The following is a 576,716-nucleotide window of genomic DNA, read 5'->3' as shown; positions in this document are numbered from 1 at the left end:
GTTGCAGTTTTCTGTCTAGCAATTATATTGCAGTTTTCTGTCTTTCTGCCTTGCTTTTAATGCTGATACTGACAGCTAACTTAATGGAGGAGCTTTTTGGTAATCTGTTCTGCAGACAGCAATAAAACAAAGGGGATCTGGCATGCCTGATCATAAAAATGTAAAATATTCAATATTTTTGGGCATGAATATAATTTACCTGTCATATACAGACATATATATGTTGCAGTTTTCTGTCTAGCAATTATATTGCAGTTTTCTGTCTTTCTGCCTTGCTTTTAATGCTGATACTGACAGCTAACTTAATGGAGGAGCTTTTTGGTAATCTGTTCTGCAGACAGCAATAAAACAAAGGGGATCTGGCATGCCACTTTCTGGGGATTGAGTGCCTTCAGTTACACATTAAAAACAATCCAGGGATCACGAGAGGATATGTTCACAGGTCTAGTAGTGGTGAATTGCTGACCACTCAGATTGTAAGCTCTACGGGGCAGGGACCTCCTTTCTACTGTGTCTCTTACCACATGGCACTTACAATAAATACATATATGTATATATATATATATTTATTTATTTATTATATCACTCGTCCTCCCTGTGTGTAATTTTGTATTCTGTAAGACTGTACAGCGCTGCGTACCCTTGTGGCGCTTTATAAATAAAGTTATACATACATACATACATACACTCAAAATAGGCAGAAGGTATTGCTAAGTTAGTGATTGGCTCAGGAGTTTCTGTTAGGGGAAGATGAACAAAACCATAATTTATAAGATATAGCAAAATTAGCATGTTGCCTCTTGAGAAAGAATATTTTTTTAATGTGAAAATGTCAGAGAGTCAAAGCTTTTTGTTCATAAAAAGGATTGGGACCCCCACCTTCTGTATACCCTCCCAGTCTCTCCCTTCAGAACAGGGTTTTATTTCCCAAGTGCAGGACTAGAGAGGCTGGTGATTGCACAAGTGAATAATAATACGGTCAGTAAATTATCTGGCATCATTGTTTAGCAGATTTAAAGTTGATGGGTTGACTTGAAGGATAGTGTTTAAAATACAAGATGATAAAAGAAAGAATTTTGAGCAGAAGGAATGCTGCTAAATGGCCTATGCCTCATAAATAAGTCAATGGACTGCATGCAGAGTTTATTGATTGTGCAATTTTTATCACATGCCGGGGCTCCCTGTGATATACAATTATGTCTTGATTGCTTTAGAAAATATATTATTAATGTGCATCTATAATATTTCCTTCTAAACTTGCAAGATTTACAGTTTACTGTTTCTCAAAGAATACATTTCTCAATACACTGACTTAATAAATGAACCTAGCTGTAAGCAGGGGCATCTAATTATCTACAATTATATTTAATCATGTACTATTCAATCATATATTCTCTGAAGTAAATGAATATTGCCACCTGTACTTTCATGATGTATTTCAATATTAAATTTTTGCATGCAGTCCATTGACTTATTTATGAGGCATAGGCCATTTATAAATACAAGGTTTACTAGGCTTAAAACAAACCTGAATTGGATCCGAAGCCTTCAAGTCATGTGACTTCAAAACTCTTGATAACTGAATGTGACAATATTTTGTTTACAACTCAACATTTTTTAATCCTCTCTGAATATACAAATTATGGTTTAGCTGAAATGGGGGGCTCACCTTTAAGTTAACTTTTAGTATGTTATAGAATGTCCAATTCTTAGCAATTTTTAAATTGATCTTCATTAAATATTTTTTTTTATAATTTTTGAATTATTTGCCTTCTTCTTCTCTTTCCAACTCTCAAATGGGGGTCACTCACCCCAGAGCCAAAAAAGTTGGCTACAATTTTATTGTTATTGTTACTTTTTATTACTTATTTTTCTATTCAGGTCCCTCATTATTCACATTTCAGTCTCTCATTCAAACCACTCCCTGGTTGCTAAGGAAATTGATCCCTAGTAATCAGATAGCTGCTGGACTCCAAACTGGAGAACTGCTGAACAAAAAGTAAAATAATGAAAAAACTACTAATAAAAAAAAAATTGCAAATTGTCTCAGAATATTACTCTCTACAGCAGTGATCTCCAACCAGTGGCTTAGGAGAAACCTGTTGCTCACCTACCCCTTGGATGTTGCTCTCAGTGCCCCCAAACCAGTTAGTAACGTTTGAATTCCTGACTTGGTGGCACATTTTGATTGAATAAAAACAAGATTTACTACCAAATAAAGCCCCTGTAAGCTGATAGTGTGCATAGAGGCTACCTAATAGTCAATCTTAGCCCTAATTTAGCACCTCCGTGAACTTTTATGATGCCTTTCTTGCTCCCCAAGCCTTTTTACATTTGACTGTGGCTCACAAGTAAGAGAGGTTAGGGACCCCTGCTCTACATCATACAAAATGTTAACTCAAAGGTGAACAACCTCTTTAATCCAAAATGAAGAAAGTAACCCCAATTCTAAAACAATTACTTACAATTAGTTTTTATTTTTATTGCTTGGTTAAGTGACTGTGAAAACCAAACAATTTTTTTTATTGAACAAACCATTCATTAAGGTTAGGTTGAGATTGTCCAAAGGAGCATTTTACATTTCTCATGTTACATATATAGCACTACCTAAAAAATAGAAATGAGAGATCTTAACCCAACTTCAAGAGTTACAGATAGAGACATGCAAATTACTCTTTTATGTCCCTGTGGCCAACTAAGCATCCAGATCTCCTTGTTTAATAGCAAAGAAGCAGTCTAACAATTCAGAGACATTAAAGGAGAACTACACCCCCAGCTATAAAAGCCCCCTTTACTGGCCTGCCTCAATCCCCCTCCGCTCTCCCTCATCGCATCCTCTGTAACTTAAAAAACTGCCCCTGTAGCAAACCCCAACCTAAAAATGCAGAGCAGCGCAGCTGAGTACCTGGGCGCCATTTTCTGTTCAATTGTAGAAGCTTCGGGTCTTACCGCCGACACGGACCCTGCTTGAGCATGCGCAGTTAGGGCAATAAGGAAATCAGCTTCAGCTGTGCATGCTCAAGCAGGGTACAGAGTACAGGGAGAAGTGTGGGGGGTCATGGCAGGCCAGTTAAGGGGGCTTTTATAGCTGGGGGGGAATGTAGTTCTCCATTAATCCAACTTTCAGACAGCATTTATCGAATTTATAAGTGCAAGATATTGGAACATGGCTTCTGAGAGGGCAGAGCAACCAAGCAAACCAGCCATTAAGGTAAGGGTATGATGAGCCAAAGGGAACTGAAATGCAAAGAGAAAGTATCCACATGAACATAGCACTGTCTAAAAAATGAGAAATAAGAAGCCTTGACCTATGGGCAGAGGTACTATATGATTGTACTTGTAACTAGTTATACATCAATAATAGCTCCCACAACACAGTTTGCCTTAACTGGTCAATAATATACTTGATGTCTTTGTTTGAATCCTGGAGAATTTCAAAATCCTCTAATAACCTTTAGGGCTCTGGCACATGGGGAGATTAGTCGCCCGCGACAAAACTCCCTGTTCGCGGGCAACTAATCTCCCCGGATTGCCATCCCACCGGCGAAAATGTAAATCGCCGGTGGGGAGACTAATCTTCCCGTGTGCCAGAGCCCTTACAGTTTCTACTGCCAACAAGATGGCCTAATCTGTACAGGACTGTTAATCTGAAAAGGCACAGGTTACATAGCAGTTAACAGATAAGATCTGTAGAATATAATGAGGCTTTATCTGTTATCTGCTAAGTAACCTGTGCTTTTTCTTCTTTGAATGGCTGCCCCCATAGCTTGTTTGTTAGGGCTCTGGCACACGGGGAAATTAGTCGCCTCGCGAGTCTTTTTCAGCGATTTCCCGAAATCGCGCCGCCGCGTGTGCCATCCCACCGGCCACTTACATTGTCGCCGGTGGGATGGCAGGTGAAGGCAACTCGGGGAGATTAGTCGCCTGCGAACAGGGAGTTTTGTCGCGGGCGACTAATCTCCCCATGTGCCAGAGCCCTTATAGTTTGTACTATAAACTATAGTAGTCTTTCTGAGGCAAAGGCACCAGTTGTACCAGTGCAGGGCAACAGTGCATTATAATGTAATTACATTCATTTGCTTTCATTTTTTGGTGTTACTGTTAAATATAAATAGCTTCACATTAAGTTGATTTATATGTAAAGGTTTACTAAAACTTGTTGACATAGCCTTATTTAAACGCATATTTGTATTTACTAGAATTATAGAAAGAACTGTCATACACTAAAACATGCCCTCATATGGTCAAAGATATCATAATTTCTTCTGTTTTTCAGAATATATAGCTTGTGTTAATTAAGCATCTGGAAAGAGTCTATAAGTAGTGCTAAAAAAAGGCTACCTAGTAAAGGTTAATTTTTAAGATTTACTGCAAACAATGTGTAATGAAAAAAAGAACCAGTCACACTCATTGTAAGTACTGTATGTTTAAGAAAATGGTTAATGCTTGGAAACAATGCATGAGCCTAGCATGCAAAAGTTAAATTCAGACAGGTTAATCAGATCCTAATAAAATTTTTATAGTGTGTGTGTATATTTGTGTGTATATGTAATAAGGACCATAGATTGCAAGCTCCACTGGGGCAGGGACAGATGGGACTGATGTATAATCTCTGTAAAGCATTGCAGGCATTATATAAATAAAAGATTATAATAATATGCTTGCATGTCTTGCATGTAACGATACCATGACAATGGTATGTGCAATAACTTAACCATATCTATAGATTGTGTATATATATTGTATATATACAGAAATTTCTTTCTGTATTACCTGTTTCTTGCCCTTGCCAGTTGGAAAGAAGCTGTCTTAATGAAACCTGTATTTGTACTGTACTTTTGGCTGATAAACCTGGCAGTTTCTCTCGCAGCACAGGATTTCCCAGTGTAGCTGGCAGAAGAGCAACAAGTATCACGCTATACCCTGTCATTAAAACTGATGATAAAAGCATGTACTGTACTTGTCTAAAATCTCATACCCATAAACCAACTCCAGATCAAGTTGTTGCTATAGGTCTTAGATGCTCTTTTCTCTTGCCCATTGTTTATAGGAGTTATTCAATTATGTCCTCAAACTTCTGGACTGCAAAGAAGTAAGCATAAAGTTAGTTAATATTTCTCAAGGTGTAGATGGAGGAGCACCTGTGGCTCAAGAGCAATATTTTATATATATAACACAGTTCTAAAGTAGTGGTTACCTATACAGGATTCACTAAAAAAATTGCCTTATGTGTTGCTCACTTAAACACAAATTTGAACTGAAAAAAATGTAAAGGAATGTGCCTTCCTGGTGAAACAAATATGGACCAGTTATATGGGGTTGAATTGCTTAAAAAATCTCTAATTGATAACATGGGATACTTTAGCATTTACCCATGTAAAGTTTTTCCCTAAACTGGCAAACTTCTGGCGACTTTAAAAAATCAAGCATCACATATGCTTTTCCACCAGCAATTTACTTTATTGCTGGTGGGAAAGCATTTTGGGGAGATTTGTTTCCCGTGGTAGCCCAGATTTATCTACAGGCAACAAACCTCCCCATGTGTCATTAGGGCAACACATGGTGCTATTTATAGCCTGCGTATTGTTGTGGCTACATAATGCCATAAAATCCCCTGCCATAGACAATACTGGGAATTGTATGTGATATAACATTGAAATCATATGATCATTCAAAAATGCATATGAAGGCATTTTTGAATGATAACGCAATTTTAGTGTTTTAACAGAGACAATTTCCAGTATTGTCTATGGCAGGGGATTTTCTGGCATTTTGTAGCCATAACAAAACGTGGGCTACAAATAGCACCACGTCATTGCACATAGCTTAATCTCATTCTGTGTTGATTCAATGCTCTTGCTTTTGGGACCCCTTCACCACCATAAGCCACTTTTTTAAAAACTATTTAAAACCCCTCTCCACTGGTAAGAAAACATCAGAATCAGATAAGGCAATTTCCATCAGGCTATTGGGTGGCTTACCCTGTTCAGGAGCTGAAGATTGTGCCTGATTTCCCTACTGTGTCTGCAAAATAGTAAAAAGGATTCGTTTTTTTTCTGTATTTCCTGCCTGTACCAGTCAAACAGAAGCTGATTGCTATGCACTGATTAGCATTCTAAAGGCTGTGGCTTATAAACATGACAGTCTCTCCTGCAGCACAGGATTTGCCTTCAGGCAAGGGTCAGCCTCCACCATGTAGCAGGGAGAGGAGCCATAGATGTCTCACTATGCACAGTCTGTGTGACAAGATGCTAAAAGCAAGAAGAGAAAAATCAAGGAAAACGTGGAAATGTGGAAAGAGGGGGGTGGGGGTGGTGTGAGGGAATCCATGCCATGTTTTAGTATGTGTTTATCTGCCAGTTTGCTAAGCCTTCCCTTAAATCCTCACAGTCCAACCAGAGCACAAAACGCAAGAGCTGTCAGTAGCCCCCCATCAGCAGCCTACGGTACATTCATGGCCAGGGACCCTGTGACCTTTGACAGGTTTTGAAAGGCAAATGAAATGACAACAATTCGCTAAGCAGCTGGATTCCTACTGATTCCTACTGAACGAGAGGATGACACATTTCGCAGATCCAGGTAAGAGAGGCTTATCCTCTTAATATGGTTCATTGACTCCTTTTTCCTCTTGCACTGGGCATTAGGGTTCAGAAGCAATGTTAATGCAAAAGCAGCCGTCTGGGGATCACTACCTGGTACAGATAAATACAGATTTCAGCAGGCAGTGGTGCTTGTGGGTTGACTGCAGGATGAAAGCAAAAACATCAGGCACTGTAAATATGCTGAATGCTAGATCAGACAGTAAGAGCCTCTGTCACACTCCTCTAGAGGAAATTCCATGTACCGTGTTTACGGGGTTAACAACATTGCAAATGGCAAGAAGGCTTGGAATACCCACTCTCTATAGTCAGTGATTGCAGATCTTGTGTATAAGTAGGTACACTGTTTGCCAACATTACAACAGAGCACAATTACCAAAAGAAAACCATTTCCATGATTAATTCATCGTCATCCCTGTATCTGTTAGAAAATCACTCCTTGTGTTTCTCCCCTACTGAGCCAGCAGCTTAATATTTAGCCCAGAATGTATTTTGTGATCATTGCCCTAATGACGGATGAGTGGAATCTGCATAGCCGGTTCAGTGATTTGCTTATCTCAAAGACATCTGGCCTTTCAGTCCTGTAATTGTCAAGGGATGCTGGGACTTGTATTTTTACAAAAGCTGTAGGGTACAGAATGGATTTCCCTGATGAGCCAGTTCCTGCTGAAGTTGCATTTGAATGGTGCCATTTTTTACGTCGCAGTATTCACACGTATGTACATCAGTGCCCTTGAAGTCTGCATTAACTGTGTAATGTTATTGGAAGCTGTAATGTATATGCGCTGACAGAATCCTATGGATCTGTTTACTTCACGTGCTGCTTTTAAATGTCTAGGATTAAACCTCACATTAGCCAGATATTAATAATTACATACTCCAGTTTCTGTAACTATAACTGAGGTATAGGCCTATGTGGGAAAGCCCTGGTTTGCAGTCTGGGTTGTTAATACTCTTAAAGGGGAACTATTATAAAATGAAATGAAATGTAATTTTAGCTTTATTGATTATTATGATTTTAACTGATTATATTTAGAAAGTATTTATTAAAGGAGAATTATGTATGTATGTATGTATGTACATACATACTATTACTCTATTTGTAAGCATAGGGCCCCTATGCAGCCCCCTCTTTCTCAACTGCACCAACCAGACACCCCCCCAGTTGTGCTCACCACTAAATTATTGGGTGGGAGTGCAATAAAGCTGTGACCACAAAATTCATACAGACAGACACACACAGACACACACAGAAGGGCCTCTGCACTCACCCACTATAAACTTATATAGGACATTAAGACATTCTGCGAGTTAAGTTACCAAGGTATGTCCTCCCCTTTCAGCAAAACAGGGATTATTTGTCCATATATTGCAGTATACTTCAAGCTGGCCAGCTATGTGGTCATCCCCGGCCCGTATTGGCAGATACATTAGATAGCTTCAAAAAGGGTTTGGATGGCTTTTTAGAAGTAAGGAAATGCAGGGTTCTTGAAAATAGCTCTGCTTACATTTGGAGTTGGAGTCAAAAATGAATTTTTACCCATATAAGGCAAATTGGAGAGTCTTCAGAAGTGTTTATTTGCCTTCCTCTGGATCAACTAGCAGTTAGGCAGGTTTTATATAGACATCAAAGGTTGAACTTGATAGATGTGTGTCTTTTTTTCAATCTAACTTACTATGTTATTTGCAACTTTCTTTCAAGGTTAAAACTCCCAAATGGGCTAGGAATAATGGGAGCTACAAAGTGGAGCTGGCCACTGCTCTTGTATAAGCTAAAACAAAAAAAAGAAAGTTGTACTCACCACTAAATTTTAAACCATCAGGCTGGGGTGCAATGATGATGCTGTTACCACAAAGTACATATAGAAAGAAACAAGAGGGTCTTTGTACTCACTCATTATCAATATATATATGACATTAAGACATTCCTGTGCATTAAGTTGCTAAAAAGCCCTCCCCTATAAGTAAATGTCCTTGCTCCCCTTTACCTAACTAGAAGAAAGCAGAGCTTGCTGGTTGGCATGGCCATCTGCAGGAAATTTTCCAAAGGGGGGTGGGGCAAAGCCATCAATGAAAAGCAAGCATTTTTTCTAGACTAATCCCTAGGAAAGCAGCAGCACTTGTCATTGGTGGAACAGGCATCAGAGAAACAAGTTCTACAGGTTTCAATCTATTTTTTGTGCAGGAAAAAAAAAGAGCAGGGAGGCACCGAATCCGCTGTTTTGGAATTCAGCCAGACCCCAAATCCTTTGTCAAAGATTCAGCCAAATACCAAATCAAATCCTAAGTTGCATATGCCAGTTAGGATAAAGAAGGGTTAAAGAGAAAAATTTTCAACTTACATATTTATGTGACAAAAGAATTGCTTGATTTTAAGGATTCGGTTTGGCCAGAATCCGATTTTGCTGAAAAAGGCCACGTCTTGGCTGAATCTCGAACCAAATCCTGGATTCGGTGCATCCCTAAAAAAAGTTTCCATCACATCCCAAGTGCAATGCATTGGAAACTGTCATAAAACAGGGACAAAACACACTTTATTAACAGGGTGCAAACAGGGAATTTATTGCACTCCAGGGTAGAAAGGTTTTGGAGGGGGGCTGGACAGAAGTTGTAATCCACAAGGAGAAAGGCGCACACCCATCAAGCAATCAATTGGTACAGCGAACAGTCTTCTAACTTATGTCCCGAGTTAACTGTACAGAGTTTACAGATCATCAGTGCAGAGCTCCTTTTAAACATAGCCACAGGTTAAAAGCTCAGAGTTCTCTTCGTAAAATCCACAGATCAGCAGAGTTCCCCTTCAAACCATCCGCAGATTAACAGTACCTGAGAATATCCTTGCAGGCTTCCGGCAGTATGTAGCCCTCATTGGGGATAGAGCATCCAATAAGCTATTGGTGACAGTCTTCATACTACAGCTAGGGTACACTGAAAGGTGCTGAAGAGACGTGTTCTGCCACTGCCAGGGTATACCCTAAAAGTCTCTGGAAAAAATACTCCTAGTCAGGAGCTGCACATGTCGCGTACTCAGCCTCTGCTGCAACAACAGCCCCCGCTTCCCAGACCATCAGACTTTGTTTCAGTAGAGGGAGGGATTCCTGTCAAGCCCCCTGGGGTAAACTGGGTTGCCTACTATGTAGCTCCAGTGGGGGTTGGGGATGCTGCAGCAGTCATTCTTATGAAAATATTCCTTTCGCCACAGCTAACCTTTGCGTAACCTTTTGGTGGACAGTTTAAAGATAATTGTAAGTATTTATTTAAGTACCTAAAATTCCCAGATCCAGAGAAAGCAGAATTAATCAAATTACATTTCCTGCACCTCAGTTGTACTCAATAAAGTACCCAGCATAGTTAGAGGGCCCCCAAATCAGCAAATACTCTGTGCCTCAAAAAAAGGTTCCCATCCCTCAAAACTCTTTTTAGCAAAAGACAAAGCTTCTTAACATAACACATAATTGGGGGGGTAAATTTCCCTCTTTCAAATCTTAACACCTGATATACCTAATGGAAACAATCACTTGTATGGCTATCCCAACTGAAAAGAATATAAAGTTCAAAAAGTGCACCCCAGACTCAGACTGCCATACTCTGTCTGCTCTACCCTGCTTGTGTGTGCCATACTCTGCCTGTGTATGCCATACTCTGCCTCCCCTACCCTGCCTGCGTGTGTCATATTCTGCCTGCCCAATGCTGCCTGTGTACCATACTCTCCCTGCCCTATGCTGCCTGCATGTGCCATACTTTGCCTGCCATACACTGCCTGCCCTACTCTGCCTGCGTGTGCCATACTCTGCCTGGCCTACTCTGCCTGTGTGTGCCATACTCTGCCTGCCATATGCTTCCTGTGTTTGCTAAACTCTACATGCATGCCCTGCCTGTGTGTGCGCCATGCGCTGCCTGACCCATGCTACATGTGTGTGCCATACTCTGCCTGCCTTTGAGGTGAACCTGGTGGCAGTTTGTTCTAAGAGTTTGTTAGCTCTTGGAAATAGTTGTTAGGGGGTCAATAAGGTGTTTAATAATGGGCTGAGGGTTACTGTGCTATCCACAGGGGAGGAGGAGGCATATGGATTTAAGGGTGTGACTTAATATGACATAATAAACTTCTTTCACATATTCTTGAAGTGAGCACCAAATATTTGTTTTTTTGGTGTGCCAATAAATGTAGGTATGGTATTATTTTATATGGTTTTTTTACAACATGGGTGTGGTTTAAAAAAAGGGAGTGGTCAAAACTGGCTTCCATTATCAGCCCTCCACCACGTAGGCTAGAATATTTCTGACCCTTAGTACCACAGAAGTTGGACAGCACTGGTCTTCATAGGGTTTGGAACTGTGATGGGGGGGGGGGGGGGTTGAGGTGGGCTGTGACTCTCTAAGAATCTAACAGAATTTTTAGGCGGGCAAGTGGGCTGATCTTCTGCAGCACTTGGTATGAAAAAGTGTATATAAAAAGCTGGCTAGCCACTAGTAGGTTCAGCAGCCACAGGTAGCCATGCCACCACAACAATGCACACTTATACACATACAAACAGTCACTGACAGTCTCTCTCACATACACAGACTTACACAAACACAAGCAGATTCAGATCCTTCTTCCGAACACTGAAGCAGAGCCATATTCCCCTTCAACAAAAATCATGTGACCAGGTTGAGTCAGGTCAGGATAAAAAGATACAATATAACATGCTTCTTCCAAAGAGACCTGCACTGTTATTATGAGAAAGGCAGAGTCCCAGCGCACTGCGATCTTAACACCATTATGAGGACGTAAGGCACTTGCTTTTGAATTATTTGTACATACAAATACTGTAGATATGAGTGTTGAATTGGATGTAATATGCCCAGTGAAATGCGATTCCTGATCAATTATTTAATAAATTGTTTCTGTAAGACCCTTGTTATAAGCAGTCCATGCTGATCAGCATGCAGCAGTCATTAGTTACCCTGTAAGTTTGCCAGTAAGTTTTTCAGTCACAATCCTCTGAAGTACTGCTTATAAAAAAGCATGAAATGTGACTTGTATATGCCTGTGCATGCTAAAACAGATTATATATCGTTTTTGTTTGATATAGTATTGAAAAATTATGAAGCACCAAATGTAACAATCCATTTCTAGTTAAGATTGAAAAAGAAAATGTATTTGGTCTTCCAGACACCTTTAGTATGCAGCTAAAAACACCTTTGCTAAAGATGAACATAATAAATAGGATTTTTTAGGAAGTTTAAAGTTGGGTTATTTTCACTGCTTTCCCCTACCCAGGGCAGTTTGTTCAGAGATGCCAATCTACCTTTGAACAAACCCCTCCCTTCTCTAAGCAGCAGCCATTGAGCAGCTCATTATCAGGGGTTTCTCAGTGGATAGGTAATAAGTTTTATCAGCTCCTCTAAAGTTCCGCAGGATCAGGAAGTGGCAGGAAGTTTGTAATTAAAACAATAGGCAAAAGCATGTTCAGCCCTATCGATTGAGCTTATTATGGGGTATACTGTCTCTTTATGTACGGCAGCACAATGCAGCCATCAGCTGTCAGGAATGCTGTTGTGAGACTACAGTGACAATGCTAGTTATGCTAAGGATGATGGGAGTTGCAATTCAACAGCAGTTTTCATCCTACAGTAGAAAATGATAATTATAAGAAGGTACAAGACTGGTTCTATACCAATGTTTAGGTTGCAAATACGTTAGGTCCCCTCAGAACTAATAGAGCTAATAGAGCCCACACTTCTATTGGGGGAAACAGTAGTTTAAAAAACAAAACAAAAAAAAAAACAGTCCCCGCCGGCATTAGGCTCCCCACATGGGGAGGGAGCTCCCTGTATGGGCAGCCTTGTTATTTAGCATGCATGCACATAATGAGCAAGACTCCCCACTCGCTCTTTATGCGCATGTGTATAGGAGCGGTAGAAGCATTTTAGGGTGATAGGCACCCATTACAATTTAAGTTTACACTGGGCAATGAGTGGAGAGCTTCTGCTAGTTATCCATTATTTATATTGTACAACCATATAATGCTGCACTTTACAGAGAGAATGTTTAACTTTGCACATCAGTCCCAGCCCTAGTAATGCTTACAGTGTAACTTCTATCACAGATACATTAGGCTAACTTTAATCAGGGGACAGTTAAGTTAAAGGACAATAAAGCCTTGAATTACTGGGGGCTGCTAGTTTATTAGCCACCCCCAGACAGCATAATTATATATGCCATTTTCTTACATCTGCTAGAGATAACTAGTGCACTACTATTGTAAGTCATACAGCACATGTGCCTAGCCCAAGCCCCATCACTGAGGGTTGGAAATAGTTGGGCTCATCCCCCTACCTGGGCCAGTTTGTTTTTAAAAAAAGCGGGCACAGGACAGGACTGGGGAATAAGATTAATGTTTATTCTTATTGAGGCAGCCAAAAATTTGGCACCCCCAATAATATATGTTGTAGGACAACATAGTAAGAATGGGGTATACACACAGAAAAATCTCCAGCACGGTGAGGCACACTGCTAACCACTGTGTTATTACATAATGGATTGATTCATTTTAAGTAGTTTTGCCAAAGGCACGTGATGTAATAACACACTCTGTATTCCAACAAGAGAAAAAGAGAATGGGGTAACTTATATACCTGTAATTATTTTTATATATTTACTTTTGTTAATTTATGTGCTTTACACCAGCAAATAAGGTATAAATATTAATGATGATTAGTAGATTTTGCATTCTGCCACCAGGTGGCACACGTAATGAGAAACAACAGAACTAAAAATTTCTGGCAAATGGCTTCTGCAAAGGCTTCAGACATTAGGCTTTGAAGTTATGACACACAAGTAGTGCTGTGTTTTAGAGCAATAAATGAATGAGGTCCCGCTATAAAATAAAGGGAAGGATTTATATAAAACTCCTAAAGGGCAATGCCATAATGGTGCTGTTTGCATTCATTTGTGCTTGTGGGTGGGTGACAGAACACCTGGAAATGGCTTCACCCTGAATAACACTGTAACCATTGTATCCTTGCTGGTGCACTTACGTTATTGCCTGAAAATGTAGCAGAGAGTTGTTTCCCCCTGAATTTTCACTCAGGCATAAAAAAAACATGGGCCTATTTAATATGCTGTGTAAAATGAAATTTCCTGAAAAAAAACAGTGTAAAAAGCTGTGTAAAATAAATGGAGATAAAAGTCGATTTACTTTTTACTTCTAGACATTTTCGAGATTTAAAAATGGGTTTTTGCCAGCACTTGATTTTTCCCATATTATGTCTCAAAACATTCAAGTTTTTTATGATTTATTAATGTTAATGAATAGTAGAGCAATAGAATAGTCAGTGACAGCCTGTCCTTGACACATTTTCAAGGGGAAATTAATAACCTTGTTGTTTTATTTCACCCAGTTTCATGGGGAAATGAATCCCATCATTGTTTTTTATTTCCCACATTTTCAAGGGGAAGTTAATCCCATCATTAGTGATGGATGAGATAATTCGGAAGGCATTGATTCGCGGCAACAAAATTCACAGCGAAAAAATTCACCACACGACAAAAAATTATCATCAACATAAAAAAAATGTTGTGCATGTTAAAAAAATGACACGCAGCAAAAAATTGTCGCTGCCCCATAAGTAATAAATGGCACCTAGTTTGCCACAGTTCAATAACCCTTAGTAACTTATAAGATATTTGCTTTTAAACGGGGGATCACTAAATGTTCTCTGTTGATTGGTTGTCCTAGATGACCAGTAGCACACTTTGACCATTTTATTTACATTTCCCAATAGTGCTCTGCTGCTTTGTGGGGATTTCTTAAGTGATGGACATTTATAGTAGAAATCCATCTATATATTTGTGTTTAAATGTATGGACTTCCTTGCACCCTGCACATGGCATTAGCTACTTCATACTGCCCGTCAACTTTTTCTGTGCCAAAATCCAAAAAATTTCTGATTAGGGATACTGGGGGTTTGTGATAACCCCTCTTCCATTCCTATAGACCTTTGGCAAGTCAACTAATCAGCTTGTCTCCTAGGGCCCAAACTAAAGGTTGCCATACATGGGCAGATTTCAGCTGCCGATTCGGGTCCTTCAGACTGATTTGACAGCTTATCTGCCATGTATGGGCACCACCAACTGGTCTACCTGACCGACATCTGACCTTAGGTGGGCATATCCGGAGAAGATCCGCTTGTTAAGCGACCTTGCCAATTAAGCGGATCGCAATGTGTATGGCCATCTTTAGACTGTGAGGGGTGTGTGAATGTCCATATATATTATGCCATAAGGAACAATGACTTTATTTAATGTTGACTGAAAATTTAAAACATACACATACCATAAAGTGACCACAAGTGTAGGAAATTGACTGTGCAGGTTTCTGCTTCCTTGCTCTGCATGCAAGATGAATTTTACATGACCTGTTAGCAGGAAGTAGTTAGCTTGTATTATATGAATAATGATTTGGCATAATCTCATTTTCCCCATAATCTTTTGTAACGCATACCAATGACTTCCTTTGTGTGGGTAATCATAACGAATCACTACACATTTTAGACTATTATAGCTTTACCGCCAACCATCTACATATTCACTCATAGTGATTTATAAATTACAGTCTTGGGAAATGTATTAACATTTTTTTTTTAAAACAATCAAACATAATCACCATTTCTAGAATTTGATTTGTAGGCTGAATCTTGATGTACTGCCTGTGCCATTTCTACTTCTCTTGTAATAGGATCTTTGTGAAAACAAACACTTAGAGACTCTATGAACTGCAATCCTCTTGAGTGATTTTTTGGAGATTTCATTTACATTATGGATTAAATATGACAGCACATTTCATCACTTATAGAAGGCAAATCCTGCACAAACGTACAGGGAAGTTATCTGGAAACAATGTTCTTCTCCAGTAAATTTCCTTTCAGAATATTTATCAAATGTTGTAGGTTCTGTTTAAAAGGGACCAACAGAACAGCCACATACAGTAGCTACTGACCAACAATAATAGCAAAGATTCTAATGATTGTACTGCTGGCGGCACTTTGTCGGTATGTAAAGTATGAACTCTTTTTCTGTTTTTTTTTTTTTTATTTTCACAGTTCCTACTGCAGCTGACAGTTCATCATTTCAACTGTAAATGCTGCCACTGGCTACAGGCAGGTCTACCACTGTAATCAGGCCTGGACTGGGATTCTCAATAAGCCCTGACATTTCAGGACACAGAGGCCCAAACAGGCCTCTTAACTTCCCACTAAATAGTGACTGTCTGTGGCATCTTACAGCAGCCCCTCTGGCATTTGCCATAATCCACAGATCGCCAGTCCAAGCCTGTAATCATTTTACTGCTCTGCACTGGTTGTTTCAGCAGAGTGGCAATAAGTACTTACAACCCAGTAAGCAAGCCAAATACTTTATATTACATAGAATAGCTATGCATATTCACATGCATTAAAATGACTCCGTAATGTGCCAACAAGGATTTAAATTTTTACTGATCCAATCTTTTTTTTCTAAAATGCTCAGAAACCTGCATTTTGCTTCCACTTGGCTGGGCTGTGTGGGATCTTCTTCAGTCAATCTGAAAATCATTTGCTCCTGCCTGAGCTATTAGAGCTACTGATACATAACCAAAAAGGATTCTGTGAATCACATTCTAATAGTAAATTTAACTCACCAGTATATTGGGGTGGGTGCAAGTGCACTGCCATGAGCCAAAGCCGAGGGATTGGTTAAACTGTGTGCAGAAATGTTGCAGTCACTCCAAGAGATCATTTCAGACCAGGCTTGTAAAAGCAATGAATTATAGTAGATAATACAGAGCTCAGCCATATGCATTTTGTGCTGTACCTAGGACGTACTTATAGACCCTGCAAGAGATCACCCCAAATCAGGCTTGTAAACACAATGAAGACTTATTATAAATAATACAGCATAAGCTCAGCCTTACATATTTTATGCTGTACCTTGCAATTGTATATGTCTGTCAGGATACGGGGGAGGGGGGGGACATCACTGCTAGGGTCCTAGAAAAAATGTAAGAATTTGTATTATACATTATTTATTTTTTAGTGCGGAAAACTAACATTGTTTCTGGGATTTGGAACAATCCATAACATCAAACATTTTATGCCAACTCTGGCCCTTTGTCAAGCTAAGGTACCAGGGTTCCCAGAAGTAAAAGTGGATTTCTGGTAGTGGCCCTGCCATTTGAAAGGCTCACATTGGCAAGGTCTTGTGTATATTTTACAGCAATCCTAAAATCCTACTACCTAAAAAATAGTCACGTGAGTAGGTTACGACTGGTGCTGAGGATCCAGCCTCTAAGTATTATTGAAGATATGTTTGAGTAACACTATAATTGGACAATTCTGAGGATTTTTGGTTATAGGTAAACTAAAATCATAGACAAAGAAAACTAATTTTGAGGGTTGGAATAGGCAACAAGAGGGAGAGGAATTTCTTTAGAGATCTCTTTATCAGTATCATGGTTTGGCTAATTGGTTCAGTACAATCTGACCATGTCCATGTCTGGCTGCATTACATGCAATATCATTGATTGTTGACCAATGGGGCTGAGTGAGAGGATGACCCAAGTGTAGTCTGTAAGTGGATAACTTTATTTGTATCATGCAGGGTGCATATATTTCTTTCTACTTTGCAATGTTATTTTTTGTGTTTGCCTTCCTTAACAGGCTCATCGGTGACATGTAAAATAAGGAGGTAAGCAGAGATTTTGCAGCAAACCCAGAGAATAAAGACAGCAAAATGTACTAATTAAGTAGTATTCCCCTAGTCCTTATTGCTTTGAACCATTGCAGACAATAAAAAAATGTGCTGGGATATCTATAAAGTGTTCATTTAGTTAAATAGTTCAAGAGATAAAAAAGAGGTTTTGAAAGCAAGCCTCGTCAGCACAATTACATAAAGGTCCCATCGCACACACCATTGTACATTGTTCCCTGGTCAGTCAAAGTGCAGACATTTCTGAATTGTTAATGCGGATGTCCAACCCCTAGTCCTGCAGCCATGTTTAAAAAGTAACTTCTAGCATCCCATAAAGGAGAAGGAAAACTACTGACACTGTTTACTCCCAATATATTAGCCACAATAGTGCAAGCTAGAACACTATATTTAATCTGTAGGATGCTTTACCAAGCTCTCTCTGTTTGTTTCAGATAGCAGCTATCATATTAGCTTGGTGTGACATTACTTCCCTGCCTGCATCTCTCCTGCTGCCTTGTCTCTCATTGCTGGCTTGTAGCTCTGGGCTTAAGGTGGCCATACACTATACAATAACCATCTTTCCTGCGACCATTGGTTGCAGAAAGGGTTGTTCGTCCACTGCACAAGCTGAATCGTCAGATATGCAGGTAGAAACAATAGAATTCTACCCTTATTTGATTAACAAGCCAAACGTGACCTACTGCCAATGTTTGAGGGCCTTCAAAGTTACCAAATCAAAATTTTCCATCCTGGCCGATTGTTGAGACAACTGATATCCAAGGCTATTGCTGATACCACCTACCTTGTCAACCCACCATACATGGACCAAATATTGTACAAAACCTCATTTTATACGATAGTATCAGTGTGTGAATGGCCAGCTTTAGATGACAGCAGGAAGGGAGAGGGGAGGGGGAGACAGGAGCAAGATGTGCAGTCTCTTGCCTGGAGCTGGATGGTTTGTGCTGAGATAGTAAATTTAATACAGAACCCCATGTGTGAACAACAGAAGCAAAGGAATGGTATGTTTCTTTTTACGGAGGACTCAGAGCAGCAATACTGTGAGTGTAACTGGGTGTATTTACATAGACCTTTCTGATACATCTTACATTGTTTTAACCTTTTCTTCTTCTTTAAAAGCCTTTGGCTGAAAGTTGGGCATCCTTTTTTCTTATATATGTATATATATTTATAAATGGTGCTTAGTAATGTCATTGGTTACGCTCTGATGCTTAGTGATGTCACTTGTGCTCTTGCCTACTGTATTAAATGCTCAAGGAACTCACAGACAGCTTCTAATTTCCTTATATGTTAAGGTTACCAGATTTTCAAAGTGAAATTCAGGGACAGGAAGGGGGTGCATATGCCACACTCACTTCTGGGCATGCCCCCATTGATGTACACCCCTTTAACATCACAGCCACATATGTGAATCTTAATATATTTCCCTAGAAAAGCTCCAAAATAATTTTATACATATTCTTTCCTTCAGTAACGGAAATGCTAGTGCAGGAAGTTTGTAGGATGTGGGAGAGGGAAGGGGGTCAGCTGACAGAAGATCACTCCTTCCTTCCCTGGAATAGCAACTATTGGCTGGGGTTGGCTCTACTGCCAAGGGGACAGCTGGGGACAACTGCTGCAGTCAGTGTTCCATGGAGACAGGAATGCTGAAACTGGGACTGATGGTAACTTTATTATATGTGGTACATAAATCCTTGTATAATGCACAACAGCCAAAAATAACCTTAAAATATGTCTACATAAATAGTGCTTAGTGGTATCGCTTGGCTTATGGAAACTTGTATATCTTTAAACAATGAACTAGCACTTTCTGTTATAGGTTTAGAAACAACCTACTTTCTAAAATGATACACAAGGAAATGATGCAGTACTAGTATGGTCCTCTGGTTTTAAAGATCCTCATGTGGCCGGATTTTGGCCCCTATGTAGATATACTGTGCAGTTATTAGGTAAGCACAGGTGTATGTACTGTATATACAGACTGGCAGTTGCTTCCAATTTGCAATATGATCCAGTGAGAGTAGTGTGTGAGGAGCTTGGGGTGTAATGGTTTGGAGAGCCAGGGGGAGGGCCACTGCTGCATTGTGTGCGATCACAGGCAGGCAAGACAAAGGCACTTTTCCCACACTGACTCCAGCAGGAGGCCTTCATACAGCCCCGCTAGGACCCGGTGTTTCCTGCAGGATGGCTGTACAGCCCTGCCCAGTGTAATCCCACAAGCCAGGGGAGAGGGAGGGAACTCGCAGGCCCATAATAAGGTCACGAACCCCTCGGATTCCTCCTCCCGGCAGTGGAATGCTCCTTGCACACTGACCCATGAGCCTGCTCGGGAGCTACCGGAAAAAGACCAATAACGATGGCTATGAATCTTTACAGCTGGTGGACAGCAACGGGGATACGAGTAACAAGGAGCGGCCGGGGAGCAGGCAAGGAGTGAGCGGGGCGGCGGCGGCAGTGACAGCCCAATCCGGAGCAGCGGCAGCAGCCAGAAGCCCGGCCAGGCAGGCAGACTGCGGCAGCAGCAGCACCATGGACAGCTCAGGTACTGACTCCGCTTCTCCTTCCCTGCTCCCTGCCTGGGACTCTGCCCGGCCATTATCCCTTATCCTACTCACTACTCAGCCTCAGCACCGTGCCTAAGCCAAAGGGCCTGGCTACTTGCACAGCCCGTATTTATACAACATACCCGCAGTCTCTCTGCTCATACCCTATTCTCATGCCATTTATCTCTTAATGATCTGTATTGGGTTTGGCCCCTATTCCCCAGGAGTTCATACAATAATAATAATAGTAATAGTTGGAGATAAAGGTGCCCTGGGCCATCACTTTAATGGCTTTTTGTTTAAAATATTTAGACATTATGCTTAGTCTTACACTTATAACAGTGTCAACATGTTAAAGCATTACTGGGATTCTGCCATGTAGGCCTGGTGAAGTTAAGGTGCCTAATGAAGGCCTCATTAAATGTGTTTTCTCCTCCCATTGGGCACCTTTTAAGCAAGTACATTACTCAAACATGTCTAAATAATAATCTAAATAATACACTTTGAGCAATATATTCATTTCAAGTTGTATAACTAGACTAGAGAATACCATGCTTTAAAAGGATCATCCAAACTATGTTTTTTATTTGTGCCTGAAAACAATCTGTTACCTGTAGTAAAGCTGAGTCATTTTGGGGGGAAAAAAAACTTTTCTTAACTTTTGAAAAAGTTAAAGGCCCCTTTGTACTAAGAATATGTAACCAAACTGTAGTCTCAAGCCTTCACAAAGCAGCAGTTTAGATGCTGAATCAGTTCTCTATGAGTTCCTCAACCAAATGTTTCCTCTGACTGCAAACAACTTGCTGGGAGTCCCAGGCAGATTGCACCTGCTCTGCATGAGTCAGCACTTTGCAGCATGCTTGGTTGTTTGAAGCAGGAAAATAAATGTTGGATCCAGGAAGGAAAGAAAAATACATTTATACCAGAAATTACAGTTTTTAAAGTTTGGGATGGTTTCATGGCTTTTTAAGAATCCTGCAAACATTTTTAGAGCTTTGTGTCAAATTGTTCTCCTTGCTATATAATGTTAAATACTGCAGTACAAAGTAACTATGTTACAGGTATGGGGACCTGGGGTATCTCAATACTTTAAGTCTACTTAATCATTAAACATTAAATAAACCTAATGGGATGTTTTTACTTCAAATAATGAATAATTGTATCTTTGTTGGGATCAAATACAAAGTACTGTCTTATTATTACAGAGCAAAAGGAAATGTGGATTATTTGCTTATAATGGAGTCTATGGGAGATGACCTTCCCATAATTTGGAGCTTTCAGGATAACAGGTTTCCAAATAAAAGATCCTATACATGTACTATAAATTTTAGGTATTTTTAAAAAAATGACACTTTTGAGCTTACAAAGGGAAGTGTAATGAAATGGTTAATTTTCATTGCTTCCTTCAAATCAGCAGTTCTGTCCTGATTTATTGCCTGGATGCTAGCTACAGTATATTTATAACAAAGTATTCAGGGCAATACTGATCCAAGATCCTATCATAAAAGCCATTGCTCAATCACTGCAAGATTTTGAGGCCATAGTATCATAAAACACAGAAACTGAAGTAATGAGAAAAACCTTATCAGGAGAGATGAATTTATATTTGTCACTCTCTGATGTTGGGTTATAGTTCTATCATTATACAGTCTTGCTCCATATCTTCAGTCGCACTGTATCTGACGCGAGACACACTTTAAGGATGTTAAGGGAAGCAATACAGGTATGGGCTTCATTATTCAGAAACCCGTTATCAAGAAAGCTCTGAATTACGGGAGGCTTGATAAATGTCCTGGTAAGGCCCAACCGTTGCCTTTCTCTTGTCTACGTTTTTGAGCCAATAAAACCAAGTTGTACCAAAAATATACAGATTAACAGTGTGCTGTGGTTACTTGGACCTGAATTACGGGAGGGGCGTCTCCCATAGACTCCATTTTAATCAAATAATTCAAATTTTTTTAAATTAATATATTTTCTCTCTATAATAATAGAACAGTACCTTGTATTTGATCCAAACTAAGATATAATTAATCCTATTTGGAGGCAAAACAATCCTATTTGGTGCAATTTATGTTTAAATCTTTTTTTCAATAGACTTAAGGTATGGAGTTTCAAATTATGGAAAGATCCCTTATTTGTAAATCCCTAGGTCCCGAACATTCTGGATAACAGGACCCATAGCAGAAAAAATGTTACAAGTTGCAGAAATGTAACCAAAGAGCTGATGTATAAATTCAACAGTCCAAAAGTTCAACCTCTGTATATGCAGAAGGTTATAGTAACACCTTTGGTTGTTACAGGGAAATGCCAATATCACATTCAAGGCAATGACACACAGGAGGCTTTGTGGCCCACAGGAAATTGTTTATGCAGGTAGCAGACCCCACTAGCCACAAGCTCTCTGTTTGCCAATCTAAAAGTTATTCTGCTTTGTGCAGACTACCACCCTGCAGTGTTACCTGCCTCCTCATATCTACTTGGTAGTGACCTTTGCCTTAGGGAAGCAACTATTGCAAGGACAGAGTCTGCTGCAGGCATGTCTGGGATTGGCCATGATGCTAGACAAATAGGAACTGAGGTCATTGTAGGGCTCCTTTCTAAATGGGCAAATTTGAATGTGGGCAGTAACCCATAGCAACCTGTGATGAGCTATGTTCCAGCCAGCTGCAGGTACAACAATGAAAGCTAACTTCTGATTGGTTGCCATGGGTTACTGGCCAGGTACAAATTTGCCTAGTGTTTATAAATGACCCACAGTGTGTTTTAAAATGTTGACTGAGAATGCATACTGCTGGAGGTGGAAGAACATACATTTTTCTACTTCTGGAGGCAGTACTTAAGGTACATGCCTGAGAGACAAACATACTGTAGATGTGGGACATATATACTGATGGAGAGATATATCTGGGGAGAGATGTACAGCAGGATGGACAGAGTAGGTAGTGTACTCGCAAATAAGCAAGCCGACAGAATGCATTACTATACTTTACATCATTATGTTTTAAACAGATGTTGTTTCATTTATAGTCCCTGTTTATAAAGGGAAAAAATCAGATAGCCTGCAAACCTATTAAGAAAGCCGTTTAGGTATTTCTTTCTACTCTGTGGTGTTCATGCCAATTGTGGTTACATTTAAAGCAGTTGGAAAAGTTATTTAAAATCTGGCTGGTGAATTACACTCTCTTTTACTGATAGACTAAAGGTCCCCATACACGGGCCGACTATAGCTGCCGATATCGGCAGCTAATCGGCCCGTGTATGGGGAGAGCAGAGCGGCCTGGCCGACCGATATCTGGCCTGAATTTGGCCAGATATTGATCGGCCAGGTTAGAAAATCCGGTCGGATCGGGGACCGCATCGGCTCATTGATGCGGTCCCCGAGCCGACTGCCCCATTGCTGCCCACATAATCCGATCGTTTGGCCCCAGGGCCAAATGATCGGATTATTTTTTTTTTTACCTAAATCCTCCCTGATATCGCCCACCCGTAGGTGGGGATATTGGGTGAAGATCCGCTCGCTTGGCGACATCGCCAAGCGAGCTGATCTGCTCGTGTATGGCCACCTTTAGGTTTAATACCAAAATGGCCTGACATGTACACTGTATGCAAAGGATTTCCATTTAGCCAAGTGAATGGAAGGATAAGTGCTGGCGCAATTATAGGACCTATTATCCAGAAAGCTGTAAAATGCAGCAATTCATTTTCCTGTAGTGGGGCTGATTCACTAAAGGTCGATAAGTGTTATCGCACTTTTTTTGTGCTAAAATTGATGCGAAAAAAATTGCACGATTCACATGCGTTAAATTTTGCGCTACTGCGTGCATTATTTTTACCACATTGCGTTAATTTTACTGCATTGCGTTAATTAGTGCACAGAAATAATACAAACACATGATTCACAAACACTTAAACGCATTAATATCGCATTTGTCTGTGCGAAAATTAACACCTACTTGAGGCAGGCGGTAATTATAGAAAAGTACAGTTCATGAGCTTTTGGCAACACAATAAGGACTTTGCAGTGTGACTTATTCAAGTATGTGTTGCCCCTAGATTGATGCAGCCTCCAGTTTGCAGGGAAATGGTCATTTTCTTAAAAGTAGTTTTACGAAAGTAATGCCATATATGGCTAATATGGTGTTTTTTCGCACGCGGCGACTATTTGTGCGCAATGCATTGATTAGCGTGTGTTCCGTCAAATACCGCACAAAAATAGTCTTCGCAACTAAATTAATGCAAGTATACTTTTAGTGAATCATGCGTTAAAACGTGAAAAATTAGACGCGATAAAATTTTTAACGCATGCTATAAATAGCGCTCGAAATATCGATCTTTAGTGAATCAACCCTAGTGTGTTTTAAACCAACCTCTTCATTTGTTTCTCTTTATACAGAGGACATTACTATGTTAGGTAACCAGGTCAATTTTATAAAAATATTTGAATGTTTTATTAGACTTAATGCTTTGTGCTTCATATCACGGAAGGACCAATTATCAAGAAAGTTTTCTGTATAAGAGATAAAGAAAACCTTAGTTACAAAGTATTCTATATAATAGATAATCTACCTGTAGCCTGTTAAACACAGGACCTATTTACAAAATAGGGTACATATTTCTCACTTACTACAGGGCCAATTTCAAGGTAGAGCAGAGCAGGCATTTCACCTGACCCCCCCCCAGCATTTAAGGAGTCCCTTGGGATGATAAAGTACAAAGGACACATCCAATTATATAATTGTTGTCAGATAAATTATTTGAATGTTTTAGTAGGCTGGTTACATTGTGCTTCATATTACAGAAGAACCTGTTATCAGGAAAACCTGAATATTTTGGATAACAGATAATCTACCTGTACCCTGTTAAACATAGGGCCTGTTACAACAAAAGGTACATATTTCTTTCGGGAAAGATTTTTAAATTCTGATGCTAATTGCACTGATTTCAGAGCTGTGAATCAGCAGAAAACAAAATGGGGAGCTACTGGGGTATCTTTGGGGGCACAGATCTTCCCTGCTAAAGGGCTGTGGTTGGCTTGGGCTGGTACAGAAGCACAAACATAATGTACAACTGCCCTACTTCTTTAGTTTGGCTTTAGTTCTCCTTTAAGTCACTTGTGACATAGACTTTTTTACTTTTGTTTTGTGATTGGGCAAACTAGGGGTATCATTGGAAGGGATGTACACTTAAGGTGGCCATACACGCACCGATATTATCGTACGAAACCTCGTTTCGTACGATAATCGGTGCGTGTATGGCATGTCAGCGAGCCGACCGATATCGCAGGAAGCTGCTGAAATCGGTCGGCTCGCCGATCGGCCAAGTTAGAAAATTTTGATCGGGCGCCATAGAAGGCGCCTGACCAAAATTCTCCCTTCAGAGCTGAATCGGCAGAAGGAGGTAGAAATCCTATTGTTTCTACCTCCTTACCTGCCGATTCAGCCCTGAATGGTGTGTGGCGGATCTGACGATGTTTCGTGCGACCGACGGTCGTACGAAACATCGTGAGATCGCCACGTGTATGGCCAGCTTTATGCAGATCACTTTATATTAGGCTTGCTGCCACAGCTTCATAGAAGAGAGTATAAAAATGTAACTGAGCAGCACAAAACCTTTTAATTAATGTATTCAGTACAAATTCAGTGTCATTATTTTTGTTGTAATATGCCCCTTCCCCAGGTCGGTGCTATTCCTTCTGTTGTCCAGAGCCTGTATCAGTTAATGTGTTGTCTCGTGCAACAGTGTAACTGCAGGTTAACCTTAACAGATGGGCTTCTTTGTGTTGTTGGTCATTTGCATTTTCTAGAAGAAAGGGAGATTTGTATTCTCAAGTTTCTAAACATTGATTGATACCTTAGGCTTAGGTTGTACAGCTTGCCAGCTATGCACAGGACAGCCTATGGAAATTTGTGCTGCACAAAACAACGTTTGCTATATGAAATGTCAATATAGATTTACACTTCAACCCGTAGTAGTTGCTGATGCTTCTCCTGCTCTTTATTCAAATGTGTTTTTGCTGACCGCTGATTAAAGGCAGATCTGTGCAGAGATGCAATATGGTGCTAACGGAATAGGACTTACTGTATTAGAATTTCAAATAATGCATTGTAACCATCATTAGAGTTAGGAAAATACTGTAGGCAGACAGGCTGTCAGAATGCACCATGTGAAGTTCTGAGCAGCAAGTCAGAATTTGCTCCAGAAGGGCAGGGAAGGATATCTAAGTTATAGCCTTCAACTAACAACTGATAATGAACCCTTTGGCTGCTTGTAAAATGAGTAGCTGGGGGGCACTAACAAATTCAACTGGGTTGACGCCAGAAGCATTACCACAACTAATCAGGTAATAGTTTTTTTCAGTCAGCTGCAGGTAGAACAATGTAAGCAAACATTTGATTGGTAGCTATTGGTTACTGTCCAGGTGTTAATTTGCTCACTGTTATATAAATACTGGTATAAATAAGCCCTGTAACAAAATAAATCTCATAGCTGATCTTCTCCTATGTAAGCGATTGTGTGCCTTTTGCTTATAGTGCAATGTCTGTTGCATCTGTGATCTGTGTGTAAGTTTGTGCTGAAAAGCGTTTATTTGGTTCTTCTTATACTAACTTCACCCATGTTGGCTGTTAAAGGCGAGGATTGTTGCCAGATGTGTAATAGCTGCCCTCAGTGGGACAACCCATAGGCATAAATAATCTGGAATGCAGATTAGAAGTAGATTAGTATGTTATAGTAACTCTGATAACCATGGCATGCCTAGGAAAATTAGCACCAATTACAGGATCTGTTATGGGGTGTTTCATATAAGAGGTATTTCTATAATTTGGATCTCCATACCCTAGAGGTATATTTTTCATGCTATGTAAAAAGTGGAGTGAAGCATTACCAGTGATATTGCCCAGGGCAACCAATTGGCAATTAGATTTCAAAAGTTAGAAAACCAAAGCAAAGCATCTGATTGGCCGCTATGAGCAACATCACTGGTAATGTTTTACGCCACTTTTTACACAGCATGATAAATATACCCCCTAAGTCTACTAAAAATAATTTAAACATTAATTAAACCCAATAGGATTGTTTTACCTCCAATAAGGATTGATTGTATCTTAGTTACCATCAAGAGATGGAGACCCTGACCCCCCAAGAATTAATTAGGGAATATGGTCTGCAAGCTATTTTTCAAATGTAATTGTTTTTATCTGGTTTTAAATTTTGTGTTTTAACAGGTATTATGGACTGGGTAATACAGGATAGACTGTAAAGAAGTAACAGTTTTTTGTATACAAATGTGGCAATGTAACAAGTTTTGTATCTAATGAGATGTTGTAAAGTGCCTATGAATAATGACCAGTAGATGGCGTGATAATGTTATGTATAAAAGGCTTTTTTCAGTGGTTGGTAAGCTTGAGAAAAGGCCAGGTTTGGGCCTGAAACGTCGCTTTATCCAAAAGCCATGTGTATTAAATAAAGGCTTTTTTAATGGAGACAAGAAGGTGCTGTTTGCTATTTTTCTACATGGTGTTTTGGATGGATGGTGGCCATTGAACAGACGTGCACCTGCCCCTGATTAAGAGAGAGACACAGGAGCTGAAGATTTAACACATTTCTCTTAGTTACCATTAAGTACAATGTACTGTTTTATTTTTACAGAGAAAAAGGAAATAACTTTTAAAAATTTGAATTATTTGATTTAAAATTGAGTCTATGGTGAGAGAAGGCCTTCCCATAATGTGAAGCTTTCTGGATAATCAATCCCATAGGGCTTCCTTTACTTGAATAGATTCAGTGTATGTGCTTTATAGTTATATAAGACACTTCACTGATACAGTGTTCCTCTAAAATGTTACAATACTAAGTTCATACATGTTTGTTTTAAGAGAGTACTGGCATTAAAATTATGGGTTTCCAGATAAAAGATCCTATACTTGTACTTGTTGTAGTGTGACAGTTAAATTAGTAATCATGTTAGGCTGTATTTTATGTAATAATTAAAGATACAGTATGCCAGTTAATTTACTATAGTTACCTAGTTACGTTGGGTTGAAAAAAGTCCATCAAGTTCATCAAGATTAATCCTTCCAAGCAAACCAAAAGGCACACCGCTATGTGCACAAAAGATTCTGTCTATGGATATTTGCATTTTCACGTGAGAACTGCAATACCGAAAGAGACATTCCCCGTCGATATACACACACCAATGCAGTATATAACTGGGGTGCCTCAAGTCTTGGAGATTACCTTAGCAGAGTGCAAAAGTTTGGCAGACCCACTAATATATACAGTAATGCAATTATCTGTCATAAGATATTACAGGAGCAGCTAACCGTTTTTATCTGAAGTGATGTAATTATGCTATATCGGTATACCTAAAGCACACTGTGTTATACATACAGTAATGCAACTGTGAATTGGTTGTGTTATTGACTTTATATACGTTTTGGAATTAACAGTTTGTGTTAAAATGTTATACAACAAATAATACTACAGAATAGGGAATATGTTCTAGGCAGACCATGGAAGTAGTTTAGATCCAGAGCATACTACAGAGACACAGAAGTAGATCTATGTGTTGGCAAATTAAAAGCAAAATATGTAAAACTGCAGGGTGGTTGGTGGCCTTTGAACAGTTCTGAACTTAGCAGCATATAAACAATATTTAAATCTGCTGAGAAATCTCCACACAACAGGGCTTTGAACCACATAGCCGAGCCTGTTCATTGGGTATGTACCATGCAGCATTGCTGTTGATCTCATTCCTATATTTTCTTATTGTAAGAATGTCTTCCTTGTCCCCATTTACTGTATCTTTCTGCCTATGTACTAGATATTTTGTCACCCTATACATTTCTGTACATTATGAACTTTTAAGAACGAACCTGAAACTCCATAGCAATATTTTCTTTGTGAATTGGTATGCACCAAGTCCAGGACTTGGTTTGGGATTTGGCCAAGATTCAGCCTTTTTCAGCAGGATTTGGATTCGGCTGAATCCATGCCTCTGGCTGAATCAAACCCTTAAATTCATGTGACTTTTTGTCACATAAACATGAAAGTAGAAAATCTTTCACTGCACGCCCGTCCTAGATTTTGCAAATTAGGGTTCAGTTCAGTATTCTGCCTAATCTTTCACAAAGGATTTGGGGTTCATCCTAAAATAGTGGCTTGGGTGCATCAATTTGTTATATTGCTTGTTGATGCATAATGCCTTATTTCATAAGCAATTTGCCATTTGTTTTTGTGCTTTTCTGTCATCTTTAAGGGCAGCGTTTTTCAACCACTGTTCCGCGGCACACTAGTGTGCCGCGAGATGTTGCCTGGTGTGCCGTAGGCAGGGCCGCAATTTTTACTTTCAAAGGGGGCCCGGCGATGCTACAGTTTTTCTTAGTAGCTCGGGCCCCCTTTAATAAAATACGGGCCCTGTCATTGGTTGCGCCCCGTGTGTACGGGTGACGTCAGTACGCATGGGGCGCAACGTTATAAAAGGGCCTGTGTGCGGTCGCGTGTAGGCAGAAGTGCAGAGGCGGCGCGCGTGAGGGGAAGATGCTGCTGAAGCCGCCGAAGAGCAGAAGTAAAATGCTGCTGGGCACCAATGTATTAGGGGGGGCCACGGGGCACACTGACTTATGGGGGCGCTGCTGCTGGGCACCAATGTACTAGGGGGGCTGGCTCTTGGCACCAATGTACTGGGGGGCACTGCTGCTGGGCACCAATGTACTAGGGGGGCACTGCTGCTGGGCACCAATGTACTAGGGGAGCACTGCTCTTGGCACCAGTGTACTAGGGGAGCACTGCTCTTGGCACCAATGTACTAGGGGAGCACTGCTCTTGGCACCAGTGTACTAGGGGGGCACTGCTCTTGGCACCAATGTACTAGGGGAGCACTGCTCTTGGCACCAGTGTACTAGGGAGGCACTGCTCTTGGCACCAGTGTACTAGGGGGGCACTGCTCTTGGCACCAATGTACTAGGGGGGCACTGCTGCTGGGCACCAATGTACTAGGGGGGCACTGCTCTTGGCACCAATGTACTAGGGGGGCACTGCTGCTGGGCACAGAGTTAAATTTTTTAACATTTTCTAATGGTGGTGTGCCTCGTGATTTTTTTCATGAAACAAGTGTGCCTTTGCCCAAAAAAGGTTGAAAAACACTGTTTTAGGGTTTCATTTTCTGTTGTAGATGATGGCTTTTTTGTGAAAGCACAGGGTGCGAATGTAATAGGTACTGACAGAGGTAAAATCTGATTTATTTAAAGAAGTGGGATAGCGCAGGCCATACCCATGATTGGTAATTTTTCCACAAAATTTAAAGAGATAGATGAGAGCATTATAGATTAAACACAATGTTAACCATCTGAAATGTAACCAGCATATTGTAATGCATTAGTTGTAAATGAACAAACAGAAATGAAGGGGAGCTGTGGAACCTTCAGACTTGGGGCATCTGACAGGAGCTAACATAAAATGCCCCGACAGTCAGGCAATTTGATCAAGATTACCCATTCTGTCAGACCAGGGCTTGGAACCTATGGTTAATTGAAGTGTGTCACCTTGCAGCCAGCCTAACAAGAGACATGCAGTACATGCATAGATTTGGTGGACAGGTGAGCTGATTTTGACATGCAGTTATGACCATGTTGGGGAGTGGCCCCATCAGATTGCAGTCTGTGTTTCCAGATCCACAGGTCTCATTTATATCTTTTAGTTTGCTATAAAGCGAGATCACTTGATTTCCCAGAAAATGGATATCCTAACAGGGGCACCAGCCCGGGGTAAAAGGTCGGCGATTTAAGTCACTTGGGGGTGCCTAACATTTTTGCACCCCCAAGTGACTTAGGCTTTCCTTCTCCTTTTAAGCCTCTTTTTTCTAGTGACCAATTTTTCATCAGTAAAGCTTATTCCCTAAAAAATATATTACTATACACAGTATTATACATTGTTATTAGGCAAAAGGTAAATAAGTTGTATTCTGATAACCACTTATCTGGCAGGAATCATAAATTCTTTGGAACAGGCTAGATTTGGCAGGGAATGGTTTAAGGCAATTTGTGCATTCATAATAAGTGCCTTATTAAGCTATAGGCTAATGATTAATAGCTGTGACTAAACAGATTTATTTGGCCATTACATTGCGGTGGATTAAGTCAATTCATGAATATTATGGTGGAAGATATTCCTTTATGGTATGGTTATATACTTAAAGGACAAGGAAAAGCTAAGTCACTTGGGGGTGCCAAAATTTTAGGCACCCCCAAGTGACATTAATCGCTTACCTTGTACCCCGGGCTGGTGCCCCTGTTAGGAGAAAACAGCACCAGCCCGGGGTACCTGGAGCGAGCGCTTCCTACTTCCTGCTTCATTTTGCCGGGACCCCACGACAGGCGCATGTGAAAAGCCGACTTCTCTGTTAAAGTTCGACTTTTCACTCTACTGCGCATGCGCGCGCGAGCAAAGACGGAAAGAGGAAGCGCTGCAGCTACCCCGGGCTGGTGCTGTTCTCTCCTAACAGGGGCACCAGCCCGGGGTACAAGGTAAGCGATTTAAGTCACTTGGGGGTGGCTAACATTTTGGCACCCCAAGTGACTTTGCTTTTCCTTCTCCTTTAAGCCTATTTTTTTTCTAGTTGTTCTATGACAAAGATCAAAAATATTATTATACTGGTATGGGATCCCTTATCCGGAAACCTGTTATCCAGAAAGTTCCGAATTATGGAAAGGCCATCTCCCATAGACTCCATTATAAGTAAATAATTCTAATTTTAAAAAATGATTTCCTTTTTCACTATAATATTAAAACAGAACCTTGTACTTGATCCCAACTAAGTAATAATTAATCCTTATTGGAGGTAAAACAAGCCTATTGGGTTTATTCAATACTTAAATGATTTTTAGCAGACTTAAGTTATGGCAATCCAAATTGCAGAAAGATCCCTTATCCAGAAAACCCCAGGTCCCGAGCATTCTGGATAACAGATTCCATACCTGTATATTTTTTTTATATATATTTTTGTTAATTAGTTACAAACACAAACAAACACAAATCAATGAGACTTACATGGAATGTCACTGTTGACTAGAAATTATGGATATGGACTGAAGTAGGTCGGGGATCATATTAATATTGAATGTGGTTCTGTATTTCTGTGCACCTCATATGTAGGAGACTGGGGGCATATTGCTACGAAAAGAAGAATTTTATATGTTGATGGGAATCAACATATAAATGGGAATGTAATAGAACATAATATTATAATATATTTGTATTCTAGGTGCATCGTCTCCAGATCTGGAATCCAACTATGGAGGTGGGCTCTTGGATATTGTTAAAGGCGGAGCAGGTCGTCTTTTCAGCAACTTGAAAGATAACCTTAAGGACACACTGAAGGATACTTCTTCTAAAGTGATGCAATCAGTTGCAAGGTAACAGTCTTTTATTTAAATAAATTTATATTTATTATGATATAAGGGTTGATTCACTAAAGTGCGATAAAACGAGCGCTATTTATAGCATGCGGTAAAAATTTTATTGCATCTTATTTTTCGCGACTTAACGCACGATTCACTAAAAGGATACTTGCGTATTACTACTCGCGTAGTTATAAAACAGTACCATGTAGTTGATCCGAAATAAGATATAAATAATCCTTATTGGATGCAAAACAATCCTATTGGGTTTAATTAAAGTTTTATTGCCTTTTCAGTAGACTTAAGGTATGGAGATCCAAATTATGGAAAGGCCCCTTATCTGGAATACCCTTGGTCCCAAGCATTCTGGATAATGGGTCCTATACCTGTATTCAGGTTGTTGATTTGTTGGTTAAGCACACTAGATTCCTAGTATTTTCCATATCACAGCTCCAATAATATTTAACAGGAATCATAGCAAATACTTGAGTTCACCTATTCTGTGATTTTTTGCTGAGCTTTGACTCTTAATTTGTTTCTGCAGCTACACAAAAGGAGAGCTGGACATTTCCTATATTACCTCAAGGATTATTGGTAAGCATTTATTTAGGAGTGTAGTATATATATATATAGCATCTTCATATGTTATGTGGGTGGGCAAAGTAACAGAAACACAAAATATATATATTAATATGAATGGTCGTCTAAGCAGTAGAGACTTTTCAGAATAGCATTAGCCCTCTTTGGAATGCTGCCATACAAAGTGTGTGTAGTGCAAATGCACGAAGTAGGTTATTAGAAGAAGAGATTCCAATTAATTGAACACTCCAGTTCACTTATAAAGTGATTATTGGATGGTAACTGGTGACATGATACAGTCATTTCACCTGACTTTGTTTATCACTATGTATGGGGTCATTATTCTTTTTTAATATAGAAACATCATGATGGAACACTATTTGAAACTATGGTAAATATGGACCTAGAACAAGGCCTTATATTCCTTTGCTGGGATAACTGGGTATTGTGGGGGTGACAAGCCTGACCCATTTAATTTGGTAGAGAGTATAGATTCATATGTGGCCAAAGGCAGTGTGTAGAGATAAGATGCAATGAGTGTAAAGAGAGGGAATTGGACAGATACATGTAACTCAGCAGGAATGTATCTGGCTACAGATGTGTGGTATGCACATATAAAATACTTGAGATAAAATTGTCAGGTTACTGAATTTGTTTTGTGATGTTTGACCTGAAAAAGAAACATACTTATTTTACTTTTTTTATTTCAATAATATACTTTTATCTACATTATTGGTTTCAGTGATGTCGTTCCCAGCAGAAGGAGTGGAACTGGGTTTCAGAAACCACATTGAAGATGTGCGTTCATTCTTAGATTCAAGGCATCTGGAGCATTACACAGTGTTCAATTTGTCTCAAAAATCTTACCGTAGTGCCAAGTTTCACAACAGGGTATGTTTTTTGGCATTCTATGTGAAAAGCAAAAACTGCTAAAAATCACTGCATTCCTCAAATGTCAGACAGTGCCCCATTATGTACACATTTGTTTAAAAAAAATGATATTGCTGACAGTTTATCCTGTTACTTTCTGTACTCTAGTACACAAACTGCTGGCTATAGAACAGTTATCAGGCAATCAGAAAACTCCACAGGGGTCATACATTTTAAAAGAAAAGGCCCTGCGTGTTTATGTCTTGCAAACCTAGCAAAAGTCTGAAATTGAATTATTTTGACCACCAGCTAAATGTTAATTTTTGAATAATAGTTCTATGGAACATTTTGTCATATTCTTGCCATGCCTGTTAAGAGATGTTCTATTGCACCCATCTTCCTGAATTTAAAAACACTTAATATGGGTATTAGTGAGAAAGCCAGCAAAATTGTGGGCCTAATTTAAGAACACACATGTTAAAGTTCACTAGTGCAGCTTCCATTTGGCACATGTTAGTAAATGAGACTTTCTGTACTTGAGACATATAATTATAGGTATGTTTATGTATCCCACTTAGGTCTCTGAATGCAGCTGGCCTGTAAGACAAGCTCCAAGTCTGCATAATTTATTTGCAGTTTGTAAGAACATGCACAACTGGTTACAGCAGAACCCCAAAAATGTCTGTGTAATACACTGCATGGTAAGTCAAGTCTTATTTTATTTACTTTGTAAAGAATCTTGCACATGTGCAACTGTAAAATTATGCATCAGCTATTATTGTACTTGACCCTATGGCAGTTGCAAATTGACTTGTTTGTGATTGTGGGTAGTACTGCACACTTAAAATAACTGTACCAAAGGTGAGTTTATTTTCCCAGTGAAAAAAGGAGGGGAGCACTCCCAACACTAATTTGTAATTACATTGGTGGTGGGACTCCCACTCATATGGCCAAATGAATAAGTGCAGAAAACTGGGGCCCAGCACACACCAAAAATGCAATGCTGTGTTAGTGTTTTATTGTGACCTTCCAGAGAACACAGCATTGCATTATTTGTGAGTGCTGGGCCTCTTTTTTCTACAGTTGTGTTTTTTTTCTATGAAATCATATTTTCATATTGAATTTTATATGTTCTAAAATATATTCAATACTGTCTAACTCAAAGACTGACTTAGAATTACAGTAAGTTCTATACTGCTCAATGTTAGATTGTAAGCTCTACGGAGCAGGGACCTCCTTCCTATTGTGTCTCATACCACATGGCACTTATATATATATATATATTTATTGTATTTATTTATTATATCACTTGTCCTCCCTGTGTGTAATTGTGTATATTGTAAGACTGTACAGCGCTGCGTACCCTTGTAGCGCTTTATAAATAAAGTTATACATACATACATACAAATATAGCTGGCACTCAGTGGATGCCTTGCTTCTCACTACATGGTAGCTGCTCCTGATGCGTAAAAATATGCAAAATATGTTTCTGTTTTTCTGATTAAAAGTGTACCTTTATATCTGTTATGTTCTCAAGCTCCAGCAATTCTAATTCTAGTTTCAGATCAGATGGTTCAGAAGGTGTCGACCCAAGTTGTCCTTGGTAAAAAAAAAATCCACCCACCCTTTTTTTGTGCTGCTGTGGAAAATATAGTACTTAAAGGAACAGTAACGCCAAAAATGAAAGTGTATTAAAGTATTTAAAATATAATGTACTGTTACCCTGCACAGGTAAAGTTGTGTATTTGCTAAAGTAACAGTACTATAGCTTATATAAATAAGCTGCTGTGTAGCCATGGGGGCAGCCATTCAACCTGGAAAAAAGGCACAGTTACATAGCAGATAACAGATTAGCTCTGTAGAATATAATGGGGCTTTATCTGTTATCTGCTATGTGCCTGTGCCTTTTCTCCTTTGAATGGCTGCCCCCATGACTACTCAGCAGCTTTGTTTATATAAACTATAGTAGTCTTTCTGAGGCAAACACACCAGCTGTACCAGCACAGAGCAACAGTACATAATATCGTAATTATTTTTATACACTTTCATTTTTTGGTGTTACTGTTCCTTTAAGTAAATATTTGGTGCAACAGCCCTGTAAGGACAATGTTGTCATGCAGATGGGTGAACTGTATTGTTCTGTCAGCCAAAACATGTAATAAGATAAAAGTGATCTACAGCTTCACTCGCTTCTGCATCTGCTGCTGCCCTATCCATACAAAAAGACTGGGCGGAGATAGCTGAAATTTTCAATTTAGACAAACTGATATGATAGAATCACAGGATGATATGTTGAACCCCCCAGGGTTCTATTCCAGATAGTTCAATATGACCCCCTTAAAAAGATACTGACACCTAAAATGAAACTGTTTTTTGAAATATAACATTGTCTTTGTATAAGCTTTATAATTTTGCCATAAAATGATTTGCCTAAAGCTTTTACATTACCTATCTCATAGAGGTATAGGATCTGTTATCTGGAAAGCTTAAAGTATGAATATTCAAATTATGGAAAGACCCCTTATCTGAAAACCTCCAGGTCCCAGGCATTCTGGATAACAGGCCCTATTCCTGTACCTCACTGATGCCATATTCGTGCAGCAGGAGGCCATTAGCATTAGAAGCTATAACTGACAGGTTGAGATGGGACAGTCAGTTTGGCAAAACTGTCAGGTTTAGGAACTTCAAGTAACAATTACTTACAAAAGCAAACCTATTAGCAAAAAACAATCAAAATGACCTATAGGTAACTTTTATGGGCTTAATTAAAATGTCAATTAATTGTCAATTAGAGTTTGTTTTACTTGAAATCCTTAAACCTGACTGATTTGCCAACCTGACTGTCCCACCTCAGCCTGTCAGTTATAGCTTCTAATGCTAAATAGAATAAACTTGCATATGGATTGCTTAAATAAAAAACTTGAATACCTTGAATTTTTAGAGTTTACAAACTTGAAAAACTCGATAAACTCGAGTTTGAAAATATGGCTTGACTTTGCCTTGGACAACTTCCATTGACTTCTATAGAAACGCGCAAGCTTTTAGATTTGCACTTAATAAATACCAGACAAGATATTCTTGCTGTACCCCAAACAGGTCCATAAAATACTATACCATAGCAGTACAAAAACACAAGTCATTTAGTGATACATTTGGTATATAGGGGTCAATGCACAACAGTTAGTTGTTTACTTAGCAGGTTGTGGTGTTTTTTTAGATCTACTGTATCTGACATCTACAGTATAAAAGGTCTGCTAATCTATGAAAAATATTATTTCAAATGCAGATTTGTTGGCCATAAAATGTAGATCTTCATTCAGAGATGCTTGTTTTGCTTAACCACCATCTGGGCCATAAGCAGATTGTTTCCATTTTGCTAAATAAAGCCCATCATATGTTTTTTTTTCATTCCTATACAGGATGGTCGTGCAGCCTCAGCAGTCTTGGTCAGTGCTATGTTTTGTTTCTGCCATCTCTTTTCGAACCCCATCTCTGCAATTCAGTTACTTAATGCTAAACGCCCAGGAATAGGACTATGGCCGTCACATAGGAGGTTTGGATCTTTTATTTGTCACTGTTGTGTATTCACTGTAATGCTCTAAACAAGTACAGTATCGGCTATTACATAGCTGGTGTATAGCTCTACAGCTACTACTGAAATGTAGTATATCGAAAGCTCCTTAACTACACTCTGGGCTAAGCGCGGCTATTTAAGGCTGTAAGATCCCAATATGCATGTTGTACACATGTCATCGTCAGAATATATTTTTGATAAAGTAAATATCGTGCCATGTTACACTTTAGTGAACAAACTGCCTGATGTATTTTACTATACAGTATACACCAATAAGTAACTAGCTTTAATCCATCCAGTACAGTTCAAATTGTGCAACGATAGATATGAAAATGTTACAGCAAAACCCAGATACATTTGAAAATGCTGCGGTACCTGTGAAATAAACTTACCCTTGTACTTTTGCAGGTATATTGGCTATATATGTGACCTGGTATCTGACAAGCCTCCGCAGCTCCACCGCAAACCTATTATTATTAAATCTGCCACCATCAGCCCGGTACCATGTTTCAACAAGCAAAGAAATGGCTGCCGGCCATTCTGTGAAATTCTTATTGGAGAAACTAAAATTTTCAGCACAATGCAGGACTATGAAAGGATGAAGTAAGTCTTTTGTTGCTGGCTTTCCCTTATGAGTTTTTGAATTATTTACTTTCATCTTCTGCCTCTTTTCAGCTTTTAAATGGGGTCACTGACCTTGGCAGCCAAAAACTATTGCTCTGTGAAGCTACAATTGTATTGTTATTTTCTATTATTAAAGTCCTATTTAGGAACTCTTCTATTAATATAGCAACCAGTTATCTGAAAAGTTGTTAATCAAAAAGCTAAATGACTGAAAACCACAAAAAGAAAAAAAAAGTCCAACTACAAATTTTCTTAGATTAACAATGTCTACATTATACTAAAAGTTAATTTAAAGGTGAACTACCCTTTTAACTTGGAGAGTTCAAACTTGCAAGGGTCAATAGGCTTTTGTGTCATATAAAATGGTTCTAGGTAAGAAATAACAATATTAGAGATGCACCGAATCCTGGATCCGGTTCGGGATTCAGTCGAATCCCGAGGTTTTTTTAAGGATTTGGTTTTGGCCGGATCTGTGGTCCTGGCCGAACTAAATCCAAATTAGCAGAAATTAGCGTATGCTAATTAGAATTCTGAAAGGGTTAAATGGGCATTAAAAACAATTTTCGCCGCGCGATCCTAATCGTGCTAATTAGGATTCGGATTTGGCTGAATCCTGCTAGGTGGGTTTGGGGGTTTCAAAAACTACTGCATATAGGTAGACCAGACACAGCAGGGACACAGAAACACTGGAATTAATCAATTTTTCAATACTTGAGGTGTTTCCTGGGGACACATGTTCAAAAACAGTATTGTCAATATTTATTAACGAGGAGTAACTGTTATCATCAAGTTTCTAGTGTATTTATTAAATGGGATCGCACCCAAAGACTCTTTTTTGTATAATGGAAAAAATGTAGTGAAGCAACTGACCAATATAATCAGGGCCGGATTTCTCTCCGGTGCGCCCCAAGGCCGCCCCTGTGGGAGTCCCCCATGTGCATGCGCGAACGCGCACCCCGGTGCGCATGCGCGAACGCGCCCCCACTGCGCATGCGCAAAGCGCCAGCTCCCCATTGCTCATGCGCGAACGCTCTTTTTAACTCCCATACGGAGCAGTGGGGAGAGGTCCCGATTGCTCCGTATGGTAGCAAAATTAAAAAATGTTCTTGCGGCGGGGCGGCATGCCGCCCCTAAACTTCTGCCGCCCTAGGCCCGGGCCTTTGTGGCCTCTCCACAAATCCGGGCCTGAATATAATAATTCAATATGTTTAGTGGTTGCAAAGTTATTTGTAAATATAATATCAACTTGAAGCAGGGTTTGCTGTTTCTGACTCTTGAAACAAGGTAGCAGTAGTCCCAGTCACCTGGCTTGTACTATGTTTTTTCAGAAGTCCGCACCAGTAGAGTTGAATATAAACAGCCACACAGATTAACTATTAACTATTTAAACTATTGAAAATGTGCAATCGATTTATAATACAAAATTACTTGGAATTATATCATTATTCTTAAACTGTTTTTGGGTAAACAGTACCTTGAGGAAATGAAATAACTGGCAAAGGCACAACTAATACTGTACAGGTATGGGATCTTTCTGTAATTTGGATCTCCATACATTTAGGGGTCTATTCATTAAAGTACGAGTTCAAATCCCAAAATGGGAAAAAATTCGGATTAAATATGATAATTTCTGATGATCGCAAATATCACAAAAATGCTTACGAAATTAGTCACGAAGTTTTCTTATCCATACGATCATAAACCGCGGGAAAACCTTTCTGACTTTGATCCTTCTGTGCATGATTTTGGAAGCCTCCCATAGGGCTCAATGGCACTCTGCAGCTCCAACCTGGCCCAAGGAAAGTCTCCCATAGGGCTCAATGGCACTCTGCAGCTCCAACCTGGCCCAAGGAAAGTCTCCCATAGGGCTCAATGGCACTCTGCAGCTCCAACCTGGCCCAAGGAAAGTCTCCCATAGGGCTCAATGGCACTCTGCAGCTCCAACCTGGCCCAAGGAAAGTCTCCCATAGGGCTCAATGGCACTCTGCAGCTCCAACCTGGCCCAAGGAAAGTCTCCCATAGGACTCAATGGCACTCTGCAGCTCCAACCTGGCCCAAGGAAAGCCTCCCATAGGGCTCAATGGCACTCTGCAGCCCCAACCTGGCCCAAGGAAAGCCTCCCATAGGGCTCAATGGCACTCTGCAGCTCCAACCTGGCCCAAGGAAAGTCTCCCATAGGGCTCAATGGCACTCTGCAGCTCCAACCTGGCCCAAGGAAAGTCTCCCATAGGACTCAATGGCACTCTGCAGCTCCAACCTGGCCCAAGGAAAGTCTCCCATAGGACTCAATGGCACTCTGCAGCTCCAACCCGGCCCAAGGAAAGTCTCCCATAGGGCTCAATGGCACTCTGCAGCTCCAACCTGGCCCAAGGAAAGTCTCCCATAGGACTCAATGGCACTCTGCAGCTCCAACCCGGCCCAAGGAAAGTCTCCCATAGGGCTCAATGGCACTCTGCAGCTCCAACCCGGCCCAAGGAAAGTCTCCCATAGGGCTCAATGGCACTCTGCAGCTCCAACCTGGCCCAAGGAAAGTCTCCCATAGGGCTCAATGGCACTCTGCAACTCCAACCTGGCCCAAGGAAAGTCTCCCATAGGGCTCAATGGCACTCTGCAGCTCCAACCTGGCCCAAGGAAAGTCTCCCATAGGACTCAATGGCACTCTGCAGCTCCAACCTGGCCCAAGGAAAGTCTCCCATAGGGCTCAATGGCACTCTGCAGCTCCAACCTGGCCCAAGGAAAGCCTCCCATAGGGCTCAATGGCACTCTGCAGCTCCAACCTGGCCCAAGGAAAGTCTCCCATAGGGCTCAATGGCACTCTGCAGCTCCAACCTGGCCCAAGGAAAGTCTCCCATAGGGCTCAATGGCACTCTGCAGCTCCAACCTGGCCCAAGGAAAGTCACGATACCGAAGCTTGAATGAATCCGAAACTTTCGTACTCGGCGCGACAATGCAATCGTATTGTCGCACAAATTTTGTCGCAAAGTACGAAAAAGTTGCGAAAAATAAAAAAAAACTATATGAAAAAGTTGCAGAAAATACGCATTTCATACCTGTCGTACTTTAATGAATAGACCCCTTAGTCTACTAAGATTATTTAAACATTAAATAAACCCAATAGGAGTTTTTTGCTTCCAATAAGGATTAATTGTATCTTAGTTGTGATCAAGTACAACCTCCTGTTTTATTATTACAGAGAAAAAGGAAATCATTTAAAAAAATTATAATTATTTGCTTATAATGGAGTTTATGGGAGATGGCCTTTGGAACTTTCTGGATGATGGGTTTCCGGATAACTCTACAATAATAGTCCCAAATATGAAGACTTCATGGGTGCTTTTAATCTACCCATGGTTTTGCGATGTACAGTATATGTTTAAACATATTAAGCATATAATATTTAGCAATCATACAGAACTTCCAAAATGATTCAGATTCTATATAGATAAATTTGATTTTAGGTCTGCAGCCCAAACAGAGTAAATTGGGTAAGTAATAAATAATTGGCCCAGTACATAAAAAATTGACAGATCTCCTATAAAGTTATTGCTTTAATGACATTTCTCGTTCTAAACTGTAGATACCTCATAAGTACTATACTATGTATAATAGAATTAAAGGGTGGTATTAGAATTTATTCAAATGGACTTTTGTTTTCAAAGGGAATATCGTGTTCAGGAAGGCAAGGTTGCGTTCCCATTGGGGGTGACAGTTTATGGCGATATAGTTGTCTCTGTGTTTCACATGAGGTCTACAATTGGGGGAAGGCTTCAAGCAAAGGTAAGTGTTTGATTATATAACCAAGGTGCCAAATCGTAATTATATAGAGAAAAAATGTACCCGTGTTGTAAAATAAAAGGTCAGTGTTGTGATTTTGATGGCATAGTTTTTGAGCTTTATTACACTGAATATTTTGCTAATAATTCAGATTATTTTTTTAGTTATAATAACTGTGAGTTGATGGCCATCTCAGTTTTAGAAATAGCCAGCACAGCACAATGCAAGTCCTGCCAGGCAGCTGTTGCATCAGCTACTCAGTCTTTATCTCCCTGTCGTTCAAGTATGGGATCTCTTACCAGAAATACAATATTCAGAAAGCTCCAAATTACAGGAAGGCCATCACTCATAAAGTCATTTTAAAGTAAATAATGAGTAATTTTTAGTAATTTCCCTTTTGTATGTTATAATAAATCAGTACCTTGTACGTGATGGTATGTGAGCTGCATGCATCCATATGGAAGGCAAAACAATCCTACTGGGTTTATTGAATGTTAAAATGTAGTTCTAGCAGACTTCAGATATGGTGATCCAAATGATGAGAAAACCACTTATCTATAAAATCCCAAGCCCCAAGAATTCCACATAATACCTTACCCATACCTGTGTGTGACTGGGCTCCTCTTATTCTCCTTCTGGAAGCTATTTCAAGCCTGCCACTAGGTGGCAGAAGGATGCATATTCAGCAATGCAGGCAATTATTTTTCATCTCCTGGATGCAGAAACCTACTATAGGCTTCAGATAATCAGCTTTTTGTAAGGGGATTTCTAATGTGGCAGGCCCTATGACCTCTTATTAAATATAATCTATTTTGTGCTAAATATGCAACTGTGGGCAGGGGTTTTTCCACCTGGGCACCTTCAGGTGGCCTTTCCTATGCCACCCCCCAACACTCGAGCACATTTACACATACATAAACTTCTAGTTTTTTTATATTTTAGAATTCGACTAAACTCATTTTCCTGAATGTCTATTACTTACTAAGAAAAGTTGCAAAGTCATTTTGAGGAAAGTCGCAAAAAAATAGACTTTTTAAAAAAAAAAATAGACTTTAAAAAAAAAAAAAAAAAAAAAATTACAAAACAAGTTGAGTTTTCTGGTGTAAAACACAGCAAAATCTCTAAAGTTTGGAGACAAAAGAAATAACTTAAAGGAAAACCTTTGCCATTGATTCTGCATGAACTCGGCAAGTTTAATCTGACAAATAGTCGAATTTGGAAGGGGTGCCAAGCAGGCTGGTTGGTTTGACTACCACTGGTTTTCCCTGGACATCAGGACCAGTCAAACCCCCCCCATATGTTGTAGCCCCTGTAGTGAATGGGATGCAACATTGGCAGTTTTGGTAATGTCACTACAATACAGGACCAGTTTCTCCTCAGGCAAGGGGTTCTGATAGGTGTAATACCCCATATCATCCTGAGGAAGAACTAAGGTTCATGTATATTCAGGGAAGTTAAGAGTTTGCTGTGCCTATGGCTATTTAATATCGTGCGAATTCATTTCAAGAGTTGTTTCTTTTTATACTATTACATCTTTTATTCTTTAAGCACAAAAACATGAACACTGAAATCGGTTTAGGCACCTGAATGCTTTAGGCCATGGGCCAGCATAACCAGCTGATGTGAATAGAACCATGTCTGTTTAATTGCTCTTCTGGGGCAGACTGGTGGTTGGCCCAAAAATGCCTGCATTTAGGTGGAAGCTGTACTTTTCAATGCAAATTAATAGACAGGTTTGGAATGGGGTGTGCAAGGCCCACCGGAGCCACCCACCCACTCAACCACTGCCAGCCCACCCCTCCCCCCGTGTGCACAACTTTTACTTAATTTTGCTGCAATAGGGGAAAGATGGGGGTGGCAGGCTGGATTAGGTCTGGGTCGACCCTGGGCCCACCTGATTTTTCCTGGTGTCCTGCTGGCCCTGTCAGACTCTATAAAGAGAGCTGTGAAAAAGAACAGATTTGCTTCTCTCATCCTGAAAAAAAAACTGTAGGCTGAGCAGAGCCAATGCTCCGTGTGCCTTTGGCCCTATGAGCGGTGTCAGGGAGAGCAGTTATCTTGTTAGCTGTCCATTGTTTTGTGGCAACACTAAAAACAGACAAGGTTCTGTTCGCATCAGCTACAGTAGTTACTGACACCAAATTACAGGGCAGCAGTAAAGAAAGACTGCAGCTTAATAAACCACAACTCAGGAGGGTGAAGGAATCCTGGGAAATGACTAGAACAGCTTGTGTGATGCCTCCATTTTAGAGTTAAATAGGGAAAAATTGATCTGGTCTTTCAAAAAACAGACAAGACAGGATTATGTGTGAGGGGCAATATTAATGATATACTTAAAAGACAGCATGTTTCCTCTTGACAATAGCTCCTGTTCCTGCAGAGTTCTATGAGAATAAAAAGCACAGGGCCATAGACTGTGTTTTTGTATCAGTTAAAGTTATACCTAAAGCCTCTGTGTTTTATAGCACATATACATTATTTCTTATGATTCAGAAGCTTCTCACTGCACCAACTAGTGATTATATCTAAAATCATCATATATAAGAAATAACGTATTTCTGCTTTAAAATTTAAGAAAATTAAATTCGCAGAAGAGGCCCAAGATAAATATCAGGTGACCCCTTATATTTTACAACAGGGGGTGCATTACTTTGCTAATTTACACTGTAAATTAATAAAATAATGCATTGGGAACCCCAACCTTCTTTACTTGTGAGCCACACTCAGATGTAAAAAGTGTTGAAAAAGTTATTTGGGGATGCCAAGTAAGGGCTGTGATTGGCTCTGCTTGGAGTAAAACTGTGTCTCTGTGTTTCCAAGACTTGCCTTCAAGCCAGAAATTTAAAAATGGGCACCTGCTTTGAGGCCACTGGGAACAACATCATAGGGGGCGGTGAGCAACATGTTACTCATGAGCTACTGGTTGGGGATCACTGATTTGCAGTGTTTTATTACCCAATAAAAGAACATATTCTAATCAACTTTCCAATTTACAATTAATATAAATGTTAAATTGCATTAAAGTTATTTGTATATGTATTTACTTTTTAAAAAAGTATATTTTGAAAGCAATATGACCATTGATATTCTGTGCACTGTTGGTTCTGATTCTCCAAACCATGTAGCAGAAGCCAACTGACCTATGAAGAAACATACAAAATATTATGGGAAATGGAGTTTTGACTAGAGAAGAATTCTTCTACCTTGTTTCAACAGTCAGAATAGCAGCAGTAGAGAAACTGACAAAGAAATACTGCTTTCTATTGCAATTACATTTACAAATAGCTATAAAGCAAACATGCTTTAAATATTATTGAACATAAATACAAATACATGCATATTCAGTCATTTCATTGTATCCATTTTAAAGCCTGTATAGTGTTAATTAGATATATAATAAAGATATAGAATAATAGCGATATTAAACATTTCTTGTATAATATGACTACAGTTAAAGTCTAAAACCCCATCAGGGTACTCACTGTAATGTTTGTTTATCTTGAAGATTGAAACACAGATGCACCTTTCATAATTATACTTATAATATAGTACAATTGGATGCTGTATTGGAGATAAATACTAAAGGTATTGCTTGTTACTAAGGTTAAGCTTTATTTATATATAACATGACATGACAAAGCTTGAAATACTGCACCCTCCATTTGTATTTAACTGGCGGACAAGTATATTCCTTGTTGTTCATTACATTTACATAATCATGTCACTTGCTGCTGTCTTTCTTGTCATTATAGATGACGAATACGCAAATATTACAGATCCAATTTCACACTGGATTTATTCCACTTGGAACAACAGTATTAAAGTTTTCTAAGTAAGTGTATTGATTAAAACAATGTGACCTGTCTAGATTTACAAAATTGTAAGACACGCATGTGGTGTTCTTTTTTGCTCAGAATATTTATAATGTTGTACATAGAAGTATTAGTGGAGAAAATGATGTACTTTAGCTTTGTGTAAGACATAAACTGTTTTTGTGCTTTCACACTAAGAACATATTTTCTGGTACTAATGTGCCTTTGTTGTCTTTCCTCCTTTGTACTTTACTACTAGTGACTAGTGATTTCCACCCTTCACAGGTTTATGTGTTTACAGGCAGAAAATTATACGTTTGAGCTAGCCTTTATGCATCTGTAATATATCCCTGTACTTATTAAGTCCAGGTGAAAGCTTAGCATAAGCATCAAGATAAGGAAACTCAAGTGGGTGGGACTTCCCTGAAAACAGTCACTGTTGGAGAGAAATTCCGCTGTTTATAATGAAAATGTCAGTTTAACTATTGCTATTCTATATAAATAGATTCTATTAATAAAACAGTTGGTAGCAACTTTACTTCATAGTTGTAATAATACATTATCATGTAGAACTGAAGAAACCAGAACCTTCATTTTTTAATGTTTTTAATTCTCAGGCCAGAATTGGATGCTTGCGACTCCCCAGAAAAATATCCTCAGCTGTTTCATGTGCTGCTGGATATAGATATTGAAGGCACAGACAGGCAGGTGGACCTAACACCTCCTTGGGAAAACTTCTCATCAAAAGATGTTAATCCGAGCATCCTGTTCTCTTCTCAACAGGAACAGCAAGATGCACATGCAATCGGTGGTATGAGTTGGAATACTTTTATGCCAGGGGATAAAGCTTTGTTAGCTTAGAGAGAGCCATGAAATTGCATTAATATTTTTCTTCCTCTGATTTACAGCCAGAGCTCCAGCTGAACCACATCAGGATAACATAAGAAACGCTGGCCAGGGAGCATTTTTTTCGTCTTTAAGTTGGCAAGGTATCAGTCAGAAACATCTCATTGTTACTGTCTATATATTTATTATACAATAACCAAACAACATATATCAGCTCCTTGTATAACAGTAACTAGTGTTTTAGTCCCTGGTTGACCCTTGTTCAATAAAAGCTAGAACTGTGCTGTTAAAATGCTGGTCTCCAAAGTGGTAATGTTATACATCTACTAGTGTAAAAGGTATTAAGTAAAACCCTTTTTAACCCATCACTTTTGTTTAGTGCTGTTAGTCTAAGCAATAATAGGCATATGTATTCAGCACTTTCCAAGAATTTATGACAAACAGGGGTCTTATAATATTTTACCAGACAAGAGTTACAGAATACAAATAGTCCTTTACTAGGACCTTTACTAGCGCAAGGCTTACTCTTAAATGGGCATTTACACTGGTGGTAGCACTCCACATTAGAAATGATTTAAGCAAGATTGTGTGTGCAAACCCCACACACAAAAATTTAGTCAGTGAACAGGCTCTTTGAAATCTTTCAATACCTACCACACTGGTTGTCCAGAGGTTAATAGTAAGGCTGCAACATCTCCTTAATGATTTAGATTTTCTTCTCCTCCTGTAACCCACTTGGCCCCTCCCTCAGGACCTAACCTGTAATAGTTTGAATACCTTGCCACATCTGCAGTGTTCTATTGAAACCTTTGTATGTGTACCCTCCAGCTCACACACTCACTGCCATTAGAGTATAACCAAAATGGTACAGGGATGCTAAACCTAGGAATCTTGATTGTATAATCCTTGTTTTGATACATTGTCATAAAAAATAAATTATTATTTACAAAGACCTTTAAGAATAAAAGCACTTTTCTAAATGCATTTATTTTCATTTCATAGATCAAAAGTCTGACAAGGCAAGTTCTCATCCAGTCTCAGAGGATCGAGCCGCCTTGGTACATGAAGAAAGCGAACCATCTGATGATGAACTTTTGTCCCTCTCCAGCCAGCACAGTAACACCAGTGGCGAAAAACAACATGGCACTCCAAAGCACAAAAAACTGGAGCCACTGGCCCCTCCCATGCCACCCCAGGATGCTGATCTTTTGGGGCTGGATGTAAATTTAGAGAAAAGTGCCCCTGCTTCCCAGCCAAAAGCACCTCCTACAAATTCTGATTTATTAAATGATCTTTTTGGTGCTGTGACTCCAGGAGCTAAGCCTTCTTCTGAGGCTCTGTTTCACTCAGGAGGAATCAGCTCTGCAAACTCAACTCCAAGACGATCTACAGCGTCTCCATCCCAGTCTCCAAAAATAGGAGAAGGTAACCCTCATTTTTCCACACCCTAATATTTTATTAAACATATATTGTGTGATTTAAAGTAGTTTACGTACTAAGGCACCTTGTTACAGAAATGTGATCTTCTTCATATTGCCTGTCTAACATTAATTTTATGTTTACAGCTGCTGCCTTTGATCCTTTCGGATCTAGTCCTAAGCAGCCAGCTCAGGACTTACTTGGTTCTTTTCTCAATACTTCAAATGCCACAGGCAGTGATCCTTTTGTCCACACTACAAGAAGTCCATCACCAACACCAACAGTTCATATTGATCCATTCAACATGGGTAAGAAGCTTTATGATGTGCAGTGCATCTTTAAGGAATAAGAAGCTAAGAAAATACACACATTATACACAGTGAATATTCTTAAGGAACATTATTATTGGTTGATTTGTGCAGTAATTCAGTCAGCTCATTACTAGTAAATTAATTTACACTGCCTGTCTGTATGTAGTAGTTTTATATACTAATGTATTCTAGGGCAGGGTTACTTAACTACCATTAATTATAAAAAAAAAGACATATTGTAGGACTGTGTACATTCTCAACACACATTTGTTGTCTTAAAATATATGCTAAAAACCTTAGTGTGTCTCATCATTGTTTTAGCTCCTCCTTCAGTGTCTATCCAGCCTGAAGCATCTTCGCCTTGGGATTGGAATACTACATCACAAGGTAAAATGTTCTAAAATTCCCCTTCACTGGCATATAAGGCAGTTTCTAGAGGCCATTTTTTTGTCTTTTTTTAAACAAAAAAAAAACAAGGTTTTGTGATTAAAGTCTAGGTCTACTACTTTATAACAACCAATTAGCTTTTATTGTAATGGTTAGAATAATGAAAGCAGGTGTCTGATTTTGGGTGTATTAAGACCCACAAAATATAAGGTAAAACAGAATGTGTTGTTTAGTGTTGACATCAAACTAAAGTTTTATTTTATTCGCAGGTGGTTTGAATGTAGGAAGTCGATCAGCAGCTACAAGCCCCACTGCATCTCCACACGGTACCCCTCTTCATCAACCCAAACCACAAAGCCTTGATCCATTTGCTGACATTGGGGCACTGGGTGCAAATCTAGCTGGTAGAGTATTTGAATTCAAATAACAATATATTGGTGTGCTATAATGCTATTATGTTACTGAAATGCAACATGCATATGCAGCCTGTTGGAATTTGTAGTTTATAACCACTAGATTGCCAAGTCTTCTATCTTATACCCTATCACTTATATTTCACTTACATGTCTTTTCTCTCACTCTGCCTGTAGGTGGGTCATCCTTTGCCAGTAAGCCAACGACACCAACTGGTTGTGGTGGAGGCTTTCCACCATCACCGCAGCACACTGGAGGGGGGTCCTGGCAGTCCGGTACTGGATATTCTTGGCAACAGACACAGTCTAAATCACAACAAAATATCCCACACTCTTCACCACAAAGCAAACCCAACTATAACATTAGTTTCTCAGGCACAGGCAGTGGCCAGAATGACAGAGGAAAAAATGCATGTAATGTTGGTAAGTTTCGTAGTCAAATTTAAAGGGAATTTAATTTATCAAGATTAAAATAACTGCTCCTTGATGATAAATATAGATAGAATGTTGTGTTTCTATACGTACTATACATGTATTACATCAGTACTATCCAACTGGGGGCACCTGGCCCGGCCTGGTTGTGAGTCCTTCAAATAAATTTTTTAGGCCCTCAGCCTGCCCAAGAGTGACATAATACTTTAATAATACCCATAGTCAGGTTGGGTGAACTATTAACCTGCCGCATAAAAAAAGTTCATAATGAAATCATGCATTGCTGTTTACCTTGCGGTAAGGAAGACATTATTTACATGAGTGGTTAAAATATAGAGTGTCACAGAGGAGCACTGAGAAAGCAAAAGTGCTCTTTAGGGCTTGACACCTATACATTGTGAGTTACAGTAGCTAGTACTTGTTGATTGTTTCCTACGCTGCATTTAACTTTGTTAAGGACTTAATGCTATTGTAAGTGTGGAGTACTTATTGACAAGGCTTACAGGGATCCTGTCACTCAAACATATAATAAAAGTCCCTTTCAAGTTAAACATGAAAACCATTTTTTTTAATTAATACCTGTTATAAAGGTATTTAAAAATCCCAACTGTAAAATATTTCCTGCCTCACCTCTATTCCTCAGCATCACAGGCAGGCCAGGCCATTGGTTTCACTTTCCATTCTGCACTTTCTAGATGTCATTGCTCCACATTCTTCCTTATTGTCTATAATTGTATATATAATGGACAACATGTCACTTCTGGCACATACACAAGATTTAGGATTGATATAAAATTGGCATTATCCAAGATTTATATGATGTATATTGGGTAAGTAAAGTTTATTTTGGCTGACTAGCATGTTAGAAAAGAATTTGGAATTGTTTTTGGGTGACAGGTCCCCTTTAATAATAATTGGAGAAGTCCCCTCAGAGTAGCTACACACAAGCTGGCCCAATGCCTGTCTGTGGAGGTGTGGATGAACACGTGTTGAGAAAAGTGGATCATCTGCCACGTGTGACTGTGCCCTTACAGTGGCCGGGTTGTTGGCACATACAGTGGTAGATCATCCTCTACAAATATCAGTCTTCACATGCAGGCAATGTCATCAAGGACAAGCTATCCAAACCTTTGCAGAGAGTGATAGTCTGGTTGGAGTTTAGATCATTAAATTCTCTAGCTGGTGTTTCATTTATCTTGTCCTGTATTTTAAGTGAGTTGTTTGTGTCATTTAAATTACTTGTACCTATAATATTTACTGTTTACGTTTTGTATGAAAATAAACTGATTTTTTTTGCAAAAAGAAAAACCCAGGCTTTTGTAGTAAGGTTGAAAAAAGGAGTAGGCATGTCATTTTTCTCTCCATTCTGCATAACCTGGTACTTTGTTTTTTTAAAGACACAAAACAGAAGTTCTGCGCTGACAATTTTGAAGACTTGCTGTCTAGTCAAGGTTTTAATGCGCATAAAGAAAGAAAAGGGCCAAGGACTATAGCAGAAATGAGGAAAGAGGAAATGTCAAAGGAAATGGACCCAGAGAAATTAAAGGTGAGATGAATTTAAATTAAAGGGTGTCTTTTGAGTTAACTGTGTATGAGAAGTCCTACAAAGACACCTGTATTCCTCTGTGACACCTAAGTAGTTTCAAAAGCAAGGCAGGGTGTAGGAGTCAGCTCTGAACTGAAAAGCTGGCTCAGCCCTCACAAGTGCATTATATCAGCAGTAATCCCTCTTTTCTTTTTCCTCTGTAAGGTTACTGCAATTTATTATGGGGCTAATGGCAAGATGAAATGTGTGTAAGCTAACTTGTACACCAGCATGGCTTGCAAACATTTTCTCTGAAAAACCACATTTAGGTATATGGCCCTTGTAGCATTTTGACTGCTACTTGGCAGCTATAAAAACCTTGCTGTTTTTATGAACATGTATGCCATAACCCCTTTTTTGCTATAACCCTTAAGCAACATGTATCTTTAATGTACAATGCAGTAGTAGTACAAACATGGAGGACAAACATTGTAATACATAAATATTGCAATAAATAAATAAATACAGTTACAATGAGGTAATGCCACATGCTAGGATACAGAGGAGGGAGGTAGAGCATGCAATCTAAGACCTGTGTTATGGCAGCTTTTCCAGGGATGGCATTTAAGAATAATGTGTGGGAATCTCTGATCCAGTCCAACAAAAAATGAGGCCAGTGCAATTGTAAAATGTTTTTTTTCAGTTTATTAGTACATATTGCATTCAATTTTCTTCCAGCTATTGGACTGGATTGAAGGCAAAGAAAGAAATATCAGAGCTTTGCTCTCTACGATGCACACAGTGCTATGGGCAGGAGAAACTAAATGGAAACCTGTTAGTATGGCTGACCTGGTAACTCCAGAACAAGTTAAAAAGGTGTATCGTAAAGCTGTGCTAGTGGTCCATCCAGATAAAGTAAGTGAAATGTTTATGTTAAGATCATATCCTGTATATGAGAAAAGGGGGAAAAGTAAAAAGCATCATTACAAATAATTTTACAAATGGGGTAACATGAATAAAAATGGAAGCATATGAATATATTTCTCCTGTTTATTGCCCATATAAAACAAAAAATAGCAGGTGCAAAATAAGGGAAAAATATCTGCTCCGCTTTTGTTTGTATTTTCCTATTTTTCCCCTTTTTCCCCTTTATACACCACAGTGTTGGTATAACATTAAAAACAGGTAATTTGTACTTGTCAGAATATTTTGCAGATTGTCTGGTGCCAGTTTAAAATTATTAATTGATATGTCTGCTGTCCTGCCTTATTATGAATCTGGAAGTTAAAAAAAGATATTTTAACACACTTATTTATTTTACAGGCAACTGGGCAGCCATATGAGCAATATGCAAAAATGATTTTCATGGAGCTAAATGATGCCTGGTCAGAATTTGAAAATCAAGGCCAGAAACCACTTTATTAGTCTTCTACATACTCTTGGTCTTCTGCAGATCCATTTTCAAAGCACCAACACCCTTATGTTATGTTTGGGTTCAGTCAGAGGAAAAGTGACTTCATATTTCTTTCAAATCCACAAGTGCAAATTCCTAATCTGCTCAACACAAAAAAATATCCATTCTGCTTTCTATTCCTCACCTCTATTTTTGTGTTATTTACTTTTTTTTTTTTTGTAAAGACTTTAAACAAAGGTTTTATCAGAAGTAACTGAATGAAACCCCTGAATATTCCAAGTGTAATGTCTATACATGAGAAAGGGACTAGTGCATCTATGAGCTCTGTGGGCTGCTAGTAAGCTGCAATATTGTTGGTTGTAGCTAATACCCAAATTGTCAGTAAAATATTTATGAGTAGGACCTTTTGGCATTTACAGAAATGTGAATATGCCAAGTATGGTGAAATACTGCATGACACAATTTAACCAGCCTTCATTATTGCATTCAGATCAATTACAGTAAACTTTAACTTTTTTTTAAAAACAAAACTTTATATTTCATGGAGCTGCTTCTAATTTGGGATTAAATAGGATTCAAGGGCATTTACAAAGGTGTTTTGTTTGTGAGGGCTTGTCTTAGTTGGCTGGTTTATAAATACACATCTCATTAGGAGATAACTGAATATCTACATGGATGCTATTGTGTGAAATTTGGTTTTTACCCCCAAAGGATTTTTATTTTTGCACAATGTTTGGCAACCACAAAAGTTTTCCATACATTAAATATGGAGACGTATTCCAAAAAAACAACACTGTTCGCTGACTTGGCAATGAGGAAATCAGAAGGGGGATAATGGAAGATATTCTATGAGTAAAACCCTGTCATGTAAGTTGTAAGGTTTACATAAGCACGTAAGACATTTTCTTCTCATTAAGGCTGCTAACGTCAGCAAGCACTTTCAGGCATAGTGAATTCTTTCCATACATATCTTAGAAGATATTTTATGGTGCCTGATTCAGGGTAATTAAACAGCTTGCCCAAAGATATAGGTTTCTGTCACTAAACCCAAGATTCTCATGTCTTGACGTACCTACTGAACAATGACAAAACACTGGCAAGAAAAGCCAGGCATTGTGTATAATGACATATCACTTTTTTGTGAGACAGGTTTCGTTATCATGCTATTTTAGTTGGTTTGTGTTTCCAATTCTAAGCTGCTATATTGTTTTTATATTTTTTTTCATGTGCATGACACAAAGTTTTTTATTTTTATTCTTGACCAAGAGGTATGGAAACTGTATATTTGTGTTTATTTATTTATTTACACCACAAAATGTGGGGCTAAACATTATTTCAGCAGAAAAAATGCTTATTGCATACCAGGTTATTTTTGTCATATTGAATTGGCTGTAAGGGTAAAGAAAAAACTTAGCCCCTCTCGGGGAGAACCAAAGAAGTCTAACTTGGGATGCACCAAATCCACTATTTTAGGATCTGGCCGAACCCTGAATCCTTTGAGAAAGATTCGGCCGAATACTGCATATGCAAATTATGGTAAGGAAGTGGTAACAAGAACTGCATGCACAAAGTGTGCGGCAATAACTTTTCAACTTCCATGTTTATCTGACAAAAAGTCATATGATTTTAAAGGAATATTGTCATGGGAAAACATGTTTTTTTCAAAACACATCAGTTAATAGAGCTTCTCCAGCAGAATCCTGTGTTGAAATCCATTTTTTAAAAACACAGAATTTTTTTAATTTTTAAATTTCACATGGGACTAGCCATATTCTTCATTTCCTAGGCCATGTGATAAGCTTTGATAAGCTGATAAACAGTAGCCGATCAGTAGAACAATGAGAAGGTAGCAAGATAGCAGCTCAGAATAGCACTCAATGGTAACAAATCCAAGTCCAGTTTGGGACTCCTCCAGTTACATGGGAGTAGGAGAAACAATAGGTTGCCTGAAAGCAGTTCTAATGTGTAGCGCTGGCTCCTTGTAAAAGCTCAGACTTAGGCACAATGCACTGAGATGGCTGCCTACACACCAATATTACAGCTAAAAAATATACATTTGTTGGTTCAAGAATAAAATTTTAAGTGGTAGAGTGAATTATTTGCTATGTAAACAGTGTAATTTAGAAATAAAAAATATACCATAAAAATCATGACAGTATCCCTTTATGGATTCAGATTTGGTTTGGCCAGAAGCATGGATTCGGCTGAATTCGAATCTTGCTGAGAAGAATCTTGGCTGAATCCCGAACTGAATCCTGTATTCGGTGCATCCCTAAAGGGTAGATTTATCAAAATGTGAGTTTAGAGCTTAATACAAAAAAACTCACCTACGTTCTATTCATTCCTATGGGACTTTTAGAAGTGTATTTATCAATGGGTGAAAGTTAGATACCATATTAATAAATATGCTTCTAAAAATCTCATAAGAATAAATAGAACATGGGTGAGTTTTTTTGTATTAAGCTCTAAACTCACATTTTGATACATCTGCCCCTAAATCTAACCTTGCTCTTTGCCCACAGATTTCCCATTCATTTGGAAGTTAAATATGCTTCCTATAGGCAGCACATCTTAAATCCAAGTGATCCAGAAATAGCTGTGCAATCAGAATGGCCCTGATTGCATGACAATCATGGATCCTCATTAACACAAGACACAATTCCTGATGTTTTGTCTCAGCCATTTTACTATGGAAAAATCTGCAATGACAGCCTAGGTGCCACTGTGTATAAACAAATGGTTTGTTATTGTTTCCAGGATGATAACAGCTGTATTTGCCTGCCTAGACTAAGGGGCTGATTTACTAATCCACGAATCCGAATGAGAAAAATTTGCATTGGAAACGAACATTTTGCGACTTTTTCGTGTTTTTTGCGATTTTGCCGTTACGATTTGCTCGTATATTGTCGCAACTTTTTCGTATTGAGCGCTTGTAAACGGCGGGCAAAACTTTCAGACTTGGCATGATTTTGGAAGCCTCCCATAGGACTCAATGGCACTCTGCAGCTCCAACCTGGCCCAAGAAAAGTCACAATACTGAAGCTTGAATGAATCCGAAACTTTCGTACTTGGCGCGATGGCTACGAAAAAGTCGCAACAATTCGCGCAAGTCGTAACGCTACGAAAAAGCCATAATGGCTACGAAAAAGTTGCAACAATTTACGAAAAAATCGCAAAATACCGATCATTACGAAAAAACGCATTCGGACGCTTTTCGGACGTTCGTGGATTAGTAAATGTGCCCCTAAGGATGTCCACCAAGCAATCCTCAGTGAATTGTGCTGGGAATTACACATTAAAACATATGTAGAGCCATGGGTTGCCTCTACCTGGCCTAAACCAAAAATGATACTTTAACAAATGATGAGAATGAATTTCTGCTGCACTTCCCAATATCAACTGCTACTAGCCACCTTTGGTACCTTTATAACAATGGTTTCAGATTCAACAAGTTATTTGTTTGTGAACTGTATATTCTATACAGAAAAAAACCCAAATCCATAATGTTTGTTTGCAGTTTGCACATGCATCTTTATTGTTAAATGTTTGTTTTAGTAAAACTGTATGGACATTTAGCAAAGTGTTGATAAATGAAAAAAATATCAAACTGGGAAATAATGCAATTTATTGTTTTTTTAATGCTTTATAGAGTACCTAAACCATCCCTTCTCTGCATGTTGGCATTTCAGCAGTACAGGTATGGGACCTGTTATCCAGAATGCTCGGGGCCTTGGGTTTTCTGGATAAGGGATCTTTCCGTAATTTAGGTCTCCATAGCTTAAGTCTGTTAAAAATCATTTAAACATTGAATAAACCCCACAGGATTGTTTTGCCTCCAATAAGGATTCATTATATTTTAGTTGGGATCAAGTGCAAGGTACTGTTTTATTATTACAGAGAAAAAGGGAATAACATTTAAAAATTAGAATTATTTTCTTATAATGGAGTCTATGGGAGATGGCCTTTCCGTAATTTGTAACTTTCTGGATAACGGGTTTCCGGATAAGGGATCCCATACCCGTACATGGGTGAAAGCTTATTGCTTGTCATAACAAATGAATACTTCACATGCACCAATAGCTATAGTACAGTCAGTGGTCATAAACAGATGGCGCTTTCACCAATAACCGTCTATGGAGAATATCTGGCCCCCGGCAAGAAATTCAGTGCTTCCACTTTAAAGTCTAAATAAAAATGCACATACAAACCTTTATTTTAATATAAATTGAGAAGTAATCAAACAACTTTGCAGTTGGCAACTGTATGGAGACAGTTGTCCTTATGGCATCCTGTAGCACGCATCTCCAACCCATGGCACTTCACTTGTTGCCAAACTACAACTATAGAGCTGCAGTTTGGACATTCCTGCTCTAGAGTTACATACAGAATATTTCCATAGTTTCCACGTTTATTTACATAACTATAATTCTAATCGGGATACTTTTTTTTAATAATTACATGCAATATTTTTTTTATGTGTCAGTCTTTTATTTGATTTTGCTTTTGTTTAAATGTCCCACAAAAGTTGTACTACCTGCACAGATATTCTGTTAACCTTTTATATGCAACTCCCCTGAGAAGAAAAGAGCAATTAACAGAAGAGGTGATGAGAGTGTATGCATTAATGAAACTGAGCTTTTGAACAAACATTTGCTTGTCATATTTAAATTTTTTCTTGGAATGTGAATAATGTTTCTGTGATTTGTTAATTGTTTATCTTTTATGTTTGTAGATATTATTGTGATCTACATCTTAAATAATAATAATAAAAATAAACAAATTCATGTTTTTTCTTTATTCTCTTCGTTCCATTGGCGCATTACTGTTATGCTGGACAGCCTAAGAATTGATTGGGATCTAACTGTAGATCTTGAGCTAGTTCCTCACACCACCCTAGCATTGTCACCAACTACACCATTATATCACCCTTAACAAAATTGAGATTTCAAATGACTTAATAAACAAGTGGTGTTGTTTAAATACTGCACTAGTACTGCTCATTTCAAGAACTAGCAGCAAGTGCAAGATGCTGTACATAATATATTCAGGGTGCCAGCAAATAAGAGTAATCCCCAAATCTCACCTAAACTTCTAAGAGTATCCAGGGCAGCATGGCCTTCTAGCTGAGCCCACATGACCACTGGCCTGACACACCTGCAGGGCAACCCCAGAGTTTGGGAACAACTTAGGAAAGAATAGTTTATTACTCATGGGTAATGTTTGTTGTCCTTGGGCATAAAATGTTTTCTTTATGGTCATATTTTACATGGTTGTGCACAAATATGAATGGTTATGTGTTCTGCAAATATATTTTTGTGTTTCAGGGACTGTCCTCTCATCTGGGAGGAGGTCACCTACTACTTGTTTAAAACATTGGTCAGTCTACATCACCCTGTCATTCTATTAAAGCAATTAGATCGAGGCATCAGAATGGGCATTGAGCTGAACATTATATTAGCTAAATATTAGTCAAAGCAGCCAGGCTTCATTCTGCCATAATTTTACCCCAAAATCACAGTATCGGAACTATTAAACTGCAGTCAGTGACATAATTACTGGGGGTGCAGTGGTGCAATCACCCCTTGGGGCCCATGATAAAGCAATATTGCTGGCAGAATACTGTTTTGAGATACTGAGCTTGGTTATGCAATCTGTGGCAATTCAAGGTAGTGGGATCATGGCATTCTGGGGTGTAGACCTTTGCACAATGTTGCAGACAACCAAATCAGAGGCCGAATCATTTTTTTTCCACACTTATAAGACTATAGGATCACTTAAAAATGGCAGCTTCTGCTTTTTCTTGTTCAATTAGCTTCATTTCCTTTAATCAGATTTTTCCCAACCCATGGAAAATTATGACCAGTGAGCCACTAAGGCATATGTGTCAAACTGGCGGCCCGCGGGCCACATCCGGCCCGGCATGTAATGGCATAGGTACAAACTGGGGCCAAATTGGGTAATATACAGTGTTGGCTGCTGCTGCCACAGGGACAGATGGGGGGCAATATGATGGCTGCTAGCACAGGTACACGGGGGAATATGGCTGCTGGCACAGGTACACAGGGGAATATGGCTGCTGGCACAGGTACATTGGGGAATATGGCTGCTGGCACAGGTACACGGGGCAATAATATAGCTGCTGGCACAGGTACATGGGGCAATAATATAGCTGCTGGCACAGGTACACGGGGCAATATGGCTGCTGGCACAGTTACATGGGGCAATAATATGGCTGCTGGCACAGGTACATGGGGCAATAATATGGCTGCTGGCTCAGGTACATGGGGCAATAATATGGCTGCTGGCACATGTACATGGGGAAATAATATGGCTGCTGGCTCAGGTACATGGGGCAATAATATGGCTGCTGGCACAGGTACATGGGGCAATAATACGGCTGCTGGCACAGGTACATGGGGCAATAATATGGCTGTTGGCACAGGTACACGGGGCAATAATATGGCTGCTGGCATAGGTACATGGGGCAATAATATGGCTGCTGGCACAGGTACACGGGGCAATATGGCTGCTGGCACAGGTACAGGGGGCAATAATATGGCTCCTGGCACAGGTACACGGGGCAATAATATGGCTGCTGGCACAGGTACATGGGGCAATAATATGGCTCCTGGCACAGGTACACGGGGCAATATGGCTGCTGGCACAGGTACATGGGGCAATAATATGGCTCCTGGCACAGGTACACGGGGCAATAATATGGCTGCTGGCACAGGTACACTGAGAAATAATATGGCTGCTGGCACAGGTACACGGGGCAATAATATGGCTGCTGGCACAGGTACATGGGGCAATAATATGGCTGCTGGCACAGGTACATGGGGCAATAATATGGCTGCTGGCACAGGTACACTGAGAAATAATATGGCTGCTGGCACAGGTACACGGGGCAATAATATGGCTGCTGGCACAGGTACATGGGGCAATAATATGGCTGCTGGCACAGGTACATGGGGCAATAATATGGCTGCTGGCACAGGTACATGGGGCAATAATATGGCTGCTGGCACAGGTACATGGGAAAATAATATAGCTACTGGCACAGGTACATGGGGCAATAATATGACTGCTGGCACAGGTACATGGGGCAATAATATGGCTGCTGGCACAGGTACATGGGGCAATAATATGGCTGCTGGCACAGGTACATGGGACAATTATATGGCTGCTGGCACAGGTACATGAGGCAATTATATGGCTGCTGGTACAGGTACATGTGGCAATTAGATGGCTGCTGGCACAGGTACATGGGGCAATAATATGGCTGCTGGCACAGGTACATGGGGCAATAATATAGCTGTTGGCACAGGTGCATGGGACAATAATATGGCTGCTGGCACAGGTACATGGGGCAATAATATAGCTGTTGGCACAGGTGCATGGGACAATAATATGGCTGCTGGCACAGGTACATGGGGCAATAATATGGCTGCTGGCACAGGTACATGGGGCAATAATATGGCTGCTGGCACAGGTAAATGGGGCAATAATATGGCTGCTGTCACAGATACATGGGGAAATAACATAGCTGCTGGCACAGGTACATAAACAAAATTGTTACAAAAAAAAAAGATGCCAGGTGTCCAGCTCTGATAAAATGATATAAGAGCAAAGAAAACTGAATTTTAGTGTGTTCAATAAATGTCTATCCTGTTCGGCCCGCGACCTAAAGTGTGTTTTGAATTTTGCCCCCTCAGCAATTGAGTTTGACACCCCTGCACTAAGGGGTCTCCCCTTAGGATTTGCCATTGGTGTTAGATGCCCTGATAGAAGCACCCTTTTCAGGCCTTTGGAGGGTGCTCCTCTTAGAATTCTTTGTTTGAGAACTACATTTTCTTATAGCTGTTACATCTGCCCTTTAAGGCTTCAAAGATTTCTTTTTCCCATGACATGGTAGTTCTTAGATCTCCCAATTCTTTCAAACCAAAAGTCATTTCCAAATCTCAAGAGTTAATTTTACCAACCTTCTTCCCTGATCCTAAAAACAAACAGGACAAAAACCTCCTACCCTGGATGTAGTGATCTGGAGTTAATGTTCACAGAAGTCAATGTACCATTATAAGTGCATAGTGTGTGATTATCTATATATTCTTTACTGTACATGCTAATTGAGGCGAATGACACGTGGGGCATTTTTTTCACACTGTAATTTAGAGAGAAATGCCTGTTTACTACTGGCTAAAATTCAAGCAGTTCAATTAGCCCATGAGGCTCCTGACAGTTCAGGCAGCTGAATCCCTCAGTAGAGGTGTCAGGGAGCTGTTATCTTGTTACCTGCCCAATGCTCTGTTGAGCTAGGGGTGATATCACTTCAACTTGTGTAGCAGCAACTTCAACAGTGTAGCAGTTAAGAGCCACTGGAGTTCATCCAGTTGGAGGACAAGTCACATGGCTATGGGCACCTGGGAATGTAAAATAGCAGTCAGGTGGGTTAGGTTTGAAATTGTGTGACCATTGTGTGTTGAGTTGGGTGCAGGTCAGACTGGGGAAGTACACTTTTACTCTGCTCCTGAAGTTTCCCTGTCTTGGTACCTAAGGTGAATGCAGAAGTAGCATATATAGTGGAAAGATGCGGGTACAGGTTCGGTGTAGATCCTACAATGGCAACATATTGCAGGTTAGGGTCAGGTGTGGGTTATGGTATTGCAGTTTAAAGGAGAATGCAAGCCAAAATTTAAAAAGCATACTGCCCAATAGTCCTCCTATTGTTTAGTAAAAACGCCACACTTTTGGCTCACCTAATCAAATATTTACTCAGTCACACTTACTTCACATTTTCTAGAACAGGCAGCCATCTCTAAAAAGGTATTCTCCCTTCCTTTCCCTCCTTGCTTCATACTGCACATGTGTTTCATTCCCTCCCCCCCCTCCCCTATGCCAGATCCGCTTCTGATTGGCTGGTGGGCATGTGTAGCTCAGAACAGGAGACAGGATCAAGTTACACACATGCTCAGAGAATAGGAAGTCTGCCGCTGGCACCTACAGGAAGGACAGAGAGATTTCAGTGATGCCAGCACCATATCTCAGAGAAGCAAGCAGGGATCTGGGAATTTAGATATGCAGTAAGTACTTAAAAAGAATGCCTTTAGACTTACTTTTAATTTATATTAACCTTTCCTTGTCCTTTAAGGTAGGGTGCGGGTTGAGTTTATCCTGACCCACACAACACTACTTCCCGACCCTAGAGTACTGTCTACAGTCAGATTAGATGGACACTATTGGGATGGGGATGTCCTTTTAAAACTTGCCATTTCCTGTATCTTCCTCATTGTATGGGCATTAACCCCTTTAATGCCCCCTGCTATATTTCATTCCAGGCAATGACATGATGCGAGTTTTCATTTTCTCAGAAGAATATATGGCGCGCATGGACGTGGCTTGCGGGGTTTTCCCAGTGACATGATCATCACTGCACATGATAATGTATATTATCAATAGTGAGAAAACAGTTAAATCCAACATTTACCAGCTAGGCACCTCATTATAGCGCCACAATTAGAACAGTACCATAACCCAGACTAACAGGAAACAAGTAATGTCTATTAAAAAAATCATGTATTTAATACGTGTACATATTAAAAAGGTTTTTTTCTGAGAAGTTCAGAGAAGAGCCAGTTCTAAACCATGAGGGAACTTTAGTATTAATTAATATAGAGGGGGGAGTACCTTGGTCTCAGTGATTCCATTACATGTGAGGAAGACAAGCTACTTGGCATACAAGGCTATCAGCACACACAGGGGGGTATAATGGATGAAATCATGCATTTTCGCACGGAAGTCTAATTCCCCTCCCCAGGATTGAGTTCTCCTGAGCTCTGGGGACATATTATTGCCTAGCAACTGTACATTTCCTTACGTGCTCCGGAATACCAAACCATAAGCAGGAAAATGCGTACCCTGCTGCGTTAGGCATTGTAGCCGCTGTCAGCCTCCGTCCCTACACAGCTATAGCACTTATCCCACTGATATCCCATTGCTAAAGACTTGAGCCTAGAACCCATGCTCCTAGTCTCTGCGGCCCCCCTGCAAGTCCGCCCATCACCTCACTGAACAGGTTGCAGGTGCACTGGAAACAGTTAAGATACAGTGCGACAACAACCACACCCTTCAGCGACAGCCATCTAAACAAGCTAACGTCACACAGGAACCGAACGTCACTCTTTCAGATCTGCCCAAATTCTGCTAGTTCTCATAGCAACAGAGTAAATAAAGCAGCTGACTGGAGTGGACCGCGTTATCCAATCACGGGCACGTTGGGGCTAAAGTGACAGGCCAAGTGAGCAATGAGAAGGAAGCGAAATAGTCCGGCCACGGCAACAGCAGCCTCATGACCACTAAGGATCGGCCTTATAAGCCTGCCTTCCAGCGCAACACTTAGGACTTCCTGCTTCCCCTCACTGCCTGTGTGTCAGGAAACAGGAACAATAAACAAAATACACTACACCAAAGAGCTCGGCTCCTGCCCTAACATGGCGGGGATTAAAGGTACTGCTTTATTTCTTACTCACACACATCTCCCGGAGCTTTTCCAAGGCCGGGCTGTATGTCTCACTAATATCCTATTGGTTTGCTTATACTAACATAACAAGAAGCAGTACGTTGTAGTTGAGGTTGTGTCAGAAGCCCTAAGTGTACCTTTACAAAAGACTAGTTCGGCCATAGTTCGCAGCACTTAGCCGGGTATTTTGATCTAGAACTTTAGAACGTTTGTAGATTACTGTTCTAACCTCATTTTGCCATTATTTGTCCTACCGCCCAGCAGCTGGCAAGGCAGACCATGGTCGTTGTGGCGTTAGATTAACACGTGTTATGTAGGGGTTTATTCCAATATATTTGCCCCCTGCGAAACTATTTTTAAACATTTGGATTATTCAGGGAGTTGTCGTGATACCTACGGTGTCAAAATACTTCAGCAGATATACATTGTCTTATTGTTTCAATTATCGTAAAAGAGCAGGAAGTCAAAAATGGCAATTGTGTTGGGGTCACTTAAAATGTGACAATGATCTACTTTACCCTTATTATCATAGTCAACATGTAATTATATTTTACTTACTAGTTGCACTACTTGTACAATGAACTCCTCCTTATCTGTAATTATGAGAACCAGACAGCTGTGAGGGGATTGGCTAAAGGGTTGTTGGGGGAGTGTTTGGAGGGAGAAGGAGTTGTGATAGGTCATGGTGGGGAATTCTAGGCTCAGGCATGTGCTCCATAGAAGTATTGCAATCTAGAGTGTGATGCAGTTAGAATCAGAGGAGATAAGGTTGGGGGCACAGCATAGGGGACATATATAAGTATATCTGTCAGGGGGTTTACTGTTAAGGGTGAAGACACACGGAGCTACTAGTAGCAGCTACTTTTTTTTAAGGCTACTAAACTCCAGAAGATACCCTGCCGTAGACAATACTGAGAATTGCTTCTGCTAAAACACACATAGAGACAATTATTAGTAAATGATCTGCATTGTCTATCTTAGTAGCCACAACCAGTAGCTGCTACTAGTAGCTCCGTGTGTCTTCACCCCAAAGGGGACTTGGAAATAATTCCAAATTATTATACAGTCTGGGTGTTAGGTTTATTTTCTAAAAGTATTTATCTAAAAGTGTTTGGTTTTAATCCAAGTAGCATTATAGAGCCATTGCATGGTTTAACATAGGGGGGTAGCAGATAATGGATGAGTCTAGCAGAAGCAGGTAGAACAGACTGAACTGGAGAAAGACAGTATGGTGGAATACCAGTGTGCTGTAAGTTGTAGTATTGTAGGTGCAAAAATTAAAGGATAGTGAATAGGTGTTTTGGCTTTTCGAAGACAAATTTAGATGTGGGGTGTAAAAGAGAGGTGATCATCAAAAATGTCTCAAACAACGAGCCTGTGTGGATGAATGAAAGGTGAAATCTGAGAGACAGGAGAAGATAGTAATGGAAATGAAATAATAATAATAATAATAATTTTCTCCTTTACACATACCAGTGACTTCAACACCCTCCCTATGTGTAAAATATAATATCATTATAGGGTCACTGACTCCTGCCTCCACTTCTTGGCATTGTGTAATAGAAAGGAGCCTGAGTGGAGCTAGTACTGTGCATGCTCTGCCCCTTCCTTCTTCATTTGCATAGCATGAATCTAACCCCAGCCAATACCTCAAGTTGGGTGCCATGGGTCCCTCCAGACTAGCACCCTCTCTCCTTTGTGTGCAAATTAGGCCACCCGCAACCACACATGCTATGCTAATGAGTGAAGAGGTGGCGCTGCTCACTCTGCACTAAGCCTTTGAAAGGTACCGTATATACTCGAGTATAAGCCGATCCGAATATAAGCCGAGGTACCTAATTTTACCTAAGAAAACTGGAAAAACTTATTGACTCGAGTATAAGCCTAGGGTGGGAAATGCAGCAGCTACTGCTAGGTTTCATTAAAATAAATACCAATAAACTGACATTAAATGAGGCATCAGTGGGGTATATGTTTTTAAATATTTATTTCAAATAAAAACTGTAAACTAGCTCTGTAAGTGGAGGGTCAACAAAAACAATTGTTTTATCAACAATGATACCTTAAGAGTACTCAGCAACCAAGCTAAAACACAAAGAGTTAAAAGCCTTCAAAACTATATATAGTTTATAGAACTATATAGAATATAAAGTGAAATGTCTAGTGCAGAATGGGACAGGTGAGGATGGTAGATGAAGATAAATTTGGGAGCGGGCCAGGGCACTGGAGGGTCTGGTTGCGGGTGGCCTAATTTGCACACAAAGGAGAGAGGGTGCTAGTCTGGAGGGACCCATGGCACCCAACTTGAGTATAAGCCAAGGGTGACTTTTTGAGCACATTTTGGGTGCTGAAAAACTAGGCTTATACTCGAGTATATACAGTAACTGCGAAATAAGTGACAAACCTGCTGGTAAAGGCTGACTTCTTTATAAAGCATAAAGTAAACTAAACAAGTCCCTGCTTTGAGAATACTTATTTTGGCAATAGGGCTTTGTTGAAAACTTGTTAACAAAATAGTGCACATCGCATTTAAGATCCATCATGCCCTAATCTGCTCTAGTCCTTTTTATCCTTAACTTCACCTCTACTGGGCAATTAAACCATCTTTATATCCCAGTGAAGTTATTGATTCTATGCAATAGCAACACATGTGTGCACTCACTCACTCACTGTTACTAACATACTTACATTTAATACAGGGGATCCTTAGTGCCATGGGTCTTGTTTCATATATATAAATAGGATACCACTGTCACAAGAAGGCACATTTGTAATGGCAGGTGCAAAGGCTGTTTGACTGTGTTTATTCAAGTCTGCAAACCCATAATATTTCAGGGTGGTGCCTTCCCTTAGGCGTGGTAGTGAGATGTCACCAAGTCATTATTAGGTCTAAATACCCTAACACCCTACCCCACTTCTGAAAACAAGATATTAATGCTGCAGTGAATCTGGGGTTAGATTAGCAAATAGCCAGGTGAATACAAGATGTTTCATATAGTTTTGTGTCATTTCCTCAATTGTATCATTAAATGTTTAATATCTACCTTAAAGAAGTTAATCTTATTTTGTGTAATATTGTATACAATCTCTTTCCAGCACTTGTTGCATTATCCTTTAGTGGAGCTATTGGATTAACCTTCCTTATGTTGGGATGTGCCTTGGAGAGCTACAAGTAAGTACCTCAGTAAAAGTCATTTTATACAATTACAGCAGTTCACTTAAATTATGGGTTTGCAAAACCTACATTTTTGTGTTTACAGTAGAACCCCCATTTTACTCTGTAGGGATAATTGAAAAAAACAATGTAAAAACTGTAAAAAATTAAAACCAGGGAAATGTGTTAAAGCACCTTTTTCTTTAAGTACTTAAAGGACATAAGCACAGGGATCAGTTTCATTTTGAAATACAATATTTAGTGTGTTACTAACAAGGGTTAAGCAGTGCAGCATTAATGTTACACTATGGGACAGCATTTGCAAGACCTCCCTGCCAGTCACATGCAAAACCTAAAGCAAAAAGTAATGTGCATGACTGTATGAGCTGCAGCCTTACTGGAGGAAACGTGGCAAAGTATGCATCTCAATAGTTATTTAAACCTCTTTATTTCACTAATAATAACATTCACTGAGGACAACAGTCATTTTCGGAACATTAAAACAAATGTTTGTTGTAAAAATCAGGGAAAAGGTAACAGCTGAAATGCAATATAAATTGGTGGGACCACAAAAATTGGTGTAACTTGTGAAAAGTTAAAGGAGACATATCCTATAAAAATTATGAATGTACCAGTGAATTATTCTCCTCTAGATATAGAAGGATTGTGCTTAAAAAAGTTGTATTTCAGACTGATTTATTGAGAAATTCCACCAAAACTCCACTAGCCCCGCCCATCAGTTCCACTTCCTGCTGGTTGAATTCTCTGGATGAGCTGGGGAGCCGGCGGCTCTCCATACACTTCACTGTAGGATAGGAACCAATCAGCAGCTAGGCTGACCTGATAGGGAACTGAAGCCTGTCTGTGCTTGTGTGATTGCAGGGCTGTGATTGGCTCTCCCCCTACTGTGCTTCTGGCAGGGACCGTTAGGACACGGCCACTCTTCATTTCAAACTCTGACAGATCTATAGGGAGCTCCAATAAAGGGGCCATTTTTACAGAGAGGATTAATTTTCAGCACAAAGTGAATCCAGCACCGTATATTACTCATAATTGCCTACAAAATTAGGGTTTTCCCCTTTATCCTATATGTCCCCTTTAAAATTAGGGTACGTAACGTATTCACTGTATTAAAAGAGAAGGAAAGGTAAAAACTAAGTAAGCTTTATCAGAAAGGTCTATGTAAATACAGCCATAAGCACTCACAGAAACACTGCACTGAGTCCTCTGGCAAACAAAACAGGATTTCTAGTCCCTTTGTTTTCCTGTGGCAGAGACCCTCGCAGCTCTCTCCTCTCTCCCCTCCCTCAAGAATGCTAAGAACTCCCCCCTCTTAGGAATGTGTGATCTGAGCTAATTATCAGGAAGCTTCCTCATAGTCTTACTAACTGCACATGCACAGCAGTCTTGGGGGCTGATTTACTAATCCACAAATCCGAATGAGAAAAATTCGGATTGGAAAACGAACATTTTGCGACTTTTTTGTATTTTTTTGCGTTTTTTTCGTTGCCGCTATGACTTTTTCATAACTGTTACGACCTGCGTGAATTGTCGCGACTTTTTCATAGCCATTATGACGTTCGTGAATTGTTGCGACTTTTTCATAGCCATTATGACGTTCGTGAATTGTTGCGACTTTTTCATAGCTATCATGACTTTCGTGAATTTTCGCGACTTTTTCGTATTGAGCGCTCGAAAAATTCGCGACAATTCGCAAAATACCGATCATTACGAAAAAGAACGGATTCGGACGCTTTTCGGACATTTGTGGATTAGTAAATGTGCCCCTTGGTCTTGGTGCAGGAGCAAGGCATTATGGGAACTTTCTTTACAGAGCTCAACAGTTTTTTTTCCTATGAGGCTTCTGATCATCTGAACGGAAGAAATATGACACTTTTGAGAGAACTGAAGGTATGCCTGCAGCTTGAGATTAACTCTTTATTAGCCTTTCCTTCTCCTTTAAGATTTTTTAGTGTGATTGCAGTCTGACTAGTTATTCAAGACCACTTATGCATTGCTTTGGGGCCACCTAGGTAGACTGCATGGTTCAATTGTCAGGGTGTAGCAGTTGGAAGCTAAAAGCTAATGTGCATGAGGCCTAATAGTGATGTTGAATGTCACCGCCATTAGAATCGTCAAGCTTAGAAAAGCATTGATTTTAATGTTCAAAAGATCTACCCTGTGGGATGTTACTGTAACTTTCATAAGCTTTTTTTTATGTGCAGCAGATATCAACATGCTTTAATTACAGGGCCAGTTAAATATATTGTGAGCATACTGCTGGTGTGGCTCCCATGATGTGCAGAGAATTAATACTTGTCCTTGTGCACGTATGTCTTTCATGCCTTGCCAGCAATGTTTACATGATGCGTATAAAAAAAAAAATTAAAGCCTAAAATGAATGACTAAAAATGCTGTATTTTAAATATTGACCTTACTGCACAAGCTCAAAGTTCCAGCAGCCCTGTCACAGCTTGCCATTTCTTTAATGCCAGTGACACTGCACATGCTCAGTGCATTTTGGGCTAATGTTAAGAAGCTAAGGTTAGGGGTTGTCGAGATCAAAACATTAACGGTAAGTGAGTATACAGCTATCTGTCATAGATACTAGTAGACAAAAACAACAGCAGGCAGGCACTTCTGGAACTCCTTTTCAGTATCAAAAAATGTTGTCAAGAAGCAGCTCGAAGTATAGATAAAAAAGTATAAAATTTTATTTAATCCATAAAAAAACAGCAATAGCCTTACGCGTTTCGTACCTAGAGGGGTACTTAATCATAGGCTATGATTAAGTACCCCTCTAGGTACGAAACGCGTAAGCTATTGCTGTTTTTTTATGGATTAAATAAAATGTGATACTTTTTTATCTATACTTCGAGCTGCTTCTTGACAACATTTTTTGATACTGAAAAGGAGTTCCAGAAGTGCCTGCCTGTTGTTGTTTTTGTATATTATGTATGACTCCCCAAGCTGAAGGTCTGGGGCATGAGCACCTGGACCCATCTGTACAGGGGGTAAGATTTCATTTATTACAGCAAGATGTTAGTCTGTGTTATCTTTGAAAGAGTTTATTCATGGATACTAGTAGAGCTAATTACTAAATGATTATGATGCAAACTTCTCTGGTTTTTATGCCGTTACATAAAGCTGAATTAATTATTGATAACCTTTCTGTTACCTCTTTACTGCTAAAGAGCTCAAAAGGAAGCTGAATCATTTAGGAATACTGCCATAAGTGTGGACATGCTAAGATGGATGCAGATATTGCTTATTGATGCCATTGCTTCCAGACACATTGCTTGCACTTTGACATAGTTGCGACAAGCAACTATAATAAATAAATCAGTGAACAATGAGTAACCTCCTATCCAAATATCTTTTCCTTTTCATACCATGTCATGTAATGATGCTGTTTACTTGCATAGACACTGTGTAAAAAAGACTAAATGGGCAGAATCGCAATTGATAGTTACAATAAGGGAACATCTGTTTGGCATAACTAACCAAAAACACTATTGAATGTAGACTTATATAATTCCACAATAGAATTCTTTAAGCCTCTCAAGTCACATTAAGAAGAAATCAAGAACTTCAAACTTGAAGTTTAGTATCCTGGGGGTTGTAGTTTACATTTAGGATGATGGGATATTGATTTAATTGTAAATTATATTATTGCCTATTAAAAGTTGCAAGGTATATCATCCTTACAAAGAGAGAGATTTCATCTAAATACCATAAACATGCATTTCTTTTTTTGCCAACAGGGTGTATTGGCCTTTGTTTGTTTTGATATTTTATGCCATCAGTCCAATTCCTTATTTTATTGCCATACGAATCAGTGACGATACCGATGCTGCCAGCAGTGCTTGCAGGGAATTGGCATTTTTCTTCACTACTGGAATCGTTGTCTCTGCCTTTGGCTTGCCTATAGTTCTAGCCAGAGTTGGTGTGGTGAGTGTTCCTATAAGGCATAATTGAAACATGTTTGTTGTGACTGTGTTATAATCTAATACTGTGAAACTGTAGGTGCTGCTCTACTGTAGCTAATTAAGACAATGAATTTTGTGTATTTATTTAAAATATGAGCAGTCCTCTAGATGGTGCTCTAACCACAACAGGATACATATCCATTTAAGTAGGACAGCTCTCCTAAAAATGTAGCAACTTCATGCTTTCTAGATCTTACATTAACTCCCTGTCTACCACCAGTTTCATACAGGGGAAATATATACTGATATGTTTTTGATTGAAGGGTTACAAAGCTTCCTTTTATTTTCAGCTACATCTTACATATTTACATCTTGTAGCATCACCTGTATTTTAAGGTGTCAAAATGTGTCAATCAGGTCTTGTATTATATTACTACCTGTACTTATATTATATAATATTAAATAGCTCTTATTTGTATTTTTCCTTACAGATTCTGTGGGGTGCGTGTGGACTGGTGCTTGCAGGGAATGCTGTTATTTTCCTTACAATACTGGGCTTCTTCATTGTGTTTGGAAGATCAGATGACTTTAGCTGGGAGCAGTGGTAAAGACTGACACTCTTCATTGCCGTATGCACTGGCCACATGCCTCCTGCTCTTATATATGTAAATACATTGTGTATATGTAATCATGACATAAATTCAGATTATAGTCTTTATTAGTTTATAGTTTGTATTCCTGAATATAAAAAGGTTTGTACACGCTCTCTCTGTCCCTCTGTGTATGTGAGGGAGGTACATTGCACTTTTAGCAGTATTCAGAAACATGACAAGTCTGAAAAATGGGGGGCATTTTCCCCTGGCTTATTGGAAAGAGTGGTGATTTCATTTACCTAGTATTAGAGAGATACCTGCACCTCATTGTTTAATAAGCCAGTCAGTGAACAGGTCCCTATTTTTCAAACATTGCTATCTGTTTGAATGCTGATAGAATGCAGCACAGCTTGGATAAACATAGGACATCCTTGCATTCAGATTGTAGTTTTCTGGGAGCCAGTTTATATATATATAACTTGCCGAAACAATTTTCAGTGCAATAGTCATTTTAATGTAACTTTTTCTCCCTTTTGTAAATTATATTTTTCTATAGTAATTAAAAAAAATGCTTTATAACACAAAAGTCAAAATGTGTCTTGCAGTTGATCATTTTTGTGTTAAGTCTGGGGGGAAGTGAAGTGATGTCATTATTAAACATGAACACTAAATATCCTTTTAGTATCCTTTCGTAAGTTAATGCTGAATACATATGAAACAGGGCCATCTATCGCTTTTAGTTAACATTTGGTGCTGGGAGGAACTTAAAACCCCCAAAACATTTAAATGTAATATTGCTTTTTAAACTGTTTTGTAATGTACATTTTTTCTTTCATGATAAATATGTCACGTCTCACAAGGAGGGATATTGTGGAGAGGGAGGGCAGTTGAGAGCCTAAAGGCTGGGTAATCCGAGTGTATACATAAACAGCAGAACTGAGGTCAGAAGCCATGATAAAGTGAATGTGGAATATAATAACAAGATGTGATAACACAATAGCTTACGGTGCACTGAAGGAACAAAACAAATATATACCGTATATATGGCAGGCAGAGACAGAGTCAAGTAAATTGGCCAGTAGTCAGGACAGGCAGTAGTTAGGCAAAGTCTAGTAATTGGGCAAGTAGTTGGGACAGGCAGCTGGCAAGTGAAGTCAGGAACAGGCCAAAGGTCCAACCTGGAGATCCACAAGAACAGGTCAAGGACAGGCACTAGAGCTCAGAAACTAGGCAAACAGACACAGAACAAGCCAGGGACTCAGGAAAAGGAATCGGATAGGGTAACAAGGAATCACTAAAACAAGCTTAAACAGAGTAATGACTAAGCACTGAGCAAAGGTCAGGGGCAGGCTTATAAAGGGACTTAATAGAATAATTAGCGGCACATGGGGCTAATGAGGTGGGTAGAGGAAAGGGAGCAAATGGCAGGAATACAAAAAGTACAGAGAAAACCAAACAGGACCAGTACTAACAGCCCCTAGTGGCTCAGTTGGGTAATGTACCAGCAGTCCGAAGAACAGTAGAGGGACAGATCCTGATAATATACAGTTTTATACTGCAATATCATGAATTTGCAATAGAAGTTTCCCCTTCTGTTCTGGTCAGCAGTTTGGCACTCTAAAGGTTAAGTTACTGATGTAGGAAGCATGCCTGTTTCTTCAGTGCTTATTTCTTTTGTTCATTGTCAGAGTTGAAAGGAGCCATATAACTGAGTAAAGGAGATGCTTTTGGCATCAGCAACTTAACCTTCACATGGCCAACAGGCCTGACAGAACAGCAGAGGGTGCTTCTGTTACACATTTTTAATATTATTTATGAATTAGGTAGTTACTGTTAATATAATGAAAATATTTTGCAAATTATAAAGCTGCCCAGAATTAGTTTGGGGTTTTTTAGTTCTCCTTATTAGCACAACTAAACAGTTATTATTGGCCAGTTGTTTATTAAATAAGGAAGCGATTGGCATTTAGGTTTAGATTGTGATTTAGCACAACGCAACATATTCATTTTGTTCTCTTCTGTGCTCCCTTACTTGCTTTTATCCCTTTTGAGATTTCTGTGGGAGCGTATTTGTGGAGTGTAAATCTATTAAATGCCTGCGACCTATGGACTTATTAATCAATTTTCGAGTTTGTAAATTCAAGTTTATTTTAATATATCAAATTTTTCGAGTTTAAGAGTTCGGCTTGACTTTGTCTATGAGAACTCCCATTAACTTCTATAGAAGCTTGCATGCTTTTAGATGGCGATTTTTACATTCAGGTTTTTTGCACTTAATAAATACCAGACATTGAAGTTTTTGAACCATAGCTCAAATATGAGTTTTTAAGTGCAAAAAAACTTGAATCAAGAAAAAAAAAATGAACTCGACCATTGATAAATCAACCCCTTAGAGTTCACAGAAGTTCCATGAATCCCCCTATAGTCACTTCAATAGATTTATATTAATATAATTATATCAAAAGTATTTATAAAACACTAATGTATTCAGAAGTGCTGTCAATAGAGGAGTGTATGTATTAAACATACAAATAGTAGCTTATGCAGAAGGGCCCTGCTCATTACAGCTAACAATCTAAAAGAAGAAGGGACTGTCAGAGGTCTAATGCAGGCAGTAAGCATCACTTGGATAGTCCTTTGCTTCTGGATTTAACCCTTTCACTGTCAACAACGTACGGTGTACGTCGTTGCAGTAAAAGGCTTTATCTGCCAACAACATGCGCCGTACGTTGTTTGGCAGATAAAGGTAAGAGAGTTTTTAGCGATGACAGCCCCCTGGGCAACGAGCCAGGGGGGCTGTCATGTTGGCCCTGCGACGCGATAAACCTGTAATTTTCTGGGATAAACCTTCTGTTAGTGGATTATTTGGCCTTGAAATCTAAAGTATGCAGCTTTCTGAATTTGCTTTGGAATTTGGTAGTGTACTGCTGGGAGTTTTTGACCTATACAAGTGAGAAATCTTCATAAAACTATATATATTTGGTATTGGAACGTTTAGAAGACATGGGACTTTCCAAATCAGTTGTATTTTTGTGCATAAAATAATTTTTGTTTCTGGTATGTGTATTTATATTATGGAAGATGTGATTTTTTAAAAAAAATTTTTTAGGCATTTAGAAGCCTATATCTTGTTACAAAATTCTACCATATTTTTAAAGCTTAGGTTGTCCTGAAAAAAACAATATATTGTTTTCCTGGGTAAACTTAAAGTCCCCCCGAGGAAAGACCACTAAAGTGAAACAGTGCAAAATGTTCAAAAACTGTCTGGCAGTAGAAGTTCCGCTTTGACCAAAACAGCTGGCAGTGAAAGGGTTAAATATTGAGCTAACAGAGCTTCTGTGAATAAATGACAAGTGTATTGCGTTTGTTTCATTTATTCAGTGATTCTTTACAGGTACTACTGGCTCTACTTGCAGTTTTACCTTTGCCTAAGCCTCCATTGCCTGCACCATGGCCACAAGTTTCCCACAGGGCTTCAGCTGTCTAAAGTATAGATATTCCAGTAAAAAATTCTGCTAAAAAAGTTTAAGGTACAGTGTCCCTCTAAACAGCAGAAATGCCAATGACATCATTTATAGCTATAAAGTTAGATATATATTGTTTATTCAACAGAATAGTATCCACAAGGGGACTAAAATGTAAGAAAATGGATACTACTATGTTAACTGGATAATCAACACATTTTTTGTATTTTAAAGATAATTCTATTTGATCATGCACCTCACACAGAATGGGCTGGCTATTTGTGCTATAATAAACATTTATCAGCTATTTTTTCACTTTAACTTGGTGTGCTGGTGTGCACACTAACACACATATAATTTCAAAGTAGGTGTACATTTTGCATCTGTGCAGGTATTTCAACTGCTGCTAGTAAACATCAGCAACAGTCAAAACACTTATGTACCATAGTACCACAGACCTTACAACCGGTCAGCAATTCTTATCCTGAGATTAAACCACTGAAGCAATCCTGTTGCCATGACTAAAAATGCTTTCTGTGTTAGTTACATTTAGAAAAAATCCATTGGCAATATGCTGTCCTATAACAGAGGAGCGGTGAATCAGGCTACTAGGTGTGGGTGTGAAAGACACAGCCATATTTGGGGCATTTTGTATATAACATCGCTTTAAACATAGTTCGCTTATTATATTTAATAAGCCAATGGGACTATTAAAAACAAAGGCAATATATAATTGTACTTCTGATTTTTCCAACAATGCTTCCTGTTTCTTAACAGTGCTCAAGTTTGCGTGTAGCTTTTGCAGAAATACACTTAAACACATTGGGAAATACTTAAAAATAGGCGCTAAGCAACAGGTATCTCTGCAACAGAGATACACCTAAAGCTGGCCATACACGCACCGATACTATCGTACGAAACCTCGTTTCGTACGATATTTGGTGCGTGTATGGCATGTCGGCGAGTCGACTGATATCGCAGGAAGCTGCTGATATCGGACGACTCGCCGATCGGCCAGGTTAGAAAATTTTGATCGGGCGCCATAGAAGGCGCCTGACCAAAATCTGCCGTCAGGGCTGAATCGGCAGAAGGAGGTAGAAATCCTATTGTTTCTACCTCCTTATCTGCTGTTTCAGCCCTGACTGTGTGTGGCGGATCTGACAATGTTTCGTGCGACCGATGGTCGCACAAAACATCGTCAGATCGCCACGTGTATGGCCAGCTTTAGTCTGATACCAAATCCTGTTTATCAGGCTCCTGTCTAATTAATACAGTCTGAGCATAAAACCACAGAGTATATCTAGCCATGCCAGCGTGTTAGTTATATAACATATTTCTAATTGTTCCTTAATCATTATTTTCTGTACAAATTTGGTTTAACACATCAATAGCAGTTAACATCCTTCTACAGTATTTTGTATTGTATATGAAAGCATTAACTCATAATTCTATGCTGTATCTATTTAAATTTATCAAAACAGATATTTACATTTTATTTAACGTAGCTAAGACACAGTCATGCAAAGCAGTGCTGAGGAACCTGAGGTCTTCTAGCATATTGTGAGTTGTAATTTGACATCATCTAAAGGGCCACTGGTTGTCTTCTAAAGAACTTTTATAGGTGAAAAAAAAACATATAAAGCAGTAGGGTGGGATTTCTTCTGTCAGATTATGTGTTTGCTCAGGGATTCTCAGCTTGCAGGTCTCTGCTGTTTTTTCATAGCATCGTTTGTCCAGACTACCATCTTAGATTGCCTTTAGCCCAACCATGACAAAAATTGGTGGGGGGAGCTTCCTCTCTGCTGTCTGTTTCGCATGAATACTTAAAAGCACAATACACGGTAGACTCATTTGCAGTGAGATGGTATCCATGCAGGACGTCATTGTGCTGGCTTGTGTTCTCAGCAGATGTTCTTATTGAAAGGGAGAAGTAAAATGTGTTTTCTGTATTTTTGTCTTTGCTCTTCACAGGCCAAGTTCTACTGCCTTCTTTATTCTGAACCAAAGAAAGTGTACCTGTAGTGCTAGAGAAGCTATTTGAATGCTGGGTTGATATTACAAATTTATTTACAGGTAGTTTGTTTTATTTGGTCCCTAGCATTGCTTCAATAACATGAAAAGCTTTAATGTAAAATGGGCATTTTTGCCCCAGAAACTATAAACTTTTGGATGGCTTTCTGGAGTTTGTTTTGAACAGCTGAATGGTTGCGGCTTGATGGTTATGACCTTAACCTACTTAAGGCTCACAGCACACTTCTAGTAAATCTCCTAGAGTGCTGCGGGCAACTAATCTCCTGCAAATGCTTTGCCACTGGCTAACATTGAAATTGCTAGTGGGAAAACATACGCGGCATGTTAGCTTTGCAAGGAAACTTGTGCTTCACTGCCACTTATTTCAATATTAGCCAGTGGGAAGGAAACAATAGACGTCCCATGGGCCATCACCCTAAAACACACATAGACTTATCAAGGCACGTTTATCCTAACATCCATCATCTAATCTTATGATTCAGAAGCCAGTAACACCAGCAAATGATAATGTGCCCCCCCAAGTGACTTGAATCGCTTATCTTTTACCCCAGGCTGGTGCCCCTGTTAGGGCCGTGGTAGACGGTGAGATTAGTCGCCTGCGACAGATCTCCCTTGTTGCGGGCAACTAATCTCCCCGATATGCCATCCTACCGGCTTGAATGTAAATTGCCGGTGGGATGGCATATGCGCCATTTTTCCTCTCAAGGTAAAGTGTGACTGAAGTGTGACAGGTCACGTGGCTGTGGCACCCTGGGAAATGAAGAATATGGCTTGCCCCATGTGAAATGTCAAAATTAAATATAAAAAAAATCTGTTTTTGAAAAATGGATTGCAGGATTCTGTTGGAGAAGCTCTATTAACTGATGCGTTTTGATAAAAACATGTTTTCCCATGACAGTATTCCTTTAAGGTTTAAGTGTGATTAAATAATCTAAAGTCATAGTAGTTTTAACACATAATAGTTTTAACACAAAGGAAAAAGATTCTAGCAAGGATGTTCTTTTGATCCAAATCATCTCCACTAATAATAAAAGTATCTGCAGTGTTACTCAAAATGCATTAAAAAAATGCTGAATCCACCTTCTGTGGGGCTGCGGTATAAAATATACTAAACAAATTTGACTGTTGCTCCACCTTATTCACATTCATCCAGTATTATGTTTAAACCTTAATTGTTGGTAGCCATAGAGGTTATACTGTTAATCATGGTTTAATGTTATAAAAAGTTATAAAATAGTTCTCTATGATTTCTAACAGGAATCTACACTTGTTTATGTGCCTTATATTTTTATAGTGAGCTCCAAATTCTTGCTTAGCAATGACAGGTTCCGCTTACTCTTTCACTTTCATCTTGTTCATACTGCGCAAATTGTCATATTTTCAAATCTCTTGGTTTTTTTATATACATTTATTGGACCTTTGTACTTTTAAATACGGTAAATAAACAATAAATATTGACATGTTTCAGTCCTTGTGTATGTTCTGTTATAAGAAGTGAGCTAAACTGATAAGTGACTCATATATACTATGCTTTTTCTGTGTTTTTTTTTATGCGTTTTGTATCAGGCCAGTATTCATCCTGTATAGTACTGTATCAAAAGCTTTAGAAAAATATAAGTAGATAATTGTCATGCACAGTATCCCACAACCCAGAACAAATGCCAAGATTCCAGTCTGAGCTCACTCTTTTGTCCATATCGGGCACCTTTCACTTCAGGAGGAGCCCTCCACTACACATGTGCCGCCAAGACTTAATGTGGAAGAACTGAGGCAGGAGTTCTGGGCAAGCAAGGGAACCAGAGCATGTCACAGGAGATGCTGCATCAAGTTTGCATCAAAATAAAAAAAGCACGCGCCACAAAGTCATAGAACGCACGTGCCGGAAGATCCAGAAGAGAGAAGCGGCCATTCCTGCTGGTAAGGAAGGCGGTTATCCCTGTCCCCTCACCGTGTCAATAACATCCACTTCCACCCCAATGTCTGGGATTCTGCATACTGCCTCAAACATTACATTTGTAAGATCTACTGCACATAAAACCATGCAGGCACATGGTTAGTATTGAGATTTGGAATGTATTCAAGTGTCATATCTTATTAGCCCCTCCAAAAGCTTTCCTACTACTCATGACAAACTATTGGGCCTATGGATTTATAGAGTGGGCTATCTTTTAGAGTAATGGAAATGCATTAGCAATATGCCTATCTCTTGGTACCATGCCAGTTCTTAAAAAAACAATGAGGAAAGTGGTTTAGCAATCGCAGAGCTGAGCTCTTTTAGTAACCTGGGATAAATACCATACTGTCCTGAACCTTTGTTTACTTTCACATGTTCTAGTCACTTTTGAACTTCCTTCAGTCAACCAGCCATTAGAGATTACATTTTTTTGAATATGGTCTATTAAAAAGGAAGCCTGCAATTGTTGGTTTATCAGTTGTATAAACAAATGAAAAATAGCAGTTTATAAACTCTGCTTTTTCCCTGTTCTCATCAACCAATTTACCTCTCTCTGATACTAAGGGTCCCACCCCATGTTGCAGTAATGATCAATGGCTTTGAAAGAAAGCAATGATGTCATTGAGAGGTTGCTTATTCATCAATAGTTAGGGTTTAGCATTAGAAGTATCAATCCCCTATGCTGCTTATAGCCAGTAGAGAAATACACTATATGGCCAAAAGTATCTTGACACATGCCTGTGAAATATTTAATTCTCAGACCAAGGGTATAAATAGGGAATTGGTCTTCTCTTTGCTGCTAAAACAGTTTTAACCTAGGAGGCCATTGACATCAACGAGGTTGAGCAGTGATGTTGAACCTAGACCTCACTGTGCACATTCGACATTATTGTGCTGAAATGGAAAAGAGCCTTCTCCAAACTGTTGGCACAATTTCGGAAGCACTGAATTACCAAGAATGTCATACTCTGTAGCCTTAAAAAAACAGGCCCTGATCATTATTCTTTTTTCACCAAACTGTGGCATTATTCATTCGGGCATGTAGTGCTTTCCTTCCTTCTCACTAATCCAGAATTCCTGATGGTGAAATGCCATTTATAAGTCCAGATGATGCATTCCATTGCTTTTAGAGTTTAGTGTTTACGTGTGGTTGCCCATAAAATCCCCACTGTATCTGTGAATATAGGTCTAGCACTGACATTGCTTCCAGAGACAATTTAGAAAACAGGAGTGATGTTCCAGCTGAAGACAAGTCCTTTAAGGAGCAGTGTCGCGATATGTTTAACTAAAAATATAAATGGATATTTTTTGAGATATAGCATAAATGATAAAACTGTGACACAACCTTGTCATTACTTTACTGAACATGTCTGCTGGAAAGGACAGCTAAACTGTTCTTTAAACATTGCCATTCATACACATTCAGTATTTTGTATTCCTGTTCACTTTATATGAGCTTGTCAACAATTTTAGAAATTATGGGTCAGAATTCTTATTGTATTATATATTTTAATGAGCGCTAAAGATCAATATTTTAAAAATCCCAGCAAAGAGAGTGGTTAGGAAACCTGCAGGATTTTCAGCTGATCTGAGATAAATGTGTCCCAAGTAATCTATATTTTGAAATGTAAAGTTATAAATCAATCAATGGATCACTACACAAATATTTTACAGGTATTTTTATTATATGCTGCACTAGTTTTCTAATGCAGGAATTCTCATCTTTTCAGTTTGAAACCAAACATATAGGGCAGTGCTGCACACCTGGCGGCCCGTGGTTCCCATTAAGGTCTGGCTGCTGTGACTGCTTGCCTTGTGTAAGTTTTAAAATGTATCAGTACTGAGATTAACTGGCCCCTGCATTGTTCACACCTCAGATTAAGTCTCTAAGATCCTGCATTTTCACACCTGTAAGCCCCTACATTGTCTGCACATATAAGACCCTGTATTGTTCACATGTGTAAGGTCCTGCATTGTTCACTACTGTAAGTGCCTGAATTTTTATATATCAGATGGACAGTAGGAGCAGTGCCAGCATTGTGTCATCGTATGTGGCACAATACAAACTGTTTGTCTTGAAATGGTCATGATCAGTTACTTACGATGTCATGATAGGTTTCTCTGTCTCCTTCTCTACACTGCCTGCCCGTCTGCCTGCCTGTATGTGCCATACTGTATGTGTCCTATGTTTCCTGTGTGCCCTCCTCTGCCTGTCCTATGCTGCCTGTGTGCCATACTTTGCCTGCCCTATGCTGCCTGTGTGTGCCATACTTTGCCTGCCCTATGATGCCTGTGTGCCATACTTTGCCTGCCCTATGATGCCTGTGTGCCATACTTTGCCTGCCCTATGATGCATGTGTGTCATACTTTGCCTGCCCTATGCTGCCTGTGTGTGCCATACTTTGCCTGCCCTTTGATGCCTGTGTGTGCCATACTTTGCCTGCCCTACCCTTCCTGTGTGTCATACTTTGCCTGCCCTATGCTGCCTGTGTGTGCCATACTTTGCCTGCCCTATGATGCCTGTGTGCCATACTTTGCCTGCCCTATGATGCCTGTGTGCCATACTTTGCCTGCCCTATGATGCATGTGTGTCATACTTTGCCTGCCCTATGATGCCTGTGTGCCATACTTTGCCTGCCCTATGATGCCTGTGTGCCATACTTTTCCTGCCCTATGATGCATGTGTGTTATACTTTGCCTGCCCTATGTTGCCTGTGTGTCATACTTTGCCTGCCCTATGATGCCTGTGTATCATACTTTGCCTGCCCTATGTTGCCTGTGTGCCATACTTTGCCTGCCCTATGATGCCTGTGTGTCATACTTTGCCTGCCCTATGCTGCCTGTGTGTATCATACTTTTGCCTGCCCTATTAATATAGGACCATACAAATGTTGTTGCTGAGTACTAACAAACTGTGACAACAATTTCCATAAATCTCATTTCATCCCCACACCATCCCTTTTTCATTCAACAGTTTTTCCCTCATTGCTCAAAAATCCTTCCTAACATGCTACTTAACCAAGAAATTCAGATATTTCAACACATTTAAAGATAATTTACATTTGCTCACCACAATCAAAAAGGAGTGGTGCCAAGAAACTATTAAATAACCCTTTAAAATTATTTGATGGCCTTCCTATAATAGCATTACTGAATGAGGCAGAATGAAACAGCAAAATTTACTTCGATAAAATTGCATTACTTTGAGTAGTTGAATTACAAGAGATAATCAGACTAAATGCCAGACACCCCAGAAGGCATTTTAAAATTTGAATTACTAAGGTGAATGCAATTTAATGGGACACGTTCAGTATGTCAGTACAAACAAATCACTGCATCTAAACCTGGCCACACAAACAGGAAACATTTTTGAAATATCAAACTGTAAACAACTTGGAATGGTTTCATTAGCTATCCTAATTTTGTATGTTTTGGGCCCCTATATATGTTCAAATGGCAGCAGTCCTTCCACTTTTGGCTGCTTTATGCTATGTGACAGCGGAACACTGCATAGTTTTAATTAAGTTGGGTTAAAAAAAGACCAAGGTCCATCAAGTTCCACCCTTCCAAATAAACCCTGGAACCCAGTTATCCAAAAAGCTCTGAATTAGGGAGGCCATCTGCCAGAGAGTCCATTTTAATTAAACATTTTAATTTTTTAACAATGATTTCATTTTACTCTGTAATAAGACAGTATTTGATCCCCAGTCAGATATAATTAAGCCTTATAGGAGCCAAAACAGGCCTATTGGGTAATTTATGATTTCTCAAGCCTTTTGACTCAAGTCATCATAAAAGAAACCCCAAAAACCTTGAGCCCTGATTGGGCTTTATAAAAAGAAAAAGTTCAACACCTTAAAACTGCCAAACTTTTTATTATTTAAGAAACCCTGTGTGAGTTCTTTAACTTAAGCAGGGTTTTCTTTATGATTGCTCTGCTTTATGATTGTTCTGCCCCTTAATGTTTAAATGATTTTTTTCAGTAAACAAAGTATTGTGCTCCAAATAATGAAAACACCCGTTATCAGGAAAACTCCCTTATCCGAAATATCCAAAAAATTGTTTAAGGTGAAGACTGCTTGCTCCTAAGATCCCCATTTAGGAGGCTCGGCTTAAGGAGACTTTTTTTTACTAGTGGTTACTGCAGAATTTGTTCTAAAGGCTTTGTTTGTTTGGATACATGATAATTACACAGCAATTTAGCTTCCAGATTTTTTTTTACACAATAACATTTTTACTTTATTTATTTGTTGTCTTGCATTTAACACTAGAAGAATAATCTTAGTGACTATATAGGAAGGTATACACGGCAGCTATGCACAAAAGGCATTTAGGAAATATAGAAGAATATAAATGGCAGAATAGGGAAGACTTTGAAAAATATAAGGTCGTGCCGTTTGAGAAAAGTAAAAGCATGCACTTAATGGTTAAGATTATGGTAAATGAGACAAATTCTGTTTAATAGCAGTATTAGTATTAGCTTTTTAAAGTCAATTAGTATAATGGGTAGAATTATGTTTTCTCCACTCAGATTATGTTTTATCTCTATAAAGTAAGAAGCATCCCATGCGAGTAGGACACTGTGTAGCTAGCCATCAGGGACCATGAGGCAAAATGGCCTCAGTTGGACAGTTGAAATTACAGAAATCTTTTTTAACATAGCCAGACACAGAGATATTTGCTTGGTTGACCCCTGTGGTGGGTTAAAATGGTTTGAGCCTTTACACAGTCAAAAGAGTCTGAGGGGTATATTTATCATGCTGTGTAAAAAGTGACATGAGTTATTACTGGTGATGTTGCCCAGGGTAACCAATCAGCACTAAGATTGCAACAATTAGAAAGCCAAAGCAAAGCATCTGATTGGCCGCTATGAGCAACATCAGTAATGTTTTACTCCACTTTTTACACAGCATGATAAATATACCCCCAAGTCAGCAGCTGAAGTCTGCTTTTGTATGAGCACCTTTAAGGAAAATGAAAGACTGATAATATATTAAAAAAAAGATTTTATATACAAAAAAATAAATAGATAGAAGATGGTGTAAAGGGGGCTGGGAACAGAGTTGAAGCAAAAAGGAATTAAGATTTTAAGGACTATCTGTAGACACTCCTAGGCAATATAAGCATGCAACTACTACTTCCTTACAGTTGCTGCTTTATAGTGACTTTGCAGTACATAAACTACTAATATCATAGTAAACATCACATTCCCTTCCCTTCTCAACCCGGTGGTGATGGTTCAGACATTTGAACTAATGAATCTATATAGCAGGCAATGTCATCTCTCCTCTTGTTCGACTTGTGTTTTGTTTTTTTTATATTTCTTAATAATGATTTTATATTTTTTAATAATTGAATAAATATTTAATTACTTATTAATTCTTCTCACTCTCACATCCTGGAGTTCTTACATGCTGCACCCATCCTCTGGAACTCTCTGCCATGACCCATCAGACACTCCCAGAGCCTCCAGGCTTTCAAACCACCCAACTAACCCTCTACTAGTTTCCCATCTTTTACTGGCACTTAACATTACTTTACAACTACACTGGTTACTCTCACTGAATGCATCACTTTCTCACCCTCCTAGATTGTAAGCTCTTGTGAGCAGGTCCCCTCCCCCTATTATATCCTAACTATCCAGTTATAACTGTGCATCTATTATGGTAAAATGTTTGTCTTAATAATTAAAGAATGGCAGCAGTTTAAATTTAAACCAATAAAAGTCAATAGGTAAATTGTGATTGGAGGTTGGTGGGTGCGCCCACTTTTTTTAACCTTGAGTCGAAGTCACCCAGTGACAAACAGTGGGCACCCTGGCATAAATAGTGTGAGAATGACAGCATTTTAAATTTAAACCAAAAAAAATTCAATGGATGAAATCTGATTGGTTGTTAGTGGCCCAACCCACTTTTCCTATTTTTTAACTGCAGTCCCCCAGTGACCAACTTTGCAAAGTTTGGGGACTCAGGCATGAAAATTTTACACTTCACCATTGAAAGGAAATAGGTGAAATGTGATTGGCTGTTGGTGGCTCCACCCATTTTTTCTAACTTTGAAAGGCAAATACCCAGTGACTAACTTTGGAATGTTTAACAACCCTGGAATTAATACTTAAATAATGGCGTCAGTTTAAATATAAACCAATGAAATTTAATGGGTGGAAATGGATTGGTTTTTTCTAACCCTGAATATGTAGTCAGCCAGTGAGTGACTGTGCAAAGTTTGGGAACCCTGACATAAATAGTGTGAGAAAGGCAGCATTTTAAATTTAAACAAAAATAATTCACTAATTGAAGTCTGATTGGCTGTTGGTGGCTCCACCCACTCTTTAAAACCTAGAAATGCAGTCCCCTAGTGACCCTGGTGTTAATACTGTGAGAATGCCAGCAGGCTGAATTTCCCCATTGAACATCAATAGTTAAAATCTGATTGGCTGTTGGTGGCTCCACCCACTTTTTCTAACTCTAAACTGCAGTTACTTGGTGACTAGCTCTGCAAAGTTTGGGGACCTTAGTATTAATATTTAAACAATGGCAGCAGTTTAAATTTAAATGTATGAAGTCTATAGGTGTTGTTGGCCCCACCCACTTTTCTAACCTTGACTACATAGTCACCCAGTGACAAACTTTCAAACCAATAAAATGCAATAGGTGAAATCTGATTGGCTGTTGTTGTCTCTGCCCACTTTTTCCAAATGAAAACTGCAGTCTCCTAGCGACCAACTAAAAGTTTAGTGACCCTGGGGTTAGTACTGTGAGAATGGCAGCAGGTTGAATTTCCCATTGAAAGTCAATAGGTAAAATCTGATTGGCTGTTCACAGCTCCGCCCACTTTTGTGCATCCAACAATCATCATATTTTCATTCAGGCTGACCCCATGACTATGTGATTCAAGTTTGGGGGTGCAGCCTCAAAGCTTGGCAGCAGTTTCAATTTCCCCATTAAAGTCATTGGATGAAATTTGATTGGCTGTTGTTGGCTCCTCCTACATGGGGGTTATCCACAAAAAGACAGAAAAGCACAAGCAACCTTCTCCCCTATAGGCCGAAGAAGTGTGTAGAGTTTGGGTGTTGTACCCCCTGTTGTGCCCACTTTCTCTAACCTTGGAGCACAGTTATACAGTAAAAACCACTGTGCAAAGTTTGGGGACCCTGGTTTTAATAGTGTCTGAATGGCAGCAACTTAAATTTCCCCACTGAAAGTCAATGACATCTGATTGGCGGTTGGTGGCTCCACCCCCTTTTTCTAACCTGGAACTGCAGTTACCCAGTGACTAACTCTGCGAAGTTTAGGGGCCCTAGGATTAATAGTTACAGAACGGCAGCAATTAAAATTTAAACCAATAAAAGTCAATAGGTGAATTGTGATTGGTGGTTCCACCCACTTTTTCTAACCTTGAGTCGAAGTCACCCAGTGACAAACAGTGGGTACCCTGGCATAAATAGTTTGAGAATGACAGCATTTTAAATGTAAACCAATAAAATTCAATGGATGAAATCTGATTGGCTGTTAGTGGCCCAACCTACTTTTCCTATTTTTGAACTGCAGTCCCCCAGTGACCAACTTTGCAAATTTTGGGGACTCAGACATTCATTGTCAGGCTGACAGCATTGTACACTTCACCATTGAAAGTAAATAGGTGAAATGTTATTGGCTGTTGGTGGCTCTGCCCACTTTTTTCTAACTTTGAATGGCAAATACTCAGTGACTAACTCTGGAAACTTTAACAACCCTGGAATTAATATTTAAATAATGGCAACAGTTTAAAAATAAACCAATGAAATCTAATGGGTGGAAATGGATTGGCTGTTGGTGGCTCCTCCCACTTGTTTGGGAACCCTGATATAAATAGCAAAGCAACATTTTAAATATAAACCAAAAAAATTCAATAGGTGAAGTCTGATTGGCTGTTGGTGGTTCCACCCACTTTTTAAAACCTAAAAATGCAGTTCCCTAGTGACCCTGGTGTTAATACTGTGAGAATGGCAGCAGGTTGAATTTCCCATTGAAAATCAATAGTAAAATCTGATTGGCTGTTGGTGGCTCCACCCACTTTTTCTAACTCTGAACTGCAGTTACCAGGTGACTAGCTCTGCAAAGTTTGGAGACCTTAGTATTCATATTTAAAGAATGGCCACAGTTTAAATTTAAACATATGAAGTCTATAGGTGAAATCTAATTGGTTGTTTTTGGCCCCACCCACTTTTCTAAACTTGGAACATAGTCACCTAGTGACAAACTGTGCAAAGTTTGGGGACCCTGACATTAAACATGTGAGAATGGCAGCAGTTAAAATTTTCCCACTGAAAACAATGAAAGAAATGTGATTGGCTTTTGGCGGCCCCGCCCACTTTTTCTAACCTTGAGTACAGTGACTGACTGTGCAAAGTTTGCGAACTCTGGCATCAAACCAATAAAATTCAATAGGGGAAATCTGATTGGCTGTTGGTGGCCCCGCCCACTTTTTCAAAACTAAAATTGCAGTCCCCTAGTAACCAACTGTGAAAAGTTTGGGGACCCTGGTGTTAATTCTGTGAGAATGGCAGCAGGTTGGATTTCCCCATTGAAAGTCAATAGGTAAACTCTGATTGGCTGTTGGTGGCTCCACCCACTTTTTCTTACCTTGAACCACAGTTACCTGGTGCCTAACCCTGCAAAGTTTGGGGACCCCTGTGTTATTACTGTGAGACTGGCAGCAGGTTGGATTTCTGCCAAGTCAATCGGTAAAATCTGATTGGCTGTTCACAGCTCCGCCCACTTTTGGGCATCCAACAATCATCATATTTTCATTCAGGCTGAACCCATGACTGTGTGATTCAAGTTTGGGGAGTGTAGCCTCAAAGCTGTAAGTTTGGCAGCAGTTTCAATTTCCCCATAAAAGTCAATGCGTACAATATGATTGGCTGCTGTTGGCCCCTCCCACTTTGCAGGTTTTAAAAAACAAAACAAAACCTGAATGCATAGTCACCCAGTGACTGACTGTGCAAAGTTTGGAAAATCTGGCATCCAACCAATAAAAATCAATAGGTGAAATTTGATTGGCTGTTGGTGGCTCCGCCCACTTTTCAAAACTTAAACTGCAGTCCCCTAGTGACCAAGTGTAAAAAGTTTGGGTACCCTGGTGTTATTACTGTCAGACTGGCAGCAGGTTGAATTTCCGCCAAATCAATAGGTAAAATCTGATTGGCTGTTCACAGCTCCGCCCACTTTTGGGCATCCAATAATCATCCTATTTTCATTCAGGCTGAACCCATGACTGTGTGATTCAGGTTTGGGGAGTGTAGCCTCAAAGCTGTAAGATTGGCAGCAGTTTCAATTTCCCCATTAAAGTCAATGATTAAAATTTGATTGGCTGTTGCTGGCCCCTCCCACTTTGGGTTCATCCAACAAATGTTGCTGCTTCATTCGTGGTGACCCCATTATTATGTTATTCAAGTTTGGGGGATGCAGCTTCAAAGCTGTAAGTGTGGCAGCAGTTTGAAAATCTTCCCTGTCAAAGTCAATGGGAAAATTGGGGGGTTCGGAGCGGCGCCACAAAAAGACGGGGGGCGGGATCACTTAGAAAAGCACAAGCAACCTGCTCCGCTATAGGGCGAAGATGTGCGGGGAGTTTGGGTGTTGTACCCCTAAAACTGTAGGAGGAGTAGCGTTTAGAAAATGGGGGGCGCTAAGAATAAGAAGAAGAAGCGGAAGAATAAGCTGAAGTCGAAGAACAGTATGTTGGGGTTTTCAACCCAACATAATAATAATATCAATATCAATCTATGCCATGTTATCTATCAATGATGCTACTCGAAAGGCTGTCTAAATACATCTAATTAAGGAAAAATATTGTTTTTTGACCTTTGATTTAAGCAGCCAGATTTGATACCTGCCCAGCTAAAGTTCAAACTCTTCATTAAAGAACAACTAGATGATTACTGTTAATCTATTTACTGAGCATGTGCAAGCAGTGTGAAGACAGGCTATAAAGCAGTGATCCCCAACCAGGGGCTCGTGAGCAACATGTTCCTCGCCAACCCTTTGTATGTTGCTCCCAGTGGCCTCAAAGCAGGGGCTTATTTTTTAATTTCTGGTTAGGAGGCAAGTTTTGATTGCATAAAACCAGGTGTAATTGCCAAACAGAACCTTCTGTAGGCTTCCAGTCAACATAGGGGCTATCAAATAGGGACTCTCATTGGCACCTCCAGGAACTTTTTTGATGCTTGTGTTGCTCCCCAAAACTTTTTCCATTTGAATGTGGCTCACAGGTATTAAAGGTTGGGGGATCCCTGGTATAAAGGATCACAGCTACATCTGGGCTGGTACGGTTTTCTCCACCAGCTTGGGTTATAAGCTAAGCGATTACAATCGGGGGGGGGGGGGATGCCTAACCTTTTGGCATCCCCAGTGATTTACCTTTCCTTCTCCTTTAACATAGTTTAGAATTTTTTTGTATCAAAATGCAGTTTTAGGTTGCTGCAGGTTGCTTTACTACAGGGTCAGACTGAGGCACTGGGGAGAAACCTGGTGAGCTCCAGGCCCCGTGAGCCCACCAACCGAGACCCGATCCCCATAGGTGCTTCTCTGCTGATCTACCTCCCCTGATCGCACCTAAGATAAGTATAATGCACTGGGGGACGGGAGATGTGTGGGCAGCAGGGGCCCCTGGGGTGGTGTTGGAGCCACAACGGGGGCCCTACTGGGGTGGCCTTCTTTACTATAATTCCTAATCTTTATTTTCATTTCAAATCTCAGCTATTTAAAGAACATCTTCATATTTTATCATACTACATCTTCTAATGCATGTTCCCAGTAATCCCAAATGTGTAATAAATCACAACAATAAACATAATAATATAATTGCCATCATCTCTGCTCCGTGATTATAAAGTTTTATATTTAACTAAGATACCAGGAGAACCATGTGAAACAAACTGTGTTCTTTTCTCATGTTTGTCATTTTTCAGAAGAGAAGGTACACATTTTAAAATGCAAAGAGTATGTTGGTACAGGCAGGTAATCTGATATTCTGTTTCAGCACATTTTAACATGTATGATGAACAAGATGAATAAAAACAAAGCTTACCAAACAGCTTAAAAGACATTGAAAAAACAGCATTACTAATACTGATGGCTTATGTCTCTTAATGGCCTAATTAGTGTCTGAGCTTTTACAAATTGTACATATGTAATTCATGTCAGACACAATACAGAAAAAATGCAACAATTAAAAAGTTTATAATGTAGTAATTTCAAAGGCCTTTTGATCTTACCCTATTAAACGCCTGCACAACATGTTCAATTTCACATTAGCACAACTCCATTTTTAGGTCAATATATAAGAGTAATTGACAAACACATTAAAGTATTGTTTTCACCTATAAGTAGAGACGCACCAAATCCACTATTTATAAGTTTGGCCAGGGACATGGATTCGGACAAATCTGAATGCTGCTAAAAAAGGCTGAATCTTGGCTGAATCCTACATTTGCCGCATCCCTACCTATAAGTAATAATTAGTGTGAGATTGTAAAAGAGACACAGGGGTTATTTAATAAAAGGCACTGGGTTTTCCCAGCAGCAGCAACCAAAGAGCAGGTAGAATTTACTGGTCACCTGGTGCTTTCCAGAGTTTTCAAATTTTTCTTTAATTTGGATCACTGTACCTTAAGTCTACTGAAAACATTTAAACTTTAAACTAAGCCAATACAATCATTCTGCTGAATGGATCTATCTATCTATCTATCTATCTATCTATCTATCTATTTATCCATCAATAAAATATCATAAACACTGGACTCTTAGGTATTGTGGGAAAAAAAATATTAATCTCCCAGGCAAACAATAGTTTTAGTCAAGTGTAATACAGATGTTGACTGGATGCACAGTACTATCTACTTAGGAGCAAGGCACAGGTGGTAGACGTGATGTAGTATGTCAATATGTAGTTAGAATTCAGGCTGAAATTCAGATGCAGTATCTTTGGTGAATCTTGTAGTTAGGGAAGCTGGCTCACTAAAGGTATGAGGTCACTGACCCTCAGTAATCAAACTGGAAGTTTTCCAGCAGTGGCCTTGATAATTTGAGGTTACATAGGATTGATAAAAGACCAGAGTCCATCAAGTTCAACCCTTCCAAGTAAACCCAGCACATGCAACCTATACTTTCCAATATATACACTCACATACATAAACTATATATACAACTACTAATACTAACTGTAGATATTAGTATCACAATAGCCTTGGATACTATGCTTGTTCAAGAACTTATCCAGGCCCCTCTTAAAGGCATTAACAGAATCTGCCATTACCACATCTCTAGGAAGGGCATTCCCCAACCTCACTGCCCTCACCGTGAAAAACCACCTACGCTGCTTCAAATGGAACCTCCATTCCTCTAATCTAATTTACTTGTACAGAGTAATCATGTCCCCTCGCAAGCACCTCTTTTCCAGAGAAAACAACCCCAACCTCGACAGTCTAACCTCATAGCTTAAATCTTCCATCCCCTTTACCAGTTTAGTTGCACGTCTCTGCACTCTCTCCAGCTCATTAATATCCTTCTTAAGGACTGGAGCCCAAAACTGCACTGCATACTCAAGGTGAGGCCTTACCAGGGACCTATAAAGGGGCAAAATTATGTTCTCATCCCTTGAGTCAATGCCCTTTTTATACAAAACAGCACTTTATTTGCTTTAGTAGCCACAGAATGACACTGCCTGGAATTAGACAACTTGTTATCTACAAAAACCCCTAGATCCTTCTCCATTAAGGATACCCCCAACACACTACCATTCAGTAGATAGTTGCCATTTATAACTGATCTCATCTAACAAGTATTATGTCTGTCCAAGTTGACATTCCTTATGTTATATAAAAAGTGAGATAACTTGTTCTTTCTGGGACTTTGTGTTTCTTGAATGTGAAAGAGCAAAAACAATCTACCCAACTCGGGAGGATGGTTTGAAAAGATACTCCCTCATATGAGTCACAGTATCCTTTTCCAACCTTTACCAAGTGCAGTTCACTTGGTTCACACATTATAATTGGAACAATATGGGTCTTTCTTGCCTGTGGTAGGTGAAAGAAGAGGTACCTGCCAATTTTACGAACTCTCTTGATTTCCAAAAATGATGGTAAGCTCAATTTTTAATTTTATTTCTGTAGGAACTTTTACAGAGGTAAAGTAAACTACCCCACCCCAAAAAAAACCCCACATTCTTTTGCACGATATTACATTGTTTCCTGCAAAAACAAACCCTTTTTATGCTGTCCAGACAGCGACAAAAAAAATATGGTACTTTCCTCATTCCCTATTACCCATACTGCTCTGTTCCTGCTAACATCTATTAAAGCAAGCCCATGCTTAAAATATGTACTGAAAATGAGTAATCTTGTAAATCTTGTAAATCAAGTGACTATTTCCTTCTTATAGCAAACCTGGTCTTTATGAGAGAATAATTAAATAATTTCCTGTTAATTGCTGATCAGGGAATTCCCCAGATAAGAAGCTTATTTTGAGGTTTTCTCAGAATATTTTCACATTGCACTGACACAGATGTGCGCAATAAAAAGAAAACTAAGCCTTTTCTTCCTCATTATAATAGCCACATTCATTTGTTACTAAGGGCTGTGAAACATTAACTCCCTGTCTGAAATATCCTATATTCTAATCTAGATTACAATCTGACTCTGATTTGTCCATTCATGTCTTCTGTGGAGCAGCCTTTTTTAACATTTTCATTAATAATGTGTATTCATCATAATTCAAACAACGTACCACTACCATAAATTATTATTATGACTTATAAAGACATTTGCTTTTTCAATGCAGGTGCATCTGGACTTATAATTTATATGGAACAGGTATGGAGAAGGAGTCTTCCTTATAGATTATATTCAGTTTGTACCATAATCTTATAACACTCATGCAAGCAAGCTGAAAGTAATTCTGGCCTCTTTAAAATGGCCCAGGATTCCCAGATTTGGTAAGGACATCTTTACAATTTGACCATATTGCCTGACCATCTGGACATATATGGGTAGGTAGCTGGGGGCCTTTCAGACCAATAATTCTGTGATCAATGTGGATTTAGAATTATGAGACCTATTGAAAAATTTCAAATAACTGACAAAAGCAAAGTGAACAATTATTCTGGCGGTCAGAACTGAACACTGTATGAGTAAGGTGTATGGCCACATTTTCTCTGGAGTGATGATTCAAGAAGTCTTCTGCAAGCATACAAGCCAAAGGATACCAAACAATATGTACTATGTTTTCATGCTACTTTTTCACTTATACAGAGGGCAGATTACTAACCTGTTGTGGAGTTTGGAAACTAAAACTCTGTTGTTTTGAAATGTATGAGCTGAAATGCTATTGACTGACTACATTGATTTAATATTTTTTTGTTTGCTATCTTTCTAAATAATAGAAGTTCTCCCTTCTAGTCAAGATTTCATTTCTTCCATGATCTGAGTTTTTTTCAAAAAGAGCTTCTCCAGCAGAATCCTGCATTGAAATTCGTTTGTCAAAAACACAAACTGATTTTTTTATATTTAATTTTGAAATTTCACATGGGGCTAGCCGTATTCTTCATTTCCCCAGGGTGCCAAAACCATGTGACCTGTGCCCTAATAAACTTCATTCACACTTTACTCCTGAGCTGCAAGTTGGAGTGATATCACCCCCCCTTCCCCCCCAGCAGCCGATCAGCAGAACAATGGGAAGGTAGCAAAATTGCAGCTCAGAATAGCAGATATCAGAATAGCACTCAATAGTAAGAAATCCAAGTCCGGATTGGGACGCCTTCAGTAACATGGGAGTAGGAGAAACAATAGGTTACCTGAAAGCAGTTCTGATGTGTAGCGTTGGCTCTTTCTGAAAGCTCAGACTCAGGTACAATGCACTAAGATGGCTGCCTACACACCAATATTACAACAAAAAAAAAATATTTTTTTGGTTCATGAATAACGTCTTAAATGGTAGAGTGAATTACTTGCTATGTAAACAGTTTAATTTAGAAATAAAAAGTATACCATAAAAATCATAAAAATTCCTTAAATAGACTTTTAGAGGTGGAGAATCATAGAAGCATGCATGGCATTGTAGAAAGTGGCTTGCTGACTGCAGCATTCTTTCAATGTATGGTTTTAAAGTTTGTAGAATTAAAGCTTCTTTCATTATGCATTATATTGTAGTGGAATTCAGTTGTAACACATGCACTCTTCTCTCTAATGTCAGTAGCCACTTGATAACCTTTTGCACGTGATAAGCTGTGATGTACGGAAAAATAATATACATTATTTTTCAATGCTTCATTTTTATGCACAGAAACATAGAATATTCATGGTTGGATTGAAAGGACACTAGGAAACCTTTGACTGGGTCTATTTAACAAATCACTGTTTTTTCTCTCAAAGCATCTTCTCCATTATCCTTTTTTTCTAATTTCTTTCTTTTCTTTCTAATTTACTCTTCTTCACTCATTTTGTTCCCTCATTCTATGGAAGAGAACAAAACCAAAGGGAAGTATGTCTGACAGAGGGGATTGATATGCACAGTGGTTCCTGAGCTTGAACAGTGTCAGTATATCAGTGAATCTGATCTACTTTATCTAGCAGTTAGGCAAAAATGATGCAACCTTTGTCCACCCCAAACAGTTATCTTTTCTGTTTGCCCAAATGGATTAACTATATTACAATAATTGATTATATTTTTTTTTTTTAAAGTCATAAATGTACTAAAACCCCATTTCAAACAAGAATGAAACATAACATATTTTCCAGTTAGGGACATTTTATAAAAGGAACGTCGCATCTCCTCCTTCTACAATTTGTATAGCACAGCTCTCATTGACTTCTATATGACCTCCATAGCTTTTAGATAGCAAAGTTTTGTATGTATGGTTTTCGTGGTTTAAACTTAATAAATCACAAAAAAATGTTGTCATCAGTGACCCCACAGACCCACCTCCCAACCAATCGGGATCAAAATGTTGGATGTCCCGGATGACGCTTGATTCCTTCTCTGCAGTCACTCCCAAATAAACCTGCAGGTAGCAGAGGAAAGCAAGCATTGTGCACTTCACAACATAGGGGCAAATGGCTGAATTTTTTGCACATGTGCAGCAAGGCTTTTGAGTCAAAAGAAGCTATGGCACTTATACAAAGATGTTAGCAGCATTAAGAGAGCAGCCAGACAATTTTTAGAGAGGGAATTACTTCTGAAGAAAAGCACATTACTACAAAAAACAGCAACTTGATAGACCATTATCAGAACTATTATAGGAGTAACCCATTTAATGTTACCTTTCATTCTTCTTTAACTTCATTCTGAATGCTTTCTTCCCGCACATCTATTGCAAACAGGACCTTACTGGAATTAGACTGTATAAAGGCACAGTTACATAGTTACATAGTTACATAGTTACATAGGGTTGAAAAAAGACCTGTGTCCATCAAGTTCAACCCATCCAAGTAAACCCAGCACACCTAACCCACACCTACCAATCTATACTCACATACATAAACTATAAATACAACCACTAGTACTAACTGTAGATATTAGTATCACAATAGCCTTGGATATTCTGATTGATCAAGAACTCATCCAGGCCCCTCTTAAAGGCATTAACAGAATCTGCCATTACCACATCACTAGGAAGGGCATTCCATAACCTCACTGCCCTCACCGTGAAAAACCACCTACGCTGCTTCAAATGGAAGCTCCGTTCCTCTAATCTAAAGGGGTGACCTCTGGTGCGTTGATTGTTTTTATGGGAAAAAAGAACATCCCCCAACTGCCTATAATCCCCTCTAATGTACTTGTACAGAGTAATCATGTCCCCTCGCAAGCGCCTCTTTTCCAGAGAAAACAACCCCAACCTCGACAGTCTAACCTCATAGTTTAAATCTTCCATCCCCTTAACCAGTTTAGTTGCACGTCTCTGCACTCTCTCCAGCTCATTAATATCCTTCTTAAGGACTGGAGCCCAAAACTGCACTGCATACTCAAGGTGAGGCCTTACCAGGGACCTATAAAGGGGCAAAATTATGTTCTCATCCCTTGAGTCAATGCCCTTTTTTATACAAGACAGCACTTTATTTGCTTTAGTAGCCACAGAATGACACTGCCTGGAATTAGACAACTTGTTATCAACAAAAACCCCTAGATCCTTCTCCATTAAGGAAACCCCCAACACACTACCATTCAGTAGATAGTTTGCGTTTATATTATTTCTACCAAAGTGCATAACTTTGCACTTATCAACATTGAACCTCATTTTCCAGTTTGCTGCCCAGTTATCTAATTTTGTCAAATCGCTCTGCAAAGCGGCAGCATCCTGCATGGAACTTATAGTTTTGCACAATTTTGTGTCATCAGCAAAAATAGAAACAATACTGTCTATGCCCACCTCCAGGTCATTAATAAACAAGTTAAACAGCAAAGGCCCAAGGACTGACCCCTGCGGTACTCCACTAACCACACTGGTCCAATTAGAAAATGTTCCATTTACAACCACTCTTTGTACTCTATCCTTCAGCCAGTTCTCTATCCAATTACAAATATTATGTTCTAGGCCAATATTCCTTAATTTGATCATTAACCTTCTGTGAGGTACTGTATCAAACGCTTTAGCAAAGTCCAAGTAGATGACATCAACTGCCATTCCAGCATCAAGGTTCCTACTCACCTCCTCATAAAAGGCAACTAAATTAGTCTGGCAAGATCTGTTACGCATAAAACCATGCTGGCACAAACTAATAGTATTGTGAACTGCAATGTATTCAAGTACCCTATCCCTTATTACCCCTTCCAAAAGTTTTCCTACTACTGATGTCAGACTAACAGGCCTATAGTTTTCAGGCTGAGAACGGGATCCCTTTTTAAATAACGGCACCACATTAGCAATCCGCCAGTCTCTTGGCACCATGCCAGACCTCAATGAATCCTGAAAAATTAAGTGAAGAGGTTTGGCAATCACAGCGCTCAGCTCATTTAATACCCTGGGATGAATCCCATCCGGCCCTGGACCTTTGTTTACCTTTACATGTTCAAGTCTCTTTTGAATTTCCTCCCGAGTGACCCATGCGTCAGTAGCTAAATTACTAGAACTGGGCATATTACAAGGGAAGCCTTCATTATCTGGCTCCTCAGATGTATAGACAGATGAAAAATAAGAGTTCAAAATTTCAGCTTTTTCCCCGTTTTCATCAACCAACGTACCCCCCCGTGATAATAAAGTTCCCACCCCTTCTTGCTTCATTTTTTTACTATTCACATAATTAAAAAATAATTTTGGATTCTTTTTACTCCTAGCAGCAATATCCCTTTCCATCTCTATTTTAGCTTGCCTGATAGCTTTTTTGCATGCTTTATTTGCTTCCTTGTACCTGATGAAAGTTTCTGCTGTCCCAGCTAACTTGAATGCCCTAAAAGCACGTTTTTTCTTACCAACCTCGACAATAACACTTTTATTCAGCCATAAAGGTTTTGCTTTGCGATGCCTCTCCTTGCTTACTAGGGGGATATACTGTTGCGTATACCTACAAAGCAATGTTTTAAAGATGTTCCATTTTCCTTCTGTGTCTAACCCCATGAAAAGCCTTTCCCAGTTGACACATTGCAGAGATGCCCTTATACTGGCAAAGTCTGCACGTCTAAAATTGAGTGTTTTAGTTACTCCCTTATAGCGCTGTCTCTGCAGCATTATCTCAAAGGAGACCATGTTGTGATCACTGTTCCCCAAATGCTCACCCACACAAATGTTAGAGATAAGTTCATTATTATTAGAAATCACCAGGTCCAAAATAGCGTCATTCCTAGTGGGTTCTTGAACTGCCTGAAATAAAAAGTTGTCATTTAGCATATTTACAAACCTACTAGCTTTTTCTGACTTAGCCACCCCATTACTCCAGTCAATGTCCGGATAATTAAAGTCCCCCATAACAACAACTTGACCCAGTTTTGAAGCCTCCTCCATTTGCAACAATAGCTGGGCCTCATCCCCCTCATCTATACGGGGTGGTTTATAACATACACCAATGATCATTTTCTTTGTGACCTTCAGCCCTACTGAAATTTCTACCCAAAGAGATTCGACGTTTTCATTGGTAATGTCTTTATTACATGGCTTTAAGTCTGACTTTACGTAAAGACAAACCCCTCCACCCTTTTTAATCTCTCTGTCCCTCCTAAAAAGTGTATACCCATTTAAATTCACAGCCCAGTCGCATTTATCATCCCACCAGGTCTCAGTGATACCTATTAAATCATAATTTTCAATACATGCAATAGCTTGCAGCTCCCCTAATTTACCCGACAAGCTACGCGCATTAGCCAGCATGCAGCGGAGATTATTACTTCTCCCTCTGATGTTTACATTAGCTAAGGGAGAATTAGAGCTAAGGCAATTATGAGACTGCTTTCCTTGTAACGGAAGCTCCTTATCTGATAAACTATATGCCCCCCTCACTCCTCCCCCACAATCCTTTGCTAGTCCCCCTACCCCGTCTACACTAATTTTCCCATGGAATTCTAGCTCACCCACCCCCCCCTTGTCTAGTTTAAACACTCCTCCAACCTCTTAACCATTCTCTCCCCTAGCACAGCAGACCCCCTTCCATTGAGGTGCAATCCGTCAGGGCTGTATAGATTGTACCCCAAGGAAAAGTCAGCCCAGTGCTCTAGGAACCCAAACCCTTCCTTCCTACACCAAGACTTTAGCCACGCATTTAGCTCCCTAAGCTCCCGCTGTCTCCCTAAACTTGCACGCGGCACCGGCAAAATTTCCGAAAAAATGACATTGGAGGACCTTTGCCTAATCTTAGAGCCTAGATCCCTGAACTCACTCTTTAAAGTCCCCCACCTACCGTTCATTTTGTCGTTAGTACCGATATGTACCAAGACAGCCGGGTCTTGCCCAGCCCCTCCCAATAATGTGTCAACCCGATCAACCACATGCCGAACCCTGGCACCAGGAAGACAGCAAACTGTCCGGTTGAAGCGATCCGCTTGACAGATTACCCTGTCCACTTTCCTAATGATCGAATCCCCTATAACCACCATCTGTTTAGGCCTAGCTCTGCTCTCCTCCCCACCACTACTAGTGAAACTGGTCTCCCGGCTGTTAGAGAGATCAGCCTCACCTAGAACCGCCAATCCAGAGTTCACACTCCCATCTTCTTCACACAATCTGGCAAATCTGTTGGGATGCGCAAACCCTGGAGCAGCCTCCCTTTTCCTTTTCCCCACACTAGATTTTCTAACTGTCACCCAGCTTACTGCCCTATCATCCTTTTGCTGCTCCCCTCCCCCCCTACTATCTGACCCCACTAGTTCTTGTTCAGTTAACAAGAGACCCCTCTCAAGATTGTTGATTGAACGCAGTGTTGCGACGTGTTCCTCTAGGACTCTAACGCGAGCCTCTAAAGTGGCAATTCGCTCACATCCACAACAGAGGTATGCACTTTGGAACTGTTGTTCCACAACTGCATACATGTGGCAGGCTGTGCACTGTGTCAGACCTTCAATGTTGCTACCACTCATTCTCCCAGTTACAAGAACAGTTAAACAAAAATAGGTGTAAGGACTTGTAGTAAATACCTTGTTTTACCTTGTTTTTAACTCCCTTAGTGTTTAACTCCCTGAGTTTATAACTCCACTTACAGAGTCCCACTTAAAGAGCAAACACTTACAGAGCACCTACCACCAGAGCAAGCTCCACTGGACTGCCTGTGGTTCTATTTATGCAGTCTGTAAAGGTGAACTAATCAAACCCCACCCTCCTCAAGCTGAGGGTAATTACAAGGGAATGTAACCTGCTGTAAGCCTATGGATCCCACAAACTTTGTAAATTAGCTCCAAAAACAACAATTACTTATGAAAAAAATAAATAAAACCCAACAGTAAAAAAACACAATGGTTTTGATAAAGTTAGTAAAGAATACTTATCCCTTTTTAGTTGAAATGAAAGCAAGTTGATTCAACCAGCCACCAGCCTGTTAGTAAGCCAATGAGTGAATGAGTTTGTCTTATTGTTGAATATCATTGAAGGATCCCCTAAATTAATATGCTTATAACTAAAGGCTTAAATTCTATTAAGTCACTCAACAAATTACTGTAACCAGAATCACAACGAAATATGCCTTACTACCTTGCACTCTGTAGTGCTCATTTACATCTGCAAGTGCAGCTGCTTTCCCACACTTTTCCCGGCAGTGAGTAAAACCCATTTCATTAAAGCTACTTGCATCAAAATGCACTCCTTGCACTTCCATATAGTCTTTTCTCACTTCCATTTCAAATCAAGTGCTGCTGCACCCATTTACACAGGGGACCCCTGGAGGTACTGCTACTTCCTGATGAGGTGATGCCTCCAGGGTCCTTTTGTGCCCATTTGCAATAGGTGCAGCACACTTGCAGCTAACGAATAGGCGCATATGTCATTTGCACACCGAACACTGGAAATTATGCCAGACAGACTTCTGTGCAATTTGTGTCTGATAAGCAGTTGCATTGATTTTGGCAGAACAGAATATTTGTGGCAAGTGACCTTGTGACCACAATGACAATGGAATCCAAGAAAAAAAAAACACAGCATTGTGGGAAAAAACATGGTGATTGCACGTGAAATTGCAATTTGCTAACTGCACTTGCATACATAAGTCCCTCATGTCTTAGGATGTGCTCCCAGAGCGAAAACAAAAATTGGTCTTTGTTTTTGATGTTAATTCACTCATACAGTTCCCTTCTACGTTGTCTAGGGCCTAGTCTGTCACTCCAGCTACTTATACACTCTTCCATCTCCTCCCTTGAGAACTAAACCAGTGCATAGTTTATTTCATACCCAATATACTCTGGGGGACCAACAGAAGAGGGAACCTTCTCTGTCTAATCCCTATCACTCCCAGAGAATGCAAGGATTGTAGCCCAACAAGATCTACAATTCCCTTATTTCCTGTCTGCTAAATTAATTTATTTCTTTTATTTTGAATTAATATTTCCACGTCATTATTATATATAAGAGAATCAATTTGCCATATAAGCATGTTTTTTTTAAATAGAAAAATTATATGTCTTCGGAACCATACTTGAATGCACTTATGCACTGCACTAGCTTGGGAAACAAATGTAGTTTTTTTCTACTGCACCCTTAATTACAACAGATTAAAAGGTATTGTCAACAATTTCGTTCAGAGAGATAAATAAAAAAACCTGAAGTGTTCTACAAATTGATGTCAATTATCTTATTAATAAACGTCCTGCTCCTGTAAGGTGAATGCATTGTTAAAATGCTATTTGTGCGCCGTTGTGTCTTAGCCCATTTCCAAGGCCAGACTTTTGTTTCAAATTTCTAATTAAACAGAAATTTCTGCTTGTTAATGAACTCTCATGCCTGGAAAACAACAATAACTTTAATATCAAAATGTGATAAACTTGAAAAGTCACATAAAGGAAAGGAAGTAATGTTGAAATGTCAGAAACTAGTGGGCGTTGGAAAACTAAAGGGCCATAAATGTTAAAAACATGTAAGTTATGAATATAACTCTGTTATGTATTTTGGGTCCATATTTACTAAAGTGATTTTTTAAATTAACAATGTGTATAAATTTTGAAAATTATGCCATAAAGGTTATTACTGTGAAGTATATAAAATAAGGTACAATTAGATATTTACAATAGTACAAAAATTGATCTGGAGAGAATGAACTGCTAGTAGTAAAGTAATGTCAACTAAAAGCTACAATAATTTCTAGCTAATAACATAAAATTGCATAGATTGAATATGTTATAAATGTCTGTTTATTATTTGTGTATTTATCTTAACAAACATTGATTTCTCCCTGGGTGTTTATGACTAGGCTAATGCCCTAGGGTAAAGGAAAATCAAGATAGTGTATAACATTCCAAAAGCCAAAGTGTAAACCATCACTGCCTAATTTCTTTCTGTTGAAATAAACTATATATATATATATATATATATATATATATATATATATAATGTATTGGTGTGTATGTGTTTTCAATTAAAGAAAGATTAAAGAATTAAATCAGTCAAGGCCTGGGTCTGGGTACGTCGGTGTGTGTGAACATTTGATGTTGGCGTTGTTTTTATTATAACAGACCTACTTGACCACTCAGAGGTTAAACTAAACTGCACCTATGCCTTGCTGTTCTTTACCTAACACCTTATACTAACTAACTAACTAACTATGAACCAAATATTTGAAAAGTGCAAGGAATGAGAGACAAGTGTAAAGAGTTACCCTATGGATACTCCTTGGAAATTCTAGGGGACACTGCAAAAATATGGCATTTTACTGATCTAGAAAAAGCACTAGGATTTAATATTCAACAAAATCAACTTGATGAAACTGCACATGTAAATTATGTGCAAATATTCATTTGAATAGAATATAACCTCTCAATTGGAATCCTCTGTATTGCTAATATTTGAGCTGAATAAGAACCTTGAGGGTTAAATGTAAAATCCTGTTCTGGGAATTCATCTGCTGAACAGTTCCTGTTTTTAGAACATTTAGTTACTGTCATTAAATCCACTACAAAAGTCAATCACTTTGTCTTCAAGTGGAAAATGCACAGAAGCTCAATCTTTGATGGAAAAGGGCTAACCAAGTACTGCTTTTTACCGATTTCCATACAGTTGGGTACAAGCTATTACACTATTCATTGGTAAACAAAGAGCAGAGAACATTTGTAGTTAAACTTTTGTGCAGCTTACTGTTATACATGCAATTACCATCTTAAGAACATAATAGTCACTGAGTTTGGTTGTGTTTCTTTTTTGTTTTTAAGGTATCTGTCTATATTCACCATGTATTTTGCTTTTAATGTTGATCATATATTTTTCTTAAAGGTAGTCATTATGTCCCTGTTTTCTTTTGCTGACTTGCCATTGAGCAAGAGTTGTATTCTGCAATTAAATACCCAGGGACATTTAACAAAATATCATAGCAATTGTTTACAAGTGAAAGTTGATCTATTCAGTTCCTTCCAAGCTGGAATTTCTTAAATTCTCTCTGGATTTTGGTAAGCAACATAATAACCAAAAAAATGCAAGATCTAGTATCACAGCAATTTAGAAGGAATGTCTTGTGGTGGTGGACTCATTTTTAAAATCTGTCTTGTATTGTTTATTGACATATACATTTCTTACATAACTTTGCAACCAATTACCTTTAGATACAAATGTGATGGTTAAAGAGCAGCTTAACTGAAGAAAAAATAGTCCAGAAATGCTGAACCTTTCAGTCCAGCCATTATAAAAGATTGGGCGCTTACTTACTTGGCAGTAAGTAACTTAAATATTTTCTTTTGATCTATGGCGTTTTGCATCCAATTGTCCAATTGCAATCCTGGCATCAGAGCTAGTAATAAATGAAAATGCCCCATTTTGCTTCAGCAGATTTGTAAAACACCAAATGCACTGAAGTCAAGGGAAGTTTTTTCTTGTGCCAAATGCATTGTAATTAATGGGAGTTCTTTCTCACTTCAAATGCATTGAAGTCAGTTGGCATTTTTTCTTACTCCAAATGCAATCCATGTGCAGTTTTTCTTTTTTGTATCATTTTTATTGCATAATTTTTGGAGTAAATAACAACACAAGCATAATCATTTGGTAGTAACATATTCCAGATTTTTGTTATTGTACAGACATAAAAAGTGAGTACAAACAAGACTTGATGAAAGCTCAGGTTCATAGTTAACCAACATGTACCAATGATCATTTTACCTCCAATAGTGGACCCTTTATCCCAGATATGAAATTTATGTTATGCCTTTGAGTCAAGAATTCAGAAGATAAAGATTTTCCATTATTTGTGTTAGTGAGATCAATATGGGCTACCTCTTTGGTTTCTGAAGTGTATTCTGGAAATAACTTCTGATATTGTGGGGGCCGTTTGTGACTTTTGTTTAGCTGTAACCACTAGGCAGGTGACTGTTATTATGTGGTTTACCAATTTCTGGGCACAATGTTTCAGTTTTGGTAAAGGTGGTCCTAAAAAGAGGTGTGGCATCTTAATATCAAGCGATAATGCTAGCATTGCTCTTATGAGGTCACACGCTTCTTTTCAAAATGTTGTTATTTTGGGACAGGACCAGAGAATATGTGATAAGGTCTCCACCTGAGAGCATCCTCTCCAGCATAGAGGGGAGGCCTCCGGGAAGAATTTAGCTATACTATCAGGTGTTAGGTATCATTTCATCATGACTTTGTATACACACAAATTTGCACTTATTCCAAATTAACTCTTTTACTGCCAAGCACGTATGGCATACGTGCTGGCAGTAAAAGGGCTTAAACGCCAACGACGTGTCTCATACGTCGTTGGCGTTTAAGCGCTGCCCTCTGCAGCGGCGGCATGTGCCGCCGCTGCAGAGGGCTTCTAAAAATGACAGCCCCCCTGGGCAATGTGCCAGGGGGGCTGTCATCAGGGTCCTGCGAGCCGATCGCTCGCAGGACCCTCCAGGAAGCAGCAGATGCGATCGCATCGCATCTGCTGCTTCCTGCTTCCTCCCTCTCCCCCAGCGCCGGCCCAAATGAGGAAGGAGGCGATCGGTCTTCAGGAACAGGTAAGGACTTTTTTTTTTATTGCATTTACACACTTTTACACACTTATACACACATTTACATACATTTATACACACTTACATACATTTACACACACTTACAGCACACATTTTAGCATTTTTTTTTTTTTTTTTTCATTTTTCACACTTTTATACACTTATTTACACTCATATACACACTTACACACTATCACACAACTTTTACACATGTACACACATGTATACACAAACACTTTGGTTTTTTTTTTGTTTTGCTTTTTTTTTTTTTTTTTTTTCATTTTACCACTTTTTTTTATTTTCTTTTACCTAAAAACTGTTTATTTTGACAGCGTAACTATTGGATCAGATATTCTGGCCACTAATTACACTGTCATGTAACTTATTTTGTTGTTTCACTGATTTGCACAATTTTTGTGGTTTTATCACATTTTATCCCTATATAAGTGTTCCTGATCTGTTTTTAGCGTAGCTTTGCCAGGTGTAACTTTGGTGTACAAAAATAACTTTACCTATTTTGAATTCATCAGAATGTGTACTTTCCAAAAATATATGGTTTTCTGGGGGTCACTGTATAGTTAGGGGGGGGTTACTGCACATAATACACTGACAGGGGGCTGTGTGCAAAAGCTGAGCTGGCAGGCGAGAAATCCTTATGCGCTATTTTCATTTTGGGTTCAGTACATACCGCAGACTTTGGTATATCTATGCATATTGGGCATCAATCTGTTCAGTAGGCCTCTGGTGTTCCTATTTGGGGTGACTTGCCTTTGTACGCAAGAAATTGTGTGAGATAAATGCGGCAAATTGCAACATTTTTAGGCGATTTTCTGAAATCTCATAAAAACCGATAACTTTAGGAAAGCTTTGCGGCTTGGTACTTTGGTGTAGAAAGGACTCTTTACCCTTGTTGGATTTGTCAGAATGTGTACTTTCCAAAAATATATGGTTTTGTGGGGGTCTCTGTATAGTTAGGGGAAGTTTTGGCACATAATACACTGACAGGGGGCTCTGTGTGCAAAAGCTGAGCTGGCAGGCAAGAAATCCTTATGCGCTATTTTCATTTAGGGTTCAGTACATACTGCAGACTTTGGTATATCTATGCATATTGGGCATCAAACTGTTCAGTAGGCCTCTGGTGTTCCTATTTGGGGTGACTTGCCTTTGTACACAAGAAATTGTGTGAGATAAATGCGACAAATTGCAACATTTTTAGGCAATTTTCTGAAATGTCATAAAAACCAATAACTTTAGGAAAGCTCTGCAGATTGGTACTTTGGTGTAGAAAGGACTCTTTACCCTTGTTGGATTTGTCAGAATGTGTACTTTCCAAAAATATATGGTTTTGTGGGGGATCTGTATAGTTAGGGGAAGTTTTGGCACATAATACACTGACAGGGGGCTCTGTGTGCAAAAGCTGAGCTGGCAGGCGAGAAATCCTTATGCGCTATTTTCATTTAGGGTTCAGTACATACCGCAGACTTTGGTATATCTATGCATATTGGGCATCAAACTGTTCAGTAGGCCTCTGGTGTTCCTATTTGGGGTGATTTGCCTTTGTACGCAAGAAATTGTGTGAGATAAATGTGACAAATTGCAACATTTTTAGGCAATTTTCTGAAATGTCATAAAAACCAATAACTTTAGGAAAGCTCTGCAGATTGGTACTTTGGTGTAGAAAGGACTCTTTACCCTTGTTGGATTTGTCAGAATGTGCACTTTCCAAAAATATATGGTTTTGTGGGGGATCTGTATAGTTAGGGGAAGTTTTGGCACATAATACACTGACAGGGGGCTCTGTGTGCAAAAGCTGAGTTGGCAGGCGAGAAATCCTTATGCGCTATTTTCATTTAGGGTTCAGTACATACCGCAGACTTTGGTATATCTATGCATATTGGGCATCAAACTGTTCAGTAGGCCTCTGGTGTTCCTATTTGGGGTGACTTGCCTTTGTACGCAAGAAATTGTGTGAGATAAATGCGGCAAATTGCAACATTTTTAGGCGATTTTCTGAAATGTCATAAAAACCGATAACTTTAGGAAAGCTTTGCGGCTTGGTACTTTGGTGTAGAAAGGACTCTTTACCTTTGTTGGATTTGTCAGAATGTGTACTTTCCAAAAATATATGGTTTTGTGGGGGTCTCTGTATAGTTAGGGGAAGTTTTGGCACATAATACACTGACAGGGGGCTCTGTGTGCAAAAGCTGAGCTGGCAGGCGAGAAATCCTTATGCGCTATTTTCATTTAGGGTTCAGTACATACTGCAGACTTTGGTATATCTATGCATATTGGGCATCAAACTGTTCAGTAGGCCTCTGGTGTTCCTATTTGGGGTGACTTGCCTTTGTACGCAAGAAATTGTGTGAGATAAATGCGACAAATTGCAACATTTTTAGGCGATTTTCTGAAATGTCATAAAAACCAATAACTTTAGGAAAGCTCTGCAGATTGGTACTTTGGTGTAGAAAGGACTCTTTACCCTTGTTGGATTTGTCAGAATGTGTACTTTCCAAAAATATATGGTTTTGTGGGGGATCTGTATAGTTAGGGGAAGTTTTGGCACATAATACACTGACAGGGGGCTCTGTGTGCAAAAGCTGAGCTGGCAGGCGAGAAATCCTTATGCGCTATTTTCATTTAGGGTTCAGTACATACCGCAGACTTTGGTATATCTATGCATATTGGGCATCAAACTGTTCAGTAGGCCTCTGGTGTTCCTATTTGGGGTGACTTGCCTTTGTACGCAAGAAATTGTGTGAGATAAATGCGACAAATTGCAACATTTTTAGGCAATTTTCTGAAATGTCATAAAAACCAATAACTTTAGGAAAGCTCTGCAGATTGGTACTTTGGTGTAGAAAGGACTCTTTACCCTTGTTGGATTTGTCAGAATGTGTACTTTCCAAAAATATATGGTTTTGTGGGGGTCACTGTATGGTTAGGGGAAGTTTTGGCACATAATACACTGACAGGGGGCTCTGTGTGCAAAAGCTGAGCTGGCAGGCGAGAAATCCTTATGCGCTATTTTCATTTTGGGTTCAGTACATACCGCAGACTTTGGTATATCTATGCATATTGGGCATCAAACTGTTCAGTAGACCTCTGGTGTTCCTTTTTGGGGTGATTTGTCTTTATCTGATCTTTATCAAGAAATTGTGAGAGATAAATGCGGCAAATTGCAACATTTTTATGCGATTTTCGAAAATGTCATATAAATCTGCAAACTTAGGAAGCTTTACAGCTTGGTACTTTGTAGCAATAAGAAATATTTACCCATTATAGATTCGGGGGGATGTGTATTTTCCAAAAATATATGGCTTTCTGGGGTGAATGTACTTTTTTTGTAGCATTATCCCACATAAAGGATGTAAATGTGTTGATTTTGCAGGAGCTGAAATGATAGATCATATGGGGGTATGTTCCCATTGGGGCCCCTACATGCCACATACTTAGGTAAACCTATACATATTGGGCATCAAACTGTTCAGTGGACCCCTGGCGTTCAAATTTAGGGTGTTTTATCTTGGTACCTAACACTATGTGGGAGATAAGATGCTGCAAAGTGGAAGCTTTGAGGGGATTTTTGGAAATGTCATCAAAATTGCTAACTTTAGAAAAGCTGTGCGGCTTGGTACTTTGGAGTAGAAAGACATGGGTACCCATTTTAGATTCGGGGGAATGTGTACTTTCCAAAAATATATGACTTTCTGGGGTGAGCGTACTTTTTTGTAGCTTTATCCCACATATAATGATGTAAATGTGTTGATTTTGCATGAGCTGAAATGACAGAAATGACAGTATATATGGGGGTATGTTCACATTGGGGCCCCTACATGCCACATACTTAGGTAAACCTATACATATTGGGCATCAAACTGTTCAGTGGACCCCTGGCGTTCAAATTCAGGGTGTTTTATCTTGGTACCTAATGCTATGTGGGAGATAAGATGCTTCAAAATGGAAGCTTTGAGGGGATTTTTGGAAATGTCATCAAAATTGCTAACTTTAGAAAAGCTGTGCGGCTTGGTACTTTGGAGTAGAAAGACATGGGTACCCATTTTAGATTCGGGGGAATGTGTACTTTCCAAAAATATATGGCTTTCTGGGGTGAGCGTACTTTTTTGTAGCTTTATCTCACATATAATGATGTAAATGTGTTGATTTTGCAGGAGCTGAAATGACAGAAATGACAGTATATATGGGGGTATGTTCACATTCGGGCCCCTACATGCCACATACTTGGGTAAACCTATACATATTGGGCATCAAACTGTTCAGTGGACCCCTGGTGTTCAAATTCAGGGTGTTTTATCTTGGTACCTAATGCTATGTGGGAGATAAGATGCTGCAAAGTGGAAGCTTTGAGGGGATTTTTGGAAATGTCATCAAAATTGCTAACTTTAGAAAAGCTGTGCGGCTTGGTACTTTGGAGTAGAAAGACATGGGTACCCATTTTAGATTCGGGGGAATGTGTACTTTCCAAAAATATATGACTTTCTGGGGTGAGCATACTTTTTTGTAGCTTTATCCCACATATAATGATGTAAATGTGTTGATTTTGCAGGAGCTGAAATGACAGAAATGACAGTATATATGGGGGTATGTTCACATTGGGGCCCCTACATGCCACATACTTAGGTAAACCTATACATATTGGGCATCAAACTGTTCAGTGGACCCCTGGCGTTCAAATTCAGGGTGTTTTATCTTGGTACCTAATGCTATGTGGGAGATAAGATGCTTCAAAATGGAAGCTTTGAGGGGATTTTTGGAAATGTCATCAAAATTGCTAACTTTAGAAAAGCTGTGCGGCTTGGTACTTTGGAGTAGAAAGACATGGGTACCCATTTTAGATTCGGGGGAATGTGTACTTTCCAAAAATATATGGCTTTCTGGGGTGAGCGTACTTTTTTGTAGCTTTATCCCACATATAATAATGTAAATGTGTTGATTTTGCAGGAGCTGAAATGACAGAAATGACAGTTCATATGGGGGTATGTTCACATTGGGGCCCCTACATGCCACATACTTGGGTAAACCTATACATATTGGGCATCAAACTGTTCAGTGGACCCCTGGCGTTCAAATTCAGGGTGTTTTATCTTGGTACCTAATGCTATGTGGGAGATAAGATGCTTCAAAGTGGAAGCTTTGAGGGGATTTTTGGAAATGTCATCAAAATTGCTAACTTTAGAAAAGCTGTGCGGCTTGGTACTTTGGAGTAGAAAGACATGGGTACCCATTTTAGATTCGGGAGAATGTGTACTTTCCAAAAATATATGACTTTCTGGGGTGAGCGTACTTTTTACTAGCTTCATCCCACATATAATGATGTAAATGTGTTGATTTTGCAGAAGCTGAAATGACAGAAATGACAGTTCATATGGGGTATGTTCACATTGGGGCCCCTACATGCCACATACTTAGGTAAACCTATACATATTGGGCATCAAACTGTTCAGTGGACCCCAGGCATTCATATTTAGGGTGTTTTATTTGGTTACTTTATGACCTGTAGGAGATAAGATACTATAGACTAGAAGCTTTGAAGCGATTTTTAAAAAAAATCACAAATTTTGATAAAAACCAATAACTTTAGGAAAGCATTGCGACTTGATAGTTTGGAGTAGACAGACAGTTGTGCCTATTCTGTATTCCCCAGAATCTGTTCTTTCCAAAAATGTACAATTTTCTGGGATAAACCTTCTGTTAGTGGAATTTTGGCCTTGAAATCCAAAGTATGCAGTTTTTTTGGAGCAGTGCTTTGGGAATTTGGTAGTGTACTGCTGGGAGTTTTTGACCTATACAAGTGAGAAATCTCCATAAAACTATATATATTTGGTATTGGCACGTTCAGGAGACATGGGACTTTCCAAATCAGTTGTATATTCGTGCATAAAATAATTTTTGTTTCTAGTATGTGTGATTATATTATGGAAAATTTGATTTTTTTTGCATTTTTAGACATTTAGAAGCCTATATCTTGTTACAGAATTGGAATTACACAAAAATTCTACCATATTTTGAAAGCTTAGGTTGTTCTGAAAAAAACGATATATTGTTTTCCTTGGTAAACTAAAAGTCCCCCCGAGGAAAGGCCCCTAAAGTGAAACAGTGCAAAATGTTCAAAAACTGTCTGGCAATACAAGTTCCGCTTTGACCAAAATGGCTGGCAGTAAAAGGGTTAAGCAATTCATTTTTCTACCCCTTTAATGCTTCTCGCAATTCTATTCAGATGTTAATATGGAGATATATACAGGTCCTTTTAAAAAAATTAGCATATTGTGATAAAGTTCATTATTTTCTGTAATGTACTGATAAACATTAGACTTTCATATATTTTAGATTCATTACACACAACTGAAGTAGTTCAAGCCTTTTCTTGTTTTAATATTGATGATTGTGGCATACAGCTCATGAAAACCCAAAATTCCTATCTCAAAAAATTAGCATATCATGAAAAGGTTCTCTAAACGAGCTATTAACCTAATCATCTGAATCAACAAATTAACTCTAAAAACCTGCAAAAGATTCCTGAGGCTTTTAAAAACTCCCAGCCTGGTTCATTACTCAAAACCGCAATCATGGGTAAGACTGCCGACCTGACTGCTGTCCAGAAGGCCATCATTGACACCCTCAAGCAAGAGGGTAAGACACAAAAAGAAATTTCTGAACAAATAGGCTGTTCCCAGAGTGCTGTATCAAGGCACCTCAGTGGGAAGTCTGTGGGAAGGAAAAAGTGTGGCAGAAAACGCTGCACAATGAGAAGAGGTGACTGGGCCCTGAGGAAGATTGTGGAGAAGGACCGATTCCTGACCTTGGGGGACCTGCGGAAGCAGTGGACTGAGTCTGGAGTAGAAACATCCAGAGCCACCGTGTACAGGCGCGTGCAGGAAATGGGCTACAGGTGCTGCATTCCCCAGGTCAAGCCACTTTTGAACCAGAAACAGCGGCAGAAGCGCCTGACCTGGGCTACAGAGAAGCAGCACAGGGACTGTTGCTCAGTGGTCCAAAGTATGTCATTCGGAAATCAAGGTGCCAGAGTCTGGAGGAAGACTGGGGAGAGGGAAATGCCAAAATGCCTGAAGTCCAGTGTCAAGTACCCACAGTCAGTGATGGTCTGGGGTGCCATGTCAGCTGCTGGTGTTGGTCCACTGTGTTTTATCAAGGGCAGGGTCAATGCAGCTAGCTATCAGGAGATTTTGGAGCACTTCATGCTTCCATCTGCTGAAAAGCTTTATGGAGATGAAGATTTCATTTTTCAGCACGACCTGGCACCTGCTCACAGTGCCAAAACCACTGGTAAATGGTTTACTTACCATGGTATTACTGTGCTCAATTGGCCTGCCAACTCTCCTGACCTGAACCCCATAGAGAATCTGTGGGATATTGTGAAGAGAAAGTTGAGAGACACAAGACCCAACACTCTGGATGAGCTTAAGGCCGCTATTGAAGCATCCTGGGCCTCCATAACACCTGAGCAGTGCCACAGGCTGATTGCCTCCATGCCACGCCACATTGAAGCAGTCATTTCTGCAAAAGGATTCCCGACCAAGTATTGAGTGCATAAGTGAACATAATTATTTGAAGGTTGACTTTTTTTGTATTAAAAACACTTTTCTTTTATTGGGCGGATGAAATATGCTAATTTTTTGAGATAGGAATTTTGGGTTTTCATGAGCTGTATGCCACAATCATCAATATTAAAACAAGAAAAGGCTTGAACTACTTCAGTTGTGTGTAATGAATCTAAAATATATGAAAGTCTAATGTTTATCAGTACATTACAGAAAATAATGAACTTTATCACAATATGCTAATTTTTTGAAAAGGACCTGTATATATATATACCACAGGAAAGATAACGCACTCACAGGTCTTAGTAGAGGAAAACGATGATTTATTTTCACAGCATACAATTAGTTGTATGCTGTGAAAATAAATCATCGTTTTCCTCTACTAAGACCTGTGAGTGCGGTATCTTTCCTGTGACATGTTTCCTGAATTTGTTAATACTGCACCCAGGCTTCCAGTGATTTTTTAAACGTGAGTGCCAGCTCCCAACAGACTATACATATATACCGGTATATATATATATATATGTCATTTATTGCAAACACATAATAAGCAGCAGGAGTAACAGAATGGAAGAAGAAAACATTAGCTTGGAAGAGAGCCATAATCCACCTTTGCAGCCATGTAAAACTTATAAATCTGCAACTGTGGCGATAATTTAATAAATACAAGGGTATAAATATAGAACTGAGATGATGAGTGTTCTCTCTCTAATGTTTATAGAACCTTGGTCATACAGTTTTCATTATTATCAAAATCAAATTTGTATAGATTTTTTTCCTCATACGTTGTGTAAATTGGTTTATTGTTCTTGTGACCTGGGAAAGTTCTTTCAGCAGGTAAAGAAATGAAGGACTTTAATGCATAGTGATTTTTTTTGTTGTTAATATTTTGTGTTCTCCACATGTTTATAAACCTTTCCTGGCTTTAGTTATGAAACTCTGCATCTTTGAAACAGTGACCAAGGTTATTTAATAATAAAGCTGGGGGCCACAAAAAAACAAGGTTCCACTGCGTAAATAATATAATAGACTTCCAAAACCTCCTGTAGCACAAAGGAATATGCCAGGAATTTGTGAATAGTATAAAGTCGTCCCCTAAACTTTCTATGATCATAACCAAGTTGTGAATTAGGGTCAGCCAGAGCAACAAGACAGAAAAACAGCAGCAGCAGAGTCAGAAATTGCAAGCATGACAATTTCTGACAATTTCTGACAATTTCCATTGAGTACCATCATCAGGCCCGGATTTGTGGAGAGGCCACAAAGGCCCGGGCCTAGGGCGGCAGAAATGTAGGGGCGGCATGCCGCCCTGCCGCAATGGAATTTTTTAAGTTTTTTTCAATACGGAGCAGTGGGAACTTCTCCCCACTGCTCCGTATGGGGCTTTAAATGTATGCGCATGCGCACTCGCGGGCGCGCAGGGGGGGCGGGGTAGGGAGGCGAGCGGTTGTTCGCTCATTCACGCATGCGCATTGGGGGGGGGCCTAGGGGCGCGCCGAAAACAAATCCGGCCCTGACCATCATTATAATTTGGTGATAGAATGTGGCTAGCTACATTATGCAGTAGAGCCATTTACATCAGTTTAGGTGGATGGTATTTGTCATCATGTGTACCCGTGGATGGTCTATATTATATGGTATGGTACTTTGTTTTTTCCCTCATTTGCAATGGTTAAATGGCAAAAACACAGATGCATTGAAATAATAGGTAGCAGGTTTCTTAACCTGATCACAACCAATAAACAATAAGGTTGATAGATAAACTGCAGTTAGAACGCTAAAATCGAAGATATTATTTTATCAGTGACAATTGGTTTTACACAATTCTGTTTTCTGTTTTACCTGCTTGACTAGCCAACCCCCAACTGTGTGGTCCATGGTAACGTCTACTGAGCTCAGTTCTAAAGAATATCACTAAAGCAGCTGCACTGTTATTGTGTGTGTGATTAATATTTCTATACAGTTCTAATACATTTATCTTCTCCCACACATCCTCACCCCTGGCTGAAGCTTTTGTGGCTTGCACCTTGAACCCAGCATGCAGGTTGCAGGTAAACAGCAAATTATACTAATCCCAGGAGTTTAAAGGTCTGTGCAGGCAATGATGTTTATCCTAGAATGTTAATTAATGCAATGTTTAAAAACAACACTATGCTACTGTGTATCATTTTTTTACTCTGTTCTTTGCATTTTCTATTACATTTGATCATAACATTATCTGCGACAGCTGCACCAGTACCGGTTTATTCTAAATTATTTTAACTACTAGTGTGTACACTTGACAACATCTAATGGCTACAACATGAGTAATATATAGTTTATCCTCTTCTTCTCTATAAACAATTACCCAAACCATTTCTCCAGAGAGACCTGTTGGACTGATAAAATATTCATGCCATCTTTCCCTGAATTAAATCACTGTATCAAATTGCCTCATTTTCATGCACATCTTTTGGTTAATAAAATAAAAATATCCTTCTCTTGTTTCAGTCTATCTGTGAGAAATAATATGATGTTAACTCCCTGCTGACTGATGTCTAGAGAAGCCATTCAGACATTAAACAGGTACACATAAAGTCAATGTAGATAAATATAATTAGAACATTTTTTTTGGGCTTTCATCGTGCCCTGCAATTTTTACATGTCTCTGGTTAACTCTTTATATACTATTGATATTTGTCATTGTTAATTGTTGAACAAGAAAACGAACAACTTGTTCACTGACACATCAAAATGAACCAGTGATGTGTAAGTACCCCAGTATTCCTTTGTATATCTGATAATGCATGTGGGGGATTTATTGAGAGAATAAATAGGTGGAACTGTGCATTCTAGCCATCAAGATCTTGTTACGTGAAATGATAAGTACTGTCAATTCTCCAAGACCCTTTTTAGTTGAGTGTTTGGTGAATCTCAGCACAATAGGCATAGTCTAAATGAATAGCATTCAGAGAATATATTAAATGATACAATAATTTAATAACACCCTCAATGTATGTGCTCTGCATTTATTGCCAAGCTGTTCATTTATTTGGGATACAATTCATGAAGGAGAATGACTCAAGAGTTTGAAAGACATCCTCGATCTCCCTCGCCAGTTTCAGATTGTGAGTCATTCTTTAGTGACCATGGGTGACTCACTGCAATGCAAACCTAGGCAGCCAACTGCCTCACCCCCTCACAGATAAAAGATAAACACATACCATATATGAATGTACTGTATGGCCTTTTTGTTACTTGGTATCAAGTATGCAAATAATGACATTAAGGTTCATTTTGTTTAATTTATATATAAGTTTTTTAAAAACGCAATCTACAATTCCATTTCTGCATGACAAAGTACATGAGATGTTAAGGTATAAGTACAGAGATTCTAGTATATAACTGAAAAACAAGATAACCAGATACTAAAGAGATTACATCCTGCTAAAAGACAGCTCAGGCCCATGAAAGATACCTCTTAGGGCAGTGACACACGGGGAGATTAGTCACCGCGCAACAAATCTTCGTTGTTGCGGGCGACTAATCTCCCACCAGCTAGAATGTAAATCGCCAGTGGGATGGCATACGTGGCGCCGCGATGTTCCAGTCGCCCGAAGTTTCTCTCAAGGCTCTTGTGCTGTCTTGTATAAAAAAGGGCATTGACTCAAGGGATGAAAACATAATTTTGCCTCTTTATAGGTCCCTGGTAAGGCCGCACATTTAATATGCAGTGCAGTTTCGGGCTCCAGTCCTTAAGAAGGATATTAATGAGCTGGAGAGAGTGCAGAGACGTGCAACTAAACTGGTAAAGGGGATGGAAGATTTAAACTATGAGGTTAGACTGTCGAGGTTGGGGTTGTTTTCTCTGGAAAAAAAAAAAGGCACTCGCGAGGGGACATGATTTCTCTGTACAAGTACATTACAGGCATTATAGGCAGATGGGGGATGTTCTTTTTTCCCATAAAAACGATCAATGCACCAGAGGCCACCCCTTTTAGTTTGGAGGAACGGAGCTTCCATTTGAAGCAGCGCAGGTGGTTTTTCTCGGTGAGGGCAGTGAGGTTGGGGAATGTCCTTCCTAGTGATGTTTTGATGGCAGATTCTGTTAATGCCTTTAAGAGGGGCCTGGATGAGTTCTTGAACAAGCATAGTATCCAAGGCTATTGTGATACTAATATCTACAGTTAGTATTAATGTTTGTATATCTAGTTTATGTATGTGAGTGTATAGATAGGCCAGTATAGGTTGTGTGTGCTGGGTTTACTTGGAAGGGTTGAACTTGATGGACTCTGGTCTTTTTTCAACCCTATGTAATTATGTCAGGTGTATGTGAAACAAAATGTAAAATCCATTGGGAACAGAGCTTTATATATTAATATGATACTTTAGGTTAATTTAATTAGGACTGGAAAGAAAGTGCTGGAAGATTTAGTTTACCTATTTAAAAGTAACATGGTTTAACCACTTAATTTGAAACATAAATGTATATCTACAAGTACATGTACAAAAAGTGTTTGATGATAAGACACCAAAGGTCTCATTTACATTCACAAATGCAGATGCTGTCCCTGCAATTTTCCCACAGTCAGTTGCACAGAAAACCACTTTCATTAAAGTTACTTGCATCAAAATATGCTTCTTGCACTTCTGTATAGTTGTGCTCAAGGCCACTCAGTCTCTCTTGCCTTCTGTTCTGAATCAAGTGCTGTTGCACCTATTGACACCGGGGAACCTGGAGCTACTCCACCTTTTAACTGGGCGGTAGCTCCAGGATTCCCTTCATGCTCTGCGACAATAGACACAGCACACGTGAGCCTAAAGAGTTGGGCGCACATATCACTCACACACTGAGCACTGGAAATGATGCCAGCTGGATTTCCTCACAAGTGTGCCCAATTTGTGACAAAATTAACACACAGTTGCACATATTTGTCCCAAGCACATCACCCCCTTGCTACTGAAGTCACTTGAATTCTGGGGAAAATGCGCACTGTGTAAAAAACATGGCGATTGCAGCCAAAATTGCACTTTGTAACTACATAAAAGAAAAATAAAAAATATTTTAAAAAAAGGCAGAACAAGTTAAAAAAAGACACCAAGGGAATGACTCAAAACTTCTCTTTGTGCTTGAACCACAATTTGAGCACATTGATACAGTAATACAGTTTAAAAATATGTGTATTGGGTTCAATATTCCCTCTAATTTATTCCCTAATTTCTTTTTTCTACAAATAAATTCTCAGGCTCAGGTCAGAATAAATTAAAACATTCTTTGTGCACTACATAGATTGGAAATGACTTTTATAAATACTGGTTATTCCAACTACACCCCATTTATAGTTTTACCCTTTCAGTGAACTAGTCATACATACAGACTGGGTTGAATTCCAGGTCTGCCAATGGTGACTTCAGAGAAGTACCCCATGATAGTGTCACTATTTTATAAACTTGTATGTATCTGTATATTATTATGTTTGTGGGTTTCATATATATCAGTCAAAGGATGTATTCTGCCATTTTCTGCCTTTTTCAGGTAAAGCAAAATAACCCAAGTCTATGCAGCCAGTGCACAGTGCCAGGACACAAGCACCCTCACACACTCAGACAGCCCATTGTTTTTTTATTTTAAAAAATACTGTTTACTCCCTTGTATTTGCAGTGCAACCTTTTGACATCTCCATCTGAGCCAGCCTGTGCTTCCCACCTGCAGATAGCAGCTTTAGAGGACAGCGTCCTCCAGATGGGGCCTTGCACTATTTCTGCACAGTGGCCCTATTCTGGTTCCACCACTGTGCTTTATTCTTCATTTAAGATTGCTTTATTGTCAATACAAACATATACAATAATACAGCACATCAAAATTACCTTTCTTCAGGCCCCATGGTGCATTACCATGAGAATAAAAACAATAACATAATAAAAACACATTGTAGCAGGACAAGGACAGGTATAAAGTCACAGGTGCAATTGATATTTTACATGTGTAAGTGGTATTTGTGAACGTTCAAATGTAGCAATGGACTGAACTTCGACAGGCACTCTTTATGATAGTATAGTATAGTAGAGTTAAGAACTCTATTTGCTTGGGGGAAGAAGCTTTTGCAGTGTCTAGCAGTTCTAGTTTGAATGCTACAGAACCTTATTCCAGACGGCAAGATGGAGAGCAGAGAATGAGATGGATGAGAAATGTCCTTTGCTATACTGTTTACACAGTGGATAGTGTGTTTCCGGTAGAGTTGGGAGATGGGTGGGAGAGGGTCTCCTATGTTCCTTTCTGCTGCTTTCACTATTCGCTTGTAAGGACTTTTGTTCTGAACAGTGCAGTTTCCAAACCAGACCGAGATGGAGCTACAGAGAACACTCTCAATGGTACCTCAATAGAGTGATGTGAGAATGGGAGAAGAAAGGCAGGCTTTCTTTAACTTACATTGAAAGTGCAGGCATTGTTGAGCTTTCTTGGTGATAGAGTTGGTGTTTAGGGTCCAGGAGAGGTTGTCTTCATGTCATGTTTATCGCTGGTGGAAGTAGAAAATTCACAAGCGTAGGTCCTTTTAAGTCAGATGAACTCAGTGTGATCTTCTTATACAGAGAAAAATATATTCCCATCTTTGAAATGCAAAGCATATACGCTGTTAAGTTTGCCACTACTAGTAATGATAGTTAAAACAATACTGCCCAAAGATTATGAAGATAACTCCAAGTAAAGTATTACTTCCTACCTACCTTATCTCAATTGACTCAAATGCCCATTACATAATGCACAGTTATGATCAATATTAAACCATAAAGGGTCTCCGTCATCCAGATGCCAGGCTACCAGGTGGCTAAATTGGGCAGCTATGTAATATGGGTGGACATGGGGAGAATTCTAAATAGGTATAGTAGCTATGGAAGGGCAGACATTTTTAAAGAGTTTGTTCTACTGAGACAGGACAGCTGAAGCTTACTTCTAAGGATCTTTTGTGTGAGTAATTACCAAGGGAATAAATTGATCTCTAAGTATTTAATACTCTTGGGTTGCCATTTAAATGGAAAATTGATTTCTAAAAGTTTCCATTTGGAGGGGTTGGTCTTTAATCTGAAAGGAAAGAGAATCTGTCCAAAGTCTCATATAGGTAAGGGAAGGGTTAACAGAATATCATCAGCATGTAATGTACAACGGTAATCAATCTGCCCATTAGAGATTACACAAATTTTATCATACTGTTTAATAGCCCTGGCAAGAGGTTCTATGGCCAAGGCAAACAGCAGGGGGGACAAAGGGCCTGCCATATTATTGCCATAATTACTGTATACTGATTAAACTGTCTTTTTCAAAGCATTTAAAGGAGAATGCAAGTCAAAATTTAAAAAGCATACTGCCCAATAGTCCTCCTATTGTTTAGTAAAAACGCCACACTTTTGGCTCACCTAATCAAATATTTACTCAGTCACACTCACTTCACATTTTCTAGAACAGGCAGCCATCTCTAAAAAGGTATTCTCCCTTCCTTTCCCTCCTTGCTTCATACTGCACATGTGTTTCATTCTCTCCCCCCCCTCCCCTCTGCCAGATCCGCTTCTGATTGGCTGGTGGGTATGTGTAGCTCAGAACAGCAGACAGGATCAAGTTACACACATGCTCAGAGAATAGGAAGGCTGCCGCTGGCACCTAGAGGAAGGGGAGAGAGAGATTTCAGTGATGTCACTGGAGTCTTCACACTGCTGTAGGCTGCCAGCACCATATCTCAGAGAAGCAAGCAGGGATCTGGGAATTTAGATATGCAGTAAGTACTTAAAAAGAATGCCTTTAGACTTACTTTTAATTTATATTAACCTTTCCTTGTCCTTTAAGATGGCCAACCCTATTGGCCTCCCTAAGCAAAATGGAAAATATAGCCTGTTTGTCTTGGCTAGGGTGGTCTTCTATTATTCCAAGCAGTTATTCATATGTTAGAAGGAAAACCCTTAAATAGTCCCAGCATCCCACCAGCAGTCTGTGTTCAAAATTTACACCAGTTAGAATAATGTAAGCTAACATATAATTGGGAAATATTGTTGCCCTTTTTCTTGCCTTGGTAAATGAGTTTCTCAAGAGCAAAATGTCATTAGTTTTCAAGGTACTGCCTGCCAACTATCCTATTGGCCCAACAACTGATCATTAAGTTTCTAGGATTATAAGGTTATAGCCGGGGGTCATTTATAAAAACTGAACAAATTTTCACCTGGGCAATAACTCCAATGACTACCAATCAAATGTTTGCTTTTGTTGTTCTACCTGCACCTGGCTAAGAAAAGATATTAACTTACTGGTTGCTCTGGGTAAATTCCCAAGTGCAAATTTGCCCAGTGTTTATAAATGAGTCCTGGTGAAAACTATAAAGCTAAATATTCCCAAGTTGTCTTTGTTCCACCTCCCCCGCACACCCTGCAGTGCAACACAAATGTTAACATAATACATTTTCAAAGCAATATTCTTGCATGTTGTGCCTTAGCATGTATTTGTATTGCAATTGATTTACTGTATTACATCCCAACATTTATTGACATGTAGGAGTAATATACTGGTCCTGCATTTTAAACGAATTGGTAAAATCATTTTTGAGAATATCATTGGTATCAGCAATATATTACCTGTTGCAGTGGACAATATGAGGCTAAAGGCTTTACAGAGAAGGGACTGCAACAGAGCACAAATCACTATCAACTTGTTTTTCACTGTTATTGGAATTCTGTCCGTTGAAAACAGACCAGATGAAATTCATGTAGTCACCATCAAATTTCAATACACTGAACACAAAGCCTGGAATATGAATTATTTTGTTTCCCTTTTATGGTTCAGAGTTTCTCCATTAATGTCACTGTATTATTATATTTATTGTGTTTCACCCTCCTATTGTCAGGTAGGAAAAAAGAAAGGTTTTAAACTCCTACTAAAGTATTTGCCTGCTCCTCCATATAAAATACGTAATGCCCCTTTCTTCTACCTGCTGCTGACCTGGTTTGCTCTGCTCTTATATCTATTCATTATGCTGATTTGCCTTGATATAGCTTGTATGCTGAGCCTTAATAGGGTCATCAACTCTTCCCTGTGTGCAGATGGGTAATGCTCTACTATTGCATCTTATGCCTGAGGAACATGGAAATATAGCCTGGGGGACTAGTAATGCCTTTGTCCCTTCTCTCAACTTTGCTACCATCCTTAGTGATGTGGGAGGAACTTATACTTTTGCTAAAACTACGGTGGGATAATAAAATAGGACATTTACCCAATAACTATAACTCTCCAGAGTCCTATTTAAGCAACAAATTCTTATTTGACTGATTTCATTTTTCTCTGTAATAATAAAACTGTGCCTTGTACTTGATCCCAACAAAGCTGCATTAATCCAAATTGGTTACAAAACAATTAATATGTAAATATTCCTGGTAGCCTTGGTGATCCAAAATATGAGATTTCCATATCCAGAAAACCCCAGGTCCCAAAGCATTCCTCTACATAGATACCAATCTGTATAGCAATAATGGATTGGCAATTTTCTTTTACCTACATGAGACACTTCTGTGCAGTCAAGCAAAGCCAGAAAGCACAATTTAATACAATATATCAAAAAGGTTATTAAACATATTAAGGAGAAGGAAAGCCTAAGTCACTTGGGGGTGCCAAAATGTTAGGCAGCCCCAAGTGACTTTAATCGCTTACCTTGTACCCCGGGCTGGTGCCCCTGTTAAGAGAGAACAGCACCAGCCCGGGGTACCTGCGAGTGAGTGCTTCCTCCTTCCGCGTTGGCGTGCTTGCACATGTGCAGTAGAGTGAAAAGCCGAGCTTAAACACGGAAGAGGAAACGCTCAGGTACAGGTACCCCGGGCTGTTGCTGTTTTCTCCTAACAGGGGCACCAGCCCGGGATACAAGGTAAGCAATTTAAGTCACTTGGGGGTGCCTAACATTTTGGCACCCCCAAGTGACTTAGCCTTTCCTTCTCCTTTAAATAACAATAAACCCCAGATCAATATTACCTATAAACAAATAATCATACGTAAAACAAATCCATCAATAAACATTACCAGAAAAGGCAAAGGACAGCATTCATGGCACTAAAGAAAAAAGAAAGAAGTTTGTGGTTGATACACATGTATATACACATGTTTTCATAGAGATGTGTTGTTAACAGGTAATTGCTATATTACAGAGAATAAGTTTACTGTGGTAATTGTGTTCTTTGAAGCTGCCATATAAGTCCCAGTAGTACTGAATATTGATGTATTTACAGAGTTCTCTAATGCCCTCTTATTGTCAGCTATGCATACTTAGTTTACCCCTGGATGAACATCACATTATGATTCACCACTGCAGCCATTATAAGTCAGCTCGTGTGCCCTCCCCTGTGAGCGAGTGGAAGCAGCAGTGGATATACATGGGGCTGTGACACACACTCGCAGGCTCACACACAGCAGGCACGGCTGCAGCAGCTCCGACTGACAGAAGGCAGCAACTTCTCACACTCTCCGGCTATTGCTGAGGGGTCCAGAAGATGGTAAAATGCATGTTATCTCCATGGTTACACCCCAGAATGAATGGGTTTGGAGCTGTATCTGTTTTACAATGTGTGTATTACAAAATACAGAGAGAATGCTTTTAAATTTAGAAAAGTAGGTGCCAAGTGTGAATATTACTGTGCTGAGTACCAAGTCTTTAATCTGTACAAACTGCATGGATTTCACATGATCCTGTTAATGCTTTTGGAATCTCCTTCTGTATTTTGAAGCCTAAAACCAAACTTTCTAAGCAGTATCAAGTTTCTGTGTATGTTTTGAAGAGCTCTGTTGTTTGGCAGTGTGATAGTTGTTCACATGTGAGCTGTGATGATCAGCGTGTTCAGAAACATATCCCATCTCTGTATTGCTGCATGTGGATAGTTATGTCATTTTTTAGTAATAACCTGTTTGCCTGTTGACACAAGGGGGGCTCATTTATAACATTCGCACCGCATAGAATGGTTTGCACAGCCAACATATTTACTCTTCTTGTGTTTATATTTATAAAGCTGGACAAGATTGGTTCATTTAATGTACAAACATAATTGCAAACATAATTTTTTTTATTTGCAGTGCCATTGTCCATAAGATTTTTTTTTAAATGTGGCACTGTATCCAAATTACGCCACAACTTTGGTGGCATAAAAATATTCCATAAATAGATTAACCAAATTGTGAATTTATATTAGCAGTAAACATTTGTGAATTTTTATGCAAAATGCGCGTTTCACAGCAATTTGCAAAAAAAGGAAAGCTGTGTAAAATTGTACTGAAAACATGCACAAAACAACCATATGAAAATAAAATATGTGCTGCACAAACTTTGTAATTGACCCCCAAGGAGTAAGCATTCTGCTGTTCAGTGTAATTAGATATTATATCTGTTCTCTGATACTTATTTTATTAATTATTGTCGCTTTTTACATATTTAACATTGCACCTTTTGCAGTTTCCATAGATTCCCCATTAAAATGAAACCAAAAACTGATATCAATTAGATTAACAGATTGTTTTTCATACATTTTAATATATGGCAAACTAGTAAGAAATAACAGAAGGTGTGGATTCTGCGCATGTGCAATATGAAAAAACATATTGTTTGTAGAGACCAACATCATTCTTATGCAAATCAGAAGGAATTCTGGGATGGAAGGCCATTCTCCTAAAAATTCCCATTTACCTGTGCCTAGTAACATACCTTTTTAGTCTTACATACTGTAGCAGTGTGATATCAATAACCATGCAGCAGTCTAGAGTAGCACACTAAGCTTTGCAGCTAGCTTTTTTTTTTTTTCAATGTTTTTCTATTCTGGAGATGGATTATGGGTAATCCTGCTTATAAAATGTAATATCATTGACACAAGACTGGTGTAAAGTCCATAGCTCCTAAGCTCAGACAGATAGGTGTACTCTGTTAGATAAGTACAGTAACAGTCTCTTTTATCTTGGACATTATCTACCCCAGTGATCCCCAACCAGTGGCTCAGGGGCAACATGTTACTCACTAACCCCTTGGATGTTGCTCCCAGTGGCCTCATAGCAGGTACTTATTTTTTACTTCCTGACTTGGTTGCATGAAAACCAGGTGTACTGCTAAACAGGACCTCTTGTAGGCTGCCAGTCCATATAGGGGCTACCAAATAGCCAATCACTGCCATTATTTGGTACCCCTGGGTATGTTTTTTATACTTGTGTTGCTCCTAAACTCTTTTTACATTTGAATGTGGCTCACAGGTAAAAAAGGCTGGGGACCCATGACCTACACAGTGGAAGAGACTACACTTATGGCATATAAACACTCTATGACACTTTATGACAAATAAAATAAAATCTGTGCTTTTCTGGACACAATTTATTATGACTTTTCCCTTACAATGCAGTGTTTTTTCACAGAATTCCAGCATAATTGTATCCTTTGTAAATTACAGATGGGGAGCTAAAATAGATACAGTTTTGGTAAACCATTAGCAATTTAGAGTGCCCCTTCTACTAGTGGGGCTTGTGTCTTTTAGTACATTATATAGTTGAAAAAAGGGCAAAAGTCCATAAAATTCAACCCCTCTAAATAATTATAAAACTTATACAGACCTATCAATATATTCGCATATATAAAATATGTATACTTTCAATATATTTAAAAATATATATACATCATGCATTATTAATGGTATTAGCATCCAGTCTAATAGGCGCCAGTTACTTGGATCTATGGATGCATCCCTATAGTCTAGGGCAGTGCTGTCCAACTTCTGTGGTACCGAGGGCCGGAATTTTTCCGACCTACGTGGTGGAGGGCCGATAATGGAAGCCAGTTTTGACTACTCCCCTTTTTGAAACCGCACCCACTTGAACACACCCATGTTATCACATGACCATACCCATATTAATGGTTGTAGTACAGCAAAAACTTTCCATACTCTGCCTGCCCTACCCTGCCTGTGTGTGCCATACTCTGCCTTCCCTACCCTGGCTGTGTGTGCCATACTCTGCCTTCCCTACCCTGCCTGTGTGTGCCATACTCTGCCTTCCCTACCCTGCCTGTGTGTGCCATACTCTGCCTTCCCTACCCTGCCTGTGTGTGCCATACTCTGCTTGCCCTATGATGCCTGTGTGTATGGCACACACATGCAGCCTACAGTGACACAATGCTGGCATTGCTCCTACAGTCTGCACAATAACTACTGTATATATTAAAAAACTTTTTAATTGCAGTACCACCTCAGTATATGTTCTTTTTGTAGTGTGCAGGGATTATTTGTGGGTTTCTACTGCTCCTGAGGTGTGAACAGGGGAACAATGGGGGTGATTACAGCCTGAGCCTGAGGTGTGAACACTGCAGGGGGGAACAATGCAGAGATTAAAAGGTGTGAACAACACAGGGGATTACATATTTAAACAATACAGCCTGATTACAGCCTGAATCTGAGGTGAGAACCATGCAGGGGGCCCAGTTAATCACAGTACTGATACCATTTAAAGCTTACACAAGAGTAAGCCATCAAAGCAGCCAGACAGGTGGGGGGCCACACAGAGGGGGGTCGCGGGCCGCATGCGGCCCGCGGGCCGCCAGTTGGACAGCACTGGTCTAGGGGAATCTTCAGGCCTGGATTTCTGGCAAGGCCACAAATGCCAGGGCCTAAGGCAGCACAAATTAAGAGGCGGCATGCCAGTCACACCTAAAGTTTACTTACATATGGGGCACTGAGGTTTAGGTGTGCGGGAGATCTCCATGCCCTCTGTCCCCTGTGCTCTGGGTGTAGGAGCATGCAAGCTGTGGAAGGGGCAGGGGGCATCTGAGGATGCCGGCCTCTGGGCATCCTAAAGAGAAATCCAGCCCAGGGAATCCTAAAATATAAAGAGTAGTGATAATACCAGGGTTCACTAGCACCTACTTGCACAATTTATCACCACACCTAAAGTTGTCAGGAGCATGTATGGGCATGGGTACTTTTATAAGTAGCCTCGATGCACTCTCCAGAGTATAGTAGATACTGTATACTGCCAAAACTGTAGCTTCATTGACATGGGATCCTATCAACATGCTAGTACAATACTTCAATATCAACATGCTTTTATATATTTACTTGATCAGATCAATAACAGAGAAATCACAGAGCTTGAGCTCAATTGCACTTCATACTAAGATCTAAAAGAATATGGTTAAGGCTAAACAAACTCTCAAAAGAAAGATCCTACGGGACAGTTGTAATTTTGTGATTGCCATAAATCGTTAATCTTGTTTTCTAAACATGCATTTGTGGAGGATAAAGAAGAAAGTGGGCTACAAAATTTTAAAAAGCTATTATTTCTCAGTAAAACATTTTATACTCTGCGGGAACCTTGTAGCAAGGGCGCCTTGGAGACTTTCCTTCATTATAGAGAAAAACACTCAAGCAGGGCTGTCTACAAAAGCAGTTCAGTCTGTTCCATACACATTCTATTATCATCCTGCAATGGTCTGATCAATATAACTCGGATATATTATGAAGGAGAAACGTATGTTGTAGATTTATGGTTAAACAGCAAACCTCTAGAAAACACAGCAGTTCATGATTACGTCCATAAAATTTTTTAATAATGGTTTAATATCAGATAAAGTCTAGTGAAGTCTAGTTAAGATGCTTGATCGTAGGTATTACTAGTTAGTACTATTATTAATTTACTACTAAGGACAAGCTATCATTCCTATGCCAGTTACTTAAAAATGTGCACAGTCATTTAAATCTATACCAAAATTCCCATGTGTGTGGAACATAACAGTCTCCAACATCTTTGTTAATACTAAAACACTTGTTAGTTAGAGCTGCTGACCGATTTTGATTAATTACAAGAAAACCAAAGGTAAACCAAAACAAAACCATGTCCAGGCAATGAGCCTCAAAAGTACAAAAATAAATATGCTGAATTATATCCATGTGTGTTTCTAGCATTTCTCATTATTGTTTATACTTATGCTATCCAGGGACCATAAAATCACATCTGTGTTTAGGAATACAATATTGATACATTTCTTTGGGCATTGTGGTATTTTCCCTGAATTTACTAACCCTTAGAGCAGTGATCCCCAGGATCTCATGAGCAACATGTTGCTCCCCAACCCTTTGGATGTTGCTCTCAGTGGCCTTAAAGAGGTGCTTGTTTTTGAATTCTGGGCTTGGTGTCACTTTTTGTTTGTATAAAAACCAGGTGTATAACAAAATAGCCAATTGCAGCCCTTATTTGGCACCCCCAGGAACTTTTTAAATGCTTGCATTGTCCCCAAGTCTTTTTACATGTAAATGTGGCTCACGGGTCAAAAAGGTTGGGGATCCCTGCCTTAGATGCTCTAGGGCCAAACAATCGAATTAAACAGGTCTCCAGTAAATGCTACCTGCTGATTTGTTGATATAGTTTACTGCTCCTGGACAAACTTAGTGCCTTTTATTACATCACCCCCTTGGTATCTAATCTTTGCTCATTGTTATAAAACATTCATGTATTGTTCTAAAATATGTATGTTAAGTAATCCATCATTTTTGTTGGTTCATCTAGTGCTTTTTTTCTAAGTATTAGATTCTGTAACAATATAAAATTTATAATATAATGAAATGTTGCATCCCTGTTGTTAAGCTATTCACCATTACCAGCATCAGCCCTGCATATTGCATATGTAATAAACACCTGTGAATAAGGCTAAGACTGATGTCACATTAACTTGAGTCTGCTTTGGACATATTTCCTAGCAGAGAAATGCCTAAACCCGCATGTGCTGCCATCCGTAGAATATGGAAACCAGACTATTTTAGGTGTCTGTTTGACAGTGGATATTTCCTGGTAGTAATTAGGCCACAAACATTGGCAGTGCTTCACATAAAGACCTATAGAATTCCTGCTGCCTAAATCACATATAGCGGATGTCAGAAACATTGATACAGACAATATAAAAAATGATTGAAAGGTGCATGGTTGCAAAATAAATAAAGAATGGTATGTTGTACAAAAGAGGAGGCAGATTAAAAGTATATGACAATGCAACAATATAAAACCCACTTTGTCATTCAATCCCTGTCTTGTTTAACTAAGTATTCATTTTTATGAGCCCAAACATAAGAATGATCAATTCAGTTGTACCCTGTCTACCTCTTATGGTGTAGGAAACATGGGTAATGAGACCATTTGGGGAAGGTGTGTCAAAATAAGTTCCTACTTTTATTGGCAGTTAGGGATAAAAAGAAAAGGCAGGTAGTCTGGAAATCCCACATCCCATGTAAGATTTCAGTAAAAAATATCAATTTATTGGGCTCTGATCAAGGAAAACTGTACATTCCGGTCAAATAGAGTTCTCTTTACTGTTTTGCTGGGGGTGCTTATTCCACTAGCATCTGTTTAGGTTACCAATAGTGGGGAGGTCTGCAATTAAATCCTATGTCAATGTTTAACTGCACAGGCTTGAACCAGAATAACTAACTCGGCATGTAGGATGACAATGATACCAGAAGCAATATTATACCCCGCCTCTTGCGAGTATGGAAGTGAAATCAAATGAAAAAGGCAGGGACATGTTTTTTAGTTCATCAAATTTACTTAGGAATGTAGCTACATTCCATAGCTACAGTTACATCATACATTGCATTACCAATATTGCTTTTCCCAGAGAATGATTCAGAAACTGTTACATCAGGGCAGCCTTACTCATATCTGATGCAACTGCGCATGGGAGCACATCTTTGTATATGATACAATTGTTTCTTTTAACTACTTGTGGGTACAGCAAATGCCCTCAACATAACATTTCTCATAGTGTCTGAATATATACAGATATGTGTCTCAATATATAAGTGTTATGCATACATAACATATATTGTGTGTGTGGCAAAAAACCCCATTAGGTTTATTTAATGTTTAAATGATTTTGGGCAGACTGAAGATATGGATATATGTGTTAAGCGAAATTTTTTTGCGTAAAAAACAAGCTTGACTTAGAAAATTGACACACACATCAGAAAAAATTGTTGTGCATGTGATTTTGCAAATTTTTCGGCATTTCACAAATCTTTTACAAGTTTTGCAAATTTTCCATACAGAAAGATCCCATATGGAAAAAAAAACTTTTTATACATACTGATATGCATAGGTCAAAAGTACTGTATGTTTGAACTTATATTTATATACAGTATATCAGTGCTGTCCAACTTTTGTGGTGCCAAGGGCCGGAATTTCTCTAGCATATATGGTGGAGGGCCGCTAATGGAAGCCAGTTTTGACCACTCCCCTTTTTTAAACCGCACCCACTTCAAGTCACACCCATGTTATCACAAGATCATGCCCAAATTAATGGTGGCAATGCAGCAAAAACCCAAATGGTTGGTGCTCACTGCGGGAAAATCAACCATCATTCATATGTGAAAGAATTATATTATGTCATAGTAAGACACACCCTTAAATCCATATGCATCCTCCTCCCCTGTGGATAGCACAGCAACTGCCAGCTCAATAATAAACACACCTTAGGGACCATTTAATGGCTATTTCCAACTACTAACAAACTCCCAGAACAAACCCCTGCCAGGTACCCTTTCTACGGGCAGCATAGGGCAGGCAGAGTATGGCACACACAGGCAGCTAAGTGGGCCATACTCTGCCTGCCCTATGCTGCCTGTGTGCGCCATGCTCTGTCTGCCCTATGCTGCCTGTGTGTGCCATACACAGTACATACAGTGACACAATGCTGGCATGCTCCTACAGTCTGGGGTGTGAAGAAGTGAACAATGTGGGTAATTACAACATGAGCCTGAGATGTGAACAATGCAGGGGGTGAACAATGCAGAAACTAAAAGGTGTGAACAACAAAGAGGATTATATGTTTAAACAATACAGGGGAATTTCAGCCTAAATCTAAATTGAGAACCATGTAGGGGGCCAGTTAATCTCAGTAGTGATACCATTTAAAGCTTACACAAAGGTAAGCCATCAAAGCAGCCAGACAGGTGGGGGGCCACACAGAGGGGGGGTCACGGGCCGCATACGGCTGCCAGTTGGACAGCACTGATATATATATATGTATATATAAATTTCAGCATATATTAAAACTGCTTATAACTCAGTGCTCATCTGGGCCACTATACCATCTGGCCCCACCAGCAGTCCTAACAAGCTTAACAAGATGAGCACTAATGGGGGCCATTTTGCACCTTATAGTGCTCCAGTAGTTGCATACTGGTTTATGGCAAATAACCACTACTCTTTCATTATTTTAATTGCACTAGACTAATCAAGGAAACTTATTGGTCGCTATAGGTTTACTGCTAATGACACAGATTTGTTCTTTTGCAGTAATTGTAACTAATTAGATGTTAACAAATTAACAATTAGCCTTTCATCAGTCTTGTGCAGTCTTTAGGCCAGTCACTTATTGTTATGGATTACTATGGCAGGTTTGCTAGCAAATAGGGAAATAGTTTGGGTGTCACAACAATTAAGTGACTGTGTAAATTAGATGTGCATAACCCTCAGTGGCACATTACTACTTTTAAAAAATATCTGGCACCCAACTGTGTAAGTGAAACACAGACTGAAATAAAACACCTCCCTTGATAGATTGTACAGACTTGTACAGAATTCAAGGGGTCTGCGGTTACAACAGTTGCACTACAAAGAGTAGCACAGATAGCTTTCCATACATACAGTACATTGCATTATTAACTGCTCTTGCAAATAATAAAAATAATAAAGTTATATTTCCCTTATGCAGAAAGGAAAATACAGTTTTTAAATGTGTTTTAACTTTGAAATTGTCCATTGTCCAACATGTATTTATCACACTGTTTAATGGAATCAGTAAGGATTAAACCTAGATTTCCAGATAACTGGAAGAAGCTTACCTATGCTGGTGGTTTTTCAACTGCACTTTCTATCATTTCATTTTAATGGCCCACCATATGCATTTTTGTGTTCTTACGTTGCCCATTTATAGTGTGTCCAAAACAGCACAATGGCAGCATTTCGGAAGGAAATTGTAGGCCAGTTTAACATTAATGATTATCTGGTTTCACCGTAAAATGACCCATTGCTGTTTCCTGAATCATTCAAGCATGAAAATGTATCATTTTATCCTTCACTTATAAAGTATAAACATATTTAGGGCACATTTAGACAATTCAAATAACATTTGTATCTTGACCTTCTTTGCTGTCAAGGAACCAGCAGCTCATTAAAAGGCAGTGCATGAGTTACACAGGTTTTTTGTTTGCTCCTCGAATAGCCCTTCTGCAGTTAAAAGCATGAAGCTTTAAATCAATAAGAGAGGAATGATAATCTCATCCATGAAAAAAGAGGAAAATAAACGTTTGTCAGTTGTGTTTTAAAATAGTTAACGTTCTGGTTTTGTGTTTCCTTCCAGGTAAACTACCCAAAGCAAGATATGTTTTGGCACTGGATATTGCCATTCTTTCTACTCTTAAGTAAGTTTACCATATTGCTTTGGCATTATGTTTATTAATTAAAAATATATATATTTTACCTGATTGTGAAATAGGATATGAATTGCTGATAACTCTGTCTCCAGCCCACAGAAGCAGTTTTACTGCTAAATCCACAAGGAAAACATCAATTAAAAACCAACAATTACAGAGAGAAATACACTGCTTTTAGTGAAAACTACGTATACCTCTATTGATCCTGTTCATAATAAAAGATAACATTTGTTATAGAATGTACATGGCTTCTTTTACTCTTCTTTATGTTTCCGTAAAGGTCAATGTATACATTTTATATGCTTTCCTGAATGAACAAGTTAATTGCTTCCATTATTCACTCAGCCTCCAGATATTTCATTCTAGAAGATACTACTGCACCAGTACCATTAGTAGGTTATTTAGACAAATCGTCAAGTTGCTACGTCAATGAAATGTACTTATTTAGAGCCATTTGCTACTTGAATTTTAATGACAATTTTATTCACCCGGCTGCATCCTCCATATGGTCTTTGCCAGGCCTTTTAAGATATAGTCTCCCTGTAAAATGTAAAAAAAAAAGTGATGCTATATGCTGTATTTAAATACTGTATATGGATCTTTAAATGGGTTGTTGAATCAGTTTATTATAATAATCCATTGCAGACTAATTTGTCAGGATTCTCTCTATTAATTGAAGCAGATTGCACTTGATGACCCATGGTGTAAATGGTTCACCTCCATAGTGGTTTGCACGTAGTTCACCCATGTGAATAAAGCTTACTCAGTCCCTGGCATTATGGAGTATATTTTCATTGTATTGGCCAGCATATCATTATTTTAGACCTCATTTATTAGAGCTAAGGCAAGATGCAAAGTTCAGAAAATGGATGCAATTTTTTTATTTTTGTCTTGATCTTTTTATAAACCTGGCTAAACCAGTTGGAACTGGTAAAAACAGCAAAGAGTCATGTTATTTTCTAGGACAAGCCTTCACGTAAATCCATATGGGTTGGGAAGTAACCATACTCATGAAATTAAAAGGGAGCAGCATGCAAATACAATCAGGACCCTTGGGGCCCATTATTTGCACTTTGCAATTGCCTCATGTTTGGTCAAGGAGACCTACTGTCTTTAACTTGAGGGACCTCTGTTTTAACAAGGACAGAGGTCATGCAAGGTGATTATCAGACAGCAACCCACCCCGAAATAGAAGGAGTTACTGGGAATGACACATGCAATAAGGGAGTTGTGTGGTTTTGAGATGTTCTTAATATGTAATTCATGGTACCAGCCAATTAAGCAATTACATTTTTATTTTTATATTGTGGTTTATATATCAGTTAAACATCCCTAAAAAAAAAAAAAGAAATATTCAGGTCATCTGAATCATGTGTTTCAATTCACCTCATTGTTCAAAAAATGTGTTATTCATGAAACAAACAAAAAATATTTTGTAATAATATAATGTTATAACAACAAATATTTTTTCTTTCCCCTGTCTACGTATGGGGGTGTCCTGGCTCATACTGCAGATTTTCTGTTTAATAAATACCTTGATATTGTGTAGGCTACGAATGAAACCTTATTCTGTACTGTTATACACAAATTTTTGTTACAACAAATATTTAGCAGTATGATAAAACAAATAGAGACTTGTAATTGTCACACAATCAAACCCCCAATATGTTGGCCAAATCAAGGTGATTGGATTGTTTAGCCGTGCCCTCAGCCCATTATGGAATAAAATATAGGGGCCTGTGCAGGCCTGTCAGTTATGGATAATGTTTACAGCCCAGCATGATAAGTGGGCAATAAGATTTTCCAGTTTGCCCAATAAATATCTGAACTAAATGTGAATAGATTAATATCTGAACTAAATCTGAATAGAAATTTCCTCAGGGAAAAGCATGGTTTTTGATCCATACATGGGCCAGTAACACTATTGGATTAAATGGAATAGAATTGTGGCTGTACTGGTTGTACTGGATACAGCAGGACACTGTTTCTCATTTTACTCTGTTACTCTGAAATAAACATAAAACGTCCCTTCCTGGTACCTTGTCTTTTATGTCAAGATGTTAGACATTATAAACATTGTTTGCTTATTTTCAAATTGGCAAGGAATAACCTGCTGCAACAATTCCGCCATTAAACCTTAGGTAGCCTTCGATCATTTACAACGTTGAATTTAAAAAGCCTGGACCACTTGCATGCTAGGTTGTACAGCATACAGCATAATCCTAGCTGAGTTTTGTCCACTAATTTCCCCAATGTATTACTGTGTTCCTGTAACAACAGCGCATGTTCTTTCTAGCATGCTGTGCTTTTTCCATTATTAGGTAAAATGGATTATTCCTTCCTCCACTTGCTTGTCTGCATCTGCATCTGAAGCTAGAACATTGCAGCTGTTCCTTAAATGGGCCCTTTAGACCACTCCGAAAGATGGTTTTCTCCATAAATAGTAAAAAATCCAGGCAATTTGGAGACTTTTATACAACTTTGAATAGAGTAATACCATCCCAAATTGTTGATTAGCAACCATGAATCTTGGGGAAAGCGGATATTGCGATTTTGTTTCAGTTATTAAAACTTATAGCAATGTTTATGTGCTGTATATAGTTATAAACCTGACACAGGCACTCCTGTGACACCTGACAAAAAGATTTTCTAAATATTATGCATTCTGGATACCTGAATACTGAGGAAGGGTGAATTTTGTTTTTAATATCTATATCCTTGTTTTGATATAAGCCAATGTAGGCTTGCATGTACAGTATACATCCATAAAGCAGTTAAGATATCATTTATTAGATCAGTTTCACAAGAAAGTAATGTAAGTTCTTCTACTGTCACCAACCCGGGGATAAGTCTGTTGGCCATATTGCACTGAAGGTTCATATTATCAGCTATTTTCCTTTATTTATTATTACTGGAAGTAATTTCTTTAGTGAAACTGCAAGATTTCTTGTGAAAACAAGACTTTCCAGGACCACTGCTTTTAATCTTTTTCCATGCGTATTATACTGTATGTGGAGCCCTTGAGCAGACTGGGAGCCATAAATATCCCATGGAGGGCCAGGTCTGGCCCCCATGACTACAGTCTGACAGCCCTGTCATAATCTTATTTCTATGCATGTAACCTTGTAGCTTGATGCATGTTGAGAATAATTACTAAACAAAGCATGACTGCAGCTGTTATTGTTAGAAAGCATGACATTAATAAGATACATCAGCTCAACAGTCACAGCCATTAGACAGGTTTTGTGTAGGTGAAGATTAACACAAAATGTTGTTTTTGGTGATTTTAAATCCTGAAACATATTTTATTTATATATATACTATCTCATTGTTTTTTTTAGGATATATGCAAATAACAGCAGCTTATTCAGAGATGTACTGGACTCCGCCTTCCGATTTCTTTCTGACTTGCATTTTGACCAACAAGTCAGTAAATTATCCACTACTGGCTGGAATTTTACAGAATAAGTCAGATATCTCAGGGAAGTATGATACTTTAGAGGGCAGGTCGGATTTTAGATGTACCCATTTAGCTGATTTAAAATCACAAGGACGTGTTTCATGTTGCCTATGGGATCATTTAAATACAAACTTTTCAAGTCAGAACGGAGTTGCAGAGTTAAAGGAAATGCTTTTTGCAAGCTTTGCATCAGATATCCAACTAGAAGGTAAGTATTTTATCGGCATTCTGTTTAATTGTATGGGGAAACAGATATACATCATGGTGATGCTCCTTATTATTGTGCCGAGTAATAAAACATTGGGAGTTTGTTTGTTATGCCAGAAACTTGAAAAAGACAATGGTGAATCAAGAAACATCAGTACTTTCTTATGCTTTGAATGATTCTGTAACAGCTACACTTTAAAGGAAACAGAGATTATTGAATATAAGCCTGCAAACCTTTCTGCCAACAGAAAATACTTTAAAACAATCCCTTACAAAAAGCATGAGCTAAATTGCAGTCTATATTAATTGAGTGCCTAACATTAAACTTAGTGCTTGGTCTTTTAGTTGCATCGCACTCTTAGGGCTCTTACACACTGGCATTTGTTTTTGTGTGTTAAAGACACAGGTTTGAGTGCACTTAACACATCAGCTTGTCTTTAAAATAAATGATAAAGGTATGGGATGGGATCTGTTGTGTGTAATGTTTGGGGTTTTCTGGACAAAGGATAGATTTAAAATATGGATCAGCACACCTTCATAATAACATTTTTAAAACTCCAATAGGATTGATTCATGCAGCTTTGTTACCATCAACGCAAGCTACTGTTTTATTATTAGAAAGAAAAAGGAAATAATTAAAGAAAGAAGTATTTGCTTAATATGGACTCCATGGGAGGTGATATTCCTGTATTTTAGATCTTTCTAAATAATGGGTTTCCAGATAACAGATCAAATACCTGTACTGCAATGCTTGTTTCTCTTGATAAGGGGTCTTTACATAGGCCTACTAAAAACATGTAAACATTAAAAAGGCATTCTTTTTTATTACAGAGAGAAAAATAGAAATTAGTTGAAAAATGAAATTTGTTTGCTTTAATAGTACTATACTCATATATTGGAGTTTCCCGGATAATAGGTTTTCAGGTAATAGTTCCCATACCTCTATCAGCAAACAGGGTTGCACCAATTTAATTTAATTAGAGTCGGTAATATTTAAATATATAAAATGTTCATCTTGTTATAATACACAAGAGCCATGAATGGTCTGTAAAGTATATTCTTATAAATGGTGGTTATTAATGTAATCAGTTATAATTGGTGCTTAGCCATGTAATTTCTGTAACATGACTTACTTCAACCTGTGTATTATAAGAAATAATGTACCCCCTGTTGAAAAATATGAGGATATTCAAAGTCACCTTTAAGTCCATGAGCTGTACAAAAGCACTCAGCCTTTGGCCTTGTGTTTTTATGTAGTCATGGAACTCCTTGGTGACTCATTCACCATAAAACACTTTTTCATATAATGCGTTTCTTTCTGCAAGCTCTGTTCTAGACTTACTCTTCTGCTGTGCTACTCTGTTGTCCCTACACTGGCTCATGGATTGCAGAGTAAAACACTGAAACATATGGCAAAATCATTTACAGTTCCACTTCTATAATTTAAATGTAATGTTGTGATTTGGGAAGGATGAAGACTTTCAATGTCTCTGATTTTTTGCAGATTTCAGCTGGAAAGTACAGTGCTCATTTGAGGAAAAAGCAAATACACTTATTTGTGACCTGCAGTTATTACCAGAAACAAAGCACATTGTAACAGATTATCAAATTAGTCTTCATTATTCTTTGTAAGTGTGCCGATTCCATTAAATCTTTCAAAGAAAGGCCTATAATGAATGATTTTAAGTGCATCATTTTTTTCTTATAACTAAGGCTTTATGTACAAAGTCAAGTAAGTGAGAATTGTCTCAGTACGAAATGTATATTCTTTGAACACAATATTTAAAATGTGTTTTTGCAACTGTAGTTCTGTAGTACTCTGATTAATATAAGAAATTTCTTGTTTAAACAAAAGAGAGCACCTGAGAGATGATCACAATCTCAGAGTTGACCCAATTTCCTGTTTACTTCTGAGGTGTAAAATACAACCCAGTATTGGATCCTCTTTACCTTCCCCTCTTTGTACTCACAGAATGGAGGCTAAGGTGCACTTGATGGTGCAGGAAACCACTCTATTGTGCTGAGCAATGCACTTTGGACCTTGGGATGGATTTATAATCCAGGTGCATATGGCCTGGGTACAGGTACTTTAGTACTTGTTTAAATAATAAATGAGCTATGTAGTGGTTCCAGTGCTGTAAAATGGCTAATAATAAAAAGAAGCTCTGTGGTTTCTTGCTGCTGTTTGGCAAACCTTCATAACTTTGGTTATATTAATTATGGGAGGCTTCTTCATTGCAAATCAATGTTCTAACACAAAGCAAGCCAATAATATCCCCAGTTTGTTAGAGATTTTTACATCTGAGCCATGAGCAGAATTGTTTCAATATGTCAAACTCATAAATACCAAGCAGGAGAGGTGAGCCAAATGGAACATTGTGTTTCCACGGACTGAGGAAAATTTAAAACAGAGCACAGGATTTGACATTGTAAATTCTATGTACCGTGCAACTAAATGAGCATAGCAGACATGCAAGATCATACCAATGTTCTTTTTCAAGACAAAAAACTTTCTAAATAGTGTTGGCCAGGACCTTATGTACAGAGTTCTTTTCTTGGAGCTGCATGATAAATATCCTGAAAAGATGAAAGAGGCGCAGAACACTTATTTCATTATAATGTACAATACTTTAAATTACTCTGATGCATCAAGGTACTCTGTGCTCAAAACTAGTCATGGAAGGTTTTTAGCAAATTGTATCCTTTCTGTTTAGAGCTTTAAAAGTGTGGCTCTGATTATGAGTAGTGAGCTGTAAAAAAGTGCAATGCAAAAGGTGATCCATTATACATTATGGTGTTAAAATGGTCATACTTACCATCAGCTAGTTTGGACATTTCCTATGATACGGTGAAATTAGCAGATGATTTTAGTTAATCATTCCTTGTATATTCAGCACCATCACATTACTGATTAGATTGCTTTATCTAGGGTTGCAAAGAGTGAGCTGAAAGGCACAGCTGAATGCAGATGCTTTGGATATGAGAAATGTGAATGCATTGTACCGTCTGTAAAATTCAATGATACCTACATCCTATGGATTGAAATCCTGAATATCACAGCACTTCTTCACTCCCCACCTATGTCTGTTGTACCTTACCATATAGGTAAGTGGCCTTCTAGTCATGCCTTCGTTGGTGATCTTATTGTCTCACCTTCCTGTAAGGGAACATACTGTAACACCAGTACATACAGGTAAAGGATCCTTCTTTTTAAGTACATAATATTACATATATATAATAAGTAATGCATACATAAAATTTTGCCTCAGCTTCAACTCTTTACGTAAATTATTCTTTTTATTTTTCCTGCTGAAATCTGAAAGATTCCAAGGGGTTACAGTAGTAATCAGTAAAAAGGGGCAATGTGCACAAAATGGAGAGACAATATTTATTCCTCTCAGCAATAATTTTCCCTCTCAGCAATCTGTTTCTTTACATGCAGGAGTTGGAGTCAGATTTTGATCTTTGTCTACATGATGTATGAGAGCTAGCTCTAATCTGGTTCCAGCACAAAGATGCATGTAGAGAGACAAATTGAGGTACAGAATATTTAATTGATTATATGTAGAACATGTCTTATTTTTTTTACTATTTTTATAAGAATGAAAACACCAATATAGATATTCAGAAAAGCTATAGATTACTAGCACATAACCTATTGTATAGTTTTCTTGCATGTAGAGAGACAAATTTAGGTACAGAATTTTTAATTGATTATATGTAGAACATGTCTTATTTTTTTTACTATTTTTATAAGAATGAAAACACCAATATAGATATTCAGAAAAGCTATAGATTATTAGCACATAACCTATTGTATAGTTTTCTTGAACTATATCCCTTGCATGATTACCATGATTACTGGAGGTTTACATTGTATGTTAGCCAATCTGACTGACACCTGTTAAGGAAATTCTGCTATTATGATTTCACTCCAGAACTATATGTAGTCATTATCCCTTTAACCTTTGCTACAATTCTATTCCATGTCGTTTAACCTCAGTACTTCTTGTGACGCAAGAGCGCCCATCTCACATTTCATGTCCCTGCAAAGAGACAGTGATTGATATCCCCACTGGTATTAATTGCCATAGCTGCCTGGTCAAATGTTAACTAGTATCTTAAATTGATTCCATTCAGTGACTTAATACCTGGTGCTACGTAAGGGGAATATTTCTATTTATGAGAGCAGCACTGTAGGAGAGGTCGATGAGCATTTCATTATAATCATGCATGCAAGGTGACACCATTAGTGCTCTGAATCTTAATCTCATACAATTTGACTGTAAGGGACCTAAACAGATTTTAATTTACCTGCAGTCAAGCCTGATCCTCCTGATGACTTGCGAGCGGAAATAATGGAACAAGGCACATTAAAGGTGTTTTGGTTGAAACCCATCTCTGCTGCTTATGAGCTCCAGTATCAAGTAAGATATACAGTGAAAGCAGCAGAGACAAACTCACAGGTAATATGCTATGGTCGGATGCTAAATTCCTTTTTATCATGTAATTAAAAAAACTTGCACTCGCTTGCTAATCAGCAGGCTCATTTGCAGACAGCTTTGCAATGTGTGATAAAACCTCCTCTTGCATATTTTACAGGGAGTTGCAATTAAATGATGCTCATGATTTAAATGGACAGTAATGAATGTGCTCATGGGATTCCCATGCAGCTTCTTTTAACAGCATTCATTGTTTAGTGTCTTAATATATGGGGCATTGTACATAATATTCAAACTGCAAGGCCAGTTCACAGATTGGACTGCATCTGGCACACTGAGATGTCTCTTGAGTCTGTAGCTAAAGTCTGGCTAAAGTTAATTGACATTTTTTGATTGTGACTATTGAAATAATGTAGCAAAATTAAGCCCTCCTTCAGCCAGATCCTGGCTTTTCCTGCTTCTTCAAATGTCTTTTAATCAGCTGACTTTGGAGACTTCGTTTAAATAGCCAAATCTAGCAGTGCAGAGAAAAGCAAGGGGTGGACAGATACTGCTTTAAATAGAAAAAATGCCCATGAAAGCCTTAGAATCATTGAAAATGTAAAATTTCTTTCATTACAATTTCTTTGATAACCTACATATGGCATTAAAGTACACTTTATTTTACAGTGTGCTGTATTTTCCATGTGGAGCAGTCTCTATAATCAACAGTAAATGCTAGACAAATGTCAGTGTTCATTGTGATCTTCATTCCTGTCCACACAGATAATTGGGAAACATGAAATCTCATTTCTTGCTGTACAATGAGTGCAATTCATTTTAAATAATTATACTTGGGATTTTCTGTGTGTGTCTAGGTTTATCTGCTGGTCAATGAAACATCAGTGATCATCAGTGATATCCAGCCTTGTACAGAAATGGTAATAGAAGTCAGATGTATAAACTTACACAAATCAGGACTCTGGAGTGACTGGAGTAAAACCTGGGTTTTAAATTCACAAGGTTTGTACAAGCTCATTTTGCAATTATAAATAAATAATTATAAATAATACCATCTGAAGTCTGGTGGATGAAGTGGAACTTTAAAGGGATCCTGTCTTGATTTTTATGGTATAGTTTTTATTACTAAATAACGCTGTTCACATTGCAACTAATTTATTCTGCCATTAAAATCAAACCAACAAATGTCATTTTTTAGCAGTAATATTGGTGTGTAGCCAGCCATCTCAGTGCATTGTGCCTGAGTCTGAGCTTTCAGAAGGAGCCAGCACTACACATTAGAACTGCTTTCAGATAACCTATTGTTTCTCCTACTTAATGTAAGGATAATTCCCCAAGGAAAGATTAGTCGCCAACAATAAATCGCTGCTACTCGCAGCTAATCTCTCTGTGGGGCATTAGCCTAGTTGAAGGTGTTATGACTTGGCTGAACCAGACTTGGATTTTTACTATTGGGTGCTATTCCGATCTACCGCTGGGGGGCATTAGAAATACAGGTTTCTGGTAGTCGCTATCTTGCTACCTTCCCATTGTTCTGCTGATTGGCTGCTGAGGGGAAAGGGAGAGGGGAGTGGAATCATTCCATTGTGCAGCACAGCAGTAAAGAGTGACTGAAGTTTATCAGAGCGCAAGTCACATGGCCATGTGCACCTGGGAAAGTAAGAATATGTTCATCTACACGTCAGATTTCAAAATGAAATATAAAAAAACCTGTTTGAATCTGATTTCATTGCAGGATTCTGTTAGAGGAGCACTATAACTGATACATTTTGATAAGAACATTTTTCCATGACAGAATCCGTTGGCAGTTTTTTTTTTAATGGAACCTTTCCATCAGATATACTGTAGATTAGTTAAATCTAATTAGAAAACGTGTTCAACTTATCGTATTATTTTTATTTTATATTATGACATCAAAGGAGGGCAAACAACATACGTGTTTTACCTGTTTTGCTCCTGTTCACCTTATTTACTAATAGTCAGTAATATTAAATTGCACCTGTAACGTTGTATTCATATTTTGCTTTACAGATGTATTCTACTTCCCCCAAAAAGTATTGGTTAGTAGTGGCTCCAGCACTTCTGTCTCCTGCTTGTTTTGTGACAATGGCAAGAAAGTTCCATCCAGTAATATCACATGGTGGCTAAATTTTGGGGAGAAGATACCAAAGCATCAGTACAGAATGACCAGTGATTATTTTAGCAAAGTGTTCCTGACTCACCTCAATACAACCAAACCAAAGGGAAAGTTCCGATATGATGCCTTACATTGCTGTATTAACCATAATGAATGTCATCATCGGTATGCAGAAATTTATGTTTTAGGTACCACTTTATTGATTTATTCTAATAATGCTTTTGTGCAATTTTATAAACACAAACGTATACAGAACGCTCTGATTACAAAAATGGGCATAGGTCAATAAGCTGAAACGGTCTCCGATCCGGCGGGAAAATCAAATCAGCCCAGTTGACTCCTGGCTGATCTTCATCCAGATATCGGTCGGGGAGGCCCATCGGGCAGGCAGATAAGCTGTTGAATTGGACTGAAAGACTTGAAGCTAAATCTGCCTGTGTATAGTCACCTTAAGTGCAGTTGCCAATAGCAACCTGTAAGTTATTTATTTTTAACAGCCTCAGTGGGCTGGCGAAGGACTGGGATTGGAATACCCACCACTCAGCCACACTCAATGCTAGTTATGGCACACTGAACAAATGAAAAATGAAAAGAACACCTCATTGGTTGCTATTGTCAGCTGCACTTGTGCAATTTAGCGCCTATCTACCTCTGTTTATAGACCCACGCCAACCTGTACCATCTCTGATGTCATAAAGGGGGTGGGGTAGGGCTGGTGAAGAGGCTGCTGAAAACCCATGGGTCCCAAGGGTTTCAAGCTGGCCTGCACATCACTAAAATACTAAAAGACAAACTGAAACTTTGTTCATTTTCTTTAATAATGAATTTATTTTTTGTGTTTAAGATGTCAACATCAGTATTTCATGTGAAACTGATGGGAATCAAAAAATGATGACGTGCAGATGGAGTTCCCAAAATATGACACTACCTGAAGGAAGTGTCTTACAGTTCAAGTATTATAGGTGAGTAAAAAAATATGTAATAGGGGTGTACTCAAATTTTACACACATGTGGGCAGTGTAGTAACTATACTGGGGGCATACCACATGACTTTGTGGGGTCGGGGTAACAGGGGGTCCATGATTGGTGCTGCAAATGAAATTACAATTCTGATTTCTTGGTTTCTATTAGTTTCTTTTCAGCAGTAAAATTCAATTCAGTTTAAGATCGCTTTAGGGCCTTTGTTGTTTAGGGTATTGGTTTGTTTTCTGCACTTCCCTACAGGATGGTTGGCTTTACTTGGATGATCTTTAGGGAGCTGCAATCAAGTTATTACACCACAATATAGTGCTGAATGAACTTTTGCTCTTTTGCTCCTTTGGACAGTTTCCAGTATATTTTGTTTTTATTTTGGATATATTTTTGTTCACCTTTACTGAATGCAATTCCATGTGTTCATATTCTCGGGTAACCTGTTGCTTTTTATATGAAAATGCACCATAATCATAAACTGTGCAGTCTAAAATCCAATAATGTTTATTCTCTCTTTTGAAGAAACAAACTTTATTGCTTAGATAAAGATTTAAAAGGCAATGTGCCGATTTCAAAAGATTGCCAGTTACAAATGGATGGATTCTATGAATGCACATTTGAGCCTGTTCACCTTGTCTCTGGCTATATTATGTGGATTGAGATACAACACCATTTAGGAGCACTTAATTCGCCACCTGTTTGCATCCTTCCCATAAATACAGGTAAGTGTATATTAGGATGCAGGAAGTATAGAATATTAGGAATATTAGGTTCTTAAAACACAGATAGTGAGAGGTAGTATAGCAAGTTAGGGAGTGCTGGAGGGTGAAGGGTTGTAATGTGTCCTGCCCTGAGTGTCTATGGGGCGAGTAAAGTAAAGACACGACTGCCTTATGCCCAACAGAGCGGCACTGTGTACTCTCATGCAGTATTGTGTATCCAGGGCATTTGGAAATACCCCTAAGATTGTTGAAGTCGAAAAATATTCTTTCAAGTAGGAATATACTGTGGATCATGCATAACCCATAATACTTAATTTGGTAACCCACCCCATTACACAATTACATTTACCTGCAATTGATAATTGCTGAGTGCTTGAGATACACAGTCCTACATTGGTTGCACCAAGCTACCAAATTTGTCATTATTTATTATGCGTGAAAAAAATACGGCAGCTAAGACTTGTTAAGATCATTTAGAAGTCAACTGGAAGGTCTTTCTTTACTTTTTGGTTTTAGAGGTTTTTTGACACTGCAACAATACAAAAAGTTTTTGTGTGAAATTCTAAAAGTTTCATGTTTTTTCTGCGACTTTTTTTCATTCGTGCTTTTTCAATTCAGATTTTTTAGTAAATGACTGCCATTCATGGAAATGAGTTTAGTTGTGATTTTAAAAAATATAAAACCACAAAAATCCAAATGTTAATCATAACACTAAAGATATACATTAGTTGTACTTATATGCCTGACTAGACAATATATTATACCATTATAAGAGGTCAAGCAAGCAATGCATTTTTTTTCATTCTAAGCCTGCCTAGATTATATATTATGATATTATATAAGGCAGTGCAAACAGTGGCACAATTTGCGAGCCTCTGCTCTAGACACAGAAGTAAAGTAATGCATGCTTGGTTAATTTAATCATATGACCATGTGTAGAAATTGAGTGGCTGGTCAGCTAAATCTGTTTTCATTCAAGAGCCTTGGTACTTTCATATATATTAAAATTAATTAAATCAAGGACAAACAGTTGAGTGTGGTGTGTTCACACAGGACAATCTCAGAAAGATCACGCTACTACATAATGAGTAATATATGAGTACATTTCTGACTGACTATAAGGTATGCTGCATTTTAACAGGCTGCCGTACATTATCTAAGCACACCTAGTAGAACTCTGTGTAGCATTTACTACTTTGAGACTAGTTTATTCATTTGTGTAAGGTCTGACTGCAAACGTAAGTAAAGCAGTAGTGTATATAAATATGTTAATATAATCTGTGATTTGTTGTTACTTTTATAATCACAGAGATAAAAGCGTGTATTAAAGTAAATGAGATTCTGTTTGCAGTAGTAAATATTTTTCATACTGACTAATAATAAAAATTTTTATTTTAGCGCTATAATTCTTCACTTAAAACACTAGTTATATTTTATTGGCACCATGTGCCTTGAAAATACAAGGGTCCTCAACCTCAACCATAATCCCACTGAGTCCAAGCCAGGCAAGCAGGTAGCAAATAACCTAAACTCACTGTACTGTAGAATTAGCCATTATAAGGGTTGCTGCATATATCTGGCATTGATACTTCCTACCAGATATTTCAAGCATAACTGTAAAATGGGTTATTTCTAATATGCAGCTAAATTCTGAATGATAACGGAATGACCAAATACCCTTAGGGGCAGATTTATGAAAATGTTAGTTAAGAGCTTAATACATAAAAAGTCACCCATGTTCTATTCATTCTTATGGGATTTTAAGAAGAATATTTAGCAATTGGTGAGTTTTACCTTTAACCCATTGATAAATACACTTCTAAAAATCCCATAGGAATGAATAAAAGATGGGTGAGTTAAGATCTATTTATCACATTTTAATAAATTTGCCCCTTAAACATGAGAAAGAGGGTGGATGCAGGACATACTTATTTATAATTATCTATGCCAAATAGAAGACACCAGCAGAATGAAAGACTAAATGCAAAGGCAACTTCTGATTTGAACTTTATAATGAATGCTGAAGTGTAGAGCGCTACATATAAATGCTAACTATAATTTATTTAGTGTAAATCTGTATCCCTGTGATATAAACCTTAAATGCCCCATAAATGCTACATATTAATTATCATACAAGGTGCATGGCCTATCCTGTTATTGTTTAGATGCAGAAAAAGTAACGGGCATACATCTTATACTTTGTTATAAAGGTTATCATTTGCGATTATCCAATGGGTTCCAATTGTCTCCAATGACAAATATATGACTAATTTCTGGAATATCTGAGACTGAGAACAATTGTTTTAATTGGTTTCATACACAATGGTTTAGATTTAGATTATCTGAAATCATTTCTATTGTGTAGCACAGGCTCCTTCCCAAAGCTCAGACTCAGGTGCAATACACTGAGATGGCTGCCTACACACCAATATTACAACAAAAAAAATACATTTGTTGGTTCAAGTATAACATTTTAAATGGTAGAGTGAATTATTTGCTATGTAAACAGTGTAATTAAGAAATAAAAAGTATGCCATAAAATCATGACAGAATCCCTTAAAGTAATAAATGTTCTCTCCTGGCTGAATTCCTGACAGAATGGCAATATGTAGCCAAAAAGCAGCCAGATATCCAATGGGATTTTACAATGCACCAGAAAGATGAGGACCACATTGGAGTTTTGATTTGGGTCCTCTTGATGGGTCTGCCTAGGCCTCCAGAATAATCCAAACCAACAGATCATCCTGATTTGACCCAGATCATTGAAAATCAGCAGATTTGGTGACCTTGCCAAACAAACAGACCTTGCCAAATATGCCCAGCGTAGTTCAGACCAAGCTGTCAAAATTTAAGAATAACAATTTTTTGGCAGGCATGGATTTGCGGCAAATTTCTGCGTTTCGTGAAACAGACGCAAAAACAAAAAAAGTAAAAAAATGACTCGCAACAAAGATAATTGTCACACATGTCATTTTTTTGATGCATGCATCATTTTTTTTGGACACACAAGTCATTTTTTTAAGTTTTTTACGGCAAAGCAAAAAGTGACAGATTGGCTTATCAATAGTAATATGTCAGCTGTGGGCTTGGTTGGAATAGCAAGTGTGTTGTGTATACATTTGTATTCTGTTTAGGATGATTATAGTTTATAATATAACATTACTAAATGAAATATATATTTATGTTTGAACTGAACTACTTACCATCTAACCATCTAATATTTCAATATATAGAGACAGAGATATCTCTATCTATATAATACATTTACTTTTTTCATGTTTTGTGTACATTCAGTAAAACCACTTGCTCCATCAAGAGTGAGAGCTGAAATGACTAAGGGTTCAGGACATTTATATGTGAGTTGGAAAAGGCCTGCTCTTCCATCTACTGATCTTCAGTTCCAGGTCCGTTACTGTTTGCAAGGGCAAGGAATAATATGGAAGGTGAGCTGTCTGTTGGCTCTGCTGTTGTGGTCACCAGGTCAGGATGTTCTAGATCGCAAGCTACATTTTGGACACTAGTGAGCTAAGGCAATGTCATCCAGTTTTTACAAGGACTTTTTTAAAATAAGTTAATGTAAAATTGATGAGAGTGCTATTCTAAACACTTTACATTCATTATTTTTGTTTTTTATTCCAAGATATTAAGGGTTAAGTACTGTTAATATAAATGCATTGGGCTACAACACTTTTCGAACATAAAGTAGTCAAGGACAGTGTTGAAAAAGTTGTCATGAAAAACTTTAGAGCCCTCAGATATGTTTTCTTATGCCTTTTCTAACCAGAAGAACATCAGAGCCCTCATTTGGGTGTTTATTTGAAGTACTTACTTAGATACCCAGTCTTTTTAGATACCCATAGTCTCTACAGTTACATTTTTTTTGTAAGACAGGTATAATACAAGTGGAGTGTTTTGCTGACTGGTTTGTTTTTTCAAGTTCTCCACCCAAAATCTATAAAGAAAATGTTATCCTAAGCAACATTTCATTATACAAAATTTAAAACATTTCATTGGTTTTAAAGTTATCTTTAAATGTAATTACAATTGAAAACACCAGCATTTGTTTATCCCTTTCTGTTCTAACTCTTCAGTGCTGCAGGTCTGCAGGTCCATTACATTGTGTCTTCTGCCACCCTGTTTCAGGGGTCAGAACCAGCAGTGGAGAGAATATTAACTGCACATGCAATTACATTATAAATAAACTTTTAAACCAATAAAAATGTTTAATGCATGTATATTGGAATGTTGCTTAATTAGAATGACATTTTCTTTTATTATGCATAAAATTGGTTTTGAGTGGAAGGCCCCTTAAAACTCTATCTTGCCCTGTCTGTATTATAGCTTCCCTTTCAGGGGTCTTTATAAATGTTGTATTGATTGTTGCAGTTAGCAATGTCGTTTTGTCACCTTATAACACACTTAAAATGTGTTACTATGAATTATTCCATTTTCCAGGTGCTGGATATTTTTGAAGAAGAATTTGTCAGTATACAGGTTCCAGATGTCTGTGCCTCATACACTGTCCAAGTACGTTCTAGAAGAACTGATGGAGTTGGATACTGGAGTGATTGGAGCCAACCTGTGCACACTGTTGTAAGAGACATTAGAGGTTTGAATCCCTTTGTATCAGTACTGTATGTGACCTAAGAAATATATATATATACATTTGCATAAATTGTAATCCAATTGTTTTCCAGTTCCTTTGCAAGGACCAACTTTCTGGAGAACTACTCACAATAATCCCATGCAGAAAGGGGACAATATTTCCATTATTTGGCAGGTACATTGCTTAGTTTATAATTTTTTCCCTTTTAATTGCTATAGTATATACTATAGGAGTATAGGAGCACAGGATTTACCTATTACAGGATATGGGAAATAGCTGGCAGTAGCCTCTGTTAAGAATGCCAAACATGTGAGACCAGGGTAGGAAAAGACTGAGATCCCAGATATACACCATTTCAATAGCTTTGTCAATTATTGGGGGCAAATCAAAGAAATAGGCAATACAAGTTGAATACAGGTTGTATTGCACAATGGCCTTTTTGCCTCTAGATGGTTGGCTAAAAGTGAAAATAAACTTGAAATTTTTTCATGGGACAGTGCAGTGCTTTCTTCCTATTCCTACATGTTTGCTATGAGTTCTCCAACAATATGGGCAGATTTATTAACATTCAAAATGTAACTTTTTACCATGATTTAAGTTTCTTTACCAAAAATTGTAAATTTGAGTTTCTAAAACTTGAACTTTCAAGATCAAAAAACCCAGAAAGATCAAATACAAGAGTTGGGCATCTAAGAGCTAGAGCTAGAATAAGTTAACCTTTTATTTTAAAATCCCTAAAATGACTCTGAACAGCCCCAAAAATGACATACTGTACCTCTCTCCCTACATTTGAGTCTGATGTCCTTTCTAAAGCTGGCCATACACGTACCAACAACGATCTTTCCACTGATCGCAGGAACGATTGTTCGTTCTGCCCACTGACGTTCAGAAATGAATCATCAGATGGAGGTACAGTAAAAACAAAAGAGATTCTATCTTCACCTGATAATTCAGCCCTAAACGCAGATTTTACTCTGGTGCTTTTGACTCGCCCGATAAGCGAGACAACCGTTAGGCGAAGCTTTTGCGATGTCAGTTGTCTCTGAGATTTGCCATACACACACCAAATATCGAAACTACGTTTTGTGCAATACTATCAGTGCGTGTATGGCCAGCTTAAGATAGATGCTGAAAGATGTTGCAGAAGCCAGTCATTTCCTTATCTAGCATAAAGCTCCGCCCCCTTTGGTATACAGATCCTCCTTTAAATAGTAAGCCAGTCAAGGAGCTGTCTACCGCACATGCCAGATTTCCATTGGAGTAGGAGGCATTAAGTATTTGCAATAGACAGATTTTTTTCACTATGCCTTAAAATGTCTTGAGCATTTTCATGATAAATATGGATTTAATTAGAATGTGTTACATCTTTATAATGACACTTCTAACTTACTTGTGTATTTTAGCCCCTACCATCAGAGCACTCACTGTGTTCTATTCAAGGATATGAAGTCATTCATCTGAATTCTAAAAATGTCACCTGGTCGAAATATGTAGGAAACACAACAAAGCATACTTTCACTTTATCGGATAACGCTGTAACAGTTACACTTCTAGCTGTCAACTCCCTTGGATACTCTCTGACAAACAGCAAGTTAACATTTTCCTGTGAAATGAGTACAGGTAATAAACATGAGCTACCCACCATCTATACACATCAACTATTCTTTAACAGATTATTATTACTCATCAGTAGAGCAATATGTTAGACCATTTCATTAGAATGTGAGCACCCTAATTTTTGTTTATTTTATTTTGCCTTGCCTTCGTGAGCAACATTTTGCTCCCCAAACCCCTTGGATGTTGCTCCCAGTGGCCTAAAAGCAGGTGCTTATTTTTAAATTTCTGGCTTGGAGGCAAGTGTTGATGGCATAAAACCAATTGTAAAGCCAAACAGAGCCTTCTATAGGCTGTCAGTCCACACAGAGGCTACCAAATAGCCAATTATAGCTCTTATTTGCCGCCCTAGGAACTGTTTTCATGCTTGTGTTGCTCCCCAACACTTTTTCCGTTTGACTGTGCCTCATAGGTATAAAAAGTTGGGGATCCCTGCCTTAAGGAGTCTTTAGGTGGGGTTAGAAACAACTTGTAGTCCCTCACTGCATTGCACTACATCTGCAAGGCAAGATCAGACTGTAGCATATCAGTGAATTAGAATGTTCCAAAGTAAATAAACAAATATTGGTGGCAGCATAGATTACCATCTATATGTACAATCCCATGTATCAAAACCCTCCCCCCAAATACTTTCACATAATTCCCCCATGCTAATTTATCAGGTTCTTAGAAGTCTTCTGTGGCCACATAAATGTCATGGAACTCGGTGCAAGGCCAAACCCTGGAGGCTCCCAAGCAGCACTGGCTTGCTGTGTCATGTGTTACGTCTAGAAATGCTAACAAACAGATGTTATATATTAGAAGACATTGTGATATTTATGACTAATTAATACAGTGTTCATAGCTGAAGGTATTTCTTTATGTACCAGTGTTCCAATTTTAGAAAACGTTTTACAATGTGTTCCCTGTAAGTAAGTGAATATAACATTCACATTTCACATTTCACATTTAACATCTTAGTTATGCATTCTAGGAAAAATTGTACCATTCACAGCCAGAGGTGTTATGGCTCGAAGATAAGCATTTTGATACCCCGTGGTTAATAACAAAGAGGCTACAAGGCATTTCTTTAGGACATTGTTAGCCTGAGCTGCAGGAATCTGTTCATACTGCTTTCCATGCCTAGACAAACACAATGAACATTGTTATATAGCTGTGTCACTTTATTTCCTTTCTACCAATATATGTTTACTATAGTCATCATGCAAATATGCTACTGGAATAAATACTTCCAAATATCAGCACTCACCACTCTATAAATACCAGCCAGGTGCTGACCAGCAAATCATATCAAGTACATAGAAGACAGTCACAGCATCAGATCTGCAAAAGTAGTCCTTTATTCAGTAACCATATCTACGTGTTTCGATAACCACAGGATTGTCATCTGGATATATATATATATACAGGCATGGAATCAGTTATCTGAAAACCCATTATCCAGAAAGTTCTGAATTATGGGAAGGCCATCTCCCATAGGCTCCATTAAAAGCAAATCAAGGAGTACTGTCATAGGAAAACGTTTTTTTTTTTCCAAATGCATCAGTTAATAGAGCTTCTCCAGCAGAATCCTGCAGAATTCCATTTTTCAAAAACACAAACAGATTTTTTGAAATTAAATTATGAAATTTCACATGGAGCTAGCCATATTCTTCATTTCCCAGGGTGCCACAGCCTCGTGACCTGTGCTCTGATAAACTTCAGTCACACTTTATTGCTGAGCTGCAATTTGGAGTGGTATCACCCCCCCTTCCAGCAGCCGATCAGCAGAACAATGGGAAGGGAGCAAGGTAGCAGCTACCAGTAGACATTAGAATAGCACTCAATAGTAAGAAATCCAAGTATTTCTTTGGACTCCTCCAGTTACATGGGAATAGGAGAAAAAATAGGTTACATGAAAGCAGTTTTAATGTGTAGCACTGGCTCTTTCTGAAAGCTCAGACTCAGGCAAAATGCACTGAGATGGCTGCCTACACACCAATATTACAACTAAAAAAAATACATTTGTTGGTTCAAGATTAAAATATTAAATGTTAGAGTGAATTATTTGCTATTTAAACAGTGTAATTTAGAAATAAAATGTATACCATAAAAATCATGACAGTATCCCTTTAAAAGGATTTTTAGAAATGATTTCTGTTTTTCTTTGAAATAATAAAACAATACCTTGTACTTGATCCCAACTAAGATGTAATTAATCCTTACTGAATGTAAAAGAATTCTGTTGAGTTTAATAAATGTTTAAGTGATTTTTAGTTGACTTGAAGTATGGTGATCCCATAGGTCCCATAGGTCCCATACCTATATATATATATATACATATATATGTTATATATACATACCCACCCAACAAATAAGACACATTTAAGCTTTTGGAATATTGATATTTCTCATGATATATTTACAGATTGGTTACAAATATACTATGCATGTAAAAAATTTTTAGTGCCACCTCAATCTCCATACATTGCATTACAGCTCTGAATATGAATACAACCCTTTAAGGCTGATGTCCAATGGAGCGGTTCAGTCACCCATGATAGATCTCTGCTATAGCGGGCGACTAACCACTCTGAAATGCCTTTCCACCAGCAACAATAGGAGTCGCCAGTGGAAAGGCCATCAAGTTGCTTTAGTATTCTTAGTTCATGCAAAGTTTGTAAGGTGATACAAGGGTTTGCAAAGTGATGCAAAGGGTTTTTACACCGGCAACTCTTATTGTTACCAGTGGAAAGTCATTTTGGAGCAGAGATCTACTGAGGAGGCCTCAACCGCTCAGACCTCAGCCTATAAGAGACATAGCATAGAAGAAAGTACTCCTAATTTTGAAGGTAATAATGAATAATATATGGTGCTGTTTTTACTCTGGGTTAAAAATTTGCATTATTCAAAACAACAATACAAAACCAAACACATTTTTACTGGAGCTCCCCATAGATCTGCTATGGTCCTTGTCCATGTTTCAAATAAGGGGCATGGTCACTGCCAGAAGCACAGTAGGTGGGGGATAGCCAATCACAACCCTGCAGTCACTCAAGCTTCAGTTCCCTATCAAGTCAGCAGAAAAACTGGATTACTTGGAGGAAGCCCACACATTAATAGGGAGAACATAGAGAGACATACATAATCAACAAATAAGACGCATTTAAGCTTTTGAAAGACACATTTAAGCTCTCGATATATTTACAGATTGGTTCCAAGTATACTATTCATGTAAATCCTATTTTGTGCCAACTATAATTTAGTGTGTTCTCTAGAGGAATGCAATCTCCATACATTGCATTGCAGCACTAAATATAAATACAACCCTTTAAAGAAGAGATATAGCATAACTAAAAATATCCCTAATCTTGTAGGCAATAATAAATAATATATGGTGCTGGTTTCAATCTGGGCCAAACATTACCATTATTTTAAAATAAAACAAAAAAAAAAAAACACTTTTTATTGGAGCACCCCATATATTTGCTATGGTCCCTGTCTATGTTTCAAATGAGTGGTGGCCATGTTCTAACGGTCCCTGTCCTGTCAGGTACCACCGGCTCCCCTACACACCCAGGGAAAGGAGGCAGCAGGAAGTGGAAAAGTAAATCAGTCTGAAACAAACCTTTTTTAAGCACATTCCTTCTAAATTTAAAAGAGTATAATGCACTGGCACATTATTGTTATAAAAACAGGGATATTCCTTACCCTCTTTCTATCAAATATCTGTATAATGAATAAATGTTGCTCATAGAGTATAACAACAGAAGAATTTAACATTATTAACTGTTATTGACATTTGTGCTAAACCCAACAACTTCAAGTGAACTACAGTGTTCTTCTCTGAGCAAGACAAAGGATGCTAGTTATTGATGGACCAGCATCATAGCTTTGCTTACAGCGTCTTGCCTTCATTTATTAATCCACAATATGTCATGTCTTCATGTTGTCTCTTCCTTCTTGTCTGTTTTTTTTTGTCACTTATTGACCTTTATTTCTGTTATTCACTATTTTATTTTTGCATGTTGTAACCAGAAGTCGTAGCTTAGTAAACATGAATTATTTTCTCTTAAGTTACATCTGTGGAGTCCTTCAGAGTTTACCATATGAACAACACTTGTGCAGTGGCTGTGTGGACTATGTTGCCCAAAAGTGACATGCCATTGGAATTTATTGTTGAATGGAAGAATCTTGGGAATGAAGAAAAGGTACAGTGGATGAATATCCCTCGAAACATGAGCAGGTGTTATATTGAAGGTAAGCAGTATACTTATTCATATTAACTGTCAGCACTTACATTTATTATACCTTAATAACTATATATTGACTAACAAGTTAATCCGTTAATTTCTAATATCTATGTGAACTATGGAAAATGCAAGGCCACTGCCTGCAGAAAAGATCCCAGTTTCACAAAAGCTTGATGTTTTCATGTATTAGTCGTCATATGAAGCCTATTTCCTTTAGGTAACACTGTTTCTTGGCTTTAATTTTTGTTCCCTGTTCCTACACAGATGTTTAGCAAGACATTTGTGCCTTTTATCCATATAGGTTGACGACCAAATTTAAACTAAGACAGCAGATTGAATAATTTACTGTGGCTACAGCCTTAGAAGTACTAAACCAACATATGGCCCAACACTTGCCCTGTCCATTTTGGCCAAATGGCTTTGGTGCAGTTACACCAGATGTTGATCTGCTTGATTAATCATTTTGAAGGGTTAAAGATCATACACTTCAGTGACAATTTGCCTGACTTTGTGGCCAACTTTGGTGGAATTCATGGCTGCTGTCAACCATCCAGGCTTCACTAGGATTAACAGTTAAAGGCTTTTATATGACAACACTTGTATATATGTTTGGAGACCAGTGTGTTTAGTTACTGTCAACTGCCACTGTTAAAAGACATATTTTGCCTTGGTTTTGAGTCTATACTGGCACTGCATGAGTCTACTGGATCTATACTGACACCACAAGCTGTTTGTTTTTTACAGACTATGACAGATGTTTGCTTAGTATAAATTACCTAAATTACCTTGATAACCTACCAAGTATTCACAAGAATTCTCTGGCAAATAGCTCACATCTAAATACAATTTCAAGTAATATTGTACACTCATGTGTAGATATATACTCTAAAGCAGAGTATGTAGAAATGTGACGAAACTGTAGGTTTGCGTACTATTCATTGTTGTTATTATTATTATCATCATTAATATACATGTGTCTATTTTGCAGACAATTTTTTTGCAATTGAGAAATACGTTTTTAGTCTGTACCCAGTATTTCCAGAAGGAGTTGGTCGTTCCAAAGTTGTAAATGGCTTTTCTACAGGTACTTATATGCCTTTCAAACTTCTGTGTTTATTTGAAAATATGGTTAGTACTTTGTTATGTGTTGTGCAACATAAATAGTAAAAAAGTTGCAGCATTTGTATTTTTAGTTCAGCCCATCTGCTTGCGTCTCTGACTTCATGACTACAGATTTCAATTAATACACCTCAGATAAATGTGCACTGCCATGTTATCACAAGTGTCACTTTGATGATTAACTCTGGCAGCTGACAAATTCATGGGCATGCCATTTATGTGTATATAAATAAGATGTCATGGAGTCACATGCAGTGGACTGAATGGAAAAATCTCTGGTCGCAACTTATGGGATAAGATGTATGTGTTTAAAAAGAATGTAAGGGCACAGTAACAGATATCCTTTCCTTTTATGGAATATTAAAAAAATCCCAGTGTAAAGGTTTGGCACAAAAAAAACTTAAAAACAGTTTATCAAGACTAAATAAGAGCTAAAAGTCATCAAAGTACAAAGCAGTGCATAGAGCTTCTATTGAAAAGTTTATCACTAGTGTTTGCAAATTTTGCAATTATAGGACCATCAATAAAGCCAAATGGGGAGGCTCAAAAAAATCCACAGCACTCAGATGAATAGGTGTAGGGAAAAAAAAAGGTTTGAAAGCTTGACATCAGGAAGAATCTCTGGCAGTACATATAAGGGTGTTTTTACGACTGCAATTGTATGCAGCACTCAAAATTACACCAATTGGATATAGATATTTTTTAGGTTTTTGCATCCAATTTTCATTAAAGTGCAGCCACATTAATTTTGATGCATCAGCTGTAATTGTGCCAGGCTCATCTCCCTCTTGCCACAACAGTTACAAAGGAATCATGGGGGAAAACACTGCATTGATGGGAAAACATGCCAATTGGGTCTGAAATTGCACTTTTTACATTGCAATGTGGTGAGTGAATGACCTCTATATTGAAACAGCACACACAATCGCTGGGCCTGGCATACACAAATATGTTATTATAATATATATTTATACCAATGATAGTGGCAATTTATAATGGGGAACCCCCTCTGCCTCCCTCACATACCAACTTATTATATGTCAATATTCCCCTTAATGATCAGTTATCACCCATTAAGCGGCTCCTCTAAGCTAGGATACAGACTAAGATGGCATCTTCTGATACATGTCTTGCTATTATTCATTTCACATCTGTTAATGCACAGGTTAGAAGATACATACCATATACTATTATATATATATTATATAACTTATATACTATATATATATATATATAGAGGTAGAAAGTGTCGGCACTCACAGGATTCTCACAATAATTTTAAAGGACAAAGAGTCATATTGGAATGCAAAAGGTGAGATTTATTGTCCTACGTTTCAGTTCCCTACTGGAACCTTCGTCAGGTTCCCTGACATTTTCTACCTCTATTCCATTTTTGCTGCTCTGGCACCCAGGTAGTGTAAAATATTTTTGGTGTGCTCTCCACTCTGTATCTTATATATATATATATATATATATATGGTTGGTTAGAGGCATGTTGCCTTGATAAAGGTCCCAATGGGGGCCAAAACATCATGCTATAATAAACATTTATTAGCTATTTTTTTACTTTAATTTGGTGTGCTAGTCCTCTCTTCAATACTTGGATATTTTACTGTGCAAACGAATTTATGATATTGAAAGGTGTGCAACCAGTAAGGAACAAAAATTACATACTATATATTTATATACTATTATAATATATTAAGGGCTATGTCACACAAGCTATTTTCTTCACTTCCGTATCTACTCTGGGGGAAAAACGCAGATCTGGTTTCTTTTTCCTAAAAATCATTGTTCTTTGGCTGGCACTGCATCAGTCAGAGTTTAGTGCGGAAACACTAAGGTATGCATTTTCACACCAAAATTTACCCTGTCCATGCACTAATAGGCCTATGCCATGCCTATCAATGCACTGTAATTTTGGGGCAGGTGGAAGTGGATCAGAGTTTTATCCCCTGGTATGGGATCTGTTATCCAGAAAGCTTCATATTAGGGGAAGCCTTCTCCCATACTCTGCATTTCAAGCACAAAATTCTGTTTTTTTCTCTATAATAATAAAACAGTACCCTGTACTTGATGGTAACTAAACTGCATAAATACATAGCAAATAAGTAGCAAACTTTTTTTTAACATTTTAGGGAAGTTAAAGGAGAAGTAAAAGTAAAAATTAAGCAATCATTATCACAAAGGTCTATGTAAATACAACCATAAGCACTCACATAAATGCTGAGTTCTCTTTTAAAAGAAACAAAGGATTTCTTGTTTTCTTTGATGTAAACATGTTCTACGGCATCAGACTTCCTCTCCATTAGGGCTCCTTCAGTTTTGGGGCACGAGTCTGCACAGCTCTCTCTTCTCTCCCTCTTCCTCTCTCTTCTTCTGTTTCACCCTCCCATAAGAATTCATAAGAATTCACCCCCCCCTTCCATCAGAATGTAGGATCTGATCTACCAACGGCTAGAGCTGCAGCAGGAACCTACCAAGACTGAGTTAAAATGGCAACTGTTATCATAAACAAATGGAGGGAACTCCTAGGGCTGTTTACTCAGGTATTGTAAAGCTTTCTGCAGAATACATAGTGTTCTAGGTGGCACTAATGTGGCAAATCTATTGGCAGTAAAATGCCAAAATGCCTTTCCTTCTCCTTTAAGGTATTGAGAGCCAAATTACAGAAATATTCCTTATCTGAAAACCCTAGGTCTCAAGCATTCTGTATAATAGTTTGTATACATGTACATTTACCTATATGCAGATCCTGGAGCATCTCTACTTTAACTGAAGAGTGAAATGTAGAAGGACTTAATAGGGTAGAGCAGCATCAGTGCAGTTCTAAACAATGTCACATGGGGCATTCCGATTTTTGTTGCGTACTAACCATTGATAAAAGTGGGTCTGGAGTAGCCTGTTTGTTTCCCATAAATTTCAGTGGCAGATGACCGTGGCTAATATAAATTTTGACTGCTGTAATTAACAGCAATCAGGATTCCTGATATGGTATTGTCTTTAATGGATAGTTCACCTTTAAATTATATTTTAGTAGACAGTAACAATTTGATTTGTTCTTTTATGTGTGTAGCCCTCTTTTACTACTGCATGAGATCTAGCACGCATTCACCTGCGTGTGGCGCTACAGGAGCCCTGAGCCTCCGCTATATGGAAGGGCAGGTACACTGATAACTGGCGTACCTCCACCCAGGGCCGGGACAGGTTGGACTGCGGTACCCCTCCCTGGGAAACTTCTCTGATCCACAACACACAAACACAGGAAAGGTTGATGGATTTATTGGCAGGACGCTATACCTTTAAATTAGCAGAGATAGATACAGCCTGCCAGCCAGGGGCAACCTCACTCACATAACATACAGTAGGTGGTACTTTCTGAACTGCTGAGGGGAATCCCCCACTTATGTGGCAAGTGCTTCAGAGTCTTAGAACTCCCTTTGGCTTTCCGTGCCCTGAGAAGAGCACGCTTTGTTCTTCAGAGCCCTGTACAGGACCCCCTTTCCTTCCGCACCCTAAGAGAGCGCGCTTTCTGCCACTGGGGGGTTCCCAATTACTTTATTATACAGAGCACTGTGTGAGCTACCAACACCTTGCTTGTCTATCTGCTTCCTCGTTCCCAGCAGCACCCTCTTCTCTCCTTCCTTCCTGTCAGCTCACACAGGGGGTGGGGGCTCCTCCTCCTTACACAGTAACAGCACAGAGGGGAGACAAGTATACACAGCTCCCCTACATTCTCCCCCTGCTTAAAAACTGTCACCTCCTGGCTGACAAACAATAAAAAAACATAACCAAGTAATGCAATAACATGAAGCATACAAAATCTTCTGGCCTGCTTTAGCTCACAGTGCCTACTTACATAACCACTAGCTGAAAAGGAACTGCATGCAACATACTCAACCTTATACTTACCAAGGCACATTTCATAAACTGAATCAATAATAGTATAGTCCTGGTGGTGCAAACACCGGCAGCATATTTACCAGATTGGACACCGCCCCTACCCAGGCATGGTAAAGTCCAGCATGTGGTACATAAGAAGGATTTCCCAGTGTATCATAAGTCAGTACAGGTGGGGGCTGCCGAACTCGTGCACCCCGTCTCACCTCTCTCGGGGGGAGTCCTCTAGCTGAATCCTCATTAGAAGGGTTTCCATCACTCAGCAACAACCTCTGGTTTGTCTCAGACCTTGGTACAAACTCCGGGGATGCAGGATTCAAATTATCCCTGACAGGAATAGGCCAGTCCTCAGAAGGAAGAGAGTCACTCTGAGTTACATCATTGCCACCCTCATCAGGTTCAGGCATTTGAGCATCCATTGGGGTCTGTTGAACCGTAGGTGGGATTTCCGTGGCGTTGGGGAAGTCAGAAGTACCCTCCATTTGACCTTCCTCAATGTCAATACCCGTAGAAACATCACTTGCTTGAGATACAGGGAGTAAGTGATTTCTATGCCAGGCTTTTACTCGACCCTCTGGTCCCTTTATCTTGTACACCGGAATCCCAGGCAGCTTGCTCACCACATCGAATAGTTCATTTCTCCAACGGTCAGCCAGCTTATGCTTCCCAGGCACTCCTAAATTCCTTAGTAACACTTTGTCACCTGGAAGTAACTCTCTGTACTTGACTTTATGATCATACCTCCTTTTGTTATTGGCATTCAACTTGCTAACATTCTCTTCAGCCAAACGATAGGCAGTAGTCAAGCCTTCCCTCAATCGGGAAACGTACTGAAAGTGGTCCCGATGACTCACTCCATCTGTAGATACACCCAGCTGGACATCAAGGGGCAACCTTGGCTCCCTCCCAAACATCAAGAAGTATGGAGAGAAACCAGTGCTATCATGCCGAGTACTGTTATAAGCATGCACCATAGCCTCCACATGCTTGCTCCAGCTCTTTTTATCCTCCACTGGCAGGGTACCTAGCATGTCCAACAATGTCCGGTTAAATCTCTCAGGAAGGGCATCTCCCTGGGGGTGATAGGGAGTAGTTCGGCTCTTTTCAATATGTAACAGTTGCAAAAGCTCTTTAATAAGACGGCTCTCAAAGTCTCTGCCTTGATCAGAATGTAATCTACTTGGCAACCCGTAGTGAATGAAAAACTTCTCCCATAGTACTTTAGCGACTGTGGAGGCTTTTTGGTCCTTGGTGGGGAAAGCTTGGGTGTACCTGGTATAGTGATCGGTGACTACCAGAACATTACCGATGCCCCTCGAATCATTCTCAATACAAAGAAAGTCCATGCACACCAAGTCCATGGGCTCTGAACTTTTAAGGTGACCCATGGGGGCAGCGAGGACCGGAAGTGTCTTCCTTTGCAGACACCTTAGGCACTTCCTGCAGTAACTTGTAACTGCATCTCTCATTTTTGGCCAGAAAAAGCGGTCTTGGACCAGCCCGTAAGTCTTCTCCATTCCAAGATGTCCATGGTGATCATGCAGACTCCTTAACACCATGTTCCTGAATTTAAGGGGCAACACTAATTGCCGCCTCCCAGGGTGATTATGATATGGTATCAACCGGTATAACAGTCCTTGTTCCACACAGAACCTCCCCCAGTCACGTTGGAAAAATTCATACCCTCCTGGCAAACTCTTCTTGAGCAAAGCAGGATTTCTGCTGTTAACCGCTCTCCACAGGGGCCCTATCACAGGATCAGTTTTCTGGCTTTGAACCATGTCCTTGTGACTGATTAACTTGGATTCTCCCCCTACTAGAGCAATGGGACAGCAGTACATAGGTGGTACTTTCTGAACTGCTGAGGGGAATCCCCCACTTATGTGGCAAGTGCTTCAGAGTCTTAGAACTCCCTTTGGCTTTCCGTGCCCTGAGAAGAGCACGCTTTGTTCTTCAGAGCCCTGTACAGGACCCCCTTTCCTTCCGCACCCTAAGAGAGCGCGCTTTCTGCCACTGGGGGGTTCCCAATTACTTTATTATACAGAGCACTGTGTGAGCTACCAACACCTTGCTTGTCTATCTGCTTCCTCGTTCCCAGCAGCACCCTCTTCTCTCCTTCCTTCCTGTCAGCTCACACAGGGGGTGGGGGCTCCTCCTCCTTACACAGTAACAGCACAGAGGGGAGACAAGTATACACAGCTCCCCTACATGTGTTTTTTAAATTATGTTGTTTTTGGAATTTTAGCAGGTATTTGGTTGCTAGGGTCTGGTTTAACCAGGCTGTATTTTAACTGTGAGACTATAAGAGGAATAGGAGGGTGCCTGAACACTACTACAAAGTAATAATAACATTGTAGCCACATAAAGCAATCGTTTTTTGGCTGCCAGCTTCAGTGACCCTTATTCGTAAGCTGGAAAGAGGCAAAAGGCTGCAAATACTTTAAAGGAGACATATCATATAAAAATTAAGAATGTACCAGTGAATTATACTCCTCTATATATAGAAGGATTGTGCTTAAAAAAGTTTTGGACTGATTTATTGAGAAATTCTACCAAAAACCCACTAGTCCCGCCCATCTGTTCCACTTCCTGCTGGATGAATTCTCTGGATGTGCAGGGGAGCCGGTGACCCTGCACTGTAGGATATGAACCAATCAGCAGTTAGGCTGACCTGATAGGGAACTGAAGCCTGTCTTTGCTTGTGTGAGTGCAAGGCTGTGATTGGCTCTCCCCTTCCTACTGTGCTTCTTGCAGGGATTGTTAGGACACGCCCACCGTTCATTTGAAACACAGACAGAGAACTGATAGGATCTATAGGGAGCTCCAATAAAGGGGCAATTTTTACAGATAAGATTAATTTTTAGCCCAAAGTGAAACCAGCACCATATATTAATTATAACTGCCTACAAAATTAGTTTTTTTCAATTTATCCTTTTAGCTTAATGGAAGACTAAAAGTTTTGAAGAATAGGATATTGGTAAAAGTTAACTTAGTAACAGAGGACATAGTAATAGTGTGTAAAGCTGTGGTAAAGTATGGGAGAGTGTTTAACAGATGCAATATAATATGTTAATCATGTAGGAAAACAAACAGCATCTCAGCAATACGTAACACTGATTCATGGGTTTACTACACTAACAAACTTACAGTTTTATTCTTTGCTGATATCTTACATAATTCCTATTAATCTTCAGTCTTCTAATTGACTTGAGCACTCAAATGACTACATTAGTCTACTTGCTGTTTTTTCTGAAATAAAGTAATGATTTTGCTGCCTAGTGACAAAATACTTAATAATAGCATTTCTAAAAGAGAACAGAAGACAGAGAGAAAAATATACTGATGATTCCGCTTGCCTGTACATGCCATATTTTACACATGCTGTGTCTGCAGGGGGTTGGCAACGTGTCATCCACTTCCTTTCACTGTTCCGGGAAAAACAAAAAAGCTACAAGGGCACTGAGTTATCAGTCTGTCCCTTCTTTTTTATCTAATGGTTTTATTTCAATAAACCACGTTTATTAATAGTGATGAGAGAAATGTTTCGGCAGGCATGGATTCGTGGCGAATTTCCGCGTTTTGCGAAATGGATGAAAAAATTTGCCACGGAAAAATTCGCAGAGCATCCAAAAGTTGTCGCCCACGACAAAAGAATAGCCGCGGGCGACAAAAGAATGACCACGCGACAAAAAAATAGCCACGGGTGACAAGAGAATAGTCTAGCGACAAAAAAATAGCCGTGGGCGACAATTTTTTTTGACGTGCAACATTTTCGCCGTTACGCGAATCTTTTGAAAGATTTGCAAATTTTTCGGCGAAGCGAAACGGGACAGATTCGCTCATCATTATTTATTAATTCTTTAACCTAGCTGTTGCTTAATTAGAATTTCCATTGCCTGTCAGGGTGTGCAAAGAGCTGTAGTTCAGCATAACCTGATTTAATACTCCTTTTTCTCTACAGTGGAATTGACTGAAGCACCAAAGGATGCCGGCTTGTATGTTATACTGCCAGTTATTAGTTTTTCAGTCTTCTTGCTTATGGGAACAATACTAATATCTCACCAAAGGTATTTTACTACATTTTATACATAGTTCTCTGTTGTGTTGTTAGTTCTACTAGGTATGTACTACATATTGTGCTCTGTGCTCCCTCCACCATGTCTATCTCTCTGGCCCTCCAGCTGTCAGCAACTACTTCCTTCCTTAGAGCAAGCAAACTGTAATTTAATTCAAGCTAGAAAGCCAACGCCTGTACTGGTGTAACTAGGTGGCCCTCTATCTGCCACAGAACCACAATTAGCTACCTCCAAGGGCACTTAGAGTTCTGAGGACATGCACAGCCTTCATTTTAGCCTATACACAGCGGAAAGGATCTCTCTGGTGCTCTGATATAATGAAAATTTTAAGAACATTATAAATATAATGTGAGGAGATGAGGCTAGGGTTGCCACCTGTCAGGTTTTAACATGGAACAGCCCGGTTTTTAAAGGGCTGTTCAGGTCAACATTGCCTCCCCTGTTTTCCAAACTAGGAGTATCTAGGAGTACTCTCCTAGACTGATGCATCAATCGTCCAATAGCCAATCACCACATCATAGTCCCACCCCGTGATGTAAACACCCACAATGTCACTGCCCCACCTAGTGACATCACTGTCCATCCCTCCTGCCCGGAGGTAATGGCAGGAACAGTGGCAACATTATATGTGTCCATTAAAAGAAATGTAAATATGCAAAACAAATTACTGTAAAATTGCTCAGAGTACCAATTTAAGCACTTTTGCAATATAAACATATGATGACTGTTCACTGCTCTTTTCTAAGCAAAGCAATATCAGATGACTTTCTTATGAAATTTTCTCCTGCCTGTCAAGCTGGTCAGCAGAACTAACCAGTAGGTGGCACTGTTGATTCAATTCAATATTATTAGCATTGTAAAAACTTTTAATAATTTGAAAATGAAAACTGAAAAAAATATGGCTAATTGTAAATATTAAACTTAAAGGAGAAGGAAAGGCTAAGTCACTTGGGGGTGCCAAAATGTTTGGCACCCCCAAGTGACTTTAAGCGCTTACCTTGTACCCCTGTTAGGAGAAAACTGCACCAGCCCCGGGGTACCTGTAGCGAGCGCTTCCTTCTTCCGTGTTTCTTCTGCGGTGAAATCCGTGGGCCGGCGCATGCGCATTAGAGTGAAAAGCCGACTTTCTTGTTTAAGTTCGGGTTTTCACTCTACTGCACATGCGCAATGCGCCAACATGGAAGAAGAAGCTCATAGCTACCCCGGGCTGGTGGCTCAGTAGGTTAATGTAGACGCAGTTCAAAGTCCAAAGTTTGATTCCTCACAGATCCTGACACTCCTGAAATCTCCCCTGATTTCATTACCCTCTAAATACCAGGGCCACAGAGTCATTTACCCTGAGATAGTTGGGAATTATTGCAATCACACTTAGCCGTATTCATTTATCCCCATGTTTAAAGTAAGCACCCTGGTATGTGAACATCTTCTGTCTTAGGCTAATGCCATATGAGGCGTAGGGTGGATATTTTCGGCAAGCGGAAAAGCCCTTGCTGAAAATTCCGCCCTACGCCTCCTACATGTGCCTTCACCCGAATGAATGAGATACGCTCGGGTGCAGGCACATGTAGCTGATATACGCATAAAAACGTGAGATAATGCAAAGTCTCGCGTTTTTATGTGTATATCGGCTACATGTGCCTGCACCCGAGCGTATCTCATTCATTCGGGTGAAGGCACATGTAGGAGGTGTAGGGCGGTATTTTCGGCAATCGCTTTTCCGCTTGCCGAAAATATTAGCCCTACGCCTCATCTGACATTAGCCTTACATCTACATGACAGTTTTATAAGTACCTTTTAACATTTGTAAACAAAACTGATATCCAACCCCAAAAGTTACCAATGTCACCTCAATCTCCAGTCACTAATGCTAAGTACAGGACAGCAGTAGGTAGCATAACAGAGAGTCTATTCTCTTTAATACAAAACATGTCATCTGATGCTTTTTAACATGTATTACCTGTTTCCAACAATTCCATTTAGTTCTTATGTCACAATAAAAAGGAATGCACCCATAAGTTTTTCTTCTGTATGCAACCTAGTTATTCTGGCATCAGAGCGCAGACATGAGGATAGTAGGAAGATCAGTAAGCAGAGTCTTACAGCACAGTGTGGTGTAATAGTGGAACTGTGTGCAAAACAATGTTGAGCAATGACCGAAGCAGACAGGTGCCATATTTTATCTTCTCTGTTGTCATTAACTTAATGTAATTTCTCTGAACTTATCCGGACAATTTGGATTTTATTCCAACATGTTGTACTTGAAGGAAATATTTAACTGGGTTTGGTGCTCCTAATTTAAAGTGCTAACTGTGCCATAGCTTTTCTCCCATTACTTGACATCAAAGTAACAGTTTACATTAATATTCACAAAAATATGCTTGTAGAAAATATAGCCCCACATGCATGCTAATGACAGAACAGTGTTTGCATTACCATGTGTTGAACATTACAAAAAAATTCTAGAAAGAATTTAGTGATTACCTGAAAACTGGTATAGGCTGTTGTAGTCTGAAATTTTCCTTAAAGTGATGTTAGTAATGGGGAAGGGGGCTTAGATTCTTCAGTACATTCTCACATAAGGAAGAACCTCAGCCACCCATGGTGCAAACTGGGACTGACAGTCACTAGCCCTTTCATCATTCACTCCATCCTTTGGCACTATCTTATTAGTTCTGACTGTTCAGAGGCAGCTCCAGTGGCTTACATTAGGTTTCAGGCAGCTAAATACCAGCATGCTTAAATGCCTCCGACGATGATGAGAAAGAGAGCAGCTGTGGATCAGAAGTTAATTAATATAGGTTACCATACCTACCCTTCAAAGCCTAATTATGCAAGCTAAATTAGCTCTAAAGGTAGCAATGTTAGTTTATAAATGATGTGTACACACTCATGTTCATACAAACATATACAGAAAATGCGTCAATCATAAACTCTGAAGGTATGTATCACCTATAGATTGTGCTTGTTCTCATGTTGAATGACTGCAGTCTTTGTGCAGGATCATAAATATTTTTAAGTAACCTTAAATACATAATAAAAATATTAGGAACCTTTTCCAGTATTGACAGAAATCTCTGACAGTAACTGTTTCGGAACTTAGATACATTTGTTATACATGGCCAGGAGTGTTAGAGAAGTATAAGTACCCGAATGACCTGAAAGGCTTGTTTTTTTTTTGTAAAATATAGTACATAGAAATGCATGGCATTAGGACAAACTGCAATTCCTGGTATAGTGTGGTTCCATAAAATATGTTTATGCTTTTTGCAGGATGAAAAAATTATTTTGGAAAGATGTGCCAAATCCAAAGCACTGCTCTTGGGCTCAGGGTGTCAATTTTGAAAAGGTTGGTTTCCACTTATAATATAGTGTATGTTTGCCTGTTATAGAGTAGTAAACTCCCAACCCAGCTGCTGTCAGACATACATTAATCAGGCCACCCTGGTATCCTTATAGAAGTGCTTATGTTTGATGCATAATACAGATACATTTCATTGTGAGTTGAAAAAGTAAAATATAACTGTATATGCCCTGCAAGATTATAGAATAGAAAACAAACTGATAAATACAAGTCTTATGGAAATATATCTGCTTAATGCATAACAGGATAATACACATTGTCTTAAACTATATAGCCTATATAAGGATCTCAAATATACATCTACATGACAAACTTACATTAAGTCAAATGGCAAGTGGACAGAACGTGCAGGCTTTATATCCTTTCCAGTATACACATCTGAATACCATCCAAATACATTACTGGGACTTGTATAAATATTTTCTTTGCAAAATATTTAAAGATGTATCTTAAGCATGCTAGTTTAATTCTGCCCTCCTCTTCTTTCCTCTCCTCTCCTAAAATTACTTTTATGTACTAAAATTTTAATTAAGAATAAGTAATTACTTTTTGTCCAGCCAGATACATTAGAAAACCTTTTCATGAAACATCACAAACACCCGGCAAATGGTTCTCCATTCCTCTTTGAGCCTGAAGCAGTTTTTGAAGACCTGAGTATTGACAAGCAAGTACCACATGAAATTATTGATAATATTCCAGCAGTTACCAGTTTATTTACCGTATCCGAAGAACCTGACCATGACTCTGCTTGTGAGTCAAGTAATTTTAGCAGCGGTTGTGCATTTGAAACTGACCACCAGGAAATGGTATACAGCAGCATCTGCCAATCCAGTATTGAATATGCAACAATAATGAATAATACCCAGCAGTGCAGAAAATATAGCAGTGAACGGAAAACCAGCCTTAGCTCTTTTGATGGTTGCCTTTTAGGAAATAGTTCTATGGTGATTGGGAACCATGATGTTGATAAGCAGACATTGGTCTTCCTAGCTGGACTTCACACAAAACAGCCAGACAAAATGTCTTGCAATTCTACTGTGTCTTCCGAAGGGTTCTCTGAGCCATTGGATCATGAAGATAGCTTCTTGGAAGCTGATGGCCTGGAAAGAAACTTGTACTACCTGGAATTTGGTTCAATCCAGCAATGTGGACAACAAGACTGTTATTCAGAGAAACCTTTAGGGACATTTCCCTTCCAAGAAAATATCTCATATAAAGAGATTGATTTCAAAAAAGACAAAGCATCAGAATTTATAGATAACTATGATATCAAAAATTCATTTAAGAAGGCCTTCTTGTGTTACATGCCACAGTTTCAGACGCATTCTATTAAACTACCTGGGGAAATGGAATCGGAAACACTTAATTAATGCACATGAAATATTGTTACCAGAAATACTTTATGCATGCAAAAGAAACTGCTATTTTAAATCTTTCCCAAAACTGTACAGCACATGACTGGAAAGCCACCAGTAAAAAATGTTGGTCATTAAAACCCTTGAAAAAGGATATTTCTTATTGAGAAACAACACCTCAGAAGAGGTTTCATTCCTGTATCTGTTTGCATGCTGTGGTCACAAGCAGAATAGTTATTTTTAGATCTAATTTATGTAGAGTTTCACAACTTGCCTTACAGAGATTCATCTTGACATATATTCTCAGTCTGGTGCTCCAGCACTGTGTTCTGTTTAGGAATACCTGCAGATGTTGAATTCAATTAGTGTTTATTATGAGAAAGAGTATTGACCTAGCTGCTGATTGGTCCCTATTCTACAATTCAGTGTGCTGAATGCCACAGGCTCCCCTGCACAGCCTGGGAAAGGAGGCAGCAGGAAGTGGAACAGATGTGCAAGAGTAGTGTTTTTGGAGAAGTATTCAATAAACTAGCCCAAAACACAACTTTTTAAACCATGGTCCTTCTATATTTAGAGGAGTATAATGTACTAGCGCATCCTTGTTTTTTGCACAATGTGTCTCTATTAATAGAGAGCATTGGAATCTAATTCTGGCAGACTAGCATGCTCTAATTTCACTCTCTAATAAATATGTCCCTATACGTGAAATATTACAGTGGGGCTTCTTGGCAATTGGAAACTTATTGTAAAATCCATCTTATCTATCTGACTATCTACCTACCCTTACCTTTGTGTGTATCTGGGTTATGTTTAATATTATCCAGTGTGGTCTAAGTGATCCAAAACTATATTCAGACTCATGAGAGTGAACACTCTAAAGCACAGCATTAACCTTGTATTGTGACAAGTGGGATAGGCATCAGTTTACTAAAGTACAACAGACATTGGGGCTGATTCACTAAAGGCAGAAAAAACGAGTGTTATTTTTAACATGCATTAAAAATATTTTTACTTCTTATATTTGGAGAATTAATGATCGATTCACAAAAAAAGACACTTGTCTGAATTAAGAAGCGATGTTATTGTTGTTATTTATGTTGCGATGACATATTTTTAAGCGATATTTTAAACCATGCAATATATTTATGTGTTATTTTGTAGCACCCAATATTACGCACGTAACCATTACTTCCTGAAAACTATCGTTCTGAAAATTACCATTTCCCTGAAAACTGGAGGATTCATCACTGTAGGGCAATCACATACTTGATTCTCTTCTTCAGATTCCAGAAAAAATCAGACTGCAAACTCCATCTTGTCACCACAGATAATCACCAGCTGCAATTTTGTTTAGTAACCCCTACTCCTGGGAGGTGTAGAGTTTTACAGTAATTATCGCCACATTTTATGCTTTTAATGCTTCAAATATGTCTGTGAATTATGCATTAGTATTATTTCTATTAGATAATTACCGCAATGCAATGGAAATAACGCTTTGCGATAATTGGGGTTATTGTGCATCCAATATGAGTAGCAATGAATGCAAAATTACTTTGATGAATCGGTACTTAATTAACTAACACTTTTTAACACATAAAACTATGCATTATGCGTTAACACCATTTAGTGAATCGGCCCCATTGATAATAACTTGCTATAGAAATCAAGGCCAGATAAATGCAAGAGCAGGTTTACTAAACTGCAAACACATTTGTCATTGTGAATATTTTAGAGCGCTTGCTGTTATGTGGAAAAATGACAGAAATTGCATAGTGGGAGAGTTGTAATATCAGGTTTAACATAAGCAGCAAAAAAAAGAACCCACTGGGGAACAGAATTGTTAGTGAATTAATTTATAATAATTTATATTAAGTGATAACAATTAATTACTGATATAACTTCACTGGCCTTAATTACATTTAATATTACAGTCACAAATAGCTTATAAATGCTATTTTATAGAATCTATTGATTTGTGTAGTCATTTGCTGAGGTGCCAAAAAACCCCACAAGGTTTATAGCAGATTACTCAGTGGCCTAAACAACCACCAAAATATAAGCCATTGGCAAGAAATAATGATAAACTTAACTTCAACCCTTATGTAAATAATAATGTATTCATAATAGATGCAGTATGTCTAGATATTGTTATATTTACCATCTTGATCATTTACAGGTACTACTGAGCTCTTTTGACTATTTTAGTATGACCTGGTTGAGGAAGCAAGGGCATATGCTACTTGAGTTTCTTACTTCTATTGTACAACTATTTGCTTACAAACATTTTTCCTTGTTCTATTTTTACTAATACATTTTTTACTCCCTAATTAGTGACTAATATAAACACAGCCAGAAGGTTTTTTCCCCCACGTATGATTTCTTAAAGGAGTGATTCACCTTCAGGTTACATTTAGTATATTATAGAAAGGCCTATTTTAAGCAACTTTTCAATTGGTCTTCATTTTTCATGCTATCTTCACCTATTGGCAAATAACCACAAATCTCTCTACTCTAAAACAGCCTTTGGATCAACAAAGCATTTGGATCCAGAGCAGGATTCAAGAATGGTGAGATAGGGGAGGCATGCAGGCAAGGTAGGAAGAGGCAGGATGTGCAGTCCATATTGGGGCCCTGCCCTCACCGCCTGCCCTAAGGCTGAACTCCACATCGTGATGCTGCTGTCTGCGCTAAGTGCAAGAGTTTTCATCCAGTGCTCAGTGCAGTGCTAAACAAGACCTTCAGAAAAAAAGGCATTTTAAGTTGTACACACCATCTTATACCCCAGTAAATTATAGTTTTTTCACACACAAGTACGCTCTAAAAGGATATCAGAACATTTCTGATGTCTGGGTCTTATATGGATCACTAACCACACTGTCAAGTGGGCAAGTGCAGGAGGGTTAAGGCAGCAAAATCAGCCAGTATACTTCCATGCAAATCAGTTGCCCATAACCCCCTATTTTGTTTGTGTTTACTCAGTCTTGATTTATTAATTTATTATTTACTCATCAAGCAGCTCTACTAGAATAAGGGGGAGATTTACTAATCCACGAACGGTCCGAAGGCCCGTCGCGAAGGCCGTCGCAACTTTTTCGTATATTTTCCACCACTTTTTCGTCGCTGTCATGAAAAAATCGGATTGGTTTTTCCGCCGTTTACAATCGATCAATAATAAAAAATTGCAATGGCGACAAAATAGTAGTGCAAAATACGATAAAGTGACAGCAGTGACGAAAAAGTCGCGACAAATACGAAAAAATCGCGACGGCGACAAAAAAGTCGCAAAATTTTGGTTTCCAATCCGATTTTTTCCCTTTCGGGATTTGGATTTGTGGATTAGTAAATCTCCCCCTTAGTGTCTTTTATCACAACATGATTTGAATATTGCCATAAGCAGGTGGTAAGTATGAGGCTGCCTACTTCCCTATGTCACTCACTGTGGCTTGCCCATTCAAAAATGATATTTCTCTTTAGAAATTGGATATAAATCATATTGCATAAAATTTGTCTTGGCTCATGCTGCAAACTATTACAACAAAGTTGAGTATGCAATTTGCAGTGGGACAGTTGTAGTAGATGAAGATGAGAGCTACTGTACATTTGGGGGCCAATTTACTAAACAATTTTGAGATCAATTTGTATTTTTTCTAAATTATAGAACATTTGGAGTGTATGTAAAAATTTTGTTAAAATTCCATGAGTTTTTTGTGGTTTTCAGAATTCGTTAACGCTTTGGTTACACTTTCATTGGGACTATATTTTCACCCGGTTTGATCTGTCAAGTACCATTAAGTCCTATGGAAGGCTTCCAAAGCCAGACATGGAAGGCATCAAAGCCAGAAAGGTTTTTGTGGCATAACGAACTTTTCGGCACAAAAATATTGTGATTTTCGGAACGCAATTGCATTTTTGAGACATTTTAGAGCGTCAGAAATTATCGTGGTTACTCCGAATTTATACCATATCGTGTTTTTAGCCCAGATTTTAGTAAATGGGCCCATAGTTGTATTAATACTGTGAATTTCATAATAATTTACAGCAGTAGTGCTTACAAGAAGAAAAGAAACCATCATATGGATACTGAGACCTTGCAATGTGTTTTATTGCTAGCTGTAAATATGTCACAAGTGTTTATGGATATTTTTCAGAGAATATGACCTCCAAACTTTGAATAGCAATGAGTCCATATGCAGGAATGGTGAGGAGCTTTATTCAAACTGCAGCCATGTTTGAGACCATAGTTTGTTGTTTACGTATTAGTTTATCATTATACAAAGCCAAATGTAATCTTCCAGTGTGGGTCACAAAACCTAACTCATATAGTCTATACACAAGCAAAATTCTATCTATATATAAATAATTAGTTAGGTTATATCTTGAATAAAAAAAAACTTCTGGCCAGTCATCTACAAAAATCTTCATGTGTGCCTGCAAATAATTTTGAACTCCTGCCCCAACATAAATAAACTAAGATTGCAGAGCCTAGGACGTGAAGCAAAGACATAAGGGGAAGGGGGACAGGCGCACAAGAACAGTGCTCTCCTGGGATAAGATGTCATGGAGTGCACTAATGTTTTTCCCTAATTCCTTATACAAGATATTCTTTAAAATAGAAAAAGTACAAAAACGACAACATTGAAAATTCCTATGTAACATTCGTGGTGCGTTTTGTACTGTTACTTTTAATTGTATTTATTTGTTAATTATCCTAGAATATGGAAAATAATTGGTTTTAGGGCATTTTAACAGTAAGGCTAGAATTGTGTTTGTTTATGTTACTTTGATAATCCTCCTTCATTCACCTTCCACTAAGTTATACAAAATAGCTCCTGCTTGCTAGGTGTGTGACTTCAGTAATCAGATAGCAGTGCCTTTGGTTATTGTGGTATAATATCTAATTTTTACCTACCAACCCCTACACTGCATTTTTTTATATGTAATTGTTTAATTTACTGTTTTCGTTCTAGTGTAGTGATAAGTGTGTATCTGTCCCGTTTTTATTAACCAAAAACTTTATGAAACCTCTGCAAAACTGGAAAAATTGTCGAAAAGCATTCAGAGTCAACAGACGTTTGTTTTTTTTGCAGCAACTTTTTGCACCAATTTGTACCATGCAAAATACACCGGGGTCTATGCCAATTTTATGCTGTGATTTTTTTGCAGAGTTATGCAGCAAATCCATACCTGGCAAAAAAATTTACTCACCAATATTGTATTGTAAAAAAATACAGAGTTAAATAAAATAGGTTTCACTTGAAAAGATATTTTTTTGCATGAGGGTTTTTAAAACTACAGTTATGCCCTTGTGTTTTAGGCTATCATTTACAATATGTCAACCCTTTCATTTTCTGGCCTCCTGCTTTAATACAGCAAGATTTATTTGTCATTGTAATCATTACAGGTATGTGCTAAATTACTGTCTCAAAGATGAAAAATTAGTCATTCTGATCACTTTGATTTTCCGCCTACAAACCTGACAACTGAAACGTTTTTATTAACACTATCTTTTGCCTGCAATAGAAACGGCAAATAAGCAATATCTTTAAAGATAAAATAACCTATATATATGTGTGTGTGTGTACATCCAAAATGGTCACTAAAAATAAAGGGCATATAGAATTGTTAAAAATAAGAATGACTTAGATCTATAGAAATATATAAAAAAAAAAGATTTCTCTAAGTGGATGGGTATGGTGTAATGTGGTGTTATATATTTTTATATGGATATGTGAATTTGTATATGCTGTTGTGCAGGGCCAGAACTAGGGGTAGGCAGAAGAGGCAGCTGCCTAGGGCGCAACGATTGGGGGGCGCCTACCCCTAGTCCGCGCTACTTTGTCATTGTCCCCGCCCGCTTGTCATTACGCAGTGGAGGCAATGACCCATTGCATCGCACCCCTCCCCCACAAAAAAAAACTACATGGGCACATTTTACTTTTATCAAGTAATTGGACCAAAAATCCCATGAACATATTCAATGCAATTTAGCTACCCACTTGTGTGACCAAAATGCACTAATACCAACCAAACAAATAATCTATTGGATATACATCTATATTTACACTGTACATTATATTATCATCTTTCCAGAGGCTAAAAGGGAAAGCTTTGGTCACAAAGGTGGGCTTGAAGGGCCTGACTGCAGCTGCATAATTATATATAGGCACCCGAGGGTCTGAGCCTAGGGCAGCAGCTTTAGGGGTAGCCCTTGTGTGCCTATATAGATAAATAAATAAAATAAAAAAACATCCCAGCTGCCAGATGAAACCTATGTAAATCAGGCGGCAGAGCTGGGGGGTGAGGGTGAAGAGGATGAGTGCAGGCAAGAAGTGACGTCACTTCTAGCGGAAGTGACATCACATGTAGAGGGACTGACGTCATGCACAGCGTGTGCAGGGTCACTTCCACAACCTGAGGGATGCATTTAAGTCCGGTGCCTTGGGTGGCACTAGACCTAATTATAGCCCTGCTTGGCTGTGTCTGGAACAGCACAACAGGACAACAGCCCACAGACTAAACAAAGACTTCCATGACTGTAAGCACATGGCTAAAGGGACAAATCTATCCCCTCTGGCATGGAACACATTACATTACTAAGTGCCAATTATAACTGATGACATTGCTCAGCACCATATATAAAAATATATTTAACAGAATATTCATGGCTCTTATGTATTGTAGATATATACATTCTTTATTCTAGATCCATCATAGTGCCATGTGTATCATTAGCTCATAAACCTAAAATACACACAAACACACTTACATTTCTGTACTGTATGTAACAACAATGGGATGAAAGGAATTGCAATTTTTTTTTTGTCACATTGTTGAATCATAAATGAATCATACTACTAATGTAATTACACATTGCTGCTTTTACAAAGAGGGTCAGTGTGAGAAGGAATAACTGAAGAATTGATTCTTAAAACAGTCCCTGATAACAGGATCAATTCATTGAAGCAGGTGCCTGTGACAAAATGAGCAAAAAACATTTTTCATAAATTTTTATTACCTACAGTTTACAGACCAGTATAGTTCAAAAACCATGCAACACCAGAATTCCACGTAAATAGTGCATAGTTAAAAAATGCATATACTGTCCGACAAAGAAAAAAAATAAAGCAGAAACTTAGAAATAGCTCCACCTTCAATTCCAAAAACCGAAGTGGAGTAACGAAATAAGATCACCAATAGGTGACACAAGTGCAGCAAGTCTGATATCACATCAGGTGGATATGCAGTTTTCTTGGTACCCATGACCATACTGTATAAGGTCAATAATACAGTAGATTGCACTTAATATACAGAACTACCTATGAATGTACTGGGGTCCATTTTTATTATGTAGTAAAATGATTCTGGAGATGTAGGTGCCTGTCTCTTTCTATTTGCAGGCTGGGTACTTTCACTATAAAATTGTGTGAAATTGTTTTCTTTGCGGATTTAAAAAAAAGAACTGGCATCAATTTTTTTATTACCTGTTGATGATCTATGATGGAAGGTCAGATTGTTGAGTCACTGATTGATTTCTCCAACATAGATCAACCCACACAGACAATTCAGCAAGTGCATTTCATATTTATTGCATATGTGACATCCATAGACATTAAAGTAAATCGAGTTAATTATTGAACTGTCCACATTTTAGTTAAGTGACTTTATAGTACAAACAAGGTTATGGGGCAGATTTATTAAACTGTAATATTAAATCTCACCACAGAAAAATTCACCCACTCTCTATTTATTCCTGTGGGATTTTTAGAAGTGTCTTCATCAATGGGTGAAAGTTAGAATTCACCATTCGATAACTACATTTCTAGGAATGCATTGGGTGCTTCCATTTTCTGTGGTGAGCTCTAACTTCACACTTGATAAATCTGACCCTGTGGTGGGTTTTATTCTACAAAATGTTTCTTTTGTTAGTGGGATATAAGGTTACAGCTCTTACTTTTTGTTGTAAATTTGTTGTGAGTTCAGTGCTTCCTGCCACCTATAGGTGGCCTAATCCCATACGATAATTATTGATAAATAATAACCAATGCTTGTATAAAACTGATATGGGGAAAAATGTTTACTCAGGAGTGGTACCCTGTGAAAAAAAATCAGCAAAAAGTTCTAATTTGTCAACTGCAGAAAGATTAGTGAAACCATTCTCTTGTGACATCACATCCCTTTCCTTCTCCACCCCAGTCCAGCTTTCCCCCTCCTTAACTTATTGCTTCTCACCCAATCACAGCTGCATCTGATTCTGCCAATCTTTAAACATAAACCAGTGTAATCTGGCTGCTGGTCATTCGGACCCCTTGTCATGCAGCCCCTGCGCTTATAGCTTCAGGGCTTCCTGTACAAAAAGAGATGCAAATTTGGGATGCAATTGTACACACCCTCGTGGAGGAACTCCTACTGAAGTCTACACAAACTTGCCAGCTTTAAGATGGGCATGTTCTACATTCAAGTTTTTAGAGCTTAATAAAATCAAACATTTGAGTTTTGTGAGTTTTATTGCAAAGTTTAAATGACACTAAAAACGCTGATAACTTAGCTCCTTAGTGTCTTTGTTGATTACATTGTGTCAGTTATGTCATGTTAGTTGTGGCAAGCAATCAAGTAGTTGTATTTATTGTTCTACTTGCAGCTAGCTGAGAAAAACCCAATCACAGATTGATTTGTATGGGTTACTGCCAACAGCCAAATTTGCCCAGGATTGATAAATGAGCCCCAGTGCTATTATGTCTCTGTTACTGTAGAGCAAATAGAACTCAGCAAATAAATTGCACTGTACATCTACCTTTAAAGGACAAGGAAAGTTAAAATCTATTAAGCACACTATTAAATAGTACTACTATGGCTGCGTAAAAACACTCTATTTCTGGCTTGCCTAATGAAAGATTTACAGAGATTCACATACAAACTACATACTTGTTTCAGTGAACGGTGCCGCCATCTTGTCCAGCATATCTGTATGGGGTATTGCTGAAAAGCACAAGCGTGTCCCCCCCCCAGCTCCGGCTGCGTCTCTTCTGCGTCGCCATAGCAACCAGATGCTCCTGATGTGTGCGCATGTGCAAGCTAAGGATCTGGTCATAGTGTCTGTGCAGCAGCATTGCATTATGGGAATCTTCTCTACCCAGCTCAGAGTTTTTTTTTTCCTGTTTGGCTTCTGATCTTCTGAACAGGTGAAATATGGGGAGACTTAAGGGCACTATTGAGACAACTGAAGGTATGCCTGCAGCTTGAGATTAACTCTTTACTAGCCTTTCCTTCTCCTTTAACATGAGCCTATTTAATTGCCTGTATTAAAAAAGTGTTTCAAAAAGTGTTCAAGTTTTTGAACCTTAAGGGCAATGGTACATGTGGTGATTCTGTCATTATCATTAACTACCACCCAGGGGTTTAATTTTGGAGTGTTCCTTATTACACCAGGCCACTGGCCTAAGATGGGGGCTGAAACCTGGGTTGGCACCTTTTTATTTCAATGATAAAGTAAAAGTAATGCTTTAATGTTTCCCTGGTGCAATAATTTTTAAAGGAGAATTGTAAGTATGCCGTTCACCAAGCGGGTCAGTATTTAGATCAGACAGATACATTAATTTATGTGTGTGCATATGTGTATTCTTAACATTTTAAGCTACAGAACAATACGAATGTGGGCAGTCATTATGTTACTAATAATTCCTGAATAAATATGAAATGCAATGAAATATGAAATGGTTGTAGACAAGTTTGTTTCATAGCGTAGCGAGATTTGGCTTGCAGCTGTTGTACAGGTGACAAGTCTAATTTCAGCAGTATTATTATAATTAATGCACATGAATCAGCTCCCACAAGGTTTTTCAGTCCCACATTCCTGGAATAAGAAGCAGGAACTAGAAATGCATAAAATAAATCCTTGCATGTTTCCTTGCCATATGAGTGGGAGCTATTGTTCTGAAAGATTGCTGTTCCTTTAGCCAAAAAAAAATAAAGTCACCTTTAAAGGGAAAATTCACCCTTTTTACAATTTTTGATAGTGGAAAGATCAGATTTTTAGCCTATTTGCACATAGATTCAAATGCTTCTGTAGTCATTAGCATATGTGGACATTTTATTTTAAAGGAGAAGAAAAGTCATTTTGGCATTTTACTGCCAATAGATTTGCCATATTAGTGCCACCTAGAACACTATATTTATTCTGCAGAAGCATTACCATACCTGAGTAAATTTAGCTTGGTCTTCATAGCTTCCTGCTTGCAGTCTAGCCATTATAGCTCAGATGACATATTCCTAAGGTTGGAGGGGAGTGTGTTTTATGAAACTGCTCAGACTCTGGCCCCAGAAATGAAGGATTTTTCTGAGAAAGGAAGTCAGATACCCTAAAAACATGTTTACACAAAAGGAGACAAGAAATCTTGTGTTTCTTTTGACAGAGGACTCAGTGCAGCTTTTCTGTGAGTGCTTATGGCTGTATTTACATAGACCTTTCTGATAAAGCTTACTTAGTTTTTACCTTTCCTTCTGCTTTAAGGCCTGCTTTATTCCATTTTGGGCAAAGCTCTCTGGTACCTTCCTGGTGACTGGTGTTAAAAGTATGATTCCTAAGCAAATGTGAGTTTCCCCATGCATATGATGCTGGAGTGAAGTGTGATTAAATACTTGAAACAGACAGAACTCTCAGATAATATACAGGCAATTGAGGTCTTCCACAATCCAAAAGTCTTGGTCCATGACCAGGAACATTTATTCAATCATTTTAGTCTGTAACCAACAATGTCATAGGAAGTACATTATCAGCAGAGAAAGTCACATCTTGCCAACAATGTAGTCCCTATGTTTTTTGTTAAGGAATAGCTTTCCCCATATTGCATGTAAATAATCTGGGGTGCAAGTGTTTGATAAGTGAGCACTAAAGTGCTTTGCATTTAAAGGAATTAAAAAGGACCCCTCATGTAATAAGGCATAAAGTATACCCTAATTAAAACAAATAAGAATGTTCAGTAAAGAACAGAAAGGCAATTTCACCCAACAAAACTCCTCAGTGACTTTTAATATTCTTAGATTTAAAAGATTCATTATCCCTCAGATATTTATACATCTGTGTACGGCCAATACTGTTATATGTCCAACCTCACTCTTAACAAAGACATAAGGAATGGAAAAAAATAACTCCTGTGCTTGCTAACAAATAGCAGATATTAGATAGTTTAGAAATCTACAGTCATTTTATGGGTTTGGGGTAGTTTTAGTCATGATTTCATTTGGAAGCTCTCTCCATAGTACAATACAATAAAGATCTAAGAAATATTTTCCACCTGAGCCTCTGGTGTTTTAAATCCATATGTATGAGACAGATCGCATACCTACCGATTGTGAAATGTAATATGTTTGGTAACATGAAAGAAAAAATATAAGAGAACATGGATGTTTTCAGATTAAATTCAGCATGATTTTCTTTTTTTAATTCTTGTTCTTTACTTCACAGTTTACACACACAGTATTAATTTAAGCTACAGCTCAAAGGTCACTATCCCACTGTGAGTGCTACCCTCTCCCTATGTGTTACATGCTGGCAGAAAGATGAAAACGGAAAACATGCTGCTTTGAAATCCCATGGAGCTTTCTATCTCTAGAAGCTTTAAAAGCTGATGGCCTGGATCAGAAGTAGGCTGTTTATAGGCTGTTAATATTTTCTTTTATTATCCTGGACTCTAAATGATAATGCTACCTGTGCATTTAGAAAGCATGCACCATGCAGCAACAAAGTTCAACTAATTGATTCTCTTGGAAGGCTATGCTTAGCGGTTACTGCTACTTTTTATGAACTAAAATGGCTGTTACTTTTTAATGAATAAGATGCCTTTTAGCTTTATATAAAGACTCCAGTCTTGTTCCTGTGTTATCTTTTCTTAACATTCTACCAGTCCATTTATCTCCCCATGGATCAGGCATCAAGTTAAACTCTACAGAGCAGGGAGTTCAGGGTGAATGATTGTTATATTTTTATGAACTTATTACCATCCATAGCTGTAATCATATTCTAGAGTTCTCACATTTTTAATACTACAGAAGATGGCAAATTTATATGGAAATGCAAATATATTTAAAATTCATAATTAACTCCTGACTAACCTACCTAATAAATATTTTTTTCTGTTAAAGGGGAATTCTAGTTTCCAAAAGAAAATGTGTTAAAGAGCCTCCCACAACAAAGAATATACATATCACTATAATTTGTTTCTTCAAGAACTATGAATAAACACCATTTTTATATGCTGAAATCCAGCTGCATCATTTGAAATGAGGAGGGACTAAAACACTGATGTTGCAACATATGTTACTACATAACTCACAATGCATTGCACTATGATGTACCATTCCTTATTGACATCACATGTGCAGTCAACTGCTGTTAAATTTTTTTTTTGAGTCTCAAAGTAGTCAGCCAGATCAGCAGGAGAACAGATGGTTAGGCTTAGGTAACTGTTCCAAACCATATTATTACATTAAAAATCATAAAAGGCTGCATATGTTTTAAATGGTGCATATTGCAAAGTTGCTTGATATTATGTTTTCTTTTTAAAAAGTTGTGTTTGATTGAAGTTCTCCTTTAACCTGTTGTGAAGACTAATCATGTGGTCACTTTTCCTACCATCCTAGTCCTTGAGGCAGGACTTTCTAATAACTGATTTTACTGAGTAAAACTGATTTGCCCCTAATTTACCCTAATTAACTGCCTGGCTGCACCTAGGCAAGGTCCATAGGTCAAGCAAATATCAAGAACAGATAATGGATATATTTTAGTCCCAGTTATATCTCCCTTCACTTTCTCCTAAACTGTTTTAACTGTTCTCTCCACAACCCTTTCCATATTTTTTACAGTTCATCCTCCAGTACATATGTAACTGTGCAATGATATATCTGAGCACATTCAAGGGGACATAAACATAAAAATACAATTTGTAAATATAATTGCAACTGAAAGTAGCATTTGCCTATTCCTTGCTGCTCTGTTGGTTCTGACTAATGAAACAATGTAGCACTAGTCAGCTCTCTTCAAGCTAATAATTTATTTCCCACAATGCCTTGCATGCTTCTTCAAATCTGGCTTCTGCTACACTGGTTTACTCATCAGAACCAGCAGTACAAAGAAAAGCAAGGAAATTACAGATTTCAATGGCAATTAAACATTGTTAGCAAAGATGTAATACCTAGAAAGCCCATCATTATTCTTACCATGTTCACAGGCATGGAGATCATAAAGTGAAACCCCCACTAATTCAGCAGATGGTTTAGACTCTGGGGAACTGTGCACAAAAAGGACCCTCTTTGAACTTTGTCTGTATCTAACAAAAAGGACAAATGATCATTTGGTCTAGTGAACCAGACTAGAGCTGAAAGAGCCAATAGCTTTGCAGCCCTTAACACAAACTGATACTATTTATCCATTAAGTACACAATGACTATAAGTCAAAACTAAGACAATAAGTGGTGACTTATTAAGTGGATATTTGGTTATAACAGACTTTGGCCACCAAAATCTCAGGTATATATAGTGTATCCTGGTCCAGAGCGTGCATTGTACAGAGGGGCACTGCAAAGCAGAACAGCATGGGATTCTGACATCAATATAAGTTGACTGAAAATGAGTGATACAATTTGCTTTAAGATCATTAGATGCTGGACATTAGTTATTTATTTTTAATTTCCACCATATTGGTTTCAGTTTTCCTGTCATTATGGTCATTTTGTGTCTCCTGAGAAGATACACTTCAAAATAATGCACAAATATAAAATTGTCTAATACTCATAACAACTGTAACTTACTGTATTTTGACGTAACCCAAGGGAGGGCTGCTGTCAGCGTCAGTTGCAAGAGGGCCTGGCAGCTATTAATTGAGATAGGAGAGGGATTGACTAACAGCCCCGCTGTGACACTCACCTGACTTTTAATGAATCATATTAACAATGGTTCCTATAAAAGGAAACACTTGAGTAAGGCAGGCGTTATGGAAGTTAAGGAAACGCTCCTTTGTTATTTGCTTGTTAATCAGAACCCATAGCAGCAGAGCTGAAAGGAAAGCCTGCTGCACGGGAGTGACATAGTCTCATCTGATGGCAGATGGGGAGAGGGAGTGACAGTTTGGGGTGGGATTGGAATCTGCGGGTGTGTGACTGGACGATTCCTGTGTGTTATGAATGGGGCTTCTATACTGCTCGCCATTCTCTGTTCCCTCAGCACTGCTGGCTGGGCTGTAACCTTGCCATCCTTCCATGTTGTGTCCTGGAAAAGCGGGAGCGGAAGAGCAGCCTCAGGTGCACTTTTGTGACAGGACAATGAGAGGAGAGCGGCTGCCAGGGACCGCACCATCGTACTGAGAGCATTCAGTTCCACATAGCACAGGTGCCGAACGGGTGAGTGGACACGCTGCTAGCACTCTAACGTGACCCAGCTCTTATATGATTGGGGGGGGGGGGGGGGGCACTTTTGTCGTGTGTAACTGCTATCGTTCTGCAAAAAAGTAAACTATAAAGTATGAAATGTCTATGGTAATTCCACTGTATCTGCCCATATCTTGCACCATGAATGTGATAAGAATAACATTATCTGTGTGTGTGTATGAATACATTAATGTACACTAATGGAAAGTGATATAACCATTTGCAATCTATGGGTATACACTGTTTTAACTTGTTTTTATAAAGAGCAAAGTACTATGTTATGTTAACATATAAATAAATTATTTTGTAGAAATGGCATAAAAGCAGATATAATGAAAGACAGGGCAGTAATGAGACATCTACAGCTAGTTGTGCTCTAGTCACACTGTATATGAGGAAAGACTATCTGTTACAGCCCATAATTTCACCAACTTCACTTATGATCTCTGGCAGAATGTGTGTACCCTGGCCTGTATAGTTACAGGGAATTTTCCTCACTCATTGCATATGTCTGTCTGCCTTGGGGAGAGACTACTCAAAGTAAAATCAAGGATTTATATCAAAAGGGTCATAAGGAACATCCTTTATTCAAACTTTTTACTATGCCAGCAAAGATATCACGTGATTAATAACATGACAATACCTGGACAGTACAATGAACAGGAACACAAGGGCTACTGCATATAATATATAAACTTGACCCCTAATGGGCTCAGTAGGGAATTTAAACTTTGTTTTTTTTTGCTGTTGGTGAGCACTTCTACACTGGTCCACATTCAGAAAAATACTGAAGATATTGCTTCAACTTTTTCTTTTGCATTCCTTCTGTTATGTACTATATTCCACTTTTGTTGCCTTCTCTATATTTTTAAATATTCTTATGTGCAACACAAGGGCATCCACTCTGTTTAGAAGAAGGAAGGTTCCGTTTAAATATTCGGAAAGGTTTTTTTACTGTGAGAGCTGTGAGGTTGTGGAATTCCCTTCCCGAATCAGTTATACTGGCTGATACATTATATAACTGTAAGAAGGGGCTGGATGGCTTCTTAGCAAGTAAGGGAATAGAGGGTTATGGGAGATAGCTCTTAGTACAAGTTGATCCAGGGACTGGTCTGATTGCCATCTCGGAGTCAGGAAGGAATTTTTTACCCTCTGTGGTAAATCAGAGAAGCTTCAAATCGAGTTTTTTGCCTTCCTCTGGATCAACTAGAAGTTAGGCAGGTTATTTATAGGCATTATAGTTGAACATGATGGACCTCTTTATAGGTCCCTGGTAATGCCTCACCTTGAGTATGCAGTGCAGTTTTGGGCTCCAGTCCTTAAGAAGGATATTAATGAGCTGGAGAGAGTGCAGAGACGTGCAACTAAACTGGTAAAGGGGATGGAAGATTTAAGCTATGAGGTTAGACTGTCGAGGTTGGGGTTGTTTTCTCTGGAAAAGAGGCGCTTGAGAGGGGACATGATTACTCTGTACAAGTACATTAGAGGAGATTATAGGCAGATGGGGGATGTTCTTTTTTCCCATAAAAACGATCAACGCACCAGAGGCCACCCCTTTAGATTGGAGGAACGGAGCTTCCATTTGAAGCAGCGTAGGTGGTTTTTCACGGTGAGGGCAGTGAGGTTGGGGAATGTCCTTCCTAGTGATGTGGTAATGGCAGATTCTGTTAATGCCTTTAAGAGGGGCCTGGATGAGTTCTTGAACAATCAGAATATCCAAGACTATTGTGATACTAATATCTACAGTTAGTATTAGTGGTTGTATATATAGTTTATGTGAGTGTATAGATTGGTAAGTGTGGGTTGTGTGTGCTAGGTTTACTTGGATGGGTTGAACTTGATGGACTTGTAGTTCAACCCTATGTAATTATGTAACCTACGTCTTTTTTCAACCTAACTTACTATGTTACTATGTAGTGCATATATTACAGTGACCTGTCTTACAGTCACCAAAAGTTAGCTTTATACACTTCACCGTGTTTTCAAATCAGAAGTTCAACTAAAGCTCCCATGATACCTAGAATGGAGTAAACTGAACATGGTTGCGGTTGTAATCAGAGTGTCAAGCTTAGATAACATAAATTTTAATTATGTTCGTGATTCTATGATGGGATTGTGATTAATGGTGACAAGCAAATTGTTTTAGCAGGCATGGATTCGCAGCGAAATTTGCCAAACTTATGTGAAGATAAGCAGCAAAAAATTTAGGGTCACGTGAAAAAAGTAAAGGTCATACCAAAAACATTGTGTGACACCCAAGTTTTTTGTTGTTTTGCAAATTTGTCACTCATCACTAGTGAAAAAGACCAGTGGGAAAAAAATAACTTTTGAAAATAGGATGCAATTATTTTGTAATGTTTATTTCAAGAATTTTTGCTTCTAAGTCAGAATAACAGTTCAGGTTTAAAGGAGCTCTCAATACATGCTCTTTTTTTTACTGCATTGTTCCCAAAGCCATGTGTGCTAGGGAAGTGACAAAATTACACTTGCCCCCAAGTGTAATCAAATGCTCTAAGATTTCCTAGGTGTAGTAAACTATAGTAAGCTATAAGATGTTTGCTTTTAAACAGGTGACCAGTAAATGCTACCTTTTGATTTGATGCCACGGGTTACTGTGCCTGGGCAAATTTATTTGTCTTTTATTACACGTAACCCTTTTTGGCTGTAATACAGGCAAATCCAGCTAGTGATAGGTTAGAGAGGCCCTTTTTCCTATCGGGTCTGGCAGCACTTGTCAGCCAAATTTAAAGACAGAAATGTAACCCCTTTTTGGCTGTGATACAGGCTAGTCTACCTAGTTATAGGTTAGAGAAGTGATCCCTAACCAGTGGTTCGTGAGCAACATGTTGTTCGCCAACCCCTTGGATGTTGCTCCCAGTGGCCTCAATGCAGGTGCTCATTTTTGAATTTCTGGCTTGAAGGCAAGTGTTGATTGCATAAAAACCCAGTGTAAAGCCAAACAGAGCCTTCTATAGGCTACCAGTCCACATAGGGGCTACCAAATAGTCAATTATAACTCTTATTTGCACCCCCAGGAACTTTTTCCATGCTTTTGTTACTCCCCAACACTTTTTCCATTTGAATGTGGCTCACGGGTATAAAAGGTTGGGGATCCATGGGTTAGAGCATGGGGTACATTGGACTCTTTTTTAAAGGATGGGCCTTCACTATGGTGAAGGATTGTTACTGAGGGCATTGTACACCTCCCACTGCCAGATGTAATAAAGTAAAGCACTTTATGCAGTAAAGTAGAACAGACCTGGGTTTATTGTCCAAGACAAATGATCCAAGTGCAGGGTTATCAATAGTCACAAAGCAGATGTAATCAAAGAATGGTAGGTTCAAATTATGGTAATGGCAGAGCACTGGTGCAGCAATGTAGAGAGTTAGTAAGCAATTCTTTATCCTTAGGGTTTCCACCTTAATGGACCGGATCCCCTACAAACGTGAATCAAGGAGAAGACTATGCCTGATACCCTTGTCAGTACTGTGGTCCCTTCACTAAGGGAGTATAGCCTGTAAAGGAGAATACTCGCAGCTATTTCTCCTGGTTGGAGCCAGAAAGCTGCTCTTTCTAACTAAAACTGACTATCACTTTTCTATAAACTGCTATAACAAAATACTATCTTGCCCTTACTAGTCCTCATTCACAGGGTCCCTGTTCCCCGACTTTACAAGAGATAGATGGCTTCTCTAGGGCAGATGGCTTTACTGGGGCCTGTGAGCCAATAATGTAGAACATGTAAATAGCAAAATAGATACATGGGCTTTTGCCCAGTCACAGTGAAATTAGGAAATGGTAGGGGTTAAAGCTATAGGGATTGTTAACCTACATACATAAACTCTTACATGAACTTTAAATGAGGCAATAAATAAAATATACGTATATATGTTTGGGGACAAAACAGTTGTTAGATGCTAAAATTTGTCTCACAAAAATGTTGTCATTGTGAGTAAAAAAAATATTGTTCTCCTTCTACATGTATACTATTTTAACATTCCCTAGTAATATTCAAACGTAAGACAAGTTGTACAATTTGTGACCAGGCGGTCCCTTTAAATTAAGAAGGAGGACAAAGAGTTATCATTACTTCATGGAAACCTCTGACTGGACCTTTAGGGCAAGAAACATGAAGCGAGTTACTCGCCCACAATAAATCTCTGCTATCGTGGGCGAGTAACTGCTCTGAAAAGGCTTTCCACCGGCAACAGTAGAAGTTGCCAGTGTAAAACCCTTCGCATCGCTTTGGTTTCCGAAGTCGTGCGAAGTTGCCTCCAGGAGGAAATTTCAGGAGGACGCGTATGCCATCCCACCGACGATTTACATTCTTGCTAGTAGGCAACTAATCTCCCCATGTGCGACTGCTCTTACTGAGTTCTTTGTGCTTCAATTAACCAGCCACTACAAAGCAGTTTGTTAGTCGTAAGGGCTGTGGCACACGGGGAGATTAGTCGCCCGCAACAAATCTCCCATGTCGCGGGCGACTGATCTCCCCGAAATGCCATCCCATCGGCGAGAATGTAAATCGCCGGTTTGATGGCATACGCGGCGCCGCGATTTCCCCCGAAATTGTGGAAGTTTGCTCTCAAGGCAACATTCTCGTCGGTGGGATGGCATTTCGGGGAGATTAGTCGCCACAGGAGATTTGTTGCGGGCGACTAATCTCCCCGTGTGCCACAGCCCTAAGGCAGGCTAGAAACCTTAACAAGATTAGTGGGGTATTTCCAATTACATTTACTTACCTTAGCTAATGACCTGTTCTTACACTTAAATAATTGCATAATATAATTAATAATACATAAACAAAGTTAAAGATATAGATTTTTGTCAGATTGTTACAGGGCCTGCCCTGTACTGCCTATGTGCCTTACTCTGCCTGCAGTATGCTGCCTGTGGGTGGTGAACCTGGCAGGGGTTTGTTCTGGGAGTTTGATAGCATTTGGAAATAATTATTATATGGTCCCTAAGGTGTATAATTATGTGCTGGGGGTTGCTGTGCTATCCACAGTGGAGGAGAAGGCGGCATATGGATTTAAGGGTATGTCTTAATAAGACATAATATTCTTTCACTTGTGAATGAAGGGAAATATCCCTACAGTGAGCACCAACCATTTGGGTTTTTGCTGCACTACCACCATTAATGTGGGTATGGTCTTAAAAGCTCTGGTGATAACATGGATATGGTTTAAAAAGGGGAGTGGTCAAAATTGGTTTCCATTATCGGCCCTCCACCATGTAGGGCAGAAAAATTTTGGCCCTCAGTACCACAAAAGTTGGACAGCACTACACTAAGATTTAACAGATAAGCTATTGGAATCTGAAAGCATGCTTTAAGCAAAATATTTAACTAAATGCTTTGAGAAAATATTTGATCCTATGGATTATTGTTAGAGGGGAAAAAACTATTCTTGTGTTACTTTTCTGAAATATGTTATGCATAAGAAATTCTATGTAATTAAATTGAATGGATTTAAACATAACACAGACATGTTGACCTGTAAGACCTTCATGTGTTCTACCTCAGGGTAAGTTGTTTTGATTAAAAGCAAGATCAATATTAATATACATTACATTGCCCCAAGGGATATAAAGCATCAGTCATTACAGCTACTAAAACTTCTTTGCTTGAGCATACAATTCTAGAATACAAATTATATTCAGCTTTACATAATGTATGCATATTACAGCTATTCTCAACAGAAAATGTACTGTTAGGTTTTTGTACTCACCCATTCAGTTTTCTTTAGCAGTTTCTAGGATTCTTATGAATTAAAATAATATTTATATTATATTTCCTGTTGTTAGGCTAAAATGGTTTTAAAGGAATTGACTGACCGTGGGTCCCCAGCAGACCAGCATCTATTAAAACTAAGTCAGTTGGTTGGGACTGGTAAATCTCTCAAAGGGACAGTAACACCAAAAAATTAAATTGTATTGAAGTAATTAATATATAATATACTATTCCCCTGCACTGGTAAAACCTGCATGTTTGCTTCAGAAACACTACTATTCTTTACAGCAGGGGTGGGCAATACGTTGATCGCGGTCCACCAGTCGATCCCCCGTGGATTCCTGGTGGACCGCGATCAAGCCGGGGATGCGGAAGTGCTGCGTGAATGCGTACGTACGCTGCATCGCGTACGCACGTATTCATGCCGCACTCCCGGCCGCCGGTTGATCGCAACTAAAAAAATCTGGCCACCCCAGTATGTAAACAAAGATGCTGTGTAGCCATGGGAGTAGTTATTCCAATTGAAATAGGACTAAATGGCACAAGTTACATAGCAGAACTTATTTGTTAATCTGATATGTAACCTGTGCCTTTCCTCCTTTTTTTCCAGCTTGAATGGCTGCTCCCATGGCTACACAGCAGCTTATTTATATAAACTATAATAGCAAACAGACCAGTTTTACCAGTGCATGACAGCAGAATATTATATTTTACTTTAAAACACATTTATTTCTTGGTGTTACTGTTCCTTTAATTTAATATTTTGTAAAATAATTGTAAAAGATGTGTTAGAACTTTACAGTTGGTGTGCTGAAGTTGCTTAGACAAAAACTAATTTATTAAATAGTGGAAAAGCATTTCTAGTAGGTCTTTGCTGTTTCCCATAGAGTTAAATGTAAAACACCTAAAAGTTCAAGCTTTACAGCATGAAAACTGCTGGTGCTTTCAGGCATTTTAGTTGTAACTCTAGAGGAGGCATCAGGGGGTGATTTTGGGCACTTTTGTGGTGCATTAAGAACACACCAGAAAAGTGGATCTGCTCCTATACACCACTCCATCTGCACAGCATCCGCTAGCTTTCAGGCTTCATATTTTTTGCAGGTAGTAGGGTAAACTTTTAGGGTCTCACTACTTTTGCAAAAAAATATGGAAGATGCTTACCAAAAAGGGTAGTGCCCATCGGGCAATAGCGGGCATATATGAATATTTCTATACATCTATATCAGTAGTATGTTCCAGTGACATTTCAGATCAAAACACACAATGGTGGGTTATTGCACATGCATATTGACTCACAGATCTGAAACACATTACAACAACATTTAATGGTGAGTTATTGCATAAATCTGCTGTTATTTTGTGAATGTGTTTTGACTATTTTTATATATGTAAACATATTAAACACTACAAAAACTCATTTATATGCACTTAGCCTATAGTTGTCACCAGAGCATTCAAGTTTCCTCTGTTCATACCTCAGTTAATCACATAATTTGAGATAGAGAAATGCACTGATAGGGTCATTTACAATCAGAATTAAAAGTTGTGAACTACTGACTGAACTACTGAGGGCTGTACTTTCATAATTAAGAACAATGTCTGCATTTTTTTTTTTGCTCAGGACAGTGACATATATTTATTTAATATATTTTATTCTTTGTATATAAATGGGGTGAAGTACTGTAGGTACACACATAGCCCTCAGTGTACTTCTTTTCTAATTGACACATGTTACCATCATTATTTCATTATTGTGCTGCAACTCTGTAGACAGAAAATTTCAGTCAATAAATCACTGTCCCTCAAAGCATACAGCACTCGTATAGGATCTATTATTCTGAATGCTCAGGGCCTGGGGTTTTATGGGTAAGGGTATTCGTCTGCTAAAATCATTTAAACATTAAGTAGACCCAATAGGATTTTTTGCCACCAATATGGATTTATACAGCTTAGTTAGGTTCAAGTACAAGGTATTGTTTTAATATTACTGATAAAAAGGAAAACATTTTTTAAAATTAGAATTATTTATTTAATATGGACCCTATGGGAAATGGCCTTCTTGTAATTTGGAGTTTTCTGAATAATGGGTTGCTCGATAAGGGATACCACACCTGTACAAAGAAATTGCCTATTTTACAGTAGCCACAGACACCACTGAGAAAATCTTTGTATAACTTCCTAGATTGGTTATGATGTATATTATGAGGACAAAGATACTTCCAGTATGGTATTTATGCTGCAGCACATTCTGATGATATTTCAGCATGTGCATTAGTGTCAGAGTGTTTCTCAGAATCCAATATGTGTTGATGTGCATGCGGATATCAATCTGCACATTGTATATATAAATATAGTTTATGTTATGTGTGTCCTGAATATTTTAATTGCATTGAAATAATATGACAGCAAGAAAAGAGACAAGATCTTTTTCTCTAAAACAGATAAATATTATTACAAGTCATGTGTGCAGTCTACCAAAAGTGACAGATTGCCATGTTTATAAAGTGCTAAAGACCAAAAATGTTAAAAAGACAAAATCAGAAAACTGTCTTTTTAAAAGACAAATAGAACATGCTGGAAAATGTGATGTATATCTGGGAAAGGTCCCAATGTGGACCGTAATGTAACGTTGGCTGTTCATGCTGTTTTAAATAAATGTTTTGTTTTTTCACAATAAATCTCGGTGACGCTTGTCTTTTTTGTAGTATTGGAACCCTTTACCAGGCACCTGAGGCATGGTATGTAGCGGTGTGCCATCCTTTGTGTGTGTAAATATATAAATTATTTACACACACAAAGGATGGCACACTGCTACATACCATTCCTTAGATATATTTTTGAGAGGGAGCTTCAGCCAATGCACTGCCTTATTTGCCACTGCACCGGGAAAAAATCCCAATGGGCCTCAGTCCTTGTGGGCCGCAGCTTCCTTCATTATCGTCACAGTAAAAGGAACTTGAAGAACAATCATTTAGAACTGCACGCTTCTCTAATTAAGCCACGTGCTGACTATGAAATCCGATCACTCTGTGCTGTTAAAAGATATTATTAAGAGAAGCATGTAGTTGGAAGCATTTGTTCTGCAAGTTTTATGAAGGTAACAATGACTTTAGTGAAGGTCCAGAGAGAGAGCAGTAATATGCAGCAGGGGGAGGTGGGATCAAAAGGTGCTGCAGATAAGGAGTGGCGGCAGAAAAAGAAATGCCTTAGGGAACCTGCATAGAAGGTTAATAGAAAGAAAAATGGGAGAAGAAAGGTTTCAATAATAGAAAAAAACAGAAGATGTTAAATTTGTGATGGAAAAAGAATTTCAACATCTAAGGAGAGAAGAAAGGGGGAGCAAAAGTACTGAAGTAAAGGGGGAGGCAAGAAAATGGATAAGGTAGACAGAGAAAACGGGGAAGTGAAGGCAGTGCAGACAGTGGGAGTTTTGCTGAAATCTGTGGGATCTTAAAATCTATCAGCACTCATATGTGTGGCAGTGACCTTTTATTGAGCACTGATCATTAACAGTGTACTAACTTTTGCAGGTATTACTTGGATTTCATTTATACTTACCTGCATTCCTCATTTTTTTCCTAAAGGAAAAAGTTTTTGAAAAAGTATATGTTTTAAAATTAAAATCTGAAACAAGGAAATTTAAAAGAAAATTGTGTGAGACAGAAAGGAAAGAGTCACTTTAAGACTAAATGATAGGCTCAGCGAAAAGACAAAAAGCCAAAGGTATTGCCACATATAAGGAGAATCAAGAGAGGCCGCTAATTATACAGGGGGAGTGTCTCAGGAAAAATTTGCGCTCTAAATGGGAAAGGGAGAGTTAACTATTTAAATTGGAATGTAAACCGCACTTGGATAAAGAGGGTTTGACCTGTTTTGTGAACACAACATGCCCATTTGTCTGTGTGTTTCCACTTCATTGCTTTGTACTCTTAGAAAGTTTGTATTAGCAACTGGAGCACAATCCAACAAACAGCATTAGTCTTGATCTGTCACACTGGTTGTGTTGATATATATCGGTAAAAAATATTTTCTGTAGGTCTCAGTGAAATAGTTTTTTAGTTTAGAAAACAGATTGCTTTTAAAGCCGGCATTTACTGTACTATATTAAGTAGTAAACAGTAGACACTAAACACTCATGCACACACTCAGTAAGATAAAAATGTTTTAAAGGGTCGCTAATAGGGATGCACCAAATCTAGTAATTCAGTATTTGGGCTAATCCCCAAATCCTTCGGTATGGATTTGGATGAATACCAAACTCGGAAGCAGGACTTCCCAAAGATGCAGTGAGAAGTACCAATGTGCGAAGTGCGCTGCAAATTTTTTTGAATACATAGGGTTCAGATTTGGTTCAGCAGGCTCTTAAATTTGGCTAAATCCTGCTAAAAATGGCTTTGATTTAGCTAAATTCTGAACCAAACCTGGGATTTGGTGCTTCCCTAATCACTGAATTGGCCCATCATATCAGGTTCTCTGGTGGGCCCATGGTAACCCAGTTCGTCACTGGCATTGAGGTATTTAGGTTAGCGGAAACTTTTATTTGGTGCAAAGGAGGCCAACGAAAAATGCAAAAAAAGCAATCAGTTTAGCAAAAATGAAAAGGTCATTGGTAAAAATTATTTTTTTAGTAAATATAGAACATTGAGAAAGCAGAGGTCTTAAACTGCTTCTTTTTTCTTTTCAAATCACGGAGAAACCATTAATGTAAGGCTTGCTTTTTAATAGTTGCCATTCAATAAATGTAAGTATATGTTACTGGTTAATGCACCAGGAAGTTCAAAAATAACTAGAACATGTGACAGTAAAAAAAAAATCCATGACCTGAATATGGTTTTAAACCTGGAACCAGGGTATTTAAAGGGGTTGTTCACCTTTGAGTTAACTTTTAGTATGATGTAGAGCAGGGATCCCCAACCTTTTATACCCATGAGCCACATTTAAATTGGAAAAAGTGTTGGGGAGCAACACAAGCATAAAAATGGTTCCTGGGGGTGCCAATAAGGGCTATAATTGGCTACTTAATAGCCCCTATGTGGACTGACAGCCTACAGGAGGCTCCGTTTGGCATTACACTTTTTTTTATGCAATGAAAACTTGCCTCCTTACCAGAAATTCAAAAATGAGCACCTGCTTTGAGGCCACTGGGAGAAACACCCAAGGGTTTATGGAGCAACATGTTGCTCACAAGCCACTGGTTGGGGAACACTGATGTAGAGAGTGATACAATTTACAATTGGTCTTCATTTTTTATTATTTTTGTTATTTGTTATTTTACTTTTTGTTGAGCAGATCTCCAGTTTAACCTTTCAGCAGGTATCTGGTTGCTAAGGTACCTTAGCAACCAGGGAATTGCTAAGGTAGAGTTGCAAAGTAATAAAAAGTATAAAAAATAAAAATAACAATAAAATTGTAGCCTCACAGAGCAATTGTTTTTTTGGTTGCTGGGGTCAGTGACCCCCTTTGAAAGCTGGAAAGAGTCAGAAGAAGAAGAATGCAAATAATACAAAAACTATACAAAATAAATAATAAAGACCAATTGAAAAGTTGTTTATAATTGGTCATTCTATAACATACTAAAAGTTAACTTAAAATGTGAACCACCCCGTTAAAGATTTTAGCTCTATGCCACTTCACTTAAAGGAAAACTATACTCCCAGAAAGAATACTTAACCAACAGATATTATTATTAACATTTATTTATAAAGCGCCAACATATTCCGCAGCGCTGTACAATAAGTTAGTTTATATTATGTTAAGTGACCTATTAAAGAATCTCTCCAAACTGGAATATATTTATATACCATAAAATATTGTCCTTTTACATCCTTTCCCTTGATTCACCATTTAGTGATGGGCTGTGTGCTCCCTCAGAGATCACCTGACCAGAAATAATGCAGCTCTAACTGTAACAGGAAGTAGTGTGGAAGCAAATGACAGAACTCTGTCCATTAATTGGCTGATGTGGCCTAGCATGTATTTGTGCCTTGGCTTGTTTGTGTGCACTGTGAATCCTATGATCCCAGGAGGCGGCCCTTAATTCTTAAAATGGCAGTTTTCTATTTAGGATTACCCAATAGCACATATTACTAAGAAAGTATATTTTTATAAAAATGGTTTATTTAGATGAAGCAGGGTTTTACATATGGGCTGGTTTATGCAGTATATTTTTAAAGAAATGTAAATGTGGTGCTGTTATTTAAAAAGGGATCCTGTTCTCAGCCTGATGACTATAGGTTTGTTTGACTTATGTGGTAGGAATACATTTGCAATCATAGTAATGTATAAGGGATATTGGAATACATTTTCAAATCATAAGACATAACAATGGATGTGATCTACTTAGATTTTCTAAAGCCTTTAGTACAGTACCACATAGAAGGTTTTTGATTAGTTTAAGGTATATTGGCCTTGAACATAATTGTTGAACTTAGATAGAGAACTGACTGGACCATTGTCTTGAGGGGTGAAAGCACAATTTAACCTCTTTAAAGATCCCTGGTAAGGCCTCATCTTGAGTACGCAGTAAAGTTTTTGGGCACCACTCCTTAGGAAGGATATTAAAGGGGATGTCCAATACAACAAAAAAAACTTCAGGGAAAGGCTTTCAAAGTTCAAGTTGTTTTTGGAGATATAATTTGTCTTTACAAATAAAAAACATAGACTATAAACTAGAATTTTTCAGGAAGGCAGGAAAAGGTCAAATCTTTTTTCCAAAAGTGCTCACAATAAGCATATGTAAAAATCTTGTTATTATATACTTGTGTTCATGGGTGGGGGCCCAGACAAAATTTGTACTTCAAAGTTTCTGATAGCAGCCCTGAGTTTAATCAATCCTTTAATCTAGTAGTTAGCATCCCTAGCAAAATAAAGGACCCTGACTGAACTATTTAGGCTGCCTGTCTTAGCTCACCCCTGCACCACTACTGGCGCTTCCAGCACCACTACTCTGCAAAGATTCAAATGAATGTCTCTGTAAAATATGGCGGAGACACACACACTGTTTCTCAGCCTGTATAGCAGACAATTTTGGGGTAGCTAAATGAGGCCTTATATGCATGTGACATTTTGTTTGCTATCTTATGACTGACTTATCTTAACTGATGTATCTCCTCAATGGAGTATGGCTCCAGTGTGGAGAATGATAACATAAAAGAAGATAATGGGCAGTCAACAGAGACTGGGTTATAGTTTTTTTTTTTTGCATGTAAAGGGAAAAATAACGCTGTTTCAGATAAATGCACTCTTGTTAGAATTATTGTGGAATTCAACCGAGACACTACTGGTGATATAAGAGGGAAAAGGAAGAAATAGTTTTGGGTTGGTTTTCATGCCATATGTCTAAATTGAACTTATTTAAAACACAGGTTCTAGTAAAAATATACTTTTATGGTGCTGGGTACAATAACATTCTATCATACTTACTAGTCTGTAGGATGGGTTTAGGGAAGGCTTCTTTCAATTTATGCACCATAATTCCACAAGTAAGGTCCGTACAGAGAGATGAGGGACTTTACTGTTGATTCTATAAAGTTCTTTAAAGGAGAATGCAAGTCAAAATTTAAAAAGCATACTGCCCAATAGTCCTCCTATTGTTTAGTAAAAACGCCACACTTTTGGCTCACCTAATCAAATATTTACTCAGTCACACTTACTTCACATTTTCACATCTGTTTTCTTGAACAGGCAGCCATCTCTAAAAAGGTATTCTCCCTTCCTTTCCCTCCTTGCTTCATACTGCACATGTGTTTCATTCTCTCCCCCCCCTCCCCTCTGGCAGATCCGCTTCTGATTGGCTGGTGGGCATGTGTAGCTCAGAACAGCAGACAGGATCAAGTTACACACATGCTCAGAGAATAGGAAGGCTGCCGCTGGCAAGCAGGGATCTGGGAATTTAGATATGCAGTAAGTACTTAAAAAGAATGCCTTTAGACTTACTTTTAATTTATATTAACCTTTCATTGTCCTTTAAATATATTTGGAAGACTCAATGACTTAACCAACCTTATCTTTATTCAATGGTACAGATTGTAATATGCCAAAAATCTTTTTTGACAGACTCTACTTTTCATGGGCCCACATTTCTGTCCCAAGGCATTCTGTCCCACATTTCTGTCCCTCACTAAGTGCTGTTATCCCTGTCTATCACAGTGCTCCTTCTTGCCTTTCCCTTTGTATTACTAATTTCAATTAACATCTTAGAAAAACAAAATTCACCTCCTTATATGCCTTTAAAAAAGATGTAATATATGCCAGGACTGAGTGCGCAAGCTTATTAAGCTCTTGTTGTTGCATAGACGAAAATACTACCAATGATATTCTAGCTTCTATTGAAAAGTCTTTCCATAAGAGAAGAAGCTGTTTTAGCAAGAAAGGAAGGATCAACTTTATATTAAAACTCTTGATTTCAGTTTGAGATATTGGACAGACATATCTGCACACACAATTAACAGGGAATAGTGATTCTCAAATAATGGTGTATTAATAGAAACATGTATGGTATATGTGCCTTAGCAGGATCAATTTCATTCTTACTTACTTAACTACAACCTACTCATGCTAACACAGTTTGGGCCTTAGGGTTAAAAACAAATAAATTAGGTTGAGGAGACTGTCTCATACAGACAAAAGCAAACAAAAGGAATTCTGGGAGTGAATTCCAAACTCTTAAAAAAATCCCATTTACATGGGTTTATCCTATAGGCTACAGCTCACCCACTGGGTTTGAAGCTGAAGCCAGGACAATAGCTGATCAGATTCCCAACTACAGACCGGTTTCGCCCTTCTTGGGGGCTCATCAGTGTAGTGTAGGGTTTTCTGATCAGCTTAGGTAGAGTCACCATGTGGTTCTACAAACAAATAAATTAGGTTGAGGAGACTGCCTCATACAGACAAAAACAAACAAAAGGAATTCTGGGAGTGAATTCCAAACTCTTAAAAAAATCCCATTTACATGGGTTTATCCTATATGGCCTTAGGGTTAAAAACACTGGATTGTCAGGAATCAAAGGACATAGAAAAAGACTAAACTATTCTTCCCTAAAAAAAGTAAGTAATGATTTTGTTCTAGAATGATTGAAAATCAGGTACCCCTGAGTAGAAATGCCAAGTAAACATCTAGGGATAAATGAAACAGTAAACATCTTTTGAAAACAATATTATTAGTAAAATAAATAAATAAATCATCATCTATGAGACAAGCAAACTCGGCCCAAGGCAGCAACTGTACACCATTGTGTGTGTCATGGAGGCAACGTATAAGATGAATAGCAGCAAAGAACATTCATCTAGATCATTGCTTGTAGGCTAATAGCCTAAGGAAAATTGTAACCTGTAACAATTTATTTCATTAAGTCACTTAGATGGAACATAATGTACAGAATAAATTGGGTGCCATGAGCTGCCATTATATCAAAGCTTGTGCTATGAAGACAAGGAGACTTTTAAATCAAATTTGAGTAGCTTCACATTTAAATGCATTTAAATGTAGCTCTATTGCCCTGATTGGTGAAACTGCTTGTCTTAGAAATAGGTTAAATAAGGCTAAAAGATTGAAGATAAATGTTGCTGCTAAATAATGGCTGGTATAATAATTACGTACCATAAATGACAAAAAAATACTCTTTCTTTTGTTGTACTTGAATAGTATTGGGGAAAAGTATGTGCCATTTTTGCATGCTTCCCGATTTTTGTAGCTTTTGACATTAAATTTGGCTACTTCTTGTCACGGTCTCCCTGTGGAGACGCTGTGGAGTACCAGGAAGGTGGGAGCCTGAAGACTGGGTAACCCGGAGTGTAACCATAAGTCACAGAACTGGTGCCAGAGGCCATGTTGAAAATGCAGAACTTTAATAAACTGAGTGATGTAACCGAACACACAAAGAATATACAGACTGAATGTAGAACGGCAGGCAGAGGCAAAATCCAAAAACAGGCAAAAGGTCAGGGCAAGCGGCAGTCAAACGAAGTAAAGGACAGGCCAAGGTCAAAACCGGGAAATCAAGGCAGAACTAGGAAGGGCTCAGGAACAAGGCAGAAGGCAGAATCAGGACACGGAACTGGAGCTTGGAACCAGCGAGAACAAGGACACAGACACAGGAACAGGGAACACGAAGGCAGGGTCACGGGAGACAATTAATGACCAAGCAAGGGGCAATGGTCAGGGAAAGGCTTATAAAGGGTGAAGATTAGGAGATGGGAAACACATGAGGTTAATGAGGTGGGCGGAGGAAAGAGAGCAGACAGAAAGTAGGAGACAAGGGAAGAAACAGACAGAGCCCAAATGCCTCCAGTGGCTACAGAGGCTAATGCATGCCGCCAGGAACACCACAAGTGGTGTTCGAATCCCGCTGATCCTGACATTACCCCCCCCTTGAGGATCGACCACTGGGCGATCCCAGGATCGGGTGGACATATTTTAAACATTTTCCTACCAAAAATGTCCTTAAGGCTTGCAGTCCAAAAAATGTCCAAAAGTTTCAAGTCCAGAGAGACCAAAAACAAAAGAACTGCAAAAAATTGAAAATAACCAGGATCAGAAGCCAAAGCCAGAGGGTCGTCAGGGACAGAAGCCGGAATCAGAGGGTCATCAGAAGTCGAAGCCAAAGGGTCGCCAGGAACAGAAGCCGAAGCCAAAGGGTCACCAGGAACAGAAGCCGAAGCCAAAGGGTCGTCAGGAACAGAAGCCGAAGCCAAAGGGTCGTCAGGAACAGAAGCCGAAGCCAAAGGGTCGTCAGGAACAGAAGCCGAAGCCAGAGGGTCGTCAGGAACAGAAGCCGAAGCCAAAGGGTCGCCAAAGCCAGGAGCCAGAACAGGAGTGTCGCCAGAGTCAGGAGCCGAAGCCAGAGGATCATTAACACAAGGTAGGCCACCAAGGTCAGGATTTAGAACAGAGAAGTTGCCAGAATCGAGAGCCACAGCGGATGAGACGCCAGGGTCAGGAGCCACAGCGGATGAGACGCCAGGGTCAGGAGCCACAGCGGATGAGACGCCAGGGTCAGGAGCCACAGCGGATGAGACGCCAGGGTCAGGAGCCACAGCGGATGAGACGCCAGGGTCAGGAGCCACAGCGGATGAGACGCCACACAAAACACCCATTACAGGTGAAGCACCATCAAACACACCCATTACAGGTGGAGGACCATCATAGACACCCATTACAGGTGAAGCACCATCATACACACCCACTACAGGTGGAAGAGAGATGCCCAGGGAAGCAACAAGACCACCACTCACTGCAACAGAACTGGCAGTGCCTGTGACAACAGAACCACCAGATCTAATAGCAGGGAAGGTAGGCCCGGAAGCAATTTTGTCCTCAGAGGCAGGTGGCAGAAGCATAGGCACTGAAGCGAAAACAGGCACGACCGCTGGCACAGAGGCTGGAGCAGCCACAACTGCTGGCATGGGAGCTGGCAGGACCACTGGCACAGGAGCTATCACAGGCAGGACCACTGACACAGGAGCTGAAACTGATGGCTGGAGAACCGGCACGGAGGTTGGAGCTGGTACCGACCTTACTGCTGGCACAGGAGGAGGCAGCCGTCGGGGTGCAGGCACAGGCTGAGTAGCAGACACCGGAGCGGGCACTGGCTGGATGGCAGACACCGGAGCGGGCACTGGCTGGATGGCAGACACCGGAGCGGGCACTGGCTGGATGGCAGACACCGGAGCGGGCACTGGCTGGATGGCAGACACCGGAGCGGGCACTGGCTGGATGGCAGACACCGGAGCGGGCACTGGCTGGATGGCAGACACCGGAGCGGGCACTGGCTGGATGGCAGACACTGGAGCGGGCACTGGCTGGATGGCAGACACCGGAGCGGGCACTGGCTGGATGGCAGACACCGGAGCGGGCACTGGCTGGATGGCAGACACCGGAGACTGGACTGCGGATGCAGGAACCGGAGACTGGACTGCGGATGCAGGAACCGGAGACTGGACTGCGGATGCAGGAACCGGAGACTGGACTGCGGATGCAGGAACCGGCAGGTTAACAGCAGGTGCTAGAGCAGACAGCAGCAGCAGCTTTCGGGGAGCCGGCACAGGAGCAGACAGCTTTCGGGGAGCCGGCACAGGAGCAGACAGCTTTCGGGGAGCCGGCACAGGAGCAGACAGCTTTCGGGGAGCCGGCACAGGAGCGGAGACTGGCACAGGAGCGGAGACTGGCACAGGAGCGGAGACTGGCACAGGAGCGGGCAGGGAGTCAGCTGACACTGGAGTAGTCAGCTTTCGGGGAGCCGGCACAGGAGCTGAGGGTTGCAGTTCAGGCACAGAAGCTGAGGGTTGCAGTTCAGGCACAGAAGCTGAGGGTTGCAGTTCAGGCACAGAAGCTGATGAATGTTCAGAGCTGGACTGCCCGAGGACTGGTAGGGACCCAATCCGTGGGAAAGCTGGCAAGGGACCAAGCCGCCTGAGAGCAGGAACCAGAAAAATTGACAAATATGCAGGTGCTGAAGGCTGGGCAGCCGGCCCTGGAGCAGGTAGCATGGAGATAGCCAGCATTGGAGCAGACACTGGAAGCTGGGCAGCCGGCACCGGAACAGACAGGGGGATAGCTGGCACTGGAGCAGACAGGGAGATAGCTGGCACTGGAGCAGACACTGGAAGCTTGGCTGCAGGAACTTGAGCAAGAGACTGGTTTTTAATAGACAGACTCACAAACTGGGGTTCAGGTCTGAGAGACTTGAAAATGGTCACAGGTTTGATGTCAGACTGCCGAACAGCCAAAGCTGACAGAGGAGCAGTTACAGACTGAACTGAAGGTAAATGAACAGACATGGGTTTAATGGCAGTTTGAATCTCATCCTCATCAGTATCCACATCTTCCCAATCTTCATAATCAGAAAAATCAGTATAGTCATCTTCACAGTCTAGTTCCTCATCATAAAAATCATAATAGGAAGGAACAGTAGGCTGGTGGATATTCAATATATTTAACTCAACAAGCTGTGAATATCTTGGGACTGAAGGGGTAAACGGGAAAGGCTTTACAGAACCGGCAGTCCCAGTGGCACTTGAAGAGAACGAGTCAGAGGTAACTGGGAATAAATCCCCAGTAAAAGTAGCTTTCAGATAGGACAAAAAAGCACAGGGATCCTCCAAAAAACTGGCCTTTTCAGCAATGCACCATTCCGCCCATACACGAGCATCTCCCTCTAGGAGATAATGAGCTATAAGTCTACTCCTTAAAGGATTAGTGGCTTGTACAAAAAATGGAGCAGAACTTAAGGCTTTACATGATAGCAGAAAGGCAGAAAAAGAATCTTCCTCACCTTTGTACTTCTTGAGGGTAGAGAGCCAAGGAGCGGTAGAGAGTTGTAGTTCAACATCACAGGACATGGAGGAGTTACCGGCAGGCTCCATTTTGTATGGCTTGGTCATTCTGTCACGGTCTCCCTGTGGAGACGCTGTGGAGTACCAGGAAGGTGGGAGCCTGAAGACTGGGTAACCCGGAGTGTAACCATAAGTCACAGAACTGGTGCCAGAGGCCATGTTGAAAATGCAGAACTTTAATAAACTGAGTGATGTAACCGAACACACAAAGAATATACAGACTGAATGTAGAACGGCAGGCAGAGGCAAAATCCAAAAACAGGCAAAAGGTCAGGGCAAGCGGCAGTCAAACGAAGTAAAGGACAGGCCAAGGTCAAAACCGGGAAATCAAGGCAGAACTAGGAAGGGCTCAGGAACAAGGCAGAAGGCAGAATCAGGACACGGAACTGGAGCTTGGAACCAGCGAGAACAAGGACACAGACACAGGAACAGGGAACACGAAGGCAGGGTCACGGGAGACAATTAATGACCAAGCAAGGGGCAATGGTCAGGGAAAGGCTTATAAAGGGTGAAGATTAGGAGATGGGAAACACATGAGGTTAATGAGGTGGGCGGAGGAAAGAGAGCAGACAGAAAGTAGGAGACAAGGGAAGAAACAGACAGAGCCCAAATGCCTCCAGTGGCTACAGAGGCTAATGCATGCCGCCAGGAACACCACAAGTGGTGTTCGAATCCCGCTGATCCTGACACTTCTTTTCTCAGTTTTAGTAGTACTAGATATTAATGAAGCCAACTCCCAAGCAGTTGCCTTTTTTATTGGCTATCACTTGGATCACCTGACTGTAGCAGGGAATGATGGGTGAGTTTAGAGGACCTCTTGTGCAGGGGAATTTCGGTCCCTAGTGCTGCTCTGAGGTGGCCAAGGGGATGCCGCATCACTATTGCAATAGCGCTCTCTGCACTACAGGAGCCGAAATTTCAGTTTAGAAATGTTCTATGACATTTAATTTACCAGGAGCATTTTTTTTTGCCACCCCTGGTAACTTCAGGGGCTCTGCTGCCCCTGCTCTTGCCTAAGGGTTTAAAATTAAGCGGTGGACACAACTTTCCCTTATGTAATAGTCTTTTTTTTTAATAGTTATATATTAATTTATGTAACTTGCTACATCACTGAGGTACTATAACTGATTAAATGACTAAGCACAGCTTTAAAAGGATTTATTTTCCAGGTTATTATGTCTCTTCATTATTTGAATACAGTCTTACAATTTTCATTTTTATTCTTATATCAAACTTGTTTATCAAACTTCAAAATACAATTGTAAAATTGTTGTACTCTAAAAGCGAGAACTGGTGACTTTGGGATTGGTGTTCTTTATAGACAATTTTATGGAAATTGTCTTTTCACTCTAAAACTGAGCTAAAGGCTTTCCTTGAGTACTTTTGCAGTACTTCAAATAAGCCTTTGTTTGTTCAAAATGGCTGTTAAAGCATATTTTGCCCAGACAGGGCTGTTAAAATTATAATGGCACTGTTGTAAAGCTCAGCTCTCTACCATGACAGTAGGAGGATGAAATATATTCTCTGCTGTAGGCTTCTAAATTTAGAGCACTTTCTACACAATTATTTTTGGGAGCTTTGTAAACCCTTTAATGTACATGCATTTGACCAGGGATTGTTTTAGAGCTAAAAGGGTTATTTTGAAATTGCTTATGGACAACTGTAAATGGATAGTCTAATGAAATGTTCTATGACATTTAATCATTCTAAAAATCACCCCTTGTTTCAAGCTATTCATTATTTAAGGGCATCTGTAAATATAGGGGTAGATTTATAAAAGATCCCCAGCGGGTTTTTTCAGATCAAAACGTCAGCAGATTTTTTCAGCATGGCGTATAACATGGGTTTCTTTATGCTGGATAAACCTGGATAAAAGTAAAGTAGAAGCATCATTTTATCAGATGTGTAATACTTTATTTGACACCTGAAATGATAAAATGTTAAAGATGATAGTTTACATTTGTTGTCAATTTAATCTGATGCTATTTTAATTGCCTCCTAATGCATGTCAGAAATACCCCATATAATAAAACTAAAGCTATTCAGCATGTCCTTAGTGCATCCTCACACAAAGATCACCCTGCAGCACTTACATTTGCAAAAGATGAGAAGAGCGTTTATTAAAGTCAAAGACCAGGTGAAATTTTGGGTCTTCTCTTGCCCTTTTTTTAAGCCTTGGTGCATCCTCAGTATACCTTTTCTCCTTGTTTTCAAGCGTGGTATTCTGTAAGCGTTTGTTTCTGTCTATGTCAGTGCTTATATATATTGCCCCCATTTGTACAGCTCCGCTGTAAAGGTGCTTCATAAATAAAAATATAATGAACACTCATAGCTCAGCAAGGCAGGAAATTAATCCCAATAGAGCTAAAGAATGGCTAAAAATAGAAGTTGCACTTGCTTGGATTTGTCAGGTCTACATATTGTACTTTATAGTTCATGTTTTTATATAATGGATTCTTCCCACCAGAGTTTATTATCTGTTTAAGACCTTTGTTCCCACAGTGTTGTGTGCTTGAAAGTGATAGCCTGTTTCTCTGCAGATAGGCGAGATAACAGTTGTATCATTTAGTCAGCCACCAGGGTTGCCACCTGACCACATATAAACTTGCATCCTTTATTGATATCAGTAATATCAGTATCAGAGCAGTCCAGCAGAACCTTATGGCACTGAATATGCTGCAGTCATTTTTATTGTGTTATTTCTAGATTTCATTAGATGTGTAGAGGGTTTTCCTAAAGGGCATTTTTTCTTCTCTCAAGATACAGTAAATGCATTTTTGCATCTTTCTAAATTATATATTTTCACTAGAAAACTTTGCATTCTCTTTTACAGCAGAGTGTTAATAGGTTATTTGAAATAAGACAGTGCTTTTTGTTGTTGCTCATACATACTTTTTGCAAACTTCACAGCCTTGTTTAATTTGCATCTCTATGTTGGAACTCAGCCACAAGGTCTACTATGTAGAAGCCATTGGTTCAATTCTAGATGGCAGTAATCTTGCACTGTATCTCCTGTCTCATTCATATACTGCATAATACACCTTTAATAGAAAAACTTTGGATAGAAAGGCAGCATGATTTTACCGTTCATTAAGTACATTAGAAGGGTTTGTAGTTTTTCATAGTGGGGCAGTGGAATTGGTGAATGCCCTTTTGAATGTGTAGGTCTCTATAAAAATATATTACATAAACAAGCTCATATGTTAAACCCTGCTTCATCTTTATAAACCATTTTCATGGGAGCACCCTGCCCATCACTAAATGGTGGATCAAGGGAAAGGATGTTAAAGGGAAATATTTACTGATATATATATTCCAGTTTGGCAAGATTCTTTAATAGGTCAACATAATATAAACTTCTGTTGGTTAAGTATTAATTCTGGGGGTATAGTTTTCCTTTAATGCCTTTAAGAGTTGTATGATTTAAAAAAAAAAAAAAAAAAAAAATATCAGAGCCTATTGTCATACTAAAATTTACACCTAGTATTAATATATACCGTTTATATATGTGAGTATATTGAGTGTATGTATATATATATATATATATATATATATACAGGTATGGGATCCCTTATCCGGAAACCTGTTATCCAGAAATTTCCGAATTACGGAAAGGCCATCTCCCATAGACTCCATTATAAGCAAATAATTCTAATTTTTAAAAATGATTTCCTTTCTCTCTCTAACAATAAAACAGTACCTTGTACTTGATCCCAACTAAGATATAGTTAATCCTTATTTGAGGCAAAACAAGCCTATTTGGTTTATTCGATATTTAAATGATTTTTAGCAGACTTAAGTTATGGAGATCCAAATAACAGAAAGATCCCTTATCCGGAAAACCCCAGGTCCCGAGTATTCTGGATAACAGGTCCCATACCTGTGTGTGTATATATATATATATATATATATAGTATAAAAAAGACCAGCAACTCCGGGATTTCTTGTGAAAAATCAAAACATATATTCAAAGTAGCATAAACAGCCCGCGTAATGTTTTTGTCCCCATCAGGACCGTTATATATATATATATATATATATATATATGTGCATAGGGGTTCGTTTTGGAGGGGTTGAACCTGGTGCACTTTGGTCTTTTTTCAAGATAATTTAACTATGTATCTTTGTAACTATATAATATTTTATTCCTTTAGTGATAGTACACTTCAAAAGGCAAGCAGCCTCCAGTGGACTACTCTGATTTTTTGGTGTTTGAAAAATTTGTAACAAATTCAGAACATATTGCACAAAATGCCATGTTACCGCATAGGATATTAAGTCATTATCCCATTTTTGCATGGCTAATTTCCATAATTTTGTGAATTTATTCAGCATTGCTAGAAACGACATATCAGGTGGCAAGTGACACTATAGACAATTCTGTCTTTGTTCATGCTGAGTTATAAGTAGCTGTATGGCCAACAATGGATTGTACTTGCTGGGTCAAGCACAGCTGAGCTGTTTGCATGCATAAGTGCCTTCTCTGTTTAAGACCTCAGTTTCTGTTACATTACTTCCAATAATCATCCAGGAACAAATGGCAAATAGTTACCATAGCAACCATGAACTTTATCTCACATTATAGTGATTAGTAATGCATTGTAAGGCTATATTCTCCTAGCACTCAAAAAACGAACACTGAAAACGCTATTATACCAACTGATGTTCAAAAGAAGCTGGCACTGTTTTTTTCTTTAAAAGTGACCTAACCACATTCATTTGCACAGTAAATTAGCATTTGTTCAAATAACGCAATTGTTTTGATTGTTTGTGAGCACAGAGAAGCTGATACTGGTGAAAACATTATTATATAGAAAATATGAATAAATATGAGGTCTTGTTTGTACACTGCAATCAGTAATGTGATAACATGTACCATAGATAACCAGTCTTTCTCTGTCATGTATTTCAGTGGTTTTAAACCGTATTCCTTTGCTTTTGCCAGCCACTAATTTCAAGGTCAGAATGCCACAGGAGGGAGATGCGCCTCTGATAGGTCAGAATGCCACAAGAGGGAGATATGGCCTCTGATAGGTCAGAATGCCACAAGAGGGAGATGCGTCTCTAATAGGTCAGAAAGCCATAAGAGGGAGATGCACCTAATAGGTCAGAATGCCACAAGAGTGAGATGTGCCTCTGATAGGTCAAAATGCCACAAGAGGGAGAAATGCCTCTGATAGGTCAGAATGCCACAAGATTGAGATGTGCCTCTAATAGGTCGGAATGCCACAAGAGGGAGATGCGCCTCTGATACTTTAAAATGCATGCACATGTACTTCCATTTCAACACAGATCAGCACAGCAATTGTGCTGATTGGGTCATTTCCACCACTTGCTGTCAAAATTACATCTGCATCACTCTGAACAAATACGAAACTCTTACCTTAACTGTTCACTCAAGACTATTATCTCCAAAATGCTGCCTGAGAATTTTAGAAGTATAAAAAAAAGTGAAAAATCTATCAAGGTTTTATCACATTCAATTGCATAAAAACATATATACATTATATGCAGTTCTGTACCAACATTCTAAATCATTCAAATTAGTCTCTGCCCCAGTAGAGCTTAGAATCTCTATTAAATTTACACACAAACAATGTGGACAGTTTTTATCAGGATCCATACAATTTGCCTATATGGCTTTGGTTTATGGGGGGAAACCACGCAGACAAAGAGAGGACAACTTGAAAACAGTGCTCAGGCCAAAGTGAAAAAAATTAGCATAAAAAGGTATTCAAAATTTTTGTTTGCAGGGAATAACCTAGCCTTAATTAAACCTGCCCCCTAGTGTATACCTAAGCAGACTGACACCATAGTCTTCTAAAACTGCGCAACTAATGGCTGTATTGAAACCATATGATTCTGTTTATATCCATGGAAAAGGTCTTTTAAGACAGGCAATATGGAAATTTCTGCCATGTACAGTTCTCACAGTGCCAGTATAATTACTGTCAATCTGCCTATGTAAAATGCATGAACTGGATCATTTGTGGAGCAATGCTTGTTTGAGAATGTAACCTTTAGGTGGTATGTCCTTGGTATGTCCTTTCTGTTTTAAATTAATTACTGATTTGATGTAAATGAACTGTTATATATCTTGTGTGCATGCTTCCTATGTTATGTTATAGTAAGACTTGAAGAAAATATATGCCTTCACAGTGGCTACAAATCTCATAAACCTTTGTTCTTTATGAGCTGCATTTCCTCTATTAGGCTGCCATCTGTAGACGTTAGGCTGTTACTGCATTTATATAATTCTGATCAATAAAAATGTGATCACAATCAAGACTGTTACAACACTCGGGCATTTTAATAATGTTTTTGATCTTGGCCACAGTGAGAATATTATTCTTTCTCTCTCTGCATTCTGGTTCATGCACTACAGTGCCTAATAAAACAGAACTGAAACCCTTCTTAAGTAAGTTCCCATTTAGTCTCTTTATCTTAGAACCATTTTTCAGATATTGAGGCCCTATGCAAATCTAGTTCTGCTTTCAGAGGTAGTGGCTGAGGTGTATCATCCTGAAGACAGCTTGTTTACTCTCCTAGAAAACTGTCAGGATTACAATTAAGGTTAAAGTATAATTTTGTTTTAAAACAGACCTTGTCTAGATATTTTAGGCCTACCATTTTATATTATAGCTGATATTTTTGAGCTATAAATAGTGAGCAGTTACTCTTCTTTATAAGATATCTATATTGTGCAACTGTAATCTATTTCCACCTTTTGTTGTGTAATACAATTATTGCCATTCCTTTTTATATTTTTAATTTCCATTCAGCTGGTGACATAATATTTGATTTACTATTAATCTGAAAAATCATATAATAATTGCCCAATGTGATTAATGTTTATGAAGCTGGTTTATTTTGAAACTCTTTCTCATTCCCCCTCTGCAAGGTTTCTGAATATTCTCCCAGGAGCATGCTGGAATCGATAGGAGAATGAGTAATCTGACAGACCCGCTTGTGCCACTGACTAGCACAAGCGGGCTATGAGACACATTGATTAGTGTTACCAGAGCATGGTTGGGGAGCCTTCTTGACATGCTTGTGGTAAATAAATTACAAATAATATGCTGTAATTGTACTTTTTTTAAATGTCAGACTTTCAGGGTCCACCCATTTTGAGTTATTTTTTTTATAGTTTGTACTTGTTCTAACATGGCAGATATTCAATTATGTTGTCTGTATGTAGTCTGTTTGACTGAGCTTTTATCTACCAAATGTTATAGTTGGAAATGTAAATCATCTAGCTTCTTAATATGGCGGTGTTAAAATTCCTTTGCACCCTGGGTAGTCTATCAGTCAATCATGATGTCACATTCCTCATCTGATAAAAGCATGTATATATAAGATCATTTAAGTGGTTCCTCAGAATGAATACAGTTCGTAAACAGAGGCATGCACATAGCACCTTGCCATTCCCTTCATAAATGAGGCCCCATTCTTTTAAACATTCTAACTGTACAAGTTGAAAGTAAGTTTATGATTTGTATCCCATACTGAGAAAAACCATGTTCTTGCAGTTGTATTGAGTAATAAAAAGGCTTGTTTCAAATATAAAATATATTTAATGTTGATAAACCATATCATTTTAATTCTATTCATTCTGTGTTTAAGAACAACTCTATTTCTGTTTTGCAGAGAGGTAAATGGTTTAACTCTAATTGACCAAGCCTTATTATTTTTATTTATGCATAAAAGTTTTTTGGCAAAGCTAGAATAGTATATATTAAGACAATGACATCATTCAGTGGGCATTTGGACATATTATTACAGGTCGCACAACTAGAATGAAAAACAAACAGTTTTTATAACAAAGGGTATGTTATATTATTAAGATTTATATCCCTTGCATTGATGTTACATTGTTTATGTAGTTTGTTCTCAGAGGGAGATCTATTGCTCACCTTTTCCGTACCGGTCAGATTTACATATTCTGACATGTACATCAGGCAAGAGCATGCCATATAATTTTTTCTGCTGCATTGTAATTGCTTATATTTTTGCCCCTATTTTTACTAGGCACAATTCTGTAGGCAAAATGGTTTAAAAATAAGTATAAAAAGTGACAAATGCAACATAGGGCTTGTTTCGTTTATATATTGCTGCCAGTGTTCATCTGTTCCATCTGCAGTGCTGGCCTATATTTCAGCCACTAAAAGCCCAAACAAGATTCTAGAGTAGCCCAACTGGACTTCACAAGTAAGCTATAACTGAAATAGATTTTTAGATGTATTTTTGTACATTTAAAGCCTATCTAATTTATAGAAAGTTGCAAAACTGTAAGTAGTAGCTGGACCTTGTACACCTGAACTGGCAGTCTGTATGTCCTGGAAAATGCCAGAAGGGCTGCTGTAAGATACACTAGACCGGTGCTGTCTAGTTCTGGCCTAAATGGTGGGCGATAATGGAAGCCGGTTTTGACCACTACCCTTGTTTTAAACTGCACCCACTTCAAACAACACCCATATTATCACAAGAGCTTTTAAGACCATATCCACACTAATGGTGGTAGTGCAGCAAAAACCTAAATGGTTGGTGCTCACTGTAGGAATATTATCCTTCTTTCATAATTAAAAGAATTATGTCAGCACTGCAACCCCCAGTATATAATTTCCAAATGCTAACAAACTCCCAGAACAAACCCCTGCCAGGTTCACCTCCCACAGGCAGCATAGGGCAGGGAGAGTATGGCACACACACAACATAGGGCAGGGAGCAGGCAGAGTATGGCAAACACAGACAGGGTAGGGCAGGCAGAGTACTGCCTATTTGTGCCATACTATGCCTGCCCTACCCTGCCTATGTGTGCCATACTATGCCTGCCCTACTCTGCATGTGTGTTCCATACCTCAGGGCAGGCAGTACATACAGTGACACACCTGTCTGAGGTGTGAATAGGTAAACAATGTGGGGGCTTTCAGTCTGAGGTGTGAAAAATGCAGGTGTTTTTTTGGGCATTTCTTGATGTGTGCATCTAAAAAATGGTAATGATTTTCAAACCTGTCCTCAGGAGGCAAACAGAACTTGGGCTTAACTAAGCACAGGAAAAATAGGTCCCAAATTGGGTACTGACTTTGTCTACTTATCACTAATCTGCTACATCTTGATCTTTCTGGTTCTTTTAGGTGTAAGGACAATATTTCTGCCTGCCTAAATATCACACAGAATAATGAAGAAGAGCAGAAGTGTAATGACAGTAACGGCAGAAGATGTAAGTTTACATTATTACATTATTTGTTGATTCTTGCTCATTTCTAGTGGTGGCTAGTATGACGGCAACGACAAAACATTTGTAAATCGCTTTTTCTCCCGTGGGACCCAAAGCGCATAAGCTTGTCTCAGATCAGTACATATCTATGTGTGCAGAGGAAAAGTTATGTGGACATAAATGCCAGGCTAAACAGGTGGCTTTTCAGTTTTGATCCCATTTGGCAAGGCATTCCACAGGGTAGGGGCAGCATGACAGAAAGCTCTGGATCCAAAGGTTTTCAGTTGAACTCTGGGGGTGGTCAGATTATTGGATCCATTTGATCTAAGATTGTGGGAGGTGTGACGTAGTTGCAACAAGTCCTTCAGGTATCCGGGGCCAAGGCCATGTAGGAATTTGAATGTTAGCATGCCAATTTTGAAAAGGATTCTCCATTTTATGGGTAGCCAGTGTAGTGAGCAAAGAATTGGTGTTATGTGGCAATGGCGGGGTTGGCTTGTTAGCAATCTTGCAGCAGCATTCTGTACTAGCTGCAGGCGGTGTAGGTCTTTATTTGGAAGGCCTGCATAGAGGGCATTGTATGAATCTGTATAACCAGAGTTGCTTAGGATAGATAGAATCTGTAAAGGGGCAATCTAACCATAGCTCCAAATAAATGCTTTTTTAGCATCCCAATAAAACGAGGGATCTGGTCAAAGTATACTTAAACCATGATAATTCTGTCGTAGGATTATTATGTTTAAACTTCAATTTTAGTCTGTCTTGCACAGCCTATAATCGGTGGAGCACACCATTTCAATATTGGTTTGTAGCAGTGCTACATGCTAATGTCCATCATTATTTCTTTTTATCAGAATGTCCAGAATTTCACTGAGGTTTGTCTGAGCAAGTCCTATAGCTCCTATGGGTACAACATGGGGATAGACCTTTGGAAAGGAAAAAGATTCTGCTCAGGGACATTGCAGTTACCCCCATTACATCACAGGCAAATGAGAAGGGCAAAGACACCAGACTACATCCACAGGCCTACAACTTTGCCACTGCTTCTTCCTCCGAAGATTGCTGTCACTCCTGTAGAGAAAGACAGGTAAGTTATAAATGCAATAATTTATAGAGTATTGCTTAATGGAGTATTTGTTGACCTTCAAAATGATATAGAGATTAATGTACACGGTTTTGTAAAATATAAGCATATTAGAAGATACATGCAAGTAAAACACAGTCTAGTGTTCACCTAACCTTATTAAAATGTAAAACTACCAAGGACACGTGCTTGGTGCATTGAAAATATTTATGAACAGTTGGATAGGGGGCAATGCTGGGATAATGGGATTTATACTGGTGCAGGTAACAGTGGAGTAATGTCTTAGCAGTAATGATGCAATTTATTTCTGTACTCATTCTAGTCCAGCCCGTCCTAAAGCATACAGCTGCCCCATATACTGCTTCTAGTGGTACAATTGTCCCATTCTGCTATCGAATATGTATTGCTAAAATAACCTGTTATATCTTAATATAAGAAAGAAGAAATTGCAGTGTGTTCTTTTTGAAATGCACATTTCAGTAGTTTGCTCCACTTCATTCTAATGACTCTTGCCAGTTCCCCATAAAGTGGCTATAATGCAATTTAACATTTTAGCTATTGTCTTGGCCACTCCATTAATTCTCAGTATAAACAGCACCTGATCCATTGCAAATCCCCACCTGCATTAGGTAAGCCATGCTTTTTTAAGGCCTAAGGCTGATGCCACACGTGGCGTTTTTACGCGGCGTTTTTTCTCAGCCTAAAAACGCTGCACAAGCCACACATGGCGTTTTTCAGCCTAGAACTGGTGACGTAAGCAAATCCCGTTGCCATGGTGCTAATAGTGCGAAATAGCAAAAAACGCCGCGTATTTCCGCTAGGTCTGGCAGCTGCCTTTGCGTATCCATAGGAATAGCTTGCTTTGCAAGTACTGGCGTATTTCAGCCAACGCTTGAAAAATCCGTGCTTAGGCGTTTTCTAGCGTATTTCTGCTTTGTGTGGTTTGCTGCGCGTCTTTTCAAGCTATTTCTATGGATGATGATATCAGGCGTTTTTCAGCCGCCGAGAGAATTAGAAAATACGCAGCGTAAAAACGCTACGTGTGGCATCAGCCTAAAAGCAGGAAGGTATTTTCAAGAAGATTAACTTCTAAAAACCGAGATGAAAAACATGTTTTCCAGGAATACAAATGAATTAGATTTAACTGTGTTACAATTACCAATTAAATTAATTTACTGATAAATGTATGCTTTGTGAAGTCATTCTAAAAGTAGGCACACATGGAAGAAATAACGCAATTTACCCAGATGTGGCATCACTGCCTAAATATTCCTGTATGAATAGGTTTCTAAGAATGCTATTTTGACCTAAAACGTGGTTTGCTTATGTCCCCCATCAATAATTGGGGTTAACCTCTAGCTCTAGAGAGACATGGGAAAGGCACCCCCATGAGAGTGGGTCAATGGGCAGTGTGCTGAAGCAGCTGACCATTTCACATGTGGGCCTAGGTGTCATCTTGGAGAGCTAGCCTATTTATTATCACCTGAACATAGTCTTTGCTGATGTAGCTTACAACCAGCAATTAACTTTAAAAGGAACTGATATCAAGAATTTAATAGTGCAGTAGAGTTAATGGAAAGACTAGAAACTAATTTTTAATTGATATTAAATATAGGATATATATTATTAATATTTTATAGAGAATAATGTGTGCTTCACCCAACAGACATGAAAGAACATTAGAAGACACTATAGATATTAAAGCAAAAAGCTGTGACTATAAAAGTCAGCAAATTCTAAGTTCGGTTCTCAAGCCTATTCTTGGTCCATATGCTCAGTCCATATTTTGTGAAAATCCTGAAAGCAGCACTGGTAGATCAATAAAAGACTGAAACATCCTGACATATCCACGTATCATTGTGACTTACACACAGTATTCACTTCAGTTTATTTCACTATACTTTTTGATAAACATCTGCCATTTTGTACATACAGTGTAAAACAGTTTATGCCATAAAAATAGTTTACAAAGATGTTTAAAATCAATGGCAGATTTTTCAAGGTGACTGTTTTATTTTATGCTGCCCATGCGCCAGATTTAGTAACATTGTAAGTTAGGTTGAAAAAGACATACATCCATCACGTTCAACCATAATGCCTATATATATAACCGGCCTGCTCAACTGCTAGTTGATCTAGAGCAGTGCTGTCCAACTTCTGTTGTACCGAGGGCCGGAATTTTTCCGACCTACGTGGTGGAGGGCCAATAATGGAAGCCAGTTTTGACCACTCCCCTTTTTGAAACCGCACCCACTTGAAACCACACCCATGTTATCACATGACCATACCCATATTAATGGTTGTAGTACAGCAAAAACCTGCCATACTCTGCCTGTCCTACTCTGCCTGTGTGTGCCATACTCTGCCCTACTCTGCCTGTGTGTGCCATACTCTGCCTTCCCTACCCAGCCTGTGTGCCATACTCTGCCTTCCCTACCCTGCCTGTGTGCCATTCTTGGCTGGTTTGTGCCATACTTGGCCTGTGTGTGCCATACTCTGCCTGCCCTACCCTGCCTGTGTGTGCCATACTCTGCCTTCCCTACCCTGCCTGTGTGTGCCATACTCTGCCTTCCCTACCCTGCCTGCGTGTGCCATACTTTCACTGTGTTTGCCATTCTTGGCTGGTTTGTGCCATACTCTCCCTGTGTGTGCCATACTCTGCCTTCCCTACCCTGCCTGTGTGTGCCATACTCTGCTTGCCCTATGATGCCTGTGTGTATGGCACACACAGGCAGCCTACAGTGACACAATGCTGGCACTGCTTCTACAGTCTGCACAATAACTATATATTAAAAAACTTTTTAATTGAAGTACCACCACAGTATATGTTCTTTTTGTAGTGTGCAGGGATTATTTGTGGGTTTCTACTGCTCCTGAGGTGTGAACAGGGGAACAATATGGGTGATTACAGCCTGAGCCTGAGGTGTGAACACTGCAGGGGGTGAACAATGCAGAGATTAAAAGGTGTGAACAACACAGGGGATTACATATTTAAACAATACAGCCTGAATCTGAGGTGAGAACCATGCAGGGGGGCAGTTAATCACAGTACTGATACCATTTAAAGCTTACACAAGAGTAAGCCATCAAAGCAGCCAGACAGGTGGGGGGCCACACAGAGGGGGGTCGCGGGCCGCCAGTTGGACAGCACTGATCTAGAGGAAGGCAAAAAACCACATCTGAAGCCTCTCTAATTTGCCCCAGAGGGGGAAAAATTCCTTCCTGACTTCACGATGGCAATCGGACCAGTCCCTGGATCAATTTATAGTAAGGCTGATGCCACATGTGGCGTTTTTATGCTGCGTATTTTCTAATTCTCTCAGCGGCTGAAAAATGCCTGATATCATCATCCATAGAAATAACTTGAAAAGACTCGAAGCAAACCACACAATGCGGAAATACGCTAGAAAACGCCTTAGCACGGATTTTTCAAGTGTTGGCTGAAATACGCCAGTATTTGCAAAGCAAGCTATTCCTATGTATACACAAAGGCAGCTGCCAGACCTAGCTGAAATACGCAGCGTTTTTTACTATTTTGCACTATTAGCACCATGGAAACGGGATTTGCTACGTCACCAGTACTAGGCTGAAAAACGCCATAGTCAGGGGCTGTGTGGCTTGTGCGGCGTTTTTAAGCTGAGAAAAAACGCAGAGTAAAAACGCCACGTGTGGCATCAGCCTAAGAGCTATCTCCCATAACCCTGTATTCCCTCACTTGCCAAAAAGCCATCCAGCCCTTCTTAAAGCTATATACACCATTATTTTCACCAGTTAAGACCATGCGTGTATATAAAAAGCGTCAAGTGCAGAGGTCGCTTTGGAAGAAAAGCGTAAAAAAACCTTGATAGAATAATGCTGGATTTTTACATAAAGGTAAAAGGTCACTGACAATTATTGCTCATGTGTATATGGACAAATCATTAATTGTAATTCTTGATTGTAATTATACCTCAACTACAGAACAGGTTTTAAATGAGCTGTTTAGGAAAACTTCAACAGTAATGTAGATTGTAACTACTGATTATGTTTGGCATTAAGAGTGATATTTTATTGATGGTTTGTATTAAAATAGGCTTGTTTTCCTTTGCTTTTCTCTTTTCTGTAGGGTTTTTATGCGTTTCATAGGAAATCAGTAAATACCATTGCAAATACTGCTTTAATGTAAATTTCTTTTTCAAGTGCTGTCATTTGCCTTTTCAGTTGTCTTTTGATATCAAGTCAGCACAGTTTATTTTCTCATATATGACAGAAAAGGGTGTTTTGTGTCATTTGTACCATTGTGTCTCACTCTTCTTACAGTGACAGTCAATGCTATATCATGGTTGTCAATGCTTGTTATTTGTAGAAAGAAGTGCTGCACACCAGTAAATTAAGCAAGGATTCTTTGGCCTCAAATACGTTTACATTTTTTAAAAGAAACACTAGGAGGCGTTGCTCTACTTTCATATCTTCTGTTTTTTTATTCCTATTCTTCCCCCAGAAAACATAATCAGTTTATGTAAAAAAAAGGATACAAACTGCCAGATCATTTTCAAAACCTTGTCTATTGTTTTTATGACAGTAGGAAACATATTTCTTAAAATTGGAATGAGTCACATTTTAGGAATATTAAGGAAATGACAAATAGCGCAAAAATAAACAATTGTTATTGTTATTCTTGTTTATTTCCAGCTCAGCAAGGCTCTCACTATACATTGTAATAAATCTGTTTTATCATATATTTCTTTCCGTAGCCCTCTATATACATAGGATTAATATCGAATCAGTCACTAAACTAGGGTTGCTACCTTTTCTTCCTATACTTTTTATCCCTACTAATCACAGTGGCATCAAGCATCATTTCTACCATCCAGCTGCTAAAATACAACCAGGAAGGCACACTTACCTCTAATGTACTTCTGCCTTTACTTGTACACTAGTAGATAGATAGATGATAGACAGATGGATGCAGATTGTTCATCATCGATTTGCTACAGTGGAACTTACAGTTCCTAGAATAATCTCACACACACACAATAAAGTCAGTTTCACCATAAGGCAATTCATTGGCCTGTATGTTTGCGGAGTATCAGATGCAAGTCCCAACTGCAGGAGCGTGGGGGAGGCATGTAGGCATCCCCACCCTTGCCACCTACCTGTCCTAACATGTTTAACATTCAGACATGTAAGTTAGGGCATGTCAGTGGGTGCCCTGTACTTATGTTCTCATAAATGACCCCTCCGGCACTATTTGCCCCATGCAGCACAGATTATTGAAGGGGTATCACATGGAACAGATATGGACATCTCCTGTTGCATGCATTGGAAGTTGTGCAAGGCACAAGGTTCTCCTTATCACTTGCCAACACTCTACTCTGCTCTATGTACTGCATTTTAAATGTCCTGCAAGGCCCACAGTGCAGCAGCATGAACCATGAACACAGGGGCAATTGCTAAGTGTAACATTGTGCCCATTAGCGCTCCAGCACTCATGTCTCTGCCCATAATAAATATACCTTTTTTAATTAAAGAGTTTGCAAGTCCTCCCACAGTGTATGGTTACCTGATGTCATTTTCACTTGGCTATCCCTGAATTTCCCTTGCTCACCATTTTTGTACCATATATAATTTAGCATGAGTGTTTTTCAATTTCCTTGTTTTAACCATGTGTATTGTTCTATACAGATTTCCTGTGTGAGTCTGTTTTTAACTTAGCTTTCTCCCTGATACCTGTGCCCAACAATAACACTTTTTTTATTATTTTATTTATTGTTCATCAATGACTGAATTAGAAAGAGTCTATAGAAGGGTAAATAAGTTGGTTTAGGTTATGGAAGTTTCAGTTATGAAGACAGGCTGGCTAAGTTGGGAATGTGTATACAATGAAGAGGAGGCGCTTAAGGGGAGATAAGATAACTATGTATACCATATAATAAAGTCTCTAATGCTTTATTAACCAGTAGGCATGAGGATATTTATAGAGATTAAAAGAAAGGAGGTTCCATACTAATAGAAAGGAGATTACATCCTAATATTTTGAAAAAGGCTTCTTACAGTGAGAGCTGTAAAAATTGCGGAATTCTCTAAATGAAGTGAATCTACTGGTAGATTCATTAGATAGTTACAAGAAAGGGATAACTTTTAGAAAATGAGTTACTAAAATAGCTATTAGCAGAAAGTTGATTCAGTGACTGCTCTGTTAGCCATCTTGGCATGAGGAGTAAATCTTGTGCCCTCTGAGAAAAATTGAAGAGGCTTCAGACAGGGTTTTTCACCAAATGGTGACCAAATGGATGATATCTGTGGATGTGTATATTTTTTAATCTAAATTACTTTGTGCAAAATTTACCACTGCCTAATCACTGATTCGTAGTTCGTTCTTAACAGCATCTATACCAATTCACATAATTAATACATTTTTTTAAGATGAAATCCATATTAACATTGGCAAATTACATAGAGGTTCCTGGACCTATTCCCAAAATGTCCACCTTGCTCTTTAATCCAACTTTTCTTACCCTGGGCCTGGTGGAAATGTTGTTATTAAAAAGCAAACTGAGTAGGCGTCCCCACATGCCCCATAATAAATAGTGGGGGATTGTGCTTTTCTTACCTATTTCACCTTCACTATGTGCTATGGCATAAGAGCTAAAACAAATATATAGCTGTTATCGGCTTTCCCTAATTTTTAAAGTTATTCCAATCACAATCCAATCATATTTACTTGATGACATGTGTGTTTATACATTGGATTCAATTTATGGGGGCTTGGCCTAGATATTTAAAGCTCAGACTTGTTGAAATGCCCCTAGGGAGAATGATCCATGTGCTGTGCTTTGCAGCAGCTGCAATCTGCCATCCCTAAGGCTCAGGTGAACTGTCTCCTTTGCAAAAACATTTGTGATTTTTCAACCATTTGTTTAGCACAGACTCATTTCTAGATGTAATAAAAACCCATTTCTCACTTTACTGACAAACCTATTGCCAGCACATAGATTGCTGAACAAGGTGACATTACATATTAAATTCAGGGGCATCTGGTAAGATCAGTGTTGGAAATCAAAACCAATAAGTTTCTTTAGAAGTACTATTGTTAGGTTAGTGAATGTGTGTATTTATAATCCTATTCCACCCCCCTGGTTAATTTCATATGCCGATAAACTAATCTTTGTCTGATTTTATTAATGGATTTAGAAATACTAAACATGAAGAACCTAATTATATTCATCAAGGTGAACAGCATTTAGCACACTTCAGATCAGCATCAATGTCTTTTTTATTTGACAGGCCTTGATGAAGGCCTTATTTACTATTAGAAGGGGTAGCTAATAGGCACAATTGTGAAAGCAAGTGCACTGTGCAAAGTACAGTTTTAAATACAAATAGCCATATTTTTTACCCATAATGGAGTATTTTCCCGATATAATTTCAGCATAATTACAGCTGTGCTGAGCTGTGACCACCACAGTTTAAACCAGTGCATAGTAGTGGTCACATTTGTTCTTGTGTTGTAATGTAAATAAGGTGCAAGCTATGTTTAGCATTTTCAGAATAAGGCTTGGGTCACTTCTGAAGTTCCCATACAAAACTGAGAATCCATGCGATTTATAAATATATCACAGTGTTAACTACATCTATAGTATTGATTTGAATGAAATAGTTGCCTGTGGAACCAGCGTCTGCCAATTTTTTGGGACATTTAGGCTGTCCTATTAAGCAGATTGGCCCATTATGAGAATCTGAATGCAGAAAAATCAGCTGATGGTTCAACTTGACCACCCATTAGGTGCTGTATTATAGAGCTGGGCGGTATGACCAAAAATTTATATCACGGTATTTTTCAAAATTATATCAGTGTCACAGTATTTGATGGTATTTTTTTTTTCCATGCATGATTAGGTGTTAACCCCATTTCCTAATAAATTAGAGAATAATTACTGCAGTATTGAAAATCAGAGTCAGGCAAGCGAAGGATCGGCAACAGAAAGTCGTAAGGCAGGCAGGCTTAGTTTCCCAGGCAAGGCCACAGACAACATAGCACAGGAGGAGGCGTTTGATAGCTTTAAATACCCCGCACGCATGCGCAGAACCGGCGCCGTCAGCGTGCCGCGGACGTGCACGCTTTGACATGTACGTGCGTTTTGAAGCACGCGCACCGGGACACGCGCGCGCAACGTCCCGCGGACAACGGGACGCGCAAGGAGTGCGCGAGACCGGCCCGCACGCGGTATTGCGGTATCTGAAAAATGAATATAGTTTTACAAAAAAAACACCGGTATTCGGTATTAAACGGTATATCGTCCAGCCCTACTGTATTATACCTTTTTTTCAACTCTTCGGTTTTTTTTATTTATTCCATACATCTTTGAGTTCCTTTATCAAGTTAGTCTGTACAACATCTGCAGGAAGGCTATTCCATTTTGTTTATAACCCTTTCCATAAAGATTGAATTGAAGAATTTAAGTTTTCCTCCCTTCAGCTTCATGTTGTGTCCCAAGGTTGTAGCCAGGTTCTGCTGCTGGAAAATTCTTCCATAAACATGACCTCATCTATCATTATAGAAAACCTGCACCAGGGGTAAAGTACGCAAGTAAACCTTTTTTTTTTTTCTATTAATAAAATTACTCTAAACAGCTTCCCAGAATTGCCTACCTTTGTCCCTCTGTTCTTTCTGGCCTGGTTCCTGAGTTACAAGCTGCTCGATTCCTCTCCTTGTTCACAGTGAAGCTCTGCCCCCACTTCCTGTTCAGGTCTCTCATTACATCGACTACCTGCAGTCGTAGTGGAGAGCCTTCTGCACATCCCTGGAGGCAGCAGGAGCCAGTCTGTGCATTAGCAGGGTTTTTTTTCTTGATGAGAGACCTGAACAGGAAGTGGGAGCGGGGCTTCACTCTGAACAAGGAAGAAGAGGAATCGAGCAGCTTGTAACTGAGGAACCAGGTCAGAAAGAACAGTGTGACAAAGGTAGGCAATTCTGGAGGCTGTTTAGAATAAATTTACTGATAAAAAAAGGTTTACTTATTCTTTAAGGTGGCCTTACATGCACTGATATTATCATACAAAACTTTGTACGATAATCGGTGCATGTATGGTGGGAGATGAGCCGACCAATATCGGTAAAAGCCTTGGATATCTCATTGATAGGACAGGACTGAAAATTTTGATTGGGTGCCTTTGAAGGTGCCCAAACATTGGGCAAACATCGCGCAAATTGCCGAAAAAGACTCGCAAGTCTTTTTCGGCGATTTCCTGAAATCGCCCGCCGCGTCTGCCATCCCGCCGGCGACTTACATGTTCGCCGGTGGGATGGCAGGGGTAGGCAACTCGGGGAGATTAGTCGCCCGCGAACAGGGAGTTTTGCCGCGGGCGACTAATCTCCCCGTGTGCCAGAGCCCTAAGAGCTCATGATGCTTTTTTGGGGGGGGCGTAATCTTTGCACTGTTAATTTAATTATCTACCTCACAACGACTCAATGAACCAGATATTTCATGATTAAAACAAAAAGCAAATATTGATTTCAGCACAAGCTGTATTTAATGCACTTATGTAAATATTTCTGTCCTTTCTCTGTTCTAAGTGGTACATATTATGATAATTACAGAGCTTTCACTTTATTATATAGACCACAAATTAGTTAAAAAATCTAGTGCAGATAAAAGGTTTAAAACAAGCAACTCACCAATAGCTTCAGGAGGGCATGGACATGGTGTTTCAAGGTCAGGTTCATTGAGTAGAAGTATTGATATGCATACCCCACAGAATGAAGCAACAAGTAACAGATGTGAATGTCAGGACCTGCCTGTACTGGAACTCTGGACTGTATGTTAGGCAGGTTCTGCATTACCTCACTGAGCCACTGGAGACCTTGGGCATCCAGCCCAAAACATTCTGTTAACCCCTCTTCACTTCTGTGTTTATGCTCACCTTCTCCTCCCTTAATTAGCCCAGGTGGTTGCAATCAGACAATTAACGGGCTTTATAAACCTGTTACAAGCAACCCCTGGTTGCTTGATCATTAAGCCCTTTTTTGTGATCCAGTGACCTTACCTGCTTGATTCCTGCTTGTTCCTGCCTGACTCCTGACCGTGTACCTGCCTGATTCCTGCCTGGTTACGTTCACCTTATCCTGTTCTTCAACTCCTGTTCCTGACCTCTGTTGGATCTCCCGGTATTGACCTCGGCCTGTTTATTGGACTTTCCCTGTCTTCAGCCTGCCCATGACCACTGCCTGTTATTCCGGACCCTCCTTGTTTGCTGCCAGTCCAGACCCTCTGCCTGCTTTACCGATTTGTATTGTCTTCTGCCTGCCTCTGACCACTGGCCTGTTGTAAGGACATCCATATTTCTTATCACTCATTCTCATTGCTTTACTTAATAAATCATGTTTCAGCATCATAACTTGTTTCCTTCCTATCAACAAGCGCAGTACCCCCTTTATCCATATTACACGGCATATAAGCTCCTACCTGCCAGCCACCCACCTGTGGCTGCTCCTGACAGTGAAGCTCTATCAAAACTGAAGGTGTAAGGAGAAGGGGGTCCCATGGTGAACATAAATATTTTCACTTATATCCAATGCCAAGAGTTATAAAGACTGCCTCCCATCTTTAACCTTTCTGGCAAAATCCTCTTGATGAGTGAAGTTTCTTTGTCAAATAAGGGGTAATATTTGCATCTTTTTGAGGGCCAAATAAATCTGATACGATTTACAGACATTTATACAAAAGTTAACAACAAAGATTTATCAATTAATGTGAATGTGAAGAGAAGACTTTAAAACAAGATGATTTAATTAATAATACATCAAGTACTGGTATGAGGTTCACAGGTGATAAAAAAGTGGATATGCTAGATATAGCTAAAACAGGGTGTATTTTTCAAGACACAGAATATAACATTGGTGTATTCTTGTGATACACCAACTAAAGGGGGTAGAATTAAAGGGAGCTACAATTGAGTTATATGGAGATTAATACACTTTAGAGAGCTGATTTGATTTTCTGTTTTTATTGCATAAGTTTTTTTCTTTTTACTCTTTATACAATATCTGTTTTATGATTTCTTTCTGTAGACTTGGCCTTCAAAAAAGAATGCACTAATAAAGGTAAAGGTTTACCAATGACTTGGAATCAGTATGGCCCAACTGATTAGTACAGGGGTGGGCAAACTTTTTGGCGCACATGCCACATTTACTTACCCCCGGGCCAGGGCGGCAGGGCCAGGCCAGTGTTACGCCCCCTTCGTCTCTTTAATTCCGGCCCGCCAATGACACCAAGTCTTGCGTGATGAGACTTGGCGTCGTCGGCGGACCGGATTAAAAAGGCCAAGGGGCCGGATGTGGCCCGCGGGCCGTAGTTTGCCCACCCCTGGATTAGTAGGACATCTAAATCTGCTGTCTGTGTCAGCCAACCTCCACAAAGTCATTAATCTAAGATCAGTTCATAAATTATACTTAACTTCTAGAGCAAATGTTTGTTTTAGGCCTAAACCAATCCTGACACTTAGTGGACAAACACAGCAAACAAAAAGACATCTGAACAAAAAGCACTTCATTCTGCTCTTATATAAATATTAGGTTTAAAAAAAAAGGCTTTATAGAATATGGCTGGTTACTGGTCCCTTATAAAGTAAACAATATAATATATGGGACAGGTGGGAAAAGCACCCTATATGTTACTTTTTCAATTCAGGCAGAATTTATTACTAGAAACACGAATTCAAATCCCGAATGGGAAAAATTCTGATTGGAAATGAAAATATTGTGACTTTTTCATCGGCGTCGCAACGTTTTGTATTTTTCGCGACTTTTTTGTATTGAACAATCGTAAACGGCGGGAAAACATTTCCGACTTTGCATGATTTTGGAAGCCTCCCATAGCAATAAATGGCACTCTGCAGCTTCAACCTGGCCCGAGGAGAGTCACGATACCGAAGCTTGAATGAATCCGAAACTTTTGGTGCAACAATACCATTTTTTCGCGATGGCGACGAAAAAGTCGTGAAAAATACGTGCAAGATACGAAAAAGTTGCAACGGCAACGGAAAAGTCGCAAAAACACCGATCATTACAAGAAAACGCATTTGGACGCATTCGGAGCGTTTGTGGATTAGTAAATGTGCCCCTATATGTTACATTTTCAATTCAGGTAGAATTTATCAGATGAATAATAAAAATTACATTTATTAGATTAATAATAAAAATTACATCAGTTGAGTAATACAGCAGAAATAAAAAAACATACACCATCATAAAGAACTTTTGAAGAAATCAAAGGGGGTACAGTTTTTTACTCATGGATATATGCCTAATATACATACAGAAATACTACAATGAAATTTATGCTACTAAGTGGGACGTTTGGTAGGAAGAGGAAGTTTATCCAGAACTGATACCTGTGTCTTAACCGTGGTCCCTACTCTAAGGCAATAGTGCCTGTAGGGAAGAGTACGTCCAGCTAAGCTTTCCTGGAGCTTTTCCTTGGAGCCAGCAACTGCTATATCAATCTAATCTCACTTTCTTAGAAAGTGCTCTTATAAATTATCCTGATACTTACTACTCCTCATTCACGGGGTCCCTGTTCCCCAACTTCACTAGAGTTAGACGTAGCCTCTAGGGTAGACAGCTTTACTGGGGTCCTGTTGATCCCAGGCTCAGTGGAACTTCCACCTGGGTCAACAGATACAGTCAAAGAGAAAGACCCACCAAACACTATATTAGTGTGCAAAGGGAGTGGTCTACCTATAAACCAATAAGGCGCAACATAGTAATATCAGCTAGATACATGAGCCTCTCCCCAGTAACAGGATGCTATAGGAAATGATAGGGCTTAAAGGAACAGTAACACCAAAAAATGAAAGTGTATAAAAGTAACTAAAATATAATGTGCTGCTGCCCTGCACTGGTAAAAGTTGTGTGTTTACTTCAGAAAGTCTACTATAATTTATATAAATAAGCTGCTGTGTAGCCATGGAGGCAGCCATTCAAAGGAGAAAAGGCACAGGCACATAGCAGATAACAGATAAAACACTATTGTATTCTACAGAGCTTATTAGTTATCTGCTATGTAACCTGTGCCTTTTCTCCTTTTTTCCAGCTTGAATGGCTGCCCCCGTGGCTACACAGCAGCTTATTATATAAATTATAGTAGTGTTTCTGTAGCAAACACACCAGTTTTACCAGTGCAGGGCAACAGTGTATTGTATTTTCATTACATTAAAGCTCTTTCATTTTTTGGTGTTACTGTTCCTTTAAAGCCATAGGGATGTATTAACCCTATGGGTCCCTACAGAAGCTTACAGTTTAAGATTCCAAAAACACAAATGCTATGGCCAGTTTTATGAGGAGACAATCAACCTGTATGTTGTTAGAGTGTGGGGAGAACTGGAGTACCTGGAATTATTCAATTTTATTTACATATATATTATTATATTTTATTTATATAGTGCTGACCTATCCTGCAGCTCTTTACAGAGATTATACATCATTCTCATCTGCCCCTGCCCCATTGAAGCTTACATTCTAAGGTCCCTATCACACATGCACCATGATGAATTTATCAGGATTCAGTTAACTTTACTGTATGTTTGGACCTGATCAATTGTTGGTTTTAAGTACCCTCAGTTTATTTGTTGCATCCATGTATATACAGTGTACATTTATCTTCTTTATCTCACAAATGGAAATCATTAACTTTTAGAACTACAAATGCAGCAAAACTAAATTTCTTTAATTCATATCACCATTAGTGATATTGCAATGTAGCAATTCACAGCAGTCCTATAATGCTGGGAGGGGGTCATAAACATATAGTGGATGTTCACCCAAATGTGCAAAATGATGACTGTGACTCACTAGCAAGGGGTTAAATCTTTTGCAGGATTTTAGATTTGGCCTATAGATTGTCCTTAAGTGGATACATTTTGTGCCATTTGCAGGAATAAATCGCTTGCAATAGATGCAAACAGCTTTCTGGTATGAACAGTATTTATACAATCCTTGTTTACTTCTAGCATCTCTTCCACTTCTGGTATCTATTTATGGACTATAGTGAATATGTTGCTCATCACATCTTCACACCAAGCCAAGAATAGCAAAAAAAGCCCTCTTCAGCACACAATACCCTTTTAAATATGATGTTATCCTTGATTTCTAGTATCATAAAATGCCTCATTTTCTATGCACTAACTGACCCCTGCTACTTGGAGAAAGTAAAATAGGTTTCTGTGGTAACCATTGACTTGACAGAAATAATAATACAGCAATAACTGTAAGGAGTTAGAAGAAGGAGTTTATAAGGCTTTTTTTTAAATAAACAAGCTTTGTTTTTATATGCATAATGCAAGATAATTTGCACAGAGTTTAGCAAAATAGAAATAGAAATCAGTGCAATTTATATTTATCAGTGGAAACTCATTATTATTGTATTTATTGTTGTTTATTTATTTATTTATTTACTGTTATGTATATAGCGCTACACATTTCTGCATCACTTTACAAAGATTAAGCATCATTCTCCTCAGAGAAGCTTATAATCTAAGGTCCCTATCACATTCACGCATACTATGGTCAATTTAGTCGGAAGCCAGTTAACCTGTATGTATGTTTTTGGAGTGCGTGAGGAAACCCACACTGAAGAACATACAACATTTTTATACACAGTGCTCTGGCTGGAATTGATCCCAAGACCCCAGCACTGGGGGCGGGTGTCTGGACCTCTAGCTACCATTGGAGCAAGATCTGGACCTCTAGATGCCATGCTGAAAACTGTGCCATTAATTAGTTTCCTTAAATGGGGGGGGGCTGGACCTTTATATGCCATGGAGGTGGAATCTAGACCTCTGAAAACTGTGCCTTTCAAGAGTGTGGACCTCTTAAAGCCATGCTGAAAACTATGCCTTAAATGGGTCTCCAAATCAAAATGTCAATTACTGTGATTTTAATATCCATTCTTGCATAGGCCATGTTGCAGAGGGTCATTTTATTCTTTCACCTTCCGTAACTGAAGGTTACAGCTAAACCTAAAACTAAAGATTTCTAACAGAACAAGCCATTCTACCAGTCCTATGCAAATGAAATATCAGTGTTCGCTTTATGCACAGTTACTGTCTCACTTAATGACTGCTATTGTGTGGATATTTTTAAACTGAAATCCCTGTTTAATTTACAGTGTCTCTTGTGCTTAGCTTCTTTGCCAGAAATTTACTGTCAGAGAGTTTTCTCATGGGAAGCAGCATGAGATTTTTCATTTTTAGGATTTGAAGCTAATTGTTTTTTCCAATAATTGAAACTCTTTCTTCATCCTCCCAAGTAAGTTATCTTCCTTGCTAATTTGACCCATCCACATTTGGTATATAAGATATGTTTCCTATTATGTGGGAGTGCACTGTGTTTCATGTGTATACACGCACAGAATTTGTTACTCCAATAGAAAGGAAGCATGGTACCTAACATTTGCCTTAATAGGCAATAAATATAGGCTTTCTTAGCATGTTGTGTCTAGAGCTGCTAGATATTGGTACCAGATTAACTGAATATAGTTGTAGGGTGTATGAAAATATGTCCAGACCATCACCATGCTCTAGTTAATTTTTGCTTGTTGCCCCAATTTAGATATAAAATGATCTACTCTATTCTACTTTTTCTATCTTGCAGGTCACCCTTAAAGAGAAGCACTCTCCCAGAAACAGGGCTTGTATGGGACATGAACAAGGCTTTTATGTCACTGGGGCAGGTTTAATTGTCTTATGAAGCTAAAATTCCATTAAGAAATGAACATGCATACCTGTGCTTTCCATAATAAACGCAGGTAGAAGTGATCAGCTTTTAGATTATTACATCTGAAATAACTTTTATATATCCATTAGGTTTGGTCACACACCTCATTACAGCAGTGATTTAAGGGGTCATTTACCATTACAAGTGCAATGTGCAAAGCTTAACTTCAGATGTGCACTCAATAATGAGCTTTCATGCATCTGTAGCAAAGTTTCCTTGTATTGCTATTTAAACCATACATACTGTATAACATAATTGTAAATGACTTGTAATACAGGCCTGACATTTCAGTTTTTAAAGCTGCACAGTTTTTATAGTCTAATTTTATCTTGGAAATTGCATTGGATTTTAGTGATCTTCATAATATTTAGGTTAAATAATAAAATGTAATTCACTGTATGGGCAAATAGCTTTTAATTATAATGGTCTGTTTATGGACAGTATAAATGATAGCTTGTTTGGAAAACAGAATTATAGTGATTATTGGGAATCTCCTTGACAACGAACTAGAAAATAAGAATGCTTGATTGTTTCACAGCTGAAGAGTCTTCTGGGTTTTATCTCAAAACATAAATATCTAGATACTGATTTATTTGGGTAGGTCAGGGATTTACAGACTAAAAAATAAAATGTTTTATTATTGATGTTACAACTTGCAGGACCAATAAGGTGAGCATACTACACAAAATTTAAATACAGTATTTATTCCTATTTACAATATTTATTCAGTATTAAATAATTGGCCAGCAATGAGGGCTGCAGTAGGTGAGATGAGAAACAATTAGGCTTTGACAGAAATATCATTGAGGTTAGATGCTTGGAGATTAGGTGTCTAACATGAGATAGGGTTTTGGGAAATATTAAGGAACGGATGTGGATGTGACATACTCCACAAATGATTTTCATACATGCTGTGTGGAATGATTGGGGTCATGTCTAATGCAGAATTTGATTAAGCTAATAAAAAGGGATCTATCAAAACTAATGGGCATGATTTGGTGGGATGTGGTAGTGTGATAAGAAGTCTCAAGGTTTTGCAGTGGGCTATCTGGGAAGTCAGGTTAAATGGCAAAAATTGGGGGGGATAGAGGAATTCAGGCCTTTAGGGTTTGGATCAGAATGCACATCTAAGGCACTGGCATGCATGCTTTTGGCAGGTGGGTCTTTGACAATGTAGGTGATTGCTATAGCAAACGGTTTTGTGGAAGTAGATTGTGTTACTTCGAAAACATTTTTTACTGTTAACATTTCAAAAAAGTTGTGGCCAGTTCCATAGCCAAAGGCAACTCTGGTTATGTGTTGTTGGCCATATTGGGTTTTGATGGGGGGAGAATTTATATAAAGCACAGTACTTGGGTAGCCATTGCCTGATCATGATGTACAACTCTTCACAAGAGTATATAGCATAAACAGGCTAGGAATAAGGGTACGCAGAAGAGGTAACTGCCTAGGGCGCAACAATGAGGGGGTGACAGACAAGTACCTCTCCTGCCTACCCCCAGTCTACGCTCCCTTGTTAATGCCCCAGCCACTTGTCATTACACAGCGGTGGCAATGACCCCCCCGAGATGGTATTGCGCATAAACGTAGGGGGGGAGGGGAGTTGCAGGGGTGAGGTGGCCGACCAGGTTGCCTAGGATGCCTGGTCAGCTTGGCCCACACATGCATAAATGTATACATTTTCACATTAACCTTAGACTAAAGAGATGACCTTCCTGTTACAAAATCAGGAAGTTAAGGTCTTAAATTTATCTGGGGGTAGCATTTAGCCACCCCTTATAAACGCTGCCTGAGAAGAGGCTCTCATCTTGCCTCCTGGCAGAAGTTCCCCTATCTGTGGTGTCCCAAATATCTCCATTCTTGGAGGGAAACTGCTCACTTAAGCCAGTTGTTCCTTCTGTGTAAGTTTTTGCGGTCAGCCTAGGGTATTCATTGTGTTCTTTTAATAAACTAGAAAGATGAAATGCTTCAATCAAAAACACTCGCAAATAATAAAGTGTTTGAAGTGATAGTACTATATATAGCCACAAAGAAATTCTTGCTTGATAAAAGTTTTGTCCTTTATTTTCACTGCAAATTAAAAGCATTCCTCTTTTGTAGTTAATGTGGTTTGCTATATGTTTACTTTAACCTTCTCTTACTCACCCAAAGAAACCTTGAGACTCTGACAGCCTTTCTGTATTTGAGTATTGCGCTGCATGTTTCATTGCCCAATAAGAAATCTCCGCAACTGGCGAAGCACTGGCAATAGCTGCCCCTAAACTTGCCTTTCAGTTGCCACATGTAAAACAAATTACATGCGGCAACTGCCCGAAAATGTGGATGGGAGCATTTTTGAGTGATTACTGGGGATCAGAGGCAACCATACCTACACAAATACAGTACCTGTCATTGATAAGAATGTACAAAAAGGGGGGTTGTTAGAGAACTCCAAGGCTAAGTAAAAAGATATAAGTACAATGGAAGTGAAACCGATTTGGCCAAATTAGCTACAAGCATACAAATAAGAGGGGATTGCACATTGTCTGGTTCCCTGTTTTACTAGTAATTTAGTATCTGTACAAGTGCATATATTTTGAAAAATGGGGGTTTTTAGTTACAAAATAATGTTAATAAAATTGACCAGCCACCATACTACGTCAAGGTCAACCTCATATGGCATTGACCACCGGTTATATTTTTCAAAGACTGGCACCTCTCGGAATGGTAGCTATTGTTGGGAAAAGTGTCTCCTGATCAGGGTATTAGTTTCATTATCTTTTATAGGAGAGAGATTGCTTTGGTTTCACAGGCTTAAACTTTTCCTGCATTCCCAGAAAGCTTCTTCAAAGAAAGAAAAAAAGGTTTACTTCTTCTTTAAGGAGATGGGAATGTGTTAGGACAATACACAGCAGTTATAGAGGGGTGCAGCTCCTCATTACAGGAGAGCAGATGATGTACGGTATATATATTGTTTAGTAGTATGTGACACTGGGGTCTCCCCGGTGCCAGAGCCCTAAGGGAGCACAGAAACCATCACAAAATGGTGGCTTATATTGGGATCGGCTTATACTCAAGTATATACGTTATGTATTCAGTTATCTGCTACAGATTACATATAATTTTAAAGGAAGCTAAAACCCTAAGAAGATTTATTTCCAGTGCAGCTGACATATATGTGGAGCTATTGTACTACTTCAGTCGACTCACTGAGAGAGCAGTAGCAGGCACTCATGTAAATACAGCCTGCTAGCATCTGGGTGAAGATGGAATTAGGTATGCAGGTACAGGACCTATTATTCAGAATGCTTGAGATCTTGTGTTTTCTGGATAAGGGGTCTTACTGTAATTTGGATCTCCATACCTTAAGTCTACCTAAAAACAATTTAAGCATGAATTAAATCCAATAGGATTATTTTGCTTCCAATAAAGATTGTCAAGGCCTGTCATTGCCATGGCTATAAAAACACAGTATTTAGTATGACTGGTCCAAAGGGGCCACAAACACTTGTAGCCATCCGTGTGAGAGAATAAGGTTTATCATAGCAGTACTGGTATAATTCATGCTGCAAAACTGGAGTTTCCATTTGCACAACAGGTTCAACTCAACCTTGCTCCACCGGGTAGGAGCTACCTATTAAATATCTTTCCAATGTATGAAACCCACGTCCAATGTATGAAACCCACTTATTGTACAGCGCTGCGGAATATGTTGGCGCTTTATAAATAAATGTTAATGTAATGTAATCTTTGGTGCATTGATATTAATCTAAAAATAATCAGAAAACATATTTTACGGAATGCAAATGCAATTAGACTGCATGGCAGGGTAGCATTATTCCTGACCATGGTACATAAAAAGAATGGTTTGCCACAGCAGGAACATACTGCATTACTTTGCAGAAATTCTCTATTTTAATTGCCTTTCCCCCTTTCCTCGGTTTAATAGAGCTGTGCCATATTATGTCCCTCAAGTGTCTTATTGGTTTTCGGTTTTAGAAACCTGAGCACAGTGTACAATGTCCTACATAAACTCTGAGAGGAACTCTATTCAATTTTACAAGCTTAACAATAGTGTATAAAATGTAGAGAGATTTGTGCACCTGCTATCTTCTGGACAAAGACAAGATAGTTGAAGATTTCTAAGAAATATCGTGTTCCACATATTCAGATAAGAGGCTGTGGACAAGTATATTGGTATGGGGTTCACATAATTTTTACACTTGTTCCATATAAAACCAATTATACTTCACCATGGGGTGAGGACTGTCACAAAAATGACTCACCTTATTAGAAATGTTCTCTCCCAGTAAGGGAACAAGTGGACTTTAAAAAGTGCAACATATAAACGGCAGTCGCAATATTCACCATAAGAAGCAAGCACTTAAGCCTGTAGGCATCTTTTGCAATCTATCATACTTTCATACAATCACTTATATGGTACAAAAGAGTAGTTACACCAGCCACCCTGCTTAACCCTTTCACTGCCAGCCGATTTGTCCCAAAAGTGAACATCTACTGCCAAGCTGTTTTTAGACATTTTGCACTCATTACATTTGCTTCGGTTTCTTGACAGGAAAACCTACATGAAATAAAGCATGTTATATATCGTTTTTTCCGGAACGAATTGGGCTTGAACATTGTAATAAAATTTTGTACTTTTTCTGGAGATTTAACACATTTTTTGAGTGAAATATGTTAAAAAAAAGTGAAATAAAGAAAAAAGTATTTTTATTTTGTGTTTTTTTTCCAAGAACGATTACATTAACTTACAAAAAATTTACTGTTTCTAAAAGCCCCGATTCTACTGAATCCAACAATACCAAATATGTATTGGTAACCCACTTTTCTTGCCCAGAAGACACCACAATAATAAAACAGCATTTTGCACAATTTTACATAGAAATAAAAGTGAAAAGGCCATCTCTATTTTAACATGGCATATCTTATGACAGAAATGGAAGACCCCCATAAGTCACACATTTTTAGAAACCGCACACCTCTATATTTTTAGTTGTGGTGTAGTTTTTGCTCTAAATGTAGCTCCTGTCGTACAGATAGCGTAAAAACATATGCCATATTTTTAAATTTTTTTTTTTTTTCTGAAACACTATCACAGTAACGAAGTCCAAAGTAAATTTGAGAATAAAACACTAATGAAAATTTTCAAATGAAGGCAGGTTGTAAAAGAAAAAGTTATCCCGAGTAAAACGATACCCCACATTCATGGGTGCACCTAAAGCCACGGCCTCCAAACAGCCCAAAACAGGGGCAATACATAAGAGCAATTTCAGCTCAAAAGTTTGGAGCTGCGCTCTAAGTGCACACCATGCAGCTTTTCAGTCTAAACACGCCATTACCTGTGAAATACCCCCACAAACTATATGTTTTCTGAAAGTGCACACCTGTGGCTATTCAGCAGCGCCATTCTTGCTTTCCTGCATGCAGAATTGTGGACGCAGTTCTCCGTAGAAGTTTGCGATTTGGCCTGAAATAAAGAAAAAAAATGATCCAAAGTTAGATTTCTCCCCGAAATTGCCATAACAACGAAATAAAACCACTAAAACATCAATCTGCAACTTGTCCTGAACAAAATGATACCCCACATGCATGGGTGCACCTAAAGCCACGGCCTCCAAACAGCCCAAAACAGGGGCAATACATAAGAGCAATTTCAGCTCGAAAGTTTGGAGCTGCGCTCTAAGTGCACACCATGCAGCTTTTCAGTCTAAACACCCCCTTACCTGTGAAATACCCCCACAAACTATATGTTTTCTGAAAGTGCACACCTGTGGCTATTCAGCAGCGCCATTCGTGCTTTCCTGCATGCAGAATTGTGGACGCAGTTCTCCGTAGAAGTTTGCGATTTGGCCTGAAATAAAGAAAAAAAATGATCCAAAGTTAGATTTCTCCCCGAAATTGCCATAACAACGAAATAAAACCACTAAAACATCAATCTGCAACTTGTCCTGAACAAAACGATACCCCACATGCATGGGTGCACCTAAAGCCACGGCCTCCAAACAGCCCAAAACAGGGGCAATACATAAGAGCAATTTCAGCTCGAAAGTTTGGAGCTGCGCTCTAAGTGCACACCATGCAGCTTTTCAGTCTAAACACCCCCTTACCTGTGAAATACCCCCACAAACTATATGTTTTCTGAAAGTGCACACCTGTGGCTATTCAGCAGCGCCATTCTTGCTTTCCTGCATGCAGAATTGTGGACGCAGTTCTCCGTAGAAGTTTGCGATTTGGCCTGAAATAAAGAAAAAAAATGATCCAAAGTTAGATTTCTCCCCGAAATTGCCATAACAACGAAATAAAACCACTAAAACATCAATCTGCATCTTGTCCTGAACAAAACGATATCCCACATGCATGGGTGCACCTAAAGCCACGGCCTCCAAACAGCCCAAAACAGGGGCAATACATAAGAGCAATTTCAGCTCGAAAGTTTGGAGCTGCGCTCTAAGTGCACACCATGCAGCTTTTCAGTCTAAACACCCCCTTACCTGTGAAATACCCCCACAAACTATATGTTTTCTGAAAGTGCACACCTGTGGCTATTCAGCAGCGCCATTCGTGCTTTCCTGCATGCAGAATTGTGGACGCAGTTCTCCGTAGAAGTTTGCGATTTGGCCTGAAATAAAGAAAAAAAATGATCCAAAGTTAGATTTCTCCCCGAAATTGCCATAACAACGAAATAAAACCACTAAAACATCAATCTGCAACTTGTCCTGAACAAAACGATACCCCACATGCATGGGTGCACCTAAAGCCACGGCCTCCAAACAGCCCAAAACAGGGGCAATACATAAGAGCAATTTCAGCTCGAAAGTTTGGAGCTGCGCTCTAAGTGCACACCATGCAGCTTTTCAGTCTAAACACCCCCTTACCTGTGAAATACCCCCACAAACTATATGTTTTCTGAAAGTGCACACCTGTGGCTATTCAGCAGCGCCATTCTTGCTTTCCTGCATGCAGAATTGTGGACGCAGTTCTCCGTAGAAGTTTGCGATTTGGCCTGAAATAAAGAAAAAAAATGATCCAAAGTTAGATTTCTCCCCGAAATTGCCATAACAACGAAATAAAACCACTAAAACATCAATCTGCAACTTGTCCTGAACAAAACGATACCCCACATGCATGGGTGCACCTAAAGCCACGGCCTCCAAACAGCCCAAAACAGGGGCAATACATAAGAGCAATTTCAGCTCGAAAGTTTGGAGCTGCGCTCTAAGTGCACACCATGCAGCTTTTCAGTCTAAATACCCCCTTACCTATGAAATACCCCCACAAACTATATGTTTTCTGAAAGTGCACACCTGTGGCTATTCAGCAGCGCCATTCTTGCTTTCCTGCATGCAGAATTGTGGACGCAGTTCTCCGTAGAAGTTTGCGATTTGGCCTGAAATAAAGAAAAAAAATGATCCAAAGTTAGATTTCTCCCCGAAATTGCCATAACAACGAAATAAAACCACTAAAACATCAATCTGCATCTTGTCCTGAACAAAACGATATCCCACATGCATGGGTGCACCTAAAGCCACGGCCTCCAAACAGCCCAAAACAGGGGCAATACATAAGAGCAATTTCAGCTCGAAAGTTTGGAGCTGCGCTCTAAGTGCACACCATGCAGCTTTTCAGTCTAAACACCCCCTTACCTGTGAAATACCCCCACAAACTATATGTTTTCTGAAAGTGCACACCTGTGGCTATTCAGCAGCACCATTCGTGCTTTCCTGCATGCAGAATTGTGGACGCAGTTCTCCGTAGAAGTTTGCGATTTGGCCTGAAATAAAGAAAAAAAATGATCCAAAGTTAGATTTCTCCCCGAAATTGCCATAACAACGAAATAAAACCACTAAAACATCAATCTGCAACTTGTCCTGAACAAAACGATACCCCACATGCATGGGTGCACCTAAAGCCACGGCCTCCAAACAGCCCAAAACAGGGGCAATACATAAGAGCAATTTCAGCTCGAAAGTTTGGAGCTGCGCTCTAAGTGCACACCATGCAGCTTTTCAGTCTAAACACCCCCTTACCTGTGAAATACCCCCACAAACTATATGTTTTCTGAAAGTGCACACCTGTGGCTATTCAGCAGCGCCATTCTTGCTTTCCTGCATGCAGAATTGTGGACGCAGTTCTCCGTAGAAGTTTGCGATTTGGCCTGAAATAAAGAAAAAAAATGATCCAAAGTTAGATTTCTCCCCGAAATTGCCATAACAACGAAATAAAACCACTAAAACATCAATCTGCAACTTGTCCTGAACAAAACGATACCCCACATGCATGGGTGCACCTAAAGCCACGGCCTCCAAACAGCCCAAAACAGGGGCAATACATAAGAGCAATTTCAGCTCGAAAGTTTGGAGCTGCGCTCTAAGTGCACACCATGCAGCTTTTCAGTCTAAATACCCCCTTACCTGTGAAATACCCCCACAAACTATATGTTTTCTGAAAGTGCACACCTGTGGCTATTCAGCAGCGCCATTCGTGCTTTCCTGCATGCAGAATTGTGGACGCAGTTCTCCGTAGAAGTTTGCGATTTGGCCTGAAATAAAGAAAAAAAATGATCCAAAGTTAGATTTCTTCCCGAAATTGCCATAACAACGAAATAAAACCACTAAAACATCAATCTGCAACTTGTCCTGAACAAAACGATACCCCACATGCATGGGTGCACCTAAAGCCACGGCCTCCAAACAGCCCAAAACAGGGGCAATACATAAGAGCAATTTCAGCTCGAAAGTTTGGAGCTGCGCTCTAAGTGCACACCATGCAGCTTTTCAGTCTAAACACCCCCTTACCTGTGAAATACCCCCACAAACTATATGTTTTCTGAAAGTGCACACCTGTGGCTATTCAGCAGCGCCATTCTTGCTTTCCTGCATGCAGAATTGTGGACGCAGTTCTCCGTAGAAGTTTGCGATTTGGCCTGAAATAAAGAAAAAAAATGATCCAAAGTTAGATTTCTTCCCAAAATTGCCATAACAACGAAATAAAACCACTAAAACATCAATCTGCAACTTGTCCTGAACAAAACGATACCCCGCATGCATGGGTGCACCTAAAGCCACGGCCTCCAAACAGCCCAAAACAGGGGCAATACATAAGAGCAATTTCAGCTCGAAAGTTTGGAGCTGCGCTCTAAGTGCACACACCATGCAGCTTTTCAGTCTAAACACCCCCTTACCTGTGAAATACCCCCAGAAACTATATGTTTTCTGAAAGTGCACACCTGTGGCTATTCAGCAGCGCCATTCTTGCTTTCCTGCATGCAGAATTGTGGACGCAGTTCTCCGTAGAAGTTTGCAATTTGGCCTGAAATAAAGAAAAAAAAGATCCAAAGTTAGATTTCTCCCCGAAATTGCAATAACAACTAAAAAAACCTGCCCAATTTAGCCCCAAAATATATTCTATTTACCTTTATCTGTTTAGTTGAACATCTTTTGACTGTATAGCTTCATCTGTATTCCTGCGAATCTTCGGTTGATGCGGGGAGGTGGTGAAAGGGAGTCATTGCCCCCACCGAGTAATGACAACCGGCGGGGGCAAGTGAAGGGAGCGCGGGCTAGGGTTAGGCAGGAGAGGTTTCTGCCTGGCTACCCCCAATTGTTGCACCCTAGGCAGGTGCCTCTTCTGCCTACCCCTAGTTCAGCCCTGGCATTAGCTAAAGCATACCTCTCAACATTTGAAAAAAGCGCGGCAATTTTTTGTGTGTGCCCACTTTTGTGGCCCCAATTTCCACACCCCATTTTTGAAAAAAGAAAAAATACTCCTTATATATAGTTGAAATGGCGGGATCAGACACAAATGTGCTATACCCTCATACTGTACTATCTAATAAAAATAAGATAAGGCAGTCAGTTATAAGTGAGTTATAACTATGTACCAGTTTTGCCCCCCCATACACAATGCACCCATAGACAGTACCCCCCATACACATTGCCCCCATAGTCAATACCCCCATACACAGTACCCCCATACACAGTGCCCCCAATTGCCCCCATACACAGTACCCCCAATTTCCCCCATACACAGTGCCTTCAATTGCCCCCATACACAGTGCCCCCCATTACACAGTGCCCCCCATTACACAGTGCCCCCCATTACACAGTGCCGTAATCTATTACATAAATTGCATAGCACCCCAATTCTGAAAAAAGCTGAATGCCTGCACCAAGAACAAAATATATATTGCCCAAAATAAAGGCCTAAATATCTGCATTGAAAGCTGAGCTAATGAGTTGTGAATTCGCCAGTTTCTCTCCAACCAAAAGAGCTATGCCATCAGAACAGTACTATTACTCATAATAGGGAGAAAGACTACAATTAGCATAAGTGTTGAAATGTTAACTCCCATCTACCAACAAACTAGAACTTTCTTTTCACTACTGCAAACAAAGACCCTAACTGTGCAAAAATAATAAAAAAAATATTCCATGGAGACCTAATACTGTACACTAGTAAAACCTAAAATGTCACCCAGAAATACATATAGCTTTAGCAACTGCCCTGAAACACTAGTACTGCCCTGTACACTAGTAAAACCTAAAATGTCACCCAGAAATACATATAGCCGTAGCAACTGCCCTGAAAGGGTAGCTTATGAGGTGTCAGTAAAAAAAAAACCTTGTGGCATCAGCAGGGGAGATGAAATCATCCGCAGGCAAGATGAAACATCATGATCATCACGCACCACAAATTTTTAGGGGCCCAGTCCGTCACGCAACACCTCAGTTGGCTATACATAACCTAACATAACATTTTAGGTAAGGAAACACCCAAACTAACCACGACATAAAACCTAAAAAAAAAATCTGACCTGAATACATAAACCAAAAGGCTATTATATTAATTTTGCACAAAGCGGGATGCCAATTATAATAAATTCTATCAGTGCACAACAATTTATTACCCTTTCAATAGTGCAGCCGAGTATGGTATATCTCAAAACATTGTTTGAGACATAACCCAGGGTTGCGAGGGCACTTAGGGCAGTAGTACCGTGTATCTCGTCTTATACCCCTTTTACGGCACACTCTGCAAGCTTTTTGGGCAAACACTTTTCCAGGTGTGGGTGGAAGCGTATCAATAAAGTGCTTCCCAATCAATCGGGCCACATTGTCACTGGGGGGCATCTCAGGCTCTGTCTCCTCTACGCCACTAAACAACAGGGCAGGGATTATCTGCAGCTGGTATTTATAGTAGGATAATTTGGGACCTGGTACTGCTGCCTTATATACAACGTATGAATTTCGAAGGGCCATTTGAATTAAGTATATACCAACTTTTTTGTACCAGGCCTTAGTTTTTCGAGTGGCGTTGTAGTAATGTTGGAGTTGATCAGTTCTGTCAACGCCACCCATGTACCTGCTGTATTCCCTGCAACAGAGAGGTTTTGTTTTAGGGGGCCTACCAACTCTCTGTACCACAGTTACTGACTCATCGTGGATTGTCGTCAGCATGAATACATTTTTTGTGTCATAATAATTTATGGCAAGGAGCTCATCATTTCTGAGGGCATAAACTTCTCCACGATTAAGTTTTTTGCTGACCAGATCCCTGGGCAGTCCCTTTCGGGTACGATTTATAGTGCCACAGGCTGGGGTATCTAAGCAATATAGGGCAGTGAACAGGGGGATACTAGTGTAAAAGTTATCCACATATAAGTGGTAACCTTGGCCCAAAAGTGGAGAGATGAGCTCCCATACAATTTTGCCACTGACAGTCAAATCAAGGGGACAACCAGGGGGGTCTAATTTGGAGTCCTTGCCTTCATAAATCATGAAATAGCTGGTGTACCCCGTAATGCTTTCGCACAGTTTGTAAAATTTGATCCCATAGCGGGCACGCTTGCTTGGGATGTACTGCCGAAATGCGATGCGCCCTTTGAAGAGGAGAAGTGACTCATCTATACAAATGTTTTGGGAAGGGGTATACACTTCTCCACACCGCTCAGACAGGCTATTTATAAGGGGCCTCAATTTATGCAGCCTGTCATGGCCGGGCACATCATAGTTACATATAGTTACATAGTTACATAGGGTTGAAAAAAGACCATTGTCCATCAAGTTCAACCCATCCGAGTAAACCCAGCACACAACCTATACTAACCAATCTATACACTCACATACATAAACTATATATATACAACCAGTAATACTAACTGTAGATATTAGTATCACAATAGCCTTGGATATTCTGCTTGTTCAAAAACTCATCCAGGCCCCTCTTAAAGGCATTAACAGAGTCTGCCATTACCACATCACTAGGAAGGGCATTCCACAGCCTCACTGCCCTCACCGTGAAAAACCACCTACGCTGCTTCAAATGGAAGCTCTGTTCCTCTAATCTATAGGGGTGACCTCTGGTGCGCTGATTGTTTTTATGGGAAAAAAGAACATCCCCCAACTGCCTATAATCCCCTCTAATGTACTTGTACAGAGTAATCATGTCCCCTCGCAAGCGCCTCTTTTCCAGAGAAAACAACCCCAACCTCGACAGTCTAACCTCATAGCATCAGGGGGTACAGCCGTTGCATTGTTATTGAAATGCAGAAACCGGAGCAGTAGCTGATACCGGTTTCTCGGCATGGTGGCAGAAAAAACAGGGATAGACAACACAGTAGTGGTATCCCAGTAGGACTCCAAGGAATTTGCTTTTATGAGACCCATAGCTAAAGTGAGTCCCAAGAACTTTTTCATTTCGGCAATGTCAGTGGGATGCCATGCCTGCGCTCGAGCATACCTAGGTAGGGGATTACGGGCAAGGTATTGCTCGGCGTATAAATTTGTGTAGAGGACCATATCCTGTAGGATGGCCTCAGTAATATATAATTGAAAAAAATCAACTGGTTCAAAATTCCTGGTGTCCACCTTAACACCAGCGACTGCAGTAAATGGGGGAATCTCAGGGGGAAAATTACAAGGAGGCCTCCACGCAGGCTCTCCTCCAGCTGCAGCATCAGCCCTATCACCCTCTCCCTCATTTGGAACACGCTCCTCTACCTCCACCTCCATGGGCTCCTCAAGAGCACTAACCGTGCTACTACTACACCATGACTCCTCAGTAGAGGAGTCACTCTCTGAATCAGGGGGCACATACTCGGAATCAGAGTCACTGAACTCCTCCGAGCTAGAGGCCATGCACAGTGCAGCAGCCTCTTCAACAGAGTACAACCTTCTAGCCATGTTGCCAACAAAATATTTTCAAAACTAATATAACACCCTAGTCTAAATGCCCTCAATCAGTCACACCAAAAATCGAGTAAATCACAATATGATCAGAAGCCAGACAAACTACAGCAACACAGGCAAGGCAGAGTAGAAGAAAAAAAAAACGGATAAGATAAACAAATCTGGCAAAGAAACCCCACCCCTCCCTTGAACTCTAGACCTCCCTAAAAAAAACCACCAAGGACAATGTAGAGCAAGAACAATCCGGAACAAGCAAAGAAAAAAAAAAAAAAAGCAAAAGCCAGTAGACCAACAGCAACACAAATAAAAATGATTATGACCTAATAACTATTGAAATAAAAGTAATACAAGCAAAGTTCTGTAAATACAACCAAGAACAATCAATAAGCAAGAACAGTAAATGAACAGCAACACAAATCTACAAATGCAATGGAACCACTGACATGCAATAAAAGGCAAGAAAAGAAATGCAAAATCAAGGTAATACGCAGAACTGGAAACTCAGAAAATCACAAGAAACACAAGAAAAATGAGATTATGCCGTGTGACTTGCGGTCAGGCTACCTGATCACTTGTCACACTGCAAAATCAAGCTAACACAAGCAATATAACTAATCAAAAGTACAACGCAGAACTGGAAACTCAGAAAATCACTAAGAAACCCAAGAAAAATGAGATTATGCTGTGTGACTTGCGTTCAGGCAACCTGATCACTTGTCACACTGCAAAATCAAGCTAACACAAGCAATATAACTGTAATAAAAGTACAACGCAGAACTTAGAAATCAGAAAATCAATGAAAAATGAGATTATGCCGTGTGACTTGCGTTCAGGCTACCTGATCACTTGTCACACTGCAAAATCAAGCTAACACAAGCAATATAACAGTAATAAAAGTACAACGCAGAACTTAGAAATCAGAAAATCAATGAAAAATGAGATTATGCCGTGTGACTTGCGTTCAGGCTACCTGATCACTTGTCACACTGCAAAATCAAGCTAACACAAGCAATATAACTAATCAAAAGTACAACGCAGAACTGGAAACTCAGAAAATCACTAAGAAACCCAAGAAAAATGAGATTATGCTGTGTGACTTGCGTTCAGGCAACCTGATCACTTGTCACACTGCAAAATCAAGCTAACACAAGCAATATAACTGTAATAAAAGTACAACGCAGAACTTAGAAATCAGAAAATCAATGAAAAATGAGATTATGCCGTGTGACTTGCGTTCAGGCTACCTGATCACTTGTCACACTGCAAAATCAAGCTAACACAAGCAATATAACTGTAATAAAAGTACAACGCAGAACTTAGAAATCAGAAAATCAATGAAAAATGAGATTATGCTGTGTGACTTGCGTTCAGGCAACCTGATCACTTGTCACACTGCAAAATCAAGCTAACACAAGCAATATAACTGTAATAAAAGTACAACGCAGAACTTAGAAATCAGAAAATCAATGAAAAATGAGATTATGCCGTGTGACTTGCGTTCAGGCTACCTGATCACTTGTCACACTGCAAAATCAAGCTAACACAAGCAATATAACAGTAATAAAAGTACAACGCAGAACTTAGAAATCAGAAAATCAATGAAAAATGAGATTATGCCGTGTGACTTGCGTTCAGGCTACCTGATCACTTGTCACACTGCAAAATCAAGGTAACAAGCAATATAACAGTAATAAAAGTATAAAGCAGAACTTAGAAATCAGAGTAATACAGTAAAACAAGTAAAACAGAAAATAAAGTACAATGCAGAACTGAAAAAGCAATGAAACACAAAAGCAATGAACAAATGAAATCAATAATATAAAATAAAACTGATCAAACAGTGATAAGTGTGTAAAGGCTAAAAAATAAAGGCAAAGTAAAAAATATGTATGTGTGCACACTTGCAAAAGAAGTGAGTGTGTGTACAGGTGTGTATATGTGTGTGTAAGTGTAAAAAAAGTAAAAAAAAAAAAAAAAGTGGAAACTGCAAAAAAAAAAATCAGCAAAAAAAAATTACAATGGTGAAAATGGTGTAAAGTGTGTAAATGGTGCAAAAAAATGTACCTGGGGCAGATCTCAAAGGCAGGCTGGCAGATCTCTGTGCTGGAGGGTCGCAGGGGGCTGCAGGCAGGTCCACGAGGCTCCAAGAGTGAGAGGGCGGCGCCAGGGGCAGGATTTAAATACCCCAAGCAGCAGGCACGTCTTGATGACATCGCTGCGACTTGGGGTCAGTCTGGGGGCGATCGGAGGCGGCAGAGGACGTCCAGGACCGGTGAGCTCGTTGCCTAGGGGGTTGTGGGGCTGGCAGCGCGTCTCTGCACTCGCATCGATCGGCGAGTGCAGAGAACGCGCTGACTTAGTGTAAAACGTAGCTCCTACGTGCTGGGCACTTAGCAACTTTTTTTGCCAGCACGTAGGAGCTACGGCTTTGGCAGCCAAAGGGTTAAAACAGAAGGTGGAATTTTTTTGTATTAGAAGTGCATTAATATGTTATGCATGGTTTAAGAGAGAATATTTGATTCTTCCTATCCAGTGGCACTTTAGTTTCATACTACAGACATGTACGCACATAGATTAGAGTCTGTTTTATACACATAAGGCTGTTGTTAATATGAATGGATAAAAAAACAGGGCTTATTCCTCTCAGTTTTGTGTGGCGTTATGCAAAACAGCCCTTATACCTGCCTTCAGCTGACTGTCTATATACAACTTAAACCAGATATTAAAAGTAATCTGGTTGTATGAATGCCAATATTGCATCCAAGGCACAACAATAATATTTAATTATATTATTGATTGTTAACCCAAAAGAACTTGAGAGTTTCAAAAATCAATAACACTTGTTCAAGGACAAGTTCTATTGTGAATGGAAAATATACACGTGCCTCCTAGAGATAACTTTGCAGAACAATTTTATCTACTGACATATGTTGGAAAGCAGTGGGCTTTAAAGGTTTCATTCAAATGGCTGGATAGAAGTGTTTACAAATACACAAAAGAAGTACCAACAAAAACTGAAAGTTGTTTTAGGCAAGGTCCTCTTTACCTGGCTTCTTTGTATGTAAATGTTTATGTTCAATGTATATACGTACCCATGTATTATACAGTCCTGCAGAATATTGGAGCTTTATAAAAATGTAATAATAATAAACACATTCACTAGAACATTTCAGTACCTCTTGGCATAGATTCTTCTACATTCAGTTAAACAGTCCCTGTGACCTGACACTGTTTTTCCATTAGATTTTTCATTATTTGTTGTTTTGCTTATGGTGTTGTCTCCATTACCTCTAGAACCTTCCCTAAATGTTAGAGTCAGTTTGTTTGTGATGGCTTTATTATAGTGTTCACACCATTTTTACAATTGTGCCTTATAATACCATTTTTACTTCACTATGGGGTGAAGTCACAAAAATGACTCTTAAAGGAAAACTATACCTTCAGAAGCAATACAACAGATTGTATCATATTGCATGTGCAAAAGATCATTTTAAGTGGCCTATTAAAGAATCTGACCAAACTAGAATATGTATATAATTAATTATTGCTCTTCTCTTTTATAGCTCTTTCCTTGAACCACCATTTTGTGATGGTTTCTGTGCTCCCTTAGGGCTCTGTCACTGGGGAGACCCCAGTGTCACATACTACTAAACAATATATATACAGTATATTTTCATGAAAATGGTTTATTTAGAAGAAGCAGGTTTTTATACAGTATAATTTTATAAAGATCTACATTGTTTGGGGGTAGAGTCTTCCTTAAACTTGTTGGAAATTGTCTTTTCTTTGAATGGAACAAGTGGAATTTAAAAAGTGGCACACACACTTTGCACTATAAGGGCTCTGGCACACGGGGGAGATTAGTCGCCCGCGATTAACTCCCTGTTCGCGGGCGACTAATCTCCCCGAGTTGCCTACCCCTGCCATCCCACCGGCGAACATGTAAGTCGCCGGCGGGATGGCAGACGCGGCGGGGCGATTTCGCGCAAATCGCCGAAAAAGACTCGCGAGTCTTTTTCGGTGATTTTCGGAAATCGCCCCGCCGCGTCTGCCATCCCGCCGGCGACTTACATGTTCGCCGGTGGGATGGCAGGGGTAGGCATCTCGGGGAGATTAGTCGCCCGCGAACAGGGAGTTTTATCGCGGGCGACTAATCTCCCCCGTGTGCCAGAGCCCTAATGCAGCCACTTTTGGACTCTATCATACACGCATGCATTCATTTTAAAATGGGGGCTATTTGTATTATTTTAATCTAATCGCTTGATTTATGATATTTCACAGTGATAACCATGCATGAACAGCGAGGCAAGGAAGGAGATATGTGGGGCAGAACTATTAATGTGGATTTAGATCATTACTCTGAAACATAATTTTTTGTTATCAAGTATAAAAACCATGAAAAACTGAGTACAAAACTTTACAAACTAAAAGCTGGCGAGGTCATGTAGAAGTCAAATGGAGCTGTTCTTATTAAACTGTAAAATCTTTATTTAGTTCAAGGTTTTCAATGTTTTGGGGTTTTTTTAGTTTGTAATTGCACAAAAAAATCTTACAAAAATGAGGATTTCAGGGTTTTTGTATTCTTATCTGTATTTTTTTTTGTGTTTTTATCTGTTCGTGCTTTTTATATTCAGATTTTTAAATAAACGAGTAGACATTCGTGCATATAATAAAAACTGAGTTTAGTCATGCTAGAAAAACCACAAAAATTACACAAATGCAAATTTTAACAAATCTTCCCCATAGAGTCAAGAGAAGAAGTGAGGGAAAAATGGCAGTACTAAGAAAGCAGAATTTAAAAAAAACCCACATATTTGGAGAACCTGACTAAAGCTTGTAAGGTCAAATATAATTGTTGCTGAACTTTTTTTAGTTTTCACAAAAATATACAAAGCTAAGGGGCACATTTACAAAAGCATGAACGCACGAGTGTTCATGCGAACGCTCCGAGCGTATTTTCACAGATTTTTTCGGGCGTCCGCACGACTTTTTCGTAAGGGGCACATTTACTAACCCACGAACGGGCCGAATGTGTCCGATTGCGTTTTTTTCGTAATGATCGGTAATTTTGCGATTTTTTTCGGCGTCTTTACGACTTTTTCGTATTTTTTGCGATTTTTTCGGCGTCTTTACGATTTTTGCGTAAAAACGCGAGTTTTTCGGCGTCTTTACGATTTTTGCGTAAAAACGCGAGTTTTTCGTAGCCATTACTAAAGTTGCGCAAAGTCGCGATTTTTTCGTAGCGTTAACACTTGCGCGCAAAGTCGCGCCTTTTCCGTAGCGTTAAAACTTAAAAGGTGCGACGTTTCGCGCAAGTTTTAACGCTACGAAAAAATCGCGACTTTGCGCAACTTTAGTAATGGCTACGAAAAACTCGCGTTTTTACGCAAAAATCGTAAAGACGCCGAAAAACTCGCGTTTTTTTACGCAAAAATCGTAAAGACGCCGAAAAAAATCGCAAAAAATACGAAAAAGTCGCAAAATGTTCGTTTCCAATCGGAATTTTTCCAATTCGGATTCGAAATCGTGTCTTAGTAAATCAGCCCCTAAGTGTTTAAAAGTGCTCATTCTTAGTAAAGAAGCCGTAACAACACCACACTTCCAAAAAGACAAATACATTTAATTTGAAACAGATTACATCTAAATTCTACTTAAGCTGCTACTCTACACAAACGGCTACAAATTGATACTAACAATGCTAAAAAGGCATGACCTGATGCAACTGAACACTGCTCCAGCTATCTCCAATTGTTACATCAAAGGTCATAGGGAGATGCAAGAACTACCATCTGCCCTGTTTTCTGTAAAGTCAGTTCTCAAATGGCTAGATAGAAAGTGGCTGCAAGCCATCCATGCATCATGCCATACTAGCTTTGCCCAAACCAACAGGAAACCCTTCAGAGTTAATTTTCTTGCTATAAGTGTGTGCCAAAATCTGCAACTAGTATTATAAAAAAATGTAAATGCATAAAGCAAAGTTGTTCAAGTCATCTTGTCTTTTGCTCTACTGTTATATAGGTATGTTCTTTTTGTGCTTACTAATGGCTATAGTTACTAATGGCTATTGATTCAGCCAGGTAAGGGAACCCTGGACTCCCCTCTAGACCCAGGCTGATTTAAGTTTTCCCTTGAGTCTATTTGTGTGTAATTTATGAGAGCATGCTGAATTGGCACCACAAGTTGCAAAGGAGCATATATGCGTGCAAAAAACTAAAAATAACTAAAATCCTGCCCATTTAACCAATGGTTTAATATACTGTACCAGCAATTATCCACAAATGTTAATTACAGTTACCTCTTACTTGACAGTTTATAGGCATAAGGCCTACATCAGAAGGGTCCTGAAAGTAGATACAGGGTGTGCAAATTGTTGTTGTTAAAGAAGTGAATGATTTTTGTCAAGGCACTGTTATTTTAGATATTTGGAGGCAAATAAATTACAATTTGGCAAAACCGTATATTTTTACTTTGACTTTTAATCTGGACTAATATTAGTTGAGCTGAAAATAGGTTATGTGTTTCAAATCAAGCTTTGTTTTTCCTGTAGTGGCATGTTTTGATGTGGTCCAACACTAGTAACATGCCAAATGTACCTTCTCATTAATATAAATGGCACAAGTCCCCAGTAACAGTGGTTTAGATAACTAGAATAACACCAACCTAAGGGTAAGATCAGGCTGCCAATCTGCCCATACTCTTGAAAAATGATCTTGTTGTGCCTGCACCCAGAAGCACTGAATCCACCTGGGTGCATGCACACGAGGGTTGCCACATGTCCGATTTTGACCCGAACAGCCCGGTTTTCGGTAGGGCTGTCCAGGCCAAAACTGCCTTCCCGGTTTTCCCAGTTTGGAAAACTGGGCAGGATTTTTGAAGACTGGCCAATTGTCCTGTCATAGCCCCACCCCAGTGACAATGCAGCCCGTCACATCACTGCTCCACCCAGTGTCACATATCCACCAACTAATGCAAGACTTGGCATTTGTTGGAGGATATTGGTTAAGTGTGCCTGCACCTGGGCAGATTCGGTGCTTCTGGGTGCAAGCGCAATTAGAAGATTTTTCAAGTATACAGGCAGATTCACCTCGTGGGGCCATACCCTAATGGTAGGGTCAGTGGAAAGATAAAAGCAAAGTTTGTTAGGAACCCAGAGCATCCAATTAGATGTTAACAAAGGCATAAGTTTGCTAGTAATCCAAAGCATCCAACACTTACATACTGTTAGGGGTTAAGGTATGAAAGATGGATTCTTAGAGCAACACTTCTTAATAATACATTTCTCCCAGTCTACAACTGCCTTCTTAATTCAAGAAAATCCTCATGATACAATGCAGGCTTCTTGGGCGGGTCCCAAATCGGAATTCTGCATCCGCTGTATACAAAAAAACCCAGTTTACACATTTCTCTTACAACATACTCCTAAAAGGCATTAAAGCCACACTTCTAATGTTGTTTCTGCAAGTCTTAACTCCGCAGTAATCTCACTATGTTGGATATCAGCACGATGGTTGATATAGTAGTGGTAGGACTGGAATATTCCCATACCAGTCAGTTGAACTGAAGAAGCTGCTCGGATGAGTAGTGAAATGTCTTCAATGATTACTTAGCATGTCCAGTTGCTTTAGATTTACTTATACTAGATATAAGATATTTGGATATCCATACCTTAAGACTACTAAATAATCATTTAAACATTAAATCAACCCAGTGGGACAGTTTTGCCTCCAATAAGGATTAATTATATCTTAGTGGGGATGAAGTGGAAGGCACTTTATTATTACAGAGAAAAAGGAAATCATTTTTTAAAATTTGAATTATTTGACTAAAATAGAGGATATGGGAGTTGGCCTACACATAATTTGTAGCTTTCTGGATAACAGGTTTCCAGATAACAGATCCCATAACTATATTTCTCAGCTCAGAAACCCCACAAAAGTGCTGTATTTTAGACATATCTCACTTCTCTATTCCATTAGTGATGAGCAACTGTAGTTTGGTTTACTGGGTTGTCACATCCATAAAAAGCAATTCCTCCCCATGTTCAGGGAGTGCTTGGTATGTATGCAAACTTGATCAAAAGTACAGATTATGTCCACAGTTGACCTCTATACTAGTGGAGAGCTCCCTGTCACTGCAGTCTCCACATATATAGATGGTGAACATTGGATTGGACAAAAAATCCTTTTATATTAAGGATCAGCATATACATACATATAGGCAGGAAGCAGTAATTCAGCTTCTCCCTTTATGTTAACAGCATCATTGGTAACTGGTCCACACTTAGCTGACTTTGTTTCCCTTATTAACATCGCACTTAACAAGGCCCCATGCATGGAAAAGGTTTTGCCCTTCTTCTTATGTGCTGTGTAACAATCACCCCTCAGATGTTTACTTTAAAACAGGTAAAACTGTTATCCACTGCTATGGTTTAGCAGACCTGGTGAAAACTTTGTTTATTTCAGCTGCATCTCTCTCTCTCAAAGCAGTCCTCATAGCAGATTTCTATAGATAAAACCATGTGTGACAGATATGGCCAAGACGTTTTTGCATGAAAGTCACAATCCCTATGCCACTAACAGAGGAGGAGCAAAATGTATTCACAGGACAAAGTATAGCAATATTTTGACCAATAAAAAAATTGCTAATTTAAACAAAAAGGTGACAGATCACTTTTAACCAGATTTCCCTATGTCTGGCATCTCCTGGTGTTCCTATTCTCCCACCTTTGTCCTGAATGACAAGCAGGATAGGAGCGAGCTATGGGGCACTTATATCCCAACCATATAGTATGAGGCACTGGCAAAAATGTCAAAATAACACCAGAAATTACACACTCTGTACTCTGATAATAGTCCCCATCTAGTCTATCCTGATGAATTACATGCAAATATGAAATGGCAATATGCATACTGCATGTGTGTTCTTAAATAGCCTGTAACCCTAAAGTCTTCTGTAGGCTTTTTATTTCCACACAGACTTTTTGCAACAGCTTCTGCAGCCTTTGTTCCAACTTATGGCCCCCTTCCACTCAGTTACCCACCCCTGCCTTGCCTAAGAGTAAGATTGTGGAGACACCCTAAACAGATTTTTTCACTAGCTCTGATATTCTGTAAGGTGCATATTAGCCAGTGACTTTTAACATGTACAAACCACAAAAGTGCTGGTGAATCATCTCCTATACTTTTTACTGAGAGAGTCACCCCCCCTTCATAATTACCCTGCATATGCCTGCACAGCTTTAAGAGAATGCACAAACGGATAATATTAATATCAAGGAATCTGCACTGCTGCTAGAAAAAGCCCATTTATATTCTTAGCATTGGCAGCATATTGGAGACATATGTAGGGTGCTCAGAACCATTGAAAAGCTCACTAATTAGGTCAGCGAAGAGGATGCTAGCCAAGGAGAATAGCTCTATTATTTGTGCCTGCTAATTCTGTAATAGTTCATCTGCTTTTTCTGTGAAATAAACTGATTTTCTTTGAACTACACATGAATGAATGAGAAATAATGTAACCTTTTTATCCTCTTGGGTATTTATAGTATGTATTTTACCTGTGTGGCAAGATACCATGTTTCCTTGCTTTAAGTCACCTGCAAGAGCTTTTCCTTAACTGTGGTTATTTCTGCTGAGGGCATGAGAGGCCAGCACCACAGAGGTCTCAGATGACATTCTCTGTTACCACGGCAATCATTATAACACCCCATATATCATATATACTAAGTTGACAGAAGTTGCTGCTAAACAGGGCTTAACCATGTCAGTGCTATACATCTAAACTACAAATTTTGCAATTCTAATGTATCTAAAGTATCCATTTTTTAAGGCACTATAGAATGTGATAGTAACTTGCACCAAGAAAAAAATTCCAGAGCCCATTTACTGAACCAAGATAACTATTTGTATTGCATTGTATTTATTCATGTAGCCCTACAAGTGTACGTAGTTCTTAAGTGTAAACATCAACTTGAAGGACAAGTTGGGCACATCTCCCACACCCAAATGGCATCATTTGTACTGTATATATTCCCTCCAATCACCAGCACCATCACATTTTCCTAAAACAAATAGCAGCTTTTACCCGGTGGTCATTTTCCCACTTGTAAACATGTGCACAAAAACTCTTATTTAGTGTAAAGTTCATGCAATGAAGAATGCAGGCTTACATAGGCTAAAAAGCCCTTCTTGAAATGAGCACTGTAATGGTTAAACTGAGATTAGGACAGAAGGTTAGAAGAAAAAATAGGAGCAGGCAGCTAAAGCAGAGTTTCTATGGGAACCTATGGGAACCAGCAATTCCATCTCTTCATTTGTGGCTGGACTGGAGGGGGGTGTGCTTAGTAATCTGAGCTAACGTGAGCATGCTCAGTAGCCAATAGCCAAAATAAATTCCCAAAGGAAGGGGCTGAGTGGGTTAGAGTAGAAGGAATCCCAAGTGATTAAGGGGATGCTGCACCCTTACTATTAACCTTTTAATAACTGGAGTGGCAGGTATTTAGAGATTTCAAAGAGGCTGTTCGCTGATTACATTTTTTGTGGAGGGTTTGCATGTCCTTTAATATGTATCACACAGTAGGATTTAATGCATGTTTAAATACACGACTGATATGTGGTCACCTGTTCTGAAGAAGTTAAGTCTGTGATGGGTGATGTGGGTAGAGCTGGAAAAATAGAGGGTACACTTTGTCATTACCACTCCATTACACATAACACCAGACATGAAGTTGGTTTCCTATGCATTTCACCAAATGATAGAGGATTTTATTTTTTCCCATAAAAATGACCAGCGCACCAGAGGACACCCCTTTAGATTGGAGGAACGGAGCTTCCATTTGAAGCAGCATAGGTGGTTTTTCACGGTGAGGGCAGTGAGGTTGGGGAATGCCCTTCCTAGTAATGTGATGGCAGATTCTGTTAATGTTTTTAAGAGGGGCTTGGATGTGTTCTTGAACAAGCATAGTATCCGAGGCTATTGTGATACTAAAATCTACAGTTAGGGGGACATTTACTAATCCACGAACGCTCCGAGCGTATTTTTGGCGACTTTTTCGTACCTTGCGCAACTTTTTAGTATTTTTGCATTTTTCGCAACTTTTTCCGTACTTTGCGACAAAATTTGTGTGACGAAATCGTATTGTTGTCCCGAGTACGAAAGTTTCGGATTCATTCAAGCTTCGTTATCGTGACTTTCCTTGGGCCAGGTTGGAGCTGCACAGTGCCATTGATTCCTATGGGAGGCTTCCAAATTCATGCACAGAAGGATTAAAGTCGGAAAGGTTTTCCTGCATTTTATAATCGTTCAGTACGAAAATTTCGTGACTTTCAGATCGCCAATACAATATTATCGTGACTAATACAATTTTTGGGTAAGCATATTAGTGATATTTGCAATCTTAAGAAATTATCACATCCAATCCGAATTTATCCCATTCGGGATTTGAACTCGTGTTTTCATGAATGTGTCCCTTAGTATTGATGTTGGTATATATGGTTTATGTATGTGAGTGTATAAATAGGTCAGTATAGGTTTGTGTGTGCTGGGTTTACTTGGAAGGGTTGAACTTGATGGACTTTTTTCAACCCTATGTAACATCACTATGAGGTGAACGTTTTAGAAAATAAGGGGAAAAAACACAAATTGTAGAAAAATGTGATCTTGCTAATTATTAAATCAGCCCTTTTGTCTGTATTACCACTTTATTATACCTGACATGTACAGTAGTTGATGTCCTGTGCACCACAGTGACTCAGTGGGTAGTGCATTTGCCTTGCAGTGCTGCAGTCCTGATTGCCTGTATATTTTTCCCATTTCTTTGTAGGTTTCCTTAGGGTTCTCCTGCTTTTTCCCTCATGCAAAAGCATACTGGCAGGTTATTTCTCTATTATTAAAATTGGCCTTAGTGTGTCATTGTGATAGGGACCATAGATTGTAAGCTCCCTGGGCAGGAACTAATGTGAACAATGTATAATCTCCATCAAGTCCATCAAGTTTTTAGTATCACAATAGCCTTGGATACAAGGCTTGTCCAAGAACTCATCCAAGCCCCTCTTAAAGGCATTAACAAAATCTACCATCACTAGGAAGGGCATTTCACAACCTCACTTCCCCCATGTTGTGAAGATGCGCCGTACTATATAAAAACCAGAAAGTAAATAAAATAAATATGCATTTCAACAGATGTACAACACAATGCTAGGACAGGGTATGGTAGAGGGATTATAGTTTTTTTTATCCCCTAACACAGCACACGCTGGTTAAGGGAAAGGATGAATGACTTGGTAAATATATGGTAAAAGTCTTGTTAGAACTAACTAGTCACATAAATAGGTAATATATCTGCAAAGCGGGGATCATATGCCTAAAGTACTGTAAACATATCCATCTCTCAGTAAACTTCCTCTTTATATTCTCAATAATTGAGTTATTGTTTACAACATTACTTTTGGGCTTATGGTATTCACGGACAGTTACATTTTTTTAAATGTTTAAAATGTAGGATGAAGAATATACACTAAGGGGTCTATTCATTAAAGTACAAGTTTGAATCCCGAAATGGGAAAAATTCAGATTAAATGCGATAATTTCTAATGATCGCAAATATCACGAAAATGCTTCCGAAAAAATCGTATTAGTCACTATACTATCATATTGGCAAACCGAAAGTCATGAAATTTTCGAATCCGAACGATCGTAAACAGCGGAAAAAACCTTTCTGACTTTGATCCTTCTGTGCATGTTTTTGGAAGCCTCCCACAGAAATCAATGGCACTGTGCAGCTCCAACCTGGCCCAAGGAAAGTCACGATACGCGGCGCGACAATACGATTTTGTTAAAAAATTTGTTGCAAAGTACGCAAAAGTTGTGCAAAATACGAAAAGGTCGCACAAAATACACACAGTACGATCAAGTACCTGTCATACTTTAATAAATAGGCCCCTAGCTGTTTTACTGGTATTATTTTATCTTCACTCCAAACCAGTATATAAAAAGGAAAACAGTTCTTATATAGAAATAATTCTATATGTGCTAAAACTGCAATAAATTGCACTGCAATCTGACCAGATGTTCTTTTTTTTCCAGAAATGTCTGTTTTAATATTTGCTGCGCGTGTGTATTGACATTTACATGCTGTCTCATAAAAGACAGATTTAGATTATAAAGGTTATCCATTAAGTCCTAGTTCAGCAATGAGTCTCACCATGGAAACTAACTTGGGAGTTCATTGGGTTTTCCATGCAACACTGTCCTTATATGTACTATCAGCAAATGTCTGCCAGCTGTAAGCTAAGGAATTTTATTACAACTTGATTGTTTATCTTTAAGATTTGTCATTTACCATATTACTAATTGTCCTGTAAACTCAATACCATTAGACAAACAAAGTCTGTGAAACTGGCCAAGGGTTCAACCAGGAGATCAGTAGTAACAATGGTAGAACAGTGCAGGAATAGACTAAAGGTGGCCATACACGAGGCGATTTCGCTCGTTGTGCGATGAACGATTATATCGACAAACGATCGTATGGCGATCGAGTTCCCATACGATATGCCATCCACGGGCAACGATAATTCGGGAAAGATTTTGTCGCATCATTATCGTAAAATACCTACGATCGTACATCTACGTACGATCGATGTCGTTGACTTCCGCTGCTGGCAATCGTGACATGCGCAGAGAACAATCGTTGAAAGACAAATGTCTGACACTCACACCAACTGGCAGATTTTATCGTTAAACGACCAAAATTTTTAAACCTGGCCGATCGATTTTGGGGACGATAATGTCGGCTCGTTTAGTGGGCCGACGATCGTTCGAACACCACCAACTATACGATAACTTAACGATAGCATCGGATCGTTCGGGAATCGGTCGTTTGTAAGTAAAAAATCGGTCCGTGTATGGCCACCTTAACTCATAGGAGCAGGATGCTCTCAGGATACTGTTGGCTTGATCAAAATAACTGAATGATCTAGCTCAAAGAGGAGAAAGAGAAATGCTTAAAAAGCCCCTTACTTGGGAAATAACCTGCTACTGGAGCTGATAATTTACAGGTGTGAGCCAAGAAAATACAACACCAATTTTTACAATTTTGAACTCACATGGCCTCCTGTGGCACCAGGAGGAACAATGACTATGAATTGAAGGCTCCCAGTTCTAGACAGGGCAAATCTTAACAGACAGTCGGTTCATTTGATGTCATCTGTAGAGAGGAAATATGTTAGAAAGTGCTTACATTTAAGCTCTGCTACGTAAATGTATTTCCCTTTATATGCTAAGATGAGATCTAGCCAATTGTAAATGTATTTTCCTTCATAAACTAAGATGTTAATCCCTCAGCATCCAAGCATCTAGTTGCCTAGCGAGTGAAAATACATTTTCTTTAATCTTAAAATGCATTTGAAGAGTTGCTGTTATCAATACTGGCTGGCTCTACAGTAAAAAACAAACATCTCTATGCTGATAATTAAACCACAATTTCAGTCTAATGACCTGTCTCCTACTCAATGCATTTTGTTCTTCACTGGCTCCCTCAAAAATAACTTCTGTCATGGGTCATGAAGACTTTTCTTTATTTAGCTATAGAAAATATACCCAGTGTGTTCATAGTAGTGGCTTTATAAGTGGTATATATATATATATTGTGGCATTCTATTCTGTATGTGTGGCTTGAAGAGACCATAGCCAAAGTTTATTTTTTCAGTTCTCTAGTATGCAGGTTCATTTATGAGCAAAAGAAAACAGCAGCTGTAAAAATATTGTATCAAAATAAAATATAGAATAATGTGATCATATTTTTTGCTTGAGGAATTGCATTTTTTGATATGCTGAAATGCAATATTTCTTTGTAACCAAGTCTGTACTATAACTTGGCCTTGACTATACAAACCTTGTAGGGAAATACAGATCATCTACAAAAGTTCAGCTTTAAAAGCAGCATGCATGCCATCGAAAATATCAACTCAAAGACAAGCAAATCTTTTAGAGAACTAATGGAGAACAGGAAGCAGATGTCCAAAGTTGCATGAAAGGTCAGCCTATAAAAGCCATGGCACTGGGAATTGTAAGGAGACAATTTGACTGTACTGTTTGTTTACACTATAGTTCAGTGTGGGGTGTCTTTACTAATTTTACTGCTGCTTATATGAACAACTAAAAGGTAACTTTATTTATTTAACAATTGTAACAATGCATCAGAAAATTTAATTTTAAATATGTTTAAAGGTGGGATATCACAATCTGTAAGTTTTCTTGCTAAATCCCCAGTGTAGAATTGTATGCTATTGTTATATATATATTTATAATAACCCCTTCTCCCCCCCACCACACACACACACTGTACATAATCCCAGGATTTCTAAAGGTCACTACACTCCAGGGTGACTTTCAATATATATATTATGAGTGAGGGAGGTTTTTATATCTGATATGCACTGGAGAGATATTGACTGAATCTTTACTGTTCTGTGCAAGACCCTGTCAGCTTGTGGACACAATGTTAAGAGGGGGAGTGAAACACCACCATCAAATTGCTTCCTCTGTTTGCTCTAAAAAAGCAATTTCAGATATGTAGTTATTTTGTTTTTCTAGTTTGTACCTTACCATCTTCTTGTTACAGACAGATGCCTTGAGGTAAATGCCTCTTCCCCACACCTAAGAAACCCAAGAAGAGGTTGCCATTGCGCCTTTGCCTTCCCCAATAATACTGGAGATTTGTACATACTAGGTCTGTCTGTCAGACAATGTAGGTGTTTATACAGTAGTTAGTTTTGCTGCCTCACATTGCTGGGAACTTGATTTTGACCATGGCACGTGTGAGTAGAGCTTGTAATGTCTCCCTGTTTGTCTGGGGTTTTACTGTACATAAAGCTTTCCTTCCAAATGCCTTCTGTTAAATGACTTACAGTGAATTTGCTAGGTAATGTGTCCCGGCTTTAGAAATAAAGCATAATAGGGCTAACAATGGTTTGCAGTAGATTTAAGTGCAAAGGAAATAAGATTCCAGCTTTGTCAAGGCTTCTTGTTGACAATGAGGAAGAACAGTAGTTAGACGTATTCCCCACTGCAACTTATTAGAATGAGGAGAGGATTTGAATCTTCTGGAAGAAGTTTCAAACATTCTTTCTTTAGCAATTGGCACCGGTAATTACTGGTTCCCGATTTATTCGGCAGGTGCACTAATCCCAAAAGAAGAGAGCATGAACTCCAAATTGTTATTATGAGATGCTCTTCCAAAGTTCTTAGGCAAATAATAAACAGTATTGCAAGTGAAATATCTGGTAGACTCCTAGAGCTGACTGTGTACTCACTGTGCAGATTGGGGGAAGAGAGAGTCTCTTGTTCTATAATTGGCTATCAGAGTACCCAGTGGTCAGGATGCCGAAGGCTACAGTGCCTTTGCCCCTCTCTCTTGTCTACAGGTGTATACTATCATTTAACATTCTGCTGAAAAGTCACTGTCTGCATCCCTAGGTGACCTGAACATTTTTTGGCAGGTACAGTACAATATGAAAAGTGCCTGAATGCTTTTCTTTTGCCTGGAGGAGTGTGGTTAGGCCGCAGGAGGCCAGAGTCTCAAAGTTGCTGGTTCCTCGTGCCAATGCAGCCATGTGCATCAATTAAGCCGAATGAACTGCAGTTCTGAGAGGTACAAGGAAGCCATTTAACAGTGTATAGGAACTACAAGAAGCAGAGAATATATAGCATAGTATGTATAAAATCATAATCCTCTTAATTTGAAGCAGAGGTGAGAAGATGAAGGGAACTAATAGGAGCACCAGGTAAGTGATTTTAATCACGGGGGGGGGGGGGGTGCCTAACATTTGGAACCCCCCAGGGATTTTGACCTTCCTTCTCCCTTTAATGAGCCCCAGTGTCCGCCTTACATCTATTTGCAAGAGCAAGTCTTCAGTGGGAAAGTTACTAGCAAATTTCTTCTTTTGTAGCTGGTTTCACACTTTCCGGAAAATCTAAATATACCCTGAGGCTACAGAGAGTGCACAATCTTAAATGATAAAAGATTGATAAAAAAGTGCCTGTAAACATCAAAGTTAATAATGTTGAGGTTTTATGGATTGCACAATATTTTAAAGAGTGCTAAGATTTCTCTTTTATTTATGTTTGTCTTCTATAATGAAAGCAAGTTTGTGTGTGTGTGTGTGAGTATTGCAGGTACATAAGATACAATAGATTCTGTAGAATGCCATAGATACTGGTTTCAGTATTTACTAGCAACAGAGTGGCAAGATCAAAGCGAATTAGAACTAAAGTCGACACTAAAAGGGTTAATATAGCCATAACCACTGGCTTGCATATCAAATAAGAATACTACACAACGCTGTATAATGTGACTGAGAGCTAAAGTAATGTTCGACTTTCTTTTGGTAGTTCATTAGTTAATGTAGCTACATTTTAAATAAAAATACACAGGTATAGTTTGTTTTTTAATTTGTATTGGTTTTATAAGTCATATAAGATCACCTAATTCACTGGTTTTCTGTCAAGCATACAAACAGATCATTAAAACGTTTGGATTTCAGAGGCATTGTGATCCAATAAACATTCAGTAGGTGGAGCCACTGTTGTTTGGATTGGGTGTCTAACTAAGGAATTCTGAATGAAGAGGATTTTCTATCCAAGGAGGCTGACCAGTCAAGCATGTTGTTCTGAAGGGCATCGTTAAAAAAGGCATTTAAGATTTTTTTCCCTTCTTCTGGATGCATGTGCTCATTATTCCTTGAATTCTTTTTTTGGCATTTCTGAGCAAAAATACATGGATGAGGAATTCCTATGAATATTGCATGAGCTGGTGCATTCAGCTGAATGAATTCAGTGACAGTTTGTAGCTTGCAGACAAACCACATTCACAACAGACTACCCTGGTACGGAAAGGACTTTGGTGCAGTATCAGAGAAACCGTCAGGCTCATGAAGCCCTCCCTCACAGCCGTGGTTAGTAAGTCATTATGTGCCGTGATGGCACATTAAGCAGGTTCACAATCTGCATTTAGTTGCCTCATCAGCAAGCACACTTCATCCTACAGAATTACCTTAAGGTGATATGTTTTTTGTGCCAAGCATCTGAAGCATCATCTGAGATGACAGCAAAAGATTCTTCCAATGAACTTGCTACACCAGATTCAGATATATACATAAGGACTTTTAAAGAACATATGCACTTAGAACTGGAACTTCCCAGACTTTCTGGGAAAAGGACCACAACATCCCCAAAAATCTCTCCCAGAAGCTCTCCAAGGAATTCACCGTGCTTTTTCAGAAAGTTGCTCGTTAATAAAAGCATTCGTCAGCGGCGGCGTTTTACAGTTGCACATACATGGTAAGATCATTATCAATATGTGTACTTGTTGTTAAGTGGCTGCGTTACATACTGTTTTGCTCCTGGATGCAACTGATATTGGTGTTAAATATATTATGGCAAAAAAGTTTATATTTTGTCACTTGTAATTTCTGTTCTAATGTTGGCATTTTGATTTTTATACATTGTGTTTAACAAGTGAATGTTTTTTCTAAATATATTTTTTATGCATGTTTAATTTTGTTGGCATTCTGGTAAATTATATACCATTTTTATGATGTTCCCGACCCTTGTTACAAGTGGAACAGTTTGCCATAGGTTAATATTTGATTGTAATTAAAACTGACATGCCACAAATTAATAGACTTGTTAAATGTTACACTAGCCTTGTGCCTTAATGCAATGTAAGTCAAATGTAAAACTGTAAATGCAACAAAAGAATGTTTTGTGACATACAAATTTACTTTTCCGCATTTACTTTATGTGTAATTTTTTTTAACGTACATTTATGCCAAATAATAAAGAAATCCAAAGCGGCAGAAAATTCTTTATAACATGATGTAGAATGATGGTTCTTTTAATCAAGTAGGAAGAGATGTCAGTTCACCTAATGTCAACATTTTTGTCCTGCAGTTATCTGCCTGAACCAGATATTAGGTACTGAGAAGTAAATGTGTCTGTGTGCTGCTGATAACGTATTTGTTGACTGATATATAGTTAGGTGTTTACTGTACAAGGAACTGGTTTATACTGTAGTTAAGAATAAATGGACAGAAGCTTCAAGATAGGGACAACTAGGTATCTGCCACCTTTGTTGGCTGGCAAACACCTCATGACCTTATGTCAAGGTTAAAGTGGTTCCCATAAACACAGAAACAGATAATGATGATTTTTTTTAAATTAAACATTAAAATACATTTACTGGACATTTGATTCCGAAATTATTAGTATAAACCTTGCTCAGGGAGAAAGCGTAAACAATGCACCTACGTCATATGCACTGTTGTCAGGGATGCACCAACCAGAATTTGATTTGGCAATTGCCCTTATTCCAGCACTTTTTGCAAGGTTCGGATTTGGCTGTATCCTCTGCTTCTAGGCAAACTGAACCCTTAGGGCTGTGTTACACAGATAAAACTGTACTGAAACACCCCTTGTCTGTTAGGATTGACTTAAATGACATCTGCCTCTCACATGGCTCATGGGGTAAATTTTAGGCTTAAAACACTAATGGACACTTTTTATCCAAAATCTGCCCTATGTGTGCAGTGACAGACAAATGCCACATGTGACATAGCTCAGCACAAAACAACTGAAGGTGACAATTTCTTGTCAGATAACGTGTTCAGATGTGAATGAATATAATTGCACATAATTGTGGGGCACTGTCGCAGGGTATTTGTTTGGTTAAGGTTTAAATAAGGTTAAGGTATAGATGCTTATGCTAGTATGGTAGGTGAACATAGGAATATTTTGCTTCTGAGTAAAGACAAGTCTTGAACAATGTAATTTGACAAATGCCACTTTTATGCTAATCAGTTATTTGCATTTTGCACATGTATGTTATTAGTTATCACAGACATAGAATTCTGATAAAGATTTATAAGATGTACCTGTGCCACAAAACAGCAGCCAATGGAAATAAATATATGTTGCATCCAGAAAACAAAGCTTGGTATTTGTGGAGAGTTATATGATTCGTCTGAGCCAGTATCCTATAGCAACCAATCAGATGTTTTATTTAATTATTCTTCCGACTGCATGCAGAACAGGAAAACTTGACCATTTCATTACAATAATGTTTACGTAAGGATAGAATGTAAAGCTCCTGACATACTTTGTTGGCAGTAGTTTTTTCTGTTTTAGTATTCCATTGTCTAAGCAAATTGTGTCCATAGTGTAAAATTGTAAACAGATGCTAGTTGCAAGTTGCAGTTCAGCAGTGGTGTAAAAGCTGTGTAATTACAAATCCTGCTGGTCTGGAATCGTACACTTCTTATATATCTTCTAAATGATGTGGTGGCTTAGTAGAAAATAGAGATGTCCTATTCCCTTCTAATGGATCTGCAGTGATTCACTTAATTCAGTTAAGATTTGATTTCCTTTTCAAATCATTAGTAGGTGGGCTATAGTGGCTTTGAAGTAAATTCCACCAGTGTCCTGAGAATGGTCATCTATTTATTCTTTAAGTAAATGAACCAAATCACTTCATTGCTCTAATTTGGTCTAACTTCATATTCTACATTACAGACTTCATATTCTACATGACAGCAGACGTCCTGATTGCTGGAGTCTGCTGTAGATTTTTAAAGCACACCCATATGCTTTTAATGTTTACCTTTGGCATGACTTTTAGGGCTCTGGCGCACGGGGAGATTAGTCGCCCGCGACAAATCTCCCTGTTCGCGGGCGACTAATCTCCCCGAAATGCAATCCCACCAGCGAAAATGTAAATCGCCGGTGGGATGGCATACGCGGCGGCACGATTTCCTCTCAAGGAAACTTCCGTGATTTCACTGAAATTGCGCCGCCGCGTATGCCATCCCACCGGATGGCATACGTGTGATAACCTCACTGAACTAATGTTTGCTGTGCTCAGCTACTGCTAGAGAAGACCAATGTAGCATTATTAAATAGTGAGAACCTAGAAGCTGGGTTGAAGACAGCTGTGCCACGTCATTGGTCCATCTGCTTACATCTCTCTGCTCCTAGTTAGTGCACCAACTGGAGGAATCTATATTGTATTAGGCTAATAAAGATTACTCAATGTATGTATATTTTTATTTTCAAAATTAATAGAACAAAGTGGGGATCATTGCAATAGAAAATATGTATAAATTACACTTGCATTAAAGATTAGGAGTAAAGTGTCAAAGGGCCAAAAGGAAGGTGGACCCTGCCCTGTATAGGTTATAATCTAAGTGCAAGGGTAACCTACAGACACAAAAAGGATATTGTGTGCTGTTGGTTACAGTGGTTTACACTGCAATATAAGTGTCAATTCCCAGTTCAGGTGCTGTGTGAGTGATCCAAGAGGCAGTCTTCGAGTATAGTCCTGAAAGGACTAAGTGAGGATTCTCATTGAAGGAATTTAGAGATGGCATTCAAAATATAAGGCAAGGTAGAAAGGCGTATGGTGGGAAACAGCAGTGGGGGGTCCAACCAAGCTGGTGGTCTGAGAGGAGTGGAGGAGTTGGCCAGGAAAAAATTGACCTAAGAGAAGAGATGTAGTGAGGTGCAGAAGATTAAAGGGCTTTGAAGGGTATGAGTATGAGTTTTTTGTTTTATGGAAAGTTCTGATAAGTATTTCAGCAGGGGAGGGGCCTGTACCGACTTGGATGGGAGGAGGAGAATTCTGTCAGCAATATTTTATACAGATTGTAGATGGGGGAGAGAAGGGAGGCCAGTTAGTAGCAAGTTGCAGTAGTCTAGTCAGTATTTGTCAGATGAGACAAATCAGTATTGTACATACCTTCCCTGAAACCTTTAGCAAAAGCATTAGAAAAAGCATAGCTGTAATGATTCATTTTCTCAGAGGTTTCTCAAGTCAAAAAAGTTTACTTTGACCAAAATGTGAAAGTTTTGTGGCTCTGGCAGATGTTTCTTTACGTTGTAGTAATTAGTTGTCATTGTATACAAATTTCTGATGTATTTCTGTTTTGATTAAAACAGGGCTTTTAAACCAGAGGCCAGCAGGCCACATGTACCCCTTCAAAGAATTGATATGGCCCCCAGTCTGGTTAAAGGCTTTGTAGACTTCACTTTTTGAGATCTTCATTTAAATTTTATCTAGCTCTGGAACATGACTTAAAGGATCTGTAGATTTCACTTTTTGACACCTTCATTTTTAATCAAACCCTGGAACATGTTGTATGAGAAATAATCAGTCCACTATATGTAATACTGTACATTGGACAACAGTGTTTTGAAACATGGCTAATAATTGCTCTTGTTTAAATATTAGCCATGTTTCATGCTCTTGTGCATATTTGCATATCTGACTTTTCCTCTTTGTTATATCCAGCTAAATAGAAGGAAGATTCTAAAATAACTAGAAAATATAGAGTTTCTTACTGACCTCTATAAAAACAGTACTATATAATAGCATTATAAAATGCACTGCATTCACTAGATTTTGCATAGTGCATCAGAACATGTATTCCCAGTGAGCTGACGTAAATGCACATAAAACACCAAGGCTGAAGTCATCAAAATCAATCTGAAAGAAACTTATTTCTTTAATACATATTGTACTCAGGGGATTATTGTTGTTTGTTTGTGAGCTTGTAAAAATAGCCTTTAGACATGATTTTATTGCAAGATGCACACAGTTTCCTCTATAAATACATACTTGCCCTTTTTATCATATCTGAATTGTTTCATTTAAATGGTTGGGCAGTGTTAGAAAACATTATATTGTGAATTGTGCCTATTGTGCTTTAACCTAATAGAGTATCTTTGCACCCTTTGCTTCATGATTAAGTTGGCTTACTAGCAGGTATAAATGTATAAAGGAACTTTGAATCTCTACACAGTGGCAGGAATTTGTTAAAGCCCATCAGTGTTCATTATATTACCGGCTTGTAGTCAATAAATTAAAATGTGCTAAGCAGGGGATATCAAGAGATTACCATCACCTATGAAGTGCATTGTGCAGCCAATTTCTCCTTAGAGATAAAATTAATAAAAATAGATTTCTAGTTCTTTCTGTGCCCATCAAGATATGAACCACTGAAGAGTGCTGCCTTAAAAAAGTATTGATTGCAGTTGAATTGAACATCCAAATCTGGGTACAAAGTTTCCCTGAAAATAGCACATAATAACACCCTGAAGATTAACTTATCCTGGCAATAGGATAGAATAAGGAGCTTTAAAGTTGTCATAAAAGAACATCCAGCAGGGGATGTATTTTAAAACTTTAGTCAACTGCGCTGTGTAATATCAGCCGAAGCAAAAAATACAGTATGTAAAAAGCAAAGTGTTCAGTAAGTCTCCTTTATTTCTTTTCCCCAAAGATAACTACATTTGTCAAATATTAATTCATCTATGCCTTTATTGATATACTGTATGGAAAATATCTTCTGATGATGAACAGCTTAGCCAATCATTTAAGTATTGTTTACGGTAGAGATCTGCCTTTAAATGACCACTAGAAGTACAGTATTTGCCATAAAATTCAATAAAGGGCATTTTTTTGATGTATAATAATTATGTACTGTTTTTATGTTAATCAAGAAAATCATTTTAAGTCCTGACACAATCGTGTTAAACTCAGGCAGGCCCTGGTATGCATGCAAATAGGTGCATTATCTGAAATGTATAATCTTATTTCTAGGGTAACCAAACCAAATGTTTGTTCAAGTCCAAGATATCATTCCACTGATGCCATTATCATTTGGCATACTTATAAAGTTCTGTTGGAGATACTTATATAGAACTAATCTACCAGCTCTGACAAGCACCAGTCTGTTAAATGAAAATGGGCAGCTGAAATTACTGTAATGTTAATGCTACTTGATGTCTACATTCCATGCTCTTGTAGTCATCATTTCCATCTAGAGATAGCAGTTTCCTGTGGCACACACACTAGTCTGCCAAAGTGGAACTCCGCTGTATAAGGATGTTCTGTTCCCTCAGTAGTGTAGATTTAGGATTTAGTATTTTGGATGGAAATAATTGTTTAATCTTTTCTATCAGTCCAACTTGTGAGATACTTTAAATCACCTCAGCGGGAAAATGTGACACTATTTTGTAAAATATGTTGTAATGTAGTTGCCAGTTTAGATATGTTTTGTCAAAGCATGAACCAAATGCTCAATCACTGTCTTTCTGATTAAGATATTTGTTTGATAAAGAGGTACTTTTTAAAAATATAGGGTTGATTCGCTAAAGTGCGATAACACATATCGCATGCTTTTTTGCGTTAAAATTGATGCGAAAAAAACGCGCGATTCACTAAAGTATTATCGCATCAGTTAAGTCGCATATCGCATGCGTTAATTAGCGTGCAACCGCATGCGTTAATTTTACCACATTGCATTAATTAGCGTGCAGAAATAATACTAACGCATGATTCACAAACACTTAGACGAGCTAAATATCGCATTAGTCTATGCAAAAATGAACACCTACTTGAAGCAGGAGGTAAAAAGTACAGTTCATGAGCTTTTGGCAACACAATATGGACTTAGCAGTGTGATTTATTCAAGTATGTGTTGGCCCTAGATTGATGCATCCTCCAGTTTGCAGGGAAATGGCCATTTTAAAAAAAAGTAGTTTTTTTTGTAATGCTGTGTATGGCTAATATGGTGTGCACGCGATAAGTAGCGCACATGCGTTAATTTGCGCGCGCAACAAGTAGAATGCTGTGTTAATTAGCACGTGTTGCGCCGAATGCTGTACGAAAATAGTCTTCGAGACTTAAATAACGCAAACAGCATCGCGTCTAAATTAACGCAAATCTACATTTAGTGAATCGTGCGTTAAGACGCGAAAAATTAGACGCGATAAAATTTTTAACGCATGCTATAAATAGCGCTCGTTTTAACCCACTTTAGTTAATCAGCCCTCATGTCTTTTATTTGTCTTTGCATATGAAAGCATTTTTCTGCAATTATGCAACGTGAGTGTTTTAGTAAAGACAGTTCCCAGTATTGTCTAAAGCAAGATATTTTCTGGCATTTTGTAGCCATGACAAAATACTGGCTAAAATAGCACAGTGTGTCATTGCCCTTATTCTCTAGTGATATCTCTGATTTACCTAATTCTGTTTAAACATGCCAGGGGAAAGCAAGATATCTCCATACCATAAAACAAAGAATACCTAAGACATGCTAAATGTTTGTACAGCCCCTGTTCCATAACAAGGAATTCCTTTTATTTGCCAGTTATTAGAGATATGCCAAATCTTGGATTTGGCCAAATGCCATCACTTTTTAAATTTGGACTAGGACAAATCCTCAACCAAATAAGAATTCATAATAACATGCAACCTTGAAGCACCGGGCGATAGTGATGTGTGGGTTGGCCTGAAATCCAAACAAGGGGGTGGGGAGGGTTTAGATTGCCATACACATGAGATTTGCAGTTGGGTTCAAGTTGAGCTCCTTCTTCCACTCTCCCTGCCTGCTACTTTACTAAGCCCTGCTTCCTCCTTTGGCCCCCTTTATTTATAGGTATGTGCCTGCTCTGTCCCCTATGTGACATCAGCGATGGGGTGGGGCATGTGCAGGCTTTTATATTGAAATAGATTGGGCGTGGGTTGGAAGCAATTGGATTAGGGTCAGGTACGTGTTGACTTTCTGTCAACCCGCACATCATTATTGGGCATCAGAAGGTAAAAACAGTATGTTCACCGATTATGCAAATTTGTTGACTCATGTTTGAATATATACGTTTGATGCTTGCCATAAAGATAAGCAAATAGTGCCCAAACAAATAATATCTTTGCAACACATTATTATTCTTGTGTGTGTGTGTTGCAGTATTCATTGTGAGAAACAAGCATTGTGAATACAATAACTATAAACTATCTGTGCTTTTACTAAAAGCATTTAAAAGCACTGCCTTTTTCACTTAATATTTGGCTAAAGCTTCTTCTAAAGTGTCTTCATTAGATTGTGAAACTTGATTTTAAATAGGAGTCATAAATAAATAGTGACTGCTTAATAAGATAATATCATGTTTACATTTCGGCAATAAAGTAGAATGATACTTATTATAAAGCACACAGCAGGACTAGAAGTACAAGTGGATAAAATGGAAATCTGTATATAACACCAGTTATTAGGCAACCTGTGTTTAATTGGAAGGCATTTTCAGCAACAGAAACATAATTTTGGGCTTATCAATTTGTTTGTGAATTTGAGAGTGTTTTTTTCTAATTCGAATAAGCTTGCTTTTAAAAAAAATGGAATGCTTGCTAAATTATTAATATGGAAAACTCATTTGAATAAAAAAACTTAAACACTTCAAATTTGTGAGTTTACAAACCCCCACAAATCTTGAAAAACTTGTAAATCACAAATTGAAAATAAGGCTTGACTCAGCCTAGGCCAACTCTCATTGACTTCTATAGAAAGTCACAAGTTTTTAGATGCCTACATTTTACATTTGAGTTTTTGGATTTTTTTATCTTAACAAATATCATTTGAGTTTATAACAGACAACTGTCTGTTTATAAAGCACCTCACCTATTAGCTTCTATTTACAATACAGCTGAATCCCCACGTATTTCAGGGTCCAAAATAAAATGTTATAAAACCCAAAAATCTGTATAAATTTAAATCAGGGTCAAATATTCAAAGTTTGCAAGCACAGGATTCAGTTTTTCTTTGAAATGCAGTACAGGTACTGTGTTAATGACCAGGTTTAAGCAGTGTAGCATTCATATTACACTGTGGGGCAGCATTAGCAAGGCCAGAAAACCTAACATACGGTAATGTAAAATCAAGGTTTGACTTTATATGTACAGGTTAATACTAACATCTACAGTTTAGCAGATTAGTGTCTTTAACATAAGACTTAGTGAAACAGTCTTATTGGCAAATAAGATGCATGTAGGAACAGTAAGTAAACATGTTTGCATGTTATTGTTATTTGATGTTGCTTCTCCTTTATCTATATTTTCTGTGACTGCAATGTTTTATACAGAATGGTTTAACTGTTGTGTTGTGTATACCCCCAAACAATGTAGGTCTCTATAAAAATATATTGCATAAACTCATATGTAAAATTTATGTCTAAATAAACCATTTTATAAAAATATACTTTTTTAGTAGTATGTGCTGTTGGGTAATCCTAAATAAAAAATTGCCATTTTAAGAATTAAGGGCCGCCTCCTGGGATCATAGGATTCACGGTGTACACAAACAAGCCAAGGCACACATACATGCTAGGCCACTTCAGCCAATTAAAGAAAAGAGTTCTATCTTTTGCTTCCACACTTCTTACTGTTACAAATAAAGTTGCATTATTTCTGGTCATGTGATCTCTAAGGGAGCACACAGCCCATCACAAAATGGTGGATCAAGGCAAAGGATGTAAAAAAGCAATATTTACTGATTTGTCTATTCCAGTTTTGCAGGATTCTTATATAGGTCACTTAACATAATATAAACTATCTGTTGGTTAAGTAATCATTCTGGGTATAGTTTTCCTTTAAGAAAATACAAGTTCTATACTAATAACAGCCTTTTATTGAAGATATCCCCTAAACCCCTAAAATGGTATTAGTTATAATTTTCCCCTGGTTGGTTGCTTTATAGAACTTGGAATACACACTTCAGCATTACATGTCTGTAACAGAAACTTTTCATAGAGAGAACACACAGGAAGAGGAAGAAGAAAGCACATAGGGTTACAGGTCAAATATAAGATCATATTGTTAAGAAACAATAAACCCTCCCTTGCAGGAAGTAACATTTATATGCACTAGAACAATCTCTGTCTGTTTTCCAACACTCTGTTTATACCATCTGTGAACATTTCACTCAAAAGGGCAACCACATATTATTTTAAGGAAAAATTAACTGATTATTTATGAATTGTGTCTTAGATCAATCAGCATTTCATAGTTTTACTAACTCAGTCTTCCTTATGTCCTTATCCTCAGGGAGTGACAGAAGGTCTTTCTTTTTTACATACAAATAACACAGACTGGCTGACCAGTTACCTAAATGTTATTTGCCATTAGTAACAGTGGAGATATACTAGGATAAAACAATTTACAGATTTTTGTTTTGCCCCATTAATGTACAGGCTATCCTTTCTGTTTAGAATTGTCTTTTGAAAAACTAAAGTAGTTGTTTATCAGTGCAGTAATTGTTTTATGTCAGAATATGGGGTAACAAGCAGAAAACAGGTTCTGATGAAATGTGCCTGCTTATGGCCCAGGCAACCTTCATAAGAGATTCTAGATTCATACTTTACCCAGTTGGGCTGCTCAAGTCTGAACAAGTAAAGAGCCCAAGAAGCTTTCTTTGTTTGCTTAAGATTGCAGCTGCCATTTTAGCTTGGTCTTCATAGCTTCCTGCTGTATATCTCCCTAAGGGAGGGGGGAGGGAGTTCTTAACATTCTTTTGGGAGGGGGAGCAGGAGAGGGGAGAGAGTAGAAAAATGTACAGACTCTGGCCCCAGGAATGACGTATTTTTCTGAGAGAGGAAGTCAAACCTGAAGAACATTTTTACAAAAAAGGAGACAAGAAATCATGTTTCTTTTGATAGAGGACTTAGTGCAGCTTTTCTGTTCTTATGGCTGTATTTACATAGACCTTTCTGATAAAGCTTTCCTTCTCTTTTAAGGCAGCCAAACTGGCTAGGTTGTCCTCATAAAAGCCACAGGATGCAGAAAATGTATAAATTATTTTTTACTGAGCCAGCACAGCATTCACAACAAGACTTCTGTCTCTGTGACACACATTGGGCTTCTGCCCATGCAATACAACCACATTATTGGGGTTGCCACCTGTCCGGTTTTGTCCCAGGCAGCCCTTCTGAAAACTGGGCTGTCCAGGTCAAAACCGGATAGGTGGCAACCCTAATTATGTGGTCATATTGCATAGGCAGAAGCCCAATGTGTGTCACTGAGACAGCAGTTGTGAATGCTGTGCTGGCTCAGTAAATCAGTCAAAACTACCTGCCCAGTTTTCCCAATTTAAAAAAAACGAACAAATTTGACGAGGCGATCGGGCAATCGCCGATCGACACATCATAGCCCCGCCCAGATCTACAGCCACTTTGCAACCCTACACATAATGCTCAGATGAAACTGCACCCTGAGGTGGCATATATGCTTTGAAATTTTGGTAGTATGGTTGAAATTAACTAACCAAATCTGAGCATGTATAGCCTTGTATTCAGGCTACCAATATTTCCAGTATGGTCACATCAGCTTATGAAGTTAAAGTACCCCTTGGATCCACTTGGCTTTTCTATATTGCTGATGCATTTTCTCGGTCTCACAATGAGGGTTTATTTAGGGTTGGTTAATATCAATTACAAGCATTATCTTGTTATTAAGGAAGACGAAAATAATTTATTAAAATCAAATATTTATTTATTTAGCCCTTTGACTTTGTATAAAGTTTAGGTTTAACAGTACCGGACGTGGCATGAATATTTTTGGAATCTACTGTATATTTCTGGATATAGCTCTGATACCATTTATAATAATAATTTTATACAAATGATTATGTTTTAACAGCAAAGCTTTGCAGTTAAGTCTTTAGTTTGTAATATGTACATTTTTAAAAGTTATATATAAAAATATGAAATTGCTACTTTATGATGCAGATCAGCAGATTAAAAAAAGCTGTGAAAACTAAAATAATTATTTGGTTAGTATTTTAAACCAGCCATGAAAAGTATGCCATATAAGCATTACTTTAATTGGTCATAAGTGTCTTCATTTTGTTTTCCATAGTACTGTATATGCTTATTATGTGCAGTTAAGGCAAAACTGAGGAGATTCATGTCGCAGCTGTATGAAAAAAAAATAGTTCATATACTGGAGGACACATCACCAGTTGTGACAGGCAGTTCATATTCTCTCCCTACAAACCTATGAAATGTATTTAAAAAGCAAAGAGTACTTGGCTTATTACTAGGATTTAAAAAACATCCCTTATTAAACAAATGATACAAATTAGTATATTTGCATAATTTTTAGTAAAAATTTATGTATAAAATATGAATGTCTTTTTACTGTATTTGTGCGTGTAAATTCAATTAAATAATGCTTTAATATAATGTTTTTAGTAATGGATTATTATAGCATATAGCAATGCCTGGATTTGAAACTGGCCAGTGCTGGAGGTAAAGACCCATACTATGATTGTGGTGTTGAAAATTTTGATTTTGCCACCAGGTTATTAATACAATCATAGTATGGACAACATAAAAAGCAAGAGGAAATGGAACAGTGCAGATTGCATGGTCAGATGCTCTCATTAATATGCTGCAACAGTATGGTGCCAGTGTGTCATGAAATGGTGGGCCAACAGTATCGTAAAATACTGGGACCGTTGTGCCTTAAAATGACAGAGTGACACAAAATTCTGGGTCACCAGTGTCATGAAACATTTTACAGCTGAATGATGAAATGCTGGAGCCACACTCCATCAATAAATGCAGGGGGTCTTATTTTTAAAATTATCTGAACTGATGAGAGATGTCAAGGCAGGGAGAGGCCCACAAAGCTTAGTACAGACAGCCCTGAAGAAAAAGCAATGGTTTGTGCTGAGTTACTGGAGTACCTGGTTACCACCAATAATCACTCTAATTATCGGATTCATTTACAGCTAATTGGAGCTAATTGTGGAAGTACCAAGCACTCCAGGAAGCAAAAAAAACAGCGTGCAGACTTCCTTCAAATATTTCCACTGATCATGGACCACCCGTTGAGACTGTTTGGAATTGTTTTCCAAAGACTCCTGTAAGCTTACAATAGGGTATATAAATGAGCCCCCAAAGCATGTTCAGTGCTTTATTCTTTATATAGTTTGCTATAATATAATCACAATTGTGTTATGTGTGTCACCATGGTGCTCACCTTGTATGTGTGTCATCTGTGTGGGATGTTATTCTACATCTTAATACTCCTTAACATTGACTAGGATCAGATGAAGGCATTTGTTCAGGAAGGAAAACAAAGGAAAACTCCTACAATTCTATATTAAAAGACTGCTGCAATATTATGAGTTGTTTTTTTACATGAGATAGACAGGCAAGGTTTTGGTAGCAGTAGTTTTTTTCTGAGTTAAATTGAGGCCCCATAATATTCCTGTACTGGGCCTCACTTGTGGTGCCTTTGGTTTGTACCCCAGCCATTGTGCATTCTCCAGTGTCTCCTATACCTACACCTGCTATACCTGCACCCTAACTGTAATGTCCTTTTTTATACTATATGATAAGAATGTGTTTTTAAGAATTATGTGATTGAATAGATTTTCTTTAAACATCCTAAATATTTTACATTTAGAAATACAAAGTAGAATTATATTCAAAAGACTAGCCTTTGATTTTCTTTTTCTTTTTTACTCAGTGTCCAGATTTATTGTGTTATTTGGCTAAATCTTTTGTGGAGGATTCATTAGTCAACCATTTATAGATTTCATCCATCTGTAATATTTTATTACCCTTGTATGTGACACTATGATGCCAGATGCACTGGGACATTACATGATGTAATAGATTGCATGCTAAGCCTGTTATAAGTAGTACTTGGGGGGTATGGGGTGACTAGAATAGCTAGAGCACAGTCTAGACCAGAGCTCAGAGCATATGGAATTCTTCAAATAATATAAATAAAAACTATGTGAAATCCCTTTTAAAAAGTGTTTGATGTCTGACAAAGCAAAAAGAAAATTTTCTTTCATATCTACCTCTCAGCAATTCTTTATGTAGGCTTGGTATAGGACTTGGGGTTGTTTACTAACATTGGTGATAAATATCACTGGTGATGTTTCCCATAGCAACCAATAAGCAGGTAGCAATTTGAACAGCCACCTGCAGGTTAGAAAACAAAAGCAAAGATCCTATTAACTGCTGTGGGCAGTATCACTGGTGATATTTATCACCAACATTAGTAAACATGCCCCTTGTATAATTGGTGTGTGCTTCCTTTGCCTAGATCAGTGCTGTCTAACTTATTACATGCAGTGGGCCAATTATTTCTCATATAGAATGTTCGAGGACCAGAATAAATTAAAATGATGGCATACAATAAACTCTTTGAGCCTTGAGCCTTTGAGCAGACATGGGGCCATACAAATCTACTGGAGGGCCACGTCGGGCCAACAGGCCTCCAGTTAGACAGCTCTAGTCTAGATGATGTATAAGGGCTAATTGTCTTTCAAAACAACCAACTGCAAAACAAAAACAAGATTGCTGAGAGGAAAGATAGTGACAACCAAATTAATTATTTGAAAAGTGGGGCAACATTTTTCATGTCCTGTTATCAATAAACTGCTTAAAGTGCTTAAAGTAATAAACAGGTATCAGCACCTTCCTATACGGGACAAGAAAGACCACCATACAATTTTACATAGGCTATAATTCTTGTGTAGTCAGGGTATACAGGTGGGAGGGTGGGAAATAATTATATACTTTTTTTTTCCTGAAGTCCTGAAGCAAAGTGGGAGCTATACCTTCTCCCTGAATCTTAAGATACAAGCAAGAGAAATCACCCAAAAATGTAATTAATTATTTGTAATATCCATATTTGAAGGTGGCACATTTTCACTCCATGGATACAGTTTCTGTTCTAAAAGTGCCCCTGAATTTAACAGCATGGCCGCTTTCATCTTCTGTGCAGCTGCTTTATAAAACACAAATATTAATCTGGGAACAGTCGGTGAATCTGGCCTGCTGAGCAAAAAGAGCTTTGTGAACATAAAGAAGGTTTTACATCTATGAGTGGCAGTACAAACTGTTTGCTTTTTAAGGTTTTTATTTTTCTATATTTATCAGTACATAAACATCCACACAGTTTCATAAATACAGTATATCAACAGATAACACAACTGAGCTAAAATAAAACTTACCATTTTCCCATGGATATCACTGAACTCTGAAAACTATCAAATAAATACACAAATTGGCTCAGTAGTAAATATTCTGTTATGGGCTATATTGGCAATATAGGCTCTGTTTAATTATAATGGGTTATCCTTTCCTTTTTTATTCTATGTCAGTTAGTGAGTAAAAAATGATTAAGGGAAAAACGTACAAGTAAAGGTTTCTATGCTGGATACATGCAGGCCAATAAAATAAAAGATCAGAGTTGATAAGTAGGGAGGAGAAAATGAGTGTAGCCCTTTGATGCTGAGAAGCTTTTATGTTTGAAAGAGAAGAGACGGGTTTGAAAGAGAACAGCCACAGATTGAATATGTTACCCTTTCTACAGAGTTTAGGACAAATTATGCAGGTGAACAAGGAGACACAGGAAGACCAGGTAAAACATAGCAGCTGTCCAGTTGAGATTAGATGTGAATTTCACCTTTACAGTAAAATTGAATATGTTATAGATGGATGCATTCTAAGGGTGTCTATTTTATACATTTTTTTGAATTGTTAGTGTTCCTTTTATGGCTCTACACTGGCAACTAAAATGGACTGACCAAGGCTTCAGTTACTGTTACTGTTACTGCGGTGCTTGAAAGTTTGTGAACCCTTTAAAATGTTCTATATTTTTATATGAATGTGTATGTTTGGCCAATAACATATCTGTGTTTGGCAAAAGTAAGTGGATTGTGCTCTCAGTATTTGGTGTGACCCCCTTGTGTAGCAATAACTGCATCTAAATGTTTGCAGTAAAAAACTTCAATAACATCACGGACAGATGCCTTGACATTTTCCTTTAAAATTCTCTGGTATAGTTAAGAATTATTTATTATTATTGCAGTTGGAGCTACCTTTCATGGTCGACCACTTGCTGGAGTCCAAACTCTTTAGAGAGAGTCTTGTAACCTTTTCCAGTTTTATGGGCATCAACAACTCATTTTCTGAGGTCCTCGGGCACCCCCTTTGTTTGAGCTAGGGATGCACCGAATCAAGCATTCGGTTCGGGTTTTAGCCAAGTTTTAGCCTTTTTCAATTGGGTTCGGATTCAGACGAATCCATGCCTCTGGCCGAACCAAATCCGAATCCTTAAAGTCATGTGACTTTTTGTCACATAAACGCGGAAGTTGAAAATCACCGCATGTGAAGCAAAAAAGAATTTGGTTTAGTAAAATCTTTTCCAAAGGATTCAGGGTTCAGCTGGATCCTAAAATAGTGTATTCAGTGCATTCCTAATTTAAGCCATAATACACATTTACAAATGTGTTGTTTTTGTGATCAGACTTTGCTGAATCCCCATTCTTTAAAGGAGAACAACACCCTCCCCCGGCTATAAAAGCCCCCTTAACTGGTCTGCCTCGACCCCCCGTCCTCTCCCTTATCGCACCTCTTCAATGATACGAACCCTGCTTGCTCATGGGCAGTTGGTGGTAGCAGGAAATCTGTTTAAACTGTGCATGGGCAAGCAGTGTCCGTATCAGTGGAGAGACCTGAAGAATGGTTACTTGCAGGGAAGATTTCCACCAGGTACGCAGCTGCGCTACTCTGCTCTTTAAGGTTGGGGTTAGCGATAGGGACAGTGCTATAAGGGAGAGGTGAGGGGGGTTGAGGCAGGCCAGTTAAGGGGGCTTTTATAGCCGGAGAGGTGTAGTTCTATAAATAAAACAGGGTCTCTCACTCACATCTGATTGTCATCCCATTGACTGAAAACACCAGACTGATTTGATTTCACCTTCAAAATGATATCATAATCCTAAGCATCCACTTACTTTTGCCACACGCAGATATGTTATTGGATAATTTAATTTCAATAAATACATAACCAAATATAATAATTTTTGTTGTATTTGTTTAACTAGGTTTTCTTCATCTACTTTTAGGACTTGTTTGAAAATCAGAAGATGTTTTAGGTCACATTCATATAAAAATATAAAACATTTTCGAGAATCACTGTATTTTGTTGCTGCAGAACAAATAATATAATTAACCTAAAGCCACAGAAATCGAGGTCATTTGGAAATCTTTTTAGCACGTTACTGTCTACATCATACTAAAAGTTACAATCACTTAAAAATATATATTATTTGTATGTATAGTGTGGGTCAGCCTCAGAGTTTTCAAACATTTCTTTGATAAAGGTAAATTAATTCAATTAGAAAAAATAAGTGATATTTTGTTTGTCAAGAGACCTTACACATTCCAAAATAAGGTTAATATTAATTAATTATAACATCAAAGGTTCAATAAAATCAATTCTGATCATCAATGTGGGAGAGATTAAAAACCCACCAAAAAGTCAACATATGTATGGAGATCATTCTTACTGTTAGAAGAATATAGGGAGTGGCCAAGGTGCTATTCGTGAGAATCGGGCTGGTGACTGCTGCTGCATGAAGGCATGGCTATAGTGGAAATGGAGTTTTGGTTAGTGTGATGGCATGTGTTAACAGAACTCTAATCCCATATACCAAAAATCCTAATTTGTAGTGCATAGAGAAAGGAGGTATTATAGCATTATATACACTGAAGCTTCTGGGAATTGTATATGTAAGAAGAGGATATTGATCATGTTTTTTTCCTCAAGTAGATAAGAACAGATGGAGGGTGCAGTTTTGTGGATGGAGTTGGTCAATAACGAATTCTCTAAAACAGCATTTAGTTCTATAATTTGCTGTACAGATGCTACCTGTGATATTCACATATGGATGCATGATTTCTTTCTGCTTAGTTTTTAGACAGATTGAGCAGACTTACTAAATCATCTTAAACAATATGACATTGGAAGGATCTGGTTTTTCTATTCTGGGTTTGCAGTGTTGTGCTAGATTCTGTCAAAATCCGAATATCTAAAATACTGTAATTTTGTTTAAAGGACTTCAAAATGATATCCTATATGTCATCAATGGAGCTACTGTTTTTTTTTTTGACAGAGAAGGCATCCATCTTCAGGACAGTTGTCTCCATCTGCAAGATACAGTACTACCAATTATTGTTGATATGTTACCTAGAAAGAACAATCAAAATTGCTTACAAGACATGTTATGTGCGGTCCTGTAGCTGAAAGCAGTGCTTATTATGATATTTATCTTTAGAGTTGCATTCACAGCTGATTTTTCCTGCTTACTCAGCCAATTCAGGAGCCCTGTGGCATCCCAAACCCACACAATCTTTACATTATGTCCTAGAGCCTTCACTAAGACCATCACTCCTTGGAAGTAATGTGTTATTTTTGCCTGCTCTCAACAGGAAGCTTCTGCTCTCCTAAAAGCATAATACTAAAATGTTCTGGCAGCTGTATTAATTGGGACTGTAATGGGCCTGAAAAGAGCACATTCCATGATCATAAAGGACCTAGATAAAAAAAAGAAAACAGTTGCAATTATATATGTGGAATAAATGTACAGTTAAGCTTTATGACTGCCAGAGGCATAAAACAAGGGCTAATGCTTTTTAAGAAAAACATGTGAGCTAGAATAATGCAAAATATAGACCCACAAATAAAAGACTTGCAAAGATTGAAAAGAGGTGCAAATCTATAGGAGTAACATCAGCGCCCGATTTCACAATTGGGCGCCCATAGGCCGGCCCCCTTCTGGCAATGACAGCTAATAAGGATAATTGCACAGTTAAAGCCAATCTGATACAGACTTCAACTGGGTCCAGCACCCATAATGGCGCAGTGGCTGTTGGTAGAACAGTGGACGATTCCCTTGCTTGTATAGTAGGACAAGATAGCAACATTATACAAGTACAATGGAAGTCTAGCTGAATTAGCTACAAACATACAAAAGAAAGGAGACTGATCAATGCATATTCCCTGGTCCAATTTTATTATTAATTTACTATCTATGCAAGTACATATATTTTAAAGTTTTTAGTTACAAACTTATCATCATAAAATTACTTATCATCATAAAAACCACCATACCATGTAAAGGTAAACTCCATATGTTGGTCCTATCTATACAAATGTGGTCATATTTTTCACAGGCTGCCACCTCCCTGCATTGTAGCATTTCTTAGGAAAAGTGAGCATTTGTCACAGGACTTAGTCCTCCCCAGACATTAGCTTTAATAAGGCAAGAGAATGCTCAACCCCCCCCCCCCCCACTGTTTTTTTAAAATACATGCATTTGCATAGATACTAAATTACTTATAAAACAGGACCAGGGAATGTGCATTAATCAATTCTCTCTTTTTTTGTATAAAGATAGCAACTGTATCACTTTATATTAGTATTGCCTAACATACACTCTTTTACTTGATAATGTTGCAGAGGGGCCCTAAAATGGTTTATTTAAGGGTAGATTATTTCAAATGTACTTTTGCTTTTTTACTCGGTCTTCTTTTGTGGGTTATTGTTTGATACGGCACATCTATAGATGAAAATTATAGAACCATCCCCCCATTCTAATAGTTAAAGTGTTTTTTCAGCACTTTTTTGCTTGTTTTAATCCCTTCGGACAACATTCCACAATTCCACTAAAGGACGTCATTGCATTTGCCAGTACAAACAGTAAGTTGTCTTTGTGCTTCTGTCAAGTTATGCCTATGGGTTTTACGTCTTTGTCATGTTTCATTTGTAAAATGTAAGGCAAATATTTGCATAGTTAGCTTGCAGAAACCCTAGTTGGTTTGGCACAATATTACGCAAATCGTGTCAGTGTTCTGTCAACACCATTATCTCAGGCTGGGAATTTATTTGTAGATAACCAGACATTTTTCTTAATAAAAATAAATGTATTTAAAATAAATGTAACAACTGCAAAAGTATTTTAGATATATCAATTGAGGTGTTTTGTTTTATTTTTATTTACAAAATAAGGTCTGTTTTTAAATTTATCTGTTTACAAAAATGATTTAAACTTTCTTATAATTGGAATGGATGGAGGGAGGAATGAATAAATAGATGATAGATAGATAGATAGATAGATAGATGTTGTGGATAGATAATAGAAATGACATTTAAAACCATTGATGAGTTCAGTGATTGGAAAAGCACATTTTAACAACAAGTATTTATAATTGTTTTCTTCATTAATGAAGCATTTACAGAAATTGTTCATCATTCACAGCATTTCATACCACGTTACAGCTTATAAGGTCCCTATCACAGAATCAAACTCAAAACCCAGTGATGCAAGCACTGCTACCCACTGAGAAGCCATTGTCCCCATTTATTCGATTCAACATAAAATCAGCAAATACATTTCACCAGATATAATTAAACTTTTTTACGTTTATCAAAACATTGTCTTTTCATGCTATTAGTGATGAGCGAATCTGTCTTGTTCCGCTTCGATGAAACATTTGCAAAACTTTTCAAGCAACCACTACATTTTTTTACGTGACCGTGACTTTTTTTGTCACAACTGCAAATTTTCTGTGGCTAACATTTGCACCTGTTTCACGCAAAAAAATTGCCAATGGCAAAATGTGGAATTTCGCTGCAAATTCATGCCTGGTGAAACTACATGCTATTTATAATTTTGCCTTGAAAGTATTTGCCTAATGCTTTTACATTGCCTATCTGATCCACTATGTTCCTCTATCAGGGGGCTGCCATATTTGTGCTGTTGGAGTCCGTTAGCATTAGAAGCTATAATTTATAGGTTGAGAAGGGACAGTCAGGTTGGCAAAACAGTCAGGTTTAGGGACTTTAAGTAACAATTACTTACAAATGCAGCCTTATCAGCAAAAAATGATCAACATGACCTAAAGGTAACTTTTAATGTAAATTAATAATTTAAATAGTAGTTTTTTTAGTGTCAGTATCACTTTAATATTTTTTTTTGTATTCAAGGTTTTTATTTTGTGGTACAAAGTGTATACAATTTCTTTACAAATAAAGCATATGCATTTACGGTTAGTTATTTGTGTCACGTCTTTATACACATCGAAATAGTAAAGTATTAAACATAGTATATAAAGGAAGGAAAGAAGAAAGAAAAGAATAAAATACAAACAAAAACAAAGTATTGCCCTTTTCATTTATTTTTCAAGTATCGCTTTAATATTTTAACTATAATGCTGTAGCACGCTGAGTGGTTTAGGGTGTTTTTCTCAGCATAATTTTATATGGTTTCAATTTCAGTCTTCAAATGGCTGAAATCACCTCCTCCCCTAGTGCATTTGCATCTTATGGGAATCATTTCAAAATCCCTGCAGTGGTGGGTCATTTTTATACAAAAGAAAAAAACCTTGCAAAATACCTGAGGCTTTTATCACTGTGGCCCATATGTATTTATAAAAGGAATAATTATGCTCTCAAGATATTGTTTCTGTCAATTGTTTATTAGCCTTAACCCTATATTTCTATTACCCCATGCAAACATGACCCAATGCCACTTTGATATTAGCTATGAATGATTTTAAATGATTCAAATAAATAAAATGCCAATAACATTCTGATTGTAGTCTGTAAAGCAAACAATTTTTTGATCTCTGTATACCAAAAAGCAGATTTAGATTATTTCTAATTTTAGCAATTATAAATTAACTGAAAAAAGACAGATGACTTTGAATGTTTATTACTCATTTTGCATATCAAAAACATTAAGCACATGAAGGGCATCTGATTTGTCCACAACGGAAATTAGAAATTTGGGTGACTGGCTGAGTTTGGTTCTGGTTGTTAGGGGCAACAAGCAGTGATACTGTGAAAATGTCAAATGCCCATAGCAACCTGGGATATTGATGTATGCATGAAAGGAAACAGTGGTTAACTGTGTTAAGGCATCAGAATCAGAAAACAAATCTCTATACACTGCCCTCCAGGGATTAAATGATCACTTTTGTGTTTCAGGGCACAGTTTATTACATGAATTCAAAGTAAGGCTAAAGAATGTTGATGTAAATAAAAGAGCATTAAAAAAACCCTTAGAGGTAACATTTTCTCTTGTGGTCTCTTATAAAAATCCAACGAGGAACAGTATTTGTTTGGTTTGGTTTATGTAAGGTGGATGTAATAATGGCTTTTCTGTGCATTCATCCTGTGCTTGTCTGTTTACATCGATTGCAGATTTTAATTATACTCTCCTTTTCATAATAAGGACTCTAAAACATTTGTAATGCAATAAAGCTGTTAATACAAATAGGTTCTCTGGTTTTATGAACCCATTATTTTAACTCAATATAAAGACAAATATTGGTTCTAATTTCCAACACACTTATAAAATTGTTTTTCCTACGCAAGCAAATGACATTGGGTAGGATCAATTAAAGTGGATTTTAATGGTACTTTTGTCTACATTCATAAATAATTATTTTCTAGAAGCATTTTGCAGAATCCATTTATTTTAGAAATTTAGGACAAAATAGACTTTGTAAAATGAAGGCATTATATTAGATTTTCTGAACTAGTTTGCCAAGTCATGATAATATCTAATTAAATACAGACTAAAATTATAATTGTCAGGCCATCACTTTAGGTTTTTTTACCACAGGTACATTTAACACAAATGAATATATAATAATATTCATAATGGCAGTCTAGGAGTTGATGTCAAATGGACCTCTGTAACGGGCTCCAGTCTGCCCAGCAGCCTCTTCTAATAGCAGGGGGTTGAACATGCCAAAGCATCCCCCAGGAATTGACTGGTTTGCACCAAACTTTATTATTATTACATATATTCCTAACAAAGGCAGCTGCCTTTCATTCCGCCTTACGGTTCATGTCTTTTTTTTTTATTGAACAGCCTAAAGCGTTTTGTGACCTATGTGGCACGTACTCTTAGGCTAATGGTCACACCCCTTACAAACTATTTATAGGGGTCATACAGAAGGCCAATCAAAAATGTGCTTACAAGAAGTACAATAAAGTGAATAAGTAAAAGAAATGTTTATAAAGACCTGGATAGAAGAAACTAACACCAATTATATAGTAGTGGGTTATTTTTAGTACAGGTAAAGGACCCGTTATCCTGAATGCTTGGGATCTTGGGTTTTCTGAACAAGGGGTCTTTCCATAATTCGGATCTCCTACCTTAAGTCTGCTAATAAAATTATTTAAACAGTAATTAAACCCAATAGGATTGTTTTGGCTCCAACAAGGATTAATTATATCTTAGTTTGAATCAAGTACATGGTACTGTTTTATTACTAGAGAGAAAAAGGCAACCATTTTTAAAATTGTGAATTATTTGATCAAAATGGAGTCTATCTGAGATGGCCTTTCCGTAATTCTGAATTTTCTGGATAATGGGTTTCCGGATAAGGGGTCCGATACCTGTATAAGTAGTGCATATCACAAATACAGTTGAAAAAAATTTATAAAGGAATTAATAATAACAAAAATAATTGATATAGAATTAAAACTGCATTTTAAAATGTGAAGTTCTGTGACCCAATAACATCTATGTTTATGCCACTTTTTTGGAAATTATTGTTACTATTATTAATTGTGATTGTGATATGCACTTATCATACTAACCCCCCCGAGGGTTGGATTCATTCAAGAATTTGGAGCATACTTGCTTTGCACTGACATGGTTTTGATATGTTTTTTACTCACTTGGCACCAGAGTACTTGATCATACTTTTTAGTTCCTATACATAATGCAGCTTCCCATATCTCTTATGAGCCACTAGGAATTACATCAGTGCACTTTTGGGGCATCAGTAAAACCACTTTGCAAATATAACGGTGATTATTGCTTAAAAACTCTCCATATCGGCAATGAAACTGCAGCTCTTTTATTTATATCAATGTGTTTCTGTGCTTCAGTGGTGCTTGAGTGCTATTTCTTCTTTGCCGTCACTTGCCAATTTGTGCTGTTATTGACTGGGAATATAAACATTTCTGGGCAGCCCTCACTGAGGGAGCACTGTAATTGTTTTATCATAGCGTGAGTTATTATTAGATTCTGATCCTACGCACTGCTAAATCTAGGTGGGCGGTGTGGATCTGCTGCATTTCAACTGAGGTTTTTAGCACAATGCCATTTATAAAACTAATAACTGATAAGTAAACAGCAAATGATGCATGGGAAGGTATGAATAGAAGGAAGGGGATAAGAGGATATACAATACACAAATCTGCACAAAACTGTGGTTTTACCTGATATACCACAATAAAAGTTATTGTAACATGAGATTACAGTAAACTGATTATTGGGAGGGGAAATGTCTGGTTTATTCAGCCAAGTAGGCAACTTTTCTGCATAAATCTTTTGATAAAACTCTCAGATGAGGCAGTTTGTGCAATATAATTTTAATATGTGGTGTTTTTTTGCCAGAGCATTGGTGGTTGGACAATATGAAATTCAGGCATTATATAGAATGTGTGGGTGGCTTAATGATGAATGTGCTTTAGGGACATACTACAGTTCATTTGAGGGATAACAAGCATCTCTTATAGACTTATACTATTCAGTCAGGCAGGAGCAGAAATTGATTCCATATGTCCCTAGAGCTAGGGATCTCCCCTTCTTATCATGTTCCTTTGCCAAATATGTGAGTGCTGTACTTTGATATTTTTCCCCTGTCTGTGACATCAATTAATTTTAATAGGGCTTTTTTAATACATTAATTAAAGGCTACTTTTATATTTATTTGGGCTTACTCATCTTTCTAATTAACATAAGTGGTGGTGCAAGTAGTATGTAGGGGTACTATATTGGAATTCCTTTATTCCTTTATAAGCCCTTTGCACATCACAATCATATCACAAGGTTTCTGTCTTCTCTGATTAAATCAGTTGTGGAAGGTGCAGAGAGAATTCTATTTTTCCGAGCTGATGGAACTTAATGACTGATCAGAGCTTTTCAGACCTTTAGGGTTGGGATCTCCGGAGACATCCACTTAAAGGCTTCTAACATTCTTATAAAGAAATGGATAGTCTGTATCCCTGATACAGACTATATAAGTGTTAGGGTTAAGACACACAAAGCTACTAGTAGCAGCTACTTGTTGTGGCTACTAAAATAGACAATGCTGATTATTTACTGATAATTGTCTCTACGTGTGTTTTAGCAGAGGCAATACTTGTCAATGTACTTGTCAGTACTGTCAATGGCAAGGTATTTTCTGGCGTTTAGTAGCCATGAAAAAGTTGCTGCTACTAGTAGCTCATTGAGTTTGTTCATAAGATCTTTAGTCAACCCAAAACAAAATCTCTTGGGTACCAGGTATAATGATCAAGGGCCATTTTTTCAAAAGGCTCCAAACTGGACAGACGTGGGGGGGGGGGTGCGTTACATCTGCACAGCGAGCCAGCACATCCATATATGTGTATATATATATGTGGGGGTGCGCAACGAGCGCGTTACATCTGTAATCCCAAATCACTTCCCACAGAAGCATGCGAAAAAGTCTCACAAGGGAAAAAAAATAGTCGAAAATACGCTCTGAGCGTTCATTCGAATGTGTCTTAATAAATCTCCCCCCTAGAGTACTAACCATTCCTCTCTTTTCAGTGGAGCTTCTTGCTGTTTTTACTGTTATTACAGTGGCTATTCCTCACACAAGCTAGGTTTATCTAGCTTTAAGTCTTCTTCTCCTGCCTCATGCTCTTTAGCACCAGCCAAACCAGGCTGAACACTGAAATTCCCATCCCTTAATGAACTGACTGGGTAATGAATCTGAAATCCGTAGGCAACAGGAAATTCTAAGCTTCCCAAGGTCATGCGTGGAAAGAGAACACCTACCCCTTCTGCAGACCTAGCTGGAGTCAACCCTTAAGGGGATTTTTCTAATAGTGGAAGGATTAAATCCTTACTCCCCTACATTTGTTAATCATAATGTTACTTTTTCATAACTGATCTGGGCAGGAATAAGTAACATGCTGTATGGAATAAGGTAACTGCTGTCAGTTATCAGGTTATAAGAAGAATTATAGGTATTATTCAGTACTGCTTGAATCATATTATGTATCATAATAGAGAACTGATATTTTATTTGCTTTGTTAAAAACATCTCTAGGGAACAAACTGTTTTTTTGCATAATGATAGAAAATAAAATTATAGAACTTTCCGTGATAACGATATTTTGTTCATATTTTTGTATTGTTGTTTGCTAGTAATGGGAAACCAAAAATATAAACAGCAAATGTTTAGATTCTACTAAAAAGGAATTCAGATGCGTTACAAATCAATGTATTACATACAGTCTATGGCAAGCTGCCACAGTAATTTTACTGTAATGTTATAGTAACAAAGATTTTAATAGTTCTGTAGTCGACCAAGGCCAGCTTTTACCACTGGCTTGTTCACCCAAGGGAATAATTCTAAATGTGTGATTCTAAAATACAATACCTATTCCCTTCAATAACCTTAACCCTTAAAACACTCTGTAATATTTCTGCAAATATTATTCAACCCTTTTTTGGTTGTTAACATGAATGTTTGATCTTTCAGCTTGTTGTGTTTGTAAAAAAATATTTACATGCGTTGTTCTTTTACATTAATGGAAGCTCTGGCCATCACTTTCTAACATCATTCTTACGAGATTGACAGATTATGCATGGATAAATATTATGTGTTTTCATTTCTCCTTTTCCTTCTTCCTGTCTGCTACACTGGTAGAGAAAAAAGAATAACTTGTCATCGTTTTAAAAATGTTTTTTTTATGCCAAAACAAATCATCTTTTCTGCGAATCTTCTCATGCGTGATATGATAGAGCACAATCCTGGTAATGCATCTGCTCTGTGTAAAACAAGTTAATACAAGGAAAGAATAGTGTCAGTTTACAGTATCTGGATAGTGTTTATCTCCCCAAGATTTACTCATGGGTAGGAAGTAGACAAAGCTAGACTACTCTAGATAACAATAATTACCACAAAAATTTAGTTGAGAAGTTGTAAAAAAAGGACCCAATGCCTCCCTGATTAAAAGTCTACATATGACAGATAAACGCAGGCTAAGAATTAACCCCTATGCTGGCATCAGACTTTTCCTGTGCCTGCACCCAGACCGATGGGATTGCTCCAGGTGCAGACACAGGGGGAAAAAAAAGCAGATTTTGACTTTGAAATACATACTTTGAGGTCAGTAGTCCCCACCCTTTATACAATGCAAACCAAACTGATTGCAAATTATATTACATTTTCGTATTGCAATCTGTATGGAATAGGTTGGCACATTAAAAAGAAACACATTTGTTATTAATAATATAATATTATAAAGTAATAATAATTTAGTTCTCTTTAAAGGGGCAGTGTACCCCCTTGTTCAACATGAGGTCATTGGATAGGGCTTATGCTGAACATACTTTTTGCCTATTGTTTCAATCACAAAAATCTATGCTTATTGTTATTTCTTGAGCTTAACAGGGCAAACTGTGAAAATTAAGTTAAGGGGGGACATTAAAAGAAGGGTTAGGTGTTCTGCAGAAGGGGTAGGTGTTCTCTTTCCAGGCATGACTTTGGGAAGCTTTGAATTTCCTGTTGCCTACGGATTTCAGATTCGTTACCCAGTCAGTTCATAAAGGGATGGGAATTTCCGTGTTCAGCCTGTTTGGTGAGGTCACCAAACAAGTAGATCTTTCGACCGATATGCCCACCTAGGGTGTGCGATATCGGAGTAATCTGACCATTTGGCCTGAAGGTCAAATGATCGAATTACAGCCACAGAAATAGGACCCGTCAGAGCTAGGACTGCATCAGTGAGCCAATGAGGCCCCTGATCCGACGGGAAAATCAAACATACCTGATTGACATCTGGCCATTTTGACGACACCTATATTTTGTTTTAATACCACCCTGATATAGACCTGTTGGGGGTTCTCATACATGGGCAGATAAGCTGTCAAATCAGTCTGAAGGACCCGAATAGGCAGCTTAAATCTGCCCATGTATGGGTACCTTTACTTTATGTTTGGTCCTTGTGAGGCAGATAATTTAAAATTACCAGTGCACAGATTATCCCCCTGAATAATAGACCCCTGCTAACAAAACAGTGAATGATGGTTTGTTTTGATTGGCCACAATTCGACTGATAGGGAGAGGAGTAAAGGTGGGGAAGTGAACGGATCTTCTCCCGATATGTCCACCTAAAGGTGGGCAATATCAGGCTAATTCGATCATTTGACCCTAGGGCCGATGAAGTCCCTGATTCGATGGAAAATCAAACCTGCCCAATCGAGATCTGGCCAATTTTAGGGCAGACCCCAGTTGGGTAGGACCGTCGGAGGTGCCCATACACGGCCGGCAGATAAGAGGTCGAATCGGTCTAAAGGGCCCAAATCAGCAGCTTTAGATTAGTAAGCTCTATTGGGTGAGATTCTCTTCACTTCGATATATATTAATTATTGTATGTAATTGTATGTTTAATGTATAAATTCACCTTTTGTACAGCACTGTAGAATATGTTGGGGCTTTATAAATTTGTATTAATAATAACATATGAATACAATAACATATAGCCTTTAGATATTCCTCTTCCTCGTCCAAAAAATGTGTTTGATTTTTGTCTAAACTTGGGAAATGGTTAAACAGAAGGTTTATATGTTCATATAATATTTGTGTTCTCTTTTAATCTCGATATGAGTGTCGGCCAATTTGCTCCAACTCAGTGATCAACAATGTTAATTATACCCCAAAATCAGTACTAAATGTAAATCACAAGCATTTTACGCCAACTAATTGCATACTGCATTGCCAGCAGATTCTGAAGTAAATTATATGATACTTTAATACGCTGGAACAGATGTAACAAACCTCCCTAGAGAACAGAAATAGGTGGGCAATTATATTTTAGTCAAATGCTGGCAAAGGAAGTCAAGAGTATTTTTTCTCATATGTAGCACTTTTTAAAGTGCTAAAATGTCAAGAACCCAGGACCATGTTTACAATCATTCTGATAGTTACTGCTGGGTAAGAAAATAGCTTTATATATATATATATATATATATATATATATAAAATAATTTTCTTTTGAGCTGATCCAGAGCAGAAAAGGTTTAGACTTGTAAATTTGCACTTGCAAGGAGTGAACTCTTACCTGAATTGACTACTAAAACCAGGAGACCATGTTCTGATGTATCTTCATTGATAAATGAGTCAATTTGTTTTGATTATCAGGAATATTTTTGGACAAGGAAAGGGTTAATTGCTGGTTGGGTTTGTTAGGCACTACCACAGTGAATATAATCACTAAGCTCAGACCCCAGGAACTTTACATCAATTAATTTTTGGAGGTTTAAATCCTATGTATTAAGTACATACCTAAAAAAGAGTTTACATACAGTATCAACAATTGCAGTAAGTATAGAAGACCCTGTTTAATAGAGGTTACACCTAAAGGTTTGAGATCAATTACACATATATCAGGGATGCATATTCCATAGTAGGCCAGCACATGCATCAAAAATCCATTATACTGAATTAATCACAGGTACATCAGATATGCATATCATATATGGCTTATTTAATATCTGTATTGCTGTGATACATACATACATAGAACACATACATTCGAAATACATGCTATTGGTTTGCACCCAGAATATAAGTAAGCATGTTATATATCATATCACCTGTTTACTTGTCAAGTGTAATAAATGTTGGCGCCCAATACATGTACATTAGGCATTTGTAGTACATTTTGCTACCCAATTATTTTTAGCACCCATTTAATTATGATGGGTGGGCCAGTCAGGAAAGCTGATACCCGCTTTAATGATATAATTTCTTAGTAAAAGCAACGTACAAATAATCCAAATGCCTAATCATTAAAAGGACATTAGCCTTTATGCACCATCTGTGTTTGAAAATAATAAATCCATCCTGTAATCAAAATGATTAAAGTGCAGAAAAACACTTCTTGGACATTAAGGCAAAACTAGGATAATTCAATTGATCATTTTTACTCTGCAAATATAGTTTCCATTGATTAACAGAAAAAGAGACAAAGCAGTCTGAACTGCAGCTGCTTACATCATCCGTAATATGTGTGTGTGTGCATTTTTATTTATAGTACTGTCAGTGCTCATAGCCCTTTAAAGATTGAATGAACATAGGTTATAGAGGTTACAGTTTACAAAGGAATGTCAATTAAAGGAAAATTATCATGAAAATAACTTTAATGTATTACTGGCTGCTACAGCTTTCACAAGATATTGACCAATACAAATAATGAGTGTACGAGGAAGCACAAAAAAAACACAGCATGTTTTTGCAAAATGGGATAGAAACAGTGACAATCAAAAGTGACAGTAAAACACCAGAGAGACACCATAATGCTCATTTACAAAGCAAGTGCAGCACAGTGCATCTTGATTGGTGTAGCCAGAGTAAATTAAGGACATGGCCAAAAAACTCCTTATTTTCTCTCATTTAGTCGCAGTTTTTCACAAAGTTTACAAACGTGCCTATTTTATTGTTTTTATTCCTTCTGATATCTACTGTATATTTATTCATTTTTTTTGCAGAACCTTTTATACTCATGAACCACACTCAGATATAAAAAGTGTCAGTGAGGCACACAAACATGAAAAGTTCTTTGGGGCTGCCAAGTAAGGGCTGTGATTGGCTATTTGGTAGCCGCATGTGGACAGCTAGCCTGCAGAAGGCTCTGAGTAAAACTGTGTCTCTGTGCTTCCAAAACTTGCCTTCAAGCCAGAAATTTGGCACCTACCTTGAGGCCACTGGGAGCAACATCAAAGGGGTGGTGATTAACATTTTGCGGCTGAGCCACTGGTTGGGGATCACTGGTATAGCTGAAGCAGGTTTAATCAATGTATTTTGCACATGCATTTACACCCTTTTTCCTATTGAAATGAATGTGCTGCAGTGGGCTTTGTGTTTAAGCTGCAAATAGCACAAATATGTAATTGACAGACCTATTTTTCCCCAGAATGATCCAGAATCCTTTGGTACAGTAGTAGTTACATAGTTACATAGTTACATAGGGTTGAAAAAAGACCATTGTCCATCAAGTTCAACCCATCCGAGTAAACCCAGCACACAACCTATACTAACCAATCTATACACTCACATACATAAACTATATATATACAACCAGTAATACTAACTGTAGATATTAGTATCACAATAGCCTTGGATATTCTGCTTGTTCAAAAACTCATCCAGGCCCCTCTTAAAGGCATAAGAGTCTGCCATTACCACATCACTAGGAAGGGCATTCCACAGCCTCACTGCCCTCACCGTGAAAAACCACCTACGCTGCTTCAAATGGAAGCTCTGTTCCTCTAATCTATAGGGGTGACCTCTGGTGCGCTGATTGTTTTTATGGGAAAAAAGAACATCCCCCAACTGCCTATAATCCCCTCTAATGCACTTGTACAGAGTAATCATGTCCCCTCGCAAGCGCCTCTTTTCCAGAGAAAACAACCCCAACCTCGACAGTCTAACCTCATAGCTTAAATCTTCCATCCCCTTTACCAGTTTAGTTGCACGTCTCTGCACTCTCTCCAGCTCATTAATATCCTTCTTAAGGACTGGAGCCCAAAACTGCACTGCATACTCAAGGTGAGGCCTTACCAGGGACCTATAAAGCGGCAAAAATATGTTCTCATCCCTTGAGTCAATGCCCTTTTTTATACAAGACAGCACTTTATTTGCTGTAGTAGCCACAGAATGTCACTGCCTGGAATTGGACAACTTGTTATCTACAAAAACCCCTAGATCCTTCTCCATTAAGGATACCCCCAACACACTACCATTCAGTAGATAGTTCGCATTTATATTATTCCTACCAAAGTGCATAACTTTGCACTTGTCAACATTGAACCTCATTTTCCAGTTTGCTGCCCAGTTTTCCAATTTTGTCAAATCGCTCTGCAAAGCGGCAGCATCCTGCATGGAACTTATAGTTTTGCACAATTTAGTGTCATCAGCAAAAATAGAAACAGTACTCTCTATGCCCACCTCCAGGTCATTAATAAACAAGTTAAAAAGCAAAGGACCAAGGACTGACCCCTGCGGTACTCCACTAACCACACTGGCCCAATTTGAAAATGTTCCATTTACCACCACTCTTTGTACTCTATCCTTCAGCCAGTTTTCTATCCAATTACAAATATTATGTTCTAGGCCAATATTCCTCAATTTGATCATTAACCTTCTGTGAGGTACTGTATCAAACGCTTTAGCAAAATCTAAGTAGATGACATCAACTGCCATTCCAGCATCAAGGTTCCTGCTCACCTCCTCATAAAAGGCAACTAAATTAGTCTGGCAAGTAGTGATGGATACTGTTTTGTATCCTAAGTTGATGCAGAAGCAATTAAAATTGTTCTGTCTACAGCTTTTTAATGACATTAAATTAGACATGTAGTTACCCTCTATTCATCAGAAATGTTTTCTATCATTTATGATTGTTATCAAGGAAAACATGCAGTTTGGGAAGAAATGATACAAATATATGGCCTCCCAGCTTGGCAATGGCATACTTTCACTACCTTTTTTTTCCCTCACATAAATTTGGTACCCAGATGTTTTGCTTTGGAGACCGTATGACAGGCTCTCAGTGCTAATCGTACTTTCATATGACACTTATTATACTTTCAGCTAAGACAGGCTGTATTCAAGTAATTCACACGTCTTTTTCTGAAAATGTTTTCCACTGTCATCTGCTTTTTATGTATCCCCTGTGGATGAGTGGGTTGGCCCAATTATTTTCACTTCCACTAAGGGAATGCAGGAAAGGCAATAAAAAACGCAGCGTCTTGTCATAGAAAACACAAACAAACATATTTTTATTTCTGTTCTACACTTACTGTGTTCTGACAGTGACAGAGCTGCTGGCAGGCAAAAGCCAATGGCTTTCACATTTTGGCATATTATCATTAACATAAATAATACCATTGGTGTTATATCTGTGAGCTAGGAAACTGTTCTGGCCAACATGGCTAATTATCTTAACCTATCAAACTATAAACAGTGGCAGCCAGTGTAATTTGGTTAGCTTGTGAGGCAGAATACCCATACCAAGTTGCAATTATTAGCCTGCCCTTGAATGGATTATTAGTAACATAGTAAGTTAGGTTGAAAAAAGAAGTATATCCATCACGTTCAACCATAATATATATAACCTGCCTAACTTCTAGTTGATCCAGAGGAAGGCAAAAAACCCCATCTGAAGCCTCTCAAATTTGCTGCAAAGGGGAAAAAAATTCCTTCCTGACTCCAAGATGGCAAACGGACCAGTCCCTGGATCAACTTGTACTAAGAGCTATCTCCCATAACCCTCTATTCCCTCACTTGCTAAGAAGCCATCCAGCCCCTTCTTAAAGCTACTGTATATAATGTATCAGCCAGCACAACTGATTCGGGGAAGGGAATTCCACAACTTCACAGCTCTCACAGTAAAAAATCCTTTCTGAATATTTAAACGGAACCTCCCTTTTTCTAAACGGAGTGGGTACCCTCGTGTCCGTTGGAAGGACCTACTGGTAAATAAGGCATTAGAGAGGTTATTATATGATCCCCTTATATATTTATACATAGTTATCATGTCACCTCTTAAGCACCTCTTCTCCAGTGTAAACATACCCAACTTGGCCAGTCTTTCTTCATAACTGAGACTTTCCATACCCTTTACCAGCTTAGTTGCCCTTCTCTGGACCCTCTCTAATTCAATAATGTCCCGTTTGAGCACTGGACACCAAAACTGAACAACATATTCTATATGGGGCCTTACCAGCATTCTGTAAAGGGGAAGAATAACACCATCCCCCCATGAATCTATACCCCTTTTAATACAGCTCAAAACCTTGTTTGCCCTTGCAGCTGCTGCCTGGCATTGCTTGCTACAGCCAAGTTTATTATCTACAAGGACTCCAAGGTCCTTCTCCATTATGGGTTTGCCTAGTGCAGTCCCATTTAGGGTATAAGTGTCTTGCATATTTTTACATCCCAGGTGCATGACCTTACATTTATCCACATTAAATCTCATCTGCCACTTAGCTGCCCAGATTGCCAGTTGGTCAAGATCCTGCTGCAAGGATGCCACATCCTGGATAGAATTGACTGGTCTGCAGAGTTTTGTGTCATCTGCAAACACTGATACATTGCTTATAATACCCTCTCCTAAGTAATTTATGAACAAGTTAAACAAAAGTGGACCCAGTACAAAACCCTGAGGGACCTCACTGAGAACTTTACTCCAAGTAGAGAATGTACCATTAACACCACCCTCTGTACCCGATCCTGTAGCCAGTTTTCTATCCATGTGCGAATGACTTCACTAAGACCAATAGACCTTAGTTTAGAAAGCAGTCGTTTGTGGGGAACGGTATCAAATGCTTTGGCAAAATCCAAATAGATTATATCTACTGCACCCGCACTGTCCAGCTTCTTACTCACCTCATCATAAAAAGCAATTAAATTGGTCTGACATGACCTGTCCTTCATAAAGCAATTACTGCTCATTATGCCATTCTCCAGTACATAATTTTGTATGTGATCCCTTAACAAGCCTTCAAATAACTTGCCCACCACGGATGTCAAACTCCAGTCAATATCAGGATAATTAAAATCCCCCATTATTATCACTTGCCCCAAACAGCCTTTTCTATTTGCAACAGGAGCTGAGCCTCCTCCTCTTCGCTTACATTAGGGGGTCTATAGCATACCCCTACCATTAATTTGGTAGATTGTTTACAATCTGTGAGAAGCTCAACCTATAAGGATTCAGCTCCCTCTGTTACCCCCATCACTTCCTCCTTTGCTTTTAATTCCTGCTTAACAAACAGTAACACTCCTCCTCCTTTTCTATTGCCCCTGTCCCTCCAAAACAATGTGCAACCCCCAATATTAACTGCCCAGTCATGCGACTCATTCAACCAAGTTTCAGCAATGCCAATCACATCATATTTTCACTCCAACACTAGTACCCCCAGCTCTCCCATCCATTATACCAGTCACTCCTTGCATTGGTAAACATACATTTAATACTGGTACCAGCGTGAGAATGACGTGTTAACAACTTATGGTCCTCCCTGCCATTATCAGTACCCCGAAGCAAGTCTCCTCCCCCATTTTCCCTTACTATGCCCACTACCTCATCTATCCTGTCTACCACAGAATTACCCACTGCACCCCCCCCCCCCCCCCCACTTCTAGTTTAAAATCTTCTAACCCAAAGCAGCTGCACCATTATCATTGAGGTGCAGCCCATCCCTGGCAAAGAGCCTGTAGCCGATTGAGAAATCAGCCCAGTTCTCCAGAAACCCAAAGCCCTCCTCCCTGCACCAATCTCTCAGCCACACATTAATCTCACTAAGCTCCCGCTGCCTTCTTAACGTTGCTCGTGGCACAGGTAATATCTCTGACAAAATTACCTTGGAAGTCCTCGCCCTCAACATTGCGCCTAGTTTTTCTAAAATCGTTCTTGAGGACTTTCCCCCACCTCTAACTTTGTCATTGGTACCTATGTGTACCAAGACCGCCTGGTCTTCCTCAGCCACTCCCAGCAATTTGTCCACTCGTTCCACCACATGCTGAACCCTAACAGCAGGCAAGCAACACACAGTTCGGCATGTAGGGTCTTTGCAACAAATTACCCTATCCACCTTTCTAATAATTGAATCCCCTACAACTATAGCCTGCCTTCCCTTCCTAGCACTACTCCCCCCACATGTATTAGAGGTGCCGGCTCCTAGGGTGCTCTGAGAGTCAGGCTGCTCCTACATGCCAGCACAGAGCTGTCTTCCCCAGCATCTTATAAATAATTATAAACTGTGTGTATTAAACTTTCTCTAAATTGCCTGCATTTCTGAGGATGGTGTCTGTTGTAGTTTAGTTACAGCTATGGAGTTTTGCTTAACCTATCTTTTGATCTTGAGCAATATTTTTATCTGTCTGTCAAATATTTCTAGGGTCTCTAGAGTATTGCTATTTAGTACACTGTTATCCAGAAGCTTGTTTTCTTCACAAAAACCTTAGCAGATTGAAATGTTCTTATTTGGCCAACTTTAGTTATTTAAAATGATTATAGATAGTTCCTTGTATAAAATCATAGCATGTTCTACAGCGTGTGCCTTGGGTAACTTGGTTATTACATATATAGTGGTGATACTTGGATGCTGAAAAATTTTACAGAGTGATCCTAGCTAATTGATTTTATTTTATTAACATTTAGATGGTACATGGCCCTAATACTGTATGTAATATATTGCACTAAGTTTGGCCAGGTGAAGTAACCCATAGCAATCAATAATATGTCTGCTTTTAAACAGGTTAATTCTACCTGCTGATTAGTTGCTATAGGTTATTAGAACTTTAGCAACTATTATTGTAGATTTTCTCTGATCTCATCATGGGAAATGTTGACATCACATGTGGAACTTTTTGACCACCTTACTGACTTAACAAAGTAATCATTTTTGCCCTGTGGTTGCCACTTCACAGTAGCTGAGGAACCTTATCTAACACTCGGCCAGATTTGGTTCAGTGAGAAAAAGTTATCTCATAGTTCATGACATGAAAACTCATGGACATGATTCAATTCAAGGAGAAAAAATGTTTCTTCTAATAAAGCTCCAGTTTTTCCCATAGACTTCAATAAAGTTTTTATGTGATAAACAGTGAGATAAGTTTTTCTGAATTGAATTGCAGCTGAAATTAAATCGTGTCCATGAGTTTTCACATTATAAACCTTTTTGGGCCACTGTATTAAAGGATGCAAGAACTTTAGTCATAAAACTTTCAGAGCCAATGTTGTTGAGGGTAAGGATGAGATCAAGATCATCTGGCCCTGAAATGTTATACACACACTGCCTTATATAAATGTAGCTTCATACCTTTTACCCTTCAGTACTTTGTTGCCTGAAGTCCTGAGCTTTTGTGATGTGACAATATGGAGTGAATCCAGACACTGTGAGAATAGTTTAAATAGGACAGTTCTATCCCCCCCTGGCTACAGAAACATGCTTATTCTCTTAAGGGAAAATAGATACTGAGTGGAACTGTCACCATATAAGTAATGTAGTCATACAATCTTTGAAATTCTAAAACAGGTGTTTTCTATAACTGCATCAAAACCATAATAGATAATAATAGGCACAAATTTATTAAAAATCAGAAATGTCTCTGTGCATCAACAAGTGTATTAGATTGGCTTTTTCTAGACACCTTTTTGGCACCAGTGTTTGTGCCTTCATATGAGGTGGAATACATACAAACAACTTGGTACTTAAAGGGGATGAAAACCCCAAAATACATTTTAGCCTACTAAAAAAATGATATTCTAAGCAACTTTCTAAAATACAATAATTACAAATTTTCTGTGTTTTTAACAATACTTGTAACTGTAATTGGCACCAAATGCAGCGCTTTTCTGTTCCTTTCCTGGCTACCAAATAAAACAGTGTTGCAGAAGACAGTCTTGCATGATTTTTACAGGTCTGTTAATCATCTGGATTCTGATACATTGTTTTAGTCAGAATCACCAAGGTAGAGAATAGGCAAGGCAAATACTGCTTACAATAGCAGTAAAAAATTGTAATGAATGAGTGTTAGAATTTTGCTTAAAATAAAATTGTTTCATTGATTAGGATGTTAATTTTTGGTTTACAACCCCCATTAATGTTATTATATAATTTAGGGAGATGATCTGTAGTGTTCATAACAAGACTGCTTATACATGTTAATTTAATTCTCCTCCCCTCTGCTCCTTGCACAGTACTGCTGTTTCATTTGCAAAATACCAGATTTAATTGGCACCATCCAATCCATGCTTGATTCCTGATTACTGACTTGCAGATTTATCCAATCAAAAAAACAGCTTGGTTTGTAAAACTCTGCAAGGACAGATAAAACTGAAGCCATCTGAGAGCACATTCTAATTTTCTGTAAGAGCCGTGGCTGTACCGTGTATAAATATAGACAGGATTTAACTTTATAATTCACACAGCGGTTGTCATTGAAATTCAGATGCTGAGTCTGTGTCAGCTGGATTTTTCAATCTTGTATGTAGGCAGTTTCTAGGCATGTGGTAGCAAAATGACTACTATATTATCAGTTTATAAAGTACAATTTTAATGGCTCAGTTATTATGCCCTTGTATTGTTATACTGCCATCTTAGCAGACTATTAATATTTGTTCAGTTCAAAGTTCCCCTTTTGGGTCCCAACATTTGATTAGGGCACCTAACAAGGTAACAGAAATGGTAACACTACTGTATAAGTAATTCAGCTATGGTTCAAAAAATGTTGAGGGCAGCAAATAAATGTTGCAGTCACAGTCTGTGCTTCCAGGTGAATTTAGGAGAAAATATGCTTTTTCTCCAAAATCATGTCCTAAGTGGCCTTGAGGCTGAGTCCTCCCAGTCACTTTTCTGGGCTTCCTTCCCAGGTTGGTCAGTCCCTTAGCTGGAAAGCATAGAAGGAAACTTATGAAATGCTGAAAGCACAACTCACAAGCAGATTCTGCTTCTGCATTCAATATTTTTGATTATTGCAGAGGCAGAATCTGCTGGTGAGTCTTGACTCATAAATTTACTGACATAGTGCTTTGATGGTAGCATTCTGAACAAAAAAACACTACCTCAAAATACAACAATGGGTTTTAGCATTCACATAACAGGATATTTTCCCACTATAAACTGATGCAACCTGGTACATAGGACTAGAGGTCATCTACCCCAGGGGTCGGGAACCTTTTTGGCTGAGAGAGCCATAAACACCACATATTTTAAAATCTAATTCCGTGAGAGCCATACAATATGTTTGGCCGTGGATGCTGTGGGGCAAGGTAGGGTGGGTCCCAAGGATACTGGATGTGATGCAGAGGAGGGTGTGGCCTGCGCTCGGCGGATAGAAGACATGTTCTAAGGCTGAGAACACGTCTTCTATCCAACGAGCGCAGGGGCATGGTAGGATGGGTCCCAAGGATGCCGGATGTGGATGCGATGCAGAGGAGGGTGTGGCCTGCGCTCGGCAGATAGAAGACGTGTTCTAAGGCTTAGAACACATCTTCTATCCGCTGAGTGCAGGCCACGCCCCCATTATTTTTTTTATCAAAGATTTGGCAGCGAGCCAGATGCAGCCATCAAAAGAGCCACATCTGGCTCCTGAGCCATAGGTTCCCTACCCTGACAGTACTACAATCATTCTTTACCTGTCCAGGCTAATGGCTGTCCTCAGAAGTGCAGTTTATTTGTGTCTTAGGTTACCTTTACCTTTACTGGCAGCATTCAAGGAACTTTTCTTTACCAGCAAAATGCTCCCTTTAATTAGATTCTGCTTTCTGTTATCTTGCTGTATCCCCATCCCACAGAGTCTTTTGTATGACGGTTAGCGGAGGATCGATAAACTCAATGTTATGCCACGGAGGGTTTATGATAAGCTATCTTTCAAATGTACGAGTGTTTAAACACTATTGATTACAGTCACCGCATTGCAAGCACATATTACATTCTTCATTTGTCCTCTGGGTAAGTAACAGGAATAGGGCAAGAATGGTGGCATTCAGCTGACCTAATTTTCTTTGCTGTTACAGGCAACTGGATTTCTATAAAGGTTGTCCTAGTGCAATTGATAACCTCATTAACAAAGTAAAAACAAAGAGAAGTAGGAGGATGAGATTATTTCTCTTGCTTTTCTTCTTCTTTGTTTTTTTGGCAGTTATGGTTGGACCTTCATTGACAGCCCTAGAAAAATCTGTTAAATTTGGTCAGATTCTCTATGCTTTCTGATTCCTTTTTCATACATATAAAATACCAAAGTAAGTGTTTTAGTTTCAACACATTTTTGTTTTAACAATCCTATTTAAAAAAAGGATTTTGATATCTTTTTGGAGAAAATAAGTCTTCCGTTGAATGGAAACTATTTCACAATACTTCGATTTCAGCGGAAACCTTTTCTATGCTTAATAAATAAGTAATTTTATTTCCAGCAGAAATAGAATTCAGTTCTGTAGTGATGTTTTATAAACAGAGTCCTCAGGACATTGTCTCAGTGATATGACAAATAAGGGGTCATTTTACTACATGCCAGGCTGGGTACAAAAAATTAGCACAACTGACCATGGGTTTTTTTTGTACTTTGCACCCAGTCGTATAAAATTGCTGCAGGTCACTGCACTTAAAAACAGTAAAGAGACTTGTGTTCACCATGTAAATATAGCCCTGTCTGTGTTTGACAGCACTGTATTTATGAGGGGAGTCACATAAGTTCCCTTCTTCCCATACTGTGAATGACGTGCAAGTGTCAAAAAGTAATAAGGGCGGCGTTGTCTTGTGTTGCCAGTGCTCTGCACCTCGCACCAGATTTTTTATTTGGCACATGGTGCAGAGTGCAGCTGGACTTTGGGCAGAATGATCACTAAGTGACATGCTTTTGCATTACTAAGGGCAAAAAAGCAATTTCCTCTCAAGGCAACTTCAGCGATTTCGGCGCCGCGTATGCCATCCCACCGGCGATTTACATTCTTGCTGGTGGGATGGCATACTGGGGAGATTAAAAGCAAATTGGCACTCAGGGCTAACGGGAAATAATTCCTTGTTAGAAAGTCTTTATTTGCGAAAAAGATGCAACGTTTCGAGGCCAATCAGCCCCTTTATCAAGCATACAGATCAGTGCAGACAGAGTGAATATATACAAATTTAATAACCACACCCCCAAGTTAATTGGCAGCTTACGTGTATCTTTACCTCAACAACAGTGGTGTTAAATTACATAAAAAGTATAGGAACAGCAGTTTGTGTAATCATATATACATGTTACAATCAGTAAATTCCATATAAAAATATCATATATATGGAATTTACTGATTGTAACATGTATATATGATTACACAAACTGCTGTTCCTATACTTTTTATGTAATTTAACACCACTGTTGTTGAGGTAAAGATACACGTAAGCTGCCAATTAACTTGGGGGTGTGGTTATTAAATTTGTATATATTCACTCTGTCTGCACTGATCTGTATGCTTGATAAAGGGGCTGATTGGCCTCGAAACGTTGCATCTTTTTCGCAAATAAAGACTTTCTAACAAGGAATTATTTCCCGTTAGCCCTGAGTGCCAATTTGCTTTTTGTTTTCCTGTCGGTTTGTGTGAGGGTGCCGATCCCTCTGGCAATGTGCACCGGGCGGTCAAATTTGGAGAACTAGGGTGTGCGGTAAGGCCTCTGTTGTAACTATCATACTGGGGAGATTAGCCCGCAACAAGGGAGATTTGTCACAGGTGACTAATCTGCCCATCTGTCATGGCCCTTAGGGGTGGTGTAATAAAAAGGCACTAATTTGGCAAGTTGTATTAATCTATACCAACCAATCAGCAGGAAGCATTAACTTACACCTGCGCAAACTTAGTGCCTTTTATTACATATGGGGGTATGTGCTTTCACTTTTGACAGGGTATAATTAAATGACTCCCTAGAGTGATTTGGCAAGTTCCTAAAGCTTCAGCATAAGCACTGGATTGGAAACAGCAGGGACATTGAATATGTACAGGTATCTGTGCTTCTGTGTACTGAAAATATAATAGTTATGATAAATATTTTGACTAATTACATCCACTTGATGTATTACATTTACTACAGGTGGAAATAAAATTGATTGTTTACATCTATATTTACTCCAATGTCTTGAAGACTATTTGACCAGAAGCTTTCTGTTGTACTTGAATTTAATACAGTGTGTATGCAAAGAAGCGCACACATCCAACCAAGTACTGATTTCTATGAGACCACTGGACATTTTCTGCTTCATGAATCTTTTTGTGGACTGGTAATATGAATTGTGTGCACATGCACAGCTCTCAGAGGCAGCATCTGTATAGATATTCCTGCTTAATCAAAACTGATTAGCAGCTCATCCATTTAGACTTACCCACAACATCCTTACATCCTCATGAGTTTCGTCTGCTCTGCATTTTGTATTTCCCACTTTGTGCATTTAGAGTAAATTACTTAATTCACGGACACATTGGCAGGTTATGACAATCTATTAGATATCTTGTAATACCAAACTAATTCCTATTAACTTGTTTTCCCAAACATAATTAAATGAAAGTGACATTTGTAAAATGTTCTTTACTATAATAAAATACTAGTGTATAGTGTTTGCTAGCTTGCAATCTGATTAGATTAGGATAATATATAAAGACCGGTTTTCTTTTCATATTCAGTGTCTCATATACTGCCTCCTGTCACTCCATAATTATCTCATGTTGCAAATAAAATTGAATTGGGTTGACTTGTATGTGGATTTCCTTTTAAATAAGCTTAAATTAAGGTGAAGAGATAGGAATTTTGACAAAGTGAATTCATTTGTGGGACTGACAGAGCAATGGCAGCGCTTCATCTAGCCAACAAATGGAAGACATTTTCATGTAGTGAGTTGGGCAGTATCTAGAGACTTTCAGCTGCTCACAGCTGGTCACTGACAGGATGTTATGTATAGATATATAAAGGAGGGAACTAAACAAGGACTGTTTTCATTCAATATGATGAATCTGTTTACATATAACCGAGGTCATTACTAGAAATTTTCATAAACCTTTTATTCCCTGGACCATTCAAGTGACAAGAGACAATCTTGTGCTTGGAGGAAAGGTGGCTTAATTACCAGCTAAACAAGAAGTTCATGACAAAGCTATTGAAGAGGTTCTACTGATTCTGCAGCTATACGTAAAGAGATAATGTCCTTGACAACAATGGCTTTATTTGTGGCTGAAAGTAATGTCATGTTGTGTACAGTGTTGTAGTGCTTTCGTAAATGATTAGCTTTGCTTCTGTTTAAACCTAAGCATCAATAGGTCTTCACAGATTCAAGTTAAAGAGTGGCAGGTACAAATAATAGCTAAAAATAGCACAGAACCGCTGTCATTTTGAAAATTGTATAGGGGCACAAGGTTATTACGAATTACAATAGGGTAAACAATTATCTGACTGGGATCAAGATGTAGTTGTTTTTTCTCCTTCTGATTAATTACAGGCCTTTTTACACACTCAGCATGCATTTTAAACACAAAATATGCCAGTTATTAAGAGTCTTTGGTCAACAAATAGTCTTTTTTCTGTTTCTGAAATGTTTATTTTTTTGTTAAGCCTTTAATTTTAAACTGGTATTTGGTTGTTAGGAATTAAGTTCCTAGCAAGCAGGCGGCAATTTGAAGGCCACTGTAAGAGATGAATGGGAAAGGATTTGAAAAAAAAGATAAGCAATATAAAATAAGAATAACAATAAAATTGAAGCCTTACTGTTTTACTTCTTTTTAGTTGTTTGACTTAATAGCGCTGTCAACCAGATAGCATTTTAAGCTGCAGGCTGGAAATAAGAAAAATAGAAAGGCTTATAACTCAAAAACTATACACATAAATAAGACCAACTAAAAAGTTTCTTAGATCAAGTCCATCTATAATGTACTATAAGACAAACTTTACCTTTAAATACAAAGCTAAAATCCCACCAGCATTTGGAGGGTGTTTCATTGAAAAATGCTAAGTAATATAAAAGAAAAATGAAATATATATACAGCAAATAAATTTATCTAGCTGTCCAACACTTTACAAAGACCTGAACGCTTCATGCGAACGCTCCGAGCGTATTCTCGCTGATTTTTTCGCGCTCGTGCGAAATATTCGGAAAGGCTCTGCCGGCTGTTTGCAATGGTTTGGTATGAAAATTCCGTGACTTTCGGATCGCCAATACGATATTATCGTGACTAATACGTTTTTTTCGTAAGCATTTTTGTTGGTAAAAATACATTGCAATTTCAGTCCAAACATTGAACTTTGCATACTGCATGGCATTTATAAATCTCCTTGTTTACAGTCGCATGCCCCCCACTTCCCATTTAAATGAACCCTTCTTTAGTAAATAACAGGAATGGAACACTCAGAACATACTTACATAGTTCAGAACATTGTGGTGGTATGGCCAAGTGTGTAAAAGGGCATAGCCAGGGAAGTGATTGAATGTACCCAACAGCCTCCCAGAAATACGCACAGGCTAAAATATCTGTGTTCACTCTATACAAGCACATTGCATCCATAGAATATGTTCAAGATACTTGTGGGGCTTTCCTAAACTTGATGACTGCATTAGAGTTTGCATTAAGGACAGAAAAGGGTTATAATTTATGGACTGGAAGCAATTAAAATGTCCCTTATAACACTATACAGTATTGCTTTCATCTTTTCTTCCTGTCTGTAGGGTTTTAAAAAGCTGTGAGGTGAAAGGATAACAAAAATGCCTCAAATACAAGTCCTAGTGGTGAATTAAAGGAAGTTAGCTAATTTCTCCCTGTATGTATAGTCTTCCACATCTGCAGGGTTCCAGCAAGATATACAATATGTAATTGAATCCCTTTGGTGCTAGAGATTCTTGCAAAACCTTGCAAACCAAAGGTCAAGTAGTTTGTTCTAGTCTCTAAGCCATGACAGCTATTCTCTGTGCAATACTGATACACAGTACAGACACACAATTTTGGAGCAATAATAACATTTTATTACAATTTCATCCCTTTAGAAACATCTGTCATCTGAGGTATATGTATTATCTATACTCCTTCAAAGGGGTAGTAACCCCCTTGTTCAACATTAGCTCAATGAATAGGACTTGTGCTAAACATACTTTTTGCCTATTGTTTTCGTCACAAACAATTCTATATTTTGTTAAACTGAAATATTAATGCTACCGTGTGTTTGGTTATTGCCAAGATAATAATAATAATGAGATTACTATACAACCCCACTCCATTTTCCCTTTGTTGTGACTGTTTTGTTAACAGGAGTACATTATGCAGAGGGGTAATTTGTACACTTGTAATCTAATTATCTACCTAACAAGTACCAAACATGGGGTAGCTCCAATTTCTGTTTGTTCAAAAAGTATGAATAAAAACCATTATTATATGCTGAAATCCAGCTGCAAAACAGTTCTTTTCTTTCTGCATCTTTTGAAATTCTGGCAGGGGAGAAGGGACTAAAACATTAATGTTACAAATTGTAACAATTTCTCCACAACTTAAAGACAGCATGCAGGAATTACATAACTCACTGTGCATTGCACAGTTACTTTCCTCATTGGCATCAGGTGTGCAGAGAATTTTGAGATTTGGAGTAATGCAGGCTAAAGGCAGGTTGAGGACAGTCGACTACAGTTACATTTTATTTCAAATAGTTTTAGTCTCAAAGTAGATCAGCAGGAGCATTGGGGGCCAGGCTTGGGTAACTGTTCCAAACCATACTATTACATGAAAAGACTGCATATTGTTTAATTGATGTATATTGAAAAGTTGTTTAAAAATTGTGTTTACTTTTCAAAAAGCTTAGGCTGATGTCAGATGTAGCGTAGGGCGTATTTTTTCGGCAAGCGAAAAAACACTTGCCAAAAATACGCTCTTCTACTGTAAAAATCACCTACCTTGTGCCTGCACCTGAATGAATGAAATACGTTAGGGTGCACATGTAGCGTAATGTAGCGTAATACGCATAAAAACACGAGAGAATGCAAAGTGCAGACACAAGGTAGGCGATTTTTACAGTAGTGGGGCGTATTTTTTTCCAGTACACTAGCTTTAAGCTTAATGACTCGCAGGGTGTTATATTCTCCTATTGCTGCTAGTAATCTGATGTAATGAAAAACACCCTGGGTGATGCACAACAGCAGTTAGGTCTGTTCCACCTCAGACTGCCAGGGTGCTTTCCATTACATCACATTATGAAAACGCCTCATGTGTAGTGATGAGCAAAATTTTTCGCCAGGCATGGATTCACGACAAATTTACGCATTTCGCCATTGGTGGATTGTTTTGAGAAACACATAATCAAAAAAATTAGTGTGTCAAGAAAAATGGTAGCACATACCATTTTTCAATTTTAAACGTGCATCATTTTTCTTGCTTTGCAAATTTTTCGTTGTTTCGCAAATCTTTTTAAAGTTTTGTAAATATTTCGGCAAAGTGAAATGGGTCAGATAGTTCATCACTACTCATGTGTCTCTGTGCATGAAGGCTTAAAGGATGACAGTGGTTCATATCCATGTGGTAGAGCAGTGATCCTCAACCAGTGGCTTGTGAGCAACATGCTGCTCTTGTTTTGCTCCCCAACTCTTTTTACATTTGAATGTGGCTCACAGGTGAAAAAGGTTGGGAACCCCTGCGGTAGAAGGTAGGGTGGATTGTTAAGAGATATGCCTGTCACCATTAACTGCACATTAGAATATACCAGAAATCTTCTTTGTTGAGGAGCTAAGACTGAATATTATTCAGTGGATTTTAATAATCATAAAGCTGCCAGGCCAGTAATATGTGGTACTTCGCTTTAACTCATATTTCCTGCTGCAGTATTTCTCAACTTCCCCTGTGTTTACCAGGTCCCTAAAGACCAAATATATTGGATTCATTTGTCATTTCTGTGTTCTTCTCTTTTTATCTGCCTTGTACTGACACCTTTAAAAGATGTCCGGTAGGCTCTGCTTGCACACAAGGATCACTGCTGCGTGGGAGAAGGAAGACTTTGTTTGGTATTTATTTTACCTAAGCAGTGTGAACTACCTTATGACATGTCATCAGAACTTAAATAAACATCTATAGTTTATAAGATATTGTATCTCTCAATGTTCAACAACATAAAAATATAAGAAGATAACAGCAAAGTTAGCTATCTCATTTATATTAGTGTCCTTGCGTCAGTCCTAACCTAGCAAAAAAGAGAATACATTTTCTTTGGGGGGAGAACGACCATACCTGCTTTTCTATTTACATGGCATGACCTATTCCAAAGAAACCATTCAGTAATTAAGCTAATAAATACCTTCTTAGCTGCAAGACTATCCTTAAAGGGGCGGGGTTGGGAGAGCAAGTATTCAGTTAGGGAATAGCCACTTCCCCTTACCATACAAATATAAAGAGAAAAGCAGGTATGGTCTTTCTCCCCCCAAAGAAAATATATTCTCTCTTTTCGCTAGGTTAGGACTGACGCAAGGACACTGCCTTGACGGGGCATGTCAGCTTATGTATAGTTTGTACAAACCGTGTAACTAAACGTGTCTCTTTTCACTAAAATGCAGACATTTTCCTTCAGTGTGTGCAAAATTGGTTTTTAATTTTCTCTTGAAGCTATATAATGGAGTGCTGGGGTAATGTGTATAGTATATAATACAAGCCACTCACCTACGTGCACCCAATTAGTTTTGATTCATGGAATGAGATGTATTTTTTGGATATATTTATATGTATATATATATATATATATATACACGTTTATAGAACTTAAAACTCCATTATATTCTTTAAAGGAGAACTAAACCCCCCTAGGTAAAAAAGCCCCTCTTAACTTCCCTCCATTGGCACCCCTCACCTCTCCTACCCCACACAGTCTATTATGTAGAAAGGTGCCCCTATTTGAAAACCTGAGCTAAAATAGCTGAGTAGCCCAGCACAGCGAAATATCCATTCCACTCTTCGGGTCTCACCACCGACACAGACCCTGCAGTAGCATGCGCAGATGGGGCTATTCAGGAATCAGCTTCAACTGTGCATGCTCCTGCAGGGTCCTTGTCCCTGCTCTGCTTTTTTAACTCAAGTTTTCAAATAACTGCATTTTTTAACATAAAAGACTGTGGGGGAAGGGGAAGGTGAGGGGGGGGGTCAATGGATGGCATTTGAGGGGGATTTGGTTCTCCTTTAATATAATTTAGATACGTGTAAATCTGTAGGTGTATAATAACAGGGTTAATTCAAATAAATGTAGTGGCATTTAACTGGATTAAGGAATATGAAATGGAAATGTTATCATGTTTTGTTGAATGCTAAATGTATTATCTGATACACAAGTGTTAATACCCCTGTATAAAAGCACTCTAATGTTCTAATAAGTAAAATAAAAAGAAATGAAACTTTAGGGGTAGAAGTAAAGTGGAAAGCCCAACAGAGAGACCATCTGGCATAATAGAAATATATATATTGTTCTGTAACCCCCAGCTAGTTAAAGTATTACTGGACCTGGCGTTTCAGTGCTGAAACCTTTAGGCTGATGCCACACCAGGCGTAGGGCTGATTTTTTCGGCAAGCGGAAAAACGCTTGCCGAAAAATCAGCCCTACACCTGCTACTTGTGCCTGCACCCGAATGAATGGAATACGCTCGGGTGCAGGCACATGTAGCCGATATACGCATGAAAACGCGAGACTTTGCATTCTCACGCGTTTTCGTGCGTATATCGGCTACATGTGCCTGCACCCGAGCGTATCCCATTCATTCGGGTGCAGGCACAAGTAGCAGGCGTAGGGCTGATTTTTCGGCAAGCGTTTTTCCGCTTGCCGAAAAAATCAGCCCTACGCCTGGTGTGGCATCAGCCTTAGGTGTTGCTGTTCTGAGTCTGACTGCTGTGCAGTACAATGCATTCCTAAGTATATAATCTGGGTTCTGCCAATTTCACGCACTGCATATAAGAAAAATCAGGCATTGCCCCTGGTCAAGGGGACCCACCAGAAATGTCAAAATATTAACATTTTATCTAGTTAATTGCAGCTCAGCATGAAGCTGGTCTATTATTCAAAAAAACACTTTTTAAGTCTTTTAGATTGTAAGCAGTGTTGATATTTGTATGTATTGGTATGTTAATTGTATGCAACATCCATTGTACAGCACTCCAGAATGTGTAGCTACTTTATAAATACATGTTAATTGGAATAATATATGTCACTACATTCTTAATATGTCTCTCAAGGGATTAAAAAGACAAATGGCCTGGCATTTTGATATATACACAGGTTTGGGATTCGTTATCTGGAAAGCTGTTATCCACAAAGTTCTGAATTATGGGTCAGCCATCTCCCATAGATTCCATTTTAATTAAATAATTCAATTTTTTTTTTCAATTATTTTCTTTTTTTCTGTATTAATAATACAGTACCTTGTCCCAACTAAGATCCTTAAATAATTCTATTGGGTTTATTTAATGTTTACATGCTTTTTAAGTAGACTTAGGGGCCCATTTACTTACTCACGAACAGGCCGAATGCGTCCGATTGCGTTTTTTTCGTAATGATCGGTATTTTGCGATTTTTTCGGAAAATTATCGCGACTTTTTCGTTACCAATACGATTTTTGCGGAAAAACGCAAGTTTTTCGTAGCCATTCCGAAAGTTGCGATTTTTTCGTAGCGTTAAAACTTGCGCAAAAAGTTGCGATTTTTTTCGTAGTGTTAAAACTTGCGCAAAACGTCGCGCCTTTTAAGTTTTAACGCTACGAAAAAAGCGCAACTTTTCGCGCAAGTTTTAACGCTACGAAAAAATCGCAACTTTCGGAATGGCTACGAAAAACTCGCGTTTTTTCGCGCAAATCGTATTGGTAACGAAAAAGTCGCGATAATTTCCGAAAAGTCGTAAAGGCGCCGAAAAAATCGCAAAAAATACGAAAAAATCGCAAAACGTTCGTTTCCAATCCGAATTTTTTCCATTCGGACTCGGATTCGACCCATAGTAAATGTGCCCCTTAAAGTATGGTGATCCCAAATAAAGAAATTGCCTTATCTGGAAAACCCCAGGTCCCAAGCATCCAGGATAATAGGTCCCATACCTGTATCAGCCAATTTAGAAACTAAAATACAAAGAAACTAAATTACATGTTTTGTTAAGCCTATGGCTCATGGAGCATATATATCACTTGTGTTTTTTTAGCCTAAAGAACAACTGGTCTTGGAGACTGATCCACATATTACATACTAGTGATGCCAGCTAAAGAACAACTGGTCTTGGAGACTGATCCACATATTACATACTAGTGATGCCAGCTAAAGAACAACTGGTCTTGGAGACTGATCCACATATTACATACTAGTGATGCCCAGCTAAAGAACAACTGGTCTTGGAGACTGATCCACCTGTTACATACTAGTGATATCCCAGTTTTGGCCAGAGAATGCATATTGTACCCGATTCCTAATGTGCTTCCATTTTAATTAACAATGTTATGTTGCACTGTGAGGTTACTGGCAACAAGTGAAGCATCAAAGCGCCCTAGCAGCTAAGTCGTTAATGCACACTGTAATTTGCTCAAATTAACATGCGTTAGAAATTTTCTGCAATGAAAACCGAGTTGAAAGGTTTTTAGCAGATTAAAGTCTAACCAAGGTATTCTAACCAAAATGTCACCCAGTACTGACTATTATCTGTACTATATTAGCTTTTTGTCAAAATAAAGTTCAGGCCACACCCTAAAAATCATGTCAAGTTTTCGGTCTCGAGATCAGAACCAGCAGTGTAGCAAATAAAAAGAGACAGTCAAGCAATGCTTTTAATAATTATTACATTTACAAATAAATCTTAAACCACTGAAAAATGAAGCATGTTTCCCTTTAATTTCTATAGACACTCATTATTATAGTCCAAGTACTGTTTTATTAAGCATTTACTTAATACTTTATAAGTGGTGAGGAAGTACAATTTGTGAAATATATTTGATTCTCTATAAACATTAATAGCATTCATAATTTAGTGATCTCAAATGAGCTTACAATACATTTTCACTATCATCTGGCTCTTAGAAGAAAATTGATTACTGCTTTGTGGGACCATGCATTAGTCATGTGGGGTCCATCTATCACATCCTTCTTTAGTGACTGCATTGTGAATTTATGGCTGTAGTAATTACGGCCTTTCTCCATATTAAGGGAAGACAAAGAAGGAATATTGATCCAACACAAGTCATGTCTGCAACATTAAAGCAAAAAACAAGTTCACAGAGGAGAAGATAATCCAAATCCCATTTCCTTTCCAGTTATTTACCAACCTCCTTTGTGCCCTCTAATTTTGCCTGTATAACAAAGTCTGTGAGACCAGTGCATGCAAGAACCTGTGGAGTACACAGAAAATATTGTATATGCATTTGCAAAAATTCACACAAACACAGTGAAAAGGTCAGTACAATGTGCTACCCATTGCCAAGCACTTTGGAATTCTGTCATGATTTTTATGGTATACTTTTTATTTCTAAATTTTACTGTTCAACCAACACATTTTTTTTTTGCTGTAATATTAATGTGTAGGCAGCCATTGTGCCTGATTATGATAATCAGATAATCTATTGTTTCTCCTGCTCACATGTAACTGGAGGAGTCCCAAGCCAGACTTGTATTTCTTACTATTGAGTGCTATTCTGATATCTACTGGGAACTGCTGTCTTGCTCCCTTCCCATTGTTCTGCTGATCGGCTGTTGGGGGAGAAAGGGAGGGGATGATATCACTAATAACATGCAGCTCAGTAGTAAAGTGTGACTGAAGTTTATCAGAGCACAAGTCACATGACTATGGCATCCTGGGAAATGAGGAATATGGCTAGCCCCATGTGAAATTTAAAAACTGAATATAAAAAAAATCCACGCTTTCAAAAAAATGGATTTCAATACAGCATTCTGCTGGAGAAGTTCTATTAACTGATGTGTTTTTAAAAAAAAACATGTTTTCCCATGGGAAACACCTTGGTTAAAATTGGCACTCTGTCCAAAGTCTGAGACAGACGGGGCAACTTTGTCCTGTTTTCCATTGTCACAATACTGCACTTTGGTCAGGCTGCATGTGTAGTCAGCATTTGGCATCCTTTCATATTGGGGTTTAATGAAAATTGTCTGTACCATTCAGCAAAAATCAGCTGCCTGGTAATTTTGCTTTAGGCATTGTGTGTCGTGGTTTTATAGAAAGTCCCCAGGCATTGTCTAATCCTGGAATTTAAAGGGGTTCTCTTCCTGTCTCTTCCTGAACTACCTGCTACGGATGGAGTTACGGATTAATTTAGCAACACAGTAGTTTAACTTTAAAAATGGGCCCCTATGGCAATGCAGAAATGCTGGGACCCTCATCTAAGGGTGGAAAATTTAGAGAAGTGAAGGGTTAACAACCTGGTAACCCCCACATGTTGTTGAACTCCAACTCTTACATCACCCAAGAGCTTTCGGGTAGTATTGGGATGTGGGGAATTCCAGTTTAACAAGTTGGATATCCCTAATGAATATGCCAGAAATAGCAACAGCATTATAATTTTCTACTTTTTCCATAGAGAGCACATGGCTTGGACCTAGGAGCGCCCTAAAACTTGTCCATCTTATAGCTACATCATAAAAAAGTCCAGTGAAAAATGCAATATATATATAAAGGTTGTCATAGAGATGCATAGAACTACAATTTTCAGATTTAAATATTTACTTTTCCATGATGTTTACTGACAGTGAAGGTGGTGACTGTAACTCATTGTGAGATCAAATTTGACTCATCTGCACCAACTAGAGGACATAGTGAACCTGACTATTGCTATAATACTGTATTCATAAATCATGAGGGGTATGCTCATTGCATTATTGATAAAGACAACCATATATAGGCCTAAATAATAGATATTGTAAACAACTCAAGGCCCAAGAAATAATTATTCTTTTACCAGGTTTTTAAAAAAAAAACAGTATTAAATTTTCCATTTACATTGAATCGGGCAACCAAAATACACTGGCCCCCAGTTAAACTTCAGCTGACCTGTATTATTGCTTCCATGATTTAATAGGATTTGAAGCTAAATATACTAAACATGCATATTTTTTAAATAGTTTAAAAAACATAATTTAGCTTTGTTAAATATACTTTCCTTTGCCTAAAGCGTTTGATGTGAGCACAGTTCCAGGCAGAAGGGTGTGGCTATTATTGGTTGGAGCCAGAAGAGGGCAGACTGTGCACATTTTTATATTATTGCAAATTTATGTGTTGAAAATGATGATGAAGATTCTAAAGGCAGAATCCAACTCATTTTGAGAAACACCTTGTCCTTGTTTAATTAAACTAATATAAAACATTATGCTGCCCATTGGGATTGGAAAAAGTCAAATGTAAAGCTGGCCCTCTCTTGGATAAAAACAAGTATTGGCATCCACCTATTCACCCTTCCATTTGAACATGGCCCCTACAATAGGCAGAGGTCCATATGGAACTTAATGATGCAATTTAATTTTTTCCATTCCCCAGCACACATGGGATAAGGTCTGCAGGCGCTCTTCGGCATAACAGTTGGCCTAATTGACCTACACAAATTTATTTAAATCTGAGGTGATTCATTTTTTTGTGTTATTGTTTTTGTGAATGTAAACAGTGTTTGTGAAACAGAATTTTTTCAGCATGCTACATAACCCAAAGGGTATTGCCTATAGGGGTTATTAATTTGAGAAATAGAAATGAAATAGAAAATGAAATTGTGCACTGCAGGTCATTACTAGCTAGCAATATATTGCAAACAGAAGTGGGTTAAAAGGCAATACTGGTAATAGCTTTATAGTAGTTGGGTATATTTTGTCTCTCTGGGGCATATTTATCAAAATGTGATAAATAGATCTTAATACATAAAACTCACCCGTGTTATATTCATTCCTATGGGATTTTTAGAAGTGTATTTATCAATTGGTGAAAGTTACACTAAAAATCCCATAGGAATGAATAGAATGTGGGTGAGTTTTATGTATTAAGATCTAAATTCACATTTTGATAAATCTGCCCCTCTGTCTCTCTCTCTTGCACTTCCAACTACGGAAGCTTGATAAAAGGCCACACATGGCCTGAAACGTTGCTGTATGCCCCTAAAATTTGCAATAAAGGCATTTTAATTTAAAATATAAGAGGTGCTGTTCCGGATCGTTTGTACTTCCACCTACAGAAGCCAGAAAAGGAATTTGTGGGTTTTCCATTGTCCAGTGGCAATCACAGGATTAACATGGCTATGCCTACCTTCAATGCCTTATTTTTTTTTTTAACACTTTTAATTTTTATGACATTACAGGTAGCTTTATATGGTTTTTGACCTTGCATTAAGAAAAGAATAATATGAATGATTATACCAATAAATGAAATGATCATGTACAGGTATGGGATCCCTTATCCGGAAATCCGAATTACGGAAAGCCCGTCTCCCATAGACTCCATTTTAATCAAATAATTCATAATTTTAATACTGATTTGCTTTTTCTCTGTAATAATAAAACAGTACCTTGTACTTGATCCCAACTAAGATATAAATAATCCTTATTGGATGCAAAACAAACCTATTGGGTTTAATTAATGTTTTATACATTTTTTAGTAGACCTAAGGTATGGAGATTCAAATTACGAAAAGACCCCTCATCCGGAATACCCTTGGTCCCGAGCATTCTGGATAATGGGTCCTATACCTGTAATAAATCAAAGCCAGAACACTGAAGAATGGAGAAGACTGATGTTATCTAATGCTAAATTTCAAAACTAGGGAGGGAATTTGAAGTAAAGAAAAGGGACATCCCAAGATATTGTCAGCAAAATAATATTTACAAAAATTACTATTTACATTAATACATTTTACATGTGGCACACATGACTATTAATCCTTCTTTTTTAGGGTGCACTGCTAAAGTGTGTTAAGGAAGAATAACAGGATTACCCCCGTCGGGTATGACTGGATTATGCAGGGCAATTTATTTAGCTATTAAACAGTCCAAAATTTTCAGCGTATGTTGCAGTAATGGGAATATTTGGGACACGAATTCAGAGTAATCAGTGGCAGTGCAGTATCCTGGTAGGGACTAGTAAAGCACTTTCAGTTTGTACCCACGAAAAGATATAGCTGTACTATTGATGCTAGTAAAGCTGCTTAATAGTAATCTTTACTTTTAGGGAAGATTAAGACCCTACAGATTGCAGCCTTAAAAAGTAGCTTTAGACACACTCAGGGATAAACATAATACAAGACAAACTCAATCAAGGTTCTTTGCATGGCCCCAGATATTTATCAGGTATAGGAATGTGCAAAGTTCAGATTTTGGGTAGGATAGCCAGGAGACCTGTCATAAAGCAAGGTAACAACCTTGCCTCAGGCAGCAGTGCTTTGCAGAATGCCAAAGACAGCAAAAAGCCACCAGTGGTAAACTGAAGTCCCAAACGTCCAATTTTTTTTTTTTTAAATTAGAAATTTGGCTTTTCTAGTACAGAAAATGCTCTCTGCAATAGTGATTTGGCACCTACTTGCCCCTGCAGAAGTGCATAAAAGGTAAGTGGGGATGGCATTGGGAGGCCCCCTTAGGGCAGCATAGATGGCAGAGTTGCCCCTGAATATGTTCATTTTTGCAACATCAACAAGGCCAAGCAATACAGTATATGAATTAGGACCATTGTTAGAGCATATTGGTATCCACTGCCCTTATCTAGAAAGCTTCAACTGATAGAAAAGGGTAATAATCTGTACTCCCAAATGTGGGATTAATGCCACATACTGTAAAAATGTAATTAAACAGACAATGTGATGTAATAAATTGATATTTAAAATGTGGAAAGACTGCTCCAACAGGTTGGGTAAAATATGAGTGTGCAGATTATACTGTGTATCAGAGTTATTTCATCTGGTAAAGTGTTCTATGGTGAGGACATAGAGAATCTAAGATTAAAGACACCCTTTACATGAGGCAGAGGAAACAGTTGGAATGGCCCCTACTTGATAAAAGTGCAAAGCTGAGAGTATAATGATGCGATAATTTGTCTAAAATGGGGGTTAAACCCAATTTACGTATGATGCAAGGCTTTGGATAATCCCAAAACTGGTGTGTTTATTAAATGGATTAGCTGGAGCATCCCGTTTATGTACAATATATTGTACTGGTAAAAAACAAGTGGATCTTCTCCTGATATGCCCACCTAAGGTTGGTGATAGTAGGCTAAACAATTGAATTCTAATGATGTGAGTGGGAGCTGTCGGATTGAGGACCGCATCAATGAGCCGATGTGGTACGCGATCGGACGGGAAAGTCAAACCTGCCCAATTGACACTTGCCCGATATTAAGACAAATGTTGATTGGGAAGGCCCGTCGTGGGGCCCCTTACACGGGCATATAAGATGCTGAATTGGTCTAAAGGACTCGAATCAGCAACTTAAATATGCCCATGCCACCTTTGGATGCTTCCCTTTTAGTTTCTTAGGAAGAATATTTCAACATTGTTACATTTAACTTCTATCTCAAAACCTTATCTGCTTTGGGTTTATGTAAAGGTTTGAGCTCAGTAGTGAGAGTTGAATTGGGATTGTTTATTGTTTAATTGCACTAATTGAGAGAGCTTTGTGATCTTATGTGATTTAGTTTTTTTTCCTTTAGAAAACTAGTTCAATGATGATGACTTGCATTTCTGTTTTATGAATTTCCCAACAAGTTATAGTAAGTGAAAAGAACAGACTTGGTTTGTTTAATGAAATGCTCTCTACGCATCCACTTCTTTTCAGTTGTCTAATAAAACCTACTAAAAAGGCAGGCTTTCATAAAGGCAAAAAAGGGGAAATAAGGGGGCAGTTCGAATGAAATGGGTCTCTGTGAAGATATATCTGTGGAGCTTGTGGTATTGTATGAAGTAATTTGTGTGTGTGTGTTAATTAGGGTATCAAACCCTGGGTGTAATGAGATATTATTTTCAGGAGGGAGCCCATGCAGAAAAATACAATGAAAGTATTATATTCTGAATTGCAATAACAAATCTATAATAATATGATACTCATACTCAACACCAAGGTGAAATATTAGTTGGCCAACCATGGGATAAACAATTAATCTAACGGCAGTTCATCTAGGAAGCCAGAAAATGCCATTGAAACTTTTAGTAATCTGATCACCTCTGTTCAGTGACTTAATGCTGTAACAGGAGTCTGGGAGTTGCAACTACGAAGCAATATTTGAGTTATCTGGACTAAGTGACTTACTGATTTACAGTCCCTAGCATCTTCTATCAGACTTGGTTATTATTGGCTTAAAAACTCACTGGTGTTTAAAATAGAAAGAGAATGAAGCCTGTTGTGCAATGTGAAGTATACTGCTGGTATAAAAAGAAAACCAAAGACTTAACATAAACTCTTTCAAGTAGGCTTATACAAAATAGGTACTTACATTTTGGGTAACTTAATGCCTTTTATTAATGCCAGATCCATTTTGCCCCAGATTTACTATTGTAAGGGGTTGATTGGATAATTCAAACAGGCACCTTCAAAATGTCATTAAGAGCTTGAAAAGTACTTTGTCTGAAAGCTTGTTCTCATATTGTACACTAATGTCCTGTTTTAGGGCAATAATGTTTTTTACAGAGACAATCTAAAAGATCTGTTTGTCAAGGGATAAAAGAGAATGATTACATTCCCAGCAATAGTCATGCTTACTCACGTGTGATGCGAGTGACCCGGATACAAACAGGATGCATTAGACCTATGAATGCACACAAGCATTTGATTTAATGTGTCATTTTATCTCATGTAGAAACATCACTAGGTGTTTGAACATCTAAATCTGCTCATACAGAAACACTAATCTGGTTTTTAAGAATACGTTGTATAGTTGACAAGACAAAAAGGTCAAAACATTTAATACAATGGTAAATTTCTCTTACGGTTCAACATACAACATATAGATTGCCTAAATATATGCCCAAGATCTGTAGTCATGTCCCAGTCGAAAAACCCAGGTGCGGAAAACCCACAAAAAACAAATAATTGTGCTGTTGTGATTTGCTCTTGATGGTCAGGAGATGATGCTGTGAAACTAAAATTAATTTCATACACTCAGCTATTCTAAGTATGTTTAATAACCCACATAACACTGCATAGGGTGCAGTGTTTTCCTGGCCGGTTACAGTTTAGTTGCTTTCATTCACACTTCATACCCCTTGAGTTCTAAAAATAAAAATAATTCTAAAAATAAAAAGAAAGTGAAATGGCGGTACAAAGTTCTAACGACACTTGTCTTCTGTGGATAAGTGGTTAATATAGATTATTGCTAAACTTTTATTTTCAGGCCAACTTGGCCCTTTAGGAAATTATTATGGTCTCTGATCAGAGACTTCTTAGGTTTCTTTGTAAGACTTCACATTTATACCATAAACCAGCCCTCAGACCATTTATATGTCATATTATTAACCCACTCCACTGAATGACTTGGATAGGAATGATGTCAGCACTGGTAATTTTTGCTAGTTAGAGTGGGTGGACAAATATCTTGATGTCACAACTTAGGTTTCATGAATGTTCACTATAATAAATTGTACCACAAAGTGTCTTTCTTGCTTTATCTGGATCTCAAACAGGTAATCCAGACAGATTATCATTCTCCATATTCAAGCATTGGTCTGCAAATTATTACCACTGAGTTTCTCTGTTAATGACCACTTTTGTGACTGCAATCTATAGCAAGGCTCTAACAGCACTGGATATACATCTGGACCTTCCCTAGGCACCGCCTAAGGGGCTGATTTACTTACCCACGAACGGGTCGAATGGAGTCCGATTGCGTTTTTTTCGTAATGATCGGTACTTTGCGATTTTTTCGTATGTTTTGCGATTTTTTCGGATTCTTTACGAATTTTTCGGATCCAATACGATTTTTGCGTAAAAACGCGAGTTTTCCTATCCATTACGAAAGTTGCGTAAAAAGTTGCGCATTTTGCGTAGCGTTAAAACTTACGCGAAAAATGCGCAACTTTTCGCGTAAGTTTTAACGCTACGAAAAATGCGCAACTTTTTACGCAACTTTCGTAATGGATACGAAAAACTCGCGTTTTTACGCAAAAATCTTTTCGGATTCTTTACGAATTTTTCGGATCCAATACGATTTTTGCGTAAAAACGCGAGTTTTCCTATCCATTACGAAAGTTGCGTAAAAAGTTGCGCATTTTGCGTAGCGTTAAAACTTACGCGAAAAGTTGCGCATTTTTCGTAGCGTTAAGTTTTAAAAAAAAAAATCGTATTGGTAACGAAAAATTTGTGCAGAATGCGAAAAAATCGCAAAACATACGAAAAAGTCGCAAAATGTTCGTTTTCAAGTCGGAACTTTTCCAATTCGGGTCGGATTCGTGGGTTAGTAAATCAGCCCCTAATTGTTGGAATTCTCATCTGAATAAAGAGTAATAGGAACATCACTGCTTTTTATTTAAGTCATGGACTGACTAGAGCAGAAAATTCAGGAGCACAAACCTGATGATGTTGGTTTGTCCCCAAGAAAGTTGGGTTTACTGCACAAGTCAGTTTGGGGCTTAAATAAAAGGCAAAGTGCTCCAGTTTTATTGTTCCCCCCAGACATTTGACAAGCTTCATACTCAAATCCAAGCACTTAGACAGTACATCACTGACAATCTTCCTATTTCTACTAAGTACACCAGACACCCACCTGCCTTCCATTTAGTGTAATGGAAACCACTTGTGACTACAAGCAAAGGGGGGGGGGGGGTTAACAGGAACATGCGCAGTGCAGAGACACACAAATGCGGATATATGCAGAGGGGCTGTTTCTCCACATACACTTATACACAGGCCTAGGAACAGTCCGGTGTTACACTAGCCTTACATATTAAAAGGGAACTAAGTTTGCCCTGGTGCAGTAACCCATAGCAACTACTAAAATGTTTGCTTGTCTAGAGAGTTATGGCCTTTTCTGATGTTAGTGGTTCAGCACAGCAGAAAATGGATTTGAATGTGGTTAGAAGAGAACAATAGAGGAGAGACTTGTGTTTGTGCTTTGCTGTTGCATACAGGATTTTTACAGGATTAAATTTTTTTTGAAGCATTATATCCATGTGTACCTCCCCCCAACAGGTGCATTTTTTTTCAAAATTACCTCCTTCCCCAATGTTTTATTTTACTGATCTGTAAATATGTGCGTCAGACAAATGGTAATTGTCATTTTGCTTGGCAACAGCCGTCATGTTGGGAGAATACATTTCCAGTGTGTACACAAATTCAGACATTATGTGTGCTTAAATACTGGTTTAACAGCCCCAAGAAAGTCACTTAGAGAAACATAAAAGGAACAGTGCTGTTTAGGTGAAGTGAAGGAAGAGTAAATAATGCAATGACAAACAGACAAAGAGAGTTCAAGAGACACTACTATCTGCACTTACAATGCTAAACTATTATCCCTTGGCACTGTGTGTGTATATATATATATATATATATATACCCTAACAACCTTTACTTATGTTTTTTTCACATTACTGGCTTACTTTGGAATTAGGTGCAGTTTTTAAATTTTTCATTAATTTAAAAAATACCCTAGTGATCCAGGTTTCTAAATATTTAGTGCAAGTGTAGGCATAGTTGGAAATGCTGCAGATGGCACAGAATGGTGGGTTTTTGTATATCAGCAATAGATTTTGACTAATGATATATTATTCCACAGAAGTGCCACAATTTTAACAGAATAGTGCTTTTAGTATATTTGATAATGGAAAGAGAATTATTTTAAAAAATGTAACTAATGGAAAAATTAGCCAATGTAGATCTATTATATCTTCCACAGAGACACACTAAAACTACTGTTGATAACAATTTGATTTATACTAAGACACACCCAGAAACAACTTCTCCATATTCCAGGCCTAAACCAGTATTTACCAATACTGTTAAGTTGTTTGATTAAAGGGGACATATTGTGTAATAATAAGAATGTTCTAAAGCTGTGCAACAACTAGGCGGACCTGATTTGGAACTGCATTCTATCTTTGCCTGTGCGAATTCAGGGCTGTGATTGGCTGCCCACCTCATACTGTGCTTCTGCGACCAATAGGACAAATCCACTCGTTTGAATCATTTACTTATTTGAAACACAGACAGGGTCCAGAGAGGATATATGAGCTCCAATAATGATGACATTTTAAAAAGATGATTATCACAAACAATTGAAACAGATATACATTTATCATAAAATGTGACCGATTAAAAAAATCTTACCAAATTGGCACACACATAGCCTTAAATATTGCCACAACTTCATTTGGATGCAATTTTGTAATGAATTGTTTGTCACTCACTTATAACCAGACAGGAAATAATGCAGTTTTAACTGAAAAAGGAAGAAGTTTAAAGAAAAGCTATTTCAATTCAACGTGGCATGTATGGTCCCTTGGGTTTTATGTGGTCTCGTGTAAACCAGAAGTGGACTTTAGTAATTAAAATAGGATTATCCAGTGTAACATGCTACAGGTATGGAATCCATTACACAGAAAGCTACAAATTATGGGAAAGCCATCTCCTATAGAATCAATTTTTAAAAATTTTAATTATTTGATTAAAATTATTTCCTTTTTCCAATAAAACAGTACCCGGTACTTGATCCCAACTAAGATATAATTAATCCTTATTGTAGGCAAAACAATCATATTGGGTTTATTTAATGTCATAACACTTTATTAGTAGACTTTAAAGGAGAAGAAAAGTAATTTTGGCATTTTACTGCTAATAGATTCCACCACATTAGTCCCACCTAGAACACTATATTTATTCTGCAGAAAGCATTGCCATACCTGAGTAAAGAGCCCTAGAAGCTTTCTCGGTTTGCTTAAGATTGTAGCTGCCATTTTGAATAGCTTCCTGTTTGCAGTCTAGCCCTACAGCTCAAATCACGCATTGCTAAGGGATGGGGTTCTTAGCATTCTTGTGGAAGAGGGGAGAGAATTGCAGACTCTGGCCATAGGAATGAGGGATTTTTCTGAGAGAGGAAGTCAGACACCCAACCAACATGTTTACAAAAAAGTAGACAAGAAATCCAGTGTTTCTTTTGATAGAGGACTCAGCATTTCTGTGAGTGCTTATGGCTGTATTTACATTGACCTTTCTGATAAAGCTTACTTAGTTTTTACCTTTCCTTCTCCTTTAAGTTAATATTTTTGCATATTATAGAATGGCCATTTCCAGCTTACTCTTTCCAGCTTTCAAATGGGGGCCACTGATCCCAGCAGCCAGAAAACTATTGCTCTATGGGGCTACAATTAAATTGTCATGATTACTTTTTATTACTTATTTCTTTTCAGGCCCTCTCCTAATCATATACCATTCTCTAATTCAAACTACTCCATGATTGCTGCAGTAATTTAAACCCTAGCAACCATATAACTGCTAAAATTCCAAACTGAAAATTTAAAAAACACAAATAATGAAAAGCCCCATTGCAATTTGTATTAAATATTACTCTATGCATCATACTAAAAGTAAACTCTAGGTGAACAACCCATTTAAAGTAGAAGGAAAGGCTAATAAAGAGTTAATCTCAAGCTGCAGTCATACCTTTAGTTGTCTCAATAGTGCCCTTAAGTCTCCCCATATTTCTCCGTTCAGATGATCAGAAGCCAAAGAGGAAGAAAAAACGATGAGCTGTGTAACGAAAGTTCCCATAATGCCTCACTCCTGCACAGCACAGACACCCAGACCAAGTGAACATGCTCAGTTAGTTAGACTATGAGTCAGCTTCCTGCTGATTGGCTCAGATCCACATTCCTAAGGGGGGGAGTGAGTTCTTAGCATTCTTGAGGGAGGGGGGAGGAGGAAAGAGCAGAAAGCAAAGAGCTGCGTGTCTCTGGCAGAGGAAAACAGACACAACTAATCTTTTGACAGAGAACTCAGTGCAGCATTTCTGTGAGTGCTTATGGCTGTATTTACACAGACCTTTCTGATAAAGCTTACTTAGTTTTTACCTTTCCTTCTCCTTTAAGCATGATGATTCAAATTAAGGAAAGACTTCTTTTTCATAAAACATCAAACCCAAGCATTCTGGATAACCTGTAAAGGTATGGGACCCATTATCCAGAATGCTTGGGACCTGGGTGTCATGCCAGGGTTAAACCCTATCAACATCTGGTCGCAGGCTCCCACAGAGACCCTTAATTAAATATGCAACAGGGACTGTGGGAAGGTGACAAATTCAGCAAACTCATCAGACCATCCGAAGCCAGCCATTTGTGGGCGGGAAACCTGAGGCTATTGGTTTCTTTGATCTGTGATCAAAGAAAGTCAGTTGTGGACCTAGAACAGAGGGGGAGGGGGGGGTGCAGCTATGAGAACATATGGATTATAGAAAGGGATCCATATCTCCTTGGCTTTAGGGTTCACATCCTCATAAATCATATCTTGGTTATGAGGAGGCCCCATGCTTCCCAATGATACCAAACAGGGACTGCCTATACCCGCCAGTTAGGAGGGATAGTTTCTGGGGGACTGGGACATGAGAAACCCCTCATGTTTGGTATCATTTTGATCACCCACATATGGGTCGAAACAAGCCCCTACATGTGACAAGTTCATGTCATGTGACAAGTTCCTGGCCACTCCCTCCTCATGCATACAGTAATGAGGGAGGGACCCAGCGGGACCTAAAAAGCACACAGGCCCAGGTATTCTCTAGCTCATATTTTGAGGTTCCAAGTTCTGTTGGGTTGTGGGCTTAATTTTCTAAACTCTTATCTCAGGAGGACACAAAAGATAACTTGGTAACGTACATAGGGTTTTCTCTGTGTTTTATTCCCTTTTATTTTATTTACTGTTTGTATGTATATGTCTCTTTTTGTAAAACCTTTTTTGCACTGTTTACCTTTGTAATATTAAATATAAAATTTAATAAGTTTTGCCCTTTGGTTCTATAAAGATCCCCATGTACAGGTATCGGACCCCTTATCAGGAAACCCGTTATCCAGAAAGCTCCGAATTACGGAAAGCCCGTCTCCCATAGACTCCATTTTAATCAAATAATTCAGAATTTTAAAACTGATTTCCTTTTTCTCTGTAATAATAAAACAGGACCTTGTAATTGATCCCAACTAAGATATAAATAATCCTTATTGGCTGCAAAACAATCCTATTGGGGTTAATTAATGTTTTATTGATTTTTTAGCAGACTTAAGGTATGGAGATCCAAATTACGGAAAGACCCCTTATCCGGAATACCCTTGGTCCCGTGCATTCTGGATAACGGGTCCTATACCTGTACCTTGTTTACAGGTGAATATATTAACTGCTTGGCTGTATGTGTGTTGAGTAGGGGGGCAGATTCTGTGTACAGGCTAATTAACTAGTGGACTGCTAGCAGGAGATTGTGTTTGACTGTAATTAACCATTTGGCTGCTAGTGTGCTTGTGGAATTAGTTTAAAGCTAACCCTACTTAAAGTGAGAGGAAGTGTGTGACAAAGTTTGTGTATTGGGAAATAATACCTGTTGTAGAGTGCAGGGAGATATTTAGATTAGGTTTCTATCACCTGTTAATGATAGATGGTGGCAGCGAATAGTTGTATTTGGGGTGGTGGTGTGTTTGGGGGTGCTTGATGTTAGTCTAACCTGTGTGAAAGGTGACTGAGTGTAACCCCTTGTGTCACGTGTCATACGCGTCTGAGAGTGGCGTGTTCATGACACTGGGGTTTTCCTGATAAGGGGTCTTTCCGTAATTTGAACCTGCTTAAAAAATTATTTTAAGAGTAATTAAACCCAATAGGATTGTTTTGGCTCCAATAAGGATTAATTATATCTTAGTTGGGATCAAGTACAAGGTACTTTTTATTATTACAGAGAAAAAGGAAATCATTTATAAAAATGTGAATTATTTTATTAAAATGGAGTCTATGGGAAATAACCTTTCTGTAATTCGGAACTTTCTGGATAATGGGTTTCCGGATAAGGGGTCTGATACCTATACTAGAAAAGTATATTTTTCTTGAAAAGGCTTTATTTATATCAGTGTTTTACACTGGTTATGTTATTCATTTTACATACACCTGCAATGTTTAGAGGTGAAGTTTCCCTTTAACTTGCTTACATTATAGGGAGCAGGGTTTGTTTGTCATTACTACATTTATCACGTTTAAATAAATGTGTTATAAGTTTTGATTCACTGACCCCATGAAAATCTCATTTAATGTGCTTCTTGGTGTTCCCTCACCACAGTCCTTATAGTTACCATAGATACATTATCACCCTGCGCAGCCTTCTGTCAAACTGGAACATGCTAATGAAGAACTCTTACTTGCCAGTTATCTTATGACTGTATTTCAAAGGTCTTCCATGTGAAGGTTGTATTGTTTAGCTTTAAAAAAAAAAACAAAACATGTTTACTGCCAAGCCTAGTCCTTTCCTTTGCACAAGATGTTTGCCTTTCCTTAATGAACCTGAAACAATACAAAATGATGAATTCAGAGTTCTGATGTCCATATGGGGTGATAGGTTTTGGACTCAGCGACTCTTTCTATATAAATCTGTAGCACTGTGCAACAGATCATTTGAACGCTCCGAGCATATTTTTGTCGACTTTTTCGACGCTTGCACAACTTTTTCATATGCTTGTGCATCTTTTTTGTATGGTTGCGCTAGTACTTTTTAAAAGTAGTAGAATTACGTACTTGTTATGGAGTCTATGGGAGATGGCCTTCCCTTAATTGTGAACTTTCTGGATAATGGATCTTATACTGGTACACTAAGGGGGCCATTTACTAACATCATATTTTTTTTCAGATTCAGATTTTTTAGTGCTAAGAGTCGAAATCATGATTTACTATGTGACAAAACACCTAAAAATGCAAATCCAACAATTCAGCAGTTAAAACTTGTCAAAATCATGTCAAAGTCAGTGGTAGATGTCTCTTTCTTTTCCTGGAGAATTCTTCTTTGCTTCGAAACTTAAGAGATGTTCGTATTTTTTTGTGCCCTTAGGGGCAGATTTATCAAAAGAGCTTAATATGTAAAAACTCACCCACATTCTATTTATTCCTATGGGATTTTTAGAAGCATATTTACCAAATGGTGAACTCTAAATTTGACCCATTGATAAATACGCATCTAAAAATCCAGTAGTACTGCAAATAATGAGTTTTTATGTGTTAATCTCTAAACTCATATTTTGATAAATCTGCCCCTAAATACGATTTAGATTTAGGTTAATGAAAGACAAAGGAGAATTACTAATCAAGAAGTTAAGCAGGGCAAAATCATTGGAGCAATCAGGAGAAGAAGTAAAGCAGCATAAGTATTTTGCTCCCATAAATAAAACCAGAGTGGATAAAAACAGTAGGGTCAGAGAAACTGATATAGTCTCATAAATATCTTTACAAGTATTGGCATTTACATTACCCCATAAAAAGAAGAATGGTCCTCCGTATATGTCCTCCGAATGTATATATATCCCACACTTTTCAGAACTTTTTCACCACTGATAAAAATTATTCTGGTCTGTAGGCTCCATTCAGTTATGCCACTCATTTACTACTGTGCTAGCTAAAACTGAGAGGTTTTCTCCTGTGTAACAGGGCATTGGAGCCTGCCATTGTTGGCAACAGCCCATCATCAAAAAAGGACACCACATAATATAGACCTGCTATAGATCTAAGCACAGGACTGTAGTGAGCATCTTAGGCTGGGAACACAAAGGTGAGTGTATTCCAGAAAAGCCAAGAAACATCTAAACTGTGGGATAAAATGTGAAAATGTATCATTAGCTGGGTAACATCATTATACATAACCAATTCATTCTTACCATATGATCAAGCTATGGCCTAGGGAGTAGGTCTCCACTTATATTATAAGGCAGACTAAAATAATGCAGCAGATCATAATACCATAGAAAAAAACATGCTTTATTACTTCTGTAATATTTTATTTCAAGTACATTTATCAAGCACATGAAAATAATTATGGAGTGAATGGAGAGGATCTAAGTATTTATACAATACTTTTGAGCTAGAATTAACTATACCCCCTGCTAGTTGGCTTGTTTGTTTGCTACAGAAAATAACTTACTAGAAATCTAAAAAATAACAAATAATAGCCCACAGTAACCTTAGAACAAATAAATGCTGTAGAATGATAGAAGGGATGTGCTGATACAGCAACTGGCAACTGACTGATTATTCCTGACAATTAGCCTGAGGTTAGCCAGGTAGCAAGTATTTATATGATGGGACAGTGGTGCTGTAAGAGAAAAATACGCTAATGTAGCATACAGAAATGTAGTGTATAGAAATATATAGAAATCCACTTTAACACTATTATATCACATTTGCAGGTTCACCAGGCTTGAAGGTGGAGGTTCATCAGTTTGTATTGTAACCCTTTCTTGGCACACTCACTTCTGTTGGGCTGTTTACTTGCTTTAACAGGAGATTTTGTTCTCTTTGAATTATAAAAATACTGGGAACTGGGATTTTAGTGCAGTGCCTCCACCTAGTGGACACCGAGGAACACACCTCAAGCGGATTCCACTAGGAATAATCACACACAGTTGCAGCAATATCAACTTTATATAACTGTTGAAATAATATGTAAAACAACTTTATGGATAACTGATTTTCTTGCCCTGAGGAACCCGTGCAGTCTATCCACTGCTGGCACAGTCTCTGTAGGTGCCCAGTCCCAACTTGGATCCGGATAGACCTTTATTCAGTTCAGTCCCTTCCCCAAGAGCTCTTAAGTCTCCCCAGGTAGCGCTACCTGCCCCAGAGTACCTTCCCTTTTGGAAAGGTGGCTGCTCCCATGTAGCAGGCAAACGAGCAATACCTGTTCTCACCAGGGGACACACACGGACATTCCACAGAGGACTTTGTAATCACTGGCAACCCAGCAGACTCTTCTCTCTTCTGAACTCACAACAAGTGATAATGGCTGCTCACTGTATCTCTCTTACAAAAGTTGGCAACAACAGGGGCTCCCTTTATCAATTGCTGGGCCCTCCCCTGATTTTTGGCTCCAAACCTAGGCACACCTCCTCCCAGAAGTGCACTGGGACATCCAGCCAATCGGGTCCCTCCCCAGTCTGTAGCTAGGCTGGATGATGTCACTGACAGAGAAACAGGGGACAGAGTTCTCTGATCCCCTACAGTATTTTTAGGTAGCATCTGGAGATCAAATTCCCTTTTTTTAATACATGCCTGCTATGTAACTGATTATTTTATCCTGCCCAGCCCTCTTAAGAAAAATTGTGCTTTTTTTTAATTATGGGAGTAAATTACTTTGACACAGTGTTTGCACCCTGCTAGTCAAGAACAAAAACACAGTACTTGTATATGAAAAAGAGGGAAGGACCAAAAGGTGATGGTGGGTCCAAGATGGCAATTGCATAGGGCCAATATATCCTTCCCACTATTGGGATGTAGCTCCAGAAGATTTCTAATCTAAACAAAATGCAATGATAATATAGAGCAAGCAGTGGCAATACAAGGAAGGTGAATAGATGGTCTAGCTGGAGAAACATTGAGTATAGAGGTTTTATGAGGGGCCCCTACAGAGAAGATGATTTTCTAATGAGCCACCCTTAACTTTCTTGCAGATGTAAAAATGTTATTTTCTCAGTTTTGGAAAACATGAATATGTAATGAGATTAATTACAGACAGTTTAAATAACAAATATTTAAATGTGTAAGAAAAGATATTCCATGGCTATCAGGTGTTTAAATGTGCCATTGCTTAGCTTCATTTACATGTATAATTGACAGTTCCCCTACATCTACTTATTCTTTCCCTTTTGTTTAGATGTTATTTTGTCTAGTTAAAACCAAAATTTGCTGCACAATTTATGTTCTAAAAATAGACAATTCATAGTCCAAACTACAGATTTCCTTGTGTTTAAGAATTTGTTCAATGAAGGTGAAAGGGGTTTGTTTCCAAGGAAACAAATGCATTCCACTTGCATTGCACAAAATACTAAGCTTTAAGAAAATTCCATAAACCAGCCCCAAATGGGTGAATGTGCAACACAAGGGATTATCTTTCATCCAATATTAATATAGTTATTTTCTATTTCTGTAGCAGCAATCTGTTGTTGATCTTGTAACCAGTTGTAATATTTTTATAGATTGTTTTATAAATGCATTAGCATTTATTTTAACAGTGGACTGTTGGCATAGCATTGAAACTTAATATGCAAGTCAATTTCGAGTAATTTTTTGCTAAGCACAAACTAAATGTATACATGCGGATAAACAGATTCAAAGGATTCTCTCCAGTGTCTTACAATGGACTAATTACAATTATATACAATAAAATGTATACATATATATATATATATATATATATATATACTGGAACAAGGACATCACTCCTAGGATTTCAAGAATTGTGAGCAAAATGTAAATGCAAATGCCCTGGACTGCTCTGTTTCGGCATTACCTGATTTTAACCTGGACTCACTTAGGTGATTTCATATGTTATATTCACTGTATTTGTTTACATGTGGGAGTCAGCCTCTGGTTGCCTAGTGACTTGTTTTGGCGCCAAAACTCCTCTAGAGTGTTTAAATAGATGTGGGGGGAGGGAGTGCAGTGTTTGTTTTTCATTCCAGATGAAGGTTTCTGTGTGAGACCGAAACGTTGAGTAATAAACCTTTCTATTTTTGCATTTACATTTTGCTCACAATTCTTTAAATCCTAGCAGTGCTGTCCTTGTTCCAGTGCATTTTTTTGTACTAGCACCCAGGTTTTGTTGCTGCAAATGGTGTGCACCCTATGGACTATTTTATATATTTATCCATTATCTGGAACCACGTTATCCAGAAAGCTCTGAATTGGGGGAATGCCATTTCCCATAGAGTTCATTTTATTTAAATCAAACTACTTTGTATTAAAAATGATTTCCTTTTTCTCCATAATAACAGAACAGTACCTTGTACTTGACCCAAACAAAGATATAATTAAATATATTGGGGGCAAAACTTGGGTTTATTTAATGTTTCTGAAAGCTCCAGAATCGTGATATAGTATGAGTATAGAAAATCGAAAGGGCAAAACACCCATAGACTAGTTTCAATTATTTTAGGTTGGTGAATAGTACAGTAAATAGTTTCTTATTGATCTTGTAATCTACCCTCCTGTCCTCTTATTAATTACTTTGAAATGTATGTTATGCAAAGTAAAGTCAAAAACTTATTTAAGTAGTAGTATACTTTATCCCAAGATAGCCTTATTTACCACAAATGCGAAATGACTGATGGGCAAAGTGGCAGGAGGAAAATACCCCAGATGTTCAAATATATAGGGGCAGATTAATTAATTTGTACATTTGTGGGTTTTTTTGCAATTCTCATATTCCAATTGTGAACAAACATGTTCTCTGAAAGAATCATGATTTTAGCTAGGATTTAAAAGAATTGTGGCAGTACAGGAATGCTAAAATGACTAAATCTGGCCCCTAGTGTAATGAGTCTCAAACTGTAGGGATGACCCCACCCTCAAAGTGGATAATCATGCCCACCTGGCAAGTAAAAATGACATTTGACTGCCAATGTAATTAATAGGCAAGAAAGATTGCATTGATAGAAAAAGTTGCAAACAACCTCACAGTATATTAAGGGGGTACCCCAGTCTAAAGGCCAGTTATGGTAAGATAACTCTGGAACTATAGGCCATGGATTACTAAAACCATGTTTTTTTATAGCTGTATGTTAGCTATGAGCAAATTATGAACAAATGTTGGACCACAAATGGGATCCTAAAGCCAAAAAGTCTTACTAAGGCTTAGATTTCTAGTATTTAAACCTTTCTCCAAAGTTCTTTGCCATAGAACTGATATAAAATTATCAATTAAATAAGTTTCATTTCCCAATCATTTATAAGTTGTCAGTTTCACGTTTGTTTAAGCCATGTGTTCATATACATTCATTTAACAATTCAACTTTCCATTTCAAGCCAGTCCTTTAGGAAACATAAACTGCTACATCATCAAAAGCTACGGGTGTTTTGTGTTTTGCAGGTTAACAACTGTAGTTTTATTGTGATAAATCAGTATGACTTTTATGGCTATTATCTCTTTACCTTTCGTGTAGTGTTCCTTAAATATCTGTGATTTCTTTACATCTTTGCAATAATTTGTATGTTTTAGAACATATTGTATTCTTGTTATGTTGTGGGATAAAACCTGTGATTCACCAGTCATATTTTCCTTCTATACAACAAAAATCTTTATCTGAGTAAGGGTTTCTGAAATGTGCGAATCAAATGGAGTCATCTATGTTTAAAATTGGACCCTACAAAATCATGGTGTGCCAAGGACCAGTTCCTGTCTCCTAACATCCATTATATAGAGTATAGAAACTGGGCCTTTTAGAAATGTAACCCACATGACTTTGCTCAGTAAAAGGTGTTTTATCTCTAAATGGCAAATTAATTGATGGACCAGGTGAAGACCTTCGAGAAATTGTCATGACACCCTAGCCAGCCAGGTTCCACAGACTTCTGTATATTAAATAACATTTTAAAATGATCCAGCCCATAGTGCATGTGATATATCAAATTAGTGTCCTGCTATGCAAAAAAAGTTGGGACTGTGGAGACTTATTCCCTCCCCGCCTAACTATATCCCCTTTGAATGTAGCACCTAGCCAAGGAAAACACCATGACACCATAGCTTTTGTGGGTGGAGTTCGCCCACAGCTTTATTACAGAAATCCAACATCAGAGAAAATAGTCCTTGCCATGTATTACAAACTTTACCAAACATATAATTTTATAACTGTTTATAACGAATGCCGGCCACTGCAAACGCAGTGGGCATGTGAAAACCATCAAACACCACCAGAGATTAAATGGCCAAGGACTATCCCCCGCCATTTGCTGTGACAAACCGAGATGTAATGTATATATATATATGCTTATAAGACTTTGAAAAACTTTTTTTTTTTTTTTTTTTTTGCAAAAGAGAGCCTGTAAGGAACATAATTAGAACATGCAAGTGGGGTAACTTACAGCCCTATGGGTACAGGTTATTAGCTATTAAACAGGGAGGGGGGGAGGGAGATGCTGCTCCTTATCTGCCGAGTGACCCTGCAGGGACGAGCTGAGGCAAAAAAGGGGAGGGGGTGAGTATACGCTGCTTTCCTTCCCGCCCAACCTGATCTCTTTTTTAACTCCCTGCTTGCTGGAGGGAATTGAATGCTGACCGGCTCCCCAGTCCCTCTGCGCTTTCTTTATGCATTTCAGCGCCCTCCAACAGAATTGTCTATAACATTTTCACCTTATTTCAAGAACTATAAAAGTTTGCATATATACAGAAAGATAGCAATGATGAGCCATACCATTTGTCATACTTTATGCCTTTTTAATATGCTTATTTGTAAATACTGTACACAAACTGCAGAAACCCATCAGAGTTAATTTATTTATTTTTGGGATTGTGTTTTGCCGTGATAAGTTTAAGTTATGGCAAAAAAATGCAATTGCACTTTTGACGAGATCTAAAGAACATTATAAAAAATTAAAATCTTACCACCTAAAACTTGCCAAGATGCAGATTTTAGGGAATTGAGGAAGAATAAGTAGATTTTAAAATAATCCTAAAGATAATTAGAGGTCTTGGCATGTTTGATGAAATTTTGGTCACTAAAGGCCAATTAGCTCATAAGTGAAACACAAAATATTGTGTATAATTACTGTCTAATTACTTTCATGTGCTTCACATGGAATTATGCAAAGCTAAGCCCAGGTATGAATATCCCACTTGTATTGTTTATTCCTGATTAACACAATTATTTTCTTTCAGCTAATAAAGGAAATCTGACTCTCCAAACTTACTTTTTAATAGCAACATTAAAAAGCATAAAATGTGTGAGCACATCGATAAATATGTTTGTAGAAATGGAAAATGATCCAAGCACTTTCATATAAAATTGAAATTGAAATAAATGATACAGCATTTACAGTAATCCCATATCATATAAAGAGTTATGATGTCAATCAAACTGTATCAGTATAACACAGATGGAGCAAGGGCATCACAATAATTAATTTATCTTTTAGAACTATGCCTTGTAATAAATTGTCTGTACTTTCCGAGCATGCTCCATCAGTAAGTTTGACACAACCAAATGTCTTTTGGAGCATCTTTATAATATTAAAATATACAAATATAAAATATGAAATACTAATTATCAGTCTGTTATGCAACGGTCATGCTTTGCTGCTTTACACGCCATTATGGCAATAATGTTGTTGGGTTTCAATAAAGAATTAATAGACTGACACTGGATTATTACTTCACTGCCAGTACGATTGGTACAGTATACTGTTATTATCTGTCTTATTGGGGAGATTTCAGGTAAGGGAATACAAATTGGGTCACGGTGTAAGAAGGACAAACATAAAACCAGTAGTGCACTCCGCTCAGCTCTCTTTGTTAACTGGCACTTATGCATGGTTAAAATATGGAAGCTGATATTCTGCACAGTTTTTGTTGCTGTAGACACCTTGAAGCTCTTGGATTTTTTTTGCTGCACCACGATTCAAAAACAGGTGTATTTACATGGACATAGTAACTGCAATAAGGTGCTTGTCCTCCATTTATACATAGAGCATATTACGCGGGGTCCTTAGGACACACGTGTGTATGGCCAAGACTGAATGCTATAGGCAGAAAGAATGCTAAAGGTTTTTCATAAAAAGTGTTTTTTGAATATTTAATTTTCCTTGCAGGTTTAGAGCACACATCAATTCAGGATGGGTAAGCTGAGATTTTTTTTATTTGAATAATTGCAAATTATTGTTATTTATTTAATAATAATTTGTACTTATTTTATAATATTTAGAAAAAATGATCCAGTCTGTGGTTATCTAGCTGATGGTAAAATTTGCCTTTATCTATGTCAAGCTGTATTTCTGTGAAGATTTAATAAATAAATCTACAGCACCAGGTGGGATGCACTGACCCTAGAAATGTTAAAGCGGCTTATATGGGCAGTGCTGTACAAGACATTTTAATGCAGACAGGTGGAACAAACATTGAAATAAATATATCAAATTACAGATGAATAAGTATCATGTAGTGACAGAGGAGGCAAGAGGTCCCTGTCCCATAAAGATTATTATCTAAAAATGTTCGGTACTCCTGCTTAAAATTAATATTACTAAAAAATAGCTCATCAAAGCTGTACACACTGAGAAAAAAGGAATTAAAATAAAGGCTTCATAAATAGAAAAAATGTTAGCGTTAGCCATTTTTTCAGGCTTAGTGCCCTGTGTTTCTTTGTTGGGCAAGCTGTATCATGTTTTGTGGGGCTTGACAGCTTTTAGAGAAGGCTTAATGAATTGATTATTTGCCAGGCTGACAAAGTAAATTTACTGTAGTGAAGTCTGTTTTCATTGGATTACTCAGATCCTCTTCAGGGCTCTTTTGGGTTAATAATATTGTGCAAAGTTTGCTCAGGTTTAGTTGCTCATAGACACCAATAAGATGTTTGTTTATTTTTAAACGACTAACCAGCAAAAATTACCTGCTGGTTAGTTGTTATAGGTTACTAGAACAGCAGCAAACCTTGCAATTTTTATTACATTTACTCTAAGTACTAAGTACTGTATTATGCATTTTGAGATCCTTTAGTCATGTTGCAATCCTTGAAAAGGCCACTGATTTTTGCAGAATAAATCTTTTAGAACTTGACAAGGGAAGCGTAGTGCTGGTTATTTAATGTACTATTGTGAGCTTATTTACTTGCTCTAGTGATGTGCTGGTTGACCCGCAACCTGCAGCACCCTTAGGTGCTTACCCTTACCATTAGGTCAGACGAGTTAGGGTTGAAATTTGGGCAACCAGTGCTGGTTAGGGTTGGGTGCAGGTCAGACTGGGAAAGTACACTCTCTGCTCCTGATGTTCTCCTGACTTGGAATCCAAGGTGTGCAGAAAAGTAGTGTACAGAGTAGAAAGACACAGGTACAGGTTGGGTGCGTGTCCTACAGTGGAAACATTTTGTGGGTTACGATTGGATGTGGGTTAAAGTTTGCGGATTTAGGTTTTTTTTTTTACTTTTCATTACTAACTTACACCCAGATTTTTGATTTGTGTGGAAATTAGGAGTGCACTTCTGCACATGTTAGTACAAGGTTGTACACCATATGGAACAACAAGTCCGGTATGCTAGTACAAAAAAATACACAGGAACAAGGGCATGGTGCAAGGAAAAAAGGAAAGCACAAATTAAAAGCAAAATAGTTCTGTACTCTACGGGTCTTTGACAAATGAATAGGAATGTTTATTTAATCACATGCAGAGCCTTTAAAAATTAAATGTTATTTGCATGTAAATAAATAATCTTTTTTATGCATTTGTCAAAGACCCTTTAGAGTGCAGAATATATTTATATATCCATTCTATCATATAAATATATATATTAAAAAATATAAGCAGTTAAAAAACTGTGGGTTAACAGCGTGGCTCCATTAAAAATGACCATATTTTAATATATAACAATAATTATATGAAAATGTAAAACTACTTCATATATTTTTCTCAGTATTTTTCAGTATTACACAAATTAGTGTTATAAGACTCACACTGTAGTAGAGAAGGCTTAGCCCATACAAATTGCTAGAGACTCCAGAGCTGGCTTAGTTTAGTTTTTCTGAGTTTCTCTGACTCCCTTTGTATAATACTAGTAAATGGAGGAAAGCTGACATAATTCCTAGATTTAAACAAGATTTATGGTTTCAACCTGGTAATTATAGATCTACAAGTTTGACATAAGAGTTGTTCGTTCACAGTTCACATTCAAGATTATGCCATGGACTGTGGCAACCAATTTATTTACATTTTAAACTAGGAAGTTGGACAGAAGAGTAGATATGGTTTGCTGTGCCATGAAAACATTTGCTATCTAAACTATTGTCACTTGGTCTTGTGCTATTTGTGCATTGACAGAAAACTAGTTGAAGAATTGTATATTCAGTGCAGGGGCGTTTTCGGCCCCTCCGATGTCGCCCCCTGGCACTTACCTTTACAGCACCAGAGGGGGTCCTGATAGTGTAGAGCCAAACTTCCATATAAAACCCAGAAATTCGGCTCTTAAAGGGGAAGGAAAGGGGAAGCTGCAGGCATACCTTCAGTTGTCTCAGTAGTGCCCTTAAGTCTCCCCATATTTCGCCTGTGTAGATGATCAGAAGCCAAACAGGAAGAAAAAATGCTGAGCTGTGTAAAGAAGACTCCCAGAATGCATCGCTCCTGAACAGACACTACGACCAGCTACCGAGTAAGCGCATGTGCATTGAACATACCCTGTGAGCGCACTTTCCACAAGCAGGAGTGGCTCGGGCAGAGTAGGTCGCTCCTGCGTCTAGGGGGAGGGAGAAGGTTCGTGCATGCGCGTTTCCTTACGTGGCACCCTGTTGGATATCCAATATGATGGCCGCAATAGAACAACTACAGCGATTTTGAAAATCAAGAAGTGCAGGCAATATTCTGGCTTTTCAGGAAAAAAAAGGTAGCGATCAGCTACAGGGACATGAGGCCTTTCCAGTTATGGTGTTGCTTTATTAACCCTTTCCTTCTCCTTTAAAGTTACCAACAGCGGCTCCCCTGATTCAGAGTCATTTTAAAAACTGTCACCCCCCCCCCCCCCCCGTGTGTAAACAACACTGGTGAATCCCTGGAAAAGGTAAGTAAAATGGCATTAAGGTCTGTTAATTTTTTCGTAAAAAGGGCACCATCTTCCGGAAAACTTGATTGGATTGACTAAAATGCACAAGTGGCACCCTCCAGTGAATATGTCTTTCTTGGCCTGCTCTTTATTGTATTCATTTTCTCATTCTTGGTCTAGTTCATTGTCTTATCATTTCCTTATTTGTTTGTGAATATTTGAATGTCTGTACTGTAATTTTGATGTCTGTATTTTGTCCCTTTACTTGCGTGAGCTTTCTGACCTCTATGTACACCTGTACCTGCATTCTGCATCAATTCTTATCTTATACTACTCTTAAACGTACTGTGCTGGCCACAGTCTAGCCTGGAAGCAGAATCTGGATCTCAATATGTGATGATTGCCACATAGGGTTGCCCCGCGTTTTCTGAAAAAATAAATAAAAATAATAATAAGCCTTACTATATTTTTAATCTTATTCTCTATTAATAACATGGAAAAAAAGCCACTATGAAAAAAATTGTCACAAAAACAGGACCTATTGGCTTATAACTGCATGCAGCTGCATGTTGAGAAACACCAAACTGAGAATAAAATATGTGATTTTGCACAGTGCTGTGAGCAGAAAGCTCCATGCAATGTGCCATTGTAAAATAATCTTAAAATGCATTTTTTGGCACTTTGTGCACTGTGTTTTGCTGTTTAGGAAATGCTGTTTTGGTGCATGGACACCTTTTAGTTCCCCAATGAACATAGGTGGAAGGTGATTTTTTTGTTTGGGGGCTAAAGTTGGCCATACATGGGCTGACTTAAAGCCAATGTTAGTTGTAATGGATATGGACACTAAATCGTGGGGACAGTTCATATGTGCAGGTATGAATGATTTTTCAAAAATATCTTCTGATTTATCAGGACTGGAATAACTGTAGCTCTGGTAAGTACTCACTGACAAGTAGACAGCTAGAAATGAATTTATGAAATTATGGGCCTGATTCACTAAAGGGCGATAAAACGTGCGCTATTTTTATTGTGCGCTAAAATTTTTACCGCGTCTTAATTTTGGCGATTTTTCGCACGATTCACTATAAGCATACTTGTGCTTTTTTACGCGCGATATTGCATGCGTTATTTAACTCGCGAAGACTATTTCAATGCGGTATTTGCTGGTACATGTGCTAAATTACGCCCGCGAATAGTTGCCGCATATGAATGGTAGCTTAGAAATAGTGTATAAAAATTGTCGCCGCATATAAATGGTGTATATAAATATTAGCCACATATAAATGGTAGCATATAAATAGTAGATGCTTATAAATAGTAGCCACTAGTGATGAGCAAATGTGTTCTGGTTATCTTTAGTGAAAAATTAGCAAATCTTTCGAAAGATCCACGAAAATTCAACGCACGTCAAAAAATTTGCTGCGAATCCATGCCTGGCGAAGCATTTCATCACTTGTAGCCAAATATAAATAGTCGCGCAAATGAACGCACGCCATGTTAGCCATACACACCAATACTTGCAGAAAATTACTGTATTAAAAATGAACATTTCGCTGCAAACTGGCGGCTGCGTCACTCTAGGGGAAACACATACTTGAATAAATAACACTGTCCATATTTTATTGCAAAAAATCATTTACTGTACTTTTGTATAATTTTTCGCCTGCCTGTAGTAGGTGTTAATTTTTGCATAGCCGAATGCGATATTTAGCGCGCAAAAGTTATAGTGAATCATGCGATCGTATTCTTTTCAGCGCAGAAATTAACGCATGCGGTAAAACTAGTGCGAGAAATAACCCATGCGAAAATGGCGATTTTTCGCACGCGATAATACTATGGTGAATCGCGCGCAAATTATTTTGCGTTTTTTAACGCAAAAAAGCGTGAGATAATTTTTATCGCCCTTTAGTGAATCAGGCCCTATGAGCTCTAATTTCCACCTATTGATAAATACGCTTCCCATAGGAATGAATAGAAAGTGGGTGAACTTTTCTGTGGTAAGCTCTAATTACATACTTTGATAAATCTAGCTTTTAGTGTACTCTGTCAGTACTGTGTGGGTCAGCAGCAGTCTGTCTATTAATTTTACAGGAATTACATTCCATCCTCCAGACTTTTATGCACTGCTGGCTCAGCCCCCAAAGTTGAAATCCCAGTATAGCCTTTCCGGAATGAAATTGGCGGGAGAGAGGTTTACAGTTCACTCTCTAGCCACTCGAATTTTAGCTATTCCAGGACTTAAACTAAAAAGGAGAAAAGTAGCAGCAGGGACATTTGCAGGCATGATGGCAGTGAAGCAGGGTTTTTTTTCCCTATTTTGGCTTTTAAGCATCAAATAGGTTTGGGGAAGCTTAGCCGCCCCTATACTTAATGAAAATCTGCCCTTGCCTATAAATACAGCACTAACTGCTTTAGCAGGAGGGAGGAGGAACGTAGGTCTCCCCCTACTCCAGAACTTGCACGTCATTCAAGGCAAAACAGAAAAGCATCTTTCTAAAGTTTTCAACATAATCATACTGTATATTATACCCAGATCTCCCTCCAATTTTTAAAAGGTTCTCCTCAGATTCCAGATGCACATGCACAGTAAGCATTCAGTGAAGTCATAGGGTAGCATATCCACATGTGCGTGACATCACTTCTGGCAACATTTTCAGTGTTGTGTCCAGATTGACAGCTCTGTAGTGAAACTATGACAGATGGTAAAGACAGGGCTGGCCTGCACTCCCCGATGCTGCACTCTGCACCAAGCTCCAACTTGCTTGTTATGTGAGTGAAAAGGGGCGCATTTTTGTGCCCCTTAATGCTCTAGTACTTGCACCCCTGGATCAGTTAATAGGTTAATTTATCAAAGACCTCTATATATTTATTAGCAATATTTCTAGTTAAGATTAATATATGAAATCAAAACTTATGAAAATTATGTTTCAATACAAAATACCAGATTACTGTGTTAGAAGTGCATGTCAGTTTGGACTTGCATGACCTAGTATATTAATGGATTTTCTCAGGAAGAGGTGATTTTCTCCCACAATTAACTTGCACAATTTATTTTAAAATATTACTTTTAAAATCTTTATTGAAGTCTCCTGTGGTCCTCTGCATGCATTTATTATTTTTTTTAACCAAACTGTTTGAAATTACAGTATTTTTCCTAAATTACAAGTAGCACAATGGAATGTTCTTTTCAACAGGCTGCCTGGTCTTTTAGTAATTGTTTTGCTTGTTAAGAGTTTAACCCTAACCAATCAATATATTATCATAGGGCTTCGGGAATACCAGAAACACAACAAACTTAACGTGTTTTACAAATTTGTGCCCATTATTACAGTGCCTCTTTATACCTTGCTCATGCAATTCTGGTTTTTCTTGTAGCAAATTTTTGAAAAAATGTTGTATTATATATTGCCAGCAACTGTTCCTGCTGTACTTGTTTTTTTTCTGTCCTCGCAAACACATATTTTAGCACTGCTGCTGGCATTCTGTATCATTTACTTATCCTGTTTTGTTTTTTATTGATGAAATGTAGTTCTCTATGTATCTGAGCCAACTTGACTTACCTTTGATTATGTTGTCCAAGAAACTGCCACACACTGTAATGCTTGTTATAGTGCCTCAAAGTGAATTTATTAACTTATTGCAAGTAGACATCAAAACAAGGCAACATTTTGGGCCTCACTGGGCCTCAAGAACCCAACACTACTTTGTGTTAAATAGTGCTAGAAGGGTGAGGGAAGGGGAGGGGAAAAGGGAGGGGTAAACCATTTAAAAAAAAATCACATAATATCATTGGTCTATACAAGAAGTGATAAGTGTACGATCATCCAAATATAATATTGTTAATATCCATAATTGAGTCCCATAGTCCATTTTAAGTGGTGTGACTGTTTCAAAATAAAATGTCCATAGATAGAAATTGTGATAAAAATACTCCCATGAGTTTCATACGGTCATTTCAATATAGTTTGAGGACTTAAAGACAAAAAGTCAGAGAAATATGAGACGCATATGAATTACTTCTCTCATCCTTTGCACCGGGTATAGCTCCAAGCCTCCAGTGCAAGTAGAGGGAAGTACCAGCAATCAGAAAATTCCAACATGGTATTCAATAACCTTAAAATAGAAAGACAGTATTAATGATTTATTAAGAACAAAAACATTCCAATAGAAACAGTGTCCTAACAAAATGTCTACATACCTACTGGCAAATGAACAAGGCCGGGGTATATTCTTTATTTAGACCTCTGGGCCATATTGTGTCTGATTGGTGAATCCACTGCATTTCCAATTTTTCAGTAAAGTAAGTCTCTAAGTAAGCCTCCATCTGTTCTTCTTTTTTGCATCATTTGAAATCCTGTGAGGGAAGAAGGGACTAAAACATTGATGTTACAAATTCTTAACAGCCTACAGACAGCATACAGGAACTACATAACCCACAATGCATTGCACTGTGTTGTTACTTGTGGGATTTGAAGGATGCAGGCTGAAGGCTGGCTGAGGACTTTTTTTTTTTTTGAGTCTCAAAGTCTCAAAGTAGCCAGCCAGATCAGCAGGAAAACAGGGGGGCAGGCTTAGGTAACTGTTCCAAACCATATTATTACATAAAAAATCATGAAAAGGCTGCATATTATTTAACTTATGTATATTGCAATGTTGCTTGATATTATGTTTACTTTTCAAAAGCCTAAGTTGTGTTTTGGGTGGAGTTCCCCTAAAGCATTTCCCAGCAAAATTTTACTAGACAATACTTCTTTTTTGTTGTTTCTAGGCAGAATATGTGTTAGGATTCTACCAGAACTGAAGTTATACAAAGAGGGGCTGTAAATCAGATGTTTGAATTATCTGCAGGCTGCATTTACATGCACAGAATCTTGTCTGTTGTTTGCTTTGCATAGCAGTCACTTTGCATGGTCTGTGGATTTAATAACACAATATTTAACATTTTAGGAGAAACAAATATATACACAACTGCTAGAACGCTAATATGATTAAAGACTATTGCATGGGGGGAGGAATCATACAGTTAATGCATGCTGCAAAGTTTACAATTTATTTAGTAGCTAAAGACTTAAAATGTACATCAGAGTGAGATGTTCAGTTCTTGCAGTTGATTTATGGCAAATATGCCCTGTTTTTGGCAGTAAAAAGTAGCTTAGTATAGCATACAGTAGCACAGCATCAATTACTGGGATAGAGAACAAATAATGTACAGGTCACAGGTGTCCATTCTGTCATTCATATTCTTGGGGGTTGCGTAAACCTAAGACAGTATAATTTAACTGACTCTACAGAAATAAGCTGTCCCGATTGACATCAGTGTTCGCGGGGGCTTTAGGCTCAGAGGAGACAAATTAGACCCCAGGGTAATTGCAACAGGTAAGACACCAAATTGCATATAAGATTAAGTGAGGAGTATGTGGGATCAAACATGATAACCTAAATCCACTCTGCCTTATCTGACTAATTGCTTGATGGCTGATTGATTAGATCACTATATGCAACAAAGGCCCTGTGTATAATTTGCAGTACAGCACACAGAAATTGTTCTAGAATACCAACATTTTATAAGAAAGGTGTACCTGAAGAGGTGCTTTAATAATAAATGGTGAAAAAGGGGCATTTTCCCAGAGCCAACCAGGACAGGGGAACCCACGATCAGGCAGTTCATCTGCAATAACATTTAACAAAAGCATCCACCAAAAATCAGACCCCCTTATTTTAGCCAGATTGAAAAACCCTATTAAATAACCATTCTTTTCTTTAACTTTATTGTGGAAAAAAGTTCCTGAGGCCTGGAGCCCCTACCTTATTCCTCCTTGAGAGCGAAGTCCCTGTAGGCCAGGTAGAGCTAACACATTCTTATGCACAGACAGGTCCAGATCAAGTATTTTTTAAACTTTACCTTTACTTTATTTTGGGTGCTCTTCTCTCTATAACAAACCTATATGTTAATTATGGATGTGTTTTATTATTAACAATAAAAAAGTACTGAAAATAGTACTGCTTCTGAAGGATATTTTGAATGTTCCATTTAGCCAGGATATAGGTTTTCTAGGAGAAAGCCCTAATACTTTAAATGTGTCTATCAAGTGTGGTTATGGTAGTACTGCCAAAACAAAGACAGTGTGTAGCACAAGGGTCTCATGTATTTACTGATATTTATGGGTGCTTGCACTTACAAAATGACTCGCTGGTATAAGGTCTCCAAGGGGACACCCACTTACCATCTCTGTGGCTTTATTTACTCTTGCACCTTCCAACATTCACAGGAAAAAATGTCTACCTTTCCACGAAGATTTGCACTTGACACTGGTAATACAGCAGGGGCAATCTCCATTGTGGGCAAACCAACATAACTCTTTTATGCACCTTGCACTCTGTTCTTAAATGAACCCTATTGTGTCTAAAATTGTTTGTTGCCTGAGGAGTTAAATACCAGGGGAGACATTCTTTTGAATGATCCTAAATGTCCTTAACAGAAATCTTTAAGTTAGAGGCTATTATGCTGTCTAGATATTTAGCAAACGGTAACACATTGTTGTGTTCCTGGCCTAGAGGCATGAATGTGTGAAAAATGTAATTATGGCTTCATTCTGGATCTACATTGTGTCTTTTTGGCTCTCTCCCTTATTCTGCACATAACTCATGTCTCGTTAATAGAAGCTCGAAGTGGCGACATTCTAAATAATGTTTGGCTTGGAATTCAGTGTAATAATTATTTTGTTTGGTGTATTGTGTTCCCCAGAAAATTAAGTATTAAACAACCACTTGGCAAACAACTACTGAAGGCAGAGCAATAGAGAAACTTTTTATATATCCAGGAATAAAGTTTAGTTTTGTGTATTAATACCCACAGGTGATGGGCAACCTGCAGCTGCAGGCTCCATTAACCAAGAAATAATTTATGTTACTTTAAAGTACCTAACTCTAATTAGGACTAGAAATACATCTTGGGAAGTGACAATATAACTGTACGGGAATAGCCTCATAAATCAGTTTTGAATTCATTTTCATTGTCAGTATGATTCTGTGATTTGTAGTTCAGCCATAAGGGTTAAATGTATTATGTTCCTCCTACAGAATAAAAACACAATCTAATAAGAAATATAACTATGGCTTTCTTTACACAGTATTACTTTGTCATGTCTTTATCTGGAAATACACACCATCTGGCAAGCAGAATTTCTCATATAAACCTAATGGAAGGTTAGGAACAAACTTGTTAGTAACAAATACCAGTCCAGTTCTGGTATTTTTAAGACCTTCGCTAAAAAGCCTTGTCTGGATCAGTACATCATTTGTGACTTGGTTCTAGTTGACGTCTTTGCTCAAGCAAATACTATTAACTTTTGCCAAGTCAATAAATACAAACACTGGATGTTTTAAAAATTAGAAAATTCTTTTCCACAGAAAGGTAGAGATCTCTTCAGTTAAGGAAAAATGGAAGTAATGGTGTCACTTTGCAGACTTCCATTATTTAATTAAAGCAACATATCACCACATAAAGCATTAAATATTTCTATTACCTGTATCCGAAAAGAGAACTAATACATCTGTGGTTTAAATGTTACTTTAACATTCAGTTTAGACAAGGTTAAACTGCAAGCTGGGCCAGTTAAAACTTCCTAGTTGCTAGAGGTAAAAGCAAATAGAAATAATCAACATCTTCTGGTGTGAAGGCATTATGGCCCTTTAAGTCTTGGTATCTTGGCAGAAACTGATACTCCTACTTTTATTGCTTTTTTGAACCTAGTATCTTCCCTATATAACTTTAGTATGCTTTTGAATGCACCCATTTTACATTTTGTTATTATTTGTCAACAAAAATTGTGCAGATACTGTATGTCAAAGAGCAAGTTGGAAAATGGATACACTGGTAAAATATCTAGAAATACAAAATCAGTGATGGTACATTCAAATATGCAGTTAAGTTGTGCATGATCCAGCTAGGGCAGGTATTATATAAAATTTAATCAAATCCAAGTCAATTATACCTAAGCAGTAAGACCCAGGCATGTAGGATAAGTGTATTTTACAAAGAATGTAGATTGAAAGAGCTTTGAGGCTGAAAATGCAGCTTGTAGCAAACTGACAAAACAGGTTATACAAAAACCTGTAAAATAAAAAACAGGGTCATAAGGATGCCTGATGGCTCCACCTATATCCTGTTCTATGTGGTAAAAGGATTTTTTTAAAAAATTAGGTTTTGGAGAATAGGTGAAAGTGATACAAATATGGAATTTGTGGTAATTCACCACTCCCCTTTGTCTGCATGAAAGGCTAAGGGTCTAGAGACATCTTGCTTGCATGCTTTTCTACATTAAAGGTAAAAAGGGGGGGTTTGTATGTAATTTGCAGTTTCATTTATGACCTCATATGTTCCACAGTACTGTGGAATATGCTGCAGCTATATAAATATATAATAACAAAAACAAATCAATACTTCTAATAGGTTTCTTACCTCCACCCTGTGAAGAGTGGTGGTGGTGCATTACTTTTGGACATCAATACCAGGTGGCTGGGGAAAAGAAATTTGACATAATAATAATGATGTGTAATTCTTGCATTATCAGAGGAAACACTAATCCCCATATGTAATAAAAGGCACTAAGTTTGCCCAGGAGCAGTAACCTATAGCAACCATTAAGCTGATTGCTTTTAAACAGGTAACCAGTAAATGCTTCCTGCTGATTGGTTGCTATGAGTTACTGCTCCTGGGCAAACTTAATGTCTTTTCTTATGTAACCCTATTAATTTCTTATTTCAGCCCATATCAATGGGCAGGAGTCTAAAATATTGTGAGAGGAAAGAAGACATAGGGGGCTTAGTGCCCTTCAATGACAAGCCACCCCCCAGATATTCACACTCTTTAACGGAACCAGGGGCACCAGCCTGATTTACTGTGTAGTCTGCTATTATTAAGTGTGAATATGATGCTGAAATCATGACTTTATTGGGTTCCTGTTCATATGATGGGAATTACAGATTAACAACTAGATGGCCACTAGCTAAACATACCTGTTTTATATATATATATAAATGTTAAGACCACTTTTTTTAAATAGTCCTGGTTGAATATGATTTCTGTTCTGCTCTATGTCCCTGTTAATAGGCGGCCATTGCATAATTACTGCAATTAGCAGTCACAATGTGATATCCATCCGCATTGCTGAGTTTTTAAATATTTACTTATTGGTTTTTCTCCACATTAATCAGCTGCAACTGATTTCTGTAGCACTTAAATACTGATGAATTCCAATGCATAATCAGCACAAGAATGACAGCACACCGTATAATGTTCTGATTCTGTAAATTAACCAGAGCATTCCTTAATTGCCGAGCACCTTTAAAAAAATTATAAAAAAGGAGGGAATAGGAATCACCTTTACAATGAACTTCAGCATATTAGTAACCCTAGTGTACATGGAGTATAACTGACACTACATACTGAGTTTGGGAATTGGGAGGGTTCACTTTACTGGACTTAGCAAGTTTAAATATGCATGCATTGCCAGCTGTTAAGGAGTTAAATAAAAGCGCTCTAGAATAAAGCTGTTTTGTAGTACGATATAACCATGGAGTTTATTTTTGTTGTGCTGCATACATTTGTCATTGGGGAAATTTGATCCCATGTTGTAAGGTGTTCCCGAGCTTTCATTCAATAGGTTAAACAATGTAGAACAAGTCAAACAGGAGCCACTACAGCTAGAAACATGAAGTGAAACGGAGACATGGAATTTAGCTTGATTAACCTTAGTGATGTGGACTTTGGCAGATGATCGCAAAATATATCTGTACTCTACTCTCAAGGCTTGTACCTGGAAAAAGAAAGACACAAAAGCTCTGCTTGAAAACACAGACAGAGTACTTTTTAAACTTCTTAGTAGGAAAGGATTTGTGCTGGACAGATTACAGTCGTGCCTGGGAAAAGTTTTCTGCTGCAGCTAAGCAGGAATTTCAATTTACGTTCGTATATACTGGGTGTGAAACACAACAGCTTCAATGTAGATTTTAAAATGTGAAAGGTCATGAGCTTTGCATTGGAAAATAATCACAAACTCTGAAGAGAGAAAAAGAAATGTATCAGCTACCCATGGGACCAAAAGCCTTAAGCAAGCTAAGCCACTGGTGAGAGACAAGCATTGCAGTCATGCTGAGCATTAAAGAATTTCCAAGCCGACGTCACTCTTGGATATGGTATGTTTAGGGGCAATTTGTGCTTGAAAATTTTTGCGATGTCTATAAATGGTGTTATATAGAGAATAGTATTCCAATCTGTATGGGTTGTAAGGAATGGGACTTCAATCTGCAGTTTAATACTTGGCAGAATTTTCTCAAGGTACATGGAAAGTACTGTATACCATCTGTTTTGACTACTGAATTGAATTTATTATGGTAGATTTTGTTTCTTTTACACTGAGTAATTCTGCAGTGACTCGGCAAACACTGGATCTAGATAACTATCTTTAGTTTGCATTAGGTTCATCATCCTATGCTACTAATTTGTTGTTTTTCCAAAAAGGTTATAAATTATATCTATGGCAATATTTTAGAGCAGGGTCAAACAGACACAAAATTAGTATTTGATCTCAGTGTAATGCTGTTACATGTGGTGTATTTTCCTTCCTACATATGGTATAATGGATCTTTGAATAGAGAAGAACATTGAATACTGTACAGTGCAAATTATTACATATTGCCTTAGTTTTAACCCAAACTCTCCCACGTAATTCCTTTGGATGTTAGTTCTCCTATTGCCAGTGGTGCTCCCCTCCATGTCGGTGGCTTCAGATAAGCTTCCATTGCTCTGGGCTAGTTTTAATATGCATGTAAGGGAACCAATAAAGGCTTACTACATATTCATATGGTAGATGGAGTGACAAAATGGAGATGGAGATTTAATGCTCTTAGTTTCACATGACTGCTGTGTACTGTATCGCCTGGCAGACTGGAAAAAACATTTGGGCAAACAACCCTGGCTCCTAAATGCCCAACTTTATTAATTTAAAGCAAATATCCTGTTGACTATAGTGGTTTAATTAGGGTTCCACAATTATTTTAAGGTGCATTAGCATTTATATTAATGTTCTCAAAGTGCAAGTCATATTAACAGTATGATCCCTAGAACACCACCCGGATATACTGTACATGATGATAAGTTTATCTTTCTGCAGAGAGATCTGGCTGCTATGCAAAACCTATTGAGGCTTAGCAGTTAATCTTGCTATTATGCTATTAACTCATGACAAATCTGTAGCCTATAAATAACTAATACATTGCCTCTTAAGGGGAAATTAATTAACTTTAATTAACTATAATGTCGACAATGGTATCCTAAGACTAGAGGTATTTGCAGTTTGCTATCATTTTTTATTTTCTGCGTTTTAATTATTTAACTTTTATTCTGGAATTCTCCAGTTTGGTGTTTTTAGCTATTTTATTCCTAGGGTACAACTTACCATTTTAACACCTAGTCAGACAATGAGAGCGAGTTCAATTTCAGGCATTGATTACTTTTTGCCTTAATTAGGTTTTTTTTTTTTAAAAAAATAAAACTTTCACAAGGTTGTAGGTGACAACTTTTAAAAAAAAAATCGCTGACAAAGACGAGAAAAGCAGTCAATGGCAGAAAACATGAGCAAGTTAAAGAATTTATCAATTCTGACTTTGTTTTACCCAAACCTAAGGATCAAATGTTTTTAAATCAGCCCTATATGTTATTATAGAAGAAGATCATTAGCAGAAGGTCTGACTAAAAGATAAGCAATAAAAATTGTAGCTTTACAGATCTATTCTTTTAGTCCTTTGGCAGGTTGGGCACTTGCCACATACATGTAGGTAGAACTGAGAATATAATTGTTGTCTTGAATCAGCAAGTCTGCAGATTGTGGGTCGAGTATTGGGTTTCACAGTAGGCTTCTCTGCCTAAATTGGCACTTTTTTGGACTGATTGTCTGGTATTATGATGGCCTGTGGGTTGTGGGTCAGGTTTCTGAAAAAGCAGTTGTGGGTTAGATCAGTTGCAGAATCTAAGTGGGTAAATATACAAGTTCCAGATCCAAATGCATGTCACACAAAAATTCCATTAGATTGCATGACTTGGTTATATAATTGATTGACTGCTGCATAATAAAACCATCATGCTGTGCAAGCTTCCTTTCTGCTTTCCTCTTTGAGGTAAGAAAGCTGTAAAATGGTATATATAATTGACAATCCTACTTTATTGAGTTCTTTGAGACTGCCATTCAGTTATAAATCTTCTCACTATTTGAATTCACTACATTTCTGTCAACATCAGGTTTTCTTTTTCTGTATAAGAGCTATTCATATCTTTAAAGAGTGACAGATACAGTATGACACTAATGGTTGTGAAACCAAATAGCCTTGGCATTATGTGCAATTTGTATCGCTAGTTTCAAGTTCTAAAGTTACTATTGTGAAAGTAGTCCATTCCCACTCAACCTGTGCTGCAAGATACTCATTTTAATCATACACGCAGCACAGCTATTATTTTCTCCTGAGGGATTGTTTTTTCAGGTGTAAGAGACCTGAACTGCCCAGCTTTTAGAAGTCCTGGGGAGTTCTCTTCGGGATGTCTAACATGTAGAATCCTGTCTGGTTTTGCCATTTGCTGGTCTGCTGTTCTGCTTCTCTGATCTCAGTGGATTGAAGATAATCACTTTCTTTGGGAATATGAGAGAAGAAATTTTTATTAACCGCCTCCTTAAAATGTCTCCAAATCTCTGTGAACTATCAACCCCTAAAATGGAACATTTGAATATAAGCATGGGAAGTAGCAGGGATCAGACAATGCTAGAAACAAAATCCTACTTTTTAACTGTGATTTTATAGAAATCTAAGGCTAAAATAACATTCCTGTCTGGGTCTATTAATGGCTTTGTGACCAGTGACATAACTACAGTGTAGTGGTACACGGGCCAACCTGAAACCCACGTGACCCCAAAGATTATTATAAGTTGGGTGGGTTTGGGCCGGCTTTTTGAGCTGATTCTGTACAGTATAATTGGATTTATTAAACAGAATATGGAATTGGATCGATTAGATTAATTCAGAATAATCTCATTCAGATCCAAGAAAAACATAATCACTGCCAATAGCTTTTTGTGGGGTTTGGCATGCCAGACTGGTTGTAAATGATGAATATCAATATTGGTCAGTTGATCAATGCCAAATCGATTGGTCATTGAGATTCAATCCATCAGACTTTGATAAATCATTATCTTTATGAAAATATAGTCCTAAATTTGAAAACTTTTCTGCCCCTAAATACACAGAGGGTCATTATCAGATCAGACTGTCAGTATCATAACATTTTCCCCTCTCAACTTTCCCTTGTATGAAAATATGCCATTCTGTTGATTTTAAAGATAATAAAGTCTCTCTGTTACGATAGGGTTAAATTATTGAATAAGAACCATAGATAGTTTGTGTACAGTAGGTATTTTCGTAAGAGTTATGCTCTTAAGCCAAGAGTTTTTCCGCCACTTGACATGCCTTGGCTAATGAATGGCTTGTTGTGGTACAGCATTAACATAAAGTATCTTCACAAACAACAGAGGCAATCAACATGTAAGCCAGAGTAATAAAGGGAATTCATTAAGCGTGTTATTTGCATTAAATTAAGTAATTTTGTTTTAAAGCAAATGAAGTACCAATATTTTTCGGTTTCACTGACTTATTATACCTGCTGTGGAAAAGCAAAGTCAAATACTACAGATAAAGCATTAGCAGTATAGGAAAGCTTTTCCTCTTAACAAATCAGTTTGCCTTCCCGTAAAACTGGGTTTATTGGGGGCTGAGGACTGGGAGGACAGCAAGCAAGGACTGGCACGCTCCATATCCAATTTATTTTTTATTCAGCCCAAAAAATATATGTCTGAGCCCCAACCAGATATAAGAACATGTGGCAAAAAGTTGAATATTTAGGAGAGGCCTGATATCAGCCCATGTATGGCTACCTTAACTTTACTTTTTACAAACAATGGGGCCTGGCAGCAAGGTCTTATATAGTTGCTTTACTTACTTTAGAACAGGGGTCCTTAAACTTTTTAAACATAGGGCCAGTTTCATGGTCCCTCAGACTGTTGGGGTCCTCAAACTATAGCCCTGCTGCATCCTCAAACTATGGCCGATCCCCTGCTCCCCCTCTCCCCGATGAGTCCTCCCACAACCTGCTCCCTGCTGTGTCCTCCTGCTCTGCTGCATCCATGCTATACTAATATAAATATAAATAGTGAAAACCCTGACCGCTTTAGTTATTTCTATGGGACTAGAAAAAGAAAGTGTTTCACTGTGCATAGTGTATTGGCCTGTTACTGTGAGAAGAAAAGCTAGAGGTGGTATATGACTGGGCAGTATATGACTTGGTTCCCGAAAAATTACTTGTTTCTGAGAACAAAATTTTAGTAGGTTCACTGATCAATAACAAAGGCACTAACAATTGTAGTTGCTAAAAATGTAGTTTTTTTTGAGGGCACAAGAGACACAAGCAAAGTAGGGAAGTGGTTATGGTGGGAAGTTGGTCCCTAGATCAGTATATAATGTTTACGCTTTGCTTGACAGAGACTTGGCCCTGGGATCACTTCATATAGCTGCATTTAAACATTCAGTGTTAACAGCTACATCAAATAATAACGAAGGATAGTAATTTATCATATATCATCTGAGTATATGTGTAAAAAAGCGGGAAAGCAATGAAAAGTGGAACAAGATGAAGGACCGCAGAAAACAGGGATGGAGGAAAGAAAGCAAGTAAGCAGCAGGGATGAACGCCAATAAAAAGTAATACAAAAAAAGCAACAGAACAGCACTATGGACACTATGATAGAAGGAAAGCAGGAGACCACTGAGGGGAGAGTGAATAGCAATGGAGAAATGATAACATGGATTAGCAAAGAAGCTTGAGCAAAAGAGAGGAAGGCAAATATAAGTACAGAATATTAAAATGCTTTCTATGCTACCTTTTTTCTAAACGAATATGACACATATCATGTATTTTTCTATGCTTTACTTAGATAGAACATATTAGAAAAATGTCAGCAAACATTGCTGTTAATTTAGTAAGCCATTGTGCTGCACTGATCACTGTAGGGTTTATAGAGACATAGCAATCAGCAGCCCTTTGTGAATGACCTTTTCAATTGATTTTATGAAATGACATTGCTATGGATGAGGAAAAGTGTGCTTAACTCTCTCAGTTCTGAAGAAGTTACTTAAGGCACAAAATAAAAAAACAAAACAGTAAAGCCTTTGGGGCATGTTTCATGAGAACCTGAAAAATCACACAATATGACACTTCCTCTGTTTAGTAGACTTGAAATGCCGTGTTTTATTCACATTTGTCATCGACCACTGGGAACTCTCATCTGCTTTTGCCATTCTGACACAATGGGCTAACCCATGGTTTAGCATTTGAAAAAAAAATGAAATCCATCAGAATTTTGTCAAAAAGTATCTTTTTATATCATGCAATATTTTAGAATGTCTTATATTTGTTACTTGCATGTGAAACCTTCAAATAGATGATTCACAGGCAGGAAATGTTGCGTCTCCTGTATTATATAAATGTTACATGGAAAAACTGGGTGAAAAGGATGTTATGTCTAGGTTCTTTTTTTCTCAAATGTACCTTGAAACTGAGCTTTTGCTCAGAACATGGGATTTATATTAGACCTTTTACACTAAAGAAGATCCCTCAGCCCTGCTCACGTGCATTACCCCTATATCTGTCCTCTCAAAAAATCTATGACTACTCTCCCACCTATATAATACCAGGACTGGGGTCACTTGATATTATTATTATTATTATTTTGACAAAAGTTACATCACTAAATATCGAGTATAACCTATGTCATTACTAAGAGAGGTTTATAAGGGTACATTATGGATTATTTGTTGCTCTTGTGCATTATATAGTAATATAAAACAGGTACACTACGTGCAACTTACAGCTAATATTTAACAAGCATGACTGAGAGTTGTTTCAGCATGCCTTGGGCTACCAAAAGATAAGTAAATGTTACTTTATGTGTTACATACAACTGTATGTCTAAAAGGATGTGTTTTTAGACATGGATGTGGTATTTGGGGTCATGGTTTAAAAAATGGGTGTGGTCAAAAATGTTTAGCTCTTTCTGTTTTTGAAATATTATTGACCTATAGAATAGTTATAAACACTGGGCAAATTTGCACCTGGCAACCCATGACAACCAATCAGAGGTTTGCTTTCATTATTCTCCCTGTAGCTGGTTTAAAAAAAAATCTAATCACAGATTGGTTGCTACGGGTTACTGTGCATGTGCAAATTTGCCCAGTAAGATCCAGTATGTTTGTTTGTCCAAACAGATCTCTCATATATTGTATCCCTGTGTACATTTTCAGATATATTTTGCCTGGTGTGCTATCATTTCTAATGTGCAAATTTTTAATTTTTCCCTACTTTAGAGTTCCTATCTACTAATACTTAATACAAAATGTACTGTTCAGGTCTATTACATGAAGTAAACCCTGCACAGGCCTGGAGGTGTATATTATGGCAGAGTGACAGAAATTAGAAAAGTTGCTAGCTAGAAAACTAGTTCCTCTGCATTCATCCATATCAATATATTAAGTGGCATTATGACTTTTTGTGCCAAAAGCTACTAAGTAAAAGCCCCTTAAAACAAAACGGTTTGGCTGAGCAGGCTTACTATTGATCATTACAGAACAATCTATTCCAATTGACCCATAACAATCAATAGTACTTAAAAGTAGTTGTCACTGCTAATTTTTTTTAAAATTACAAAGTAGGGATGCACAAAATGACAGTTATAATGTTGATTACGAAGGACCTGTTTATCTTATGCTATCAACAGGCTAGAGTCTAATTAAATAATTACCAAGCCAACTGGAACTGTATTAGATACTACCTGAAAGTAAAATGGTAGGTGCAGGGTCAGTTTTAATCATTACCAACAGCTACTGGCTATGTGCAAATGTAAAAGTTGTAGACACCCAAGATTTGCGCACAAGCTGAAGTGTTTTGGGGTGCATCATCAGTAGCAGTATAGGGGGTTACAAACTGTGGTCCTTCTTGAACCCAGGGATATTGTTTTTTTATGTATGGTTTATTAACTTCCATCACTTTGAGGATGCAACCTCATCCTTTTATACAGCACCTCCTGGTTGACAAATTATCATGAAACTGGTAGAATACTGGCAGTGGCCTGTTTTACCATATAATTGCATTTTAACAAAATAAATCTCATGCTTCGGATATAATATTTACAGTGAGACAGTCAGTATATTGCCCTGTTGTTGCTTTTTTGGTTAGGAACATATGTTCGTTCTTTTGTACAGTGCTGCTCAGAAGGAAATAAATCCTATGGAAAAAAATGAATTTCTTTATAAAACTATAGGGATAAAGAGTTAAATTAAGTAAAAAAAAACCAAAGAATAAACATATTGAAGCACATCCCCATTTAGGAGATTGTGCCCTGGTTCTTTTCATAAAGGCAGTAATTAAATCCCTAAGAACACAGGTACAGTATATAGAAAATATTTGTATTAGGTGGGGCGCTTGTTTTTACAAGATGTTGCAACCTGTGCCCCTTAAGATACTCTTCAACAGTATCTTGCAGTATTAAGGATAATGTAGAGTTGTAGTTCAGCAACTGCCTAAGCACTCCAGATCAATATTTTATCATCTATAACAGTCAAACCCAGTTGTGCCCAGATAACACAGGAAGAAGCTGTAAAGGCTAGAAAACTGTGTTCTTTCTGCAAGCAATTTTTGTGTGGCAGTGAGAGAGTTAAAGCCTTTTTTCAATATTATAGGGAGCCACAATCCTTTTGACGACAGAGTAACGGTAGAAAAAAATATGCTTTGTCTAATGCCTTTCCCTAGAGCACATTTACATAATATTTTTATTGTATTTAAGGTGCTTCTCAGAGAGACCAGTGGAACAAAGTGCCTAATTGCAGCGTTACCGTAGCCCTGCTCTGGTTCTGTGCCAGAACAGCTTGATTGATAGTATCTGTCTCGGATGTCACCCTGAGAGTAAAGAATAAAAACCTCAGTAGACTGGGTGCATTGCAGCTGTCTCACTCAGTTCTAATTTCTCTGCCCTATTGACGTCATTGTGAGGTTTCAAATCAGGCCAGTGTGTCTAGTAAACTTGCACAGAGATGAAATGAAGGGAAAAAAGAGAGACTCTGATTCACCAGCCAGGGTTCAGCAAGAGTTGGAGGGTGGTGATTTTTTTCCTCCTATATAATAGATGCATTCTTTTTAGCCCCTGATCCTTTAAATATATTAAATGCCATTGTGCCTGCAAATGACGGCTGGCTGCTTTTTTGGATGTACTGCACCGAGAAGCAATTATCAAGTTGTCACACAGACAATCAAGGATTATTCTGTTTTACATTCTGAAGCATTTCCTGAGGAGTTCAGCCAATTAAAGGTTTCCCATAGGTGTCACAGACCAGTCAGGTACTGTAATTCTAACTGAATTCTGCAGCCCTATTAGAAGAACCCACAGTGATACATCATTTCCAGTTTTCATTTATGAGGTCTCTCCCTTAATATCTCAAGTTCCAAATATATACAAGTTAGAAAGTATTTAACTTTTGGCTAATGATGTCTATGGGTATTTGTCCCATTGTCTTGTAAAAAAAAAAATAAGTACAGCCAAAAGATTCTTTCCATATCACAAGTGAATGAAAACGGGCAATTTAGGAAATCATATTGTAAGCAAGTATTTCTGTGAAATTTAGACAGGGGGCTATGCAGTAGCTTGGGTACAGATTGTCCCAGGCCAGTAACCCATAGCAACCATTAGACTGCACCAGAAGACTTAAAGTGCTTTTCATTCAGTATAATCCCCATTACTTGGGGGAAGCAGGGTGTGTGGCTTTGTTACCTCCTCTGATGAAGCACCTATTGGTGCAAAAAGCATTAGGAGAGTGTGTACCATGAGGCACTAGGATGCACCTTTCCATTGTTTGGTATAGTATGGTTTGCTTTATTTGAACTTTTTGTTTGATTTTGAGCCATTAAATTTATTTTATCTCACTGAAATGCTTGTGGTTTGTTCATGTATTGATTCAGGGCCTATCAGTGGGATATAATTTATAGATTCCCTTTCCTAATCTAATCTATTGTATCTAAATTGTGTGGCTATGTTAGGATCCCCCTGGGTGTGATATGCAATATCAGTGGGGTCCCTCAGGGTTCTGTACTGGGTCCAATTTTGTTTAACTTGTTCATAAATGACTTAGGGGAGGGTATTATAAGCAATGTATCAGTGTTTGCAGATGACACAAAACTCTGCAGACCAGTCAATTCTATCCAGGATGTGGCATCCTTGCAGCATCTTGACCAACTGGCAATCTGGGCGGCTAAGTGGCAGATGAGATTTAATGTGGATAAATGTAAGGTCATGCACCTGGGAGGATGTAAAAATATACAAGCCACTTATACCCTAAATGGGACTGCACTAGGCAAACCCATAATGGAGAAGGACCTTGGAGTCCTTGTAGATAATAAACTTGGCTGTAGCAAGCAATGCCAGGCAGCAGCTGCAAGGGCAAACAAGGTTTTGAGCTGCATTAAAAGGGGTATAGATTCACGGGAGGAGGGGGTTATTCTTCCCCATTACAGAGCGCTGGTAAGGCCCCATCTAGAATATGCTGTTCAGTTTTGGTCTCCAGCTGCTGTAAAATGCCATAGACAGTCACTATTTATTGGGCCTGTGGGGGACTGTTTGGGCCTTGGAATGCCAGGAATGTGCTTGGAATGCCAGGGCCTATTGTGAGTCCCCGCAGAGTCAGACTGGGGTACCAGGGACCCACAATTTACCCAAGTCAAGGGTCAACCATCCAGCCACCATTGCCCCCTGCCTGACCCTGCTCCCCACCCTCAGGCTTCTTCCCTTGGCCCCGCACCAGCTCCACTACTTACTTTGCTCTCAGGCTGCAACACCAGGGCAGACAATTAAAGTTGGCAGTGCATTCCACTGTGGAACACATGGCCATCATTAATTTTCTTTAAATCTTAACTTGGCTCTAGTGACTGTCTTGCAAGCAGGTGGCAGGGCCCAACAGGATTGGGGGCCCGAGGGGGTTTTTCCCGGTATCCAGGTGGGCCAGTCTGGTCTCGAATCTCTCACCATGCAGCTCTGCTGAATTTGAAAGGCAGTGCCCTGTGATCCAACTTACTGCTATTAAGCAAGAAGGTTACTTGCTAAAAGCCACCATAGCATGCTGGCAGATAGCCAAAGGGAAGGACATTTGATCTTGAAATTATTTCCTTACAAGATGGCAACAATCACAAATATCAAGCTACCAGTAATACTAAACAGTAAGTATTGATCATACTCATTGTAATGCTGGTAAAAACTTTGCATTGTGTTGTACAAAAAATCCACTGTTTTGTTTTGAGTTATAAGGCTATAGCATTTTCATTGACGCCACTTGCACGAGTGATCAAAATGCAGGTACTAGGCCTACACTGATTCCCATTCACTTCAATAGAAATTGCCGTAGGTCAGCAGCCACCACCCATAATTACCACTAAGATATATTCATGTTTTCAACCACTATTGACAGGTGCTAGTAGACCTGCAGTTCTTGCCATTCAGGTACAGATTTAAGTCGAATAGCAGAAAATGATAAAAATGCAGCGTGTATAATAGACCTTAGGTAAGATTTCAGAGTTCATTTACTATAGGTGTGGTGCAACGGGTGCCATTTTTTTGTACGTTGCACGGGATGCATGGAATCCACTATTTTGTGATTTGGCTGAACCCCTAATCCTTTGTAAAAGATTTCGCCAAATGCTGAATAAAATCCTAATTTGCATACGCAAATGAAGTTATGTAGAAGAAGCGTAGAAAGAACTTCCACTTTTATGTGATAAAAAGTCGCATGATTTTAAGGATTTGGATTTGGTTTGGCAGGACCGTGGTTTCGGCCGAATCCTGCTGAAAAAGGTAGAATCTTGGCTGAATCCTGAACCGAATCCTGGATTCCGTGCATCCCCAGATGCACCATGCCCAGGCCCGGATTTGTGGAAAGGCCACAAATGCCCGGGCCTAGGGCGGCACAAATTTGGGGGCGGCATGCCGCCCCGCCGCATCAGAATGCTAAACTTTTTCTCCCATACGGAGCAATGGGGACCTCTCACCCACTGCTCCGTATGCTAGCGTAAAGCCCCGCACATGCGCAATAGCGATTTTGCACATGTGCGGAGGGGGGCGGGGGCGGCGACGGAGAGAAGGCGGCCTCGGGGAGCTGACCATGACTTGCTAATAGCACCCACAGTTGGTTCAAAATGGAGCACATTTGGCAGCGCTGTATTCATGAGGGGAGTTTGGTGGGGAAGGTGCATAGCCATACATATCCTTACCCATTCCCTAATGTGTGTGTAATTTACACAGGCATATTATAAATACAAATATTTTAATTTTTAAAAGTGATTGGGAATTATTTTTTTTGTACTTTTGTGTCCTTGTTTATGCATTTCTCCTAGAGAGAAGAGAAAGAGGAGGTTCCTTGATTTTATGTATAGGTGTGCCACCTTGCTGGTATTTTACCAGCCTAGCTGGTAGATATGATGCTTGCTGTCAATGTTATTAATATGGAATTAACATAAAAATATAGAAAAGCCGTTTTTTCAGAAAAGGTTGCAACCCCAATTATGCATTTATACCAACACAACAATATATAGTGTGTCGGGGTTTGTGCATAGCATAGATTGCTAAGCAGATGATTTAAGGCAACTGCACACCCCATATTTATAGTAGCCTGTGGGGCAATGTCAAATGTATTATATTCTACATGCCTAATATAACAATCATTTAAATGATTTCATGCAATCACTTCTTTGGCAATTACTTGGATGTTTTACATGCCAGGGATTGACTGGTTTCAGTTCATTCTCATAGCGGGCAATTGATAGCAATTTTAAGTTATTTGGCACCAACCCACAAGCTAGTAAAGAACACAGGAGCCAGAGTACCCAAAATTGCCCTGTATGCTCTTTAAACCGCACAGTTAATAGTGCACTAAAAGGTTAACCTCTCCAGTATGGAAAGACTCATTGGCTTTAAACAGAGATGACTCATTAGAAAATAAACACAAAATAAATGTTAAAAACACAGCAGAAATGTAGGAAGAGAAGCTAATTATTTGCAGTCATTTATCAAAATAAAGTCTCACAGACACAAATGAAATCATTTAGACCAAAGGAAGAAATACTTTCCTGCCGTTGGTTTATTAAACTGCAGCATTTAGAACATTTCACCCATTAAAATTATATATTATTGTATTGAACAGGGATTATAAAGTAAGAACTGTTGATTTACCTTCTAATGAATTTGTATGAAAAATTTTACAGGATATTTTAATTGAAAAAACCATTCAGTGTCTTTATAATGAAGCAAAGCAGCATTCTTTAAAGCAACAAATGCAAACATTAGTATATTAAGCTCATTTATTATGTCAGTTTATATTGCACTAGCAGTATACACCGTATTGTACATATTTACTGTGCAGTAAAAATAGAAACCGGCAAAAGAAACATAAATGCAAATATACAGTTAGAAAGATTAATTGCCATGTGTATGCATATGAGACATACAAGGAAGAAGATCCATGTCCCAGAGAGTTTCAGTTTAAGTGGGTGGATAACAGACAGGCATGAAAATGGTAAAAGAGGTTAAATTGTCTGGAGCATCAGCCCAAGGCTGGACAAGTTATTCTGATGATCCAAAAGTTAAGATCTGAGTTTCTTTTTAGGAGAGGCTGAAAAAGCAGTAAAGTGATCTCCACCCGAAGCCAGTGGTTACTGTTATAGGTGGAGGAACATGCAACAGAGCACTGAACTGAAAGGTTATTTGCCATACGTATATGTAAAAAACATAGGGAGTAAAGTGGGAAATATACAGAGGTTTAAAATGAGCAACATATAACAGCTGGAACTAACAGATAAGTGAGGAAATGCAAGAAAGGTTAGTAAGAGATTAAAATAGATGGGTCTGGGGATGACTACTACTGAGGGGGACGAAATAAAGAAGAAACTTAAGAACATACTGGGGGTGGCGGAAGGGAAATGGATTGTTTTAAATGGACAATAAAGTAATTTTTGGCACAGGAAAGGATTACAAAATAAATTGGATGTTGAAAAAATGTTGTTGTTAAAAAATGTTTTTTTTAACAATCCAGTGGGTATAGTATAAAATAAGGGTATAAAAAAATATGTTATAGAATATAAAGGAGTCCTAATATATCTAAAGCTTTCCTCCTCTGCTTTGCCCATCACTTTAAGCATCATTAATACCTGCCCTCCCTTAAAGCATTAATAAAATATCTTATTTAAAGAAGTTTTATATATTCATTACTATTAAGATCCACCTAACTCAATGGCACTGATTTTGTGTTGTATAATATTATGAGTTTGGTTACACCGGGGGTAGGGAACCTACTGTATGGCTCGGGAGCCAGATCTGGCTCTTTTGATGGCTGCATCTGGCTCGCTGCCAAATCTTTAATAAAAAAATAATAGGGGCGTGGCCTGCGCTCGGCAGATAGAAGACGTGTTATATGCCTTAGAACACGCCTTCTATCCGCCGAGCGCAGGCCACACCCTCCTCCGTATCACATCCACATCCGGCATCCTTGGCACCCACCCTACCTTGCCCCTGCACTCGGCAGATAGAAGACGTGTTATAAGCCTTAGAACCCGTCTTCTATCCACCGAGCGCAGGCCACGCCCTCCCAATCGCATCCGGCATCCTTGGGACCCACCCTACCTTGCCCCTGCGCTCGGTGGATAGAAGACGTGTTATAAGCCCTAGAACACGTCTTCTATAAGCCGAGCGCAGGACATGCCCTCCTCTGCATCGCATCCAGCATTCGGCATCCTTGGGACCCACCCTACCTTGCCCCGCAGCATCCGCGGCCAAACATATTGTATGGCTCTCACGGAATTACATTTTAAAATATGTGGTGTTTATGGCTCTCTCAGCCAAAAAGGTTCCCGACCCCTGGGTTACACCTATAGCCCCAATTTGCTTACAGAAGCATATCTAACTGATTACTGCCTGTGGGAATCCACACAGCTGCAGACTACAGAAAGGCTTTGGTGGAGTCCAAGTATACTGCCATACTAGCATTCATGTTTTGGAGCCTATAAAAAATGTAAAAGGGTAAAAATAAAAGGGTTTTAATGTGTTTTCAGTTCATTGTGCACTTCTTCTGATTTAGTCGTGCCTAAGGTAACTTGAGGCCAAATAATATCTGCAGCATTGACTGGCACAGTACCCCTTGTGGCAAACATTTTATCTTTTGGCAAGTAGAACATTTTTGAATTGAAACAAAACCCACACAATATTATGCATTTTAAGCAAAAAGTTGCTTTCAATTTATGCTAAATTGGCCTCTGGGATTACATTTCACTTTTTTTCCAGTTATACCCATGCTCATAAGTAAAATACTCAGATTAAAGGAAAAACATCACTTACTGAGTGCAAGCACTGTGCATGGCTAATTATGACAGAGTTCCTATGGTAAGTCTAGATGACGGTGACATTTAAGTCAGAGAATAACCTACTTATCATTCTAAATGTCGGGTGTAAAAATAACAGTTCAATATAATGCCTAATAGTTTGAGAATTTAGAAAATGCCAGAAAAATACCAGACTAAGATCAATGATAGCGAAATATGCAGAGCCTTATACGGATTATAACTTTGAGGCACACATTTTTACTGTTAGCTAATAAGAAAAACATGCAAATGCAAGGACATTCTTGTCTAGCTAAAAGACATCAAAGGGTAGCTATACACTGTAAGATAAACTAGTTTGGGGAGGTTGCCAATGAGCGAATCTTCTCCCGATATGCCCACCTACAAGTGGGCAATATTGGGCTTATTCAATGGTTTGGCCCAAGTGCCAAATGATTGAATTAAAACAGCGGGCATAAGCGCCATCAAATCAGGGGCTGAATCATCAAGCCAATGCGGTCCCCGATCCGACAGAAAAATCAAACCTGCCTGATCAAGATCTGAGCAATTTGAGGCCAGAAGTTGGGTAGGCCCATCGGGGGTGCCCATACACAGGCAGATAAGCTGCTGAATCAGCTTGCATCTTGATGCTGTTAACTTGAGATATTAGCTCATTTATGTCCGCAAGTGGACAACTTTTCCACGCAGTTAATTGTATGCAAACCACTTGAAAGGTATTTGAATCAGAGAGCGCTCTTCAAACTTCCATATAGTTGTACTCAATGCTGCTCGGTCCTTTCTGCCTTCTGTCCTGAATAAGGTGCTGCTGTGGCTATTGACACAAGGGGAACTACCCCAATTTCGCACTGGGTGCAGAGGGAAGCCTGGAGCTACCGCCTGGTAATGAGTAGCCGTAGCTTTAGGGTTCCCTCTGCACCCAGCGTCAATAGGCGCAGCACACATATCTCACTAGCACGCTAAATACTGGGAATGATGCCAGGCAGACTTTGTTTTGCACCTGATTTGCAATGAAGTGTGTGCACTTTTTGCCGACCTGGATGCTATTGTGGTAGACTCAACATTATTGCTTTAAGAGAATGAACCATTTGCATCCAAAGTGAACAGAAAAAAATATCGCCATTGCACTCAAAATTGCACTTTAACTGTACTTGCGGACTTAAATAAGCTTTATTGCTTTCCTGGCCTGCTGATACCAGGGAATTTTTTCTTGTGCTGTTGGTACGCTAGTATTGGTTTTGCAGTTAACTTTTACTGACCTTTAAATGCATTCTGTAGTCGTATTGTTTGTGTTTTAGAGTCACTTGTTATTAATCAGGCAAAGTAGTTTCATACTGTACCATATGACGTACTATCAAGCTATGACCCCACAAATGTGGCGTAAATATCATTTGACTTGAGCTAACCAATAAGCATTTACTTTCATCATACCATAGAAATGTTTATTCAGACTCAAATATGCAGTAAAGTTTTACCAGTTTTAATAATTAGCCAAAGGGATCTGCTGCGTGTGTGTTTATGCAATGTGAATGTGATTTTGTAAGTTATGCTCTAAATAAAGTATACAGTGTAGTTATTTTAATATAGGTCTTTTATTTACCATGTAATTGTACACTCTCTCTAATTTAACTGCAGCCTCAAAGTATCCCCTAAGGGCTTTGGCACACGGGGAGATTAGTCGCCCGCGGCAAAACTCCCTGTTCGCGGGCGACTAATCTCCCCGAGTTGCCCTCCCCTGCCATCCCACCGGCGAACATGTAAGTCGCCGGTGGGATGGCAGACGCAGCGGGGGGGTTTTGGGGAATCGCGCCGCCGCGTGTGCCATCCCGCCGGCGACTTACATGTTCGCCGGTGGGATGGCAGGGGAAGGCAACTCGGGGAGATTAGTTGCCCACGAACAGGGAGTTTTGCCGCGGGCGACTAATCTCCCCGTGTGCCAGAGCCCTAACTGTAAAGTGTTCTATCTATTACTACTCTATTATTAACAAAGATTGTAGTAGTAGATAGAGCATGTTACAATTAGGGGATTTGCAAACAATTGCTCTTACCAAGATGTCTTAGTTCCCAATAATATTTTGAGCCAGTGTTATACAAGGTCACCTGAAGTGCAATAACTTTTAAAAATGTATTGTTTGCTTAAGTGATGACAGCCATTATTACATTTTATATTAACACATTGTGTTTGCTAAGTCTGCTGCCATTTCAGGCTCAGTCAAGCCTAAGGAAGTCAGACTTCCATGGTGACTCCATGCATTTTACATTCATCTCCACCACGAAAACCAGTGTATTGTGTTTTTTTTTCTTTAACCACAGATGCACATTTTCAAATGAAACTGTTTGGGCAACTGTTTGATCTTTTAATTTTTTTTTGTATTATTACAAATTATATTGATCCGACTGATTGCAACACAAATCCTTGTAAGTCTCCAGTGTTCCATCCAAAGAAGCATATGTTTGTTTGATTTGTGCGTGAGTCCAGGTTTTGTGATATTTTATTTCATAAGAGCCGATGATGCATTTGGCCACTAGCCAGTTTTCAACAATGAGTCATGGAAAAGATTAATGAAATGAAGTTCATTCTTTGTCTTCTCCTTTTCTCACTTCTGTTATAACTTTAATACTTGCTAGAGTTTGCTTGTACAAAAAAGACAGCTTCTCCTGGGAGGTGGATATATGGTGTGTTCTGTGCATTATGTGCACCAGATGCATCACTAAAGTCTGGTCCATCTGTATGTAATAAGGAGATGCGCCATATTTCCTTATGTAACTTGCACGTTCCTGGAAACATAAACTTCCCTTGAGAACTCAGTATAATGTCCTTGTATGCCTCTTTTGTTATTGAAAACACATTTTATTTTCCGTAGTTAAAATGCATCTTATAGAGTTAGCAGTTTGTCAAATCTAAGTTCAAGTATCACCAGAAATGGACATGTTGTATACGCAGTTATACATAATGTTTCATTTGTAATCCTGTGTAATTTCTAAAAAGCTTGGTATTTTGTATTCAAAATACATATGATTTCATTTACCTGTGCATTTTGGAGCAGGTTATAAATCTGTATTTCATTTAAACAACACTATAGGCCCCTGCATAAATGTTGAATGCTCATTTGATGTTCCCTAACTCTGTCAGCAGGTATAGCAGTACACTGTATTTATTCTGACAAGGAAATAATGTTGTCCTGATAATTAGGAAGAATGGATTTGTTTTGTATATTTTATTAAATATAAAAATCTATTTTATCGCTTCTATTAAGAATCAATGGTATCACTGGCCTACAGGCTGAGGGACTCAGGTATTTAGTTTAGTTAGTTAGTCTTTATATCTCTATATCCAACAATTCACCAGCTAAAACCTGCTGAAATGCTGTAGAAGTCAATGGCAGATGTCCCTTCCCTGAAGGATCCTTCTTTTGCGTCAAAATTTTAAAGGTTTCAGATTTTTGACGCTGGTTTTTTGAGATAAAATTTAGACTTTTAATAATGTGCTAGTGAAACTTGAGCTACAATGCAAATTAGTGGGCTTATTTATTAGTTTTCAAGCTTGTGAATTCGAGATTGATTTTCTAATTCGAATAAACTCACATTTCGAATTCTTGCTTATTTATCAATAAGGAAAACTCGTTTGAACAAGTTTGTAAGTTTACAAACTTGAAAATAACTTGAAAATACCAGACATTTGAGTTTCTGAACACTAATTCCGAATGTGCAAATTTTATCGATAAAAAACTTGAATTGTGAGAACTGAGACATTGATGATCACCCCCTAGATATTGTATACTAGGTTTTACCTGCTCCCAAATGATTGGCATTATTTTGGACACAAAACTCAAGTCTGGTTTTTTATTTTAAATCCAACAAGATGCAGGGCATGTTCACTCACAGTTTTAGATAAAGAGGGGTGCTTAATGGGGATGACAATAAGTTATTTTCTGTAGGTTAAGCCCCATTTTTTATAACATTTAAGGTAAATGAGATATATTTCGCAGTCTGTATAGCATATAGGAAATCTGACAAAAGGCTACCCATCTACAGGGAGAACATTTCACCTACAGGGCAGAGTTACACGTAACATGGAACAACTACTAAAGCTAGACTCCTTTACAAAATACAAACAGACACACATACTATATTTATCATTTTGGCTTTAGAAGATGTACCTGCCTTTGATTTGTTTTTAAGAAAACTAACAATGGCAATAGTAAGCAGTCAATATTTGTTATTTTGGCTCAAATTAAAGTCTCTTGTGGAGGTATACAAAAAAGAAAACAGAAAAGTGGAAAAAAAAGAGAAGAAAGAAAGTTGAGACTTATCTGAGTAATTGGTCTATAGAGACCAAGTTAATGCCAATAGTATATCTTCCAAGTGAGTAGTCATTCTCTGTACAGGGCAAGTTCATTTTACATTCTGTCACCAGCTAAGAGTTTAACATACAGTATATGTTGCACACAAGTCATGGTAAAACTATGACCCATTTAGCTGTAGAAAAGACTGTGTATGCAGTCTGCCTTTCTTATTGATCATTATATATAATAAAGCATGGAATAAATGCAAGTACTTTTGGAGTAAAAAAGAAACCAGTATGGTGTGTGATTGTTTTGGGACAGTTGTCATACTAGACTGTGTAGGGCTATTAGTAAATAGAAATAGAACAATGATATGTATTTTCATATGTAGCTCTGTCAAGGCACGCTATATGACTACCTGTAGAAATGCACTGAAAATCAGCAGGTAAATGAGATGCTAGTGATTATTCAGTAAGACACCTTTTCATATCAGACTCGCATAACCAGCTCTTTAACCATGTGTGCCCATTGGTAAGTCTAAAAGTATACTGTAATATTTCCCTTTGTTTTTCCCTGGTTCGGTCCTAACTAGCCATTGGCAAAGCACCATAGAGCCAATGCTTGTTCTTTACCTCATTCTCTCATAATGTAAGCTTATATCTCAGAGTATTCCCAGATGTTGAGAGTGAGCTTCATAACCCCACTGGTAGTCATTCCAAGACTGAAAATAATATGATACCTTGGAGAATCCAAAAACAAGTATAAATAATTGTGTCCTGACGTATTTGGGGCACTAGATGCTTGTGATATTGTAATAATTTCAATAATGTAGGTGCATATCATTTGAAACCAGTATACACAGAGCCTTGCCTGCTCCACTTTTCTCTACCATATGATTCCTACATTCTCTGTTATCACTACAAGTAGTTCTTCATTTCAAGTTTGGATCGCCTATACATTTATACAGCAGGCCTTTCAAAATAGTTCCCCTTGCCCCACTAGCCACCCAACTTCCTGATAATGATGCACTTTTAAATGATCTGCATCTCTCTTTTTAATAGGATCAACCCTATGGGAATAAATATATTTAGATAAAAAGCTTGCGTGCTTCATGGTGAACTGGAATGCAATTAAGATGAGAATTTCAAAGGTCATGTGAAATGAGCTCTTGAGCTGCCCTCATATCTTGGTTGGTCACTTTTATTATTAAAGAACCTGATCAAGGCTGTACAAGGACACCGTAAACATTTTTATTATTAAATCTGAGGGGCTGGTCAGCTTTTCATATAACATCAGATTAAAGTAACACAGATAATTTTTTATTCTAGTGTTATTTATACTTTATTCTGTGTGCAAAACATCCTGGCACATATTATTTTCATGAAAAAACCTACATTCTTAGCAATGTAATATGACTACAGATACAATAATACGTTTATATTGGTCTAGAGTATAGGATATTGCTGCAAATTAATATTTATCTATGGTGCAGAAATAATAAGTATTTTTTATTCTGTGGTGCCCTCTACTGGTGTTACCATGTAATTTACTTCTGAACATCATTTGAAATCTGAATGTTACCATGAATTTAATTTCCTGTGTATAAATCTCTGTTATCTTTACAACTGCTATATAGTTTTCTAAATTGTAATTGAATAAACCTATCACATATTTGTCTGTGCTTTCAGTTTAGCCACCCCATGTTTTCCCTTTCATTAATTCTAAGCCCTTGTTTAGATATTGAATTCTCCTTCAGCATATATAAAGGGGCACACAGAGAATGATAAAGGCTGACCCCTATGTATAATAAAGCTGATTTTATTTATATATATAGTGAGCGCGTGGTCAGTAATATTAATGGAAATGACAAAAATAAACCCTGAGTACTTACATGTTTAAATACCAGCTAAATAATAACATCACAGATGAAAATGTATTAGAATTGTAAAATTATTTTGGGTCCATTACTTGGAATGCTTAGGAACTGGGCTTCCCATGTTAAAGAGGAACTCCACCCCAACTTAAGCTTTTTGAAAAGTAAAAATAATTTCAAGCAGCTTTGCAATATACATCAATTGAAAAATATGCAGTGTTTTTATGATTTTTAATGTAATATATGGGTTGTAACAGTTACCTAAGCCTTGGCCTCCTGTTCTACCGCTGATCTGGCTGACTACTTTGAGACCCAAAAAAATGTCACTGTCGACTATCTGTCGACTATCCTCAGCCTGCCTTCAGCCTGTATCCTCCAAATCCCACAGTCTGCTGCCAATAAGGAAAGGAACATCACAGTGCAATGCATTGTGGGTTATATAGTCTCTGTATGCTGTCTGTAAGCTGTGGAGAAGTTGTTACAATTTGTAACATCAATGTTTTAGTGCCTCCTTCCCTGCCAGAATTTCATATGATGCATAAAGAGAAGAATTATTTTGTAGCTGGATTTCAGTATATAAAAATTATATTTATTCATACTTTTGTAATGAACAGATTAGATTGATAGGTATATTTGGGGTTTTTGTGTTATGTGAGGCGTTTTAACATATTTTGGTTCAGAAGCCGGAGTTCCCCTTTAAGGGATGTTTTTGTAGTGTGGATCACCATGCCTTAAGGTTATGGAAAACATTTAGAGTAATGGCACACATGGGGGTAATTTGGGACATGGGAAGTGTTTTCCCCCTTCTAAGGAGCTTCAAAACACCCAGACAGCATAACGCTCAAAATCACTTTGTGCCATTACTATGAAGCACTAAAAACTTAACACCATTTTTTTACCACCAGTGGATTCATGCAGCTTGATTAAGGTCAAGTACAAGGTGCTGCTTTATAATTACAGAGACAATATAAGAAATTACACTAAACTGTTCAGAGTTTTCTGGATAATGGTTTTCAAGATAAAAGTACTGGGTCGGTCTGGGGTGTGAAGGGCCCACCGGGGCTCCTGTCCCAGGGGCCCTGCAGGTGCACTAAGCCGGGCGCATCCTCTAACCACCCCCCCCAACTCTCCTCGCAGGGCCCCCACCCAATGTCCTCCCCCAAGTGCATAAATTTGACGCATCAGGGAAGGAGCGTTCGGGAGGGGGACCGCCGGTAAGGGTCGGGTCTGCGCCGCCGGGGCCCACCGAGATTTGTCCCGGTGTCCCGGCGGCCCAGTCCAACCCTGTAAAAGTACAATAGCTGTAAAATGCAAACATTGCAGACACAATGGCATTCTATTTAAAGGATAAACCCAAACAAAGGAGACGGGCTGATAGCATCTGAGGTGGAGCAGTGATGCTGGGGGTTAGAGCTTGATGACAGGGGTGGGCACGAAGATGTCGGGTGGGTTTATGATACTGGAACAGGGTTATTGCTTCTCTTAGATGAAATTGGCTTTGTTTCTTTCCAGTTTTTTCAATGTTTTTAACTGGACAGAAAGTTATAATAGGACAGCCCTTTGAAAAACTGTGATGTCTGGTTCAAAATCAGATGGGTGGTCAGGGCCGCTTTCAGTTACCAGCAGGCCCTGGGCAAAATGTAATTAACGGGCCCCCACTGCCCCAAGGAATTTGTGATAGAATAACCCTCAAGCACAATTTTCAAGCAAGTTCAATATAGTAAGTCAGGCAGTAATGAAATGGTCTGTTGAAGCAGACTTAATCCCTAGGTGTGCCGCCCTGGACTAACAGGAAAATCACAACATAGTGATGCAACAAGAAAAAAAGCAAATAAATTAAAATTAAACCATACTTTACCAAACCATACTGTATACTTAATTCCAGATGATGAAAATGAGGATTCTGCCATCTGTGCAGGATGCTTCTGCCAAAAGTTATCCCAGATGATAGATGCGCTAGCAGGCCCCTTATCCTGGTGGGCCATGAGCAAATGCCCTCTCTGTCCATTTATTTAAAACGGCCCTGCTGGTGGCAACCCTAACTCTATTTAAACTCTGTCTGATGGGTAAGTCCAATCCTTTCATTGGAAGTATTGGATCTATTAAACAGAAACCAGTTATCCAGAAACAATTTCTCATTTTTGACTGATTTGCTTTTTCTTTCTGTAATAAAAATAAATTACTGTACTTGATAACTTAGCCATGTTGATAGAAAAAAATCACAGTGAGTATCTTAATATCTAAGTGTTTCTTATTAATTGGCCAGATTATTGTTTGGGTTTCACAAGGATGAAAACCAAACAGACTGTTGAGACCTGAACAGGCCTAAGAAAAACTGAACCATTTGGGTCAAAACCAAACAGGTGGTCACGCTAAGTGACAACACTAAATTCCCATTCTCCATTCTAGAACTTTAAGAGAAAATTTATGTGGGGGCAAGATGAGGAGATGAAAAATTGCATCTGTAATTAAGACTGCCAAGCCAGTTTTGCTAAGTGCATCTACAGCTGTAAAGCGTCAAGATGGAAATTTTATGGAGTTAATCCTGGAGATAACCAGTGTTGTGCTTCAAAGATATGAAAGTAACACTTATATGCTCTTGTATGTATATCTTTTACATCAAATAACCCATAGCAACCACTAAGCAGTTAGTTTGACTGGTCTAGCCCAGGTTGGTAAAGGAGAGCGAACATCTGATTGACTTCTATACCTTACCGTAGGAAAGGAAACTTTAGTTATGCTTGGGTATAACATAAATGTTCCAAGTGTCACTCTTATCCAGAATGCTTTAGCTATGAAAAATACTCTGCTGAAAACTATAGTTACATTTAATGTCCTTAGATATTCTTAAAATGTCCCTTCTGATTAGTATTTTGTTTTCTGTCTGACAGCTTTGATGTTGAAAATGGCCCCACCCCTGGACGTAGCCCTCTGGACCACCAAGCCAGCCCTGGCTCTGGACTGGTGCTGCACACCAACTTCACAAGTCATAACCAGCGCAGAGAGTCCTTTCTCTATCGATCGGATAGTGACTATGATTTATCACCAAAGACTATGTCCAGGAATTCCTCTGCTGCCAGTGAGCAGTAAGTGAACAACATTTATATATTTCTGATGGAAAGCACAAAAACAAAATGGAATCTCCCTAGAACAATATAGTTATTGTATAGTCTAGACCAGGGGTGTCAAACCCAATCACATAAGGGAGCTGAAATCTAAAACACAGGCTAAGTCGTGGGACAAATTTTTTATTAATATGCTTAGTAAGATACTAAGGGGTAAATTTATCACAATGTGTAAAAAGTGGAGTAAGATGTTGCTCATAGCAGCCAATAGATGCTTTGCTACTGTTGAAATCTGATTACTGATTGGATGCCTTGTGTTTGACATATATGGTCTAGACAAAAACCTAAGTTTCATTGAGTGAAATGATGAAAAATAGATCACAAAATACCAATTATAACTGATGACACCGCTAAGCACTATTTATAAAGATATAATTTACTAGGTATTTTGTGGCTTGTGTATTAAAGTTATATGTATATGTATTTCTATGGGTGGCTGTGGGGAAACCAACAATGATATATTTGCCCTGGGTCCAACAGTACCTTAAAATGACCCTGAGAATATAATCTTGTCTACTAACCTGAACAAAGGGAACGTGAAGGCTTGCTGGACAACTTTATTGGTATAGTAAGTTCAGTAAATGATATACAACTGAAATACAACATTTATAACCATATGCTTTTTTCAGTTTTAAAGGGAAAATCTACTCCCCTTTATGACATACAGTCATTCATTTATTTTTTTACACAGACGTACCCCTGATTGAAAGGAAATTATGATAGTGCAAATATGTTTGCAGGGATGGACTCCCACACCTATGCAGCCTGTGGCATTACTAGCATTCCATAGCCTGGATGCAGGATATGCACCAGGTTCCCCTGCCACCCTCTGGAGGGACACCCTCCAATGCCCCCCTTCTACATGGGCACCACTACACACTCCTTTACATTCCATCCTCCATCTGTCCTCTTCCTCATGTCAAACACACTTGTTAAAGCTGCACACCTGTTAATGTTATACTCACTGTACTAGTGGTGCAAGCCTTCCTTAGGACTGGCAGGTCCTTATCCTCAATCGAACTGTTTTTGCAACGGAGCGCACACAAACAAATGCAGTCGGGGAGCTTACCCATTTGCTGACGAAGGGAGGGTGTATCAAGGTGGTCACAATAAATGGGGTAAGCTCCCCGACTGCATATGCTCTTCCTCCTGCCACCATGCCATGCACACTACTGAATGCAACCCCTCCCTCACATTGTTCCATTGTGAACTAATGGATTCTTGGACTTGAAGTCTCTCTGCTTTCCAGAAAATCTGTCAGAGACACTTGAATTTTTAGAATCCATTATTTCGCAATGGGACAAGGTGAGCAAGGGGTTGTATTACCCTAGGAACCTAAGGGATGTTGGGAAACGGTTTGTCAGAGTCCTTTTAAGTCTGTGGAATTAGGTAGATTTATGCAAAAAAAAAATACATTTATTGCACCTTTATGCACCTTTTTTACATAACCCTAACTGAATGAGTTCATGTCAAAAAGAGGAAAATATTTAATGATTAGTGTGGCAAAAGAACACAGGCAGACTTTGGTACATTAATATGTGTGTTCTATTTTTTGTGTCCAAGTACAAAATCAATCAATGACAAAGAAAACAGAGATGAGGGAGGTCATCATGTGCTAATATAAAATACTGAAAGTGACAACATCCTTTTGGCTCATATAGTTATCACATGATTAAGTGCTTTCTTTTTGTCTGTTTTAGGCATGGAGATGACTTGATAGTCACACCTTTTGCTCAGGTATGATACCTTTGCCTTTGCTTTTAGATCAACCCTTTGTTATTTGTGTGCTGGTGTTACTGCATTCTCACCATTACAGCCTGGCTGTCAGATAAATGTCTCTTATTTTTTTCACTAGGTGCTGGCGAGTTTGCGCAGTGTAAGAAATAATTTTACAGTGTTGACCAATGTACATGGAGCACCAAATAAGTAAGTTTTTGTAATTAACTTTCTTTAATATAAGTCATTAATGTTTGGGGTTTTATTCACATCTTAACTTTCTGCTCTTGCCATGCCCTGAAGGATTTTACGCAGGGATAAAAATAGGTGCAATGTGTCATTTCCTCCCTCTAAATTAAAACCTTCTATTAGGCACTAAAAATGCCCTATTCCTGAATATGCTTATTAATCTCATACCAGTGACATTCATTCCAGGGCTGTTTTAATAAATGGCCAAAAGGGGTATTTGTCCAGCATCCACCAAGACTGGAGGCCCACTATCACTTCAGTGAGCAAAGACCATAGGGCTCATTTACAAGCACAAGTGCAGAGTGCGAAGTAGAATTTTGGGCACAGATTGTCATGTTTTTTTACCCACAAAGCAGCCAGGCCCAGATTTAAACATTGGGCACCCGTAGGCCTGCACCACTCTTTGCTCCCGCCCTCCCCTTTGTGTTGACTGTGAGCGCCCACGCATGTGCAGGTGTTTCCTTGTTGGGTCCTGAGCACTGGGGATTGGCACACAGAAGCTATTATATCTCCCGCCCGTCCCCAATGCTTTGGAACATATTCAGATGTGACTAGGTGACATGCTGCCCCTAAAATCCTTTCTTTGTGGCCTTCCCACAAAACTGGGTCTTAAAGCAGCAGTCTTCCCACAATTCCAGTATAATAGCAGCCACAAGGTGGTGATACATCTGACACAACTGTGGCCAGTACCTGATGCAATTGCAGGCAGTTTGCTAACTCTTCCACAAAATCACAATATTTATAGCAGAAAATGGAGTTGCAACACATCAAAATTAACACTTTGGGGCAGTCAAAAATCCTGCTAATGGGGAAAGAAGCTGTTTTTTTTTTTTATAAAACCCATTCAGCAGCAAACCAAAGCAGTTGTGGGCACGAAACTCAGGAGCTCATGGTTTCTGCTTTTGCCTAAACTTGTCTGATAAAGCTTTAATAATTTGACCCCTAGATTAATTCTTGCACTTTTTTGTGAAAATAATGGCATCTATCACAATAGGTGAGTGCTGCATTTATTTTGATACTAAAAAAATGTGCAGCATTAATCGGCAATAAGTTATAGGCAACTTCATTCCACAAGATGTGGCCTTAGTCAGTAGTTGCAAAGACATAGCTATATTGACTAGAAATGCTACATATGATATGGCAAGACACAAGTGCAAATTTGAACCTGTTTTGCTCCTAGGTATTCTTTTGTTACAATAGACAAAATATATTAAGGGTGCAGTTATGTTATTAACCAGTAGATGGTGCTCAGCACTCCATTAGAGAAATCAGGGAATCATGTATTACTAGAATCGAATTTTTTTTCATATATAATGATGAAGAAACATGTTTCTTTTTGGCTGTTTGTTCAAAACTCTTCTTTCATATGGACTTCACATTCATACTGTATACAGTGAGAGGCAATAAGTTCAGACAGAATTTTGAACCACTGAGCTTAGAGTGCTCTATCAAGCTGTGTGTCCGCACTCTAAACCTATTTATTCATTCACCGTTCCGTTCATATCAAAGACATATATACTTGTATAAGGTGACATATATGGTAAATTCAAACTTTATGTAAAAATACTTATTTTGCTGTTATAAGTACTTTTGCAATTTACATTTTTATTTCATTTTAAGATATCCTATTTTTTTCCTTATTCTGCTAATATCATATAATGTATCCTGAGAGCCCTCTGCTGCTCTGTCTGGATTCTAAGCCTGGTTTTTGATGTTTAAGGTAGGAAACTGACCTTCAGAAGAGAGGGGTGTGTTGACGTGGCAATGCAAGGTGGTGTATAACATGAGATCGACTTAATGGGTTCAGCTTTATATGCTAATTTCATGGCATTTTTTTGTTTTCATTGAGATTTACAAGTCCTGTGTTTTTCTTGGTTTTCTTGCTTGTTGGATACAGGTATAACAGCAATGCAAATAGTGGCCTGACATTGAAAATGTCAAACATTACTGTAAACAGAAATGCAAAGAATTTAATTGTCTTGAACTTCTGTTTCATGTCTGGGATTTGTGTAGTAAATAACAGCAACCTTGTACTTTGTGACACCATAGAAGCACAGAGATGTTATTGTAAAGAGCAAAGTCTTGTATTATGTTGAAATGTTTGGGGAGGGATGTTTGTGTATTGTCCTGTAATAAAGTAAGGTACAGCTGCAATCTGCTTGTCTGTGGTGAGGTACAGCCCTGTATTATGCTGCTTTATGCAGAGGCAAATCCCTGTATTGTGTTGTTACATTGTGAGGCACAACCCTGTATTAAGCTCTTATGTGGTAAGGATTTGTCTGTGTGGTAACACATACTGAGTCTATATGGTGCATCATCAAAGGAATACTTGCAGCTGAAGGTCTTGCAGACTCATCTGTTGTCCAGTGATAGACATACAAGCATCAATAGGTTACAGTCTAAATTGGGCAAGCCTTTGCATAGAAGAAACCTTTAAATTAGAAGCTGGGCTTCCCCAGAACCACCAGGCAAAGAATACAAGAAAATTGAAGGTTGTTGTCTTTCTTTTTGGTTTGGGAAATTGTAACCGCCAGCAGACACTAGTCATGTAGCATTTCTCACATCAGATCTGACTCATGATCACATTTATAATATCATGCAGCTGTCTAATTTTTTCCAATCTGCCTTCTTTGCTGCAAACATCTGACAGACTGTGCTGTTTTATAGAATCCCTTCCTTTAGTCTCAATACTAATACTTGTCTTAAAGGGACTCAGTATATTTATAGTTTTCTTTTGTCACTGGAATATTTTGTTATAGCTGTATTTGTAGTAGTGAGTAGTAAGTTCATTCCTCTACTTTCTAGCATACACGATCACCCAGAATACCCCAAAACAGTCTAGTATGGAATTCACATAGACCTTTGTTTTGGCATCAGAGGGACTGTAGATGGTTTGCGAAATTACAAAATCTGTTCATCTCTATGTCCAAACCATGTCTGGTTTGTGCAGTGCCAATACCTGCTTCTCAAATGGATCCATAAGATACTAGTACAGAGTGGGTATAACAGCTTATCAGGCAAAGCTCTCTAAGATGTAGCAACAATTTTGTCAACTGTGGATTGTTGCACTCAAGACATGACACAGATGGATAACATTGATTTTACATGCTGATTACCTATTTGGCTTGTAATCATTTTCTAAAACATAATAATTGTATGTGATTGATTACTTATTTCAAGCCAAAACGTTTATTTGAAGTTATACAGTAACTACTGATTTCTACTACTTATGAGGGTGAACATAAATTCTTATTCAATCCTAATAATATATCATTATATATATATCATATATCAAGCCAGTGGTGTAACTATAGAGGAAGCAGACCCCATGGCCGCGGGGGGCTAAAGAAGCCAAGGGGGCCCAGACCAAAGGGTTGCTTCCTCTATAGCCATTCTAATCTGTGAAGTTGTGCACGTCCACTGCAAATGTTCAGCAGAGAGAGCACTTGCATGTTAGTACAAGCAGGGAGGGGGGCAGCGGTAGGAATGTGTGTGCACACCGGACCCCTCTGAAGATTTTTTTGCACAGGGGCCCGGCGTGCTCTTGATACATTGCTATATCAAACTGATACAACTGATCTTGTACTCGAGTACTGATATAAAGACCAAAGAAAATCAGTTTATTTGTGCTAACCTTAGAAAAAATAAACCAAATAGAATCCATAGAAAAAGTGGTTTAGTTTTCCATTAGTATGAAGTTCGGGTGTGAACAAGAAGGCTTCTAAGATATCACTGTTAGGCTGAGCTGCCACTGGGTGGAGCTGTAAGTCTGCAATTGTGTAGCATTGGTATAAGTCTTTGTAGGTGTACTGGATTGTGTGATGTTGCATCATACAATTACGGTATTTCATTTGGCATTAAAGGCTTGACTAACCATGAAAAGTGACATCATTCTGCATTTGTTAGAGAATAAAAATACGTATTTTATGACTGATTTTTCTCATTCGTGTAACTAATCATTGTGAGTGTGCTGCTTAATGTAACATATACATTTAGTCAATGTGGCAGTACCTGATGCCAACTATGACTGTTTATTTTACAGAGTCTTATTCAAGCGCTTCTCTGGTTTATTCTGAAACCTATGTTATGCAGAATTATGCCACTAGTATTTTTGGCACCAGAAATTACTGTGTACATTACTGTTTGTATATTGCAGTCCTGTTCTGTTTATTGTTATGTCCACTTGTTGCTTTGGTCATTGAATGGCTTATTTACCTCTGGAGCAGGTGCAAGGGTTGGAGTGCCCAGGGGCACAAAATTGTACTCCTTAGGGCCCATACAGTACTTGGAGCCCTTGCACCTGTTCCATTGGGAGGAGCAAGCTGCCAGGGCCATTTTAAGCCATTGGTGGACCCTAGGCAAAGATCAAATTAGTGCCCCCCCCTACATCATGCAAAGACAACTTGCCCCCCCCCCCCCCCCCCCCCAATACACTCACCATATAATTACAGTTACACAAACACACAATATGACTGCAGATTGGAAATAAGCATATCTTGAGTAAAAGGAAAAAAACTGCACAATGTGTCCATTACAAGCAGGGCAGAAATAATGTAACTTTTCAGCGGCACCCCCCTTCATCAGATATAGCAAATCTGTGAAGCAGTAACAAATCACTTAATTAATTAACATAATCACCTGCAAAGTTTTCACCAAGTTAACGTCCATAACGTCCATATTATCCATTGCTTTACATAATTCAATGCACAGTACTAAGTGATTCTTTGTTTGCAGTTTATGTTGCCAAGTACTGTGGTTACCCAAGTTGTTATTTAACACTTCAAATCTGTAACAATTAGCAGGGAAGGTAGCGCTGTCCCTTGTATAGTGAATTTCTGTTACAAAGCTATAGCTATAGACATAATTGACAAATATACAAATGTAGGTGCCAAGGTTATATGTAGCATGCTATATTAAATTCTTCATTGAAGCCCCATGGGTATTTGATCGGTAATGCCCATATCCAATAGCATTTGCACTGTAATAAAAATGTCTTTTTGTCTAATTCTGTCTTTTCCTCAATTTTTTCTAGCACCTGTCACCAGAATTGTAACAATTTATGGCCATGGTCAAAGAAATGTTTAGCTTATGCAGCTAAATATTTCTTTGTAATATTCTCCGGTCCTACCTTTCTATCGTCCACTTTTGGGGACTGATAATTATGGATGGTAGATTTGTGTTCATTTAGGTGGGTTTTGGCAGCCCTACTGGTCTGTCCTACATAGACCAACCCACAGGGGCACTTGATACAGTAAATTACCCCCCCCCTTTGAATCACAAGTGAAATGATAATTCACATTCAGTTGGGAACCTTTTTGCAGATAAGTAATATATTCTCCTGGGATAATGCCATTACATTGCTCGATATTGTAACATGAATGTGTCCCCTTAATATAACAAAGTGCCCAATGTTCTGGTCTTTTGTATCCACTTTTATCAGGTTACCCGCTGTTAATATGTTTCAAAATTGTTATAGTTTTAAAGTGTTAAATAATGAGTAGGTTTACCACAACTCTTGACAACATAAACTGCAATCAAGAAATCACTTTGGACTGTGCTCTGCATTATGTAAAGCACCAGATAATATTGACTTTAATTTGGTGAATACCTTGCAGGTCATTATGTTAATAGTGATATGACTATTTTGTTGCTATAAATGCTTTACTGCTTCAAAGATTTGCTCTGTCTGACGATGGGGAGAGTCCCTGATATGTTAAATCCATCCTGCAAAAAAAATGCAAGGGGCATATGCCCTGCTTTCAGTTGCCATGCTGTGCTGTTTTTTTCCTTTTGCTCAGGTGTCTGGTGAGGGTGCCAATTTACCCGTAATTACTGAGCACTGGTTGGAATTGAGAGGAGACGCCTGGCTGTTTAGGTGAGAGACTTTCCTAACAGTAAGCCTATCTCCTGACAAAGAGGAGAAAAGAGGGATAAAGCTAACAATTTTGACCACTCCCACCTTTTAGCCACACCATTCAGATACCATGACCATAACAACCAGACATGCTAGTAAGATCACCACAGAAACAGCTAATAAGAACTCCATTAACCCCAGTCCCAGTCTAAACCTGGTTCACTCCCATGGTCGGAATGTGGGTGCAGGGCTGCCGCTAAAGGGGCCCTCTCGCCCCCAAGGGGCCTCTGCCGTTTCCCCCTCCCACAGGCCCCCACCACCTGCCAAAATCAGTGGGCCTCAAAATCAATGGGCCCTGGGCAGATGCCCTCTTATTAAAGAAGCCCTGCAAAGCACAGGTGCACGGGAGCCCTCTACCTAAAGCCTGCCAAAGTCGTTATCCTTATTTTGCACCTATTTTACCTTATATGGACAACAAATAGCCACAAAAATATTCCTAAACTTTCCATCTTTGTTTCACAAGTTCATTAGTTTGTATATGATATAAATAAAAATATGCGCAACTACCCAAACCCTTATTAATTTGTATGGCAGACTGTCTACTGAGATCCTCTTCTTTTTATTTTTATTGCAGGAGGTCACCAATGACCACCCAACCTCAGATCTCCAGAGTTAATCTTCAAGGTCAGTAACAATTTGCATTTGGTACCATGCTAGTGCTGTTTTGTGGTCAGTCTGGGGTCTGGCTCTTGCAGCTTTTCACCTCATTCATCATAAAGGTGGTTCCCCTGTAAGTTAACTTTTAATATGTTATAGAATGGTCAGTTCTGAGCACCTTTGCAATTGGCCTTCATTATTTATGTTTTTCTAACTTTTGCCTTTTTTTTACTCCAGCAGCCTAAAAACTATTGCTCTCTGAGGCTATATTTTGTTGTTACTTTTTATTACTTATTTTTCTATTCAGGTCCTCTACTATTTACATATCAGTCCCTCATTCAAACCACTCCCTGGTTGTTAAGGTAATTTGAAAATGAACCCTAGCAACCAAATAACTACAGAAATTCCAAAATGGAGAGTTGGTAAACAAAAATTGAAATAATTAAAAAAAAACACAAAGAAAATTTAATAAAATTAATACCAATTGCAAATTGGCTTACAATGTTACTCTCTACATTGTACTAAAAGGTAAACAACCCCTTTAAAGGAGACATATCATATAAAAATTAAGAATGTTCCAGTGAATTATACTCCTCTAAATATGAAGGATTGTGCTTAAAAAAGTTGTGTTACGGACTGATTTATTGAGAAATTCCACCAATACCCCACTAGTCCCGCCAATTCTCTGGATGTGCAGGGAAGCTGGTGGCTCTCAGTACACTGCACTGTAGGATAGGAATCAGCAGCTAGGCTGACCTGATAGGGAACTGAAGCCTGTCCTTGCTTGTGTGAGTGCAAGGCTGTGATTGGCTCTCCCCCTCCTACTGTGCTTCTGGCAGGGACCGTAAGGACATGCCCAATCTTCATTTGAAACATGGACAGAGAACTGATAGGATCTATAAAAGGGGCCATTTTTACAGATAGGATTAATTTTTAGCCCAAAGTGAATCCAGCACAATATATTATTCATAATTGCCTACAAAATTAGGGTTTTTACTATTTATCCAGTATGTCACCTAACTATACGGTTTGGGACAAGCCTGCCAGATTAGCAGAGGATCTTCAGGTTGGCCAGGCACAGTCTGGAATGGTTCAACCCTTTCTTATATTTACAATAAGCCTATAAACCTCTGTACCATTTGTGACTGTCTCCATCTAACGGTTGTGAAAGTGGACCCTGGATGTCAGGTTCTCTGGTGGGGGCTTCATAGGGTCAGTATACATGAACATGCATTATAGGGATTTTCAGGTCTTGGTTTAAAATGAGAAGTCCAACAAGTTATGGGGTGCCACATTGCTAGTGCAGAGAGCGCAATTTAACAATCGGAATTTCGGCTCTTTAAGTTACCAGGGGTGGCTTTTTGCCGCCCCTGGTAGCTTGCATGGCACTGCCGCATGAGGAGACTTTCTCAACTCGCCTCATGGCAGCAGTGCACCTGGTGAAAAGCTTAAACAAATTGTTCTGTACCACTTCAATAGATGGAAAATGCATGAATTTATTCTTTATATAAAATGTTGGAGGACTTGTATTTAAAGAGAACGATGTTTGTGTGAATCCACAATTCTGGGGTCACAGTTATCTCACAAACCCAGAAGAAACTGCAACAGTTAACAACTGTGCCATAGTTCCAAAGAAACGCTCTGACGCACTTACACTGACAAATGACTGACTGGGGGAATCTCCCTTTTCTTCACCATATTCCCAGAGCTAATATATGTTATAATTAATCTTCTGAATTATGTGTTATTCTTGGAATTTACAGTGGTGGCAAAATACTGCCACAGGGCACAAAATCAAGGAAGCAGCAAGCTGACACAGTTCAGCACAGTCATAGTTTAAGTATGGAGAGAGGTAATTAAAGTCAGATACTGAAAAAATCTGTGAAATTAAGAAGAAAACTTTGCACTTTGGGATATAGTATTCTGTATTTAGCAGTTATTGCAATGGGAATTATAATCCCTTATGGTGTATACTGTAAACCCTGCTTAAAAAAGATGCATGCAAGAAATGTTATCACCTATACTGTGAGCTGGTGTAAACTCCTCACTAAAACTTGAGGGGTAATATGTTTGTAAAACTTACATTACATAAACACAAAGGAAAAACTGCATTATTTTTAATTGCCCTAGCACTGTTAGAGTCTGTCACCAGATGATCATGCTCTACCTTGGGATTTTCCAGATGTAGGTCTCAAGTGGCACTTCTAACTGATTTATTTGCTAGGGCGCATGTGACTCAGTTTACTGTCTCTAAAGGATCCACTGACTGGTTACAGTCTTCTCACCGCTGCATGCTGTAATATTTGTATTAGGGGAGCCTACCTGCTGTGAGTGTTGGAATCCAGTAATCTCCACAGTTTTATATTACATTACCCTAAAATACACATATGAGGTGATAGCCAGGGAAATTTCCCTTCTCTGGCTTTCTTTCACTAAGGAGCATATTTATTATGCTGTGTAAAAAATGGCGAGAAAATTCGCCACACATCGCCAGGCTTCGCTGTGTAAAAATGGCGTAAAATCTGCGTAATTTTTTACGCGTTTTTTCTTCCACCGGAACTTATGGAAAATAACGGCGTAATATCCGGTGTAATATCCAGCATTCAGACGGCGATCTTTTCCATTTATTTTACACAGCTTTTTACTCCGTTTTTTCGGCAAATTAGTTTTGGACAGCATAATAAATATGCCCCTTAGTGTTCCAATAAAGATTTTTATCCTTTGTGCTGTATATTTTATAAGAAAGTGTAGTTTCGTTGTTGTTTGTTTGTCCCAGGAGCATAATTAAAAGAGAGAGAAGAGAAAATGCTATCGTGGCTCTTGTTGCAGGAGAGCAGAGGTGCCCCCTTAAGAACATTTTTCTAGCTAAGGGATGCTGGGGGCTCATGGCGCAGGTAAGACTGCCTATTCTGTAGTATAGGTGGTTTATCATGCATACCAGTCCTATTTCTCAACTATTGTGCTTTTGTAGACTTTTCTTTCTATCATTGTACTCAAACAGCTGTTCTCTAATACATAAAAGGAAATTATTTTGGCAAGGGCTTTAGATGTGTCTATGTCAGATATAAATGGACTTGGGGAGACGGGTTAATATGTTTTTTGGTGTAAAACCTCATCTTTATTTTTTCAGTGATAACTATTTTAATTTCAGTTACCAAATTTCCAAATTGAAATCCAGGGACAGGAAGATTTGTATATGCCATGCTCACTTTCTGAGCACTCTTCCATTGCCATACCCCCACTCAGCATCACAGCCACATATTTTAATCTTATTATATTTCCCTAGAATGGTCTCAGAATAGTTTTACACATATTCCTTTCTTCAGTAACAGAAAAGCTGGCGCAGGATGTTTAAAGCATGTAGGAAGAGTGAAGGGGGTCCTGTGACAGAAAATCACTTCTTCCTTCTACCTGTCCTGCACAGCAACAATTAGCTAGGGGTGGCTCTGTTGCCACACGGACAGACAGGAACAGCTCTCAGAGGTAGGGGTATTTGCCAGAGTCAGTTTTTCACAGGGACAATGAATCTGAAATGGGGTTAGTCCCCTTAAAACGAAGACTGATATTAACCTTAATTTTAGCAATTCCATTTATAGAGGATAGAGATTTGGTCACTGTAGATATGCTGTGTCTGATTATAGCAGGGGTGGGCAATACGTCGATCGCGGTCCCCCAGTCGATCCCCCGTGGATTTCTGGTGGACTGCAATGAAGCCAGGGATGTGGAAGTGCTGCGTGAATGCGTATATATGCTGCCTTGTGTACCTACGCATTCATGCCGCACCCCGGATTCCTCGGTCATCAGTCGATCGCAGATAAAAAAGGTCTGGCCACCCCTGATTTATAGTATACAGTGAATCCAAATTTCAGTTCATGTAAACTAGAATAAACCAATATCCCAGCCTCTTTGCAAGGCCAAAACTGCTCCGTGTGCTGCTCAGGAATTGAATCTGCTATTGCAAATTCTCAATTTTTTTTTTTACATTATAAGTTACCCTCATATGTAATTAAAGGCCAATGTTTTCCTGGTGCAGTAACCCATAGCAACCAGTAAGATGTTTGTTTGCCCAGGCGCAGGTACCTGTGGCAACCAATAAGATGTTTACTTTTAAACTTCAGTAATTTCTACCTGGTGATTGGTTGCTATAGGTGACTAGACCTGTAGCAAATGTTGCACCTTTTTTATTATTTTACCGCATTGTGTTTCAAGTTATGTTTAAGTTGGGGTGATATGATAAATATGTATTAATATATAAGGGGATCATATAATAATCTCTCTAATGCTTTACTAGCCAGTAGGTCCTTCCAACTGACACAAGGCCACCCATTCTGATTATAAGAAAGGATGTTCCATATAAATATTTGGAAAGGATTTTTTACTGTAAAAGCTGCAAAGTTGTGGAATTCCCTCCCCGAATCAGTCGTACTGGCTTCAAGAAGAGGTTGGATGACTTTTTAGCAAGTGAGGAAATACTGGGTTATGGGCAATAGCTCACAGTACAAGTTGATCCAGAGACTGGCCAGATTGCCAACTTGGAATCAGGAAGGAATTTTTTCCCCTCTGCAGCAAATTAGTGAGGCATCAGATGGGGTTTTTTGCCTTCCTCTGGATCAACTAGCAGTTAGGCAGGTTATATATAGGCATTAAGGTTGAACGTGATGGACGTATGTCTTTTTTCAACCTATAGTTACTATGTTACTGTGTCTTGGGTAGGGCAAGAAGATCACTTGAAAATTCAGGGGCACGTCTAAAAAAATAAAAATGTATTGGTTGTGGGGACCGCCTCTGCATACTGGGATAATATAGTGATTGTGAGGTGGTGAACTGGGTGGAATTTGGGTGGAATTGTTGTTGAATCTGGCAGAACGACTTATTAGGAGCTATCTAATGACCAATAATAGATTTGACCATTAAGTGAATTTTGGGCAGACTCACCATTGATGTGAGAACTACACACACTCAGATCTCATACACATAGGCCGAGTCACCCCACTATATCACTAAGACCCTGGATAGTATGATTTTTCTGATAAGACGACTTTGGTTGGCCAATATCAGTTTGGTTTTTGATGCCAGTATTAATCTAGTACTCAGATGAGTAATTTTTTAGTGTGTGACTGTTATGTCATTAACAATTTTATTAGAAAAAGATTACCTTAGTGTTGGTTTAGTGTGTGTTTGTTTTATTTTTTTCTTATAACAATAATAAAAATAATAATATAATAATAATAAATAAAAAGTTATGTTTTCAACAAGGAACTTTAGTAGGAAATCATCCTGATGGTGGGGGGGTGCAGTTTTTGGGTCATACTTTTTTTTCTTTTGAATCTGCACATCTCAAAAATCCACCTAGCAAGGCTGAACTGATAGCAATTTATTTTAAATGCAATCAGTCCTGCCCTGCAACATGTATTTATTAAATGTGTCCCTGAATTTCCAAGTGATATGCTCACCCTGGTCATGCAGCAATGTAGTTTATAACTGCACTGACCACACAGTACTAACAGTATGTATTGTCCTGCATTGGCTAAGGTTGCTGAAGACCCACAGACCACAAACAGTGAACTATCTGTCCACCCATTAAATTAGCAGCCTCTTTGCATTGACAAGTGTGCAGAATGCAGGGGATTGATCAAAACAGTTCAAGGACACAAAAAAATGTTTTTGCTGGTAAAAGTCACCTTTTTGTCTGACCCAAGGGAAAAAAAACATTATTTCAACTAGGGATGCACCAAATCTTGGATTCGGTTCAGGATTCAGCTAAATCCCAGCGTTTTTTTAAGGATTCCGTTTCGGCCGGATCTGCGGTCCCGACCGAACCTAATCTGAATTAGTATAAATTAGCATATGCTAGTTAGACTTCGGAAAGGGTTAAATGGGCAGTGCTGCGCACATTATTTTTTTTTTTTTGAAACTTACAATTTTTATTTTTTCCATTTGTAAACAAGAGAAAATTAACCTCACATATTAAAGGGTTTTATGAGATTGTTTGTAAAGTTGTCATCAATAACAGGTTTACATTAAAGAAAAGGGAGGGTTGGGGGGGAGGAAATACATAAATCAAAAGAAAGAAGTAGGGGTGGTATGGGATGGGGGAGGTAGTGGTTAAGCAAGGGCAAGAAGGGGGTATGGAGGGGCTGCCTAGTTATGGTGGTACACAGGTTTATTCTTGCGTTGGGTGGGCAAGTATGTCCCAGGGAGACCATATTTTTAGACATTGGGGAGTTTTATTCTGTAGCCGGGCCAGGCTATATTCAAATTGCTTAATATTGTTTACTTTCCGTTTTACTTCTGAGGGGGACGGAATGGTGGACGTCTTCCATTTGGCCGCAATAGAGGTACGGGCAACCGAGAGCACCTGATTAGCCAGCTTCTGCATATGTTTTGACAGTTGTTTAATAGGCTTGCCCAAGAGTAGGGTGACAATATCTTTCTCTAAGGTTGTCAGTGTGATCTGGGATAGCAGCGCCAAGATCTCGTCCCAGAATGGTTGTATTAAAGGGCAATGCCAAAATATGTGGGGTAGGTCTGCTGGCTGCCCGCATCCCCTCCAGCAGTCCTGTGTTGTTTCCGGAAATAATGTGTGTAACTGGTGTATGATACCAGAACATAATCATTTTATAGATATTTTCCTGCTGTCTCACACAGGTGATACCTTGTTTCGTAATATCCCATATGGCTTCCCATTCACTTTCCTCAATTACTCTACCTACATGGGTATCCCATTTTTGCATATAACTGTGTTTGTAGTTCTCCTCTAAAAACAAATAAATTAGGTTGAGGAGACTGCCTCATACAGACAAAAGCAAACAAATGGAATTCTGGGAATGAATTCCAAACTCTTAAACAAATCCCATTTACATGGGTTTATCCTATAGGCTACAGCTCACCCACTGGGTTTAAAGCAGAAGCCAGGATAATAGATTCCCAACTACAGACCAGTTTTGCCTTTTTGAGACTCATCAGTGTAGTGCAGGGGTTTTCTGATCAGCTTAGGTAGAGTCACCATGTGGTTCTCCAAACAAATAAATTAAGTTGAGGAGACTGCCTCATACAGACAAAAGCAAACAAAAGGAATTCTGGGAGTGAATTCCAAACTCTTAAAAAATTCCCATTTACATGGGTTTATCCTAAAGAGCTGTAGCCTATAGGATAAACCCATGTAAATGGGATTTTTTTAAGAGTTTGGAATTCACTCCCAGAATTCCTTTTGTTTAGTTCTCCTCTAGGGAGGGATTGGCAAGTATCTTGTTGATAGAGGAAATTAAGCCTTTTTGTGGGAGGCCTTGGGCCGCTAGACGTTCAAAGGGTGTGGGGGGATCACCTCTTGCAGTTGATAAAATAGGCATAAAGAAATGTTTTAACTGGAGGTATTCGTACCATAATAGGGAGAGGCCTGGGGTTTTATCATTCAGAGTGTCTTGTGGGAGAAGCTCTCTACCCGCTCAGTCTGTTATGTCTCACAGAGTAAAAAAGGAGTGTGTATCCATCTTTGCAGGTATTGTGGGGGTAAGGCTGGTTGAAACCTTGGATTGCCCAGGTGTGAGATTAGTGGGGATGCAGCTGATGCCAGCTTGAGTTTATATCTGAGCTTCCACCAGAGTTTTAGGGTGTGCTCTGTTGAGTTAAGCATTGGTATTTTAGGTCTTTCCCTTGCGCACATGATTTTTAGCCCCTTCTGATCCTAATCAGCATATGCTAATTAGTATTCGGATTCAGTTCGGGATTCGCCCGAATCCTGCTGAGTGGGTTCAGAGGATCGGCCGAACCCAAAAAAGTGGGTCGGTGCATCTTTAATTTCAACTGTCCTTCTAAAAACTTTGTTTTATTCCCATGATTTCACATATAAGCAGAAACATTCCCCAAGCTCTTCCACTGTGTAAATAAACTGGAAAATTCTGGAGCCGTGCATACTGCTCTGTTATTAAACCCATTTGCCTGTTTGGAAATCCCCAAGGCAGGAGCAGAGACATTTAAAGTTGGAAAAGTTTTTGCACTTCTGTAGCTGTGACTAAAGCAAATGATAATTCCAGTGAACTGTAGGGGGGGGGGTCTTACGTCAGTTAAAGGAAAATGAAAATCATATTCCTTCTTTGGAAAAACATTTATCCAGAGTGACTAAAACCAAGCACATAACAGTACTTACTCTGTACAGTACTATTTCTTTAACTTTTATTAATCTTGCTTATTCCTCCCTTTTTGGGGGATCTTTTACTGCTGCATCCTGAAGTGTAACCAGGGGTGGATTTTAGAAAAGGGCACCCTGAGGCTGTCCCCTTTCGCCGCCCGCCCACCTCGACCGACTGATCCCCCCCCAAACCCCCTCCCATTTGTGTCACTTAACTCATACGGAGCAGTGGGGAGAGGACACACTAACGGTTCTGTGAATCCAGGCCTCATTGCTCCGTATGAGAGAAAAATTCCAGTATGGCAGCATGGCGCACCTAAATTTCTGCCGCCTTAGGACTGGGCCACAAATCCGTTCCTGGGTGTAACTACGAGTATACCGAATTCATCAGCAATTAGGTTAATATTTTTATATTGGCCTAGGGCAGTGACTTCAGGTGGGCTGCCCCTGGGTGCCTAAATTTTTTTTTTTCAATTCCCCCCAGCCTGCACTGTACACTTGTTACTAAATTCAGTGGGAAGGCTTTAGGGGTGATGGGAAGGTAGCCCCTTTCATCATGACAGCACATGTGCAGATACTGTCCTGCTTGATGCCAATGTTACTAAAAATTGAAAATATTGGAAAGTCTGTATTTTCTTCCAAAAAAGATGACAACACTAGCATCATCGGATATAAATCCAGTGCTAGCAGCACTGCATACAGGAGTACGGCAAAATGTCATGCTCAAATGGGAACCGTTGGCCACAAACAAAGGTTTGGCCATTACAAAATGTTCAGTTCCCCTCTGTGCAGACTGTCATTTAGATGAATGAAAACCACCTGTCACCATGGTAAAATATGACAGCAGAGAAAATGCTAGGCCTTATTTATGAAATGCAGAGGTAGGGTGCAATTGGCACTAACCTACAGGTGTTTTACACTTTGAACCCTATTCTGCCCTAGGCATAGGTCTTTGCCCATAAATACAGGGGTGCCTGTGTTCAGCTGAGGGTTGTATATGGGTATCCCCATTGATGCTTCCTAGCATATCATTTAGACACAATGCCAATGGGCAAAAGACAGTGCATAATAAGGAGCACTGTTGCCATGAGGATAGCTGAGAAACTTGCCTCAGACTGCAGCCCCCCACAAGTTAATAGAAGTGGAAAAGAGCTTCTCCTGGGGCAGAAAGCACTCCAATGCTTAAAAAGTAAGCGCAGAGGGGCAAGTGAAGCCTGCTCTTGAAATATTACATTGGAAAATTATTTCATACAAGAATAACTTGGATATATTCCAAATTCTTACTTTAAATGATACAATCACAGCACTGAGTGAAAAATTTCCCATTGTTATAGAAATTACCCATTGGATGTGCCCTTTCCAGCAAAGAGGTTTGTGTGGATAAGGACTATAAATTCATAATAGTTCCTGGCATTACAATAAGTGTAAGCATCAAATATTTAGATGTAAACAAATAAAAGATGTAACACTCCCCATCAGCTCATTCCACATGCGTACGTGAGTACAAGCATGAGAAATTTTTTACTTTGGAAATAAAATTAGGCATGAAGAGGAGCTGTGATTCTTAGGAACATTTTTTTTAGTGTCTGGTAGGACTGGGAGGAGTATTGTTTCCTCTAGTCACACATCAATTTTTCTTTTCTGGTAAAGCAATTATTGCAGTTTGGTTCTGTGATAGTACACCATTCTGCATGCACAATTTGCTCAGTTAAAGGAGAAGGAAAGGCTAAGTCACTTGGGGGTGCTAAAATGTTAGGCACCCCCAAGTGACTTAAATCGCTTACCTCGTACCCCGGGCTGGTGCCCCTGTTAGGAGAAAACAGCACCAGCCCGGGGTACCTGGAGCGATGCGCTTCCTCCTTCCGCCTGCGTTTTGCTAAGACATACACATAGGCGCACAGTAGAGTGAAAAGCCGACTTCTTTGTTAAAGTTCGGCTTTTCACTTTACTGCGCATGCGCGCGCAGCGCTACAGGAAGAAGGAAGCGATCGCTGCTACCCCGGGCTGGTGCTGTTCTCTCTGAACAGGGGCACCAGCCCGGGGTAAAAGGTAGGCTATTGAAGTCACTTGGGGGTGCCTAACATTTTGGCACCCCCAAGTGACTTTGCCTTTCCTTCTCCTTTAAAGGAGAAGGAAAGGCTAATAAAGAGTTAATCTCAAGCTGCAGGCATACCTTCAGTTGTATCAAGAGTGCCCTTAAGTCTCCCCATATTTCACCTGTTCAGATGATCAGAAGCCAAACAGGAGAAAAAACGCTGAGCTGTGTAAAGAAAGTTCCCATAATGCCCCACTCCTGCTCCGAGACTCAGACCAAGTGTACATGCTCAGTTTGTAAGACTATGGGGCAGATTTACTAATCCACGAAGATTTACTAATCCACCTAAAGCGTCCGAGCTCGTTTTTTCGTAATGATCTGTATTTTTTGTGACTTTTCCGTTGCTGTCGCGACTTTTTCATATGTCCCACGATTTTTCCGTCGCCGTTACGACTTTATTGTATATTTTCCTCGACTTTTTCATCGCCGTTGTGAAAAAATCTGATTGGTTTTGCCACCGTTTACAATTGCTCAATACGAAAAAATAAAAGAAAAAGTCGCGCAAAATACGATAAAGTTGTGACGGCGACTAAAAAATTTCGCAATATACGAAAAAAGCGCAACAGCGACAAAAAAGTCGCAATATTTTTGTTTCCAATCCGATTTTTTCCCATTCGGGATTCGGATTTGTGGATTAGTAAATGTGCCCCTATGAGTAAGCTTCCTGCTGATTGGCTCAGATCAACATTTCCTAAGGGGGGGAGTGTGTTCTTAGCATTCTTGAGGGAGGGGGGAGCAGGAGAGGGGAGAGAGCTGCGTGTCTCTTGCAGAGGAAAACAGACACAAGAAATCTTTTGACAGAGAAGTCAGTGCAGCGTTTCTGTGAGTGCTTATGGCTGTATTTACATAGACCTTTCTGATAAAGCTTACTTAGTTTTTACCTTTCTTTCTCCTTTAAGAGCAGGACAGAAAAGGCATTTGCACTGGAGCTAGAGGGTACTGCCACATAAGAATTGATTATTTACAGTGTGCCAGTCTAAAAGTCTTTTTTTTATGTAAATGTTTTTGAAGGCCTGAGTTTATAAGAAATCTGATTAGGTAAAAAACATCTTTATGGAGGGCAAACCCTGGTTTATACAGGGCCACTGCATACAAAGAAAAGGGGAGCACTCACCAGGATAGCCTACTGTAAGTACTTCTCCGTGCTACCACGCTTCATGCCGCCCCCGACTAGGCCAGAATATCCAAAACTAATTGATGAAGAAGCGGAGCACAGGATAGCTCATATATAAAAACACATGTTTATTTCCATCAGTTAAAAACAGAGCAAAGCATCCTCACCTCATGGCTTAACGCGTTTCGTGGTCAAAGCACCACTTCATCAGAAGCCCAGCTAGTGACCCCCCCTTCAGAAGTTTAAATAGGCTCAACACACCCCCTCCACCAATTGACAATTAGCCATTAACCCCTAAGTGGAAGGAATAGTGTGTATATATGGGTTTTACAATATGCCCATATGGGGGATAGCTGTGCAGCTTTAGGGACATTGTATGTATAAGGTGCATGTTAATGACAGTAAATTTTAAAATCTTACCAAAAGTTAGAGCCTTTATCTGTCCTTTCAAGATTTGTCTAAGCATCTCATGAACCTGTTTATGAGAAGGCATTAACCTGGGGATGAAGCTACCAATGGATGTTTTTCCTTGGGAGAGTTTATATTTGTATTCTTTGGTTTCTTTTTGGGAAAGCTAAGCCTTCATTAGTTTTTGCCTATGATATTAACCATTCCCTTGCTGAGTATAGTTAATCTAGCAAAAGGCCTTGTATGCTGTTACCTTGATTAAAGAAAATACAGTAGACACTGATGGTTCCAGGGTCAGTTTCACTTTCACTGCCACATTAGCACATTCATGTATTAAATATAGCAGGTAGAGAGGCACTTGGCTGATAACACTGATTCTGCTTTCTGCTGTTATTAACAGAGGCTACGGCTTTTATAAAACACAAATTTAGAATGAGCAAGCTGTAGGTAATATTTTAGGCCACCAACAAAGTCAGTTTGGGTTACTCTGGGTTCTCCAGTATTACTGCAGAAAACATAGGTTTGTTTAATCGGCGACATGCAGGAAAGCGACATGCTGAGAGGTGGCGGCACATATGTTTACCTAGTTGGAAGCTGCATCTACCTTTCCTCTTTGCTATGCACAGAACTTACATTTCCTGCATAGACTGTCTGTCTCCCCCTTATCCCCTCTCCTATCGCCAATAGGATATACCACCTTAGCTACAAACATTACAGAATTTTATAGCCTAACAATTTTCCATCACTGTAACTCTTAAATAGCATTGGACAACATCAATCCATGTCTTACAGAACAATATTTTCCCTGCTGCTTTACTGCAAAAAGGGCCTGCATTGCATTGAAAAGCTTTCATTATGGATGCTTCTGGCAGACCTGGGTGTATTCTCTCAGTGTTCTTTTAGTCGTGTATAGAAATTTGACCTAAGTTTCTACTATTTTCATAAAGAAAATGTGCCAAAAATATATATAGTTATATAATTTATGAATGTAACTATAAATCTTATACTAAATATGTACTAAACCATAAACATATGTGTGATTCCTGCAGCATTAGGGCAGCCAGACTAACCCCTTAAATCCTGCCTATATCACTCTTTCTAGCTTTGTCCTGGTATCTAAGGGGTGCTGTGTTCAGCAGTGCAGAAGTCCACTCTTTGGCTGCATGTACTCCTTGAATCAGGGTCATTTTGATAAATAGGCATGTAATAAACAGCAGTAATTGCCCAAGTCCACCAGGGACTAGGGGCCCACTGCCCAGTGTAAAATCTCCCCTAGAAATGGCAGACCTTTCATTTTCACTTTCAACATGACCATTTACTTTTATTTAACTTTACTTCTCTGTAAGAACACATGATCCTAAAGGATAATTTGAATAAAAAGCTGGTATTTGGGTTATGGTTTATCTGCTCCCATCATGTCTACTTTAGTATACACAGATTTATTTTCTTTATTTCCTGCCTTATTATATTCAGGTTCTCCTGCTTACAAATTTTTGGGGCAGTTGTGGAAGCCCATGACCCCCTGGCCCCCCTATACATATGTGTGTATATGCGCATTATTAAGGATGGGCATATCAACAAATATTGCCTCTGCCAACCCTGTAGACAGAGAATACATATATAGAAAAAGGAAAAAATATAGGGGCTCGCTGGCATTTTCCCTGGTATCCAGCAGGCCAAACCAACCATGGCTATAAGAGGTGAAAAGGAACGCTGTGCCCAGAGAGTCTTTTGCAGACTTAAAGCAATGGCACACAAGGAAATCTGTGCTTCTCATGGGTGACTGAAAAGACCTATCCTTTGGAACACGTTGCCCATTTCATTATACATCTTCAAAGCCTCCTTGCTTTCCAATGGTCGCTTAAAACCCACCTTTTCATTTTAGCCTATAACTCTCAGCAACCTGACTGCCCATGGAGCCCCCCCTAGTCTTTGCTCACACACTAACTACTGGTATTTATCTCTAGTTACCATCACCGTATGTCTCACCCTTTCTTTTATAATCTAAGCTCTTGCCAAAAGTGCCTTCTCTATATTGTGTCTCAAAAATATACAATTGTAAGGGTGAATTGATTTTAGGGAAATGTATGTCTGTATATGTAAACCTGATTTTGTATTTGTATCCCTTTGCTGTCTAAAGTCCTGCGAGGGAACAATGAAAATAAGAAATAATGATAAAAACAATAAAATACTTTTGTTCCCTTAATTAACACGGGAATCATTGATTGTAATACACTTTTCATGTGGCAATCCAGCATAATTGCGCAAAATTGTAGAGGCAGGCATTGCTGCATGTAAAGTGTCTTAAATGCTGGAATCCCTTAAGCAAAAAAGTATTTCCAGGGGACCTCATGTGCTATTGCTCTAGCTGACGTAGCACTGTTCTATTTAATCTGGCTGGTAGCCTGATTAAATCCAATAGCTTTATAGAATGTATATTATATTATGGATGTTTTGGTGTTTTTGCTGTGTTTTTTGTGTGGATTCAACTAGTATAAGAGAATTCTCAGCAACCTTTCATACATACTCAGAGGGTGAGGTAGTATGGTCAAAATTAGCGGAGCTGCTGAGCAAACCTTTACATGTATGGCCACCTTGAAAGTGAAAACTGAACCACAAGGTCATATTTAATTTACGCACAGCTTGGTCTGGTAAAACAGATCCCTCTTAGGCCTATATTGTCAAAAGAATTTCATTAGCAGATACAGTTCAAGATTCTTGTAAAGTTTTAATATGGAATATCATTAAAATAGTGTTTAATGTTTTAGATAATTGTACCCTCATAATAAATCCCATGATATGGCATGATATGCAGATGGAGGATATTTAGTGGTGGCGTAGAAATTCTTAAAGTTTCCTATACACGAGGAGATCTGCTCATCTGGACAACTGGTACACCAAGTTGGTCTGATGTGATCAACTGATCCCCTTTTCCCAGCCGAATGGCCCAGTCTGTATTAGCTGTTGTCAGCATCTGTCATAATATTATCAGCATCTGTCATAATATTGTCAGCACCTGAATAGTTACAGCTACACAAATCTCATCTATATCCATGTACTGATCTAACTGCCCAGTTGTGGACACTGCAAGCCATGCTGGCATGTAGTCAGAGAGGTTATTTATTTATATTTTGAAGATTCAACTGCTTAACATATAACATAGAGTGCAAAACAAATCTCTACAGAACTGAAGAAACACATCTAGGATAGAGGGGGTTAGTTCTCACAGGAAGCGCTGCCAAGAGATTGTGTTGGTTGCAGGCCCATTTATTATAAATACATACTACATGGCTTTATTAATATAAGTGTGTTTTTCATAGCTGAACATATTGGTGACCCTAATACTGGAAACACATTACCTGCTTACCTGTTAGCAAAATTCCAGCCAAACCATTAACTTCTAGAATGTTTATTGTATTTGCTAAAGCATTAGATGTTTAAAAGTAGGCACAGCCTTGACCTAGGGAAAGGTTATATTGATTTCATATTTTTCTTTCTCAACCTCTTAATTAAAGCTCTAAATCCACTCCACCTTAGTGATGCTCCCTTATTTTTATAATTACACAGCCTGCTGACAATCACATTAACATATCCTAAACTACTCTGTACTTGTCAGTGTATCAGAGGTTTAGAAGCAGTATTTAAGACTGAGTACATTTTAAACAAACCAGCTTTTCAAATGTCCCAATGTGGTGTATTTTCTCATTTTACTTTACAGTTTCCTTCCTCTCCTCACTCTTCTGTTATTTTTGTTCCACCCATACTGTCATTTGAAAAACACACTAAGTACTGTCGTCATTGCCATGCCAGAATCACTAAGTGACTTTTTAAAGTCACATTTTTATACAAGGTAAAACACAATACCAGTGTTTGAACTAATCTGCAGGTCACATTTGCTTTTAGTTGTGACCTTTCCTTTGAGCAGTGAGTCATGGGGCCAGGTGCAACTGCGCTCCCACGCCACACAGAACCTTTACAATGTTAGCTGGGGTGAGATATGGGAGAATATTTAAATTGTTGGGTGGGGTAGAAATTTTTGGCAGTGTTTTTATAGTTTCCCTTTTCTAGCTGAAATTTAGAGAGTTATGCTGGCCATACACGTGGCGATCTGACGAAACATTGTCAGATGTGCCACACACCATTCAGGGCTGAATCGGCAGGTAAGGAGGTAGAAACAATAGGATTTCTACCTCCTTCTGCCGATTCAGCGCTGAAGGGAGATTTTGATCAGGCTCCTTCTATGGCGCCCGATCAAAATTTTCCAACTGGTCCGATCGGCGAGTCGGCCGATATCAGCAGCTTCCTGTGATATCGGTCGACTCGCCGACATACCATACACGCACCGAATATCGTACGAAATGAGGTTTCGTACGATATTATCGGTGCGTGTATGGCCACCTTTATGGTAAGATGCACAGTATCCCTGCTGAGATAACCAAACCCACATAAAGTGCTTTTTAGACGGCACACATGACCGACACACTGACACATAACAAATTATAAAAAGAATTGGGTGGGTGTGTAACACTAGCCTTTTGCTTTGATCTGTAATTGCAATTACCATTGCAATTATGTGCCATAAAGCAGAACAGAACAGAGTTTTAGGGTTCAACTCCCTCTTCCCAGGGTCACATTGGCAATTGGTGGATTCTGACAAATGCCAGAGGGGCAGTCCAACATTTTGCAGGCCCTTTCCCTAAGTAAATAACAGTGTTATGAGTTTTTGATTGTTGCAGTTACCCTGGTTTTGTACAGGTATGGGACCTGTTATCCAGAATGCTTGGGACCTGGGGTTTTCCAGTTAAGGATCTTTCCATAATTTGGATCTCCATAACTTAAGTCTAATAAAAAAATAATTTCAACATTAATAAAACCTATTAGTATGGTTTTGCCACTAATAAAGATTCATTATATTTTAGTTGGGATTAAGTAAAAGGTACTGTTTTATTTTTACAGAGAAAAAGCTCTACATAAAGGAGAAGGAAAGGTAAGTCACTTGGGGGTGCCAAAATGTTAATCGCATACCTTGTACCCCGGGCTGGTGCCCCTTTTCAGAGAAAACAGCACCAGCCCAGGGTACCTGCAGCGAGCGCTTCCTCCTTCCATGTTCGCTCAGCCGGCGAAATCCCTGGGCCGGCGCATGCACAAGTAGAGTGAAAAGCCGACTATTTTTGTTAAAGTTCGGCTTTTCACTCTACTGCGCGAACACGGAAAAGGAAGTGCTCGCTGCAGCTACCCTGGGCTGGTGTGGTTTTCTCTGAACAGGGGCAGCAGCCTGGGGTACAAGGTATGCGATTAACATTTTGGCACCCCCAAGTGACTTAGCCTTTCCTTCTCCTTTAAAAATCATTAGAATATGTTTCATGAAAATGGTATTATATAAAATTATATAAAAATGGAGGTCATCTTTTGCTGCTGGGAAGCAGAGAATATTTGTGCATGTTTAGGAATAACAGAGGTTATTTATGAATAGACATTGGTGTTCTGAGATTTTATAATGCCTGCCTTGGTCAAGTGAAAAAAGCAAACTATTGTTTAATAAACTCTTATTATATTAGATTTTGCATTAATTTCTTGGTGGCCTTTTATAACACATAGTTGATAGGTTCCAGGTGATTTTAGGAAATATAGTTTTTCTCAGTAATGTGTTAAATTTAAGGTATAGCACTTGAAAATAGATGGCAACTGGATATACAAGCAAAGTGTCAAATTGATTCAATCAGCTCCGATATCTCCCTTTTTAACAATAACAGGTGCACGTACCCTTAAAGGCTACAATCCTTTCCAGTAGTCAAGAGAAGAACAGCATACAGCATCTTTATATCATAAAAATGCCTTTATTGGATACACATGGCTAGACCTTGGATAAAGCAACATTTCAGGCCCCACTTGGCCTTTTCTCAAGCTTACCTTGAGAAAAGGCTAAGTGGGGCCTGAATAAAGGCATTTTTTTTATTATATAAAGGTGCTGTATTCTGTTCTTCTCTTGATATACAATCAAAGAACAGTAAATACTTCCTCAGAAAGCCATATGGCTATAATGCAAATATATTGGATGAGGAAACTGAATAAATGGCACAGTCATTGTTGGATCTGATGTCTAGGTCTTATGGGCCCATATCTCACTTTTCCTGTTCCATGTGACTTTTTTGCTCTTTTATGTTTAATAGCGGATATCTGTATTTCCAAGTACACTGTGCACCATAAGATGTCACTATCTAGCAACTACAGTGTAGCCTAATCTTTTATGATGGGTCAGATTATAAATGCTCGGTTTATTGGTTTGGGTCTTCTAGGGACACTGGCAATTACCCTGTTCTACAGGGAGATAGGAAACTAGACATGGCAATGTTTTCCTATATCAATGAATAGAATAATTTCATAGAATAATTAGTAAAAATACTTTTAGTGCTAAGCAGGCCAGTTAACATGACAAGGTAGATGTATAAGGAAGCAATTTCACAGGTATATTACTCTTTTTCTATTTCAGTTGGCAGTAAGCTCTGTTAACGTTAGGTTGCAAAAATTGCCCTTCTGTAATAAGCCAGCTTGCTTCTAGGGGTAGAATGTGTCAACATTGTAATAGAATGGTACACTGGTACATCTGTAGATTTTGTCATTGCTACCAATAAAAAGAGACCGTCTAAAAAGCTATTAGTATTTGTATTTATAAAGTTTACAACTGGACAAAAAAACACTACTAATGCTAATATAGAAAACTCTTTTTGGGACTGCTGGGAAACATTTTTTTTAAATTTGTGATGTCCTGGTTGTTTATAAAAGGAGAACATTTCACTTGTCAAAAATTACCTTTTTATGTAGAGAACAGGTGTTGGTTTACCTTTATTTTTATAATCAGTTGTTAAACATAACCACATGCCTGGGCTACTCTGGAATATGTGTATGGATCTGACATGAAATTATATTCCAAGAGGCTGCAAACACCTGCAAATAATGTATTTGCTGAAAGGTTTTTGGCATAAAATACAATACTCGTGTGTTTACCTATTTTTTTTAGTTTTAGCTGAAAAAAAAAAAACAAACAAAATGAAAAAAATTCTGGCTGGCAGGTTTAATTCCCAGAAAGATTACAGTGTAGGTGTTTTTCATATGTTGCAATGCTTTACAGCATAATGAATATAATTGTTTACAAGGCTGTTGGGTTGTTTTCATTTAAACAGTTTTGCTCAAAGCAAAGAATCACAGTTCCTTGTTGAGCGTTATTCCTGGATGCAAGAACATATTTATTAAGACTGAAGTTATGATTTTCTGGAAATAATTATATTTCCATCACACAAGTATATCCGGAAAAAGCACACTGCCCCATTGTGAATGCCCAATGTGAAAGATGTTGGAGGCAGGGTGAGAAGATGACAGCTTCTGGCTTGTATGTGATCAGCTGGTAGCTGTGCTGTGTGACATTCACTCACACAATACTGTAGTGCTTCAGTAAATGTCACAAAGCCCAGCTGCTAATATACAAAGTTGATCAACCCATATTAACAAGACATGGATCAGATAAAATACAGTTTACTAATTATTAGAGAATCTTGGGATTTTGCATGGCATGCCCAGCTGACCACATGAAACCCTCTGCTCGAAAAGCCCCAGAGAAGGAATGTAGAGGGAGACCTTTGACTAAAAAAGCATAATATTAAGGGAAATGAAGACCAACAGTCTTGTTTATTCTGTCCAATAGCTCCTCTCTTTTACTCTCTCAATGTACAATGTACATATGTTTGTTCTAATAAGCATTTCTTTTATTCCAGCCAGCCAGTGATTTCCCTAAAAACACTAATATTGACCTCTCGTACATGCTCCCTATGTGGACTGTTGTCAGGACAATGTGGTGATGCACCAGGGACCAATCATTAGCAAAGCCTACAACTTACCAGGGGGGTGCAAGGGAATAGGTGCCGGACATGTATTTTCCAGAGAGCTAAGTGTAAAAGTACACTGAGAATATTAACTGAGAACTTTAGCTGTGACTTATTTTGGGTATAATCATTGGCAGCACCTAAAAAATCTGACATATTTACTTGCCTAGCCTTTTTGCCACAGCAGCAATTACATGTCCATAAAAAATATTTTTGTAAATATTTAAAAAAACAGGTATTTATGGTGCCAAGGGTAAATTTGCCAAAAACCTAAGCAATGATTTCAGTTTAACTGGGTGCAATTTTTTTGCCAAGTTTGTTGGCAATTTTTCTGCACAGAAACTGCTTAAAAACATACTGAGAAAATACTCTAAAACAGATATACATATCACATAAACTTTTGTGATTAAAACAAGCATAAAGTATGTTCAGCACAAGCCCCGCTTGTTGTAAAAAGTAGGGATGCTGCCCCTTAAGGAGTGTGCTTATTTATATTGCTACATAGCTAAAATCCTAAGAATAATTCAGGTTGTAATTTTTTTTTTAATCCTTAAAGATTATGCAAAAACAGAAAACCAATACGGTTATTGATTATTGCTAAGCCATTAGCAATAATAAGGCACGCAAATGACCAATGCTTAACTACACCAATGCTTAATATAATGTCATTAGCAAAAGGGAGCAAGTTCATTGTAACATACAAAAATAGAGAAATAATCTGCTGAATCAGATAAGATTATTTAGAGCATGTGCCTGGGTGTGCAGGGATACCTGGAGCTGTAGTAAAACAGCAGTTAGACAGAAGGGTGGAACCTGACACCTGGGTTTAAACCCACAAGCTGTATATACAGTTAGGAATCTGTATAATTTTCATGTATTAAATTCCTCAGTGGTCTTCCCTGCAGGGTACAAAGTACATAGTTACCTGAACCTTTGACACAGGCAAGGCATTTATAGTTGCATTTAGGCAGTCAGAATAGCAGTTACTGCCAAAAGCACCTGTAATATTTGTCTGCAAGAATTTATCAGCTTGTATTGACGTCATGCTGTCAGGAAACAATACGGACAACTTGGTTCATTTGTCATTGGTGCAATGACTTATATCCTGTTGTGAAAACTGTGAAATCTGTCGGCTACACCTAACAAGGCCAAATAATCTTCCTATACTAAAGCAGAGACAGCTGTTGTGTGCAAGTGTGAATATTTTATACCTTTTTTCTATTTACCCCTCCACAAGAAATCAGAATGGAGTAGACACTATTTGCTAGAGATGAGATTAGCAGTATAGTACATGTACATAAATAAATAAACAAATACTCTGATAAGGTCACAGTAACATGAACGAAACATTGTACTTTTAAATGGATCTTAAATTCATTTATATGTATTTAAAAAAAAAAAAACCTGTGCAGTGCCTGTGTCCATATATTTTCCATTTTATTGGCGCCAAGGCAGTCATATGTATGTATATGGAGTTCACCAACTGGGCCAAAGCACAAATGATTGGATTATCTCCCACCTTGGGCATATTGGTGGATCAGCTTGTTTGGCAGCCTCACCAAAGAATGAATTATACTATGTATAGCCAGCTTTAGACTTCTTTTAACAGCTCTGTAGGAAGGTGACAAAATGTAGATTAGCAATACCTTGGAATTATGGGTGCACTTGAACGTCATCCAATCCTTCCTCAGTAATGACGACTTTGTTTCTGAGAGACAATTGTGTGGCATGCAGATACACACGCAATTCCGGGAGGTTACTGGTCAAATTAGTAGGGAGCAATTACCAGCTAATTGTAATAACTTACTACAAGTCATGCAGGCAACCAAACGATTTCAGTAACCCTATGTGCCAGTGCACTTAATCCAATGCGAGACCTGAGGAAATGCGGGAAAATTCATATAAAAGAGACCTATTTACTGACAGTTTGGGTACTGCCTTGATAACCCTACCCTGCTTTAAACAGAAATTGGAAACAGAACTAGTGATGAGCAAATATGTCCTGGTTTGCTTTGCTGAAAAATTCACTGAACAGCAAAAAATTAGTGAAATGTGTGTGCAACTTTTCTTTCAACTTTTCTTTTACACGCGCAACTTTTTTTTTAGCACTCCAAATGCATTAAAGGCAACGGGCAAATTTTTTGCCACAGTTTCAAGAAAAATTCACCAATGGTGAAATGCGGAATTTTGCAGCCAATCCATGCATGGTGAAAACATTGTTGCTGATCACTAAACAAAACTCAAAATAGGGCTGTGACCCAATGGCAAAAAGGGTAGGAATTGATGTCATTGTGGATAGGGTTATTAGGGATTGGGTGTTGCAAAAAAGTTTAGGAGTGAAAATGTACATATATGTCATTCAATTTATATAAAACCCTTAACAGAAATGACAGATTTGTCCTAAATTCAGCTTTGCCTTAATAGAAATAAAAATATTTGAGCTTATAGAAAACTTTCCAAATTTCCACAGGCAAAATCCTTATGTTTCATGTTTTTTTGGTGGTCAAAAACCTGCATTTTGCATAATTAAAGAAAATATAATTCCAATGTACATTGATTTAAAATTGTCAGTTGTTTGGAGTTTATTTGTATTTGCAGTTGAAAGCAGTACTGGTTTATATGTTTCTGTTTTCTGTAGTATCATTTATGTTCATTTAATCAGAATAACAGTTTTGGGCTGAGGACTCTTTTAATGGAAAATATACAAAAATTCCTAGGTAACATTAAGTTAATTTGTGACTAAAAGAAGAATCCGTAAATACTAAATTACAGTATAACCTGGGTCATTTACCTTCCTTCATATTATGTCTCGGAATCTGCACCCATCTGTAAGTCATTTTCTTATTAGTAAGGGCTAGACAGTTGTACTTGGAAAATAAATCTCACTGCAGTGTTCTTAACCTTTTATCTCAACGTGCTTAGGGTAGCCAATATTTTATCTTAAAATCATCTGCAAATGAAAATCAGCCTGTAACTGGTACTACATAGAAGGACTCTCACTGCATTAGGCAATACCTCAGTTTTGAACAGGCAGAGTTGTACAGGCACATTGTGGTTAAAGGGGTTGTTCACCATAAAAAGTAAGTTTTAGTATGATGTAGAGAGTGATATTCTAAAATAATTTGCAGTTAGCCTTCCTTTTCATTATCTGTGGTTTTTTAATTATTTAGCTTCTTGTTCAACTAACCAGTTTGACATTTCAGCCTCTATCTGTTTGCTAAGGTCTGCATTACCCTAGCAACCAGGCAGTGGTTTCAATGAGAGACTGGAATATGATTAGAAGAGGGCCTGAACAGAAAGAAAAGTAATACAAAGTAACAATAAAAATAGTTTTTTTGCTGCCGCAGACAGTCCCCCCCCCTTTCACCCATTTGAAAGCTTTAAAGAGTCAAAAATAGAAGGCAAATAACTCAAAAACTATACAAAATAAAACATGAAGACCAACTGAAAAGGTTGCTAAGAATTGGGAATTTTATAACATATTAAAAGTTTACTTTTAAACTGGTCCCCCAAAGATTGGTCATTGGGACAACTGTCCCCACATGTCTGAGGTACCTTCTTCAAGAGGCATTGGACTTTTTAAAAAGTGAGAATATTAAAAGAAACAAAATTGATCTTTGGTATAAAGTTCATCAAGGGACTGATCCAATTAGAGCCAGAAATGGCTTTTCTCCCCCTTTGTGGCAAATTGAAGAGGATGCAGCAGTTAGGCAAGATTCACTTGTAAAAAAAAGTTTGAACTTAATGAACCTGTGTCTTAATCTACTATGTTAAGGTTTAAGTAAACCTAAAATAAGTTTATGTAGATGAGAGTTCTGTTCTATTCACTTTTGTAATTTACATTCATTGTTTGTTTGTTTTTCCAAGATATTAAAAGTACTGTTAATATGAAAGCATTTTGTTACAACATAGCCGTCATAGAGAAACAGGGCTGATCTGATGTTCTTCTGGTTAGGAAAGACATTAGAAACCTCAGATAACCCTTCTCTACTGAAAGTTATACTTGAAATGCTATTTAGCAAATACTTTTTCTAGAACACTGGTTGTTTATCCCTTTAACCTAACAAGGCCTTGCAATATACTTTTCATTAGCTTTTATAGATCTTTCAGGACTAAACACAATATATTCACCACAGAATATTTTCTGGACATAGGCAGGGTAGTTACAGATAATAGTAGCAGGGTGTCACACAGTGGGGCTTTCCTTGGCAACTCTCTTGAATGTTTGTGCTTCAGTACCCAAATATATGTGCTTCAGTGCTTACAATAGCAATTATACCAAGGCTAATAACCCCTTCTGCTCTCCTTAGTGGAAGCTATAGCTTCTCTACTAAATAGCCTAAACCTTTACCTCCTCCTGCAGGTTGAGTATACATTGACTGGACCTTGGGGTCTCCTCTTATTTACAATACAGGGAACCTTCCAGGTGCCTTGACCTATTGATGATTAATATTGTTCACCAGTTCCCAACTAATACATGGGGACCTCCCTTACTCCTAAATTCTAAAACTCATGGCTGATTAACTCCTAAGGACAGGAATAAGCCCACTTATCTATAATATACAAAGGTGAAAGTTTTACCACTGAAATGTAGATATGAGATTAATTAACTCAATCTGAGATTAACCAGATATCCTGGCACAAAAATAACTATGTTCTCAAGCAAATCTACAGTGCAGACATTTGTACAAACCCTGTTTATAATATAAATTTGAGTGTGTTACGCCATTCTTGAGATTCTCAGCACATATCTGTGTACTCAAAACACAGCCATAGCATAAACACAGCCATGGCAAAGGAACTGAATTCAAATATGTCATTTTCTAAAAAAAGTATTAAATAAATAACACATTTATTGTATTTCATGCCCAGATGAATTAATCAGTAAGAGTCTCTTTAATTCACTTTAATCATCTGCTCACGAGAATTAGTCACATGGATGTTAGGTCATCACCCAACAGCACCAGGAAGGGTGTTTTATAAGGATGTAGCCCAAGCATGACTAAAACCTAAATTCTGTGTCATGCCCACGCACGTTATTCACCTGCGCCCAAAACAAGAAGCACTACCAAAATCCTCTGCTACATACTACCGTTTGTTCACATTATACACATTAAAGCATGTCCCCTGATATAGCCAATTGTTACTGATTAAGGGAAATAGAAGCCTTACAGGAGGCAACAGAAAACAATACTTTGTTTGTGTAAACTTTGGGAAGTCTCTATGGGAATAGCTTTCATAACAGGACTCAAAATGCAAATAAAGAATAGAGCAGATGCATTCTTTATGAAATATTATGGCTGTGTGAGAAATGAGCACTGAAGTAACCCATCACTGCACTGGACTGCTAATACTTTGAAACAACACCGGTCAGTATTGGCAAAACAGTGTTTTTTGTAATACATGAAGTAATTCATAATTTACTTAAATTTTATGTACATAAGAAATTGTTAATGGTCATCCTTAGATGCTTCTGTGTTGTCATAAAGGACAGCGAAGTAATTATAATAGAGCAGAGAAGGCATTTGTCCTGGAAATCCAGGAACTTGTACATTACTTCTTTATCTTCCTATGGCCAACTATGCAGATGTTCACTTTGTATATCAAAATCATGGTAACAAAGTAATATGGTTACATATTGGAATGAAAAAAAGACCAAGTCCAAGACCAAGACCAAGTTCAGCATCTCCAAACGAACCCCAGTACAAGGTGTTATTAGAATCTGCCATCACAACACCACACAACCTCACTACCCTCAGCGTGTTCTTCATGTCTAAAGGGATGGTCTCTGGATCGTTGATCTTTTCTGTGGAAAAAAAGATCCCCCACTATCTGTCTATAATCCCCTCGAATGTACTTGTAAAGAGTAATCGTGTCCCCTCACAAACGCCCTTTCTCCAGAGAAAACAACATAAAGATTAACAGTCTGCGTTTAGTTGCACGTCTCTGCACTGACTTCCAGGTCATTAATTAACATGTTAAAAACCAAAGGGCCAAGGACAAACCCCACAGCATCCATTTCAGTACTAAAAATGTCCATGTATAACATCACAGGCCAAAATATACCCCACAAATATTTCTATCTGCTTAATTAGCAAACCTTCCATCCATTTACCCACACTTTGTCCTGACTGGGCCATCCCTCCTATGCATTTTGATACTGACAGTCCTTTGGGTCATTTTAGTAAATTATGTAATTGGTGCCAAAATTATGGGAACACTAATGTCACTTGTGCCTATGATACATTTACTTCTATTACATTAGGAATCTAAAAAAAATGGTGCTACAGTATTGTTAGCACTGTCAGCACTGTCTCCATATTATAATTAGCTGCATGGCTGTTTTCCAAGTTTTGTTCTTTAAAAATCCTCTTTAAATTACAGCAATTCTGACCCCCCAGTATAAAAAAACACATGGCTTACTGGCCTTAACATGGCAATCAGATACTGCTCTGGATCTGTTGCTAATGATTTTGTTAAATAATTATATCTACATCAGCCTTTTCTTTCTAAAAAGGCAGCCAAATTCTCTGTGAGCCCTTTTAATTGTGAGACATATTAATGAATCCTACATTACCACCTTTCCCAGCAAGGAATTCCATTACATGACTAATACATAAAGTCTGACACAGAAAGGTGAGGCGCACCTGATGCTAGCTAGAGAAAGATTCTGCAGCAGCACCATTCCATACTTGCAGTTTTTAAAAAAGGGTTCCCAAAAGGGTTTAGGGTTTATTGAAAGGTGGACAGTTTTGTTGCAAATTGGGGGGTATAAATAGTGCCTTGAGCAGGTTGGAAGACTTGGCTAAAAACCTTCAATAAGAACTTCAATCCAATTATTTTGTGAGGTCAGATTACAGAAAACAACAAATACTGCTATGAGTGTACAAAATATTTGGTTTATCTTTAATTCAAAGCAATGGTTTTCAGACCTTTTTAAATCAAGCCCCTCTTTGAGGTCCAGCATGTGATCAGGCCCCTCATTAGGTCTTAACAAGGTTAATAATATAGGACATATTGTCCAATTTTCTACATAAATTTCAGACAATTACTTGTCATTCCAAGTACATGGGTCAGATTATATTAAACCAACAATGCCTTTTAGCAAGGTGTCCAGTTAGACAGCCCTTATCTAGGATAACAAATATATTTTATCCCAAATCTCTTGCTAAATGACCATCAGACCAATCTGCCAGAAGTATCTTGTACAAGAACGTATATTTATACCACTGTATATATTTTGTAAGTTTCTTATTGTCATTTAAATTTGAGAATGTAAAATTACACAATTAGCTCATTTTAATTCATACCATTTGGACCTAGACTGGATTAGACTGACTCAGGTCAGAATCAGACTGAATAATGCACTCTGTGACTCAGTCAGTCTGACTGTTGTTTACCCAAACGTAATCCAACTACAAAGAAAATTTAATAAACATTATTAGGTTTCGATGTGATCCGAGTCATTTGGGTCCAAGTCAGGGCATGCTCCCCAGACTGGAATCCCCAAAAATATGCTCAGGTATACTAAATTATTTTTAATTCTGGCAGAAATGATCAGATGTGTGGGAACAAGCATGAAAGCAGATCAGTTCTTAATAATTATTTTCCACATGCTAGAAGTGTGGTGGTATTTAAGGTACAAAACCTCAACAATGAACTACGCTTGGAAACATATTTGAAATATAAATATTTATTATAATTTGTAGCCAGCTTTTCTTAGTAATATTCTGATGTAAGACACTTTACCAGTTACACAAACACAGTAGTACCATTTAAGGAGCTGGCATGTTCCAGGATATACAGTATAATGCCTACTGGATATATTTAAATTGGTGGCAGTTCTTGCTGTGAAACGTCAATAAAGCTATTGACAAAAGACTGACCTTGGTGTACTGGAGTTTACCCACAGTAACATGCTTGAGAGCATATGCAGGCCATAAAGGTGGTCAACACTAAACTCTTGACAAGAAGTCCACAGTCTGTTTTCTTCTAAGCACATATAGGGGTATATTTATCATGCTGTGTAAAACGTGGAGTAAAACATCACCAGTGATATTGGTTATAGCAACCAATCAGATGCTTTGCTTAGATTTTCTAACTGTTGAAATCTAATTGCTGATTGGTTGCCCTGGGCAACATCACCGGTAACACTTCACTCCAGCATAATAAACCCCATAGATACTCACTAAATATATTTAAAGTGCTGAAGTAAAAGAGGCCACCTTTGTAAATAAGCTATAAAGTATCTTTAAAAACCATAATCATATAAATATTAACAGACTAGGAGCAATCAGTTGTGTTCATTTAAGGTTCAGGGCTGGAGCTGTTCTGGGCGGCACAAATTGGAATTTCTACAGGTGTGTCCGGGGCAGATTGCATTGAGCTGGGCACTGCCCACATAGGGAGCTATGTAATTACAACTAGACAGGAAGAACTTAAAAGGTGTTGAGGTTTAGCAGTTAGTGCACTATACTACCAAACCTGTTTCTCTGTCAGTCACGTTTTAAAATAGGTGACAGTGGCATTGCAGTTATGAATGGTGGTCCTCTGATAATGCCTCCATATGTTCATTTCGCCAACTTGTCTATATTAGTTATAAAGTATATCACAATGTAGTGTTGTTTCTGTATTTGCTGCACCGGTTTTATAAGACGTAAGTTTATTTGGGCAAACTGTGGAAGTTATGCCAAGACAATTAACCTCAGGTGCATAACTGGAGGGCAGCAGGTTGGATACTTTGTGTATATACTAAAATTATTTTAAAGTATGTTCGGAATACATTTATCTATATAGCTATTTGGTTCTGTTCATTTACCGTGTCCATTGCTAATACAAAAAAAATGGAGCTAACCTGTATGGCAAGGCTAGAGTCTTTGTTATATTGAAGCACAAAGGCTAATTATATACAGTATAGATATAGTATATGCAAAGCTAATCATCAAAATTACTGTGTTTAGAAGGAAGCACAGTAAGGCCATAGACTGTTCAGTCACAATGAGAGAGAAGGAGAGTAAAGGAGAAAAGAATTATTTCACATGAATTGTAACAAGTCCAGGCAGGAACAGATTCTTTCTGTATAACTGAAAGTAAGTGTCATTAAACAGGCTTTGCTCAAGACGGAAATCTACAGAAAGAAACGCGTTCTTTCATTTATATGAATAATTTTCTATGGAACTGCTCACATTATGGGCCCTAGTCATAAACCTTCAAAATTGAACTGAAATGTGTCTTGAAGGAAAGTTGGACAGTTATTGGCATCAGAATAGAAATTCCATTTGAATTGTTATTACATTCCTATGAGTTTAATATAAACTGTGGGTATTTGCTAAAATTGTCAAGGAGTAAGATTTTTTCTTTAACAAGGCCATTCTTAGAAACGAATAGGTGAAATGGAAATGTATTAAAAATTTGTTTGTTAAAAAATAGTGAAAATAGGCTCTGTAAATATTAACAAAATGGTACCATATTCCTGCCAAACTTAAATCCTTCTCCCCCATGCATCTGATGCTGGAGATGCTCACAGGATCACAGACTGAGGTGCTTAGCTCCAGCTACACACCTCACCGTGTGATTAAGTTCTTGTTACCCTCAACTCAAGTACATTAGTCTCTCCCCAAATTTCACATCATATTGTAAAGAAAGTGCCATTCCCTTATGCACATTGAGAGCTAGGGAGGATTTCCCACTATGCATCTAAATAGCAACCAGGTAACGTACCCTCTGTGATATGCTAAACCAAAATTTTCAGTTAATTGGTTGCACAATTAGATAACTATCTCACACACCTCTCTCCCCACTGTTGGACTCATTTCTCCATGGGAATGAGACTGCACTTGTTACTTTATATATCATAGGTTCAGATGTCATATACTTGTTCTTCAACAACTACCACCTATTAGGGTGAAGACACACGGAGCTAATAGTAGCAGCTGCTTGTCATGGATACAAAAATAGACAATGCTGATCATTATTACACTTCAAACCAATCAAACCAAAAAGCTCCCCCCACCCCCCCTTTATTTTCTTCCGGGGGGAGGCACCCACCTTCCCCCCTTTTATCTTCTGCTAAAACTTCTACCCTTGCTGCATTATACTGCATTGACCTAAGATGGACATTCTAATACTTGCTGTTTACTAAGGACTTCTTAATTAGAAATATGATTTGGTTTGGTATGCAGATGCACAAATATATTCATTTTCCCTGGCCAAATATATCAGGAGCAGGTTTAGGGTGCAGCATTCGAATACTTTATAAATATGGTTAGGGCCACCATCAAAAACTTTGGGGCCCCATACAAGTTATTTATATGCCCCACCCCCCATGAAAACACCACACCCTTTTTGTGTGCATTATAAACAGATCCTGCAAATCTATAATAAGCAGTTCATATAAGGAGTTCCATTGATTAATGTGCTAATTAACAGTTTATTGGGGTCAATGGAGTTTGTTGGCAAAAAGCTTCTCTGCGTTGTCTTTTGCTTGATACACAAGTTATGTACATTTCTAGGCAATTTACTTAGGTTTTTAAGCTGTTTCTGAGGAAGTTATGTAAATTGTGTAAGTGTTGATGTCTCTTTATAAGTAAGGCAACATGGCCGGCCCTTGTTGCGGAAGAATTTCTGCACAACACTCTCCCCCGATGGCGGCCCTGGGAAGTGACGCCAATAAGGGCACTGGGCAGTGATTGTGGCAGCAAGTGACACATGGGGAATGGCACATGGGTGAAAAGCCTGTTATGACCAGCATTACATGAGGGAAGGAGACAGGCTCTGGCATATGGACAGAAACAGAAAAACGCATATGGACAGAAACAAAAAAACGCAGTAATACATAATGCATTCTGTGTGCACACTACACGGAATGAGCGAAACCGGTTTATTTTTTAACAAATTAATTTCAACCAATCAAAAAATGTATATTAAATATACAAAATAAGTTCAGAGAAACACATTTCCCCATTTCCAGATTGTGTCTAAGGCCATATCACCATGCTATAGAATGTTCATTTCTGTGTTTGGCAGAGCCAAGATTCATATTGTACTTTATCAACAATTAAACCTCATCCAATAGTTACACAAGTTTAAAAATCCTTTCAATAAGAACATTTCTAAGATTGGATTTTGCCATATACTGTAAGTGCTTTAAACCCTTCCCACAAGGCCAAGCAGGCTGAGTTGGCTCTATGTGATCCCTCATAGACTTCATTGCCTGGTCACATTACTTATGGGTTCTCACTAAATGTCAGGTTGGTAAGCAGCTGGAAAAGTGATTTCAAATGACTTATGCTACAGGGAAACTAAAAATTAAGGTTAATGATATACAGTATTTGCGGCTGAATTGTATTGATCAGCAAAAAAAGTATCAAAGTTATATTTTATGTATGTTTGTTAAATTTTTCATGAGACATATTCCTTCTTCCTCTGAAAGGATACAGCTAAAACAAAATGCTGTTTTGTTCACTTTTGGACAGTTGTGCAGCATTGCATAGAAACTAAAATACTGTATGTTTACTGTCCCATAGGATGCCTTCATTTTTTTTTAATGACTGGTAATTAATTCATATTATTTAGTGGAATTCTATTACATAAAATTCAGTAGCCCTTACTATTAGAGCTAATCTCCACAGTCTTTTGATCAGATCTTGTGGGTCAGATTTTATCTGGTCTTGACATGCAACAACATACAACAGTGTGCAATAGCACAAGATTTTGTAAGATCCTACAAAATCTGATCTCCACAGTCTGTAATGTAAAGTTGGCTCAGATAAAGTTGGATAATGCCTTTTGTTCATGCATCTACATCCAGGGCCGGAACTAGGGGTAGGCAGAAAAGGCACCTGCCTAGGGCACAATGATGGGGAGGCGTCAGGCAGGTACCTATTATTTCACCTACCCCTAGTTCCAGGCACTGTCCCCCTCACTGCAGTCCCCCCGCCAGCAGCCCCGGCAACCCTGCCGCCCTGCGTGTGCGCATTGTGTGCTCGTTTGCCCATGCCTGCGTGGGGGGGGAGGCAGGCCAAGCCAAAAAGTCTTTCGGACACCAACAGATTTTATCTCATTAGATGTGGAAGTAGCATGCAGTGTTCCCTTCCCACAGATGTATCATGTTGGATGGCAATCCTTTCATGTAGTTTACACATCAGATTTTTCTATCAGCCCCATTATATTTCGATCCATGCAGCTACATCCATTCCGTAGATTGCGTCTTGTCGATCTGACTTCCATCCAACAAAAGCCACTGTAGAGTTTAGCCCTTATAATGTAAGGGTGTCCAGGTGTCCTCAAAAATGGACAATGGATCTTGACACTATGTTGGTTTTATGATATTATTTTATTATTGATTAATAAGCAGACAGAAAGGACAAGAACGTTTCCTGAGTTTATTGTAACTCTTATACACGGAAGGCATATTCAAAGGGAAAACAGGAAACCACATCATGTTTTCAAAACAGCCATTCTGTAGAGGCAGGTGGCTATTACCGCTAATGTTTTATCATGTCTCAATAGAAACCAGAAGTGATTCATTCTTGAAAGACAGAGAATAATAGAGCCTCAAGAGTTGGGCTGACAAAGGTTTATGTTTTTGGAGAACACGAAGGAATATCCAAACAGGAAAACATGACACGGGTGTCCATGTTTATTGTGTTCTTTAGATCCCTTGGATGGCACAGGAAGGATACCGTATTAGGCTCGGTCACATTCTCCTGCAAGCGTCCAACATGCAGTCAGATGTTATTTAACAGCGCATTGAACATGCACAAAGGAAGTCATGTTATTTAAAAAGGAAAATGATTAAAATATATGTTCATGTTCTAAAATGATATGAATATGTGTAAGATATTCATAAAGATTTTATGCAAAAAATGTATCAGTAGACACTGGTACTCCAAGCTCACTACAGAAGCACATAAGGAAGAGGGCTGTTGCCAAAAGCTTGTGGCTTAGTTTTCTTCTTCAGAATAAATGATTTAGGGAAACAACCCACAGAAACTCCATATGCCCTCTTACAAAATGTATGCAAAACACTTCATTAAGGAAATAAAAAATGGCATTTATGTGGCAGCTTCATTGTAGATCAGGTTATTTTTCAGATCACAGGATGTTCTTAGGTGGTAGACATAAATATATCCTGAGCTTCTTCTGAAATTGTCTTTTGTGTTCTTGTGTGGTGTGTAAATATGATAAGAAACATGTAGTGTAATAAAATTTGCAAAGTTTCCATAAGGCATAGTAACCAATAGCAACTGTATTTTTTCACCTGTGTATAAACATGGAGAAACAGCCAATCCGCTCCCATTCACTCTATGCTGTAGCTGCACTGGCAGGCACAGTTTCAGCCTGTGTGCAAACACATAGCATATCTTTCGGCACAAAAATGCATACTTTCTCTGAAATATAATCTGGGCATCTGCACACAGGCCATGCCATGCCTGTAAGTGTAGATACACGGAGGTGGGAGACGATTGCCTGTATACTGTACATTTATACACAGGTGGTGAAACAGCCTCATGTGGCATTAACTTTAGATTGTAGGGCAGGGACAGTTGTGAATGATGAATGATTTCTGTAAAGGGTTGCATAATACGTCAGTGCTATATAAATAAAAGATAATAATAATAATAATTATCATGTGTGGGATACTCCTAGCATTGACTGGTCTGGAGCAGGAAACAAAACGTCTGGTCTTTTGTGCGCAGCAGGGGAACTACACTATAGAGAAATCCATTGGTTCTTAATCTATTAAATTTTGAACCAGCTGCAAATTAGTAGTTGAGAACCATAACACAGTACTTCTTTTAGAAGAAAGAAGAAATTATTCACAAACAGGTGAAGCAATGAGTGCAATTCTAAGTACCTTCTTTGCATCCCATGCCTGTACCTGTTGAGAATTGCTCTGAATACATATAAAGTACTGTAGTTTAAACAAAAAGAGCATTCATTTTCTTTTTAAGTGATTTGTAAATGTTTTGAAAACAGCATCTATCTGTTTGACTCCTGAAACAATGTAGCAGACATGGAAGAGAACTGAATTCTGCTATATTATGGGCCTCATTTGCAAAGTGCAAAAAAAAAGGCATGTATAAGAACTTTGCACGCTGTGTTGGGCAGTGTGCAAATAGCCGTGGCCCTCTGTGTTCTGTTTCAGAGTGCAGAGACCTGCAACATGGCCCATGGATCCAACAATGACTGAATTTGTCAGACAAGGATCCAAGAGAGGCAGGTAGTGGTAGGCATTCCCTCGCCTCCCCTATCTTGTGCATCATTTGAACATGCAAGTTAGGGACTGGGAGGAGGCACAGCCTGTATATTGGTCTGCGGTAGGGACAGGGCTGAGATATGCCTTCTGATGATGTTTTCTGCACTGGGGGGACCGGCACTCAGTACAGAAAGCAGCAGACCCTTGGGCAAAAGTGCTGCTTAAATGAGCACTAAGGGCCATGCTTTTGTGCTTTGCACCCAGGGGTCTTGTATAGGAGGCCTAATGTCAAGAGCCAGAAACCTGAAATTGAAAGGGATAAACAAATACTGCTTGCAAATAACTTTGAAATCAATTTCTTTATGAAAAAAACAGGTTTCAAACATATATCATCTTTACGGTCTAACCTAGTATTAGAGTGCTTACTTTTGATGGTCTTTTATATATAAAGCTTTACAGGAGGATTATAGAATCCTTGGGCACCAAAGGGTTAATCTGACTTTCCCTGCCAGAGCTTCATCAACACATTGCAGGATGTTAGAGGCCTGCCTGCCATCAGAAGAGCCTAGACTGCAATAACTGACGTTAGCAAGTTAGAATTTCGTTTTTTTCTTTGTAAATATATTTTGTAAGGTGTCAATTCATTGCTGCTTGCTTTCCGGGTTGGCTGGCAGAGACCAGTGCTAGTAATGGGAAGTAGATTAGACTACAAATTTCCTCTTTTCTGTGAAATGCCTTTGGAACTGCCCAACAGCAAATAAATATAAGTTGCGTCATTTACTTGCACACCCTTATTTTGAAAAACTTGAGATTTCACTCACTGGGCTGTTTATAAGGAATGAGTGTTGTTTGTTATTTCTTAGCACTGTACGAAGCATCCATTCAGTTCCTACAGAGAGAAACTTTTGCAGCAAATTTTTTATTGGTAATTTTTTATTTGCTATAAAGGTACGGGACCTGGAGTTTTCTGCATAAAGGGTCTTTCCATAATTTGGATTTCAATACCATAAGTCTACTAAAAAAACATTTAAAGATCAAATAAACTGCATTAGGTGGTTTTGCCTCAAATAAAGATCAGTTATATCTTAGTTGAGATCAAGTACAAAGTACTGTGTTATTAGAGAAAAAGGAAATCATTTTTAAAAATTAGATTTATTTGCTTATAACGGAGTCTATGGAAGATGGCCTTCCCTTAATTCAGAACTTTCTGGATAATAGGTTTCTGGATAACGGATCTCATACCTGTACCTGAAATACCCACATTTTTTAAAAAATGCCTCAAAGTAAAATGGCCCCTTTCTCTTTACAATGAAAATTTGTAGTTACCCCTTCTACACATTCTCTGCATATGCATCAGTAGAGCCATGTGCAACCATAGGTCTCATTATATTGCTGTTAAGTGTTCCAGTTCAAATATATAGTTACATAGGGTTGAAAAAAGACCAGAGCCCATTAAGTTCAACCCTTTCAAGGATCGCTCTGTGGTGCTCGCTGAGAAGTACCCCAGGGAATCAGGAAAGTAAATACAATCACTGGGGGGTGCCTAAATTTGGAACACCAGTGATTTTACCTTTCCTTCTCCTTTAAGGGCATCAATCCATTAACTTATGTATGCTCTATTACATATTGAAACCCCATGGGAACATTATGGGAACTCTGAAAAGGCTGCTGCAACTTGCACCTGATTTGCAAAACCACACGTAACACATGCCACTGTGTTTATTTTGACACATATGGCGCAATAGCAACAGGCATAACTTCCTAAAAGGCCACAATTATGCTGGAATTCTGTGGGAAAACACGTTATTGTAGATTAAAAACATGTCAATTTGCATCCTAAAGTTGCACTTTCTGCACAGTGCCTGATGAGGTAAGTGCACCTTTTCATCAGGGCCTCCCTTAAGGTCCCCATACACGGGCCGATTATAGCTGCCGATATCAGTCCCTTGGACCGACTCGGCAGCTTATCGGCCCGTGCAGGGACAGAAGCGAGGGGCCTGGCCGACCGATATCTGGCCTGAAATTGGCCTGAAATTGGCCAGATGTCGATCGGCCAGGTTAGAAAATCCAGTCGGATCGGGGACCGCATCGGCTCGTTGATGTGGTCCCCAAACCGACTGCCCCATTGCCGCGTGCAGAGTGGCCCCAGGGCCAAATGATCGAATTCGCCTACATGCCTCCCCGATATCGCCTACCCGTAGGTGGGGATATCGGGTGAAGATCCGCTCGCTTGGCGACATCGCCAAGCGAGCGGATCTGCCCGTGTATGGCCAGCTTTAGCTGTCAGCAAGGTGACTGATTTGTAAAAACATTGTTGTATTAAGTATTCTTCTTCCACCGTAACTGACCTACAGCTATACTGCTAAGAGTATGTTGGAGTGTAAAGAGCAGGCTTATGTATCAGGCTTCCACTCCTTTTTTTCCCCAAGGGTGGTCAGCTTTACAGTCTACAGTCTAGGAACAACTGGCCTATGGGGAAAAGGTTGCAGATTTTATAAATAGAGGTAACACTAGTTAGGCCAGAAATAAAAAAAAATAATAATTAATAATAAATATTATATTACATTGACCTCCAGCTTCCTTACTAAACATTTAGATGTGGGTGTTGGGGGCTGTGAAGAGCCACTGGTCTAATAACCTGAATGTATTTTTTTTTTAAATATAGGGTTAGGGTTAGGATATAAACAGTATTTATTTGAGGGATTACTGAATCTACTGCTCACCAGCTGTTCTGAACACAGTGGATTCTGGGACACGCAACTGGAAAATCAGCTGATGGAACACAGATTGAATATCCCTGTTCAAACAGTTTTTTCTTAGGTGTCTAATAGTAAATACTGGGTTTAAAAAGTCTCTTTGCATTGTAAGATGACAATTTCTACTTGAAAATAAAATGTTTTGCTTGCTCTTTTGGCAGCAGGGCAAGCCAATATTTTGAGAGTTGTGAAAACGAATCCTACACATGGAACTCCTCCCTTGATCACACATACTGTTGTGCTTCACTCAGGAGCTTTATTGTGCTTCACATTTTTATGCTTGTTTAAAACACACATCCCACAGAGCCGGATTCATGCTGGCCAGTAAGTATTTCAGTTATGCCATTGACGTCAATTGTCATAAAAAAATGAAGCTCCAGTCCCACCCCTTTTATCACTGCTGCCAAGGTGCTGCAGGCAGGCCAATTTTCACGAATTAAAACCAGATTGTAGACTGGTAAGTTAACTTAAGGAAGTCCTAGCCGCAGCACTCAAACTGCAACTCCCAGCATCCCTTCAACAGAATTCTGGGAGTTTCTGTTGTTAAAGAAGAACTGTAATGTTGAGGTGATTTTTCCAGAGATGGAAATCTTAAATTTTATTATCAGATTTCCTTGAAAGTTACTATGGGCAGCATTTACCGATGTTCGTTTTTTTTTTCAGTTCAAGGTTTTTTGATGCCAAAACCTGATTTTGTTGCAGAAAATAAATGTGATTTTGTTACAATTTATTATGTGACAACACTGCAACAAGTCTGAAAGCAAACATATGCCATCTAGAACCTGTCGAGATCATGTAGAAGTCAGTTGCATATGTCCCTTTCACAAGTGGAAGATCTTTCTTTGCTTCATAGTTTTTAGACGTTTTCAGGTTTTTATTTACCTGACTTTTGTACGAGAATACGAAAAAGTTGTTGTTTTCATGCAACAAGACGTATCTTTCTCATTTCTTCTGCACCTCTTTTTCGTTTGTGCTCTTTCAATTTGGGTCGTTTGATAAATGATTGACATTCGTGGAAATTAGTTTGGTTATGGTTAAAAAAAGCTATAAAACCACAAAAATCTGAAAGTTGATATATGGGGCTGTAACTTTAGCAATGCTAAAATAAAAACCCTTTATTTCCTATATGTTATGAACTATATCTCTCAACATGCTACGCATGTCACTGACAGGATGTCAGAGTTTATATTTGTTTTACTGTCTCATTTTTTAACACTACATCTTTAAAGTGTGTTTGTGTGTAGGGGACTAAAGCCTTTAATTCCCATATAATACAGAACACAAATAACATATTGTATGACTAATTAGCAAAGGTGTTTAAAAATCTCAGTGCCCCCACTGGGACTGCAGGCTGACATGAGTGATCTAATGGGGCAGATCCTATGGATTTTACACCTGTCCTGATAAAGGGTTGGCCAAACTATATATAGAAGAAGTCAGCATGGGCATTGTGGGACTTGATTCTGACTAGACCTCAGCATGGGCATTGTGGGACTTGATTCAGACTAGACCTCAGCATGGGCATTGTGGGACTTGATTCTGACTAGACCTCAGCATGGGCATTGTGGGACTTGATTCAGACTAGACCTCAGCATGGGCATTGTGGGACTTGATTCTGACTAGACCTCAGCATGGGCATTGTGGGACTTGATTCTGACTAGACCTCAGCATGGGCATTGTGGGACTTGATTCTGACTAGACCTCAGCATGGGCATTGTGGGACTTGATTCAGACTAGACCTCAGCATGGGCATTGTGGGACTTGATTCTGACTAGACCTCAGCATGGGCATTGTGGGACTTGATTCTGACTAGACCTCAGCATGGGCATTGTGGGACTTCATTCAGACTAGACCTCAGCATGGGCATTGTGGGACTTGATTCTGACTAGACATGGTTGTCATACATGGGAAATACAGCTTTATGCAACACATTTCCAGCTTTTTTGAGAATTAACTTGGAAAGTTTTGCATGATGCCAGAGCATAATCATTTATAAGCTTGTCTATATTCTGGACCATTTACATCATAGAATATGTTATATGTCTTCTACAATGTTGTAATAAAGGGGGGGAAACCTTTATTAATATTAATAATTGTATTACTTGACATTAATTACAAATATTAATACATATGCAGGATAAATGATTAAACCTTCTGATAGACTGTTAGTGAGCAATAACTTACACGCACACAAGTAATAATAGAATAAAATAGATTTACTTAGGGGCTGATTTACTAACCCACGAATCCGACCCGAATTGGAAAAGTTCCGACTTGAAAACGAACATTTTGCGACTTTTTCGTATGTTTTGCGATTTTTTCGGATTCTTTACGAATTTTTCGTTACCAATACGATTTTTGCGTAAAAACGCGAGTTTTTCGTATCCATTACGAAAGTTGCGTAAAAAGTTGCGCATTTTTCGTAGCGTTAAAACTTACGCGAAAAGTTGCGCATTTTTCGCGTAAGTTTTAACGCTACGAAAAATGCGCAACTTTCGTAATGGATACGAAAAACTCGCGTTTTTACGCAAAAATCGTATTGGTAACGAAAAATTCGTAAAGAATCCGGAAAAATCGCAAAACATACGAAAAAATCGCAAAATACCGATCATTACGAAAAAAACGCAATCGGACTCATTTCGACCCGTTCGTGGGTAAGTAAATCAGCCCCTTAGTATGATTATAGTTACAAACATAGCCAGTTCTGCATCAATTCAGCACAATCGGGGAGCCCCACAACCTTTGGTGCAAGACCTTCAGGTTCCTGATAACCAAGCGATGATCCAAATGTCCCGGCACTCGTTCAGGAGTCCTAGGCAAAGCTACTGACCCATGGTGAAGGCTCCCTTTTATACCAGAGTTCTTAGCAAACCCCCCTAACACCAAGTGCTTACTTGTGCAATATTATGTGCAAACTTTTGTCATGAACAAAAGATCTAACTATACAATTTTTTAGCTTTGTAGCAGGCCTTATTTGTTTCTCAAATGAGTTGTACATAGAGTGTGTTGTCTATATGCTGTCTGTTAGTTTATTCCAAGGATTATTATTTGCTGGGTAACAATACCTGTGTTTACTGTTTAGGGCTCTGGCACACGGGGAGATTAGTCGCCCGCGGCAAAACTCCCTGTTCGCGGGCGACTAATCTCCCCGAGTTGCCTACCCCTGCCATCCCACCGGCGAACATGTAATACTCGCGAGTCTTTTTCGGCGATTTCCTGAAATCGCCCCGCCGCGTCTGCCTTCCCGCCGGCGACTTACATGTTCGCCGGTGGATGGCAGGGGTAGGCCGCGGGCGACTAATCTCCCCGTGTGCCAGAGCCCTTGTACCTTGAACACTGGACAATAGCTGTCCCAAAATCTCCTGCTTTTACTGGACTCAAACCTAAGATTTGATTCATACTGTATGTCAAAGCAGATGTATATATTGTAAATCATTATAAAATCAATAGAAAATCCACCGTGCTACAAATGTATATCAACTTGTGGAACATTTACAAATAAGAGCACTTTGTCTTTAAGCATAATTGTTCCTTTAAACAATTCCACCATGTCTTTTCGCCTTCAGATTGTGTAAATCAAGATGTTCTGAGCTACAGTGCAGCTTTTCTTCTATATAGCAGTGACCTTTCTATGCTGTAGGTGGACTAGTTTGTGAGAAAATTCTCACTTAAAGATCATAGGCTGAGGAACACAGTTGATTTCATGAACCTTTTACTGAAAAATGGCAGATACTGGCCAGGCTAACAGTGTGTTTACAGACAGAATACCTCTGTGTCAGACTGACGCCTCATATGTCATACTAATATTACAGGCATGTTATGACAATCCAATACAATATCCTGCCTCCAGCCAAATGCCTAACAGGTCACTGCTCTTACTGTTAATGTTGCTGACAATATTTTAACTATTACTGAAGAGTTTTTCAATAAAATAACTTAGATATATTAGATATACTTTTTACAGATTTGTTTTTCACACTGCTATACTTATATAACTGTGCTATACATAATTATATGAGCAGAGTTAATTTGAGGCCTATGGATTATGCTTTTATTAAGGTTACTAGATAATCTGAAAGATCAGTTTATTAATGTCATTATGGGCACCTAAACTTCCTCTCTAGGAGGAGGTTCAAAGGCTATATGGAACTCCCTCTCTGAACTCCTTATAACTGTTTCTTGCCTTCACCATGCCACTAGGAAGGAAAACAAATCTTCAGCTATAGATAAATTATCCGTAGTGCCATTGGAAATCATGTGCAAAACAACCATATAAGCTGCTCAAACTTTATAAATGAACCCCGGTATTATTAATAATAATTCCAAATGTATGAGTATATAAGATTCTGTCAGCAAAGTATATACAGTGGAGGAAATAATTATTTGACCCCTCACTGATTTTGTAAGTTTGTCCAATGACAAAGAAATGAAAAGTCTCAGAACAGTATCATTTCAATGGTAGGTTTATTTTAACAGTGGCAGATAGCACATCAAAAGGAAAATCGAAAAAATAACTTTAAATAAAAGATAGCAACTGATTTGCATTTCATTGAGTGAAATAAGTTTTTGAACCCCTACCAACCATTAAGAGTTCTGGCTCCCACAGAGTGGTTAGACACTTCTACTCAATTAGTCAACCTCATTAAGGACACCTGTCTTAACTAGTCACCTGTATAAAAGACACCTGTCCACAGAATCAATCAATCAAGCAGACTCCAAACTCTCCAACATGGGAAAGACCAAAGAGCTGTCCAAGGATGTCAGAGACAAAATTGTAGACCTGCACAAGGCTGGAATGGGCTACAAAACCATTAGCAAGAAGCTGGGAGAGAAGGTGACAACTGTTGGTGCGATTGTTCGAAAATGGAAGGAGCACAAAATGACCATCAATCGACCTCGCTCTGGGGCTCCACGCAAGATCTCACCTCGTGGGGTGTCAATGATTCTGAGAAAGGTGAAAAAGCATCCTAGAACTACACGGGAGGAGTTAGTTAATGACCTCAAATTAGCAGGGACCACAGTCACCAAGAAAACCATTGGAAACACATTACACCGCAATGGATTAAAATCCTGCAGGGCTCGCAAGGTCCCCCTGCACAAGAAGGCACATGTGCAGGCCCGTCTGAAGTTTGTCAATGAACACCTGAATGATTCTGTGAGTGACTGGGAGAAGGTGCTGTGGTCTGATGAGACCAAAATAGAACTCTTTGGCATTAACTCAACTCGCTGTGTTTGGAGGAAGAAAAATGCTGCCTATGACCCCCAAAACACCGTCCCCACCGTCAAGCATGGGGGTGGAAACATTTTGCTTTGGGGGTGTTTTTCTGCTAAGGGCACAGGACAACTTATTCGCATTAACGGGAAAATGGACGGAGCCATGTATCGTGAAATCCTGAACGACAACCTCCTTCCCTCTGCCAGGAAACTGAAAATGGGTCGTGGATGGGTGTTCCAGCACGACAATGACCCAAAACATACAACCAAGGCAACAAAGGAGTGGCTCAAGAAGAAGCACATTAAGGTCATGGAGTGGCCTAGTCAGTCTCCGGACCTTAATCCAATAGAAAACCTATGGAGGGAGCTCAAGCTCAGAGTTGCACAGAGACAGCCTCGAAACCTTAGGGATTTAGAGATGATCTGCAAAGAGGAGTGGACCAACATTCCTCCTAAAATGTGCGCAAACTTGGTCATCAATTACAAGAAACGTTTGACCTCTGTGCTTGCAAACAAGGGTTTTTCCACTAAGTATTAAGTCTTTTTTTGTTAGAGGGTTCAAAAACTTATTTCACTCAATGAAATGCAAATCAGTTGCTATCTTTTATTTAAAGTTATTTTTTCGATTTTCCTTTTGATGTGCTATCTGCCACTGTTAAAATAAACCTACCATTGAAATGATACTGTTCTGAGACTTTTCATTTCTTTGTCATTGGACAAACTTACAAAATCAGTGAGGGGTCAAATAATTATTTCCTCCACTGTACCTATATGATTTTCTGAGCTTTAACATAAACATGATGTAAAAGCAAATCTTACTTATAATATAGTTATATTTTTTATATATTTTTCTTTCTGCTGTATGGGTTACTAAATGTTTTCATAGCTTACTGAAGGGACGGCATGATTACTTAGCCTAAGCTGTTGGTTCAGAAGGTAAGGAAGGCTTGTGGAAATTTCCTGTCAAGCATGTAACATTTGTTAGAAATAACAGAAGAAAATAGTCAGTGCTACTGAGCCACTATAACCTTCTTTTGTGCTCAGAGTTTATAAACTTTTTTAGAACTATGTCTTACTCTATTACACTATTATTTCTGATTTGTGTTAAGTTATATTCAAGAATGTGAAGTGCAGCTCAAAAATCAATACATTGCTACCTGCTTTAAAAAACAGAAGAGTCAACCCAATTGTTGTATTAATAGTTGTACTGCAATCCAGACTTCTGCATCACAATAGGCATTTGGGGTCTGGGGAAGCCAAATCTGCTTTGGTAGGGTATGCATTAAAATTGAGAAGCCCTTTCTGTAAACAACCCCACCTTCCATAATAGAAAATTGCCATTTTAAGAATTAAGGGTGGCCTCCTCTCTTCTAATCAGAATGGGTGCCCTTGTGTCTGCTGTAAGCACCTACTGGTTCTGTTCTGTTTTTTGTTTCCACACTTCCTGTTACAGTTAGAGCTGCATTATTCCTGGTCATGTGGTCTCTGAGGGAACACACAGCCTATCACAAAATGGTGGATCAAGGCAAAGGATGTAAAAGGGCAATATTTACAGAGTAAGTACCCTCTGAAGGTCCAACATTTGGTCAGGGCACCCTTAGCACAAAACAAGGCTCCAGGTATAGAAATATTGTGGTCATTCAGCCATAGTCCCAAAAATATCTAGAACAGCAAGTCACTGACATTCATCCTGAGCTTTCTGGTTTATCTAGCACAGCAAATAGGCATCCAACCCCAAATCTCATCCTAACCAACCTTCAGGCTGAGCATCCATCCAACCACTGCTTTAGGCTCCCCCCGAAAGCCACTTTGGAACCAATGCCCTATAGCCTGATAATGGGTTGTTATTATTCCAAAGAAGGTTTAAACTAGGACACCACAGAGAGTTACAGAGAGTAACAGCCTGTTTTAGACCAGTCTCTAGTTCAGATTTTTTCAGATTTGCTTTCATCTGCCATGGTATGGTACTTATAAATAGGTTTACGATCTCAGCCTGGCAATTATAGGCCAGTATGTTTGATGCTCGTGGTGGGCAAGTTACTGGAGGCTTGTTAAGGGACAACAGCCAAAATGTTCTGGAGAATTGCATTATGAGCAGTATTTAGCATGGGTTTATGAAGGACAGGTCATGTCAGACAAATTTCATTGATTTTTATGATGAGGTAAGTAAGAAGCTGGACAGTGCGGGTGCAGTAGATATAATCTATTTGAATTTTGCCAAAGTATTTGATACCGTTCCCCACAAACGACTGCTTTCTAAACTAAGGTCTATTGGTCTTAGTGAAGTCGTTTACACATGAATAGGAAACTGGCTACAGGATCGGGTACAGAGGGTTCACTTTTATTTAACTTGTTTATAAACGACTTAGGGGAGGATAATTGTAATCAGTGTTTGCAGATGACACAAAACTATGCAGCCCAGTCGATTCTATCCGGAATGTGGCATCCTTGCAGCAGGATCTTGACCAACTGGAAATCTGGGCAGCTAAGTGGCAGATGAGATTTAATGTGGATAAATGTAAGGTCATGCACCTGGGATGTAAAAATATACAAGCCACTTATACCCTTAATGGGACTGCACTAGGCAAATCCATAATGGAGAAGGACCTTGTAGATAAACTTGGCTGTAGCAAGGAATGCCAGACAGCAGCTCTGAGGGCTAACAAAGTAAACTGTATTAAAAGGGGCATAGATTTGCGGGAGGAGGGTGGCAGTTTTGGTCTCCAGTGATCAAACAGGATGTTTGAATTAGAGAGGGTTCAGAAAAGGGCAACTAAGATGGTAAAAGGTATGGAATATCTCAAGTTTGAAGAAAGACTGGCCAAGTTGGGGTTATTTACACTGGAGAAGAGGTGCTTAAGGGGTGATATGATAAGTATTTATAAATATACAAGGGGATCAAATAATAACCTCTCTAATGCGTTAATTACCAGTAGGTTCTTAGAGCAGACACAAGGGCACCCATTCTGATTAGAAGAGAGGAGGTTCTGTATAAATATTCAGAGAGGGTTTTTTTACAGTGAGGTGTGAAGTTGTTGCATTCTCTCCTTGCATCAGTTGTACTAGCAGATACATTAGATAGCTTCAAGATGGGGTTTGATGGCAAGTGTGGAAATTCAGAGTTTTGATCCAGGGTCCATTGGTCAGATTGACATCTTGGAGTCCCCCTCTGCTGCAAATTAGAGAGGCTTCAGATGGGGCTTTTTTGCCTTCCTCTGGATCAACTAGTAGTTAGGCTATATATAGACATAAAAGGTTGAATTGACGGACCATTTCCAGTTTAGCAGCAGGGTAACTTGTACACTGCAATGTGTGTGTGCCACAGTGTTCCCCCGTGGGTGGAAGCTCACTTGGTTTCAAAAGCTGCTAGCCTAGCAGAATTGTCATCTGCCCATCAATTGGCATAAATGCTTTATACTCGTTAAATTGCTAGTTTTCTGAAGTTACAACCACATTAAAGTTTTGTATTTGTTCTGTTATTACAAAGTGGAAAGGCGCTTCACTGAAAATCTCCTTTTCAATAGCAGGGAGGCACCGTAATACTGCTACAGCTGGCTGCTTGCCTTTTAAAGTCACTAAACAAATTAGGTTGCAGCTGTACCTGTACAAAGAGAGCGTGCAAGCCTTGCCACCAGGTCTGTCCAGTGTAAATGATGCACAAGATGTAGTTTTAACTGCATGTGAAATGATTTTCAGGGTAGTAGTATTACATGTAGGAGGTATAAAAGTGGAGGGACAGTGCGCAAGTGTCAAACTTAAATTATATTTTTTCTTTTGTAGTGAGGGACCTTTAAATCTGTGTAAAAAAAACAAAGTGGGGGGATAAATACAATTGTCTGCTTTTTAGACCCACTTCTGTGCAAAACACACAATATGTAGTTTTATGGCTATAAAGCTACATGTATAACATTGCATAATAAGCCAAGCAAGTTTGGTAAAAATGCATAGAAATTGGTGTCATCAGTAACATATGTAAAATGTATAAGTTATTAAAGGACTGTGCATGCCTGAAGTTAAGAGGCAGGGTAGGGGCCATTTACTTGCCTTCCCCCAGCCTGCCCTTCATAAACACAACATTAACAACAATTCAAACTAGTGTGTCATGGTCCTGGAATGATTGCAACTAGTGATAGGGCTCTAAATTCTCTTTCCTCAAATCAACTGATCAATCTTACCAGTACCACATTAAAGTACCACATAAGCCTTTCCTTGGCTATGCAATAGACATCCAGTGGTTTAACATATATGTTCATTGAGGATCATGGGTCAGGTAACAGCAGCCTTCATTCCCTATCATTTGAGACTCATGGGAAATAAATTTGCAGATTGTTAAATGCGTTCTACTAGTGAAATCAGCAACCCAGAAAAAAGAGCAGCTCTTAATCAATTGCATACAATTTTTTATTTATTTGGTTAATTTGCAAAGTGGAAAAATGTACAGATCTTTGGGGGTACTGCCACATGTTATCTTTATGGAACATTATTCTCTGTAAAGATCATCAACATTTTAATTTTACAGTCTGCATAATTGGACATCATGATGCCTGACAATAAAAGATAATACCTGGTGTGTACAAGATTCCCCTTATAGTCATTCCCCCATATATCCTCAGTGTAATGCTGTTATGTTAATCACACAGATACATTTGGCAAATCTCTTCGGAACATGTGGTTCCCCGAATCCCACAGTGCAGTGAGTCATCTCTGGAGATCTCTTGTTTCCAGTCATGCTAAGAATAAGAACCTTCTCAATTTATTTATAAGAGCTCTTGGTCCTACTAAACTTGTGATATTCTCATAAATCACTTGAACTTTATTGCAAGTGTGCCTTGGCCTTTTAAGACTGAAAAAGGATACATATTAGATGGCACTTCCAAGATGTTTTAGCTCTCCTTAAGGTATATCTAACATGTAGAAGGAGCTTCATGGAGTGCAATGGGGCCATTGTGTAATAAACTGGAATATTTTAAAATTACAGCATAAAGTGTTCCGTTATTTTATGTACTTTATTGGTTTCCATTTTAAATTGAAAGATTATATAAAGTTAAAAGTACATATGTTAACTAGTCAATCAAACTGGAGAATATATTTTGTTCATACAATCCTAAATTGTGTCCCAGGATTTGCTGTACTGTGGTGCTCATTTATTTAGTAGCAGTCACTGTAAATCTTCCTAGCATCTAGGATCAGGGGTTAACTGTGGGACTAAGTTCTATATAATCTAGTTATCATTGGTTGAAAACATGCAGATTCCTTAGAGGTTAGCCAATGAAACTCCCAGGACTGTAAAGTCACCCAGAAGTCTGCTCATACTAGACACAGAAAGGATTTGCAGAGACTATCAATGTATAACGCAGTACAGCGCAATCTTGCATGATAAATAGGGGTTTAACCAAAAAAGACTAAGTGCAATCTTGTACATTTAATAATTTAAAGGCTGCTACACTGGGATTCTGCACACATATTTGTATTTTACAGATATAGTGTAAGGTTTTTGTTAAGGTTTTTTTTTAATTGGATTATGTTCTCTGGATATTAGTTCAGCAAATAGGATATATACAGTATATACTGTATGGTTGAAATTCTCTTTATCATTTTTTTAATTCTGGGAATAATGTGACTAGAGTACTTCTAAGTCAATGCTAAGTGACATTTGTGATCCATCTTTGTTGCAGAGCATAGCGAGAGCATGTTAGACACCTATGTGCCTTCCCTCACCCTCCCTCATGAATAAAGTTCTACTAAACTAAGTTTGCAGGCTAAACAACAGAAACCAATAGAAACCATAGAAACCAATCAGATGCTTGCTGATTTATTTGTGACATTCATGATACTGGTGTTTGCTTTAATTTGTCTCTAATTGGTGTGATGTGTTTTACCATATTAATATCTAATATGTTTACTGCTCTTGGTTAGGTCTGTACTTTTACAGCTAAAGATTGCTAAATGCCTGTTTAAGATAGGGGCCCCTGGGAAGCAAACCTAACAGGTGGAGTGACAGGGACATGACCAGGTTGGCACCCCTGGTAGGTTTGTACAGTAGGTAGGGCAATATAGTTAACTAACAGGTGATGAAGCAAAAGTTGAGCAGCCATTTACCTGGCTATCAGAGGGAACGAACAGCTTTCCTCAGTGCTGTCACTGGGCTTGGGGATAGCACTAGCAAGTAGGTTACTAAGTGGTGGGTATAGGATTTCTTGTCCCAGCTATGGGGCTTAGTTAAGCTGCCCTGGGGTAGCTGGTAATCGTGAGGGGACACTGAAGTGAAGTCATAGGTCAAGTGTGAGAGATTATGCCCGGAGCTGGGTTTGAGTTAGAAGTCACAGTATGGTGGTGGGAAAATTAGGTCAAGTTATACTATGTGCTCATGTGCAGCTTATGTGCATAATTCTGACTCATTCAAAGTTGTAGTAGTATCATTCTGGGAGGTTAATAATATGTATGTTTATGGTTGTTGTTATTTACAGTATGTATATTTAGTAATCAAGTTGCAGCCTTTCGACCCACAATACTTGATGTCAGTGTGAGTTAATGGACGGGAATTTTCATATTGAGTCTCCACAAATCTTAAATAATAACACAGACCCTACATTAGAGACCCACACAGCACTGAAAGTGCAGTAGTGAAGGGAAGCATGCTGTTACAGAGACTCAGAATATATGCTGAGAGGGCAGAATGGATTTGGAATGTGAAGGGCTGCTGTAGGTGCAGGTGAAACAAATCATGCTGTAGGGCCATGTTAAAACCTCAGCACATAATTAATAAAATACCATCTCAGTTCAATCACAGGTGAAGCTGCATCTGCACATACAAGAACAGGTTTTTCTAGCAATGTGGTTTGCAGAGAAATGTAAAATGAAAAGCAAACTGTAAGACAAAACTGCATAAAATGAAATTTTTTTAAAAATGGCATTATACCATTACCTTGTCTAATTAAAGCATAAATATGACCTTTTTATAAGCAGACTGTGCCATATACAAACATACTGTTTTATTGTGTGAACAGTACATCGATTTTCTCTATATTTTCAAGTATAAATCTAATAGCTGCAAGTGAGTATTTACTTCTGTATTGACAGAGGTAAATACTCACTTACAGCAGTTTCTCTTTGTGCCCTTGTGTCCGCCTGTATCAACCAGTCAGCTATTAGCATTGTTTAGTCGAGTTAGAATAATGAAAGTAAATCTCTGACTGGTTGTTATAGTTTACTGTACAGCAGTGTTCCCCAACCAGTGGCACGGGAGCAATATGTTGATCACTAACCCTTTGGATGTTGCTCCCAGTGGCCTCAAAGCAGGTGCTCATTTTTTAATTTCTGGTAAGGAGGCAAGTTTCGGTTGCATAAAAAACGAGGATAATGCCACACACAGCCTCCTGTAGGCTGCAAGGCCACATGGGGGCTATTAAGTAGCCAATTATAGCTCTTATTGCTACCCCCAAGAACCTTTTTCATGCTTGTGTTGCTCCCCAACACTTTTTCAATTTAAATGTGGCTCGCGGGTATAAAAGGTTAGGGATCCCTGCTGTACAGGAAAAATTTTGTATTAGCAAATGAGACACACAGACTATGCGCTTGGATTTCTCCATCACTACTGAGTTTGATATTGGACATCATATTCATCAGCGAGAGTTATCATTTAAAATGTGTCACTTCACTTGCAGTAGAATAGAAAATGAGTGCAGAGAATTCTGAGTCTTTCAATGCTGAATTTATAATGATCTTCTATGTTGACTTCTATACTCCAGCTAAATATAATGAAAGGGTCCTGTTTGCACTGCCTGTCTAGCAGGACTGTTTCATTATCCACTACAGTCTGAAAAGTGCCGCTGTTAAGAGTGTTAACATCTGCTACCCATGTGTCCTCATGATACACTTCCTGTAGTGATTAGGTCAGTTACGATTTTACTATGCCCTAGGGCAGGGATCTTCAACCTGTGCTCCCCAGCTGTTGCTGCACTCCAACTCCCATGACAAGCAACAGCTGGGAAGCCACAGGTTGAAGGTCCTGATCCGTGGGAGAAATTGACACAGGCCACAGGATAAGATTCAAGTTACACTTAAAGGCATTACAGAGCAGCATGTAGTTGATGTCTAAGAACTAGTAAAGTTTTAGCAGTTTCTCATCTGATGGATCACCTGAACAAAGCGGGGTAGAATAAACTCTTGGCTAATTTTTGATCCTGGCCATTAGAAAGTAAGCTAAGGAACTGACTGGCATCATTTTTTATTATTCTTTATAGTACAGGTATAGGATCAGTTATCCGGAAATTACGGAAAGGTCATCTCCCATAGACTCCATTATAAGCAAAAAATTCTAATTTTTAAAACTGATTTCCTTTTTCTCTGTAGTAATAAAACAGTGCCTTGTACTAGATCCCAACTAAGATATAATTAGTTCTTATTGGAGGTAAAACAAGACTATTTGGTTTATTCAATATTTAAATGATTTTTAGTAGACTTAAGTTATGAAGATCCAAATTACAGGTCCCCAGGTCCCAAGCATTCTGGATAACAGGTTACATACCTTTACCAACACATTTAACATATATTGTTCATCTTTTACATTAGCCCTTGCCCCAGTGGACCTTATAGTACAGGTATGGGATCCCTTATTTGGAAACCCATTATACAGAAAGCTGTGAATTACGGAAAGCCCAGCCCATCTCCCATAGACTCCATTTTAATAATTCAGAATTTTAAAACTGATTTCCTTTTTCTCTGTAATAATAAAACAGTACCTTGTACTTGAGCCCAACTAAGATATAATTAATCCTTAGTGGGTTTAATTAATGTTTTATTGATTTTTTAGTAGACTTAAGGTATGGAGATCTAAATTATGGAAAGACCCCTCCGGAATACCCTTGGTCCCAAACATTCTGGATAACAGGTCCTATACCTGAACTGACTAGAAAAAGGAAAGTATTTTTTTGAATTCCAAGAACCAAGATGCCTTATAAGAGTGTAGTTGAACTACAGGTATGGGATCTGTTATCCAGAAACCCATTATCCAGAAAGCTCCAAATTACAGGGAAGCCATCTTCCATAGACTCCATTATAAGCAAATAATTCACTTTTTTTTTCAGTACCTTGTAATTGTTCTATACGAAAAATATAAAAACAATCCTTTCAGGTCTGCTCAATTTCCTTCTTAAAAAAAATTGCTGGTGCAAATTGTGAAGGCAGATTTACTGAAATTTGAATTGTCCTCACTTTTATTTTTTTAAACTTTGAATAAACTAATTTCCATGTCAGACATTTATAAAAAAAATCTCAATTCAAAAAGCACATGCAGGAAAAAGTCACAAAAAGTTGCAGAAAAGGTGCGAGAATTGCAACTTTTATGACTTGTCGCACGATAACCGTAACTTTTTCATAATGTCACGCAAAAGTCAGAGTCAAAAATCCAAAATCTAAAATTGCCAATCACAGTCCTTATTTTGTATCCACAAAGAACTTTTTTCATCCTTGTATGGCTTACCAACACTTTTTGAGTGTGGCTCACGAGTAAAAAAAGGTTGGGGATATCTGCCCTCGGGGATAGTTATTAATAAACTTAGACAGTGTTTTTCTCGGGGATATCTACACCCTTCTATTGTGTCAAACAATTCTTTTTGAGAATGCAAAAATTTAGGTAGTGAGGAAAAAGACACAGTTGCATCAAAAAAGTTGCGGATGAGTCAAAAACAACAAGGTCATGTCAAAAATCTGCGGTTGCATGAAAAAAGTCACGCGCATTAGAAAAGTCATGTGGTAGCTGTGTTATTCTGTCCAATACACTTACATTTTTTAATGAATACACCACAACTACCTCCACAGATGGTGCCATCTAGGCCTGATGTTGATGGGATGCAACATGTACATGCATCACAGTGTAAGAGATACAGCTGAAGTGTTTGCTTTCAGAAGCTGCCCTTTCCCTTCAGATCAGTCAGTGATGACAGGTGAAGTAATATATAATACACATGAGTCAGTGCATCCCTGTCATGATTCATGTTGGCAGAATATGGGATAGAGCAAAGCAAGTTTCACAAAACAAATATGCTATATGGTCTCTACTGTCTGGAGTTTAACCAAAGTAGGGACAATGTTCTTCAGAGTATCCCTTCCATAACAGTCATTTTTGCAGAGCACAAAGGTGTGTCACATGACTATGGCCCCTTATAACACCCTTATTAATTAAAACACATGAGTTCATCATTTGAATGATATGGCCACAGCGGTATTGTTTACAACTGTAATATGATAATATAAAAAGTCTATAAAAATGTCAGGTTCCTGTGCTGTACAAAAATGAGACAAAGATAAATCATTTCAGAACATTTTCCACCTTTAATGTGACCTATAAACTGTACCACTCAATTGAAAAACAAACTGAAATCTTTTAGGTGGAGGGAAGAAAACAAAAAAAAACTAAAATAATGTGGTGGCATAAGTGTGCACACCCTCTTCTAACTGGGGATGTAGCCGTGTCCAGAATTAAGCAATCACATTCAAAATCATGTTCAATAGGAGTCAGCATACACCTGCCATCATTTAAAGTGCCTCTGATTAACCCCAAATAAAGTTCAGCTGTTCTAGTTGGTCTTTCCTGACATTTTTTTAGTCGCATCCCACAGCAAAAGCCATGGTCCCCAGAGAGCTTCCAAAGCATCAGAGGGATCTCATTGTTAAAAGATATCAGTCAGGAGAAGGGTACAAAAGAATTTCCAAGGCATTAGATATACCATGGAACACAGTGAAGACAGTCATTGTCAAGTGGAGAAAATAGGCACAACAGTGACATTACCAAGAACTGGACGTCCCTCCAAAATTGATGAAAAGACGAGAAGAAAACTGGTCAGGGAGGCTACCAAGAGACCTACAGCAACATTAAAGGAGCTGCAGGAATATCTGGCAAGTACTGGCTGTGTGGTACATGTGACAACAATCTCCTGTATTCTTCATATGTCTGGGCTATGGGGTAGAGTGGCAAGACGAAAGCCTTTTCTTACAAAGAAAAACATCCAAGCCAGGCTACATTTTGCAAAAACACATCTGAAATCTCCCAAAAGCATGTGGGAAAAGATGTTATGGTCTGATGAAACCAAGGTTGAACTTCTTGGCCATAATTCCAAAAAATATGTTTGGCGCAAAAACAATACCACACATCACCAAAAGAACACCATACCCACAGTGAAGCATGGTGGTGGCTTTGCACAGGAGATGCCCTCGCATTCTGACAGATTTGGAGTGTTTCTGCAAAGAAGAGTGGGCAAATCTTGCAAAGTCAAAATGTGCCATGCTGATAGACTCATACCCAAAAAGACTAAGTGCTGTAATAAAATCAAAAGAGGCTTCAACAAAGTATTAGTTTAAGGGTGTGCACACTTATGCAACCACATTATTTTAGTTTTTTTGGTTTTCTTCCCTCCACCTAAAAGATTTCAGTTTGTTTTTCAATTGAGTGGTACAGTTTATAGGTCACATTAAAGTGGAAAAAGTTCTGAAATAATTTATCTTTGTCTCATTTTTGTACAGCACAGGAACCTGACATTTTATCAGGGGTGTGTACACTTTTTATATCCACTGTAGTAAACAATTAGATATAAACATTCACAATATTTAAATGCCATTATTTAACATTTTTCATCATATTACAACATTTTAACAGAATGTTGAGGCCCTTTGTCAGTCTGCCCTTCCAGGTGCAATTTGATGCCCACTAGCCACTTTCACCTAGATCAGCAGGCATGCTTGGCCTATCCATTTCACAACACTGCTCTCTAGCCACCCATTTCTGATCAATAAAAAAATCTCCAAAACTTTGTACCCTTTCTCCAAGGTAAACCCAGTAAGAGACCTGAAGTTAACTAGTACAATCTAACATCCGTGATAACTATGGAGAGTGTGTGGGGGTTCTTTAAAATGCTTCTGCTCTCTAAAATGGTGGATGGGTTCCCTACACTTAGCTATAAACCCTCCCATTACCTGATTAACCCTAAACAACCCACGTTAATCTACCCTCTGAGGGCCCAGCTCCATCATGTAGGCCAGTGATCCCCAATTAATAGCTCATGAGCAACATATTACTAAACAACCCCTTGGATGTTGCTCTCCCAAACCAGGTAGTTATTTTTGAATTCCTGACTTGGTGGCAAGTTTTGGTGGAATAAAAACAAGATTTACTTCCAAATAAAGCCTCCTGTAAGCTGATAGTGTGCATAGAGGCTGCCTAATAGCCAATCTTAGTCCTTATTTGGCACCTCCATGAACTTTTATGATGCTTGTGTTGCTCTCCAAGTTTTTTTACATTTGACAAATAATTGAACAAATAATTCACATACATTTAATCCTGCAAAGAATTTACACATTGCTTATTACACTAAGGAGAAAAACCATAACAGTTGAACGTCTGTAGTATACGTCATTTGCTTGGTTATGGCTATTGTTGACAGGAGCCTTTCTCCTCATTCAGCATTGTCATGCTTGGCTGCTGAGTATACACGCGTCACTTTAGGTGCCTTTTCTAAACAAGTGATTGATATAAAAGAAGTACAAACTCTCAGCATACTCGCCATGATGACGATGATATCACAAATACAATGAGGTCACTACACAATGGCCAGGAAGAACTAAAGAACTGTTTGTTGATTTCAAAAGGAAGCCTCCCACCAAAAAGAAACATGTTGTACAAAATACAAAAAAACAGATAAATATAAAATGTTTTTCTGACTCCAACTAATAAAGTGGATCTGCAAAACACAAAGCAATACAATTCCATTATTGCATAGGGGCTTATTTAGGAACACAAGCACTATTTGCAAAGTACTCAAAAATAAAGAAATTTTTGGACTAGGGCTGGCTAGGCACCAGGAGAAAACCCAGCGGGTCCTGGCCCTTAAGGGCCTCTGACAGAGGACCGCTAATTTTTAAATTTCTGGTTAGGAGGCAAGTGTTGATTGCATAACAACCCAGTATAATTGCCAAACAGAGCCTTCTGTAGGCTTCCAGTCAACATAGGGGCTATCAAATAGCCAGTTATAGCTCTCATTGGCATCTCCAGGAACTATTTGTAATGCTTGTGTTGCTCTCCAAATCTCCAACATTGTTGTTCCTATAATTCATTGGTTTTGTGCCTAAACTTGATACAAAAGTAGAAAACACAAAGTAAAAAAAGTAAAAAAAAAACAATACATGGGAAGTGGTTTAACCAAAAATAATCAGTACAAATAGGCAGGTTCTGGAGGGCTATGCATGGTCATGCTATCTATGGTACTAGTAAATCTAAGTAATGACAGACTGATGTGGGGCTTCCTTGCACTAAGCAAGGGGTCAGAAAGGAAGTGCTGTAAGCAAAAGAAAGAAATGAAACTGTTCAGATCATATTATACTAGCTAAAGGCAGTACCCTGTGTTACATCTCTTACCTTGCTTACCTCTGACCTTGCCTATTCCCACACCTCTTTGTAAGACTGTAAGCTCTTTTGGGCAGGACCCTCTTTACCTTCTGTATTGGTTATTGGTTGCTTTGTATGTAATTCTGTATGTTGAATGTATAATCCTATTTATTGTACAGCGCTGTGGTCTATGTATTTAGAAAAACATGTTAATATTAATAATAATAATATTGGAAATCAATGCTAGATCTTAAAGTTATCTGACTTTATATATGTAGATAGGCTGGTCTGTGTAAACATGGGTGGAAATACAGGACTACAATCCCCCACCCCGACAAACTTTTATAAGAACAATTGATTTTTTTACCAGCTCTCTATAGACGTTCAACCTGAATGCAACTTTTACAGATTCAGAGGTGAAGTAGCACTTATTGCACAACAAAGCACCTTAAAGAATAAAACCTCACAAAAAAGGAAGAGAGAGAACAAATCTATGGTGTCAGATATAGTGTAGAGCAGAAACAAACTTGCAGAATGATCCCAGAAGTGTTCAGCGCTTCCTTCCTCATTCTTATTAAGTGCTTTGTGATTATGCATAATCAGCTCTTATAAAACACCAAATAAATGACTTCTAGACATTTCACAGAACCATTAACCTACTTGCGTGAAACTTTCTCAGTTCCAGGATCATAAAGTCATTACATGGTGCACTTTTACATTTTTTGTGGTGTTAATGGATAGTTTTTTTTGTTGTCATTTGTGGTTTGTTTTATTTGGTTCTTTCCATCTGTTACTTTTTTTAATGTTCAGTAATGTACAGTTTTTTACAATACACAGATTAGGCGTTGCCAGTATACACAGGCATCAGAACACTGCAAAGAAGGCTTGTTAAGTACCCATAATAAGCACACAGAACTGGAAAGTGAAATGTATTTTTCTTTTTTGCTCCCTTTTTGGAGCGGGGGCAGCCCCATAGCATTTACTGCACTGCCTGCTCACCTGATACTTACAGCTTTTTGTCACTGTAGGAGTCTCTCAGAGGTCAATAAATTTGCCTGAAATCAGACTTGGTGACTAGCTTGTTAATTCTGGAATTTGGCTTATTGATGTATACACTAGTTTAGTTGTGAACACTTTTAACATTTCTGAGAGCAGGGTTAAGCACTAGACGTATTAAAATATTTGCAGTATCCCTTTTGTTGTATTTCTCTGGAAAATGCTCTCTCTTTTTCTATAAAATTTTACAATAACCCCAGGGGTACTTTATGGCTGCATTGATGTAAGAGTTCCTTATTTAAACAGATAAACTGAAACTTAGGAAAGCTTCTTGTTGCTCAACCCCTGATTCTGTGCAAAACCAACAGTGATTAACACTTATGAGAAAGAAGCAAGAGTCAGGGAAATCGCACGGGTTAGCTCCAGGCTGGTGTATGTAGATTAGCCTGTCAGACAGCGATCCTCCCACAGGCCAGAGGCAGGAGGAAGTTCCTACACTGACATCACGCTGGGGCTGACAGAAAACAGGCTATGACTGTACAAAGTAGAGAAGTGTGCTGATGTGTGTAGCCAGAGAGAGAGGGGGGAAGGCAAGGACAGAAAGCCCATGATGAAGGAACACTGTACAGCTTACAATACTGTGTGCCTCAGCTGTGGTGGGACTGAATCCACCATGCAGACCCTAGAGGAGCTGGAGCCTGATTACATGTCAATGTGCTTATTTGCAGAGGATTCCTATCAAAAAATTGCAATGGACACTTTAGAAGAACTTGACTGGTGCTTGGATCAACTGGAGACTATCCAGACCTACAGATCGGTCAGTGAGATGGCATCTAACAAGGTAAGGTACCAGCTACCTGGGGATGTGCTTTTCTGTGTGTAACAAGTTACTCAAAGAGGAATGTTACTCGTTTATATTACAAGTGTTTAAATTTGGCTGAGTTTATAATGAGCGTGTGGCTGACTTTTATGCTACAGGTATAGGATCCATTATCTGGAAACCTGTTATCCATAAAGTTCTGAATCACGGGAACACCATCTCCCATAGACTCCATTATAAGCAAATAATTCTGATTTTTAAAAGTGATTCCCTTTTTCAGTAGTAGATTTCCTTTTTCAATACTTTCTACTTGATGGTACAAGTATCCGGATGATAATCCTATACCTGTATATATATATATATCACATTGGAATATCAGACATCTTTATTACGTATGATACACTGAAATTAATACAGAAACATATGATTGATGTTCATTTTTGAAAGTCTGACAGCAATCCATCAGTTGTATGTAATCTCTGTTTAGATTTGATTGAAGTTTGCGTATAAGGCTTTGGTGTTTGACTAAAGATTATTTACAGATTTCAGCCTGCCATGTCAAGGGAGAAGAATCATGGATTGTACAGATTGCAATTGCAAACAAATTCACTTGGATTACAAAAAAAAGTTTTGAATAGTGTAACTACTTCCCAGTTTTCCCAGGACTTTCCTGGTTTCAGCCACTAGGAATTGAATTGATACATCTGAAGCACATACCATTAATTAATCAGTGGGAATAGTTTCCTATTTCTGTTTGGCAGTATTTGCCATTTAAAGAGGCGCAAGTAGTGACTTTTGTGCTCTAGAACACATCGTGTCCCGGTTGTTTGCTTCAGAATTATAGGATTCCTAGATTTAAAGTATTCTAGGATGTAATTAAGTAGTTAATGTAATTTCTGATATTTTGCGTTTCAGTAATTATTATATAGAAAGAGTTTTACAAACGTTGAAAGTAATGTTCTAGCAGTCGGTTGAATGAATACTTTTTTCTTCTTTATTATTTGCTTTCTCAAAATTCTAAACAAGAACTATCCAATAAGACATTGTTGCTGGTTCATGTAATTAAATTTTGCACCATAGTTTACCCATAGCAATGAGTTTGCACACACAGGTTACCAATAAATGCTACCTTCAAATGTGTTGCTGTGAGTCGAATTTTTGTGACTTTTATTACATTACCTCAAAATTTGCCAAGATGTTATATAGTAAACAGTTTATTAGAATATAATTTGACTTTGGGAATTATTAATCAATCCCAAATCCATACTTTATCATTTGATAATCTTTATTTTAATGCATGGAAGTGAGTGACTGAATAACTGCATTGTGACCTAGTATGGAATTTCCTTAGAACTATAATCAACAGGTTCTGTAAATTCGCCTAATCCACAAAAAAGTAACTTGCTGTGTCCATTCTGCAAAGCAAGCATAGGCAGATTGATAAATTGATTCCATACGGTATGTACCATCCAGGCACCTACCACGTGCATGTACTGTTCCTTATTTGGCCCTAAGATAAAGGGTACTTAAAGGGTACTTCAAAAGATTTGTATGGGCTTACTCACTTCTAGCAATGTTTCTAGAAAGAATTCAATTTCTTTTTAGTAATATCTTGTAATACTAGAAGATACTTTCTGCACACACAGAACAAAAATCTTGAAAACCTTTAGTTCATTTTGAACTAAGTATAAGTGAATTATATGTAATTGTGTGTGTTTTGTCTATCAATCTATCTATATACTATATATGTATTTTATATGTAATTGTGCGTGTTTATAATTTTGATAAAAAGTACAGCAGTCTTGGGACTAAAATCAGAGTAGAACTTTTCTTTTAGTGAGAACAATGTTGCAGGAATTTTTCTTGACAACTGAACAAATGATACCACTTACAGAAATAATTTTCGCCGATTTTTTTAAAACTTAAGAGGGAGATAATTATGTGCGTTTATGTATATGGGTTTTTTTTTGTAAAGTGTAATGAAGAATACCAAAGTTGAAGCATGCGGTGTATATAGATTATACATACAACTACAAACATGCAGTGAACAAATGGTTCACGTGCACAATGAGAGAAATCTTCTATACTGCATGATTCAGCTTAGATATTGAGCAAAAACCGTGCCATTTATATTAGGGATGCACCGAATCCCGGATTTGGTTCTGGATTCAGGCCAAATCCAGCCTTTTTTTGATGGATTCGGTCCCGTCCGAACGGAATCCGAATCCTAATTAGCATAAATTAGCATATGCTAATTAGCATTCAGAAAGGGTTAACTTTTAGGGGGGGAAATTGCGCCGTGCATTCCCTTCCCGATCCTAATTAGCATATGCTAATTCGGATTTGGTTTGGGATTTGGCAGAATCCGGCAGGATGGGTTTAGGATTCGGCTAAACCAAAAAAAGTGGGTTCGGTGCATCCCAAATTTATATCTGTCCCGATGGAGTGCTTGTGGTAGTAGTTTCTTTAGAAGATGCCATAACTGAGACATGCTATCTGGCAGCTCTCACTTGTACAGTATGTATAAAAGTTCAAAATTCTTATTGGAAAGTTACTGTGTTCCTGAAGACAGGGCCTTGTATGTTTGTAGTAGGAAAAACAGATATTCAGCTCTTATGGCTCAGACACTGACGAGAACAACATTCTATCTGCAGAATATGGTGGTGCTCTATAAAGTATATATATTTTTAAATCCAGTACTGTTCTGTAGAAAAGTCACCTTTCTACTTTTCTATCTAAGTAAACATTAATGGCAGACATGCCCTACTTTCTCCTTACTAGACATCTTATAAAGATCTGCAGCGCAGTAAGTCTGCCACAGTATTTTGCAGTAGCTACTGATAAGCTCCTAGGCTGTGTGCCATGCTTTGCGCAGGAGATAAAGGAACAGGAATGCCTTAACTTTGATAAGGGTGCGATAGAAACACTCTTCTTATTCAAATAAAACCGACGTTTGTTTTGAAAACAGGATGTTTTGGAATAAGAGGAAGGGAGAGAGAAAAAGCTTAGAAAGGAAGAAACAGGCAAAGGCAGCAGGATCCATGCAGCAATCACACTGTAAAACGTGACCCATCTTCCTGACCTTGTGCTCTCCTAGTTCCTGGCCCTGCATTACCCCAGCCAAAGTACGTCATGTCAGTGTGTTAGTGGGCATGGTACAGCTGTTAGAAGTGTGACTCCAATTTCCTGGCTCCTTCCTGACTTGGCCAAAAACTACAGAATTGCACCAACAAAGGAGCCAGACTCTATTCAGGCTGAGAGAGATTTGTAAAATCGATTCAAGATGTTACACAAGTTTAATTCAGGCATGTTTGGGAGGAATCGTACCAGCAGAAGTAAATTGTTTAAGAAAATGAGCGTTTATATACACTGTGCAGCTTGATATTTCTTTAATAATTATTCATTCTTTTATAATAAGTCATATTTTTATATAGATATCTCAAACAGATGTGTGTTTTAGGGTGTTTATATGTGTGTCTGTATGCTTATGTGTGTATTTGTATGTGTCTGTTTTTTTTATATGTGAGTGTGTGTATGAATGCTTGTGTGTGTTTGTTAACATACTAAATAGAGCTTTATTTTAGTAGAAACCCACTGCCAGATTTTCAGATAAAACATGTTCTAGTCTACTGCAATAACATAATAGGGGGTACATGTAACACAAGCAGCATATTCATATGTTTTTATTATGTAAGTACGTTTTAGATAAGGTATTTTTCTTTATCTAGACAGAGTAAAATGCACCCAGGGTGAATATATCTTTTGACTTTTATCATTGTTTGCAGCAATTATAAGCATGTTTGTTTTTAAGAAAGACTTAAATTCAGGCTATTAGTGCCAGCTCAAAAAATCCTTAGCTGTGAAGTTGGCCATACACTGAAAGATGCACTTGTTTGGAGGTTGCAAAACAAGAGGATCTTTCCTCAATATGTCCACCTTGAGTTAGGCAATATTGGATTGATCCAATCCTTTGGCCCTCGGGCAAAACAGTCGACTCACTCATTGAGGGATGCAGGCCGTCTCCAAGAGCATGCAACCTAAATACTAATACTGTGAAATGACATAGATACCAAAGTTTCTCTAATGAATATATATATATAGTGATTGCAGGTTCATTTTGTAACCTAATAAATGTGGGTGTATATAGTTGTTTGTGTTCCATGTTCCATACAGGACTCTTACGCAAAGTTACTTTGTTGTATTTGCTGTATTTGAGATGTCATTGTCTAGAGATAGACTACCAAAAATCTGTACAGAGGCTAACAAGACAATAGGTTATTGGAACTTCCTCTGCAGCCCTTTTCCAACAAAAACATTCTGATGACTTCATAGGTGCATTGCTCTGGAGCCTGATATACAGGCTTTTTAGTCCTGAGAGCAGTGCAGAACTAATAAGACCTTGATATATAAACGGACCATTAACAAAAAAGAGCATACCAATACGCACAATAAACATATAATTATATTCTTAAGAACTTGACCAGTCTCAAAAGAAAAAGAAATATCTGAATTTTTCTTAGTTCAAATGGTCTATGCTGCAACCTGGAAGCAAAAATCTGCAGCCTTCTTAATAGTTCATTCTTACTACATATCAAAAGCCATTTATGCAGAGACCTTTTATCTCTTTTATGTAGTATGGGAACATCTGATCTTTAAAAGTAAGTTTGTGGTCTTATGCAATTAAAGTGCTGTGCGTGGGCATACTGTCAAATGACAGTATTGTAGGTCATGTATTTCTGCTGATCGTGAGATCTCCAATTTTTTTTGTAGTAGTAAATCTAGAAAAGATTTTAATGCTGTTTTCACACAGGAGTCGACCTCAGTTAAAGGTTAAAGGAGCCAGTCAACAGAACAGAAGTTGGTTTGAGGTTCATTTTACTGGAGATTCTTGAAGTGGTCGCATGCAGGTCGTTACAGGAAACTCCAACCCAGTATAAGCTTTTTGGCTGATCAACATACAGAATTATTTCATAAGCATTAACTGGCCCTTATTTTATGTGTCTTTTTTTGTCAGTAGAGCTAGTCGTGTCCGAATGTATTTTTTTTTAGTTACGCTTTTATTATGAACACAAACTGAATATTATTTACAACAGAGAAGCTATCTGGAATATCACTATAAAACTGAATAATATACCAGTTATTGCAATGTATTCTCAAAATAATTCTCAACACAGGGTCAGAGAAAAACTTAAGAGATGTAACTCCATCAAGTTAGTGCAGGGATATTAAAATGCATTCAAAATACAATTATGTATTATTTATGTAGATTTTTGCTTTAGAATCTATTGATAGGGCTACTTATACTTGTAGACTGACACGTAAACAAAGATTTTGGAGTGATATAAGTCATATGCCCTGACTACGTGCAGAATCCAGAATCTACACAGACTCACCAGAAGAAGGAAGTTATGTCCTCAACAATAGGAAAGGGCATTTCTGTCAACAAGATGGGCAAAACTACGTATTGTGCTTATTAACATGGTCATAATCCATGCAAGGGTCTTTTAGAGCCCCAAGAATGTCCTCTGCCAATGACTATTGACGCTTTGTTGGGCAAAGAGCCAAATGCCTATGTGCCTCCCTGCACAGCTCACCAGCATCATTTGTTTTGTTTGACTGCCAGTTTAGATATTGTGCCCACTTGTACGTGATGTTTTCTTTTACTGCTGCCAAGTTGTTTAGTCTTTCCTTTAGTGTAGCTTCCTTCACATGACGGTCCTTAGGATAATAGAACTTCCCAGAATCATTCCTTGATAATTTATTTAACACTTTTCAAGTTTGTTTTTTTGCTTTCTCTTTCAAGTAATTGTACATCCTTTCTAAGAACAAATGAAATGAAATGTACACACACACTTGAATAGAGAGAATCAGGTAAAATAAAAAAGGCCAATGCACTCCAAAGTTTTTCTTTGAAGAATGCAAAGACAGTAAGGAATAAATAAGCTGACCTCTTGCACCAACTGAAAAAAATAGTAAAAAATAGATATAAAGGAAAAATTTGGAAAAGCAAAATCCTTACCACTGCCATTATCTCATCACTATATTTTTAAAATATTATTTTTAAATAATAATATTTATCAACATACTTGTTTGTATATGGTCCCCTTGCCATACCTATATACTAACTAATCACTGTGTAGAGAGTACTTTGTAAAAATAATCCTAAAACAATCACGCTTTTACATCAACTTGACTTGACTATACAGTACCATATATTAATGTAAGTTTGTACTAGAGAAGCCAGTGAGAAGATTATTTGTATTAAATGTAAACTCTCAGGTTTGTAGATATTAGTCAGCACGGCAACTTGAATTTGTTTTAGAGCAGTGCAGGTTCTCCAATGGCCACTTCTCATTGGTATATAGTTACATAGTTACATAGTTACATAGTTACATAGGGTTGAAAAAAGACCATTGTCCATCAAGTTCAACCCATCCGAGTAAACCCAGCACACAACCTATACTAACCAATCTATACACTCAAATACATAAACTATATATATACAACCAGTAATACTAACTGTAGATATTAGTATCACAATAGCCTTGGATATTCTGCTTGTTCAAAAACTCATCCAGGCCCCTCTTAAAGGCATTAACAGAGTCTGCCATTACCACATCACTAGGAAGGGCATTCCACAGCCTCACTGCTCTCACCGTGAAAAACCACCTACGCTGCTTCAAATGGAAGCTCTGTTCCTCTAATCTATAGGGGTGACCTCTGGTGCGCTGATTGTTTTTATGGGAAAAAAGAACATCCCCCAACTGCCTATAATCCCCTCTAATGTACTTGTACAGAGTAATCATGTCCCCTCGCAAGCGCCTCTTTTCCAGAGAAAACAACCCCAACCTCGACAGTCTAACCTCATAGCTTAAATCTTCCATCCCCTTTACCAGTTTAGTTGCACGTCTCTGCACTCTCTCCAGCTCATTAATATCCTTCTTAAGGACTGGAGCCCAAAACTGAACCGCATACTCAAGGTGAGGCCTTACCAGGGACCTATAAAGCGGCAAAAATATGTCCTCATCCCTTGAGTCAATGCCCTTTTTTATACAAGACAGCACTTTATTTGCTGTAGTAGCTACAGAATGACACTGCCTGGAATTAGACAACTTATGATCTACAAAAACCCCTAGATCCTTCTCCATTAAGGATGCCCCCAACACACTACCATTCAGTAGATAGTTTGCGTTTATATTATTCCTACCAAAGTGCATAACTTTGCACTTGTCAACATTGAACCTCATTTTCCAGTTTGCTGCCCAGTTTTCCAATTTTGTCAAATCGCTCTGCAAAGCGGCAGCATCCTGCATGGAACTTATAGTTTTGCACAATTTAGTGTCATCAGCAAAAATAGAAACAGTACTCTCTATGCCCACCTCCAGGTCATTAATAAACAAGTTAAAAAGCAAAGGACCAAGGACTGACCCCTGCGGTACTCCACTAACCACACTGGCCCAATTAGAAAATGTTCCATTTACCACCACTCTTTATCTAACCAAAAACAATCTGGAACAGCACCGCTTTTGTTCTTTTTAAAATGCACAATTCTTTGGGTATTACAGCAACGTTTCAGGCCATGTGTGGCCTTTTATCAAGCTTGACGTAAATGTAAACTTTCAGGTATCATAGATTACTTTACTATATTTTTCAGAGCTTGCAGAACTGTTGTTTCCCGTGCACCACATCTGCGAAACTATTGACGTCACTGCCTAGCCACAATAATGATAAAAAATGGGTTCTCAGAACCACTTCCTATGACACATGCTTTCAGTTGTGTGGTTTATATGTGTGGATTTAAAGCCCTAATTTGCTACCCAAGTCTATATAAAAGAGCAATGAAATATATTGTTTTTTTTCTGGTACTTGTGGAAGATGTTATGAATGTTGTTCATTTTGTTTGAAACACACACATCCCAAAAAGTCTGTTCTTCCTTTTTTCTTTATAAAACCCTCAATATTGTACATATATATGTTTTTGCTTTCAAGAATGATATTTGTCAGTTTATAAAGGAAGGGGACAGACTCCGTTTACAATTAGAGTATTTCTTTTGTTCATGGTTAAATGCTGATCCATAGCCTTCAGAGCAACCGTGCTGTCTTTTGACACACACATTAAAGGGAAAAGGAAGTCTGGAGAGAATGCATCATCAAGTAATGTCTCTTGAAGGAGAAATAAATGGAAAAAAAACATAACTTAGGTACTGTATGACACATTGAAGCTTTTGGTGGTGCACCAGAGAGCAACAGTTGTATATAAGAAAAGTCAGGTCTTGTGTGCATTCTTATTTATATTACAACTGTCACAAATACAATCAGATGCTAATGCACATAGGGGCACAGAGCACTTATATCTATAGACATGCACTGAAATTACAGTATTTTAACTGTACAATGGGGTACAAAGTGGGTACCAAATTTTGTTCAGACTCACCCAGTCACACAGTTAATATACACTTGCATCTGATTTTATATGTATGCAGTCAGGATGACTTTTTATATATCATGGATGCAGGGCCGCCATCAGAAATCACGGGGCCCCTCACAACAAAATTTTCAGGGCCCTCCTCCTCCTCCCACGCCCTGCCCCCTAATGGCCCCTCCCCCAGTGACCCCTCCCATCAGTATAAGGGACACACAAACATTGGTAGCCAGGGCCCACCTAATACATTGGTGCCCAGCAACAGTGCCCCCCTAGTACATTGGTGCCCAGCAGCCCCCCCTAGTACATTGGTGCCCAGCAGCAGTGCCCCCCTAGTACACTGGTGCCCAGCAGCAGTGCCCCCCTAGTACACTGGTGCCCAGCAGCAGTGCCCCCCTAGTACACTGGTGCCCAGCAGCAGTGCCCCCCTAGTACACTGGTGCCCAGCAGCAGTGCCCCCCTAGTACACTGGTGCCCAGCAGCAGTGCCCCCCTAGTACATTGGTGCCCAGCAGCAGTGCCCCCCTAGTACATTGGTGCCCAGCAGCAGTGCCCCCTAGTACATTGGTGCCCAGCAGCAGTGCCCCCCTAGTACACTGGTGCCCAGCAGCAGTGCCCCCCTAGTACATTGGTGCCAAGAGCAGTGCCCCCCTAGTACATTGGTGCCAAGAGCAGTGCCCCCTAGTACATTGGTGCCAAGAGCAGTGCCCCCCTAGTACATTGGTGCCAAGAGCAGTGCCCCCCTAGTACATTGGTGCCCAGCAGCAGTGCCCCCCTAGTACATTGGTGCCAAGAGCAGTGCCCCCTAGTACATTGGTGCCAAGAGCAGTGCCCCCCTAGTACATTGGTGCCAAGAGCAGTGCCCCCCTAGTACATTGGTGCCCAGCAGCAGTGCCCCCCTAGTACATTGGTGCCAAGAGCAGTGCCCCCTAGTACATTGGTGCCAAGAGCAGTGCCCCCTAGTACATTGGTGCCAAGAGCAGTGCCCCCTAGTACATTGGTGCCAAGAGCAGTGCCCCCCTAGTACATTGGTGCCAAGAGCAGTGCCCCCCTAGTACATTGGTGCCAAGAGCAGTGCCCCCCTAGTACATTGGTGCCAAGAGCAGTGCCCCCCTAGTACATTGGTGCCAAGAGCAGTGCCCCCCAGTACATTGGTGCCAAGAGCCAGCCCCCCTAGTACATTGGTGCCCAGCAGCAGTGCCCCCATAATTCAGTGTGCCCCGTGGCCCCCCCTAATACATTGGTGCCCAGTAGCATTTTACTTCTGCTCTTCGGCGGCTTCAGCAGCATCTTCCCCTCACGCGCGCCGCCTCTGCACTTCTGCCTACACGCGACCGCACACAGGCCCTTTTATAACGTTGCGCCCCGTGCGTACTGACGTCACCCGTACACACGGTGTGCAACCAATGACAGGGCCCGGATTTTATTAAAGGGGGCCCGAGCTACTAAGAAAAACTGTAGCATCGCCGGGCCCCCTTTGAAAGTAAAAATTGCCCGGGCCCGGGACAGTTGTACCCGCTGTGCCCCCCTGATGGCGGCCCTGCATGGATGTACATGATGCTTGAGGCATAGTAGATAATGTATGTATATAGTCAGTAAGACAGAATGGCAACAGTAATAGATTAGATCTGTGTTGCCCATCCGATCCGCTCATCAATTATCTAGAAGTAGAACTCCCAACTACCACTGATTGCTGAAGGGCCACAGAGCAGACCTTTCAACTATATCCAACTGTGTCCAACATTGCTGGTTTTTGTATTTAGGAAGAGCTGAAGGGCCACAGAACAGACCTGCTGCTTTTTATAAATAATGGGTCCCCCTAAAATCTGTTTTGCTTTGGGCTTAGACAGTCCTTCTACCCCTAATACAAAAATGCAGTGCAAATGTTTAATATTTTGGCAGAGATGCAGAAATGTAGCAGAGATGGCTTTGATGAGGAAAACAGTGAGGCAGCTGGCCTGGATCTGAGCATCTTTTCTATGCATGTGTGTTTGTTCAGGGATTTTTTCTGCTTTTACTGTCAGACTAAGTTAGGCAAGAATTCATTAAATGGATATTCACACAACATTGCTCACTGATCTGTGCAAACAGCACAATGTGAGTTTCCCCTGAAGGTATTTCCAGCAAAAGGCAGCAGGACTCAGGAAAGAGAAGCATTAAGGGGAATCTTTACCATTCTTTTAGCTCTGCATCTATACACACAAGCTTGTACTTGTAAGGTTGTTTGTGGGTATGCATTTCTTTGAGCACATATGTAGTGTATATTATATTTTTGCCTCTTGTTGCTGAATATGTGCCCTTGGTCCAGTATAGTGTTACAGAAAATCTATCAGTTGTATCATATGATCTAATAGCGGTATCGGATCCCTTATCCGGAAACCCGTTATCCAGAAAGCTCCGAATTACAGAAAGCCCGTCTCTCATAGACTCCATTTTAATCAAATAATTCAGAATTTTAAAACTGATTTCCTTTTTCTCTGTAGTAATAAAACAGTACCTTGTAATTGATCCCAACTAAGATATAAATAATCCTTATTGGATGCAAAATAAGCCAATTGGGGCTAATTAACCTTTTATTGATTTTTTAGCAGACTTAAGGTATGGAGATTAAAATTACGGAAAGACCCCTTATCCGGAATACCCTTGGTCCCGAGCATTCTGGATAACGGGTCCTATACCTGTACCATGATACACAGCTTTTACTACAATGATATCTATGTAAAGTATTACAGCAGGGGCAATCGGGAGACACAAACTCACTTAATATGTCTGTAGACTCTTTGCAGCATTGACTCTACACTAGTATAGGTTTGTGCACATAAGAATTCTATGGTTCTGTAACTCAGCTGGTTTGCTTTATAGAAGATGCCACAAACTGTGACCTTGTTGCAGATATAGTAGGGCATCATGTCTATAGCAAGACTTACTGTTAGTTTTGTTTCTTTATTTTTTCTGAAAATCGAGGTTTTAATATGGGTTCTTCTGCAAAGAGCTGGTTAAGTGTGGTTTCTCCAATACAATTTCTGCTACAGGATAGCTTTCAAATTAACAATGGTGCACACCTGAACTGAAACAAGAATGAGATCCTTAGTCAATTGTATACTGAATTAGGTCAGGAGGAAGCACCCTAGCAAGTTATTTTACTACTGATAAATATAAACCCAAAATAAAACAGTTCCCAGGGTTTCCACATTATAGTACAATGTATATCCCATTCATGAAAGGAATTGGACCATTCTAGCAATTATCTCTATATATTCTGTCCCCCCACAAATAAATAATACACTGTGCATTCATTTTATTGTGCATGCATAAACAAATATTGCAAGGGTTAATGAGCAAGGGAATGCCTTGGAATTCCAGAGTCAGAATTCTTTCAGGAACACCATTTTAATGAATGATTTAATCTAACAGAAGCCTTACAGTAGAAGCTGACTGTCACATGATGCAGTTGCTATGGCAACAGAACAGAAATTGTCTGTTTGAACTCCCTCCTGTAGGATCTCTGGGATTTTACACTGCAGATCTAGGTTCCCACTAAACGCCTCTTGTTTTTTTTGTAGACCAGATTGGAAAGAGGTGATGTCATCTCCAGCCATCTGAGATGAATTATTTAACACTTCCCTAAAAAACACAACGGATGCAACCATTCCATATGGGTGGGAGGGGGGAGTTTATTGCATCAAAAACTGCCCAAAATCTATTGAATATCTTAAAATACCAAATATACATAAGCTGCCATCCTAAGTTTGCATAACCATACAGACATTCACCACAAGTTAATATATTCATTAAAAAATCTTTTACAAATTGTTATATGTGCATTTCTGTGTGAATTGTTGGCATTTATTAAATGCTCTCTAAGATATAAAATTATTAATTATTCATAGCATATTTCATTATTCCGTTGTATAGAAAAACAAAAACAAAAATACAGGCACACAGATGAGTCAGTAATATGCAGGGTTTCCCTGTGTGTTTGCTATTATATTCTGGATGCTAGGAAAATCCTAAGGGTTAAAATACCCAGGATGAGAAGTGCCACCTACAGGGTAGCTTTGCTCTATTCAATTATGCAAGGGCTTCCACCATCTTAATCTTCTATTTCTGAGAGATGGTTGCACTGCTAAGCATGACTTCCCCTCCACTCCAAATAATCATTATTTTGCTGCAGAGCTCATCTAAGCGCGATTAATCTGAAGTGGGATCCCCCCTCAAGGCAACTCAGAAGCCAGAATTGCTCATGGGCAATGCATTCTTTCACTCGGCTAGCTCCATACACTTGGCTTGGCTGGGGCTCTTTTGTGCTAGCCTTCATCTCATTTTTTGTTCTGCCAGCAATAATGAGAGGGTGCATGTAGACCGAGTGCTAGGATGGAATTCAGGATTTCTCTTTGCCTTGGATGGGTGAATTTTGCTCTTATTGGGATTATTTGTAACTCCTGCTAATATGTGGATGGTTGCAATCTTGGGATTATCTTCTTTGTTTGGAATTCCACTGTATGGACTCTGAATTTTTAGCAAGTGATTTGTTGGTCATTTTGTTGAGTGTTCCAAGATGCCTGAAGCAAATTATTTGCTTTCTGTGTCCTGGGGCTACATCAAGGTAGGTTTTAATATTCGAAATCCTTCAATAATATAGTGTCGCATGTGTGCACCTCTCTGTATTGATAGAGAAACAAATGATACATTTAGTGCTATACAGAAAGAGAGAGAGATAATTGGTAGACAGGTAGAGATGGATAGATATATAGATGATGATATGGTGATGATATGGCACCCACAAACTGTATGTCTGTGTGTGTGTATACATATAAATATACATATAAATATGTATGTGTAAAGAGGCTGACTTATGCAATATATGTATATATAATTATATATTCATGTATATATTATAAATGCACATACATAAACATGTGTGTATATATATATATATATATATATATATAAAACACTGCACAGAAACTGTTTATATATATCTGCCCCATTCTATGTCCTGATAACCTTCTTTTGAATGTATTGTTTATTATTCTTTATAGTTTGCCTTTATTGCGGATCTTGAGTATACATTATGTAATTAAACCTCATCTTTCTCCAAGCTGTCCACTTAAACAAGAACTGTATGTGATTCTTGTCTCAGTCTATCTATGCCATCTGTGAGCTGACATTCAGGCAGACAGTTCTATTGTGGGAATATGAATAGCACAGCAGTACAGCACTCAGAAAACTGTCCCTGCACGAACAGTGCTTTAACCACTTCAATACCTGAAGGACATACAGCCCACCATACTTGTCCCACACAATCCCATTATGCTTAGCTGATATGTTTGCTAGCTGTCATCCTTTCCAGTTTTGCTAGAAAATAGGCTTGATTCAAAGCTAATATGTTGAATTAAATAAATCTTTCTCCGACCCATTCAGTTAAATCAGTACAGGTATGAGATCCCTTATCTGGCAACGTGTTATGCAGAATTACAGAAAGCCCATCTCCCATAGACTCCATTATAAGCAAATAATTCTAATTTTAAAAATGATTTCTTTTTTCTCTGTAATAATAACACAGTACCTTGTACTTGATCCCAACTAAGATATCATTATTCCTTTTTGGAAGCAAAACAAGCCTATTGGGTTTATTCAACATTTAAATGATTCTTTTACCAGACTTAAGTTATGGAGATCCAAATTACAGAAAGATCCCTTATCCAGAAAACCCCAGGTCCTGAGCATTCTGGAAAACAGGTCCCATACCTGTACTGTATATGACCCCCCCCCCCTCCAAATCCTAAGGATGAAGGGTCAATGTATAGAAGAAGAGAGCCACAAAGATGAGATACTAGATTTAAATGTTTTCAAACATGAAGGCCAGGCACTGTGGCTCTTTTAGTGACCTGTGGCTCAGGGAGGCCTACGTTCCATTTCAGCAATGACTCCAGCAAGTTACCTAATAATTGTGGGGTGCCTTTCATAGATTATTAGCTTTACAGGGCTTGCTATTCCTGAAAAAAAATCTGTGAATAATTGGTAGTACTGTATTTCTATTAATTTAAATAATAAACCCAAGGTAAAGGATGTAGCATTTACAATATATGTTCTTTGACTCATCTGAAATGTTTAACTATGCAAATAAGATAACTACAAATACCGCATGGCAGATTTTATGCACGTATTTATGCAAATAACCTTATTTTTTTATTTTATACAGTTCAAAAGGATGTTGAACCGGGAGCTGACCCACCTTTCAGAAATGAGCCGGTCAGGGAACCAAGTGTCTGAGTACATCTCAAGCACATTTCTCGGTAAGAAAACAGATCTTCCACAATGTTTTGGTTTCTTTTACCCAGCAGCCTTTGCTGAGTTACTAAATGGCCTGTATGAGGCAGATAAAGAGAACCTGTGTAACAGATTTCAGTGGGTATTCCCTCATGTTGTCTACAAAATTCTACAAATTAATTTTGGATTTAGATTTTTCATGGTTTTATTATTCAAAAATTAATATTTGTCACATGGTTGGAACATAAATGCAGACTGAAGAAGTACCTTTATGTGGTGATAAGCTGGGCTTCTCATAGAGATATTAAGTGGGCCAAAGGGCAAAAGCACTTGACAGTGTTAGAGATACGGCACAGCCGTTAGATTCAAATCTAAAATCAGAGGTCACTGGATATTTCCTGCAACTCATGATCAAGGTTAAAAAAATTTTATTAGTATTCAGCAGTCTAATCAATTACTAAAGAGGAATAAAATAGCATCTTTTAAAATATGAGCATCACAGTACAGATAAATATTTTCATACAGATATATTATACTTTTTATTTTATATTTAAGTTTAATGGCTTTGCCATATCTTTAATACTGCCAAGTGTGTGTTGCCCTTTGCCCCACTTCTGAGTGCACTACTGGATACAATATGCAGAGGGAATAATGAAACCCTGCCATGATATAATAAAGGCTGAAAAGAAGTATGTTGAAAAAACTTTTATACATCATAAACAAAGATGGGTAGTACAATTTTTTTTTACCTTCCCTTTACACAGAACTTGTTTGATGGTTCTATCTAAAGATACCAATTGAGTATACATGATAATGTTTAGATAGAACACTTGGTATACTTTTTAGCTGAGAAGGCACATAACCATACTGTTTTATCAGATATACAGATTTTGCTTTTGAAAACCATGCAGTCAGACAGAAGTATATTCAGCCAGCTGAATAAAAACCTTCCTCTAAAATGCATTTTTGGTGCAGTTGGCAATGACTGACCTCAGGGAATCAGACGCACACAGTACGCTGCCTTTCCCAGGGATTGCCTTCTGTGCAGTCAGATGACTGGAAATTTCATGCAGAGTCAAGGAGATTCCATGTAGGGGGAGCACATCAATTGTTTCTCAGATAGCTGCAGCCCACAGGGAAACACCTTTTAGTGTCAAACTGATGGCGTTTGTGAATAATAGTTTCTTTTTTACCTGCACAACACCAGGCGCAGTGGTGCAAAACTATGTATTGCATTGGCCTTTAATTTAGCAAAGAAAAATAGCCTTTATCTCTGAGACCTACTAAAGTCGAACACATACAGGATCAAGTGTATATGAGACCTACTAAAGTAGGACACATACAGGATCAAGTGTATGCTTATTGTACAGCGCTGCAGAATATGTTGGCGCTTTATAAATAAATGCTAATAATAATAATAATATATGATAACCTACATTACCAGTTCCCAGTCTGCCTATACTTGCTAATATACAAGTGCTGTGCCCAAGTACAGTTCTTTAACTTCATTCAGAGAGTTGCTTAAATATTATTTGTTCTTTATCAAGGCCAACATAATTTTTTAACCATAAACATAATGTTCAAGTGCAACCCATAAGTTTGACAGTATTTATCACTTATTCAGCTTTGCAGGGTAGTTTGACTGATCTGGTTTCCTGTGCTTTCACTTTGCTTTTTTTTTACCCTTAATGTAGTCCAGTGTTCACAACCTTGTATAATTTACTCTAATTGTATTTACTGCACGAAGCTTGCCTTGTTTGGGAAAGAGGATGTTCGTGTTTCCCATCATTTCCATAAATGTCAGGAACAGAGCTCCATTTTAGGTTTATACAAAATTAGGATTCAAGCTTTTCATTTTTCTGTTTACAGACAAACAAAACGATGTGGAGATCCCATCCCCAACACAGAAAGACAGGGAAAAGAAGAAAAAACAGCAGCTTATGACGCAGATTAGTGGAGTGAAAAAGTTAATGCACAGTTCCAGCCTGAACAATACTAGCATGTCACGGTTCGGAGTAAAAACTGAATATGAAGACATGCTCTCCAAGGTATGTGCTGGGTCTTTTGCTCTTAGGTCAGTACTTTCAGTTAGGAAATGTGTAGCCAATCCTTTTCTTACAAAGTATTATATTATTTCATTTCAGGAACTTGAAGACCTTAATAAATGGGGATTGAATATCTTCAAGGTTGCATCATACTCATGCAATAGGCCCTTAACGTGCATCATGTATGCCATATTTCAGGTTGGTACTCCTTACTGATATTTTCATACTTAGCAGCCTGTAGATACCTTTACTTTTCTCCAGCCAAAAGTTTTTTAAAAACATAGTAAAAATAATAACTGCTACAATGATCAACACCAGCCCTTTTACCGATCTCCAGATCATCGCTTTAAAGAAAGGAAATTGCCCATATAGAAACCACTTATTGTATGACCCCAATGCGGGGGGAAATTCAGGGGTTCTCGCTGTGCCTAATATTATTCTTTTTTTCTACACAGGAAAGAGACTTATTAAAGACATTTAAAATACCAGCGGATACTTTGATAACCTACACAATGACCTTGGAAGACCATTATCATTCAGATGTAGCATATCACAACAGCCTGCATGCTGCTGATGTCACTCAGTCCACTCATGTTCTTCTCTCCACTCCAGCACTGGATGTAAGTATTAATAAAATAAGGACTAGCAAAAGCTTTACATGAAGAAGGGCTAATCCAGTTTTTAGGTCACAGGAAGTCCATATATAAATTGCTAGCTCCATGGCACAAGTGGTGCTTAAAACTATTCTGCTTATAGAAGAGTTAAGATCCACAACAGCTGGGCTACCATAGGTTGGACATCAAATTCTCATTTACAGCTTCATAATGTAAGAAAGCTGACTAGGCATTTATACCAGAATGCTCTCATAAGAATTCAATCTGAAAATAATATTGTAGATTTATTTGTAATTTAAATCAGAGCAAAGCAGTGAAGTGCTGTCTTGGCACGTTTGGCTTGCTATCAGCTTGTATTGCAAAAGCTGGTTACAGATTGAGTATTACACAATTAAATGCATAGTCTCACATCAAAGCAGCCCATGGGTAAAGAACAAAAAGCCAGAAAATGTAGATACTGTGAACCAGATGAGCTTCAGTCTGTGTTGCCATGGGAGGTGGCTAATTTTATTTGATCTACTTTCAGGCTGTCTTTACTGATTTGGAAATCCTTGCTGCAATATTTGCAGCTGCTATTCATGACGTGGATCATCCGGGTGTCTCCAACCAGTTCCTTATCAACACAAGTATGTTTGCTTTTCTGTTACTCATGAAGCATTACAGACTGTCTCACTGAGTGCATTCCAATTGTTGCCATGTTTATCAGCCATACAGAAAGTTTGCTTTTTTATGTTGTAGAACTGTATCTCACATAATTCTTAGTAATTTGTTGGCATGTCTCTTGTAGTGAAAAGCTTCAATAATACTGAACACCAATAAAGTTGTATTATTATAGTAATTTTATTTCTATAGTTTTGGTTTTATGTTGATATTATGATGCTCTGTGATTGATATGAAGGACACAGAGTAAACTTCTTTTGATATTTATGGCACAGTTTACTTTTTTGTGCCTATTATATATACCCCCCTCACCCAAAAGCATAGCAGCAACAGCAAGGAACCATAATAGCATTACAGGTACTTTACAGGTTACAATAAGCAGCATATAAGTTGTTCTAAAATCTGAAAATCTATCTGAATACTGTACATTTTCTGTAAACTCATTATCTTTCTTCTTTCCCTTGTAGATTCTGAGCTTGCTCTGATGTACAATGATGAGTCCGTATTAGAAAATCATCATCTTGCTGTGGGGTTTAAATTATTACAAGAAGAGCATTGTGATATCTTTCAAAATCTTACCAAGAAGCAAAGGCAGTCTCTTAGGAAAATGGTGATTGACATGGTAGGATTTGTTTTGATGATTCCAATTAAGGTTTACATTCAAACCTCTGTTAATTAACAGTTCTGTAACAAACTAATGATGTCATTCATTCACAATAGGTACTTGCTACTGATATGTCTAAACACATGAGTCTGTTGGCTGACCTCAAGACTATGGTGGAAACCAAGAAAGTGACAAGCTCCGGTGTTCTCCTTCTGGATAATTACACTGACAGAATACAGGTATTAATCATTTTATCAGTCTGGTATTAAAAGGCAGCAGCCAGTTGGATGGAAAGTTGATTTCTTGGAGATTCTTGATGTAATAGTTGCACCTTCAGTTCATAATTCAAAATTATCTTAAAAGTGTGTTTGCCTATATGATTGCCTTAAGTGGGATAAACATTAGGTACTTAATGCTAATGCTTTATAGTTTATTTACAATGCCCCGTGCAGTATGCAAAGTGCGAAAAAAGACTGTGTAGGAGACCTGCAGACTGTATTAGGCCACAATCGATTTAAAAGGGGTGGCCTGGGGAGTGTCAGGAAGTGCAACACACATCAGGGCCCCATCCTTACCACCTGTGCTAAAGCAGGGAAGGCAGTAAGGAAAATGTGCTGTTTTGTTATTACAGAGACAATTTTTGAAAATTAGAATTATTTGCTTAAAATTGACTTTATGGGAGATGACCATTCTGTAATTTGGAGCTTTGTTTCTGGGTAAAGACTGTACTGTATGGCAGCAGTGCCATTAACTGTAGAAACAAACAAGATCTTTTATCTGTTTTTAATATTTAAAATTTTAGTAGACTGAGCAAAACTAATTGCTGATTGGTGTCCACACCACCTATGTTTATAAATCATCCCAATTACTTCTAACTACAGAAAACAATAGCTTTTGCTAAAATAATTAAACAGTCTGTTCTCTGTCTTTAATCTTCTTAAACGTGCCATTTTATTTCCAGGTTCTCAGGAATATGGTACACTGCGCAGATCTAAGCAATCCAACTAAGTCACTGGAGTTGTACAGACAATGGACAGACCGAATTATGGAGGAGTTCTTTCAGCAAGGAGATAAAGAGAGAGAAAGAGGGATGGAAATAAGCCCAATGTGTGACAAACATACTGCTTCAGTGGAAAAGTCACAGGTATAGTCCAACCTATATTTTTCTTCATGTGCTTTCTGTCTTTGCAGTGCCTTATTTAGTATTTATGAACTGACAAGCCAGTTTGCAGACTTTTTCTTACAATCATATAGCCAATAATATAGCTTCAGTGTCTATAATAGGAACTTTATTATTTTACTTTTTTTGGAGTAAAACAAATGTTATTTTTTTGAAAGATGCCCCTCCCCCCCATTTGCAACACAACAATATGACCCAAACTAATATATTTTGCATGAAAATAATTTGGTCTTCTTATATTATTCTTTTTAGGTTGGATTCATTGACTACATTGTTCATCCTTTATGGGAAACATGGGCAGATTTAGTTCAGCCAGATGCTCAAGATATTCTGGATACATTAGAGGATAATAGGAACTGGTACCAAAGTATGATACCTCAGAGTCCTTCTCCTCTTTTGGATGAACATGATAAAGACTGCCAAGGGCTTTCAGAAAAGTTCCATTTTGAGCTAACCCTTGAGGAAGAAGATTCAGACGGGCATGACAAAGATGGAGATTGCCTCAGTTTTTATAGCAGTACAAAAACACTTCATATAGTTGATCAGGGGATGGAGGATTCACCAGATGCTGACACAGAATTCCTAACAGATGATACATCACCTTTAGACACCTAGAGCCTAGCAGAAAGAGGACTTATAACCGGGAATTACCCATGCAAGCTGTCTGTTATGACAAGCCTGTAATCTGGATCTTAGGCCTCTGTGTGGTATTGGCCAACAGATCTTTCCTGCTACTTGACGCCGGAGTCATGGTCTGAGATGTTGAAGTGAATGATTGCTCAGGAAACCAAGAGATGATGTTACTTTCCAACTTTGTTTCCAGGAGAAAAAAAACTGCAACACATTGTTGTGTTCCTGGAACTGCTTGAATTGTCAGTGGACAGTTTGTTTGAAATAGTGACACAAAACTGAGAGATTTTATACAGCAAGAAACTTCTGAAACTAAACTAAAGCTAGAAACTAGAAATTATTATTTGGTTGGTATATGTTGAAATCCTGTCCACCTGTTTGAGGACGTGTGTGCCTTTTTTGTATAATTCCATGTCTTTTAAAATGCCTATTAATTACACAATATTTCGTGTAAACAGAACAAAAAATTATTACTGTGTACAATTTGATTCTTTCTGAAAAGAACAGTCTTCCTTTTACTTGGGCAATATATGTAACTTTATTGAGTAATTCAGAAACAGAATCAAAAAGGAGACAATATATTTGTGTCTCCTCATATTTATAATATTATTATGGTTCATTCGTTTCAGGTCACTCCATACAAAGGATAATGTGTTGCCATTTGTTTGGTTTGCCCACAATATGTTTCTTTCCTGCACAATATAAAACAATGTTGACTATACACTACATTCAAAATTAGGAAGGCAGTATGTGACGTGATGTGTGTACCAACCGCAGATTTACTTTCTCTCTGTTTTTCTGTTTTCATACACTTTACCCTTCGATCACCACCAGTTTTCTTGCACTGCCTTGAGCCCTTACACGTGCTTTACTGTTTATAACAGTGTATTTATTATCTGATGTAAATAATGTAATGTTTTGTAAGTTATTAATTTATATAAACAGACATTGCCTGTCTTTGGTGGTGTTAATTGTGTAGAAAACTCTAGGTAAGAGTTGAAAATTTCTTGTAACTTTTTTTATTGGACAAACAGAATTGCCTAAACAGTGGGTCAGAAAAAGGCATAATCTACCCATGGAGAACAAATGGAAGAATTGTTCAAAGAGGACTTGATTCCAGAGTTTGGGTTATGTTTAACTAATAGTGCTAAACAGGGTTTTACAGCTGTGATCCTCCAACTGTTGTTGAACTGGGGTGGAAGCTCTAGTTTAACAGGAGTTTGGGGAGAGCAGGATAGACATTCCTAAAAGAAATTGAGAATCAGCCCCTTGGAGAGTCTTTCATTCTTCAGACTTCCAGTTAGCCTCAAATCGGGTGCAATTTTCTTATACAATAACAAGATGTGATGTTGTTTTTTTTAGTGTGCACCTTTTTTCTAATAATTAAAATTAGTGCTCTTCCTGAAAGTTTTTAGTCTCAGCTTGTAGAAAATTCCAAAGCTTTGGTCCAGAATGTGACTAAACCATTTGTTAAGGTAGCACTTTTGTGCATGACCAATGGATTTGTATGTCTTGTTAGACACTGCGGTGTTTCAGGTGTTTCATTTATTTGGAGAAGTTTCCCACAATGTTCTGGTATTGTATATTGTGCTGATATGCATTCTTTTTATAATAAGTGAATAAACAAGACAAGCATGAGAATTTAATGGCTGGACTGGCAATGATTTTTTAATGTCTTTGAATTGCTATATATGTTTGTATAATTAAAGGCAAGAACACCCAATATACAAATATAGCTATAGGATCTATTAACCAGAGCTGGGGTTTTGCAGATAAAGGATCATTCTGTAATTTGCATTACCAGACCTTCTGCTAAAAATCATGTACATTATTTTGTTTTGCCATCAATATAGATTCATGCAGTTTAGTTACCATCAAGTACAAAGTACTGTTTTATTATTACAGAGAAAAAGAAATCACTTTTAAAAATTAGAATTATTTGCTTTAAATGGAGTCTATGGGAGATGGCCTTTTTGTAATTTGGAACTTTCTGGATAATGGATCCCATACCTAGACAGTGCTACTATATTGTAAATCGATGATGTTCAAATTTTTCCACAGTGGGACAAATATCCAGTATACCACATTTTAGGGTCTAGTGAATCACATAGCAAGTTAGGATGAAAAAAAAACACACGTCCATCATTTCAACCTTCTATGTCTATATATAACCTGCCTAACTGCCAGAGGAAGGCAAACCCCATCTGAAGCCTCTCTAATTTGCTGCAGAGGGGAAAAAATTCCTTCCTGACTCCAAGATGGCAAAAACCAGTCCCTGGATCAGCTTGTACTAAGAACTATCTCCCAAAACCCTGTATTCCCTCACTTGCTAAGAAGCCATCCAACCCCTTCTTAAAGCTATATAATGTAACAGCCAGCACGACTGATTCGGGAAGGGAATTCCACAACTTCACAGCTCTCATTTTAAAAACCCTTTCCAAATATTTAGATGGAACCTCCTTTCTTCTAATCGGAGTGGGTGCCCTCATGTCTGCTGGAAGGGCCTCCTGGTAAATAAAGCATTAGAGGGATTAATATATGATCCCCTTATGTATTTTTAACAACCACTCTCTGTACCAGATCCTGCAGTCAGTTTCCTATCCATGTGCAAACGACTTTACTTAGACCAACAGATCTTAGTTTAGAAAACAGTCATTTATGGAGCACTGTCAAACGCATTGGCAAAATCCAAATATACCACATCTCAACATAAAGCAATCCAATTTTGATAAATCAGCCCCCAAGTGTTTGGCCAAAAGGTTGGATTTTCATTCTCAATATCTTACAGAGGTAATTTTTCCATTCTTCCCCACTGATTCTCTGTAATTTAACTGTGTCTGACTTTTCAAAAAGACATCATCAGTGCCTTTAGCATTAGTTACAGACAAAAAGAAGTACTAGGGCTATGCAGAAGATATCGCACCTTCTGTTTTATATATAAGGAAGGGTGACCAGATCACATGAAAATTCAGGGACACGTCTAAAAAAACAGCTAGCATGGCTGAACTGATTTCAGTTTATTTAAAAAGCACACATTGACGCCCTGCAACATGTATTTACAGTGGCTTGCAAAAGTATTCGGCCCCCTTGAACTTTTCCACATTTTGTCACATTACAGCCACAAACAGGAATCAATTTTATTGGAATTCCACGTGAAAGACCAATACAAAGTGGTATACACGTGAGAAGTGGAACGAAAATCATACATGATTCCAAACATTTTTTACAAATAAATAACTGCAAAGTGGGGTGTGCATAATTATTCAGCCCCCTGAGTCAATACTTTGTAGAACCACCTTTTGCTGCAATTACAGCTGCCAGTCTTTTAGGGTATGTCTCTACCAGCTTTGCACATCTACAGACTGAAATCCTTGCCCCTTTTTTTTTTTGCAAACCAGCTCCAGCTCAGTCAGATTAGATGGACAGTGTTTGTGAACAGCAGTTTTCAGATCTTGCCACAGATTCTCGATTGGATTTAGATCTGGACTTTGACTGGGCCATTCTAACACATGGATATGTTTTTTTTAAACCATTCCATTGTTGCCCTGGCTTTATGTTTAGGGTCGTTGTCCTGCTGGAAGGTGAACCTCCGCCCCAGTCTCAAGTCTTTTGCAGACTCCAAGAGGTTTTCTTCCAAGATTGCCCTGTATTTGGCTCCATCCATCTTCCCATCAACTCCCAGCTCCCCTGTCCCTGCTGAAGAGAAGCACCCCCAGAGCATGATGCTGCCACCACCATATTTGACAGTGGGGATGGTGTGTTCAGAGTGATGTGCAGTGTTAGTTTTCCGCCACACATAGCGTTTTGCATTTTGGCCAAAAAGTTCCATTTTGGTCTCATCTGACCAGAGCACCTTCTTCCACATGTTTGCTGTGTCCCCCACATGGCTTGTGGCAAACTGCAAACGGGACTTCTTATGGTTTTCTGTTAACAATGGCTTTCTTCTTGCCACTCTTCCATAAAGGCCAACTTTGTGCAGTGCCCGACTAATAGTTGTCCTATGGACAGATTCCCCCACCTGAGCTGTAGATCTCTGCAGCTCGTCCAGAGTCACCATGGGCCTCTTGGCTGCATTTCTGATCAGCGCTCTCCTTGTTCGGCCTGTGAGTTTAGGGGGACGGCCTTGTCTTGGTAGGTTTACAGTTGTGCCATACTCCTTCCATTTCTGAATGATCACTTGAACAGTGCTCCGTGGGATGTTCAAGGCTTTGGAAATCTTTTTGTAGCCTAAGCCTGCTTTAAATTTCTCAATAACTTTATCCCTGACCTGTTTGGTGTGTTCTTTGGACTTTATGGTGTTGTTGCTCCCAATATTCTCTTAGACAACCTCTGAGGCCGTCACAGAGCAGCTGTATTTGTACTGACATTAGATTACACACAGGTGCACTCTATTTAGTCATTAGCACTCATCAGGCAATGTCTATGGGCAACTGACTGCACTCAGACCAAAGGGGGCTGAATAATTACGCACACCCCACTTTGCAGTTATTTATTTGTAAAAAATGTTTGGAATCATGTATGAATTTCGTTCCACTTCTCACGTGTACACCACTTTGTATTGGTCTTTCACGTGGAATTCCAATAAAATTGATTCATGTTTGTGGCTGTAATGTGATAAAATGTGGAAAAGTTCAAGGGGGTCGAATACTTTTGCAAGCCACTGTATTAGACATGTCCCTGTATTTTCAAGTGATATGGTTACCATAACCTATTGCTTTTTGCAGCTTTCCATTTCAGCCCTAATAGCCAACAGAAAAAATGCAGGAATTGTGTCTCCCTATTTCTAAATCATCACTATGAGATTCCAGTTCATTCACATAATACAAACTGTGGGTAATTGTCATTGCTGTCACTCATGTGTGCAACCATTTCTAGGTTACAAGAATAACAGAGTTTCACACCAACATATAGAGAGAAAAATATCCCAGTATCCTTGTATCCTTTAGTAATCTATAGCAACACTTAGGGCCACATTTACTAAGATCCGATGGTTTTTTGGGCTAAAATCACGATATGGTAAACTTTCATAGTAACCACGATCATTTCTGATGTTCTCAAATTCTTTTCTCAGTCGTATGAAAATATTGCAATTGCATTTCGAAAATCACAAAATTTTTGTGCCAAAAGGTTTGTTAAGCCAAAAAAACCTTTCTTGCTTTGATGCCTTCCATGTCTAGCTTTGGAAGGCTTCCATAGGACTCACTGGTTCTTGAAAGATCAAACCTGGCGAAAGATAATCCAGAGAAAAGTTTAACCAAAGCTTTAAAGAATTCCACTTTTCATAGTTTTTACGCAAAATATGATTTTTTCATGGTTTTCTAATGAAAACCACAAAAAGTAGTGGAATTTTAACGAATTTATCACATACATTCCAAAATGTTCTGTAAGTTAAAAAAAAGTTGGAAAAAATATGAAATTACCTCAAAAAAGTTTAGTAAATGGATCCCTTATTGTGTTTCACGGAACGGCATCATAGTTAATACCCTATTCTTGATATGTACATGCAGAGGAGTGTTTTTTTTTTTACATTATTGTTTATGCATATTCCAGAGTGAAAATGCTTGGCAATAAAAATGATGGGACGGTTTGTATGGCTGTATGATTACAAATACAAATGGCATTTCAAAGTCATTTCTGTCATGAGACCAGTAGATACCTAGGGTTATCATAAGTCTGCTACACCAAGTTCAGGAAAGGGTAAACAGTGAATTCCTGTAAAATGCTATAAATATGTTAACTGCAGAATCCCACCCCAATGATACTGCTTTGATCTATTCTGCAAATCACAATCCAACAAACTCAATCTACTGGTGGTTCACATCTTTTGTGATGCATGTTTTTGCAAATAATAGAAAGTATAACACTTTGTGGAAAAATGTTGTATGGTTTAGCAAATCTAACTGCTATAACTATTATATTATATTTTTGGATACTGGCAGTGGTATTTCCCCTTGGGACACTTTCCTCACATGTGCAGTCAAGATTTCCAGGGTTGGAATGGGGTGTCTATGGCCCATTTGGACTGCAACTTTTAGGGCCCTCCTCCCAGGTCTGGCTGAACCCCGCCCCCTCGCCCCCACCCATGTGCCTCCCTTCTCCTTAACTTTGTGGCTGTGATTAGGGGAGAAGAGATATTTTGTCACTGAAGATTCCAGATAGTGGAAACTTATATAAACTTGGGATAAGTATAAGGCTCCTACCCACTTTATTGCATCTCTCATTTGGTAAGAGTTTTAGTGTTAAAATGTAGGTAGCAATAATTTGGCTGGACCTATAAGGACATTGCTTTTCCTTTGCATTTGTTTAATGGCAATATTAAATCAATATTAAATCAGCTTTCCACCAATCCATAGGTACCATACCAGATGAAAGCAAGTCTGAGAATATCAGAAACACAGGCCACTGTAAAACTGAACCTATCTCTCTCAGTATCTGAGGGTGTTTCCCATCTGGCCCTGCTGCCTTGTTCACATTAATTCTGAGTAAACCTTTAAGCATCATATCCTGCGTCAACCACTGATTAGAATGAGCTGAGCCAACATTGCAGCTATTGGGTGGGTCATAGCACTCTGGCTCCTCTACTGTATAAACTAAAGAAAAGAACTGGTTTAGCACATTTGCCTTTTCTGTATCAGTTGTAACTATGTTGTTACCATAATTCAATGGGGCCACAGTCTCAACCTGCATCTTTTTACTATTTACCGTATTTTTCGCCGTATAAGACGCATTTTTTCTTCCCCAAAACTGGGGGGGAAAAGTTGGTGCGTCTTATACGGCAAACTGCATCTTCCTCTATGTGCCGCGGCTCTCTGCCGCATCCTCGCTTTTATAAGGTTGCGCCCGTGCGTACTGACGTCACACGCACAGGGCGCAACCTTATAAAAGCACAGAAGCAGCTGGGAGCCGCGGCAGAGAGAGGAAGACATCAAGGGAGCCGGAGGCCGCTGGGGGTAGGTTAGGGGGGAAATGGAAGGTGCTAGGGGGCCCTGGGGGAAGCTGAAGAATGTTGGGGGTGCCGTGGGGGAGCTGGAGGATGCTTGGAGGCCCTGGGGGACGCTGAAGGATACTTGGGGGGGGCCCTGGGGGAAGCTGAAGGATACTTGGGGGGGCCCTGGGGGAAGCTGAAGGATACTTGGAGGGGCCCTGGGGGAAGCTGAAGGATACTTGGGGGGGGGGCCTGGGGGAAGCTGAAGGATACTTGGGGGGGCCCTGGGGGAAGCTGAAGGATACTTGGGGGGGCCCTGGGGGAAGCTGAAGGATACTTGGAGGGGCCCTGGGGGAAGCTGAAGGATATTTGGGGGGGGGCCTGGGGGAAGCTGAAGGATACTTGGGGGGGCCCTGGGGGAAGCTGAAGGATACTTGGGGGGGGGCCTGGGGGAAGCTGAAGGATACTTGGGGGGGCCCTGGGGGAAGCTGAAGGATGCTTGGGGGGGGCCCTGGGGGAAGCTGAAGGATGCTTGGGGGGGGCCCTGGGGGAAGCTGAAGGATGCTTGGGGGGGGCCCTGGGGGAAGCTGAAGGATGCTTGGGGGGGGCCCTGGGTGAAGCCTCATTATGTGCGAGCCCAGAGACAATTAACTTTATACAGTTGATATAAAATATTTTACTACAGTATTTGATTCAGAATCTTTTTTTTCTAGATTTTCCTCCTTTAAAATTGGGTGCGTCTTATATTCCGGAGCGTCTTATAGGGCGAAAAATACGGCATGTACTTTAAAAACTTTTGGGGGTTAGTTTTAGCTTCTGCTGCAATACGCTCCTCATTTTCTTTGTCTTTCAGAGAGAACAGTAATGATTTAATATAATTTTAAATGACAACCATTTCTGTTCTGTATTTTTGGCAGAAAACATAATGCCCCAATCTATGCTCTGAAGCGCTGCCCTTAAGGAGCTAAAACTTGCTTTTCTAAAATTCAGAGTCTTAGTTGCCCCAGTGTATATTTGTTTTTGGCACCAAACATCAAATGAAATAACATTATGGTCACTATTACCCAGGGGTTCAACCAGCTGCACATTTGATATACGTGTTGGGTAGTGATGAGCAAATTTTTTCACTAGGCATGGATTTGCAGCGCATTTCCGTATCTCTCTATTATCGAATTGTTTTGCAAAACTTCAGCGAAAATTTGCAGTGTGGTTGTGTCGAAATAGGCGTGGTTGTGCCAAAAAAAGTCATGTGACACCTGCGTTTCATGAATTTTGAATCATTTTGCTAATTCTTCGACAAACCGAAATGGGACAGATTCACTCATCACTAGTTTTGGATCGTTAGAGATCACTAGATCCAGTATAACATGGTTTCTGGTTGGCTCCTCAACAATCTGTTTCATAAAGTTGCCATGCAGCAAGTTTATAAACTTCTTCCCATTTACTGTCCTGGCAGTACTATTGCCACAGTCAATATCAGGGTAATTAAAGTCCCCCATTATTATCACTTGCCCCAAACTAGCAGCCTTTTCTGTTAGCAACAACAGCTTCACTTACTTTATGGCGTCTATAGCATACCCCTACCATAAATTTGGTGGACTCTTTACTGACTTACTCACTGCACCCTCCCCTAGCCATCTTCTCCCCTAAAGCAGTTGCACCAGCATCATTAAGGTTCAGCCCTGACAAAGAGCCTGTAGCCAATTGAAAAATAAGCCCAGTTCTCCAGAAACCCAAAGCCCTCCTCCCTACGCCAATCTCTCAGCCACGCATTAATCTCCCTAATCTCCCGCTGCCTTCTTAGTGTTGCTCATGGCACAGATAATATCTCTGAGAAAATTACCTTGAAAGTCCTCGCCCTCAACTTTTCACCTAATAATTTAAAGTCATACTTGAGGACCTCCCCCCCTCCTCTAACGTTGTTCTTGGTACCTATGTGTACCAAGACTGCAGGGTCTTCCCCAGCCCTTACCATTAATCTACTTGTTCCACCACATGCCGAACCCTAGCACCAGGCAAGCAACATACAGTTTGGCATGTAGCGTCCTTGCCACAAATTACCCTATCCACCTTTCTAATAATTGAATCCCCTATAACTTTAGCCTGCCTTCCCTTCCTAGCACTACTCCCCTCACCCCTAGTAGAGGTGCTTCCCCCCTAGGGTGCTCTGAGAGTCTGCCTGCTCCATAAATGCCAGTTTAGAGCTGGCCTCCCCCGCATCTTCACCTAAAATGGCAAATATGTAAGTTTGGACAAGCTGAGAACCAGCCCCCCTACCTTTCCTTCCGCTACTTCCCCCCTTGACTGTCACAAACTTGTCTCCCTCATTAACCTCCACTGTCCCTTTTCCACCCCCTCTCTATACAGTCATGGCAACTAATACATTTTGCACGTGGCGACTTGTATGTTTGTGCATGGAGTTTAGTCGTGGCCATTAGTCTACGTGGTTGTGTTTTTGTTGCCACAATAGAAATAAATTGTAGCGACAAATAACCCTGTCTGTCTTTGCTCTTAACATTCTCTCTTTTAGCTACTCTTGGCCATCCGCAATGAACTAAATGTGACAGGAACAGGCATCTGCATGATATTTATAATTTTGCCAAAGTAAAAGCACAGTATTTGCCCAGTGCTTTTACATTACCTCTCTGATCCGCCATGTTCCTCTATGAGGGGGCTGCCATATTTGTGCAGCAGGAGGCCGTTGGCATTACTATAACTGACAGTTTGAGAAGGGACAGTCAGGTTGGCAAAACAGTCAGGTTTAGGAACTTCAAGTAACAATTACTTACAAAAGCAGCCCTATCAGGGAAAAATGATCAACATGACCTGTAGGTAACTTTTAATGTACATTTATATTTTGAAGAGTAGTTTTTTAGCGTCAGTATCACTTTAAAGTTTGCAGTAACATGAAGCTTTCTTCCTGTTTGGCAGCTGGCTGTAGTATGCTGGCAAGTATGAATTCATTAAATGGGTACCAGCAAGTTTTTGATGATTCTGTTTCAATGCCACCAGATTTTGCAAATATTTATAAAGCTTCCTTTTATTAAGTGGTGAAGAAATTATTATTCAGAGTCTTTCTCCTTAATTTTGTAGAAACACATTACTCAACTTCCGTACCCTTTTGCCAGGTAGAATAAGTCACTCTTTTCTACAGCTTAGAAACAGTTATGCAAGAAAGGGATTCTGGGTCTTGCAATGCTACTCACTAGCAACATTTACCTAGATTTTCTTGCACAATATAATCATTATTAGATTTCTGTATATAAATAGAGATTTATCAAAGTGTGAAAAGAGAACATTCCCCAGAAGGCAAATTTCCCAGCTTTCTAGTCACTTCTATGATCATTTTAGGGACATAATTATGAAAAGATATGATTAGAATAAACTCTGTTTTTAACTTTGATGAATATGAACCTAAAATCCAATGCAACAGAGATCTGGGGAGTTCCTGTGGTGAGCTCTGTTTTCATCCTTTAATAAATATGCTGAGGTCTATGACTGGATTGTAGGTACGGGACCTGTTATCCAGAACACTCAGGACCTGGGATTTTCTGGATAAGGGATTTTTCCGTAATTCGGATCTCCTACCTTAAAGGAGACATATCCTATAAAAATTAAGAATGTACCAGTGAATTATTCTCCTCTAGATATAGAAGGATTGTGCTTAAAAAGTTGTGTTTCTGACTGATTTATTGAGAAATTCCACAAAAACCCCACTAGCCCCGCCCATCTGTTCCACTTCCTGCTGGCTGAATTCTCTGAATGTGCAGGGGAGCCGGCGGCCCTCAGCCCACTGCACTGTAGGATAGGAACCAATCAGCAGCTAGGCTGACCTGATAGGGAACTGAAGCCTGTCTGTGCTTGTGTGACTGCAGGGCTGTGATTGACTCTCCCCTGCCTACTGTGCTTCTGGCAGGGACCGTTAGGACACGCCCACTCTTCATTTCACACTGGATGGTGAAGTGATAGGATCTATAGGGAGCTCCAATAAAGGGGCCATTTTTACAGAGAGGATTAATTTTTAGCCCAAAGTGAAACCAGCACCGTATATTATTCATAATTGCCTACAAAATTAGGGTTTTCCCATTTATCCAATATGTCTCCTTTAAGTCTGCTAATAAAATTATTTAAACAGTAATTAAACCCAATAGGGTTGTTTTGGCTCCAATAACGATTAATTATATCTTAGTTGGGATCAAGTACAAGCTGCTGTTTTATTACTACAGAGAAAAAGAAAACCATATTTAAAAATGTGAATTATTTGATTAAAATGGAGTCTATGGGAGATGGCCTTCCCATAATTCGGAACTTTCTGAATAATAGGTTTCTGGATAAGGGGTCCAATACGTGTACACACAATATAAATGAAACTTAAATTAACTACCAATGGATTAAATCTTTAATCCTTAAGTTAAAATGTGTGGGCAAATATTTGCCGTGTGTTAAAAAGCAGTTGTTTGTGGAATTGCTCCTAAAGTCCAGCAGTTTATTAGCTAGTTTATACCAATCAATCCAATAGCAGTTCTTTGGTTATACTAAAGTTATTTGACTACAATTGAGTGCAGCTAAAATCCCTCATAACTATCCCTGCAGTCTTTAGGTAAGCATTGAAACCTACATAGGAAAATCTCAGGGAAGGCTGTCTCTTCAATTCTAGTGCACCTCAGTAAGGCGCTATGTGAAGTGCAATTACAAGCTTCTATAAATATGCTAAATAGTTTTTTGAAAACCAAAATTGATTAACTGAGGGATTTTAGCTGCAATGAGCGATTAAAGCATTATCAATACATTTTAGAACATCAGAAATTATTGTGGTTTTTCCCAGAAAAAAATCGGATTTAGTCAATGTGTCCCTTAGAGTTCAGCATCAGTACTGACCTATAATTCCCTACTAATTCAGTAATTGATGGAAAAAGATTGAGGATTATTATTGTTAACCCAGTATGTGTCTATGGGGGACTTAATGAATTGGTACAAATCTTTCTCTGTGTTTCTTCTTATTTTTTTTCAAAAGAGACAAACTATCATCAGAAATAAATAATAAGAGCAGTAATAAATGTGCCCCCCAAATCTGAAGTTCCTTAGCTGACATAGCTGGTACAGGTATGGTACGTATGACTCTGGAAAGCTCCAAATATGTCATGTTTTTTTACCTATAATGCAAAATTTTTACCCCAGAATCTCAGTATAATTGTGGACAGCCTCTAAGTTGCACCCAACTTGCACTCAGCACACCAATATGGATGCAAATTAGAGTCTTTTTAGTAAATTGCAATTTTTTCCCTTGCTTTTGCATTCAAATTCCAAGACTTCCTGCTCACAGCATTAATAATTGCATTAGCATCCAACTGACTTGGTCAGTCAAAGCTATTGATGCAACTACGTAAGGGAATCCTGGAATTCCTGCCTGGTAGAAGCTGATGGTAATTCCAGGGTTCCCCAGCATCAATATGTGCAGTGTGCGTAATACATCAAATCACGTGTATGGACGCACATACCATTCTAAACAATGTCAATCTGCTCTCAATTTTGGGTTCATTTTAGCACTCCATTTTGCAATCCTATTTTTTTAACATTTAAATGTTTGTTAGTATCTTTCAGCCTTAATTCATAATGGAAATGCACTGTACACCTCTTTTTCCATTAAAGTGATATTGACATGAAAAAACTACTTTTAAAACCATGAAAAAAAATGTTACCTAGAGGTCATGTTGATCATTTGTTGCTGATAGGTTTGCCTATGTAAGTAATTGTTACTTGAAGTTCCTAAACCTGTTTTGCCAACCTGACTGTCCCTTCACAGCCTGTCAGTTATAGCTTCTAACGTTAATGGACTCCTGCTGCACAAATATGGCAGCCCTCTGATAGAGGAACATTGGGGATCAGAAATGTAATGTAAAAGTTTTGGACAAATACTTTTATGGAAAAATTATAAATATCATGGAAATACAATGTTATGATAGATGTAAAAAAGGTTTCATTACTGGTGTCAGTATCTCTTTAAAGCATCACTGCTACTAGCTAGTGCCGTGCAGCCTTGTATGCGAGGCACATTTTGTTCTCTTTTTCCTGATACCCTATAAAGAACATTTAAAAAACAGATGTACTGTCTTATCAGGTACAATAATAAAGTGTTTCATGAATGTGTATTGTTGAGGTCTCATAGAAAGCAATATATAGAGGTACATGTTTGAAACTCAAAATTATCCCTTGAGGAAAAAGTGGAGGAAGACCAATGGCTATATGACCTCAACGTAGCAATAAACTACTTGGTAGTAATTCCTTCTGAGGTGTTGGATAGTCAGCGAGATGACTCACGGTTACATCATCCTGGCACCAGCGCAGCAATAGAAGAGCAAAGTCTTGCAAGCAAGTAATATATCAACTCCCCGTTAAAACTCCTTGTACCTATATAAATCAGATGATTGCAGCTGAACACATCAAAAGGATTACTGACTGGAAAAATTAAGGGATTTTTTCTGAGCATGAATCAAAATGGATGGAAGTAAGGTTTATGTTTTATCTTTTTCCAATAAATAGACAATAATTGCAAAATAATCTTATTTTCATGCATGTATTGTTTGAATTTATGTGACTTAGACCCTGTGACTGCAGGGGCCCGAGTGTATGTTAATTTCAACAAACATTGGTTAAATGTGTAAAAAAGAACTTCTGGAAATTTTGGGGAGGATAAAATGAATATACTCTGGGGCCTGTAACATTATACCACTCCATAGAAAACTGCATTAGATGTCAGTTACTCCAGCAGTGGTAGTAGTGTATATACCACCAAATTTAAAGAACACCTACTGTATTTACATAATAATTAAATAATTATTTTACATATCTACAGCATTCTGTATATAAATGTGCCCATGATTAGGCTAAAGTGGATGTTTAACTTAACCAAAATTACCAATAGCACAAGCCCACAGTAACCCAGATCTAGGGGTGACGTCAGTTTTGTCCCTTACTGTTATTGTCATAGCATCAGAGATCTTAATCAAGAGATTTTATTGTATTGCTTACCCCTTTGCTACTGGTAACTTCCAAAAAACACGTACTAAACTTATACATCTTCTTGGCCATGCAGATGTCCCTCACTAGCTTCTACCTCAACTCTACAATAAGGCCACTTCATGGAAAGTGCTCCATACAACAATAAACTTTATTTGTAGGGTGCAATGCAAACAATCTCCTACAAGGGGTTAATATTTTTTTCTTTATTGTGCTGCAGTCATACCCCATTGATCTAAAAAATCTAATACAAAGTCATTAATGCACCTGCCTGTCTGATTATAGATAAAAACAATCATTTGGGGCCAAGACTGAAGCAGGATATCTGTGTCTGACTATTTAAAAAATAGCACAAGCTGAGCGCCCATTCAGCTATTGATAATTAACAAATGTGTTGAAATATGATAGCATTCTTATTCCTTCTTTTTTTTAAAAAAAATATACCTTTACATTTTGGGCTCATATTTTACTAGTACATTTTGCTTTCTTTCTCTCTTTACAGAACACAATGTTTTGTATCAAAATATGCCCAAGCTGCATTAAAGACTATTAAATCCTGTACTGCTATGATTCTGTAAAAACTGCACACTGACAGCTGCTGTTGTATTTTTAGATAATGTTAGAAATCCCAACTGTAGATGTAGTAGTAACAGTTGAAGCAATACAGTCATTGCAGGTTAATGCAGCCCTGACTCTCCAGCCCGGGGAACTGCTGTGTCAGGAACCACCATATGGGTAATGGGGGCCCATGTAATTAAGGTATTGGGGGCCAAGGCAAGCTAATTACATAGTGGCTGGCACTGTCATAAAAAAATACAAGCACTGGTGTTCAGTGGTGGCCAACCCCATGTTGACCCCATCTCAGTTGAGCAAAGTAAATAACCCAGTAGAAGAAGAGCAGGCCAGTGACTGATGTGAAGGCTAAACTTCATTGTGGATGATGTCAGTGAGATAGTGACTGGCACAAGTTTTAAAACTGTCCCTTAGTAAATTTTTTGGTTGAGTTGAATTTTTTTTTCTTGATTTTAGTTTTTTGCTGGTAAAAAACTCGAATTCAAGTTATGTTTCAAATGTCTAGTATTTATTAAATTCAAAAATACCTGAAAACTCGAATGTAAAAATTCGCCATCTAAAAGCTTGCAAATTTATATAGAAGTCAATGGGAGTTGTCATAGGCAAAGTCAAGTTTTTTGGTTTTTTAGAGTTCATAAACTCAAAAAAATTGAGATATTCAAGTTTTTTATTCAAAGCCATTTTCCTTATTACTAAATAAGTGATCATTTTATATGAAGGTTTATTCGATTTAAAAAAACAAACTTGAATTCACAAACTCGAAAACTGATAAATAAGCCCATTAGTGTCCATACTGGTAAAACCTACACAAGCTGTGAAGCACTCTGCTTCACTGGACACCCATAATTATGCTTATTTTCAGTGCTTTTAAAGTCAGGTGATCCTAGTGGTGGCCAAAAAAAAAAAGAGTAACCATTTGGGAATTTTAACTTTGAAGGCATGTTGCAGGTAATACTTAGTCCCTGTGGCGTCCTAATGAATCATATGAAAGTAAGTGTAGGACTGGCCAGACCAGGGATGACTTTAACATAGTTTGCCAACTTGAATATACTGCAATAAACGGACATATAGTCACTTCCAGAGTTCCCTAGTGTCTGGGTTGATTCAGTTGCTCCCTGCATGTACTTGCAAGTACACAAAGCTACTTTTATGAAGAGTATAAATGCATGCTCAGTTTTTTGTCCACTTTAAAGCGTCACAATTGCAGATATTTTTATTCAATTTTGCTAATTTATAGCAACATCTTGTGGACAGATTGAGAACCATCCTTTCCACCAGGAACAGACTCAGTCAACATAGGGGCCCTGTGGATAAAACAGTTTAAGTGCCCCTTAGCCATTTGTGAATTTCCTAAAGCTGTCATATATAGTTAGGGACTATATAACTGCTATATTAGACAGCATTGAAGAGCAAACAGTATTTTTTAAAATAAAAAAATTAATAGGCAGTCTGTATGGGTCAGGTCCCCTATAAAGTCGCAATGGCTACACAGGCTATATCAGGGGGCTCAAACTCAATTTACCTGGGGGCCGCAGGAGGCAGAGTCAGGATGAGGCTGGGCCGCATAAGGGATTTGACAAAAAATTGGCTTTCAAGGGATAATGCAAGGCACGGCGGGCGGGAGCTGCTGATTGCGGAAATGACGTTATGCCATCATAACAGTTATTATGGGAAGACGTTCTTTGTGCACAATTAGCTCCTTAGCAGCTAATTGTGCACACAGAACGTCTTCCCATAATAACTGTTATGATGGCATAACGTCATTTCCGCAATCAGCAGCTCCCGCCCGCCGTGCCTTGCATTATCCCTTGAATCGCAATTCAAATTGCGATCCATTCATTGCTTTTGAGAAGGCGTTGGTGTGGGCCACAAAATACTGTACCAAGGGCCGCAAATGGCCCGCGGGCCGCGAGTTTGAGACCCCTGGGCTATATATTGAGCCCTGTACAATGCTGTAATGATAGAAATGTAACTAAGTGAAGGTTTTGCAACATTCTATATTGATTTTTAAACAGCTGACCTTTGTAGCTTCTGTATGACACAATGCTTACGTAAATCTAGGAATTTATACTATGTGTACTTTTAGAGGTCACTATTTTAAGTTCTTCAATAGAAAAAAATGGTGGTTGGAGGTTACTGCACCTTAGGTAGAGGAAATGTCTCTGGATCAACATATTTCCCTTCAGATGTTTTGCTGAAAGAAAAACCATATTATAAGTCATATTTAAAAATGTGTTATAGTCTTTAAGATGTGTGAACTTTGGAGTGGAATACATATATGTCAAATATATATCAATATATATATCAATACATATATATCAAATCTTACACACTATATATATATATATATATCTGAATGTAAGGTTTAATACTGTTGAACTGCTGTACATGACAAAAATTACAGCAGTTCAAATGCAACCTTGAATAAGTTTCCTTATCCCAAATTCCTAAATCCTATGGACACAGTGTGGTGGTAAGGTGCAGAATGTAATAATAAGAAATAAAAAGTAGGAGTGTTTACCTTAGGAATATGCAGGGGTGAGGTTGAATTTGACTACATGATTATTTCAGTTCTATATTCCTCCATTTGCTTCGGACATCCCCGGGAAAAGTTTTGGAAGTCTAACAGTGACTTTATATCAATGAAGTTAAGTCAATGAAGCCAGGCTATCATTGCAGTATGTTGAGAATACAGTTTGGCTTCAGTTTACATCATTTGGGGCCTGGAAAACTAGTTTAAAAAGTTCTACCTGGTAGATAACTATAACAAAGTTGGGCTTGCATTTTCCAGTGTGGCTGAAGATTTTGTACAAGAGAGATCTATCACAAATCAGTGAATCCCTTCAAAGAGACATGTGGCAATTCATAGAGAAAGGAAGGCAGTGTGCAAAAAAGTCCTTTTTTTTTTTTTTAAATTGGTTAAACATAGTGCCATTTCATTACATTTCAGACTAGTTCACATTTATGAATGGTAATGGTGCCATCTAGTGTCACAAAAGGGAACAACTACATATGGGCTTATCTGCCCTGTTCCCCTCTGGTGGAAAGAAGCTTGAAGGAAGGGGCTGCAGGGGATCGCAGGCAAAAATGCCATTGTAAGACCCTTACTCATGAAATAATTTTACTTACTTTAGACTAGAGGGCTAATTTACCCTCAAGTGCAGTTGTGGTCTCTGTCATTTCCCCACAATCAGTTGCACATAAAAAAATAGAAGTACTTTCTTCAAAATCCACTCCTTATATTTCCATATGGTTTTGCTCAGTCCTTCCTGTCTTCCATTGCAAATCAAGCACTACTGCACCTATTAACGCAGGAGAACCCTAGAGCTACCACCACTACTTGACCTGGCGGTAGCTTTAGGATTCAGGTAATGCATCCTTATGAAAATATGGTGCTTCCCAGTGCAATGCTACCCTGCTACAGATGGGAGGAATAGAATTTATTTGGTGGGAGGTTAGATTAGGAATATAGGGTTTAAAAAAGGGTTAAATCTGTTTTATATACAACCCAGAGGCAGCCTTTTGGAACCCGATCTCCACCCTAACTCCCCCTGGAGAGCTGTGGAAGGGGTTCAAAACGAGTCAATCAATAGAAAGGGATGAACCAGGACAAGGCTTGTTAGGAAACCTGAGCAGAACTGAAATTAATTTTATGTTTTCTTGCAATGAACATAATCACTAAACATTCTTTAAATAGTCATACTTCCAGTGATTTTATCTTCAGAATAAATTCTGTTTTAATACATTGAGAAGGACTTCTGACATTTCACAAGCACAGACAATGCCTGCTAGCAATCAGTGCTTTTAATATACAGGCAGCTAACATTTTGTTACCAGCACCTGTAGCAGTGAAAAGAAAAACCTGACAGATAAATAGCATTTTATTTTCCATCATCATCATAATGTATCAGGCTATCAGTGCCCTCCCTTGTGAGTCACAGCATCTCAGGCGTCAGTAACCTAGCAACATATTGGATTCAGCTCTTCTCTAAGGAATCCAGAAACCTCACTAGAATGGCTTGAATGACAGATATGAAAACAATAGGCTTGACCCTGGGCTGATAATGCCTCAAACAGGCCACTAAATACTTTTGTAATCTTTGCATTGTCAGATACTTATATTTTGGGTCTCTAAGTAACAAGAAAACCAAAGTGAGTGAGAAGATGACAAGCAAGTTATTGCTTCACATATAAAACACTGGCAGAATCTGGAGACTGCAGCAATATGTATAAGTGAGAATAATGTATAACAGAGCAGCTATGCTTAAATGACTTCAGCTGATTTACTAAAACTCCATAATTTTATTTTTTCATTTTTTTTTATTTTCAAATTAAACTAATTTCTTTTCCTGAATGTCTGATATTTACTAAAAAAAAGTTGCAGTACAGGTATGGGACCTGTTATATAGAATGCTGGGACCTGGGGTTTTCTGGATAAGAGATCTTTCCATAATTTGGATCTCCATACCTTAAGTCTACTACAAAATCATTTAAACATTAAAAATCCCCAATAGATTTGTTTTGCCTCTAATACGGGTTAATTGCATCTTAGTTGGGATCTAGGACAAGGTGCTATTTATTATTACAGAAAAAAGAAAATAGTTAAAAAAAAATTAGAATTACCTGTATTAGCTTATAATAGAGTCAATGGAAATGGGCTTTCCGTATTTCCGAACTTTCTTACTAGGGGTAGGCAGAAGAGGCATGTGCAAGGGACATGGCCCATCTGTAACGTTGGCAGCAGGCTAATGGAATTTTGAGGACACTTTTGATTATTGTGCTACATTGTTGACGAGTGAGGGAAAGGGAACTGATGTCACCCACCCCTTTTGTCCTTCTGTGCCACATATTTTTAGCACTGCTTACTTCACTTCTAACTTTCAGTCTTATATATTACCTGTGCACTTCAACACCACCCCCCCCCTTCAACTTTCCAATTCCCCTGCCTCAATGCTCAGTTCTTCGTCTGGTGCTGCCATCCATATTCAGTATTTACGCCTTGTTCTTCCACCTTTAACAATGTGACTATCCCTTCAAGCACATTTCTTTTCAGCCTTCTATTTTCTCACTGCCCTGGCCCCGCCCCGTGGCAGGGGTTGTGGGTTATGAAGTTCCTTCTTCAAGCGGCTCTTTGTGCATGCGCAGTGATGTCACAATTAAATTGCACAAAGAAGTCAAAGTGTGACTTCACTGCCTCAAAAATAATAGATGAATATGACCAGATATTTTATAACTTACCACAATATAAAATAAAAGGCACAATGTTTGCCCAGATGCAGAAGCCCACACCAACCAATAAAATGTTTGCTTTTGAACAGGTGAATGTAGCAAATTTTGCACCTTATATTATATAACCCCTAAATTTCAACCCCCACCTCAACTATTTAAAAGTAATACGTAATAAAAAACCTGCAACTGTGTTCCAAGTGTATCCACAACAGCAAATTAGCATTCAACCTAAATTTTTTCATGACTGATGGTGAGACTGGGAATTTCCATCCTTTGCTTTTGGCCCACTATGGAAGAGGGGCATCTGCACAATGTGTGAACTTCTGCCCTATGTCAGCTACATTAAAAACACACACTTAGGGGCTGACTTATCAAAAAAAACTATTTTCACGATGTGGCCAGAAACACAGATACAAATTTACTCTGAATATTCTTCAGAACCTCAAACAGTCAAGACTTTTCAAAGAAAAAAGATGCAAAAAGTTGCCAATATGGCAATAACACATGGAGTTCCACATATCCATCTACCCCAGACTCCTAAAAGATGCTGAGTTTCTAGAGAAGTCATTGGGAATGTTTCTCAAGCAACTTTATTTTATTTATTTATTTCCTATTTTATATTGCCTTACGGTTTATTTTTTATTCCACTTAAAACCCCTGTTTAATCCCTCTAGAATAGACTATTACCTATGATGGAAAAGTATTGTTGCTTTTTAAATGTTACTAAATGCTTTTTAAAGAACTGCAGTCAGATGTTTGTTATCTTTTATTAAAATAAAATATTTTGACTTGTAGTGTGCCTGTACCATAGGACTTTATAACTCCCTTGTGGAAAATAAAAACAACAAAGGTTGCAAGTTAAATTAAACTTCTATTTATTCCTTATCACAAATTAAGTTATACTGAGGAGAAAATACACAAAATAAGATATAACTTACACATCTCAAAGTGCTGGTAAGAATATTCTATTACCAGTAGTCTTATAATGTAAGCTGTGAATTAATATAAATAAAACGCCATGGCAAGTTTTGGAAAAAACAGGCTACATGGATATTTTGTTCTACACACAGTAAAAGTAGCCCTACTAAAATATTAAATATATTACATATTTATATAGGAATGTAGAAAATCTTAAATTAACACATGTTTATTATAAGGAGAAAAATGAAGACCTGAGAGCTCTAAATATGGTTATACACTTCAATCACCCAGTAGCCCTAAGTAAATGACTGGTTCCAACACAAAGCCAATAAGAAATGGGCACTCGACAAGCATTAAATGTGATATCATACCCTACAAAAAAAGGGCATCTTGGTCAGTTTTTTACAATTTTTACTTTCATCACAAGCAACCCTCATATATATACCTTAAAGGAACAGTAACACCAAAAAATGAATGTGTATAAAAATAATTAATATATTATGTACTGTTGGCCTGCACTGGTAAAAGTTGTGTGTTTGCTTCATAAACACTACTATAGTTATATAAATACCCTGCTGTGTAGCCATGGGGGCAGCCATTTAAATTGAAAAAAGGAGAAAAGGCACAGGTTACATAAGAAGATAACAGATAAACTGAGTAGAATACAATGAGAATCTATGCTACTTATCTGTTATCTGCTTAGTAACCTGTGCCTTTTCTCCTTTTTTCAATTTAAATGGCTGCCCCCATGGCTACACAGCAGGGTATTTATATAAACTGTAGTAGTGTTTATGAAGCAAACAAACAACTTTTACCAGTGCAGGGCAACAGTACATAATATATTAATTATTTTTATACACTTTAATTTTTTGGTGTTACTGTTCCTTTAACCCATATAGAGGAATGGAGGCATAAGAATGCCCAATCAGAATTTTCATGCACTTTAAAGTGCAGATGATAATTGGCTATAATAACCCATTTCTTTTCTTTGCAGCACACATGTAAATATTAAATAATCTGAATCTTATAGGCAGTTGGGAAATGTAACAATTTAAAAACACAGTATGAATAGCATGCACAACAAACACAACTAGAACAAACTGAAGAGTTTCTTCTTCTTTAAAAAAAATGGGATGGCAAACTACATAAAACATACCATGAGGACACATGGAAAGATACTAAGCTCCTCTAGACCAAAATCCCTTTCTGGTATAAGTAGTCACTTTAACAATATTTTTGTTATCTAACTAATTATGTCTAATTTTCAATGTGTTTAAGATACTTTGAGACTAAAGGTGCCCATACACTATAAGATCCGCTCGCTTGGCGATCTTCACCCGATATCCCCACCTACAGGTGGGCGATATCGGGTAGCAAGAAACTTAAAAAAAAAATAATCCGATCGTTTGGCCCTGTAGTTATGGGGCAGTCGGTTCGGGGACCGCATCAACGAGCCCATGCGGTCCCCGATCCAACTGGATTTTCTTACCTGGCCGATCGAGATCTGGCCAATTTCAGGCCAGATATCGGTCGGCCAGGCTGCTCTGTTCTGCCCATACACGGGCCGATTAGCTGCCGAATCGGTCCAAGGGACCGATATCGGCAGCTATAGTCGGCCCGTGTATGGGGACCTTAAGAGAAGTTGAAAAGTAGAAGTTATTGCTGGGATGGCATAAAGGGATCAATCTCTGAGTTAATTTAAGGGAGCAGAGCAACTGGAGAATTAACCTCCACATTCATTTAACCCATGTACTTTTGGGGAAGCATAAATTAAAAAAAATCAGTTGCTGTGCACAAAATAGAATAGAGGTTAAATATGAAATTTCTGAAAATCTACAGGAAAACATTAAATAGGAAAATTCCCAGAAGGGTAGAGCACATTTACGTTACTTTGTTTCCACCAATTATATCCCCTTTTAATCCTTATAGAACACATCAAGATGGAACACCGGTAATGGTTCATAGAAGGAAGATGTCAAATAGGTACAATGTAAGAGACAGACCATGAACTGAACATGATCATTTGTTCACTTATATAAGTGGTAACAAATGTTTTTGTTTGAAATGTAGATATTAATATTAATTATACACAGCCTCACATAGCACAGAACTGCATGTAACCTAATTTTTTAGGTTTTCATGTCTTGGTAATAATGTTGACCTCTCAATTGCTACACTTAGGGGCTGATTTACTAACCCACGAATCCGACCCGAATTGGAAAAGTTCCGACTTGAAAACGGACATTTTGCGACTTTTTCGTATGTTTTGCGATTTTTTCGGATTCTTTACGAATTTTTCGTTACCAATACGATTTTTGCGTAAAAACGCGAGTTTTTCGTATCCATTAAGAAAGTTGCGCATTTTTCGTAGCGTTAAAACTTACGCGAAAAGTTGCGCATTTTTCGCGTAAGTTTTAACGCTACGAAAAATGCGCAACTTTTTACGCAACTTTCGTAATGGATACGAAAAACTCGCGTTTTTACGCAAAAATCGTATTGGTAACGAAAAATTCGTAAAGAATCCGAAAAAATCGCAAAACTTACGAAAAAATCGCAAAATACCGATCATTACGAAAAAAACGCAATCGGACTCATTTCGACCCGTTCGTGGGTAAGTAAATCAGCCCCTTATGCTACCCCTCAATTAAACATTTATCTTACTTCTTCTGAGTTAGGGCACAGCCCAGAAATAAGCTTTGAAATAAATTGTTGCTTTTTCCCTTCAATCAGTATATTTTTTAGAAGCTATAATACAAATCTAGCAACAACATTTACAGTAACTAGGTTTAGATAATAACTAGTGTTAAGTTTCTAAAAATCAATTGTTCTGTATTTGTTTGTTCAGTAACAATGAATGCCAACATCCCATCATATTATCTTCTATAATAAGCTCATTTTTATTCAGGGATTTGCAGCAACCAAGCTCTGGTGGCAGGGCTCTAATGCAATTACCTTTAATATCCAGGTGTGACAAAAACTCCAAATTCCCAATGTTTGGCGAAAGACAATGTAACTTATTTTTCCCAAGATTCAAAGTCTCGAGCCTCCTGCAGAGAAACAGTTCATTGGGAATGATTTCCACTTTATTGCATTTAATTGAAAAATACTTTAAAGACTGAAGCATCCAAATATAAGGTTGAATAATGCAAATGTCATTGTAGGACAAATCTAGGTACCTGAGTTTTGAGCACAAAAACAAGCTATGTGGAATCTCTCTTATATTATTGTGGCTAAGATTCAGCTGTTCCAAGTTTGTCAGTTTGTTTATATGATCTGGAATCTTTGCAATTTTGTTGTGCCAAAGCTTTAAGATGGTTAGGTTGTGTAGATGTTGAAAGCTAGCTAATTCTTGAATAGACCTAAGGTTATTTCCCTCTAGATTCAGCTCTTTCAGTGCACGTAGACTAAAAATAGAATTAGGTACATGCCCTAAGTTACATTGTATGAGCTCCAGAACTGTAAGGTTGACCATTTTCTTTAAACTGTTGGGTATAACCAGCTTTATTCCCTCATTATGGATGGAAAATCTCTGAAGTTGAAGAGAAATATCAGTAACATTTTGAGGGATACCAGACAACTGGCTCTTTATAAACAGGTGTTTAAGGTTATTTAGGTTTTTGAATGACTCAAATGTGATGTTTTTGGCTACATCAGGGCTTTGTGAACAAATCAGATGCAGTTCCTCCAAGCAGCTTAAGCCATATATCCACAGTGGGATTTGTTGAATGTTATCAAATTTAACTGTCAACGTTTGAAGGTGTTCCATTAGGAAAGCGAAGGCAGCAGTGTGAAGCTTTATAGTACTCTGAAGCAAAAATAATGCATGCAAATTATTAAGCTGAGCAATGGTTGCTGGTATCATAATATTATTCATTTTTTCCAGTCTTAATGACTGTAGCTCTGTTATTTCAAATACAGCATCTGGAAGGCCAGGGATCATGTGCAGTTTTAACTCCAAAAGATTGCATGCATTTGTTTCAAGTTTCTCCCTCAGTTTTTCTGCATTCCATTCTTTATTTAAGTTCAGCTGCCTTAGTCTGTTCTCACTTGTTTCAGAGAGGAAAATAGCCATTCGTTTGGAAAACAAAGAATCATAGTGATCTACTATGTGGAACATGAAGGCCAAATCATTTTTGACATCAGGGATATCATTGATGCCAGCTTCCTGACGAACACATTCAAAAGAATATTCTTTTAAGTGGCCATAGAATAACCAGTATATGGTAAAAAAGCATGTGAAGCCATAAACACCAACAACACAGAGGTAGAAGAAAGAGAGCTTAGAAAAGAGATAAGCCATTGGACGATTGCAATAGAAATATGTATAGCCAGTTATGCCTTGTAAGTCAGCATTACAAAGCACAGTAAACTCTACTTCAAAAGTTAGAGCACTGTTGTATCCAATAACAAACAGAAAATTGGTCACTTTAAGTATTGTTTGACATGTATACATGGAATAAAGCAGAACGCCTCCTTCCACATGATGTCGAAAATTCTTTACCTTCTCAAATAAGGCTTTGGCTTGCTCCCTTTCCTTTTTATCTAACGCTCCAACAGGAGCCTTATCTGTGGTAGGACTCTCAAATAATGACATCTCCAAGGCATTCTGATTTGTTGGCTGGTTTACAGAAGTTTTGTCCTCATTGTTTTTTGTAGTAATTTTATCTTCTGAACCCTCATCAGACACATTGCATAAGGCACTGGTTGTCCAGGGAGAGTCAAAACATTTCCATAGTATTGATATAAAATGCTCAATTTTTGAACATGAGCCTGGAAATTTAAACCAAAAATTACTACAAAGCATAAAAACTAAAGTATGAAAAAGAACCAGATAAGGAAAATATTTAGTGTACCAATGAATGGCAACCTCATAGCACATTTGATTTACATAGCTGTACTGCTGAAAGTCTAAGTTTGTTTTTAGACCCTTCATTTCCAATATTCCAGGTGCCGCTGACTTATTAGTTACGAGAGAATTGGATTCACTACTAGATATAGAGTTGTGAAGATTCTGTATTCCTTTTGGAAGGCATACTATCTTTATCTGCATGATCTGAATGAGAAAAAATTACAGCATGTAAAATACATAGTAGTGATATTCTTTATAATACGTACAGTGTTAATAAAAGAATAAAACTGGAAATGGAAGTCCTAGGTTTTTTTTAGTAGAAATTCTAATATTTCATTGCTTTTACTTTGTAAAATGTTACATCATTAGATCATTATTCTAGGTCTCCAAATGGTAGGCCACACAGAACCATTGCTAGTGCTGGTAACTAGCCAACACAGAGTTTAGATTCTTTGCTGCATTCACAATTTCACATTTCAGCAACTTCTTTTAGAAATGCAATCAAAAGTCCATTCTAATCAATGGCAAATTAAAGGATAAAGAAAGGCTTTTCCCATTCCAATGCTTCTTTTGCTACTATTGCTACTACTACTGGTGCTACTAGTATTTCCCAAGGCTCCCTTTTTGTTTTCAGAGCATATGCCTATAGTAAACTAGTAATACAAATAAATTAATGGTCCAGTGCATATACAGTGGCTTGCAAAAGTATTCGGTCCCCTTGAACTTTTCCACAGTTATCGTGTCTTGCAAACTTAAAGGTTGTTACAGTAGCAACAACTTCTACGTCTAGCCCATTTAAGTGAGATGTAATTTTATTTTCCCCTTTTCCCTCTTTTTTTCTATGAGGTTTTAAAAATAATAATTTTAAATGGTTAAAATAAAGGTAAAATTTTTATGGTAAAACACAGGTGTGCCAGTAGAACGGTTGTATGTCTTCTCCACTTAGGTTTTTTTACTTTTCCACATTTTGTCACATTACAGCCACAAACATGAATCAATTTTATTGGAATTCCACGTGAAAGACCAATACAAAGTGGTGTACATGTGAGAAGTGGAACGAAAATCATACATGATTCCAAACATTTTTTACAAATAAATAACTGCAAAGTGGGGTGTGCGTAATTATTCAGCCCCCTTTGGTCTGAGTGCAGTCAGTTGCCCATAGACATTGCCTGATGAGTGCTAATGACTAAATAGAGTGCACCTGTGTGTAATCTAATGTCAGTACAAATACAGCTGCTCTGTAATGGCCTCAGAGGTTGTCTAAGAGAATATTGGGAGCAACAACACCATGAAGTCCAAATAACACACCAGACAGGTCAGGGATAAAGTTATTGAGAAATTTAAAGCAGGCTTAGGCTACAAAAAGATTTCCAAAGCCTTGAACATCCCACGGAGCACTGTTCAAGCGATCATTCAGAAATGGAAGGAATATGGCACAACTGTAAGCCTACCAAGACAAGGCCATCCACCTAAACTCACAGGACGAACAAGGAGAGCGCTGATCAGAAATGCAGCCAAGAGGCCCATGGTGACTCTGGATGAGCTGCAGAGATCTACAGCTCAGGTGGGGGAATCTGTCCATAGGACAACTATTAGTTGTGCACTGCACAAAGTTGACCCTTATGGAAGAGTGGCAAGAAGAAAGCCATTGTTAACTGAAAACCATAAGAAGTCCCGTTTGCAGTTTGCCACAAGTCATGTGGGGGACACAGCAAACATGTGGAAGAAGGTGCTCTGGTCAGATGAGACCAAAATGGAACTTTTTGGCCAAAATGCAAAACGCTATGTGTGGTGGAAAACTAACACTGCACATCACTCTGAACACACCATCCCCACTGTCAAATATGGTGGTGGCAGCATCATGCTCTGGGGGTGCTTCTCTTCAGCAGGGACAGGGAAGCTGGTCAGAGTTGATGGGAAGATGGATGGAGCCAAATACAGGACAATCTTGGAAGAAAACCTCTTGGAGTCTGCAAAAGACTTGAGACTGGGGCGGAGGTTCACCTTCCAGCAGGACAACGACCCTAAACATAAAGCCAGGGCAACAATGGAATGGTTTAAAACAAAACATATCCATGTGTTAGAATGGCCCAGTCAAAGTCCAGATCTAAATCCAATGGATAATCTGTGGCAAGATCTGAAAACTGCTGTTCACAAACGATGTCCATCTAATTTGACTGAGCTGGAGCTGTTTTGCAAAGAAGAATGGGCAAGGATTTCAGTCTCTAGATGTGCAAAGCTGGTAGAGACATACCCTAAAAGCCTGGCAGCTGTAATTGCAGCAAAAGGTGGTTCTACAAAGTATTGACTCAGGGGGCTGAATAATTACGCACACCCCACTTTGCAGTTATTTATTTGTAAAAAATGTTTGGAATCATGTATGATTTTCCTTCCACTTCTCACATGTACACCACTTTGTATTGGTCTTTCACGTGGAATTCCTATAAAATTGATTCATGTTTGTGGCTGTAATGTGACAAAATGTGGAAAAGTTCAAGGGGGCCGAATACTTTTGCAAGCCACTGTAAATAGTGCAAACAGGAGCTCTAGATATCATAGTGACTACACCAATAACTTCTGAATAAAGTAGGGGATTTTTTTAAACAGCAATAATATCCAGTGGCACAGCTAGCAGAGCTTTTTGTTACTTGGCTTTAGACAAAGTAATTGTATAGCTCCCCAAAATGAAGCCTCCCTTGCCCAATGTTCCCTTTAATTCCTTCTTGACTATGTGCGCAAAGAAATGTTTTGTTCGCATATTTCAAGCATGTGTGCACATCTTTAAAAATTGTTTGCCCAATTAAAAATAAATGCAAAATTTTGTGTCTTCATAAGAATCTCTTTGTGTATGCTGTCCTCAAAACTTGTGTTCACACACACATGCACACAGCTTAGAGGAACATTGCCTGTGTTCCCCCCCCCCCCCCCCCCCATTGTTCCCTAGGCACTTGCCTCTTCTACCAACCCCTAGTTTCAGTCCTGTGCATTTGATTGTAAGCGTGCAAACTAAAAATTTGTTGCACTGATTTAAGTTGTGGTGCTCCTCTTAAGGGCTCTGGCACATGGGGAGATTAGTCGCCCGCGACAAATCTCCCTTGTCACAACCGACTAATCTCCCTGTGTGCCAGAGCCCTTAAGGGCTCTGGTACACGGGGAGATTAGTCGCCCGCGGCAAAACTCCCTGCTCGCGGGCGACTAATCTCCCCGAGTTGCCTTCCCCCTGCCATCCCACCGGCGAACATGTAAGTCGCCGGCGGGATGGCAGACGCGGCGGGGCGATTTCGGGAAATCGCCGAAAAAGCCTCGCAAGTCTTTTTCGGCGATTTGCGCGAAATCGCGCCGCCGCGTCTGCCATCCCGCCGGCGACTTACATGTTCGCCGGTGGGATGGCAGGGGGAAGGCAACTCGGGGAGATTAGTCGCCCGCGAGCAGGGAGTTTTGCCGCGGGCGACTAATCTCCCCGTGTACCAGAGCCCTAAATGTGGGACAGATTTAATTATGTGAGGAGCAGATTTAATTTGTGAGGATGTAGCAGAGCATTCTTCCCTACTTCTCAAAGTGCAGATCTTCCTTCTTTTGTTGGTTTGTACACAAAAAGAAGATATCTGGCTGAGTCTAACTGACAGGTCCCAACTTAACCTGCAACTGTTACGTTACATGCATTAAGACCTGCATTATTATAAAACAGAAAAACATGACGTAATATCAAGTCAGTGTTTCTGGTCATGTTTTTCTGTGTTTTCACCTCACTGGGCCCTTTATCAAGCAATGGCAGAACAAGTGAGTTTTGAAGCCCAATAAAATCAATAACATACGCCTAAAAGGCAAACAACACCTAGAGAACCACAGGTTGAAGGCCACAGGCTAAAGGCTTGGGTCACATGAGTGAATTTCAAGTCTCTATTTTTGTAGAAATACACATTATATATGATAAAGCCTGGTGGTTTTAAAATGCTAAATGAAATGGCACAAATTCTATAGGTGAGCAGCTTTAGCACAAGATTTTCACAGATATTTACCTGCAATGTGCAACCAAACACTCCAATCATCAGCATAGCCACAGAGAGGTAGTCCATTAAGACATCCCACCAGGGTTTGAGAACACGGTAGGCTGGCTGCAGCTCAGAAAACTGGCGAAATTCTCCGATTGGAATCATGTTTCTGCAAAAATACTTTATTATATTACCCAAAAATACTACTTACAAAAACTAGAAGACAGACATCTATTGAGAAAACCTATAAATCTTCACATCACAAATTCCATATCAGCAATTTTCTAACTACAGATTTTATTTGGTAAAAAGACTGATAAGCTGTTAAATTGGTCTAAAGGACTCGTATCGGCAGCTTATATGTGCCCATTTATGGTCACTTTTACTCAGGTCAGAGTAAAGGCTAATGGTTAATGTCCCGTGGAGCGATTTAGTTGCTCGTACCAGATCTCTGTGGGTCACTCTGAAATGCCGTCCCCTGGCAACCAGGGAATAGCTGGTGGAAAGGCCTACGCATCGCTTCAGTTTTCCCAAGTTGCACAATCTTGCCTGCAGGAGGAAACTTTGCGTGACTTTGGAAAACTGAAGCAAGGTGTAGGCCTTTTCATCAGCGATTCCCTTTAAGGTCCTCTAGGGATCTAGGCTTATGGTGCTTGGGGCTTATTTGCCAATAGTGTATTTTAGTCTCTAAAATAGCCACTGTCACCTCTCATTTACTTGAACTGGAAACAATAGCACTGATACTGAGTGTTTAACTGATAATATTCTCTAAGGCATTGGAATATTAGATTGTAAAATCATTTGGTCAGGTCATCGTTACCTCTTGTATAAGTTGTTGGTTGATTTTGTATGTAAATCTATATGAATTGTTAATTTATACACCCGCTTATTGTACAACGCTGCAGAGCATGTCTCCACTTTATAAATACTCAAAGGACACCCATCACCCCAATATTGTTTCCCCCCCCCAAAGGTGCAGGCTAATAGAGTCTGCACTCCAGTTGGAGGAAACAATAGTTTTTCTGCCAGTGCTAGGCTAATCATAGTCTCTATGATTAAGCACAGTGGAAGCATGAAATGTGTAAGGCTGTGAACCTTACCTAAGTGGCAAAAAAAGTACTGATATTATTGCCAATACAAATTCCTTCTTTTTTATGGTATGCCTAACTACATGGGAATAAGAGTACCTGCTTGTTTTTCTTTGTTACATGGACCATAGACTACAAGCTCCACTGGGACATAAAGTTAATGATAAACAATCTTTAAAGTGCAGTAAATTATGCCAGTTCTGTATAAATAGCAAAACTTTTAACTACTTTTATACCCAATATATTATGTAACAACTAGTAATGCAAATGATTTCAATATAGTTACAAGCAATGTTCTTTTAATCTGTATTTTCAAATATGTTTTAAAAGCATTACTTTTTTAAATGACAAGTAGCTTTAAAGCAGCTTTTGTAATCTGGCCGAAAATATCACTATGTAGATATCCTCATAAAACATATGAAATGTTTTTATAATTTTGGACAATTCAGGATAATTTATGACTACATACAGGTAGTCTTCTAATAGCCATATATTTTATAATAAGGGGTTTTTCATATAACACAAGGAATGAACATGTCTGGGATATTACATGAACAGCTGTGTTTTGTTTTTTTATTAGTTATTATTATTGTCTTCTGCTTTTGGGTTAAATTACTTTGTTTTGTGTATTTATTTCATTATCTGGGCAGACAGCAATTAGCAGGAGATGAGTGTTTCACAAGCAGGGTTTTCAGGCAGAATGTTCAGGGAGATGAGTTTTCTAGGAGATGGTACTGGGGGTACATGGTTGTCTGGGATATTACAAGAATGGATGTGTTTTTGGTCCTCTAAGTTTTTCATTAATTTTAATATTATTGTCTTCTGGTCAGACAGCAATTAACAGAAGATGAGAGTACAGGAAGAAGGGTTTTCAGATAGAATGTTCAAGGAAATGGGTTTTCGAAAAGATGGTACTTGGGGAACATGGCTGTCTGGAAAGAGCTTGCTGTTAGAAAATGCCATTTAAAAAGCATGTCTTTATCATCACAAAGAGAGTGAAGAGCTGAAACTTGTATCTGTCACACTGAGAGAGTGAGTGTAATGTATAGGGAATATTGTACCGCTGTTTTAAAATGCAGTCACAATGGAGTTCCTTGACTGTACAAAGACATAAGACTTAAAGCGATTCTGACACCAGAAATGAAACCTTATTTTTACATCTATCATAACATAGTCTTTGCATGTTATTTATATTTTTGCCTTAAATGTATTTGCCTGATGCTTTACATTACCTATCTGATCCCCTATGTTCCTCTTTGAGGGGCCTGCCATATTTGTTCAGCAGGAGGCCATTAGCATTAGAAGCTATAACTGACAGGTTGAGACGGGACAGTCAGTTTGGCAAAACAGTCAGGTTTAGGAACTTCAAGTAACAATTACTTACAAAAGCAGTCCTATCAGTGAAAAACTATCAACGAGTAATTTTTTAGTGTCAGTGTCACTTTAAGACGGGGTGCTCTTATACAGGTCATGAAACTCTTAGATGACTTCTAATATTCTTATATTTTACAACACAAGTTTCAGTAAGTCATGTGACTTGTTTTATGTAGTAGCAAACATGTGATCATCATTGCAGATGTATGAAAGTGAAAGGGGCATAAAATAATGGGCTCCCACTAATCAAAAGGTAGGAATGTTAGATTTCATGTTAATCATAGCATAACAAAAAAAAAACTTCAACAGAAAACATAACTAAATTTTCATTTGTGCAACTAACACAATGGCAGCAGCAGCTGCATGCAGCCACAGAACTGTCTGTTGGACATCATGTAGCAGCTCTAAAATTACAAAATTTCTTCCCCACACCTTTTAACAATTTCAAATGAGAAACAAACAACTAGCCACAAACACAATCCTAAACCCAACCCATGCTCTTCTTCCAAGTCCATTAATCAGGATTGTTCCATCTAAATAGGCACAAATTAAAGGTGTTCCCAATTCACATATACATGTTTTCTCTACAGTGCTAAGATATTCCACATAATTGGCTAATGATCAGGTATTTCACAATATTGAGGGCCAGATTTTTCTAAAATAATGTTATACAAAAAGACATATAGAGGTCTTGGGCATGCTAAGGGCCCTAAAAATCTTTTGGAGAGCCTCATCTGTTCCATGGCTGTGTTCCACAGCTATGGGATTACTAATATACTTGTCTCATATCTGATCAGCCTAAATACTACATTTTTGCTTATTCAAACCTAGTATTCTGGATATTAAAGTAGGGAACTGCTCAGTCTGTGTCCTTTTAGGTATAGGATGTTATGATATGCTTTCAGGGTTGTTCACTACTCACTGTAACACATACCCGTTGATTTTCCAGCACAGCAGATGCTGTCCTTGACAATGTTGCCTTGTCTCTGTTGAAGATTATACCAGCAGTGTTGTGACTTATTTCTAGTTATTTATGATGTTGGACTTCCAACAAAATAACTGCCATCCAGCTGTGCTCCAACACATGGAACCTACCGTGGCCTTCCTGCAGTGCATCAAAACTTATAGACGCAGCCATGGCAACAGCACAAAGGGACCTTTGAAAACGATGTAGTTTTTAGTGTAAGATACCTGGTAGAGGTAACATTACAAAACTGCAAAGTGTTAATCAGTTTTGATGTCTTATAGCAGCCAATCAGAAAGTAAAAATTACTGGTCAAAATCAATTGAAAAGCAATCATCTGATTGGTTGGTATGGTGTATTGGAGTTGGTGAAAACTTTGTGGCTTTTATTTTATTACACTGTTTTGTTAATAACCCTTAAACATACTACTGAACCAATGTTTCCTCTAATTTCTTTTTGGCTATGTGTGGAACAATCTTCTTTTGTGCGCACTTGTGCACGTGAACCATGTGCACTTATTTAAAAAAATACTGGTGTGCGCATTTCAGAATAAGTACAAAATTGTGAATTTATACAAAATTCTGAGTGCACCACAAATTATTGTATGCGCCGGTTTAAAATTTTGTGTGCACGCGCACAAGCACACAGCTTAGTATACCAAACTAACAACTAGACGCATCCAAACCCCATAGCATCATACCAATATTTGTTATTATGCCTAATGCAGGGCAATATACCTTTTACAGGGAGGCACAGGCCTGTTCACTTATATATGAATTCACATTCTTGTGTAAATTACAAATAATAATGTATTATATGGCACTTTAAAACTTATTAAAATGAGTACATTGACCTGTATAAAAGCATGGCCTTTATATATCTATGGGACTCCCCAGTGACTTCTAATATACAATAGAGAATACATTGTGCCTGATATCAGTGACACACATTTAGTAGGGATGTTTTACATAAAGTTTTAGCATACTTGTCTTGACTTTTTTTTAATGTTTTTTACATTGTTAGCCCCTTTTGCCTAGCTTACAAATTAACCAGCCAATATTTGACCAAAAAGTGTTATTTTATGCATTTATTTTCTGTTTTATATATTGTTTTTTACTTGGATCCACTGGGGCCTGGGATAAAATTTTCTAGTATGGATTTTCTACAGTTCATAAATATGTATTATCAAATGTTTTATTGAACACAAAATGACTTAGTGAGGTTTTGTGTAGACAACAGATACAAGCTGAACAGAACAGTGCTTTTAACAACTGTATTGTAATAAAGAGGATTGAACTTAATAGTATGATGGCAGGTCCTTCAAGACAAGGACCTTCCGTCTGTGTAAACACGTTTTTGAGGTAATAGTGTATTTTCTATTTATTACATGTTTTCCAGGCACGTTTATGTGAACAGAGCCGACTATACTAATAGTACTATATATTGTAGAATAAGAAAAATAATTTCTGGGATCTAATATGTTGATGTCCGAACTGCATCACGTGGGAGCGCGCAAGACGGCAGAAATCCAGTGGATGTGAAACGACATGTAACGCCAGGTTAGCGCAAGAGGATTAGGTGGAGGGGAAGTGCGTCACTGGCTGCCTGGGGGTAGGAGTGAGGGGGCAGGAGAGCACAAGATAACGGTGGCTCTTCGGGTGTATTGTGTCAGGAGATGAGAAGTGCGCTCCACGTGACTCGGCCGAGGGCTGCAGGGATTGGCTGGCCTCCTGGCAGGCTGCGTGAGCCTCCCCACCTCCTTTTTTCTTCCCTCTGTATCTCAGCATGGTAATGTCTAGAGCTCAGCATCCTTATGGGATCCGCTAGGTGAGAGCTGCAGCCTGGCCTGTACCTTTAGCTGCAGCGGGGGGAAACTCGCATCTCTCCTGCCATTGAGATATCTGCTTACCACTCTCCGAATAGGGGGTCAACAGTGTGTGGAACTGGACTCTAGCATTTGGTGCATTTTGTTCACAGCCTTCCGTGGAGATAGAGGAATGATATTCTGCCACCATGATGGAAGGTAGGATCATTTTCTGCTCTGCAGTTTTTTTTTCCGCCGGCACCTATCCTTGGAGTGAAATTCCTCACGATGCCCTTTGTAACCAAATTCCATTCCGCGTCCATATTGCGAACTTGTGTATAATGCAGGGGATGGCATTTAGTTTTCCCCGGTGTCACCGTGACAGAGTGCTGCCTAATTACACTGCCTCAGTGCTAGCAACCATGATTCGTGTGGGTCCCTCCATCAGTTAAACTACAGCTCTTATCCTCACCCTATAATACAGAAAACTGCACATATGTAGGTACCACAATATGTCTCAGTGTAAGAGGTCAGTGAAATCCGTCAGGCCTAGAGGGCACTGTATAATTTGCCAAACAGCCTCAACCCACCGAAAAATAAATAAGAAAATCCTTAGCCATTTATTGGGGGGGGGGGGGGGTGTTCCCTGTGATTGTTTTAAGAAAATAATTTTTTAAGGAAAGGTTTAATCATTTCACTGGCCAGATGCTCTCTCTTCCTTGATTGATTCTATGAATAAATGACTTTGAATGGCAGGAATTAAAGGGGCTGGGTGTGTTTTGTTAGTAACCTCCCCCATTCCTCTGTATTCAGTCAGTGGCTAGTCTCATACCGGAATTGGCTCAAGCATTTAATGGTATTTTCCTCAATTGATATATTTTGGGTTCATTATTTAAGTAAAAAGTTTCAAATGATAAAGCGTTTAACTTTACCCTGCTAAAACGCAACTAGATTTAACCTTTACCAAAATGTCTGTGCTGTAAAGGCATTTACAAATGTTTTCCATTACTTAATGTTGAGTTATACCTAGGTTTGTATATTATTTTTCTCACAGCATTGATCAGTAGGTTGACCCTAATTAATCTTGTTTATTAGGCGGTTAAAAAATGCCTTGGCAACAAACTGATGTTGTCCAGATGTCCTCAATCACTTGTTACCTTGATAAACATTGCACTTAGGCTATTCCCATAGCAGCGCAATATCACTTAGTAAAGCCTCTTGACGTAGAAATGGGAAATATCAACCTGTGCTACTTCAAGCACCTGTGAGATGAACAAGTTTAGCTTTAGATTCAGTATAGGAATCATACAGTTTAGTATGATTTATCCCTATGTATTTAAGAGGCTGTCATACTAGAAAGCTGTGAACCCCACTTATTTCAGAGGCTATCAAACTAAAGAGCTGTATGAATTCTTAATAAATACAATAAATCTTTCAAATCATTGACTTGCTTTTCAAATATGTTAAAAGGTAACACTTTAAGTGTAGAATAAACAATTTTATATATACTGACCATACTACATTACTTATTTGAGTGTGAACTCTTATTTAGGGCTCCAGCTGGATGCCTGTGGGCCAGATATAGCCCTCCAAGCATGCCTAAGGTCTCTGTAGGCATATTTATTCAAATAACTTTTTTTAATAATTGCATTGCTGATCAAACTGGACCAAATGGTTGTGTTTGACATTTTTTTTATAAACTTGACACTTGCTTAATGATCTTACAGTTTTCTGCAAGCTAAGTTTGGACATTTGAAAATATGTACAAAAAAAGTAAACTGAGCTGAATGAGGACACATTAATTCCATTATTTCCAATGCTGACAGCCTGTGTTGTAATTTGTGGTCCCAATGGCATGCTCAATAGAAAACCTATTTTTTTGCCTGCTTCATCAAAAGTTCATCAAATGTCATAGACGCAGTTTGGCAATAAAATTGAATTCAAATATGTTTTGTCAATATTGCTAAGAAGAGAACTGTGCTATATTCAGAGTCTCTCTTAGTTAATAACATTTTACAAGTGTTTTTCAACTGACATTATTACCTTGAAGACTTTATCCAGGTTGAAGTAACATATTTACTGCAGGCTATGCTTTTAATATCTAGCAAAGTTGCCTATTTTGGAATGGATCGATAGTTAGGCCTGGTACATTCCTTACCTGCACTGAAACGTTGTTTCCAACTAAAGGTGGCCATACACCAAGTACATCTAAATTGGAATGATTGAATCATTTAGCTCCTTGGACCAGTATGTGGGCCATATCTATTACCTGCCTAATGCAGCCCTGACAGATGGGATTGTCCAGCCTTGCAAGTAAACATCTGACTAAGCTCAGGCCATCATTTTTACCCTGTGCATGGCCTGTTAAGTTGCCAGTTTATGAACAGTCTTATGATTGTTATTGTTATGGCCAAAAACTGTATAGACATATGATTATACAACCCTGCAAATGTCAATTGCTTTATGACCACTCCTGTGAGAAATGTCCATTTCTTATTTGGTTTTTTTTTCGTTAATTTCTATTTTTGATTAATATACATGAGGTCAAATGAACTAACCACACTTAGGGAATTAATGACTGTGCTTCTCTCACTCATATGGAGAAGGGAATGCTCATAGGGAATTATGTAATATAAGGCCCTAAGTTTAACCAATAGCAACCAATCAGCAGACGGCATTTACTGGTCACCTGTTTCAAAACAAACATCTTATTGGTTGCTATAGGTTACTGCTCCTGGGCAAATTTAGTGTCTTTTATTACATATGGGGAATAGTCATGTATGCATGTGCCTGAGCTAGTAAGACTAGCAAGCACTGCTAGTTGCCATGTATACACTTATAATAACTTAGTTGCGTTTAGAGAAACACATTATCCGTATGAGTGAGAAAGGGCAGGTATGGCTAGCTGTGACAACCCTACTGTATTTTCCTGCTTTAACTTTGCTGTGGAGCTGCCCCATTCTTAAAGTTTTGGCTTCCTGATTTACCCACAATTCTGTGTAACAAATTAATGCTGACATCAGGAGAAAGAGTTGATGCAATTTAAAAAAAAATCAGAAATAGGGTTCTTGTGCTGAATATTGCACTGACAAGAAACCGATACCACTGAACAGCAACATCCCGAGACTCCAACCAGACTTGAGTTGCCCCTAGTGCAGACAGCCAGTTTTGGCACTCAGGCTGGGCTAGGAGCAGAGTAATCCATCAGTATGCTGGTTACATTTGTAGACCAGCCTATGGAAGGATTGCACCACTCCAAGCTCTGGCAAATGGTGGAAATAACTTTCCCTCCTTCTGGCTGCCTTAGAGTTGGTATGTGGCTGTGTCTTTGCAGACATGTAGATTGTACTTTAAGGATAATAGTCAGAATTTGAACAGCCCGTATCATCTTTATTATTTTAAATATTTTAGGGTTGAGGCTACAGACCATACAAGCTGTGGATCAGAGCTGATAAGACTCTCTCTGCTCTCTGAAGGTTATCATCCCCTTTAAGGGCCATCGCAGATTTGTGGTTTGTGTTAAATCTGCTGTACTGCAGGCGACAAATCTCTTGAAAATACTATCCCTTTTTCTAACATTTAAATCACCATAAGTAAATCACTTTATTTTGGCAATCCAACTTAACTGTCTGAAAATGCCTTCTTTTGCATTTTCCAACAATAAAGCTGAATCGTCTTCAGTTTTATTTACAGCCATTTACTTCAGAGAAATCATTGGTATTTTTTTTTTTTATATCTCTTTATTTATCAATTTTATTTTTACATGTTGATTAATAACAGTATCGGTGACATGGGTTACAATGTGTCTTGATAAATGAGGTTGAGTAGTGGCGATGGCCGTAGATAGTATTTAATGTCCTGAGAGAAAGTGTCTCGGTGAGGGTCAAGGAGGGTCATTTGTGTCGTTCATAAGTTGGTGATTAAGTTCTTGAGATTTGAAGGTTGTCCAGGGTTCCCAGATTTCTTGATGTTGATCCAGTGAGTCTGATGGCTGCAAGGTAATGCATAGTCTGTATATATTCCATGTGGGATTTTAGTTGGGAGATGGTGACTCCCGGAGGGTTAAGACAAAGGGAGTCTTGGCAAAAACGGCTAGGAGACAGCCCATTGGTGGATTGCGGTGTGGCGGGGGTTTCCAAGGTAACCAAGGAAGCGGCGGGAAGAAGAGGATCCACGGAACTGGCACCCTGAGGAGACAGCGGGATATACGGGGTGAAGGAAAACTCCCACCCACCCTCCCTGTGCAGTAAGTATAAAGGAAAGTTGAGTGCGGGGTGATCCAATGGATCGATTGGCACGGCGTGGAGCAAAAGGCGATGGCTCATGAGAACAGCAGGTACTATTTGCGGAATTCCCATAGGGTTGGGAATTTCAGTGGATATTTGGAGGTCCCTCCTGGGATGGGGTCCTGGGTAGGGCTCGGGTCGAGAGAGAGAGCTTTGGGGGTAGCACTCATCGAGCTGGTGTGGTAGCGGCTGGTGAGTTGCTTAGAGACATTTGGAAAAAGGGGGAAGGCCTGAGTTAGGCCAAGGAAAATTGGGGTGATGTTTTACATGGGCCATCTGCCAAGGACGAAGGTTTTAGTTCACTGTTAGTTTATTTAAATATGTATTTGTTACCAACATGTTCAGCTTAATAAACGCTGTGGCCTTTTTTGATCCATAGTCACGTGTACTGTGGTAATTGTGTGTGAATGGGCGGAGGTGACGGTAAGTGAAGGTGCTGACGTGCTTAACAGTTTTGTTGCCAAGACAGGTGTGGGGCTAGCCAGTTCAGAGCAATAACCCAGCGTGCTGCGGCTATGAGTTGTAGGATCAGGTTTTTTTGGGTTTTTAGTAGGTAATGAGAATAGTGCTAGATCTTGGTCCACAGTAACTTCTGTTAGCAGTACCTGAGAAATGAGTTTAAATGTTTGGGACCAGAATCTTTCCACTGTTGGGCAGGACCACCAAGACTGGAAGTAGTTTCCTTGCATGTTACAACCCCTAAAGCATAATCGTAAAAAGGCAGAATTAAACTTGTTTTTTAAAGTTGGCGTGACATACCATCTGGAAAGAAGTTTGTATGTTGTTTCTTTGATACTTATATTTGGGGAGATCTTTTTTGCAGAATGCCATATTCTTACCCATTTTTGGTAAGGAAGTGAGGAGTGTAGATCTGTATCCCATTCTCTCATGTATTTGCATAGGTTATCTGGGGGCTCTGCCCTTAAGTGACAATATATCTGGGTTATTGACCCTGAGAGACGTGTGGGAGACTTGCACTGGAGTTTAAAGCTAGATATCTTTGTTGTTGGGGTGTTTTTGTGAAATCATTGGTATTTTTGGGAGATTTGTCACCCCTGTGTTTTTACTATGGGCAACAAATGTCCTTGTCTACCCTGGCCTTAAGGTGTAATTTGCCTGTCTGCGAAGACACAGCCACTGTGTCAGTTCCTTAAAGAGACAGTATATTCTGCTATTTAGCTTGAGCTCAGTGGATAGAGCTTATACTGAACATACTTTTTACCTATTGTTTAAATTAAGAAAATATATGGTTTGTTATCTCTTGCAGTAGAAAAGAATTGAAGCCATTTTTCCTTTAATACTTGCTGTCACTTCTTGATGCCGCAGAGCACAAGAGAAGCTGATTAACTAATTACCAGTTCACTGAGAAGCCTCTGATAATGAGCTGCTAAAAGGCTGCTGCTTAGAGAAGGAAGGGGTTTGTTCAAACTACATAGGGAGCTCCAAACAAATTGTCCTATTTAGAAAGGGAGGGGGGCATGAAGCGCATGAATACCTCTATAGTTTTAAGAAAGCTTTCACTGTGGAGGAATCGAGCGTGAAACAGGTTATCTTTAAGTTTGGATAAATGGCATTGAATTATGAGGCTGTATCTGTGCTGTTTAAACCAGCAGTTTTGGATGCATAGTTAGCTACATAGACATGGAGTCATTTGTGCATCTCTGCTGCCAATAATTTGTGTCATGTTTAGTTATAAGGCAGTGCTCTGTGTGAATACTATTTTGGAAGGCATTTACTTGATCTCTTCTATTGAGAAGGGATTAGGGACAGTTTTGTAAATAAAATAGAAACTTTTGTTGAAGGTATTTCCTAGTTTGCATTTTTGTGCCTTATCAACCAATGTAATTGCAGTTCTTCAGAATAAGAGTATAATACCCCTCCAACAATCTATCAACCTTTTTGGTTTTTCTGCCTTTGCTACCCCTATTGGCCTTTGGCACTGTCTACCACTGTTGATTACTGGGATACCACTCATAGCATGCGTCTATGATTATACTGGATTGTAAGGATGCTTTGTTATTACAGTAGCTCAAAAGTTTAGTACACTGTTATTTGCTAAAATACAGTACTTGAGATTTTTATGCTTTGACTTTATACTGCACAACCCTTATAATAACATGTTGCTTATCTCATTTTTTATGTAGTGTCAGTAATCAATCATTATGGGGCTTTTATAGCATATTTTTTTGTAGTCGTAATTAGGTTTTTTTTCCTCATTTTCTGAGTGCCCTAGATGAGCTATTCTTTACATTACATTACATTAACATTTATTTATAAAGCGCCAACATATTCCGCAGCGCTGTACAATAAGTGGGTTACATACATTGGACATACAGAGTAACATATAAAGCAATCAATAACTGATACAAGAGGTGAAGAGGGCCCTGCCCAAAAGAGCTTACAATCTACAAGAGAGCTTACTTGGAATTTAAATCTTTTAAAGTTGTCTATAGGAATAGGTTTGCTCAGAGTATCACATTACATAGGCCGTGTGGACACTGTATATTAAAAGCCTAGAGCATTATACATTCAATTACATTTTCAAGTCATGTCACTGTTGAGTCCAGTTTTTCTGCTCTGCCACAGGTTCCATTGCTGAGTTTGCAGGTATTCCTGTTCAGATGAGAGTCTGAGGGCATTACATGTGTTCCATGCAGGATGTGCAGGTAAAGAGCACCCTGCTCATTAGTGCTTACAGTCTTCAAGCAGAATTGTTAATAAAATGCAAGATGTGTTGTTGGCTAGGATCAGGAGTCAACAAATAAGAAATGTGGCATTGAGTATTTCACTTAGTAGTTGGCAGTAGCTTCAGCTTTTCAAAGGAAATGTGTTTTAAGAGATTGTTAAATAGCTGAAATATTGCATTGCACTGGCAAAGTCTTGAAAGTGTGTATGTGAACAGATTATGACTGTATATTGTGGAGCAGGTTGTTAAGTGTATTTAGTTTTGTGAACGCCTAGAGAAAGGTTCAAACATATGGTGTGGGGTAGAGTTGGTAATTCCAGTAGTCCGTATGATGTGAACAGAGAGAAAATGAAAATGTTGTTGGTATCTGCCTGGGCAGAGGGTGGGGGAAAGGTGGTGAAATGATGATTAGTGGGTTAATCTGATACCAGGGGGCGGGGCTATGCCTTGGCAATTGGCTGATCACTGTGTCATTCAGTGCATTTTTTCTAATTTGGAAATCCAGAATTTTGACCCCGACAGCCCCTGTGAAAACCTGAGTTAAAAAATGGACAAGTAGCAACCTTATCTGTAGGTAAAAGTGACATGATTTAGTTATTAATTAAATATCCGGTAAAAAGGAGATGACGGCATTAGTGAAAACCCTAAGGCACCTGTCCTGTTTTTGTGTGTTTGTTGCGGGGTTGATAGTCAAGATATTAACTGTATAGATTTCTGTCATGTTGTAAATTTAGGAGAGATAAATTTGAGAATAATGAATAGAGATTTGGTATTGGAAATTGTATGAATTAAATAGTTGGCTTCTGAATAAAGTAGGAAACCCTAAAAAAAAACGGTAACATAGGAAGACGGCACTCTATCATCGTAGGCACTAAAATCAGTGAATTGAGAAGATAACTAGCTGCTGAGAAATTAGCTATTCGTATGCAGTACTTTAATGGTTTCTAATTCAATTCTTGCTTTGAAAAGCACATTCCCCAAATTAATGTGGGTCATGTGAGAAAAAGTTAAAAAGAAACACTGTGTCTGTTGCTTCCTGAGTTTTGTGAGCTATGGAACATTAGTGGGACATAGTGTTTTTGTTTTGACAGTTTTGTTGTTATGGCAGTGGATTGTGATTAGGGACTATTGCCAGGATGTCTGTTGACCCTGCCTCTATACATTGCAAGTTCTCTCAAACTGCATCTCAAGAGTTAATAAAGTGACTAGATAGAAAGGTCATACTGAAGACTGATGTTTTGCACACACTAACTAGCTTGCAACATGTTCTATTATCTTTACACTAAAACAGTAAAATCCATTATATCTACTTTAATTTTTTAAATACATGTGGTAATATTAGTGTCAATACATTTCATAGTCACAAATAGCTTCTAAACTTGCTTAGTAAATTCCGTTTTTGTGTGTTATTCTATATAAGTCAAGAATGAAACCTATTGCAAGTCAGTACTGGTATTGGACCTGTTATCCAAAATGCTAAGGGGTCTTTTCATAATTTTGGTCTTCCTGTCTTAAGTCAATTAAAAAAAACATTTCAACATTAAACAACCCAATAGGATTGTTCTGCCTCCAATAAGGATTCATTTTATTTTAGTTGGAATCAAGTTCAAGGTGCCGTTTTATTATTCTAGTATTATTTTATTTATTTTTTTACCTTTTTTTCTGCACATTTAAACTTTACACTATTCTATAGGGTAGTAATCTGTGGGTAGGTACAAGGAAGCTATTACTCAAAGGGGCATATACATGGAAAGGCAAAGGCAGGTTACATTTAAGAGAATGCATTAAAAGGTACAAATTAGAAAGCTCCGAATTACGGAAAGCCCATCTCCCATAGACTCCATTTTAATCAAATAATTCAGAATTTTAAAACTGAGAACTTATTTCTCTGTAATAATAAAACAGTACCTTGTAATTGATCCCAACTAAGATATAATTAATCCTTATTGGATGCAGAACAATCCTATTTAATAAATATTTTATTGATTTTTTTTTTAATAGACTTAAGGTATGGAGATCCAAATTACAGAAAGACCCCTTATCCAGAATAACCTTGGTCCCGAGCAGTCTGGATAACAGGTCCTATACCTGTACATAAAACTTAAGGGATAGTGTGGTGGGGGAAACATACTGTTTTCAAAAATAGAGCAAAAATGTTTTTTTTTTTCATTTTACTTTAACATCAACTTTCTAATCAACATTAGACAAGTCATACTAATTATTTAACTGCATTCCTTCAGTCTCCTATTTGCAGAGCTGTCACATTAATAATAAGGCTTAATAATAAAAAAAAAAAAAGTGCCAGTGTATTATGACATGTGGAGCAGATAATTATTGTTTTGCTTGTTTGGTAGCACAGTGACTGATGTTGCAGACAGATTTTTGGAAGCACTGTGTTTTTTAGTTGTGTATTTCAGTATAGGATCTAGTTATCTGGATTGTTTGGGACTGGAGCACAATTATAAAAGGCTTCCAAAAACCCTTTTACACTAAAGTGTTTAACACAAGCAGCCTGTTTAATGCAAGTCTTCTGCAAAGCTGAAGATGGAATGCCTACAGATCACTTAATGACTTCATATTCTTAGAAACCTTTTAAGATTATCCTTAGGGGGTTTTTAAGCATGCTTTCATAAGTAATACCACCTCAGGAACGTTGCTTTACAAAGCAGTGTGCAGTTCCCATTCTCTTGAATGGAACCCAGAATCACAATCTACACTTCTGACACAAGCCTTCTTTCCAGGGATGTAGACTCTACATCATTGTCAGTAAAGGGGTTAATAATACAAAAAACTGTCTGGAATCAAGTATTTTCTTTTTCACTTTTTTTAAAAAATTCTCAAGTGATCTGTTTACTGAATGGGAGAGGAGGTTGCCTCCTTGCGTGCGCGTGTCCCGTTGTCCGTGGGACGTTGTACGCGTGCGTCAAAGCGTGCACGTCCGTGACGCGCTGACGGCGGCGGTTCTGTGCATGCGTGGGGGGTATTTAAAGCTATCAAACGCCTCCTCCTGTGCTATGTTGTCTGCGGCCTTGCCTGGGAAACTAAGCCTGCCTGATTTACCTTACGGCTTTCTGTTGCCGATCCTTCGCTTGCCTGACTCTGATTTTCAATACTGCAGTAATTATTCTCTAATTTATTAGGAAATGGGGTTAACACCTAATCATGCATGGAAAAAAAAAATACCGTCAAATACCGTGACACCGATATAATTTTGAAAAATACCGTGATATAAATTTTTGGTCATACCGCCCAGCTCTACATTTCACTATAATCGCTAACCTGGCACTCCAAAAAATGCCCAGGGTACTTACCACTACCATGTTGCAGTCATCTTCCATTGTGACCAGGTTTTGATGTCTTTTAACTAGGTCCTTCCTCTAATTTATTTTCCTTTTATCTGTTTTCTCCATTCTTCCCTCAATTTAAGTTGTCTACTTCATGTTGCCTCCTGCTTTTTTTTCGCTTTGTGTTTGGTTGCTCTTTTATCACGTTTTTTTCCTTCCCAGCAACTTTAAGAAATAGCGTGCACTTAAAAATCCTATGCGAGTTCAGAATGGTGAATTTGTCTTCCAGTGAATGGTGGAAAATTAAAGATTTTTTTTCTTTGATAAATAAGCCCAAGGACACCCAAAGAAATAATTGTCAGAGGAAGTGCAGAACAGGATATCAGCCTCACCTAGAGTAACTTGTGTGTATAATAAAAAGAAAATTGGCAGTCCCCACCAAAAATGTGGATTGTACTTGTACAATGCATGTTAAGGCCTAAAACCAATGTAAGCAAAATTTCATCCATCCAAACTTCCCGCTACTTTCAAAAAGATAGCGAGGTGTATTGCAAAATTTGCAGGTTCCTCTCTCTGGAGTTTCAGTCATTAATCCAAGACTGTTACAGTTTGTTACATTAGTTGATAAATTTCTAAATCGCATCTGTGGAATGTTAGCAACTGTTGTATCAAATAACAGCTGTCTTTAATTAAATTTAGGGATTATGCTCAACTGGTCTAAAGATAACAATTGTATCAACTAATATCAAATTTGAGCAGTTTACAGAGTTGAGGATACCCCTCCGAAAGCTACTCCAGAGAGACATGAGAAGGTGCAAAATACATTTTTAAACTTAAATATTTGAAAAGTCAAAAGTAGAAATAGAAAACAATATAAAAAGGCATTATTTCTGGTGTTCTGAAACTAGCTTTACTGTTTTGAAAGCGAACAACCCTTTAAGATTCATATGAAACTAAGCCTAATACTAGCCCTTTTGGCAATCTTGAAACAAATCCTGGATCCCTACCTAACATGGCAATGGATGAAAATAAGGGTTCTTCCATCTTTCTGGTTCTTATGTGCTTATGAGCCCTCTGTATAAACAAACCCCTTCCTCCCCTAGCTTAAGTGCAAGCAATAACTGAAACAGCAGATACTATCAGATTAAAAATATTAGTATTTTTCATTGTAGCATCTAGAGGTGCATGGATATCTGCTTAGAATTACTCCCTTCTGTTTGCGATCCACAGTTTGTTGTATGTAATTAGATGCCTTTTCTTTATTTAGCATTGCTTGAATAAAACAGATCTAGGGCATTATTACTGGAGCATGGTGCCTTCCATTACTATGTTAATGTGATAATAAGGTGGCAATACCCAATTTCTAACAAATGCAGGTGCTGGGGATAGAACTTCATTTTGTCAGTCAGAGCTAGAGAACCCTAAAATGTTGTACATCCAACTGCTCAAACAGCCCCAGATGTTGTTGCACCCAGGCGGGTACAGGGGGTTGCTGTAACCATACTGCCTAAACTGTATTTTCAGACTGCTCTTCTTCTAGAAATACAGCAATTGTGATAAAACTCCATCCCAAGGACGTCGGGTTCTGGGAATGTCACTTCTGTGGTCGCTAAAAACAGGAATTATCTATATTTCATTTTTAGTGATATTTAGTTTAGAATGAATATATGTGTGATGACAGGTTACTGTGACATCCTTTACTTTACAGAATACTTTATTACTTCAGTTGTTAGGGGCAAGTCACCTTAAAGAGATATAGGTTACAATTACTTAAACGGATAATTTATATATGTTTATTATAACTAATTATGTTCCCTGGGCTTCTAGTCAAGCTAAATTTTAAAGGGGATGTAAAGTCAAAATCTTAAATCAGTGTGTGTGTGTATATATATATATATATATATATCAATCCAAATGGTGTCCGCACTCCAAGGCTCAATATTCTGCGGAGTGCTAGCCAAAATTATGTCTGTATAGAAAATAATCATCTGTGGCCAGCACACCCTTCAATGTTTCATCAAAAAATTTTTATTTTAAATATATTGTTAAAACCAACGTTTCGGTCCTTATTAGGACCTTTCTCAAGGATAAAAAAATATATATATAATATACCCCTAAAATAGCACTATTACAGATGTACTAAATAAATCGGATGGTAAAGCAGTTAAAACAACTAACTGTATGAATGAGGAGTGGGCATGTTTTACTTTCTGCTATTGTTTCACTTCATAATCTGTGGCAGACTTTCTCTTATCAGCAACTGACCAATGACAGGGGAAAACCAAAAGATGCAAAATTCAAAGGCTTCTAACTGGTAGACAATGTTTAATGGGTTTATACAGGTATAGGACCCCTTATCCAGAATGCTCGGGACCAAGAATATTCCGGATAAGGGGTCTTTCTGTAATTTGGATCTCCATACCATAAGTCTACTAAAAAATCAATAAAACATTAATTAAACCCAATAGGATTGTTTTGCATCCAATAAGGATTAATTATATCTTAGTTAGGATAAATTACAAGGTACTGTTTTATTATTACAGAGAAAAAGGAAATCCGTTTTAAAATTCTGAATTATTTGATTAAAATGGAGTCTATGGGAGATGGGCTTTCCATAATTCGGAGCTTTCTGGATAACGGGTTCCGGATAAGGGATCCCATACCTGTATTGCAAATTTATTTCATTTGGTTTAAAGGATTATGATTTTGTCTATACATCCCCTTTAACCCTTTTACTGCCAGCCGTTTTGGTCAAAGCGGAACATTTTGCACTGTTTCACTTTAGGGGCCTTTCCTCGGGGGGACTTTTAGTTTACCCAGGAAAACAATACATCGTTTTTTTCAGAACAACCTAAGCTTTCAAAATATGGTAGAATTTTTGTGTAATTCCAATTTTGTAACAAGATATAGGCTTCTAAATGTCTAAAAATGCAAAAAAAAACAAATTTTCCATAATATAAACACACATACTAGAAACAAAAATTATTTTATGCACGAATATACAACTGATTTGGAAAGTCCCATGTCTCCTGAATGTGCCAATACCAAATATATATAGTTTTATGGAGATTTCTTACTTGTATAGGTCAAAAACTCCCAGCAGTACACTACCAAATTTCCAAAGCACTGCTCCACAAAGCTGCATACTTTAGATTTCAAGGACAAAAATTCCACTAACAGAAGGTTTATCCCAGAAAATTGTACATTTTTGAAAAAAACAGATTCTTGGGAATACAGAATAGGCACAACTGTCTGTCTACTGCAAACTATCAAGTCGCAATGCTTTCCTAAAGTTATTGGTTTTTATCAAAATTTGTGATTTTTTTTTAAAAATCGCTTCAAAGCTTCCAGTCTATAGTATCTTATCTCCTACAGGTCATAAAGTAACCAAATAAAACACCCTAAATATGAACGCCAGGGGTCCACTGAACAGTTTGATGTCCAATATGTATAGGTTTACCTAAGTATGGGTACCCCCATATGATCTATCATTTCAGCTCCTGCAAAATCAACACATTTACATCCTTTATGTGGGATAATGCTACAGAAAAAGTACACTCACCCCAGAAAGGCATATATTTTTGGAAAGTACACATCCCCCCGAATCTATAATGGGTAAACATTTCTTTTTGCTCCAAAGTACCAAGCTGTAAAGCTTTCCTAAGTTTGCAGATTTATATGACATTTAGAAAATCAGATAAAGGCAAATCACCCCAAATAGGAAGACCTAAGGTCTACTGAACAGTTTGATGCCCAATATGCATAGATATACCAAAGTCTGCGGTATGTACTGACCCCAAAATGAAAATAGCGCATATGGATTTCTCGCCTGCCAACTCAGCTTTTGCACACAGAGCCCCCTGACAACGTATTATGTGCAGTAACCCCCCCTAACTATACAGAGACCCCCAGAAAACCATATATTTTTGGAAAGTACACATTCTGCTGAATTCAAAATAGGTAAAGTTATTTTTGTAAACCAAAGTTACACATGGCAAAGCTACGCTAAAAACAGATTAGGAACACTTATACAGGGATAAAATGCGATAAAACCACAAAAATTGTGCAAATCAGTGAAACAACAAAATAAGTCACATGACAGTGTAATTAGTGGTCAGAATATCTGATCCAATAGTCACGCTGTCATAATAAACAGTTTTTAGGTAAAAGAAATCAGAAACAAAGTGGTAAAATGAAAAAAAAAACAAAAACAAAGTGTTTGTGTATACATGTGTGTACATGTGTAAAAGTTGTGTGAGTGTAAGTATGTATATGAGTGTAAATAAGTGTATAAAAGTGTGTAAAATTTAAAACAAAGAACAAAAAAAAAACTGCTAAATTGTGTGCTGTAAGTGTGTGTAAATGTATGTAAGTGTGTATAAATGTATGTAAGTGCAAAAAAAAAAAAAACCTTACCTGTCCTGAAGCACCTGATCGCCTCCTCCTCCAGGCTGCAGTGGGCGGCGGCATTGGGGGGAAGCAGGAAGCAGCAGACGTGATGCGATTGCGTCTGCTGCTTCCAGGAGGGTCCTGCGACGATCGCGCTGCAGGACCCACATGACAGCCCCCCTGGCTCGTGGCCCAGGGGGGCTGTCATCTCTAGAAACTCTCTGCAGCGGCGGCACATGCGGGACACGTCATTGGCATTTAAGCCCTTTTACTGCCACAACGTATCCCATACGTCGTTGGCAGTAAAAAGGTTAAACAAAGGCACTTGACCTTTGTGCAGTGTATAAAATTCTTCCTGAAGGCACTTCTCTTGCACTCAATTTTAAGCACTTGTCCTGCATGCTCCTGATGGGATGCCTGTGTCTTCTGCTAAAAATTGTACAGCTTTGCATATTTTATTTTTCATAATAGTTCTCACTTAATTTTGAGGCGTGAGGCCCCTTTTATTAAATTTTTGTAAAATGTTTCTGTTGTATTCAGATACTTTGTTAGAGATTAAGAGAATTTTCCAAGCTGCCAGTAATTCATTGGTAGATGTTAAGTACGCTAGGGCACCAAGATATACAGGAGCATATTTAATAGAGTATGTTGTTCTTTTTAATACAAAAACATTGTTGTATAATTTATTGTGTAGGCAAAATTTGAAAACTAATGTAGAGCTTCCCTTGCTACATTCTTTTCAAAAACTCCCTTTCTTCTTTTAATTGTGTACACATTTAACACTCTAAACTTAAAGTCCTTTAAATAAATGCGACTAACTGAAGAAAAAACGTTTGAGTATGGCACACACAGGCTGCATAGGGCAGGCAGAGTATGGCACACACAGGCTGCATAGGGCAGGCAGAGTATGGCACACACAGGCTGCATAGGGCAGGCAGAGTATGGCACACACAGGCTGCATAGGGCAGGCAGAGTATGGCACACACAGGCTGCATAGGGCAGGCAGAGTATGGCACACACAGGCTGCATAGGGCAGGCAGAGTATGGCACACACAGGCTGCATAGGGCAGGCAGAGTATGGCACACACAGGCTGCATAGGGCAGGCAGAGTATGGCACACACAGGCTGCATGAAAAGTAGTAAACTACTGCAGAAATCAGTGTGGTAAATATACATTTTGCAAATGTTAATGCACAGTTACATTTTATTTCACAAACTTTAAAACATTGAAACAAAGAAAATAGTTTTTCTGCAATGTGCAAAAGTTTGGACACCCATCCACTTGTCTAGTTATAAAATATTTGGCTTTCCAAACCTGCATTACCACTCAAGAACCATGGGCTCCTTTAAGTGAGGATCTGTAGATAAATCTATTTGATGCCTACAGAGCAGATGAAGATAAAACGATTGCAGAACAGTTTCAGCATGCAATTTCCACTGTCTGTGATGTTTTCAAGAAATGGCAAATTTGGGGAGCTGTGGAAGTCTAGGCAAAATCAGGGAGAGCAAGAAAACTGTGCATATGCTGGCCAGAAAGGAAGCCTTGCCTGTGATCTATCTTTGAATGTTAACATCTATGGCAGTGCTGTCCAACTTCTGCGGTGCCGAGGGCTGGAATTTCTCTCACATACATGCCTTATGCTGCCTGTGTGTGCTATACTCTGCCCTATGCTGCCTGTGTATGCCATACTCAGCCCTACCCTGCCTGTGTGTGCCATGCTCTGCCAGCCCTATGCTGCCTGTGTGTGCCATACTCTGTCTGTCCTATGCTGCCTGTGTGTGCTATACTCTGCCTGCCCTACCCTGCCTGTATGTGCCATATCCTCCCTGACCTATGCTGCCTGTTTGTGCCATACCCTCCCTGCCCTATGCTGCCTATGTGCCATACTCTGCCTACTCCATGCTGCCTACACACAGGCAGCATAGGTCAGGCAGTACATACAGTCTGAGGCGTGAACAGGAGAACAATATGGGTGATTACAGTCTGAGGTGTGAACAATGTAGGGGGTAAACAATGCAGAGATTAAAAGGTGTGAACAGTACAGGGGATTACATTTTTAATCAATACAGGGGGATTACAGCCTGAATCTGAGGTGAGAACCATGCAGGGGGCCAGTTAAGATCAGTACTGATACCATTTAAATCTCCTAAAAAAGTTAAGCCATCAAAGCAGCCAGACAGGTGGGGGGCCACACCGCGGGCCGCCAGTTGGACAGCACTGATCTAAGGTATGCAAAATAGCAAACCGAAACCTTTAGGAAATAAGCCCTGTGGAATGTTGAAGTAAAAAATAAATATTGCACAATTGCCAAAGGTTTGTTGGGATGAAGAAAGGAGCAGCATTTGATGAAAACAGCATCTTGACAACTGTTAAACATGGGATGGATCTATTGTGTTTTGGGGCTGTGTGGCAGCCAGTGGCACAAGAAAATAAATTGTACCTGTAGAGGGAAGTGGAAATGGATTCCACTAAATATCTGTAATTTCTGAATGCTAGTGTGAAACAGTCAGCCAAGAATCTAAAAAGGGGATGGCTTTTACAACAATACAATGATCCTACACATACCCTAAAGCCAGAATGAGCTACTTAAAGAAAAGCAAACTGAAGGCTTTGGAATTGCCTCACACTGCCCAAGATAGCCCAAGGTGAATTACAAATAATCTGCAAGGAAGTAAAAAATACCCTACAAAACTTTTCCAAACTTGATAGCATTATAATTTAGAAGAAAGAAAATGGAATTTGTAGTTTAGTCTACCAAACCCACCAGAGCCCTTATTCATTAACATGACCTAAACCCTTCTCTAAACTCTGAGAGCTTTTTTTTCCTTTTTATTTTAATTCAGCTGTTAGCAGAGAATCTGCTATTGTACCATCATGCAATAAAAGCACTTATACATTGTGTACATTGTCAAATAGCATTGAATTTCACATGTGCTGTAATAAGTTGACCTTCACAGAATATGATTACATCTCAGTGTGTCCTTGAGCTGCAGCAGCTTTTCTGCTACTGCCATGGGGATAGCTGATGATTATAAAAACACAGATTTGCATTGTTTCCTTTGTTAATGTTTTTTCATATTTTTTAATAATACTAAAGAGGAATTAAATGAGCTGAGCTAAAAGTCCTATGAGTTGTGCAAGGAAACATATTTTATAAATCTGGACTGCATGGGTGTACAGTCCTCTGGCCAGTGATCTATATTGGTGACAGATATGATCTGATCATTGGCCCAATATTGCCAACCTCAAGGTGGGCATATCAGGCAAAGTATCAAAATTGTAGGAACAGAGATGGGCTCAACAGCAGGACTTTTACTTGCAGAAGTGTGTTTATTGTGCCATTTTCCACAACATGTTTTGGGATATCAGGCAAAGTAGACATTTGTTTGGCAACCTTGCCAAATGAGTGGCTCATAATGCCCATGGCACATAAATAATTGGTGTCGAGTGCCAGTCAAAATGCCCCTGATCATTTGTCACTTCCTTTAATGTTAATCGTATAAAAGCATGTCCGTGCACATGAGATGTTGACAGACAAAAATGTTTAATTGCACATTTATGCACTACTACATGTGTTGGACGGGCTGCTTTTTACTAATTATTAATAAAGCTGTGGCAGTGGACAGATCTTTTGACAGCTGCTGTTTTCTGTTGGAAAGAAACAATAAAGCTACAAATCAAAGCATCCAGTGTGCAGTAAGCCTAAGGCTTTCCAGTCACATCCTGGGACTCAGCTGTTCAACTTATCCTAACCTAGATGAGTGGTTGTTAATATAAATCTGGGTTGTGTCAGAGCAGATTTTGAAGGGACTGGTGAAAGAGCAGTATTGCAACAATTCCTATATATGCCCATTTTTCCTTAAATTTAATCTAACAGATGTATCAATCCCCCCCCCCTTCCCCTTGTTTTTGAATCCACTTTTAAAAATCAGACATTGAAATGATGAATGAAATAGATTGGAGGTCCTGCTTACAGAACATCAAGAGATAAGGTATTATTACCTTATCATATTTATTTGAGATTATGTATTACCCACATGTTTATATAGGTACACAGTTTGTGGTGCAGTAATGTTAGAGGGATTCTGACCTTTTTTTTTACAAAACACATCCATTAATAGCACTCCTCCAACGGAATCCTGCATTGAAATCCAGATTGTCAGAGCACCCAGATTTTTTTTTTTTTTATATTTAATTTTGAAATGTGACATGGGGCTTGATGTGTTCTTAGTTTTCCAGGTACCCTTAGCCATATGATATGTGCTCTGATAAACTTCAGTCTCTCTCTACTGCTGCACTGCAAGTTAGAGTAATGTCTCCTCCCCCTTTCCCACCCAGCAGCCGATCAGCAGAACAATGGGCAGGTAACAAGATAGCAAATCCCTGAGACCTGTATTGCTAAAAATGCTCCAATGCCCCAGCTAGTGGCAGGTATGGGAATAGCACTTATTAGTAAAAATCCAAGTCTGGCTAACCCAAATCATGACTCCTTCAGTTACACTGAGTAGGAAACACAATAGCTTATCTGAAAGCAGTTATATTGAGCACAGGATCAGACACAGTGCACTGAGTGCTGCCTACACACCAATTTTACAGGTAATAAAAAATACATTTGTTAAAGAAAAAATTCTTAAATGGTAGAATGAATTATTTGCAGTGTATAGAGTGAATCATACAAATCGTGACAGAATCCCTTTAAAAAGTCCTAGTTCTCACTAGAGAAATGCTACCTAAAACTCTCGTCTGTTAGTAATATATTACATTACCAAAACACTTTATTAATGAATTGTCTTATGGCTCTGTCCAGTGAAAGGGAGTTTTCTCAAATGGTGCATACAGTTTTGAGCTTATTATGCCTTAAGAGAACTTGATACATACGCAGAGAGGTTGTGGGCGAAAGTTTATATTGTGAACTGTTGCTATTTAGTTAACTCAAAATAAATACAATAAATACAGGTATGGGACCCATTATCCAGGATGCTCGGCACCTGGGGTTTTCCAGATAAGGGGTCTTTCCATAATTTGGATCTCCTACCTAAAGTCTTCTAAAAACATTATTTAAACAGTAATTAAACCCAATAGGATTGTTTTGCCTCCAATAAGGATTAATTATATATTAGTTGGGATAAAGTACAAGGTACTGTTTTATTATTACAGAGAAAAAGGAAATAATTTTTAAAAATGTGAATTATTTAATGAAAATAGAGTCTATGGGAGATGGCCTTTCCGTAATTCAGAACTTTGTGGATAATGGGTTTCCAGATAAAGGGTCCAATAGCTGTAATATGGTTTTAAAATGTCAGCTTTACCCCTTAAATGTTATGTATTTATATCCAGGGGAAAGGAAAGTAGAACTAGAAGACAGTATTGATCTTTACTAAGCTCTATTCAGAAACATGCAGCTCTATGAAAGTAGTATGTTACTGCCTTAATAGAATGATTATATATCCATAGTGGTCAATATAACTTGGCTGCTTTGCTGTCTGTTAGGCAGTAGTGGAATAACCTAGCTTTTAAAAGAAAAACATAATGCTGTATTAAATACCATATAGGCTTAAATCTGAATTTTGGATTTACTTTTTTCTGATGAAACGCAATCACAAATTAATTGAGCTGTTTGTTTTATTTTTAGCATCAACTCATGCATCATTCCGCATTTTCCTTTTTGTTTGGACTGCCCAAGCTCACTTTACCATTTAACCCACTGTAAAACCTCAAGCCAATTCTTGCAGATGAGGTCAGCTGAATTATTAATGAAAGGATCATGTTTTCTCTGTAGACCCTTCTTCCATGCACATTGAACAGGTTTTGTTACATGCTTTGATGCCTAGCAGTACAATGTGAACTTTCACTGCCACGGTAGGAGTCTGAGATAAACCATTAAAGGCACAGTAACACTATGTCATGCTAAAAATAGATTAGCGTTATTCAGCCTAAGAATTGTGTAAAGACATACATTAGTTGATTCAGAAAATGAGTATTTGGCCTATGCTAGAATAGTATAGCCAAAAAAGGGACTACATTTTAAACCTTTAAGCAGGAGTGCAATGACGCTTTGACAAAGACAAGAGGTTTGCTGCACTCCCCTATTTTCAGTATGCTAAGGGCATAGGCAACTCCCTGGTTGCTAAGGTAATTTAGACCTTAGCAACCAGATAACTGCTGAAATGTCAAACTGGAGAGTTGTTGAACAAAAAATAAAACAATTAAAGAAGCAAAGAAGCAGCTTTAAAAGACTGTCTTTTTTTCCTGAGGGGGACAATACGTGTATATTTTTTGTGAGCAAGTAGGGTCCTCTTATCCTATTTTTTGCTTGGTAACCTTGTTTGTTAAATTATTGTTCTTATATAAGTTCTTTATAAATTAATGTAGAGTGCTATGTAACTTGATGGTGTTATATAAATAAGTGATGATAATGGTTTGTGGACTTACTTACAACAGTCCAATGTTTAGTCGACTTTGTGACCTTGATTAGGAGTGCAGTGCTGTGGTGATTTGTTGAATGTTCATTTGCCCCCAGATAGGCAGTTCTTGCATATTGAGATATGCTGATAGTCATGGGTGAAACATATGAATTGCGTAATTACACAATTTCCTGCAGGTGGCAAAATGCCCCATGTACCTTTACTGCATTCTCTAATTGTTCATACCTGTGGCCACAAACAAGTTTACTCTTTAGTCCAGGGGTCCCCAACCTTTATTACTGGTGAGCCGCAGTTAAATGTAAAAGACTTGGAGAGCAACGCAAGCATCATAAAAGTTCATGGAGGTGCCAAATAAAGACTAAGGGGGACATTTACTAATCCACGAACCATCCAAGCTTATTTTCGTTGACTTTTGTGTACCTTGCGCAACTTTTTCATATTATTTGCGACAAAATCATATTGTTGCGCCGAGTACAAAAGTTTCGGATTCATTCAAGCTTCGTTATCGTGACTTTCCTTGGACCAGGTTGTAGTTGCACAGTGCCATTGATTCCTATGGGAGGCTTCCAAAATCATGCGGGATTCAAACTCGTGTATTCATGAATGGGTCCCTAAGATTGGCTATTAGGTAGCCTCTATGCACACTATCAGCTTACAGGAGGCTTTATTTGGTAGTAAATCCTTTTTTTATTCATCTAAAACAGGAGGCTCAAACTCAATTTACCTGGGGGCCGCAGGAGGCAAAGTCAGGATGAGGCTGGGCCGCATAAGGGATTTCACAAAAAATTGGCTTTCAAGGGATAATGCAAGGCACGGGGGGCGGGAGCTGCTGATTGCAGAAATGACGTTATGCCATCATAACAGTTATTATGGGAAGACGTTCTGTGTGCACAATTAGCTCCTTAGCAGCTAATTGTGCACACAGAACATCTTCCCATAATAACTGTTATGATGGCATAACGTCATTTCCGCAATCAGCAGCTCCCGCCCGCCGTGCCTTGCATTATCCCTTGAATCGCAATAAAAATCGCGATCCATTAATTGCTTTTGAGAAGGCGTTGGTGCGGGCCACAAAATACTGTACCGAGGGTTTGAGACCCCTGATCTAAAACATGCCACCAAGTCAGGAATTCACTCGTCAGGGATCACTGCTTTAGTCCTTACATGAACCTTTCTCAAGATCATATATACTGTATATAAAGTTGTTTTTCCTAAAAAGATAATTAAACTCACACCAGAAAGCCATGTTAAGCTCAGATCTGCCTAGTCTGCTAAATATTGTTTTCTGCTAAATTATATGGCATATTTTCAGCTTTGAACTTGAATTTGACTTTCATACCATTATGCTTTTTTTTTTTTAGTTTTTATATTTCTTCTCTTTTGTTAGGCCTGAGATGTTCGCCTTTTCTTTCCTTAAATATGTTAATTTTATACAAAGAAATCATATGTTATTAATTTTTATGAATGTTAGGTACAGATGCAAGTGCATTCAGTCATATGTAAGCAAAGCAATTATCAGAAGGAAACAAGTATGCGTTATTTATTTGTTTTTTCAGGATTGAAAAAGCGCACAAGGAAAGCATTCGGTATACGGAAGAAAGAAAAGGATACTGACTCAACGTAAGTGTATAATGCAAGCATGTTTTGTAAAGGGGTGGTTCACCTTTTAGTAAATCATTTTCTATGTACTTAGGTTTTTAGGTACCTTCCTAATGTTCCTACCTCTGCATGCTATGTGAGGCACTTAGCAAACTGATATATCTGATGTGTGTGCAGTGTCAAAGTAAGGGCATCCATGTCAAGTTATGTGCCATGATAAAAGAATTAAAAAAAAAAAAAACAATTGAAAAAAAATTGTCTTAATATGCAGAATGGAAAGAAAACAGCCCCTTTAACCCATTAAGTGGAACTTCTACTGCCAGACAGTTTTTGAACATTTTGCACTTTAGGGGCTTTTCCTAGGGGGGACTTTTAGTTTACCCAGGAAAACTATATATCGTTTTTTTCAGGACAACCTAAGCTTTGTGTAATTCCAATTCTGTAACAAGATATAGGCTTCTAAATGTCTAAAAAAATTAAAAAAAAATATTTTCCATAATATACACGCATACACCAGAAACAAAAATTATTTTATGCACAAAAATACAACTGATTTGGAAAGTCCCATTTGCCAATACCAAATATATATAGTTTTATGGAGATTTCTCGCTTGTATATGTCAAAAACTCTCAGCAGTACACTACCAAATTCCCAAAGCATTGCTTCAGAAAGCTGCATACTTTAGATTTTAAGGTCACAAATTCCACTAACATAAGGTTTATCCCAGAAAATTATACATTTTTAGAAAGAACAGATTCTGTGGAATCCAGAATAGACAGAACTGCTACTCCATACTACCAAGTTGCAATACTTTCCTAAAGTTATTGGTTTTTATCAAAATTTGTGAAATTTCTTAAAAATCGCTTCAAAGCTTCTTGTCTATAGTATCTTATCTCCTACAGGTCATAAAGTAACCAAATAAAACACCCTAAATATGAACGCCAGGGGTCCACTGAACAGTTTGATGCCCAATATGTATAGGTTTACCTAAGTATGTGGCATGTAGGGGCCCAATGTGAACATACCCCCATATGATCTATCATTTCTGTCATTCCAGCTTCTGCAAAATCAACACATTTACATCATTTTGTGTGGGATAACGCTACAAAAAAGTACACTCACCCCAGAATGCCATATATTTTTGGAAAGTACACATTCCCCCGAATCTAAAATGGGTACCTGTGTCTTTCTACTCCAAAGTACCAAGCTGCAAAGCATTTCTAAAGTTAGCAATTTTGATGACAATTCCAAAAATCACCTCAAAACTTCCAATATGCAGCATCTTATTTTCTATAGGTCATTAGGTACCAAGATAAAACACCCTAAATATGAACCCCAGATCTACTGAACAGTTTGATGCCCACTGTACATAGGTTTATCAAAGCACATGGCACTTAGAGACCCCAAAACATACCTTGTGCACACTAATTTCATGGCTTACCTTTGCCTAATTCATAAACACATGGCAGTTTTATGTGGGATAGAAACTGCAGAAATATAGGGTTACCCCTGAAAACCATATATTTTTGGAATGTACATGTTCAGACAAATCCAACATGGGTAAAGAGTCCTTTCTAAACCAAAGTACCAATCTGCAAAGCTTTCCTAAAGCTAGTGGTTTCTATGACATTTCAGAAAATCTACTAAAAATGTTGCAATTTGCCGCATTTATCTCACACAATTTCTTACGTACAAAGGAAAATCGCCCCAAATAGGAACACCAGAGGTCTACTGAACAGTTTGATGCCCTATATGCATAGATTTACCAAACTATGCGGAGTACAGGGGCACCCAAATGAAAATAGTGCATATGAATTTTCACGAATGACGCTCCGGCTCGTGCAGTTTTTGCACCCGGTATGTGTATTATGTGCCATAAGACCCCCTAACAGTATGGAGACCCTAGAAAACCATACATTTTCTGAAAGTACACATTCTGACAAAACAAAAATGGGTAAATACATCTTTCTACTGCAAACTACCAAATTACAAAGCTATGCTAAACAGAACGGTTTTTATGACATTTCTGAAAATTGTATTGCATTTTACCTAATTATGTACCCCCACAATTTGTAACGTATCAACATAAAACATTCTAAATATGAACGCTAGGGGTCTACTGAACAGTTTGATGCCTTATATGCATAGATTTACCAAACTATGCGGAGTACAGGGGCACCCAAATGAAAATGGTGCATATGAATTTTCACGAATGACACTCGGGCTCGTGCATTGTTTGCACCCGGCATGTTTATTATGTGCCATAAGACCCCCTAACAGTACGAAGACCCTAGAAAACCGTACATTTTCTGAAAGCACACATTCTGACAAAACAAAAATGGGTAAATACATCTTTCTGCTGCAAACTACCAAACTACCAAACTACAAAGCTTTGCTAAACATAATGATTTTTATAACATTTTTGAAAATTGTTACAAAGCTTGCATTTTGCCCACATTTCATAACGTACCAACATAAAACACCCTAAATATGAACGCCAGGGGTCTACTGAACAGTTTGATGCCCAATATGCATAGATTTACCAAACTATGTGGGGTACAGAGGAAGCCAAATTGAAATACAGCAGACAAAATGTCAAGACAAGTGCAAGACCAGTAACAAAGAACAAAAAATCAATGTTTGTTTTTTTTTTCCTAGTGATATCTGCAGTCAGAATCACAGTTTGAGTATTCTGGCTTGGGCAAATTAGTTTTACAGACAAAGTCAAGTGAACAACAACTATGCATAACTGAAAATGCAATAAAATGGCTAAAAATGCAATAAAATGACTAAAAATGCACCAAAATCACAGGAAATGTAATAAAAACACCAAAATAATATACAAAAGGTATTGTGCAGTGCGGTTAGTGAATACGCTATCAGCAATGACAAAAAAACAATTTTTTCAGGCAAGAATAAAAACGATGCGATAAAAAAAATGACATGTAAGTGAGTGTGTACACATGGCAAAATGTGTTTTGAGTGCATGTGTGTGAGTGTGCAAGTAAGTGTAAGTGCTGTGAATGTGTGAAACCCCCCCCCCAAAATGTATGTGTGTGTGAGTATGTGTGTATTAGTGTAAAAAGTGTGATTGTTTGTGTATGTAGCACTTACCTGGGGTCAGAGGAGCTGAAGATCGCAGGAAGACAGGAGACGCCGGGACAGCAGCAGCAGCAGAGGGGAGTAGCCGGCACGGGAAGCGGAGGGGCGGAGGGGGGAGCGCAGTGAGGGAGAGAGCAGAAAAAGACTTTTTCTATGGGGCCCCTGGGCACGATCGCACCCCAGGGGCCACTGGGTACCCCCTCCGCTCGTTCCCTAGGGGGTCCTTTACTTAGCGCTCGTTCTCTGCGCTCGAATTAAGCAGCGAGCGCAGAGAAAGAGCGCAAAGTAAAGAAAACATAGCTCCTACGTGCTCGGCGTTTAACATCTTTTTATGCCAGCACGAGAAGCTACGTGATTGGCAGGGAAAGGGTTAAGAGCCATGGCAGATGTGGCATTTTGTCATAAAATATTGCTTTCCATTTCCGACCCCTGAACAATTTGTTTTTAAATGAATTTCATCATTATACTAAAAAATTCTCTTCTTTGTTGCTTTCACTTGTATGCAAGTGCCGCTTGTAATCCTTATTAATATAGGGAAAAACTATGGGACAATATTTTGTAATTATGCAAAGGGTTTTTTTGTTTTTTTTTTTCAAACCGCATTCCAGGATGTCAAATTGTGACTTTTTTTTACTAGGATCAGCAACGTTTTCTGATCACCTGTACTTTAGAAGTTCTAAGAGTTGGCCATGGCATTTACTTTAAATTTTATTTGAATGTGCTCATTTTCTTTCCTTCTCTTTGCTTAGGGGATCACCTGACAGAGACAGCAGTGTAAGTATAATTCTAGTGGTTTTTTTGTTTTTTTTTTTAAACATGGGGGGGTTAAATAATAATAAATAATAGAATCATTTTTGGTGCACGCACACCACTTTTGAGGATTAGGTGAAACAAAACATTTTCTACCATATATGCAACTTTTAAAAATTTGGCTGCACTTCAACAATTCCATAAAACTTCCAGATGCAATTTGGGGACTGACACTTTTACAACTGTGTTACCGACAGCTAAGTGAATAACACCCATGGTCTTGTTACTTTTAAAAGGGTGGTTCTCCTTTGTGTTAAGTTTTAGTATGTTATAGAAAAGCCAATTCTAAGCAACTTTTCAATTAGTATTCATTATTTGTTTTTCATAGTTTTTGAATTATTTGCCTTCTTCTAACTCTCTGCAGCTTTTAAATGGGGGTCACTGACCCCCGAGCCAAAAAACTATTGCTCTGTGAAGCTACAGTAACTTTTATTGTTACTTTATATTACTTATTTTTCTATTCAGGTCCTCTCCTATTTATATATCAGTCTTCCATTCAAAGCATACACACTGATTACTAAGGTAGTTTGGATCCTAGCAACCAAATAGCTGCTGAAACTCCAAGATGGAGAGCTGCGGAACAGAAACTGAAATAATTAAAAAAAAACCTACAAATAATAAAAAAATGAAGACCAATTGCAAATTGTCTCTTTATAAATATTACTCTTTACATCAAAGTAAAAGGGGTTGTTCACGAATGTAACAGTTCACATTAATAGAACAATCTTTGCCATATTCATAGTTAACAAAAAAATGTTCAGCTAAAGAGAGAGATCCGCCTCAGAATCATCCCTCTGCTGATCGTTCACTTCTGCACAGACGCTGTGCTGGGGGATGGGGGCGTCAGTGACCCCCTATAGACACTACAGTTGCTTTTTTTACTTCCTTATACACACTCAGCAGGCTTAACTCTCTATTGGCTGTGTCTCCTGTCAGTCTGACACTGCTTCCTGTGCCTGTGACAGAGTTCTGCAAATCTAACTTAACAGTATGTTAGATATGTGATATGCTGAGTCTGTTTGCCTATGTCATTACAAGGGATAAATTAACCAATGACTTTTATACTTATGCAACTGGTTGGTGCTCAAGCAACCAATGAACCATTGGTCCAATAGGAAAAAAGTAAGGGCAAAGCCTGGGCATGATGATGTAAGCATATAGCAAATTCTCAGTGTGTCAGGTTGAAAATAGGCCACTCCCATCCCTTCAGAAAACTGATCAGAGAGACAGAAGGACTAATTTAATAGGTATAAAAAGTAGCTTTTACAGTGGCCATTTTACTTTTCTTTTTAATGAAAAATGAATTTTCTAACACGCTGAGAACATTTTGTGGTTTAATAAGATTTGCACATCGAAGGTAAACAACCCCTTTAACTCAAAGGTGACCAACCCCTTTAATAGAGGATAACAGAATTATTTATTGAGGTTCTTTTCCTTACAAAATATTAAACTGTTTTATATAGTAATAAGTGAAATATCTTTATCGAATTCATACTCCCCAAAACAGCATGTGTTCCTGCCTAATCAGTCTTCTAGGATGGGCATTATTGAAATTTACTGCCACTTAGTAACTTTGCAAGGGTTGTGGATCTAGCCTGTGTGTTTGTCAAATAGATATTATTGGTCTATGGTTGTGTGTAATCAGCATGCTTTAATTGAAAATGTTTTCAGGACCAAATCCATTAATGCAAATAACAGTCTGCATGGTTGACACTTGCAAAATGAAAGTGGAGTATATGGAATGTGTCAAGAGCCCTAGACAAAGTGCCAATTCTTTGTCCAATTGGGTGATGGCAGATGGTAAATTTTGTCTCGTGTAAGTTGAGTGCTTAATTTTTCATGGGACTACAAAATAGCATTGCTTTTTTCTGCTTTGCGTACTACAGTTTTAAAATAGTTAATATTTAAAATGAAATTGGTGTTAAACTAAGCAATTTCAGAAATGGCATGCTCCCATTTGACTAAAGAAGGATAACATTTAACGCCCTGTGTAAGACTGATCGTCCCCTGCACCAGTGTTGTAACAGCAAAAGTCCACAGGGGGTTGGTGGGTCCCATTTTTGGGCGGCTTAATCTGGTTTTGCTGTCTAGAAGCGAGATAACCGTTCTCAGGTGTTTTCCAATCCCTGCATGTAACTTTTCAGCAATAGTTCTGGTGTAGGGGCCCAGGGACTTTAAAGGATAGGCACATAAATGGTTTGAGCAGTTGTGGGGGCATCGGTTAAATATGCCTTTAATATGCAAAGCTTTTTGTCTTAGAACTTTGATTCCACATATTTCAGTATGCCTTAGCTGATTTTTAATGGTTTTGATATGCAACCATAACCGTTTTCTTTCTAAAAATTACAAGATTTTGTTGTTCTTTACTTAAAGCATAAGAAAGCAAATGGCGCCCCAAATGGATTTTATGCAGAGATTGACTGGGAACGATATGTGAGTATGAAAATGAATACAGTACCTCAAAAAAAATGTGCATTACTGACATGGAAAGTGTACATTTTAATAAGCAAATATCACATATTGTATATTTTTAAATAAACTATTGCAGAACTCTCCTGAGGTTGATGAAGAGGGCTACAGCATCAGACCTGAAGAACCTGGCTATATCCTTTTTGAAAAACTGGCTCATAATTCTTTACAATTATGATATTATTTTTTCCCATGATTTTTTAATGAATTTAATTTTCCAGTTGTTTGTGGGAATGGTATTCTTAATTTGTGATTACCACCCTTTGATGGTTGATGAAGATATCATCTAACAATAATTATTTTATGAATAAAAGAATAGGGTTAAATAGCTTTTCCCCTTTTTCCCCAGACATTAAAACACTCCTGTTATAATAATTCAGCCTACAGTGTATCTCAGTTGGTGCTAGGGTGCTATAGATTATGCCTATATTATTTCGGGATTACATTTTCAACCTACTGTATGTTACTGTCAAATAAAATACATACAAACTCTGTATGGTCTTTAACTGTGATTTACCTACCAAAGGAAAGCACTTCTATTCATCAAGTGAATCAGAAGAAGAACAAGAGTCACGAAAGAAGTTCAATATTAAAATTAAGCCTCTGCAAGCTAAAGATAGCTTAAAAAGTGCCGCAACTGTTGATGAGCTAAAGGCTTCAATAGGAAACATTGCTCTTTCTCCTTCTCCAGTGGTGAGTCTTTTTTTAGATAAGACTTTCAGTTATTTACTTATTAACTTTATATTTGAAAATAAATCTATACAGTTAGTAAAGTATATAGAAATGCAATTACTGAACCTTCATCAGCATTTGTTTCTGAACTCTGCAGCATAGAGAATGTAAAGTAGTATGGAAACACAGGTAAAATGTACTTGCACCTGTTATCTATTAGGGGTATAATGAGTAATTGTCACTCTTCTCAGGTTTTAAAGCATTTCATGTCACTTGGGTACTATATACACTCCCTTTCTATGAGTATGTGCAGCTAAAGGAGATGAAACAGATTTTCATTTGCCAGTGAATGTTCTTTGAAAACCTGTCCTTATGACATTGTATAGAACTGAAGAGCTGCACCTCTCCAGTTATACATAATGATATAAAGCTTTTATTCCGAACACATGGTTTAGACCTTTAGATATCGGCAACATTTCAGGCCGCCATTGACCACAATTGACCTTTTTGTTTTTTTGGTTTCAAGAAAAAGGCTGATAGCGACCTAATGACCATGGTCTCTGCCTGTGTTTGAAATAAAAGCTCTTACATTATTAGATCCAATATATGTAATTAAAAGTTCAATGCCATAGGCATCTCTTTTTGCAGTGTAGTAAATGTTAATGACCACATGAGGAACTTTGGGCTGTAGTGCCGGCTTTTGTCAGATGGTAGTTGCCTGGAATCCCAGCAGTGTCCTTTTTCAGGCTACAAGGGCTTGCAGGAGATTGTCATGCAAGTAAGTGGTGGTTCTGGGCAGGGAAAGAGCAAGAACAAATAGAGTATCCTAACAACCATATAGCCTGGCCTATATTGGCATCTGTGGTGGACCCTTATTGCCCCTTTTTGACACTGTGTGACAGGAACAGTACTGGTGCTTTTCAGCATGAAAATGTTGGGTGGGTGTATTCAGGCTGAAAAGCATCAATACCTAAGCAGGCACAAGCTTCCCAATCAATATAATAGGAGGAAGTGGTGGTGGTTTCTGGCACTCCCCCAGCTGAGAATAAACACCTTATGCCAAAGAACTAAAACACAATAGCTTTTTTAAAGTAAAGTCAAGGGTTTTTTCTCCTAAAGTACATTACAAAATGTTACACTTATTTTTAGGGAAGATAAAAATATCTATAGTTTTATGACATTATCCCTTTAACATTATGCACCACTTTTCCACATGAGCTCAATGAATAGGTCATGTGCTAAACATTTTGCCTATTGTGATACTAAAGAATTATACAAGGTTTCTGTTATTTGTGGCTCTAAACAAGAGAACAAAACCTGATTCACTTTAGCACTTTCCGTCACTTCCTGATTATGAGAAACTTTAATGGAGCTGATATAACAAATTACTCATTCGCTGAGAAGCCCCTGATAATAAGCTGCTCAATGGCTGCTGCTTAGAGAAGGTGGGGGTGTTGTTGGTTCAGGGATAGGGAGATCTGGACAAATTTCCCTGTATAAAGGAATAGGGGGCTTTTGTTGCTTTATAATAGCAAAAATGGAAAATTTGTTTTGTTCAAATTTTATACAATAGGCAGAATGTTATTTCTGCACAAGTCCTATTTATTGTATACATTTTTCAGCAAAGGTGTTTTAGGTTTATACTATCCCTTTAAGGCTTTTTCTCAGAATGATATTATAAACAATGAAAATAAATTGCCAAAGAGATCAGGGCTCTTTTATCCCTCTGTTTATAATGTAGATTTATAAATGTTGAATGCTTTTTATTGAAACTGTATTATTATACATACATACAGAGCATATTGGGGTTTAGTGCAGGCCTTAACTAGGAATTACATTTTCTCTCCATGTAACTACTGTATACAAAGTGTCTGGCATTGATTAGCTGGTCTGATATAGGCGAGGGGCTGGGAGTTCTATTTTTTCCACCAAGTTTCCCAGATTTTATCACATTTTCTTCATTTTTCTAGTGTTGTAGTAGCCATTTTTTTCCATGTTCGCTCTGAAATTGAGTTGTTGCATAAGGTGTTGGATTATAGGTAACTCAGTTTTTTCCATAGTCTAGCAGTTAAGATGATTGCTGTATTAAACATGTAAAAGAGTAGTTTCTTATTGTCCCTTGGAGTATTAGAAGGGTAGTGTTGTAATAATGCCACTTGTGGTTGCATAGGTAAGTCTTAGTAATGGGTATTTTTAATAACCATGGTTTTAGCTAAGAATGACTCATCAACTGTTAATGTATCTTGCTTATACATCCTTGTTTGTGTTTGTTATGAATCCGCTTATCCTGCTCTACCCAGTCCCGGTTCACTGCATATTTAGGCTAATGTCCCACAGGGAAAATTAGTCGCTGCGAATTTTAAAAAGCGGGTTCCAGTGACAAGTGGCTCGTTTTGTCTCTACATAGAAAAGAATATAAATTGCTAGCTTCTGAACCGACGATACTACTTCAAATCGATTGTTGCTTCAATCGCTATGGGACCCTTTTTTGAGCGTTGTCATTGAAAATGATTGGAATCGCTGAAAGTAGAACCCACTGAGCAGGAAGTCGCTGCAATTCCCCATTGCACTGAATTTAATTTCTAATTGTGGGCGGGGAATATGACACCTGCTCTGTCATCGTTGTTAGGAAAAGATGAGCGATTTTTAAAAATCACAGCAACTGAATCTCCCCATTAGCCTTAAAGGACATGTAAAACCCTACATTTGCCTACAATGTATATCAGTTGGGCATGTCTCTCCCACCCATGCCATTATTTGTACTGCATATATCCCCTCCATTTGCCAGCACCATCACTTTGTCCTAAAGCAAATAGCAGCTTTCTCCGGGTGTCCATTTTTCCTCTGATACATAATCAGATACATTTAAATCTGCAAACAGCAAACACACACAGACCCTTATTCAGCATACAATTAATCAAGAATGCAGGCTCACACAGGCAGAACCGTCTTTTATAAAAGTTCTGCTTTGTTTGAGCTGAGCTCAGGAGAGGAGGTTAGGAGAAAAAAAATTGTAGCAGACAGCTAGAGCTGAGTTTCTGTGGGAACTAGCAATGCCATCTCTTTACTGGCTGCTAGACTGGAGGGCGTGTTTAGTAATCTGAGGTTAGAACAACTGACCATGCCCATAAGCCAGAAGTCAAAGCAAATTCCTGAAGGAGGGGCCGGGTGGGTTTCAGGAGGAGAAGGAGATTTTAAGTGATTAAAGGAGAAGGAAAGGCTAATAGAGTTAATCTCAAAATGCAGGCATACCTTCAGTTGTCTCAATAGTGCCCTTAAGTCTCCCCATATTTCTCCTGTTCAGATGATCAGAAGCAAAACAGGAAAAAAAACCTCTGAGCTGGGTAGAAAGATTCCCATAATGCATCACTCTTTTCCAAGACTTGGAGACTTACTTTTAAAGGCGACGCATGCGCACAAGCAGGCACGCTCCCCCTAGCGTCTGGTTATGAGACGCTATTTGCCATTAGAACCAGCAGCTGGGGACATTACAGGACGCAGCCGGCAGGTGCAGAGGCGGAGAGGCAAGCAAGGAGCGGAGACGAGAGGACGCAGGTACAGGGAGGGGGAGAGGTGAGCAGGGGTGAGGAACCATGTCGGCTGGCGGTGCTGGGGCGGAGATGCGAGCGGGGACCAGAGGACGCAGGTGCTGGGAGGGGGAGAGGTGAGCAGGGGTGAGGAACCGTGTCGGCTGGCGGTGCTGGGGCGGAGCGGTGAGCGGGACAAGAGGACACAGGTGCAGGGAGGGGAGCGGTGAGGACGGACAGGTGTGAGCTGACAGGTGCTGGAGCGGAGAGGCAAGCGAGAAGAGGAGCAGGGATGAGAGGACGCAGGGAGGGGAGAGGAGCGGTGAGGAATGGTGACAGCTGACAGGTGCTGGGGGGGAGAGGCAAGCGGGGAGGCTAGTGGAGAAATAGTGTGTACTTCGGGAGGACCGTATTGGGCAAAGGAGCATTTTTAGAAGAAATGATTTCAGCGTTCAGGTAGGGGCAGGGCCCCTCTATTACATACTAAAAAATGAGTAAAACCCTTTCCTTCTCCTTTAAGGAGATGTTGCAGCCTTACTATTTACCTCTGGACAACCTGAGTGGCAGGTATTGAAAGATTTCAAAGAGGCTGTTCACTGATTACATTTTTGTGTGTGTGGGGTTTACATGTGCTTTAATGTTTAAGCCATTTGCAAATGGTATCTAATGGTATCAAAACAGGAAAGCCCAGGAAGCTAATCTTTAACAGATGAAACCAGTTTGTGTCATAGTTTGACCATAGGCAGCAAAGGCTGCAAGCTTACATGTGCATTAAAGGAGAAGGAAAGGTGAAAACTAAGTAAGCTTTATCAGAAAGGTCTATGTAAATACAGCCATAAGCACTCACAGAAAAGCTGCTCTATCAAAAGAAACACAGGATTTCTTGTCTTCTTTTTTGTAAACATGTTCTTGGGTATCTTGACTTCCTCTCTCAGAAAAATCCTTAATTCCCTGGGCCAGAGTCTGCACAGCTCTCTCCTCTCTCCTCCCACAAGAATGCTTAGAACTCCCTCCCCCCACCTTTAAGAATGTATGATCTGAGCTATAACTGCTAGAGCTGCAACAGGAAGCTACTTAAAATGGCAGCTGCTGTCTTAACCAAACAGATAAAGCTTTTAGAGCTGTTTACTCAGGTATGCAGAATAAATATAGTGTTGTAGGTGGCACTAATTTGGCAAATCTATTGGCAGTAAAATGCCAAAATGACTTTCCTTTCTTTTAATAGTGCTGCTTGTTCCATTGCTAAGTAAGGGCATGGGCTTTTACAAAGGGGACTTTCCTTAGTGCTGAAGATTGTTTTGCCAACAGCATGAGTTTATGCTAGCTTAGTTAACATTAATAATGTAATATTTTTTTTTATTAAAAAGTAAAAGTAATACGTGAAACATGAGCATTTTTTCTACTAAATAGAACATAGGTAGTAGTATTACTGTATTTAGGATAATGGGTTTTTGCATAAAGGGTCCCAATTCTGTATATTTTTATGAATTAAAGACTAAAAAAATGATTATTACTTTATCCTGTTTCTGGAATGTGGTGTCCTTTTGTGCTATATGAGTCAAGTTTCAGCTGTTGCTATAGCAACTTATTCATACATGCTTTATCTGTGAGAGGGTCATTAGCAGGGACAAAAGGTTGGCAGGAAGAATTGTATATCCAGGAACAAGGCCTCCATACTGCATATGTAGAAACAATATTAAGAACCTTACTTTTAAAGGGATAGTTCACCTTAATGTTTAGGATGATGTAGTTAGAGATGTTCTGAGCCAATTTGGGATTGGTCTTCTTTTTAATTTTTTGTGCTTTTTTAAAATTATTTGCTCACTGTTTTTGAATTTCAGCAGCTATCTAATAGCTAGGGTCCAGTTTACTGTAGAAACCAAGCATTGGTTTAAATAAGAAACTGGAAGATGAATAGGAGAGGGCCTGAATAGAGGTAATGGATAAAGTAACAATCAAATTGTAGCCTTACAGAGCAAAAGTAGTCCAAAAATTTCATTTTGAGGCATTTGCCCATTGAACAAAAGGCTTAAAGTCCCTTTTTGAGTAATATCGGCAGGCTGGCCACTCCATAAAACACTGACTACATTTTACATTTTACATTTTGGAAATAATGGTTCTCCCTTCTGATAATGGTTCACCAGAGAATTAAAATTGCTTTGTAACCATTCACAGATCGAATTAAAAACATTCTATCCAAGGTCATCTGGAACTTCCTTTTGATCATGGTGGCATACAGATTTGTTAAACCATTGTGATGACTGATTCTGATCATACGGCCAGACCATATGGGGCATTTGCAGCAAACCGTAGGGCTGGCCATGCATGTATGTGACCACTCTTTCTGTATCTGTCCTTTCTGTGTGAAGGGCAGATGGGCTTTAGCGTATTCCTGTAAAATGGGTTTTCTTCACATCAGAAATGTATAAGGCTTGTAATCCTGGGTCTCCAGAAATTGTTGGACTACAGCTAACATGATTTAAAGGGGTTGTTAGCCTTCCAAACATTTTTTTATTGAAATTTAAACCTTAAATGTTCCTATCTTTGGTGTCTCTGTCTGGCAGCTGAAAAATCCAGGTGCAGATTCTGAACCATAACAGTTTACTTACATTGGTTAATACATTTCTTGTCAGCATCTGTGAAATGTTAGCAAACTATTAATAATAACAACTGACTAATGAAAGGCCAAAGATAAGAAATGTATTAATTGATGTACCAAATTGGCAACCCAGGTGCTTCAGGGTGACACATCAAGTTTTTGTTTTTTTATTTGTTTAAAAACAGAAAACCCAGTATCAAATTGTAAAAATAAAATCAATTGTAAAGACATCATTTTGGTGTACTATCTGAAAGCAAATGAACTGAAAAAAGTGTTTGGAAGGTGAGCAACTCCTTTTAAACTTGATTATATGCTGGGGAATGCTGGTAGTTATAGTCCAGAAACATATGGAGATCCAAGGTTAAGAAACAGGGACCTAAAGAAATTTCCTTTCTGCTGTTGACTTAAGTGGCACAGCAAGCTTGGTAATGGCATGAAATCTACATGAAACGCTTCATTTTAATCAAAAAGGAAAACCTTGCAGCAGTGTTAATCTTTACATTATGAAACTGATTTCCATTTATCTAAGCTGACTGTGGGTAAATTACAAGTAGTTGTGTGATTTAGCGATTGGTTTATTGCAAATATGGAAACTGCAAGCTGGAACAGCTGTTAAAGCTTTGTTATACCTCCCTTTGCCTTGTGCTCTCCAGCTCAGTTACTCATCATTGCTACAAATCAGCAGCCCTTGCTGTATCTCACACATTTTTATGTGAGTCTGACTCATAGCAACACATTTTATCACTGACAGCCAGATCTTCATTTGTGTGTACTTTAATATTAATGCCCACGCAAGAAAATAACACAAAGAACAATAATTGTACCGATTTTACAAAAATTTAAAATTGAGGCCTTAAATTAAATGTAGTTTCAAAGGTCAGTTCACCTTCAAGTAAAATAGAATAATAATAAAAAAAAAAACAAAACACAAATACAAGAATATTGTAGAAATGATACCTATATTGGCTAACAATAAAAATACATTGCAAGCTTTCGGAGCTCTAAGGCCCCTTCATCAGGCAATTTTACCTGATGAAGGGGCCTTAGAGCTCCGAAAGCTTGCGATGTATTTTTATTGTTAGCCAATATAGGTATCATTTCTACAATATTCTTGTATTTGTGTTTTGTTGTTTTTTTATTATTATTTTTTACACTGGCTAACACGGTACTACAGTTTTTGTTTTGTAAGTAAAATAGAACAAAGCAGAAGAGATGTTTTCAAGAGCTTTTATTAGTTTTGTGCAGTTTATTGGGTTATAACTATTATCCATTCTGTGTTTCTTTGATCTTGTTGGGCATGGTAGCACTTTTATACCAGAATGTAAAGTCAGTCTTCAGCAGCCTGTCTGGTTGCTAGATTCAGAACAGAATACCCATTAAAAGAACTCTTAGGGCACAAAAAGGTACTTTCTGTTTTTTCCATGGGTGTGCGATAAAATTCTACAGCTAGCTCATAGCAATCATCACAAAGCTATGTAATACTGACAAGATCCCCTATACTTTATGGGACCTGTTATCCGGAAATCTGTTATCCAGAAGTTCCAATTTATGGAAAGTTCATCTCCCATAGACTCAATTTTAATCAAATAATTCACATTTTTAAAAATGAATTTCTTTTTCTCTGTAAAAAAACCTTGTACTTGAGCCCAACTAAGATATAAATAATCCTTATTGGAGGCAAAACAATCCTATTTGGTTTAAATCATTTTTTAGTAGATGTATGTAAATCCCAATTACGGATAGACCCCTTATCCGGATAACCCCAGGTCCCAAGCTTTCTGGATAACAGGTCCATGTTTATTTGTTTACATTTCTACTGTGGATTTAATGTGTAAAAAATGAGTTCACTTTTAACATACAATATTTGCATGAATTAGATAATGACCATATCTTTGTTGCGTATTTTGTGTGTTTATGGAAGTACAGAATGCACTAATTGGATCTGTATTAACTGCCTGTAAACAGAAGCACTTCATGTGAGAAACCTGTCTATTAATAATAATAATAATAATAATACATAAAAAGAAGACATGACTTTCCATAGTAGGATGCATCTTGTTGCAGTTACTAATTCTTTCTCGGTTTTGTTCCAATTATGCTTCATTAATAGAGGAAAAGTCCGGTAAGATTCCAACCCACTCTTCCCCCATTTCTTTTAATTGTACAAAAGAATTTTGCCAAACATTAACACACAGGCAACACTGTCAGCCACATACAGCACATATATATTTCCTTTAATATATCGTAGCAGGTTGTAGCTTTGTAAACTTGATTTAATTTAATTGTTATGTATCCACAGCACTTGCAACAAAATCTCTGCTGCTGCTAAAAATTCTTTTCCTGATGTCACTGCATGTTGAACAATGAATTGGTTTATTCTTTTTGTGTTGTAATCCTAAACAGCCATGACAATTTGAGCTGGGGGGGTGGAAATTATATATATATATATGTATATATATATATATATATATATATATATATATATATATATATAATCAATCCAAATGGTGTCCGCACTCCAAGGCTCAATATTCTGCGGGGTGCTTAGCCAAAATTATGTATGTATAGAAAATAATCATCTGTTGCCAGCACACCCTTCAATGTTTCATCAAAAAAATTTTATTGTAGATATATTGTTAAAACCAACGTTTCGGTCCTTGTTAGGACCTTTCTCAATCTCATCCTTGAGAAAGGTCCTAACAAGGACCGAAACGTTGGTTTTAACAATATATCTACAATAAAAAATTTTTGATGAAACATTGAAGGGTGTGCTGGCCACAGATGATTATTTTCTATATATATATATATATATATATATATATATATATATATATATATACACACTCAGGTTTTGCACAAAAAATCAGTAGTGTTTACTGCAAAATCCAGTGTGTGTGTGTGTGTGTGTGTGTATCAGCCATATTTGTTACCTTTTATGTAAAGCTATTAAAACATACTACCTTGTCCCAAGAGTATGGATTGTTGCTTTGTTGCAGGGCTGTGGAGTCGGTAGATAAATTCTCAGATTCCTCAGTTTCTGATACTTCCGACTCCGACTCCACAACTCCGACTCCTCTGTTTTTAATATGCTAATGCAGTCATTGAAAAGCATGCTTCATGGTCACTCAACGTGTTCGTTTATGCACTGTATGCATTGGGCTTTATTCTTATAGCAGAGAAGTATTTAATTATGACTGTTTGTGAATTGGGACATTTAAACTTGCTTTATTTTTTTTTTTTTATTTATTCCCATTTAAATTTAGTAGGAGTCGGAGTTGGTTCATTTTTTGCCGACTCCGACTCCAGGTACCCAAAATTGCCTGTATTTATTTATAGGAGCATGAATACATATTTTGAATCTTGCTATAATGGTTTTGTTGTCTAGATCTTACTGTAGTCCTTGAGGTTTATTGGCTTTCATATTGTATGACAGACTAGAACAGGCATCTGTTAGTAATGAAGTTCATAATGTACACAATGTTTTCAGAATGGTTCCAAATCAGATGAGCATTTGTCACTTTAAATGTATTGGAATTTTGTGGTCAACAGAAGGTATACCTTGGCATTCATGATCTGGAGTTTGTTTATTAATCTGAATATATAAGTTTAGAGAAATATTCTAAAGTGAACCGTGCAGACACATGACTAGAGAGAAAGAAATTTGTACAAGTATGGTAATCCCACCATAGAATGATTTTCCTCTGGTAATCCATCTGTCCTTTCTGATTTTGTGAATCAAATCCCTAATTTTATACTTTGTTAGAATGAAATGTTAATGTCATATGCTTTTTCAAATAGTAAAAAAATTGCATATTTCTCCCTAATGTATTGTTGCAAAATGCATCTTAACTAACGTAATATTTTTTCCCCTTTCTCATCAAGCCAGTTTCTTCGAGTACTTGTATATTTTTCTTGACCAGAATACTTCCTGCTGCTATTCCTGTTACTCTTTTTTTTTTTTCTATTTTGATTGCTCTATTGTAACTACCAACAGGGCGAACATAAAGTCACTACTGGAATGTTTGATCATGGATTGATATTTAGCAGTGTTGTCACCTTTCTGTTCCACACGTGTAAAGTAAACATATGCTTTTCATTTAGGAGAGTATAGTAAATATAATCTTGGGTAGGAAAGCATCTGAATGAGTATTTGTTTTTCATAGAAACCTACAATTATAAAGGCCTCTTAAAGGGGGACAGTCACTGTTATAAAAAAGTACTTATTGTTGTAGTGGGTGTTTAATAATAAACTTCATATCTATCAATATGTAATAAAAGGCATTAGTAGTGTGCCCAGTAGCAGTAACCCACAGCAGCCAATAAGATGCTTGCTTTTAAACAGGTGACCGGTAAATTCTACCTGCTGATTGGTTGCTATGGGTTACTTCTACAACACTGTCACGCTGTGAGTTACTGACCAATTTCCCCTGTTATAGCTGGTTGATTCCAGTGCATGCCATCGATGTACTACAGATAAATAACTGTTTGCAAGTGCTTGCAGTAGGAAAAAGTGTTAGGTTGAAGAAGCACGTTTGGAAACTATTTGTTCAGAACAAATTTTAACCAACAGGTAATTTATATCACTTAAGGAATACCTTACAGGAAGTAATGCAGTTCTAACTGTAAAAAGAAGGCATGCGAGAATAAAGGCACAGTTCTGTCTATTCACTGGAAGATGTACCCTAACATGTTTGTGTGTGAGCACAGGGCCTCAAATAAGGGTGTTTGATCATCCAGTGGCATATACTAGTTGAAAAGTGTATTTCTCATATAAAGCTTTTGTTAAAATGTATTTAAACATATGTGAAATATGTGTTATATGTGATTATATGTGAGACCTACAATGTTTAGTGGTATAGTTTTTTTTTTGTTTTTTTTAAAGCACCCACTACAGCTTAGTGGTTCTTATGATAGTGATAGCCTTTTTTTATACAATGTGTTTCTAAGAACTAAGTCCGAATGAGCTGTTCTGCTACAAAAGGAGCAAACTTTGTTTGATTATCAAATGGCAGGACATGCATTTAACCACATTCCTTCTTGTGTTGTCTGACAACATATGTTGTGGCAAGATCAGAGTGCCCCAGCAGGCAAGTGGTTAAATGGGAAAAAGTGTGAAAATTATCTGTTAAAATTGAGTGGCATTGTGAGACATCTGAGCTAAATGTGTAGATAAAGTTAGTTCCATTAGTAGGTGTGGCTTGAGGCAGTCTGTGAACAGGTCAGAAAAGCTCCGGTGATATAATTGCTTGCCAGTTCTGGAAGGTGCTAGCTTGTTGGTTGTATGCTAAGAATATTAATCATTGTAACTGCAATTGAGCAACTGTGTCAGACTAGGTGCAAGCATACAGAGCAAAATTTCAGAGCTGAAACATTTAAGTATGCGTTTTGGTTCCGAAATTTGCTTTTTGTGCCTGCATCTGGGCTGAGGTGGTGGCTCCAGTTGCAGTCACAACAGTAGGCTAAGGCAAGCGTAGGGGCTGATTCTTGGCCTGTGTTTATCCGCCTGGCCTGTTGTGGCATCAGCCTATAGGCTTCAGTCATGGATGTGTACCTGCCAGTGTCTGTTTGTGACTTTGAATATAATAGTCATGTATATTAAAATATAATCCATATCATATTCAAATATAATCAATATCATTTAGGTTGTTAGCTGTGCTTAGTAAAATCTGGATAGCAACAGGAGGATATTGACTGCTCAGGGAAACCTGCAAGTGTACTGTACTTCCTTTCCTTTTTCCAAAAAGACAATATATGACACTTTTTTTTTTTTTTTGTTCTTATACCTAATAAAATGTATTTGTATACCACTAGCCTTAATTTAGTTTTGCCTCTTTTGTAATTACAGTACATTAACAGGCAGTGTTTAAAAATGTATTTATATTAGTGATTACTGATATATCACTCTTTGATTAGGTATGTGTTCTCTCTTCCCTTTTGCTGGTCACAGAGACGTAGCCCGGTAAGACAAACCATTTCTTTTCCTGCTAAATTATTTCCAAAATAAAATAACCACATTTGTGTTATTCCTATAGAAGTAGGCAATTAGCCTAGCAAATAATTAAAAAACTACATTAAAGGTTAAGAAAAAATGTATTATAGACTTCATATCTTACACAGTAAGGTATTTAAATTAGGTAGATTAAAAAAAATATAGCCTCATTTACAGCTGCAGTACAGTGTGCATAGTGAAATTTTGATGAGACTTCTGCAAGAACACAGATTACTGTTGACTTTGCCTTGAGTTGTATAGCCTTCGTATACTCTGTGTATTGCATTGTTGTTTTTGTTTTTTATTTTTCTGTTATATGAAAGTCTTTAATAAAACCCACTAGATAATATTTTGTTTGATTTCTGACTGGACACAATTTTTGTCCCTTCCTTGACTGTACAGGGCGTGATGTACATGCTCGCAAAGAGTCAGCACAGAGGGATACATCTCTCTGGGACAGCTAAAAGCCCTAATAATAATAGCAGCTAATATCTTGGCTAATATCCCTAAGAACACGAAACAACAGTGCCAGTTAGCAGACAAACTGACTGATAACGGGAACTGACCCAAATCTCCTCTGTGGGACCATGGGAACATGTGGGAACACTGATGTGAATGTGGATAACATTTTTTGTGTTTATATTGTTCCTTTAAGCCAAACAGAGCACTCAGCATTATGGACTTTTATAAATTCAACTAGATTATTACCAACTATATTGGTAATCTAATCTTTTAAGAATTTCTTTAGAATGGTCAGACTTGTTTCAGTTATATTTGGATATTTGTTCATGATGGAGTCATGCTAGTTAATTGGTATTAAATGCATGCATTTTATGCTATCAGATTTTTGTCTGTCAATTGTCTGTCAAATTTTTTTTTGTTCTGTGAACAGTATTAGCAGGTACTCCTGATTTCACTTCCTCTTATAATCATAAATGAATTGATAAGAATGCATCGCTATCATTTGTAATGAAATACAATACATTTTTTAAACCCACCATCCCACCCCAAATCCCCTAAGAGGAAGGGGACCACATAGGTCCTAAATTATTCTCTGTGCGCACCACAATTTGTTGTGTGCTTACCTCAAAAAGTTTGTATACATGCATAAGCACACAGCTTAAAAAATAGCATGTAGCCAATACTGATCCAGCTGCAATACAATTTTATATTGTTTAATTGTACATGCGTTTGTTTGCATAGTGGAAAGTGCTATTAAATACTCTGTCCATTGTCTACAATAATACATATCTGTTTCTATTAATAGGGTACACTAAAGAGAAATTTGTCCCGTAAGTAAGATAATATGATACTTACATCCAAGTTTATTCTTTGTTTTATGATTTGTAATTTTTAGCTGAATGCAATTTAAGCTTTTCTATATATTTGTATATATGTATATAATTAATAACAAAATGCTAGGCACCCCCAAGTGACTTAAATCGCTTACCTTTTACCCCGGGCTGGTGCCCCTCCTAGGAGAGAACAGCACCAGCCCGGTGTACCTGTGAGCGTTTCCTGCGCAGTAGAGTGAAAAGCTGAACTTTAACAAAAAAGTCGGCTTTTCACTGTATTGTGCATGTGCCAGCCCAGGGATTTCGCCAGCAGAAGAAAAAGGAAGAAAGAAGCGCTCGCCCCAAGTGACTCAACCTTTCCTTCTCCTTTAACGATTTCCTTTCATTTGGTTGTCTGTATCAAGAACCTTTTACATATTTTTTGTGTTGTTTTTATAGACAGATGTCAAAAAACTTTATCCCCCCCCAACAAGGATTTATTTATATCAAGATTTGTTTTATTTTGAATGTATTGTCATTTATTATTAGTCTTCTACATGTACTGTACTTTTGAAGGTGATACACATTAATATAATTAACAGAATCATTTCAATATCCGTAATTTGCTGATTTTGTTAGGCATGCTGGCTGGAGGTGGTGCGATTCCTTTAGATCTAGAAGGCTCTCTCTGTCCTATCAGCTTTTGATGCCCTGGTAAATTGAATAATCTTGAACTGGTAATAGGATGTGACTTCTTTAGGCTCAAGCCACTCGTTGCATATGGCGTATATTTTTGGCAAGCCAAAAAACGCTTGCTGAGAATACGCCATACACTCCTGCCTATGCCTGCACCCGAATGAATGAATGAATGGTGCAGGCACATGTAGCCGAAATTTGCATTAAAAAAAGTGAGAGCATTCTCATGTTTTTTTGTGGATTTCGGCTACATGAGCCTGCACCTGAGCGTATTCCATTCATTCAGGTGCAGGCATAGGTAGGAGCGTATGGCGTGGATTTTCGGCAAGTGTTTTTTGGCTTGCCGAATATATACACCATACACAACATGTGGCATTAGCCTTAGCTTTGATTCTGACATGATCCTGAGAGTTCTTAGAAGTCCATCTATGCTATTCCATTTATTTGCTGTTGAAATATGATTTTGGGATTTTGGTCAAAAAGCCAGATTACCAGTACAGAGAATCTGTCATTGGGTTTTTGTATAAACAAACTGTGTTTAGCTAGTGTTCCTGTAGATATATATTTAACTACAAGAGAGCTTTCACACACAATGGAGTTCCTTACACTGTATTATTTTATTTTTTTTTTATTCTGTTAACTTTGAGTGAAGGGAAACTTTTATTCTGCACATTTGTACCTGCAAAAATAATTTAAGTTATTACTTATTTTTTTCTTTAGGTGAAGAGATTGCAAGACCAAGGCGCTCAACACCAACAACTGACCTTGTGAGGTCAGCAATCATTTTGTTAGCTTAATTAATTAAATGAGTTCTCTAGTATCAGAATATCTGAAAGTCAGTATATAACAGCAGAATAATTGTGATTCCTATTGAAAGTAAATATATATATATATTATACATATATATGTGTATATACTGAAATTGTAGTGTCAACTACTGCAGCAATTAAAGGACAAGGCCCTGGAAAGGCATACTTCCAGTGTGTACTTCAGTGCTGTTAAATATCCTATATTTCCATCTGTCTGTTTAAATACCACAGTTTCGAAAAAATCCTGTGATGCAGCTCTTCTAAGATCAGGAGCATGCGCATAACCCAGTGTTAGTAAGCAGCACACGTGCAGAAATTACTACATGAGCGGGCCTTTTACATTGGGAGCAGGAGCTTTGACACTTAGCATGTAGTCTTTAATACAGGTATGGGATCCCTTATCCGGAAATCCGTTATCCAAAAAAGTTCCGAATTACGGAAAGGTCATCTGCCATAGACTCCATTATAAGCAAATAATTCAAATTTTTAAAAATGATTTCCTTTTTCTCTCTATTAATAAAACAGAATGCTGTACTTGATCCCAACTAAGATATAATTAATCCTTATTGGAGGCAAAACAAGCCTATTGGGTTTATTTAATATATAAATGATTTTTAGCAGACTTAAGTTATGGAGATCCAGATTAGGGAAAGATCCCTTATCCGGAAAACCCCAGGTCCCGAGCAGTCTGTATAACAGGTCCCATACCTGTATAAACGTTCTTGGTAGTTATTGTTGTATTGACCACTGTTTGTTCTGCTGTCCAGAGCTGCATTTATAAGTAGCGATTTACAAATAAAAATATATACGTGCATTTGTGTGTGAAAATATTCAAAAGTTTGGGTGTGTAATTGTAAAAATGTAAAGTTTTGCAGCTAAGAGAAACTTAGCTTTAAAGGGAGAATTAATTTTCGTTCTTTTGTTTATTTTGCTGAAAATTCAGCAAGAAGGAGCCTGCTGAATTATTTGGTCCCCCACTAGAATCTGCATTTGAAGGGCCAAAGATTGAAGGTAAGATGAATCCATAAACTGCTCTTTATTTATAATCTTAGTCCATGTCACATACGCCCTGTATGCCTGTTCATTGGAGGAGTTGATTATTTACATCTCGGAAATGTTCCTAAAATATGAAACACCTGTTAGATGGAGCTGTTGCTCTGTATGCTTACTCTTTTAACAAAACTGTTCTTTGTTAAACCCAACATTTGACTGAAGCTGGCCATAAATGTAAGATCCCCTTGTTAGGTGAGGTATGCTTTGAGGTAGGTGATAATGGGCTGATCTGATCATTTGGTCTAAGGGCTAAATGATCAGATCACAATGCAGTACAAGCAGGCCCTTGAGGGCCGTATCAATAAGTGATTGCACTATGTTTCTATACCCCTGTAACAGCAAAGGTTTATTCCAGTCTTCATATAGTTTAGGTGTGGCAAACTGCAGACATGCCAGATATTGCTCTGTTATTGTTTCCAGCATTTGTCCAGTAGCATCTGCTGGCAGCTTTTAATAGCCCCTGTATTGACACCTTTAGGTTAGATAAAACACTGATTAGTTGCAGCATTATAGCTCAATATGTCAGGTGCTATCTCATGGTATAATAAAGATTTATAGATCATAAGTCCTTTTATACATGTAGTTTATTTAAAGTCTGAAATATACAGTGTATTTTGTGTGAATACGGTTTTGTTTTTAAACAGTGAAGGACGGCTAAGAAAGAAGCAAGAATATTTTGTCTGTTAACAGTGGGTTATATTTCTTAGCCCCATTAGATCAACCAGAAATTTGGGGACTAGTGCAAACAGTCGGCACAAATGAAGAATCGCCAAAGCTGTCAAGGCCGTATCCAACTGGAAGTAAGCATGCCATTTATTCAGTCAAACTCTGAATCTCTCTCTGTCATCCAGATCAGGCAGAAGTCTGGTTAACACTATAGATCCAGCACATATATAGACATTTTATGGTCATGTAATGGCTGAACTATATCTCCCTTACTAAATGACAATCTGCAGATTTAGGTTGGACAGTTAGTTTCATTTCAAATTTAACTTAATGCTTTTTAACCAGCACCTATATCTGATTTACAGTCACATTCTTCTGACTGTGCTTTGTTCTTTTTGTTTTATTTATTTATTTTTTTTATCCTAGCACCTCCACCGATTCCACCAAAAAATATTCCGGCCACACCACCAAGAACGGCTTCACCACTGCCAGTTGGAGCAGGTTTGTGCAAAGAATGTCTTGGGTATGTCTCATGCTTAGAGGATTTAAGGATCATTCTGCAGGAGCACAAGTGTCCCATTTTAGAAGCGTAAGCTCCCTACAATTAAGTCCATTAGGGCTGTATCCCTACAAACAAAAGTCCACTAGTGTTACTTAGTAGGCAGATTTATTATGCTGTGTAATAAACAGCAACAAAATTTGCCACACATCGCCAGGCTTTGCCATGGAAAAAAACGCTTAATTTATTTTTACACATTTTTTTTCTTCCACCGGAACTTACATAAAATAATGGCATAAAATCTGGCATTCAGACTGCAAACTTCTCCATTTATTTCACACAGCTGTTTACACCGTTTTTTCGTCAAATTTCATTTTACACAGCATATTGATGCCAGTAATTCTATGTTTCTATACCCCTGTAACTGCAAAGGTTTATTCCAGTATTCACATAGTTCAGGTGTAACAAACTGCAGACATGCCAGTGCTCTATTATTGTTTGCAGCATCCATCCACCAGTTAAGAGGGCAGAGGGATCCTGGGCTGAATGTTGTCTTTGTGCTTTACATGTTTTGAAGACATTTCAGAAATGTTTATAATGTTAGCTATTCTTATTTCTATGAAACTTTAATTACAGTGTGTGATATGACAGAACCAGATGTAAGTGAAGATCATTCCCCCTCAATCAGTGACCTGGACAACATTTTTGGCCCTGTACTGTCACCGAAGTCAGTCATAGTTAACTCTGAAGATAAGTGGGTACGATTTGTTGATCCTTCCCCAGAACAGATTTCTCCAGTGGTTTCACCTGAAAGAACCACAGAATCTCCAGTTTTGGAAGCAGAAAGTCCTTGTGAAGCACCCCCCATTGAAACATCTCGTAATATTCCATCCCCTCTCAATTTGGAGGAAGTACAGAAGAAGATAATGGAACAAGTATTTATTAAAGATGATGTACCAGAAACTGTTGCATCCCCTAAAGATTTTGGGCTGGGACAAAGGGCAACTCCGCCGCCACCACCACCACCCACATACCGAGCTGTTGTGTCTTCACCGGGTCCCAGCCCTAGTAGTGGCACTGGCTGTACAAGTGGTACATATTCTGTGTTTTTCTAATCATTTCAGAAAAATAATGTTGATTTTGATGAGCCGTGGTCATTATTACCTTTGGGTAATTACTGTTTGGTATACTCAAGTTTTTTGGTTGTCCCTTTGGCTTCTGGAGGGCATATTCCTTTCAGCAGAATCCAGTGAGATATTCACATCAGAAACTTTAGAGCATTGCATTAGCAGTATACAATGCTGGAATAGCATCCTCATTTAAAACATAATTGAAATCATCAGCACACTACATTAACCCAGAAATATTACATTATAAACTAAATATGGTCAGTGGTGTATGCAAGTTGCATTTGTAGAAGAGGGCTTGTTGCAAGATATTGCTATTTTTGTCTTTTTGATTAGAATGAAAAAGGCCATCTATTGTGAAATTTACCACCAAGGCCCTACATATAGAACTATTTAAACGCACAACTACGTTTGAAGTTTCACACATACCAACATTTATTGGTTACAGATTAGAAAATCAAAAATGAATACCATACTAAATGTCAAAAAGGTGCATCCTATTGCTCTGCCCAACTTTCATATTTTGCAACTTTTGGGTGCTTCATGAAATGAGGTTCATCCTCTGATGAAGTGCCCAGTGGTACAAAATGCGTAAGAACGGTGGAGTATGTGACACTAGGAAGCACCTTTTTGTTGTATACTATGATATGAATTTTGGATTTTCTATTTTCTAACTTGGTTGAGAGACTGAAAATATTCCATTAAAGATCACCTAAAAGTGTTTGAGGCTAGTGTTTCTGAAATTGTACGGCCACTAACTTTAGAAGCTTGCTTGCAAATGCAAGGCCCCAGGAGTCTCCTTGCTTCCTATAATGGAAGTAGGTAATGTCACTTCTATACAGAATAGGTGACAGCACATTGCTTAAGAGCCCCTGTTTTAGGCAATAATGTTTACAGTGCAGGTTGAATTTATATTTATGTGGTCATCTCCAATATGACAGTCAGGCTAACACTTGCAACCTGAAAGAAAAAGCAAGGTTAGATTATTTAAAAAAAAAAAAAAAAAAAAAAGTTAATTCAAGTGTCTATATTATTGCCTGTGGCACTGTTTTGTTTCAGCCTAAGGGCGAAGACACACTGAGCTACTTAGTAGCCATGACAAGTAGCTGCTACTAAATGCCAGAAGATACCCTGCCATAGACAATACTGAGCATTATCTCTGCTAAAACACACATAGTAACAATTATCAGTAAGTTATCAGCATGTATTTTCTGCCATTTAGTAGCTGTGACAAGTAGCTGCTACTAAGTAGCTCCGTGTGTCTTCACCCTAAAGGAATTTATATGCCTTGCAGCGGAATTGGTTAAAAACAGTACTAGAACAGACAAAGCAATCAAAAATATCTAGCATTGTCAGTATAAATGAAAGTATTGAATGAAAACTTTTTTTTAGAAAGGGCAGAACCTTTATTTAAATCAGCTGGAACAGCTCTACTGCAAATGGTATATGAGGCAATAGGTTCACTTTACATTTGCATTTGTTATAATTATTGCCAGCTTTCGACTATATCTTCTTTATCTGATTGTTATTGACAGTTAAAGTTGTATTATCATTTTGTAAATGTAACTAGCTGCACCCTAGCTGCTATTTAAAAAATGAGCATCCCTCATAAGCTTTTTCTGTAGCTGGTAGTCACCCATTAGATATTGCTGTTCTAACTCATTGCAGATGATCTGTGGGGAAGGTTTAGATGCACTTTAGTGCACCAAGGTAAGTCTGAAGAAGCAATTATGGTGAGCTTGTTATCACTGATGCCTAATGACTTGTCTATGCCATTTAAGGAACATCATCTCCAGCTCGCCCTGCAACCCCTCTTGCTATGTGCAGTACAACTCCACCACCACCACCTCCTCGGCCACCCTCTCGGCCAAAGCCACCACCTGGGAAGCCTGGAGTAACAGATGTGGTTCGTAAACTGTTGTCTGATTATTTTTTGTAAGACTTGTAGCTTAGATGCCAAAGGGACAGTGTAAGTGTTGCCTTTGATAATACATATTTTGGGCAATTAACCAGGACTAGGTCTATAGAAGTAAAATTAAATGTCAATTTACCCATTGTGCATTGATATTGTAAAGATATATCTATGGGTTTTGTTATTTCTTCACTTATAAAGGTAAAGAGTGATATTGAAAACTAATTTTATAATAGTTTACCAAAAATAATGATATCCATTTTTATTTATTTATTTTTTTGCCATTTTTCAAAATTTTTGGTGTAGAGTATTTTAGTATAGAGTAGGGTAATGCAAAGTACAAATGCTTAGAGTGCTGTTAGTATATTGAAATGCTATATATATATATATATATATATATATATTTCTAAAACTATCAGTGCCTATACTGCTAATATCATGAAATGCGCACCCTCTGCTGCTCAGCTCAGATGACAGCGTGACAGAATAGCAAAAAAAGAGTTTCCCTGTTGCAGCAAGCCTTTCTTTGCTTTTATCAGGTATAGCATTTTGTGACAGGAACTCTTGAGCTGATCAGATAATTGTGACGTGACGCTTAATTTGACAGGGAAATTCTCTTTTGCTTGGTCTGTCCTGCTGTCTCCCAGGCTAAAAAGCAGGAGGTGTTCAGGATAGATTTCGTGATATTTACTAATTTTTACTGTAAATTGAATCTGTTTTTCTCTAACCAACCCATCCATGTGTTTATCTCCTGCAGTCAAGGCCCTTCAGCCCTCCCATCCACTCATCCAGCCCTCCACCTATAGCTCCTCTAGCCCGAGCTGAAAGCACCTCTTCCATTTCTTCAGCAACCTCTTTGAGTGCAGCCACCACACCTACAGTTGGTAAAAACTCTTAATATTACTTCGGTTAGACTTGTTCAGGCTGCTTGGTATAAATCTAGTGGCCTAGATTTTTGAATGTAAGCTACCATACCTATGTGTCAGAATGCTTACTGTTATGTTCCAGGACCAAATAATTATTGTAAATGTCAGGATGTGATTGCAGCAAGTCACTTTTATAATTAAGCAGTTGATGTGGACTAGTGCTTTAGTGCTCTCCCAGTTAGATGGTGAGTCCTGTGAGACTCTTATGCATTGTGTAATAGTCATCCCAGCTCCATGTTGCCTGTGCTTTCAGTCATGACAAGTAAGGAGTGAGATCATTATACAGAGGTGAATTTATAATCCCCATTTCCTTTTCACTGATTGAACAGCAAGGACACCACAAAAATGCCAACACCACATTCCAGAATACGAAATTACTTTATTTTTGAACCCTGTAGCACTGAGATCGAACCTGCTTCACTTCTTACCATTAAAGAAGTAAATTTATTACATCCTGACTGGCCTTTCTGTTCTTAATCTAGTTAAAGGAGAAATAAAGTAAAAGTCACTTGGGGGTGCCAAAATGTTAGGCACCCCCAAGTGACTTTAACCGCCTACCTTTTACCCCGGGCTGGTGCCCCTGTTCGCAGAAAACAGCACCAGCCTGGCGTAGCAGCGATCGCTTCCTCCTTTGTTATTCGCTGCGCGCATGCGCAGTAGAGTGAAAAGCCGAACTTATACATTAAAGTCGGCTTTTCACTCTACCGCGCATGCACCGACCGCTGGCATTTCAGCCAACGGAAGCAGGAAGCGATCCGCTCCAGGTACCCCGGGCTGGTGCTGTTTTCTGCGAACAGGGGCACCAGCCCGGGGTACAAGGTAAGCGGTTAAAGTCACTTGGGGGTGCCTAACATTTTGGCACCCCCAAGTGACTTTGCCTTTCCTTCTCCTTTAAATAATTTTAGGAAGTAATTAATTTAAAATCAAGGCTGTACCAGTGAGGTGTACAAAGTGAACATATTTGCTGTTGGCTTGTTTATTTTATGTATGGTAAAGCAATGATCAGCATCTATCTGTTTGCACTCAACATAGATTGTTTGGATCCTGTTTATGCCCTTTCTATTTTTTACATGGCTGTTTGCTAGAAGTCAGTCACATCCAACTAAGATTTTGCAAGACCTGGCTTTATCAAAAGCCTTTGCAATCAGTCTAACAAAATACAAACCCTTAAAGGGGCAGTTCACCTTTATACAACATATTCTTTTTAATTCGTACCCCACAAATAATGTTTTCTCAGTCCCTTACTATTTGAAAACAAGTTTTTTGAAAGTCAACTGCTCCTTTAATGTTGTACAGGCCTTTTCTATTACAAATGCTAGTGGGTACTGGTGAGTGTACAGGTTTATGATCCATGTTCACTTTTAATTTAAAGTTTTATTTTATCTTTCAAAAAAACAGTAGGTAAGGTTTTAAGTCCTGATTCATTTAAATAGCTGTATGGAGTGTGGCAGCTGACATAGATGGGATCTTTTATGCAGAAATCTATTGTCCTAAAAGAGCAATGCTGTTTCCATTAAGCCATTCCTTATTTTTTACAGATTTACTTTTTTGTGTTTTGTCCCTTTTTTGTGTTTCATAGTAGCCACTTTATTCTCAATTAGTTCTGGTACTACAAATTAGAAAAACTCCAGGTCAAGCGCAAAGTGTTCCATATAATAGGCCCAAAACCTGTTACTATTACCATCACCAATTTGACTCATTTGCTTTCTAGAATAATAGGAATACAGGGTCTACAGTAAATCAAAAGCAAGGACGTACAATTACCAAATAATGTATTGTGGCTTTTGAAATCATCCTGATACTATTGTTGGTTCTAACTGAAACTAGGTTGTGTTCTTGCATTTTTCTTTTTGTTACATTTTTCCCATAAAACTTACCTAAGCCATTTATTTTATTTCATATTTTTCATCATGCGTTGCAGGCAAATGTAGCATTTAGGCTTATTAGTTATTTATTTATACAAGGTGACTTGATTTTAAGTGTTTAAATATTTAACTTTTTTAGTTTTCTCCAAGTCATAAAAGTGTTGTTTGTGAAGGCAATTTGAAGGATATAGGATACCTAGTGCTCTGTTCTGTAGTACAGTTCTGTCCAACTTCTGCGGTGCCGAGGGCCAGAATTTCTCTAGCATACATGCTGGAGGGCTGCTAATGGAAGCCAGTTTTGACCACTCACATTTTTTAACCACACCCATTTTATCACAATGGTGGTAGTGCAGCAAAAACCCAAATGCTTAGTCCTCACTGCGGAGATATCAACCGTCATTGATATACAAAAGAATTATATTATGTCACACAGCAACCCCCAGCACATAATTACACACCTTAGGGACCATTTAATGGCTATTTCCAACTGCTAACAACCTCCCAGAACAAACCCCTGCCAGGTTCACCTCCCACAGGCAGCATAGGGCAGGCAGAGTATGGCACACATAGGCAGCACTCTGAGTGCCCTATGCTGCCTGTGTGTGCCATACTCTGCCTGCCCTACCCTGCCTGTGTGTGCCATACTCTGCCTGCCCTACCCTGCCTGTGTGTGCCATACTCTGCCTGCCCTACCCTGCCTGTGTATGCCATACCCTCCCTGCCCTATGCTGCCTGTGTGCCATACTCTGCCTACCATATGCTGCTTCTGTGTGCCATAGACACAGGCAGCATAGGTTAAGCAGTACATACAATGTCTGAGGTGTGAACAGGTGAACAATGGGGTGATTACAGCCTGAGCCTGAGGTGTGAACACTGCAGGGGGGTGAACAATGCAGGAATTAAAAGGTGTGAACAATACAGGGGGATTACAGCCTGAATCTGAGGTGAGAACCATGCAGGGGGCCAGTTAATCTCAGTACTGATACCATTTAAAGCTTACTCAAAGGTAAGCCATCAAAGCAGCCAGACAGGTGGGGGGCCACACAGAGGGGGGTCGGCCCGCGGGCCGCCAGTTGGACAGCACTGCTGTAGTAAAATAACAAAGAGGTTCTGGGCTCCGCAGGACCCACAAAACCTTGGGTATAAGGCGAAGACACACGGAGATACTTATCCTGGTGGTTAAACACTAGAAAATAACCTTCCATAGCAACTACTGAGAATTGCCTCTGCTAAAAAACACATAGAGACAATTATCAGTAAATGATCAGCATTGTCTATTTTTGTAGCCATGACAAGTTGCTACTACTAGTAGCAGCTCCTTAGGTCTTCACCCTAAGGAATTAAATCCTCAAATAGGACATCAGTTAGTACCTCAGTGAGCTTCTGTACACCTGGGTCCTCACCAGCAGCTTGGTTTATGGCTCCTATTGTTTTGGTTCTGCTGTTCAAGGATTGCATTGGTATTCCAAACAGCACAAAAACATAATGGAATACAGTTGTGTATGAAGTTTAAGAGTCACAAATCTCATATAGGGGTTCCTTGTTATAAATAAATAAATATAAATAAATATGAATCTGTTTATCATTTTTAGTAATTTAGAAACCTGATCTGTCTCCATGCTGGCTTGGTAAACAGCTGATATGAGAATAACAGAGCTCCATATATGAAATTTTGTGTTCTATCCGTTATTACTATTTTCTTACTATTTCTTTATTTTAATTTTCATTTAATATGGCAATGAGAGACCCTTTTTTTTCCATCCTGGTGCTAGCTTGTTGCCACTTTCATTGAAACATTTGCAGTAAAGAAAAATTTATTTACAGTGCATTAACTGTGTTTGGTTTTGTTTTAACTTTTTTATTTTGCTATGCATGTGATCGTTTTTATTTACCATTTTATTCATTTGTCCCATTTTTTTTAATCACAATATCAGAGGGGGAATCATTTGTTGACAAACAAGCCTCGTGTGACAGACATGAGCCACCCACAGGTACTGTATTGCAGAACCTATATGTAAAATGGTATTGTGTACCACAAACATCTTCCAGATGGCATTAGACAGATAACATCTGGTAGATATCCTGTTTTGGGTATCTGCATCAGAACTAGGAACAGGCAATATTGTAAAGTACAATTTCTGTGCTAGACAGGAGTCCAGTTTGCAGTATAGCAGTGGCGCATATCTTCAAAAGGACATAAGCCTAGAGAATTAACAGGCTATACATTGCATGACCGTTTCTTCCTTGCTTCTTCTCTAACAGCACTGTTCCACAAAAATCTGAAAAGGGTTTTCCCATTCACAACATTCTCACAAGTTATGTGTTTGGTGTATAGTTTTAGGACGTTGCTGCCTCAAGGATAGCAGACCTTTCTGAAAGGGTAGGGGCTAACCTTAGTGGTTTGTACATTTCCCAATCCATTGTAGTAGTATTGTCCTGCTCTGACACTTTGTCCTTCTCTCTCCCTTTCCTAAAAATGTTCCCATCCCGCTTCCACTCCTGTCCACACAGAGAATGAACAGCCTTCCCTCATTTGGTTTGACAGAGGAAAGTTTTATTTGACTTTTGAAGGTAAGTAGTACATAGCATACCAAGCCAAACTGCCCACTTCCCATGCACATACCCTGCAGTCCTGCCTGCATTCTGTATATGCCATATAATTAACTCCTACAGCTGCATGGGTTACATTTACTATGCAGTTTTGACCCTTCTGGCTGCTTATTGGAATCTCATCTCACATTGCTGCATTTGTTTGAGCAGCTGCCAGATCTAGAATCCTATAACATTTTTTTTTTTTTTTTTAAATATACAACTCTTTTTGAAATGCTATGGCTACTTCATCTAGAACAAGCAAATTTTATTTTGGTTGCATTCTGTCTTCCTTTGACCCTGGAAAAGACAAAGGAAGAACTCATAGAGCAAATAATTCTTGGTTTGCTTTGGAAAGAACTGTGGATTAGACTCATTCAGTTCACACCAAATGTCATTATTTTTCCAAGGAACTTGTCTCTGTCAACCAGGGCTTTTTTCAGACTCTTATGTGAACGTCATCTTAGTATATGAAATTAGCAACACTACATTGTTTGTCAGCACAAAATAATTGGCTAGAAAAAAGTATACATTTTCTTGGTTAACTGATGGCTCAACTGTAACCCTTAAATATAGGACTGAAGATACTTTAGTAGTTATACCTGGGTTGGTGTTGGGAAGTAGCTAGATGCTTTTGAATCCACTCACTTTGTCATACATTAAAGGGGAACTACACCCCAACTTTCTTGCATAATGAAAGGATATTAAATGTTTTAGCAGTTTCCCAGTATACATAAATGTAACATTTTAACTGATCTTTAAGTTATTTGTAAATGTAAAATAAAAGCAGTCCTTTTGCACTTCTTGTTCTTGAAACTATGTCGTAGAAGCCAATCCACTTCTGCTACATTATTTCAAGAATCAGAAAAAGCATTGCAAGGAATAGAAAGGGGCAGACAAATGCTGCTTTCAGTTGCAATTACATTTTAAGATAACTTGAAAATACATATTGAAAATATGCTAAGAATATCCTTTAATTATGGAACCCAGTCTTTCCTTAAGTCTACTATAGTAAAATAATTATAGAGGTATAACATTTCCTGGTACTTTTGCATTATCTAGACCACCATAATTTTTTGGCCCAGGTTATACTTGTTTTGGAGTTCAACAGCCAGATTTTGTATTCCACACTGAACATCTATGTAAAATTTAGTATGGCTTCTTCACAGCACTGTTGTGTGAGATTAGGAGCAAGCAGCACCCTGTCCCCTTCACCCACTTGTCCCCATAGTTTGACTTCCCAGCTGCTGAGCAACACAAACTTGATTTCTTATTGTAATAACAGATGTAAATATTAGGAACACAGGTCATGCAGCCTGCCTGCATTTGTACATTTGGATATCACCATTAATTATGTCTATTAAAAGTCCTGCATTTAGTGCTATGGCAAGTGCACTCAGCTAGTGATTATGAATATACTGCAATTATGCAGATCTTTACCTAACTGTCAACTACACTTCTCAGCTGGCCTTAAATAAATATAGGAAATACAAGAGTTGAAATGTAAATACTGACATATAACCATTCATTATACATCCAAGGAGTGTAGTATAGGCCAAATACTAATGATATCTTGCCATATTGCAAAAATTAAGGTCTGGGAAAAGGGTGTTGGCAACACCTACAATGAACTGCGCAACTATTTTCAGGCTGTGTTTAAAACATCGGTGTTATTGTCTTTCCCTAGACCTGGGCAGTACTGGTTTTGTCAGAACTACCAGAGTAGGTCAGTATTATAGAAAGCAAATACTTATGGAATGGAATCCTTATTCCATCCTAATCTATAAAGTGCTGCCCCACTTTATCTGCAGCACTATGTGCCTAAGGGTGAAGACACACTAAGCTACTAGTAGCAGCTACTTTTTAACAGCTACTAAACACCAGAAAATACTTTGCCATGTATAATACTTAGAATTGCCTCTGCTAAAACACACATAGAGACAGTTATCAGTAAATGATCAGCATTGTCCATTTTAGTAGCATACTAGTAGCTGTGTGTGTCTTCACCCTAAAACATCAATTGACCCTTCCCCCTTTGTAAGTCCAAATATTTCTTCTCATGCATTGACATAATGTGTCTTTTCCATTTGAATGGGTGCATGATTTTTTTTCTTCTTCTGGAAATTATATTCAGTCAATTTTTAACTGCATGTTATGAACAAAAGCACTGGAACCTAATTGACTCACATGCTTTTAGTCTAATTCCATGTGCAGAGCTCTCATTTCTAAATGGATAACTGCACAGAAGCTCAGATCTGCACTTAGTGTACAGAGGGAAAGGGCATGCTAAGTCAGCTGTGTGAAGCCAGGGCCACATATATGCTTGTTTCCTTCATTGTTAGATAAAACATACAGATAAGAAAAGGTTATAGGTATTATTTCTGTCCATTATAGGCAATGTTATATAAACTAAGCAACACTTGGAAAAATAAATTGTAAACCTATGATAAATGTAATACTGTACATTGTAAATCATGCTCCATTTTTTGTTTATCACTTCTGCATGTACAGAATGCATGTGCAATGCTAAAGCAAGTATCATCCCCACACATAAAATTGGTGGCTAAGAATGTATAAGGATTAACAATAGGCTTGTTATTTAGAAAAAAAAAAAAAACTCAACATGGTTCAGCAAAAGGTTGGTTACAAGTCGTTTTATGATGACAGATGGTCAAAAAATAAACATTTACATCATTCTCATGTGATATTGTTACTGTCCCTCATGACATCCAATATTTTGTGCTATTTGTGTGTGCTAAGTTATTATGTTTTCTCGTATATATATTGTGTTCTAAATCATATAATCGTAAAGGGAACATGTAGTGCCTAGAACAAGTATTTTTGCTTTCATTATACATCACTAAAATAGAAGCAATGTGCTTTTGAAGTTGTCTTTTGTTCTACTTTAATAAAAATTTCCTTTCAAGCATAGCAAGCACCGGCCAGCCACCCATTTCCTGCTGGCTTTTCCCAGGCTATCCAGGAGAGGTGGAGCTCTGAATTTTGTAGTATAGGTAGACATGACAGAACTGCAATGCATGTTGTTTGCCTATTGTAACACAAAACCAGACAGGATCTATGGGGAGCTGTAATGTTTAAAATCAGTTATGCTTTTTTTTTTATTTTATTTTTTTAAATTCTATATGCCCTTTTAATACTGCTGTTTGCAAGAACAAAAGAGATAAATGAGAGGGGAATTCCTTAGTTAAATACTGTACAACAGTATATTGTATCTTAATTGAAAGCAAATGTTATAAGCTCAGTGCAGTATTGGGTTCTCACAGCAAATTCCTTTTGCCTGCTCTGAGAGTGTCAATATTAAGTGTGGTGCAGGGCTACCTTTGAATGATTGTAGAGAGAGCATAGTTCTGCATGGGAGGTGTCCTCCAAGTAGCTGAGAATTGCCAGGGCTCCAGAACAATAAAAAGAGAACTTTTAGGAGTGGGAAACCAGGTGATGTATGGATGAGTTTAGGTTAATTGGAAACTGGGCAGGGAAATTAAGATTGTAAGCTCCACTGGGGCAGGGATTCATGTGAACTCATTGTAAACGGTAGCATAATATATTGGCAGAATATAAATAAATGTATCCAAATGCAGCTTATGTATTAGAACACTGGGGGACAGTAGGAAAATTACTATGGCTTTCTGTAACCACATCGTTAGATGAATGATAATGCGATCATATTTATATGTGTGTGTATATATATATCTCCTTGAAACAATGAAAAAACAGTCATGCAATTGCTTTTTTAATAAAAGCTGCATCTGGTCGTTAGTAGTAGTTCCTGGTATAAATAGCCCTTTGGCTGCCAAGAAGTGCTAAATATTGTCTAAAAGTGGTATTTGCGCATTATATTATTGTATTGTACTTCATTTTTATTCACAGCCACAACATTTTTGATCTATAACAAGAGTTAGAAGTTGTGACTTTTTATTACAGGCTCTTCCAGAGGTCCAAGCCCTTTAACTATGGGTGCTCAAGATACTTTACCTGTAGCTGCTGCATTCACAGAAACAGTTAATGCCTACTTCAAAGGGGCAGACCCCAATAAGTAAGTTCTGTTACACACACTACTCGTAGAGGCCTCCTTTATCAAAATTCTAATTTGTGAATTCTTACTTATTAAAAACTTGAATATAAAAATATCCAATCAAATTAAGCCATGAAAAAAAACTTGAATGCAGGGAATGTGCATTCTGTTCATCATTTTCAGTGGGTCTACACACTTAATATTTTACTCAATATTTGAAAAGCTCACAAAAGAAAAAAAACTTTGCTAGTACAGTTCCCATCATCTTCTACATTAACTCACAAGCTTTTGGATGTTGAGGTTTTACATTCAAGTTTTTCAGGTTTTTTGCACTTAGTAAATATAGAACATTTGAATTTGTGAGTTTTAGCGCCAAAAAAATTTTATAAATTGGCCCCATAATGTGTTACTGTTGATAGGAAACATCTGTTGTATGTACTCTGGGATCTCCTGGGTTAGCTGCTTGCAGGGTGGTATGCCGTCTTCAGAATCAAAAGTTAAGCTAAATATAATAACTAAACATTACCGTGCTGGGTACATAAGTAGCACTAAATAGATACAAATATATATGAATTTATGTAAATGTATTCTTTTAACATTTTTTTTTATTTTTTGTTTTGGTTACTGGGTGTACAAGAGCCACTTTCAGCCTATTAAGTTACCCCGATTCAATAACTATAGTAACCAACTGGGTTAACATCTGCCGTTTTGGCTGTAGTACTGAATACTGACTGGTCATTTTGGTTAGTAAACACACTACACTGACCTCTAGTATCCTTATATTGCACTGTAGGAGATCTGTTATATAATGCAAATGTATATTTCTGTAAAGTGCCATTTTTTAATTCCAGGTTCTGTCTGTTGTCCCATCTAATGATTTCTGCGTTGCCCTCTTACATTTTATATATTTTGATTCATACATATGTTGTATACATTCATCCCACAAGTAACTCAAAGATTGGAAACCTCTAAATACAACAGTTGTATAAAAAAGCTTAGGCACTGAGATGTCTGTAGGTGGTAGTAGAGCAACAGTTCTTCCATGTAGTTTACTATATTATATTTGTACAAATAATATGCAGTGATTTTCATAAAATCAAAAGGCAATTGTGCTTTGTCTTTTAGTATCTTTAGAAACTGGCCAATGTGAATGTATGTTTTAAGGCATGTTGCCAATCATAACTTCTAAAAAAATAATATGTATGCAATATAGTTATTCACTAAATATTTTACATTATTGTGTACATTATTATTGTACCCCCTGTAGTAAAATATAGGGATGTTAGTCACAGAGGAGTTTCATGACCATATAAAAGCACAAGGTAGAAGGACAAGTGCTTTTATACAGATCATGGAACTCCAAGGTGACTTCTTATATTCTCATATATACAATGGGGGTACATTATTTATTATAGTACACAAGTTTCAGTGAGTCATGTAAAAGAAACATCACCAAGCTCTGATTATAACCGACGACATCACTAAGCTCCGTTTTTAAAAGGATAAAATTTACATGATATTCATGGCTCTTGTGTATTGTAGGGTTATTATAAATCACTGAGGAGCACGGCCATATAAAAGCACAAGGCTGTTGGCAAAGTGTTTTCATACAGGTCATTGAACTCCAAGGTGGCTCCTAATATCCTCATATTTTACAAAAGGGGGTACATTATATATTACACATAAGTACATATACATTTCATTGAGTTGTGTGACAGGCATTACATCTCTAAGAACTGATTATAACTGATGCCATCACCAAGCACCCTCTATAAGGATATAATTTACAGGATGTTCATGGACCTTGTGTATTATATGGAATATAATATATATTATATGGAATAATGTATTCCCTATTGTAAAATATAAAGATACTAGAAGTCATGGAAAATCTGTGTAGGGGTGTGAGAATGTAGGGTGAGCTTCATATACAGGTCACAAACTGGGAGCTGATCGGAGATAACCTATAACATGTCACAGAAACTATGACAATATGTGACACATCACTAAGCACTGATTATAACTTTAGGCATCTTTAAGCACCATTTAAAAAATTATTTTGCAAGTTATTTATAACTAAATATTTTTCCTTACATTTTTTTTTAGGTGCATAGTAAAGATAACTGGGGAAATGGTTTTATCTTTCCCAGCCGGAATCACCAGGCATTTTTCAAACAACCCAGCACCAGCTGCTCTTACATTTCGTATAACTAATTATAATCAGTTAGAACATGTTCTGCCAAACCCTCAACTTCTCTGCTGGTAAAGACCTTTTACTCCTGCCTCATAATTTATTACTACTATTGCTTTTTATGCTTAAAAATGGCAAAGTACTGTAGAAATAATGATACAGTTAATGTTCAAAGTATTCTCCCCAGAAATGTTATGTATTTGGGTTGGATTATGTTACACAAAGTAGTATCCCTATACATTTTTTTTAGTTGGGTGGAATGAAACATTTAACCAGATTGAGGAGCAAATATATGTAAAGGGGTGAACCGGATGGGGGGAAATTGTATGTAAGGGTAATCAAGCAGGATCACCAATTCCTGAAGCTGCTGAAAGCTTATAACTGCATGGAGACTTCCATGGAGAGAAACTGGGGAAGCTGGAAAAACCATTGACCACTTGGGTGGGTGAGTGACACATAAGAGGTGGAAACAGCACGGGGTAGTTTACAAATAATGCTGTGGAGAGCACCCTGACTAAAGCACCTGGGGAGAACACCTTCCACATATTGCAGTGTACGTTTTGGTATATCAATATTTGTATTAAAGTTTTTTTTTTTTATGCATTATGTGACTATATGATTTTCTGCATGCAGTGATAATGCTCAATCTGTTCCAAACATGAAGGAGTTCTGGGTCAATATGCCAAATCTCATGACTCATCTGAAGAAAGTATCGGAACAGAAGCCACAGGCAACATATTATAATGTAGACATGCTCAAATATCAGGTAATTACTCAGTTACCAACCAGCATTCTCTGCACAGAAGAAACAGATCTGACACCTGTACTTAAAACGGTATATTCCATTATCAGAATTGGCCTATAGCAAGATATACAGATTATGTAATGCCAATTGATGCTTTCTGTTATGTTTTACATATTCTGGCAGCCTTTTAGGGAATGCAGGATTTTGTATCTTGCCATCATCTGACATGTCAGGATAGCTTATGTATATATTTTATTCCATTAATAAAAAAGCAGTATTATTTTTTTCATTTCTTTATTTAAAAAAAAAAAAAAAAGCTTTAAAGAAGTGATGAGCTCTGGTGCCATTTTGGAAATGTTTCTTTTGTCCTTGATAGAAAAAGATAAGGCAGCCTTGGGGTAGAACTGTTTTGGCTCAAATGTTCTTTGGCTTTTAGTATTTTATTTGTTGTACTGTATTATGCTGTGTAAAATGTGAATGCACAGTGTTCTGCTTAATGGTGCTCTGCACAATGGCAATTGAATTCAGGTTAACATACAAAGACTTGCTTGTTTAACAGGAAATATCCCAACAGTCTTCTGTTTGCGGTCTTTTCTTTTATTAGGTATCTGCACAAGGCCTTCAGTCTACTCCTTTGAACCTTGCAGTAAGCTGTAGGTGTGAGCCTTCTAGTACAGACCTACGAATAGACTATAAGTACAATCCAGATGCAATGACAACACCTGTAGCTTTAAACAATGTCCAGTTTGTTGTTCCTATTGATGGAGGTGTAACACAACTTCAGGCTGTCCTTCCTCCTGCTGTCTGGTATGAGCCATTTTATATATATATATATATTTTTTTTTTTCTTTTACTCCACTTTGTTACAAGGTCTTAATTCAGTTTTGCACGTGGACTTTATTTTTGATTGCTGTACAAAAGGTGAATAATTTCTTGCCTGCTTCTAAATCATATTGGACCATTATTTTTGTAACTCGTACACTTTATTTTTTCATTTTTGTATGTACTCTGTTGAAATTTTTTTTAATTTCCCTAGGAGTGCTGAACAACAGAGGATATTGTGGAAAATACCAGATATTTCCCAGAAATCTGAAAATGGAGGTAATCTGAAAGCTCTTGCTCTCAGCAGTGAATGATAGCAGAAACCATAATGCATAGGTATGGTAAGGTGTACACAAAGCACCAGCATATACTGTTGGCCTCAACAGTGCACTTGATTGCTATAAAGAACACTCATACCCAAATTGTCTTTTAGGCCATAAATGCTGTATCCTGTATTTACACAAGTCTATTTTAGCCCCAGTGAATTTGTTGTGCAACAACCTTGCATTTTAACTATATATTTAGATGTGGTGATATTTGTGCTAATCAGCCAATAAACTTAGTTTGTAATGTGTAAAACAAATTTTAACAAATACCATAATTGTATACCTATTAAAAAATTTAAATGAATCCTTCATGCCAGATAGCGCTATTTAAAATCCTTCTCAATTCATAAATTACATATTGTTGTTAATCCCAATAATCCATAAAATTTATATTACCTTTAAAAAAAATATTTTCTGGCTTGTGCTATGTAATCTCTTAAAGTAGGAGACTGAGTCCCTATGGCATTTAATCAGACTCTATACAGTTATTCTTTGGCAGCACTTCAGCAAAAAGAGAGTTGCAGCTCCTTTCATCGCCCTTTGAAGAATAAATAAGGAACACATCCCAAATAAATGAATTACCAATATGGAGTCTAGGTGCACATGTTTCCAGATCATGAGGAAGTATTGAATCATTCAACACTGACAATGCAGGCTGGCACTGAATTTGAACCACAGTGTGGACATGTTCCATGCCTGTAGGGGCTTGTATTCAGAAGTCTTTAGACATGAAATGTATATGGCTGCATGTTGTGCTAAACTGTGAATATACTTTTTTAATCTGCATATATTAAAGGGATACTGTCATGATTTTTATGGTATACTTTTTATTTCTAAATTACAAAGCAAATAATTTACTCTACCATTTAAAATGTTATTCTTGAACCAACAAATGTATTTATTTAGTGTGTAATATTGGTGTGTAGGCAGCCGTCTCAATGCATTGTGCCTGAGTCTGAGCTTTCAGAAGGAGCCAGCGCTACACATTAGAACTGCTTTCAGGCAACCTATTGTTTCTCATACTCCCATGTAACTGCAGGAGTCCCAAGCCAGACTTGGATTTCTTACTATTGAGTGATATTCTGATATCTACTGGGAGCTGCTATCTTGCTACCTTCCCATTGTTCTGCTGATCAGATGCTGGGAGGGGGGTGATATCACTCCAACTTGCAGCTCAGCAGTAAAGTGGGAAGTTTCATGCTTGAAAAATGGATTCAAATGCCGGCTTCTGCTGGAGGAGCTCTACTAAAACATGTTTTGCCATGACAGTATTCCTTTAAATTGCGGTCCAACTTTACTTCCATTCTGTATCACAAATAATACAGTTACAGTGCTATCATAGTGTGATCAGTGCTTTTCTTACAGCACTTTAGATTGAAGAATCTGGTATGCTCCAAGGAAAAAGATTTATAACTGGTGAATTTTAATCCATGAATTATATTGCTGCAGTGGGCAAGTAAAAAAAACACTGAGTTATAAGCACATTATTTGTATGAACTACTACTGGCTAGTTATTGGGCCTCACAGCAACACCATCAGCCCCTAAGCTTATGCAATTAACATAACTTATACAATACATACAATACTATATACACTTATGTTACTTAAAGAAACTTACATAACTTACGTATAAACTCCACTGACCCCCAATTAAAATACTGAAGTATTAGCACATTAATCAGTGGAACTCTTTATATGAAATGCTGTTGCACACACAAGGGGCATTGCCAAAATGTTGGTACTGCGAGTTTGTGTTCATGGGGGGCCCCATATAAATAACTTGTGTGGGGCCTCAAAGTTTCTGACGGTGGCCCTGCATGCAACTACACCCCACTTGTAGGATGTGATCTGTTGATCTGACATCATCCTATACATTTTTTGTGTAGTTTAGCTCTAAGAGTGAAGACACACTGAACTACTAGTAGCAGCTACTTTTTCATGGCTACTAAACTCCAGAAAATACCCTGCCATAGACAGTACTGAGAATCCCCTCTGCTAAAACACACATAGAGACAACTATCAGTAAATGATCAGCATTGTCTATTTTTGTAGCTGTGGCTAGTAGCTCCATGCGTCTTCACCCTAAGATGTAGTTTTTACTGTTACTGAAGTCTTGAGTATTTTTTTCCAGTATAAAGAAACAGTATATCGACATTAATTCTGGTTTTAAAAGAAATTAGATAAAAAAAAGTTAGAGAAAGAGATAAAACAAAGTTAATTTAATGATGCTGCTGTTCACTGGCAAATTAAAAGCATTATACTTTATTTTAATAGACTTTTATGATCTCCCACAGGTGTCGGCTCTTTGCTGGCAAGGTTCCAGTTTTCAGAGGGGCCAAATAAACCAGCACCTCTTGCAGTACAGTTCACCAGTGAAGGAACCACCCTATCTGGCTGTGATATTGAGCTTGTTGGAGGGGGATATCGATTTTCCCTGGTTAAAAAGAGGTTTGCAGCAGGTATAGTTGACAAAATACTTTCTGCTGTAGAAAATAGTGCTGTAGTAAATCAGAAAAAGAGATAAAAAAGACTAATTTCTTATATACAGTCTTCATCGATGGCATTTTCAAGTTGAATGAGTGGGTATAGTTTTTCAGCCTTGCGTGCAATAAAGACCTATACTTGTTCTCCTGGATATACAGCATATGTGATAGAATCTTGTATAATGGTTGAATTAAATTTGTATCTTTTGAAAAGTTAATTTCACCAGTTAAAGGAGAAATTCTCATACAATATAAACACAAATATGCTGACTGAAATAAACATAGTTCATGGTAAAGAAAACAGAACAGAGGCAGCTTTCTGTTGCACAGAATACTATAAATTCTGCTCTATTCTGTGCCAGTTAATCAAGCTGCCTTTATAATTGCTTCTCTCCAGTTGCTACAGAAACTCATCTTCAATCACTGGTTTATTGTAACATTAGCAGCAAATGATTTTCACCCTTCACAAAAACTTTATTTTCATTTGCTCAAATTCTCATCTTACGCTACATATTAAGCACTTTTTTACTTTGTATAGCATCCACAGTCAGAAAAATATCAACGTGTCTAGGATAATATGAAGTAATGTGCATATCTAAGTTAGCACCCTTAACATGGCCATACATGATAAAATCCATATGTTTGGTAAGGTTGGAAAATGAGTGGATCTTTACCCAGTTTTGACACCAAAGTTGTTTTGGCTTCATACAGGGGACAATACTCTTGTGTATAGCAAGTTTAATTGTTCAGTGACAAAGTGTTAGTCAGCCATAGTAGAAAGAATATTACAAAACATAGTAAGCTGGAATTATAGGAGAAAATGTTGTAAAACAAGGTAATTGTGCCTCAAATCGCACTTTACTTGCAGCAGGTAAATTACCCCAAAGATATAATAGTGAGCTTTGCTACCCAACAATTGTGTACTGTAGGCTTGAAAACGTGTGACTTTATATATAGGAAAAAGTTTAAACTGGCTCTGTCGGTATTTGTAAAAAATGCAAAATGGAATTTTTTTAAATATCTCTGTCCCAGGGTCTTCGTCAGGAAAAGGAAACAAATCAAAGCCACCACCAGCAAAGACACATATCCCTTCAAAGATAGCTCCCAAAATGTTGTTGGACAACAGTATATACAGGCAGCACATGTGTTAGAGTTGTTGTTATGCTATGCAGTAACACAGTGATCCCCAACCAGTGGTTCGTGAGCAATTTGTTGTTCCCCCAACCCCATGGATGTTGCTCCCAGTGGCCACAAAGCAGGTGTTTATTTTTGAATTCCTGGCTTAGAGGCAAGTTTTGGTTGCATACAAACCAGTTGTACTGCCAAACAGAGCCTCATTTAGGCTGCCAGTACACATAGTAACTACCAAATAACCAATAACAGCCCTTAAAAAAGGTTGGGGATCCCTGCAGTTACAGAAAACATTATGTAGTAATAATATATATAACACAGGCATGCAGCAATTTAAGGTGTACGTTCAGTCCTCAAAACTTAATGTTCTTGTCCCTGACTTAGGAGCCTATTTATTAAAGTACGACAGGTACAAAATTCAAAAAAATCATATTTGATTGTACTGTGCGACTTTTTCATATAGTTATGCAACTTTTTTGTATTTTGCGCAACTTTTTCCTACTTTGCGACAAAATTTGTGCGAGAAAATCGTATTGTCGTGCCGAGTACAAAAGTTTTGGATTCATTCAAGCTTCGTTATTGTGACTTTCCTTGGGCCAGGTTGGAGCTGCAGAGTGCCATTGAGCCCTATGGGAGACTTTCCTTGGGCCAGGTTGGAGCTGCAGAGTGCCATTGAGCCCTATGGGAGACTTTCCTTGGGCCAGGTTGGAGCTGCAGAGTGCCATTGAGCCCTATGGGAGACTTTCCTTGGGCCGGGTTGGAGCTGCAGAGTGCCATTGAGCCCTATGGGAGACTTTCCTTGGGCCGGGTTGGAGCTGCAGAGTGCCATTGATTCCTATGGGAGACTTTCCTTGGGCCGGGTTGGAGCTGCAGAGTGCCATTGAGTCCTATGGGAGACTTTCCTTGGGCCAGGTTGGAGCTGCAGAGTGCCATTGAGCCCTATGGGAGACTTTCCTTGGGCCAGGTTGGAGCTGCAGAGTGCCATTGAGTCCTATGGGAGGCTTCCAAAATCATGCACAGAAAGTTCAAAGTCAGAAAGGTTTTCCTGCCGTTTACGATCGTTTGGATTCGAAAATTTTGTGACTTTCGGATCGCCAATACGATATTATCGTGACTAATACGATTTTTTTATAAGCATTTTCGTGATATTTGCGATCATCAGAAATTATCATATTTAATTAATTTTCGGGATTCAAACTTGTACTATAATGAATAGACCCCTTAGTGTAATGATCTTTAGTTGTGCCTTTTTATTTACACATATCATTTTCCAATTGTATTATGTATGCACCTTCATATTTCTCAATCAAACTGTGGAAATACTAGTATGAGTGTTTTTATTACTTTTATGTACTAAGCTAGTATTAACCTTGAAATCAGGGCCTATACATGTTTCATTCAAGAACAGTCATAGTTGAGTAAATCTGAATGCTCCCAAGAAGGAATTAGATTAAGAACTAGCTCCCTGTGCCAACAACTTGCCTTACTATTTTGTACTGCAGCCATGATAACAGCAAAAAACAAAACTATTTAAAAAGGTTATAATTCTAAGGCCACAGTACAACTACACCTAATGAACTACAGTAACATTTTTACCTTTTCAGGAAAATACTTGGCGGATGTCTAATGGAAGTGTATGCATATGGAACAGTCTAAATGCAGAACTGATGTTCCTAAAACAGGTTTTAATTATAAGCTAATGGACAAGAACAATGTTTGGTACGTGGACACTTTCTGGCGGAAGCTGCTTCAGCTGCTGAACAAGCCACTTCCTCAGAATCCTTCATGTTGACCAGTCCTGCAGTATTTACTTCTAGATGTCACATTGTTAATGGTTTTAAAATGTAATTATTGTATTTGTAAATTGTACTTATTCCAGTAAGCCTGTATTTTGGCAGTTAGACTCTCTTGTTTCAACATCTTACCATTGGTAAATGGATGTAATTTAAACTGTTTAAAAAAAAAATGTAGTTCTGTTGAATGGCACACTGCTTACAGAAATAGATTTGTGTATATATAGAAATGGACCAGAAATATTAATAATAGCTGTTGTAGGGGGTGCCTCATTTAAACATTAAGTGTCCTAAATTCCTTGGCTATGCACATGACAATGAAAGGAGTGTGACTTCTTCAAACATGCAAATAGATTCAACATGACATTTGCATGCTGTAAGAGGTTATTGTGAAAATAAAGGCTAGTGAAGTAGTCTACTAAAGCTTTATAAGACAACAGGGATAATTCACTTTTAATTTTGTTTCCAATGGAACCCAGAATAATGTTGCCTCATTAAGCAGTAAAAAATATTGTCAATAAAATGTGAATAAAGTATAAATGGTTATCCGATTTGTGTGTTTCCCACACTCTGGGGCTGGCAATCGCAAGGGGGCTCAATTTGACAGTCATTTAGGCATAGATGGGGGGGGGGGGGCTTTTGTTCTCTAAGATACACCTGAAATACCAGCTTAGTTAATCAGGGTGAGATTTTGGGGGGAAACTAATTTGATGTCCTTGATATTGTTGAACCTTTGGCCAGATGCCTGATACATCAGTGTTCTCCTATATGCATTTCCTTATTAGGAGCTAAGGGGGCTCTGACCAAACGTTGATCCTCCAAGCGGTGCTTGAACTGATAAAGTTCAATAGCCACTGCCCTAGAAAAACGGTCACCTTTTTGTACTGTTGAAAGTATTACTTGTTTTTATTTCTCTGATCTTTAAACCACACTGCAACCTCTGATCAAAATACTTGTTTGTCTGTTTGAATAATATCTGCATTGTATTGCTTTATTTAAAAGAGGGGATAAAGCAGAAAAACATCTTTACAAATAGACTGTTTGGTCAACCAATAGTTTTATCACTAATCAGAATTAAATAAAGATTGTAAAAATCCTGCAAGGCATTTGTCTTTTGTTAATACACAAAACACTGTTGTATGGAATTGTGTAATGCTGTCAAATGACCAATCATAATTTGTGTAGTAAATCCACTGGTCCAAATACAAATGACTATACGTTAGATATGGTGTGGTTATTTTTAATTGTATGGATTGTTGCAGGTTTCAGTTCACAAATTCTTCTGTGAAAAAATTTGATAAGAGGAAAAAAACCTTTGATAAATCTACCCTTAAAGGGAAAGTATACGCCTCTTTTTGACATGAACATATTTAGGTGGGCTTATGCAGAAAAGGTGTATAAACACTATCTGAAATTCAAGCTCATAAATGCAAGTACTGTATTTCAACAGCGCAGTCACCAGTAGCAAACTCTCTGCAATTAGTTTGGATCAGTCTGCAGCAAAATGTTACTGGTTTCTGTGGGAAACTGCACCTGTGATAGTAAATCAGCCTTATTGTGGTTTCTCTTCTCAGAGATAGCTGATATTTTTATATCACGTTTACAAAATTTATACATGTTCAAAGAGACAAGAAATCTTTTTTTCCTGTGCCAGAGTGTGCGCAGCTCTCCCTGCCCCCCCCCCTCAAGAATGCTAAGAACCCCCACTTAGGAATGTGGATCTGAGCCAATCAGCAGGAAGCTTTCTCATAGTCTTACTAACTGCGCATGTACACCTATCTTGGTGCAGGAGCGAGGCATTATGGGAATTTTCTTTGCAGAATTTTTTACTATGAGGCTTCTGATCATCTGAACTATTGAGAGATCATCTTGCACTACTGAGAGAACTGAAGATATAGCATTTTCTTCTCCTTTATCCAGTAAACTATTTGCAGTTCTGCTTAATAAATATGGGACTTAAAATTCAAAATCTTAAGCACACATATATATATATATGTATATTTTATTTAGATGACACAGTGAGATTCAGAAGGACCAAAATAGTAATCTTTTTAAAACTGTAATTTCTATATATGTAAACATAAGCCTTTTGAAATCACCAGGAACATGAAGTGCTGTGGGATAATATAGGGTTGATCCACTAAAGTGTGATAAGTGTTGTCACATGCTTTTTTGCATTAAAATTGATGCGTAAAAAAAACTGTGATTCACTAAAGTATTATCGCGTGCGTTAAATACCGCACAACTGCATGCGTTAATTTTACCGCATCACGTTAATGCTCGCACAGAAATAATACTAACGCATGATTCATGAACACTTAGACGCGCTAAATATCACATTAGTCTGTGCGAAAATTAACACCTACTTGGGGCATTCGGTAATTATAGAAAAGTACAGTTCATGAGCTTTTGGCAACACAATATGGACTTTGCAGTGTGATTTAGTTAATTGTTGTGTCGAATACTGCGAAAATAGTCTTCGCGACTTAAATAACACAAACAGCATCGCGTCTAAATTAATGCAAATATCCTTTTAGTGAATTGTGCGTTAAGACGCGAAAAATAAGATGCGATCAAATTAACACATGCTATAAATAGCGCTTGTTTTATCGCACTTTATTGAATCAACCATTATTTGCTGCCATGGTTTCCAAACTTTACAGTCAGTCACTGGATGACTTCGTACTCAAGGTTAGAAAAAGTGGGCGGGGCCGCCAAAAGCCAATCACATTTCTTTCATTGTTTTCAGTGGGGAAATTTTAACTGTTGCCATTCTCCCATGTTTAATGTCAGGGTCCCCAAACTTTGCACAGTTTGTCACTGGGTGACTATGTTCCAAGTATAGAAAAGTGGGTGAGGCCAACAACAGCCAATCGGATTTCACCTACAGACTTTATATGTTTACATTTAAACTGCTGCCAGTCTTTAAATATTAATACTAAGGTCCCCAAACTTTGCAGAGTTGGTCACTGGGAGACTGCAGTTCAAAAATAGGAAAAGTGGGTTGGGCCACTAGCAGCCAATCAGATTTCATCCATTGAATTTTATTGATTTAAATTTATAATGCTGCCATTCTCACACTATTTATGCCAGGGTGCCCACTGTTTGTCACTGGGTGACTGGGGGAACATCCACCAATCACAATTCACTTATTGACTTTGGTTTAAATTTAAACTGCTGCGGTTCTGTAACTATTAATCCCAGGGTCCCTAAACTTTGCAGAGTTAGTCACTGGGTAACTGCAGTTCCAGGTTAGAAAAAGGGGGCGGAGCCACCAATCAGATGTCACTCATTGACTTTCAGTGGAGAAATTTAAGTTGCTAGTGATGAGCAAATCTGTTCCTGTTTCGCTTCGCCATAAAATTTGTGAAACGACAAGAATGTTGCGTGTCTTTTTTTGTCGCCTGCACTTTTTTTGACGTGACTGCGCCCAATTTGGTGTGCGACAAAAAAAAAAAATGTGCGGTTTCAATTTTTAACAGGATTATAATGAAAGATTCAAAGAGTTGGCAACTTTTTTTTTTCACACAGCAAATTTTGAGCTTCTAATGGATTTGTAATGGGAAGTCCTGCTCTGCTGAGAAAGTGAAACGGGTTTCTGAGCTGGGGAAAGGGGGTCGCTGCTGGATGGAAACTCATTGAGGCGATTGGAAAGATACAATTTGGGCCCATATGTGTTAGTAGCACATAGCGAGACTCTTGGGATAAAGGAAACTGGTTCCATTTAGTAATGTAGAAAACTGGTCACATCATAGGGGGGTTCTAGGCAGGGTCGGAACTGGGCCAGCGGGAAACCCGCATGGAAGTCTTGCTGGAGAATATAGCATATTATATACAATATAGCACTTCCATTTAGTTATCATGTTACACAAACACAAGTGCTTTTCGGCTGAACCCCAAGTGCCATATTTACCCTTCCATTTTTGCCCCTTTCCAGCATTATTAAGGTTCCCCCATTTGCACAGCATTATTATCATTTGAAGCTTTAGCTGCCTTACCTATTATTACCTATTAATATTATAGTCCTCTGTCAAAAGAAACACAGGATTTCTTGTCTCCTTTTTTGTGAACATGTTCTTAGGGTATCTGACTATCTCGGAAAAATCCTTCATTTCTGGGGCCAGACTCTGCGCAGCTCTCTCACCTCTCCTGCTTTCCCCTCCCATAAGAATTTATAACCTCCCCCCCCAATTATGAATGTGTAATCTGAGTTGCCAACTGCAAAAGCTGCAGCAGGAAGCTACTGAGACCAAGCTAAAATGGCAGCTTCTATCTTAAACTAATGGAGGGAGCTTCTAGGGCTGTTACTCAGGTATGGTAAAGCTTTCTAGAGAATAAATATATTGTTCTAGGTGGCACTAATGGTGAATCTATTGGAAGTAAAATGCCAAAATGACTCCCTTCTTCTTTAATTAACATTTATTTTATAAATTTTAAAGTATAACTTCAATAAGGTTAAACTTTCCCACTTTTAGTGAGATTTTTAAGACCCACCCCCTACATTGCTTAAACCCATCTTCTTCTATGTTGACGCATTGTTGTTCCAGTAGGTTGGTAGGTTCGGGGTTGATCTCTGTTGCTGAAGGCTGTTCCAGTAGGTTTGCAGTAGGTTTGGACTGGAACAGGGAGACCAGGAAAAAACCCATGGGCCCGGCCATAAGGCCCCCTTGCCCAGCTGCAGCCTGCGCCAGCCCCCTCCTACCACACCCCAGCTGCAGCCTGTGCCAACTCCCTTCTACCGCTCCCTAGCTGTGGCCTGTGTAACGGTAGAATGGAGCCGGCACAGGCCGCAGCTGGGGAGCTGTAGGAGGCAACGGGCGCAGGCCGCAACTGGGGAGCGGTAGGAAAGAGCCGGCACAGGCCGCAGCTGGGGAGCGGTAGGAGGGGCCGGCACAGGCCGCAGCTGGGGAGCGGTAGGAGGGGGCCGGCACAGACCGCAGCTGGGGAGCTGTAGTAGGGGGCCGGCACAGGCCCCAGCTGGGGAGCGGTAGAAGGGAGCTGGTGCAGGCTGCAGCTGGGGAGCGGTAGGAGGGAGCCGAAACAGGCCGCGGCAGGGGAAACGGGTGTGGACAAAAAGTTGATGTAGCTTGCAGCTTGCTTTCATTGTGGGACTTGTTGTCCCTTAACCTGCCCAGGAGCCAGTGTAACATAATATAGCCCAACCCCCAGACTCTCATTCAAACTACTGCCTGGTTGCTAGGGTAAATAACACCCTAGCAACTGGATTGCTGTTCAAAAACAAACTGTAGGAAGGCAAAGCAGAGACCTAAATAAATGAAGACCAACTGCAGGTTGTCTCAGCTGAAGACCAATTGCAAGTTGTCTAAGATGAAGACCAACTGCAAGTTGTCTCAGAGATATACCAATTGCAAATTGTCTCAGATGAAGACCAATTGCAAGTTGTCTCGGATAAAGACCAACTGCAAGTTGTCTCAGATGAAGACCCTGCCCCTGCCCCTGCCCATTTTTTGCTGATTGCCCATATCCACAGTCATTACAATGGCGCAGCTGGGGAGAACATTTTAAATTTACAGCATTAATTATACTGGCACATCTAAGTATCCATCTTCTGTAGTAATTATTCTGGCACGTCTGGGTTTATGTTTTGGTGAAACGGGTCTGGCCAAAAAGTTGGTGTAGTTAAAAATAAAAATATTGCCAGGCTGCATGCAGCAGGATAACAGGGCCCCACTCTTTGGATTTTGGCCCAGGGCCCACCAAGGCCTTAAAAAGGCCCTGCAGCTTGCTTTCATTGTGGGACTTGTTGTCCCTTAACCTGCCCAGGAGCCAGTGTACCATAATATAGCCCAACCCCCAGACTCTCATTCAAACTACTGCCTGGTTGCTAGGGTAAATAACACCCTAGCAACTGGATTACTGTTCAAAACAAAACTGTAGGAATGCAAAGAAAAAACCTAAATAAATGAAGACCAACTGCAGGTTGTCTCAGATGAAGACCAACTGCAAGTTGTCTCAGAGGTATACCAATTGCAAATTGTCTCAGATGACGACCAACTGCAAGTTGTCTCAGAGATATACCAATTGCAAGTTGTCTCAGATGAAGACCAATTGCAAGTTGCCTCAGATGACTACCAATTGTAAGTTTTCTCAGATAAAGACCAACTGCAAGTTGTCTCAGATAAAGAGCATTTGCAAGTTGTCTCAGAGATATACCAATTGCAAGTTGTCTCAGATGAAGACCAATTGCAAGTATAGCCTGTACAATCTGCCAAACAGCTAAAGACAGTCTGTGCCAACAAAGCAATAAATGGAATAAAACCCCTGGTATTTAGCAGAAAGCAATAAATATCAATATAGTTAAACCTGCAGCAAGGAGAGATGTTGCCCCCCCATTTGATAACAGTTCCCTGTCCCACAGCAGCAGTAGAACTGTCTGCCCTACTGGCAAGCATATACCCAGCATCTGTTGAAGGCACTGGCAGCTCATTTGCATACCAGTTATGGTGGAAGAGTCCATTACAAAGGGGAAAATATGTTTGTTTCTGCTTTGATTAAGGAACCCGAGGAAGAGGCAGGGATAATATTGATGACACGCACTGTGCACTGAAAATGGCAACGTTTTATTGATTCTCCCCAAGGCGTAAAGGGTGGGCAATTGAAGGTGTCTACATTGAGACATGCTGGCAAGTGGCTGCCTTTGGGCAGCCAAGGTGGTAGGGAGGCCCCCTGCCCCCTGCCCCCTGCCCCCTGCCCCCTGCCCCCTGCCATGTAGTGTCTGGCTGAGGATAGGGACTGCCATGGTTGCCCATGTAACAATGGTCAGTCTGGGTGTTTCACATGGTGACCGACTGCAGATTGTCCATTTCCACAGTCATTACAATGGTGCAGCTGGGGAGAACATTTTACATTTACAGTATTAATTATACTGGCACATCTAAGTATCCATCTTCTGTAGTAATTATTCTGGCACGTCTGGGTTTATGTTTTGGTGAAACGGGGCTGGCCAAAAAGTTGGTGTAGTTAAAAATAAAAATATTGCCAGGCTGCATGCAGCAGGATAACAGGGCCCCACTCTTTGGATTTTGGCCCAGGGCCCACCAAGGCCTTAAAAAGGCCCTGCAGCTTGCTTTCATTGTGGGACTTGTTGTCCCTTAACCTGCCCAGGAGCCAGTGTACCATAATATAGCCCAACCCCCAGACTCTCATTCAAACTACTGCCTGGTTGCTAGGGTAAATAAGACCCTAGCAACTGGATTACTGTTCAAAACAAAACTGTAGGAATGCAAAGAAAAAACCTAAATAAATGAAGACCAACTGCAGGTTGTCTCAGCTAAAGACCAATTGCAAGTTGTCTCAGATGAAGACCAACTGCAAGTTGTCTCAGAGGTATACCAATTGCAAATTGTCTCAGATGACGACCAACTGCAAATTGTCTCAGAGATATACCAATTGCAAATTGTCTCAGATGACTACCAATTGTAAGTTTTCTCAGATAAAGACCAACTGCAAGTTGTCGCAGATGAAAACCATTTGCAAGTTGTCTCAGATGAAGACCAATTGCAAGTTGTCTCAGTTGAAGACCAATTGCAAGTTGTCTCAGATGACTACCAATTGCAAGTTGTCTCAGATGAAGACCAATTGCAAGTATAGCCTGTAGAATCTGCCAAACAGCTAAAGACAGTCTGTGCCAACAAAGCAATAAATGGAATAAAACCCCTGGTATTTAGCAGAAAGCAATAAATATCAATATAGTTAAACCTGCAGCAAGGAGAGATGTTGCCCCCCCCCCATTTGATAACAGTTCCCTGTCCCACAGCAGCAGTAGAACTGTCTGCCCTACTGGCAAGCATATACCCAGCATCTGTTGAAGGCACTGGCAGCTCATTTGCATACCAGTTATGGTGGAAGAGTCCATTACAAAGGGGAAAATATGTTTGTTTCTGCTTTGATTAAGGAACCCGAGGAAGAGGCAGGGATAATATTGATGACACGCACTGTGCACTGAAAATGGCAACGTTTTATTGATTCTCCCCAAGGCGTAAAGGGTGGGCAATTGAAGGTGTCTACATTGAGACATGCTGGCAAGTGGCTGCCTTTGGGCAGCCAAGGTGGTAGGGAGGCCCCCTGCCCCCTGCCCCCTGCCCCCTGCCCCCTGCCCCGTAGTGTCTGGCTGAGGATAGGGACTGCCATGGTTGCCCATGTAACAATGGTCAGTCTGGGTGTTTCACATGATGACCGACTGCAGATTGTCTCATTGCCCATTTTTTAATGATTGCCCATTTCCACAGTCATTACAATGGCGCAGCTGGGGAGAACATTTTAAATTTACAGTATTAATTATACTGGCACATCTAAGTATCCATCTTCTGTAGTAATTATTCTGGCACGTCTGGGTTTATGTTTTGGTGAAACGGGTCTGGGCAAAAATTTGGTGTAGTTAAAAATAAAAATATTGCCAGGCTGCATGCAGCAGGATAACAGGGCCCCACTCTTTGGATTTTGGCCCAGGACCCACCAAGGCCTTAAAAAGGCCCTGCAGCTTGCTTTCATTGTGGGACTTGTTGTCCCTTAACCTGCCCAGGAGCCAGTGTAACATAATATAGCCCAACCCCCAGACTCTCATTCAAACTACTGCCTGGTTGCTAGGGTAAATAAGACCCAAGCAACTGGATTACTGTTCAAAACAAAACTGTAGGAATGCAAAGAAAAAACCTAAATAAATGAAGACCAACTGCAGGTTGTCTCAGCTAAAGACCAATTGCAAGTTGTCTCAGATGAAGACCAACTGCAAGTTGTCTCAGAGTTATACCAATTGCAAATTGTCTCAGATGACGACCAACTGCAAGTTGTCTCAGAGATATACCAATTGCAAGTTGTCTCAGATGAAGACCAATTGCAAGTTGCCTCAGATGACTACCAATTGTAAGTTTTCTCAGATAAAGACCAACTGCAAGTTGTCTCAGATGAAGACCATTTGCAAGTTGTCTCAGATGAAGACCAATTGCAAGTTGTCTCAGTTGAAGACCAATTGCAAGTTGTCTCAGATGACTACCAATTGCAAGTTGTCTCAGATGAAGACCAATTGCAAGTTCTCTCAGATGACTACCAATTGCAAGTTGTCTCAGATGAAGACCAATTGCAAATTGTCTCAGAGATATACCAATTGCAAATTGTCTCAGATGAAGACCAATTGCAAGTTGCCTCAGATGACTACCAATTGTAAGTTTTCTCAGATAAAGACCAACTGCAAGTTGTCTCAGATGAAGACCATTTGCAAGTTGTCTCAGATGAAGACCAATTGCAAGTTGTCTCAGTTGAAGACCAATTGCAAGTTGCCTCAGATGACTACCAATTGTAAGTTTTTTCAGAAAAGACCAACTGCAAGTTGTCTCAGATGAAGACCATTTGCAAGTTGTCTCAGATGAAGACCAATTGCAAGTTGTCTCAGATGAAGACCAATTGCAAGTTGTCTCAGTTGAAGACCAATTGCAAGTTGTCTCAGATGACTACCAATTGCAAGTTGTCTCAGATGAAGACCAATTGCAAGTATAGCCTGTAGAATCTGCCAAACAGCTAAAGACAGTCTGTGCCAACAAAGCAATAAATGGAATAAAACCCCTGGTATTTAGCAGAAAGCAATAAATATCAATATAGTTAAACCTGCAGCAAGGAGAGATGTTGCCCCCCCATTTGATAACAGTTCCCTGTCCCACAGCAGCAGTAGAACTGTCTGCCTTACTGGCAAGCATATACCCAGCATCTGTTGAAGGAGCTGGCAGCTCATTTGCATACCAGTTATGGTGGAAGAGTCCATTACAAAGGGGAAAATATGTTTGTTTCTTCTTTGATTAAGGAACCCGAGGAAGAGGCAGGGATAATATTGATGACACGCACTGTGCACTGAAAATGGCAACGTTTTATTGATTCTCCCCAAGGCGTAAAGGGTGGGCAATTGAAGGTGTCTACATTGAGACATGCTGGCAAGTGGCTGCCTTTGGGCAGCCAAGGTGGTAGGGAGGCCCCCTGCCCCCTGCCCCCTGCCCCCTGCCCCCTGCCCCCTGCCCCCTGCCCCCTGCCCCCTGCCCCCTGCCCCCTGTCATGTAGTGTCTGGCTGAGGCCCCTGCCCCTGCCATGTAGTGTCTGGCTGAGGATAGGGACTGCCATGGTTGCCCATGTAACAATGGTCAGTCTGGGTGTTTCACATGATGACCGACTGCAGATTGTCTCATTGCCCATTTTTTAATGATTGCCCATTTCCACAGTCATTACAATGGCGCAGCTGGGGAGAACATTTTAAATTTACAGTATTAATTATACTGGCACATCTAAGTATCCATCTTCTGTAGTAATTATTCTGGCACGTCTGGGTTTATGTTTTGGTGAAACGGGGCTGGGCAAAAAGTTGGTGTAGTTAAAAATAAAAATATTGCCAGGCTGCATGCAGCAGGATAACAGGGCCCCACTCTTTGGATTTTGGCCCAGGGCCCACCAAGGCCTTAAAAAGGCCCTGCAGCTTGCTTTCATTGTAGGACTTGTTGTCCCTTAACCTGCCCAGGAGCCAGTGTACCATAATATAGCCCAACCCCCAGACTCTCATTCAAACTACTGCCTGGTTGCTAGGGTAAATAACACCCTAGCAACTGGATTGCTCTTCAAAAACAAACTGTAGGAAGGCAAAGCAGAAACCTAAATAAATGAAGACCAACTGCAGGTTGTCTCAGCTGAAGACCAATTGCAAGTTGTCTCAGATGAAGACCAACTGCAAGTTGTCTCAGAGGTATACCAATTGCAAATTGTCTCAGATGACGACCAACTGCAAGTTGTCTCAGAGATATACCAATTGCAAGTTGTCTCAGATGAAGACCAATTGCAAGTTGCCTCAGATGACTACCAATTGTAAGTTGCCTCAGATGACTACCAATTGTAAGTTTTCTCAGATAGAGACCAACTGCAAGTTGTCTCAGATGAAGACCAACTGCAAGTTGTCTCAGAGGTATACCAATTGCAAATTGTCTCAGATGACGACCAACTGCAAATTCTCTCAGAGATATACCAATTGCAAATTGTCTCAGATGAAGACCAATTGCAAGTTGTCTCAGATGAAGACCAATTGCAAGTTGCCTCAGATGACTACCAATTGTAAGTTTTTTCAGAAAAGACCAACTGCAAGTTGTCTCAGATGAAGACCATTTGCAAGTTGTCTCAGATGAAGACCAATTGCAAGTTGTCTCAGATGAAGACCAATTGCAAGTTGTCTCAGTTGAAGACCAATTGCAAGTTGTCTCAGATGACTACCAATTGCAAGTTGTCTCAGATGAAGACCAATTGCAAGTTGTCTCAGATGACTACCAATTGCAAGTTGTCTCAGATGAAGACCAATTGCAAGTATAGCCTGTAGAATCTGCCAAACAGCTAAAGACAGTCTGTGCCAACAAAGCAATAAATGGAATAAAACCCCTGGTATTTAGCAGAAAGCAATAAATATCAATATAGTTAAACCTGCAGCAAGGAGAGATGTTGCCCCCCCCATTTGATAACAGTTCCCTGTCCCACAGCAGCAGTAGAACTGTCTGCCCTACTGGCAAGCATATACCCAGCATCTGTTGAAGGCACTGGCAGCTCATTTGCATACCAGTTATGGTGGAAGAGTCCATTACAAAGGGGAAAATATGTTTGTTTCTGCTTTGATTAAGGAACCCGAGGAAGAGGCAGGGATAATATTGATGACACGCACTGTGCACTGAAAATGGCAACGTTTTATTGATTCTCCCCAAGGCGTAAAGGGTGGGCAATTGAAGGTGTCTACATTGAGACATGCTGGCAAGTGGCTGCCTTTGGGCAGCCAAGGTGGTATGGAGGCCCCCTGCCCCCTGCCCCCTGCCCCCTGCCATCTGCCATGTAGTGTCTGGCTGAGGCCCCTGCCCCTGCCATGTAGTGTCTGGCTGAGGATAGGGACTGCCATGGTTGCCCATGTAACAATGGTCAGTCTGGGTGTTTCACATGATGACCGACTGCAGATTGTCTCATTGCCCATTTTTTAATGATTGCCCATTTCCACAGTCATTACAATGGCGCAGCTGGGGAGAACATTTTAAATTTACAGTATTAATTATACTGGCACATCTAAGTATCCATCTTCTGTAGTAATTATTCTGGCACGTCTGGGTTTATGTTTTGGTGAAACGGGGCTGGGCAAAAAGTTGGTGTAGTTAAAAATAAAAATATTGCCAGGCTGCATGCAGCAGGATAACAGGGCCCCACTCTTTGGATTTTGGCCCAGGGCCCACCAAGGCCTTAAAAAGGCCCTGCAGCTTGCTTTCATTGTGGGACTTGTTGTCCCTTAACCTGCCCAGGAGCCAGTGTACCATAATATAGCCCAACCCCCAGACTCTCATTCAAACTACTGCCTGGTTGCTAGGGTAAATAACACCCTAGCAACTGGATTGCTGTTCAAAAACAAACTGTAGGAAGGCAAAGCAGAAACCTAAATAAATGAAGACCAACTGCAGGTTGTCTCAGCTGAAGACCAATTGCAAGTTGTCTCAGATGAAGACCAACTGCAAGTTGTCTCAGAGGTATACCAATTGCAAATTGTCTCAGATGACGACCAACTGCAAATTGTCTCAGAGATATACCAATTGCAAATTGTCTCAGATGAAGACCAATTGCAAGTTGTCTCAGATGAAGACCAATTGCAAGTTGCCTCAGATGACTACCAATTGTAAGTTTTCTCAGATAAAGACCAACTGCAAGTTGTCTCAGATGAAGACCCTGCCCCTGCCCATTTTTTGCTGATTGCCCATATCCACAGTCATTACAATGGCGCAGCTGGGGAGAACATTTTAAATTTACAGTATTAATTATACTGGCACATCTAAGTATCCATCTTCTGTAGTAATTATTCTGGCACGTCTGGGTTTATGTTTTGGTGAAACGGGTCTGGGCAAAAATTTGGTGTAGTTAAAAATAAAAATATTGCCAGGCTGCATGCAGCAGGATAACAGGGCCCCACTCTTTGGATTTTGGCCCAGGACCCACCAAGGCCTTAAAAAGGCCCTGCAGCTTGCTTTCATTGTGGGACTTGTTGTCCCTTAACCTGCCCAGGAGCCAGTGTACCATAAAATTGCCCAACCCCCAGACTCTCATTCAAACTACTGCCTGGTTGCTAGGGTAAATAAGACCCTAGCAACTGGATTACTGTTCAAAACAAAACTGTAGGAATGCAAAGAAAAAACCTAAATAAATGAAGACCAACTGCAGGCTGTCTCAGCTAAAGACCAATTGCAAGTTGTCTCAGAGTTATACCAATTGCAAATTGTCTCAGATGACGACCAACTGCAAGTTGTCTCAGAGATATACCAATTGCAAGTTGTCTCAGATGACTACCAATTGTAAGTTTTCTCAGATAAAGACCAACTGCAAGTTGTCGCAGATGAAGACCATTTGCAAGTTGTCTCAGATGAAGACCAATTGCAAGTTGTCTCAGTTGAAGACCAATTGCAAGTTGTCTCAGATGACTACCAATTGCAAGTTGTCTCAGATGAAGACCAATTGCAAGTATAGCCTGTAGAATCTGCCAAACAGCTAAAGACAGTCTGTGCCAACAAAGCAATAAATGGAATAAAACCCCTGGTATTTAGCAGAAAGCAAAAAATATCAATATAGTTAAACCTGCAGCAAGGAGAGATGTTGCCCCCCCATTTGATAACAGTTCCCTGTCCCACAGCAGCAGTAGAACTGTCTGCCCTACTGGCAAGCATATACCCAGCATCTGTTGAAGGCACTGGCAGCTCATTTGCATACCAGTTATGGTGGAAGAGTCCATTACAAAGGGGAAAATATGTTTGTTTCTGCTTTGATTAAGGAACCCGAGGAAGAGGCAGGGATAATATTGATGACACGCACTGTGCACTGAAAATGGCAACGTTTTATTGATTCTCCCCAAGGCGTAAAGGGTGGGCAATTGAAGGTGTCTACATTGAGACATGCTGGCAAGTGGCTGCCTTTGGGCAGCCAAGGTGGTAGGGAGGCCCCTGGCCCCCCCGGCCCTCCTGCCCCCTGCCATGTAGTGTCTGGCTGAGGATAGGGACTGCCATGGTTGCCCATGTAACAATGGTCAGTCTGGGTGTTTCACATGATGACCGACTGCAGATTGTCTCATTGCCCATTTTTTAATGATTGCCCATTTCCACAGTCATTACAATGGCGCAGCTGGGGAGAACATTTTAAATTTACAGTATTAATTATACTGGCACATCTAAGTATCCATCTTCTGTAGTAATTATTCTGGCACGTCTGGGTTTATGTTTTGGTGAAACGGGGCTGGGCAAAAAGTTGGTGTAGTTAAAAATAAAAATATTGCCAGGCTGCATGCAGCAGGATAACAGAGCCCCACTCTTTGGATTTTGGCCCAGGGCCCACCAAGGCCTTAAAAAGGCCCTGCAGCTTGCTTTCATTGTGGGACTTGTTGTCCCTTAACCTGCCCAGGAGCCAGTGTACCATAATATAGCCCAACCCCCAGACTCTCATTCAAACTACTGCCTGGTTGCTAGGGTAAATAACACCCTAGCAACTGGATTGCTGTTCAAAAACAAACTGTAGGAAGGCAAAGCAGAAACCTAAATAAATGAAGACCAACTGCAGGTTGTCTCAGCTGAAGACCAATTGCAAGTTGTCTCAGATGAAGACCAACTGCAAGTTGTCTCAGAGGTATACCAATTGCAAATTGTCTCAGATGACGACCAACTGCAAATTGTCTCAGAGATATACCAATTGCAAATTGTCTCAGATGAAGACCAATTGCAAGTTGTCTCAGATGAAGACCAATTGCAAGTTGCCTCAGATGACTACCAATTGTAAGTTTTCTCAGATAAAGACCAACTGCAAGTTGTCTCAGATGAAGACCCTGCCCCTGCCCATTTTTTGCTGATTGCCCATATCCACAGTCATTACAATGGTGCAGCTGGGGAGAACATTTTAAATTTACAGTATTAATTATACTGGCACATCTAAGTATCCATCTTCTGTAGTAATTATTCTGGCACGTCTGGGTTTATGTTTTGGTGAAACGGGTCTGGGCAAAAATTTGGTGTAGTTAAAAATAAAAATATTGCCAGGCTGCATGCAGCAGGATAACAGGGCCCCACTCTTTGGATTTTGGCCCAGGACCCACCAAGGCCTTAAAAAGGCCCTGCAGCTTGCTTTCATTGTGGGACTTGTTGTCCCTTAACCTGCCCAGGAGCCAGTGTACCATAATATAGCCCAACCCCCAGACTCTCATTCAAACTACTGCCTGGTTGCTAGGGTAAATAAGACCCTAGCAACTGGATTACTGTTCAAAACAAAACTGTAGGAATGCAAAGAAAAAACCTAAATAAATGAAGACCAACTGCAGGTTGTCTCAGCTAAAGACCAATTGCAAGTTGTCTCAGATGAAGACCAACTGCAAGTTGTCTCAGAGTTATACCAATTGCAAATTGTCTCAGATGACGACCAACTGCAAGTTGTCTCAGAGATATACCAATTGCAAGTTGTCTCAGATGACTACCAATTGTAAGTTTTCTCAGATAAAGACCAACTGCAAGTTGTCGCAGATGAAGACCATTTGCAAGTTGTCTCAGATGAAGACCAATTGCAAGTTGTCTCAGTTGAAGACCAATTGCAAGTTGTCTCAGATGACTACCAATTGCAAGTTGTCTCAGATGAAGACCAATTGCAAGTATAGCCTGTAGAATCTGCCAAACAGCTAAAGACAGTCTGTGCCAACAAAGCAATAAATGGAATAAAACCCCTGGTATTTAGCAGAAAGCAATAAATATCAATATAGTTAAACCTGCAGCAAGGAGAGATGTTGCCCCCCCCATTTGATAACAGTTCCCTGTCCCACAGCAGCAGTAGAACTGTCTGCCCTACTGGCAAGCATATACCCAGCATCTGTTGAAGGCACTGGCAGCTCATTTGCATACCAGTTATGGTGGAAGAGTCCATTACAAAGGGGAAAATATGTTTGTTTCTGCTTTGATTAAGGAACCCGAGGAAGAGGCAGGGATAATATTGATGACACGCACTGTGCACTGAAAATGGCAACGTTTTATTGATTCTCCCCAAGGCGTAAAGGGTGGGCAATTGAAGGTGTCTACATTGAGACATGCTGGCAAGTGGCTGCCTTTGGGCAGCCAAGGTGGTAGGGAGGCCCCCTGCCCCCTGCCCCCTGCCCCCTGCCCCCTGCCATGTAGTGTCTGGCTGAGGCCCCTGCCCCTGCCATGTAGTGTCTGGCTGAGGATAGGGACTGCCATGGTTGCCCATGTAACAATGGTCAGTCTGGGTGTGTCACATGATGACCGACTGCAGATTGTCTCATTGCCCATTTTTTAATGATTGCCCATTTCCACAGTCATTACAATGGCGCAGCTGGGGAGAACATTTTAAATTTACAGTATTAATTATACTGGCACATCTAAGTATCCATCATCTGTAGTAATTATTCTGGCACGTCTGGGTTTATGTTTTGGTGAAACGGGGCTGGGCAAAAAGTTGGTGTAGTTAAAAATAAAAATATTGCCAGGCTGCATGCAGCAGGATAACAGGGCCCCACTCTTTGGATTTTGGCCCAGGGCCCACCAAGGCCTTAAAAAGGCCCTGCAGCTTGCTTTCATTGTGGGACTTGTTGTCCCTTAACCTGCCCAGGAGCCAGTGTACCATAATATAGCCCAACCCCCAGACTCTCATTCAAACTACTGCCTGGTTGCTAGGGTAAATAACACCCTAGCAACTGGATTGCTGTTCAAAAACAAACTGTAGGAAGGCAAAGCAGAAACCTAAATAAATGAAGACCAACTGCAGGTTGTCTCAGCTGAAGACCAATTGCAAGTTGTCTCAGATGAAGACCAACTGCAAGTTGTCTCAGAGGTATACCAATTGCAAATTGTCTCAGATGACGACCAACTGCAAATTGTCTCAGAGATATACCAATTGCAAATTGTCTCAGATGAAGACCAATTGCAAGTTGTCTCAGATGAAGACCAATTGCAAGTTGCCTCAGATGACTACCAATTGTAAGTTTTCTCAGATAAAGACCAACTGCAAGTTGTCTCAGATGAAGACCCTGCCCCTGCCCATTTTTTGCTGATTGCCCATATCCACAGTCATTACAATGGTGCAGCTGGGGAGAACATTTTAAATTTACAGTATTAATTATACTGGCACATCTAAGTATCCATCTTCTGTAGTAATTATTCTGGCACGTCTGGGTTTATGTTTTGGTGAAACGGGTCTGGGCAAAAATTTGGTGTAGTTAAAAATAAAAATATTGCCAGGCTGCATGCAGCAGGATAACAGGGCCCCACTCTTTGGATTTTGGCCCAGGACCCACCAAGGCCTTAAAAAGGCCCTGCAGCTTGCTTTCATTGTGGGACTTGTTGTCCCTTAACCTGCCCAGGAGCCAGTGTACCATAATATAGCCCAACCCCCAGACTCTCATTCAAACTACTGCCTGGTTGCTAGGGTAAATAAGACCCTAGCAACTGGATTACTGTTCAAAACAAAACTGTAGGAATGCAAAGAAAAAACCTAAATAAATGAAGACCAACTGCAGGTTGTCTCAGCTAAAGACCAATTGCAAGTTGTCTCAGATGAAGACCAACTGCAAGTTGTCTCAGAGTTATACCAATTGCAAATTGTCTCAGATGACGACCAACTGCAAGTTGTCTCAGAGATATACCAATTGCAAGTTGTCTCAGATGACTACCAATTGTAAGTTTTCTCAGATAAAGACCAACTGCAAGTTGTCGCAGATGAAGACCATTTGCAAGTTGTCTCAGATGAAGACCAATTGCAAGTTGTCTCAGTTGAAGACCAATTGCAAGTTGTCTCAGATGACTACCAATTGCAAGTTGTCTCAGATGAAGACCAATTGCAAGTATAGCCTGTAGAATCTGCCAAACAGCTAAAGACAGTCTGTGCCAACAAAGCAATAAATGGAATAAAACCCCTGGTATTTAGCAGAAAGCAATAAATATCAATATAGTTAAACCTGCAGCAAGGAGAGATGTTGCCCCCCCCATTTGATAACAGTTCCCTGTCCCACAGCAGCAGTAGAACTGTCTGCCCTACTGGCAAGCATATACCCAGCATCTGTTGAAGGCACTGGCAGCTCATTTGCATACCAGTTATGGTGGAAGAGTCCATTACAAAGGGGAAAATATGTTTGTTTCTGCTTTGATTAAGGAACCCGAGGAAGAGGCAGGGATAATATTGATGACACGCACTGTGCACTGAAAATGGCAACGTTTTATTGATTCTCCCCAAGGCGTAAAGGGTGGGCAATTGAAGGTGTCTACATTGAGACATGCTGGCAAGTGGCTGCCTTTGGGCAGCCAAGGTGGTAGGGAGGCCCCCTGCCCCCTGCCCCCTGCCCCCTGCCCCCTGCCCCCTGCCCCCTGCCATGTAGTGTCTGGCTGAGGCCCCTGCCCCTGCCATGTAGTGTCTGGCTGAGGATAGGGACTGCCATGGTTGCCCATGTAACAATGGTCAGTCTGGGTGTGTCACATGATGACCGACTGCAGATTGTCTCATTGCCCATTTTTTAATGATTGCCCATTTCCACAGTCATTACAATGGCGCAGCTGGGGAGAACATTTTAAATTTACAGTATTAATTATACTGGCACATCTAAGTATCCATCATCTGTAGTAATTATTCTGGCACGTCTGGGTTTATGTTTTGGTGAAACGGGGCTGGGCAAAAAGTTGGTGTAGTTAAAAATAAAAATATTGCCAGGCTGCATGCAGCAGGATAACAGGGCCCCACTCTTTGGATTTTGGCCCAGGGCCCACCAAGGCCTTAAAAAGGCCCTGCAGCTTGCTTTCATTGTGGGACTTGTTGTCCCTTAACCTGCCCAGGAGCCAGTGTACCATAATATAGCCCAACCCCCAGACTCTCATTCAAACTACTGCCTGGTTGCTAGGGTAAATAACACCCTAGCAACTGGATTGCTGTTCAAAAACAAACTGTAGGAAGGCAAAGCAGAAACCTAAATAAATGAAGACCAACTGCAGGTTGTCTCAGCTGAAGACCAATTGCAAGTTGTCTCAGATGAAGACCAACTGCAAGTTGTCTCAGAGATATACCAATTGCAAATTGTCTCAGATGACGACCAACTGCAAATTGTCTCAGAGATATACCAATTGCAAATTGTCTCAGATGAAGACCAATTGCAAGTTGTCTCAGATGAAGACCAATTGCAAGTTGCCTCAGATGACTACCAATTGTAAGTTTTTTCAGAAAAGACCAACTGCAAGTTGTCTCAGATGAAGACCATTTGCAAGTTGTCTCAGATGAAGACCAATTGCAAGTTGTCTCAGATGAAGACCAATTGCAAGTTGTCTCAGTTGAAGACCAATTGCAAGTTGTCTCAGATGACTACCAATTGCAAGTTGTCTCAGATGAAGACCAATTGCAAGTTGCCTCAGATGACTACCAATTGTAAGTTTTCTCAGATGACTACCAATTGCAAGTTGTCTCAGATGAAGACCAATTGCAAGTATAGCCTGTAGAATCTGCCAAACAGCTAAAGACAGTCTGTGCCAACAAAGCAATAAATGGAATAAAACCCCTGGTATTTAGCAGAAAGCAATAAATATCAATATAGTTAAACCTGCAGCAAGGAGAGATGTTGCCCCCCCATTTGATAACAGTTCCCTGTCCCACAGCAGCAGTAGAACTGTCTGCCCTACTGGCAAGCATATACCCAGCATCTGTTGAAGGCGCTGGCAGCTCATTTGCATACCAGTTATGGTGGAAGAGTCCATTACAAAGGGGAAAATATGTTTGTTTCTGCTTTGATTAAGGAACCCGAGGAAGAGGCAGGGATAATATTGATGACACGCACTGTCTTTGGGCAGCCAAGGTGGTAGGGAGGCCCCCTGCCCCCTGCCCCCTGCCCTCTGCCCCCTGCCATGTAGTGTCTGGCTGAGGATAGGGACTGCCATGGTTGCCCATGTAACAATGGTCAGTCTGGGTGTTTCACATGATGACCGACTGCAGATTGTCTCATTGCCCATTTTTTAATGATTGCCCATTTCCACAGTCATTACAATGGCGCAGCTGGGGAGAACATTTTAAATTTACAGTATTAATTATACTGGCACATCTAAGTATCCATCTTCTGTAGTAATTATTCTGGCACGTCTGGGTTTATGTTTTGGTGAAACGGGGCTGGGCAAAAAGTT

The 576,716-nt window shown here is 38.7% G+C and overlaps 6 protein-coding genes across 18 annotated transcripts; 5 read left to right on the top strand and 1 right to left on the bottom strand.

The window, feature by feature from the left end:
* The first annotated feature begins 6,186 nt into the window (after positions 1–6,186).
* Positions 6,187–57,025, top strand: dnajc6 (DnaJ heat shock protein family (Hsp40) member C6). Of its 3 annotated transcripts, NM_001126675.1 has the most exon segments (21): positions 6,458–6,579; positions 19,708–19,873; positions 32,134–32,284; positions 32,814–32,863; positions 33,591–33,739; positions 34,297–34,419; positions 37,138–37,271; positions 37,701–37,895; positions 41,576–41,693; positions 45,443–45,522; positions 46,120–46,313; positions 46,411–46,491; positions 47,351–47,773; positions 47,914–48,075; positions 48,400–48,465; positions 48,735–48,869; positions 49,056–49,301; positions 50,708–50,856; positions 51,574–51,750; positions 52,159–54,544; positions 54,693–57,025. In NM_001126675.1, coding segments are annotated over 19 exon segments (2,748 nt in total). In that variant the 5' UTR covers positions 6,458–6,579; positions 19,708–19,860; the 3' UTR covers positions 52,261–54,544; positions 54,693–57,025.
* Positions 57,026–62,676: 5,651 nt separating this feature from the next.
* leprot (leptin receptor overlapping transcript) lies at positions 62,677–71,017 on the top strand. Its single transcript, NM_001017102.2, is given in 4 exon segments — positions 62,677–62,752; positions 65,862–65,937; positions 69,684–69,870; positions 70,340–71,017. Coding segments are annotated over 4 exon segments (396 nt in total). The 5' UTR covers positions 62,677–62,736; the 3' UTR covers positions 70,457–71,017.
* Positions 71,018–121,385: 50,368 nt separating this feature from the next.
* lepr (leptin receptor) lies at positions 121,386–167,717 on the top strand. Of its 3 annotated transcripts, none has more exons than XM_031900133.1 (19): positions 121,386–121,544; positions 130,424–130,484; positions 133,838–134,164; positions 135,668–135,791; positions 137,093–137,268; positions 138,484–138,629; positions 139,463–139,607; positions 140,637–140,930; positions 141,587–141,704; positions 142,237–142,436; positions 145,731–145,879; positions 146,892–147,045; positions 147,134–147,216; positions 148,446–148,662; positions 152,713–152,895; positions 153,877–153,972; positions 161,869–161,974; positions 165,254–165,329; positions 165,902–167,717. In XM_031900133.1, exons 1-19 carry the CDS (start codon positions 121,542–121,544, stop codon positions 166,712–166,714), a joined length of 3,471 nt encoding a protein of 1,156 aa, XP_031755993.1. In that variant the 5' UTR covers positions 121,386–121,541; the 3' UTR covers positions 166,715–167,717.
* A 13,197-nt stretch (positions 167,718–180,914) lies between these two features.
* Positions 180,915–454,656, top strand: pde4b (phosphodiesterase 4B). 5 transcript variants are annotated; one of them, XM_031900281.1, is made up of 17 exons: positions 180,915–181,090; positions 209,316–209,401; positions 210,253–210,485; positions 366,888–367,082; positions 368,822–368,858; positions 368,977–369,047; positions 375,575–375,624; positions 432,492–432,604; positions 447,210–447,303; positions 449,147–449,325; positions 449,422–449,520; positions 449,778–449,942; positions 450,463–450,562; positions 451,064–451,218; positions 451,317–451,439; positions 452,162–452,344; positions 452,633–454,656. In XM_031900281.1, the coding sequence occupies exons 2-17, from the start codon at positions 209,360–209,362 to the stop codon at positions 452,993–452,995; spliced, it is 2,202 nt and encodes a 733-aa protein (XP_031756141.1). In that variant the 5' UTR covers positions 180,915–181,090; positions 209,316–209,359; the 3' UTR covers positions 452,996–454,656.
* A 21,808-nt stretch (positions 454,657–476,464) lies between these two features.
* LOC100485206 (volume-regulated anion channel subunit LRRC8C) lies at positions 476,465–486,203 on the bottom strand. The gene is made up of 3 exons (XM_002931615.2): positions 485,916–486,203; positions 482,547–482,688; positions 476,465–478,728 (listed from the first exon to the last, which is right to left on the bottom strand). Exons 2-3 carry the CDS (start codon positions 482,682–482,684, stop codon positions 476,494–476,496), a joined length of 2,373 nt encoding a protein of 790 aa, XP_002931661.1. The 5' UTR covers positions 482,685–482,688; positions 485,916–486,203; the 3' UTR covers positions 476,465–476,493.
* Positions 486,204–487,491: 1,288 nt separating this feature from the next.
* Positions 487,492–557,629, top strand: sgip1 (SH3GL interacting endocytic adaptor 1). Of its 5 annotated transcripts, XM_031900882.1 has the most exons (25): positions 487,492–487,968; positions 510,377–510,440; positions 514,271–514,295; positions 516,705–516,764; positions 516,880–516,934; positions 517,318–517,493; positions 525,709–525,720; positions 529,546–529,557; positions 530,855–530,879; positions 532,278–532,329; positions 533,310–533,377; positions 534,127–534,219; positions 534,512–534,586; positions 535,221–535,676; positions 537,493–537,617; positions 538,381–538,507; positions 542,349–542,405; positions 542,926–542,985; positions 546,946–547,057; positions 549,143–549,298; positions 549,861–549,993; positions 550,577–550,779; positions 551,009–551,073; positions 553,415–553,579; positions 556,339–557,629. In XM_031900882.1, the coding sequence occupies exons 1-25, from the start codon at positions 487,959–487,961 to the stop codon at positions 556,359–556,361; spliced, it is 2,409 nt and encodes an 802-aa protein (XP_031756742.1). In that variant the 5' UTR covers positions 487,492–487,958; the 3' UTR covers positions 556,362–557,629. The 5 variants fall into 5 exon arrangements, with proteins under 5 accessions (XP_031756742.1, XP_012816981.2, XP_031756743.1 ...); XM_012961527.3 differs by lacking the exon at positions 525,709–525,720; XM_031900883.1 differs by lacking the exon at positions 542,349–542,405.
* The last annotated feature ends 19,087 nt before the right edge of the window (positions 557,630–576,716 follow it).

Source organism: Xenopus tropicalis, chromosome 4 (genome assembly GCF_000004195.4).
Source record: "Xenopus tropicalis strain Nigerian chromosome 4, UCB_Xtro_10.0, whole genome shotgun sequence".
Lineage (NCBI taxonomy): Eukaryota > Metazoa > Chordata > Amphibia > Anura > Pipidae > Xenopus > Xenopus tropicalis.
The sequence above is the reverse complement of the archived record's forward strand: the minus strand, read 5'-3'. Positions and strand labels throughout refer to the sequence as shown.

Coding starts and splice junctions, on each gene's coding strand:
- dnajc6 (XM_018092920.2), top strand. CDS start 19,648: ATGAGCCTGCTCGGGAGCTACCGGAAAAAGACCAATAACGATGGCTAT. Junction 34,420..37,137: donor TCTGTGTAATACACTGCATG/GTAAGTCAAGTC, acceptor ATTCCTATACAG/GATGGTCGTGCAGCCTCAGC. Junction 48,076..48,399: donor TATTGATCCATTCAACATGG/GTAAGAAGCTTT, acceptor TCATTGTTTTAG/CTCCTCCTTCAGTGTCTATC.
- sgip1 (XM_031900882.1), top strand. Junction 516,765..516,879: donor AGATTGACTGGGAACGATAT/GTGAGTATGAAA, acceptor AAACTATTGCAG/AACTCTCCTGAGGTTGATGA. Junction 530,880..532,277: donor ACTAAAGAGAAATTTGTCCC/GTAAGTAAGATA, acceptor TTTTTTCTTTAG/GTGAAGAGATTGCAAGACCA.
- LOC100485206 (XM_002931615.2), bottom strand. CDS start 482,684: ATGATTCCAATCGGAGAATTTCGCCAGTTTTCTGAGCTGCAGCCAGCC. Junction 478,729..482,546: donor TGTTTGGTTGCACATTGCAG/GTAAATATCTGT, acceptor TTTCTCATTCAG/ATCATGCAGATAAAGATAGT.
- pde4b (XM_031900281.1), top strand. CDS start 209,360: ATGAAGAAGAGCAGAAGTGTAATGACAGTAACGGCAGAAGAT. Junction 375,625..432,491: donor CTCCAGAGTTAATCTTCAAG/GTCAGTAACAAT, acceptor GCTTATTTGCAG/AGGATTCCTATCAAAAAATT. Junction 451,440..452,161: donor ATTACACTGACAGAATACAG/GTATTAATCATT, acceptor TTTTATTTCCAG/GTTCTCAGGAATATGGTACA.
- lepr (XM_031900133.1), top strand. Junction 141,705..142,236: donor TTACAGTTCAAGTATTATAG/GTGAGTAAAAAA, acceptor TCTCTTTTGAAG/AAACAAACTTTATTGCTTAG. Junction 165,330..165,901: donor AGGGTGTCAATTTTGAAAAG/GTTGGTTTCCAC, acceptor CTTTTTGTCCAG/CCAGATACATTAGAAAACCT.